The 529,199-nt window shown below is 46.2% G+C and overlaps 8 protein-coding genes and 1 pseudogene across 30 annotated transcripts; 4 read left to right on the top strand and 5 right to left on the bottom strand.

Annotated features, from left to right (window-relative positions):
• Window positions 1–70,871: 70,871 nt before the first annotated feature.
• CHST1 (carbohydrate sulfotransferase 1) lies at window positions 70,872–86,323 on the bottom strand. 2 transcript variants are annotated; one of them, XM_087821831.1, is made up of 4 exons: window positions 86,244–86,323; window positions 74,382–74,501; window positions 73,616–73,689; window positions 70,872–72,991 (listed from the first exon to the last, which is right to left on the bottom strand). In XM_087821831.1, the coding sequence occupies exon 4, from the start codon at window positions 72,947–72,949 to the stop codon at window positions 71,714–71,716; it is 1,236 nt and encodes a 411-aa protein (XP_087677957.1). In that variant the 5' UTR covers window positions 72,950–72,991; window positions 73,616–73,689; window positions 74,382–74,501; window positions 86,244–86,323; the 3' UTR covers window positions 70,872–71,713. The 2 variants fall into 2 exon arrangements, with proteins under 2 accessions (XP_087677957.1, XP_087677956.1); XM_087821830.1 differs by lacking the exon at window positions 86,244–86,323 and having other exon boundaries at window positions 74,382–78,042.
• Window positions 86,324–93,704: 7,381 nt separating this feature from the next.
• On the bottom strand, window positions 93,705–94,257 carry LOC107530273 (large ribosomal subunit protein uL6 pseudogene; annotated as a pseudogene).
• Window positions 94,258–190,451: 96,194 nt separating this feature from the next.
• Window positions 190,452–196,581, top strand: SLC35C1 (solute carrier family 35 member C1). Its single transcript, XM_016203979.2, has 2 exons — window positions 190,452–191,368; window positions 194,806–196,581. Exons 1-2 carry the CDS (start codon window positions 190,834–190,836, stop codon window positions 195,360–195,362), a joined length of 1,092 nt encoding a protein of 363 aa, XP_016059465.2. The 5' UTR covers window positions 190,452–190,833; the 3' UTR covers window positions 195,363–196,581.
• Window positions 196,582–206,795: 10,214 nt separating this feature from the next.
• Window positions 206,796–230,136, top strand: CRY2 (cryptochrome circadian regulator 2). The gene is made up of 12 exons (XM_016204078.2): window positions 206,796–207,010; window positions 212,898–213,006; window positions 215,434–215,576; window positions 217,216–217,400; window positions 218,404–218,492; window positions 219,018–219,158; window positions 220,310–220,621; window positions 220,881–221,032; window positions 221,154–221,356; window positions 221,667–221,759; window positions 222,931–223,072; window positions 229,177–230,136. The coding sequence occupies exons 1-11, from the start codon at window positions 206,796–206,798 to the stop codon at window positions 223,068–223,070; spliced, it is 1,782 nt and encodes a 593-aa protein (XP_016059564.2). The 3' UTR covers window positions 223,071–223,072; window positions 229,177–230,136.
• Window positions 230,137–233,819: 3,683 nt separating this feature from the next.
• Window positions 233,820–254,778, top strand: MAPK8IP1 (mitogen-activated protein kinase 8 interacting protein 1). Of its 2 annotated transcripts, none has more exons than XM_087821832.1 (12): window positions 233,820–233,920; window positions 245,162–245,267; window positions 247,203–247,499; window positions 249,014–249,095; window positions 249,393–250,202; window positions 250,381–250,456; window positions 251,047–251,219; window positions 251,453–251,562; window positions 251,684–251,800; window positions 251,898–251,968; window positions 252,087–252,185; window positions 252,535–254,778. In XM_087821832.1, exons 1-12 carry the CDS (start codon window positions 233,820–233,822, stop codon window positions 252,605–252,607), a joined length of 2,115 nt encoding a protein of 704 aa, XP_087677958.1. In that variant the 3' UTR covers window positions 252,608–254,778. The 2 variants fall into 2 exon arrangements, with proteins under 2 accessions (XP_087677958.1, XP_087677959.1); XM_087821833.1 differs by lacking the exon at window positions 233,820–233,920 and adding an exon at window positions 243,768–244,031.
• On the bottom strand, window positions 253,236–254,493 carry FREY1 (Frey regulator of sperm-oocyte fusion 1). The gene is made up of 3 exons (XM_016203978.2): window positions 253,927–254,493; window positions 253,726–253,799; window positions 253,236–253,574 (listed from the first exon to the last, which is right to left on the bottom strand). Exons 1-3 carry the CDS (start codon window positions 254,010–254,012, stop codon window positions 253,453–253,455), a joined length of 282 nt encoding a protein of 93 aa, XP_016059464.1. The 5' UTR covers window positions 254,013–254,493; the 3' UTR covers window positions 253,236–253,452.
• A 1,971-nt stretch (window positions 254,779–256,749) lies between the features above and the next one.
• PEX16 (peroxisomal biogenesis factor 16) lies at window positions 256,750–266,813 on the bottom strand. The gene is made up of 12 exons (XM_016204076.2): window positions 266,632–266,813; window positions 262,442–262,559; window positions 262,203–262,238; window positions 261,340–261,416; window positions 260,868–261,001; window positions 260,631–260,731; window positions 259,761–259,841; window positions 259,475–259,627; window positions 259,301–259,373; window positions 259,049–259,168; window positions 257,526–257,590; window positions 256,750–256,906 (listed from the first exon to the last, which is right to left on the bottom strand). Exons 1-12 carry the CDS (start codon window positions 266,647–266,649, stop codon window positions 256,848–256,850), a joined length of 1,035 nt encoding a protein of 344 aa, XP_016059562.2. The 5' UTR covers window positions 266,650–266,813; the 3' UTR covers window positions 256,750–256,847.
• Window positions 266,814–267,169: 356 nt separating this feature from the next.
• Window positions 267,170–272,452, top strand: LARGE2 (LARGE xylosyl- and glucuronyltransferase 2). Its single transcript, XM_016204074.2, has 13 exons — window positions 267,170–267,441; window positions 267,757–267,839; window positions 268,009–268,132; window positions 268,378–268,549; window positions 268,677–268,781; window positions 269,237–269,349; window positions 269,419–269,544; window positions 269,633–269,788; window positions 269,910–270,070; window positions 270,478–270,756; window positions 271,099–271,248; window positions 271,349–271,544; window positions 271,782–272,452. Exons 1-13 carry the CDS (start codon window positions 267,175–267,177, stop codon window positions 271,977–271,979), a joined length of 2,130 nt encoding a protein of 709 aa, XP_016059560.2. The 5' UTR covers window positions 267,170–267,174; the 3' UTR covers window positions 271,980–272,452.
• A 3,101-nt stretch (window positions 272,453–275,553) lies between these two features.
• On the bottom strand, window positions 275,554–457,193 carry PHF21A (PHD finger protein 21A). Of its 21 annotated transcripts, XM_087821835.1 has the most exons (21): window positions 427,986–428,124; window positions 426,997–427,047; window positions 426,197–426,420; window positions 401,477–401,517; window positions 400,006–400,132; window positions 394,850–394,993; window positions 389,438–389,470; window positions 387,294–387,380; window positions 311,797–312,000; window positions 305,759–306,010; window positions 304,593–304,682; window positions 300,931–301,224; window positions 294,565–294,663; window positions 291,813–291,864; window positions 290,803–290,882; window positions 290,300–290,360; window positions 287,648–287,811; window positions 281,122–281,277; window positions 278,946–279,021; window positions 278,463–278,566; window positions 275,554–277,178 (listed from the first exon to the last, which is right to left on the bottom strand). In XM_087821835.1, exons 6-21 carry the CDS (start codon window positions 394,901–394,903, stop codon window positions 276,921–276,923), a joined length of 2,064 nt encoding a protein of 687 aa, XP_087677961.1. In that variant the 5' UTR covers window positions 394,904–394,993; window positions 400,006–400,132; window positions 401,477–401,517; window positions 426,197–426,420; window positions 426,997–427,047; window positions 427,986–428,124; the 3' UTR covers window positions 275,554–276,920. The 21 variants fall into 21 exon arrangements, with proteins under 21 accessions (XP_087677961.1, XP_087677966.1, XP_087677963.1 ...); XM_087821840.1 differs by lacking the exons at window positions 426,197–426,420; window positions 426,997–427,047; window positions 427,986–428,124 and adding exons at window positions 444,778–444,940; window positions 457,074–457,193; XM_087821837.1 differs by lacking the exon at window positions 426,997–427,047.
• Between the last annotated feature and the right edge of the window lie 72,006 nt (window positions 457,194–529,199).

Genomic DNA, 529,199 nt, shown 5'->3' on the forward strand with positions numbered 1-529,199 from the left:
AGCACCAGGGACAGCTCCCTTGAGCCCAATCAGCTAGAAAAACTCTGAGTTAAGGTAGATCTGGGTTCAAATTCTGATTCTGCCCCAAGCATAGGGTTGCCTTGAGCTGATATCTAGTCCCTTTCGAGCCTCGGTGTCCCCATCTGTGCATTTAGCCTATGAGCTCACTAAGATAAACACTGTCCCACGCCACAAGTGGGGCTCAGCTCACTGCAGAGTGTGGAGGTGAAATCCAAAGCACCAGTGAGGAGGGTGGCTGATTCTCTATGGTTCTCCAGTCCCTCCTCCTCCAAGACTTGGGCCTTAGTGTATGTTATAAAACTTCTTGCCCCACCAAGGGGAATTCTCCCACACTTGTTGTTCCCCTTAAAGAGCCCCTTGGTGTAATGAAACTCTTCAGAGTTGAAGAGCTCTGAGTGTGAATCCTGACTCTGGTGCCCACTACCTGTATGTCTGAGGGAAAATACATTCCTATTTCTCTGAGCCTCAGTAGTCTCTTTCATAATATGTGAATTAAATAATACCTGCCTCACCCTGCTCATATGAGAATTAAACAAGAATATGCATATAAAGCCCTCAGTACCTGTTTATCCCACAGTAAGTGCCAATTAAAGCTAGTTCTTCAGCCATCCCTCCCTTTCTGGATTGCAGTCTCTCTTACTTTAAAAGTATCTCTAGCTGAGACATCTCTGGCTGCGTCACTTGGCACAGGAAAGGTAGTGGGCAGGGGTCCAAGTGCCATTTAATTGCATGCTGTTTTTAAAGGGAAATGGCTTGTATGCCCCCATAAAGCTGATTCCTGATTAAGGCCTCTCTGAAGGGGGCTTGGGTCAACCTCCCAAGCCTGGAGCCCTGGCTGGGAGGGCAGTGCAATGCTAAATAATAGAGGACATGGAGGGAAGGTAGGTCCCAGAGATAAGGACAATCCCCCTTCCTCCAGCTCCAAGCTTCTGTCCTACTTGCCTTTAGTTGTTGATTGGAGTGGGGAGTGGGGGTGTAGAGGTGCAGCCTAGAGGATTTTCAAAGATCTAGTCTCAACTTTGCAACCAACTTGCTGTGCAACTTTAGCCAACTCCCCTCCCCTCTGAACTGCAGTTTCCATCTCTGAAAGGCAAGAGGCCTGAAGCCAATGCTCTCTAGGGTTGCTAGAATTCTGCATGCCTTCCCCTTAAGCCTGTACTATGGTTTGCAGTGGAGACTGTGGACACCGTCTGCTCCTCTTTGCCCCCAGCCCAGCCTGCAGCCTGTTGGAACTTACCAGGGCTCATCCTGAATTCTGTCTGGGCTGTCACCTGCAGGCACCCAGGCTGCCCCCAAGAGCCCTTTCACAGGGCATTGGGGAGGCCACTCAGGAGCTGTGTGGCCCAGAGACTAGGGTCTTGGAGACTTCCCAGGAGAAGGGATATACCATCTCATCATGGGCCGTGGGAGAGCCACCATTTTATTTCCAGCCTGATTCCCCCAGGGCACAGGAGAGCAATGCTGTTTGATAGGCAATTAGACAAAAAGTTAGTCAACGCATGAGGAGGGATAAATCCACCAGCCTGAGGCTCAGAGCGTGGCTCGTCAAGCCAGAGAGCTCCCTGGAAGTCCCACATCCTCACTCCGAGGTAGCGCTGGGGAGGGAGGGCACCGTCCACTGCTCACAGGCCCTGGCGCCTTACTTGTGAACAAGATCTCCCCAGAGGGCTGAGCCTTTAAGACATGCTCATTGTTCAGAAGGCCTAGGATACTCTGGGTCACCATCACAAACGCTCACAATTCTTCCAGAGAGGTAGTGTGATGCAATGGTCAAGAGCACAGAGATTGGAACCAGGCTGCTCAACCTCTTTGCATCTTGTCTCTGTTTCCTTATCTATAAAATGGAAATAATACTGTTTGTCTCTTAACAAACCCTCTGCAAACCCAATTCCTACTGTTACCCTTGTCTGGTGGTTTATAATTTCTATTATTCAGGAGGAAGGCTCCTCAATCATCCCTATAATGCCCTGTGAGAATGGCATGGAGGAATTATCCTCACTACACCTTTCCATAAACCATCTCACCTAATCCCCACTACAAGCCCCAGTTTAGGCATTATTACCCCTACTTTTCAAATAGGAAAAACAAGTTTAAGAGAGGAGTGCCACCAAGCCATTGCCCCTTCTATTCTATAGTGCTTCACTCAGGAATGAGATGGTTCCAGCCCAGCCTTCCCAGAAGGCAGAGAGACCTTGGGCAAGTCCCTTTTCCCCTCTGGGCTGGACAAGAGCTCCAAGCTCCATCCTCCACAGAGGGGTGTGTGACCTTGATCTTGGAGCTCCAGACTTGGAGCCAGGAACCCCTCAGAGCCTAGGCCCACCCCAGCCCCAGGTCTCTAAGGGTCAACACATAGACTGCCTGTGTGGAACTTATTCCAAGGCAGTTCTTCCTTGGAGAGCCCTGGATGATTATTGCTCTACTGTTTTGGCAAGAACCTTTCTTTCTTTCTTTCTTTCTTTCTTTCTTTCTTTCTTTTTTTCTTTCTTTCTTTCCTTCTTTCTTTCTTTCTTTCTTTCTTTCTTTCTTTCTTTCTTTCTTTCTTTCTTTCTTTCTTTCTTTCTTTCTTTCTTTCTTTCTTTCTTTCTTTCTTTCTTTCTTTCTTTCTTTCTTTCTTTCTTTCTTTCTTTCTTTCTTTCTTTCTTTCTATGAAAAACTTATTTTGACAAAGCATTCTTATAAGTCATGGATGTCAGCCCGACTCTGTAGAAAAGTGTCAGCATGGAATCAATGTAAGACATGGTGTTTTAATTATAGCAACACCCTCTAGCTCTGCCCACCCACCCTGCTTTCATGGTAGGGAATGGGAGGAGGCCTGTGTGACCTAGAGCTGTCCCCCAAGGCCAGCCTTCCATCATCACGATGAGTTGGATCCCAACTGTCCCAAATTGAATTTCCAAGGTCAAAGTCCCATGGCCCCAATAGAATTTAACATTCACGAAAGTCAGAGGTGGGGAATAGCTAAGATATCACCATATCCAACCCACTCATTTATAAGTGGGAAAACCAAGGGACTCTCTAATTATACTGCATACATCAGGTCTATTTTGTCTTATTATATGACCTACTCTGCAGAGAGGAGGCAAGAAGAGGTGTGACAGGCACCTTGCCTAGACAAGGTGAGTGTGGGAAGACCCGGAGACACAAACTGGGGGGAAGGAAAACAGAAGAAAGAGCTGGCACATACTAAGCACCTATTATGTGCCAGTCATTGGCTCTTCACTTTATAGATTGTCACTGTGGGGTTCTATCCTATTTTATAGATGTGAAAACTGAGGTTCCAAAGAGATTACTAGGTGACTTACCCAGAGCCACACAGCCAGGATATGGACCCAGATTTTCCAGACCCCAAATCTTGAGGTCTTCCCATTGAAGGCTGTAGTGAGCTCCTTTCTTAAGCGGCAAACGTTTAGAGTCAAATCCTCTTTGTTCCCTACTCTTCCTGCCTTGTTCCCCAGGACCACTCATTCAGTTGTCCTGTATTGTCTTACTGAATCAAAGGGACCTCCTGGGAATAATCTGCTCTCCATTGGCTTAGAGGTCTCACCTTTCCCCTAGGTGACAGGTACACTTTCTGCCATTTGGGGTTTCTTATGATCAACTGATATAAAATGACCCAAGCAGTGTTCTTATTTTCAAGATGTCGAGTGAACCCCAGAGACACCCAGAAATGTTTTGGGACACAAGAGCCAGTCACCAGAGGGAGATAAGATTATTAGGTGAGACCCAATAGGCAAACTCTCCAAAACAAGGGTGGAAGCGGTGCTGGAGGGCTTGCAGTGGGAGAAGGTTTGTGTTTTTGTTTTTTTTTTACTTACAGGAGCTTCAATCTAAGTTTTAGAGTCTTAAAAAAATTCCTATGCATTAGATTTGAAACACTCCTGGCCCGATCCCAAGATGCTGGCACCATTCTGGTGTCAATCAAATTTCTACAGATGCCGTAAGCTGAATCAGTCTCTACCTACACTTCATTGCTCTGGAATCCAAGATAATCAGTTATGAAAGGGGGGGAGCAGCAAGTAGTCCTTGCACCTTTCTTTGTGCCTGATGTTGTGTAAGGGCTGCCTCCCGTCTAACTAAAACATCCCCCACCAGTCCACACAGGGCGCTTGAATTCCACATGGGCAACTGGTTACTGTTACAAGCTGAATTGTGTCCCTTCCAAAATCATATGCTGAAGTCCTAACCCCCAGGACCTCAGAATGTGACTATATTTAGAGATGGGGTCTTTAAAGTGGTAATTAAGTTAAAATGGTGTCATTAGGGTGGGTCCTCACCCCATACCACTGATGTCCTTATGAGAAGAGGAGAATAGGACACAGGCAGAGAGGAAAGACCATGTGAGGACACAGCAAGAAGGCAGCCACCTGCAAATCAAGGAGAGAGGCCTCAGAGGAGCCAACCCTGCCCACACCTTGATCTTGGACTCCCAGCCTCCAGAACTAACAGAAAATAAGTTTCTGTTGTTTAAGCCTCCCAGCGCGTGGTATTTTCTGTGGCAGCCCCAACAAACTAAGACAACTGCCATCTCCCTTTCTTCTCTCCAACACACCCGGCTGTCTCCCTCCTCCTTCCCCACTCCGCCTCCCCTGGCACTGTAAAGTACATTATGCGACGGAAAGATCGGGGTTGCATTTTAACATATTTAGAGTTGAAGTAGGAAAGACCTCAGGCAGGAAGGGCCTTTCTTTCCCTCTAAGCAGCCCAGCTCTCCGATACCAAAGGCATTTTGAGATTATAAGAAACTAAGTAGACAAGCCATGTCCACTCCAGTCAGTGGGTCAGCCAGGTTTCTGGGCCCCAGCAGGCGTTTTCCATAGAAACAATATCTGTAAAGGCAGACTGGTTCCCAGGCTAGCCCACAAAAACCTCTTTGGTCTATCACAGAGATGTAATGCATTCTGTCTCTCTGCCCTGGAGAACATAGTGTGAGATACTGTCTCAAAATTAATCTTTAAACTGTGCGAAAAAACAGTAACATCCGCCGTGAAGTGGGCAGAGAAGGCTTCCCATGCCTGAAGGAAAGCAGAGCGTGTTAGCGGAGGGCCCAGGAGGGCAGTGGAGCCCGTGGTGGTGACTCCGAAGGGGGCTTCTGGGGTTTCTCAAGGGCTTTGAGGCTGCGCACTCTTGTTCTTTATTACGTCTAATTTCACATCAGAACACAAGGTCCCCCTTGTATCCTCACAAGACGACTGAGCTGATCAGCCCTGACGGGGCCATTTGAGGAGGAGGAGAGGGCAGGAGAGAGGGGATGTGACTGTGCACGAGACAGTGGCAGAAGGGGGCTATAGGCAGGGTAACAGTGGGAGAGGGGGGCTGGCTGATGGTCGGAACTCGGTGTGTAAGCTCAGTCCTCCCTCTACCTCCTCGCCAGGCCTAGGGCACCGGGAAGGGCTCCAGAGCCAAGTGTTCTGGCTTGAATCCCGGTTCTATCACTCACTAGCTGTGTGCCATTGAGGGGGTGACATAGCTTCTCTGTGCCTCACTTGCCTTCTCTGTAACATGAAATTATAATAGTACCCAGCTTGCTGGTTTGTCGTGAAGATTCAATATTCACATAACATTCTTAGAAAACCCCTGATACTTAATAAGCTACACCAATAAGGCTTAGTTATCATGGTGGTTGTTAGGACCTAGGCCCCAACTTCACCAGTATCCTAACCCTAAAGAACAGAAGTGGGGGTAGGAAGAGAGGGAGAAGAGAGAGAAAAATAGGCTGGGCCAGGGCAGATGCCTCTGTCTCTGTCAGAAAGGGCCACCAAGTGCCCATGGTTCTTGCCCCATGAAGTGGATCAGGCCAACAGCCCCCTACCACCACCACCACAGGCCTTCTCTCCTGACTTTTTTCCTGACCTTGACTTGCCTGTGGCCACTCAGTAAGAAGCCCTCAGTGCTACGGCCTCTCGCAAAGGGGGACAGAGCCAGCTAGGAGCGTCCCTCTGCAGCTGAAACGTCGGAGGAGTTTGCAGGGAGCCTGGGGGAGGTGGGAAGGGGGCGGGGCGCGGAGGAAGATTGTGAATTCTCCGAGAGGAGCCAGAGCCCTGTTTTCATTCCAATTAATTATCCTTTAGAGCAGTTCGGGTTGCTGGAGAGCAAGGAGGAGAGATTCATTTATATTAAAATCAGCCCAGACCCTTCTCGCCAAGATTCTAGCCCTTGTGTGGATACTGTGGTCATAAAGTGTGGAGGAAGCAGCCGGGGGTGGGGTGGAGGGGTCTCGTGCTGCCCAAGCCCCCCAAAAAGGCAGCCCCACAGCCTCACCCCCCAGGGCTCAGTCTGTCTACTGCTCTCTACGAAGCGCCCTGCCCTACAGGCGCTGATAAATAAAATGCCATTGACAGAGACCTGGGCACCAGCTAAACGGGCTTTGCAAAATGGTTTCTTCATGGAGAAGCTGCTCAGAGAGGCCAGTGGCTTGTCTACATTCACTGCCTCACGGAGCCCAGGTCAAACAGGGCCTGACTCTCCTCACTCCCCCCCCCCCCGACTCCCCAGACTCCCTGATCCTCTCCCCAAAGTTATGCTTTATTCCGATGCATTTTCTGAGCATGAACCCAGCCCTCTGCTTGGTGGTCAGGGAAGTCTTCCAGGAGGAGGTGGGGCTAAAGAGGACCAGTGAGGAGGCCCGGCAGTACTCCAGGTGGCTCCCCACCAGTGGAGGGGGGAGAAGTGGTCAGCTGCTGGATCCATGTAGAGCCACAAGATTTCCTGATGGGTTTGGGTGTGGAGTATGGAAGGAAGAGCAGAGTCGATGGGACGCTGAGGTCTTCGACTTGAGCACCTGGAAGAGTAGACTTGCCTTCACCTGAGATGAGAACAGTTGTTGGAAGAACAGGTTTGGGGGGGTCACCAGGAGTTTGCTTTGGGGCATGTCTTCATTGAGCTCAGGAGTCAGGTCAGCCACTTCCATCTCTGCTTATTTTTCCAGGCCTGTAGCGTGTTGGGTGTCAAGAGAGCCAGGGATCACAGAGCAGAATCAGGTTCTCTGACTCCTGGTCTAGAGCTTCTGCTTCTTCCCCGCCTGGCTTCTCCAAATGGCCAAGTATGGAGGCAATAGCCCTCAGTGCCCTTTCCTTCCAGACACCATACCCACATTCTCTCTCCCCGTCACTCCTCAAGCCTGTGTTCATGACTAATCAATTGGAAAATGGTTTATTACATAATTCATACTAAAGTGAAAATGGCTGATAAAAAGGGAACCTTAGAGGCCACTGAGTAATAGGAAACGATGATGATGATACAACAGTACCTGATTCTTCTGTGTCACTATAAGCACTTATGTTTGCATTATATTACTTAGCCTTGCCCACAACTCTTTGAGAAAAGTGTTATTATCTTTCCTTTTTTACAGATGAGGAAACTGAGGCACATATCCAGGGTTACATGGTAGTGTTAGGACTGGAACTCAAGCAGTCTGGCTCTAGAGCTCACAGTCTGAGCCACTATGGTCTCTCACCTGTCCCCACAATCTTGTCAATCCACACAGCAACCCTGTGAAAGCGCAGTTTATCCCCACTGTGCAAAAGAGGACACAGGTCGGACAGGTGGGGAGATCTGCCCAAGGTCACTTAGCTGGGACCAGTGGGGACCAGACAGAGCTGAAATACAGGGTTCCAGTCTCAGTTTTAATTTCAGATACACAGAGAATTTGGTTTTGTATAAGTAGGTCTCGTTTACTATTTGGAATACACTTCTACTCAAAAAGTATTTTTTCTTTATCTCAATTCCGATTGAACTGGCGTTCTGTATTTTTACTTGCTGAATACGGGAACCCTAAGATCTGTGGAAGGATCTGCCCCAGCCAGAGCCAGCTTTCCAGGTCTCCAGGGGTGAGCCCAGTTTCCTCCAAGTCCCAGAGGATGAGGGAGCCCAGGTGAACCCTGGCAGCTCTGTCATGACACTCCATCTCCCAACAGCCATCGCCAGGAGCTCTGGGGTTACACTCCAGTCGTCTCTCCCAGAGCCCTTGGGTGAGGCGCTGGGCCCCACTGAGCCAGCGGGGATGCTCCTGAAGCACCGGGATTAGGAGTTTCTAGCTGCAGCGCCCCCCACCCCCCACCCAACCCAGACGCCCATACATCACAGGCAGCTGGAAATCGAAGCTCGTTTCTCAAGTCAATGCACTGGCGGAATCGGGTGCCTGATTTGGGCAAAGTTGCGTTGCACATCCCGCATTCGTCAGCAGTGCACCCACTAAGACGTGCGCCACGCATGCGCTGGAACAGAACCAGTCTCAAATTCCCACCCCAGGGTAACATAGAGCCAAGTTCCCGCTGTTGCCCTTAAGGCTGTGAAGTCCCAGCCCCTCCGGCAATAGCCAGTTGTTTTTTAGAGCAGACTCTATGCGAGGCCTGTGCCAGGCTGTGGGCCATGCAGACAAATCTGATAATTGCTGGTTTTGCAAAAAGAATAATCGCTACTATCTTTTGAGTGGGCATTTCCTACCTTCCTGGCAGAGTTAAGAACTTTCCATGCAGTGGCTCGTTTAATCTACAGAAAACTGAAGCACAGTTAAATGGCATACTTAAGGTCACGCAGCCAGAAGTTGCTGTTAAGGGATTGAAACCAAGCCCCTGACTCCAGGTTCAAGGTCCCTCCCTCCTCCCTTGGCCTATATAACAAAGACCTTGGCCTGATATGTCTACATGTGGAAGGTTCTGTTAGAGCGTCAGGAGGTGGTGAGGTGCAGCCGTTCAGCATGAAGCGCTGCAGCTTGAAGGGCCCGGGCAGACACGGGGGGTCAGGAGCCATCGCCTCCTGGGAATGTCTGCTGGGGGAACCTCGATCTCTGCACTGGGAGGAAAGCACGGTCTACTGAGTACCACAGGCCCCAAGTGAGCCGCCTGATGCCTGCACCGAAGGCATCCCAGGGCGTATGTAGTAAGTGCCCTGAGACCTGGGTTCTAGCCTCAGATTGGCTGGGCCCTCTCTCTCTAACTGTAACTCTGTAACTCTCATCTCTTCTCTGAGCCTCAGTTTCCCCTGTGTAACAGATTTTTGACTTGTTCCATCAGCCTTGGTATTCACAGGTGACCCTGTCACACTGCGGTCAGTCCCCAATCCTGACATCAGAGATCCCCCATCTCGAACTTCTCCAGGCCAGATGGGAGCCTGGTGTGGTTGAAGGGACAGGAACAAGGCCAAGGGCGGCCTGAAGCAAACTCTCCCTTGGGGCCATTTCTAAGACTCAGTCACGTTTCAAACCTCTTCCTCCCCCCAGATGCAGCCCATATCAACCACCCACATCCACAGTGGATTAGCTGAGCCACATCATAGACTCCTCAGAGGAGCCCCCAAGCTCGTCTCTCGGGGTTCTCTAAATGCACCCCTCCTCAACTCAGAAGGCACCAGGAGAGGTTGCTAGTGAAGATGCCACTCCTCCAACAAGCTTGACTATATAGGGCAAGGGAAGGGAGGACACAGGGGACAGGCCAGAGTCCCACCAGCCAGCTGGACCTGGAACAAACCTGTATGGCAGCTGAGAGAAAGCACAGGAGGTAAGAGGCCTGGCCTTTAACCTTGGCCATGGCCACGCCTTGCCCTGCTGTGCAGCCTCAATAGAGCCCCTGCCTCCTCTGAGACAGGAGGACTGGGTGACCTAAAAGGCTACCCTTCCAGACGTCCCCGTTGATGACTCACACTACCCACAGGGGGTGGGACAAGGTCCGAGTCCAGGCTCTGATGGACACAAATACTGAGGACAAGAAACTAGGTCAGAGGGTTCCTATAAGAGAATGAAGCCTTTATCCCAGGGCCTGGCCCAAAGCACAAGGGGTTGCCCTGCCTTTGCTCATGCTGGTCCCTCTGCCTGCCGCACCCTCTCCACCCAAAGTTGCATTTTTAAAATCTCAATTAAAAACACTCACACTTAATAGTGGAGAGTACAGAATACAAAATCTTATCATCAGTAAGTTTCCGATTTGTGTGTCTGTCTAGCCTAACCCCGTCCCTGTCTCTCAGACATGGTCCATCTTGTTCTCACACTGTTCCCAGAACCCAGAACAAGGGTCCAGCTGATGGGAAACATGTAATAAACATTTGCTGAGCAAATAAATTAGATGCACTGAACTGCCAACAGTGGATATTCCGGGTAGGAAAATTTCAGATCATTTTTATTTCTTTATACTTTTAAGTCATTTCCATGTTTTTTTTAATGAGCATGTGTTGATTTCATAACCAGAAGCTCCCCCCACCCCCACCACCACCATAAAAAGCTTCTAAAAACAGAACAAAGCAGAACTCTCTTGCCTCAAGGCCCTGCTCCCAGGCCCCTGGGTTCTCTGTTCTCACATAGTCCTAGGAGGTTTGAGAGGCAGAAATATTGATCCCATTCGACAGATGAGGAAGCTGAGGCTCAGCCATGTGTGCATTTGTGTGAAGGTGGAAACTTCCTCCATGAACAGGAGGAGACTTGCCTCAGAGTCATTAGCTGAGATTCCGGCTTTCCCAAGGGAGGCCCAGGAGAGCTCAGGGGTCATCCCAGGCTCAGGGTTGAAGGAAGCAGAGGATTGGAACCTCTTTTCGCCTGGCTGTTGTGGGAGGGTCCACAGTGCCTGGGCAGAGAGGGGAAGATGCAGGCCATGCCAGGAGCCTGGGGGAAGCTGTGGACAGCCCCATGATGGCAGTGCCCAGGGTTGTCTGGAAGACAGCCCTTAGTCTACCAGAGTCTCCACATTTGCTCCATCCAGCTTTCATCACCAGGCACAAGCAGCAGCTTAACGTGTGTTTGTTGCATGAATCATGGATGGACACATGGACAGATGACAGCAGCTGGCATCCACTGAGACCCTGGGCGAGCAGGGAGCAGCAAGGAAAGAGTGAGACAAGCAGCTGCTTGCTTTGAGAGACAGTTACCCTGAAGGGACCCAAGCAGCAAAGAAGTTACCAGTCCACAAACACCGCATATTTGATGAGCACTTTCATTGGCATTATCTCATTTAATCCTCAACACAGCCCTCTAAGGTCAACATTTACGGATGAAGACACTGAAGGACAAGAGAGGTAATGTGACTTGTCCAGGTCACACAGCCCATAAATCTTGCAGCTAGATTTAAGCTCAGCTCTCTCTGGTTTCATATAATAACAGCTATTATGTGCTGGGCATGGAGTAGTTGAATATATACGACTATCTCCATACAGTATCTCTAATTCTCACAGCATCCCTTTGATTCTTTCAAACCTGAGAGCGGCGGCTCAGAGAGGCTTTCTGGTTTTCCCAAGGCCACCGGAAAGTAAGCAGCCCTGGGTCCATCACAGCCCCTCACCTTCCTCGCCCTGCCCACTGCCTCATCAAACCTCTAAGGCCCCTGTCTGGCCCAGAAAGTCTGTGACTCAGGGACCTGCACTGAGGGGACGGAGCCAGGACTAGGGGAGGCAGTAGGGCTGCACTTCAGAGGGAAGATTCTGGAGCCAAACTGCCTGGTCCACATCCAGGTTCCACCGAGTCCTGGCTACAGGGTCTGCCTCTCTTCCCCACTCCCTGCTCTGACAAACGAGGGTAATAATGGAGCTACTCCTACAGTTGTTGTAAATAATGAACTTATGTGAGATTTTCGGGACAGAGCCCAGTAAATACAATAGCCGTTAGCAAGAGTGAGCTCTGTGATGGGTTGGGGCCAGGGGAGCTCTGAGATCACCAGTCCAGGCAGGGATTTGCGGGCTGCACGGTGACAAGGTCCTGCGTCAGCCCAGGGCTCTGGCCCACACTGGGCCTTCTGTCTCAGGAGAACTTTGACACTTGCCTGTCCTTGGCTGACCAGAGGGGAGGGGCCTGGGCGTGGTATTGGAAGAGGGCTCCTGATGGCTGAGGTCCAGCGTGGGATGGGGAGGGGGAGGGGAAGCAGGCGAGGCAGCGTGCAGCTTCCTTGCTAACAGAGCCCAGTGTTGTTCGGAGGCCAGGAATAGCTGAGCCCTCCTGGCTCCAGGGAGTGAATCATCAGTGGTCTAAGCCAGTCCCAGTAACCTCAGTGACTGTGCTTTGTTAGGGACAGAATCTAGAATCAGGCAATATTGGGTGGGGTTGAATCCCAACTCTGCCACTGGTCATCAGTGTGACCTTGAGCATGTCTTGTAACCCCTCAGGGCCTCCATATCCACAGCTGTGAAATAGGAGCAGTTAACCTGGCTCTGGTTTTACTGTGTTCGTGTGACATGCACAGGGGACACTAAAGATGACAGTGTTTTATAAGCTGCCTTATCAGTAGGGAGGACAATTCAAACCCTCTTCTTCCCACACTAGCTGGGCAGTGCCCTCCTCACTGTGCCCAGGGCACCCAGGGCATGGCTTTATCCTTAAAAGTTGCCTGGTTCTGAGTTTGCCTCCCCCCTTGGTCTTAGGACTGTTGGAGGGCAGGGTGGGTAGTGTTTCCCCCTGGAGCCCCAGGGCTGGGCTCTCCGTTGGCAGCTTAGCACATGGTTAAAAGCCCACCTTTGAAGCAGGGGACCTAGGTGAGCATCTCAGCTGGCCTGCTTGTCACCTGCAGGCTGACCTTCACAAGGGGTTTAACCTCTCTGAGCCTCAGTTTCCTCACCATGTCAGGATATACCCACCACTTGCTCCACAGAGGAGTCGAGAAGGCAAAATGAGGTAGAGGAGGCATGGAAAGCACCCTTTTAGTGCATCACCTGCTCCCAGGTTTGTGCATGCACACATACACACGCGCGCGCACACACACACACACACACACCCTCATAGAGACCAGCCTCCTCTTGGGCCTGGAGCCCAAGTGTGTTTCCTACCCTCACCCTAGCCTGAAACCCAACTCTCCCCAACAGCAGCTTTCACATCCCAAGGCCTCTGTTCTCCCCTGACAGGACATCTGGAACATTCTGCCAAAATTGCCGCGGGGGGACTCGGCAGCCTCCCTCTCCCCCGCGTCCTGGCTGTGGGAAAGAGTCTGCAGAATTCCCGCCCTTCCTGGAAGTCCCCTCTGCCCTCTGCCCTCCGCCCTCCCTCCCTCCCTCCCTCCCTCCCACCTCCTTGTCCTCTCCTTGACCCTCTTTGGCCTCATTTGTCCCCCCAGAATCCATTCCAGCTCATCTCTCACTTTGCATGTGGGGAAACTGAGGTCGAAGAAAAGCTTAACCACGGTTCCTGCCTGAAAATGTTGGTGGCAACAGTCAGGAAGACAGGGGACCCGGAGCAGGGCCTGGAGCTGCTGGGCGCTCAGCTTCTGTCCCTGCTCTGCGGCTCCCCTTTTCCTCTGCTCCCCTCCCTCTTCCTCTCTCTTTGTTGTTTGCCCCCATCTGCCCCCTGCGGAGCCCCCCTCAGCCCTTGTCCCTAATCCCTGGGCTCACTGCAGGAGCCTGGGGCCCTGGCGCTCCCCTTTGACGCAGCTCAGGCTGGCAGTGGGCAGCGGGGGGAAGGCAGAGGTGGGCAGTGGGGAGTTGGTAGCCAGCCCCTCCCACCCCCAACCTCTGCTCCCAGCCCAGCCCGGGACACTGGCAGCCACCAGCCTGTCACTTGGCCACGGTGCCTCCCATATGAATAACAGCCCTTTAATTAGGATATTATAGGAAGTGGCTTCGTGGTGCTTCTTGCTAGAAATGCCAGCAGCGATTCGGAGCGGCGCCGAGATGGACAGATCCTGTATTACACCTGGCACCGCCGGCTCCCTGCCACGGAGCGCGCCTCCAAATGAGATTCTTTCTCCCTGAAGAAAACAATTTAGTCTCACTCTCTTTTCTTTCTTTCCTTTTTACCCTCCCCTGATTGTCAGGACTGAAAACACTTACTGGGGCTGGTTCATTGTTTTCAGATTCAATTGGACCCAAGGAGATTGGGGAGCAGGAGGGGGTGTTGGGGAGGGGGCAGTGGCTCGGCTGGGCTGCCCATCAGGACTGTGCTCTGGGGCCACTCTCAGCCATCCTGAAGATGTTGACAATAGCTAACATTCCTTGCATATTTATGTATATTAGCTCATTTGATCCTCTCACAATCCTGCAAAGTGGCTATACTAGTATCCCCATTATAAAGATAAGAAACTGGGGCCCAAAGAGGTTGCTAACATGCCAGAGTTCACACAGCTGATTGGAAAAGCCAGGGTAAAAAGTCTCTATTACTCAACACTGTTTGGGTTCCTTGAAGGAGGTCAGAGCATTCTGAGCATAGATGAGGCCCTGGACCTCAGCTTCCTCATCTTTAAAATGGGAATCATAAATAACATTTCTCCTGCCTGTGACACCAGCCGTTATGCGCTTTCCCAGAAGAGAAAGAAAAGGAAATGCTCTGTAAAATTCCCCAGCCAGGGCCATGGAGAGTAAGGGGTCATTGTAGGAACTTCAACCCCTAAGTGTCCCCAGCCAGTGCCTGGAGACACTGGTGAGCTGCTCTTTTTCTTTCTTTTCCCAAGAGTTGAGGGAGGGGCCACCTCCAGGAGCTGGAAATTTCACTTCTCACCACGGACCTGCCAGGAGGCCTTGACCCAGCACTGCTCCTCACGGGATCTGTTCTTCATCTGTAAATCAGAGTCTGTGGGGGTTCATACCTAAGCTCCTTCCTCAGCTTGGTTTCTTATAGCAGCCTCTGTCCCTAGGCCTGGTCTGGGAGACTGTAAATAGACCCTTGGGGGCTGGAAATGGAGAGCTTGTTACCCCTTGTAGAGTGAGGTTAACCCAGACACCCTCAAGGAGGCAGAAAGACATGTGATTATGGGTGGGAGGAGCTTGGGTTTCAGTTCTGGCTCTGCCTTTGACTTGCTCTGTGACCTCAGGCAAATTTCTCATCCTCTCTGGGTCTCTAGGTTCCAACTGTAACACGAAGGATCTCTATGGTCCCTTCCTGTTCTAAAACTCTAAGATCCTGGGTTTCTGGCTCTCACCCCTTATCTGGGGTGGGGTGAGTCTGAGAGGAGACATAAAAATCTCCGAGGAGGGGTCCAGAATGTCCTTCCCAAATCCCCTCCAGACCCTGACCCACCGCATCCAAAGGCAACATCAGCTAGCCCCAAACCAGGGCTGGGTTAGGGAGCAGCTGCCTCATCTCCAGCCTCCACACAATAGCTGATCCCTGGAGCCAGATTGTGTCCCTGAAGCAACATGACATGGACTTTGAAATCTAAATGAAAGAACCACAACAGAGACCCCCTTCCCTCACGTCTCACCTTGACACCAGGATTCGTGGCTTTGATTCTAATAGATTAATTACTTAGACAGGTAGGTGTTCCAGAGGCTTCCTTCTCAACACAGCCGTCACCTGGTGACCAGGCTTCCCTGGGCAGCCTCACAGTGAGTGCAGGGGAAGGCGGGGCCAGGCGGCTTTAATTACTGGGGTGTCACTCATATCTCAGTGATGCTCCTCTCGGAGAAGAGCGCTTTGTTAGGGGCTGTGAAAATACAAATTGTCACTGGGCAGCCAGACTAGACTTACAGCAAACAAACTGCGCTCCTCCCCTGCTCCATCAGCATTTCCCCCTTGTCATTTATAGATGGGGCATGTCTCTTCGGATGGACGGCGAGCTCCTGAAGGGTAAGGCTGTGCTGATCCTGGTTCATTCCATTCATTCATTCAACCGATGTTCACTAGGAGTCTGCTATACGGCAGGCACTGTGCTAGGCACTGAGGATTGAGCAGCAGACCAAACATGTCAAAGTCTCTGCCCTCCTGGAGCTTACACTCTAGCAGGAGAGAAAGACAATAAACAGAAGAAATATGTATTCCTTTTCTATTGCACTGTAACAAATTACCACAAACCGTGGCCTCAAACAACCCACACTAATTATCTCCCAATTTCTATGGGTTGAGGGTCCAGGCACAGGTTAGCTTTGTCCTCTGCTCAGAGTCTCATGCAGCTGAAATCAAGGTGATGGCCAAGCTGCTTTCCCTGCTGGAGTTCAGGGGCCTCTTTCAAGTTCATGTGCATGTTGGAAGTCAGTTCCTCACTGGCTGCCAGTGGGGGTTACTCTTAGCTCCTAGAGATCGCTCTCAGGTCTTAGCTGCGTGGGCCCCTTCAGTCTTCTAGGCCAGCAAATGAGACCTTCTGGCACATCAAAACCCCTCAAGGTTTGAATCTCTCGCCAGGGGAAGCCCAGTGCCTTTGAAGAGCTCATCTAATCAGGTTATGCCCTCAAGGATAATCTTCTTTTTTTAAAGTCAGCTAATGATTTGGGACTTTAATTCCATCTGCAAAATCCCTTCACAGCCGCAGATTCACATTTGATGGATGTTAACTGGAAGGTGTGTCTGCGGAGGGAGCTGGAGTCGCAGGCGTCCTGGGCTCTGTCCGCCACAGTATGTTAGAAAGAAGAGAAATTGAGCAGGAAAAGGGGACACGGAGGGATGGGGGTGTGATTTTCAAGCTAAGACTTAAAAGATGAGGGAGTTGGTCAAGTGGCTCTCTGGGGAGGGGCACCAGGCTGAGGGAACAGCAAGGGCAAAGCCCCTGAGGCAGTGTGTGGGAGGAACACAGGACTGTCGAGTCACAGGGATGAGTCACAGGTTGAGACAGCGTAGGTTGTAGGCCACCGTGAGGACACAGGCTTTCGCTGAACCAATGGACATCATCACGGGATTTTGAGCAGAGGAGTGCCATGATTTGACATACATCTTTTAAAAAATCTCTTGGGCCTTGGAGTTGAGAATAGACTGCCGGGGGCAAGGGTGAGCAGGGAAACCAATTAGGAGGCCTTTGCAATTACCCAGGGGAAGAGCCAGGGTGCCCCAGCTCTGGCCACGTTCTGCAGCTAGAGCCCATAGGATTTCCTTACAGGATTTCCTGACAGATTGGGGTGTGCTTGGGAGAAAAAAGCCAAGCAAGCTTCCTCCCCAAGGCTCTGTGCACAGCGTGGGCCACCGGACACCCTCAGTAGGCATCTCTGGATGGCTGTACGAAAAGCAATCGGAACCTTCTAAATTATCTATTCACATTAGAAGACAGGAGGCCTCCACGGGGGGAAATTGATGCAACCTTTCAACAGTACCCCAGCGTCCTAATTAAATTATCCTATTTGCAGGCACCAAAGTCAGCGCCCTACTTGCAGCCTGTCAGTGGGAGCCTTAACAGGGGTGGGAAGTCCAGATTTCAGGCTTTCAACCCCTGCCTGGCACCCCCCAATCCACTCACCTGCTATAGGAATGGCTGCCCCCAAACACAAGTCTCAATATGTCTGTCTCTTCTTCCAACAGCAGCTTCTGCAGATCATTACTTCTGCAGATATGGCCATATGGCCTCAATTCTAAGACATGATCAGTTGTGAGGAGCCCTATTGATTAAATAACCAGCTTTCAGGGACTTTAAAGAAACCCTGTGTTATATGTGCACCGATTGTAAGACACTCCTCTATCTCATGAATATGGAAATATTCATCTTACAATTGTAATTGTTATGAGGGGCGAAAAGGATTTTGTAGTCAACAGTTAACCCAAGGATTCTGCCACTGCAGGACTTGTCAGAGCCTTGGACTGAGCACATGTCCTGTGCCTCTCCCAGAGGGTCTTAGAGCATTCATCTGTTTTCAGGCTTATTTAACCTTTAATCCACTTGGTCTTTTCCTTTGGTAGAGCATCTTGCAGGACGGGGCTTCCTCAGAAAACACTTTGAAAATTGCTGACTTACAAAGTGAGTGTCTCAGCTAGGTACTCAAGGTACTTGTGGTCTGGCCCTAGCCCACCCTTCCTCATCCAGCATGTGCTCTAGGGTTCTTAGGCTTCCTCAGCTACATACTGCCTGTGAAGCCCTGAACTTCTGCTCCTGCTATAATGTCAGGCAGGTCTTCCAGCCCAACCTGTTCTCACCTATTCTTCACCCTGTCAGTCAAATCATATATATTGGGCATCTAGAATATACCAGGAGCTCTCCCAGGCGTAAGTGATAGCATGGTGAACAGACCGGCACGGCTCCAGGCCTCCTGGAGTGTACAAACATCCACATGCACATGCATGTGGACGCACCTAACTGAAAATGGGGTGCTCTGAGGCATAAAAGCAGGGTGCTATGGGAGAGTGTAACGGGGACTAACGGCATTTGGAGCAGCCTCTCTGAGCTGAGATCTGGAAGGTGAGTAGGACCCATCAGGTGGAGTGAGGACAGAGTTCCCGCAGAGGTTATGATGTATGGGAAACTCTGAACTGGAAAAAAGCTGGCATATTTCTGGCATATTTGCAGAACTGAGAGGAATTCAGCATGGCTGGATTGCAGTGGATGAGACCAAGAAGGAGTCTGGGTTCAGATATGCTGGGCCTCATGGCCAGGTTGAGGATCTGGGCATTTTATCCTTAGGAAAATGGTTAGCCACTAAAAGATTTTAGTCTATAGCATGAGAAGCAGTTGGGGGAAGGGACAAGAGAGAGGGTGCGGAGATTCTAAGAAGCTGCATCACTCTTTTGATTTCAAATGTCAGAAAATCCAACTCAACGTGGCTCAGGTAAAAATAGAATCTATTAACAAATGTAGCTGAAAGCCCGGGAAGAAGGAAGGGATTCAGGCAAGGCTTGACCAATGTTCAAACCATGTTGCCCTAACCCAGTTTCTTCTCTGTCTCTTGTCTCTCCTACCTCTTGATGGCTCCGTGTCCCCCCAGAATCATGCTGAAGGGGGACAAGGTGGCTGGCATAGCTCCAGTCCCACATCTGCTCTTGTCCAGTTACAATCGGACTCTGAGATTGAGTCTCATTGGCTCTGATTGGTCTGGATTCAGTCTTGTGCCCTTCTCTGACCCAATTACTGCAGCCAGAGGAGTAGAAGGAGCCTCTGAGGACCCTGGAGAGGGGATTCCAAGAGGACCCACCCACCCTGGGTGGACCCCTTTCAGCCCTCCTGTCTCCCGGCCCTGCTCTTCTAGGTGAGACTAATCTAAGGCCAATTCTGGTGTTTTAATCCCCCCCCCCCCCACAACTGCTCCTGTCCTAGAGAAGGGGCTGGTGTGGGGTAAAGTGGGGATTTTATAAGAAACTCAGCCCAGGGTGGAAGGGCCCTCGGCCCATCTCCTTTAAGAGAGGGCGACATCAGAAGGAGCTTCAAGCGAGATTTCTCAGAAACCGAAAAGTCAGAGCGAAAATAGCAGTGTTGGCAGCAGCACCTCCTGTCTCTGCTTTGCGGAGTGCTCATGCCCAGTGGATGATGGTGGGAAAAGAAGAAGGTTGGGTCCTCAAAGCAGTGGGTGACACTCCCTTCAGGGTGGCCCAGCGAGGAAGAATGGATGGGTTGAGTGGGCAGGAGGAAGAGTGATACGGTTACAAGAGATCCTAGCAAGATGACTGTCAGCAAGTGGTGAGCCACAAGGCTGTGCTGTCCATCCTGTCCAGACTACAGAATTGGATAACCCAACAGACAACTGCAACAGGGTATGATTGGGGAAGGGGAGCTGGAGAGGGCCGAACATGTGGCTCAGGAACAAGGAGCATTAAACATTCTAGGGTTTTTATTTACCGTTAAGTATAAATTGAGTCAACAGGATTGGGCAGCTACTAAAAAGCCTGTGTGTCCTTAGGTTGCAATAACAGAAGTATGAGGTTCTAAAAAGAGGAGGGGATTGTCTCCTGCTCCCATAAGAATAAGCCTGGCAGAGTGTGTCCAGGTCTGACCCTGCCACTTTCTGAATCACAAAAGAGAGACTGGTCTATCCATAACGTGCCAGTTTGAGTTTGAGGGGAAGGAGGAGAAAGGAAGGGGTGGGAGTTTTCGTCCACGTGACCTGGTTTCAGAGAGAACCATCCACCTAAGGGCAGCGGATCTTTCTCCGCTTGTCCTTCCTGTCGTCTTGCTGGCAGAGCATTTTACCCCCTCTTCTACTCTGAGCTCAGTGTTGATCCAACTTCAGGATACACCAGCCAGGGGGGGAGGGAGGTCAGGGAGGAGACTCACCCCACCCCAGCCTGGAGCTCTTCAGAAGAGAGTGACAGGCGGGCAAGGCTGCCAACCCGGTCAAATGGAGAAATGAAGGGCCTGAGGCTGTTGTCCAGAGACCAGCTGAGGACCGGGAGTGAGGGGGTGACAGTGGTCTGCAGACAGCTGCAGGTCTGCTGGGCACTCTGATATGCAGACAGGAGACGATGCTTACTCCATGGTAGGAGGGACAAAAGGCTGCTTGGGAGCCAGCAGAAGGAAGGGCTCTGCGAGAGCCCAAGGTGGTCCAAGAAGGAGCCGCCCAGGAGGTAGTCCTCACGGGATGGGCTCAAGGCGCACAATGGGTGACATTGCTGTCTTCAAAAGTGGGCAGCAGAGGCTAGACTGGACTTTGTCTCATTCCAAATAGGTTCTAGAACCTGTCCATTAAGACATTAGCTCACAGTGACCTTGGCCAAGTCCCCTTGCCCATCTAGGCCTGTGTTCCAAGTAGCACCCTGAAGGGGGCACTTCCACCTCTGGGAGTACATATAGTCCTGGGGCAGAGGCTGCCCAGAGGGCCTCTCTGGAGGATTCTCCAGGCATCGTCAGGCTCAGCACTGAACCGGGTGACAGGGCAGGAGGCACGTGTGTGCTTGAGTGAGTGAGTGAGTGAGTGAGTGAGTGAGTGAGTGCAGCATGCAGGGAGGAAAGCAAGACCCAGGCAGCCTGCACCTGGCCCAGCTGCTCGACTTCACTTCTCCTCCCCTCAGCTTTCACCACCTGCAAAGGAGAGATACCAATAATGACTGGTCATAGAGGCATTTGACGACTAAATGAGGGGATGCGCCAAAGGTGCTGAGGACAGGGCCTAGCACTCAGTATGGGCTCGCTAAATGAGAGCTATAATCATATGCACGCCCAGTCTGCCCCCCTCAAAGGTATAACTCCGCACCTGATGCTTCCTGGAGCTGGAGAGCACCCCAGGGGGTAGGTTGGTATCCTGCCTGGCAAGGAGGAAATGGGGCTCAGGGAGACAGGTGACTTAGCTGTAAGAAGGTCCACTCAAATGATCACTGTGCCATTCTCAGAGCCACAGACTGCCACAGGAAGCCCCCAGGGACCTGACGCAAGCTAGGTTCTCTCCACCCTGAGCTGGCCATCTCCGGTGGTTGGACCACCTTAAGGGAGTCTGCCAGGGTCTATAGAGAGGAACGGCCCACAGGACTGTGGCGGGAGGAGTTCAGGCATGACTCTCCATAAGCTTCTGGGACCTCCACCCCCACCTTACCTGGAGGCTCTACTGACTTGGCCAAAGCCTTGGGGACTGCATCTGCCTCAGTGTCCCACCCCCAGCCTCTGATCACACTGAACTGCCTGGTGCTTTTCTGCATGCTCCAGTTTCCTTCTCCCAGGACTTTGCGGAAGCTGTTCCCTCCCCTGGAGTGCCTTTCCCCATCCCTACATTTCCAAACCTTACATATCCTAGCTCGCATGGCCACACTGAGCTATGTGTTCTCTCTGAGTCTCTAGCTCCTTCTCTGTAACAAGGGAGAGTTGCACTTGCTGATCTCGAAGGTCTCTTCTGAAGCCTGATTTAAATGCCACCTCCTCCAGGAAGCCCATGCTCACCCCCCAAGATGGAAGTGGTCACCTTGTCCTCTGAAAGCCCACAGTGTTCTATGTGAACCTTCTTATGGTGCAGATCACTTACTACACCTACACAGTCCCCAATTCTAGATGCTAAGTTCTTGAGGGCAGGTGGGTTCCATGTCGCCTTTATTTCTGCTTCCCCGCAGTGAGTGGTAGATAGACAGGTAGATGGACTAAAGGACAAGCAGAAATGAGCAACTGTGACTTCAAACATATCCCTGGAGCTCAAAAGAACATTGTGAAGAATGAAATGCTGATGGTGAACTGCAGCATCTTGAGCAGGGGGTGAGATATTGGAGCAGAGAAGAAAGAGAGTTAACGGGCCTGGACAGGGTCCTCCTCGGCCTCTGCCCATCGGCCGGCACCCTTCCCAAGCTCCCCCTCCTATCCCCACACAGTAGCTCAGCACTTTCTCAGGCCTATTGCCTCTCCACCTCCCAGCAGGTCCCCTTTGCTCTGACCTCATCTACAAGACCCCTGGTGATGAGGAAATGGAGTGACCTGTCCCCAGTCACACAGCTTGACTGCCAGGACTTCTGGTGCCCATCTCAGTTCTCTCCCCTGCCCGGCAGTGTCCTTCTGGGTCCTCCAGGCGGCCCCAGTTATTGCATCACCAACAATCTGTTGATTCAGAGATCTGAGCATTTAAGCCAAACCCTCTCTCACCCATGACCCTCACTGAAGTCCCCTCCCCGTGTCCCTTCTCCCTCGCAGCCAGCTCCGGGGTTCTGACTGGGAGCCTTGGAGGGAGAGGCTGGCTGTGACTTTGTTGTTTCAATCTTCTGCCCTGCACCCACAGCCCGACTTTCCCAAGCAAAGCCACTAAATCACTTTTATAGGATCCGAGGTGCTTTCTATCCGGCCAGTTTCCTGCCAATACAAAATGTTTTCCAGGATCTGGGGAAGACAGGCTGGCTCGAAAGGCTGTTCATTAGAGGAAGATTAATGGGGCCACTGATCCCATTAATGTTATTGACCCTTCCCTTACTATAAGCGGCCAAACAGCTCAACCTCGGGCTCACGGCGGAGTTTACTCAGAACTCACGTCCCATTTGCGGGGAGAGCAAGCGCCTCTGCTCAGCCCCACCTGCACCACCTGAGGGGTAACAGATGAGCCCCTCTCCCATCTCTGAGGGTGGGCACCCTCTCCTCTGGTCCCACAGGCCAACAGTACAGTTCAATTGATTGAGTGCTTCCTATATGCTAGACACTCCGACAAGCACTTTACCAGCCTGATTTTTTAAATCCCATTAGTCCCATTGTACTGAGAGGAAAACTGAGGCTGAAAGAAGTTAAATAACAAGATCATACAGCAAATTGTAAATCCAGCACCCGAACCCCACAACTAATTGTAATTACAGCAGACGTTGACGTGGTGCCTACTAAACACCTAGCCGTGTTCTAGATCAGCCCTGCCAAATGGAAATACAATGCGAACCATGTATATAACCTCCAATTTTCTAGTAGACACATTAAAGAAAATAGAAACAGGTGAAATTAACTTTAACAATACATTTCATATAATCCAATATATCCAAAATGTTATTTCAACATGTAATCAATATAAAAATTATTAGACAGCAACTTCACTATTTTGTTTTCATTAACCCTCTAAATTTAGCTTATTTTCCCCTCTAGCACATCTCAGCTTGGATGAGCCATATCTCAATGCTCAGTAGCCACACGGACCAAGAGGTTGCCCTGTGAATGCAGGTCTACCTGCTTTATGGATATTTATTCACTTCATTTTTGTTAACATCCTAAAAAGTGGCTCTATTATCATCACCGAATTTTAGGCTCAGAGAGGTAAGGTGATGGCCTAAGGTCACACAGCAGGTAAGCGGCAATTGGAGCCCAGCGGGCCGGCTGCAGACCCTGTGCTCTTGCCCCCTTTGCTGCACTGTAACATCCCTCCTCATACCTGTGGGGCTCCAGCTCTGAAAGCATCTCCCTGCCTGAGGGTGCCAGGCCCTGAGGGGCCTTTAAGACACACGGCTGTAGTGGCTGTCCCTGCAGAACTCCAGAAACAGCCTCCAGATAAGGCTGTGCCTCCTTGATAGAATCACAGGGCAATTGCCACCACCTGCCGGGGCTTAAAGTGGTTAGAGCCAGCGCCAGGCACTTCACATTGGTTACCTCACTGACTCCTCATGGCAACGCTGTGAAGGGGGTTGGTTATCCCCGGTATTCCTCAAGGATACTGAGGCTCAGAGAGGTTAAGTAACTTATCCAAAGTCACACAGCCAGTCAGTGGCCATGCCAGGAGTAGAGCTCACCACTGTGAGACTTGAAACCCTAAGTTCTTCCCCTTTAATAGCTAAGTAGCCCCCAGGACTGATCCGGGAGCACTCCCTCCCAGACAGAACCCAACCCCACTCTCCCAGGCAATAACTTCAGCCTTTGGCCCGGGTGGTGGTACATCATGCACCTTCCAGTACCTTCTGCAGAGACCATGCTCATCGCCGGCCTCTGTAACTGCCCTTGCTCCACACCCATGGCTGTAGCTGGCCGTGCCTGTGTGGCCCTGCTCCCCTCCCTCCATGTCCTTCTGTTCCCCTATGCCTGACATCTTCACTCTGTCCACTGCCTAAAGCCACACTACTAACGGCTGGGTTAATAAGTCCCCTTTCTTGAGTAAAACAAAACAAATGCCCCTGAAAGAAGCAATCAGATGCTCCTCCATGACAATTACTTTGTCCAATCTCTGTCCCTCCCAGAGGCCCACTTACAGGAATTGGAAGTTTAGCATCGAAGGAAATAAAGAATTAACTTCAATCAGAGTTGGAATGGTCCATAGAGATCATCCAGTCCAGCTGCTTCATTTCACGTTCTGGGAGGCAGACACAGAGCAGAGGGTGACCCAGGGTCACACATGCACTCAGGTCTGTGACTCCTACAATAGCACCCTTCACCCTGCACCACGCTCCCTCCTGGGACTGGTGAAGTGGGCTCACTGGGGAGAGGGGACCATTCACTCTACCCACAGACCTTCCCTCCAGGTAGAGGCCCAGGGCTCAAAGGTCTTGGCAGGTCCCAGGGGCAGATGAGATAAAATCCACGAAGGCAGCTGACTCTGCCCAGCTTCCTTTCTAGGTCTGAAGGGTTCCCCTGACCAGCCTCATCCCCTTTCCTTGCAGCAGAGGATACAGGGGTGGTACCCACAAAAAAGCAGCAGCCCTTACTTCCCAACGACCCCAAGAGGTAGGGATGATGACCATTCCCATTTTAGAGATGAAGCAACTGAGGCTCAGAAGGATGAACAGCCACATGGCTGGGCTGTCTCTAACCCCAAAGCCTGGATTCCTGGTACTACCCAAGGCAAGGACTAAGGACTCCCAGCCCAGTGCTCCCTCTACAACCTCATGCTGCTTTGATAAGGCTGGCTTCCCATCACCCTGACATAAGCTCTTTCCCTGATACCAGCTGCTGCCTGGGCCCCCGCTGAGCTGAGCCAAGCAGCACAGCCAGCCCTCTCCACATAATTTGGTGCCAATTAGGAATGAGTGGGAGCCATCAGTGCATTGAATTCACAACCTAGAAACAGGCCCTGGGAAGCCAAGCTTCAACTAGCTGAGTTGCCTCCCCCAAAGCTGACTCCACTGCCCCTTTTTCTCACCACTAAGCACCCCCTCCCCCCACTGACAGGGGCCATCCACGACCCACTTCCGGAACCAGGGGACCCAGGGGATCCAATTTGGGGGTTAGACATGGCCCCAGCCCTTGAGGGGCTCCCAGGAACAGGCCTGGAAATGGAGCACTGAAGGGTCTGCCAAAGCCCTGCTGCTCGGTCTGTAGAATGGGAATGAAGATGGCCAACGCCTCACAGGGCTGCTGGAAGGGGTCATTTCTTAATTTATTCCACAAACTCTTTTGGTCTCCTACTCAGTGCCAGCCCTGCCTCTGGACACGGAGGACTCACGAAAATCAAGCCCTGCCCTCATGGAGCCTTCGCTCTGATGGAGAGATGGAAAACAGGCAGCAAAGTCATAAATAGCAAGGACTAGTTCACATACTGTGAAAATACAGCCGTCATGAGCCGGAGAGGGATGGGAGGGGTGGCCAGTAATCGTGGTCCTTATTGCTCTCATTATGATTATATTGTCTGTTCCTCTGGGTCTTGAGAGCCGAGTAGGAGTTCTTCGGGCAGATAAACAGCGGGGTGGAGAAAACAGCACATGCAAAGGCAGGAAGGGGCTTGAGGAGTCCCTGCAGCCAGCTGTTCGGAGGGGCTGGAGTGGGGCCTCAGATACACAGGGGCCCCGATGAGGCCAGAGAGGTGGGAGTCCAGGCTTTGGAGGACCTTAAATGCAGTGCTCGGGAGTTGGAACCTTCTCTCGGGGCATCAGGGAGCCGTCAAAGGGGCCTCAACAAGGAAGACAAATGCCAAGACTAATGCTTCCAAAGGTGCATCCTGGCTGCCGCATTGGGGGGTTCTGCCCACAGAAGCTGTGGCACAATCCCATGGAGAAGCTGAGGCCCGGGATTAAGGGGGGGGGGTGCTGTGGGCGGGGAAGAGAGGGACAGTGGGGAGAGGTGTTCCGGAGGCAGATAAGAACAGAGCTCTGTGACTGACGGGATGTGGGAGGCAAATGATGGCTTGAAGACTGTGAATAGCAGCATCTTCTCGCAGACTGTGTGGGGTGTGGCCCGGCATGCTGGCAACCCAGTCCCCTGATGGAAAGTGGCTTTAGAAGCCCTTGGGAAGACACTGCTCCCTGGGGAACACAGCGTCTCCCAAGACTCCAACAAGCAGGTTTCTGGGACTCCAGGCTTGTGCGTGCACTGCTTCTGCCTGCAGTGCCCCTTCTGCACCAGCCCCAGTTCAGCAGTGGCTCTCCTGGGAAGCCTTCCCTGACTCCCCCACAGTTAGTCACTGCCTTCTCTGGGTTTCATCAGCACCCTCTTCACAAATGAGTTAGTTTCACCCATGGATTGAGCCTTGTCCCTTTCTTGGTTTGTCTCCCCAAATAGTCTATAAACTGCCCAAGGACTGGAGTCCCCCTCCCTTATTGTTACCCTGGTGCCTGGTATGGTGCCTGGTACTCCGTACATGTTTACTGAATGAATGGGTGAGAGAGGGTAGGGCAACCCACCAGGACGTGGAATCCGGGGGAGAAGATGGTAAGTCAATCTGGGCTCCCCTGTGCTTGAGGAGCCTGAGATGCATCCATGTGGATGCTCAGGGCAGCTGCACATAGGATGGGAAGCTTGGGGAGGTGATCTGCCAGGTCATCTGGAACCCCTCCCCCTGCCTGGCCTCTTCTACTCCCAGCCCTGACAGCCTAGAGGTCCATGAGCCACTCTGGAGAGGCGGAGTAGGAGAGCGCCTTAATCCGGCATTGACCATCTCTCCCTTTGGATGAGCTCCTCTAGGGGCCATATGGGATTAATTTCCATAAGTAAATGAGGTTTGGGGTTAATTACGCCTTCGTTTGCATGGGGAGTGGACCCTTCCTTCCTCCTTGCTCATCCTCAGCAGGAAAACGGGAGCAGAGCCATTACCAGCAACCTACCCTCCACCACACTTGGGGGAAAAAGAAATGACATTTTCCCTTTACATTGGAAATACTTAAAAGTCCCAGGAATAGATTTATAGGAATATTTTAACCTTTTCTTTGATCCTTGAAATGTCATTGTTCTGTGGGCTGAATCGCCAAATGTGACCTTTTCCAGTAGCCATGGGGAGGGGGAACCCCCGCTGGCTCTCTGAAAGGAGCTTCAGATGTTCTCCTGACAGCTTCCCCAGCACCCACCCCCACCCTGAAGCTCTAGCCCTGGAAAGGTTGGTGCGTGGGAAGGGCGAGCAGGGCTCGCCAGGGAGGGCTGAGCAGCTCTCTCCTTACCTCATCAAACAAGGGTGCACTAAGTGTGAGGCCATCACCAGTTAACTCACTCTGTGGCCTTGAGTTGGGAATTTCCTTTCTTTAGGCCTCCGATTCCTGTAAAATGGGGAAAATTATGGTACTTCAAAGAGTTGTTGCAAAGACTAAATAAGACAATGCACGTTGTATTTGGTCAGTTCTTGTAGAACAATACTAAAAAAGAGGTGAGCCCCAAATTCAGTGGCTGACAACAACAAGCATTTATTCTTGGACTCACAGGTCTGCAGGGTGACTAAGGTTCAGTGATGTAAACTTGGTCTGAATGGGTGGCCCAGCTTCAGGCTGCGGGTTGGGCTCGGGTCTGCTCTGTGTTCATGCTGAGGCCCAAGCTGAAGGGGACTCGTCTTCTCTTGGTGGCTCCACCACAGCGCAAAGGGACAGGTAGAAACGCACAATGCTTCTTATGGTCTTGGCTTGGAACTGGACCGTTCTCACTTCCACCCACCTTCAATTGGCCAAACCAAATCACGTGATCAAGCCTGACATCATGGGGTGAGGGAAAGACACTGCCTCAAGGGAGAGGGGAGTGAATATTTGTTGGACAGTAATCCAATCTATCAGAGCGTGTAAAGCCCCTGGCACTGTGCCTGTCATGTGATGGAAAGTCGGAGTATTAATTCCCTTTCATACCACACTGCATCACTATTATATTTTACAGCTCAGATTAATTCACTATAATTCTTTATAATAGCGTGAATCTTTTTGGCTGAGTACATACCTTATTGTCCAACATAAGTGAGCAGTGAAGTATTGCATGTGAGCGGATTCCCCAGACAACAGAAAGTTAAGCTTTTTTATTTTAATTATTTTGATGGAAATGCTTCTAGAGGATGTTTCACACTTTCCCACCTTCTTAAATGGGTGCTATCAAATGCCATTTAATTCATAAGATTGATGCGCCGGGAATGGCACAGTGAGCGCCAGCGCAGCCCCGTGCTGATCGCTGAGGCCATCACTGTAATAGGCTGTTACAATGGTTCCAATCAGAGTAGAGTTTCTGAAACTTCAAGCATAAGGAGAAGTTGAAGAACTTCGGAAAGGGGCACATCCAGTCATTACACTCAAGAGGGGCTCCTACCAGGCAGCCTGCTGGGGTCCACGCGAATGTCAGGATGTGGAGGAGAAATGCTCCAGAACTTACAGAGCCTCCCTCCCTGCCTTGCTCAGGCTCTCATCCCACTGCATCTGTATCTTTCAATGCCCCTGCCCCCGTGTGCTTTTATCTGCCCTTCTCTGGGAATCGGTTCTCTTCCCCCTGCCTTAGGCTGCCTCTTCCCACCTGCCCGTCTCCTTCCCCTACTGGCTGACCCCAGACAGGGGCAAATCTGGAACGTGGAGGGGACCGTGTGTGAATGATCAGTGCTCAAGCATCTTCCGAAAATCATTTCAGCTCTTCAAGTGTTGTTATGCTTCTCTTTTCTAATCTTAAAAGTTTTCTGTTTCTAAAACCCCAAAGGCCACAAAATCCTGTGAAATTAAATCATAGCGTGCTTCTGTGAACACTTGGGTTCTTTTTTCAGCGCCTCTCTATTTGGGGAAAAACAAACAAAAAAAAAACAAAAAAAAAAAAAAGAAAAACAAAAAAAAAAAAAACAAAAAAAAAACACTGTCTACCCCACTTGTGACCAGGCTTCTTCTTATGAAGCTCTGTGGCTCCCAGGCTCCAGCGGACGAATAGCTGCCCTTGTGGAACTGTCCCAAGTGCTGAAATGGTGTCCCGTTCAGCCCTTGACTTGGGCTCCCTGCTCTCCACTTGGGAGTTCTGCCCCAGCACCGTCACATTTGTCTTTGTTTCTGCCCTGGGTATTCTGACCTGTTTCTAAGTGGGAGGCCTGATGAGCGAGTCCCATGGCCTCCTTGTTATAGCCAATGACAGGCGCCCCCCCTCCTTCAACAAGGCCCAGGAGGTGAGTCAGGCACTTCCGCCCCTGCTCTCTCAGTGCTGCTCTGCTCATCCCAGCCCCACAGTGGCAGGCAGCCCCAAGGTACCAGGATGGCACAGAGGCATGCCTGGGGCAGGGGCAGGAGCCTCAGCCAGGATGACCTGGGACACCCTGGGCCCCACCAGAGAGTAAGTATCCCCGTGCTAAGTGTTTAAGCTCTCCCAGGAAAAGCTGCGTCAGAGGGGCACCCATATCTCAGGCAGGAGGCACCGCTGGGCAGATTTACCCCTCTATGAGGTCAGCCAGCCACTGTATTTCACATCTGGCCAATAGGGCCCCTCGTTCTCTGGAATTATTTTTCTATCAAATATTCATTTGTCTGGTTTATGGGCTACTGAAGACCTGGGCCCACCAGATCCTGCCAGCTAAGTGCTTACCTGCCTATGCCAATACCGATCTTCCACTCTTGGCTCACAACCTACTGTGTGGCAGAATGCAGTCTCAATTTCCCCCACACAGGAAAGGCCAGTGTCCCCTGGGCCCTCCTTTGGGGCTATTCCTTCACCAAACCAACCCAGTACATGAGAGTAGAAACTAGAGCAGTGGGAGAAAATTGTTACTGTTTCCCCAAAACAGAAGGGCCGCAGCAGGTGCTGTTGGTGCCCTACCCAGGGGTGTTGACTGCTCACACTTACACTCTTCTCTGAAGGACTGTCCTGGGCTCAGGGGAGCTGCTCACTCAGGGATGTCTAGGAGCTTACCTCCCCCTCCCCCAGGAACAGCCCATAGCCCAGGACCAACTAATGCGGTCATACAACAGGAAAGCCCTGTTGCCAGTGGGTGGGACAAATTCTAGAAGGCAATTTCTACTCCAGAGCTCCCAGCAGGGTCTGGCTAATAGATTTCTCCTGAAACCACACCTTTGCCTGCCCTGTCTTTCCTCTGCCCTGTCCAGTTTCTCTCTTTTTCTTACAGGTTTCTCCTGAGAGATCTCCTTCAACTAACCACATGCATAAGAATCCCCATCTCGGGCTAGAGTTATAGCAAACCCACCTAAGACAGGGCATTAAGACCAATGGGTCCTGATGCTACAGCTTGGAAGTGACCTCTGGAAAAGCTCCTCACCCACTGCAGGAAAAATGGGAAGACTCTCACAAATCAGATCCTGGGAGACTCTGGCTCTGGAGTCCACCAGAAACAGCAAGACAGACAGCCCCTGCCTCACTGCCCACCACCCAGACAAGGAAACAAAGGTGGAGTGACTTCTCCAAGGTCATGTAGCTGGTCTGGGAGAGAGTCAGGAACCAAGCCCAGGTCTATCCAACTCCAAATCCCTGGATTTTCCCCGGAAGGAGGCTCTGAGCATTCTGAAGGAAGGCCCTGAGCCACCTGCTTTGCCCATCTCACCTTTCAATGTGTTATTCAAATTCCACCTCATCCAGGTAGCCTTCCTTGCTTACTTGTCAGAATTCATGATGCTTCCTCCTGGGCATGTCACGTGTGCTTTGGTCTAGCTTCTATGTCATTCCACCCACAGTGAAATTTAGGGGCTTTTCCACTTTCTCCCTGACTTGCATGGGAACCCTTTGACCCCACACCACACTTTTATTTAGAGCCATGGAGGGACCAGGAAGGCCATTTCTCTTAATAAAGACAAACCCATGGCTTCCAAGAATAGGTTAGAGGACCCTGTCTCTGTGGAGGTGAGCCCCACCTGACCTTCCTCTGCCCCATGTGGCACCTTCCCTTTGAGGCCTCTCTCCAGTCACTGTTGCCATCACCGTGTTGACCTCGGAGGACACACACACATATATATAAAATATATCTTTATTGATTTCAGAGAGAAGAAGCAGAGGGAGAGAGAGACAGAAACATCAATGATGAGAGAGTCATTGATCGGCTGCTTCCTGCACGCCTGTGACTGGGGATCAAGCCCGCAACCCGGACATGCGCCCTGACCGGGAATCGAACCACAATCTCCTGGATCCTAGGTCAATGCTCAACCGCTGAGCCACGCCTGGCCAGGCAGGACATTCATATTTTAATGCTTTGGCCCAACTGTGGACAATGCCGCTCCCAATCTCCCTGGCAACTAAGAGCTGGGACTTTCCAACTTGAGGTCCGAATGGCACCTGGGAAATAAACAATGCGAGGGTGTTAATCCCGATCATTTTTCCCCAGCCACTGGAGCACCTCTGCCTGAGACTGTGTTGTGTGCATGTCACCCACAGAATTATTCACTTAATGCACTTCTTTACATTGACTCGCTTTCTTTAATGTAGATCTAAAAGAAACCTCCTCTCTCTCTCCTGCAGGAGAACATCAGAATCCCTCTCCACAAACACATAGCTGCACAAATAAATACAGTGATGCCAGGGCGATGGCCTGGGAAGTCTTCGAGCCTCAGCCCTGCTCTTTTTGTGAAAATGGGGTCTGAATAAGGGTTAGAATGGCATTGAGGACACACCAGCCCCACCCAAGACTTTCGCCTGCCAGGAGCAGGATGGAAAATGGTTTCAAAAGAGAGTGACCTTGTCACAATTCAGTGAGACTTGAAGTCAGGTCTGTGAGCACCTGACATCACTAGGGAACCCACCTCTGAGGAATGTTTATCCAAGGATCTGGTTTACAGGGTGTGGGTCTCGCTCACTCACCCGCAGCCTCCAGGCCACTGAGGAAGCCGGTTCTCCCTCCTGGGTGGGGCCATGTGCCTCAGTCATCCCTGACGCTCTGCCTGGGTACAGTCGTGCTCAGGAATGCTCGGAGGATGACACTGAGACTGGGAGGGGTAAGGAGGAAGGGAGAGGAGGCCGCTGTGGACCACTCTGGCATCCGACTGGGATCTATGAATTTCTAGTACAACAAAGGCTGATTTGTATTTATTTCTCCCTCTCTCTCTCTTTTTTTCCAGAAAGTTAAGTGAGCTTTCTTTGTGTTTGAATGGAAAGCACATACCCTCAGAATCCTATTGTGGAAAAAATCAGGCCTTATTGTGCAAACAATTGTGCCAAATTTAAAGCAGGGATTAAAATTGAGGCATGTTAAGTGCGATCGTTAATACATCAGGCTTTTTCTTCCAGTCGGGAGGAAAGCTATTCTGGTCTGCCCTCGGCTTGCTTTCCCTGGGCTAGAAGGCAGAGGGAAGGGGAGGGGAACTCGGCGAGGCGTATGGGGGTCTCTGAATCCCAGGACACAAAGCATCCTGGGCACAGCACGGCAACATGAAAAACAGGGAACCTGAACTGCAAACAAAAAAGGAAATGCATGATCTGATGGAGGATCTCTTTATTCTTATCTGTAAATATGTTTATAGGCAAAGGCTCACAAATGTATATATTTTAAATCGCCTATGCTTATAGACTTAGCAAATCCGCACTATTTGAAATGAAGCCTAAAACTGGGGTTCTCCTGGAAACAGGGCTGACTGCATGGATCCTGCCCACCCCCCACCCCTGACTTTGTTTTTTCTTTCCAACCAGCTGTGCAGGCTGCGGCAGTCACAGCCACAGTTCTCAAGGACCTACTGTCTCCCATAATCTTCACAACAGTCCGCTGAGGTTGAGTTCATGGGCCCCATTCACAGGGGCACAGAGAGGGCAGGTCAGCTGCCCAAGGTCGCAGAGCAAGGAAGCAATGGAGGAAGACTCTGAACCCAGCTCTGATTCCAAAACCCACATTCCTAACGTGAAGCTCCCTTGCCTTTTAGGAAGTTGCTCTGGGAGAGAAAGCCAGACCTTTGGTGACCCAGGAGTGGGGAGAGAAGGGAACTCAGGGGAAAAGGGAACCAAAGAAATTCATGTTTTCCAGTATGTCTTATGTCCTTGGCCTGTCCTAAAGTGTGGAAATGTTGAAGTAAAATGTAGCCCTCGTCAACCAGAAGCCCTTGGGCCATCTTCAGAAAGTCTGAGACTGATTTCTAAACCCACATGAGGCCACATGTTACATTCATGGGAGGCAGGGGGAATCTACCCTCAGCAGGAAGGAGAGAAAAGAAGAGCACAGAAAGGAAGGCTAGGGGCTTATCGAAAAGGCCCAGGAGCCCACCCGAAAAAGCTCCCAATGGCCCAAGTTGGAAGAAGTTGAGCAAAAAGATAAATCACAATAGCATTGAATTCTGGCCCAAAGAATACAATACACACCTGTGAGTCCATGCAGCTGTAAATAAATAAGAAAAAGACATGGTCCTTCCTTACGGAGGCGTCCCAAGTAATCCAGGCAGAAGGCAGTGACCGCGGGACACAGGCTCCGTCCATGCGCACCCGAAGTTGTGGTAAAGGTTAAGCAGAAACGGGATATGTGTGTGGTCCCAAACACCGAGTAATTCTCATGGGAAAACGGTGAGTTTATAGCGGAGAATCCAGCAGGCGCCACTCTACCACGTGATGAAGGTTACATCACCAGCTGTGTGTCACTAACACATGTCAGTGTCATGTCCCCGACGCCATGCACCGATGAAGCCCATCCTGCCGAGGTGCCCGTCCCAATAAGGTGTAACCCCAACATGATCATGAGGACACTGGGCAAACCTGCCCCAAAGAGTGTCCGAGGAACTGACAAGGTCTCTTGAAAAGAGTCAAGATCACAGCAGAGAACAGAAGGCTGAGGAAATGGGCTCGGAGGGGACGTGACAACTGAGCGCAACGTGGCACCCGCATTGGACCTGAGCCAGAAGGGCACGGGCGGTCAAATTCCAATAAGGTCTGAAATGTAGCTAATATCGTAACAAGATGAGTCTCTTGATTTTGATAAATGTTCTATGTTTATGTAAGACAATCAGTAAGGGAAACTGGGGGGAAGGTATATGAGAACTCTGTGTACTTGTTTTACAACTTTTCTATAAAATCAAAATCATTCCAAAAAAATGTTTAATGGTGTGGTAGGCTAAATAATGGTCCCTTCAAAATATTCATGCCCTTATCCCTGTGAATATTACCTTATATGGCAAAAATGGAGAAAGGGATCTTTAGATATGATTAATTAAGGATCTTGACATAGGGAGGTTATCCTAGGTTTTCTAGGCGGGCTCTCAGTGCGAACACACGTATGTTTATAAGATGAAGTCAGAGGGCGAAGAGGAGGCACTGTGACCGCGGAGGGACACTGGAGTCATGCAGCCCCAAGCCAGTGAAGGCCGGCAGCCCCCACAAGCTGGAAGAGGCAAGGACCAGATTGTCCCCCTAGAGCCTCTGGAGAGAGCATAGGCCTGTTGATACCTTGATTTCTGCCAATGATATTGGTTTTGGACCATGAGAGAATAAATCTGTGTTGTTATAAGACACGTAGTTTGTGGTCATTTGTCACAGCAGCAATAAAAAACTGATACAAATGGTTTAAAAAATTGATGGGGTTAGCCTGAATGGCCCCCAAGACTGGCCAGCTGTGACATTCTTGATGCTTCAGGCCTGCGTGGTAGGACTGCACGACCCTGAGCCCCGAGGGAGTCCCTGTGTACCTGCCCCAGAGCGTGCTAGGCGCTGCCGGTGGGCCGCAACCCTCTGTGAAGGCTGTGTTTCTCCTCAGCTGGCAGCCTCAGTAATGCCTCAGTCTCCTAACATCCCTTGGATCTGTCCAGCCTGAGGCCAAAGGGCAGAGCAGCCATGCTCCAATGACTGAGCAGATCAGCTGTCCACCAGCCGAGGACACCACGAGGCTAGTCCCAAAATAACGGTAACAGTAATTATAGCTTTTCTTTTTTTTTTTTTTTTGGCAGGCTCGTTGCTGAGCATTTTATATGCATCAGCTCACTTAGTCCCCATTACCACCTCATGTGTGGCTCAGAGAGGTTATGGGGTTTGCTCTAGGTCACACAGCTATCCAGCAGCTGACTCAGAGTTCCAACCCAGGTGTCTGTGACTCAGAAAGCCCATATCCCCAATAACCAAGTCACGCTGTCCACCTAACGTGTGTTACCCCCACCTCCTCAGCTATGTCCTCTCCCTGGCAAATCCCAGCTACAGAGGTAAATCCAAAGTTGCCCTTCCTGGACCCCCTGACTGCAAAGCATCCAGACTTCAGCTGCTTTCAAGAACACAGAGATCTGCAGGTGAGAAAAATCCTCAGGCTTGAAACCAACGGAGGGAGTTTGGAGAACTTTTGCCTTCTCACAGGTATATCATTAGCCTCACTCTTTATCCCCAGGCGTTCAGACAGGGCTGGCAACTGTGTCACTACTGCAGCCTTTGGAGAGGATGGGTCAGGAGCAGACTTGGGCCTCCAGGGTGAGCAGCAAATGGCTGCGGATCATTTGGGACTAGAGGCAGGCACATGAACTTGGCCCTCCATCAGCCAGCAATTCCCCTTCCTTCCGTACGGAGGGGAGTCGGGGCATTTTGCCAAAGCGGGTCCGGGAATGAAGCGACACAGCATCCTCATTTAGGGGTGAGAGAGGGACCGCTTCACCCTCTCCTTGGCCAGCTCAAGAGCCTTCGGCCCCAGGATAACACAGCTCCCCCAGGGCCCAGGCTCTCGGGTCATCAAATTTCAGACGCAGGGAAAACTCCCTTCAGGTCATCTACTCCAACTCCCTGACTTCACAGATTTTGATGAACTTTCAGCCAGGGCCTGGATGTTTCTCATCTACACCCAGGTTGCCCCAGTGGCTAATGAGTTTAGGATTGATGCCACACAGCCACCCCTCTGAGCGCCTGCCAAATGCCCTGACTTTACAACAAGGAGCTACAGAGCTAAGGAAGGCCTTTGTGCCCTTAGACAGAGCTGGCACCTCCACACACTTCAGGCTTGTTCCCACAGTACAAAAACTGAGGCTCGGTTAAAGAACATTAAAGCTGGGAGCAACCCTGGAGCTCTCTAAATAAATAATAATTGTAGTAGCTCTACTTCCATATTGCTTTCTATGTGCCAAGCACCATTCAATCTTCGTATAAAGTCTAGAAAGAAGCTACCACTATTATTCCAATTTTATTGAAGGGCTGCAGCGCAGAGAAGTAAAGAAGCATGGCCAAGGTAATGCGCCTAGTAAGGGCTGGAAAGAAACTCCTTCAACTTCAGGGCAGAGCTGGGAATGACTCGCAGCCTCTATGCTGCCCACCCACCGTTCTCATATTCTGCTCACCTGTTTCCAGATGTTGCTAAGCGTCTTGGGCTTCCCTCTCCATAGCACCTGCCATGGGACAATTGTCTGTAAACACAGCTTCCTCCCCCAAAACTCAGAGAGCCTCCAGAGAGAGGAAGCAGATCAGGTCATGCCCATATCCCAGCACCCAGCCCAGGGCCTGGCACACAGAAGACACTTGGGGATTATTTTGTTAAATAAATGAAAGTCTAAGTGATTGAAAGAAGGAATCAATAAAGTGCCTCTTTCTGGGAGGAGAGGCATCCGACCCACACCAGCCTCTCTGCTCTGGCGGCCACAGCTCTCCATTCCCACCCCTTAATAGGATGCCCAGCTCAGCCTGATCGGCTCCTGGCCCAGGCTCCTCCACGGGCTTGTCTTGTCGCAGCAGTGGGGTTTGCAAAGTCATATTGGATTAAGACCTGCTCCAGCTGTCACCCGTGGTGGAAAGCTCCCCTATCAGGCAGCCCAGAAGGGCCGGTATCTAATGGAGATTTGCTAATAAGATCTGAGTTGGTGAGCTTTGCATCCTGTTAACACAGGGGAGTGTGGGCCTGTCTGTCTGCTGGAAAATTGCAAACACAATAGAAAAGTCACTTATGAATATTAATAGGACTGGAAACAATGCGGAGAGAAATTGTTGATGTGATTGGGAAGCTGGGAGGGGGCTATGAGTGGAGGAGGCCCCCCTTCTCTAGTGCCCATGCCTGTTCCTCCAGAGCTGCCTGGAAGCGAGAAGCCTCATGGCTGTCACAGCCAGAGCAGAGTGAGCAGCGTGATGGCCCCAGAAGGAAGCCTGGAGCCTGATCTCAAGGCCCAGGCTCCCCTCCCCAAGTCCATGTAGGCTGGTCCAATGTCAGTTTGTGGGGGACATGGTGAGGTGTTTGAGAAGGAACGAGGGCGCCTCTCTTCTACTTCTGGACTTCTCAAGTGAGACGAGCATCCCTTTCGGACCCTTTCCTGAGGCCAAGGCTTATCTAGAGCAGCTCCCAACATGGAAGGTCATGGGCTCAGAATTCACAGACAAACCAGCGTGCAGTCAACCAGCAGAACTCTCAGCACAGCCCAGAGAATGTTACAGTCCAAAGGACCCTTAGCGAACACCCATCCCCTCCCTGCAGTTCCAAAACTGTGTACTAGGGAGCCTTAGGGGTCAAGAGCAGTGCCTCAGGTGCACCAGCGTACAGGGAGGAGGCCAAGAATGGTGGGCACTAGGTTACAGATTCAAGACTGGAATTCAGATCTTCTGACCCACCCTCCCGTCCCCCAATCCAAAGCTGAGCTAGAACCGGGGACCCAAAGGTAGGTAAGACATAATTCCTTCCCTGCTAGGAATTTAGCTGCATGGGGAGGGGACACGTTCAGTCACATACAGTTCTCATTACAGACCCCCTAGAGCTGACTATGGTCATGTGTTTTATCCTGTTAGTCAATAAAGAAAAGGCACAGACCATGACGGAAAAATGGATAATTGCCAGGAGCAGCCGGTCTGCAGGAGCAGAGCAAACACGGAGGGACGCAGCACAGTGCCAGGCTGGCTGTGCACACCGAAGCCAGACACCCTTTTGTTCAGTGCCAACTACAAAGCACGGCCTTTTCTCCATCAGCTGGGCAGTCTCAGGTGAGTGATGACGAACAAACTCCTCAGAGCTCCAGTTTCCTCATCTGCAACCTGGCTGTAGATACTTCCCTCCAGGGGTTAGGAAATAAGATCATTTTTGCACAGTGCACAGACCACTCTAGCACATAGGAGGCACCCAGGGCATCTCTCGTTCCTCCCTTCCTTCTTCCTCTGTGGGGTGGCGTCTGCCCTGCATCCATTCACCCCCTCCTGGCCACCTATTCCCAGGGAACAGGTCCTCCCCAGTTTTCAGTCCTTCTGACCTAGGTGGGGTTCACCTTGCCCCTGAGGTGGGGTCTGTGAGCCAGTCTGGCCAGTCAGAGTGTGGTATTGCCAGGCCACAGTGACTGGGTCAGAGATCAGCAGTGTGCCCTGACCAGGCCAATCACAGCCAAAGGGATTCTACTCTAGGATTTGGTTGGCACTTGCTCCTTCTGCTAAGGTTTCTGAGAGGGGCAGCCAGCTTGTCCCCAGGAAGCAGGTGCGTCATAGAGGAAAGCTGAGCTGGGAGATGGGTAAAATAAGATTTGTGAAGGGCATCATTTTTGCCCTGGATATAGCTGTGCCTGAACCAGACTACCTCCTAGATATGTTTGTTACACAAGCCAAAATGCTCCTTTTTTCTTTTTTTTTTTTTAAGCCGATTGCGTTTCTGTCTCTTGAAACTGAATGAATTTTAGCTAACCCATTATTCAGTCCCGTGGGGCAGGGGCCACTGCCCAACTTGAGCTTGAAACTAATAGAAGACCCATCCCTCCTGCCTCACTTCTACCTTGAAAGCCTTATGATTTGGGAAGCTTCAGGCTCTGTTTTCAAGATCCATTCATCGACTGTCTCCCAGGCCCAGCCTGGTATCGGCTCCATCTGCTTCCCGGCCCACAGCTAGAATGCAGAGGTGCAGGCCCTGCAGACTCTGGAGAGGGAGGTCCCTGCGCATCTCTCTGTGTATAAGCAGCCTGAGAGAGTGTGGAAACAACCCAGCTCCCGCCTGGCTACCAAAGCTTAACATTGTGTTGAGAACATAAGGAGGGAGGCGGGAATTCCTAGATTAGACCAGGCTCTCACTGATGGCCCCAGCCAAATCCAACCTGCAGTGTATTTCATTTGCCCAGTCTGTGTTTAAATTTTTTTTTCAATGGTTTTAGGTGAGAAATGTAGCTTCTAGGTTACCGAAGAGCCACAATTCCATTTTTTCTACATGTGTCCCTGAAGCTTCTCACATTTATAGTGTGTGGCTGGCCCTCAAAGCCATTTGAGTCTGCAACCACCGCTTCAACTGTCCAGCTGCCTCTCCTGCAGGGCCATCCCCAGGGACTGGCTGGTGTGATTGGTGGTTTCTGGTTCTCAGGATTACATGACCGAAGCTGGGGAAAGGCCAGTAATTACCATTAATATTATTAAGTCCCTGGTAGGATACATTACCTCTGTTGCCCCTTCCTGCTCTATGCCTCCAGGCTGGAGGCCTGCTCAGACCCTCTGTGGGCCTGCCTGGTGCTGGGTTTTGTCTGACTTCCAGGGATCCGCCCTCCTCAGACTCACCTGTTCTCCCCCGGGTGCTGGGCCCTGGGGAGGAAGCGCTCCAGGCAAAGGGGCCCCTGCAGGCCTCTCTGCTAGTTTGCATTGTATTTGTGGGATAATTACTAATGTCACAGATCATTTTTATTAGCTGAGCTGCCTGCATTAAAATGATAGATATTTTTTATTAAAACATTGGAGGGAGCTGCCATCGCAGTAGAAGGATAATTTTCTGTTTAGTTTAAGAGCAGACAGTTACTGAAATGTTCAATGTAAGTAAATTGAGGCTCAGCCGAAGTGTTCGGTAAACATTGGAAATTTGTTGACCTGCTGCAAGCCTCTGCCCTCTCTGGCTCTCGAAGCCCCTCCTTCAAGCCTGAACGAGCCCACCCTACCAATGAAGGGAATTCTCCCCCAAACAACATGACAAAATCCAGGCCACAAGGTGAGGGGGCTGACAGATGAGCAATGATCTCCCAGGGCCCACCCAGAACTCAGGATGCTGCTGATGTTGTTACAGAGGCTGGAGCCTAAGAGGTCAAGAGCAGGGCAGAGGAGAATGCATCTGACCACAGAGCAGTGGGCTGCGTGAAGGTCGACATGCCTGGGGCCAGATCTTAGGTAAGTCCTCTCAGCTCTCTGGACCTCAACCTTCCATCGGAAGAATGAAGGCCTTGGATCAGCCATAACTCTAAAGGGAGGAAAGTTTCAATTAAAAAAAAGTTTTGCCCTGGCCAGTTTGCTCAGCAGTTAGAGCATCGGACTGTGGACCGAAGGGTCCCGGTTCAATTCTTGCCAAGGGCATGTACCGCAGTTGCAGGCTCGATCCCTGACTATGGTCAGGGGTTGTGCAGGAGACAACCAATCGATGTGTCTCTCTCACATTGATGTTTCTCTCTCTCTCTCTCTCCCCCTCCCTTCCACTCTGTCTAAAAAGCAATGGAAAAAGTATCCTCAGGTAAGGATTTAAAAAAAATGTTTTAGCAACCAAAGTGATTGGGAACCATCGAGGTAAACAGGTTTCTTTATTAAAGGATTTTTCAGAACATTTACTGTGTTCATGTGGATTGTATTCGTCCAAAAAGGGTAAGATAAACAGGAGGTCCCAAGCTTAATGTTCATGGAGTCCTTGCTCCCGAGGTGCACTGCATGGTTCGGAGAATGCTGGGTGTGAGGCTTTTCCAAGGGCTCACTAGGCTCCAGCGTTCTCTGCTCTGTGGACTGATGTCATCTGAAGACAGTCCCTGCTCACTGAGTCATTCCAGAGGCCTTCACAGACTGCTGACCGCATCCATGGCATTGGGCGCTGAGCTGAGGATACAGAGATGCACAGAACACGGATGCTGAGAGTCCCACCCATCCACGCTCAGCCTGCCCGAGAGGCTGCCTGTGGAAGGTCCCACCCATCTACCTATTTCAGCATCACTTTGCCTGCATGTATTTTCTAATTGTGGGAGCAGATTCCCCCCTAAGTATGGGCAGGCCAGCGTTGACATCCCAGGAGTAACCCTCAACCCACAAGAGATGGGAGTTTATGAATAAACATCCCAGCTTTCTTGCCCTTTAGGGGGAAAATTCCAAGGCATGTTCTACAAACTCTCAGAGGCTCCCCAGCAAGACTGAGTTCTAGCTGCCCACAGCAGGCCCCCCCTGATAAGCGGATTCCTTGCTGACTTCGTCTCTTCCCCATTTTTCTTCCCCACTCCCTCACAGTACATTTGGGGATCACCTCCCAAATAAAATATTTACACCAGAGTCCTTGTCTCAGGCTCTGCTTCGGTGGGAACCCAAACTAAGGTGGCCCCTGCTCTCATAGATCTTATAGTCTGGTGGCAGAGGTAGTGAGAAATGGACAAATATATGACCACAAATTGTAATGAGAGATGTGAAGTAAAAAAAACATGATGCAGCACAGTGTGAGCTGAGGAGTTAATTCAGGGAGGTTTCACTGATGCTTACTTTGGCCCAGCCACTAGGAATCCAAGACTCAGCAACTCAATCTCATGAAGGTGACAGACACACAAATTCTACTGCTCTGTGAAAGAAACAATGGTATAGAGGACAGAGGAAGGATCACCCTTCTGGGACATGGATAGCCTGCTGCTTGGGGTTTTATCCCACCATAATGAAGATCTGTTCTAAGGGCTTCATTCACACTAAAGTGTAAAAGACTAACATCCTCTGGGATATTCACTTTCTTCAAGGACGGGTGGCTTTCTCTGCATTAGCCCTTGGAGTTGGTTGCATTTTTCTTCCCATGATATATTCCATATGCCCCCGAAGGTATTTTATATTGGCAGTTGCTCACTTCACCACTGTGGATGTCCTGTCCTATCCCCACCAACTCCTCCTCCTGGTCGGTTATGGTGTTGGAGGAAGCTGCCCCCTCAGCCTGAGATTTCAGCACATGGCTCTGCAGAAAGAGAAATGAACGAGCTCTACCTGCTCGGAGACATTGACAGTGGCTTCCACCAAAACCAAAGAGGAGCTCAAGAGCATCTTCCCCATCAATAAGCTGCCACCTCTCTTTAGAAAATTGGAAGGGGCAGGGGACCAAGGAAAGAACTAGGGTTCAAATTAAAAGACAGGCTTGCAGAGAGAAACATTGAGAGAGACACGAGGGGAAGGAGAGAGAAAGGAATGACTCTCGCGAACATTGCCAACGCAATGATGAACGCTATGGGGTTATCTGTGGATTTTCCTAATTTCTCAGTGATTTCCTGTGTTCCAAGTTTTCTTCATTGAGTATGTTTTAATGTTCTTTTTAAGTAAGTGTACTGTTTAGACAGATTCTACTAGCCTAGCACTGTTGGTACTCAATAAATGTTCGTTGGTCCAGTGCTGCTTATTCCTACAGTACAAGGCGTGCTACAGAGTCATGCTGCCAGGCTGGACCCCTTGATCTGGGGAAAGGAGATCAAAATGCTGCCCCCAAATGCCCCAGACTCTCTCAGTTCCTCAGGGTGGGAGGAGTCTGTGAGGTCACCTTTTCAGATGCAGAGCCCTTCCTTCAAACCCAAGCTTCCTCAGAAGCCCAGAAAAGGGAAGAGTAAGTCTGGGTAAAGTGTGGGGCAGAGTGGGGCAGTTCAGTACCTCCAGGCCATGAGACACCGCCTTAGAGTCCCTGGGATTCCATAGACTTCAATGTGAAAATTGTGATTTTGGCCCAATTCCATCTCCAAATACACACATTTTTCAAATTTGGACATGGGAGGCTCAGAGAAACAATGGGTCCAAGATCATACAGTAACTTGGTGGCCAAACCAGATTACAGCCAGAGCTTGGCTCAAGTTGGCATCTCCTTTCCTTCTCTGATCCAACTGTCCATCATGAACAAATTACTGCGGCCATGGGTCAGGGGGAGAGGTTACACTGATTGTCTGAAGTCCATCAGGGCTCACCCTTGAACCTGGGGTTCAGTGAGTCTCACATGTACCAGATTATTGAGTGCTGTTGGATATGAAGGGGTAAGAGGGCACTTGAGGGAGAGGCCACAGAGCCAGGACTACAGTCCAGGAATCCCCTGTTAGTGCTGTTGGCCCAACATCCCTGCATCTTCGTGGCTGTATCTGTAATGTGGAGATGACATATTTTTGTTTCTGGAAGCAAACCATCTCTCAGGCTTCTCCCTCCTTGGGGTTAACAGGGGGCAGTGGGAAGCCAAGAGACCAGGCTCTGCCACTTATTAGCTGTGTGCCCTTGAACAAGTCACTTCCCCTCTCTGGTCCTCCATTTGCTCCATCTGAGAAAGTAAGACTAGATCAGGGAGGCAAAAAGATTTACTCACCTGCCAACTACAGTCAGTTGGTAGAGACTGCCTGGAGAGATTGCTGAAAAGGATGCTGAGGCTACATCTGAGCTCAATGGAAAGATGCCATGAATGTCCCTTTCCCCAGATCAAGGAGTTCAACCTGGCAGCATGACTCTCTGTGGCACTCCTTCTACTCTAGGAATGAGCAGTGCAGGTCTGGGGATTCATGTGAACCCCTGAAATTCCAGGACCTCCCCAAGGACCTCCCTCTTTCCTGCAGGTTTGTCCCTCATTCTGCCGGACCCAGAGCTTACGGGTCATCCAATCGGAGTGTGAGGATAGCGAGCTCTTAATTAGAGGGCCCTTGGACAGTCACCCCTGGTGTCCCCCCAAGCTGCCCCAGCCCCCTGTACCAGGTTGCAGGGGAGAGTCCAGAAGAGAGAGTGTTACTCACAGGTTGACCTTACTCTGTACAGTAAGTGTGTTCCTGAGAAAATTGCGCTCAAATTGAATTTTTATAAATGGAATCCTATTTCGGCAATGATTTACAACACAATTTCCAAGACACTTTATCTTCATTTTGAAGTAATGTTCCTAACATTTTAGCTTTAGGACTCTCCTTCCTTTTGTAAGCACTAAGAATGTTCCAGTTAGGTGAGGCCACAGAAACCACCAAGTTCTACCCTTTCAATTTCTGGAAAATTGAGGCCCAGAGAGGGAAGAAGATTAGCACTTGTCAAGTAGCTGCAAGGTCCTGTTTTAGTTCTTTATGTGCCTCACGTCGCCCAGTTTTCTAACAATGTCACAAAATGGGATTGGTGTCATCCCCACTTCACAGATGAAGAAACTGAGGTATTAAATCACTGGCATGGGGCACCCAGCTGATGAGTGTCACCTTCAAGTCTTCCAAGGACTTCCACTGCCCACCCCATTGTGGCCTATGAGGATCCGCATGACCAGGCCCCTCACCCACACCCCTCCATCCTCACTGGCCACCTTTCTAGGGCTCAACAACCACGCCAGGGCCTTTGCCTTTGCTGTCCCCCTGCCTGGAAGGCTCCTCTCACTCATTTCTGGCTGGGCCCTCCTTCATTCAGGCATCGCCACTCATCACGCACTCCAGCAAGGGGTGTCCCCTCCCAGCCACCCACGCACCTTTCGCATTACTTTGTTTTCTTCATAACCCTATCACCCTATGAAATTACTTCTTGAGTGTATTCATTTATTTATCGTCTCCCCACAAGAATATAAGTCCGTGAAGACAGGCACATACCTACTGTCTCTCACTGTATCTTCAGTCCCTGCAGGGCCCGGTTGCTCAGCAAATACTTGCAGAACAAATGGGTGCAGTAGCAGATCTGGGATTCAAGTGCAGGTCTACACAACTTCTTAAAAATTACTATTATTGGCAAGTAATTTCTCAGTAGAAAAATTCTTTGAAATTTGCTATTTCGAGTTTTTTTCTTAAAGTGTATCTGGGCTCTCACAGATGAGAAATTCTAGTTCAATTTCTTTTTAAATCCACATTCAGGGATTACCGATGGTCTTGAAGACCAAAGAGGCTCCACGTCCCTTGCAAGGACCTCAGAAAGTAAACAATTTATCCCCAAAACTTTCCCTGTGACCAGCTGCTCACGAGTCCAGCCCACACTGCCAGGAACTGGCTAGATCATAACTCACAAGCCTGGGCTTCCAATTGCTACAGAAGAGCGGACCCCTCCCAGAACACAGTCCCCGTCTCTACCTGTCTCCCACCCTGGGCTGCCTGACAATTATTTATGCCAGCAATTACCGTCTGAGCACTTAACAAAGGGCCATTGACTTTACGATTGAATCTATAAAGAGGCAAAGCCCTGCTTCAGGCCCACAGGGCCCAGAGGGGAACAGGAAAGATGACCAGCCCAGGGAGAAAGCAGAGGAGCCGGGAGCACAGCCTTTCTCAGGATGGACATGGGCTCCATCCCTTCTTAGCTCCTCAGAGAACAAAGGACATCTGGTGACAGCACCAAGACAAGCAGGGCTGGAGGAGGAATGAAAGGGGAAAGACAGCTCTTGGGAGAAAAGGAACCTCAGAACGGACTCTCCCTGGGTGGAGGGCAGGGTGCTTGGCAGAGACAAAGGGGCCGGTGGTCGGTGGTCAGCGGTAGGAGTGCAGACAGCCCGGGCCAGGAAGGAGAGAAGCTGAGGGGCCAGGGCGGAGCTTCAGGGAGAGCCCCAGGGAGGGGCACAGGCCGCCTGGGGCTGCTTCCTCCTGACCGGGGAGATGGGGCAGCAGGGACCGGGGCAGCACGAGCTTGGATTCAGAGAAGTTTCTGGTCCATGAGCTGAGTGTCCCACCCCAGAGCTCCCCAGGTCTGTCTGCAATGCCTTCTCCAGGCGGCTGGGCCCTTCTCAGCAGGACCCTAAGTCAGTCAAAGGGGAGAGGCTGGAGAGATGGGAAAACAAGGCCCAGGCATTCTCTCTCTCTCTCTTTCTCACCCCCACTCCCAGAAGCCGGTGGACTCTCTTTCCTTCGATAGCTGGAAAGCTGCCTTTCCTTCTCTTCTTTTTTGTCTCTTGCCACAGATCCGCCCCCTGTCTCTGCTAACCCCTGACTTGGGTGGAAGGTTCACAGCCTATTTAAGTCCTCTCTCAAGTCTCACCTGCTCAGGCGCACAGTCACATACCTGTAACCTGGGGTGCATAGAATTTTTTGTTCTGCTTTTTCACGTATAACATATCATCCCAAACATATTGCCATGTTGCCATGTGTCTGCAGAGTCTGGTCTTCTGGGCTCCTGTTTTCTTTTGCAAAAGTCCTTTGAATCACGGCACAGTTCTCCTTGGAGAAGACAAACCCAACTGGCTGGCCCAGTTTCCAAAGGCCTGATGACTCAATGGTTTCCAGTCCTTCACTGGGGTGGGGACACCCACTGCCTAGGGTTTCGTTTGTTTGTTTTCTCTGAAGCTTAGGGCAGCAACTTCCCAGCCTCCCCTTCAACCTCCAGGGGGTGCCAGAGTCTGCTCATGCCGCCACCTCCCCCAGGAGAGCTGGCCAAGCATAGGCCGGGCTTCCTTCCTCCATTCACGCATTCATACCAAGACTATGGTCAGGCACCTCCTGCGTGCAGACCCAAACCACACTCTGAGGAAGAAGACAGGTAGACAGACAGCTCCTGCTAGCCTTGCTGATCAGAGGACAGTGCTCTGGGAGCAGAGAGGGGCTCCTAACCTGCCACGAGCTTCCCAGGCGACACAGCATCTTGGCTAAGAAAGAATGAGGTACCCAGGAAGAGAGAAATATCACAGGTTCAGGGGTGAGAGACTGCACCCCTCCAGAGGCCCTAAAGATTCCTGGTGTGGATGGAGCTCAGAGGTGTAGATAAGAGAAGGGGGAGTAGAGGGAGCAGGTGCCGAGAGCCTGGAAGCAGTGAGAAAGGGTTGCCATTATCCTGAGGACACCAGAAAGCTACTGAAGGTTTGTAAATAGAAGAGAGACCTGATCAAATTTGAATGTTAATAAACTCATTCTGTTCTCTCACATTCTTTCCCTGGCAGAGTCTTGGGGATGAGGGCAGTTCTGAAGAGCTGGGGTGCATCCTGAGTCAGAGTTGCTCTGGGTACACAGGGAAATCACTGCGAGGTCTTCGAGGACAGCAGGGAACCAGGGTGAAGGACAGGTCACAGCCAGGGTCCTGGTAAGAAAGCCTGTGACAGGCAGGAGCCAGGCAGCTGGAGAACCCAGAGCCAGGGGATGTCCCCAACAGCTCTGAGGGCAGAAGTCCCAGGTCTCGGGAGGGCTGCTGGGTCATCCCTGAGCACTTTGTCCCCCACCCCACCCCCAATGGGGACCCTAAGCATGCAGTAAACCCAATAACAGCACTGCCTTGGAAACTCAGGCTTCGGGTCCCCAGTCAGGCCCGCCCGCTCCTCCCTGTGCGATGTTGCCATGGTAACCATTAGAGGCTGCTGAGATTCTCGCTGAGGCTGCAGAATGGCATGGATCCTGCCTGAGCCCAGGGCAGGAGTGCTCCCTGGTTTCCCCAAGCATGGAGGGTCCCTGGCCCCTCTAATTTCTCAGGACATAGGGCCCAGGGGCCACTAGTTAGAAGTGTGGTGGGAGAGGGGTCAGGGTGCAGAAAACAAGCTCTGTGAAGTTCACAGCCCTGCCCCTTCTCTAGACTACAGGCTGATCCCCTAACCATGACTGTCTGCCAAGAGGGGCAGGTTCATTGTGACTCTTCTCAAATGCCTGAAACATAAATATCTTGACAGCCCTCCTTCGGTGGATGGTCTTAGAGCGACAATAAAAATGTTCACGATGCATTGAACACTCACTGAGCCCTGTGCTTGGTGCTGCACATGCACTGGGCACTTGCTCCAGGGCCAGGCAGTACACACTGCCTTATCCTCTCTTCTCGAGGCTTCGGAAGACAAGCCATTGCCCCAGGTCACACATTCAGCAACTGGTGCATTTAAGGAGGACCCCCTCAGTGTGAGCATCCTCTTTAAGAGTCACCAATGGGTGATTTTCCAGCCACTGCCTACTAGACACTTCCTCTAACAGGGAGCTCACTACCTAAAAGAGCAGCACTTTGCACTGTGGGGGAGCTGAGAGACAAAGTCCTTCCTGACAGTGAGCAGAAGCCAGCATCCCTGAGCCTGCTGGGACCCAGGTGTACCACCTGGGACTTCACAGAGCCTGGTACTGTGCCCTCCAGGCCATAGCCCCTGAAGAGATGCTTTCATCCCCCATCATTGTGGAATAGTACTTAGAAGCTCAAGAAATTTTTGCCTATAGAGCTGTCAGATGGCTGATTAATTGATGGATTAGTGTTTGGGGCTCATTCTGCAGCCAGATACAGGGCTCAGGCTGTGAACAGGGTCAAAGCTCAGTCAATAGCAGGGGCCAGGGGTTATGTACCTAGCCAAGGTCAAAGTTACCATCTGTGCTGAGTCAGAGATCTGTAAACAGAATTTCTGTGTGTAAAGCTTCCTGGCCCTTCCAAGGATCATGCTGCAACCTTGGCCTCATTAGCCCATGACTCTCACCAACCAGCTGGGCCCATCTGGTTTCTTATTAATTCAAAAGTGAGATGGAGGAAGCAACCTTCTGGGGAGCAAGCAGCCTTGGGTTAAACGGACTGCCAAGCATGCCATAGCCTTCTCTTCTGCAGCCAGGAAAGCATCCTGCCTTCCTCTCTTCTGTGGCTTCCAGACCTTTCCCCCATGGCCAGACCACAAAGCTTTGGCTGGTGACCAAGCTGTGCTTCCTGCAGGGACAGAGAAGAGGCAGGTGGGGAGGAAGAGCTGGGAGCAAAGGAAGGACTCTATGGGGGGAGGGGAGTGGTGGGGAGCACAGGAAGTGGATGTCATGAGATCATCCAAGGTCCAGCTGCACCCAGCTATTACACCTGCTTCTTCTCTTCAGGTAGGTAATTCCCATTTCACACTTTACATGCCTTTGCCCAGGCTATTCTTATTACATAAAAAGCCACTTTCATCCCAATTTTACATAACCAAATTCAATTTCCCATTCCTCCATCCTTCATGGCCTATCGCAGGTACTACCTCCTCCATAAAGCTTTCCCTGATCCCCTCAGCATGAACAGACCACTCCCCATTCTGACTTCCTTGTGGGAGCTACTGGTGGACTGATCCAATCATTCCTTTTAGACTGTGAGCTCCTTGAAGGCAGGACCCATGTTTGATTCATGCCTATATCCTTTATAATGTGCAACTCTTGTACAAATAGCATGTTTAAGAGAAATGTTTATTTATTGGATGGAAGGAAGCATGAATAGAGGAATGCATTTATGAATGGAAGGATGATATCAGCATCATAGATTGAGTTCCCCAAGAAACAAACACTGATGCAAAGTTATTGTGCAGGATGTTTATTAAGGCATGCCCTTGAAATCAACACCTGTGGAAGGAAGGGGAAGGAAGCAGGATTGGGCAGAAGGAAGTCAAGTCACAATGAAAGCCCAACAATAGCCTTGGCTGACACCATGGAGAACTCTGAAGCAAGAACAGACATTCAGAGTTTTCCTGATGAGCCAAGATGGTTAGGCCTTATACCCATGCATCCATCAGTCATTGGGCGTGGGCTGCCCTGGGAAAGGACATGACCTTGGGCAAAGCAGCTGAGATAATCCTTGAAGGAACTGACCTCTAAAGGATGTTGACACAAGCACTCCTAGAATTTGGGGCAACAAGTCCTTCATTGCAAGGGGATCTGAACATCACAGTGTTCACAGATAGACATGATGGACGATGGATGATGGATAAATGCAGAGTTGACTAGATAGACAGTTGGATAGATAGAGAATGGACTCATAGATGACATATGAATGGGTGATTGAATGAATGGGCACCTGGATAATGGATGGATGGATGGATGGATGGATGGATGGATGGATGGATGGATGGATGGATAAACAGATAGGTGGATGCACAGATGCATGGATGATGAATGGATAAATTCATAGATACATGAATTTGTGGATGATGAATGGATTGGTGGGCGATTGGCAATAGATGCATGGATGAATGAATAAATGATGTTTCCTCACCATTTCATGCCATTCAAGTAAGTGGACCCCCCTGGTTACTCACCTCCTTCTTCCTTTTTATTGGGCAGATTCAAGAAAGGAACCCAAATAGCAATCTTAGCCAGTAAAATGATCTAGAGGGTGAAGAACTCTCCAATATCACTACATAACATATGGGGGGCTCTTCAGAACTCTTACCTGGATTTACAGCCAATGAAGTCAGATGTTACCAATGGCCCACAACAAGCATGAGGGTGGTGAGATCAGCTAGTGAGCAGTCAGCAGCCACATGGACACCATAGGTCTGCTTTAGTTGACAAGAGTCCCTGCACTGCCAAGAGGAAGGGAAAGTCTGATTAACTCAAGGGTGAGAGCGGGGATGTCTTCCTCCTTACACTGAAAGTCAAGCCCAAGTACCCCCTCAGGTTATGTCACCCTTTCACCTCAAGGGACAGGAGTGGCTTTTGTCAATGGCAGCACAAAGCCCTTCTTTATACTATGGGTTTTCGCAACTAATCCCTACCTGCTGCCCTTGTCTTGTAACCCAGCCAGTAAGGGACACTGTTCGTGGTAGACTCAGGCTTCAGGACAGCAATTGGGTGCCCCAAAGATAAGGAGCATTCATCAGGGTTTGTGACAAGACATTGACCAAAGAAGCTTGTTTCTTCATGTCTTGGTGGGGAGGGGTTCACTCACAGCAAGACAGAGCCCACAGAATATTTGAGCTAGGGGAGACCCATGTCTGGATATGAGGAGCCCCCAAAATGGTTGTTTTTCCCTGTCTCCTTGAGCCATGCTCCCCATAGATTAAGATTATTTTCTTCCCCTATAGAATACCCTTCCAAAGCTAGAGGCCCTCCTTTGTGAGGCTGTGCGGCTGGGTCTTCTCTGGTCTCAAGAAGAGCCTTGAGAAGGAATATGAAGGTCAGAGGGAAACATAGGAGTCTTCCTACCTAATTCCCCATACATGTGTGAGCCTGTTACAAAACCGCCCAGCCTCAGCTCACACACACTCTCAGCTACTAGGCACCCATGACTTCCCTGGGCAAGCTTTCCATCCTAGGATTGCTTTCATTGTTTAACAATTAAATCAGTTGTTTACCCCACCTTCCTGTCTCCCATCTCTGGAGCTTATGGGCAGAAAGAACAAGCTGGATCCCTCTTAAAAACAGAAGCAGCTCTAGTATCCCCAATAACCTCTTCTCTAAGCAACACACCTCATGAAGCCTCTTTCATTCCTTAGGACATTTCCTGTCTCCTGCCCATCCTAGGCCCCTTCCTTTGAATATGTCCCAGTGCTCCTCCCTTTCAGCACCCAGTAGAACTCTGTACTCCCAGCATGGCAGACCAGACTGGAGTCAAACAGAACTCTCTCTTCATTATTCTTCTATCAATTGAGGCCCAGACCACAGCAGCAGTTTTGGCAGCCACATCATACTGTTGATTCATTAGGTCCCTATGACAGCTAAAACCTTAGGTCATTTTTATATTTGCTACTGAAGATCTATCTATCTTCTGATTTAGTACTGCTGTGGTTGCTTCTCTGGGGATGGGATTACAAGACCCTTCATTATTTTTGTTAAGTTTCATTTTGTTAGGTTTGGTCCATCACTCAATCCCATAAAGATCTTTTTAGATCCTGGTTCTGTCATGAGAGGAATTTATCATCCCTCCCAGCACTCTGCCTTCTGCAATTAGATGGGCTTGTCATATCCTATTAGGGCTCTAGAAGAGGGGTATTATCTCCCCAATGGCCTACTGACCATCTGTTGTAGCCAGTGTCCAAAGTAGCCTCCAATGATTCCCTCTTCTTAGTATTCTCACCTTTGTATAGTCCCCTCCCATATTGTAGCAGGATTGGTCTGTATGACCAATCAAAGTGACAATATTTCACTTCCAAGATATTCCATCTTACATGAGAGGGGCGTAGTCTCTCAGTATGTCTTAGAACCAGGCATTTTGTCTCTGGTTTTAGGTGACTGCCTACTTTGGGGCTTGAAAGGAGGAGTAGCTCCTTCTCACCCCACCTAAGCCTCAAGCTTACTCCATGTGGTCCAGCCCCTGTTATCAGAGAGCTCTTCACTGGGAGTTCAGGGATCAACACAGCCAATAATAAAGCAGTAATTTGACTTCTCATTTCCTCTCTTCCCCTGGGACCCTCATGGGGAGAGCTGGCTGTGATATGAGGCAGAATTCTGGCCATATCCACCTCTTCAGACCAGAGCTTCCAAGCTAGTGAGCTGTGGTAAGTCTGGGTGTGGCCCAGATATTGATCCCTTGGGTTTTAAGGTATTGATCCTCTCAGTCCTTGGAGCAGAGCCTGGGACAACCAGATTCCAGGTCAGTCACCTTAGGCTGTGATTTCATCTCTTCAATTTCCCCAGTGGACTATAAAATATTAACAATTTCCAAGAGTACCATGATGTGAAAAAAGAAAGTCTGCAATACTGCCCTCAACAAATGGTCCCTACATACTTTTCATTTTCATTCAAATCATTGAGAAAATGCTTAACAATGCAAGGTCAAGGACAAAAACCCAACCACCAGAAACCTCCCTCTGGGCAGATATTGAGCCACATTTTTCACCATTGCATGTGTTCATCTAAATACTACTCCACCCACATAGCTTTCCATCTACTCCTTATCTCCACACCGATATCATGATGTATCTTGTTAAATGCTTTGCTGACTGTGTAATCCCAGATGAATTAATGGATTACGGTAATCATCATCAATGGCTGATGATAACATATAAGAAGAGAATCATTTAAGCATTATGGATCTCCTGATGAATACATAGCACTAACTATGCAGAGGGTGTCAGTCATTGAACTCTTGTCTCTCAGCTCCAAGCCCCCTCCCCCCCTGCTCTGATATGTTGGGCTGGGCCTCTCCTTTACAAGTTGACTTCATGCTTGGCTCTGCCCATGGGAGAACTGGAAGACAGGAGAAGGGAGAAGGGACTTACTAACTCCTTGCTGGATATTGACACCAGCCCTCACCCTCCATCATGTCCCCTCAGGAGACCCAACGGCAGCAGCTGGGTGGGGGCTATGCTCTGCTGTGCTGCATTCTGTCCTCCCAGCCTCGTTCCATTGTCCCAGTCCTTAGGGGTAGTGACTGCATCCTGTAGTTATTACCAGTGTGGTGTGGTTTCTGTTTTCCCTACTGGACCCCTAACTGGTACAGGACTTTGCCAAAAAGAAAAGAAAAAGAAATTGAACCTGAAACTGATCAAATCTCTAGGTCTCACCATTAATTTAAACTGCTACATTATATAGTAATCTGCTATGCAGCAACAGGCAACTAATACAGGTGTGATCATGGTACTGTAGCTATGGTCTTCTGATATATATGTGGATATGATTTTCAGTGTCCAGGATTTGCTTCAAAAGAGTGGGGGGGAGGGGGCAGATGGAAGGAGAGGAAATGAAACAAAAATGTTAAAATTGAGTTGAAAATTGTTGAAGCTGGGAGATGGGCAGGTTGGGTTAATTATGCTATTCTTCCTATTTTGCATTTTTCTTGAATTTTAAAATTAAAGTTTAAGAAAAACTTGCTCAAGTTCTGCAGAGCTGTCAAAGGGATAAATTATATTATTCAATAAGAACTGTTCTGACAGTTCTTACCCAACTGTTCAAACCCATGTTGAGGTCTAATAATGTCCAGTTCCTTTTCTAGATAAGAACCAAATATCTAATAATCCATCTTGATATCTTTCATAGAGAAAGCGTGCTGGTCTATAGTTTTAAAACCCACATTCTTCCCCTCTTGAGAGGTGGAAGGGCACACACCCCTCGCCTGTCTTCAGGGACTCTTCCTAGTTTGCGATTTCTCAGGGATCTCCTCTGCGTGTTCTAGGACCATGAGCTCTCTGTTCAGCCAGGAGCATAGAACCAGAGCAGCCAGGTGGGTGCAGGTAACTTCTCCCCCATCTCATGCTTCCATTCCATGTTTGCATTGCCAAAGAGAAGGGACAGGAGCAAAATAGGCTATGAAGAACTCTGTCCCACCCATCTCTAAAAGACATCATGCCATTTCCCCAAGCTCTGTTGGACCTAAAGCACAAATATATGAGGAAAATTGGAACCAAAAGAAAGAGAGGCAATACGGAAAAGGAACAGGATAAAATTCAAGGCAACGTGCATTAAATAGGGCAAAGAGAGTCATTTGATATTGATAAAAGTTATGATCAATAGTGAAATCATGGTCCAGTCCATGAACTTTAATGGACCAGAGAACATAGCATTGAAATACATTGAGCATAAACTCTTAGAAGCGTGAGTAGAAATTGACAGAAATTCAATCACAGTGGAAGACTTTAACATACTTATCTCAACTCATGTAAGATTAAGGGGGCAAAGTTAATAAAGCAAAAGAGATTCAAACTGTATCATTAATTCCTGAATTAATAGATATTAAACTTATATCCTGCAGAGACTCTATCTTTGTTTGTTAAGTGTCTGTGCACTTTTACAAAACTGATCATATACCGAGTCACAAATTAAACTCTAGTGAATTCCAAATAGTAAGAAGTATATACAAGTTACCTTCCTTGACCAAGTATTATAAAACTAGAAACAAGTAATAAAAATTTTAAAAACAAATAAATTTTAAAAGTCACCATTGGAAAAAAATTTTAAACCCATCATTTTAACCCAAGTAGTGGATCTTTGATTCCTGAGTTTCCTTTTGCTGTAAAATTTACAAAAACTTCTTTTCTGCTATCCTTGATGTTTTAGAAAGATGTGGCTCATTTGGCCTTGTGTTTCCTGTAACTGTCTACTCCCACCTACTAGAGTGGGCATTTGCTTTGTGGACCACCCAGTATCCATTTTCTCTTTTTTCCCTTCTTTTCTTCTTATTTATTTATTTATTTATTTATTTATTTATTCATTCATTCATTCATTCATTCATTCATTCATTCATTCATTCATTGCAATGGTGCTTAATTTCCTTCAAGGGAGTCACCCCTTCCAGCTCTCAGTTCATGGACAGGGCTGGCGTTGACTTCAGCCCCACGCGATGCCAATCTGGTCAGTGAGAGCATTGCATCGCCCGGTTGGTTTGGTAATGGCCACATGAACCATTCCATCTGATGTGACATTTCCTAGGACTGCTGGCCACCATCTCCTGCTGGACTTGGGCCTGGGAGCATGTGAGTCAGGGACTGGCTATCATGGGAGGAGCTCCTGTGTGAGAACAGAGCCAGCGTGGACTCCTGTCCTGTGTCCCATAATATCATCTTCGCTCCTGAATCAAGCCATACCTGAAACCAGACCTACCCCTATACTTTTAAATAAAGTTCCTTTTAGTTTAATCCAGCTTGAAGGAAGTCTTCTGTTATTTGTGTCTTTTCTTCCCTCTTTGAACTTGCCCTTTTTAAGCCTGATGTCTTTAGACACCATTCTTTTAATCCCCATTGAATTATTTAGAATCGAATGGACTAAATAGCATTTTTTAAAGAACTTCCCAACCTTTTCTTGAGTAGTCTTCCCCTCCAGAGTCTCATGCCATGAATCATTTATATCATTTGTCAAATTTGTCTGTCATTCCCATCTTTTTTCAGGACTCTTAAAATCTCTTTCTAAGTCATTGCTTTTCACCTGTGAATTGACTCAAGTAGACCACTTTTCAACTGTGCTGTTTCTCTGAAAGATAGAGAGGGAGAAACAGACAGACAGAGAATAGGTTAGGATACCAATGACTGTCCAGCCCACTCAGAGGCAGGGAATTCTGCCAGGCGATAACACATGTTATCACATTTGATCTTACAATAACCCGTGGAAGAAATATTTAAATGTCACTTGCCCAAGATCACTCCAAAGGTAGGAGAGGAACCAGAGGTCAAAAGCAAGTCTGCCTGACTCCAAAGCCTTTCCATTGGTCCTACTGGCCCACACTGTCCCCTCCGGACTATTGTTTCCTAAGGAAAGGACTCTGGGGCACCTCTCTAGGTCTGATCTGAGACCTAGGTGGGCAGGTGGGAACTTGAGAAAAAGGTAGTAGAGATTGATTCAGTTTCTCCAGGGAAGAAGCCAGCAGCTGACGGTCCAGATGCCCCGGTTGTACATGTCTGGGGATGTACTCATGTCGTCCCTGTCCTGCCTCTGTGGAGTCCTCCAAACAGTGGTCAGTGTTAGACAAGCTGGGAGGTCCCCAAGCCTGTGGCTGGTACCTTATGGGAACACGAAGGAGACTGGAGAGGAAGGGCCAGGCGTGGTCTCTGCCTGCTTTAACCCTGCCCTTGCCTGTCCCCACACCAGAGACCTGGCCGTGAGAGAAACCGCCCGCTCTGGACGGGCATCGCTCCCTCACTCCCTGTTCCCACCAGCAGGGCGGCTCCGGCTGCAGATGGCGCTCACCTTCCAGCCTGCGACTCAGACTCCCAAGTCTGCTCTTCACTTCTTCCACGGGGACTCTGGGAAAAGCACGCTGAGCACCCTTTTTTATGGGGGAGGGGGAGTGTTAGTGGGAGAGAGCTATCTTTGTATTTTTAATTTAATGGCAATCGAAGTTGAAATTTGACAAATGAAACTCTGTTCTCATTAGTCCCGAGGATGTCTTTGTTGGCAAAGGGTAACACATCCTAGAATCTGCAAGGCAGACGGCTTCTGGACCTTCCTGGCCCTTCCAACCCTTCCTCTACCCCTTAAACGCATTGCATCCAGGCCCCCACCAGAAGAACGCTCTCTCATCACGCTCACGTTGATAACTATAAAATAGCTGTCTTCAGTTGGACATCTTTTATACCCAGCAGTCTGCATATATTCTTTCATGTGAACACTGGCCCTTATATGGCAGGTGTGACTTTCCCTATTTTACATATGAAGAAACTGAGGCTCCAAGAAATTAAGAACTCCAAGATCATATGGGTAGAGTGGGAGAATCATAACTTGACTCCAAGTTGGCTGACCCTTTAAGAATGGAAAGTGAGCCCTGGCCAGTTTGGCTCAGTGGTTAGAGCATCAGGGGGTGAGCCAAAGGATCTAGGGTTCGATTCCTGGTCAAGGGCACATATCTCAGTTGCAGGTTTAATCTCCGGCCCTGGTTGGGGTGGGTGCAGGAGGCAACCAACTGATATGTCTCTCTCACATCAATGTTTCTCTCTCCTCCCCCTTCCCTCCCTTCCACTCTCTCTAAATATCAATGAAAAAAATATCCTTGAGTGAGGATTTAAAAAAAAACAAGAATGGAAAGTGAAAGCCTATTTAGCCAAATGAAGTATGCATATACACCTCTACCAGAAATCCCCTCCTGTATATTGATCCAAGAGAAATTGCTGCACAGGTCTGGAAGGAGAAGGTGAGGATCTGCACTGTGGGGTTGTTGGAGGCCAGGAAGAGGGGACCAGGAGGTTCAGAAGCAATCTAGGCCTCTGATGCTGGAAATGAATAAATGTGGTGGACTCAGCAATTGGCAGCAACAGCCTAGAGGTGCACATAGCAACCTGGATAGACCTGTAAAAGCATAATGCTGAGAGAGGAAAAAATAGAATTAGGTTTTTAGCACAATACTATTTACATAAATTAAAATGCATGCACATAAAATAATTAAGGTTTCAGGAAAGCATAAAAATAAAAGCAAGTACATCAGGCACATCCGGTGCAGAGAAAGGAGCTGGAAGGGGGCCCTCCCTGATAAACATCCCGCACACTCAACTCGTCCCAGAGCCGCTTCCCGGAGAAGCCAGCCTGAAACGCTATTTGATATTTTTAAATTTGCTTAAAAGCAGCAAAAACAATAATATCAATGTATTTTGTTACTGACTAGTTTTTAATTATTAGTGTACTGCCAAAAAATAACAAAATTCAAAACAAACAGGCTAAATTCCCCTCCAGCCATACATTCAATGAAAGCAGCTAGAGAGTCTGTCATCAAACGCCACTGATGGTGGAGCACAGCCTCAACACACTGAGCCAAGCACAACCCTGAGTGCGGCTCTGAGAATTATTTTCTGTAAGCCTAGTGGTTTCATCTATTAATTACCCTCACTTTGTGCAGAATTATTGGATTATGAGCATAAAGTTTGAGTTTTATCTGTCATGGGACACTTTTTTTTTGAGAGTCAGATTTACATAAAGAGCTAAGGAAGCGGCAGCCACAAGAAGGGGAGGGGAGGGGAGGGGAGGGGAGGGGAGGGGAGGGGAGGGGAGGGGAGGGGAGGGGAGGGGAGGGGAGGGGAGGGGAGGGGAGGGGAGGGGAGGGGAGGGGAGGGGAGGGGAGGGGAGGGGAGGGGAGGGGAGGGGAGGGAAAGGAGGAGAGGGGGAAATAACGTCAATCTTCATTAATCCAGGACTTACTACATGCCAGGAGCTGGGCTGAGAGCTTGACAAAGTATGAGCTACACATGACCACCTATGAGATGGATCTTTAGTAACCCATCATATATATGCAAGACTGAAGTTCAGCATGGTTAAATGACCTGCCTAAGGTCCCAGAGCTAGTAAGTGACAGAGTCAAGACTTGAACCCACATCTTTCTGACTCCAAAGCCCTGACACAAGGCCCACAGCACCTATACAGTCAAGTCCCACTACAAACCTCTGGAGGCCAAATTCAGGCTCGTGGCGCTAACAGTGCCACAGATGAGGCAAGAGGTACCCCTGGGGCCTTAGAAGAAAGGTCAGTTGAAACCAGTTGTGATCAGAGTGTGGCCTTAGGATGAATAAACCCCAAGGCCTCTGTGAAGTGTGGGAACCAGGTGTCTTGGGGACCTGAAGCCAGGACATGTCCCTAACAACTCTGAGGCTAGGTCAGCTCCTGAGTGCCTTGATCCCCTCTACCCACCATCATAATTTTGTCCCCCAAAAGGAGCAGCTCCACCATGAAAGCCCATCTGCAAATCAGGCCACCCCTGCTCCTCCCAGCTCTAGGGTTGCCATAGCAACCATTTGAGGTAGCTGAGATTTTTCTCTAAAGAAGGGGTTCCTCACAGAAAGGGAGGGAGATTGGAGGGGAGGAGAAGGAGGGAGAGTCTTGAAGGGTGTTTTTGGTCACCTTGTTCTCTGCCCCAGTGGGTAGAGGGGTCCCAGTCAATTCAGAGAAGTGGGGAGCACAGAGAGCTACAGCAAAACGTCCCAGGTACCTCCAACCTCAGCACTCAAAGAAAATGATCAAATGTGCACAACACTTTAAGGTGAACTGGAGGCAACTGGGAGCATCTATTGGGAATTGGGTGAAAAACAACTTTAGTATTACATTTTCTTTATATTATATAATTTTGATAAAAATAAGTACAAAGAAATTGGGAGAATGTTAAATATTGGATATATATAAAACTTTCCAATAAAATCTTTTCAAGAAATTTAATGAGAAACTTGAGCTTTCTTCCATGAACAGTTCTTTTCAGGCTTTATGTGTGAAATGGCCATACTCAGTCCTCGATGGGGGCTTTTTAATGATGATCTCTTGAAATTCTTGAAAGTCACTATCGATTGGGAACTTGTTCACACAAGTACATGATAAAAAATGTAAGACCATTTTATAACCATTCAAAAATGCATAACACTTGAAATTATATTAAAGAATATAACAGCTCTTCCTTTTCTTTCTTTGACAATTGTAGTGTTGAAATTTCTTGTTATAATGTGAATGGATTGTGAATACAATCAAACATTTCATATCAAGTATTTCAAAATAATGAGGAAGTTCTAATTTGCAGAGAGTGGACGTATTGTTAGAGCTCTCTCCCTGCCGCTAACACAGATGCCACCAAAAGGGCACTTCACCTACAAGTGGGTTGACACTGCTACCTTATGTAAAGTCAGGGGTATAGTGCCTTCTAGAGCTGCTTCACCAGAGGAGTCCTGGCCAACTTGTTGATCACCCCCTTCATGACTTGGCCCATAGTGAACTGAACACTGTGCGTCTAGGACACCAGGAAGGCAAACTCCTCTTGCAAGTCCAGGCACCCCTTGTCCACCAAGCAAGGTGCTCTACAGCTGGCAGCTGACACAGGTGTCCAGGTGGCAAAGCACCTCCTGAGCCATGCCCAGCCAAACGTAGTGCAGATGCAGCTTGTCATCCTGCAGCCTGCTGGAACCACAGGGCCTGCTCTGCTTCCCTCTGAGAGACCAGGATGCCTAGGCTCTGACTCTTAAGGAGACCAATCATCCCGGTTTGCCTGGGACTGAGAGGTTGCCAGGGATGTGGTTCTTTCAATGCTAACATTGGGAAGTCCCAGGCAAGTTGAAATGAGCTGGTCATCCTACATGGCCACCTGAAGGCTATAAGAATCAGTTTCTCACTGCACACCTGTAACCCATGTGTTGCACACACTCACTAGGTTAGAACAGTGTTTCCCAAGCATTTGTGTGCACATGAATAACCTTGGGCACTTATCTTAAATGAAGATTCTGAGTCAGTAGTCTGGGTGAGGCTCAATAGTCTATGTTTCTACTGGGGCATAAACCACACTTTGAGATGCAAGGGTTTGGACCACAGCACAGAAACCAAAGACAAGACTCCATCACTATGAGAGGAGACTTGCAGCCAACAGTCCCAGAGCAACCAGTAAAGAGCAGAAAAGGGTCACTGAATTCCATCCCCACCATTTGAAAACCAATCATCCCCAAAGGCCTACAGACTTGGAAAGTTGCTCTGTGCATAGGGCAGGCATCACCCATGAGGATAGATTTCCTGTTGCCTCTAGGCCATTCAATTTCAAGAGCTGTTGACATCAGCTAGACCCCAGCATGGGTCATTACAGAGAATTTCAGACAGTGGTGAACTCATCAGGCAAGGTCCCTGGCTGTATGGTATTTCCAAGCTGGCTTACAGTTCATGCAGACAAGACTGTGTGTATATGTGTTCATTCATTCCCTTGTTCATTCATTTATTTGCCAAATAGTGTCTGAGAACTTACTATGTATTAGGTACTGAAGAAGGATGCTGAGTGTGACCCCATTACTGCAGTTTTGGGTAATAAAAAGTGTTTGATACCTGGGATGACCCTCCTATTGAAAACAACTAAAATATCTGGATAAAATAAGAAAAAGTCTTCCTAAATGTCAGATAAGCTGGCAAGAAAGTAAATAATGTATGAGGCAAAAAGAAAATGCAATGAATGAAGGCAGAAACCAAAAAGCTAAGGAGAATAGCAGCTGTTTGCCCAGGGGACATTCACTGAACCCTGTGAAACTGAGTTTTGCTTTTCCTGGAGTTCTAGGACTAAGCTGACAAAACCAAGGGTGTGCCCAAGGTGGGAAGTCTGATAGGAGATTCTTCCCTCAAATAGCTGAGACTTCAAAGGGCTATTATCTCTCTGGTTAAAGACAAAAAAGAAATACCAACCATCCCCTCCTTTATGGGGATTGTCTTAAAACTAAGCACTAAGTGAAAAATGGAAAAAATAACTACTGAGAATTTGAAACCATCAGCCATCCCTTACACAAGTTTATAACCTGAATTCACACAATGTAGGTGGTCCCACACTCCACAAACCAAGAATTTCATTTACAATGGTTGTTGCCAGGAAGTGCCCTCAGTGGCCTGGCAGATGCAAAAAATAAAAACAAATGTTCTTTGGAGGAACCGTCTGAAATCCCAGGTCTCACAAATTTCCATAAATAGAAATTCAAGGGAAATGAGCAAACCACAGCACAAAACTAACCATGAGGAAACAGGGCATCATGACTGAGAACCAACAGAAAAAACTGGCAGCAAGACAGACTTGCAAGGGTTTCAGCTACTGGACTGATTTATCATTCAACTTGGAAAATAATTGTGTGTGCTATTTTAAAATAAATTTTAAAAAGTCTTAAAATATGTGCAAGGAACAAGAAACAATAAAGAATAACTAAACAGATTTGAAAAAGAAACAAAGACAACATCTAGAAATGAAAAATATTATAACTGAAATTAAATACTGCATGAACATACTTAACTACAAATTAAACACAACTAAAGAGGGAATTGGTGCACTGAAAAAATAATTACAAAGAAACTATCCAGCATTAAGAACAAAATGCAAAAAGATAGATTATTGAAGAGACAAAAAAAGAACAAAGGATAGAGTAAGTAGGTCTAATATACAGTTAATTAGCATTCCAGAAGGAAAATGCAAGTGAATGAATCAGAAGCACTATTATAAAAACTAAAAGCTGAGACCTTTTCAGAACTGATGAAACACATCAACCTTTAGATTCAAAACTCCAGTGAATCCAAGCAGATTAAATAAAAAGAAACCCACACTTAGACTCATAGTAAAACTTCAAACTCCAAAATCAATGAGAAGATTTTTAAAGCAGCCAGAAAGAAAATACTGATTACTTTTAGAAGGAGCACCACTAGATGATGACTGATTCTCATCAGCAATCATGGAAACCAGAAGAAAATAGAATCTTATTTTCAATATGCTGAAAAAAATAAACAAATGTTGAGCCAAAATTTCATACCCAGATAAGATATCTTGAAAGATCAGGGGGTTAATTAATTAATTAATTAATTAATTAATTAAAAAACATTTTTGGATATACAAATATTGAGAGTTTGCCACTAGCAGACCCTCAATGAAAGCTGTACAACAGGGGGGAAAAAAACAAAAGAAATTCCAGAAAGAAGGTCTGAGTTAGAAGAAGTGAAGTGGTAACTATATGGGTAAATCTAATCAAATATTGACTACATGAAATTATATAAAAAGGAATGTATCAAGAGGATTTTTTAAAATACAGAATTAAAATGCATGACAAGAGACTTCTGCTCATGAAAAATTAAACTTCTGCAGGATTTGTACTGTCACCATAAACAATTTGGAAAATGTGAAGGAAGGAAGGAAGGAAGGAAGGAAGGAAGGAAGGAAGGAAGGAAGGAAGGAAGGAAGGAAGGAAGGAAGGAAGGAAGGAAGGGAGGGAGGGAGGGAGGGAGGGAGGGAGGGAGGGAGGGAGGGAGGGAGGGAGGGAGGGAGGGAGGGAGGGAGGGAGGGAGGGAGGGAGGGGAAAAATGCATAATGTCCACATGCCAGTTTATTGCTTCTCAGCTCTAAATGCACCCCCTTTTTGTCCTGCTTTGTGACACTAGAGCTAAACCCTCAACACTTGGTGCTATGTAAGATTTTGTCTTTAAACTATGCTGAGACAGGTGGGGAGGTGTCACTGCAAGGCCATTGCAAGAAGTTTCTCTTCCTATCTCGTGTATTTTATCTCCACAGCTGTCAATGGTGTTTAGGTGGCCTACTAGCACTCATTCTCCAACAAGCTCTCTAGAAACCCAATCGGCCACTTCCTGGACCAGCTCTGGTCACTGGCACCCTAGCTTATCGGCTAGTTGACAGGCACATCCTGTAGACCAGCTATGGCCCATCTATGCCCTCTAATGAGTTTTCCAGCCAGCCAGCCAGTGGACTGCTGCTATGGAAATCTCTGGCCCACATCCTCTGGCAAATTTCTTCTCCACTGGCAGGCTGTGTGTTCATACAGCAGCCACATCCACTGCAACAAGGCCAGACTCGAAGCAGGGGTAGGGGGAGGAATGCTTCTTCCGACTTCTTAATTCCTTCCTTGTCTTCTCGCCCGTGGCCCTAGAGGAAGTAGGGTTTCCTGCACTTGTCATTCCTGTATTCCTTAGAGTCCTCCATTACCCCTTCCAGTAGTTAACCACATTTTACTAGCTAATAATTATTTATATTAATTTGTCCCTGTTCAAATTACTGATGTGATTTCTGCCTTTGCCTGGTCCTTGACTGATACATCCAGCATCTTATAAAAAATTACTAGGCATGCAAAAAAGCAGGTAAATATGACTCATAACCAGGAGGAAAAGAAATCAATCAACTAAAAGATAGTCAGAAATGACAGAGATAATAGAATTAGTCATCAAGGACTTTAACATTATAAATCATATAAAAACGTTCAATGATACAAAGGAGAACATAAATACAATAAAACGGAAGACGAAAAATTAAAGGACCCAAGGATCATAGGAGACGAAAAATACAGATCTGAACAGAAAAAATATGCTGGCTGGGATCGACAGTAAATTAGAATTGCAGACGAAAATATCAAGCAACTTGAGAACATAGCATTGGAAACTATCCAAATTAGGCGCAAAGAGGAAAAAGAATTTTTTTTTTAAATGAACAAACATCAGTCACCTATGAAACAAGGTCAGGATGCCTCATGCATTGGTAATCACAGTCTCAGGAAAGAGGAGGGGCAGAAAAAAAATATCTGAAGAAAAAAATGGCTGGAACTTCCAGATTTGATGGAAACACAACAAATACAAGAAACTCGATGAGCCCCAAGCAGAATAAAGATAAACATATGGAAGCACATCATACGCAAAGCTGCTGAAAACCAGTGATAAGGGGAAAATCTTAAAAGCAGCCAGAGGAAAAAATATCTTGTACACAAAAGGAAAAAATTAAGAATTATGGCAGACTTCGCATCAGAAACAGTCCAAGGAATGAGACAATGAATCGAACATCTTTAAATTGCTGAAAGAAAAATCACCAACTTCGAATTCTAAAGCAAATGAAAATATCTTTCAAAAATGTAGGCAAAAATAAAGACTTGCAGACGAACTCTTGGGAGAATTTATCTGCTCTCCAAGGAATATTAAATACCAAGCTCTCCAGGCAGAAGGAAAATGATGCCAGGTGGGAATCCGGATCCATACAAAGGGGTGAAGAGAAAGAACCAGGCCACTGACACATCCAACGTGGGTGAATCCCAACCATCATCTCAGCGGAAGAAGGCGGACCCAAAAGGCTATATATTATGTGATTCCTTATTTGCAAAATCCTAGAAAAGGGAAAACTTTCCCACAGAAAGAAGTTCAATGGTTGCCAAGGGCTGGGTGGGGGGATGGAGACTGACCACAAGAGAGTGCAAGGGAACATTTGTGTTGATAGTGAGGTTCTACATCTTGATCGTGGTGGTTACATAACTATAAACATTTATCAAAACCCATCAAATAGTTTTCTTAAAATGAGTGAAGTTTATTGTGTGTAAATGATGACCTAATAAAGTTGATTATTTAGGGCAAAAACACAAAAGACCACATATAATACTTTAGTTTTTAAAATGCACCACCACAACATAGAAGTTTAAAAGAAGGTGAATGGAATTAAAATGTATTAAGGTATTAAGTGTGTTTTTCAAGAGAAGGGTAAAGATATTGATTAACTTTGGATAAAGTTAAGACTTGGATAAACTGAGAAAGGAATTTGTTATTTCTAAGGTTACCACTAAAGGAATAGAAACAGATGTGTCATTTTCTTATCAGTGAAGGGAAGAAGATATAATAGACAACAAATAATCAAAAGTGGGTAAAGCCCTGGCCAGTGTGGCTCAGTTGGTTGGGGGCTGTCCCGTGCACTGAAAGGTTGCCGGTTCGATTCCCAATCAGGGCACATGCCTGGGTTGCAGGTTCAATCACTGGCAGGGGGTGTGCAGAAGACAGCTGATTGATCTTATGCTCTCACATCAATGCTTCTCTCTCTCTAAAAATCAATAAAAAATCTTTTTTTAAAAAGTGGGGTTAAAAAAAGAGCATAATGGATGAGACAAATAGGAAGCACAAAATAAGATGATAGCTATAAATTTAAATGATCAGTAATTACAAGACATATTTATGGACTAAAAGATGGAAAAATAATTCACACAAATGCTACCCAAGAAGGCTAGTGTTGCTCTATTGACACTAGACAAAATGGACTTTAAGGTAAAAGTATTACAGCGGTAAACAGGAACACTTCGTATCGCCAAAAGGTTCAGGTCAGAAGTTGAAATACATAACAATTTTAGAACTGTATGCACCTAAAAACCCAGTCTCAAAATCAGAAGCAAAAAAGGCTGCAGAACTACATGGGGAAATACGTAAATCAATCTATCCACAATCCTAGTGTGAAGTCTTTAATGTGCCTTTCTCAGTAATCACTAGAATAAACAGATTTTTTTTAAAGTCAGGAAAGATATTTGGCCAATATGTTTAATTTGATGGGATGGACACGGTAGCTCACTATGCCGATGACTGTAGAAGACACATTCTTTTCTGTCATTGTCCCCAGGCTATAGCTGAGACACTGAGGCTCGGGAAAGGGTCCTGACTTGTCCAGCAAGTTGCAGTGGAACAAGGTCTTGAGGTGAGTCTCCTGTTTTTCTAAATCACTCATTTCCTCATCTTCCTGGATGGTTCTAAACGCCTCCCGCTCCCCTCTAACACAAACGCCTTTGTCCCAAAGCCACTTTCCGCTTTCCAAGGCCAGCCCAAAGCCAGAGTGCCACTGTTGAAGGCTGAGGTGCTACCAAGGAAGGAAGAAAGCAGGAAGCGATGCGGAGTAAAGACATTGTTGCCTGCAGCCCAGATGCTACAATCTGCCAGAGGAAGCCTCCAGCAGTTGGGTGTGTTTCACAGGCTGTTCCCAGACCCATTCCAGGGAGCTGGGAGATTCAGGCTGAAGAAAACTCAACATCCTTCATCGCTAGAGACAGTGGGTTTCCCTGGGCTGTCGAGAGGAAGAAGATATTCCAGGCCCCCATGCTAAAAATGGTCTTTTATGAATGGAAAAGGAGTACAGATGCGGGTGCCTTAAAGAGACAGAAAGGCCAAGTTCATCTGACCTAGAGGTGGGGGCTGAGCAGCTGGCTTGGGGCCACCGCAGGAAACCATTTTCTCAGGAAGTTAGACAATCTGGAGAATGTGGCCAGGAGACAGCTGGTTAACTCGGCCAATCTCTACTCCTCCGAGGTGCCCGGAGCCCGCAGGTACCGAACTGTGGGTAGGCCAGTTTGTCCCTCTGTTAACCAGCCATCCTGTGGGCATTTCTGGGGATCCCCCACTTCTCTCCCTTTAGTTCTAGGCCTTGGCTGATAAGGGCCCTGTGCCATTTATTCAGGTATAATTTTGTGCATTGGTAGCAGTTCAACCTAGAAGAGCTCACTCACCAAAAAGAAAGCATTCATTCGACAAATGTTCATTGAGCAGCTATCATATTATATTCCAGGCACTTGCCAGGAACTGCAGGCAAAATGTTGATGATGATGATGATGACCCAGCAATTATTGAACACTGCCTATGTGCCAAGCACTGTGCTATGCCATCTTCAGAGTAGCCCTCTGAGGTAGATATTCTAGTGATTAGCACTGTATAGATATGAGCGTGGAGGTTCAGAAAGGTAGCGATGCACCCAAGGTCATGCAGCAAGTAGTGGCAAAGATGGGACTGGAACCTAGAACCAGGCTTTTTATCACAATGTTTCCAAGATAAATAGAATGGACTGCAATTACAAGTCATCAGCAGGTGGCAACTCCCAGAAGCAGAAAGTGCAACTTTCTGAGGGAGACAGGCAGGGTAGGCAGATCCAAGGTTTAAATGGAGCATTTCTGGGCTCTGCGAAGGCCTGGTTATTGTTCTGGGTGTGTCCTGGCAGCCCAGCTGCAGGCCCCCAGGCCAGCCAGATCCTCAACTTGGGCATCTGTCCCCCAGCTGCACCCGCACCTGCACCAGCACAGAGCCCATCCAGTGACCACGCAGCAAGCAGTGAGCAGGTGGGAGCACAAATAGGAAGCCTGTGATAAAAGGATTGACAGGGCATGGCCCCCAGAGCCACGGGGGCACTCAGTGTGGGGACAAGACCGGGAAGTTACTCCTTAGGATCTAAGGGATCAAGGCGCTGCACACAGAAGAGGTGGGGCAGGGCCAGCCCTGCTTACGTGGGGATCTGGCCACCATTTCCTGGCCAGAACAAATGCCCCTGGGCCAGCAGGAAACAGCCCTGTAGAAAAGTGTGACAAATCGGGAGGGCCAACGTGCTTTGTAAACTGCAGAATTCTCTGCAGGTGTTGTTTGCTCTCATTCTCCTTCCCGTGTTCACTTTGGAAATTGTAACAAGTGGTAAAGCAGGTGCAACAAAGAAACAGAAGAGCCAATGTGGACCCCTGGAGTTAGAAAGAATTGTTGGCTAGGGAGGTGGGAGGTGCTGAAGGATGAATGTGGATTCTGGGAACAAAACTCAGCTCAACCCCCCACGCCCTGTGGGAAACAGCCTGGGAGGCATTGCTGTCTCGGGTCTCATTTAGATCCCTACCAGGCCTTGCCTGGCCCCCAGGGAAGGCCTGGAACAAGCAGGTTATTTTATCAGATGGGGAGCACCTGTTTTATTCATTCTTTTATTCATTCAACCAACGTTTACTGGATACCTTTCTGTGCCAGGTCCTGTAATAAAAATTGTGATTATAACAGTGATAAGCACCATAAAAGAGTGCCAGAAGGGCCTATAATCGGGATATATAAGATATGTAATCAGTTATATAAGGGCCTATCATCAGGATAACAGAACTGGTGAAACTGAGGGAGGGTTTATAATGAAGCTGAGCCCTAAAGGACGAGCAGGCATCAATTAGGTAAACTGGGATGGGCGTAACCCAGGCATAAAGAACGGTCTGTGCGAGGACCCTGCGAAGAGACAGACAATCGCTTGCGTACCGGTTAGCTTTTACTGCATAACAAGTTACTCCAAAACTTAGTGGCTAAAAACAACCACCACTTTTTTTTTTAACCCACAATTTTGTGGGCCAGAAATTTGGCTGGGTTCAGCCAGGGAGGTCCAACAACCTAGGTAACGTTGTGGCTGATCTTGGCAGAGGCTCTCATGTGCATCTGTCCACTGGCAAACCACCACGGGGGCTCTGGTTCTTCACCTCATGGTCTGTCCTTCTCTGGCAGGCTACTCCAGCTTCCTTCCCATGGCAGGTAAAGGCTTCCACGAGGCAGCCAAAGAGGACAACCTCCGAAGCTCAGGCATTTTTCACGTCTCTGCATCCATCCCACTTGCTATCACCCCATTGCCCAAAGCAAGGCACATGGCTAAGCCCGGAGTCAGGTGTGAACAAGTTGTAGGCTCTAACTGCAATGATCTACCTCAGTGTGTTCAAGGAATTGAAAGAAAGCAGGAAAACTGGAGACTGAGGAGTAACAGGGAACATGGCGCAGGTAAGACAAGAGGTGGGTGGGAGCCAGGACACACAGAGCCTCCAAGAGCACAGAGTTTGTTCTTTACCCTAAAAGCAGGCAAGCCTTCTAGTTTCTGAACCTGTCTTGTGGGTTTGGTCAGCTTAAATAAATCCCTGGACGGCTGAACTGCCCTGGGTGAACTGGTAAAAGAGATCTTCTAAGCTTCAGAAGCGAAGGGCAGGATGTGGGGCATGGTCTACCCCACACATCCCTGCCCACAGCCCACACAGACGTAAATACCCCACGCCTTCCCACCACTGTGCCTTGCCACCTGCCTGTCCCTCAGCTGGGAACATTCTCACACCTTACCTAGGGCCTGTTCCTACCTTACAAGATTTGGTTCAGGCACTACCACCTCAGAGAAACCCTCCCTGACTTCTCTAAGCCCCAAGACAAAGAGACACATCAAATGACACCACAAGGCCTAGAGAATGAACCTGCGACATATTATAGTGGCCTTGTGGTTTCTAAAACCAAGTTGGTACGGGGCCCAGCCCTTCCTGTGTGGCACACACATGTGGGCACAGTGCTTTGCCCACACTGTAACTTTCTCTTTATGTTGACCCCCCACTAGACTATCTTTCTTGAAGGAGTGCCCACATCCCCGGGGCCTGCACATAGAAGAGTCAGAAATTGAATGAATGAATGAATGAATGAATGAATGAATGATTCCATCAGTAGACGGGATGTTCCTCTGAAAGCCCCAGCCAGTGTCTTAAAGTCTTCTGTCATGACAGTGGAGGGGAGGTGTCTTTCCAACCAGGCCAGAGGCTCCAGTGTCTCTCAGTTTCAATATGAAGCCACCCCCCGGAGGAGAGAAGCCACCTGACTCTGGAACAATCCAAGGCAAGGCAGTGGGAGAGTGAAGAGATGGGGGCTCCTTGGGAGACAAGTGCCGCAACATCATTTTCTTTTTTTTCTTTTTTTAATTTTTAAATTTTATTTTTGTTTAAAATATAACATCATTTTCTGTAACAGGAAGAGAACCAGCCTGCAGTGGCCTCCACTGGAGCAGGTCTGCCCTGGGTGCTAGAACAGCTGACCGGGAGCACTGAGGGAGGCACTGATGCCAGGAAGCCAACTTACAGGTTGACTCACCACAAACTGGAGAAGCAGCCCCTGGGCGGCCAGAGCTCCAGACCCCGCGCACCAGTCTGAACAGAGACTTTTCCATACCTGCTTCCTGGTATTGAAACACAAGGGTTTAAAATCATACTCTCTCCCATTTATAGAAAAGAAACCCGAAGCCCAGAGAGATAAGCCTTTGCCCCATTGGCCATGTTAATAGTCATGACACCCAGATAAAAGACTGCATTTCCACATGACTGGAAGTAACTTTGGAGCTTTGCTCACAAAGGACAGAGGTGTGCCTTATCTTCTTACCACCGCCTGGTGAGCCAGCTTGGACCACAGAGCCAAGGTGGAGCAGCAATAACATGGAAAGAACCAGGGTCCCTGATATCTAGGCACACAACCTGGGAGCCACCATATCAGCCCCAACCAGCTTCTGCCCATCCACTGCTGAACAAGAGTGAAAGAAAATAGCCCATCTTAAGCTGCTGTCATCTAAGGTGTCTGCTACAGTAGCTGGATCTACAGCCTCCTGACTCATAACAGAGCCCAGGACCAAGTCTCCTCAGGAAGGCCTGCACCACTGGGGCTGCCTAATTCCAGGCACTCTTACTGTCCCAGGACAGCAGAGCTGCGACCTCCACCCCAGGAACCAGCTGTTTTCTTGGCATAAGAGCTGGGGAAGGCGCTTGGAGGAAGCTGCTAGATTGTCAAGGATGGGAAGGGAAATAAGCACATTGGATATTCCACCAATGTAGACGCCAGTACACCTGCACCAGTTGTTAAAATCTTGAAATACTTCCAGGCCGGTTGATAACCCATCCCTCGAATGTTCCCCCTCCCCAGCTATCTTTGCCCCAGACCCAGCAATTAAAGGAGTAATACCTGGCACAGGAGGGGGTCACCAGGACCTCTTCCTGACTTCTGGACATACCACTTGTTAAATGTTTTGAACACCACCCCTGGCTATAAGGTACCTGGTCTCAAGTGACTGAATGGAAATGAAACGGTGAACTCAGTGTGGACGGTGAGGATGACATGAGTTCTGAAAGCCAGAGACTGGTCATTGAATCCCCCCTCCACCTCCCCAAAGCCGGAAACACCTAGACCCCACCGAGGCCTGCCCTCACCGTGCAGAATATCCCACAATCACCAGACATTATTGCACTCTTTTATTTACAGAAAACACACAGATAAAGCATTTCAATGTTCATTTAGCAAACTGATCCACTCTTTTTTTTTTTTTTTTTTTCTTTTTGGCACAAAGAAATATCACAGATGGACCCCAAGATCAATCAGAAACCCATAAGATTTATCAGCCAGCACTGGTCCAGGGGCAGCCACAAGACTCAGACAGACAGACAGACAGCATCGCCACAGTCTGGAAAAAATAAACAAGGTCCACATTCACCTCACAGTAAAAACCTGCACACCGACAGGCAAGGGTAGGCAGGAGGGGGCAGTTTTATGCTCCATAGAGGGGCATGGGCACTGGGGGCAGGAAGCAGGACAAGGAGGGATAGACACCATTTATAAGTTAGAGAGAGGTGGCCTTTTTGTTTCTAACCTCTTACCTTTAGAAGACAGTGCAAAAACTACCATGCCCTGGCCACTCATCCGTTCCAAAGCTTCAGAAGTTGTGTGGTTTGGGGTGTCTCTCTGGGTGGGCACCTGTGTGGGGGTGTGTGTGCACGTATGTGAATGTGTGAGTGTGGTGCTTGTAAACATTGTCACCATCCACACAGAGACCCAACATCCGTGTGTCTGAATGGGGTGGGGTGGGGGCTGTACCCCACTTCGCTCCCCCTCTGCCCCAGTGATTCCTGTCCAAGACATAGTGCAAATTTCAGAGACAAAAGAGGCAGAAGGAAGTGGGGGGGGGGCAGGAAGGACACAAAGACAGGGTGGAAGAGGGAGGGGGAGATAAGGCAACAGTTAAAAACGGTCCATTTTATCAAAACCGACACCATGTGCCCCTCGCCCCCACCCGCGGAGCCCCTGTCACGAGAAAGGGCGGAAGTCGCGCTCCTCCACCAGGCTGACGGAGGGGTTCTTGAGCTCCTCCTCTGACATGGCCATCCTGTAGCCCAGCTGCGCCAGCACCCGCTGGCAGGCGTTCTGGGCAAAGGCCACAATGTCGTAGGAGAGGCGGAAGCGCCACTTCTCCGCGGTGGCCGCGGAGTTGCGCACGGTGCCGTATTTGTGCTTGCCCAAGGCGGGGTCGCCCTGCGTGTTGTTCTGGATCCAGCGGGCCACGTGGCTGTCCAAGGGGATGCCCAGGAACCCGTAGATCTCCTCGGTCTTCTTCATGGGGTTCCGGGCCAGGTCCTCGTAGCGCACCAGCATGTACTTGCCTTTGAGCCACGGGGGCCGCATGAGGCCGGTGGACACGGAGTTGGAGAAGTCCTCGCACACCGTGGTCAGCTGCGTCACATCCAGGTTGTAGGGTTTCCTCCCGGTGCCGTACCAGAGCCGCCAGAGCCGGTACGTGTCGCGGAAGGTCTCGCTGCGGGAAGCCAGGATGCCCCGCGGGTCTCGCACCAGCTGGATGACCTTGAGGTTCAAGCGGGGGTCTTCAACCAGCGCCCGCAAGTCGTTAACCTCAGGCACCCGCACTGTCTTGATGGCCACGTGGCTGCGCTCGCGGCAGGCCTCGGCGGCCACGGTCAGGTTGAGCAGGCCGCACTTGCGCACGCAGTCCCCCTCCTCCAGCGCCAGGTCGGCGGCGCCGGGCGGCTCGCACACCGGCCGCGAGCACAGCACCCTGCTGGCCCCGCGGCGGAAGATCCTGTCGGTGGTGTGGTTGACGGGCGGCGGTTTGATGTAGTTCTCCAGGAAGTGGAGGTCACAGTCGTAGAGGCTCCGCAGGAGGTCGCGGCTGGCGCCCAGCATGACCCGCCGGTCCGCGGGGCTCTTGCCCTGGGTGAAGCGGGGGATGAGCGTGTTCTGCACGTGGTAGAGCGGCTCGAACAGGTAGAAGACGTCCAGGTGCTGGTTGAAGAGCTGGCCCACGAAGGAGGAGCCGCTGCGCGTGGTGGCCAGGATGAGAATGTGGGTCTTGCGGGAGAGGTTGTAGGGGAAGGTGGGGCCCTCTTCGCACAGCCTCTCTGCCAGCCCCGCCTCCGCCAGCCCCGGGCAGGTGTGGAAGGACTTGGCGGTGAAGGTGCGGATGGCGGTGTACTGGATGGCGACCGAGGCCAGGGCGAGGAGGAGGACGGCCTTCCAGGAACATTGCATGGCTGGGCACCTTCATGGGGCTGCTTCTCTGCCTTTTGAGGTCTGCGGGCAAAGGTGGACAGTGGTCAGGGGCAGCCAGGCTTGGGTGCCTCACAGGAAGAAGAGTTGGTCTCCAAGGGGGTCCAGGGAAGTAGCCCTGGCTCCCTGCCCAGTGCTCACTCATGCACCTATGGCGAGAGAAGCATCTACACTAGACCTCACCATTCTCCGGGGGAGTCACTGAGACTGAACAAACCCATTCCCTGGATGGTGTTCTAACAGGGTTTGACCTGCAGGATGCTGCAGGGGCTTCCCAGCAGAAACTCTCAGCTCCTTAGTGAGGTCCTGCTGGGCAAAAAACTAACTCCCCCAACTTCCACATATAGGGCAAGGGCAGTCCCTGCCTCCCGCCACTCCTCAGCCCCCCCTGTCCAGAGTAAGCTCAGGGACCCATGCATAACCCAGCAATGGCCCCAAAGAACCAGGCAGGACAGAGAGAAGAGGAAGGGGTGGGACAGAAGGAGCACCTCAAGGAAAGCATGGGGGATGAGGAGGGCTCCAGGGTTCAGGGAGGGGAGCCAACCTGAACATTTGGAAGTCCCCAAGAGAGGCTGGCTCAGCTACTAGGCCCTGGGGGAGTGCTGGGGCTGCTCCAAGAGCGAATGCAGGGAGGGATCTACCACTCACCAAAGAGGGGCTGCTCTGAGCTGGGGAGTCCACAGCCTCCAGGTCTCCTGCGCAGCAGCCCTGTGGCCAGTAGACTGCAGAGAGACAGGGAGAGGAGGAATTCTGAAAATAGGGCTGGGCTCCCAGCACCTCCATTCCCACCCCTGTTCTCTTGTTTCCTGTGCTCTAGAGTTGGGTGATGAGGGCATTGCCTACCCTCTCATATCCATCACTAGTTTGGGCCTCCAAATAACCCAGTGTCATCTCAGTCTCCTACATCCAGCCCCCTGAGTACTGGACTCTATCACACCCCCTCCACTCACTTCCCCTGCCTACCCACCCATGCACTCTTAACAAGCCACAGTCCCTCTGCTCACACCAGAACCCTGTGGGCAGAGAGCTGGCAAGCTTGTATCCCCAGCTGATTAAGAGTTGATACTCCACATGTGCAAACGCCCCAGGGAGGCACCACCCCCACTCACCACCCAATGGAGCTGCAAAGAAATCCAACGGCCATAAACACCCCTAGGCCTAGCCAGCTCTGTTCTTTTATCTCTAGTGACCAGACCAACCCTACCAGCCTCAGCACTCAGCCTCCAGCAATGGAACAGCCTCCGCCAATGGAAGAGTGACACAGTCAAACTTATCCCCCAAATTGAGCAGGCACACAACCCCAGCTGGCTCTGCATTTTAAATCAATAGAACAGCCTGACCTTTCAAAATTCGACTTGTTCCATGACTACCCAGCAGGGGGTTAGTGGAAATCAGCAAGGTCAGGGAGCCTCACCTCACACCTCCAGGGGGAAACAGCAGCCCAGTCACAACAGCTCAGATGCTGAGGCCCGCAGGAAGGGACAGCTGGGGAGGAAGGGTCTTCTTCCAGCCACGCCAGAGAGAGAAAAGCTACCTGAAACTCAAAGCAACAGTGGACCAGGGAGCATTCCTGACCTTCATGCCCTCTGCGGATTCTCAGTTAAAACACCAAGATCATAACATTATTTTGGTTAGCACCTATTGAGCACAGTCCAAGAGCTAAGCCCTTCACCTGGAAGCTCATTTACTCCTCTAAAGAGCTTCAAGTGGAAGCCAGCACAAGCTCCATTTTGCAGGCAGGAAAGCTGAGGCACGGAGATAGAGTAACCTGCCTGAGCCAACATGCCTGGGTTAATCCACATCTAGCAGGTTCCCCAGAGCCCACACTCTTTTCCCTCAAAGGAGATTTTACTTTTTCTTCCTCCAGCTTACACGTACTTAGCCTTCAAACATGCATTCAATGAATGTCCCTAGCCCATTTGTGAATCGGTGTGAGAGGGACTGGGCAATAGACCGGAACAGACAGGTGATTTCCTAGACTTAGAGCACGTTCCTTCCCTTTGTCTTGTTGTTCAGTTGGCTCATGGCTGAGGGGCTAAACTCATGTGCTTTGTGAATAGTCCTCCCTCATTTGCTATGACTTCTTTGGGGGTAGGGGAAAGGGGTCCTCATTTCCCAAACCTGCTGCAATGCCTGACTCTGTTCCCCTAACTCTCAACACCACACTATTCCTCACAACTCCCTGTGGGAGGTCAGGGTCCTCATTCCCATTGTTCAGATGGAGACATTGAGGCCTCAAGGACTAAGCATACATGTATAAGCAAGTAAGAAGCAGCAGAGACTCAAATCCTTCTGGGTCAGACTCTCAGGCCAGTGCTCTGGCCCCTTCACCATCAGCTTGGAATGGGGAGTTGGGGAGAAACAGAGCTGGAGCAGTCTGCTTGCCTTGGGGAGGGGCACAGAAACTGGGCTGAGATGGCAGTGGGCCAGCCGAGGCTCTGAGGCCTAGGAGTCCTGTTTGAAGTATGAGACTCCACTTAGTACCTGTAGGAAGCAGTACCACATCACCAGGTGGCAGTAAATAGGGGAAGGGCACAGCCTAGATTCTTGGGAACTTCCAGTGTGAAGAGACAAAAAACACAACCTGACCACACCCCATCGGACCCTTACTTCACCCCATGGCAGCAGAGGATGCTGGGTTGGCTGAGTTACCCAGAAACAACAGCCTCTCTGCCTTAAATTTCATTCCCCTGCGAAGTGCAGGCCTGGCCAGCCTAAGTTCCCCAAGACCAGCATGAGCTCCTTCAAAGAGCAGGTAGGGAAGACCATCAACAAGAGTGCTAGGTAATGTTTTAGGGGCCTTTCCTTGCTGCAATGCCATTTCATTTGCTAGTACTTCCTTTGAATTTATTCACAACATCTGTCAGCTGCTCAGCATGGGACAGGCACTATGGGTAAAAGAGCACAAGGGAAGGGAAGCACTTACTGGGCATTCATGATGTTTGTCCTGGGCATACGCTCCCTTCACAAGCATCAGCTCATCTTGCCCTCATGCCAACCCTATAAGACCGATGCTGTAATGTCCCCATCTTACAGATAAGAAAGCTGAGGCTCTGAAAGGTTAGATAAATTTACCAAGTTCACATCTCTAGCAAGGGGTAGAGCCAGGATTCCAGCCCAGGCACCGTGCTCTGGAGTCCCTATTGCACTCCCATTCCACCCCCTTCGGTCCTCACCAAGACAGGAAACAGAACATTTAAAGGGCCTTCATTTAACTATAGGATTCCGGTTCCAAAAACAGAATGAAGAGGAGCCTGCTGCAGGGAGGGGGCCATTTCAGTTTCTTCCCTCCACTCCCCACACCCACCCAGAGAAACTTAAGGCAGAATTGGGAGCTGCTGCCTTCGCTAATGAGTCAGAAGTAACTGAAGCGTCTCGATGTTATAAATCCCCGAGAAAGTGGGACTCAGATTCATAAGGAGCAGCCTGGGCACCAAGGAGTGGGCTGTGTTCAAAGGCCAAGTTGCCCCCAGAAGGGCAAAGGCAGGGCATGGGAACAGAAGGATGGAGGAAGTCAGGTCCTCCTAGAAATGTCCCCAGCCTGGCAGAGCAGGGGCCAGGGCTGGCCAACCCTTCTTGGTATGCTAGAGGCATGTGCCCTGAAAACCAGAGGCCCTGGGACCAGGTCCCATTGTTCCCAGGGCAGCTTTGATCACTGCAAGGGACTCCTTAATGTCCTCAACCTCAAATCCAGACTATGAGCCCCAGGTCCCCTCCCTACGCTTCTAGCAGCCTCTGGCATGGCCTCCCTCTACCTCTGGTTAGTCGAAATCCAGGCAAATCTGAGACCTAGAATCTGTAACTTCCGTTAGAAAGCAGGAGAGTTGGTGAACTCCCACTGAAAGCCCAGATTGCGGTGAGAGTCACCTTAATATTAGGGCACAGGTTACGGCATGGGGGGGATTACGGCAGTGTAGAGGAAAACACCTCCGCATTAGAGAACTATAATTCAGAGCTAAGAGCTCAGCCACACCCACTTAAATGTCACTTAGCAGGTGTGTGGACCTGGGTGACTCACTGTTTCTGAGCCTCCGTTTCCCCATCTGTAAAGTGGGTATAATCATAGAATTGAAGAACTTAAAGCATTTAGTCAATGCCAGGCATAGAATATGGCACAGCCTCATGCTCAGGACATAGGCTCTGACACCAGCCCCATGATGACCAGATTTCTTAATCTCTCTTGGCCTCTGTTTTCTCACCTGCAAAATGGAGAGAATTCTAACAAGGCTGCTGTGAGGACGAATTCATTAATAGTGTCCAGCACAGAGTAAGCACTCAATGAATGTAACTTACTATTACCATCATTAAATTTGCTATTTGCTTTTTGTCTCAGAGAATGAGTCAGAACAAATCACCACTAACTCTGGCACACACTCTCCCTCACCACTGTGCCCAGACCTCTGCTGGGCAGGCCTCTGCCCACCTCCCCTTCCCTGGCTCCTCTCCCAGCCGGTCCTGTCTCATGCTGAGCTTCCGCAGTGGCTGTCCTGCTGTCCTCTAGTGGCCACGTCCCGCAGTGCAGCCTCTTGGCCCTGCGTCTTTGCTGTCTTCAGAATTCCTGGCTGATCGGCTGCGGCCTAATATGAAGATCGAGCCAGCGCGGGGTGATGTTGCAGGATGCAGCAAGGTGAGATGATTACACGCCCCCCCTGGCTGTGGCCTCTGCTCTTCTTTATCCACACACCAAAAGACAAGCAGCAACAGGCAGCCAAACCTCACCCTGAGGGCCTCTCCTCCCTGGTCTCGTTCTGCTCTGGCGGGGAAGGAACACTCAACTGAATGTCACAGGCGGGAGCAGCCCCCACTCTGCTTTCCCCTGGCTTGGTGATCTTGTACTCACCCCCGGCCTCTCTGTGCCTTGGTTTTTCCATTGATCCAGAAACTCTAAGGGCCTCCCAGGTCTGACCACGGAGGTTTTCTGATTCCAGAAAGGCCCCATGCTCCACTCTCAGAGTCAGGGCCACTCTCACTGAAGGCAGCAGACCCTTCTTTGGGAGTGGAAGGCCCCAGCCAACTTCCAGGAAGATACCAGGGCCGGGTAGCTCTGCGCCCCCTCAACTTGATCCACGGCTGTCCCAGTGGGGCTCAGAAACAAGAGGCTCTGCCCTCTGCTGTGCCAACACCACCCTGTCCTCAACCTCATTCCTAGACCCTCTGTGAAATCCCATGTAACCCAGAGCTGCAACTCTGCCTTTTCTGGGCCACAGACTCCTTGGGGAGATACAATCCCTCCTCCCACAAAGATCCATTTGTGCCCACAATTTTACACACATAATTGGAGAGGTTAAGCCTCTAGGGAAAAGAAGGGGTACCCATGGGTGGGCTTTAGGAGGTCTAGGAGCCTTCTAGTAGCACTCTCCCAACCCTAAGATTTTCTTTTCAACTATCTATCAGAGAAGATTCCACAGACATCACCCAAGTAAAAAACAGTGAGGGCCAGAAAACACATGTGCAACAGTACCCCACTGTTCCTGATTTTTGAACAGGGATGTGTGTCTATATGTATATGCTTGTACATGGGCATAAACAGCCACTGAAAGAACTTGTGCTGAACCAGTAACTGTAGAAGCACTGGTGGGGGGAGCTAGGAGACAGAGGTGCGAGGAAGGCACAGTTTACACTAAGCTTTTTGGTTCAGTTTGAGTTTATTAACTTTTGGGGACAGAGTGAAGCCACCCATGCAAGAACTGGAGGACTAATGACAGGGTGGGGTCCCAAAAATCAGCACTGGCACCTCACTGTGCCAACTATTCTGTCCCCAGAGCACTGCCAGCCAGCTCTCTCCTCCCCCATTTCCAAGGCCCCAGGGTCAAAGTCACTACCTTTCCAGCAGAATGGGGCTCTGTCTGTTCAGGCAGGCCACTAAGGACAGCAGTCAGCTGGGGCTGCTGAGACCCGGCAGGAGCCGAAAGAGCCAGACCTCAAAGGGGACCCGGGGTTGTAAGGAGCAGATGAGGCCTGAGTTGGGGAAATGACTGCCCTCCCAGCTTTTTCTGCCTAAAAACAGTTTGTGAAGCTCTAGGGAGGTAGGAAAAGCAAAGAAAAAGATCTGAATATCATATTTCTAACCAGACTCAGGAGCCAGTATGAAGGGGCCCCAAGGCTCTGGGGTCCCAGGAACTGGAGCAAAAGGCAGGGGAAACTGGACAGGGAGGGAGGAGTTGGCAAACAGGCCCCTGGGATGGAGACTGCAGAAAGGAAATGCTTAATCCCTACGTTTGCAGTAGCCAGCACTGATCCACCACAGACATTTGTTTAGTCAAGGCTAAAACACATAAAACAGCAAAGTTTTTCTTCCTAAGGAAAATGAGGTGATGAAGCGAGACAGGCAGAAAACAAGGATATGAAACGTCTGAAAGAACTAAGAGTCAGGTCAGTGTACTAGAGCCAAGCCACTTCTGGGCTACACATATAGGTCAGAGCTACCTGGCAGCCAATGGGAAAAGGGAAATATTTCATTAATATATTTCATAGGATCCATGAGATGAAGATTAAAGTATCTGCTCAAGAGATACCCAGCTATTCCTGATGCTGAATTCAGCACCAGATTTCTCCTGAGGGCTCTCCTAGAGAGCCCTGAGTATGTAATGTCGTCCTGAAGACCTCATACCTATTAAATTGTTTGCGGGCAGTTTTTATCGCACGTTCTACTACCAGTCAACGTAAAACATATAAATATGTTTCCCGCATACAGTGTGTTAAGCCCAAGGACAAGTTTCCTGGGGCTGTGTACTAGAACATTCTTTGAGGTGAGCAGTATGCCAGCACATAATTCAGCCAATGCAACCTTACAGGTGAGGTGACCTGATGGTGTCCAGACTTAGCCTCCATGGTCTGGATCAGCCCAGGGGAAGGTGGAGGGAAGCACAAGTGCTTCTCTTTGGGGTTATGCCCCCTCAACTTGTAACAATGTGAGGTCTATGGACCTTCTCTCCGTAATCTGCACCAGCACAACCATGGTGTTTACATACAATCTCTAGAGTCCCTGGGCCCTGTGGCCCATCCACAGACCCCACAGGCAGAACCAGTACATCCTTCAGTCACCTCCAGTGGGGGCAAGTTCTCACAATCCTGGCTCCAAAGGCAAGCGCACAGAGAGTGATTCATCTGCTGATTTTTCACCAGCAACAGAGCTCCTCAGCTGCCTATGAGCTCCTATTTCTCCAGAGCAGGTCACTCCAGTGTCCACACATGATGACACTGGGGACACCTGTACATGGGAAGCGGCAGGCTGGGTGGCAGTTGGGCACCCTCTCCCTGGGGCCTAGATTTGACTCCCACTGCTGTTGCTTTATAACTGAGACCTTGATCAAGGCACTTGCCCTCCCTCTACAGGCCTCGGTTGTCCTCATCTGTGAAATGAGAAAGATGGTCACAGAATCTTTCAGATACCTAGGTCGTGAGACAGTAAGCTGATGGATGCCAAGAGCTTAGCACAGTGCTGGGCACAGAACGGTCCCCAGGAAGTTGGAACCCTGAGCGTGATTTTTAGGGGATACTCTAACCTACAAACAGAAAATAGTGGGAATGTTGGGGGAAGTGAAAATAGATGCCACAGGCTCCCCCACTGAAGCTGGCCCAGCCTGTGTGCTTGGGGGCCTGTGCTGGTTGGGCTGCAGAGACCACCTCATGTTCCTGCCCTAGGCCCAGCAGCCAGACCTGAGGAAAGTTTTCCCCAGCAGGCAGGACAGTGACTGACCTCCTGGCACAAGGCCCCAACATGCCCGGCACCTCTCAGGGGAGGGATGAGTCAGAAGGGCCCAGTTCCCTCAGGCGGGTCCTACAGCCTGGCATGTGGTAGCGGAACCCTTCTGCTCTGACACTGGTCACTGGGTGGAAGGCCCCGGTTTCCTGCCTCCCCCCCCCAGCCAGGGTGAGAGTCGGAATAGTACTGAGGCCCCACCCCTGGACACGGGGGTGTGGGGCCATCCTCCCACCTTCACGCATGGGAAACCAACCACAGGAGCTCAAGCACAGGCGCCTGCAGGGGGTTCTCTCTCCCCAGCTGAATGACCAAAAGGAAGATTATCACAAAGATTAGAAGAGACAGGCCTGGTGTGGCATCTGATAGGCAGCAGCCAAAAAACACTCTACTGCCAGCCTGGGCTCCAGGGCTGGCTAGGAAAGCCGAGGAAGGGGTGGGTGCTCTCATGGCCAAGGAGCTCGGGATGCTGAAATCCTATGCAGCGAAGAGCGCACCAAAAGATGTCTTTACTATATTACCACCTGGCCTGAAGTGGTCTGGAATGGGGCACAGGGTTTGGGCTCAAGGCCCAGAGAAGCTCCCCACTCCCCCTTAAGCTCAGAACTTACCGCCAGCCCGCAGCTGGTCACAAGGATGCCAGGAGGGCTCAACCTGTCACTCCTCTGTTTCCCGGACAAGAAGCGTTAGGGAGAGCCACCCATTGGTAACATGACAATCGATGAGTCTCCCTGCCCCTACATCAACGGGGACCTGCATACGTAGACATAATGACAGCTGCTCACCAGGGATCCATTTCACAGATGCGGGACCAAGGCTCACAGAGGGTAACTGACTTGTTCCCACAGCTGGGAAGTGGCCAGGTGGGAACAGCATTCAGACTATGGGATGTTGTGTTTGAGGTGCACACGCAGTGAGGTCCTCACCTCTCCAAGGTTCTCCCTACAAGCTTCCTTTCCTTCCCCCTCTGACCCCCTAATACCCTGGATCTGAACCACCCCAAGTAGCTCCTCCAATCCTGTACATACTCTGCAAGTGCTTAGGAGAAACTTAGCAGAGCGTGAAACCCAGATCTTGGGTCTCTGAGCCCCAGGTAGCCCAGGAGGGGAAATCATGCCCACCTCCCAGGGCAGATGAGGGCTTCAATGAGATCTCCTCCCCCATACTGCTCTTAGCAGGCTTCCTAGTACACAGCAATTACTCAGTTAATGATACCTTCAAATGTTGGAATCATACTTGACTGTCTTCATCATCTGTCTGCTGAATCCATGCGGGAGAGCACCAGGCCCTCCCTCCACCCACTCCCACCCCTGGTGCCCAGCTTGGGGTCCCCAGAGCACTACAGGAACTCAGTGGGCACTAAACCACTCTGCCCCAGCAGAGATCTGGGGTAGAGAAGGATGGTGCCAGTTCTTCATCCCCGAGGAGACAAATCAGCGCTCTGACAATTCCCGGCCCACTGCCTCCAGTTCTAATCAAGGAGCAAACACGAGGAGGGGCTCTCTAAACATTTAGAAAGCGCGGGAACTCTGTGCCCCACGTGGCACCATGGGGATTTACAAAGAACAAATCATGCCTGACAAACTTGATAGCTTTTTTGATAGAATTACAAGACTGGTAGATGAAGGAAATGCAGGCAGAGTAATATATCTTGATTTTTAGCAAAGCATTTGATATAGCGCCTCGAGTAATCTTACGAAATTAATCCAAACAGACTTGGCCCTAAGCACTTGTCATGTGGCCAAAAGCAGGAGGGGGCAGGTCCCAAGGGTCCCAAATGGAGGAGGCAAGCACAGGGTGAAGGGGCTGAGGGACAGAGTCTGGGAGTGAGGGCAGGGCTGCCAAGACCCAGCACTGGGTCAGATCTTATCTAACATCTTCATTAATGATCCTGAGAGAGGGAGTAAACAGTCCGTTAATGAAATTTGCAGAGGATATTAAATTGGAAGGTGTTGTGAACACCAATGAGGACAGCAAAACGGTCCAGAGAGACCTGGGGGGATGGACCTTGGCAGGAAACTGAGAGTGGGGGGGGAGGGTAAGGATGGGTGCTAGCCAGCATCTGGGGCTACCTCGAGGGCCAGGGAAGAGGCAAGGGCACGCCAGGTCTTGTGTGGAGCTGGGATCTGCCACAGCGAGGTTGGGTTCTGGCCAAGCAGGCAACCCCAAGAATCTCAGTTTTCCCATCTATAAAATAGAAGGGCTGGCAGAAAGGAAGGATGCCTCTCAGAGCTGGCAGTGATGGGAGCCTGGAGCTGAAGCCCACCTTACAGGAGAGGAGAGGAACAGTGACACAAAGAGGAGGGGTTGTCTGCAGGCTGGGGAGGGGAGGGCCGCAATGGAGAGGGCTGGTGAAGGAGATCTGGCTGAGCCATCACTAGCACCTAGAATGTCCGAGGGCCACTGCCCCAAGGCCCCTCTCCCAGCCTGCTGGTGAGAGTGGGACAGGCTGGAGCCCTGAGCCTGTCCAAACCTGTATGGTATGCTGGGAATGCTTAAGTGATACAGGTTTGACTATGGGGTGGAGGGTGGGGAGAGGTCAGAGTCTGTTATCTTTCTGGAGAGTGTCTGACCCCTCTGGGGCAGATCATCAAGAGGGAGAGGTACCTCTCCAACCAGGTGAACTAGCCTCTCCAAGATCAGGGGAAGTTGCCCCAATCCCTTCTCTCTGTCCTCAGAGCTGGGACCTCTCCCATCTCTCTCCCTCTGACCCAATACCAAGTGGGCCAAGGCAAGAAGCTGCCCATTCATTTGGACTTAGGTTTGTTTCCACAAGGCTCCTAGACAGGTGGGGTCTCAACAGGAGCCAGGGCTCCCTAGCATGCTGCCAGACCCCCAGCAACCTAAATAAATGCTCCGTGGGAGGAAGAAATGGATGGTTGGTTCCCAACTGGGAGTGCACCAGGGTTGCTGAGGGCAGCTCTTCCAAAGCAGAGGCCAGCCCTGCCAGATATCAAGACCACCTACCAGGACATAGAGGACAAATCCAGATGAGAGTGCTGGGGGAGTGCCCCCTGAATTAGTAAAAATGACACTTATTGAACACTTACTATGGCTCCATTCAGAATCTATTCCTCATATTAATGCGTTTGACCTTCACAACAGCCCTATGAGGTAGATGCTCTTATTTCCTCCATTCACAGAGGAGGAAACTGAGGCATAGAGTAGTAACCAGGAGCCTTGGCACCTAGACAGAAGGCCCATGGGAGAAGCAGCAGCCCATCAAGAGCCACAGGGGGAGATGAGCAGCTCCTGATCGGGGACCCCAGTGGGTGGGGAGAGGCAGCTCCTCCTATGGGGCCCCCAGAGCCTTGCCCAGCCTTTTCCTGTCCCTCTGGAAGAGTGTTGATCCAACTCCTGCCACACTTGTGGAGCCTGATTTTACTATATGTTTCCCTCTCCCCTACCATGGCCGCACTACACTGAGTCCTCTGAACAAGTCTGTTTCCATGGAAACCATACAGTGACTCAGGGCTTCGGGACCTTCTCTGAACCAGATTATGAATATCAAATGCTCCCTCCCCACACCAATGCAGAGTGAGTTGGAAAAGTAGAGAGAGACACAGTGGGCAAGGGAGGAAGACAGGAAAGTGGGCAAAGAGAAAGGGGGCACAAGCTTGCTCCCCCCCAGTTAGAGCCTGACATCTGGGTCCCCTGCAGAGTCCGTGGAGCACAGATGTGCACCTCCTCCATGTATGCACAGCTGTACACACATACCCCAACATTGGCACCATCAGCATTCCCATGGAACTAGGGCCTTATGGGGGGCGGGGAGGTAAGGGAGCTCTACATTTCTCTTAACGCGGACCTCACACGGCAGAGGGGGCTGAGGGGTCTGGGAGAAAGCAAGCTGTCTACAAGAGGAGCTTGACTTCAGATGCCATGGAAGAAACCTCTGGGGCCAAAAGCATTGCAATATTCAGCAAAGAGGGAAATTTGGATTTTAGGGGGGAAATGTGTTTCTGCATGGAGATGAGGAGGCTGAGTGTTAGTCTATGTGCCCAGAGGGGCACTGGACATGATTTCAAAGCCACCACCCACCCCACCCCCTGCAGAGTTGGGGGGATCATTAGTGGAGACTTCCTCTCACTTGCCCTCCACCCTGCCTGGCCAATGGCCATGCACCTGCCCTGACTGGGACAATAGCAGTGAAATGAAAGTTTGCAGTGCCAGGCTCCTGGCCTCCCACAGGGGACTAAGGCCCCCAAATCCGCCCCCTCCTTTCCCCAGCAGCTCCCTGAAGGCCCAGGAGGGAAGGGAAAAGAGGTTGGAGGCTTGATACCTCCCTGGTGAATCCAACGTGTGAGTCATGACGGTGAGAGCACTTGGAAAAAGAAACAGGGTCATGGTGATGCCTGTCAATGTCCTCAGCTGCTGAGACTGGAGTCTGGGAACTGCCTGCCCAGGTAAGCTCTCTGCCTCAGACATCTGGCCCCACAGTGAGGGGTCTAGGCACCCCTTAAGGCAGCTACCTGATACCTTAGCCCCCACCTGCTTGCCTCTTACACCTACTGGTTCCTTTGGCTTGCCAAAGCTGCTACTTTCCCAGCCAGGGTGCCCACCTCCTGCCCCCAGTCCTAGCTCCCCTCTGCCCTCTGCCCTCTGCCCTTACCAGCCCTCAGAAAGATGCTGGACTCGATGTTTGTCCTTAACTGGACATCCACCTCCCCACCTCCTGCCGTCACCTCTGTGTCAACGGTACCCATCCTCTGGCCCCTGGACTCCCCAACCGCCCTTCTTAGGAGCCTCCCGCTTAGGAGCAGTGTTTAAGTCCAGGGAAGAAAACCCGCACCAGAGGTGAGGAACCTAATCCTCGGAAAGGACAGGCAGGGGATGGGGGAGGAGGCCACCTTGTGGCATCGCAAATCCGGCCACCAAGATGCCACTCTAGGAGGACCCTCAGGTCTTACCATTTAACCCCAGCTTCCCAGCCAGGGCTATTCTGAGCTGTTACTTTGAAAGCAGGCACTGGGTTCCTAGAGCCTGGGAAGGGGTGCCCCCGGCATACTTCCAGAGAAGAGCGGGACGCTGGTTCTGGCTTCCCGTGGGGGGCTCTGCACCATCCCGGAGCCCGGGCCCCACGGGGGGCCAGCTCATTGCAAAGTGGTGGTGAGGATGCGGAGCCGGGACTGGGAGCAGCAAGCAGGGCGCAGCCCCCTGACTCTGAGCGCAGCCCTGGTTTGGAAAGTTGGTGCAGGTGTGGGGACCTCAGGGTCTCGAGGCGACTCAGCAGCTCGGAGCGCGGCAGGCTGCGGGACAGTGAGCCCCAGCAGCCCCCGAGTGCTCCGCATCGGAGGGGAGCCGGGCGCCTCGGGGCCGCCGCCGAGTCGCAAGTTTGCTGCCCTCCCTGAGTGGGGGCGGGGTGGGCTGGGGTGATCGCGGCGCCCAGTCACCACCAGCCCGGGGAGCCCCGTCCGGCGAGCAGCACGCTGCTGTCCTTCCCCCAGCCCCGCACCGCCGGTACCGACTGTCCCCGAGCCGAGGGGCGTCTCCCACCGCTCCCGCGCCCCTCCCGGTTGCTGCAGCGAGTGTCGGCTCCCGCCCGCCCAGGGAGCAGCCCGGCCCGGCCGATACCTGGTCGGGGGCGCACCGGGAGCCGTTGCAGCGCCCAGCGCAGGCTCCATCCTCGGCTCTGGAGTCAGGCTCGCCCGGGGGCGGCGGGCGGCGGCGGCGGCGGCGGCATCCTCCGCCTCCCGCGCCCTCCTCCTCGGCCGCCCTCCTCCTCCACCGCCTCCTCGCGCCCCTCACGGGCCCCACTTCATGGCCCGAGGGCGCGAGCCCGGGGCGGCTCGGCCGGTGGAGTGCTTTCCCCTGGGCAGGGCGCGGGACCCAGGACCGGGAAGGGAGGGGCGCCGGGCCAGCGGCCGGGACCCAGAGCGCCGCAGCCCCGGGCACTGGCGAAGAGCAGCAGCCGCAGGCGCCGGAGCCTCACCGAGCGCCCGCCGCCCGCCGCCCGCCTGAGTACCGAGTCCAGAGCAGCAGCGGCGGCGGCGGCGGCTACAGCGCCGATGGAGCAGCGGGCGCTGCGGTCCCGGCTCCACCTCCCCGAAGCCGCCCGCCCCTCGGTGGCTGCCCGCCCCCTGCTCTTCCCCACCCCGCCAGCGCGCGCCCTCCGCTCCCCGCGCCGCCCATCCGGCTCCCGCCTCCACCCCCGCTCTGCCCCAGCCACCAGCGCTGCCGACACCCCCTCCGCAGGTCAGCTCCAGTGCCAGCCCCCGCCCTCCCCGCCCCCCGCGAGGGGAGCCACACCCACACCCCGGGTTTTGGAAGGCCAGCGAGCGAGGACGCAGGCTGCCCACTGGCACCTCTTCCCGTACACTCCCACCCACCCTGCACCGAGGGCGCTCACCGTGGACATGACCACTGAGTGCCATCCCCCAAGTCCGGCTAGAGCCCCAGCCTGTCCCCGGGCCCAGCCGTCCTCTACCCCTTCTCCAGCCAGTTCCTCTGACCGAGGAACTCCAGAACCCAGAACAAGAGCCAACCACCTTTCAGTGCCAAAATCCCAACACACCGGGAGCCCATCCCCCACCCCTTTACCCTCAGGTGTGGAAAGGATTGAATCCAGTTGCCCCTCTTGTGCCGGGTCGAGGGGGGTTAGGGAGGTTAGAGTGGATTTGCCGGCAGACAGGCTCCCAGGCGAGTCCTGCACTCCCCACCCCCTTCCTAGGACTGCGATGGCCTCCTCGGTGCGAATCCGGAGCCACTGCTGTCCTTATGTAGGGAGACCGGGCTGGCATAGCCTGCAGGCTGAGCACCTCGGTGTGCAGTTCTTTGCATAAATATTGACTGAGCATCTCCCACAGGCCAGGCCTGCGTGGGCACCAGGGACTCGTTGGTGACAAGACAAACGGACCCCCTGGCCTCCAGTGTCCTGGAGGATAAGTAGGGTAAACAAGCAGAGGACACCATGTGATCAGTGGCCCCCAGGGTTGGAGAGCACCCAGGGAGTGCCAGGTCTGCCATCACCTCTGACTGTGCTGGGCTGGCCACCTCAGAGGCTTGGTTCCTAATCTGGAAGACAGAGATACTTGTCCTCACCTCACAGGGCTCCTGTAAAATACCAGGTGGGAACATGCAGGTAAAGCACTCGGCACAGTGCCTGGCACATGATTAGTGCTTAATAATTGTGCCGCCTTGTTAAAGTTGCTGGCTGGTTGGTGTTCAGGGTAGCCAGGAACGAGCCTTCACTCGCTCACCCAGAGGGGAACATGGCCTCTGTGCTCCTCAGGAGAACCCGGGCCTCGGACCAGCAAGTCTCTCTATACACCCAGAGCCAGATGGTATGAAGGCCCCTGCATCCAAGGTCCCACCAGACCAAATGCTCGTTTATCTTGGTCACAATTGCAAATTTGTAATTATAAATTCCCACCACCATCACCCACCCAGCAATGGGTCCCCATCCGGCCAAGTGTGAACCAGTGTGATCCCAGATCACTTTCCAGTGTTTTCCTGCAGTTACAGCAGCAGACTGGCCCCAGCCCTGCCCACCCTCCACCCACTGCAGCCAGGGTGGCAGTGTCAGTCCTCAATCCTGACTTCAAGGTGACCAGATCTATTTCCCCGCCTGCCCCCCAAAGAGAGTGGCAGCGCTCTGAGGTGCCTAACAAGAGTGCTGACCCTCCAGAAACAAGGACTTCGTGTTTCAAAATCCCATTTGTCCCTTCATAGAAAACCAGGCTCTAGCAGCCCAGAGCTGAGCCATCAGAACCTTCCCTTTCACCCAGAGCTAATTCCTCCCCAAGTCTTCAGCCTGACAAGAATAGTCGAGGTTTAGAGAGCACTTTCTCTATCTCGCACTCTCAGATCCAGCACCTCATTTTTCAGACTCTGGTGTATTTTGGGTGGAGAGGAAGAAATGTACATCTGGCTGACATGAAAAGATTGGTGTGGTTGTAACGTAAAGACAGAGTGGAATTTGGAATTTTTTTTAAGAACATTTAAACTCTAAAAATAGACAAAAAACCTCATCTTGGGAACATGGGGATTCTGTTTTCAGCTTCTTGGAGTCTCCCAGTTGACAAGCATTAAGTGATTTGTGAGCACCTACTGTGTGCATTACACTCTGGCAAGTGTTATAGGGGAAAGAGAGGAGGGCAAAAGCTGAAGCAGAGGCCTTTGTTCAGGGAATTTTGATCCCACACAATGAAGCTGCAAAGAACAGCTGCTGAAAACATAATTGAGTCCAAAATATGTAGCCTTCAAAGTCAGAGGAAGATGAAGCCTTGGAGAGTTGCTCAGGGAAGACTTCTTGGAGGTGGCAGTTAAACTGAGGTTTGAGGCATAGATAGGGTGTAAAAAGGCAAAAGAGCAGGAGAGCCTGTGACAAAGAGGAAACAGCAGCCAGATGGAGCTTATTTATGGGATAATAGGAAGATTAATATTAATGGCAAGTGTTTGAGATCTTACTCTGTGCCAGGCAGACACTGTGCTATTTGTTTTGTGGGTGTTATTTTGTATAACTCTTAAAACAACCCCATGAAGTAGGTGTTACTATTCCCATTTAACAGACGAGGAAACGGAGAGCCAAAGAGATTAGACAGTTTACCCAGTTTGCAGAGCTGGTAAGCAGTGGAGCCAGGATTTTTTTGTTTTGTTTTGCTTTTTTGTTTTTTGTTAATCCTCACCTGAGGATATTTTTTTCCATTAATTTTTAGAGAGAGAGTGGAAGGGAAGGAGGGAGGGAAAGAGAGAGAGAGAGAAACATCCACATGAGAGAGACACGTCGATTGGTTGCCTCCCAGGCACCGGAGCTGGCGATCGAACCTACAACCCAGGTGTGTGCCCTTGACCTGGCATCAAACCCACAACCCTTCAGATTGTGGGCAGATGCTCTAACCACTGAACCACAATGGCCAGGGCTGGAGCCAGGATTTGAGTGAACAGTCTGGCTCCACACACTAACCACTCCTCTAGGCCGTGTGTGGCAACCTGACTCTAGTGGAGGGGCCCGCAGAGAGGAAACAAGAGGTGGAGTGGGCTAGGGAGGGCAATGGCAGGGGGTAGGGCCTTCAGAAGGCCCCAGACAGAGGATTTTCCTGAAATAGTGCCCCTCAAACCCTCCTGGGAAATCTAAAATGAGGCTTTCCCTCTTCTCCCCTCAGCAGGCAGATCCCTGGGGTATTTGGAAATTGGTTAAGGGATTTGGGGGCTCAAGATTTCAGCTTTTTAATATCTCTTGCCTGTCCATGCAGTGGTAGTCTGTGCCACCCACCTTGTTATTTCAGTGTGTTCTGAGAGACTGATGGCCCGGGCTTTGATTTAAGATCTGTGTCTGCGATCCTCAATTTCCCCTGTCTCACGGGGCACAATGACAAGGCAGCCATTGCAAGGAGGATGGCTCCTTCTTCCTGAACTTCAGGCCTGAGAGCTCGCCGCACCTGTAGAGAAAGTTCCAGTCAGAAAAGCCTGGGCAAAGGCAGCCAGGCCCAGTGGATCCGTCTTCTGGAACCACGGTTTCCCCATAGATGATATGAAAGGGGTGCCGCCAAGGAGAACCATTCAGTAACAGGGCTGGAGGAGCCCTCAGTGGTGAGCTGAACCAACTCCCTCATTTCATAGATGAGCAAACCAAGGCCCAGAGAGGTTAAGTGACTTACCCAAGGTCAACAGGAAATGAGTTGAGTCTTCAGCTGGGTCTCTGGCTCTTTGAGACAAAGGACTCTTACATACCTTTTGTCGTTCAATTCTGCCCTATTCTAGGTGAATTCTTGATCTGGGTGAATCAAGGGAACTGAACTCTTCTGTTGTTGAAATAAAACAAATATTTGAGGACGATACCTCCAGCCAGATATTAAACTGGTTCCTCAGATATGTATGATCCCATTTCCTCCTCATAAAATCCCCGTGGGTCACTGGACCCAGAAGTTGCCAGGCCTGGCCAGCTCCTGGCTGGATTCAGAAGACAATATTATTTTGACCACAACCCTCAAGTTCCTGTCCTTGCCCTTTCCTCCCTGTCAGTTTCTCAGCCAAAGGCCCTTAGAAAGTCACTTCCTTGCCCTATTGACAAGGGTTTCTGCGAATTCGCCAAAGGGATGTGGCGTTGCTCCCAGACCAGCCTATCAGCTGCAGTCACCACTAGCCACCTGTCGTGCTTGTCTGCGCCTGTCCTAGAACTTCCCAATGGCCACAGGCTACTTGAGGGAACACCCTCGCCTCTGCCATGCCTCCTTGATTATGGCCCTTGTGGAGAAGCTAACATCCAGGCTGAGGGGTGACTCCTGATGCTCCCACGGCCTCAGTGCTTGGGCTACCAGAGGCTGGGAGAGCAGCATCTTCTCTAACCCAAGGGCTCTAGGTCCCCAAGGTCCCAAAGCTTAGCTGCTCATGCCCCAGGCTCCCAAGACCTCTCTATAAAGGAGCTTGTCTTGCTGGTGTCTGCAACTTCTAATCCCTGGCCTCAAATATAAGCCAAGGGGCCAGGGAGCAGGGGGCACCATTTCCACCTTCCCCCTTGGACTTCTTGGAACCACCCCCAATAGACAGTCCCTCTCATTCTCATTACGGAATAAAATGCCCCCAGTAAATCAGAGGATTTGCCAACTAATCTTGGTGGGTGGGAGGAAACAGGGAAACTAAGTGATTTCTTTCTGGTAAGTAGCTAATTCACAACACACTTGCTGCCCAGACCATCCTGGTCACCCAGGGCTCTGGACCTTCTAGGCCTCACATAGGTGGGAGGCAGGAGTGGTCTGTGCTGATCCTCAGCCCACTGAAGCCAACCCCATCCATGCTCCAGGCTCCATCTGCTTTCCTCTGGCCTCGTGTGGCCCAGCCCCAATCTTGCCAAGGTGAGTCTCATTCGAGCCCCAAAGTTTCTAGCGGAAGGAGAGGTCAGAGAAGCCAGGTGCCCATGTCCTTGGAGAAAGAGCCTGCTCCAGCTGGCCTCCAGGGAAGAGGCCCATCAGAGAAGCTAACTTTCCCTAAGCTGCTCCGCTGGCATCGCCACACTCGCCCCCAGGAGGCCCAGGCTGAGGAAAATCTGGGGTGGGGGGGGCAGGATCTGGGGCCCAGCGCTCCCTGGTGCTTCCCAGAGCCTACCTACTGGGAAGTGGAGAGGTGGCCACAGGGCTGCTGTGCATCTGGAGGGGACTTCCACCTCAGGCTCCCCACCCAGATCACACCCTGAGACACCCAGCCACAGAGCCATGAGGAGACGGACAGACTGACCAAAGGCAAACAAGGCCCAAGATGGCCACAGACCCTGTGTCTGATCTAAAAATAGGGTCCAGTGGAAAGCTCACAAGCCCTGGGGTTGGGAGGTGGTGGGAGTTGGGGGTGGACAGAACAGAATCATGGGCTGCAATTAAAATTCCCATCCTGGATAATTCCTGGGCCTCTGTAGGGCTGTTTCCATGGCAAGGGAGGTTGACCCAGAGAAGACAGGCTTCTGGCAGGGCTGGGCTCCCTCCTCTGCTCCTGCCCACAGAAGCCTCAGCCCCTGGATGGGACAGTTCAGACAGGGTGCATGGGCCAGCTGAGAACCTGGCAAGCGACAGGTAGAGGCCCAGGCTCTGTGGGACAGGTGCCCACACTGGCAGCAATAGAGAAGGAGGGACAGTCCCTGGGCCCAGGGAGCAATTAATGGCATGCCCTGAGAAGCCACCAGGGCTCCAGCCCAAACTCTAGGGACATGGGCTTCCTGAAGCAGCCAGGAACCCCAGTCAGGTCTCTTAGCTGAGGTGGGAAAAAATCAAGCCCCTAGGAAGTCTGGAGCCTTGTCTGGGAAACCCTTGCCCCCAGGTCCCCCCAATCCACTCATTTGCCTCCAGGCCAGCCCCTCTCTGTTCTCCTCCTGCCCTCACCTGCCCTTGTCCCACATCCCTCATAACCTCTTGCTCATGGGAGCTCACCTCATGTTGGCCCCTCAGGCAGCCCCTTCCCCGACCCTGAATGGAGGTGAAAAGGTGGGAAGCCCTCTGCACATTCCCTGTTGGAAGGTGGTGACCAGCAGAGAGAGAGTGGGCACTGCTCTGCGTGTCACAGGCAGGCACTGGAAGGCACAAGGTCGGGAAATAGGCGGCTGTTCCTAGGCCTCACCTCTGAGGGATCCTGGAGGAGCTCAAGAGGCCTACAGATTCACCTTTCATGCCAGTACACAGAAGTTCTGCACTGTGGGGTCCGGCCCAGAAGCAACCACGGGGCCTGCCTCCTGGGTCAGTCCCAAGGTACGAGCCGCCTGGCAGGGAAGGCCTCTTCTAGGTGGATACCTATGGGCTGCTCCCTCCCCCAGGCTCTTCATTCATTCACCCCAGGAGGGGAGGAGAAGGGATAAGTAAGCATTCACTGTCCAATTCCCTCCTCTCACCTGGTCCTCATGCCTCCTCTGCCCACAGCCCCTCAGCTCCAAGGTGCCACCTTAGAGCACACCATCTGCAGGACCCCAGCCTGGCATTCAGGAGCCAGGAGGCCATGCAGAGAACAGCAGGTAACCCCTCCGCTCCCTCTGCCCAACCCCAGGCCAAAATTGGGCTCTTTCTTGACTTCCTCTGGGGAAGGAGAGGAAGTGGGTGTCCTGCCAGGTACCGTCAGCCCTTGGTCAGGGGCCCATGGGCACCTCCCACTGGACAGCCCAGCCCTGGTCAATGCCCCACTGGCTGGCTCTGGGAGCTCAGTCCAGGAACAATGGGGCCATTCATGCGCTTTGCACAATGATCCTCTTGGTCTATCTCCATGGCTAGACGGTGAGAGTGAGTGAGTGAGTGAGTGTGTGTGTGTGTGTGGGGGGGGGGGGGATCTGGAGGTAATTGGAGAGCCCAGCAAAGGCAGGAGAAAGTGTACCAGGCAGGGATTGATTTATAATAACCCTGATATCCATCCTTCCTCAATTACTATGCACCAGGCACTGTACTAGATGCTTGCATTACATTATCCTCACAACAACCGAGTGAGTCAGTTCCAACATATGCCCATTTTATTTATCTTTTTAATCAATACATGGCTTTTATTGCATCTTTAAAATATCACAAATAAGTCTGAGGAACCATCCGGCATCTTGCTGTTGCTGTAACTGGACAACTTTGATCTCATCCATCAGCCTGCTGGACTGAACACAGACACCGTCCCCAAATGTCCTGATATTTTGTTTAACTGTGTGGCTTGCTGAATCAAAGGATCGGAATTTGATACAGGTTCAATGCCATTTCCTTCAGGAATTAACTCATCTTTCTGGGTTCGAGATACTGGACAAGCAACGCCTGATCTCATCTGAACCCTGTGGATGTATCGTTCACCCAAGAAATTTCTGATTTCAACCAGAGAACCATTCTCCTGAATAATGACGTTGATGGGGGAGTGAGTGTGCACAGACCTCATCTTGTAACAGAAGCCCAGGGTGACACCCTTGATCTAGTTCTGTACTTTACTGCAGATGGTGCGAGCCGTGGCCAGTTCCTTTCTGTTTCCCCACCATTTGTCGACCTGGAGCCTCTTCTCTCCAAGGAGACTGAGTTCCACATGGATGTGATTGAAGTCCCTCTGGGGCCCTTCACAGTAACTGTGCGTCCCTTCAGAGTGATGTCCACATTTCCTGGGATGTCGACATCTGATCGCTGAGAATGGTCTTCATCCTCGCAGTAGGTGCGGCAAAGAGATTACCTCCATTTTAAAGAAAACGGAGATGAGGTTATAGAATTCAGAATGATGACAGCTTCTTGATGGGGATATTGACTGGGAAGGGTGCAAGGGAGCTTTCTGGGGAAATGGAAAATCTCTGTTTGGGTGGTGTTCCCGTGGGTACATACATATGCAAACATCCATTGTACTATCCACTGAAGACACATGCATTTGGCTGTATGTAAATTATATTTCACTAAAATAATGACGGTACATCCATAGAATGGAATATTACCCAACCATAATTAAAGACTAAGAACGCTCTTTGTATATTAATATAGATCACCAACATACACTATTAAAAGGAGTGACATGCCAAACAGTATTTTCTGAGTAGTATACAAACATTTGAAAATATTGTCTATACATACCTGCTTGTGTGTGTTTAGTTTATCTCCAGACAGGCACACAAACAACAGCCACTTCTGCGAGAGGAGCCACGCTGCTGGCCAGAGGCTGGAGGACTTTCCACAATATATGCCCTTCCCTTAACCCATGGGAGGACATTACTTACACAAAAAATGAAAACAGTGAGTTGTCCATTCCAGAGCCATTATGTCCATTGTTTTCATACATTTAATTCCAAAATCAAATGGCTTCTCCTCTCCCACTGTCTCCAGCCTGCTCCCTCCCTCCACCCTAGCCAGAATGCATCCGGCTGTGGGTGCCCCAGTGGAAAAAGCTCATGGCTGGGCTCCACTGTGGACGATTCAGAACCCACTGTGGCCTGAGAGTCAGGAGGCTGGGCTGGGACTTGAGCCTCAGAGAAGCTGCTGACCCACCTTGAAGGGGGTAGGTGCTGCAGGGTTGCCAAACACCTCACCCAGGCCCTCCAGCTAAGGGTGACTGCCCAGATAGCTGCCTAGCCCACTGACCCTCACTCTATACTGTCAATGCTTCGCACTCTCCCTTCCATCATACCTCCAAGCAAACCCAGGAACACCCAGGCCCAGAGAGACCAACAAGTGCAGCCAGGACACCTGCCCAACTTGGAGACATGCAAAGCTCACTATTGCTGAGCATGAGCTTCTCAGAAAGTGCCAGCTTGCTCCAGGATCCTGAGTTCAAATCCCAGCTCTGCCATTTCCTGGCCATAGGGCCTTGGGCGAGTAACTCTGCCTCTTTGTGCTTCAGTTTTCTCATCTATACAATGAAGATGACGACACATCCTTTTCAGGATTGCTGTGAGGGAAAATGAGCTCCTCAGTGCTGAGGAGCCCGAGCACTGAGCCTGGAGCAGCGCAGGCATGACTTTGAAAGTGCCACTTGCCACCACTGAGTAGCATTGTCTACGCAAACCTTCATGAAAGCTTATAAAGTACCTCACAGAAGGGGGTGACCAAGAGGGGGGAATCTGCCAGCACCAGGGCTCCGGGTCCCTTCTGGGTTTCTCCCTGCACAAGGGTTGTCAAGAAAGGGAAGAGTGCTGATAGTTGGGGTGGGGTAGGGGACTCAGGATGTACCGGTGCTTGGAAACCTGGTTTCTAGATCTCAGGGCCTAGAGGCAGGCAGGCTCATGGGGCACCAGGGTCAACTCCAAGTCTCCAAGAGTCACCACAAGGAAGACACCAAGCAAAGATGGGGAGAGTTTGGGCAGGACAGGTATCTGCACAGTGCTTAGTGTCCCCTACCTGGCTTCCCCTATCTTCCCAGATCCCCCAAGCAAGCGTCACGCGAGAGGCAGGCATGGGTAGCACAGGCCCGCTGCTGCACAGGGCATTAGACCCCTGCACCTGGCGCTGACCCAGGCCAGTCTGTCCTGGACACTTAGTCGCTCTGGGCAAGTCACTGAATCTCTGAGTCCCATTTTTCCTATCAGTAAGGATCACACGGATGCCCCAGTGCTGATGGTCAGCAGTGTCCCTCTTCCTTCTTTCCAGGATGGAATCCCTGAAGGAGGCAATCTGCTGCCCTCTGCTACCCGCGCGCAGGGACCTTAAGGACCACCTTCGTGCACAGGCTTTATGCTGAGCACAGGAGAGGCAGCAAGAAACAGGCAGCGGCCTTGTCCCAGGCGAGCTCACATTCCAGTATGGTGGGGGCACAGCAGACACAAGCCAGAAAGTAAGGGGTCGGGCCACATAGTGATAAATGGTGGCACTAAGGGGGAGCCAAAACATTGAGGAAGGGTTTGTTCCACCAAGAAGAGGGGCCCCTGCAGACCCCAAGTCCCCAGGCACAAGTCTTCTCTGAGCCTCACATCAGTGGCTCATGCCATCTTCAGGGCAGCAGCAGAAGAGACAGGAAGTTGGAACAAATAGTAACACCTCCATTTTACAGAACAGCACACAAGGCTCTGTCCAAGAGGGCAATCAGCTAGGCCCTGGGATGGGTGTCCAGAGCCCTGGATCCCAGGGCAGGCTGCTCCCCAGTACTCCTGTGGTGACTCAGGGCATCCCCACCCAGGCCTCCTCCCCAAGTCACTGGCTGCACCTGGCCACCTCCTTTGTGTAGATGAGAAACTTTGTACCACCCAGGGTCGTTCCTTGGGAGGCAACAGCTATAGGCAGTCCCCTCTATGGGGTGAAAGTGTCTCCCCAGGCCCTAAAACAGCCCCACCTCTCACCCATCCCCACCCCCTGCTTAAATCTATACCAGAAATGCTATCTCAAAAGACCCCTGTTATGGTTATCAATTCAAGTATCACTGAGAACTAACCTCTGGGAGACCCCCATTGAGCCTAAGCTTCCCCTTAGAGCCTGAGAGGCAGGTGCAGGGACACCTTAGAGTTACTGCAACCAGCCCACCTGGTTTTCTGGGCATTCCAGAAAAATCTCCCCTGGAGGTAAGTTATCTCTATCCCTCTCCAAAGTGCTTCAACCATTATTGCTCAACTATTTTCCAAGCAGGCCCAGAATACGTGTGTCCTAGAAGGGTCTCTTCACATTAATAACTAGCTCCTCACCCTCTAAAAGAAAGACATCTTTTTAAAGGGCAAAATCTTTCAATTGCAGCCTGCAGGGCCCTGAGCCAGGCTGTGGAACCAGCAAAGAGCACATCCCAGGGTCAAGAGTGCCCCCATGGCTACCCACTCCTCTCTTCCAGCCAGAGCAGTAAGGACAGTCAGAGAGCAGGAGGCTGCTGGTGGGGATGTGAGGGTGGAGAGCCCCAGGCCTGAGGTCCAGCTCTTGGGGCAGAGGAAGAACATTAGGTCCTGGGCCCCAAAGGAAGAACGTTGAAATTGGATCCCTGGGGAAGGCTTTTGGGGTACAGACACCTGCTTCCAACCCACTGAACAGGTGGGGACCTAAGTCAAGGACCTGGCAGTGGAGAAAATGCTGTCCTCCGCCTCTTTCCACTGCCCAGCTCCAGGAGAGCAGCCGTGGCCGACACTCCCTACAATACAGGGATGTATAGGAGTAGGGAAGGTTCCATTAGGTCGCAAGAACAGCCTTCTGACTGTGACCTAGAACAAGACACCAAGGGGCTGCTTGAAGAAGACTTTTACCCAAAAAGCCTCCTCAAAGGCGTAGCCTTCTGAGTCAGTCTCAGCTGGGGACAGAGGGGTGCTCTAGAGGACTGCTCCCCTGGGAGGAAGCTCTCCCAACAAGGAGGTGGTGAGACAGCTGGCTCTCCCTACCACCTCTCTGGGCCTCCATTTTCAATGGGACAGTAATAGTACCTACCTCCTCGGGTTGTTGAGAGGAGTAAGGGAAATAAGTGGATTAAATAAACCATTTAACAAAGTAACAAGCATACACTAGACAATAAATGCCAGTATTACCATGGCTTTAAGACTGCCTGAAAAGGGTCCCTTTGCCACCTCCTCTCCTAGCCCTCCCCCCCAATTATTGACTCCCTTGCCAATGACAATGACATGTCTGTCTGTTCAACCTTGCAAAAAAAAATTCTGGGCTTCTGGAATGGGACTTCAGGCCTTGCTTGGAGATGTGCAAGGCCTTTGGAGTCAGAAGTAGAGAGTGGGGAAAAGGGGGGAAGGGGGCCTGGGTCCCCAGGGACAGCTGCAGGCAGCAGATAAGGGCCAGAGTCAGCCATGGCGGGAGCTGAGCAAGCAGAGCAGGGTTCAGACAAGTGTGTGCCAGAGAGATTGCAAGAAATTAGGAGACCAATCAAAGCAGGAAGGGGTGGGGGACCACACAAAGATGCCCTACATCACCACAGGTTGAGGCTCTTGTTCCAAATCTGTCTCATAAGGAGGAAAAAAGAAAATAAATTAACCTTGACCAGTGGGGAAAATGCTAAGGCCGTACATAGAGAACTGTCAGCACCCTCTTCGCAGGGCCAGAGAACTGGGGAGCCTGGCGACAGGTCAAAATCCACCTTAGAAGGACCTTTCTGGAGTCTCTCAGCTAATCCCAGCCCTTACCACGCCCTCAACCACCTCTAGTCCCTCTACTCTGAGCCCTTTCCTAGAGGAGGCAGGGGGTGATCTCTCAAGGCATGTTCCTAAAGAGCAGGGTGTGTCTGGCTCCTGCGTGGTTGTCCCCCCACCCCCACCCCGTTTCCATGCTCTGGGACAGCACAGTGACCTCAGGGGCTGTTGATGGACTGACAGTTCCCCAGAAGGCCAAACCCAGACAAAGTCCCCTTCCACGTGCTAAGCAGTGCAGGCATTTGAACAAGCCAAGGCAAGCCCTTGCTCACCCGCCACCTGCCTTTTTAAAATACTGGCTCAAACTCTGGCTTTCAGCATCTGTTCCCGCCCTGTGTTAACGCTGACATGGCCCACAGGCTGCCCCTTGGTAGGGGCTGAGCTTGGGCTGGCCCACTGCTCTTCCAACTACCTCCTGCCCCAGCCACCCTGCCTCTGGCCACCACAGACACCAGTGTGCCTGACTGATGCTTTCCTGCTTTACAGAGGGAGCAGCTCAGGCCCACTCTCCTCACTTTGCCCTCATCTCTGGAGAACAGCTACTCAATTTTGCTATCTCACCTCTAGTCACCTTCCCTGACAAGCCATTTCCCCTTAGCTTCCTCCTGCAAAAGTAGAATTCATCATGATTCTCATACCCCATCCATGTCCATGTTGCCCCTTTAAATGTCTATGTGTCTGCCTCTCCCACTAGACTGGGGGCGCCTTGAGGTCAGGGTCCCAGCCTACTCATCTCTGTAAACCCACGACCTAGTTCAGGGCCAGGCTCATAGTAAGTGATCACTAAGTAACTGCCAGAGGAATTGAAAAAGTGACCATAAAATGTGAGGTCAACATGACCCAGTAAGTGCGGTCTTCCAACTGAGCCCAAAGCAAGGCACTGGGAACATGAGCTCTGTCTGGACCAGCAGTCCTTCCCGTTCATCCATCCTTTGGTGCATAGAGAATCCCAGCCTGAGAATTGGATGGGGACAGACCCTCCCATCCCAGGGTCAGAACCTTATACACAAGTTTGCAAACGGGCCTGATTATTCACCATGCTGACCACCACCACCACCCCCTTCATTTCAGGGAGACAGAAAAGAAACAGACAAATGCCAGCATCTGTGTTACTGCCTCCCCCGCTCCTTTCAGGCTCCAGCTAAACCCACACAAGCTGCCGTTCTCCACACAGCACTCACCCACCCACACTGCTGTCCGCCCTCCCAGGGATGGGCCTGCTGCCCTGGCCTCTGACCTGCCTGCCGAGGGAGGCTAGTTGCTCTGAGCTGACCTTGGGCCACATCCTTCACCCAGAAACAGGGAGGGAGGCCTGATGTGGAGATGAGGCCAGAGCTTTGAAAGCCCAAGTGGAAACCCACCTGCGGCCCACACAGATGTGACTGCTCCCCTGAACAGAGCCTCAGCTGTGGCTCTGGGAGCCCCAGGGTGACACAATGAGAAAGACCCTGAGTCCAGCCAAGAAGTGGGCATTGGTTTTCCTGGATGGATCGCACACTAATTCCACATATAGGAGGTGCCCTGCGAGGGGTCGCAATCCCACTCCCGGGGAGGCCATTGGGCAAGAGGGCAGGCGCTACCCTGGGGGCAACCATTGTGCTTCAGGAGGGCAGAAGCTGGGGCTTGAATCTTGCTATCCTTTCAGGCAACTAACACACAGAAGCTTGTGTCTGACTCAGGTCAGGCTGATGGGGTTTTGACCAGGGTTTTCCAGTGACTGACACCAAGATTTGGTGAGAGTGATAGAAGATCACTTTTACCAAACACCTACCTACGATGACTAAGCACCATCATTTCATTTGCATAGAAACCCAGAAGGTGAGCTTCTCCACTTGGGGGGGGGGGGGGGGGGCGTGGCGGGGGGGGGCAGGGGAGGGGGGGTTGACAAATTGCCTTCATTTTATTAAAGTTTATACTTTTTAAATCTATCATCACATTTCACCCTCACTAGATCTTTATGAAGAAAGTACTAGTCTCCCTTATTTTCAAAATTAATAAACCGAGGCTTAATAATACACAAGAAGTAAAAAGTAGCTTCTCCAAGGCAAGGCTGCCCGGCTTCACGTCCAGGATCCCTTGCTGCCCCCCTGCACACTGTGATGAATGGTCAGGCTGAGGCTGTGGGGGCATCAGGCAGGGAGGAAACAGTGAGCCGGCCAGCAGATGTCACCAGGCGGGAGTAAACTCCTGCCCTTGCATCCAAAACGCCGACTGCTGGCTCTGGGGAGACAAAGTGGGGACGAGTCAATAAGGGCTACAGCAGAGGGCTATTGGCCATCATGCTGCTCTCGAGGAGGAACATCAGGAAAGATGGGGGGCTCATTCCATCCTCTGCTCCAGGGGTAGCTCACGTGGCCAGCACTGGGATCCCTTGAGAGTCAAGGACACAGCGAGCACTGCCCCCCGCCATTCCCGAGATGCCCGAGGACGCCCTAGCCCAGGCCAGGCACTGCAGATGTGAGCACCCAACTAGTCTCGCGCAGGACATGGCAAAACGGGCCATTGTAGGTGGAGGGGATGGACGGTATAGCCAAAGGCAAGCAGGTGGCGGGAAAGCCTGACTTCTCATAGCACCTTGGCCCAGGGTCCAGGCAAGAGGTGAAGAAATCCAAGCTATGGTTGAAGTAATGAAGACAAGGGATGGAGGAGATGATTCTAGCAGCTCCAGAGAGAATTACGGAGAATGCTCAGTAGATAGGGCAGTAGTGGGGAGCCATTGTAGGGGTTGGGGTGTAGTGTGTAGGACCAGGGGCCCCAGACAGATGCTCAGAGTCAGCAAGCTTGGCCCTAACCTCCCCTCCACTATGTTCTGGAATGGCTTGTCTCACTTCCACCAGCCTTCTCCTTCTCTCCTATTTAAGTCTACGGTGCTTTTTCAGGTCACCCCGCCCTGCCCCGCCATGAGCCCTCCCTACCCTGAGGAGTATAGGGATGCTAGGAATGCTCAAGGGATAAAAGGATTGAAGCCCAGCGAGGCTGCAGTGGGCCTCACTTAAACTGAGGTGGTAAAAACCCCAGATTAACACAGAAAATAAACTGACCAGTGTTTCCCACCATGGGTTCCACGGAATAGGTATTTCCAGGAAGAAAGGGTTCTATGGTCAAGTAAGTTCTGAAACGCAGAGCTATAGCAGATTTTATAGCAGGACTTTTCAGAGCCTTTAATGCGCTGATATATATGGTCAATCTCCAAGAGGGAGCGCTAGAACACCCCATTTCTCAAACTCGTTGGACCCAGGAACCCTTTTATCACAGCTCTGCCACACTCTCAGGGGTCATTTCACCACCTACCCTGCCATCAGCCAGGGCTCTTTCAAGGATCAAAGGCAATATGGAAAAACCCCTTTTAAACTACAGTGCTACAAACATCAGGGCCTAAAAAGGACCCTGGGGAGGGAGGACACACTTTATGATACAATTTAATATGTAAAAGCTCTCTTTGCAAATATTCATAGTCATTTAGTCCATAAATATGAACTGAGTATCCATTAGCTGCAATCACTCTTCTAAATCCTAGGAATACAGCAGCAGTAAGACAGAGGCAGCATAAAATAATTCTAAAGTTGCTATTTAAATGTTATTGAAGAAGATAAAAGGAATGTAAAAAGAGTTGGAAATGGGGGAACCCAACTTAGACTGGGAATTGGTGCAGCTTCCCTGTAGAAGTGACATTTGAGCCCTATAAAAAGGAGCTGACTAAACAAATAATAGAAAGGAACGAGGGCATTTCAAGCAGAGAACAGTATGCGCAAAGGCCCTGAGGCGAGGAGTAAGGAGGTTAACAATGGGCTAATGGAGCTGAAATGCAGGGTGCAAGCTCAGAGTGGGATGTGATGGAGATGGAAAGGCAGGCAAAAGGTAGGTCACACAGGCCCTTGTGAGTGTGTTAACCTGAACTTTATCCATAGAGAGTGAGAAGGAAAACCATCTACCCCCATCCTGGACACTGAGAACCAAAGCTCATCTAGATAGTGTCTACTTGAACATGATTTTGTGCCATTTCTTACAAACAACATTTAAAAGGACTTATCTGCTATAGAAAGCGAGAGACGCCTATGCAAGATGAAAATGAAGCAGTGGAGGAGATGCAATGACAAGAGCGAGCTGGGGTGTGTACAGTGAAGTGGGGCAGGGACGAAGGCTGGAGGGAGCAAGGAGCACTGGGTCTGGACCCGTCTCTCCCTGACCTCCTCTGTGGCCATGGCCAAGCCCCTCCCCTTCCTCTGCACAGAGGGCTTGGGGAGAGATGATCTCTGAGGCCCTCCCAGCTCTCAAGTCAGAAGTTAAGGCCCAGCACTGCTTTGGGGAGTCAGTCTCCTCTGAGGATAGGTCCTGCTGAATACCTGCAAGGTATCAAGGGAAGGAAACCTGTGCCCGAAGAGGGCCAGCCAGAGAAGCCAACTCTGATCCCAGATAGGAACTTGGCCATGAAACTGGAGGGAAAGCCACAGATCAGAAACCAACTCAATGCAGAGAGAACCAGAGCCTGTGAGCCCATCTGAGGAGAGTCCCACCCCGTCTGTTCAGGCCTTAGCATCTCGCTAAGGATGGACATGTGACCAGAGGGAAAGGGGTGGGCAGGGCCGAGTTTCAGCCTGCTTTGCTATAGGAGCCCTGTGAGGGAACCGTGTCCCCAGAATACAAGATGTCTTGTACAAAGCCAGGTGTGATGGATGAAGGAGTAAACTGTGTCCTCTTGGAGGCCTGCAGGGTAGAGGGACGTCACAGTCATGCCTACATGGAAGACTGCTTTTCCTGCTCCCCACAAGATGGTTCATTCTCCACTTGCTGCAGTCTACAATGAATTGCTCCAGAGGCTGAGGGACAGTCTTCAAGAGCATGCCACCTTTTTGCATAACAAAGCATCAGTCGGGACTAGAGCCCTGTGCCGAGGTGTGTGTGCGTGTGTGCCTGTGCACACGTGTGCGCACACGTGTTTGTCAGAGAGACTATTTCCCCAGCCCGAGGCTTCCATGAGGAGGGTGAGGGTGTGGTAATGAGGTCAGGAGACGGTCTGTGAGTATCTGGCACTTGGTGACTATGTCTGGAAACACAGGGGGTGCTGACAGTGTCTATTACTCTGAAAGTGTGCAGACTCTGTGACAACGCAGTATGTGACAGGGTCTCCAGGGGTGTGAGGAGGCTCTTATCTGAACAGGAGACTGGTTGGGTCTGCTTGTGATCCAGGCCTTGGAGTATCTGAAGGCTGCCACGTTGGAGGTGAGCAAGAGCCTTCTGTGACTCCATGAGCCCATGAAAGGGGGGTGACAGGTATGTGTGATTAGGGACACACACATTTGCGTGTGTTGGTGGCAGCAGCGAGAGATTCTGGGCCCACCTCTGTACCAACTCACTCACTACAGGAGTTTGAACATATTGCTTCCCCATGAACTGGAAAGGTGGAGCAAATTGTCTGAACTCTGTGGTCTGATCCCCTGAAGTAGTAGGGGAATACAGTGCCACCAGAGAGGGGCCTTGGTCCCCACCAGCCTCAGCAGCCTCCCCCAGCAGGAGGGCCCCAGGTCAGAATGCACAGGACCCTTGTCTGCTCAGGCCCCTGAAAGAAGGCTGAGTTTGGGGGCAGAAGGGCTGGAAATAAGAGTTAGAATTTCACAGCCACAGTCCTGGCCCAAGGCCAGGCATCAGCTTCCCCAGCACCACATCCAACTCCTAGCAGCGTCCCATGGGCAACTGGCCCAGCTCAGCTCCAGGCTAGTTTCTTGGCTGTAGGGTACTAATCCCATGGCAGCCAGAAAAGCTGGCCTGGCTCACATGGGCAATGCCCTGCACCTCCCACCTGCTGGACTGTCTGCCTCAGGGACTGGAGGGCCCTGAAACTGTAAAGGAAGAAGGAAAGGCTGAACTGAAAGCATCCTGAGCTGCCTCCAAGCAGCCCTAGGTTGAGGTCATGGTGAAAAGGTGGTGTCCTCCAACAGACCCCTTTCTTCCACCACCTTTTCTCTTTTTCTTTTCTTTTTTAAATTTTTTTCAAGAAAGTTTAATTGAGTCTCCTTAGGGAGATGCAGCTCCATCTAATTCAGCTCTTAATTAACCCAGCACACCCCAAAGAGGCTGCAGAACTACTCGTAAATTAAATATGAAAAGCATTATTTATCTAGGCACAGCCTTCTAATGGCTCTGACTCTGACATTTACAGTTACTAATGAAGATGGATTTGGAGGGAGAGAAGCTGGAAGGGAGAGAGGCACTGCCCTGGGGGAGAACGAAGCCCACAGGCCTCCTGAGGGCCTTGCAGAGCATGGAGAGGGTAGTCACCTCAGTTTCAGTGAGTGTGCCCCCCAATCCTTGCTTCTCCAGACCTCAGGGAAGTGGGGGGATGAGGAGAGCCTGGGGGCCCTGAAGGCTGTTGGACAAGGCCCTCTCCCACCAGCCGCCAGGCCACTTAGCTGCCCCATTTTTCATTTCCAGCCCTAGTCCTGACCTTGGCCCTTCTTGATTCAACCCAAATCACTGCTTAACCACTCCACTCCTTGTTCCAGCCTCGTCCTATCCCCCCAGACCCCTCAGTGTGGGGCCACTGGAAATTGCTGGCTAAGACCATACCTCCAGCATGGAAGTTCCTCCTCTCCTTCCAAATGGCTACAGTAGCCATGAGGAGACTCTCATCTTGCCTTTTAAGGAGCAAAAAGATTTCTCTTTTTTCTACATACAGTACTTGCACAGACCCAAAGAGGAAGTGAAAAGCTATCTAGAGCCTGGAGGGTTCAGACTAGGAAGCAGATGGTTACCATTTCTCTGCCAGGATGAGCCTTGGGGATCATGTCCTACTCATCTTTACAACCCAGTTCCAGTGCCTGGCACACAAGTGCCACGAATGTTTATGGACTTATTGAAACTACAAGACCAGCGGAGGGAAAGGAAGACGAAGGAAGGAAGAGCAACTGAAACCAAGATAAACAGCTGAGAAACCATGGTCATTACTCTTGCTGCGATCACCTCATTTCCTCAGGAAAGGTAGCTCTGTGAGTTCCCTATCTTGTCCTTGCAGAGCCCCCACCCTACCCAGTCTCCATGGCCCCAGTCTGTCTAGTCCAGGCCAAGTAGCTCAGCTTTCCGTTCCTGGAAAACAACAGGAAGGAGGTTCTAGCCTGGGATTTGCTCTCTGGAGTGCTGTCTTCGTCTTCTGTGCAAACTGTCTGTGTCTTCCTTTTGGCCCCTTGGGCCGAAAGGGGAAGAAGACTAACTAATTCCTCAGCTCTGCCAGGTCACAGCCTCTTTAAAAGGTTAAAATGCCTTGCGCCTTACCCAGCTGATTATTTAAATGGCGTCTTCTAAGCCATCCACTCTGTACCCGGCGACACACAACACCTTGAGGAACACCACACATAGCACGTAGGCTCCGTGCTCCCAAAGCTTCCAGTAGAGTCAAGGACATATGGGAAAGGAACAAACCATATGGAAAATCGCCCCAGTTCTTCATGAGGTGTGTTCTCTTTCACAGCAATGAGTCAAGAAACCCAACTTTGTTCAACGTTAGGGATGTTGGGGAGAGGGTATTAACAGAAAGGGAGGTTCCAGCAAGATTCAGCTAAAGCTCTCGCTGCCTCGGCCCAGCACCTTGGACTCCACGACAGGGCACACATCTGAGATGCCTGGGTCGCAAGCTAGGGCGAGGTCCCACTGAGGTGCCCCTGTGTGACCTGATCACCTGGAGCTTTGGTGCTCCAGTATTCTGAAATTGCTAGACAAAAGCAGCCTTTGAGTCTCGAAGGACCTTATCAACTAAGAGCAGGAAAAGGAGGAGGTGTTGGTCAGTGTTTCCCAGGTGAAAAGACACCGCCGAACTACTGACATCAATCCCATCGGAGAACCTCAAACTAAGGATTCTTCTAAAACTTCAAGAAAAAGCTGACTGCAGAAAAGGAGAGCTTCTATGACCTCCCTTATCTAAGTCCTATTATTTTGGACCCCCTGAGGTCTTCTGCCCCTTAAGAAAAAATAAAACACTATAGTGTGTGTTTTTCAGCCCATAACTACTGCTGACAATTGATGACAAACATTTAACAGCGGTTCCTTTAAATACTTCAGAGGGTAGATTGCCTTCTAGCAGTCCTTCTGATTCTGAAGTTTCCCTCATATAATTAAACCCAAACTTACATTTTTTAAAAATTGGACCTTGACCCCATGTTGAGAATATGCTTCAGTTTAGGTCATTACAGCCTTATCGGCAAAACTTAGCCCATCCGAAATGGAAACTAACACTGGGGACATTCTTGCTACTATAACTTGTCCTCTTCTGACACTCCATCCTGCTTTGCAGAAACCAACTCTGCTCAGGAAAGCTTCTCACCCTAAGGGGGTGGGAGAGTGGGAGCAGCTCACACCCATTGGGGTGACACTGCCAATATGGTCTGTACCCGCCAGGGTTACTTTTTATGTGGCCATCAGGCTCATACCACCTGCCACGCACTTTTCCCTCTGTTTTCAGGACACATTTTAGAGACTTTCAGAGTTTGAAATGACTGCCCTCCAGTGGATCATGTTTCCGATAAAAGAATGTAAGAGACTTTTAAAAAGAAACAAACACGGACTACCAGGAAAAACTGTGACAACACTTGCTCTTCACGCACAATAATGCAAAGTGCAATTCCCCCAGCAGGGAGAATTCACTGGAAAAGACGATCCAAGAGGGCCCCCGACCCCGTAAGACGTCATAAATTACACAACTTCTACTCTAGAAGCCAAACCGACCGATTTAAATTTCAGTGTGTTAGCCTGAGTTGCCACAGAAGATCACAAGGCCCTTAATTTCTTCTTAGAGAGCCCAAGGTTATCTGCACTACAGCAATCCCTTCTTGCTGCACCTATATAAACACGGCAGGCTGCAGTGGAACAGATAATCTCTAAGTCGGCTAAAAGAAAAAGTCACTGGAATCTTAAAAACAAAAAACAGTAGAATTTGGGACACATTTCCATTGTGGGGATTTGATAATCCAGGCCCCTGTCTTCAGGATCAATGACAAGAACCAGTAACAAGTTTTGTTTCTGGTTGCTGCCTGTGTTACAGCTGTCCCCTGTATTTTTTCCAGGCTTCAAAGCTACTGTGCAGCCCTTGTCACATAAGAAGTTCAGGAAACTGGGACTTCCAGAGGGACAATAAGAGGCCGACCCTTGTCCAATTACAGACCACATTCTCTACACAGCTTCCTACTCAGTAAAATGTTGGCAATAGTGAAGACCTGCATATCATAGGTGAACGCCTTGCAGTCTGACTTTTGACTTTGGCCAGAAGGGAAGACAAAGGAAGAGAAAAGCAGCCAGACAGGTCCTGACTTGACAGTATTGCTTCTCCAAGCCACAACAATAACCAGACACCCTCCTAGCCTGGCTAATACCAGTGACTGCTCCTTTTTAGCAATTATGGCTTGAGTCTCATTTCATTCCTCTTGCCCTTTAGATGAGATTTATTAAGATCCTAATCACAGAATTAACGCCTCTGCCTGACAGCGTCCAATCCAGAGCAAAGCCCCGCTTCCCTGAATCCCTCTCCCAAAATCACTCCAGCAAGCCCAAATCCTGTAATAAGTCCGTTCTAGCACCCTCTTACTGAGACTGCCCATGTTCCCCATGAGCTGCATTTCTCCTTCGTTGCAATGAGCTAATAATTACCAAGTTTGTTCAATTAGAGGTGTGTTTCTGGCAACCTTTGGCTGGCAGAGGACACATATGTAAGCAAAGAGGCAGAAGGTGCTATGTGCCATGAGCCACACAGCCCCACTGAAGGTGGAAAATTTATGAATATAGAGGAATCGTTAAGTACTGTGCATGAAAATGGTATCTTGTAAGCATTTCTGGATATGATCATTTGTACTGGGGCAAGAGGAAATGGTTTTGTCCTTTGGAGATTTTTTTTTTTTTTCAAAGTAGGAAACTAGACTGAACTAAATAAATGAGCACAATCCAGACGGCCAAGAAAACATGTCTTGATCAGCACAATAATTAGGGACCCAGATATAAGGAAGAGGAAGACTTTGTCAGTGTTCACATTCCTGGATGGGCCACAGAGTGCAAGGGAGCCTAGGGCAGTGGCTTGAAGGAGTCTGTGTAGTAATGCCTGAAATCCCTTGGGGAAGGACTTGGGTCATAAATGAGAAAGAATGTGTTGAGCCTGGGAACTGGGGGGAGTTAGTCCTATGGCTTCTTACTGGTTTGACCAGTCTCCTCAGGTACAAATGACTGTGGCAGGACATCTGCTATTACAGCTGTTCTTCTGTCTATTGCTCCTGCCAATAGAGGGGCCCATCCCTCTCCCCTCCCCACTCCAGCCTGGCACAGAGAGTGACCGGGAGTGAGGCTGGAGGGCACCATGCTCACAAAGCAGGAACAAAGCTGCCACCCGAAACATGTAAGGGCACAGAGGAGAGAGCACATTTGAAAAGAAAGGAAAACATTATGGTGAAAAAATGTCGAACACATTTTAGGGGGTATAATAGCCTTCACAGTGTCCAAAGAACAAATAAAAATCAACCAGACAAAAAGCTCTCCTCTTCACAGAGAGACAAACATCACAAGTCATTGAACACACAGGGACACGTGGGCACTTGACCTAATTAGACTCATTTGCTGAGCTGTCCCTACCTAATGTGTCTTCCAAGTCATCTTCACCCTACCAAACACCAAATACCAAGACCATGCCAAAGGGCTTTTGCACTGAATTATAAAATGCCCTTGAAGCAGAAGCTCTCATTTTACAAATATTTTACAAATGAGGAAACTGAGGCTTAGCACGTGACACAGCTGATGACATTGGAATATTCTATCCAGGTTCTTTTAACTCCCGATCCATTGTTTGCTGGTTTTTGCCAACCATATCAGCTCAGCTTTAGCTTCTAAAATCTGCATGGCCTGAACTGGGACAAGCTTGCCTTCTCTTTGACATGATATGACTGGGTTGGAACACTCTGGGTAAAACACAGGTTAAAGCCCAGGTAAGCACTCAACAGCATGTCTAAGGCCTTTGCTATTAAGATACATGTCAGAGGCTGCACACAGCTTACACAGACGTAGACTATTACAGTTCAGGACCTGGCTGCCTCTTTTCCTTCCCTATAACATGCATTATGGATACATAATTATGGTAATCAAGAAACTAAACCATTGGGTGGGCCAGAGCCCTTCTCCAGGAATTCCGCAAGCTCTGTTCATTCACACTTAGAGGCATTTAAGTCCTCATAAGCCACACACTAGTCTGGAATTTTTTCCATGCCACAGCACTGTTTCAGGTACTCTCAACAGCCATTGACCACCCAGCTTTCAGCAGCTACTTTCCAAAGCTAAGTCTGACCATGGCTGGATGTTAAAATTCTTGAGTCTTCTCATTGGGGAGAGTTGGGGGCCATCGTGTTTTAGTTCCCAGACTGTTTTGCAGAAGTATCTAACCAACCTCAGTTTGCACGTCTAGATGGTAGTTTCCAAAGTTCCAACTCATGCTTTTTTATTGCTGTTCCCAATACTAGACGGCTAAAGGGCTATCAGGACTGTCTAGTAACGTCACCCTGTAAAACTGAGTTCGGGTCTCATTCTCAGCAGACCCGAGCTGGCGCCTACACAGCATTGCAAGGCGATGCCAGCACCTAACTCCCCACTCCCTGTGCCCAGGCCTACCTTGGGCCCATATCCACCAAAAAGGATGGGGGTCTCACTCTTTTTCAGAGACTGCAGAGGAGGTAGTCCTCCGATGCAAAGTTACCAACAGGTAGACTTAACCTCCAGATCCAAACAGAGCTTATTTATGAGCCCCACACATCTCCAGCAGTCATTTCTCTCAACTTTGCCCGAGGCATGTCCTTTGACTGCGCCTCAGCTTTTCCCATCTGTGTAACAGAAGAGGAGTCAGACCTCATAATTTCTAGGTTTTCTTCCCACTCTGTGAGTCTATGACTTGGATCAAGAGAGGCCAGATGAAAAGTCCAAGACAGGGAGAGTGGCTGGAGAGCCTTTCTGTAGAGGTAAGACTGTCCTCTACCATTCGGGTCCATCTGGCCCTCCCTTCCTATAGCGGCAGGCGGTTCTCTCACTCATCAGGTCTTGCCTAGATTGCTGCAGTGCTCCCCTAAAAGCCCATACCCTATGGAGGTCACCCCCCACTCCACCACTCAATTGAAAGTGCCTTCAGGAGCCCCTACTGCCTTCAGAACCTGAGCTCTCAGGAAGGAAGGCATATTCTTGAGGATGGGGCCTCTCCCCAGCTCTTTGAGCTCACAGCTTACTGTGTTCACATAGACACCATGGCTCCAGATATTTGCAGGTCTTTTTTTTTAATGAATTTTTTCAATTACACTTTACATTCAGTATTATTTTGTATTAGTTTCAGGTGTACAGCATGTTGACAATCATGTACTTTACAAAGTGTTCCCCCAATATTTCCAGTATCCCCCTGGCACCATACATAACATATAGTTATTACAATATTATTGACTATATTCCCTATGCTGTACTTTACACATCACCATAACTATTCTGTAACTATCCATTTTTTTCTTCTTAATCCCTTCACCTCTTTCACCCAGTCCCCCAAACCCATCCCCTCTGGTAACCACCACTCCACTGCCTATGTCTATCAGTCTGTTTCAATTTTGTTTATTTTGTTCTTTAGATTCCACATATAAGTGAAATCATACGGCATTTGTCTTTCTCTGACTTGTTTTATTTCACTGAGCATAATACCCTCTAGGTCCATCCGTGCTGTCGCAAATGGTAAGACTTCATGCTTTTTTATGGCCGAGTAATATTCCATTGTATAGATGTACCACCATCTTTTATCCACTCATCGATGGGCATTTGGGTTGCCTCTGTATCTTGGCTATTGTTAACATTGCAATGAACATAGGGATGTATATGTTCTTTTGAATTAGTGTTTTGGGTTTCTTCAGATAAATCCCCCAAAGTGGAATCACTGGATCAAAAGGCAGTTCCATTTTTAATTTTTTTGAGGAACCTCTACACTGTTTTCCATATTGGCTATGCCAACCTGCATTCCCACCAACAGTGCACCAGGGGTTCTCTTTTCTCCACATCTTGCCAACACTTGTCATTTGTGAACTTATTGATAGCTATTCTGACAGCTTTGAGGTGATAGCTCATCGAAGTTTTAATTTGTATTTCTCTGGCAGGTCTCTTTTTTATCCCCTCCCTTACCTCCTCCCCTAGGCCTTTGAATATTTCATTTAATCAACAAGAACCACCCCACACCCCAGCCTGCTGCTCCACCTGGTTAATTCCCATGCATTCTTCAAGGTGGGCTCACCTCTAATACCTCCTCCCCTTCGAAACTTCCATCAGCACCACCACACCCCTGCCTCCTGCACCACTCCCATCCCACAGCCCCCTAGCAGGACATTTGTTATTAACGCCGCTTTGTAATTCTCTGTCTTTGTGTCTGTCATTGTCTCTAGATGAGACATACTCCTTGAACACAAGGTAGCATTTTTCTTGAAGCACACTGCTGGGCACCCAATACAGGCTTGATATGTGTTTGTTAAGGCAGCAAATAAAAGTAAATCAATAGGCTTCCAACTTAATTGGAAGACTTGAAAACAGTTATAGATTACAGAGCAGAAAAGTGCCAAACCAATGCGATAGTGTTTTAGACATTTAGCGTCAGGCACTATGAACAAAAACAGGTTGTTTTTGTTTTGTGTTTGTAAGGAACTGACAGTGTTTGGGTTTATGTGGGAAGACTGGGAGGAGGTACATCATAAAAGCAGTGCTTTGAGATTAATCTGGAAGTGTGTACAGGATGCATTTGAAGAGGAAATCCAGGAAGCAGCTGGAAGGTTGGTTAGTTGTTGCGCCAGCCATGTCCCAGGGAAGAAAAAATTACTTTCTAAGCTTATGAGTGCATTGCAGGCACTCCTTGTAACCACATCACTTGCAATCACATCATAGCTTTGGAGTGATCGCTCTTGAGTGGGTCTGAAGTTTGCTCTTGCTGTTAACCAGCTGTGTGACCTTGGGCAAGTCACTTGAGCTCCATGGGGCTTAGTTTGACCTCTCTGGGTCTCTGTAGAAAAAAGCAACTCCTCAGCATGACAGCCCAGGCTGTCCCCCAGCCAGGGCCACCATTTTCTCCAGCCTGCTCTCCCTGATGCTCTCTGCTATAAGCCCACAGGCATTGTCGGTCCATCCCTTACAGCGCTTGCCCCATTTTGAGTCACATTCGAGTAATTTTGTACTGGCTTGTCTCCCACACTCCTTGGGAGCGGAGCACCTCTGTAGCTCCTAGAGCACCCGGCACAGGGCATGGAACACAATGTCAGCAAATGTTACATCGTCAATGAGATGTTGAATAAATGCCCATCATTCCTTCCAAGCAGCTGCCTCTTACCCCACTCCACCCCAAAAAACAGTCTGACTCTGCAGATTCCAGAGTCAGACTTCTCAAATGTGGTCCATACACGATCACTGGCAGCAGAAAATGCAGGTCCCCAGGCTCTACCCCAGACATGGAATCAGAAGCTCTGGAGAGTGCTAACTTCAGGGGGCTCCCCGGCTCTGGCCTGAGTTCCCACAGACTCTGGAGAGCAGATTTTGCAACAAGGGTACTATGGATGCTCCCCTAAGCAGCTTGGGGTGGAGATGGGTGCAGGGGATGGCTAGACGGGTGGGGAGTGGGAGGGTGCTGCGATTCTGTACATGCTAACCATCGCTGAGAGTTCCTGGCACTAATCTTCATCTTTCCCTAACCAAGTCATGATGACAAAGAGCCACCTCCCTGGTCCCATTCTGCCTACCCCCCCACCACCACCTGACATTTCTCCTCTCCTTGCCATCAGCCCAGCAGGGCTGGAAGATGCTCTTGCCCTCAATCAGCTTCTCCCTTCCTCCCAAGGCCCCGTGTCTCTTCTTCCCCTGATTCAAACAGCTTCTTCTTCCCCAGACAAAGAAGAGGCTGTTTTCTTCCTCGTTGCCTTGTCCCGCCCCCAGCATGCTAATGCGTCTTCTAAAACCAACATGAGGAGCATTTTCAATCTCACACTTTAATAACTTAATTAATTAAACCTCTGCGGGTTATTCAGGCTGCCTCCCCTCCACCCCAAAGCTTCAGACCTGCAGGGCCCCAAGGCACCTCCGATGCCAAGTGTCTGTGGTTGCGGGGGCGCCCTCACAGGACTGGAAACACAAAGGCCTAGGCTAGTCCAAGCTCCAGGGCTGACTGGGTACCCAGCTTTTGGGGAAGTCATGTCCCCCATCTTAGTCTCTGAAGAACAAAGTATTTAGACCAGATGGTCACAGAGAACCCTTTGGATCTAAGGCTAGGATCAGAGCCCTTTAATGCTCTAAGATATTAATTCAGAACAGAGGGTTGCAGGGTACGAAGATCGAAGGGAAGAGGCTCCAGGCATAAGGACAGAGAAGTCACCTTGATGGTGGCTATGAGGTCTCAGCTTCACATTTGAGTGGATGCTACTCTGGGGAGAAGCTATAGGGCTGGAATAACCTGAGGGTCTTAACCAAGAGAAGCAAGTACACAACCATAGTAGGGAGATCATCGCATATGCTCACACGGCATTCGCTACAAAATAGGCAACATTCTGAGCACTTGACCCACATTAACTCATTTAATCTCTGCAACACACACAATAGGCAGGCACTGTTATTATCCCCATTTTACAGATGAGGAAACAGGTGCAGGGAGGGAAAATAATTTGCCCAAGATCACAGAGCGGGTGGGTAACAGAATCAGAATTTGAACCCAGGCTGAGTCCATGAATCCATGCTCTCTACCACAACCGTTGGACCCTATCGCTTCAGAAAAGACACACCCTCTCAGACAGTGTTGTTCACCATCCTGCCTTGATCACAGGGTAGTGCCATGCAACACCACTGCCGTGGAAGGCACAGATGATGTACCCTAGTATTGTACACTTGAAACCTATATAATTTTATTAACAATGTCACCCTAATAAATTTAATAACAAAAAAAGAGGAAATGAAAAAAACATCCATGCCTTTGAGGTCTAGAATCAAATGGCCTTCATTTGATGAAACCAAATGTTGACTTGTATATATTTCAAGAATGGATTCGTAGGGCCTTAGCCCTTGGAAATATTGTCACCTAAGAAAAGCGCTATCTGGTGTCCTCACCTTTTCCCACTCCCTCTTTCCTCCTGGCCCCATTCTCACCTCCTAACTACCACCATCCCCAGCCCCTGGGTATGAAAAACATGGACTTTAGAGACAAAGGCCTGAGTTGCGATCTTAATTCTCCTAGCCTCTCTATGGCCAGTTTTCTACATCTGGATGAAGAGGCAGTGCAGCAGAATGACTGGAGTGTGGGCTTGAGAAAGCCACCTGGGTTCAGCTGCAAGTCTGTGCCACACACTTGGAAGCTTCTGCTTCCTATCATGTGAAGTGCGGCTCTGTCCTGTTGTTAAGAGGACTCAGGGTGACCCGCAGAAAGCTCCTGGTACAGAGCCTAGGACCAGAATAGGCACATTATTTGAGTGTGTGACAGTTTATGGAATGCTCTCACAAACATGACCTCATTTCACACTATGGATGAGGCAACCTCCTCCAAGGTGGGACTTGGCACCAAAGGTCAAATAGGGCTCAGCCAGGGGAAGTGCTTCAGAGGCAGCCAGTGTGTGTGTGGGGGGGGGGGGGGGGGAGGGGGTAGCCAGGGGCTGGCTGCCAGCTGCCAAGAGAGCTCCTCACTAAGATTTGAATCCATTTTTCACATTTCTTTCTGCCATCTTCCTCCCTTGCCCTTTAGATGCCAACTTCTCAGCATCTTCTTGTATTACAAGAAAGTGCTTCCTCAGATAAGCTGCAGACGACAACCTAGACACAAGCTCCAGAAAGCCATTGGACCCCCTCAGCTCCCACAGCACCCTGCATGTTCCATTGCTTATCTTCGTCCATAGTACCTTGCATGCCTATTCTCATATCTCTTCCACTCAACCCCTTGCCTCCCCTCCAAGGCCCTACTGGAGTCCTGCCACTTTGTCATGGGAAGAAATCCCCCCAGGCTGGAGAGAGCCCCTGTCCTTCCCATTTCCATAGCTATCTTATGGTTCTATGTTAGGATTCTATGCTCCTGCAAGCCCCCTTCAGATGATCTGCTTCTTTAAGAGGAACCATGTCATGCTTTTGTTCCTAAAGCAGCTCATTATCCAATCTGGGGTCCAGACACATAGTAATCACTCAATATACACTTCATAAATAAGTGAGGGGGAACAAAAGAACAAGAGCACACACGCTGACATGCTCTGGTCAAACAGCACAGAAACAGCAAACAGCAGAGGTTTATTTCCTGAAGAACATGGACTGGGGTACTTCTCTGCCCCAAGGACTACTGGACCCTTTCACAGTCACCGACCAGCATCGTGTTCATCCTGCCCTTTACATCTGGACCCGAAGCCTCTTGCTAAAAATGTGCATCTCCCTCCCCATGAGCCCCTCCCTATTACTTGGAAGCAGGGTCTGTCTAGAGTTGCTGTGGGGCTCTGCTCTGTAGAGCAATTGGGGAGGACTGGAAGAAGTCTCCCACTCCAGCATGGGGTGAGGGTGAGAGGGTGACCTTTCCTCTCTACATGCCATCCTTTCAGCAGGACCGTGTTTTGTGCCTAGCCAGGGCCCCAGGAAGACTAGTTAGAGAGTATATTAATCCACATTTAACAGAATGTGGCTAAGAGAAGCCACGTCACCCAAAAGTCAGACAGGTGATCTCCTTATTACATTGACTTTTGGCTTTGTTGGGTTGGAGGTTATTTCTGAGTGGGGAGGATAGTTGGTGCTGCGAAGGCCCCTCTCCCCTCTCAAAAGTCCCTGGTTCCTTACTAAAGGAAGGACTGATTTACGGAAGCACTGGATACCTCAGACAAAAAGGGTGGGTGAAGACTTTTTGTCCAGAGCTAGCCTCACAAGTGGGTCTCTGGATTAGGGGTCCATCCTCAGAGTTAGGTAGAAACTTCCCAGGCAGAAACAAATGAAAGGAGTAATTATTCAAAGCACAGACCATTATGCACTAAGAGGCACATTATTGTATAATTTATAATGATGAAAAGTGTAAAAATGTAATAACTGATAAAAGTTGAATGGCCAAATAAATAATGGCAATCCTTGAGATTATTACTGATAATCTATTTGAAGAATTTTTAGTGACATATAAAAACATAGTAGAAAGAGAAGAAAGCTTGACATGCTACTATATACATGGTCTACACAGACTTGACTGTGTAAAGAGCGAGATCAGAAAAAGAAACCCAGAACTGTTATCTCCACACAGTGAGGTTCTCCATTTAGTCTCTTACATATTTTTCTGTGTGCACTTTTTCAATAATGAGCATATAATTCCTTTCATAATATAGGAATCATCTAAAGAGGGAGCAAAAGAAAGAAGTAGAGAGGAAAGAATTAGAGGGAACAGAATGGGAAGAGAAAGGGGAGGTCAAACAGAAGATCTGTGATGAGGAAGGAGCTGGGGAAGAGCTCTAGACTAGTGTCACCTCGGAGATTGCCAAGGTGGGGGCAGAAGGGGGACAGCCCAGGACCTGTTCCCACGTCCAGCATGCAAGTAAAGGGAGAGGACAACAGGAGATTTGGGCCTCAACTTTCACAGCTTTTGTGCCCCAGCATCTATTCTTCTTTGTCACATGGTAGGAGAAGAATGCCATCTGTCACTTGGAGCCAGTTCCCAGCTGAGCAGAGCAGGTCCCTAAGGAGAAGCCCTGACTCCCTGGCTCTATACACACACACACACACACACACACACACACACACACATCTTGGAGCCCTGTCACCTGATCTCTATTCCTCCCCCTCAGGCTGCAAAAGGGAAAGTGGCTGGGCAGTAAGGCAGCCTCCTGCCTGGCAAATAACCAGAGGGCCTCCTCTATCCAGAAAGCTCCCAACCTCACCTCTCCCTCTTCTCCCCCCACCCCCAGCTTTCCACTCTTAGATCTTAGGTCTGCTCTTTTTGTTTTTCCCACCCTGGGCTCAGATCCTCCAAGGTGGCTCCCAGCTACCTCTCCGTCCCCAGCTGCCCCTCCAGTTCCCAGCAGGCCATTCCGGGTCCAGTGGATCTGCTATCTCTCAGCACCACCTGCTGCCCATTCTGGCCTCCATCAATGTCCCCTTTTCAATTTCTGGAGTCCCCTGAGCCTGGCTCCTTATCACACGTTGGAAAGCATGAATGAAGACTCAGAGGGTGCAGGATTTGCCCTTTTCTACAGGCTCTTTCTATAAAATCAGAAAAAGATAGAGCTGGAAGAGCCCTCAGCAGACTTCCAGGCCAACCCCCTCCGCCTGTCCCTGCCCCCAATCCTGCTCTCCTAAGGCCCTGGACAGCAACCACAGCCCTCTTCCCCCTCCCACAGGGTCCTCCTGTCCTATCTGCACAAGATCCGAGATCCAGGGTGCGCCAAGAGGGTGAGGTGATCAGGACTACCCAAGCTGTACAAAAGCATGTCACAGAGATTTCCACAAAGGGTTAAAAAGCGTCCTAGAGCCAAAAACAACACTCAGGTTGCCAGCTTGACCCATAAGAAACCCCCCTCCCCAGGAGCTCTCTTCCATCCCTGAGTCACCAGGGCCAACCTGAAGCTCTTCCCCTCTTCCCATTACTTCCCTTTGAAGCCCATCAGCCCTCCCAAAGGAATAAAAGAGCTTAACTCAGACTCTTACCTAACTCTCTTGGCTGGATCTAAAGGATACCTGGACCTCAAATGTTTGAGGGTCCTAGAAAAATCCTCAAACTCAAAACAATTGTGAACGGTATAACTATTTTAGGACAAGGGGGACACTACCTGCCCCTTCCATCCTTTTGTTCAGGAGATACCTAGAGCCCCAGTCCAGGAGTAGCAGTCCCGAGACAGGAGAGATGTTCCAGAGACGAGGGGGCTCAGAGTGTCTTCCTACCACCACCTCCTCCATCCCGCCACCCCCATGAGGATGTCCCCTTCTCTTCTGCTTTGTCCTCAGTTGGCTGCAGAGAAGCAATACCAATGAAGGGATATTAGTTCAACTGGAACAATAAACCTAATGAGAAGACAAGTTCATGTTTCCTGGTCCCTCCAGACAGTGCATGGCCACGAGGAGGGGCCGCACTGGCATCGTTGAGACAAGCTGTCCCCGCAGTTATTCCCCGGGCCCTGCCATCTCTCCCTGGCAACCCAGGAGTTTAAGATTAATGCCTGAGAAGAACAGGCCTGCGGATTTGAAATGCTGGAATTTGAAATGCTTGTCCTAGAAGAGCAGGAGTTTGAAGGTGCCCCAGGCTTGGAGAAGAGAGAAGGGAGAGGGTAAAGACAAGGCGAGCAAGATGGAAAAAGGCTGGGCCACTCCCCGGGCAGGGTCACCAGCTGTAGTGTCACATCCGGTGGCAGGGTCCCCCCGGGACTCAGAGTACAGCTCTCCCTCTCCACCCTCAGGGAGCAGCAGCATAGAAAACGGAGAGAGCTCTGGAGCCAGGCAGACCTGAGCTCCACCGGGACCTCCATTGCTTCCTAGCTGTGTGGTCTTGAGCAAATTACTTAAATTCTCTGAGCCTCAGGTGCCATCTATAAATGGGAGGTTCCCATACCTCAAACTGTTTTATGAGCGCTAAATGAGAGACAAGGTAAGTGCAAGCCCTAAGATACTTTCTAGCCTATAGCAAAGGTCCAATAAAAGGTAGTCAATTCTCCTCTAAGTTGCATAAAATACAGGATCATCTCAGGCCATAGAGTTTGCCGCTTGTTTCCCTTTAATTCAAAGTTCTCTGAGAAGCAAAGGGGTGATGAGGACAGTTCACTTATACAGTCATTCATTCATTCATTCATTCATTCATTCAACAGTTTTCATTGAGTGCCCCCTGTGTGTCAGGCCACAGGAGGGTAATTGAGTGAAATGAAGTACTCGCTTCCCCTTTCTAACTGCAGAGGGGAGACAACAAGCAGCGGAATATACCAAGTGCCAAGCAGGGCTAAGTGTTATTAAAAAAATAAAGCACAGCACGGAGAGAGAGAAACGGTCAGGGAAGGCATCTCTGCAAAGGTGACATTTACAGGCACCTGTAAGGCCAGTTTCACGCTTATGTGGGGGGAAGCTTGCCACAGGGGGAACAGTGAGCACAAAGGGCCCCAGCAGCAGATGACCAGGTAAGGGAAGCACATGCCAGCTGCTAGTGGGGTTCACTCACGAGGAGGAGCAGCACGCCATCCACTGGGAGACTAAGGCATTGACCTTGACCATCAAGAATGGGTAGAATTTTGACAGGCACAGATGGGGGAGGAAAAGAATTCCAGACAGAGAGCTTCACCCTTTCCCCTTTTGGAATCTAACTCAATCCCCCAACCCCACTCTTGTGTTAATAAAAGAGGAAACTGGTGCCCAAAGAAGGGCTTGCTGAAGTCACACCACCAGTTAAGGGTGAGGTTAAAGCAAGAATGTATCCCCTTGCTTCCCAAAGGCTTTCTGAGCGGCCTTGTCCCCGTGATTAAGAATGTGCATGAATAAGCTCCCCAGAGGGGCTGCAGCTCTCCGGGGATGCAAGCCCATTGCTCCCCGCCTTGGCACTCTCATGTGCCCAGCACAGGCAGGGGGAGGCTGTCGGGGAGTTCTAAGGGACCCTTGTCCATCTTCATTGGGGTTTTCCGAGTATATAGCTGCCAGGCGGCGGGCATTGTGTTGAAGCTCTGCAGAAGTGACACACATAGTGATTAATACCCTATCTCCTAGCAAGTAATTATAATTAATGCGGAATATCAAATCAGGAAATCGGGCCTTATTAGGTGGAATTAGCTATTTATTTTCATTTTATGCTTTGCTCCCCCACCCCTCCTCTCATCTCCCGCCCTCTCTGGTTTCCCAGTTCCAAGTTGGAGGTGAAGGAAAGGAAGAACTCAGCTAGAAGTTCCTTCACTCCATCCATGTGTAGGAACACCTGTGTTCCAGGTCCTGAACGAGGCAATGGAAATACAGGGATCGCTGCAGCTCCTGTTCTCAGAGAGCTTATAATCAAGCGGAGATCTCCGGCGACTGCAGCAATGGAAGCATACAGGAGTTACAGCAGAAGCCTCAGCCAGGAAGGAGGAGTGTGATGCTGTCTGAGGCAAGGAAGGCTTCCAGAGGAGGTAGCATTTGAGCTGGGCCTGGAAGGATGGGCGGCCATGTTCAAGGTGAGCAAGTAGGACAGGCATTTCAGAAGCAGCTCTGAGATACAAGAGAAAATGGCCAAAGAACAAACAGTGTAAAAAGAGGGAGGAGGAGTGAGAGGGCTGGGCAGGGGGCAGGAGCCAGAGGAGGCAAGGCTGTGGGCTGTTACTCCCCAGGGCATGGGGGCTGCTAAGAAAGTTCAGGAAGGCCCCGAGCTGAGATGATCAGATTCAGGCCAACCCCAGGAGGCATGCCCCAGTAGCCAATGTCTGGGGATCAGGAAACATGAAGACAGTACAAGAGCATTGGAGAGGAGGGGCGGCTGCAGGGAGCCCAGGCCTGAAGGGGCAGCACAGCAACAACACTGCTTTCTCCTGCTACACCCCTGGCCCTGGAGGCTTGCGCTCCCCCTCGAGGCTTTGACCCCGGGAGCAATGGGTGGGGATAGTTAAGCTTGAGGACAAAAAGAAAAGCCAGAAAGGAGTCAGAAATAAGGGAGGGTCATTAATTAGACTGTAAACTCCAGGAGAGCAGAGGTGGCAGACTCAGTTCGCACTGGATAGACACTTGATGGGCAGGGGACAGCTTGAATAAATTCTGGCAGCAATGCGGAGAATGGATTGCAGCAGGTGGGACTGGAGAGGGGGGCAACCACTAAAAATATTCCCAAAGGCAGGTGAGACAAAGGTGTGTGAGGACCCAAGTAGAGAGATCCTTGGCCCTGGTTAGGGAGGATGCTGGGGTCATACCTGGGGAGGAAAGGATTCGGGAAAGAATCTGAAGAAAGGGCAAGCAGAGAAGCCCTCAAAAAATAATCACGCAGCCCCAAATGTCCAGAGTTCCCATCCTCCACTGCTTTGTCTCAGGAAAGTACAAACAGGAGAGTTGCTCCCCCAAGAACCACCAATCGCTTTCTGGGAGAGAGCACAGTTCTCAAATTCTCTAATCTTAATTGCGGCTCATTAAAGGAGTGCGAGGCAGCAGGCTGGCTTCAGGCAGCTAGGCTCAGGAAGAAGCAGTGTCCTGAGAACAGGGAAATACAAGAAAAAGTTAAAAGATAGCAGCATGGCCTAAGGACTACAGGTGGACGGGGAAGATGTCCCTGAAGTCTGCCTGTAGATGTAACATCTAGGAGGTGTCCTCTGAGGAGCTGCTATGGGAGATTGTGCTGTCTTGACAGCCAGAATAAGTTAGGCCTCTACCACCTGCTCAACCTGTCTGGATCCAGCAGCCTCTTCCCAGCTTGGAGGGTTCATCACATTGCCAGGGATTCAGGACAAGGGATTCTGAAGTCTTCTTCATTGCTGATGTCATCCTCTTAAAATCAACGCAAGACCTGATTATAAGGATTTATGACATTAAGACCCCCTAAAATTCCCACCCCAGGACATCCATCCTGGGATGCAGCCTTCAACACAGGCCTTGGAGTCTGAGTTGTTGCCTCCCATAAACCAAACTTGCTCCAATATCAACAGCAACTTAAGCCAGTCCATTTGAGTATAGCTTAACTTTCTTTAAGCTCCATTACTGAGCATCTAAGACCTTATTTCACAGACATCTAGCTCTAACCCTGCAAAAAAAGTATCCCCATTTTCAAATAATGAAGCAGGCTCAGAGAAGTGAAAAGACTCTGTCCAATGTCACACAGTGGCACTCAAGAGTTCAAACCCAGATCTGACTAACTCCAAGGTCAGACATCAGATGCCGTTGAAATATAAGGTGCAACAATGGTACCAACTCTATTCTGGATGAAAAGTATATGATCGATTTTGAATCGGCTATGGTTTTGTCCCATCAAAAAGAAAATTTGGTTTTCTTGAGTAGCCACCACATGCCAAAATGTTGTCCTAACCTTGTAATATGCTTTGTTTCTTTTAGATCCCTTTATTCTGGATGCCTCTGCTCAGCCTTTGAACTCAACCCACTTTGGACCCAGGTCCCTCTTCCCCCTCCCTTCCCCTCCAGATTCATGGGAGTCTGTTTTCTCAGATCCATTCTGTTCCTACAACCAGACGAACCTGGAGCTGTCCCTGGGAACCATCTCCCTCACCTTCCATTCCCAACTGTTCCTCCAGCTACCAAGAAAATGACTCCATCTGCTCCCTGGGCAGCTTTTGCTCCAGGCCCAAGCTAAGCTATGCAATAAACCTAGCAGGACACTGAGCTCCTTTTACAATGGCATTCCTGTAGGAGATCCCGGTCTGTTTTCCCATCTACAATTCTCTCTTACAAATCAACTATCATCCTGGCAATGCAAAGGAAGACCATCACCCAGGTGGCACAAGTCAGACTGAAATCAGAAATGAACAAACCCAAAAGAAAAAACAACAAAAGAAATCTACAGAAGGAGTGACCAAAAAAGAGAAGGCAAGAGGGTTAACCCCAGGTTTTCATCCTCAGGAACCCCCTTTGTCAGGACCAGCTTAACCAGCTGATTACAAAGCAACCTTTCCTGTAGAAAGCTGGCCTCCAACTGAAACCCCCAAACAATCAGTCCCCTTGGAGAATGAATGACTTGGCTTGGCAACCAGAAAGAGGCACTACCCCCAAAATGCTGCTGTGTAAACTGGAGCAGCTCATTTAAGTCAACTGGGCCTTAAATCCCTTGTCCATAAACTCAATATTCTCAGCCCTGTCTACCTTACAAGGTTTATTGTGAGGGTCCAGTGAGACCTTGGATACAAAAATGCTTTGGATATTGGGAGAGGAAGATGGGAAGGAGGAAAGCAATACAATATACAAATCATTGGGGGATGTATTTGAGCTCAAGCAAGGCTCAAGATGGCCCTCCAATCCTACCAGGTAATATCCCTCTGAAAAGGTCTCGAGTACTACTGACTGTGTCTTAGGACAGAAGCTGGGCCTGGGAAAGTGGAGTTCCATATACGATACTTTGATAGCAGTGGGGTTACATGCAAACAGGGCTAGCCTGTAATACTACCAGAAGAGCAATAGAGACGAAATTGAAAGAGCATGAGCTCTGAACACAAAGACTTAAGAGTCCTAGCTATGCCACCTCTTTAGATTTTTTACTTCTCTGAGCCTTTATTTCCCTGTGTGTAAAATGGGGACAAGTTACCTAATTTATAGGGTTATTGAAAGCGACTAAGGAGTATGTTAAATAATGTAGGTAAAGTACTTGGCATAAAAAGTAGCTTTTCATATTATTAATAAAAATTCCCCCTTTGTTCTACCTCACCCTTAAAGGTGAGGAGACAGTACTGAATGTCTACCAATGAAAAACCCGCAACCCACCTTACAACAGGCAGCCAGGGCGGCCTCAACAGGCTCACTAAGCATGAAATTGAGCAAGAATATTTATGTGTCTAAATGAGTGCCAGTGAGACTCTAGCTAAGAAAGGGAAACTATCTGTGGGGTTCCCATGTTGGTGGTAGGGCTATCTGGTCAGAAAGAGAGCGAGAGAAAGGGTGGCAGGACATCTAAGGTTCAGGCTCAAAAAGCCAGTGGCTTCTGCCTGGTGGTGTCCCTGCGGGCAAGTTCTGTGAGCCCACTGAACACTCCTTTTCAACCCAGGATTAAGTGCTCAACAAACTCAGCCCTGGCCATTTTTAAAACTGGAAGTACACAATCTTGGATTCCCATGTTTAAAGGGTAAGGAGAGTTAGACTGCAGTAATCCCAAGAGACAGACACACCATGATCTAGGGTAGGGTGTCCGCCCCTGTGGGCCATCTGGGCAGCAGTAGCAATACCTCAGTAGAGAAGTAGCTTTAGAGCGCTCGGGTAGGGGGTTTCAGGGCAGAACTTGGTAATGAAAGGAAGTGAGGAAGGAAGGGAAAACAGAAGAGGCTGGAATAGATTGACCCAACAATTTTAGGGCACAGGAAAGCCTGAAGAAAATTACAATAGCAAAAGGCAAAATCCAACCTCAAGAGTAGCTGTGTTCCTGATTCTGTACATAAAGCCAGACAGGAAAAGGAAAATATTTCTTAAACACCCATTCTGCTGGGCCTTGTACTGGGTTCGTTATAAAGAATGTCTCATCTCATTCTCAACCACCCTTACTTATCAAGGGGGCCACTTATCGCCATCTCACCATTTTACAGATGAGGGTCATGAGGCCTGAGTCGTTGAATAACTTGCTCCGTTAACTTTTTTTTTCTTTGTTTCCTCTTTAATCTCTCTTTTTTTTTTTTTATCTTTATTGTTGAAAGTATTACAGATTTAAACAAGGCAACAATAACCCCAATTTTGGTATTTAGATACTCTGACACCTGGTGAAGAAAAATCTGTGGCTATGTGAGCCAGTGTGGTTTCTCCCCTGCTGTTGCAGATACTGGTTCTCTCTTCGGTTGCCTTCTTTTATCCATGAATTTCCCACTTTTTGTTTGTTGAAAAGACCTTATTTCAAAATACTTAAATGCAAAAGCAGACATCACATAACTTTTCCTTTAAAAAACTATATTAACACATGTTTTTAAAGAATAAATGCCTAGGTTACAAAATTCAGTACCTTTCTCAAGAATCCTAAACTTTCATCAGCTCCCCCTGAATTTTTGTTTGGAGACAGAACTTGGTGCCATTGACTCAACCTTGACCTTCACAAAGCCACTGGCCTCCTCCTCTAAGCTCCTTCTCAATGGCAGCTTCTCTCTCTCTTTCCTGTCTCTGCAGCCAACTGTTTAGTTCCCCCTGCTGAGTCTGTTCAAGTCAATCAGAGGATAAGGTAAGCCTTAATTTGCCCTTAAACCCCACTATTTTCAGGGCTACATTCTTCCCCCTCTTATAGCACAAGACAGCAAACAAGGGTGTTGAGCAGTCAGTAAATGACCCTCCATCCACAAAGGTTCATCTGCAGAGTTACCTCTATTTGCTCTTTAGAGACAATCCTCTCTCTCAACTCAATCTTTGCCTGTACCATGGAGCTATACCAGGCAGGCTCTCCCCATCCCAAATCCATCTCTACCTGCCCAAATGTTATCCTTAGTACCAAAGATTGAGCTTAACTAATACCACTTTATCCAAAACATTTTCTTGGATCTTCCCATTGCCTCCACCCCAGGTCTGAAGAACCTCTTTTCCCTGAATTACTGTGGCATTAGTAGGCCTGTTAGCTCTATCAACTTACAGCACAGTCATTTCTTGTCTTTCTCCCAGACTATAAGCTCCTAGATGGCAGGACCTTAATCTAATCGAATTTTAGCTGCCCTCTCTAGGCTCAGAGGAGCAGACTTACAATTTTTTTATATTTCCCATACTCAAGAGACCCTCTCCTCCAGGAGAACTGCATGAGAACAAGGACCTTTTTGTCTTCACAGGTATCCCCAGCAACTGGAAGAAAGCCTCCTTCAGAGTGGATTTCTCAGTAACTCTGCTTAACAAATAATGTCTCTAGGTTGACTTTTTCTAGGTTGATTCATTACCCTTCACTTCCTCTGCATCTGGGCTTAGCCTCCAGGATCTCATATCTCCCTTCCTCCCCCTCCTTTGACTAGGATGAGATTTCTGATGAGGCCTCTTTTCACTGGCTAGAATAACCAGCCCCTTTTATCTGCTGTTCTTTAGAGCTAGTTAGAACTAGAGGCAAGGTTATTTGTGTGCAATACCTGTCTACTGCTCTGATAGCCTGTTACTACCAAGATACCATCAGACATGAGTCAGAAAGATTTCTTTAGTAAGTAATTTCAAAGGGTCTAGATCCATTATGTGAAAACATATGAAAACATTGCTTAACACATAAAAGGCACTTGATAAATTCTTGCTTTCTTTCCTTCCTTCTACAAGGCATATGAAGTGCAAAGTTTTAATGAAGATTTAATTCTTTCCCCCTTGTGCACGTACAGGCATGTCTGGGTACAGAGAGCTTCCCAGGAAGGTAAGAATGCACATAAGGACACACAGGTTAAAGTGATTATGTGTGAGTGAAAGAATTGCCATCCCTGGTGTGAAAGTTTAGGTTCTCAAAGGAGTTTGATATGAAATGATACAAGCAGGAATAATCTCTACTGGAAACATGAAGTCAGGAACCACCTGGAAGAGCCACAAGTGGCATGAATTGCCCAGTAAACATGTAATCCCAGTCAGCATCGTTCATTGTGCAGCTAGGACTTACTAAACCCTATGATCTTCACAACAACCCTAATGACACTGAACATCCTTCCATACGCTTTCCACCTCCTATATCAAGCCAGACCCAAAAACAGGTTTGAAAGGATGCTTAATTTCCAGCTTTTCTGCACCTTAACATGTTATAATATGGTTAACATGTAAAAATCATTAAAGGCATCAGAGAAAGAAGTAAAACCCCAAGGAGCCTCTTAACAACTAATGTGTTCAGCTGATGAGTGTGGGTCAATTCATAGCTAGCCTTTTCATTTCATGAGTGAATTAATTCCACCCAAGAAGTAGATATGGTGGTCACCTTGATTAAGACTTTGTTGCTAAGAAAATATAGATATTGCATAACCATGAGTTGTGAAAGGAGAAGACAAGAGGACCTCTACAAAGGCATTATTTGCAGATGCACTGCCCATGCATTCACCGCTCAGTCAACATTCAACACCCAGCTATTGACTGAGCACTTACTATGTGCCAGATGCTGGGGATACAATGGACTATATGAAAGACAATGTTCCTGCTTTCTTGGAGCCTACATGTCAGGGGAGATGACAGTAATCAAGAAAACCAACAAGATAATTTCAGATAGTGATGTGTGTGATGAAGACAACCCAGAGGACCATGGCGAGGTGCTGCAGCAAAGGTGGCATTCGGTAGAGAACATGCAGGAAGCCTCTCTGAAGAGGCAACCTTTGAAATAAAACCTTAATAATGAGAAAGATCTAGGCCAAAGGTCAGAGGAAAGAACATTCCAGACAGAAGAAACAGCTAGGCAAAGATCCTGAGGAAATGATATGTTTGGAGTATTTGACGGCTCCAATAGATGGACCAGAGAATGCAGGCAGTTGGTGGAGCCAATGAAATAGTGTGGGACACATGAACACTAGCCCATGGATGGCAAGGAGTTTGGGTTTTATTCCAAGAGCAAAGGACAGCCAGAGAAGGGCTGTAGGCAAGGCAGAGTTGAATTCACAGTTTCCAAAGATCCCTCAGCTGTTGTGTAGAAAGTAGACCCAAGGAAGCAAGAGCAAAGGCAGTTAGGAGGCTATTCTGATCAATTGGTCGATTGTCCAGGCTAGCAGTAACGGTGGTCTTGCCCGAGGCTGGTAACAGCAGAGCTAACGAAGACGAAGACGACAAGGCGAGAAAATATTTTGGAGGTAGCGTTAACAAGACTTGTGATGAATTGGATGTGGAGGTGTAAAGAAAGCAGACAAATCATGTGTGAACCCAGCTTGGGGGCTCTGGACAAATGTAGGTCCCATTATTCAAATGGGGGAGACTGCAGCATCATTTGCCGGCAAAATTGGGGAAGGAAACCACGAGCTCTGTTTAGACATGATACATGTGAAATGCCTGCTAGACATCCAAGCAGTTAGTAGTTCAGTCTGGACACCTCATGGAGGGGGGCTCTGAGGCTGAAGATATAAATTTGGGGAGCCAGTGGCATATAATCTAAAATCAGGGGTCTGGCTAAGATCAGGAAAGTATAGAAATAATTTTTTAAATACCCAGGACCTGCCCCCATTAGAGCCAACGTAAGGACTCAGAGCTGTGCAGACAGCTCAGTGTTGTCGGCAGTGGCCCAGGGTGTGTGGGTATGTTTTGTATTGCCTATATTCTCTCTTGAGATAGAATTCTTTCTCCAGGTGTGAGAATTAAGCTTGAGTAATTAAAGTCTGGATTTAAAAAATAATAATAAATAAATGTCCAGGACCTCACCTAGCCCCACGGAGGGCACTGAGAAGTGGCTCATGAAGCACAAAGAAACCAGAAGAGGGTTGTGTCAACAAAGCCAAGAAAGAGGAGACATCAACCCATGTTTAATACCCATCCAACTGTCTGCACCACCTGTGCTGAAGGTCCTGGGCCAGGCACTGGGATCACAGTGATGAACAAGACACGGCCCTAACCTCAGTGAACTTATAGTCTAGTGGAATAAGGGTGACAGCCAGGGGATGGGAAATTTAAATTTTATTTCTTGCAGAACAGCGTCTGATTCAACTCCACACCAGAAAGAAAGCAGAGCGCAGACCAATTGCTAAAGAAAGTTAAATCTACAAGACAATAGTTGGAATCCTTCTGTTTTATGCGCAGATCAATAGATCTTTAAACACAGGCTGTGGCACAACCTACCAGTTATTGAACTTTTACTCTTTCAACTTTTAACTGGCTTCAGTTCTTGCAAGTTGGGCTTGCAAGAGGGACTGTCAGCTGCCCAGTGGCACTTAGTGTCCCTAGCAAAACAGCCTGAATGTTGAGAGTAGACAGAGAAGGGAATCATACTTGCTGTTTCCCTGTTACCCCTCAACACAAGTGCACAAGGGTAAATCCTGTTAGAATAATGACAGGAACAGCTCGGAAGAGACTACGAAGGGTCCTTGAGATTCACTGGGAATTGGATGGAGGCAGTCAGAGAATTTTCTTAATAGTAATGGAGTGGGTGAAGTCTGTACAGTGGGTTGTGGGTATGTTTCTGATTTAGAGACTGTCACCCTTTACCCTGCCTGATCCTCTGCCCCTGAGCTCCTGCAGAAGCCACACCAGTGATCCCAACATGAGGAACCCTAAAGGTCTAAAGAAAGGACCCAACTTTGTGTACTAATGTGGCCTCTGGCAAAGCAGCCTACTGGAAAAACTTGGATTAAATTCTGTACACATTTAGAGCTTGAGCTTTCTGAGGTTCTCAGAATCTCAAAGTAGCACCTCACCGTGGTAGAGGTAAGGTAATCATTTGACCAACAACAAGCAAAGAAGGTGGGTGCTGATAAGTGGCATCTTCTCTATTGTAGACACGTAGGAAAGACAAAGCAATCGTAAGTCAAGAGCTCAGGAGGGGACTACTGAGGACTTGTGCATCAGGAAAGAGATGAGAAGAAAAATGTGAGAGGACATAGGCACAAGCTGTGGAGTTAGAAACACACTTGTACCAGGAGCATTTTGTGTTATGGCTTTTTAAAAATTTCTCTCTCCCTCCAATTTCAACCTGGTAACCTTAGGCTTTTAAATCCTTGCTTCGGGGACATTGTCATGTCAAAAAGCTGAAGCAACCTAAAATGAAGTCCCTGGTTTTGGGGAAAGCCCAAATCTACTCAGTCCATGTTGCTGGAGGTAGAGGAAGAGGGTGCATGTGAGAAGCAGGGAAGTTAGGGAGATTTCCCAAGTCTAGGAAGAGCAAAAGGTCCAATAACGTCCCCTACCAGACCCTGCTCCTTAGCAAGACACTAGGAGAAGTGGCTGGAGCCAAGAAAGGAACAAGAGAGCTTATTCCCTTTTCATTCCCAAGCATGAAATGGAAGAAATGCTACTGGTTCTAACCCAGGAAGACTTGTGGCTGAGTCACATACCTTGGCCTGCTTAGACCTTGGAACCATGCAGTAGTAGGGAGCTGCAAGAATGACTGAGGGTGAAGTTCAAAAGTAGACTCCTGGATGTAACCAGCCTGATCTAAGCATCTAGTTAGAAGCATCATGAATAGAAAGCACTATTATTGGACTTTACACATCCGTCATAGCCTCAAGTAAAAGGCTCATGGCTTTCGCATACCAACTGCCCGTGTAGAGCAAGCTAACAAATTCACCACAGTTCCCTTTATAATTCCTCCCCGGGGGTCTAGGAGGGAAAGACATAAATGATAGACACCAATGGACAACAGACTCCTCTTTCTCACCCCTCCAGGTAGCTTTCCCTGATCCCACCATAGGATCTACAAGGGGTTTCTCCATCTAAATTCTAGTTGGTGCTTTCGGCTGATCTTCCTTAGGCAGCCACCCCCGATGAAGTTGAGGCATGAGCAGAATATGTATTGCCAACTTGATTTTATCATTTCCTCAGTCAGGCTCCAGTGAACAGATTCACACTCACCAAGTTCCTAAAACAGATTTTAAAGCTCAACTGCTACTCAATTCCTTTGCAGTGAACAATTTGCCAGTCTAGTTCTCTATGTATGACTTGTCCTTCTTGGAAAGAAAGAGACCAGAATAGAATAGTTTGGTAAACACAAAATCAGAAAAGAAAAATATATTGTCTTGCTCAAAGGACATTAGCATCAAAAAATAGATATAGCTTTGTGTCAGCCTCCTCTTATCTATCAGGATAAAACTGTCCCTTCATAGGTTCACGGATAACATGTCACGCTCCACGAATCAAATTTCCTATTTTGATAGGGTGACTAAGATTAAGAAAAGGAGGAAACAATAGACACATTATACACCTTGACCAGTGAAGTGTTTGACAAAGTGTCTCCCAATATAATATCCCCATCAACCAGCAGAGACGTGTGTACAGATAACAGGACAACTAGGCAAACCCATCAGTGTGTGATAAACTAGTCCTACTCTGCTTGGCTCCATCCCCCTTACATTTTTTAAAATTATGGGACCAAAGATAGCTAATGTCCCTCAATATGTGCTAATTCACTAATTAGGGGTATAGCTAATATTGCCTGACTGAATTAAGACTCAGAACTATCTCAACAGATAGGAAATTAACCTAAAAAGATGAAACTTACTAAGGACAGTTGGTAAATCCTGCACAAAAAAGAAATCAATTGTATTGAGTGTAAAATGGAGAACCCGGCTTAACAGCCATACAAACTTCAAGAAAAATGAAAAAAATAACAGAGATTGGGGTTTTATTGTCTGCAACCTCCTCAGCTTGTGTTAACTGAATTACAAATATCCAGGTAATAATTTAACCATACCCTCCTTGCCCAGCTTTGTCCCACCTACAGTACTACACTTAGGAGGGACATTAATGGCCAGAGCAAGGCCAGAGAAGGGTGAAAGGATTTAAAATATATTCTATAAAGAATGATTGGGAGGTTGGGGGAGGGAATGATTGAGAAGCTAATAAGGTTTACAATAATCAGTGGGGACATTTGCTGGCTTTCTTCATGTGTTTACATAGAGATTTTCGACTTTTACAGGGTACTGGGGGCTGAACTAGAACCAATGGATTCTAGTTGTAAGGAAGGCAGATTTCACTTCAATAAAAATAACTTTTAAAAATAATCAGAACTATCCCACAGTAAAATGAACTACCCTGTGAAGCCAAGTATTCTGCATCATAAGATTTTTAAATATAAATTGAATGGCTATCTGTCATGACCTGCTCCTTGCCAGGAAGCACACCAGTCAGTCCCCCATCTGCAACTCAGAGACCAAGGGGCCAGCTTTGTCACAAAACTATAAAGAACCATCTGGTGGAGTTGGACCAAGTCCAATTGCCGGTGGTCTTGCTCCAAACTCAGGAACCTGGGTTCTGGCATCTGGGCCTTTGGCACTATTCTTGATGAACAGGTCCTTTCCTCAAACAGGATTTCAATAGATAAAGTCATTTCTCTGCTACTTGGTCCTCAAGAGCAAGCTGGTATCTTGCTTTTCATTAATGTCTATTATTTCTGAAACTGGAGTCTTATCTCTGAATCCCAGTCTCTACAGGTAGGTCTCCGAGGCCATCCCCAAAGGGCAAGGCTGCCAAACATCCAAGGCATCAAACAGCTGCCATCCTGGGTCAATGCCTGTTACCCACTGCCAAGAGACCTGATGCCAGGCTTGGCCATCAATTTTAGAGCAACAAATAAGACTCCCTGCTATCAGCTCCCGATGAGTTGGACTTTAAGTCACCTCCCATATATTAGGCACTGAGGACACAAAAAATAAACAGTCCTTGCCCCCCCCCCCCGAGCCCCCAGCCTAGCAGGGAAATCACCACCTTAGCACATGGTTCATGCCATTAATAGAGCATATGAATGAAAAATTAGAACATACAGTACCACTGAAACACAGAGAAGTAATCAAAAATGCCTTCCTGATACAGCAGTGGGGAAGGGTCTCAGGATAGATTTCAGGAGGACATGGCACTTGAGCTGGTTTTGAAAGATGAGGAGGATTTTGCCACTTGCAAAATGCGAAGGAGAGGAAAGCATTGCATTCCATGCTGATGAAAGAGCGTAAAAAACAACCCTGAGACACGAAACTCTCCTGCATACTCAGGAAATTGGGACTAACTAGTCCAATGTGATCTGAGCAACAGTGGCTGCTACTGGCATCTCTGTCAGCTGCCCAGCCTCCGGGAGTCTGTTTTGGCTCCAGGAATGAGCCATTCAAGTTAGTCCATCCTGCTGTTGAAGCAAAGGCAGCTCTGCAGAGAAATAGATCAGATCAAGATGCCTCAGCACCAGTGTTGACCAGTCTGCCCCCAAAAATCAGTCATAGAAATGTTTGTCCTGAGATTATATTCTTCCTACTTTTGTGGTGTTGAAATGCCTGTTCTTTGTAAAATGATAGTGATTGAAGATCATATTTAGATTTTTAATATACTGACTTTAAAAAAAACTCTGTCCCCCAAAATTTTAGAGGAGAAATTTTCTATTCACAAATCAAAGTCTGGGAACCACTAGGAGAGAAGACCCTTGAGGCACCTTCCAACACATACATTTCCAAGAACTGGCAATTTCATTCTAGGCTCCAGGGGTCAGGTCAGGGGTATCCTGCCCACCCTTGTCTCTGCAGTCATGACTGCACTGCCTCACAGCAACATGTATTTCCCAGATGACTGATTGCTGTGGAGTAACATTGAGACCACTGGGTTCCTGATAAACGTGAGAGGCCTCTTAATGACGCAACATGTAAGAAATCAGCTCTAAGTAAGGAGGTCAATCTGAAGAGATTTTACAGATGGCGAATCTTATCTGTTGCCCTTCCTTGTTATGTTTCATTTAGGTACTAACTCTTCTCTGTTACAGTCCTATTTTCGGGTCCACCTGTACACGCATCTCACCCCCTTCCCATGTCTTTAGAGCTTTGATCTCTAACCCTCACACCACCTGGGGATCATCCTCTACCTCCACCTCCCTAATCCTAAAGAATGGCAGTCTCTGACTGTGCTGTGTTCTTTACCGAGGGGTCAGGGGTACTACTTGCCAGAACTACAACCTAAAGCAAAGACTCAAGACAAGGATTTTCTGAAGAAGTAGTATGCACAGGTTTGAAGGCCACAGACCTTGCATAGGTCTCTATGCTCTTTACATTTCTTCTCTCCCCTTCCTCCTTTGACCCTCTCCCTTTTCCATATCCATTCTTTCCCCACTCCTAATAGTGGTTATCTGGGCTATAGTCTGCTTCTCTCTTGTGTATTTCCAACTTCAGACCATTGCATGCTCCACCCTCTACCTTTATGGTCCCTTGTTCCACTATAGGAGCTAATTGTGTGTATTTACCCATATGGAAATTCAACAAATAATTTAGTTCAATAAACACCTATTTATTGAGCTCTTAAAATATGCTAGACATTCAGGATATAGAGATAAAATGACCCTGTCCTCTGCCCTCAGGGAGTTCACAGAAACAGGGAAGAAGCCACTTTTTGTCAGTCCCTGATTCTGACAAACACAAACCCAAGCCCTATGGGTAATTAATTAGATGAGTAGGAGATTTTCACGAAGATGGTGCCTCTTGTAAGCTTGGAAAGTTTAGCAAAAGTGGCTCTGTATATAGTTCCAGTTGGTTTTCCTCCTTTTCACACCTTTAGATGGCTCTGAAGACCTGGTAATCAGAAGAACCCTTCTTAGGGGCAGCTGGTCTAGGAGGGGTGACTTGGGAGACTTTATAAGTGGGTAGATGTAGTCTTTTCTGGGTTTCTGCCTTTCTGTCACTATCTGGTTTTCTCTTTCTGTATCTCTCCTTCAGCTCATCTGATTCTCTCCCTCCCCCCCCCCAGATGGAAATGAACCTTGGAAGCTAGGAAAAGGAGAGAGAGGGTGCCTGCCACCACCCAGCCACAAAAGCAGGTTGACGCAGCAGGAGAAGCCAGCTCAACTGTATTATGTTTCATCTGAAGAACCCACTTCCGAACCTACACCCCTCAGAAGCAGGTTTTCCCTTTTATCAGAAACTTTCCATGTGCCATCCGTGGAGGAATGACCCAGACCCATCCGTGTCATCCAATCTGCCATAATGTCCTCAACCCATGACCTCACTTAACTAGGCCGACCCCGTCCTAGATGTCTTTGTCGCCTACCTTAGATTCTGGTCTGCCAAAGGAAAGCATTCACCATTCTCCCCCCACCACCCTCTGGCATATTTATTGTTATCCACCCTCCATAGTTATTAGATATAAACTCAAGTAGATTTGGAAGATTCACACCCCAAAGCTCTTCTGTCCTGACAAAAAAGCCACCTCGGCCTTTTGCTACCATCTGCATTTGTTTTGCTAAACTCCATAATTCTTCTAACACCACTAATCTGAAGAGAGAGCTAGAGAGAAAAGCCAAGCTGGGAGGGCAAAGAGGTCAGGAAGGAGCTAGAAGAGTGGTGGCTCTGCTTCCTTCTCTCAAAACTGAGAAGGGAACACACTATTCCTGGGCACTGTTCAGGGGCCACTCCCTTGGAATTGTGTCAACCATTCCCCAGACATCACATCCGGACATTTCCATCAGGATCAAGGTACAGTGGAGAAACCACATATAAAAAATGAGTCTTGAGTGGACTGGGAGAAAGCTAACTCTCTCCTTCCTCACCTCACCGCCTGGTTCCTCCTCTTACCCCCTCCTGTCCGGGCTTCTCCCTTTACTGCCAGGGTCAGATTCGGGCTGCCTGGAGGGGTCTAACTTGCCTTTCCCCTATTCCATGACTCCTAACCCCAGCCCTTCCCACACTCAAGCCCTCCTCCTCTCACAACCCTCTCTTCTGGGGGAGGGGAGACCACAAAAAGTACAGGCATTGTCTTTGTTATGCTAGACCCCAAGAAGAGAAACAAAGAAGGCAGCCGGCAGAGAGGGGCTCTTCCTCCATAGCGCCACTGACCCTGCCACATTCCCGGGAGGGCCAGAAAACGGAAGTAACGAATCCTGACCAAGTTCAGGCCAGCTTCTGTGAAAGTCAACACCTTCTCCAAGCTCCGAGGATTTATCTGAAATGCACAGTGGAAATCAATTTTTCCAGAGGCTTGCCGCATTTTAAAAACACCATAGCCGTGCTCTGTGAATTAGAGGAACAAAACTATTTTTGATGGACCACAAGAGCTTGGTTGTCGCCTTTTCCTCAACTGCCTGTTCCTCTTTTACTTTTTCTCTTCAAGCCGCTGCCTATTTTCTTAGATCTGTTCTCTGCCCCCAGTCCTCTCTCTCTAAGCTGTCCTGTTGTTCCCCTCAGGAGAGCTGGGAAAGAGCCTAGGAAGCGGGGAGTAGCCTAGGAAGTGGATTCAGAAGAAAGTCCTGATCCCTTAGCCTCAGGCGCCCACGTACAGTGCAGCCCCACAGGAGGGGAGCAGAGAGATGATCCCTAGTACTTCCTACCATTGCATTGCTCTACCTTGCTGGATGCATCCTTGCTTATCCACAGGAAGACCAGTCACGTCACTCAGAGCCTCCCACCAGAAGGCCTCCACTGCTGGCTCCCTTTCCAATGCTTTCCTAACTCTAGAGGCCACCAGGGCCCTCACAGCAGCCAAACATAGGCACCTTAGACTCCAGCCTGCTGAGGACCACCATGACCCTGCCCTTCCCCCTGCTTTGTTAAGTGTTATCTAGTCTGTCCACGTCCTCGGGGGCTCCTCTTACAACTCTGGACTGGAAGGTCTCTTCTATCTTCCCTCAGTGAAGCCAGCCCTCACTCCCTCCCTGCCTGGCTGCTTGACTTCACCTCACCCAATAATCAGGGACAAGCCAGGGGACCAGAGGGGAGAGTTGGAAACTGGAGAACTAGAGCAAACAAGGGATGAGCAGCAGAGTGTCGGCTCCCTGAAGCTTTCCAAGAGAACAGTGACAGATGAGTGTCCTCTTGCCCATCCTTGCTAGGGAGATACCTTGCATCTAGGAACATGAGGTATCTCTCCTCAGTTACCCCAAATCACCTTCATGGCTCTCATTCCTGCAAGACTGCGGCTTGACAAGAAAGTCTCGGCCTAGAAGTATCTGCCCACAGTTGTGCTGTAACAGGGGACCCATGGCCTTCCAGCAGGGCCCAGATTCCCCCTGGGACTCGTGCCATGGGCCCGGACACACTCGGGCTACTTTAAGAGGTTTGTCAGTCTCCAGCTCTCTGCTCACCCCTCCCAGGAAGTTTCCTTTGAAGCAGGTTTCATATCAACACACCCTCTTCTCAGCCCTTCATGGAAGCCGCTTTCGTCACCTCAGTCACAGAGTATCTTAGCTAAAGTCACTCGGAATGTGGGCTCGGCTACCCACATCCCCCACTTATAGCCTTGGAAGGACACCCTGAGGCCCAGGCCAAGTACCCATAAGCCTGACAATGTCCAAGAAGAGTCCTGAACGCACCATTAGACGCCAGAGCTTACTGAAGGCAGTCCCCGGCCACACCCTGGTTTTCCCAACTGCCTGCCCACCATTTTAGCAGTTGCACAAATTCATTCTTTTGTGTGTATATAATATTAACATTAATAATGTATACTTTTAAACACTGAGTATGTTCATATTTTCTTTGAGGTTTAGTTTGCAGTATATTACAGGCTCCAAACCTATCTCCTCTATGCAGAAATAACCTTTGTCATTTGAGAAAAAGTCCTTTGACAGTGCTTGTATTTTCAGTATTCATTGTGTAAAACTGTGAAGACCAGGTTCTGTAACCACTGGGAGGGTGAGAGTGTGCGAGTGTTGGGGGGGGAGGGGAACTAGTAGAGTCTTCAAAAAGGGAACAGACATGGAAAGGTGAGCTTTGGACAGCGCTTTGTTCCCTTACTAATGGCCTGGCAATGCTGCTCTGCCTCTCAGTTCAAGCTTCACACCCCTCCCCACTCCGACAGCCCCAACACAGGTTAGAACCAGAGGACAACAGGGCCTTGCACTCTAGTCAACAAAGGGAGTCTCGCTAGAGCACAGGACCCTAAAACAGAGAATGAAGGAGACAGAAGTAAAAGATGAGCTTTATGGCAAGACTGGAAAAGGCCTGCCCTACCCAAGAAAGGAGAAGGAAACACTACTGTGGAGGAGACAACCCTCGGAGTTGTCCATTTCCCACGAGACCAAGCTGAGAACAGGTTTGGAATCCAATAGAGCCAAACAGCTAGTATCTAAGCTTAGGATCACAGCAAGTTATAAGCCAGTAAAAAGATCTCTTAACTCCTATCTCTCACATCTTCCTACTTGGTTGGTTTTCTTGTTTGGTTGGTTTTTGGTTTTTATTTTTTATTTCCCTGTCCAAGTTTGTCTTGAAAAATTCCAGTCTTGTCAGGGCTGCCATGGTGAAGGTTCTGCTCACTCCCGTGGGAGCAGGGATGCTGCAGCCAATGTGGCAACTCTACCACCTGTTGGCACTTCTCATAAGAGGGGCTTTGGAGGAGGAAAGGGGAGCTGCGGTCAGAGGACGACAATAGTGGAAAAATTCCCTTCAAGGACGGGGAGTTTTACTTCCTGTGAATCCCATTTGATGGGATTCCCCCCATCTGCAACTAGGAAAATAATTCACCCAAAACATCAGTCCTGAATGTTAAAAGCATCAAGTTCCAATCACACCACAAGTAGAAGAAAGAATTGAGGGATACCCATCTCTATTTCTTGCGACCTATGGGCAGACTGAAAGTTTTCATAATACAACTATCAAAGAGCCGGGTAACGCTGATCAGCTCTGGCTTCCCCCTCATAGCGTTCCCACTGGATTTTCATTACCTCTTCTACTCAGTTCTGTCCACCCCCCTCAATACTCTTTTCCTCTCCCAACCAGACTATTTCAGCAGATTGAGGGGGTAAGGACTCACAAACTCCTTTTTGCTTCCTACTCCACATTTTATGCCCTGTTCTATCTTTCCCCATAATTGCACATGTGGAAGGGAAAGGGGGCGGCTGGCACTGTCTCCCAGAAATGTTCTCTGGTGTTTGGAAACTAGTACAGACCACTGCAACTCACTACAATTCTTTATAAGCCAAAGAATCATTATTTAGGAAGTAGAAGTACCCAAATTTAGCTCAGGAAGTGTTATGGGTTATAGAAAAGGGCTCTAAATTCTTGATTGAGGAGGTAAATATTCCTTGGGAATGAACATAATCACTACGATGGAAAGCAAGAGAGGCGCAGAGAATCTGTTACTGTTTCAGTGTATCTGTCTTTCTATCTCGACGTATGATATCAACTTGGCTCAGTCTCTCCCCTGTCTCTCCTGTTCTTTCCTCCCCTCCCTCACTCCTTCACTCTTCATTCTGTTATGAAACACATGACAGATGATAGGCTTAGGAGGCTGAGAAGGGTGGGAAGTCAAGTCGCACAGATCGGCCAGCTGCAAGACATGGCCTAGGAGGGACAGAGGAAGGGAGGTGATGCGTGTGTCTACCTACCCTCCTCCCACAGGCTGGTTCTCTCTTCACACTAAGTCCTCTCTGCCTACCTGACTTCCCCATCAGCTCCTCAAAACCTCATGACCATCAGACATCATCACTACTTCCTGTTGGAGTGAGGGAAGACCTTGGGTAAGATACGTGAGATCAGGGGTCATTGGCTCCTGGCCGGCCAACCATCCCCCTTCCTCCTGGACATTTCCCACATCTGGAGTCACCAAACTCAATACACAAGGAAGATGTTTGCCTTCCCCCACTGAATCTCCAGTTTCCACCAGGTACGTACCCCCCCCCCCACACACACACACACATTGAGAAGGTTTGGCTGAAGTGAGTACTCTAGAATATAAAGGCCATTTCTGAAGCCCCAGAAAACCTGGGCCTTCAGGACATTTCTAAGTGTCCTTGGGGCTGTATTAGGACCATCTCATGAGGAGCAGTAGAAAGAGATCTTAGATGAACCTGAAGAAGAATCAGCTCACCGGGATTCCCTCTCTCTGTATTCTCTAGCACATTCGTTTGCCCCTCTCATCTCTTTACTTCCCCTTCCTCTATCTCTGACTCAATCATGGCCCTCTCTGGCCTGTTTGGTTTCCTTCTGAGAGGAGGGGAAGGGTACCTCCCCATACTAGCAACAGTTGGCTTCAGGGCCCTGTTTCGTAGCTGTGTTCTTCTTGCTCAGCCCATACTTTCCTACCAGCTTCTTGCTTGGGTCCCTACTTAATTTATCAGAAAAGCATTTCTAGTCACTGACCATATGCAAACCATCCAAGATCATCAGAAACTAGCCTTTATTGTGGGCCAGTTTAACGCTCACCCACCACCACAGTGCTCCACCGAACTCTCCCCACCAGAGCCAACAGCCCCTCTCATGACACTAACATCCATGTAAGCCTTAGTGCCCCAAACTGCAATGCCACTATCTTACCACATCCCAGTATGATAAACACAGCTGCTCCAAGGCAGCTCATTCCACTCTTATCCAACTGCTTGTTTAGCCCTTGATCCATGGAGATAAAAAACGAGAGCAGCTTCCAGAAGCTGACTGCCTAGATTTGGCCCTTACAAGTACCTCTTGCCCATGTTATCTGTTTCACCCAGATCTGAACCCCATGATAAAATCGTCAGGAGTTGCTTGTGAGCATCAGTAAGATTCTGAAAGGTTTATGTAAAATGGGCGTTAGAAAATGCCATGCTTTCTGAAATCTTGGGAGACTCTGATAACTCTACAAATCTTCTTTTGAAATTAATAGAATCACATTCAGTGGAAATAGAAATAGGAAAGACTTTGAAGATTTGGTAATTAAATTAACCAGCTCGCTTCAGGGCAGCGACCCTTAGCTCTCTCACCCAGCCTCGGCACCTATTGTCTCTGGTCTCCATCTTGCCTCAGTCCTTCTCCTCTTTGTCCTCTCTGTACCTCCCCTTTCCCTCTCTGGCCTACCTTATCTCCTTCCTACCCTTTCCTCCCACCCCCAGGCACTGGACCAGAGCCCCTAAGCTTGGGAAGGCTAGTCCAAGTAGCTTTACTCTTCAGTCGTGGGCCTGTCGCTTCCCCACCCCTCGACAGGTCCATATTGAGGAATTTAAGAGACTCAAGGCATTCTTCACTCTTCCTTCAACATCACCTTCTCTGAGCTACCTCAGCACCGCCTACTCTGTACCAGCCAGCAAGTGCCTTGGATTCAGTGGCTTGGTAAAGGGGAAACACAGAAACCAGTGAAGATAGGAAAGGCCATGGAAAATGATATGACAGCCTTTCCTTTTCTCTGTTCAGAACCCTTATGACCCGTATGCGCTGTGCGCAGTACTCCAAACTATTCAGGAGCCTCCATTGATATACACCGCCCTTTGAAAAATAAAACAGAAAACAAATAAAACATGGCTTCCTTGTCTCAGAGCCTCTTGGGGGCGAGAGGGGGGGGGGCTCTTTCCTTCTCAATCCTCAAATAAGAGTGGTCCCTGAGTAAGTTGGCACTTGTGACAATGACTGATGGGAATTTCCAGTGGAGTCTTAAATCTTACCCCCAGGAGAGAGAACTAGATGGGCTCCTCCCCGAAACCCCGCCCCGGCTGCCACGCCGGCTGTTAGTCCTAAACTGACACAGCTCACCCAGTGCCTTGCCCACATGTGTCATCCTCCTTCTCACCTCACTTTTAACAGGACTCCTTTAGGGTAGACTGAGGAAGGACACTCTCTCCTCATTCCTACTTCCCACGCTTTGGGACCCCAGTTCCAGCACATACCAACACCCTTACTATTTGGTTCAATCCTCCCTTCAGTGAGCAGGGCGGCTTCAATTCTCTAATCACAGGGAAACGGGGAGGCAGCTGGAGAGTCCTATTTTCCTAGCTCTCCCTCGTTTTACTTCACTCAGTTCCTACCCCAGGGTAACTACTAGACTGGGCAGCCCCTTCCCTCCCCGCCCTCCCGAGAGGAGCGACAGTCATCGCAGCTAGCACGTACTGAGGAACAGCCACGTGCCAGGCGTGGGTCTGCTCAGCGTCTCGGGGCCTCCAGCTCAAGTCCCTACAATACTCTTCCCTTTGTCACGTTTTCTTTCTTGATTCCCTATCTCATCTTTCTTCATCTCTGACCTCCTCTTCTACAGAGTGGCCCGGTGACCCACTGCCATTCCTCCCGAGGCCACGCCTTCCGTGGCTGTGCCCTTAAAAGGTGAGCCACTCCATCTCTGTGCTTCAACCATCCCTACACATTCCAGGAAATCATCTCCTAGTCCAGGCCTCCCCTCTCACCACCCAAGCCAGCTCTTAGAGGCCTCTGCAGAGAGAGTCCATGGACAAAAACACCACAGCCTCTGCCTCGCCTGCCTGCCTGCCAGCCTGGTCCCCAGCCTCTGGGCCGTTAGCGTCTCCAGCGGTGACCCTATTGTATCACCCAGGAGTGGCCTCAGCATTTCAGTCTGCAAAAGCTGCAATAAACACCTTAAGCTCCGGCCTTCTGAGAGCTGCCTGAGTCCTTTGTCCCCATTTCTGCCCACGGTTCTTCCCTAGAGTCCACTTTCCCATCAGCTTCTTAACAAATCAAGCCCCCCCCCCCTTTTCATTAAGTGGCTCATTCAGTATGACAGTCCCATATTCTTTTGGAGGACTAATTTTGTACTTTTAGACCCCCAACTGTGTTCCTTCTATGAGGGAGAAAACTGCCTTTCACCCCCTCCTAAGACCCGGCTGGATTTGGACTGTAACGTGCCGAACTAACGGCTCTTGCCAAAACCGTTAGCCCTGGGTCTCGCGATGAGAGGGCAGGCTGGTAACTGCCAGTTGGCCTCCAAGACTCGTCATTCATTGGACTACTGACCTGTCAATCACTTCCGCTGGGCCTATGAGCAGCAGCACCTCCAACAGGGTCCCGGCTAGTTGAGCCTCTGGCGAGGGCCCGGCTCCCCTCACCTACTCCTCTCACCTGTGGCTCCTGTCGGTCGTGGGCAGGTGGGCGCGGGGAGAAGGCGGTGGAGTCGGCCCAGCCCCACACGCGGCTCAGGGCCTTCGAAGGAAGAAGGGGGAAGGCTTAGCACCGTCGAAATGTTGGGGTTAGTAACTGATGGCATGCGGAGCCTGTGCTGGCTGGATTCTGCCCCACCCTGCAGGTCCTGGACGGCCGTGGGTCAGTCTCCCCTCTGTCCTGGGCTCCAGTTGCTTGCTCACAAGGGGAAGGTTGATTCCCCATCACCCCTCGACCCCCTTTTCTTTTTGTTATTTTGGAAGACATCGTGTCTCAAGAAAGGGAGAACCCAGACAGTTCACTGAACAGAAGGGAAGGCAGTGGGTGGGAGGTGAAGAAGCGCTTCCCCGGCCCAGCGCCGAGGGGACGCGGCCCACAGCTGAGGGGACTGGTCCACAGCTGAGGGGACGCGGCCCACAGCTGAGGGGACTGGCCCACAGCTGAGGGGACGCGGCCCACAGCTGAGGGGATGCTCAAGAATGAAGGAGGGAGGCCCTGGCCTAGGGAGAGCTTCAGGGCTAAAACGGGAGGAGCAGGGAACAGTTGCCCACCAGAAGGGCCTCTGAGCGTGGACTTAAGAGAAATGACGCATTTTAGTTGTGTCTGCTCAAACAGGGCTGGGCGGGAGGGGGACTGTGGAGATGTAGGTTGAAGAATCTCTTCCACCCCCATCTGTAGGTTGTCTTGTTTCTTTCCTGTAGCTTCCTATAAAGGGTCCTTTTGAGAAGTTCCATCTCACCAAGTTGAAGAAGGATCTGTCCCCACAGTATCAAATGAGCCTGGAATTTGCTGGCTTCTCTGTTTTCTCAACCGACACCACCTGCAGAAGCTGACAATGACCAATGGGCTTCTTCAGTGAACACCAGAGCGACATTCCTGTAGCCTGGAGGAAAGTCAACGAAAGGTGAGTGTGGGTGAGGAGAGTGGAGCTCTGCCACCCTCCTACCCCCCCCATTCTTCCCTCCAGCCCTTCCCTCCTCCCACTCTTTCCGTGGCCACTTCAATTTCCCCTTTTTACTCCCCTCTCCCCCCCAGAAATTCAGGGGGCCGTCCGGCAAGCTCAGGAAGGGCTGTCCCCTGGCCGAGCTCTTCATTGTCTGCTCCACTGAGAAGTAAGCAGCTTCTGGAAACTTTGAGAAATGGCTTTTCTGCAAGAGGGCACCACACCTATTTAGAGGGATAGTCTGTAGAGAGTAGAGTCAGCAGAGCCATCTCTCTGACCCGTGAGGTATCTGAGTACTTGGCATTGGCCCCAGTGAGCTAGAGGTTGTCAGCTATAGAGGTGGGATAAGTTGGTCCAGACCCAAAGTATCTATTGCTGCTTAAGCTTCCTCCAAAAAGGTTTACACCTCTCAAGCCATCAGCCACCCCTACAGCGGGTGTTTTTTTTTCCCCCCCTCTGTTTTATTTTTCTCACTTTCACTCTATTCTCCTTACTGTCTTTTTTCTCCTGTATCTTTCTCTCTGGTTTGATTTTTTTTCTTTTGTTTTCTGAGGCCAAGCAGAAACCTGGAGAAGATGGTAATAATCAGGAGGAGGAGCGGTAACCTGAGCACCCACCATAGGAGGAAGACCCACCCTCCCTGCCCTAATGAGAGTGAATGCTGTACCCCCCACACACACTCAGGCATCCCCTGGATACCCGGTTTGTTCTTCAGGCCTACTCTAGGTGGGTACCCCCCACTCTCACCCAACATCCCCAACGATTAGAACCACTCACTCCTGCCTCCCATGTCCACCCCCACGGGAGGCCCCTGCAGAAGCAAAACATAGTCACCTTAGACTCTGGCATACTGAGCCAGGCCTTGACCCTGTCTCACCTTCCTGCTAATTTATTATTTAATAAAAAATTTATTAAATAATACTCATGTGTCTAAAGTATTATTTAAATATTTCTTTCAAATGTAACATTAAATTGCATTCCCCTCATTTCCCCCATTGTATCCTTCCTAGGACCAAAATGATAGGGAGAGGCTGAGAATGAAGGTGAAGGGCAACAATGTCCAGTTCTCAGTAGAGAGAGACCGGGAACCATGCTACACTGGTGGGCAGGGTATTTGGGAGCACAAGTGCCCTTTCCCCCAGCTGAGAAAATGGTTTCCCTGAGCACAGGACACAGCACTCAGGTGGGAGGGAGTTTCCCCTCCTCTATTGGCACATGGTGTAACAAAGATTTACAGGTAAGAAGGGTCTCTGCTATTTATAATAAAAGCCTTAAAATAGTTATATTTGGGTTGGTGCGTAGTGAACTATTATGCAGCTGTTAAAAATATATTTGAAGACTTTTTTTTCATGACATGAGGAAAAAAGCATTATCCAGCACTATGTGCAGGATGTTCATAATCTTATAAGTATCTGTGTGCATAGGAACTTACCAGAAAGATAAACACAAAAAGAAACACAAAGCAAAAAAAGAGAAAATGTTGAGATTAGGGCTGATTTTTATTTTGTTATACATTTTTTTATTTACTACCATGTACACACGTATTATAATCAGAAAAAAAATTTCCAAATTGTAAAAGTAGTTGGTTCTTGCCTGTCATAAATGACAAAAGAATTGGAGCTGACCCATTGAAGGAGTTTTTAAGGCTGGTGGTCCCCAACATGACAACCTGGGCAGGTGGAATTGGAGGCCTGCATGGGAGGCAGGATCCTACAATCATGCAAATTGTCAGGAAGACACAGATGTGGTAGAAACAAGACAGTGTGTCCACCCTCACCTCCATTCACTTTTCCTTTCTCTTACACCTCTGTCCTGTAGTGACAAGCACTCCACACTTAAAGGCAAAAGACTTGGGTTCAGATCCTGACCCCAGCACATCCTAGGTGGGTAACTGGGCAAATTATTCAATCCTATGGAAGCTCATCCCACTGATCATCACTCAGTCACACCTCAGGGCCTTTGCAATCACTCCCCCCTCTTTCTGGAGTGCCATGCCCCCACAGTATCATGTGGTTTGCTCCTGTCATTTGGGTCTCAAAGCAAATGGCATCTCCTCAGAGTTCCGCTCTCCTGTCAGTGTCCATAACATTTTTTCTATTTTCTCTGAGCACCTTGATCCATAACTAAAATTATGTATTTGCTTTATTTCTTATTGTGGCCTAGAAATTCTTTGGGAACTGGAATCTTGTCTCAAGCACCACTGTATCCTGTTGCCTAAAACACCACCTGTCACTAAATAAGTCAAACACCATGAGACATATTTTCACCACGTTTTCTTATTTAACCTTCCTGAGGACCTCATGTGGTTCACATACAGGGGAAAGGTTCAGAACAGAGAGGTAAGAGCAGTGAGTAAGTGGGAGAGCCAGAATTAGAACAGATTCCAGAATCCTTTCCATTTCTCTACCCTTCTTCCCATGCAGCCGGCATGGGGCCTGTTTTGGAGAGAGGCCTGGGATAGTTCAAGGGCAAGGAAAGTCAAGAGCCAAGTGTCTGAGCCCAGCAAGTTTAAAATAGTGTAAGACTGAACAGGGCATAGCCATGGGAAGTAGGGGGAAGAAAGCATGGAAAAAGCCAGAGGGGCTTGGTTGCAGTTCAGCAGCTTGAGACCATTTTACAAGTATCTGAGCAACACACAGTCTTTTATTCATTTCATAAATAGAAACTGAACACTTCTTGTGGGTTTTAAGTGATTCAGAACATCCCTAGAACGGGCAGTCCCTGTCCTTAATTGAACACCTACTGTGTGTTCCACATGGCTCAGGACCCATCTAGGCTGGGAGATCCCTGTCCTTGTCCTCTCGGTGTCTGGGGCACTGCGTCAAGCATGCTGGTGTGTGGTTAGCAGGGGTTACCTGCCCTGAGCAGAGACAGATGGGAGATTTCAGTCATCATTAAGGTTTATTGACCAGCACGGCTGGAATTTCCCAGAGAGAGGAATTAATCTCGCTACCGACTGAGAGCAGACATCCTGCTGGGAGTAGTTACATAAATTCTGTTGCTCAAATTAATTAGGATTGTGATTCATTTGTTTAATGAGGAAGAATCTGATGGTGGCAAGAAGCTGGCTGGCCAGACTTTCAGAGCCCAGCCAATCCTGGTGTCACTGCGGCAGGTGGGGGACAGGCCTGGTCAGACAGAGCAGAGATCTGACTGGGGTGGGAGAATGTAGCTGGTGAGTGAGTAAGAGGAATGACTGAGGCGGGCAGAGAAAGCCCATCAGAACACCAGGCCCCTTCAGAAGGGAGTCTGAGCTCTGTGGCCTCCCACCCCTTGTGCCTCGCCAGCTCCCAAGCGTGGAAGGATGTCTCAGCTTCACCCACAGTCTTCCATCGCCCTTGTTTCCCTAGTGCGCTCAGGGGTGCATCCAGCCATTTTTCCTCCCCACCCCAACCGTGCCAGATTCTATTACCCACAGGAGGAAGGCTCTTCAGTAAAGCACAGGCCTATTGCCTGAAGCATGTAGAAATATTTTGCTCTTACTGCCACCTCTATTTAAAAAGAGAACCCTCCCTTCCACCCAAAACGCCCCTTCTGCCTGTTTAAGGTAAATCCCAAGCTCCAGAGTAGCCTTCACTCTATGAGGTCCCTCCTGGCCGGAGTCCCCACTTGCATAAGACCTGGGTCTTGGCTGCAAGAAATCAGGTGAGAGACAGGATGGTGGCTGGATGAAGGTGACAGCAGTGAGGTGGAGACAAGCAGGACATCTGCTCAACTCCAGGGGGCATCATCTGCATTGTAGCCTATGTGGGGGGTGGGGGGGGGTGACTTTAGGATAGAATAGAAATGGTGCTTCCTGGGGGCCCTGGAGAAAGGTGGTCAGAGTCAGGAAATGGTTTGAGGGAGAGTCCAAAAGGTTCGCTGGTGGCCTGGAGGAGGAAAAGAGAACACGTGACTTTAGGACTTTGTCATGCCAACATCTACAGGTATTCCTAAGGAGCTCTGCTTTTCTTTCTAGCTCTCCCCTCCCGCCTCTTTTTGTGACCCACCAGGATGTCACAACCTGAACATACCAGAAGTTGGGCACCACCAGACATTTCATGAAGCAAGAACACTGTCAAGAGCATTCGTCTGGCTGCCTAGGTGGGGGGGACGTCATCGTCTTCCTAGACTAGGCTGAGAAGCTTTGCCTGGGGCTCAGTCAGTCATGCCTCACTTGAAGAATGGGCAGCCATGAAGGAGCGCTGATCTGGCAACCTGAAGTCCACAACCAAGTGACCTAGGACAAGTCTTGTAAGCTCTCTCGGTCTCAGTTTCCTCATTCGTGCAAGACGCCCATCTGCTGCTCTGGGGAGAGCCGAGCTTCTGCTCTTGCATAATACAGACTGTCTCCTCCTCAGCAGCCAGAAAGATCTTTTTAATTGTCAATCAGATTTTGCCATTTCCCATGTCTAAAAATCCTCCAAAGGCTTCCTAACACATTCAGAATAAAATAAAATAATAAAATAATAAAACAAAACAAAATAAAATAATAAAATAAAATGTCTATGCAATGGCTAAGGAGGCCCCGATGACCTAGCTTCGCCCTGTCTCCTCTGACCTCATCCTCAGTGGCACCCCTCCCTGCTCCATTCCACCATTCCTTCTGATCCTTGAATACAACAAGACAGCTCCCTCCATAAGGCCTTTGCACTGGCTTGTCCCTTTCTCTGGAACATTCTTCCCCAGCTCTTTGCATGGACGAACATTTGCTATTTCCTTCTCTGCTTTAAATGTCTCCTTCTCGGAAAGACCTTGCCTGACTCCCGAATCTAAAGTGACCCAGGCTCTATCCATTACACTCTTATTTTTCAGCAGAACACTTTTCATTCCTGGGCTCTTTATTGGTTTGTTGTCCATCTTCCCCACCTTGAACTTGAGGTCCACAAGACCAGGGGCTTTCCCTGTGACAAGAGTCAGGGTCCCATCAGGAAAACAAGAATTGCACTAGATATTTCTACAGTGATAATTTACTAAAAGGAGTTTATTTAAAATATACTAGGAGGGAAACATTTAAAAGGGGAGGACTGAAGTAAGACAGAGGTAAGAAGCATAGAGAACAGTGGGAGTCTAAGAACTCAGAGGAGGAGCCCACAGAGCTGAGACCCAACCTCTGGCAGAGAGTGACCCGAGTAGTCACTGGGGCTTTGGCCTCATGGCACAGGAGTGCCAGTCAAGGTTTCTGAGCCAGAGAGTGATCTGACCTGAGAATTGTGAATTTGCAGGGATGAGAATGAAGACTGGAGACCATTAAGAAGCTGTTATAACTGACCTGGCAAAAGGATGGACACTTATCCAATTGTACTTCCAATGGATGTAGTTTGCTGTACATAGGTTACACCTCAATAAAGGTGGGTTAAAACAAAAACCAATACTGGGGATCTGAGCTACAACTGAGGGGGTGAGTACCAGAGGAAAAGAAGGAAACGCTGCCGAGGAGCTGGGATCCCTGGGCCTGAACTCTCTCGGATGACCCAAGCTGTGGGGCCCTGAGAGTCAGCCAGTTCCTTGAAGCTGGAAGGGACCCTTCAGAGGAGGATGCTTCAGTTTCCCAGCAGGAAACAGAACTCCACTCACATAGGTCAACTGAGAAGACTTTAATGAGGACCTATTTACAGAGAGACAAGCATGATTAAAGAAACCAAGAAGGGGTGTGAAAAACCCTAAGGCTACAAACAGATGGAGCTCCCCCTGCCTAAAGGATTAAGGGGAGGAAGGAGTGTTGCTGGTGCCCAGTGAGGGCTGAACAGAGGGGAAGGGCTGCTTGGCAGGAGCTGTGGTCAAGCAGAGGGCACTTCCAGAGCCCCTGCCACACAATAGAGAAGCCACGGGGAAGAAATGCTCCAACCTCTCTCTGCTGCCCTCCCATCTCCTGCCAGGGTCTCCCACTGGCCAGACCCAACTGGAACCAACTGGAAAGGGTGCCCATTGATTCTTTTCACAGGGATTACCCTCCTAAGGCAAAGAGCAGAGCAAAGGAAGGGAGACCCTAAAGCAGAGGGACAGATAGAGAATAACAGCCTAGTGGATTTCAAGTCCCACCCAGTGGTTTTCCCCGGAAGACTCAGAAGAGGAAGTAACTTGCCCTAGGACAGGTAGCAAGTTAGGACAAGACCACTGGCCCCTCTCCCTTGAGGGTCAAGGTTCACTGCGTCCTGGGCCTGCACTGAAGGCAGCCAAATGGGGATGGCCCATCGTCCTGGAGCTGCAGCTGCAAATCCAGATTAACCAGAGGAAGGCAACAGGGCAAGGGCAGCAGGGGCAGGGGCAGGGCCAGGGAAGATGACACCCAAAGGCTCATTCACCTTCTGCGTCTGGAAGGTAATAAACACCTGCTTCCTTGTCTCTTTGCAACCTGCTACCTGTCTCTTGCCCCCATTTGCCCTTCTTAAGTCCTCCCCAGGCTTGGGGACAGGATTGGCAGGGACAAGGAGGGGAGACTTGCTTCCCTGGTAGCCAGCCCTGCTCATCGATTCCCTAGAGCTGCTCACTGATCCAGCACAAGATGGCAAGATGGTTTAATTGAAGTCATTACAATGAATGATGCCGAAAAACAACACCCTTGGTTTGCCAGGAGCCTCAGAGAAGTGAAGGAGGGCAGCAACCCCAGTGGCAGCAGCTGAAGTCACATCAGGTAGCTATGGTGGAAGAGGGATGGGGCCAAGAAGTCAGATAGTTCTGGGTTCAAATCCTGATGGTCACTTACTAGCTGTGTGACCTTAGTCAAGTCCCTTTATCTTCCTGAGTTTTGTGTCCTTGTCCATAAAAATGGAAATGCTATTGCCTGTCCATTAAGGCCACGCATGATCCTGGGCCCTGCCTGCATCTCCCTCCCCATCTCCTGCTACCTCCTCTCCTACCTCCATCTCCTCCCACCTCTCCAACTGCAGTCACCCAGTTGGGTTGCTGTTCCCTAACACACCACTCCTCATGCTTTACTCAGACGGATGCCTCTTCCTGAAACACCCTTTCCACTTCTTCCCTGGGTAATTCCTAGTCACCTTTCAAGATTCAGATCAAGGGTCACCTCCTCCAGGAAGACTTCCTTCCCCCATTTCTCCTTTCCCTGAGTGCCTTTAGCACTTTCTGTGACACCTATTTGTCATTCAACACTCACTGTTGTGCATAGCAATGTTTTTCTCTCCCTGCAGCTTGTCTTCTCATCTAGATAAAAAGCAGAAACTATATCTTCTCTTTCTCACCCTCACATGCCCAACACATGCCTAACATCATAATTCTATTGGGAGGGGAGGCAGTGGCAGGGTGGAGTAAGGGACAGAGATTCAGGGCCCAGGGGTGGGACAGAAAGAAAGCAGCAGGCACTGGTAGACGATCTATCCTGAGCTCCCTTCCCAGATAATCAAGATGACGCATACGTCGTATTTTCACATCTTTGACACGAGACACAGCCCCTCTGTGCCCAGGCCCAGCTGTCTGTCTGCTCAGCTTCACAAACTTGTATATGATTCAGTAGCAGAGGATAGAGAATCCAGGTCATGAAATTACAAGATTTTAACATCACAAGAAACCCAATCACGTAGCAAAAATGATGTCCCGGTACCTCCAAGTCTAAGTCATAAGAAACCTTGCAGTTTCCACTTGGGTATCTTGGAGCACCTCATCATGAAACATTCACTCCCAGAACCCGGACACCAGTCTGCAAGAAGCCCAAGGCACATGGAGAAGCCATGCCTAGGTACCCCATTTGACAGTCCCAGGCGGGTACTCAACTAACGGCCAGCGTGAGAGTGGGCCAGCTTGGACATCCAGCCCCGTCAAGCCTTCAGGTGATGTCAGGCCCAACCACTATCTGATGCAACCACATGAGAGACTGCAAGAAACAATCCATCCCCCAACTGAGCCCAATCAACCCACGGAACTAATAAATAATAAATTATTGTTTTACATTTCTTCAAAAAATCTGTAAAGAGAGCTGGTAAGAAATTTACTGGTAAGAAACTGAAGCTCAGAAATGCCATGTGATGGCTCCAAGGTCACACAATGACTTAGAGACAGAGCCCAGTGCATTTAACTGCTGTCGCCCTGTTGCCACCATTAGAGAAGATAAAGAGAAGTGAGCTCTGTGGGGCAGGAGTGGGGACAGAGAGAGGGACGGAGCTGGATTTTGTAGAAAATATCCCAAGTTAACTCTGTTCAGAAAGAAAACTATTCCTTCAATGTATATGCTTTTTTTTTTTTAATTTTCAAAGAGCATCTCATACCTTCTTAGAGCTTTCAGAGTTAATTGCCCTGTATTCCGGCTTTGGGTTTCTTTTATTTTCCTTCCCCCTTGAGATAATTAGCCAGAAGCTTACCTGAGTACATTTGTCATGTCAAGAAGACAATGGCTTCAAAGGAAGAGAAAAGGCCCAGAAAAGAAGGCTAAGTGACAAAACAAAACCTCTCAGGGAAATATTCACATTTCCTGAGTGATCTGTCATCAAAAATGCATGCTTAGGCAGAAGGACAAAGGACAGAGTCACAGCAAGCATCACCCGGCAGCCACTGCACCCAACAGCACTTTGGGTACCTTGACCTGACCCAAACCCATTCACAGGACAAAAGCAACACCCTTCCCAGTTCACTACCACCTCTGTGGCTAAACCATAGGCCCAAAGGAAAATTGAATTTGGCTTTTATTTTTCATCCCTCTCAATTTAAGCAACATTAACTTTTTTTTAAAGGTCCATCCTTGCTCAATATACTACAGCAGGGGATTCAGGGAAGCTGCAATTTATTGTAAGGACAGAACCTAGCCATCTAGCCTTGATTTTCACCTTTGAGCTGCCGAGAAAGGTATTGACTTCACATTTTGACAGGCCTTGGCCTGGTTGGTCTGAGCCACATCGCCCCATAATTCTTTGTGTTGGAGCATTGCTGTGAGAAGCCACCATTTTTTTTTTAAACATAATCTGTGATCCATGCTGTGTCCCAAGACCCTTATTTATTTTCCCTGTGTTTAATCTTCCCAGCAACCCTATGAGGGAATATTATTTCCTCATTTTGAAGATAAGAGAATTTAGTCTCAGAAAAGAACACATCCCAAATAGCAGAGCAGGAATTCAAGCCTGGGCCTGCCCGATTCCAAAGGCCTGCCTACTTCTGTGCACTGATGCTATCTGCTCTATATCCCCACAATACTGCTGTAAAGCCCCTCTGTGGTGTACAACAGGAAAGACTTGTTGCTCAGGCTTCTGGGATGATTAGCTAGATGGTTCTGCTGATAATGGCTGGGCTCACTAACATGTAGAGGGTTTGGTTAGCCATTGAGAGATCTAAGCTGTTTGAGCTGGGTGACTCAGTTCTGCTCCACATGTCCCTCACGCTCCATCAGGCGAGCCTGATCATGCTCTCATGGCAATGGCAGAGGTACAAGAAAGAAGGCGAACCGAATTGATTTCACAAGTACTTTTCAAGCTTTGGCTTGCATCATATTTGCCATTATCCCATTGGCCAGAGCAGGTGGCATGGCCAAGCCCAGAGTGAGAGAAGGAGGGCATTGCAGAAGACACGGCCAAGGATGTGGGTGCAGCGGAGGATAGATATCGGGACCACTTTGCAGTCTACTACACTGGCCTTAGCAAGCCGTGACCCGCTCTTGGAGCATCCTTTCCTGTATTATTTTACCTGGATCATATCTGCTTTGTAGGGTACCTAAGAGCATTCAATGAGATAAGCTCTGAGAAACAATTGCAAAGTCAAAAGTATTCTTTCTGCTGACATATTATAAGTATGCCAGCCTGGGACAGTATGTTCACATTACTAGAGGCACGTAAAAAACTCAGTTCCTATTTCAAGAGTCCCAAAAGTTTACACAGGCCTCAGAGGTGAGGCGGGACAATCACTGAGATGATTGATGAACAAGAATTGTAGGAAGAGAACAGCTCAAGGGAAAAAGCAGTAAGCGAATGACGTCATTAAAGTTACTGTTGAAACTATCACGGAGAGAGTGAGTCAGAGGCAAGCGTGAGCAATGAATCAGGCAGTGTCAGGTTTCTAGAATTCTTGTCTATTTCAAGAAAGCCTGATGTCCCAGTTAAAAGAGCACCTTGAGCCTGTAGCAACAACATCTGGAAGGAAACACGCTTGTAATTTTAATTTCTCCTCAGCACCACAATTAACAGCAGGGACAGGGCCGAGAGCCGGGTGCAGAGTAGGCGCTCCATAAAGTCTCACGTGGGAGGGACCCGTCGCTGCAGCATTGCTTTGAGTGTATTCAAGGGGATTTTAAATGATTTTTGCAAAAGAACTCCCTGTACAATATGCCATTTGATTGTCCAAACAAGGCTGTGAATTCGGTGCAGGACAATTTTAATTGTTCTATTCAACAGATGAGGAAACGGAGGCTTAAATGGCCCTCTAATGAGGGCCAAGGCTAGGATTAGAACTCAGGCCACCTACCTGCTCTCTCTCAAACTAACAGAAACTTAGTCCTGCTACTGGTAACTGTGTTCAAGTTTTTTCTTTATAAGAAATATCAAACATTTATTGAACGTTCGTAAGCATAGCAGCTCCTTTAATCCTCACCACGGAGAGCTTGGTATATGAATGGTTCCATTTTACAGATAAGGGAAAACTGGAGCTCAGAGATTTAAATTGTAAGCCATGCCTTACACTTGGTTCTACATGACCCCTGCACCATGCTCTACATGGTCATTGTGTTTTTTTAAATTGAGCTTTCACCTAAACTAAAGCCTGCAGAATTAAAAGAGGTGTGTGGATAAATCTGACCCCCCACCCCGCACCCATATACGCTTTTGCCTCCATTATTCAGGGAACGAGTTTTCTGACCTGCATTTTCCGCTTCACTTTGCCCACTAGGCCGCTGCCTCTAACAGACACAACTCAAGGCGGAGGGACAAGTGATATTGGTTCAGGAAACCTGAGCTGTGACCCTGAGCTGCTGACAGAATGTCTGATATTTATAGCAACTTAGAGTCCTCAAGGGAAAAGAAAACATCTCCCTGAAACATTGTGTGGGATGCTTAACTGATGGAACATCAAAATGAAAGGATAATTCAATGGGTTTGCATCCGGTAAAAAATAATAATAATAAAGGATGGCCCGGGCAGTCTCTATGGATGACATTCTTAAAACACTTAGGATACAGCCATGGGAGAGGCCACATGACTAGTTGAATTTATAAATTACTCCTCTACACTCAACTATTTTATTTATGCATTTATTGATTGATTTTTATTGTCTCAGTCCACAAAGGATTTAAAGCTGATTGTTTAACTGGGAAGACTATGGCAGACTGATTACATTAACAGCCAACATTTTTCATGACTCCCCATATCTTTACCCTTGGGTAATGTCCTCCACACGGACTCTGGGCCTGGCCCTGTGACTTCCTGTGGCCAAAGGAACAGCAGCAAATTTAATGCAAGTACAACTGTAAAAGCATGCAGGAGAGAGCCAAATCATCCAACCAAGGCCACTCTAGACCAGCCAGCCTCTGAATGATTTGCCAGTGACCACAGAGCCCAACTGGCCTAGATCAGCAGAATAACCCACAGACCCAAGAGAAAGAACAGATTGCTGTTCAAAGCCACAGCGTTTGGGGTTGTTTGTTACACAGCAATTACTAACTGATACAGGACTTACATTTTTAAAAAACACACTATTAGTCAACAACCATACATTGAGTGCCCATGCTCAGTCCTGTCATAGGTTCTGGGAAATACAAAAACATTTAAGACATGGTCCCTAGCTGCTTGGAGCTTCATATTTACTTGTGGCAAGACAGACAAAGGAAAAATACCAGCAAGATCTATTTAAACCATGTGGAAATTATATATCCTACTCCTTCTCAAAGCCAAGCTCAATGCCATCTTCCTCTTGAAACACCCTTCCTCCATCTCCTCTCCAAGCTGAACTATTAACTTCTACTTCCTCTGGATACTGCAGACCTTTGTTTAAAGATTTCCCATTATGCTTTTCATGTTACATTTGGGGTTATAATCGGGTGAGAATATGTCCATTTCTCCTACTGATTGTAAAACTGGATCCTGCTTATCGTTACCTGGACCTCCAACATCAGGTACAATGGCTTGCATGAACATAAGCGATGTTGATAAGTGAATGAATGTTCAGCATGAGCAAAAGCTCAAAAGTGTGGTAGTCAAAGGGGCTTCGTGAAGGAAGCAGGAGTTAAGGTAAGAACTAACGGAATCTGTGGACAGAATTCAGGGGGCCTGTAAACTTGGATGGGGGAAAATTACATCTTTGTGTTTACTAATCTCTAACTGAAACTGCTTCCCCTTGCATTATAAATGTAGGCTACAAACCATAAGGTGGATATAACAGATATTTTCCTATCACATACTATTGCGGATATCCCAATAGTATCATTTATGTGCATCACTACTTTGAAATGTTACTTAATATGTTAATAAAGATGCATAGTATTACTATACCATAATTTTTAAAATATTTTAATAAGCACATTATACTGTTTTCTGTGTATTTTTAATGTATTTAAAATTATAGTTTTGAGAAGAGCTTTATAGGTTTATCCAACTGCCACAGAGGTCCACGGCAAAAAATGACATAGACGTCCTCCCCTCCAGAGAATCTCTGGATTCTGACTACACAGATGGTAAAGAAGTAAATAGCTATCCCATATCGATGACCAGCACCAAGACATGAGTGGGGATGAATATGAGATGCGGCAAGAAGGAATGTGCAATCCCTCCCCACCCTTGAGGAGACAGTCTCCTTGGCAAGATTAAGTAGAAAGGCAGAGCCATTGTTAGCATAATAATGCATCACAGAAGTGAGAGAATCACTGATTTGCCTTAGACATGCCCTAAGAATTTAGAGAATTTAAATTCTTAAGGATCTAACACCTCCCCCACAGGGTGGATCCAAGACTCTAAGGAGAGAGCTGAACCTCACAGAACCCTTCCCTGTCCACACACATCTCTAGTCAAGTTGATGCCCAGAAGAGGCCAGCTGTCTGTCCCTCAGGGTCAGATCCTCTGCACAGAAAGAAGGCCACACACTGTGGCTCGGTTTGGGGAACTGATGGCTGACTCACTGGGGACAAAGGATGCTTTGCCACCATCCTTAGACTCTATGTAATTGGCTAACTCTAAGACTGTCTTGGAAAACTGTGACTGTGACAGTGTGGCCTCCGAGATGGTGCAGAAATAACAGAGGAGTGACCACATGTTTGGAGACCGTGTGGCGACCACCCAGATTAGATCAGAAGGCTGGCTCAGGAAGTAAAGCTAAGGGAGAAGGTGGCTGGAGCAATGAAGGAGAGAGAAGCAAAGAATGACTAGCAGGACTTCAAAAGCCTTTGACCAAGACAGGCAGTGAGATGGTGGGGCTGGGGACAGGCGGCAGGGTCTGTCTTAGAGGCCAGGTAACTTCAAGACACCTCAGAGGAATGTTCAGGGGCCACTGGAGACTCGGAATAGGATTCCAGGGAGAGACTGGAATGGAGTGGAGAGGGAGCCAAGGGACCAATCTGCACAGAGGCGATCATTAAAGCCCCCAAGAATGACGGCATGAAAGCAAAGAAAAGGACTGGTAATAATCGCAGAACCAGGAGTGAAGACAAAGAGGGTTAAAAATAATAGACTCCTTTGTGTGTCCCAAAGGGAAGGTAGAAGCACACTTTGAAAAGGGAGTTAAATGCAGCCTGAAGAAGGAACTTCGCGAGGTCCCTGGATGTGGCCAGCGGGAGGTGCGTGGTGACTTAGAATTCGGCATTTCCCACGGAGGGGTGGACCGAGCCCTCTGCGATGGGTGGGTGGAGCAGGGGGGAGGCATTGGGGCCAATGAAATGGAGAGAGGGGGGCCAGGACATAGCAGGGCAACGGCATCAAATTAAGTTTCCTTTTTCTAAGATGATCCAGATTTTCATTAGAGGAAGAAGGAAACTGCAAATCAGGGGTATTGAAAGGTCATGTGAAAATCATGGAAACCTCGAGTTGAATCTGTTCCCACCTAAATAATTTTTGTTTAGAAACCAGGCAAAGCCACTGAAACCATGTCAGCACAGCTCCCCAAATGGAATGACTCAGATGTCCCTGAAATTGTGTAGCCGCTCTGAACCACTGCGCTAATATGCAGGCAGCCCACACAGAGCCCGGTGTCCAGCGTCTGGCGCGGGGGCCAGGGCTTCCCGGAGGTTCTGCAAGGACCGGAATTCAGGCAGTGGGGTCAAGGGGAACGCTGCTGTCACCCAATGTCCTGCAGCTCAGTAGAGCCATCCACCACTGAACCAGCACGTACTGTGTGCTGGGCACCTGACCGATGTTTCCCTGGTCCTTAACTATGCCCCGACATAGTATTTTTTCTCTCTTATCCTCCCACTGTCCAGATGAGGAGACCGAGGTTCAGGGAGGTGAGTAACTTGCTTCAAACTCACCTGGTGAATGGGGGAGGTAGTGTTGGGACTCAGGTATGTCTGTCTCTAAATCCCAACCTGCTTCCACCCAGCCTATGACCTCAACCAACCCCACCCCGCCTCCAAAGTGAAGAGGGGGGGAGAAAAAGTCATTACCGCCTGTGACAGCCAATGAACGACATACCTCCCTTTTGCTAGAGTGGCTTTTCCAGTTCAACCTCTTCAAAGGTTGTTTTTTAAATTCTTCCTAACTCAACCGATTATTTTTTTAAAAAGGAATTCATTCACGTAATCTCCAAGAACACTTCCTGAGCTCCTGCTATGCGTCAGTCCTGGGGACGCAGCCCCGAGTGGCTCCCAGAGGGAAGGGGTCAGGATGCCTGGGGTGGTCAGGGAAGTCTGCACAGAGGAAAACGTGACCAAATTGATTTTTAATTTTTTTTGTTTTAATCAAAGTATTATTTGGAAATCTTTTGAAGAGACAAACAGTGCTAAAAGGCTTACAGCTGAAGATAGCAGTCTCCCCATCTCCATTCCTCACCTTGATCCCTGAAGCTGTTTCTTCTGTTACTTACCTCTCAGTTTCTAAATAAAACGTGTATTCTTCCATCTCCTGAGTCATAGTCTAAAACATCAGTCAGCGTCTTAGTTTGGTAGACAAGAAGTTTTTCATCCATTCCCTCTTCCTCTCCCCTCATCCTCCCAAAATACTTACATCTCAGTTTTTTTTAAATTCTCATTCTACATCCTCACTATTATGACCACGTAAGTAGATTTTAATCCTAGGCCAAGTAATAAACTATGATCCTATTTCCTTTCATTTTTGTTTTTTCTGTTAATAGTTACCTCATTTTTCATCAATTTAGGTTTGTTTTGTTAAGAAACAATTGACTAAATCTTTCCATGCTCTCAATATAATTTTCCACATGACCAAACCTGTCGGATAATTTGTCAGTCTCATTTATTTTCCTGGGGACAAATTCCCTTACCCCCTAGAGCCTTCTGACTTCCTGCTGATCTGGTCTGGTTGCTCTGCAGGCCAAGGCACTGCAGTCCTCCTGATATTCCCTTAGCCGTTACCCAAGGAATTCCCTCCCCTCCTGTCTCCTCTGTTGGGGTCCTTAGTCCTGGGTCCCACATCTTCCTCTTGGCTCCCTGGTTTTAACTGGACACATCCTTCAATAGTTTCATGAGAAAAGGCACATGAGAGGGCAAGTTATTTTAAGACATTAAGTGTCTAGCAAGGTCTTTTGTTTACACTCATATTTAATTGATAGCCTGGGTTGGTATAAAATGATGCTAGGTTGAAAAATATTTTCAATCAGAATTTTTAGAGACACTAGTTCCATTGTCTGCAAACTTCCAATGTTGCTGGTGAGAAGTTTGATGCCATTGCTGTTCTTGATCTTTTATGTGCAAGGCTGGGACCAGGGTGAGGTGAGTGTAAATTTTGCACCTCTAGTGCAAAATTTAAGGGAGCACCAAAAAAGTTGGTGATCAAAATATATAATATTTAATGCATATTTTTAAAATCAAAATTAATGCAAAAAATCATGATGAATGAAATATCACTCTTAAATCAGGGCAGGAACCTCATTTGCTTCTCCCTATTTCCAGCCCCATCAGATCTTGTCTCTATTTTAAGTTTTGCTATTTTGTTCATCATGGATTATTTTACATTATTTTTTATTTTTTTAAATAGTGCATTAATTTTTTTATCTTGATCTCTAAGTTTTTTGGTGCCCCTTTAAATTTTACACACAAAGCAAGTGCCTCCCTCACTGCATCCTAATCCCACCCCTCTCCAGAAACTATGAAGAACTGCTTTTCATCTCTGCATCTGAAATGTAATGATGAGCTTGGATGTGAGTCTTTTTTTCATTCATTGAATTGGATACTCATTAGACCTTGACATCTGGAAACTCGTCCTTTTTAATTCTGAAAATTTTTCGTGCACTATTTCTTTGACAATTTCATTCCCTCCTTTCTCTATCTCTGGAACTCCTATTAACTAAATGTTAGGACCCCTGATTGATCCTCTAATTTCTTAAGCTTTCACTCCTGTTTCTCCTCTTGCCCATCTCTTTCTCTCTTTCTCTGTATATTTCCAGAGAGAGTTCCTTGACTTCATCTTCCAACTCTTAATATTTTTTTAAGCTTTGCTATCAGAGTTTTTACTTCCAAGGGTTCTTTCTTATTCTCTGATGATTTCTTCTCTATTCTACTCCATACATTCTTTTATCTCTCTAAGAATATCAATTATGGTTTCTTTGACCTTATGTCCCACTCACTGCAAAATCTCCTTTTCTTCTTTGTTCATATTTCCATCTGAGAAAATGAGGGAAACCTTCCTTCAGGTGTCAGTGATCCTTGGCTTTCTGTTTGCATCTAAGAGTAGGCCACCAATAGGCCAACTGGAGAGTTTAAATGACTAAATTTGACATGTCGATTGGATGAACTTCACTGTAGAACAATCAGGTGCTCCTGCCAGCTTATCTGCTAGAGATGCCTAAACTTAAGCATCTAGGGGTTATTTCTTTGGGGCTGGTTAGCTCCTCCAGAGAAAATATCCATCTCCTTGTGGAGTCAGGGGTGAGGGTTATATATAAGCCTGATTTTGGTGATCTGGAATTGGATAGGAGAAGGGGGCTAAGAGTCTCTCAGTTTACCTGCAGACTCAAGCCCCAGGCATCTAGTAGGTCTCCTCACTCCTTCCTTTATCTATATCTGGCATCCCTGAGACAGAGCCTCTGGTGTCTCAAGGGAATGAGAGGGACACACACCTGGCTGCATAGGATGAAGGTGAGGTCTTGGAGGTCTGCCTGCTCCTTACACAGACTTTCAAACTACCCCCCGTTGTCAGCCCCTGTCTCTACCCCACCTCCTGTGTCACCTGGTGCCCCAATCCCTGGCTCCTTTGGGTTACTGTAAAGGAAATCAGCTTGCTTCTCCTCAGTACTTTCCCACCCATAAGTCGGGAGGTTTGATCTCCTTCCTCTCTGCTGTCATTTGTCCCTCCTCTAGCAGCTTTCCTCCCTCCATGCATTGAGACAGGGGAGCACAGAAGTCTCTGACTTCCATCACAGACGGAATTCAGGCTTCTGACGGTGTCTGTACAGTTTTCAGGAGGAGAATGGATTGCAAACATTTGTCTTCCACCATCATGTAAAGTCTTGAGTTAAAACTCAAAGGCGGACAAGAGATGGTCAGGCAGTGGAGGTAGGGAGTTATTCCTGGCAGGGGGAGCAGTGTGTTCAAGAGGAATCAAAGAGACCTGCCTACGGTTCCACATGGCTGGAAGCAAGGCTCAAGGCAGGAGCGGCTGGATGGGAGCTAAGGCTGAGGATCGTGAAGGGCCTCAATCATGCCAAGAAGTTTATCCTTGATTCTGGAGCAAATGAGGAGCGGGAGGGACAGGAGTAGCCTGACCAGATTTGCCACTTGGGGAGCAGCATGGCAGGTGTACTGAGGGCGTAGGGGGCAGATATACCTGGAGGAGAGCGACCAACTGGAACAACAACAGTGGTTTCCCCATGAGAAATGGCACTAGGTGAACTCAAGCAATGGTAGTTGCCATGTGAGAGAAAATAAACATGAAAGCTATGCAAAGGTACAATCAACAGGGCTTGTGACTAATAGGAACGGGGCATGAAGGTGGAGGGAGGAGTCCAGTTTGAATCCCAAGTTCCTGGTTTGTGCAACAGAGCAGGTGACAAGCCTGTTCAAGGATTTGGGGAGACGCAGGAGGGGCAGCAGGTGTGGGAAAACTGGATTTGCATTTAGATTGCATTCCTCCCTTTTCTAGTCTGAGAAGTCCACACTTGTGTCACCTAGCTGCAGTCAAAATCCACATAGCAATTTGGGTCTTGCTTTTTTCTCTTAGCAGTACTTTCCAAGTATCAACAGAACCCCCAAATGTCCCCCTGTAATTTGGCCACAGAGTATTCCGTCATGCTAATAAATGCATGGAGTTTCACTTGCGGGCGCTCTACAGAAGACTGCGATGAACTCCAAGGTGGTCTTGGCAAGGCCCGTGAGTGGTCTCCATGGTCCAGGTCTCCTGCTTCCTCCAAGGCTGAGGACCATGGAGGGCAGGGTGGGTGGAGTCAGCTCCATCTATTCTGCCATTTTAAATAGGAGCACTGAGGAGACATTCTCGGCCCCACAACCCTTGCAGCTTGTTGAAACCACCCCTGAACCTCATCTTCTGGTCAACAGGTGGCAGTGGCCCAGCTGGGCTTGGATGTGCAGCGCTGGTGGTATAGTGTGAGCGTAGCTGTCTTCCAACCGGGCTTGGAAGGAGCATGGCCTCACTCTCCCCTCCCCTGGACCTTCTCCCCTTCACAGAGGCCATGCTACTTTCTGCTTCCAGGCCTCTCCAAGGAGTGGCCTCCCTCCAATCTCCTCTCAAGAGGATCCCAAGGCGCATGAGTCCAGTGGCATCAAGGTCACCCCAGTCCTGAGAACAGCGGCGCCCCCACAGGGAAGCCAGAGGCCCTGCTGCAGCATTGGGGGGAAAGGAGTGTACCGATGGTTGTTATGGCAACTGGGGCTCCCAAGATGGAGGGAAGGGAAAAGGCCTCCCTGCTCAAGAGTTGCCATGGCAACCCAGTTCCTTGAGGCCAGCTCTGAAGACAAAACCACACACTCCCCACTTACAATGAGGTCCCCAGGACTCCTCAGGATTCTTTGTGGTCCGGAGAGCCGAATGGAATGGGTCGTGTTCTCCTGGTCCCACAGTTGATTCCACCGATTTTGTGGGGATAGAAGCATTTCCACTTTTCTTTGGGAAGAGAGCTGGGGCTTGATAACCCATCAATTCCCTCAAGAAACATTTACTGAGCCTACTATGTGCCAGGGACACTGTGATAAATAAGCCCCAGGCCCCGTTCTGGAGGGGCGAGTAGCTCAGCCTCTTCTGCAGACAGCTTGGCGGTGTCCACTGAAATTTTAGGCGCATGAACGCTGTGGCCCAGCAGTCCCGTTTCTGAGGCTCTGTCTGCAGAAGTCCCTGCGTGTGAAGGCGGTAGCTGCGGCGTCGCTTGTAGCAGTAAAGGGTGGGAAGCCACCTAAGTGGCCACCGTGGAGGCCAGCGAGACGGCTGTGGGTGCATCGCATATGCCGAACGTGCACCGTGTGAAACGACACGAGGTGTTCGCAGGGATCCCCCAAGAGTAGCGGGTTGACTAAGAAGATGGGGGGAGGGAGATTTCACTTTTACTCTTAAACCATTTGGATACGTTACAAGATCATGTATTCTTTTTATATTTTAAAGGAAATGCTAAATATTAGCTATACGTAGAATGGTTGACACTGTAATGAGACTCATGGTGGTGAAAGTGTGTGCATTGCTGGTTGGACTGTGGTGCAAACCACACTAACACTAAAGAGAAACTTACCACGGGCACTGGGCGGGGGGGGAAGGGGGGCCGGGGGGAGAAATGCGGTTGTGCAGGTTGTATAAAATGTCTTCGTAAGGGGAGGGAGGAGGGCACTGTAGGCCAAAGGGGCGGCCAGAGCAAGGCTGGGAGCGTGGGAGTGGGGGTGTGTTAGAGAATTCCACGTGGCCTCTGCAGAGGTGGCGGGGATGGGCTGTCACCACACAGTGGATAAGCCAGCAGGAGAGGAGAGCAGAACCCAGACAGAGTCCTCTGGCTCCAGCGTGGTGGGCTCAAGGGGACAGGTACTAGAAGTGGGATGACAGCCCAGGAGGCGGCTGGACCCCGACGGGGGAGAGGGTGAGGACCCCACCAGAGAGCAGAGGGAGGAGAGGGAGTTACAGGAGTTTATGGAGCTTGTTAACCTATAGACATACATTCTGTCAGACTAGATGGGGCTCCTTGACTTACAGATGGGGAAACTGAGGCCCCGGCTCAGACAGTCCCCACGGAGGGGGATGGTCAACGCCGGGGCTGCTGCCCAGGCAGGCCCTGCAGGCACGAGAGAGGGAATACAAGAACAATACCCTTTGATGTCTGGGTGGCAAGGGTCACATTCAGAGGCCCAGGCCCCCTCAGGGAGAGTATCCCAAGCAGCGCACTTGAGCATGGCCACCTTCAAGGAGCCTGGCCAGTGCTGGGGCACAGGGAGGGTGGCTGGTGGCGAGGGTCATGTCCCCAAGAGCTGGTCCAGGGGGTGCCTCTGTCACCTGTCTCTCTGATGCCCTGTTCGGTGCCAGGGGACAGACTTCAGGGAGGCTCAGACAGAGCCCTGGATTCAGGAGTCAAGCCCTGGAATCTAGTGCCTCCTGTCCTGCCACTTGATAAGGTGCCCTTGAACTTGCCATGTACCAATCCCACCTGAGGAGGGACACACAACTTCCAGGGAGAAATACTGCGTTAAACACAGCCTCTTCCTGGAGAGGAGAGTGGAGAAGCCCTCGGGGGAGTATTATCAGCCGGCTGCCAACATGTGGGCATTTATCAGATTAGTAAAGAAGAAACAGGGCCGACAGTGTCCTCCCTGAAATGTGGACAGGTACGCAGTTCGCTCTGCACTTCTGCACGTGGTGTCCTCCCATTTGACTTAAAAAATAGATAAACATCCAGGACTGGTGCAGCTATTCGGACTTACAGATGCAGGAAAAAGGTTCCCAGAAATTCCGATTCCACCCTGCTGTATGGAGGGCCCGCCTCGTGCCAGCCCCTGGACGGCAGAACCAGCAACGGCTAGACTTGAGCAGGATCTGTTAACACCAGTCCAAAAAGTTCTGCCCGAGGAAAGGCTTACCCGGCAAACCAGTTTGGGAAACCCTACAAACTCTATCCCACTTTTGAAGAATCACAATGCCGCTTACTTTATCAAAGGCTCTGAGAAGTCCCACAGTAACTCTGTTTAACACAACATGTCCCAAGCTATGGCCTCCTTTGCAGAAAACGTGTTAATAGCCTGCAGAACCTGGGTTCCGTGAAACACATTTTGGCAAATCCTGATCTGACCGATAGAAACAGAGCTCTACAGGTGGGCTTTCAGACTCTTAAATGAGGGGCACAACCTTAGGTGGTCTTCCCTCTGCCCCTCAAATCACAGCAGAAGCATCTGCCTCCTCCTGGGCTCAAGTCTGTGGGACTCCTAGCTGTGGCCCCGCCTGGCAGCGGAGGGCCAAACCCTGGCTGCGGCAGAATTTGTCTGTGGCTCTGGGCCCAGCCGTGTTTGGGTGGGCGGCAGGGTCAGGCATCTGGAACAGCCAAGGCACAGATGTTCCAGCCACTCTTGGATCCCAGCCTGGGCTCCTGCTTTCCCTAATTCCAATATTTGGCTGCTGCTCTCACCTAATTCATATTCCAATGTCAACACTGCATAATCTCCCCCAAACACTGATAGCCTGGAAGCTGGGAAAGGGAAAGGGACAGCTGATGAGCAGGGGCAGAGGGACAGAGGTGAGCAGGAAATAAGAGGCCCCAAAAGCCCCTGGCAGGCAGAACGCCATCAGACTCCCCAGCCGAGTCAGTAGGACCCGGGAGCCTGCCTGAAGGGACAAGACTGTGGCCCCAGAGGCACCCAGCACCCACCCTGGGCAGTCAGTGCCACAGGATGTGCATGGCAGGCCTGGGAGGATGAGTTTTTTGTATGAAGGGCAGGAGAGAGAGCAACCACAGTCAGGAGGACTCGAGGGTCTGCTCCAACTCTGCCTCTAACTGGCTCAATGACCTGAGGCAGGTCACCATTTATAAAACCAAGAGGCTGCCTGTCTCTCTGACCCACCAGCTCTGACATTTGGGGAGGAGGCAGCAGAGCACAGGCCCGAGTGCAAAGCAGACTCTGTCTCTCCTCTCGACCTCACTGAACTCGGGCACCCTCATCTGTAAAATGGGAGCAATATGGTGTCTGCACCCAGGGAGTTCGTCGTGGTTAGAGGAGAGAGCGTGTGGGGTGTGCATTTCCTAGCTGGGCCGCGGAGGACTATGGGGCAGCCAGACTAAGTCACGCACCCTGCACACCCTCCCAGGCTCGCTGCGCCTCATCGCACGCAGTCCTCCTGCGAGCTCCGTGAGGGAGAGACGGTCATTAACCCATCCTAGAGGAGGAAGCTGAGGCTCAGTAATGGGGCCACAGTGGAAGGAAACTGAGGTCTAACGCCAAAGCCCGGGTGTCCCACACTTGTCTTCTGAAGTTCCGGAACCGCTCAGGACTGAACCTGGGGCCCGGGGATGACCCCACTGCCTGACAGCTGATCCTGGTGCAGGGTGCAGCTGCAAGCCACCTCTTGCCACTAGGGCACCCAGCACCTTCACTCAGGTATCCCTCCTTCCACAGGATCCATCCTGATGGGCCTTCCCTCCCACCTCCACCCCAATCACCCCTACCATTCTGCCCCCCATCACCTTTCCCCCGGCCCTCCCCCCACAACCCGTTCCCAGGCAACTGCTCCCCTGGTTCTGACCACAAACTCCCTGGAATCCGGTGACCTCCGCCCAAATTTTCCCCAGGGCCACAGTCAGGCAGACTTCCTGAGAAGGGCTGCTAATAAATATGTGTGAGATTTGCATGTTATTTGCATACGCTTATAAGGACCTGAAAGGCAGTTTTCAAAAGAAGTGTTATCAAGGCTGCTCTCGCCTCCTTATCTCTCTGTTTCTCCCTATTCTTTTGAACCCGCCCCAGGCGCTGGCCCAGCTTCCCTCTTCTGAATGTATAACTAAACAAGAGGAGTAATAGTTTTAAAAATAACAATCGCCTCTTATTGAGCATCTACTATGTGCCAGGCACTGCCCCTCATAATAACCAAAGGAATTACTACTCAATGGGGGTCTGAGGAGACCCAGTAAAGAGAACCCCTCTTCCCAGGCCCTGTCCAGAACCAACAGAGAAACTGACACAGGCAGGTGAATTGCAAATGGCCTCTTTGCTCTTGGGAGAGCTGATTTGGGACAAGATGTCTTAGGTTTCCTAATGTGGTTTCCTAATTTTGAACCCCAGGATTAGATACACCCACTCAATCCCAGACTGCTAGACACCCCACCACCCAGCCCCTGTAAAATTTGGGGCACAGAAGAGCATGGAGAGGATGCAGCTCTCTGCAGGTGGACAGACCCCCAAAGAGAAGGTGCTAAAGGGCTGGGCGGCACAGGGAAGTGACTTAGTCCTAAATTCACCAATTATAGAGGTCAGGCCCCTCCCTGGGAAAGGCTGGGCTGGTGGGCAGAGCCGAGCATGTTACTCTAATCTAATGGGTGCCCCCTCTGCATGAAAGGAAACATCAGTTGTGGGTGAGAGCGTTCCCCCTATTTTACAGATGTGAAAACTGAGGTTACTTAACAGAGGGGTAACACACCTTGCACAAGGTCAACTAGTAAGGAAATGATAGGGGTGGCATTAAAACCCAAAGCTATATAACTGCAGAGCCTGTGGGTTTTCCACTTCACCACCTCTATCTCCCCAAGAGATGCACACAGCCAAGGGAAAGGGAACAAAGAGACCCATGGGGAAGGGACAGAGGGAAAGCAGCAGGGCATCCAAGTGTGGGTTAAGTGCAGCTGGGGAATATCTACTCTCTCAGAGCCGGAGCAGGGAGGCCCTTCGGGCACAGTTAGCCCAGGCTCACATTCTCACATGCCCACCAGGCCAGGCAGCCTGTAAATGAATCGGTGAGATGGAAGACAATAGGGAGTGGTGGGGACTGTAGTGGGAACAGAGCAGGGGCAGGCCCAACTCAAGTCCAGCCCATCTTGGTCATGCAGCCACACAAGCCCAGGTTCACCAGATCTGACTTTTCAAGAAAGGCAAGAAATCAAATTCTTATATGAAATGCCCCTATCTGAATGTGTTGGTTCAGTGTTTAAGAGATTGAGCAAACACTGTTCAGGCAAACAGAACATTACTGCTTCCTGGCTCCAGTCCACTGCCCACAGTCAGCAATCTCTAAAAATCCAATCCCATCACCTCACAAATGTGCTCACTGGAGTGTGAGCTCCTGAGGTCCAGGACAGGCTGCTTTCTTGTCCCCTGCCGTCTCCCCAGGCCGCACAGTAGGTGCTCAATCAGTCATAGGGAACATCAGCGGAGGCCCACCCCAGAGCCAACAAGTGGAGAGCCAGGCCTCTTGTCAGCCTCCCTTCCACAAACGTCCAGCTGTTCTCATGCTCCAGGAGATGCTTCTGAAAAACGCAGTCAGAATCTCTGTGGGTAGAGCTGAAATCTGTACTTTTAACAAGGCTCCCCAGGGAATTCTTAGGCACATTCATGTGTGGGAACCATCGCAGGGAGATGACGTGCAAAGGTGGAATACACAGGCATAGGTTGGACTTGCAGCCCTGCCCTGGACCAGCCGTGTGACCGGAAGTCACTTAACCTTTCTGAGCCTCAGTTTCCTCATCTGTAAAACAGACACAACATGGCCCGCTTCACATGTTTGCCTTGAGAAGAAAATAAAGTCAGGTACGCAAGAGCCATTTGTAAAGTCAAGTACTGGTTTTCAAACTGTGGGGCCCAGCCAATAAATGGGTGGCAAGATCGACTTATAAAAATAGCATTATTTTTAATGAAGTAGAATGGAATAGATAATAGGAAGGATATTGTTTCATGACAGTTTTATTGAACATTAAATATACGTACATATATGGGAACATATGCACATATGAGAATGCTGGGTTCCAATACATAATGATTTCTTCCCACAAGTAGTGATCCAAAAAGTCTTATTTAAAAAATGTGCTTCTCTAAACATAGTTGTTAATCTTCGTGACCTTGAAATAGCCAATAGTTTCTTAGATGTAACGCCAAAAACACAAGCAACAAAAGAAAACAATAGATATGTCAGAGTTCATCAAAATTTAAAACATTTGTGCTTTAAAGGGAGTTATTAAGAAAGTGGAAGGCAAGCCACAGAATTGGAGGAAATATTTGCAAATCATATTTGTACTAACATCGAGTTTACAGGATATAAAGAAAGAACTCTTATAATTCAACAATAAAAAGGCAATCCAACTTAAAAATGGGCAAAGGGCTCAAATAGATATTTCTCCAAAGATATTCAAATGACCAGAAAATGCATAAAAAGACATTTACCATCATTAGTCATTAGGGAAATGCAAATCAAAACCACAATGAGATCCCATCTCACATGCACTCGGATGGCTACAATAAAGAAGACAGACAAGAACAAGTGTTGACAAGGATGTGGAGGAGCTGGAACCCTCAGACACTGCTGATGAAGTGGACAATGGTGCAGTTGCTTGGAAAACAGTTTGGCAATTTCTCAAAAAGTTACCATGTATAACTTGGGTAGGGTTTTATATACCCATGAGAAATTAAAACATGTGTCCACACAAAAAACTCATACATGGATGTTCATAGCAGCATTGTTCCTAATAGCAAAAACAGTGTAAACAACCCAAAATGCCCATCAATGGATACACTAGGTGTGATGTAGCCATACTCTGGAATATTATTCATCCATGAAAAGGAATGAAATACCCATGCTCCAATATGAATGAAACTTGAACACATTACCCTAAATGAAAAAAGCCAGTCACCAAAGGCCATATCTTACAGGATCCCATCTATATGAAATGTCCAGAATAAGCAAATTCATAGAGGCAGAAAAAAGATTAGTGTTTGCCATGGGCTAGAGGCAGGAAGTCATGGAAAGTGACTGCAAATGGGGTTTCTTTGGGGGTGAAAATGTTCTGAAACTAAATAATGGTGATGGTTGCACAACCTTGTAAATATACTAAAAACCACTAAGTGGTACACTGTAAAACAGTGGATTTTATGTGAATTATATCTCAAAGACACTGTTCTGAAACACTGTAACATGGAATTTATTCATGCTACAGGAGATGAGACAGGAAAGGAAAGAAACAACGAAGAGAGTGCTAAGATTGTAAATGACCTGGGAGTAGCAGGGGGCTTCATGTTCCCACTGTGTGCCCTCTGCCCCACCTGACCAATGGCAAGCCAGCTGCATGAATGAATGAGTGAATGAATGAATGAGTGAATGAGTGATGTTCATACACTGTAGATGGTGCAACCTCACTGAGGGGCAATTTGGTAATATCTATTAAAAACTAAAAATGCTCAGACTTTCTATTTTAGGGATTGTAACCTTCAAAAATACTCCCAGAAAGGGGTCATAATAAAGTCCATTCGTGGCACTATTGTTTATAATTGGGAGGGAAAGAGTAAATAATGTCTGTCAACTGAGAAACGATCAGGCATCATGATGTAGTCGCACGTGGGATCTAGGCGAATCCAGCTATCCAAGGATTAGTATTAAATGGGCGGTAGGGATTGTACCAACAGCATGGATGGGGAAGAAAGGATAGCTTTTCCATGGTAGAAGAATTCCAACTAAAAACTGCATGATCTCAAAGCATCTCCCCCCACCAAGCTATTTAGTAATTACAAAAGGGGGAGGTGATAAGTTTACAGGAGAGAAACCTAGCAGATGCCAACCAGAGATCAAGGTTAGTATTACCTGTGGTTTGACACATGGGCATCGGGGACATTCTGGGAAAGACACATTGTTTCTGGGGTGTTCTTGCCTAAAACTCACAACCTCAATCTAGTCATGAAAAAACAGCAGATAAAACCAAACAGAGGAATATTCTGGAAAATAGGTGGCCAGCACACTTCAAAAGTGTTAAGGTCACGAAAGACAAAGGTGGGCTCAGGCCTCATCCCAGACCAGGTGAGACTGGAGATACTGACAACTAAATGCAGTGTGAATCCTGGGTGGGATCTTGGAAAAGAAAAAGGTTATTCATAGAAACACTGGTGACATCTGCATAAAGTAAGTAAGGAAATAGCATTGTACCAATGTTAATTCTTGGTTTAATCATTGTGGATGGTTATGCAAAATGTTCACATTAGGGAAAGCTGAGTGAAAATAGGAAGAGTACTCTACTATTTTTGCAACTTTTCTGTATATCTAATTATGTCAAAATTTAAACAAAATAGATCCTATAGCTCTGGTTTTTGGATAAGAGAATTATAAGCTTGTGAGCATCTGCTGGTTGTCTTCGGTACTGGATTGAATGGTGTTCCCCAAAACTGATGTCCACCTGGAGTCCCAGAATGTGGCTTTGTTTGGAAATAGGTTCTTTGCAGATGTAATCAGTTAAGATGAGGTCACACTGGATCAGGATGGGCCCTAAATTCAATGACAGGTGGTTGATAAGAAGGTCGTGTGAAAACACAGACACCCAGGGAGAAAACCCTGTGATGACAGAGGCAGACACTGGAGTGACACATGCACAAACCAAAGAACCCCAGGTATTTCCAGCCACCCCCAGAAGCTAGGAAGAGAGGCATGTGACAAATCTACCCTCAGAAGCTCCAGGAGAAACCAACCTTTATTTCAGACTTCAGACCCCAAAACTTTTAATTACCCCCAAGTTTGTGAGGATTTGTTAGAGGAGCCTTAGGAAACCAATACAGCTTCCTGGTCAGCATTGCCCACCCCTGACCCCAGTTCCAAAGTCCCAATTTTCCATGAGGATCCAGTGGTTCAGTGAAGCTGACTTGCTCCCGTCCCCTTTGGCTTAGGCCAGTCAGCACATTCCATGTCCGCAGCCTCTAAACGGGTTCAGGGATGGGAGTGCAACCCAGTTGCAGGCAATGAGGCCTGAGGACACATGCTACCAGCTCCTGGGAAAGAAGCTTCCTCAATTCAGGAAGAATCTCTTGCCTATCAGACTTGAATGAGGAAGCCATGGTGGTACATTATAACCAGCCTCCCGATGAAAAGGAAGCAGGATGGAGAGAGAAAAACACTGGTCCATCAGTAGGCTGCTTGATCAAGCCTCACCTGAAAATTGCATCAGCTCTGGACTTTTTTTTTAATTAAATTTATTGGGGTGACATTGGTTAATAGGATCATATAGGTTTCAGGTGTGGATTTCTTTGTTACAAGGTCTATATATTGTACTGTGTGCCCACCACCCAAGGTCAAATCATCTTCCATCACCATATATTAGGCCCCCTTCACCTCTCCCCCGCCAGCTCTAGACTTTTGAGTTACGTGAGCCACTAATTTCCCCTCTAGTTTTAAACCAGTTGATTAGAGTCTGGACTGACTCAAGTCAGGCAAGATCCAAGGAAACAACACTGTCACCATGATTAGGGTTTTTGTCCTAGCTTAGCTCTGTCTCCCTCTACATTGGTTTCTCAGCTTAGCAGCCTCCATGGAAAGACAGCAGCATATCTCTTCTATCAGTCAGGTGTCTGCTGCAATGATGCTGTGTAACAAACAGCCCCGAAATTTTCCGTTGTGATCATTCATTTCATAGTTGTGATTCTACACGTTAGTTGAGGCTGGCTGATATCAGCTGGGTTAGGCTGGTGTGGGGCCCTCCGATTGGGATCAGTGTGTTCCACATTCTGCACCCTGGGACTCCTGAGTCAGCCAGTCCGGGTGGGGACTGAGACGCTGCCTTTCTACAAGGTCCTAAGTGATGCCGGTAAGGATTAGTGGCTATGATCAAGAATGAAATTGAGAGTCTCAACCTTCCTAAGCCACATTCTCATTTATAAAATGCCAATTCCGCCTGCCAGGCAGACTTTTCCTAACGGAGAAGATGGTGCCCTGCGGGAGTAAGCGGCTGTGACACTTGTGCTATCTCTCGCCTGACTGCCCTTCCACCCCACCCCTCCTCCAGCCCCCAGGAAAGGACTCACGGTCGGGCCCTGGGAGAGAAAAAGCAAATATCACGGTGTGAGTGCAGCTCCCCCTTAACTGCTTTAAACTGCTCCCTGCAATAATGTTGGTGTAATCCATAAGATTCAATTATGGCGATCGGGCAATTAGGCAAACCACAGCGAGGCTATTGCCTAATTAATGCTCAGCCCCATCCAGCAGGTTCCAAAAGTGGCGCAGGTAACACCACTCACCCACCCCCACCTCTGGGAGAGGAACGGGGAACCCAAGGCAGGGGCTGCCCTCCCCTCAGGCTCTAAGGAGAATGTTCCTAGGAAATAAGCCCTCGAGGCATGGTGAGGGGATAGACAGTGAGCAGCCAAAAGAGCCCGAGCCAGTGACTGCCAGGAAGCCTCACATCGGCCATTGCTCTAGAATAGCTGGGTTTATTCTCCGGGGCAGAGTTCAAATCCTGCCTCTGCTAGTGATGGGCTGTGCAGCATCAGGTTCTCACCTAATGTTTTTAAAGCCTTCGTTTCCTTGTCTATTAAAGAAGGGAATTGATGATAACTACCTCCTAGGGTGCTGTGAAAACTGCATCAGAAAGTCTGCATATTGCTTCCGTAGTTCCTGCAGGGCTATCTTTATTATCTCCCTGTCTGGGCCTCAGTGTCCTCACCTGTACAATGGGGGAAGTCCCACGTGGCCTAAGCTTGAAGGATCATCATGTAAATAAATGAGGTGAGCCATGTGCGCAGGGAGTTCGGAGCATTTCACTAACAGGCCGTCATGTCTTAGCTACCATGTGCCTGGCTGGGTACAGTGCCAAGGTCTCTGCCCTCCAGAGGCTACCCCCTAACAGGGCAGTGGGTGATTAACCCCACTCAAGGAATGTCAGCCTAATGGTTTGGGTGGATAGAACAGAGAAGAATCATCTCTTGAGCCATGATCTGTGACACTCAAATGAGCCTCAAGTTACACAAAAGAGAAAAAAAATAGTCAAAGAAGGTTGTAGAAATAGTGCAGGTGAGAGAGGAGAGCAAGACCCCAGAGAAGGAGATGGACGTGGTGGCACAGACGAAGCAAAGGGAGGGAGAAGTGGGCTGCGGGGAGGGTGGTTAGGCCTTTGTCAGAAAAACACAGCTTCTCACATCATTCTTATATGTCCCCATTGCCCAAAGACACGTCCACAGGGCCAAGTACGCACAGGGACATATAGACAGACACACAGATGCAGGCACAGACACAGAGGAGCGCACGTGCATGCATGCACTCACAAACACACACAGACATGCACAGAGATGCATACACACACGATGCATGCATGCACACATAAATAAAGCACACACAGACAGACACACACATGCACGCTCACTCAGCGACAACTTAGAGTCCACCAGCCTCTCAGAAATTGCCGCTGACCATTTTCCCACGAGCCTTTCCAGCTGAGCGTGTGATTCCAAAGTTGTCCACAAGAGGGTGCTCAGGAACCAGAATTCAAGAGCCCCGGCCCTCTGATACTCAGAATCCAGCGTTTAGGGGTTCCTGGGACCCTGCATTTCATAACTAGGAAAGCTGAGCTTCTGAGAGGGAGGGGACTTACTCGAGCTCACAGCCAATGACCCTTGCCCTGTCTCCCTACGGGGATTATGGTCGGGAATGGGGGGGAGGCAGGGAGTCCTTCTCACAGTGTTGGTTGGAGAGGGAAAGTTATGGATATGGAAGGCAAATTTTCGTGAGGTTGTCAGACACTGTCCCTAACTCACTGCGACCCCGAGTAAGTGACTTGACTTCTCTGTCCCTTCGCTTTCTCACTTCTTTGTCGTCACCGGCTTCCCCAGGCCCTCTGGAGGCCCCTAGACAGACCCTTCCCATATCCATATGCATCCAGATGTTTGGATCTCTCCTCGTCCTACCCATTCAAGTCTCACGCTGTCGCCTCCCCAGACAGGATAAGTGCCCCACCCCATGACTATTTTGTTTGCACTATATTACTGCTTCTTGAAACTCCTTGTTTATTGATGTGCTTACATGTTTACTTTGTCTCCTCCAGACGAATGCAAACCTCATGAGAGCAGAGACCTGGGGTGTCCTGTGCCTCCACCCCACCCCCCATCACTTCCACTCAGAAGGTGCCTGGCACCCGGTGGGGGGCAACAGGCGGAATGAGGCATTAACCTCGCGGCGGGCGGGAGGGGAGTCCCAGCTGCATGCTGGTGCTGCCCCCTGGTGGCGCTGGGTCCCCATCGCACCCCTCTTTTTAATCTCCCGTCCATCGATATATCGCCAGGCCCCAGTGCACATCTCTGTGGGGCTCTGAGGATGGAGGTAAGGGGATCTTGACCCCAGGATTCATCCCTGGATTCAGATGAGAGAGGGGCCCTAGTATTTGAAGGGCCAGCTTCACAATTAACAAAGATGCGTTTAGTGTATGCTGTGGACTCGGGCCTGGAAAAGACACGTCAGGGCAGAAATACGATGGTGCTACCTGTAGAAAGTAACAGAGAGAGCCAGATAAGCCAGTCCTACAGTCCCATCTTACAGACGACGTTACTGAGGCCCCAGCCAGGAAAGGAAAATAAAATTAACTGGCCTACAACACCCTAGAGTAATTGTCACCCGTTTCCCCACCCACTGATAAGCACCGAACAGTCATATTTTATGCAAAGCATGTGTTCCTGAAACCTTTGCATAATTCAAAACTTGCATAATTCCAGGCTAATTTTGCCACAGAAATGAATGCAAAGCAGAAAGAATGTGTTGCATAAATCTACCCCCATTGTGGCATATTTTTGCTTTAATGCTGCTTTTTATTTTCCCTGCATTATCTCTAATATTTCACAGCGCACTCTGCTAAATTAACAGCGCAGCATTTCCTGCCAGCGGTTCGGCCTTCTTCATAACGTTTTATCACATCTCACTTCCCTTCCAATGTTATTGATTTTCAGGTGCGTTTTTCAGCACCGCCACTTACAGAACACTTGGATGACATTGTTACAGGATACAGATAAGAGATTTTAAAGTTACAATAACTGTGTGTGTTGAGAAAGCAGCACAATCGTCTCCAGAATTCCCCACAGAAATCAGAAATTTAGACACCTGCAAACCATAGTGCACGCATATGGGAGACAGGTACTTCCATTTAATAACCAAAGTGACACCACCACATGGCAGGTTTACAATCCCCGCTTAACAACTCACTTAGCTCCTCCAGCTCTAGGAAGCTGTGCAATTCTGATGACTTTTTTTAACTGAGGAGTTTTGCATTATTTCCAACTTAGTGCATAAACATTTATTAGCGTTTTTATGTTGCATCTTCCTGAAACCACAGTTGAATTTCTCATGAACCATGACCTCACCCTGGACAATCTCCTTTGCTGTGTCTTTAACCTCAGGGCTAGGGGTCAGGGAGTGATGCACGACAATCGCAGATATGGATTGGACCTCAGAAATCCCAGCCGCCCACCTCATACCCGAACAGGGGCCCTTTTGGAGGCAGCATCAGCAGAGCCCACCCCCTCCCCACCCCCCCAGCTGCGCAGGCCCAGCGCTCCTCCAAGTCCACATCTCTTGCAGTCTGGAGAGGGGGCTTCACTCCTAGGAGTCCTCCTGTCTCCTCCTGCCCCTCTTCCCATCAGCATTTGGTTCAAGTTGCCTGTCATTCTGTTCCCACTGCCCCCTCCTCAACATGGAGCCCAAAAGGACTTTAGATCCATGTCAGGGGAGAAGGGAGATGAAGGAAAACTAGGTCTCAGTGTCCAGCACTTATAAGACCGGCACATTGCCAAGAACAATTCCTGTGAACTGTCTGCTTGCCCCTCCTCTGCTTGGAATTGCTTTCTGAAAAGTTCCTTCCACTTGGCCAAAGCTTGGCCCCAGGAGTGGGAGGGCCAAACCCTAGGAAGAAGGAGAGGAGGGGCAGGCTCTGAACCCACCTGCTGGGGTCCCTGTCCTACTTCCACTTCCACCTGACCTTGAGCAAATTCTTATCCAAGACATGTCCCCTCTTTGGGTCTCAGTTTCCACCTCTGTAGAGTGGGAATAAAAATACCACCTCCCACCCTAGCTGGTTTGGCTCAGTGGATAGAGCGTCGGCCTGTGGACTGACTGGTCCTGGGTTCAATTCTGGCCCAGGGCATGTACCTCGGTAGCAGGCTCCATCCCTGGCCCCCGTCAGGGAGCTTGTGGGAGGCAGCCAATCGATGTGTCTCTCTCACATGGATGTTTCTCTCTCTCTCCCTTCCGCTCTCTGAAAAAGCAATGGAAAAAATATCCTCGGGTGAGAATTAAAAAAAAAAAAAAAATACCACCTACTTCCCAGGATTACCATGGGAAGGGAATGTGTTACCAAATTTACTAAAGGGGCTGGTTCACCTGCACACATTGACATTCGATAAAACGCAAACAGGAGTTTGCAGCCGAGAAAGTAAAGGTTTACAGGCCAGAGTCACAGGGGAGCTTGTGCTCAAACACTTGGCTCCCCAGTGGCTTCTAGGGGATGGGTCAAAGAGGGGCCTAAGGGAGTGAGGGTCATGGTCTCTACTGGTTGGTCAGAGCCAGGGTAGGGGTAGTTGATCATTGCATCTGGTCCTGATGTCCGCCGTGGTGTCATTTTGTCTGGTTTTGCAAGGATATGGTCAGTGGGGTGGTTCTGAGCTGAACACCACTGGGGCCTAGATGTTATTTCCAATTTGACGGTAACTGTTTCTGTAATCAGCAGGCCCGAGTCTTTGTTCCTAAAGTTATTGACGCTGACCAGAACGTCATTGTCCTGAGGGCTTAACGATTGAGGGAGTGGACATGCAGGGGAGAAGGCGGTGGCCAAGTCGGGGTGCGGGAGGAGGCCAGCTTGAATCAAAAGGCAAGAATGGAGAAAAAGCCATTTGAAAGAAGTGAAGTTTCTGCGTGGTTACCAATGCAGTCCCCCTGCGACCATACGGAGCACCAAGTATGGAATGGGGCAAATACTTACTGAGCCTGGGATGGGTGAGGGTCAACCTCAGAATCTGGAAAAGCCTCCCCTCAGGGAGTTCACGGTGCAAAGTTAGATAGTGACGCAGCCAGGGAGCCCCTTCCCACTAACCAACCAACTCACCAGGGGGGGTGCTGGGAAATTGCTAGCTGCCCAGGGCAGGGGGTCCCCACTCTGCTTTGCTCAGTGTCTGTCAGTCACCTTCTGCCTTTAAGAGCTCAGGGGCGGGGACAGGAGCCCGATGGCCTCTTTGCCATCCAGGTGATCCTGGATTCAGGCCCTCGCACCCGGCCCTCCCCCTCCCTGCACAGCCGGCGAGTCTGCAAATTGCCTGCTGAATAGACCCGGTGGACCCAAAGCCACTTCCCTGCTACCAGTCAGGAGACAGGAGACAAAGGCTACGGCCACAGCCTGCGCTGGATCTTCTGGACCCCACCCACCCCACCAAACTTCCTTTTCCTCCTTGGCGCTCACATTATGCTCCATGGACAAACAAACCCTTGCTCTCCCTGGGCTTCAGCTTTCCCCTCTGAGAAATGGGCAGCCTGGACTTCTCCGTGGCCTGCAGCTAAGCCGTTCAGAGTGTAGGACCTGGGCCTCCACCTCGCACGCCCCACCTCCAGCAGGTGCAGGTGCCCTCGGCCCGCTCCCCCGCTTATCCCTCCTGTTTCTCTGCTGCATCTGGTGCCCCTTCCATGGGGGCAGGGGACACTGAGGCTACTGTTGGCTGGGCTCCCAATCACCAGAGGGGGAGACTCCACGGAAGAGCAGGAGGCTGGGAGGGAGAGCATGGGATGTCCCCATGTCTAGCCCTAGGTTAAAAGCTCGGGGTGCTCCCAGGCCATTCTTGCCCCTCTCCCGCTGTTGGAATCATCTCTTCCTTCACAGTCTTATTTCCCAGCAGACACAGAGGCTCCTGAGGGCCAGCTGGACAGAGAAAGGATGGGTTTCCCCTGGGCAGGTGCCAGGATGGTAACGTGCTCCCCGCCTGTGGCCTGTTCAGCGTGTCCCAAGTGTCCACCCTGGACCAAACCATGCAGCCAAAAGGAACTGCCCCAGACCCGCCTTTGGCTCCCTCTTCCCTCCCCTCTCAGCTCCCAGAGCCTTTTAACCTCTTATCTTCCCCCTCCCTCCCCCTCGCCCCTCCCCACTGTCTGGCCTCCTGTCTGACTGCCTTCGGAATGCGACAGGACAGAAGCAGCAGCTTTGGGTCCTGAGGGCAGAGGAAAGAAGGTGGGACTTCGGTCTGGCTCACGTTGTTCCAGCTTCAGGACAAAGAGCCTAAAAACCATTCAGAACTTTCTCCTGGGGAAATTCACCCACGTGCAGAATTTTCACATGCAATTAATTATGCCACTACCAGGGTGCCTGTGTCCTTCCACCTTGAGTGACATTTCTAAAGACTCTTTTTTACTTGAGCCATGGGAAGTGGCAGGTTCCAAGGAGTGTATATGGGGAGGGGAGAGACGCAGGCTGCCCCAGTAACGGAGAAGAATCGCTGAGTGTAGTTTTTTTAACCCAGAAACTCCTCCTCCTCTGGGAAAGCCACATGGGCTGCGAGGGAACGTCCATGACACACAAAACCAGCATGAAATGTTTGCCACATTCATCTCTGGTTCTCCGGCCTATGCACCTTGAAGCCTGGAGAGCCCTTCCTCCGTCCATGTCTCAGGGCTCCCCATCTGTCACTGCCAGGTCTAAGTGTCACTACTTGCCAGGGGAAAGCGACTGTTCCCCTGTTAGGACTTTCTACCCTGGGCTGCTGTGCCCCAGGGGCCAGGAGGAGCTGCTCAGCCTGAGGACCCAGGGCAGGGCCCAGCCAGTCCCTTTCAGCCTCTGGGCCTTGTCTTCTACCTGAGGGCTGGGCGGGAGCATAGGGGCCATTTAGACTCACCCACCCTGAGCACCATCCCCCCCCAGCTTGTTCATGGCTCACGGAGGGATCGGTACATTTGTTGAGGAGCTAAATGAATGAATTCAGGACTTGGGGACACTGAGATCTAAACCTCGTTCAGAATTAACTTTTCCTTTCACCAGCCTAGGAACAGGAGCAAAACCACCTCTAAGCCGCCAGCCACCAGCCAGCCAGCCACACCCTCAGCATCACCCGGGGTGAACCGATCAAAAAGGTTGACAAGTCCACTCACGGGTTTTTTTCCAATGTAGTTATGCACCATGGAGGTAACAATAACATTAAATATGCATTAAACATTTATTATATGCCAGGCATTGGGCTCTAGGCTTTCACATGAATTACCTCATTTAATCTGGTGATAATCCTTGAGGTAGGCTCTATTATTAGCTCCCACTTTTCAGGCCAGGAAATGAGGTTGAAAGAGGTTAAATTTGCCCAAGGTCACACAGCAAGCTAGTGACAGAATTTGGGGACATTACAAAATCGTTTTTTATGCATTTGTGTTGCAATAGTTTTGCATTTTAAAGTCCTCTTTCAGACTTTGGATTTTTGTTTTTAAATTAATGTCCTAACCTGTTTTCAGTCCATTACGCCTTGCTCTGTTTGTTTGGCACTGTTTCTGTGAACTGTCAAATTTGTCTTCCTCTCTAAGAGAGGAGGAATATTCTGTGGAATTTGTGAAAACATAGCTAAATAGGTAAAGTGGACATGGATGGCTGAAAATGAATTTTTAAAATGAAACGACTCAGAAAGCAGAAAAAATTGCTTTCAAAATGCATATGGAAATTGCAAAATCTCCCCAGGGTGCCAGAATCTGATCAAGTCATGAGCTAATGGCTGTAAACATTCATTTCCAACCAAATTCCTTTCAGGTGATTCACTTAAACCTAGAAAAAAAGCTTTAAAATTTGTTACAACTTTGTCAGACAAACACATAGTTTCTGGAAAGCTATTTAGAAAATAAAAGCCCAGAAACATGGAGGTTGAGATGGAGAGTAAAGAGATGTCAATAAAAGCTAAAATCTTAGAAGTTTCAGGGCTACCCCATGGTACCTAAAAATAAAACTTGAATTACTGTTTCAAACAACTTTTTTTGGTGTGAGCTTTATTGACATATAATTGTATACAATAAAATGCACAGATTTTTAAGCATAGAGTGTAAGAACTGACAAATATATATACCCATGTAACAACCACACAACCAAAATATTGATTGACATTGACAATAATAAGAGACCGAACATTTCCATCACCCCAAGAAGATCCTTGGTGCTTCTTTGTAATCACTCCACCCATTCCCCGTCCACCAATGAATGACTTGCTCTCTATAACCAGAATCTGTTCTAGGATTTTATATAAATGGAGCCATGCAGCATGCACTCTTTTGTGTCTGTTTTTCACTCATTAAGATGTTTTTGAGGGTTGTCCGTCTTGTTATTTGAACCAAGGAGTCCTCTCGTTTTTATTGAGTGGTATTCTGTTGCATGAAACTACCACACTGTATTTATTCATTCATCTCTTGACAGACATTTGGATTGTCTCCAATTTTCACTATTACGAATGAGGCTACTATGAATATTTTTGCTTAAGTTTTAGTTTGAATATCATTCTTCATTCTCTTGGGTGAATATCTAACAATGAGATTGCTGGTCACATGGGAAATGTACATTTAACTATATAAGAAATTGCCAAACTATTTTCCAAAGTGACTCCACCGACTTCCCCCCAGCAGCATGTGAGAATTCCGGTTGCTCCCCACTCTGGAAAACATTTTATAGTGTCAGCTTTTCATATTTTTTTTATTCTAGGAGGTAAGACCTTGTATGTCATTGTTCAATCAAATTGCTTTTTATCCAATAGTCAGCTTGCTTCTCAACATCAATTCTATCATCATGGTTGGAGACTTCAGTGTCCCACTGTCAATAATGCATAGAGCAACTAGACAGAAGGGCAACAAGGAAATAGACTTAAAACCGCACATGCCAACTAGGTCCAACTGACTTACTTATAACACTCCACCCCAACGACTGCAGAAATTGAAACATGTTCACACACAAATGTGCACACTCACAGAACATTATTTATAAAATTCAAAAACACACTGCCCAGTAACTGGTTAATATATAAGTGAAATGTGGTATATCCAGACACTGGAGGATTATTCAGCCTGTGATGCTTAATTTTATGCCAGCTTGACCTGTCACAGGTACCCAAACTAGACATTATTTCTGGGCATGTCAGTGAAGGTATTTCCAGATGAGATTAGCATTTGAGTCAGTGAACTCAGTAAAAGAAATCCTCCTCCCCAAGGTCCCTGGGTATCATCCAATCCACTGAAGGCCTGAATAGAACAAAGGTGGAGGAAGGGGAAACCCCCCCTTTTTTATTCTGCTCATTGAGCTGAGACATCTCATCTTCTCCTGCCCGAAGACTGGGACTGGCACCATCAGCTCCTCTGTTCTCAGCACTTCAGGCTCTGACCGAGTTACGCCACCAGCTTTCTTATGTTTCTAGCTCGCAGATGGAAGATCATGGGACTTCGCAGCCTCCATAATCACATGAGCCAGTTTCTCATAATAAATCTCCTCTTGTATAGACATGTACATACACATAGATATCTGTCTATTGCTTCTGTTTTTCTGGAGAACTCTAATATACAGCCATTTAAAAGAAATTTCATGCTGATACATGCTACAAAATGAATGAATTTTTACAACATCATGTTCAGTAAAAAAAAAAAAAAAGGCAAACACAAAATACCACAAAATGTATGAATCCATTTATATGAACTATCCAGAACAGGCAAATATATACAGACGGAAGGTAGATTAGTGTCTGCCTAGGACTGAGTGGGGAGGGAAAAATGAGGAGTGACTGCTAAGGGACGCGAGGGGTTCTCGCAGGGGTGACGAAAGTGTTCTAAATGACTCTGGTGATGGTTGCACAGCCCTGTGAATACTACGAACCATTGAATTGTGTACTTTAAGTGGGGAAACGACATGGTATGTGATTTATATCCCCATAAAGCTGTTTTAAAAAGCTATTAGAGCCCGGCAGGCGTAGCTCAGCACTTGAGCATTGACCTAGGATCCAGGAGATCAGGGTTCGATTCCCAGTCAGGGCATATTCCTGGGTTGTGGGCTCGATCCACTGTGGGGGGCATGCAGGAGGCAGCCGATCAATGACTCTCTCATCATTGATGTTTCTCCCTCTCCCTCTCCCTCCCTCTCTCAGAAATCAATAACGATATATTTTAAAATTAAAATAAAATAAAATAAAAAGTTATTAGAGCTTAGAAGTGAGTTAAGTAAGGTTGCAGAATATAAGATCAATATACGAAAATCAATTGTATTCTATATACAGAAAAAAACAAATGGATATTAAGATTTTTTTTAAGGTACTATTTGTAATGGCAGCAGACAACCTGAAAAAATTAGGGATGAACTTAACAAAATATATGCGAGGTTTGTATGCTAAAAACTACAAAACATTGATGAGACAAAGACCTAAATAAATGGATAGGTGACATTCATGGATCAAAAAACTTAAAATTGTTAAGATGTCAGTTACCTCCAAATTGCTCCATATATTGAATACAATCCCAATAAAACGCTGGCAATTTTTTGTAAAAATTGGCAAACTGACTCTAAAATTTATATGGAAAAGCAAAAGACATGGACTAGTCAAAGACTTTTTAAAAAGAAGACAAAGTTGGAGGACTCACAGTACCTGATTTTAAGACTTAATATAAGCTGCAGAAATAAAAGTGTATAGTATTGGTGAAAGGAAAAATATACAGATCAATAGAACAGAATAGAGTTCAGAAATATGTGGTCAATTGGTTTTCAAGAAAGCTGCCAAGGTAATTCAAAGGAGAAAGAATATTATTTTCAACAAATGGTGTTGGAACTTTTCAACACACCTATGTTTAAAAAAAGAACCTTGACTCATACTTGTTGACAAATACAAAATTAACCCAAAATGGATCATAGACCTAAATGGAAAACTATAAACCCTAAAACTTCTCAATGAAGACATAGGAGAAAATATGTGATTTGGGTTAGGCAAAGACTTTTAAAAATAGGATCCAAAGCATAAATCATAAAAGAAAAATAATAAATTGGACTATCAAAATTTAAAACATCTGCATTTCTATAGATGCTGTTAAGAGAATGTAAACACAAGCCAAAGACTGGGAGAAAATGTTATATATGTTTCTCATAAAGGATTTTTATCTAGATATATAAAGAACTCTCACAGCTCGATAGTAAAAAGCAAACATGAAAACAGACACTTCACCAAAGGAGAAATATGAATGGCACTTAGGCACATAAGAAGATGACATCATTAGCCATTAGAGGAATGCAAAATTAAAGCCACAATAACAGACCACTACACATTTATCAGAGTGAATTAAAGTTGTAAAGCGACAGCACCAAGCACTGGGAAGGACACAGAACAGCAGCAACCCTCAGACATCTCTGGTGGGTACGGCCACGCTGGGAAGCAAATTGTCAGTCTCTTAAGAAATCAAACATACACTTGCCATGAGGCCTAACGATCCCACTCTTGGCTGTCTCCCCAGGGGAAATAAAATGTTTAACAAGGACTTATACTGTACACAAATATTTCTGGCAGCTTTATGCAAAGTCCCTCCAAACTGGAAACAACCGAGAAGTCCTTAATGATGGCACCCAATAAAAGGAACAAACCGACTAATACGTGCGGCATGGAGGAGTCCTCAAAGCATTGTGCTAAATGACAGAAGTCAGACACAAAGGACACATACTGTATGATGCCATTTATAGACATCCTGGAAAAGCCAAAACTATAGGGACAGAAATCAGTTCACTGACGATCAGAGGGAGTCTGAGGGGTGACAGGACTGCTCTCTAGCTTCATTATAGTGGTGTTTACCCAAGTGTATACAGTTGTCAAAATTCACAGGAGAGGATACCCAAAAATGATGTTTTTCTGTATGTAATGTACACCTTAATGAACCTAACTTTAGGGAAATTTGACAATATGTGCAGGAATTCTGCTCTCTCTGCACCCTCAGCAGCTACATTGCTCCCCCAGTTAGATGCTGCACGCTCGCCACGTTAAGTAGCCTCTCGTTTTCAGCTGAGGTGAGTGCAAGAGCAAGATATCTGTAAAAGAGGGGTATGCGCTTCCTTCTAACCACCTTTCCTTTTCCTCCATACTTTTATATTCTTTATCATGGGTTGTGTTGTACTTGATATCAGAATTTTTCTTCCTGGTAAAATTTGGAGGTGGTAAAATGACATTTTGCTTTCAATTGGTCCCACAAGATAGGAATAATTCCCAAAATAGACATTTTCATGAAAGATTCATGGTCTAAATAGAATTAAATAATTACAAGTGAAATACAGTTCTTACAAGTTATTTTGTTTAACATTAAGGTACTCTTCTGCCAAACAATTCTATAAGATCGGAATTATAAAAGATAACTGAATCTCTATTATTCTGCCTAGTACTCTTATTTAAATTTCTTTAAACATTTGCTGGTTCCCAAAGAATAAAATATTCTTCCTAAAGTTATCTAGCTAACATTCTTAACATTCATATGAACTACTAGTCTATTTTCTTATTTATTTAAATATGTGAAACTTAGCAACTACTTTCACATGCAAAATCAACAGCTTTTCATTATTGCTAATTATTGTAGCATTTTAGCCTGGAATAATATATGTATGCATCAACTGATTGAAATAATTTCAACATATAGAGCATGAAAGGAGATTTTTCAGTTTGAGTTACTTCTAAAATGCTTACCCATGTTTTAAAATGTTAAAAAATATAAAATAAAAGTGTTCAGATATTAATAATAAGTTCGAATGGCCTGCCCTGTTTGTAGTCCTGATGTAATGACATTGGTTAATAGGATGTCCCTCTCCTGATCACAGTTTTGTTTCTTTTTAAATCCTTGCCCAAGGATACTTTTTCCATTGCTTTTCAGAGTAAGCAGAAGGGAGAGAGAGGGAAAGAGGGAGAGAGAGAGACATTGATGTGAAAGAGATGCATCTATTGGTTACCTCCTGCACGTGTCCCAACCAAAGAGGGAACAGAGCCTGCAACCGAGGTATGTGCCCTTGGCCAGAATCAAATCCAAGACCCTTCAGCTTAAGGACAGACATTCCAACCACTGAGCCAAACCAGCCAGGGCCCGATCACAGGATTTTGCACAATTTCAGGGATGCCAGGAATGACACCAAAATAGGCATCCAGCTATTTGACCTTCCCAAGGCTGAAGTATAGGTTAAATAGAAGAGTTAGGCTGAGGGGAAGGCTGAAACCAAACTTCGGTGAATAATGGTATATGATGGTTCTCATCTAGACTGGGTTGTCTCTCACAGGAAGTCAGCAGTGCAGTTGCTTCCCCAGCATGCCACAACCTACAGCCCAACTCTTCATTTACTCAGTCAACAAACCTTTACTGAACACCTACTATGTGCCAAGCTCTGTGCCTAAGCACCTGGACACAGTGGTGAATAAGAGAGAGTCTAGTTGGAGAGAAAGAGAAGTAACCAGTTACACTGCAGTACGCAGGATAGAATTGATTGTATTAATGGGCCCAATTATTGATGCCACCTGTATCCACACCCTTTGCCCTGTAACTTTGTAGTTTCCTCCCACCCTGACTCAGGACTAGCCTAGGGACTTGCTTTGACCAATGGAATAAATGAGGCAGAAGTCATGTGCCAATTCTGAGCTTAGGTCTCCAGTGGCCTTGTTACTTCTGCTCTTTCAGACTTCTGCTCTCCGTAAGAACAAGCCCAGGCTGGACTGCTGAAGGATAAGAGACCCTATGGAGGAGAGCTCAGTTATCCCAGCTGAAGCCGTCTTAAACCAACCTACATGTGAGACCACCAAGCATGTGAGAAAGCCAAGCCAAGATCAGTTGAACTGCCCATTTGAGCCACAGACTTGTAAACTAAATTTTGAAGAGTTTGTTACACAGCAATAGCTAACTGATGCAGTTAGTGCAATGATGAAGAATGTTTCTGGTGCCAAGAGGATATGAAGGAACCATTGAAAGAGCAGAGCAGGAAAAAACACACTAGAAATACTAATAATAGGTAGCTATGGGACAGACACTATACTAACATATTATCACCATTCTCTTTTATGTTCCAAAGAGGTTAAGTGATTTGCCATGAGCACATAACTTGAAAAGTGGTGGACCTAAGACTTGAACCAGCTGACTCTAGAGGGTGAGGTTTTAATTGCTATGCTATACCCCAAGGGACAGAAAAAAGCAAACAGGTAGTGAAAGGATTCTCATTATGGATTCCTTGACACCAGAATTGTAATTAACTCAGCTCATTTCTGCATCCAGTCATTCATTTAGATAATCTATATGTTAAACTTGGGTTCTTCATGTTCACTTTAGACCATTCAAAACCCACTAATGGCAAAAAGATCATTGACATGCTAGTGTAAGGTGTCCCATAAATCATCTGAACTAATAGTGAATCCAGCAAGGGATGAGGGGGGTCAAGCATAAAGGGCATTCAGAAGATGGTTGTTAAATTAAACCAGTTTCAAATTCCCAGGTATCAACACCAGCCCTATGTTCCCCTCTGCCAGTTTTACAGCAAAGACCCAAAGAAGGAAGCCAACCTTGACCCACATCCACCAGCTGGCAGTCCTTCTGCAAACACACCAGTATTTACACATCCTGGTCTTCACTTCCTGCCATCCTGCCCTTTTGTTTCTCCCACCCTGCTCTTTGGAAACCCAGCGCTTGAGGAGGAGTGTGGCTGTAGTGGCTGGACTCACTCTCTGGAACTGGCCAATTGCTGCCCTGACCCCTCTTCTTAGACAGAGGGAAACACCCACAGTAGCATCTAGGGTTCTCTGATTGCAAACAAAAAATACAGACTCCAGGCAACTTATGCTAAAAGAAGGTCACTGGAAGAGTCCAACAGGAGTCCTTGTTGCTCAGAGAACTAGGGGGAAAGCTGAAGAACAGGCAGGGAAGGGATAGTAAACAGGGCGGCTCTGGGGCTCTCAGAGGCAGGAAATGGTAAATGGGCTTTCTGGGCACTGCTGCCACCATGAATCAGCTGTAACCAATTTAGGTGGTGTTGGTGTTTCTGCTCCAGATTCCATTTCAGAGAGAAAAAATACGTAATGGATTCATTGGCTGAGCTGGGGCCATGTACCCACCCCTTTGGCTAGAGGAAAGCAAGCACATAGATTGATGGTCCCCAAAGACTTTCATTCATTCCACTGAGCATCTAATATGGCAGGCATTGTGTTAGGTTCTCAATAAGGACAGAACGGATGGGTGGGTGGGTGGGCAGGGGGATGGATGGACACAAAGAAGACAGACAGATAAATGATAAACTGAAAATCAAGAGAGACAGAGAGATCATATTAACAATATCATGCCTTCTCAATTTTACCTAGAGAATATGTACGTGAGAAGGAAATACAGAATACAGTGGGTATGTGGGTAAAGGACTAGCTGCTATAACAAAGAGCTCCCTTTTAAACCACACAGGAACATAAACGACACAAGCTGATTTCTCACATAACAGTCCCAAGGTAGGCAATCCACATTGGCAAGTCCACATTGGCTCTGACCACACAATCAGGGCCTTGGCTCTTTCCATCATGTTGCTTCCACAGCCCTAAGACTTTAACCTCAGCATGGTCATAGCTGAGTTATAGATATATTTGGGTCCCAGGTTATGGGAAGAGGAGGAGAGAGCATAGAGGAGCACACACCTAAAGTTTTAAGGCCCAGCTTGGAAAGTAGCACATATTACCTTCCTTCACCATCCACCAAGTCACATAGTTTACCTACCCACAAGGGAGACTGGGAAATATAGTCTCTGGCTAGGCAACCATGTGACTACCACTTAATTATTTTGGGCTAATAGGGGAATGAATTTTGGTAGGTATAGTGTCCACCACAGAGTAAGCTTCAGAGTCCTTGAACTCAGGCACAAAAGAGTCAACATCTGTGTGTTTCCAGGAGCTCTCGGGCCCTTATTGGTACAGATCACTGTCCCCTACACTTGGGAGGTTGGTTCTGTCTGGTAGAAATCATCTTCTTCTGCTGTGATTAGTGGTTCCCAGCCAAGGCAAGGAACTAGGACTACACCCATAAAGGGCCCTATTTCCTGGCTTATTACAGCCTTCCACCCGCCACATTGATGACTATATGCTCTGCCTCACACCAAGTTTACACACTGGGTAATTACTCTTGAGAAAATCTAAAACTTCACCCTCTATGGATGGTTTAAACAATTAGCATTCCTTAAGGAAAAGTCTAGAGCAAACAGTTTGTGTAGTGCACAACCCCTTGAGGCCTTAGACCCCTAAGAAATATCCCCACCTCCCCTTTCCCTCATAAGGAGCAAAAAGGATTAGAATCTGTGAAACTTATTGTACTAGCCTATTACAACCTTAATGCAAAGGAGTGAAGCTAATGGTGGGTGAAATTTCGGGTACAATCTATGGAGAGAGGTTAGAGACAGAGATACACTTCGGTCTCCTGGCTGGCAGAGAGCCCCGACTGTACCCCACACACCCAGCATGGACTGCCCCTGGACTGTCTCAATGAAGTGCTTCTGGCCTATATACTATATATATATAGTATATATATATATACTAGGGCCTCAGGGTGGCAGCACATTTATCAGATAAATTAATTCCTGTTAATATGACAAGGACAGGGACCCTTCCAGGAAACCGGGGCCTCTCAGAGACAAGTTTGTCCTGTTTGTCATTAAAGTATTTGTCATGGTGAAATACCATGACTGACCTCCCAGGCCCAGTGCCTGGGAGGGGAAGGGGGGGCCGCCACTCCCTGCGGGCAGCGAGAATCCGAGCGGTCACCTGAGAGCACTTCTGGAAGCCCAGGCCTGGTGAGCGATGGGCCAGGGATGCGGCCGACGGATCCTGGGACTTGGCAGCTGCGGTGACTGCAGCGGGGGATTCTGGGCGGCTGGCTGGGGCGAGGTGCCCGGGCCTGGGGCGGCCTTGGAAAGGGGAGGGTGCCTGCTCCCGCCACCGGTGGAATAAGCGGGGCCGGGGGGGCAGGCTGGGGCCCGGGTCGCCGCGCCTGGGGCTGGGAACAGGAAGTCGTCTCCCGGGCACCGCCCTGGGTGCGACGCTGCAGGTGCCTGGACGACTGGCGCGGACGCCAGTGAGCGCAGCGGTCAAGGTGAGCGCGGGGCTGCTTCCGTGGTGGCCGGGAGCGCCTGCCGTGGGCCGGAGCTTGCGGCTGGGCCCGGCGTGGGAAGGATTTTGCAAGGGGTCGGCAGCCCAGGGAGAGCGTGATGCTTTGTGGCTCGGATCCGACCGCCCGAGGGTCTGGTATGGGTGGCACTGGGCCGACGGATTGAGGTCCTGCGGGGGCGGTTTGGCCTCCGGCTTCTGGGAATCCTGCTGAGCATCTGGGGGGGGGGGGGTTGGGAGCGGGCTGGGGGCAGTGACAGTGGGGGGAAGGAGGGAACTACAAAGAGGTTTGGGAAGAGTGAGCTGGGGCATGGCGGGGGCGAGGGTGTCTCTAGACGTGGAGGGACGTGGGGAGTAGCTAAGTTGGGGTGGGGGGAGCGCAGTCCGGCCTGGGGATCGGGGGCTGATGCACCTCCAGATGAGCCGAGTTGGGGGAGTTACCCTTTGGAGGAGACGGAGCTGGCGGGGCTTGCAGGAAGACCAGGGCTCGAACACCCGGAGGAACCACCTGCGGCCGCAGAGATCCCCCTCCCCCCTCAGCGCACCCGGAGCGCACGTGCCGGGAGGCGGCCGGGGCCCGAGGCGAGGCTGGCTCTGAACGGCGACTTTCAGAGGCTGTGGCTTTAAGAGTGATCCCGGGCGTGCGGGCTCTTTAAGGAAGAGGTCGGGGCGTGTCAGGAAGTAAGCCCGGGGCCCGCCTCGCCGGGGGCGTGGCCTCGATGTCGGGGAGCACCCGCGCTGAGCTCCCGGGGCGCCCTAGAGGACTGTGCTGTGGGCCGGCGCCGCCCGGGCTTCCTCCCGCGTCAGGACCCCCGCCCTGAGCCCCTCGGGCCTCCCCTGCACCCTTCTTTCCAGACCCCCCGCACGCCCTCCCCCCTTCAGCTCCCTTAGGCCTCCGCCTCCCTCCCTACAAACCCCTCTTTTCCGTAGCAGCCCCGCCTCCCTCTCCCCGCACCTCTCCCGCACCCTGCCCTCCGCAGGCCTGTAGCACCTTCGCCCGCATTCCTCCGCTCCCGCTCTCCTTCCTTTCCTCTCCTCTCTCCCTTCCTCCCCTAGGCCCCAGCCCCGTCTCCCCTGATATGCAATCTGCCTGTTCACCACCCCTTCCCGGTGTCTTGTCTCACGAGGCCCCTCAGGGTGGGAGCAGGTTGTGAGGCTCACCCCAAAGCCGAACCTCCCCATCCAAGAGGACGTTGGGGAGGCCTCTAGGCCACCCCCATGTGACAGTTGAGGGCTGCAGCTTGCAGAGAGCAGAAGTAAGCGCACTGCCCAGTACTCCAGGAAAGTCTGGCTGTGCCTGACCCAGCTCCTCCGCTACCATGAACAGGGCCCCTCTGAAGCGTTCCAGGATCCTGCACATGGCGCTGATGGGGACTCCCGACCCCTTCAGCGAGTCAGAGGCCAGCCAGGGGAAGCCCTTTCTGCTTCGGGCACTGCAGATCGCACTGGTGGTCTTTCTCTACTGGATCACCTCCATCTCCATGGTGTTTCTCAACAAGTACCTGCTGGACAGCCCCTCTCTGCAGCTGGACACCCCCATCTTCGTCACCTTCTACCAGTGCCTGGTGACCACACTGCTGTGCAAGGGCCTCAGCACACTGGCCACCTTCTGTCCTGGTGTGTTGGACTTCCCCACCCTGCGCCTGGATCTCAGGGTGGCCCGAAGTGTCCTGCCCCTGTCCGTGGTCTTTATCAGCATGATCTCCTTCAATAACCTCTGCCTGAAGTACGTGGGTGTGGCCTTCTACAACGTGGGCCGCTCCCTCACTACAGTCTTCAATGTGCTGCTCTCCTACCTGCTGCTCAAGCAGACCACCTCCTTCTATGCCTTGCTCACCTGCAGCGTCATCATCGGTGAGTGGCCAGCCAGGGCCATGGGAAATAAGGGAGGCATGGGGGCCAAAACCCTAAGAAATAACCCTGGCAAGCATCTTTGGACTTTATCTATCCCAGCTCCCTTGATGGTAATATGAGGAAGATCTTAGGGTCCAGAGAGATCAAATAACTTTCTCAGTGTCATCCAGCAAGTTAGGGGCTCAGGCAAGTCCCCTCATACAGGTGAAATTATAATCTATATTTCACAGGGAAAACCAAGGCACAGAGAGGTTAAGTAACTTGTCCAAGATCACACAGCTAATAAATGGCAGAGCTGGGATCTGATCTCAAGCAGTCAGACTCCATACACTGACCACTATACTCTATTGCTACTCAAGAGTTCAAGAGTCCTGAGTTCCCATCCAGTGTTCTTTCTATGGGACAATGCATCTTTTAATAAATATCCTGTCACCCTGACCTTGCAGGCTCATAATAACGGCTGAGACAGTGGCAAGAGATATGCTTTTAGAGGTATTAGCTGTCTTCCCAGACTTGACCCTCAAAAAATCACAGCTATTGTTGGGGTTATTGTGCTAATAATTTCACATATAGCATCTCCTTTGTTCCCCAGAAGTCTCTGGGTATTAGCAGTGTTAGCAAGACCGTGATCATCTCCATCCAAACAAGGAAACTGAGGCTCAGAGGGGTTAAGTTACCTGCCCAGGGCCACACAGCTAGGAAGTAGCTAGACTGGGATGCAAACACAGATTGGTCAGACTGTCAGTCCTGCTCTTCTAACCACTCTGTTCTGTTTTTATCCCCTAGATGTTAAAGCTGCACTACACAACAGAATAATCATTGGCCATGTGTCCATTTCAATTTAAATTACAGCAGGTCCTCAAATACATCATTTCATTATAAAAATGATAAGATGCACAGGAACTTAACTCTTGTCTATATCAATTAGCCTATGGTAAAATTTATTTAGTTATATATTGTTTTAGTAGCAGAACCTATGGGCGATGTTAAGTGAAGACTTACTATAATTCAAATTAAATGAAATTTTGAAAACTCAGTTCCTCAGTTACAGATGTTGTAACCTGATTCTGTAGCCACACTTCAAGTGCTCAGTAGCCACATGTGGCCAGTGGCAACTGTATTGGACAGCACAGATTATAGAACATTTATTGTTTTATTGCAGCACACTGGGTAAGAGCATCCCCAACCCTCCTGGGCCTCTGTCATCCAGGAATGTGATCCTTCTTTAAACCTGTTCAGGTTTGTCTTGATGCTGGAAAGTTTGTCTTGGTTGACCTACATATTCTTCGCCGGTGTCTCAGAGTCCAAAGCCAAGGTGGACTGGTTGCCAGGGAGGGGCCCATCCCATGCCACCTGTCCTAGAAAATGTTCCCCTTGTTTAGCAACTGCTGGATCCAGGGCTGCTCACGCTAGTCCCAAGATCCAGAGGGAGGCAGGGGAGAGGGGTGGAGGTCAAAGCTGGAGGAGCTGCTAAGAGCCCTGGCACATCTCTCTCAGCTGCTCCCCCTTCCCCTCCCAGGGGAGGCCTCACTTTCTCCCACACTTCCCCAAATGCCCCAGGGATCTCCACTTCAGTCCTGCAGACCTTGTGTGTCTGTGTTGGAGGGAGTGTGCTCTTTGTGGGAGAATTTGCATGCAGGAAGGTGATGTCACTAGGGAAAGTGGGCCCAAATCCGAAAAGTAATACAAGTAGCTGATGGTAAGATTGCTTCTGAGAAGGTGCATTCACTGGCCAACCTGGTGGGGCAGGGGCCGGGGAGGCCGGTGCTCTCTGCTGGCCTAGAACCTGTTCCTTCTCTGCAGTGTTTTCCCTTCCTCCCTCTTTGTGGGGAAAGATGGGTCAAAGGCAACTACTCCAGGCCTCCTCCTCCTCCTCCTCCCTCTCCCTGTCCCCCAGGTCACACAAGCGCGTTTCAAAGCTCTTTCTAGCTGAGAATCCCTCTGGGGTCTGGATCCTTAGGTGGCAGTCCCTTCTGGGCTCAGAAGGTAACCAACAGGAGGGATGGAGATGCTCTGGCGAAGCCCACCCTCTCCACCCCCAGAGCAGGTCTGTGGGTAGCCTGTTTGCAAAGGCTTTACCGAGAAAGAGAATGCTAGGAGTGAGTGCCTACAATGTAGTAGGCGCCTCATCTCCTTTAATCCCCATAACCACCTCCAGAACAACCTCCATTCATTCAATCAACAAATATTGAGACCAGGCACATGCCAGGGACTGTGCCACACTTTGGAGATACAAATTTGGAAAAAGTAGACTCAGCTTCTATGCTCCTGGAGGTCATGGTGATGATCCATGGCAGTAAATGAGTTAAGATCAAGCAGTAAGAGCTGTGATGGGGACATAGAAGGTGCTGTAGGAATCCTGGCTGGGTGGAGAAGGAGAGAATAGTTGGGGAAGGGGTCATCTAAGCAGGCCTTCTGGAGGAAGCACTAGATGGGTGTAAGGAAGGAGTGAGGAGAGATTGTTCTAGACAGAAGAAAGAGCAGGTGCCCTTCTTCATGGCTGGGCCCGAGCAAGACTCCCCAGGTGCGAGGCTGCTCAAGTGAAGTGAGTCTGGACTATTTTCTCAGGGCAGTGGGGAGGCTCCGAGGAGCTTTAAGCCAGGACAGGACCTGAGCATATCTGTACATGAGGAAGGTCATTGTCATTCTGGTTGCAAGGTGGAGAGCAGATTGGTTGGAGAGGGCGTTAAAACAGTGACCCAGATCTCTGCAGCTAAAGGAAATGGGAGCTCTGAGAAGTTAAACTTTTCCCAGGCCACCCAGCCTCTAAATGGCAGAGCCCAAATCTCGCCGACACCAAAACTTATCCTACTCTCCCATGTTGCCGGATGCTGTAGCTGGGGATACATGTGTAAGATCCAGCCTCATCTTCTGGGAAGGTGGGGTCTGGCTAAAGTGTACTGTCCCAGTGGGCAGGTGCCTAGCAGCCCATGGCAGGCCAGGAGTCTTGAAGGGAAGCACAGGCAGTGAGAGGTCTGGGGACTGGGGGTATCGAAAAAAACTCACAGGCTTCCATTTTATACACCAGGAGCCCAGCCTCTGAGACCTTAAATCACTTGCCCAGGGTCGTTGTAACCATTAGTACTCATCCTTCAGAACTCGGTTCAAGCGTTACTTTCCAGATGCCCCAGGCCAACACAGTCGTCTAGTTATGGGTTCTCACAGCACCCTGCGCTGTTTTATGAACCTCATTACGATTGTAATTAAAGAAATAACAGGAAATCAATTATCCTAATGTCTTTCTCCTTTGCTAAAATGCATGCTCCGTGAGGAAGGGCTCCTGTCCTGGGTTGCTTCCCCAGCTCTTGTGTTGTACTTTGCATGTGGTGGAGACTTTGGACATATTTATTGCAGGGAGGGTGGGAAGGAGGGGATGGTGAGAACAGCGTTACAGCCTGTGAATTTGGGGCTTCAAAATTCTCCTTTCCCCACTGCAGGTGGCTTCTGGCTTGGTGTGGACCAGGAAGGGGCAGAGGGTACCCTGTCTTGGACAGGCACCCTCTTTGGCGTGCTAGCCAGCCTCTGCGTCTCACTCAACGCCATCTACACCAAGAAGGTGCTCCCGGCGGTGGACGGCAGCATCTGGCGCCTGACCTTCTACAACAACGTCAATGCCTGTGTTCTCTTCCTGCCCCTGCTCCTACTGCTGGGGGAGCTTCAGACCCTCTTCCACTTTGCCCAGCTGGGCAGTGCCCATTTCTGGGGCATGATGACCCTGGGAGGCCTGTTTGGCTTTGCCATCGGCTACGTGACAGGACTGCAGATCAAGTTCACCAGTCCCCTGACCCACAACGTGTCGGGCACGGCCAAGGCCTGTGCCCAGACGGTGCTGGCCGTCCTCTACTACGAGGAAACCAAGAGCTTCCTCTGGTGGACGAGCAACATGATGGTGCTGGGGGGCTCCTCCGCCTACACCTGGGTCAGGGGCTGGGAGATGAAGAAAGTGCAGGAGGAGCCCAGCCCCAAGGAGGAGAAGAGCAGCTTGGCGGTGTGAGCACCTGCGGGTACCTTGGGATGGCCCGGCCAGGAGAATGCCAGTGAACGCAACGGAGGCCTCTCTTATCCAGAGAGGGTGGCCTGGGCAGGGTATTTGCAAACTGATCGGAATCTGGTGGTCAAAATGGAACCAGTGTTTTCAAGTAACGTCAGAAAGCTACCAATCCTATCGCGACCCCCTTTCCTATTTGGGGGATTTGTCCTCCCCTAGGGAGGAGGGACCCCCACGGGAAGAGCACACTAGACCTTGGGGAGTAGGAAAGTGGTGCACCCCTTCCTGCCCTGCCCCAGGGCCTTCTACCTCCACATGACCTTTGGGTTCAGGACAGGCCACAACCTTTAAGGAAACAGTATGGCGAAGCCATCAAGTCTTCACTTGTACTCAGGGAGATCGGGGGTGACCCCACTACAGGCCAGCTGAAGGAGTTTGGGAGACCTCACTTCTCTGGGTCCCAGGGCAGGCAGCACAGCTTTGGTTCCACAAACCCAGCTCCCTTTGGAGAGAAGTGGGGGCTGGGCTGAGGGAGGAAATGGACCAGTGTTCTCTCTTTTCTGCAGAGACCACCAGGCCCCATGGAAGGGGGCAAAGGATCAGGTGTACCCATGCCTATCCTGACACCCCTGGGGGCCACTGGGAATGGAGTGCATCATGGGAAAGCACCCTTTCCCCACCATCTGCACCCCATGTTTCCAGCTCTTGAACATAGGGAATCATACACCTTTTACAGGTTAAGCACGGCCATTAGCACTCTCCCCAGTCCCTGACACCCGTTTTACCTGCCTCACTCTGTCTCCTAGCATCTGACCCAGCTGCCTGGCTCAGGAAAGGAAGTGGAACCAGGAGCCTCTTCTGCTTCTCCCAGCTCTGCCTCCCCCAGGGGAGAAGCCCTGGGAGGGCTGATGGAGCCTCCTCCCTTGATCATTGAACAATTGCATTCTTCCCTGAGGGTGGGCTGAAAAACCCTGATTGCCTCCTCACCACACCCCCTTGGCCTCTGGGTAGCTTTCACCCCCGTCCCTTCTGTTGGGCATTTTGTTGCACCCATCTCCTTGGGGTAACTCCCTTTGGGTATAGTCCCTATAGGGTAAGGCTGGGGAGAGTGCATCTTCTCGACATCACCTCTCCCAGTCCCCCCACAATTCCAGGTGATTTCTAATGAAGTTGGTGGGGCCCGATGCCCTGCATTGTATGACTTAATTAAAATCAGAGTAAGACATTCTGTGTGTGTGGGGTGAGTGCAGGAAGCGGCTGGCTGGGCCTGTACTAGATTTATGAACAAAGCCCTGAGGAGAAGTAATGTGTCTGTAAAGGGCAGGAAGGCTCGCCCCTGCCTTCACCAAGCCCAGGTACTAGCAGGGCTTCTAAGAAAAGCCTGTTCTCTCTGCTGGATCACGGCTTCTTCCTGAGAGATGGGTGACAAGATCTCAGGTTTCATTATCAATAGCTGTCATTCACTGGGCACTTGCTGGAGTCTAGGCACTGTGCTGAGTGTTCTACACCCATCATTCATCTTCATAACACCCCCCCCCACCACCACACACACACACCCTGTGAGATGGAGCCATCACTGATCCCCCATTTTACATATGAGGATACAGAGGCTCAGAGAGGAGCACAGGACGAGTAGACAGCTGGATTCAGATGGAGGTCTCTTCCTTCACAACATAGGTACTTAACCACAGTGCCCTTAAGTATACTCAGCATTTTTGAGTACTTACGATGTGCCAGGCACTGTGATGGGTTGTATTAATTTAAAGACCCAAATCTGCTTCCAACGGCTCACATGCCCCCACCACAAACCGTGGTTCCTGTGAAGGGGCTCAATTTAGGAACTGAAACCAGCTGAAATCAGAACCGAAAAGCCTAATGCACTGGAGCACCTGGTCCAAGTGTTCAGAGAGCTTAGATGGGGGAAGGCTGTGTGTGGGTGTGAGGGGGGGAAGCGGGGTGCTGCTGTGGCCGCAGCCATGAGGAATTATAACATTCGAGCCAGGAATGAGTTTGGAAATCAGAGTCTAGCCTTATATTCCACAGATACGCCTGAGGCTCAGAGAGATCATGACTGAGGTCACAGTGTGATGAGGCAGAACCCAGAACCCTCTTCCTAGGCCAGTGCCCTTTCCACTGAGCATCATCATCATCATCTTTTTTTTTTTTAAAGAATAGTTTATAAATTTTGAGAGATAGAAGAAGGGCGAGGGAGAGAGAGAGAGAGTGAAACATCAGTTCAAGAGCAGAACGTTGATCAGCTGCCTCCTACATTCCCCCTACCCAGTATCAGGTCCACAACCTGGGCATGTGCCCCAACTGGGAATCAAGCCAGCGACCTTTAGGTGCACAGGACGATGTCCAACCAACTGAACCACACTGGCCATAGCTGTCATCATTTTTTAAAATAATAATTACTACTATTATTAAATATTTTGTTATATATAATTATAAATATGCTTATATTATTAAATGTTAATATTATTATTGCTAACATTTGTTGGCTACTCACCACATGCCAGGTGCTATTCTAAACACTTGCCATGTATGAACATCTGAGACAGGTACTATTAACATCCCCATTTTATGGATGAGGAAACCAAGGCCTACAGAAGTTAGCAGTGTGCCCAAATCACATAGCTGGGCTCCCTTTCTGCACACTAAGAGACTTATTCAAATGGACATTGACAACAGAACTCTCACCCATAACCTCTACAGCAATCAGCCCTAAAAGCCAAACCACAACCTCCTCAGCAATGAGCCCAGAACAGTGAGGATTTGGTAATGATGGCCAGTCTCCTTGTTTTTACTCCCACCCACCCCCTCCTTCTAACTAAGGACCAGTCAATCACATAAGACCCATCCTTGCAGCCAAAAACATCTTAGCTGGCTTAGCACCATTTCTCTTCTGTGGTTAACATGGCCCTGTTGTAAGCCTCAAGAACCCATGGCTAGAACAATGGGCTGGTGTAGCCCAGCTAGGGCTTGACTTGAATACCCAACAGCATCTGTCAGAGGAAGCTCCTGGGCACCTGCCAGTTTCCAACCTCAACCAATATTCTTTGCCTTCCACTCTGCACTGTGCTTCCTGATTCTCCCAGCCTCTCACTTGGGCCATGGCTTCCCTCCTTCTGCTTGTATCAATCAACCTGGGCTTCTCTTCTGGACTTCCATCACCCTTGCCTCCTAGACTTTCTGGTTACTCTAGGTAACAACCAAGCCCCATCCAGCCTGATCCAAAACTCCTGCCCTAATATCCACCCATGTAGCCCCATGCCCACTGGGTTGTCCTGTCCCCTCCTCCCCTAGGAAAGGAAACGAGACACTGAGAGCCCATACTTGACATAAACAGCCTTTATTTAATAAACCCTGATTTAAAGCATGGTCACATTGGATTGAATCTCAAATGGAAAGAAATTATTTAAAACAGCAAAATCAATTGACCAGTGGATCCTGGAACCAACCCAGTCTATCCTCTAAGACTCGGGCTCTGGAGTAGCATCACGGCCATGGAGCTGAACCTGGACTCAAACCATGTTTCACTGACCTCTGCTCTCAGCTCCCATAGAACCTGGTGCGGTGGGGTCAGGAAAGACAAACACAGACCTCCAGCTCTGCCCTGGAACCAAGACCTCAAACTCATCTGAGATGGACTCTGAGGGAAAGCAAAAGGACATGACAATTGTCACCTTTTCCAGAGGCCAGGTAAGTAACATGCATGCAGAAAGAGGCCAGGGTACAAGTAAGCAAGTATTGTTGGACCCTGCAGCAAACTGGGGGCCAGTAAGCCCAACAAGAGGCCAAAACTTCCATTTCCCAAATTACTGCTGGCCAAACTAGTCTGCCCCTCTGGGCACCAGTTTCCAACTTCTAGGCTTTGGAGGCAGTGGGACCTGAGTTGGAATCCCAGCTCTGCCATCTGTTGGCTGGGGTCTGTGTGAGGGAGATGACACCACAGGCAAATGACTCTCTGTCACTGAGCCTCAGTTGTCCAGGTGATAGTGAGGGTGATAACAGTTCCTCCTCCAGGTGACAGTGCAGTGACTGGATGAGATAATGCACGTTGCACTCATGCTTAGCCCATTGTCTGGTACATAAACAGCAATGTAATTATTAGATGGAAGCTCACAGCAGAAAGAATGGTGAGGCTTTGTCCCCTCTGCCACACAGCCCTATGGATTCAACTCGGAGGCCTGCCCAGAGCAGCCTTCCAGCCTGCTGGGTGGGGAGAGCTGCCTTGGCAGGAGGTGGCGGTGGCGGGGCCCACCCATGCTGCCCTCATCTGCTAAGTGGGTCTCTGCTCCTTCCCTCCCGCTGCAATCGTGGGGAAGATCAAATTCTGTTTATCACAGGCATGAACTCCTTAGGGGAATGCCCATGGGGACAACCAGTAACTTAATGAGGAAGGGGAGCTGAAGGGCCACCGTGGTGAAGTGGACAGTTCTAAACAGGGAAGGTGCACCTGGCCGGGCGTGGTCCAGAGGTTGAGCATCGACCTAGGATCCAGGAGATCCCGGTTCAATTCCTGGTCAGGGCACATGCCCGGGTTGTGGGCTCGATCCCTGGCCGGGGGCCTGCGGGAGGCAGCCGATCAATGACTCCCTCACCGTTGATGTTTCTATTTCTCTCTCCTTCTTCACCTCTCTCTCTGAAGTCAATAAAGATATATTTTTAAAAAACGAAAAGTTAAAAAAAAAATAAACAGGAAAGACACGACTCAGTTTCCATCATTTCTTGCCATTTGGAGTGTGGGCTTATATTGCTAGAACTTCTAATTTTGCAAGAGAAGCTGGAAATCTGCAACTTTATGTGCAATCTCCTGATTTTAAAACAATGGCTCAAATTTATAAAATACTGTGTGGGCTGTGTGGCACCTACATGGACCACATTCAGCCTCGGGCCACCATTTCACATCTCTTTCTTAGCATACGACTTCTTTGTAGTCTTACCACATCTGTGAGAGGTTGGGTAGGACACAGAGGGGCCAAGGAGGCAGCATCCCTAAGAGCTAATGGGATTGCCCGGTGGCCTGTCCCAGTTAAAGCGCCTTTCTTTTCCCACCTCCCCAGAAGAGAAGCTTTGGGAAGGGGATCACTCTGGCTGTTTCCACCATTGTCCAGCAGCAATGATTATAATACAGTTACAGGCCCCGAGAGTGTGTGAAAGGCTTTACTACCCTCCTCTGCTGTGTCCTTGCCAATAGGCAGGAAACAGGGCAGGACCTAGAAAGCTTCTGTTGTTGCTTTTGCTACTGAGAATTACAAGGCTAGTTAACAAGAACAGTAACAGTAACAATAACAGCGCCCGGGATAGGAAGTCCCTTGCCATGGAGGGCAACATGAACTTTGATGACTAAGCAAGGTCATTGTCCTTGACATTTTTTTAAAGTTAGTTTGTTAATTTAATATCTTTTGAAGAAATTAATTAACCAACCACAAATTGAACAATGCACATTTTTAAGAGTCAAAAAGTACAGAAAGGTATAATATCCATTTTTCTTCTACCCCGTCCTTCCCTCTCAGTAATCAATCCCTGAAAATACAATTGCATCACCCTCCCAATGTTAACTCCTATTACTTTTTAATGTGTTTCTAAATCATTATTTCTTTATTTTTATAAATTTAGACATCTGTAACTCCCCCCCCAAATTAAAATATACATATAAGTGAGATGGGATCATACTCCACATATTATTTCATAGCTGACTTTTTTTACAATTTAAATTTAAAATAGTTTTATTCTATTTATTTTTATTGTGATATGATTGAAATATAAGCCCTTGGCATTTTGTAAAGTCTCTGTTGATGGAGTGGGAAAACCACAGGCTTGGGACCCAGACAGACCTGCATTTGAATCCCTGCTGCCCACTTCCTAGTTGGGTCACTTGGAGGGCGCTTGGACTCTTTGGGCCTGTTTCCCGATCTGCAAATGGAGATAACTACTAAAGGATGACAATAACAGTCCCTACTTCATAGGGTTATGTCAAGGGTTAAGTGAACAGTACCTAGCATATAGCAAAGCTCAACTAATGTTCGATGTTATTAATATTCCTCTGTGAACTTATGATCTTAGTTTGCACAAAACTATTATTGTACTCATGAAGCATATAGCAAGATAAAAATGTTAATATGCTTGTTTCCTTCACTATATTGTGAGTTTCTCAAAGGACAAGATCATGTCTAACTCAACCCCGTACACCCACGAGCCTCCTTAGAGCCTGGCGGGCAGGCACTTGGTCAAGTTTGCCCAACGAATGATCAAAACCCTCGGAAGCAAGTGCAATGTTTCCAAATCATCATTAATGTCTGCTCAACACACCCACCTCCATCTCCAAGCTCCCTCTCACTCGTGGGGGTGTGCCCTGGTTCCATGTCTGAATCACAGGGTCCTGCCCCCTGCCTACTGCTGACTCAACCAATGTCCTAAACCAACCACCATTCCCAAATCGGGATTTGAAAGATACTGGTCAGTCCTCTCCCAGAAGTAGCCAGAAGTCATGGAGTAGCCATGTTTGGCCTTATGCACAGACCAGGCAGAGAAAACTGGTCTGCAGAAAGCTCTGGTTGGTGTGGCTCAGTTGATTGAGTGTCATCTGTTCCATACACTAAAAGGTCGCTGGTTCAATTTCCAGTCAGGGCACATAGCCAGGTTATGGGTTTGATCCCCACAGCAATTTACAGTTCCTTCTACCACCCTGTACCCTACCCACTCTAAAAAGTATATCACACACACACACACACACACACACACACACACACACACACATAAGGAAGCATTCACTGAATGGAACTCCCTTCATGGAAGAGGGACAACCTCAAAGTCCTTGAGCAGGAAAGTTCCATTTTCTAGCACTTCATTCTTTAAAATAAAATATTTATTTACCAGGCTGGAAGGGAAAGTGAAAAAGGCACTAATATTTCAGAGAAGACTAGGATTCTATATTTGTGGCCAAAAGCCCACTCTTGGAGGTGGCAATGGGGTTTCCACTCCTCCAACATAGGCTTGTAATTGAGGGCAGGCCAAAGCAAGCCCTTTGGCAGTCTGTCACCTCTAATACATCACCTGTCCCAGGGCCCTGGGAGAGAAAGGCTCAGCAATGAGGTGGCTGAGAAACATATATTGTATGTTCTCTTTGCCCCTCTCACCAGCTCGCTCCTGCCACACAAAGACCCGCAAACACACACACCGCACTACCCTCCCTTGAGCTTAAAGAGTAGCTGCTGTTTTCTTGAGTAAGAGCCTCTGAAATTAAACACAGTTACATGCCTTCCCCTGGTCTTGCTTTCGTGGGTTTGCTCTCTATTACTATACAGTCTAGGTTAGGACCTTGCCTCCCAGGGAGAAATGAGTGCAGCTTTCCTGAGTGATGGAAGTGACTGAGATCTCCATCCCTGGGGGTCTGGGCAGAGCCTCCGACTCCCTCCCACCAGCGACCGGGCCCACAGTTCCATGGCCACACCCGGTCTGAAAAGGAACATCCTGTTCACTCTTCGTCTGCAGTGGAAAAGATTAGAAAAACACTCACTTGCCCATTTCTCAGGGTTATTAGAGTCCCTTGGAGGTTAGGCCCAACCCCACTCAAAGTTGCCTCCTCCCTGGATGTTTGACAATGCAATGGCCACTTGCGTATCCTTTGTGGGGGAGGGGATGGCAAGTGTTCAAGTCTCTGGCCTTGAACAAACTTCGTATTGGGTTGCCTGCCTTACCATTCGCTTGTAAAATTCTTTAAATATTCTGGATTTGAGCTCTTTAAGAATCATGTGCTGCAACCATCTTCTTTCACCCCATGGTTTGCCTTTTCACTCTCTAAACAATGTTTTTTGATAAACAGAAGGTCATAATTTTAATGTAGTTCAATTTATCAATCTTTTCCTTCATGGTTAGTTAGTCCTTTCCATGTCTTATTTAAGGTTTGTGTGGGTTTTTTTTTTGTCTATCCCAAGGTTACAAGGACATTTTTGTATAATCGTCTCAAAGATTTGCTGTTTTACCTTTCACATTAAGCATATAATTTACCGGGAATTGATTTGTATGTTCTGAGATAAAGGTCAAGCTAATTTTTTTTACATCAGGATATGTGATTGACCCATTTCCATTAGAGGAAAAGCCACTGGTACCCCACTACTTTACACGGACATTTTTGTCATAAATAGAATACCACATGTGTGAGGCTGTTTCTGGATTCTCAATTCCGAGCCTTTTGTCTTTTATCTTGCTGCAATCCCATTCTCATCATCTTCATTCCCAGGCTGTAACTAATCTGCCAGTTAATAGCAGAGCTGGAAACGGAACCCAAGGAGTTTGGTTTTGAGGTCCACGTCCTCAAGTTTCTCGCCAGAAGCCTAGAAAACAGCAACGCCGCTCCGCCCTCTGCTGAGCGCACCCTTAACTCAAGGGGGAAGGGTGGGCCCCGGTGCTCCCGGCTCAGCCTGGAACCGAGCGGCCGCTCCTTTCCCAGGCCCACCACTAGAGGGCGCGGGTGGCTTAGGTTCGCTAGGGACGTCCCTCCCTCCCGCCCCTGGTTACCTTTCAACCAATCATCAGATATTTACCCAAAACTCAGTGCACAGGGAATATAAAAAGCTGCCTAATCCAGTCTCCACGCAGGATTGTAACAAAAAGACAAACAGAACTGCTCTCCATGTCTCTTTTAAACATCTTTAGCAAGGAAAGAAGCTTCCCACTACCTGGCTAATTTGTCTCATTCCTAAACCACTTTACACTAAGTCCCTCCTTAAATCTCTTACTCTTCCCAACATAAACGAGCTTTTTGTTCTTAGTGGAAACAAGGAGCAACTGTTTGGCATCCTCATGCAACCACTCTACAGAGATGCTTGTATAGAGCGAGGTGTAAAGCTATGAAGTCAAACCTCAGTTCTCATTTCTCTCAAGGATATAATAGCACACGATTACATTTCACCTCCTTAGCAAGTTACATGTTCCTTTGGTCTCTCTCCGGTTTCTCTATGTTTCTTTTAAAGTGTAAAGTCCAAAAATGGATGGTGCACTCCGCTATCCTATCCAGTGCCACTTTCTGCTTCTTGCATGTTACCCTGGTAATATACCCAGACAATAGACAATCATTCAATAAAATAATTCATTTTTATCAACTTGATGATGAATTATATAGTTATTAAAATAAACACAAAGACGACGACATAGCAATATCGAACATGCTCTATGTTTTGTTTAAAAATGCATGCGATACTGCACCTCTGCCTTGAATAAAGCTAGAAAAAAATATTTGTGGACAAAGTCTCAGGGAGGCAACATAAAGATAAAAAAATAATTGATTTGTTTGGTTTGGGGGAATGATGGTGATTACTTCTCTTTATTTTCATTATTGGTATAATTTTGAGGGCTTCTCAAAAATGAGCAAAATCTTTCATTCACTCAGCAGTTATGGAGCACTCATTATGTGTAAGCCTAAGGGTGAGCTGTTGTGAGGAAGAAAAAGCAGACACAGATTCTGCTGTTCAGAATAATAATAGCTGATGACTATTAAATGCTTACTATATCCCAGCTACTATTATCATCCCTATCGTATAGGTTAAGAAAGAGGGGAACAGAGAGGTTAACTAGCTTACCAAAGTCATGCAGAGTCAAAGTAGAACCAAAATTTGAATGCAGCCATTGGGCTTAACCACAGTACAACACTGCTCTCATGATAGCCTAAAAAGATAGGGATAAGTGATAGTCAGCAAATATTTATTGAGCACCTACTACATGTCAGGTACCAAACTAGTTGCTAGGAACACACCAATGAGCAATATAAGCGCAGTCCCTGCCCTCGTAGAGCTCAGTCTATAGAGAAAGCATAATGGGAGTGGGGAAGAGAAAGAGATAAGAGTACTCATCTTTGAGGCTATAGGGAATAATCATCTTCTTAAACTCTCTGTTCCATTCCTAGAAGACCATCAACCTAGTGGAGAGAAAAAGGGATAGGAGAGGGGGGACAGAAAACCTCAAAAAAAAAAGTGACAAGAGGTGGCATCTATTTGTTCAGCAAGAGAGGATTCACAAATAAGAACAGGGTCAGGACTATGATTCTTAGGGTTCCTGCCAACCCTGTTCAACCCTAGTCCCTGTTCAATTTTTACTCCATTAAGTGCCAAGCACTGAGCTAGATACTAGAAATAAAACTGTAAGCCATGGCCCCTGTCCTTCAGGAGTTTATAGTCTAATGGGCAGACAGACAAGTAGGAAATTCTAGTACCATGTACTAAGGCCAGTGATAAGAAGCAGCACAGAACGAGACCAGGCACTATGCAGACTGGGACCAGACAGCAAGAAGGTGACATTATACTAAGCAGTGACACAGGGCAAACTGGAATTAGAAAGGAGGTGAGGGGGGGAGTGTGATCCAGGCTTGAGGGAACAGCTTGTGCAAAACCCTGGAAATGAAAGGAAGCCTGGGATTAAAATGACACTCTGGTTTGTAGAGTGGTGCCAATCAATGGCACTGAATTGCTAAATTCCTTCATTACTCATTCCCAGGATTAGGAGAGGTTCCAAGCATGAGCACAATGGTGCCAAACTGAAACAGACTGTTCTCCACTTGATAACCCCAGACATGATCAGAACATTTAGCCTACTGTCAACACTTCATTGTAGGTGTTCATATGCACATCAGGACGCTCCTTCCCCTCCTCAGACTATGCCACTTGCAGATGGCAAGTTGCTCAGCACAGATGTTAGTATAGCGTTCTGGATAAAAGCAGAAGATTAGGAATCACAGTAATCTGGCTGAGGTCCTTTTATGATATTGAGCAAGTCACTCAACCTAGGGCAGCCTCAAAATGTACTTGTCTGTAAAATGAGAATAATAACCCTTTCACTGGGGGTTGTTGAATGAATGCAACTGGCCTGAGTTGAGAGTACATGGTACAGTATATACAAGGAAATTATCACGTTGTTAGGCATATAAAATGCACTCAGCAAATGGCGGCTGCAACAGAATACTGTATGTGATATAACAGATTGCGGTAGATAATGACGACATTGATTACATGGTGATGTGGGACGATGAGTTGTCAGTTCTGTAGGTCACTGCCTGGAGACACAGCGACCCTCCCCTCTCCCCGGCCCACGCCCAGGCAGCTTCTTCCAGCCGGAGGCCTTGAACAGGATGCATGTAAGGGATCCTCTGGCCCTTGAGACTCGGTCTGTGGCGAGATCACCGCCGGGATCGCCCTACCTGCCCGCCAGCCGCCAGCTTGCCGGCAGACACATGGTGGAAACGTGAGGGGGCGGGGCCGGACTCTGAGCCGGTAGACCAATCGCCCGGCGGGAGGTTCCCAGCCAATGGCAGAGATGCTTCAGAGCCAGGGGGCGGGAACATAGAGAGGAGCGGCGGTGTCATAGGTCACTGGGCGGGTAGGGGGCGGGGCCCATGGCTATGACACCGGCAGAGCGGCAGTGGCCAGAGCAGTCAGGGCGGTGATGGCGGCGACTGCGGTGACGGCGGCAGCCGCGGCCCCGGCGCCGGCGCCCAGCACGGATGGCGCCTCCTCAGTGCATTGGTTCCGCAAGGGGCTTCGGCTCCACGACAACCCGGCGCTGCTGGCGGCAGTGCGCGGGGCGCGCTGTGTGCGCTGCGTTTACATCCTCGACCCTTGGTTCGCGGCCTCCTCCTCGGTCGGAATCAATAGATGGAGGTAAGGTGGCCCGGGGCGGGGTCGCGGGTTTCTAGGGACGAAACCTGGCCTCAGGGGCTCCGAGCGAAGAGCCCGCCCCCTACCCAAAAGGGGGAGGTTCTGCCCCCCTAGTCCCCACCCCCGGAAGACCTGGGCCTGAGGGAGGTGGGGCTGGGAGACGGAGCCGCGTCCACCGAGGAGAGTCCGGGACCCGGGAAGCAGTAAGGCATCGAACCAATGGCCTGGGCGGCCCAGGGCTCGACTGCTGACAAAGTGCTTCCGTACTGTGTTATCCCCACGGGCCTCAGACATTTCTGTGGGACAGAGATCATGATCCCCATTGTACAGATGAGACCTTTAAGCCCTAGAGACACAACGTTGACCTGCCCAAGGTCCTGTAGCCAGTGAGTGGCAGAACAGGGACTCCTGATCTAGGGCTCGTAGTGCTCAAGGAAGGGAGGAAAGGAGATGTTATGGTGTGAGGGTAGGGTCCGGGTTCTGAATCTGTGGCACTGAGATGATTGCATTCTTCAAGGAAAGAGCCCATTGCTGGGCTCCTGAAGGTCATTTCTAAGCTTTGGTTTGTTTGAATTTGTCCTTTCACCCATCCTGGCTTCCCTCCCCTAAGACTGCCCTGCCTCTGAAAGTGTCTGTAGACTGTGGTTTAGCATTAAATAAGGCCAGTGCAAGTCTCCCCTTCATTATAGATAAATAACTTAAAGACACGTCCAATTAGAGGCACTGTGTCCTGAGCTAGAGAGAAGTACTGAACCCATTTTGGAGAATTGCCTCTGCAGCTATGAGGTTGCTAGAAGACAAATTTTAAAAAGAACCAAAGTGTCACTTCCTCCTGCCTCTCCAAATTGAGTTGATTTTAAAGGACAGTAAAGCCACTATAGATTAGGTTTTTATCAACTGATATGCTAAGATTAGAGAGCATATGATATCAAGCTGTGATATCAAGGGCCCCTCTTTGATGACTCCCAGGAGATGGAGTCCATGGAATCATGGGAAAGGAGTAACAGAGGTAGTTGATGTATTTTCTCTGTAGCCAGGGTTGAAAACCAAGGAGTTTTGAGACATCGTGTACTCATCTCTTTTTAAAATGCCCCTCAGCAGTCATTTGGTTGTTTGCATTGTTTGGGGGGATGTTTGCTTGTGGCCTTGTTGCACTGATGGACAGGGTTATTCCCTGGATATGGTGGCTCTCAGCACACCATTCTTTCCTCTCCAGGGTGTGTGCCTTTCCAGGTAAGGGAGCACTCCTCGCAGTGGGCCTATGAAATGCCCCCTCCTGCGCCATTTATATAGAGGGAATGACTAAAGATAGTCCTGTGGAGAGCCTGCCCACACTGTTTTCAGGCTGCTCTATTGCTCTGCCTCTGCTCCAGTTTCCATAGATAGGAGCTTGGGTTTGACAAACATCCTCAAATGACCATCCCTACCATGGACATTAAACCAAGCCTCAGACTGCCTCTCTTCTTGTGGCAGTGTGCCAACCAGAGCAAAGTCAATAGAATAGGGCTACCTGCTTGTTACATAGTCACGAAAGAATTTCTTCTTTTATTGGGTTGTGGGGGACATTGCATAGGACCCCCTACTCCTTTGTGGTAGTGGAGATAAAAAATCAACACAAAACTGTTGTTTATTAAACTCAGATTTGCTAGGAACAGGTGTTTATGGATTTTTGTGGGTCACCCTTTTGTGGGTATGCTTTTCAGCCAGTGAAAAGAGAAAAGGAATGTGGCAGCTGATGCCTGAGTCAAACCCTGAAGTCATAGAGTCCCTGTAGCAATGCAGATATTAATTGAGCAATTATTTAATGAGTGCCAGGCACTGCTCTAGATGCACAGCAGTGAACAAGCAATTGTAGTGTCCAGAGCTCCGGAGCCTACATTTTAAGGGAGGAAGATAAGTAAACAACCATAATTTAGTAGAACTAAGTGTCAGGGAATAAATAAAAATAAGGGAACTAACTAGAGCAGTGGTTTTCAATCTTGCTGCACATGAGAATCCCTGAAGGATCTTTAAAAGATGCCCGGGCTCCCTCCTCCCCCAATTCTGATTTAATTGTCCTGGGTTATCGTCTGGGCATTAGGGTTTTAAAGGCTTTCATGTGCAGCAAAGCCTGAGAAGCGCTGGACTAGAGAACCACAGACCTGAGCCCAACAATTTGGGAAATGTGTCGCAGTGCACTGGCAGGAACTCTGGTTTTGGCGTTCAGAAGAAACAAGTGAAATAATACAAAACAAGTCGAATATGATAACTGCTCCTGGGCCTGGAAACACTCCTACCACCCCCACCTAACCATACTCTCTATTCCCATGATCAGATCCAGGGCAGAGCTGCAGGCTGTTTTTATGCACACAGTTGGGGGTTGGGGGTTGGGGGAGCGAAGGAGCCAGCAGTATCTCTGCATAACTGCAATATGTGTAATCTTCCGGTGGCTGTTTCTGGATCTGGGAGTGGTCTGGGAGAATTGTGCTGCAGCATAACATCCTAGCTCTGCAAACACTTCAGTTGCTGCTTCTGAGAAGCCTCCCTCGAAAGGGTGGGCCCTGGGCCATCTGCAAGAAGGGGGGGGGAAGCACAATCTGTGATCTCTTATCCTCCTGCGCCTCCTACACTGCCTCCCACATAGCATTTTTGTGCAGATGAATCAAATTAAAATAACCATGAATGGCACTTTCTAAGAGTAGAAGAAGACAGAGAAAGGCAACCAAGAAATATGTGTATTTATTAGTATAGGAGAAAGTTTAGTAGAAACAAATGAGAAACAAAGAAAGGCAACCTATAAATAGAGCTAGAAGTAAAGTTCCGTTTCCTAGAACAGTGCTTCTGAAACTTTCATGTGCAAAGGATTCACCAGGGATCTTGCTAAAGTGCAGATTCTGATCCTGGAAGGCTGGGATAGAGCTTGAGATTCGCATTTCACCAAGCTTCTGGGTAAGCCATGGTAACTGATCCTCAGAGGAGCGAGGGTCTGGGAGCAAAGGTCCTGGGCAGCATAACATCAGTGCTCAGGCAGTGAATCCTGGTCAAGAGGCTGCGGAGCCTGGTGGTTAAGAATGTAGATGCTGACTGGGTTTGAATTCTGGCCACTATTTAGCTGTAATATTGGTCAAATCACTTAATTTCTTGGTGCCTCAGTTTCCTCATCTGTAAAATGGAAATAATAACAGTATGTCATAGAGCTATTTTAGAATTAAATGAGGTAATATATGTAAAACAAGTAGTGCCTCATTTATTGCAAATGTTCATTAAATGTTCATTGTTGCTCTTATTATTTGGTTGCTGGGCTCAGAATTGGGCCTTCTGCTCCCTGCCTCAGCTATAGACCTCTCTTGTCAAAGATGAAAAGGGCTTTCATGGGGTTACCTATACTTAAGACATGTTGCAAGGAATCTCTTATTTTAGTACATGAGGTCTAGAAATAGAAGGCATCTGGAAGCTAGCTTTCAGATGTCCACGTCAGCCTCATTTACAGCTTCAAATGAAAGACCTCGGCAGCCTGGTGGACTGTGAAGGAAGAGGCTCACAAAGTGCATGGCAAGGACATTCCTGGGATCTGCAGATGGAGGACCGTCTGTCTTGGGGTTGTGTAATTTGTCACCAGGTAGCTCTAGCCATTCTGCATGGCAGAGCCCAAGTTTTAGGTGGCATGAGGCTATGTACATAGTTTTCTTATTTTCCTCCCAAGAGGAGTGGTGTTGGGAGGAGGCCAATACAAGTGCGTCACTCACCTCTCAGCTTTCTTTTCTAAGGGTGTCAGCTTTTCAAAAACAGAAATTCACAGAGGCAGAGCTTCTGGTTTGCATAACCCATTCGGCTGGTCAGTCTCCCGTCGCAACCCCTTGGAGAGTCTCTGCACACTCTTTAGCCAGCATGATGCTCTGGGCTGAGCCACGACTCAGCTCGTGCTGGAATGTGGGTCTGTGGCATCGCCCAGTGGGAGTGTCGTGTTGCAGACGTCAGAGGCAGCAGCGGGGGCTGGTTCTAGTTGGCAGCCCGGGAGCAGTTGCTGTTTCTCTACGCCTCCAGGAGGCAGGGAATGTGATGTGCTGCCCAGGAGGCACAGGGTTTCACTGTGCTCAAAATAAAATCTGGTGATTCCCGTTGTTGTCAGAGATGGGCAGGAGATGCTAAGGGGTAAATAGCAGGAGTCTGACCTGTCAGGGCATAGTCCCTGAGGAAGATCAGAATGTCAGTGGATTGCCTGTAGTCAGGCTTGTGTTTGTCAGAGAGGGACTCCAGACATATGAGGGCCTGCAGAATCTCAGCCCCTAGAGCAGTGTTTGTACCACTAAGAGGCCTTAGAAATGGGGAAAAGAGAAGAAAACAGTCTGACCAGTAGGTTCCTATCCTAGCTTCATCACTTAATTAATAACTGATCTTAGGCAAATTAACTAGCCTCTCTGTTTCATTTTCCTCATCTATAAAGTAAGGACAATTTTTCCCCTTCAAAATGTGTTGAGAGAATTAAAAATAAAACACACTTAAAATGCAAAGCAGACATATAATAATATTGGTAACATTGGTCACCTCTGGAGGATTAACATTGGTCACCCCTGGGGAGTCACAGGGGGAGGAGACTTTTTACTTTGTACTCTTTTGTAACTTGAACTTTGAACTATATAGTTATCTATTTAAAATGTTAATTTAATTTCATTTAAAAATGAAACACATATCATAAAATATGTTGATGGAATTTCTCAGAAAGGTGCTTGTGCCTAGCTGAACAGCTAGTAAATTTTTATGGTCACATAAAAAATAATTAAAAACCACCAAAGGCATTCAAAAAATGTTAATTTCCTTTCCCTTTTCCTTGGCGATCCAAATCTCAAGCTAGGTCACTTGAGTAACTGGAGTCCCCCTTACCCCAACCCAACCCCATCCCCGAAAGCATGTGAGGATATCCTATCGAGAAGTACTGTCTAAGGTCTTCTCCCTCTTGGGATGAGAACCTGGGGGCCGGAGCCCCGGACAGGCCTGGAGAATGAGCCACCTGCCAAACAAAACCCTGGGAAGTGGGGACCCCATCCAGGCTGTGGGGCTGTGGCCATAGACGCGCACACAGCCCAAAGCATGACTGCAGAAAGGCAGGGCATCTGTTGGACTGGGGTAGGTAGGATTTTTCAGAGCTACTGCAGGCTTGTTTCTTTGCTAATAGGACCTCAGCTTCATACCACACTATTGTACTTGTTTCAGATGGCTTTCTCATCCCTTTTGATTCTCATAGCAACCTTGTGATGGGTGGATATTTATACACAGGGCCTGAGGCTGAGAGGGAAGAAGTGACTTGCTTCTGATCACAGAGAAACAACAAGAGTAAGAGCAGCTCACATCGAGCCCACATTTTTTTAATGCCAGGCGCTGTATAAAATGTTTTTCATGCATTATTTGATTTTCATTTCTTAGCAATTCTTTTTTTTTTTTTTTTAATATATCTTTATTGATTTCAGAGAGAGGAAAGGAGAGGGAGAGAGAGAGATAGAAACATCAATGATGAGAGAGTCATTGATCGAGCCCACAACCCGGGCATGTGCCCTGACCAGGAATCAAACCCCAATCGCCTGGATCCTAGGTTGAAGCTCAACTGCTGAGCCACGCCCGGCCGGGCCATTTCTTAGCAATTCTATAGTTGTTAGATAGGTACTAACATCAACTCCACATTGCAGATTAGGAAAAAAGCTATCTGCCTAAAGTCACGCAAGTGGCAAAATCAGGATTTCAACTGATCCCCTACCATATCACACCTGGACTAGACCCTACCTAGGCCTCTCTGGTCCTGGTACTAATGATGCTACTTATTTGGCATAAACAGCGGGCCAGTTTCTCCCTGCTTACTTAGGAAAGAGAACGACTCTTTATGATGTTACCACTAACAAGGCCTCTGTGGGCTCTGCAGGTTCCTTCTTCAGTCTCTGGAAGATTTGGACACGAGTTTAAGGAAACTGAACTCTCGCCTGTTTGTAGTACGGGGACAGCCAGCTGACGTGTTCCCAAGACTATTCAAGGTAAGTGTGCAGAGTCGGGGAGAAGACAGTGAGAGTCCACTCCCCAGGGTTGCCCCACAGGTGGAATGAGATGATATTCTGACTGAGGAAATGGAAATAATCAGGGCTGGTCTGACCGCTGCTGCTGGAGAAGTTGGGAGCAAATGCAGCTGGTCAGCTTGCCGACAGAATGAAACTGTTAAGGAAAAAATTCTGTGTAACCACCATCTTCTTGGACAGTTCCCAGCACAGTCCAGACATGGGATGTAGCAAGTTATTCCACCCTGGATGCTTCCTTGGATGTTTCCTTGACTCAAGCCAGCAAGGTTTATTAGGGCTCTTTCCACGCCAGGACTTTAAGGCGAGGTTTCCTGTTTAGCAAGAGGCATTTCCTGTCTTTCTTTGCTCTGCTAATTGGGAAAAGAGTCAGCCTTTCTGAGGGAGCTTCCCTGCTCCCTCTTGGGTAAATGGCAGATGAAATCTTCATGTGGGCACCACACAGGCCTGTTTTCTATATCAGCAGCCCACTTTGCCCCCCAGCCCCTTTATAAAGCTTGTTTTAAAGTCCAAACAGAGGCAAAAGTACTCATGGACAGAGGGCTCTAGGACAGTCTCTCCTCATCCTCAGCACTCACGTTGTTTTTAGGCCCCTCTCCACTCAACTTCCTTCCCTACTCTTTTTAGGGGGAAGGATAGGAGGAAAGGTTTCATGTCAAGACAAGCAGCTCAGTAAACACTTCATCATTCACTTCACCTCCCCTCAACCCCCCGGCCCTTCCAAATGCACACGTACAAAGCACACAGTGTCAATAATAACCACCTTTCATTCAGGGCTGACTATGAGTCAGACACTGTTCTACGTAAGTGCTTTGCATACATTAATTCACTTACTTTTCACAGCAGCCCTAAGAGGTAGGTACCGCTGTCCCTACTGTACAGATGAGGAAACAATAACCTGCCCGTAGTCACGGAGCTAGGAAGTGGTGGTCTAGGATTCAAGCCCAGGCTCTCTGACTCCAAGCTGTGTTCTTAACATCTATACTATTAACCATATTTGCCTCTCTTTTCCCTCTGCATTGCCCTACTCTCTCCCAGCACCGCCAAGGCCAACCCCCAGTACAGCCCAGAGACACAGGTAGATCAGTCATTCGGTGTATACTGATTGAGCCTCTGCTATGTACTGGGCCCCATGCTAGGTACTAGGGTGATGAGGAGTGAAACAGCATGGTTTCCGCTCTGAGAGTTCACACTCTAATGGGGTAAACAGGTAAGTAATGGGCAACTTCACTGCCATATAATAAATGCTGTGATGGGAAAAGAGCAGGATGCAGGAGACTTACTGAAGGAGAAGGTCAAGGAAGGCTTCTTGGAGAAGGTGTCATGTAATAGCATTCTGATTTTTATCACAGGGCAATGAGTATTTAACAGTGTAATCTATATGAACTGCTAAGCCTGGTACGTGGCTCACGGTAAGGGCTCCATAAACATTTAGTGCTGTTATCTTTGCACAAGGATAACCAGCCCTGCTCAGGACCCAGACCCCAGGCAGGGCTGAGCCAGAACCAAACCAGCCTGAGCATGGCCAGGACATTTGCCCCAAGGAGTTCACAGTTTTAAGGGACCATAACCAGAGACTGTGGTTGGAATATGCTTTTCTTTCTGCTAGCTGCATGCTCTAGAGCTTTCTGTGGGTTATCTGTACAACCTTTCACAGGGCCAGCTTTCTTTCAACATTGCTAGGAAATCTAGAAATTTCTATCAGAAATAACTAAATACTTAGAAAAGAATTCCCTTCTTTTTTAACATGTAGCCCAGCCTGTCTGGTTTAATTTCTGTGACCTCTGGACTAAGGATTGCTCCTCCTTCTGCAGCTCTCTGAGAGCTGGAGCCTGTTAGCTCTGTTTGCTGCTGGCCTCAGCAGTGTTGCTGTGGAAACCATTAAGACACTTCACATAGTACAAGTCTGCCAAGAAAACTAGGCCAGAAGTTTGCAGGGCTGTGAGGAGCTCTGGGAAAGGCTTGCCGAGCAGGAGGGAGGTGGCAATCCTGTCCCAGACTGTCTCCACCAGTGAGTCAGTGCCTCTTGCTGGGACAGAGGGGGGGGGGAGCTCCCCTGAGAGCATTGTATTTCTAGCCTCCCGCTGCATTCCCCTACCTCAAGGACACAGCAAGTGCACAGGGCTACCCACCTCTCCTGATGCCACAGAGACCACTAGCCTCAGGCTCCAATGATGCCATGCTGTTGGCCTCACCTCAAAGGCCTGCCCTCCTCAAACCTTGTGAACCTGAGATTGTTTACTTTCCAGTTCAAATCATTGTCCCTGGTTTGTTCTGCAGCCCATTCTGACAGGTCTCTAGACTTTCTCTGTTCCCTCCCAGGATGGAACTGAGTGTCCAGCTTCCCCCTCCTCCCCAAACAGTGTAGCATAACAGATTCTCTCTCCACAGGAATGGGGGGTGACCCGCTTGACGTTTGAATATGACTCCGAACCCTTTGGGAAAGAACGGGATGCTGCCATCATGAAGATGGCCAAGGAAGCTGGTGTGGAGGTAGTGACCGAGAACTCTCATACTCTCTATGACCTGGACAGGTAAGAGATGGGTCCCAGGGGTCAGGTTACCAGTTGTGAGAGTTGGTGATTTGGGCCCCTGCTGAGCAGAACTCAGGGAGGTTTAGCAATATGGCCACCTGGCGCATGAGGTGTGGCATTTTATAGAAGCGGGAGGAGAATGGACCAGAGTTGGGCTTGTAGAACAGGTCTCAAAGAGCTTTTTCTGATTTGGGTGCAAAGAGGCTCTTTAAACCCAAGGTATGGAGCAGCAAGGATCCCCACTGAAGGTCTTCATAGACTTGCTCCTAATATGCTCCAGTCCCATCCACTCCTCATGTTCCCACTGCTGTCCTCCTCAAAGGCTGCCCTCTGACTTCTGTGGACCCTAAATGTTACCCCTCCCATAGGATCTCTATTCTCATAGGCCCAGTTTCTGTACCCAATATGAGTTCTCTGGGCTTCCCTAGCTATCTAGTTTTCCAGGTCATGCATTTAGATGTTGCTCAGGAGGCTCTAGAGATCCCTGCAGGGAGCTGATAACTAGAGTGGCCTCCTTCCCTGGGGACAGCCTCTATGTTTTCAGAGATTCTAGGAGGAAACCCTTTCTTCCCCTTCCCTGGCAGAGCTGTCACCCTCCTGCTGCTGCTGTTGCTGGCAAGGCGGCAGCCACCACTTCTTCCTACCTCCCTCTCAGTGGTGGCTGCCAGGAGGCGGGTCACACAGCTCTGCACGTGAGCTGAGCTCTCGGGAGGAGGTGCTGGGTGTGGAACTCCTCCTCCTGCCACGTGCAGGAGGAGGGGAGAGGTTCTGCGGGGGCAGCAGCCAACCTCAGATCTCCGAAAGAGGAGGAGAGAGAGCCAGAGAGCTGAACTGAGAAATGAACTCACCCAGCCAGCCGCTTTGCGTAAGCTGCTTCTTGGCCAACAAGAGCCTTGGGAATCTGGCTCTAACCCATCCCAATTCATCTTTATATAAACAGACTCAATTCTCCACTCTCCTACATCTTTTCTTATTACCTGAGTACAGCTATGTTTCTCTTGCTCATGAAAAAATACTTTGTAAACTGCAAAATACCCTTTATGTTTTAGTTGTTGCTATTAATAACCACAGCCCCAGTCTCTGGCTTAGGGAGGAGAGGCTGTTCTGCACCTCTTTGTTCTAGAAAATAGGGGCCAAGAAGGGAATGATTGTCCCACAAAAGAACACATTTGCAACCCTTATAAAGAACTTCTCAAGGCTTATGCCAGGATAGAGAGGAAGATCCACAGGAATTCCCATGGCATGGACAGCCAGGCTGAGTACCAAGAAAACTAGTGGGGATTTTTCTGTGATTAGAGAGATCTGGTCAGTCTGTCTAGGAGGAAACCCGTCTAGGCATTTCCTCCTGTCTGTAGGCGGCTCCACGTTGTCACCAGGGAACCTGGAATTGAGTCCCAGCTTTGACCCTGCCTTGCTCCATTACCTAAGGCACCTGCTCCAGCTCTCTGGGCTTCATTTACCCTCATTAAAATGGAGATATAGCTTCCTTTGCCTCTTCTTTCCACTTAGGGGTGGGACCTGTAAGCAGATAAGGAAAGGAACCCTCTAAGCCTTCAAAGTCTGGGCTCTTATCTAGGTGGGCAGGGACCCAGAATGAAGGGCCCTATGAGTGACCTTAGATGTGCTTTGGGATTCTCAGGATCATTGAGCTAAATGGACAGAAGCCACCCCTTACCTACAAGCGCTTTCAGGCCATCATCAGCCGCATGGAGCTACCCAAGAAGCCCGTGGGCTCCGTGACCAGCCAGCAGATGGAGAGCTGCCCGGCTGAGATCCAGGCGAACCACGATGAGACCTATGGCGTGCCCTCCCTGGAGGAACTGGGTGCGTGCTTCTGGCCCCAAGACTCTTAGGCCAGCACCTCCCTTTTTGTAAAATACCTGTTGCTTTCTTTCCTCTTTGTCAAAATAATGCATGTTATTTTAGACAATTTAGAAAAAATACAGAGAGCCTGGCCAGGTGTAGCTCCGCAGTTGAGCATCAACCTAGGATCCAGAGATTGTGGTTCATTTCCCAGTCAGGGCACATGCTCAGATTGTGGGCTTGATCCCCAATCAGGGGCATACTGGAGGCAGCTGATCAATGACTCTCATCATTGATGTTTCTGACTCTCTATCTCCCTCTCCCTTCCTCTCTCTCAAATCAATAAAAATATATTTTTTTAAAAAAGAAAAGAAAATGTAGAGAAATGAAAATGGAAATAATGGTCACTCTTTCCACCACTCAGAGATAACCACTGTGATTTTGGAATATGTCCTTCCGGTCTTTTTCCTGTTTGTACTCATAAGTTATCATATATTTCTAGTTCATGTCTCTGTTTTTGTACTTTTCCCTCTCAAATGATGTAGGCACAGTCACTGGTCCTGGCATCAGTGGGCTTTTCAATACCAAGATAACTAATACTGCTTTGTTGAAGGGGAGGGTCTCTTGGTCTCTCAGGGTACTGACTGACTACACCCTTTCTCTCTTTCTCCTTCCTCTCCTTAACCCCCATTTTTTGATCTGAACAAAGTTACCTTTCTCACCTGAAAACCACAGTTGTCAGCTAACCTGAAAGGGTGAACAGTCAAGGATTGCTCTCATCTGCCGGAAGGAGGGATGGCTGGGATGGGAAGGCAGGGAAGGGAGAGGGAAAAGCCACAGTGAGAAGAAAACCAGAATGACCTAGAAAAGACTGGAATGTTAGGGATTATCTCAGATCCAGTAGCAGCAAGAACACCGTGATTCAGTTCTTGCAGAGCTCAAAGAGCAGACTGATGTACCAGGACTTGCTGAGCCAGCACTGGAAAGGCCTGCCCTTCAATCCTGTGACCTGCTCCTCCTGTAGGGTTCCCCACTGAAGGACTTGGCCCCGCTGTTTGGCAGGGAGGAGAGACAGAAGCTCTGGCACGCCTGGATAAGCACTTGGAACGGAAGGTATGGCCCCATTTCTGAGAAATAGAACTTCAGCTGTTGGCCACCCATGCAGTGGGGAGTATGGGGTCAGGCTCATATCCCTTAGTGCCTCTTAGCTCAAAGTGGTTGAAAAATAAAAGATCTTCCTGATGGCCATAACAATAGCAATAATAGCAGCTACTATTGAGTACTTACCACCTGCTGGCCTCTGGGCTGAGCATTTCTGGGTTAAGTACCTGCTTTCATTATTTCCTTTCATCTTTCAACAGCCCTATAAGGTAGATATTCAGCTTTCTATTTTGTAGATTAGGAAATTAAGGCTTAGAGAGGTTATGAAACTTGCCTAAGGTCACATAGTAAGTAGTAGAGTAAGATCTTGTTCTATGTGATTCTAAAACTTGAGGGAGTTAATGAGTACAGCATTCAAGTCCTGGCTCCTGGCTTTTTGTTCGGTGATTGCAGGCAAACTTCTTAACCACCCAGCACTTCTGTTCTTTCCTCTGTAACATCCAGGCCTTTCCTTTCATGCCTTCTCTTTTGCTGCAGGCCTGGGTTGCCAACTATGAGAGACCCCGAATGAACGCCAACTCCCTGCTGGCCAGCCCCACTGGCCTCAGCCCCTACCTGCGCTTCGGCTGCCTGTCCTGCCGCCTCTTCTACTACCGCCTGTGGGACCTGTATAAAAAGGTTGGCACACAGTGAGGGCGGCATGCCCTGCCCCCACTTGCAGCAGAGTGGACCAGGACCTTCCAGGCCACTCAGTCACCCTGAAAATGGGCCTTGCCCCTGGCCTTGGGAGTGGGGACCAGGTTGTGGATCCTGGAGGTTCTTAAGTGAGTGTATAGTCAGAGAAGGTGGGGAAGAGTCCACAATCCAACTGCCGGTGGAGCCTTGCACAACCCAAACTGCTGATGTACATAAAATCCAGGTTACCAGGTAGAACAGAATAGGCAGAAAGCTGACCTCAGTGTGTCCCTAGAGGTGGCAGATCTGCTGGCAGCAGGTAGACAGGGCAACTACTCAGGGTGGGAGGCAGGAGGGCAAGGCCAGAGCCAGTCCTCAGCTGAAGAGCACAGTGGCCCTTTTGGGGTTATGTCCAGAGCATCAAAGAGGGAGTCCAAGAGTGGCTGCTGCCCGTCCGTGGTGAAGAGATGCCCTGGAGGGCTGCATGCGGGGACCTGCCATACAGACCGTAAGCAGATCCTGTGGTAATGCCCCCGTCTCCATTCGGAGAGCAAGCAGCACACCAACTATCAGATTCATCCTGCGTCTGTGTTGCTTCACGTTGCCCTGTCTTTCCCAATATCAGGATTCTGGGGTGGCATGGAGTGACTTAATGGGTGTAGTGGGTAATCTGTGATTTTAGGAAAATCATTATTCGCCTGGAGGTCTGATTTTTTAACTTCCTCATGGCCCCACATCCAGGCTATGGTATATAACTTATGTGACCAAAATCTAGACAGCGTATTTTATTATGTGTGGTGATGGGAAAAGTCCCTCTGATGGTCTAGAAAGTGGAACCAAACGGAGCCCTGAGCATGAGGATTATGAGCCAGTCAGGGAGTTTGGCTCCCAGTGCAGGGTTCCAGAGATACCCTTTTCCACTGCCACCTTTCTGCAGCTGTTCTCATGGCTCAGAGCAGGGCACAGCCAGACCTGGAGTCACAGCCAGTGGGCACACTGTGCGCTTCTTCTAGGGAACAGTCCCTGCATGTGTCTAGGGAGTTCAGAGCAACCAGGGTCATGGCAGCTCCTGATTGCTTTGTGGGAGAGGTCTGGGGACTCAGTGATGAGAGCTAGGCAAGCGTTTACATCTACATGCTCTTCCCAACCCTCAGGTGAAGCGGAACAGCACACCCCCCCTCTCCCTGTTTGGGCAACTCTTGTGGCGAGAGTTTTTCTACACGGCAGCCACCAATAACCCCAGGTTTGACCGCATGGAGGGGAACCCCATCTGCATCCAGATCCCCTGGGACCGCAACCCTGAGGCCCTGGCCAAGTGGGCCGAGGGCAAGACAGGCTTCCCTTGGATTGATGCCATCATGACCCAACTGAGGCAGGAAGGCTGGATCCACCATCTGGCCCGGCACGCGGTGGCCTGCTTCCTCACTCGTGGGGACCTCTGGGTCAGCTGGGAGAGTGGGGTCCGGGTGAGTGCTCTCTCAGCGGGTAGCTGGCCTGTGCCCCTTCATCAGGCCCAGCCAAGGGCAGCCCCTTCTGGGTTAGGGGCCGGGGTGGGGTCCCTGGGTCCAGAGGATCCCCTCCAAATCCTCTTTGCGGGCTCAGAGGGCATAGATGGGGCTTTCGAGCAGAAGGGCTTTGGCTCTTCTCCATGGGGCATGTGGTGACTCAGGGAGAACCAGGCATTAGGTGCCCAGGTAGGCTGATGTTCCACCTGCCCCCATCTAGGTGTTTGATGAGCTGCTCCTGGATGCAGACTTTAGCGTGAACGCGGGCAGCTGGATGTGGCTGTCCTGCAGTGCTTTCTTCCAGCAGTTCTTCCACTGCTACTGCCCTGTGGGTTTCGGCCGCCGCACAGACCCCAGTGGTGACTACATCAGGTGAGGGTGGAGATCAGCTCTCTGGCTCCTGGCCACTGTGGCCTCCTCCTAGGACGAGATACCCTTGACCCTTTGAAGGAGGGTCCCGGTGTGCTGATGGGTTGTCTGGTGTGTATTTCAGGCGATACCTGCCCAAATTGAAAGGGTTCCCCTCTCGCTATATCTATGAGCCCTGGAATGCCCCAGAGTCAATCCAGAAGGCAGCCAAGTGCATCATCGGTGTGGACTACCCACGGCCCATCGTCAACCATGCCGAAACCAGCCGGCTCAACATTGAGCGAATGAAGCAGATTTATCAGCAGCTCTCTCGCTACCGGGGACTCTGTAAGGAGCCACTACTCCCCACCAACCCCAGCTCACTGAAAGGAAGGGCAGCACCTGCAGGTTCGGGGGGCTTAGAGGGGGGTTTCCAGATGCCTCTACGGAGACAGTGCTATCCTCCAGGCTGTCACGTTGACTTGACTTCCCACGACACAGGACACTGCATGGTGGGCTGGGTCCGGCCTCTGACAAGTCGTGGGACTAAGTGGAACCTTGGTGTCAGCCCCAGGACCTCTCACCTTGTTTTCACCTCCCCTGAAGCCATCTGCAGTCCTGTGAGAGTGTATTCTGATTGCTCCCCTGCTTCTCCCAGGTCTGTTGGCATCTGTCCCATCCTGTGTGGAAGACCTCAGCAATCCAGTGGCAGAACCCAGCTCAAGCCAAACTGGAAGCATGAGCAGTGCACGTGAGTGGCAGCTGGCCTGCTGTGGCCTATGCCCATCTTGAGGGCACTTCGGAACCACCACCACTTCTGTCCCTGAGGGCTGATGACAAAGGCCAGAACAAATTTGTGCCCCGATGGAGTTTATATCCCACCTGGGGCAGACAGATAGTAAAGGAACCGTGCAGCTCATCTCAGATAACAGTGCTTCTGGGAAAATAAAATTGAGTGACCCGATGAGAGAGGCTGGAGAAGGGGGATTACTTCGGGTTATTGTAGATTGGAGTAGTCGGGGAACACCTCTGAACAGGGACCAAGTAGTGAGCAAAGCCAACCTTTCTAAGAACTGCATTCCCAGCAAAGGGAAAAGCAAGAAAAGCCTCAGAGACAAGAACAAGTTTACCCCATTCAGGGAACAAAGGTAGGGAGGCCATGCGGCTGGAATTTCCCAAATGAGGAGCTAGAATGAGAGAGAAGGACAAATGTAGCGGGAGTTGCATCGCTTAGGCTCAGTGGCCACGCAGGGTATTCAGGTTCTGCCATCAGTACACTGAGGAGGCGCCGACATGGTCAGCAGTGTGGGGCGTGATCGGGTTTATGTTTTACAAAGCTCACTCTGCCTGCTGTGTGGCGGGGACAGTGTGGGCAGGAGTGAGTGCAGGGAGGCCAGAAGGGAGGTGACTGCAGTTGTCCAGGCAGGTGATGGGAGCATGGCCCAGTGGTGGCAGGATAGAGAAAAGTAGATAGCCTTGCCGCATTCTTAACCTCCTCCCTTGGGCTCTGGGATGAAGGTCAGTAAGGTGAGACTGGCATGAACTCTAGGGACTTTTCTAGTTTGCTCAGCAAGGCTGGTGCCGCAGCTCATTCCTGCTTTAGGAGGCATGTCCAGGGTCGCAGAGGGAATTCCTCACCTTCAGAGCAAGGACAGCAGACAGGGAAAATCAGGCCTGGAGCCCAGGAGATTTGGGGCCCAAGAGCCAGCTCTGCTGCCAACACGCTTGGCCGTGCTCTCCTTGGAAATTTCCAGACAGGGTCCTTCCTGAAAGGAAGGCCAAGGGTCAGGCCTGAGGAGCAGCATGCTGGCATTGCACTGATGAGCAGGCTCCCTGTCCCTTAAAGAGCTGCCACTGCATAGTTTCAGGTCATCTTGGCTCTACACACAGTCTGTGTGACACTTTGACCTACTTCCCTACAGGCCCCAAACCACTACCTAGTGGCCCAGCGTCCCCCAAACGCAAGCTGGAAGCAGCCGAGGAGCCACCTGGTGAAGAACTCAGCAAACGGGCCCGGGTGGCGGAGCTGTCTGCCCCAGAGCTGCCAAGCAGCGACGTCTGAGAGTGAGTGACAGCAGATTCAGTTTCAGGAGGGAAGGTGGGAGAGAGGGCGAGGCAGGTGTGGAAAACTACTTCCCTTCTAGCTGAAGGCCAAAACCCAACAAACTAGATTAAAAGTTAGTGGGAACTGCATGATTTTTTAGGACTTCAGTTAAAGAATTCTACCATTCTGACTTACTAAAATTTCAAAGTAAAGCCCTTTCATTCTTTGCCAACTAAGGGGGGAAAATTGGAGATCAGGGAGAGCTCTTTCTACTTTTCAAAGTGAGGAAAATCTAACAAAAAAAGCAGAGACCCGGATGTGGAGCTGTGAGAGAAATGGCCTTGTGGCCAGGTCTGAGGATGCTCAGGGCCCCTCAGCTATCACCCCATAGGCTGTGTTCTGTAGGTAGGCCAGGGGAGGGCAGCACTTACCTTCAGAAAAGAGGCAGGCTCTCAGTTCAGCCCCTCCTAAGGACCAGTGGCCTCGGGCTCCCCATCATCTGTGTCTCTCACAGCCACTCCTCCTCCTCACCTTTCTCATGGCTTTGACTCTGTGCTTTCCTATTAGCACTCATCTTTCTTGGAAACCTCCTGAAAGTTTAAGAAAAACAAACAAAAAATACCTTTCTCCTTCCCTAGAGCAGAAAGGGCCTTTTGTGCCTTTCTTGGAGAAATATAAATTATTGTCCTCTTGGAGTCATCTCAGGCAGTTCCGTATGTGCCATGAGATTGGAGGGTGACTTTCTTTATGGAGCCAATTGATTCTGTTTTCCAAACCCTTCCATTTCAGGGCGGGGCGGGGCCATTTGGCTTGAGCATCCAGGCTTGAGTGTGGTGAGACAGCAAGTGTTTGATGCGTGTGCCCTTTACCCCACTGGGCTCATTGCTGATGGACAGATTTGTGCTATCTTGTTCTAGGAGCACCGGCAGCCTTAGGTACTGTTCTCTTAGTTATCTCTTAGTTCTGTGATACTAAGCAAAGTTCATTCTGTTTCACAAATCTGGAACTTGCCAGGCTGATATTCCTACTTTCAGGTGAGAAGACCAAAGCACAGAGAGGTTAAATGTCCAGGTCAAGGATGCTCAGTAAGCTAATGGCATTCAGTTCAACATGAAATTGTTGCCAACAGGTGTGTGAGAAAGGGGAGCATAAGACATATAAAATGTGATAAGATGTGTATCCACAAGGATTTAACAACCTGCTTAGAAAAAGTAGACGTAGCTATGATTCCTAGATAAATGATACAGATTCTGCACACTTACACACGACAGCTATTGGTGGGCTGGAGTGGTCAGGGAATACAATATAGAAGTGTACAGTAGGGGGCCTGAGAGATGCCTTGGATTTAGAGGGCATCTCAGACAAGAAAACAGCTTAATGATTAGATGAGCTTGTACAAATTACTTAACCACTCTGAAATTCAGTTTGCTCATCTACAAGTTAGATTGTTGTTGCAAAGATTAAATGACTAAATGTGTGTCACTTAGGAATGTATGGGGCTATGGGAATAAAACCTGATTACTGTATTTAAAACAAATAGGAGCTTACTTTCTTACCTAACAAGAGGCCCCTGGCCCAGTGTTGCTGGGTTTGGTTTGGTGGCTTAACAGTGCCAGAGCCAGTTTTTCTGAGATTCTCTTGCTTCATGGACTCAAGGTGGCTACTACAGCTTCAGTCATCAATTCCTCATCCAAAGCAGGAAAGAGAAGGAATAGCAGAGACAGCTGTACTCATTCATTCAGTAAACATATGTTCATTGATCACAATTTGTCAGACACTGGGATTGTAAGCATTGGGATATGGTTGTGAGCAAGACTTACAAAGTCCCTTTCCTCTTGGCTCTTAGTGGGAGGAGACAGAAAAAAACAAATAGGTATGTAATATTTCAACAGGCCCTAAGTGGTATGAAGAAAAAATAAAGTTGGGTAATAAGCTAGAAAGTAAAGGCGGGCACAGTGGAGGTTGCAGTTTTATACTATAAAGGTTATCAGGGGATGCCTCTCTTCATTTTATAAAAAAAAAAAAAGCTTTCCCAGAATACCCACCCCAGCTTTTCATATTGGTCTCATGAGCCAGAACTGAGTCAAAAAGCCAACAAGGTGGGAAGTTGGGATCTTGTTTGTCCAGATTAGTATAGACCATTGGTTTTTCGACTAGAGTGAGCAATAGAATACCCTAGAGAATTTGTTAAGCCACAGATTGCTGGGCCCCACCCACAGAGTTTCTGATTCAGTAGGTCTGGGGTGGAGCCTTAGAATTTGCATTTCTGACAAGTTCCCAGTGGTTGATGATGCTGTTCTGGGACTGAACTTTGAGAATCACTGACTTAGGCCAATCATGATCCATTGTCTGGGCCAGGCCATGACCCACTGAACAAAATCTAGGTTTTGTTAGCTAGGAAGTGTGGACAACCACAAGTGTCTGCGTAACACTGAAGACACTTAGCCCAGTGCCTGGCTAAAGACTCAGGAATGGTAGCTATGAGGATGGTGATGATGATGATGGAGGATATTGTATCATTATTATTTTAAAATAACATAAGGTTATAGTTACGTCTGATCATGGAGGGTCTTAAATGTCAGGCAGGTGAGTCCTTGGTCTACTCTCTGGGAGCTAAGGGCTTCTGGAACAGGAGAGTGAAATGATCAAACTGGCACTTTTGGAAGATTCACCAGGCATTGAGCCGGGATCTGCAGAGGAAATGGGAGCAGGAGAGAACCAGCTAGGAGGCTGTAGCAGTCATTCCAAGCAACATTACAGAGATGACACTTGTTTAGTTGTAGATCCCTCCTTACATGAAATAATGTATGTGAGAGGCACTGGGCAGTCTGTAAAATGGAACACACAAGTGGAGGCGATGTATTCGGAAGAGCCCCAGCTTCACACTCACCTTGAGAAGTGTGTGCACCCTGTCCTGCTATTCAGTGCCTGGGAGCCTTCACACAAATTGCCTCGCCTCTAGTGCTCAGTTCCTGACCTGGAAATGAGAAGCTGGGACTCTATCCCTGAACTTTCCCTGGCACTTACTCAGTAGCTGTTGGCTGATTGAGGCCCCTCCCTTTTGCTGTGTAATTTGTATGGTGCAAGAAGGGCCCATGAGCATGGTTGATATGAGGAATGAGCTCAGCGTTGTGCCCCATCCAGGCCCAGCTGCACTTCTGTACTTCCCTGCTCCTAACTTGGGAGCTGGTAGCAAACTCTGCCGCTCTCAAGTTCTTGGCACTGTGCCTCACCCAGTATGGTGGGAAGAGGGTGACACCTGAGACTTGGCTACAGGCTGCAAAGTTTCCTGCAGCCTTTGAGCCAGTGTGGTATCCTCTGCTGACATAAGCTCATGCATACTCTCCCTCCTGGGCTTGGATGGGGGAAGGGTGGGCTTACAGATTTGGGTTTCTTATTACCATCCAATGGACTGGAAGGGGTGTGAGGCCACAGGTACCCAGGGAGCCATCCTAACTAACAGTGGGCACACTGAGGGAGGCAGTCAGTAGTTTGTTTTGTGTTCCAGCTGTTTCTGTGTTTCTTGTATTAATGACGGTGAGAGAGTCTGACAATCGAGAGATTGATTTTTTGGAGCGTTTTATGAGTTGATTTTTCCCCTGGTGCCTCTCCCCTGGCTGTTCTTCCCTTTCCTTTTGTGCTGCTGTCATCATTTTCCTGCAAGGCCTCATCTGATTTCCTCGACCCCCCTGTTCTGCAGACCTAGGCCCTAGCTTGAGAACAGGAGCACAGGGACCATCTAGTGGTCTGCTGATCAGGCACCTTGAGTAACTAGTTGAACAGGTCTTGGACTGGCTGTGTAGTCAAGGACAAGCTGGTTCTTCCAAATCTCGATTTACCGTGCTTGTGTTTTTGAACCCATCATAGAGTGGCTTTGATCACTGGGGCTTATCTGAGGCCAGGACACTGCCACCTCCCTTCATGAGCCTGTCCTGTAGCTAAATCATGTCTGAGTCTACATAGGTCTGAACTGTTGTCATTGTAGCCACCTGAGTGCACCTCACCCCCTTATCTGCTAAGCCCAAGGCACTGGGCTTAAGTTCTTCAGCCCTTTTTGGGTTACCCATGCTTTGAGAGACTGATGAAGGATGGTGGCTCTCCCCAGAAAATTGCACCTGTTCACGTACACACACAAAAATGCACAAACTTCAGGGCCTTCGTGGACTGCCCTTAAGCCTCTCTTTGGACCCCTACAGGAGTCCCCGAAGGAGATCCCTTGACCTAGGACTCCAAGAGCACTCTTTATGTCCCCCATGCCTGAAGATGAAGAAAACACAAGAAGCAGAGGTGTCAGGAAGGGCCTGTTGGGCTGTACCCTCCAATCCTGGAGCTTTTCATTTCAGAATAGCCAGCTCTCTGGCTTAACAGCAGGGGTCAGAGAAACTGTGTCTGAAACACATACACAGTCAGCATGTTTCTATAAACATACATACACTTTAGAAGCATTTGTTTGTAGTGAAAATATATGGCTGGGTTTTTACAGTACAAGCTTAAAGGGGGAAATTGTTGGAAGGGATATGCATCTGAAAGAATGAGGCGCTCAGTACTGACCTGTACAGGCGCCCACTCCTACATTGCTCTCTAGTTTACCCCAAGTCAGAGAAATTCTCTGATAATAAAATCTAGATAACATCATCTTCAGGTTTAACATTTGTCTTAAAAGGGTTACATGTGTCAGAAGACTGATTTCAAATCTGAGTCCAGGGTCTTTGACTTTTGACAGCAGGTTTCCTTTTCTGTTAACATCTGAGCTTCCATTTATGTTGCTCGGATATTAATCTAATGCCGCCGTGCTGAATTTCTTCTTTTTCTATCCTCTAAATGTCTTAATGGGCAATGCTATAGCATAGAGATTACTTAGTGTCAACATACGGGTTTGGAATCAGACAGGCCTGGGTTTCCTGTCTTGGCTCTGCCACTTCTGAACGCTGCCATCTTGGGCAGTTTACTTGTCTCTCTGCCTTCAGTTCTCTCATCTGTAGAAATGGAGGCCATATCCTCAGGGTGCGTGGGTGGTTTGCTAGGGCAGCAATAATAAAACACCACAGACTATGTGACTTAAATAACAGAAATTTATTCTCTCTCAGTTCAAGAGACTAAAAGTCTTAACTGCAGGTGACCAGCAGGGTGGGTTCCTTCCGAGAGCCGAGCCTCTCTTCTTGGCTTGTAGGTAGCCGTCATCTCCCTGTATCTCCACATGGCCTCCCCTCTGTGTATATCTGTGTCCTAATCTCCTCTTCTTATAAGAACACCAGTCACATGGGGTGAGGACCCACCCTAATCACCTCATTTTAATTAAATTACCTCTTTAAAGACCCCATCTCCAAAAACAGTCACATTCTGAGCTTAATATGAATTTGGGGAGACACGATTCAGCCATAACACAAGTGTGTCCTGCCTGACCCATAGGCTCAGTGGGCCTCCTTAGTACCTGCCTCACCACTGTACAGCCTTTGAACAGGACGCTGAGAGTCTGCTCACTCTCAGACACGCAGACCTACTTAAACAGGCAACCCTGCACGTGACGGGCTTACCCTGGCCCCTCATCAGGCGTGAGACCATTTCTTCTCTCTGCCCCAGATTCAGGATGTTATAAATCTTTAAAATGAATCACCTTGGTGTCTCCTCTCTCCTCCACTCAGTCCTCTAGCACAGTACCAGGCTTCTTTATCTATATGAGGAAATGTCTAAACCCAGTCATTGCCTTCATCTTCAAAATTACTGGTCCTGGCTGACTTCTCTTCCAGCCATTTTATTCTGACTCTCCGTTTCTGGCAGCAGCTGCTCTGCCTTGATTCAAAAACTGCCCTTGTCATATCTGAGCAGTGTCCCCCAAGGCCTCGGATGAACCTCACATGGGCTCCTCCTCCTCTGCCCTCAGCCCTGGAGCAGCGGAGGCCCAGTGGGTCTGCCAGGGAGAGCTTGTGCTACCCAGTGCCTCGGAGAGGCAGTGTTCAGGCACCCAGTGGCATCCCAGCAACAACCTGTCCCTGGGCACTGTGGCACATGTGCTCTTCCCAGTTCTCAGTCTGAGCGTCCCCAGAGCAGCAGACAAAAGAGCTTGTCTCTGGGCAGCTGAGCAGCTTCCTGAATGTTCCTTTCAGCACTTGTTTTTCTTTTTCAGCTGCAGCGCTGTGGCTCCGTGAGCAAAGCCTGGGTGCCTGAGCAGCCACCACGGCAGCAGAGAGCAACCTGCAGAAAAGCTGACACCGCCAGAGATTGAGCGAACATGTGTGTGTGTGTGTGCGCGTGCAGAGGAAGGAGTGGTGTGCCTATTTGCGTGTGCATGCATCTGTTTACACTCGTGTGATTCTGAATACTGCCTGGGCTGGAGAAGTACCTGTAGCAGCTTCACCTCAGCCTCAGACACCAGGTTAGAGGTCATGGCTGTGACTTTCAGCCACCACCTGTCCCTGCCAGCCAGCTGCCTTGTCTAAACAGACAAGTGGTAGGACCCTAGCTGGGATTCCAGCATCTGCCCCTCCCTAGTCCCCCCCACACACACACACAGCTCACATTAGACTGAGGAGCAGGAGGGCAACATTTCTGGCTCATATCCAGAGCATGGGATTCTAGAAGCAGGCAGAGCCTTACTGAGTTCCTCCGGATCTTGGATGCCGAGCAGGCTGGAGAGGACAGGTGCTGTCCACATGTAGTCCCCTGGCCTGGTTACTTACTTATTTTAAAATTCCCTGCCACTGGGCCCTCCAGATCCTTCCTCAGGCATCTAGGACAGAGCACAAGGCTGTGGACAGATCTGAAAACTTTTTGACATCACACGCCAGTACCTATATGCACGGTACTGTAGACAGAACCTAGAAAGTACATTCACCTTATGGAAGCTGAAAGCCTAAGGTTACAAATAGTATCCCAGCACTTACTGTTCCTTCCCTAGAAGCTGAGAGCCAGCCTCAGAGCTGACTGGAGAGCCAGTGCCTCTACCAGGAGGAGGCTGGGTTCCTGGCTCCTCTGGCCACACTCCAGGGCACCACAGTGCTGCCACTGAGGTCAGCTGACTTCTGTCCAGGCAAGCCTTTCTAGCCTGTGCTCTACAGGCTCCAGTGCCTGCCTGGGACTGGTCAGCATGCCATGTCAGCTCTGCCGGTAGCTAGACGCCAAGGACCCAGGCAGGTGGACTCGGGTGGGGGCTGCCAGGGACAGTTGGTTAAGGTCCAAGTAGAAAGCCCACCCAGCACACCAACCCTTCCAGGAGCAGTGGGTGGGAGGCTTGACCCAGAGAAGCCAAGGCCTTACATTCCAGGAGCGGCCTATGCCTCCCACCTCAACCCCCCTGTTGAAGGCCTGTGCTGAGAAAGGCATAATGAAAAGAAGGACTGTGGTCAGCTGCAGCAAGTCTTCCTTCCACCCTGTGGCCTGCACTTGAGCCACAAAGTGCGCGCGCGCGTGTGCACGCGTGTGCACGTGTCTGAGTGTGCATGCATGTGCACACAAGTGTGCATGTGTGTGTGCACACATAGCTGAGAGACTGATTCCTTAGATTTTTGCCCTCACATGTTATGTTAAGCTGGCCTCCGGGCCCTCTCCTCTCTACCTCCCTGTGACCTTTCCTAGCCTCCTAGCTGTTAACTTCCTGGGCTCCAGCCCTGTCCCTCACTGTCCTCTGTCCTTGGACCAGAATCCTGGGCTCACGCCCGCCTCCATCAGCTGTCCAGCACACTGACAGGCTTCTTCCTGAGATGTCCTCAGGTTTGCTCAGCCAGACAGCTGCCTTTAGAGTCCAACTGTTGTGTTTATGTCACCCTCACTAGAAATGTCCCATAATCATCTGGGGGAAGCAGGGCACAGGTGACGGTGTGTATTCGAAGATTTGGGTTGGGGATGTCTCTCTCTGCTTAGCCCCAGCCAGGAGGAAAGAGAGTTGGGGGCTATTGCCATAAAGGGAGTACAGCAAGCCTGGGAGGGCTGGTCTGAGAAACTGAGAAGGCCAGAGGGCTTAGGGCCAGATCAGTATTTATTTAGCAGCACCTTCAAATATCAGTATGAGCCCCTTGTCCTGCCTATTTGATGATGGCTCTCTTCCCTAAGGTACAAGTTGGCCAGACCACGTACCCCTTCTTCAACATCCCTGGCATGCTGGCCCATTATCAGTGGAGTGGAGTGGTCCACTCCCAGAGCTGGGTGGAGTGGGGTTAGGAAAGGGTGCATCTGGTGGCCTGGAACTCCATTGTGGCTTTGTGCCTCCCCTTTCCTGGCCCAGGTGTCCCTGGGGCTGCCACAGAGCATTGCCCCAAATCCTGATCCAAGGGCCAGCACTGAGAAGAAATAGTCGCAGGCAAAATGCACTTTATACAGAGATTTCCTATTGCTGGGAAGGTGTGTTTCTCCCACAGTTTGTTTGTGAACATTCATTACTTGTTTCATAAATGTCTGATCCTGTCTGAGCAAAGCTGTGCTGTTGTCAATCTTGTGGGATGTCTGGGGACTGGGAGTTGTAAGGCTGAGCTGGAACCAGGAGCCTCTTACCCCTCCTTGGACATGCAGGGAAGTGGGGTTGGGGAGAGATGGAGGAAGGGGGAGGCTCCTAGGTGAGCAGCTGGAGCTCCAGCTCTTTGTCATAGTCGAGGGTCAATCAGCCAGGATGGTACTGAGCACTCCAGGCCCAGGATGAGGTTCCTGAGTGCATTGACCCAGCCTTTGGTCCACTTAAACCCCCAGGCTGGGGATCAGTCAGGCCTTTGATCCAATCCTTTACCTCAACTCAGACACTTAATTTAAGCCAAAGCTGTGTGGTGCAGAAGGGATGTAAGCCCTCTGGCTTTGGTTAGGTGGCGGAGATCTGCCCACAGCCAAGCCCAGGGCCTGGATGCTGACTTTGTCCCATGCCATCTGGCCAGAGAGTGGCCCTCTCTGCAGTGTGCATGGGCTTTCCTGTGGGGGGTTCTACCCATGGACCACTGGAAGTGAGAGCGTTAGCCCACACTCCAACATCCTGTGGGAAGGGGCTCAGGCAAGGCCAAGGGATATCATGAGCTGCCCTGTGCAGAGTGAGAAAGGAGAAAAGGGAGGAACTTGACCCTGGTGCTTGTCTCATTCTTGGCTCTGCTTTGAAGCTCCTGATGGGCCCCTTTCTTCTCTCCCTTCTCCTGGCTTCTATTTCATGTGGCCTAGGCTTGGCCTGGGGAGCTAAGAACAAAGGGATACCTTTGTTCCTGAGCAAAAGGTTCTGGAAGATGGAGTTTTCCTTACACACACACACACTCACATGTGCGCACCTAGCCTGAGGATGCTCCCTGTTGAGACAAGCACACACTCTAAGGAGCAGTTATTAGCCTCTGTGGTAAGACTGCTTTCATGCGAGGAAAAGCCAGGCATCACAGCAGTAGATGGTTACTGTTTGGGCACAGTGAAAGGAGCCTTGGCCAAGATAGGATAGGTAAGCTGGCCATTCCTTTGGGCCCAGGGCAGGGAAACCAAGGCCTTTGGCTCCAGGTATTAGGATGTTTGTTCTTGGGCCTGGAACTGGGGTGGTTTGCTGTAGGGCTGGTACCTGCAGCTCCTTTCTGGGTGCTACATTGAAGGAAAGAGGGTGGTTAACCAGTTGGCAGTCCAGCTTTGCAAATAGGGTTCCACAGGCTATGAAACAGTTTGGTCTGCCCCTTCTTCAGAGAGAGGTGAAGGACAGGACCTGTGGGGGTCTCTCGGGTGGCCAGAGAAGCCAGTGAGGTTTGGCTAGTGGTTCTATGACGCACCAAAGCTGATGCCCTGGGCTTGGCCAGCAGCCTGCATGTCCAGCAATCCATGCTCTGTGAAAACTTGCAGACCTAGCCCTCTTAGGGGAGAGAAGACCAGGGAGAAACCACAGCCTTAACCTAACATAGATAGGTACTGGAGGGAACAGAAAAACCACCAAAAGAATCCCAAGGAGGTAACTGTGGGCATAGAAGGAAAGGCCCCGAGTCTTAGAATGTGAGAAGCCAGCTATGGGGTGTCTGTGGGTGCAAAAGAGGGATGCTCTGCAGGGATTGCAGTTGAGATGTTAAGTGAGAAAAAGGAAAAATCTGGGAAAGTCTGGACATGAAAAAGAAGCTGGGAGACAGAAGTCAAGAGGAAGGGTTCAGCTCACCATTAGCTGTTTGGGGCTGAAATGGGGCTTGGGTCAATCTTTAGAAGACGCTCAAGGCAGAGTCCTTAGGAGAGTCGCCTTAAGGTAAGGGGACAGGATAGAGTGAGACCCAAACCTCAGGAGGAGATGGGCTCTTCTTGGCCTCTGTAACAACACATTTGTATTACGTTTCATCCCTACAACAACCATGAGATGGACAATTATTGTCCCCATTTCACAGATGAGAAAAACAAACCTTAGGACTGTTAAGTTACTAATGCAAGGCCACATCACCTATTCACTTGGGTAGCCAGGCGGTGACAGGTTTGAGCCACACACCCGACTCCAAACCTGGCTGTTCTAGGAGCTCACCCCGGACACCTTCAGCACCTCGGAGAGCGCCGGAGGGCGGGGCTAGCTGGCCCGGGGGCGGGGCGGGGGCGGGGCGCACGAGACCCCAGCGGGGGCCCGGGGGCGCGCGCCGAGGCGCTCCCGCCAGTCCCGAGAGCGGTGTGCGGCCCCGCGCGGTGCTCCGCCTGCGCAGGTGCTCCCGCCGCGCGGGTCGAGCCGGAGCCCCGCGGCGGCGGGGGGGGCGGCGGCGGCCCCTCGCCGCGCCCCCTCCTCCTTCCCCTCCGCCGCCTCCGCCGCCTCCGCCGCCGCCTCCGCGCCGCGCTCCGCCCGGATGGCCAGGGCTGTGCCGGAGAATGGAGGAGCGAGAGAGCGGCGGCCTGAGCGGGGGGGCCGCGTCCCCGCCTGCCGCCTCCCCGTTCCTGGGGCTCCACATCGCGTCGCCGCCCAATTTCAGGTGAGAACCCCGGCCTCTGCGCCCCGCCCTTCCGCCTGCTCTGATCTGCCTCGGCTCGCCCCTCACCCCACCCCACCCCGCCCCGCTCAGTCCCCAGCACACACACCTGGACCTCCGGGAACGAGAGGGCAGCCTCGAGACTGGGTCTCTTCCCTGGACAGAGCCCCCAGACCCCCCTCAGCCTCAAGTCCAGACCGATAGCCTCCGCATATCCATGGTGCAGCCAGCTCCCTCCGCCATTCCGTGTCCTAGGCGAGGAGATTCTGAGCTGAAATTGGAGGAGGGGGCGTGAAGGCTGCCTTCTCCCCCACTTCGTGGCCTGGGATCTGGGCTGAGATCTCAGAGGAGGCAGGCAGGCTTGCCTGTGCCCAGTCTGAAGCCTCCCATAAAGATGGGAGCAGGCTGGGGTGCCCTGCGGGTCCGAGTTTCTTGGGTCCGCGGACAACCTTGGTGCTGGAAGGAGGGAGTCGTGGGCCCCTCCCCCAGCCCTGCATGGCCAGAGGTGCTTCACTCCAGGCCTGGCATGGCCTGGACCTTCTGGATTTGGACAAGCACTGACTTTGTCAAGTGTGTGCAGGTGCAGAAGGCTCAGTCTTCTAGGCCGGGCTGTGGGAGGGGGAGTCTGGATTGGATGACCCAGGAATAGCCAGGAATATTGCATGTGTGTGGGGAGGGGGTCCCTGCTGGAGTAAGTACCCAAGACCCTGGTCAGTGCTCCTCTCTGCCCCTCTTCTTGCCCCCTATCTGGTGTTCGGCAATTGAGAGGTGGATTTCAGAGAAATGGACAGTGGGTGTGGTGGGGGAAGGGTTGATGTGCCTTCCCCATAATCCTGGCCCTAGTTGGAGAGGAGGAAGAGGAGGTGTCACTGCTCCAGAGCCTAGGAGAAGCAGGCCTGGACATACCCCATTGTTTTTCCATCTAATGAGCTGGCGCCTTCCCCTCTCCTGGGGTCCCCACCCCAGCTAGGCCCCAGCTGGGCTCTGGCGCCAGCCCCTCTTCTGACCAGGGAGTTGCTGGGCTCCCTGACCCTGAGGTGGGCAGGGACCCCTGTGGATTTCTAATGGCATCATCAGGACTAGAAACCTCCCCTGAGGCCCTGAGCTGAGCTGGGAAGACCAGCAGGAGGGGACCAGATGGAGGAGGGCCAAGCCTGAAGGCTCAGGGCTTTTGTGAGTAGTGCCTCAGAGTAACAAGGCTGAGGTCTGAAACTAACTCCACCTGGCATGTCACACACTGCCTCTGGGCAAACACCGACCCCCTACCAAGAGGCCCCTCTGCAGTGGAAGAACAATAGGCTTAGAGGGACCTGGGTTCAAATCATAGCTCCACCACTTTCTAGCTGCATTACCTGCGCAGGTTTTTGCCCTCTCTGAGTCCCATCTGTTAGGTGAGCTAATTAATATTGATTCCTTAATGTGCATCAAGTCGGTGCTTAACAAGTGTCAGCCCTCCCTCCTCACCAGCGGGCATCTATGTAGCTCCTTTCTGTTCAGAGCATTTTCCCAGTGCTGGCTCATTAGCCCTCATAACCACCCTGGGCGTGGGGATCAGTCTGCCCATTCTATACATGAGGAGGCTGAGCTTCAGAAAGGCAGGGAGGCTTGCCCAGGGACCATGAGGAAGTGAGAGCCGAGGCGGAACTGGAACCCAGGTCTGTGTGCTCAGTCCACTCTACCCCCAGGCCGTCTCGGCCCAGAGGACCGCTTTGCCTCCCCACACTTGCCTCCCCACACTTGCCTCCTGATCCCCAGGCGACAGTGCTCTCCACCCCTCCCTGCTCCCTGCAGGCAAGTTTTCATGGACGCTTTAGGGAGAGGAGCTGGCGAGGTGGATGCCAGCCAGTGAGTGTGTCCAGTCCTGGGCCAGGTGGGCAGGGGTGGCCATACGCCAAGCCTGAGGCCTGGGCTGGCCCTTCAGGACACTGTGGCCTGGCTGTGGAGACAAGGCTGGCTCGTGGGAATTAATCAGAGCAGTGTCCCTGGCCCCACATGGCCTGCCCTGTTGACTCCAGCAGCCCCCGCTGCCCTTTCCCTTGTCTAGCCTCTTGGATCCCTTAGCCTTGCTCGGGATCTGAGACGGTTTCTGCTCCCTGGTGGATCTTTGGAGGGGTCATGGATCCAACTGGCCTGGCTTCGGGTCCTGGCTTAGCCCTCTTAGCTCTGTGCCTTCTGGGCACTTAAGCCCCCAAGCCTCTGTTTATTCTTCTCCACGATGCAGGCTTTGGTTTCTGCACCGAGGAGCCCTAAGGACTGTGGAGAGCTGCATTCATGCAGACCTGTTGTCGTTGTTGTTGCTATTATTATTATTTGTGTGTGCGTGTGAGCCGCAGCAGCACTCTCAGCTTCCAGAAGGCATAAGAAGTCAGTACCTAAACTTTGGTTTACCCAGTGCCCAGCATAGAGCCTTATTGGCTTATTATTTAATTAAGGGTAAAATTGGGTGCTGCCCTACTGGAGTACAGAAAATAGGGGTGCGCAGTGTCAGAGGAAAACAGTGGAAGCGCCGCCACCCGCGAGGCTTCGCTTTGCCCAGCCACCATCTGAGCACTCTCTGCACAAGAGCACTCCCACCAGAACCACATAAACACAGTAGCATTATCCCCACTTTGCAGCTGAAGAAACTGAGACATAAAGAGATAGGGTAAGTGGCAGAGCTGGGGTTTGAACCCAGACAGTCTGATTTCAGAGTCTGGAATGTTGACAGAAAGTTGGTGGAGGGGTCAGCATGCCGTGGACCTGGAAGGGTGAGGAGCATTTGTTTGTTGCTAGTTGGTTTAAGTAAATATGTAGATGGGTTTTTTCCTGAGTATAAATATTCTCCATCCAGTTCTAGTAGTTGTCTCTAGATGTGGTGTAGGGGGAGGGATTTGCACTTACTGCGCTACTGCTGTATTACTTGACTTCTTATTTTTACAATAAATATAGGTCACTTTTGTAAGTTACACGATAAATTTAAAATTTAATATGATAGTGATACATGTTCATTACAGGCATATCTCATATTATTGCACTTCGCAGGTATTGCTTTCTTTACAAATTGAGGGTAAGACCCTCCAGCAGCAAAAAGATTATGACCTGCTGAGGGCTGAAATGACAGCTGGCATTTTTTAGCAATTTTTTAAATTAAGTTACGTACATTGGACTTTTTTAAACATAATGCTATTGCACATTTAATAGACTACAGTATAGTATAAGCATAACTTTTATATACACTGGGAAACCAAAAATTTGTGACATGCTTTATTGCGATAATCACTTTATTGCAGTGGTCTGGAATAGAACCCGCAATATCTTGGAGGTCTGCCTGTTTAACAATTTAGAAACTGGCGCAATTGAGCCGAGTGGGAGGAAGGGGAGGGACAGCAGGACATTCCATGTGGAAGGGACAGAGGATGCTCGGAAAGTAAAGCGAGCAGCCTGCCCTGGGTTCATGGGTTAAAGACTTTAGAAATCAGCTCATCCAAACCAACCCCCTCCCTCTTACTTCAGAGGAAACAAGCTGAGTGGTTTCCCCAAGAACACACAGCAATGTAGTAGCAGAGCTGGGACAGAACCCCAGCCTCATGACTCCTCGGATGGCCGTGTTCTTACCCCACCACAGTGCCTCAGGGGTGAGAGAGAGGCCACCACGAGGCACAGGGACCTCTTTACTTATCTCTTCACAAGGAGACACACTTGGCTAGTCCTTCGTTCAACCAACAAATATTTGCACTTTGCCAGGCTCGCCAGAGAGCCACTCCGGAGGCAGACAGTGGCCTGGTCATCATGTAGGCGGTGGTGTCAGACAGACAGACAAGGCCTTACTAGACAGGCTGGTAGGTGTGGGGGCTCAGGGCAGGGGCATGGGGGTCAGTGGGCCAGGGAAGGGCCCTCTCAGCTCAGGCCTGGTGGGTGAGTGAGCATCCCCCGGGAGGAGGAGGGGTGGGGAGGGGAGGGGAGGGGAGGGAGGGGCAGCATGGGCGAAGGGCCCAGCCGAGAGCGGGCAGGGGGTCTGCCGCCCAGTCTGGCACAGTGCGGAGAGCAGGGAAGTCAGAACTCAAAGGCTGTGTAGGGACCCTGGCCTGTTCACCCACAACCGGCGGGAACAGCAGGGGTGCAGGCAGGGAAGGGCCGCATGGGATGGTGCTGGGAACATCGCCCGGCGGCCAGGAGGAGAGTGGGCGAGGAAGTAGAGGGCCACCGGCCATCGTGCAGGTGAGGGAGGACCGGAGAGGACGCAGGGAAGCTGCGGAGCGTGGACTGATTGCGAGGGGCCTGGTGTGCGGAGTGGAGGCGGCGCAGGAGCCTAGGCTGCTTCTGGGCCCCCTGGGATGTGGTGCCCAACGGGAGAGGTTTGGCGAGCAGGGAGATGAAATCGTTATTAGACCTGCTGAATTTCAGGTCAGTGGTCATCGGTGGACCCATTTGGAGGGTTCACGTAGGCAGTTGGTTTGGGGTCTGGGGCTGGAGAAGATTGGGCTGAGCCGAAAGACCCTGGAGTTTCATCTTAGAGAGATGGCCACTGAAGCCTCAGAGAGAACATTGCTGCCCAGGGAGACAGCAGAGTGAAGGGAAATGGCCTGGGACCAGGCCGAGGAATGCTGGCTGTGACCTGTTCAGCTGGCCATGTTTTGTGGGTGGAGGGGAGGAAAAGTTGGTGCTGCTGGAGGAGCCGCCCCACCCCTGGTCCAGGTCCTGATGAACCTCTGGTGCGGGGACAGTGCCTCACACAGCAGACACGGACAAGGCAGCATTTCCACCCTGGTTCTTTGATGTGAGAGCCTTAAAGTCGGTCTCTGGATTGTTGGGACCTGGCCAATTGTGGCTCAAGGCCCCAATGGATTCCACAAACTGGGTCACTGGCACCGTCCCCACTAGGAGTTCTTGCCCATCTAGAGCACCATCTCTGTCCCGTGCTCCTACTCTTGTATTCATTCAAAACTCTCCAGGAGCATCGATGTGGGTCTTGCCTCATTCTGGTCCTCAAGATGCACGCGGTGCTGTTACGGAGCTCCCAGGGCCACAGTCAACCAGCACTTCCTCTAAGAAGCATTTATTTAGTGTCTACGGTATACAGGGTCTTGGGCTTGTGCACGGATTAGAGCAAGGGTGGGGAGTCGGTGCCAGGGTGAACATGATGCCCTCAGGAAACACAGCTCTGTGAGGGTGGGCAGCGCAAAACGAGGGCTGGGAGCCTGGCTTGAGGCTGGTGTGACCTGGTGCAGAAAGTCTGTCATGGAGAGCAGAGGAAAGATGATCTCCCAGGTCCCACCACCTCACGACCACGATTGCGTTCGTGTTTCTTCCTGCGTGGGATTCATCACTTGAAACCATAGGTCACATTCTGGGTTTTGCTCACTATATTGGTTGCCATTTTCCACATTAATACATAGACTTCATAACATTCATCCAAAAGTCTGCATAACGTCCCATCCACTGGTGGCCAGGGTTTAACCAGCCCCTGGTGCTGGGCTATTTGGTTGTTTTCTTTTCTTTCTTTCTTTTTTTTTTTTAAATATATCTTTATTGATTTCAGAGAGAGGAAAGGAGGGGAGAGAGAGAGATAGAAACATCAATGATGAGTCATTGATCAAGCCCGCAACTGGGCATGTGCCCTGACCGGGAATCGAACCCCGATCGCCTGGATCCTAGGTCGATGCTCAACCGCTGAGCCACGCCCGGCCGGGCTATTTGGTTGTTTTCAGTCGCTCACTGGTATGAGGAGTCCTGTGTACAAGGATTTCCACATGTGGGATTGTTTCCTCAGGGTAATTTCCCCAAAGTCAGATCACTGGATCCCGGAGTTCTTGTTGCACATGGGCACTGAGGACTTCAAACAGATCAGACATGTTGTAACCCTAAGTAGGGGTTGTCCCTTGGATTTTGTTTCTTGGGTCGGATTCAGTTTTCCACCAGAGATCACCCCAGTGTGGACATGGTTGGGAAGGGAATTCCCAATCAGAGGAACAAACCCAGCCCGACCTGTGTCCACCCAGAGCTGAGGATGGGGGGGGAGAAGGTTCTAAGGATGGGGCTGGGCCTGGTTCAGCCCTACCCCACCTTTTCAGCCAGCCCTGCCCTTCCGGAGGCCTACACAGCCTACCCCAGACCCTGATGTAGGTGGGCACACGGAAAGTTGAGTTGAAAGGAGAGCTGACTTAGAGATTTCCAAGGGGAAAGTCTAGAAAGACCTGGGGACCCCAGTGGTTCATTCATTCAATAGCATTTATTAAGTACTTGTTAGGCACCAAGCATGGTTCATCGAGAGAGACATGATCCCACCCTATGGACCAACTGCCTCTAAGGAGAGCCCACCAGTGTCTGTAGAACCCAAAGGTAAAATTATAGTGACCTGGAATTACCAGCAGGAGGGACTAAGAGGACCGGTACCAGGGTTGTTTGACCTGGTCAGGGAGGTCAGAGAAGACTTTGTTGAGGGAGCCAGTGGGCAGGAGTGTGGAGAGTTGGGTGTTGGAGACCTGAGGTATGTGTGGGTGTGTGTGGGGGGGGATGATGATAAAGGCTACAGGGAAGAGGAAGCCCTGCTGAGCCTTCAGGCCACAGGTGAGAATTTTGGCCCCATTTCCTAAGGGCCAGGGGAAGCTGTTAAAGGATTCAGAGCTGGGGAGGGGTGGCAAGACCAGATTTGCCTTTTAAATGTTGGTTTTGGTTGCCCAGTGGAGAATGGCCTGGAGGGGAGCCAGAGGAAGTGGGGAACCTGCTCAGAGAGGAGCAGCCGATCCACAGGTGTCCCGAGAACCCCTAGGAGCCAGCTCTCTGCTCAGAACTCAGAAGGCAGAGAGAGGCTGGAGCCTTGGACCGCCGATGCTCTCTGTCAAGAGAAGGGCCCATGGGCACCCTGGCCAGGACCCAGGGTCGCTCAGCTAGACCCCTACCTCACTCCAGGGGAGCCAGGAGCAGGAACACAAGAATGCCTCTGAAATGCTGGCTCAGCTTTGGCCCTGCTCAGCTAACGCCTCCACACTTGACCACATAACCCTTGTTTTCCATACAGATCTGACTCGGCCTCCTACTGAGCTGGACCGCCGCTGAGAAAGGGCTGGGGCTGCTGGGGGCCATCGAGGATAGCAGGGTGGCGTGACTGCTCCCGGCAAGGGACAGGCCATGAAATAAACACCCGACACAAAGGGCCTGTGTGTCCGTGTAGGAGAGCCCCGCTCAGGGAGGGTGGGGGTGCGGAGAACGGCATGTGCAGAATGCGCCGAGGAGCCGCTGGGCAGAGGAAGGACGGGCCCCGACTAGCGGGCCACGAGGTTAACGCAGAAGAGGGGCCTCGAATATAAAGATAGACTCCAAAGGTCAGGGCAGTCTCGGGAGTCCAGACTCACGACACAGAGTCACCGAAGGTTAATGTGGATGAGACCTCGGGGACATCTCACCCGAATGGGCGAGCAGGCCTGATGGATGGCAGCGGCTGCTCCGAGGGGAAGCGGCTGAGGCCTCTAGCTCCGGAGGCCAGGGACGGAGACCTGCCGAGGGCTGTGACGCAGCTTGAGGCGGCGTCCTGCTGCTCAGGCTCAGGTTTCCATGGGGAGGTGGGTGGTGGGACCAGGAGCCGGCCTCCCTCCTTTGCCCTCCCTCCACTCCCTCTTCCCCTCCATCTTCTCTCTCCCCCTGCCCACAGTTGTCTTACTTGAGCCTGGAGGAACCAAGGGTCTGTTTAGCTTTCCCCCCACGTAGGGTTCCCTGGGTGACCGGGGCCTTGGAGGAGCAGGAGAAGGGCCAGGGTGGGGCCTGGGGGGGGGATGGTGGCTTGCAAAGGGGGCTCCTTGGCCAGTCTGTCCCTTCATCCTTGGTCACGGCCTCCTCACTGCACCACAATTCACAAACTCCTTCCTGTGAACCCTCACCAGCCCCTGAGGGGGTGGGCGGTGTGGGTAGCCCCATTTTATATATGGGGAAACCGTACCTACACCTAGATCTGAGCCTAGAGTCCCCATTTGGAAAACGGGCAAAATAAACCCTCTCTGAAGGTTGTAGTGAGGACTGAGGGAGATGCAGGGCTTCGGGAAGGCTAGTGGCCAGGGCACGACGGCTGCCCAGGAGATGGAGCCGCTGCTCCTCACAAGTGGAGCTGGGATTTGATCTCAAGCCTCTGGCCTCTAAGCCTGACATGGTGACCATTCTACCATCCTGCTCGCTTATGAGAAAAAAGATAAGGGGCTCCCTTAACCCGCCCGCTGGAGCTGGGGCTCAAGTGCAGGCTGCTGGGCCCCAGGACGGTGCTCTTTCCGCTGCTGCCCAGGTGACCGCGGCTTCCTCATGAAACAGCGGTCCCTGCCCACCCCAGACCTGCCCTCCCAGGAGGTGGGAACAGCAGCAGACCAAGGGTGTGGAGATGAGTTGGGAAGCACGCTAAGGATAGCATCTGACAAACATCGAGCACGCCTGTGCTGAGTGCCCAGTGTGTACAAGAGGACCTGACTGCTCCACCTTCCAGGAGCATGCAGTCCAGACCCAGCTGGGAGGGAGGGGACCTGTATTCACCACCTGTTGGGTGCATGGGGGGGGGGGGGTGCGCTCCATCCACCTTTGGAGCAAACTGGGGTGTTTGATGGGGGTTTCCTGTCTGCTCCACCATACCATCTTGCGCCCACACAGATGGTGACACCTACCACAAGCAAGAGGATAACAGGACTAGTGATTGTGGCATGAGGATGGAGGGGCAAAGGGAGGCTTTCTGAGGAGGGGGCTAAGCTGAGCCTTTTTCCAGCGAGCACAGGTGACCAACCTGCTATGTGCTCCATCCAAGCTCTAGGTTAGACCCTGGGAGGCAGGTGCAGGAGACACAGGAGCTGGAGACCTAGGACGCTGGGCCAAGGTGTTGGCTCCCAGCAGGGACCCCCGAGTGGGGGGCAGAGGGGTGGTGTTTCAGGCAGCTTTGCCAGATAGTGGCAGGTGGGGTGGAGTGGTGCAGGCATGGGGGGACTGAGGCAGGTCAGCCAGTGAGGAGGTCCGCAGGGGCAGGAGCAGGACCAGGGCTGGGCAGTGAGGAAGGGGAGACACTGATGTTCACAGGGGGCACGGGCAGAGCGGGGAGAATCCGAGGGCATCTCTGAGACGCCCAGTGGTCCTGCAGCTCCCTAATGCTGGCTGAGTCCCAGGGGTGCCCTCTCGGTGACTGTCCAGGCAGCCAGTGTATATTAATCGTTTACTTAGTGCCAGCCACTCAGTTCTCAGGGCCAGAGAGGCTGCCCTCCAGGGGCCTTCCAGTTTCTGCTTATGTCACTCCTAAGTGACAGGAGGTTCATATCTCCCAGGCCACCCTTTCAGCCCCGCGACAAGGGTTCCACGCATGGTCTGCCCTTTCCCTGGCTGTGGAGCCTATGTGCCCACCCCTGAGTGCTGAAGCACAGAGCCCGAGGCAGGGGCAGGGTTCTCTTCTGCACTCAGTGGGCAATAGAGACAGGCAGACTCGCCCCACTCAGCCCTGTCTGTATATTGCTTGAGCCCACAGAAGCCTCCCTGAGGAGCTGTGAGGCAGAGCGTGTAGCTGTGGGCCATCCATTCGTGGAGGATTTCAGGTACCCCCCCCACCCCACTCCCATCTGGTCATCAGGCGCCCTGAGTGTGGCGCTGGCCCTTTAAAGCAGATCAGGGGCTGGCTTTTGGGGGAAACAGCCCAGATTTCTGCTATCTGCTTACATGCCTGGGCCAGGGAGGGGGGCCACCCCAGCCCCCAAAAGGGGCATTGGAAGGGCAGGTGGAGCTGGTAGCATTGATTGCGGTAACCTGATCCCGCGGGGGAGGCGGCAGCGTCGGAGGCAGCAGCGCATCGGCAGGGGAGGAAGCTGCCTGCAGCTGAGGGCTGGGCAGGAAGAGCTGGGGCTGGGGCCTGGGTCCGCAGCCGCCGCCTCCTCTCCCGGCCCATGTATTTTTAATGAGCTCCCCAGGCTTCTGCAGCGGGCAGGACGCAGAAAGGCATGCCCAGGCCCAGGCCTGTGGCCCCAGCCCTGCCCAGAGCCCTGGCCCCCCTACCCTTCTGGGCATGAGAGGGTGGCCCTGGGGCCCTGAAGCCCCCTGGCCGGGCAGGGCTCTCCATGCAGCTCTTCCTGAAGATGGATTCAAGCCCAGACAATGACAGCTGGTTGGAGGATCAGTGGGAGCACTGGTAGGGGTGTGGGGGTTGGTGGGGAGGGGGGAAGCTTGGGGGGGGCAGCTCCATTGAGCTCTGAGTCTCTGTTTGGTCTGACTGAGGTGAGAGATAGAGGGCTTGGGCCTCCTAGGCTGCCCTGGGCGCTGGGCCACTACCTCTCCTGGGTGACCTTGGACTGTGAGTCTCTTGCTCTAAGCCTCAGTGTCTTGGTCTTCTTTGGGAAAAGGCTCAGAATCGTTCCCAACTCCCCCCACAAAATTCTCCAAAATGTCCCACTCACACCAAAGCAGGTGGAGCTTAGGGCTGGGGCAGGCGGGCACCGCAGTGCGGTGGGGCACAGGGCTGGCCTGGGGCAGAGGGTTCCAGTACAGCCAGTTAGTGTCCTGGTGCTGAAGTGCTCTGGGCTGCCTCCTGAGCTCATCGCACCTCCAGCCCCCAACCCGGGGCCTTCCTCGACCCCATCTGTGCAGCCTCCTGTTCGGGGTCCATATCTGGGCAAGGCAATTTTGTGGTTGAAGAGATGAGACCAAGAACACAGAATAGAGGCCTAGTCTGTCCTGGAATAGGCTGAAACTACCCACACTGACACCAAATTTCCCTTCATTGCTCCATGGTTAAAGCAGCGTGGGTCTTCCCGGGCTCCGGGAATGGTGCCTGGGAGCGGCCTCTGCCAGCGCCTCAGGTTTTGTTGCTGCAGGGCTTGGACGGGGAGCCCCTCAACTCCAGGCATCCTGCGGAGTCTCTTCTCAACTCTTCATAATCACCATAGGTGAACTGGCTTTGGCACCTGCCTTGACCCTGGGAGGCATTTCTCTGGCAGAGCTAAGGCTCTGACCAGCTGGGCCTTCCAGGCACTGCCTCTTGTTTGGCAGCAGGATGGACAGCTCCCAGCCGGGAGGAGCAGGAGTAGCCTGGAGCCTCCCCTTCTACTGCCACCCCAGGAAGACTGCCTTTGGGCATGAGCCCAAAATTCTTTCCCTGCCTGTTAGTTACCCCTTGCATTGGCACAGGTAGACTCCAGGTCCCATCCTCTGGGGCTGTGATCTGCCTTCGAGGGGCTGCCCCTTGGAAGACATATTAGGGAGACATCAGTGGGCTGAGCAGTCCCTGTGTTGTATGTAACTTTGGCTTCCTGTCCCCACCAGGCTCACCCATGACATCAGCCTGGAGGAGTTTGAGGATGAAGACCTCTCAGAGATCACGGATGAGTGCGGCATCAGTCTGCAGTGCAAAGACACCCTGTCCTTACGGGTAAGGTGGGCTCCCAGGAGCCCAAGTGGGGTGGCAGAATGGGTAGGGATAAGATTGAGGGCATCCCCAAATCTACAAAGGGGCTTTCAGGGTCTGTACGGCACCCTCATTAAGTGAAATAACATACAGGCGACATTCAGTACAATGCTTGGCACATCTTGGGCCTCCATTCGATTTTATCTTCTTTTTTTGCCAGGATTTAAGGCAGGAGACAGCTCCTTCAACTGCCCACAAGAAGGGAGAGGGCAAGAAGTCTTGAGGTCTAGGACAATAGCAGTTAGGGCCTTAGTTAGGGGAAAGCTCAGGAATACCCCACATGCTTTCGGGAGTGGCCTTGGCAGAGGGCCTGAGGCAGAGCAGGGTGGGGCCTGGTGTACTCTGCAGTGCTTTGGGGCAGGAAAAAGGAGCCAAGCACTCCCTCTGCTGCCCTTGCACCAAACCACACCACATGGCCTCTCAGGCCCTCTCGGGCCTGCAGTCTTAAAGGCCCCTTTGAAGGGTTAACCCAGCATTGCTGCTGCTTTTGACCCCATGGCTTTGCCTTAGGACAGATGGCTTTACCCTGTCCCTAAAGTTCTGAATCCTGCCAGGAGGTCCTGAGCATCTGGAGCCTTTGGGTTAGATGGAGATCTCCTGTGTCTTTTCAGAACAGAAAGGAGGAGCCACTAGTCAAATGGCTAGTGGAAATGGAAGGCAGAGCATGGGGCTAGGTTGCAGAGCCCAGAGCTTCTCTCAGCCCCCAGGAGGGTGGCTGACCAAAGTAGGCATGGTGTTAAGGGAGTGGTTAGCAAAGGAGTGAGTTGGGATGGGGTGCCTGTCTCTGTGTTGTCCTCCTATTGTCCCCAGAGATTCTGTAAGTGCTGCCAGACAAGAAGAAACCAAGGGGGCAGGCAGAGAATAACCCTCCAGTTATCTGTACCCCAACCCTCCACCCTCTGGCCAGGCTAGGAAGGGATGGAGGCAGAGGCCATTTATTCTGGACTTGGGGAATGGCCCCAGGGCCCTGACAGCTTCTCTAAGGTCATACACCTGTTTCTCTTCCCCCACCATCCACTCCCCCAACATGCACAGGCAGAGCCTTGCAGAGGGTGGTCCTGCAACCAGCTGGGGCCCTGAGGCCCTGGGCCGCACCTGTGGGCCTGAGACAAGCTCCAGGGGGCTTTCACACACTTTCGCCAGTGAGTCCTCACCTCTCTGGGAAGCTGGGAGGCAGTTTAACTGGTGAAGGAACTGGAGGGTCAGGAGATCTGTCCAAGGTGCCAGGGAGTTAGTGGCAGAGCTGGAGCTAGAACAGGGCAGAACTCTCAAGGTTAGGCTGTCCTGAGGGAAAATCTCAGGTTGGAGGGGACAAGGCCCATGGACGAGAGGGTGGGGGGTGCCACTGCCTGTGCAGGTGCCCCTACTTGCCCCTCCACTTCCCCATCGGTCTTCCAGACGCGCTCGGGTCCTCCTGTCCGCACTGCGGCCCTTCTGCCATCCCTCGCCTGGCTGAGACGGTTTCCCTAGTTTTCCTCACTGCCTCCTTCAAATACGAATCCCCACCCCATCCCTTGCGGGGCGCGAACTCCTTGGCGACCCTTCGTCCCCATAGCAACAGCGGTGACCTCACTCTAGGCTCGGCTTACAAGCCGGGTGAGGCCTCGGGCCGTTGCCAAGGGAACGGGAGGGTGCAAAGAGTCAGGAAGAGGGGCCCGTGAGGGGAGAGGTGTGGACTGCGAAAGGCGCCGACTGGAGTGGGGAGGAAGCGGCCTCGCGCGTCCTCGCGCGTTCTCGCGGGGGGGGGGGCGGCCTCCTCCCCCCGGGCGCCCGCCGCGCTCCCCCTCTCCCCCCTCTGTGCGCCGCAGAATGGACTCGCCTGGGGGCGGGGCGCGGCGCCTCGGCCCCGCCCCGGCCCCGACTTGGCCCCGCCCCTGACGCCCCCTCTGCGCCGCGCAGCCCCCGCGTGCCGGGCTGCTGTCTGGGGGCGGCGGCTGCGCGGGGAGCCGGATGCAGGCCGAGATGCTGCAGATGGACCTGATCGACGCGGCGGGCGACACTCCGGGCGCCGAGGATGAGGAGGAGGAGGACGAGGAGGAGCGCGCCGCGCGGCGCCCGGGAGCGGGGCCGCCGGAGGCCGAGCCTCGCCAGGAGCCGGCGCCCCGCGGCCAGGGCCAGGGCCAGGGCGGCGGGGACACTTACCGGCCCAAGCGGCCCACCACACTCAACCTCTTCCCGCAGGTGCCGCGGTCTCAGGTGAGGTGCCCGCGGGGCGGGGCGGGGACGCAGGGCCGGCTCCCTGGGTCGGGGCCCGACGTGGGATGGGGGCGTGAGGAGGTGCTGCGGGGGACTCGCCCGTCCAGCGGGGAGAAGCCTCCCGCCTGGTGAGACCTCCCAGGGCTTCCCAAGGGGGAGGTCCCTGGGCAGGTGGCCCCGAGGCAGGTGAGATCTGTCTTAGGGAGAGGGCCCTTGAGGAGGAGGGGACAGTGGAAAGCTCTGAGCCAGGAGAGAAGAGGGGCATTAAGAGAGCAGGGCTTCAGGGGTTGCAAAGATTTGGAGCTTGGGACCTTAGGCTGTGGCAGGGTTTCCTGTTTAGGATTTGGGGCTCCTGTAAGGTGGGCAAGAAGCAGGGCCTGGAGAAAAGGGAATATGAAGTGGCAGGTGTGGTGGGAGGTCATGGGAAATTGTGAAGAGTTGGGGATGGGGACCCCAGAGGCAGCAGCCAGTTTGAAATGTGGGCAGCTGGGAATTCCCATAAGGCAAGAAGGAGAAATGGGAGGTGGAGCTGCTTGGTGGAGTTGGGGGCCTAGGGCCCCTGGGCTGGGTGGCTGGATGCCAAAGAGGGCTGAATAGGGTGGGGGAGAGTGGCTGTGGCCCTTTGTCTTCCAGGCCCAGTCAGGAGAGGGACAGAGGAGTTCAGGGGGGTGGGGCTGCTGGTGGAGAGTGCAGGGGCTGCAGGGAAAGGATCAGTTCCTATCCCAGGACCCTCAAGGGTGGATTTTGGCAGCCAAGTTCATGAATGTGAGGGCCTGTGAGGGTGCTCCCAGGGAAGGAGGCCTGTGTGTGTGTAGGGAGCCTTGTATGCAGGCCTTGTGGAGAGGGTTCCGGGGGCTGAGAATGTGGCATGGGAAGTCCAGGAGATCCAGCAAGAAGGGATCCGACAAGTATATCTGTCATTCCTCAGTCATGTGCTCCTGGGGGGTGACGGAACCATGTTGTGGATTCATCATTTGGATGATTCATCCCCAGTCCCTAGGCCAGCTGCTGGGGAGACCCTTCCTCGCCCTTTTTTCAGGCTATGCAGGCTGCCTCTGCCCCTTCCGTAGGTCATAGCTAGGCCGTAGCTTCCTGAGCTTCAGGGGACTTGGGCTGGAAGCGAGAGTCTTCATGTCTGGGACTGGGGGTCTGGCTCTGTACCCAGATGGCTTCTGCTTCTCCCCCAGCCTTCTTCCCCACTCACCACCACACACATTGGCCATCGCCACCGTTGTGGAGGCTGATAAGAGCATCTCCCTAAGGCTTGGCCAGCTTCCCTGAGCCAGGAAGAAGGGCTGGCTTGAGTCAGTAGGCCGGGCTGGGAGGGCTGGGGCTTGCCACCTTTCCTGCCTGCTCCAGAGAGGGTTCGGGGTGAGGTCCTGGACAAGTAGTGGGGGTAGGGGTGCAGCAAATGGCCTAGGGATGGCCTGATGGGGCAGGGCCAGGGCCAGGGCCTCCCTGTGCCGGGCACTGTTGACCGCTCCTGTCACAAGGGCCTTTTGTTCCCTGCATAGGACACGCTGAATAATAATTCTCTGGGCAAGAAGCACAGTTGGCAGGATCGGGTGTCTCGATCATCCTCACCCCTGAAGACAGGTAAACCAGTGCCCTTTCCCTCACCTGGACTCCCACCTGTCCTGACCCCAGTCCCCACTGCAGAGAGCAAACCCAATAGTCTCCAGCTTGCGAGTGGAGGTAAATGCCTGTCCCTCAGCCTTGAGTAGGCCCATCTGAGGTCAGCTGTGGCATGAATGAGAGGGCTGGCCCTAGATCCAGCCATGGGCCTGTTGCTGGGTGGACATGCTGAGTGAATGTGCTGAGTGTAGAGAGCAGGTAGCCTGGGAGTCATGGGTGAGGGCACCTGCCCTCAGCATTGACCTGCCTGCTCTCCAGGGGAGCAGACGCCGCCACACGAACACATCTGCCTGAGCGATGAGCTGCCCCCCCAGAGCAGCCCCGCCCCCACCACAGACCGAGGCACCTCCACCGACAGCCCTTGCCGCCGCAGTGCTGCCACCCAGATGGCACCTCCCAGTGGCCCTCAGGCTGCCCCACCTGGTGGCCGGGGCCACTCGCATCGGGACCGCATCCACTACCAGGCGGATGTGCGGCTAGAGGCCACGGAGGAGATCTACCTGACACCAGTACAGAGGCCCCCAGACCCTGCAGAGCCCACCTCCGCCTTCTTGCCGCCAGCTGAGAGCCGGATGTCAGTCAGCTCTGATCCAGATCCTGCCACCTACCCCTCAGTGGCAGGGCGGCCACATCCCTCCATCAGTGAGGAGGATGAGGGCTTCGACTGCTTGTCCTCCCCAGAGCGGGCTGAGCCACTAGGAGGGTGGCGGGGGAGCCTGGGGGAGCCTCAGCCGCCCCCACGGGCCTCGCTGAGCTCGGACACCAGCGCGCTGTCCTACGACTCAGTCAAGTACACGCTGGTGGTGGATGAGCATGCTCAGCTGGAGCTGGTGAGCCTGCGGCCGTGCTTCGGAGACTACAGTGACGAGAGTGACTCGGCCACTGTCTATGACAACTGCGCCTCTGTCTCCTCACCCTACGAGTCAGCCATCGGGGAAGAATATGAGGAGGCGCCCCGGCCACGGCCCTCTGCCTGCCTCTCCGAGGACTCCACGCCCGACGAACCCGACGTCCACTTCTCCAAGAAGTTCCTGAACGTCTTCATGAGTGGCCGCTCTCGCTCCTCCAGTGAGTCTGCAGCAGGAGCGGTGGGGGATCTGGGTGGGAAGAGCTGAAACGAGGGTGTTCCTGGGTGGTGGCCTCAGGCCCATCCCGTTCAAGGCATAAGGACTGAGCTTCCTACCTCCTCCTCAAACCTCACCTGAGCTGGGACCTTCCTCCTCCAGCTAGTTCCCTTCACCCATAGGTGCAGAGTCCTTTGGGCTCTTCTCCTGTGTCATCAACGGGGAGGAGCAGGAGCAGACCCACCGGGCCATATTCAGGTAAGAGCACCAGAGCTGGGTTGGCCAGACAGCAGCTGGCGCCACCCCCTCCCTGCCTCTGCCATCACCACATGGCCTAAATCCAACCCCACCACTAGCATTCAACCATCCACTCAGCCCCAGGAGACCGTGTCCCCCCTCTCGGAACTCAGAGTAGGGTGACAGAGTGGATGGTTTCCGTGCAGTGTGGTCTTTGCTGCTCTGTTAGAGTGCAGGAGTGAGCACCTGATCTGCCCAGGACCAGAGCCCAGGAGGGCGCCCAGCAGAGCAAATACCTGACCCCACACCAAACCCACCCCCCTCACTCCCCTCCATATGGAAGTGCTTGCTTCCCATCACCTGTCACAGTAGCAGCTCTGGTCACTTCCTTCCTTGGCCCGTGAGTTCCTCCATAGCAGATGCACATCTGATTGACTTTGGTCCCCACCCCCGGGAGTCAGCATTGACAGGCTTACAGATGCTTTGCAAATGTTTATTGAACTAATGATGCAGGTGCAGCTCCCAGACCCCAGAGCAGGGTGGGGTGTAGATGGAGGGCCTGGCTGGAGAGGCCCTCTGGAGAAGTCCTCACATGCTTTCTCTGGGGACAGGTTTGTGCCTCGACATGAAGACGAACTTGAGCTGGAAGTGGATGACCCTCTGCTGGTGGAGCTGCAGGCTGAGGACTACTGGTATGAGGCCTACAATATGCGCACAGGGGCCCGGGGCATCTTTCCTGCCTACTATGCCATCGAGGTCACCAAGGAGCCTGAACATATGGCAGGTAGAGTTCCTTTCCCCCTGCCTGGTGCCACCAGACTCCACACCTTCCCTGTCCCAACTTGCTGCCCGGTGAGCCTCTGCTCCAGATCTCAGCACCCAGGGAGGGGCCGAGCAGAGGTGACTTTGGGTCAGTTTCACAATTGATTAAAGTGAGGCCCAGCCAAATTAGGACATCTGTGGATTGTGGCACCCTCTGCTGGCTCTGCCACTCCTCACTTCACGCTTGCTTTCCAGCCTTGACCAAAAACAGCGACTGGGTGGACCAGTTTCGGGTGAAGTTCCTGGGCTCAGTCCAGGTTCCCTACCACAAAGGCAATGACGTCCTCTGTGCCGCTATGCAAAAGGTACCTGCTTCCCACCCCCCTGGGGTGGATGCCCACACCCAGCCTAGTCCCTGCCCCCGTCCTCTCTTGGGAGAGAGACACACCACACCTGGCACCTGATGTTCCCATCCTTCACCCACAGATCGCCACCACCCGCCGGCTCACCGTGCACTTTAACCCGCCCTCCAGCTGCGTCCTAGAGATCAGTGTGAGGGGTGTGAAGATAGGCGTCAAGGCTGATGACTCCCAGGAGGCCAAGGTGACCACCCTGGCCCCTGCCCCCGCTCTCCCACCAAATCTCCCTCCTCTGCCCCCTGCAGGCTGATGACCACCCTCTTCTCCTCTTCCTCCTGTAGGGGAATAAATGTAGCCACTTTTTCCAGTTAAAAAATATATCTTTCTGTGGATACCATCCAAAGAACAACAAGTAAGTGGGAAAGAACAGAGGTCAAGGCATGGGCTGGGGGCTGAAGCCATTATGGCAGGACATGGGGGCCACAAATGTGGCTGCAAGGGTCCGAGCCCCCACTGCTGTCCTCCCACAGGTACTTTGGGTTTATCACTAAGCACCCTGCTGACCACCGGTTTGCCTGCCATGTCTTTGTGTCTGAAGAATCCACCAAAGCCTTGGCAGAATCTGTGGGGTACGTATGTGTGTCCCACCAAGCGCCAGGCCCACCAGCCAGCCCCAGTCCCAGGCCCCCAAGCACAGTCCTCGTGCTCAGTGTCACCCTCAGCCCTCCCCAGCTCTGCACACTGCCTCTGGGTCACAAAGCAAGGACCTTGAGAGGCCTGAGTGGTCTTGAGGAGTAGCTTCTAAATGTTTTTGCTGTTGGCCCCTTTCTTCAGTTGCAGCCTCACTCAGGAAACAATCTGTAGAGATTAGAGTTGAGCAGGGGGAACTGGAGCCCATGAGGGACCCCAAGGCTCCAGTTTGAAAATGTGGGTTAAGTTCCTGTTCTCTCCATCAGCATGTGTGTCTGTGCTTCCTAGGAGAGCCTTTCAGCAGTTCTACAAGCAGTTTGTGGAGTACACCTGCCCCACAGAAGACATCTACCTGGAGTAGCAGCGCTGCCCTGCCCTCTGCATCCCCCGGCCCTCGGGCCAGTGCCAGGACAGCTGGCTGCTGATGGGACATGGCACTTCTTGAGGAGGGGCACCTGCCATCGCCAGAGGGTGGGGAAGTGGAAGCTGTTGGCTGAGGGTGGGAGGGTGGGGATATGGGGAGAGGCAAATGCAGTTTATTGTAATATAAGGGGTTAGATTCATCTATGGAAAGAGCAGGCTGCCCGGGGATTGGGTGGGGATGAGGCTGGTCGGGCCTCTGGCCAGGCAGGATGCCTATTAAGGAGCAGAGGGTTCTGTCCCATCCTGGGCTGCACTCCCCCTGCCAGGGCCTCTGGCTCTCTGGCCATTGGCTTCTGCCTTGATGAAGCCGACGTCACCTGCAAGTGCCCACTCTGTCCCCAACTCCCAACCCCAACCAGGCTGAGCTCAGGCTGTGCTCAGCCACCTCCTGAGGACTTTCCAGGAAGGAAACGGCAGCAGGTAGAGGTGCAGTCCCTGTCCCCAGCTCTGTCACTTGTGTGGCCTCTGGATGGCTCCACCTCCAACCTTGCCGGCTTGCTGGGCCCGGCAGTTGTGCGGCCCCTCCAGGAAGGAGAGAGCCGCAGCAGGGCCCCCTGGCAGGAAAAAGCGGCTTTCCAGCTGGCCTGGGCCAGCCCGGCCTCTTGGCTGCTTCGGCTATAGCCGCATCTTGGTCCTGTCACCCTGGCCACAACTATTAAAGTGCCATTTCCTGCCTGGACCACAGTGGGTGTATCTACTTGGACCCTTCCCCAGCTCAGCTCATTTCCATCCCAGGAAAACCCAAGGCTTTGCTGCACAGAATAGCTTTATAAGGGGTTCCCATCACAGGGGCATGTTGAAGTAATACTCAGCCATGTCTGGTCCGTCCCGCTTGCGCTGCTGGGCCTGGGAGAGGAGGGGTTGAGGCCCTCTTGGCCATGGGTGCTTGGGTCGGATCCCATAGTCTAGAGAGAGAAGAGGGTACGGGTGGGGGAGAATCTGGTTTTGAATCTGGTGAAGTCTCCCTGAATATATGCTGTTTGGGGTAAGACGAGCCTGAGGCTGGACCTGGGTGCCCTCCGTAGGGCAGGGACGGGGAGGGATGCGCGATCGTACCATCCAGCAGGCCAGACAGTGGCTGTGAGAGTTCCAGGGGGGCCGAAAATTCCTCAGGAACAGATTGCTGAGGCCTGTGGGAGATGGTGGGGTGCTCAGCACTGGCCCCAAAGGCCACTGTCACCTCCCTGTGAAGCAGGGAGTGGTCCAGGATAACGGCACCAGCCTATTTAGCCCTGACCCTGTGCTCCTGGGAGTTACCTCAGCGGCAGGGGGTGGAGGAGTGCAACTGCCAGTAGGAGGTAGAGGAGGAAGAGGCTTAGCCCAGCCCTTGGGTACAGAGCCATCTCCTACTCAGGTCCCTATCCTGCCTTCTGTTGGCCCCTCCCCCAGCAGGATGGAACCCGCTGCCAACTCCCAGGGCCACCTCACAAAAGACATTAGTTCCAGGGCTGAGAGTCAGCACCAGCTCCTGACTAGGCCAGAAACCTTCATGCTGAGATTGGGTTTTTAATTTGTTTGATCTGACGCTGTAGGTCAGCAGGTGCCAAAACACATCTTGTTCTAGTGCCACTGCCCAAGGTTTAAGGGCACAGACCTTTAGTGTCAGTTCAAATCCTGACCTTGCCTCTTGTTAGGTGCACACATCACTTAATGTCTATGGGCCTGTTTCCTCTTTTGTGAGGTAAGGTACATACAAAATGTTTCCAAGGTCTGGCACACAGTAGGCCCTCAGCAGAGGTCAGGCACTGAATCTTTATCATCCAGAGCCCCACTCATTCCCGCTTAGCTTCCTTCCTGCCTCCTGCTACCACCACCACCATCTCCCTCCAACAGCTGCTGGCTGAAAAGCCCAGAGTGGTCACTCAGCTTGGCCAGCTCAGATTCCACTGGGGGATGCACTCTGAGGAACTTCACACTTAGCTCCCCACAGCTTCCAACAGCCTGGCTCGGCCTCCACAGGCCCTACCGCGGCCCCAGAGGCTGGACAGAGGGCAAGTTAGAGGTGGCAAAGCCTGGAACCTGCTCTTCTGGAGTGTAAGCTTCCAGAGGGCAGGATGCCCAGCACTGGACACCTAGTGGGTGCTCAATAAATATCGTTGAATGAATAAATGCAATGTGACAAGTGTACTGAGTCTCTTCACAGGCCTGAGGCTAAGTGTGGGGCCCTTTGTCTGGCTCCTGCTTGGCCCACTAATGTGGGGTTGACCTGCCTCACTCCAGAAGCCTTGAATCCAAGGCTTGAAAAACCAACCCTGGGCCCTACCCAGACCTGTGGGATCAGAACCTGAGGGCTGAGCTGGGGGTCCACACTTAGGAAACTCAGTTGCTTCTAAGACAGATCTACTAGCAGGTTTGATCCCTGCCTTCAATAGCAGAGGTGCCTCAGTCCCAGATATGGATGTCCCCCGTTTCCAAACCTGGCTCCTGGGCCAGAGTAGCCCCCTGAGGTAGACAACCCTGGAGTGTCCTCCAGTACATCTGTTCCCTGTGCTCAGAGCGCATGCGTTGACTTCTCATTGACCACCTACTTCCCTTTCTGTGTCCTGAACACCAGTCGCCTGCTTCTGTATCTGGTCCCCACCAAAGTTCACCCCTGCTGGGAACTGTAAGTTCCCCGACGCTCTAACTCTACATCCCTCGTCCCTCACCTGTCTTGCCTCCAAGATGCCACCTCGTCCTCTCTCTCCACCAGTCCCAAGGCCTGCCTGGGTTACTCCTAAACCTCTCTATTGGCCCCATCCACCATTCAAAGTCTCCACCAGCAATGCTACTGCCCCCACCCTCCATCTGTGCCTGTCAGTCCACCCCACACCTAGTAGCTGCAGTGCGGTTTGAAACAGGCCCCTTCCACACTGCCTCCCAGAGGCAGGTCCCAGTTTCTCACCCGGTATGTGATGGCCTGTTGGACTTGGCCCTGACCTTCCCCTCCAGCCTCATCCCCTCTGTTCCCGCCCTCTGCTCCCCTCTGCCCCAGCATGTCAAGTCACTGTGACACTACACATGCCGTTTTGTGCACATAGGGCCTCTTGCCCCAGCCTGCCCATCAAAAAATGGATGGAGCTTTTCCAATTTAAAAGCCTGCTGGAACAGAGGCTTCCCTGACCAGTGAGCCTTCCCCAGTCGTCAGCCTGAGCCGGAACACACCCCAAGCCTAGACTACCTTTCAAACACACTTGTACCCACTGCAGCAACCTGGCACGCTGCATGCATTCACACACCTGTCTCCTCCACCAATCGGTGAGAGCTGGCAGCGAGAACTATGCTGTCCTCATTTCTGAACACAGCAGAAGGCACAAAGCCCGCTACAGCAAGTGCCCAGCAGAAGATTGTGGGCCTCGAGCTGTGACCACCCACACTCAGTGCCTTCACTCCCAGCCCAGGGCCTGGGGTTCATGGCTTCTCAGAGGCACTGGGGACAGCAGGCCCCTCTGAGGGCCCTCCACCTGGGGGTCTGAGAGGTGAGGCACAACAGATACCAATGCAGACCGAGTTCTCGCGGAACCTAAAGAACCACCCATCTGGCTAGAAACCAGTAGCACAGTGTGGTCTGTTCACAGGCCAAAGGGAGTGGGGCAGAGGTTAGGAAAGGGAGGACCAGGCAGAACCTGCACCCAACTCCCTCCCAGCACTGCTCAGGCGGCTGTTCCTTCCAGCCCAGCGTCAACCCCAGGGCTGGCTGGTGCCTGGCATTCCTTTCCCTGCAGGGGCAAGGGGCACACAGAGGCTCTGGCTAGAAGACACGCAGGCAGCTGTCATCACTGCGTAGGTTCAGCCTTGTTTGTCACCAGGGACCAGTGAGAGAGTTGTTTACTCCCGCAGCTGCCACGCTGAAGCAGCTCCCCATGCTTGAGGTTCAATGCCAGCTTTCTGTAGCTGAGGAACCCAGGTCCCAGTCCTAGCAGAGGCTTCTTGCTCCAGCGACGAGGTACAGCTCCAGTGGCTCCATCACCAGAGGGTGCAGTCAAAGTTGAGAGGGTGTTAAAGGGGTTCTGGTGGCGCCCAGGGCTGTGTGCAGAGCCTGGCCAGGGTGGGAGTGCCAGGCGCCCCGGGCTGTGGGCATGGAGAGGCCACAGGCTTGGATACTGCCAGAGTCAGTTTTATTAGGGCAGAGGGCCCCAGGGGACTGAAGGGCTGAGGCACCCCCTGCCCCTCCCCATGCCCCACTCCTGGGATGTCTGTTAGCCCCAACTGTAGAAATAAATTTTCTGCCAGGCGGGCAAGTAATCCATGAGTGGCCCTGCAATTCGATAGAGAAAAAAAAAAAGTTCAGGACTGAGGACCAGCCTCCTGGCTCTGCTCTGCCTGGGGCCCTTGTCAGCTACTGTCACTCAAATACAGCGGCTCACATCTACACAGCCAGGAGCCCTACCCTCTCACTTCTTCACCCCTAGGGAGGCAGTATCAGCACCGATCTTTGACTCCATTTATAGATAAGGGTTCTCAGGCTCAGAGAAGCCACTGGCGTGTCCAACTGTACAGATGCTGACAGCCCAGCCCTGTGGCCCTCTGCTGAGGCAGAATCTCTAAACAGCCCAGTGGGTTGCAATCCCACCACACAGTCAGTGTCCACCCAGAGAGTCTCATGTCACTCCAGGACACCAAGGCAGAGAAAAGGCCGATGGCTTGATAAGGTCTAACATTCCTCTCACCACTGGACACCCTCCTTCCAGCCACCTGAGACTCTACGGGCCAACCTGGCCCATGTCCAGGAGCTCTCCCCCACCCAACTTCCAGCTCCCTCTCTGGTTGTGGCAAGAATCAAATTACAAGAAGACAGAGAGAAAACAGTCAGAGGGACAGGGCCATGCATGAGATCCGCAACACACTGCAATAATCACACCCCGCCCCATGCTTACTTGTCACCAGGCCAATGCCCGGGACATGGTCTGCCAGCAGCTGGAGCAGGAAGAGGATCCTGGCCCTGCAAGGAGGAGATAAACAGGGAGCAGGCTGAGTGGGGCATCTGGGTTCCTGCAAATGAGGGTGCTAAAAAGCCTTTACTGACCACGCGCATGACTACAGGCAGAGCATCACAAGACATGAAGTGACTACAAAGCAAGGACAAACCCTAGTACAAAGGACGAGACCCCTGGGCATGGCTCTGGTCCTGCCATCCCCTAGCCATGGGCCTGGGATGCTCACGACTGGAAGGCAGCCTGGCTCCAGACTATACTGTCCCTGTGACAATGGGAAAGGGGAAGGAAAACTGTGCCTTCCCAGACTGCACCCTGCTCCTGCCATATGGAAACAAGGAATTTCTCTGACTGGCTTCTAGAACTTTCTCAGTCTGAGCCACTGCTCTGAGGAAGGTGGTCAGGGCAGTGGAGAGCCAGCCAAACGAGGCTTGCAGCCTAGAAGACTGCCTCTGCAATTACTGTGTTGCAATTCCTGTCAATAAGCTACTGGGGCTGGGATGTTCCCTCTGTAAAGTGCCCGCAATCGTGGAGGGAGGTCATGAGATGCGTGTAGGCCTCTAGAGTACGGAAGGTTTGGCTTTAGTGCCTTATGAGCTTTCAAATGTATTTGAAAGCAGGACCTGCCAGTTATTTTCACTGAGGTGGTATTAAACACGACATAAACTTGCTTTCTAGTCTCAGGAAAAAACAGAAGCTGCATGGCCATAATGTGAAGTACAATTCCAATTAATAGTCTAGTCTTTAAGCAGTGTACTTTTAAAAATCTACATAGAGAGGTCCCGGGAGCCTCCAGTCTGTTTCACAGCCCCAGTTGCTATACAAGGTTCCCATCTCAGATCTCGGTCTGACCTCAGGAGGCCACCCTGGCAGGCCCTTGGGAGACTTGGCCTTGGGCCACTCCCAACTCCTCTCTACCCCCTCTGCTGACACATACACGCAGGCAGCTCTGTGTCTGGCTGAGGCTAGGAGCTCTGGACCCACATAGGCGACAGAGTGCAGGCTGGGCAAGGCAAGGGTCAGGCCAAGAGAGAATGTGGGTGTGGGGATTCGGCTCTGCCACTGGCTAGCTGGGTGGCTTTGTTTAAGCTGCCCAACCTCTCTGAATCTCAAGTGCCTCCCGAAAGAAGTGGGGATAATTTGAACTATTTGACAGGAAGGTGCAAATGACCTGGAGGGTGTGGAAAGCCCAGCCCACCACCATCCCTGTGCCATGGCTCTCTGTGTGTCCTGCCAACTGCTTAAGCTCCTACACACATGGGCTCATGGCCCCAAGAGCTTGGAGGATCCAATCAACGAGGGAGTCACCATACCCCAGGACAGCACATAGTAGGTGTTCAGTGGACTTGGGATGGGGGAAGGAGGGAGGAAGAAAGGCGGGAACAGGGGTTGGGACACCATATCCCACCCCCTGCCTCTTTCCCCTGTTGAGGGTGGGCCCGACCCATTCACTGTAGGGCCCTTACTCGGAGTAGCGGTCATAGAATGGGGAGCGCAGCAGGTAGTAGAGCAGCAGGATGGTCCGACGCCGCAGCTCCAGCCGCTCCCTCCGGGTCAGGCCCTTCCTGTCACTCAGGAGGCTCAGACTGGGGAGAGGAGGGGGCACGGTTAGGGCCAGCAACAAGAAGAGCAGGGGCACCTGCCTGCCCAGGTGAGGCCAGGCCTACAGCACATAGCCTGGTGGAGAGAGTGGAGCCCCCAGACAAGCCCAGTCTCACCTGGTCACATCCACGACACCAGAAAGGAGCCAGGGTTTCCATGACCGCTGACCCCAAAGGCCCAGGCTGAGCACTGACGGCCAAGGTGTCAAGGATGTCTCCAGCACAGGGCCTGCCCTGCCCACTCCTGTTAATCCCTAACCCCAAGTGCCAGCAGCCCCACACTAAGGATACAATGCAGCAGGGGCCGGGCAATATACAAAGACTCTGCGATGGTCTCCTGCAGCCCCAGCGGAGTGGGGGTGATGCTCAGCTCCTCCTGGTGCTGCTGCTGCCGTCTCTCCTGCTGCTGGGGGGCTCCCCAGTGCCTTGAGTGCAGGGACGGAGCTAGAACACAAAGGCAGATGAGCAGCCAGGGGCCAGGGCATGGGGAGGGAGGGTGGGAAGTGATGAAAGCCAGGCCCTCAGGCCCACGATGACCTCAGCAGAGATGCCCAGTCCAGCTATGCCCTACACTTACTGTTCTGGAGCGTTCGCACCACTCGGTTTGACCGCTTCCCCACATATGACTGTTCCTGGCTGCCACCGCTGGGCTCACCATCTAGCAGAGATAGACAGAGGGCCATACTGTCAGAGGGACATGTTTCCAGAAGAGCCTGCAAAGCGTATGTGTGCAGTGAATGAATGCTCATGGGCTAAGGGGAGAACAGATGAGCATGTGCTAAGGCAACAGCTGAGGCAAGGACACTGCAGCGGGACTGAGGCTCAACCTGGAACCTGTCCACTGTGGGCAGCATTCTGCCGCCCTGGCCTGAAAAGAGGTCAGAATCACCCATGGCACATGACCTGCCAAGAACCCAGGCTTCCAAGGGACTGGAACAAGGCAGGGAGGGCCCAACCACATCTATAGAAACCACAGCACCAGAGGGGCTGTATCTTCTCAGTCCTTGGCTTTCAAAATGATCAAGAGGGGAAGCAAAGGACTGCTCCCACTCAAGGCCAGGAGAGTGAGGCTCAGGGACCAACAGGTAATGGGCCCAAAGCTCTGAAGGGACAGATCTGCTGGGTGTCATGCCTCATGAGCCTGGGGTTCTTCATATAGAGCCCAGAAACGAGGTTGGCAGGATTCCCATCTGCTGTTGCTCTGTCCCCTCTTCGTGCAGCCCACAAAAAAGGATGAGGACTCTGATGTCAGAAGTCCTGAGTTCAAGTTCCAATTCAGCCCCAACCTAATCTTTTTTTTTCTTCTCTGTAAAATCCAGGGTGATGAGAACAAATGAGTTGATGGGAACAGATATGCTCCATAAATGGACAAGATTCATTTGGTCAGCTATAAATCCACAAATTGGTCCCAAGCTCAGTTCCACTCCAGAGTGGGGAAGCAGCTTACCCGGGGGCTGTGCCTGGGTCTCCCTGTCCAGTGGAACAATGGGGGGTGAGGTCTGGAGGCCAGCCTTGAACCAGATGAGCAGGAACATTCGCAGTACCGCCCTGGATTGGGAGTATGGCAGGGCTGGGGGGGAGGTGACTAGCCGGCAGGGGTGTAGAGGTATTCTGTTGAACCCCATCTGTACAGCTGGCAGTGGTTACCCCCACCCAGAGCCTTCCCTCCACAGTCCCGACATACTTGGCCAGCTGGATGAGGGCAATGACGAGCCAACGGCCCACTTCACCCCACACCTTGGCGGCCCCCATCTCCATGAACACCTCTACACACTCCAGCACGCTCAGCCATGTTAACAGCTTCTGCTGGGACAGCGACTGCAAGAACCCCAGGCCAAGAGGTCAAGGGGTACCCCCTCATCTCAGGCCCTCCCCCAGTGTACTCCTCTGACAGGAAGTGGCTTTTCCCCTTTCCAAATGTGTAGGCCTGAGTTCCCCACCTGGAACAGCCTACTCCATGATTCTAAAACTCATTCTCTTCATGAGATGGGGACACTGACACCTTGACGCTTCACCTATGAGATGACTTGAGGCTTAAACGGACATAGGCATATCTTATATTCTATGAGACCATAACATGTGCTACACACATGCTGGTTGTTACTATTTCTTTCCCGAGTCCCTATGCTTCCCACCCCTCCTGGCAGAATTCTCACCACAGGCAGCTTTTTCCGAAGCTCCTTCCGTAGGATCCCATCATTGAGCAGTACGAGCAGGTTAGAGGCAGAGTACACTGAGGGGCAGAGTGTGGTCTTGAGAGGCTGGCTCTGTAGCCTCCATCTCCTCACCTTGTCCCCAGAACTACATGGATCACCTTTCACCTGCTGTGCTCAGCCACCCACAGATTATGTGGAAACCAACCTGCCTCCCTGCCCACTTCTTCAGAGCTCCACACTCCCCAATATGATATCATGTGGGCAGGTAGAACAAGAAAGGATGGTTCGATCTCAGTGACAAACCAGCCCAGGACTGCCTACTGTGCTCCAAATAGCCACAGATGTGTGGTTTCACCTCCTGGCCTCTGCTTTCTCTGCCCCTGAAAGCCTATTCCATCTCCACCTTTTAAAACCCAGCTGGTCCTTTCAGACTGTCACCTCCAGTACTCACTGGGCAAACACTACAAAGGCAGTTACAGTCTGGGGATCCTGGAATCTGGGACGTATGGGCTTGAATCCTGGTTCTGGAATCATCAGTGGCTGTTCCCTAAATTCACTGAACAGAATTCTGTTCCCTTAACTGGACACTGAGGAGAACAGCACTGACCTTATATGACTGTAGGGAGGATTAACTGGGCAAAGGCAGGGAAAGCGCTTGGCCCAGCCTCCTGACCAGTCAAGATCCCCAGATTTGTCTTTCAACTACGGGGACATGGAGGGCCCAGGAGTGTGGACGCTGGATCTCTGTCCAATTCAGTCACAGCATAGGATGATCTAAAGGGAAGCCTGAGACCTGGGGTGGTCACCCCTCTGGGAAGCACTCCTGGGCCCTCCCGCTCCCACCCACCCTGAGGCCGGCTCACCCAGCTCTGACAGCTCGTGCGACTCCGCGAAGCGACCTGAGAAGGCACAGAAGGAGACGTCGGTGAGCGTTGTCTCGCACTGCGTGTTTGGGTCCCTGGGTGTTCCCTCCCTACGCCCTACGGGAACCTGAAAGGAATTTCTCAAGCACGGCGACCACTACCCTAACTCCTCAGGGAAGGGGACCTGTGGGGTCAGAGGTCAGAGCCCCGAAGGAATGGGTCAAAGGTCGGGGTGGCACCTGCCAGCAGGTAACTGAGGCCCCGCACTGCCGTCTCCAGCTGGGCGGTGGCGGCCGGGTGACGAGTCACGTACTCCTGGTAGCGGAGGCCGAGGAGCCGCAGCTTCTCCATCCTGCCCTGGAGACCGACAGACCCACTGACCGACAGACAGTGCAAGCGGCTTCCTGCGCCCTTCCTGCTTCCGGCTTTAGGCCCGCCTCTCGGCTGCTTAACTTCCGCGGCCCAGAAGGACGGTGATGGGAAGGGCCATTGAACCCCCGATCACCCCATTTTTTACATTGCCTCCCTCCCGGGTAGCGCCTAGCAACTGAGGGACTAATTCCACCCGCCCTACTCCTTCAGGTCATTGGTTAACATACTCTCCGCCCCCGCCCGACACTGTCGGGACCCGGCTTTTCCGCCTTTCCGGTTGGCTGCCCTTGCGCCTGCGCAGTTACAGCTCCGGGAGCGCTCCGGGCAGCCCGAGCCCACTTTCTAGAGAAGGGTCCCGGAGCCTAGAGTCTTTCCAATAGAACGCCGAGAAGCTCGAACGGGAGGAACGGGATTTTTCAAGGGCTGGGAGGTAGCGCGCGGAAAGGAGCCTCCATCAAAGTTGAGGAGGCTCCGACAGAGTCTAAGGACAGTCGGAGTGTGTCTCGGCAGGCGCGCGGGTGGTCAGTTTCGCCTCCCGCCCCCCACCATAGGTAGCGCTGGGGAAACTGGGGCAGCGATGGGTCCAGCATCCCACGCAAGCTCGATCCCCCGGCCGGCACCATTAGTGCGCTGCTTCGGCTCCAGCTCTAGCAAGGACTTCGCCCACCAAGAGCGCACACCTGCACTCCCACCTCCGTGGAGAAGCCCTGGCTCGGGCTTCCGCTCGCCGCTCGGGAGCTTCCCTTCTCTAGGCCCCCGGTTTCCCAATCTGTAAAGTGGTTTGAGGGTAGACTTGGTCCTTGAACTCGGGGTCAATCTCAAAGCGCTTTTCGGTCCTCGATGCACCTCCCGGCCCTCAACTGCTCTCTAAGGAATGGGGGCGAGTCCTGGGGATCTCTTCCCAGACGGGGTAGACTCCTTGGAAAGGGCAGCACCAAGAGACCTGTGGCCAGAGGTGGGGGTAACAAATGCTCCGGAGAGGCAGCCACTGATTGGCTGTGGAGAAAGGGGCGGGGCCCCGCGGATCCGGGTAGTGCTGGCAGGTCTGTGGTACCCTTAGAATAATAATACATTATTTTACCTAATCCGCTCCACCAGATACTAACACCACAAGAGGAAAGGATCTCCTTAAGAACCCTGTCAAGCCCGGCCAGCGTGGCTCAGCGGGTAAGCACTGACCTATGATCAGGAGATTGTGGTTTGATTCCCTGTCAGGGCACATGCCCAGGTTGCAGCTCCATTCCCAGTAGGGGCCCTGCAGGAGGCAGCGAATGAATGACTCTCATTGATGTTTCTATCTCTCCCTCTCCCTTCCTCTCTCTGAAATCAATAAAGATATATTTTAAAACAACAACAACAACAAAAAAACAGTCAAGATTTGAATCCTGGTCTACTCTGACCACAGAATCTAGGCGTTTTAAGCAACACACCCCACCAGGAAGCAACAGTCCCTCCTTGATCTCCCTCCCCTGAGCCTTCTCCCCAGCATACTTTTCTTCTATATCCAGTGGGGAATCACAGCTGCCCTCCCTACTCAGGCCAAGGAATGAAACCCAAGGAGATGTGTCCAGAGCCCTCCGAAGAGGCAAAGGCCTCAGAGAACACAGGAGGTGGGTCCAGACATCACTAGCACCATTTCTCACCACCTCCTGGATGCCAGGCTCACTCATACTCAACTCTTCTTAGCAACCTTGCCATGATGCCAGGAGCACCTTTCCACAGATGGGGAAAAAGAGGCCCAAGGAGGGGAAAGGACTTGTCCCAGATCACACAGCTTGGCATTGGCCAAAAGGACAACAATGCAGGTCTCTTGTGGAACTGCTCTCTCCTACTGCCCACAACCCAGCAAGAGCCATTGGTTATGAGTCAGGTTAGCAACTGGGATTAAATTAAGACCAGGGCTCAGGGCATTTGGTGTAGGGCTCTTCATCCCTTCCTCCCTGCACTTCACCATCTTAAGGAAATTGTTCTCCAAACCTCACTAGCGGTACACCTCCACTCCTGCCCTCTGTGGCTGTGGAAGAGTCAGGAGAGAGAGTGTGAGGTTTCTTTGGCACTCCCCAGGCTGGTGATCCTGTGCTTCTGGAAACAAGAGAGGCATGGAGAATAGAGGAGTAGCCTTCTCCGAACAGAATATGAGGGGTTCTTGGGCTTGAGCCTGCTTCTCTTGCCTACCTCCAGGACTGGGAGGGGATCATGGGCCCAGCAAGGTTGACCGCAGGAAGGCTGCCTGAATTTTCTCTCCAGATTCTGGGCCTGATTAGGTCCCAGAGACAAAGAGTGGCCATGTGCAGAAGGCACCCAGGGCAGCTCCTCCCTGCTGGGCCCCTGCCTGGATCTGGTCACCTTGCTGGATTGGAAGGACCTCTGGGCAGGTTGGGCTGGATCTCCTCTCCTTAACTCTGCCCTGAGCCACAGGGGAAGAGAGCTAGACTAGTCCAACAGGTACAGATGAAGACACTGAGGCCCAGAGTGGGCCTGACTGGTTCAAGGTCACAGTAAAATCCTGAGCAGTGCTGGGCCAACCCGGGTGTCAAGCCTAGAAGACTAGCACCCTTTATCTGCTCATACCAGTCTCCCTTTCCCCTCTACACCCCAGAAGAACCTCTTGGAGGCCCAGCAGGCATCTCAGCACCTCAGTTTTCCCTGAATGGTAAGGCTGAACAAGGGGTGGGGCCAGCACTGTGAGTAACCACAGTCTCTCTGCAGACCCAGGTGCTGACCAGCTACCCCCACAAATTTCCTTGCAAGCCCTGACTGTGTGCCCTACCTGCTCCCTCCCATTTAACCCCCACGGACAGCCTCTGTTGACTGTCTTGCAGAGGGATTCACTCACCTCTCACCCCAGCTCCAGGCTAGAGATGAGGGTCAAGGGGGCTGGAGGCTCAAAGCTCCACATGCTTGGGTGGCCCCTGCATCCCCTCATCTGCTCTTAATTCCCAGATCTACAAGGAGCTGCCCTCAGTCTCCATGACAACCATTGCCCCTGGCCTCCAAAGGCCCAAAGCTCAACCTTCCTTGCAGACCTCCATCTCCCAGAGAAAGGCATCCTGGCCTCTCAGAGGAAGAGACTTGAGGGTCTCAGGCTGGGGTGCTTTTGGGGGGCTTGGAGAACTCTCAGGCCCTCACTTTTTATAGCTGGACATTGGGCTAAAAGACCCTTTCCAGGCCAGGGTGAGGGCCAGTGGGTCCCATCCACTTTCAGCACAAACTTATTGAGCGCTTGGTATGTACCAGGTCCTGCATGGGTGCTGGGGACCCAGTTCCATGAACAGCCACCTGCTATGGGGGAGACAGGTTATCTACAAGTCAACAAGGTCGAATTTGGAGAGTGCTAGGAAGAAAATAAATCTAGGGATGTGGGAGGAGGAGCAGACCTTGTGAGCATCTGGCAGAATTCAGGCAGAAGGATCGTCAAGAGCAAGTCATGGGGCAGGAAATCCTTAGGGAGGAGCAGCAGGAAACTGCCTGCAGGGTAAAGCCTGGGGAAGAAGCCCCAGGGTGTTCTAACAGGTCTCTTCAACTCTGGGGCGGGGAATGGGGGTGAGGGGGTAGGTAGGATAACGCTTGAGTCATGGGACTGACTGCGATGAAGCTTGTGGAGCCACAGGACAGGGCCTGGCAGAGAGTATACACACTCAGTCAGTCGTGGCTGTCGTTCACGGTCCATAGCGCCTACCACCCCCCTCCAGGGCAGAGACCAGGCTGGCGCTGAAGCGGGGTGCGGGGGTGGGGCAGCGGAGGAAGAGAACCAGGCGGGCCTGGGCACAGTCTCCGCCGTCTAGGCAAGGGTCGGGGATCCCAGGCGGTCCAGGCCCCACGGCAGTGAGGTCTCTCGCCAGTTCCAGGGCACGAGGCAACCTTCCCGAGGCAGTTTTGTCCCAGCCCCGCCGGGCCAGGCTAGGCCACCCGACTGAGCGGGGGAGGCGGGGGAGGCGGGGGAGCGGGTGGGGGTGGAGTGGAGAGGCTCGGGGAGCAGAGCCGCTCAGGTGCCCGCCCCACCTCCCGCCCGGAGCAGGTGTCCCCGACCCCGGGGCAGAAATTCCAGCCCCCTTACCTCCACAGTCCCTTTCATTCGGGCCCGGGGTCACGGCCCCTCCCCCGAGGAGGTTAAGGGGAGAAGTGCCCAGAGCGGCCGAGGGGGATGGGCTCAGAGCAGGTGTCGGTACCGGGCCTTCTCCGGTGGTGGAGGTCCCCCACTTCCTCTAGTCGTCCGGGGGGTTCCTGGGCTCCTTCCCAGCCGGGTGGGGGGGTCGGATGCCGGGGCGGGGCCCCAGAGGGTCTCCCCTCCCCTTCGGGTTCAGCGAGCGGAGGTGAAACCTGAACCCAGGTTGGGGGCGGGGCTGGCTCCTGCTTGGACGGGGCTGGCTCGCGCCTTCACCCCCCTACTCCCCGCACCCCGCTGGCTTCTGGAAGAGAAAGGACCGGGTCCCCAAGCCGCTGGAGTAGGTGAGGTGGCGACTCAGCGCGGGAGGGGACCGGGCGGCCGTCGGGGCCCCGCTGCCCAGGCTGACCCTCCTCTCCCTCCGGGTCCGTAGGGCCGGCTATGGAGCCCGCAGCCCCGGGTCGCGCCCCGCCCTGAGCGCCCCCGCGGGCCGCCATGCTGCCCCGAGGGCGCCCCCGGGCGCTGGGGGCCGCGGCGCTGCTGCTGGCGCTGCTGCTGATCGGGTTCTTCCTGTTCGGCGGGGACCTGGCGTGCGAGCGCCGCGAGCGGGGCGGCCCGGGATCCTTCCCCTGTGCGCTCTCGCCACGTCTGCCCCCGGACGGGCGGCCGCGGGGGGCCCTCGGCCGAGACCCGCAGACGGACCCCGGGGGCCGCAACCGCTCGGACCGCGTCCGGCCGCGGCCGCTGCCTCCCAAGTGCCAGGTAGGTGTGCGCGGCCCCTGGTGGCGGGAAACCCGGGGGCGCCGCGCCCCCCGCCCCGCCACCTGGGCACCCGTGGGAATCGCAACACCTGGCGTTGTGAGCAGCCAGCTGCGGGCGCCGCGGGCTCACTCCTCCGCTTCCTGGTCTCAGTTTCCCCACTTGTGAAGCGACGGGGTGGACTCTTGCCCCCCGGCCCACTCTTCCCTAGCTCAGATGCCTGTGGGGCGACGCTGCCCCAGGCCAGGCCCGCCCAACCATGCGTCCTCACCATCTGGTGCAGAGGGGGCTCTGCCAACCTCAGCCTCTCCCCCGCAGCTCTTGCACGTGGCAGTCGTGTGTGCGGGATATAACACCAGCCGAGATGTCATCACTCTGGTGAAGTCCATGCTCTTCTACAGGTAGGCCAGGTGTTGGGGGGGGGGGGGGGGAGCGTCGTCAGGAATGGGGAACGGAGCAAAGCCTTGAGCAGGATCACAAAGTTGGATTTTCCACTTCTGAGCCCCTTGGGGCTTGTCCCATGTTGTTCCTTCTTGCCACTCCCAGCTTACCTCCCTGTTCCTCCCAAAGGAAAAACCCACTGCACCTCCACTTGGTGACTGATGCTGTGGCCAGGAACATTCTGGAGACGCTCTTTCACACATGGATGGTGCCCGCTCTCCGTGTCAGCTTCTATGATGCTGATGAGCTCAAGGCAGGAGCCCTGGCCCTTCCGCAGTCCTCCCCAGCCTGACCAGCCCTCTCCTTACTCCCAAGGCATGGGGGGTAGGGGAGGAGAGGTTAGAGTTGCCTGGAACCCCCAGTTCCATCACACCTACTGAAGCTCAAATCCCTCACCCCTCCTGGGGCTTACCCCTTCTTCCTGTGTCACCCTGAGTATGTTCTGGTGCTCATAGGTTCTTCTCTGCCAGGCTCATGCCCTGCCCTTCCCACCCACAGCCCCAGGTCTCTTGGATCCCCAACAAGCACTACTCTGGCCTCTATGGGCTAATGAAGCTAGTGCTGCCTGGTGCCCTGCCTCCTGACCTGGCCCGTGTTATTGTCCTAGACACAGATGTCACCTTCGCTTCTGACATCGCAGAGCTCTGGGCACTCTTTGCTCACTTTTCTGGTGAGAGGCCTAGGACCTTGCCCCAGCCAATTCTCCTCCCTAGTCCATCCAAGCTTCCCTGTGGCCTAACCCTGAGCCAAGGTCCTGTGGCAGCCTCAGGCAGCTCCCTCATGCCCTCCCCTCCCAGATGAGCAGGTGATTGGTCTCGTGGAGAATCAGAGCGACTGGTACCTGGGCAACCTCTGGAGGAACCACAAGCCCTGGCCTGCCTTGGGCCGGGGATTTAACACAGGTGGGGACAGTGGTGTGGGATGGTGGCCACTGGTTCTTGCACCCCAGGGACTGGGCAGGGCATAGAATGCTAGGAAGCCCCCAGGAAGAATAGTGCTGTGGAAAGAACACTGGGAGAAGAGCCAGAAAACAGTTTAAACCTTGGTTGTACATGCTGAATGACTGTGGCCAAGTCACTTGGTCTCTCTGTGCCTCAGTTTTCTTACCCATTAAATGGGGATTTTACCAGCCTGGGATCACTGAGTGTGAGAAGATGGCTGTGGACATGCTCTGTAAGGTGTGCAATGACTCTCCTTTACCTCCAAGAGGACTGAGTATTTACAGAGGTTGTCCATGCTCATATCTGTCAGAAAACACAATAAGTCAAAAAAGAAACATTCAAAAGACTCCTTCATGCCCCTGGCCCCAGGAGCAGGGTTGTCCCAGGTGGGGATGACGACTTCTCCCCGTGGGCAGGTGTGATCCTCCTTCGGCTGGACCGGCTTCGGCAGGCTGGCTGGGAGCAGATGTGGAAGCTCACAGCTACACAGGAGCTCCTCGCCCTGTCCGCCACCTCACTGGCCGACCAGGTCTGGGGGAGCCTTTCGGGGGGAGTGGGGCAGGCTCAGGGCCAAGGTGAGACGGCTGTCTCTGCCCAGGACATCTTCAATGCTGTAATCAAGGGGCACCCGGTGCTGGTGCACGCCCTGCCCTGCGTCTGGAACGTGCAGCTGTCTGACCACACACTGGCTGAGCGCTGTTACTTGGATGCCGCTGACATCAAGGTGAGTGTGGTGGGGGGCTGAATGGTGGTAGTGGGCCAAGGAGAGACTCCAGCTCCCATCCCCCCACTGACTCTCCCCTGGGTCCCAGGTGATCCACTGGAACTCTCCAAAGAAGCTGCGCGTGAAGAACAAGCACGTGGAGTTCTTCCGCAACCTCCACCTGACCTTCCTGGAGTACGACGGGAACCTGCTGCGGAGAGAGCTCTTCGGGTGCCCTAGCCCTCGCCCGCCTGAGGCTGAGCAGGTGAGACAGCCACCTTCCCTGGCCTTGGGGAGACTGTCCCTCTCTGCTCTGGTGGACCCAGCCTGGTCTGGGGACTTGTCCTCCTGCCCCAGCCCTGGCCCTTCTGCCCTTGACCCCTCAGTTGCAGCAGGCCCTGGCACAGCTCAATGAGGAAGACACTTGCTTTGAGTTCCGGCAGCAGCAGCTCACTGTGCACCGTGTGCATATCACTTTCCTGCCCCATGAGCCACCGCCCCGCCGGCCCCACGATGTCACCCTTGTGGCCCAGCTCTCCATGGACCGGTGAGGATGCTGAAGGCAGCCTCACAGAGTGTGGCAAGGGCTGAGACTGGCAGTTTGGGAGGCAGGTGTCATTTGGTAGAAAGAAGAGTTCTCAGTGCCTGATGTTTGAGGAGTCCCAGAAGTTGGAGACACTGGATATGGTGGAAAGAGCATGGGCTTTGGGAATCATTCAGATGCCTGGAAATGCTTTTCCGTAGTTGTGGGGCCATGGGCAGGTCTTAATATCTGACCCTCAGTTTTCTCATCCGTCTAATGAGAATGACCCACCTGGTGGGATAGTTGTGAAGGTTAAATAGAACCAGCTCAAAAAGTGCATGGAAGGTGCTCACTCAGTCATGTAAATGGGTGTCCACAGCTCACCTGGGAGGTCTTCCAGCCCTCCCTGCTGACCACCCCCCTCACCCCAGGCTGCAGATGCTGGAAGCCCTGTGCAGGCACTGGCCGGGCCCCATGAGCCTGGCCTTGTATCTGACAGACGCAGAGGCCCAGCAGTTCCTGCGTTTCGTCGAGTCCTCGGCGGTGCTCTCCGCCCGGCACGATGTGGCCTACCACGTGGTGTACCGTGAGGGGTCCCTCTACCCCATCAACCAGGTGCGCAACGTGGCCTTGGCCCAGGCCCTCACGCCTTACGTCTTCCTCAGCGACATTGACTTCCTGCCTGCCTACTCCCTCTACGACTACCTCAGGTGGGCCCGAGGGAGAGCAATGGTACGTGGGTGGGTGTGGTCAGGGCTGGGGCACCTGCAGGACCTAGGCGAGTGTGTCCCTGCTCCTTTCTTGGCTTCAGTGTTGTCTGTAAAGTGGGGTTTGCGTTAGGGTGGGGGCACGCTGTTTCTCTGGGCTGCCATAGGAGGCTGGGGGGGGGCAGGGCCTGCTTCCCACAACAGCTCCACTCGGGTCTGTCTTCCAGTGGGCGTCAGGTGAGCTAGCCTTTGAAAGTAGGGTCCTATGGCTGATAAAAGCAAGAGAATCACTGGTCCAGTGCTGGTCCATCGCCTTCCCTCCTGTTCACGGTGCTCCCTCCTCAGGGCCTCCATTGAGCAGCTCGAGCTGGGCAGCGGGCGGAAAGTGGCCCTGGTGGTGCCAGCATTTGAGACCCTGCACTACCATTTCAGCTTTCCCACGTCCAAGGCTGAACTGCTGGCTTTGCTGGACGCAGGCTCTCTCTACACGTTCAGGTAGGAGAGGCCACTGCTTTGTCCCTGTTCCCCACACCAGCCCTCACCATCCACGAGCTCCTAGCCTCAGCCTGGCTCCCTGCCCTGTCCCTTTCCACAGGTACCACGAGTGGCCCCAGGGTCAAGCACCCACAGACTATGCCCGCTGGCGGGACGCTCAGACCCCATACCACGTGCAATGGGCTGCTGAATACGAGCCCTATGTAGTGGTGCCACGTGACTGTCCCCGCTATGACCCCCGCTTTGTGGGCTTTGGATGGAACAAGGTGGCCCACATCGTGGAGCTGGATGCACAGGTGAGGGGGAACCTTGATGCCTCCAGCTTTTATTTGAATACCTCCAGGCCCAGGGAGCTCACTATGTTCTAGCGTGGTGCACTGCACCATTAGGCAGCACTATTAGAAGTCCCGCCCTTCTGCAGAACTAAAATCATCTCCCTTTTGGTCTGGTTTTGGCTCTTAGAGACTATCGGATAAGCCCACGCCCCATCCCCCAGCCAAGGCACTGACCGTTTGCCTGCCCTACCCCCGCAGGAATATGAGCTCCTGGTGCTGCCAGAGGCCTTCACCATCCACCTGCCGCACACCCCAAGCCTTGACATTTCCCGTTTCCGCTCCAGCACTGCCTATCGCGACTGCCTGCGGGCCCTCACGGACGAGTTCCACCAGGACTTGTCCCGCCACTATGGGGCTGCTGCCCTCAAATACCTCACTGCCCTACAGCGGCCCTGAGGCCCGCCGACCTCCCAAGGCTGGGCCTGTGTGGCCACTGCAGCCCCTTGCCTTGGCTCACACACACTCCCATTATTTAAATTATTTAAGGTCTCTATGGGAAGGGCTGCTGTGGAGCAGCTGGGGTGGGGCCTGGAGGCCTTCCTTTGCTGCTGCTCTATGGCTGGGGTCTTGTCTCCCTCTGCCCCAGCTGGTTTGGGGCTGGTTCCGGTTCCCCCATCCTCAACTATACATCCCTTTTTCACAATTAAAATTTTAAAAGCTCCGTTTCATGTTCTTGGTTTGGGGCACGAGGGTATCAGTGAGCCCAGGGAAGTGCCTGGGAGGTCCTGAGTCTTGCTGGAGTCACAAGAGGGCCCGGGTCCTCCCCTGGAGGCTGGGACTAGAGTTTGTCTTGCCCACCCTCCCAGACCCCAAACCCAACACCATGAGGCTGAGAGACTTTATTTGGCTTTATTTAGTAAAATGTTAAAATAAATAAATACAAATTGATCAGCTGCTCTGTATCCCCCCCACCCCCTCAAAACAAAAATCAAACAGAAACAAAAACTTTGAAGCACAAAACTCCAAATACAAGTTCTACCAAGACTGAAATCACAAAGGGTGTGGACAAAAGACAGGTTGGGGGCTGGCTGGCTCTTTTCTGCTCAGAGCTTGCTGACCTCTGGCTGCCTGTCCTGTCCTGCCTGGCTGCAGCTTACCCTGGGCTGTGGACCCAGTGACACTGGAAGAAGGGGCAGGGGCCAAAGGCTGCGGTAGGGACAGTGGAGTCCTCAGGGTTCAAGAAGGGCCTTGTGGAAAGAGAGAGCCAATGGGATTTGTGAGCCTTGGTCTCCCTGGAAAAGGGCTATTTTTAAAGAGCTCCCACCCTGGTTCTCTGCAGGGGGCGACTCCCAGCTTCTTCCCCTTCACATTTTTGGGAGGGCCAGTTATCTTCAGGGGCCACCCCCTCCCTTCTTGGGAGGCGCTGACACTGAGGATGGCTGTAAATTGGGGTGATGATGGGCCTCCTGTTTCCTGCCAACGGTGCCCAGCTGAGGGGTGGGTGTGAGGCCCACCGTCCTTTACACAGAGCACGGTGCCTCCATCCCAACAGAGGCCATGGAATCTGGAGAACCCAGGGCCTGGAAAATGCACCTGGGCCACCATCCATCTTAGCACCCGAAGAGCCTTTTGCCCCTGGGGTGAAAGTCTCCTATTAAGCCCTTTGGATAAATAAGACCACACCCTAAGAGCGAGCGAAGGGAGGAAACCATTTAGGGTGTGTTGTGTGAACTGGGAGAGCCCAGAGAGGCTCTGCTGGCCCAAGAGAGAAAGTATGGAGATGGTGGAGGCAACTATACACAGACAGGTGAGAGGAAAGGGTCACCCTCGAGAGAGGTGTGGGGGAAGCAACTGCACCCATTCACGCCACCTACTGAGCCAAGCAACAGCAGGGACAGAGAGGCAGTTCCTGGAGGGAAACTGGGCACTCAGATGGTGCCAGCTGGAGGCCGCCATGGCCATGTTGCAGGCCCCACACAGGTCTCCCTGCCAGCCCCCACCAGTAGGCTTACCTCAAAGGGCCTGATAAGGAAGGAAGCAAGCAGAACTCCGGATGAGCTCAGCAGAGGTGAGACAAGACCCAGCAGGCTCCATGAAAGAAAAAGGACCTGCAGGCCACATTGGCAAGAAAGTGAGCTGAGTGGTAAGATGACAGCAACGTGACCTCACTGCCTCCAGGGCACAGCGCCCGAGCCACAGGACTGACATGGGCCCCATGATCAAGGGCCAGGTGGGCAGCTTCCTGGTCTCAGACCAGATGATCCCTGGCCTCTGAAGTGACTACAAAGCCAGCTGGTCTCAGATATATCTGTCAGTGGCGAAACTCAGGTGTGGGGAAAGGAGACGGGAAGTTCGGGTGGGGCAGTCATGAGTGTGTCTCAGGTGGTCACAGGCACCCACAGATCTGGGGGACAGAGAGGAAAAGGAGACTGGGTGACTAGGGCCTTTTCTTTGCAGTACGAGGTGTCTTGAAATTTAAGTCCAGAATGTGGGTGTGGGGCAGGGTTGCATTTTTATACTCTATACTAGCTGACTCCCCAAGTGGCTCCTATCTGAACTTCAGGAAGGATCTATACCCCAGCCCTAGGCACAGAGTGGGACTGCTTACAGCAGCAGGCAAACACTGGTCAAGTCCCAGCGCTGCCCCACCCCTGAGAATCCTCAGGCAGCTCCTTTCTGAGCGAAGGCCGCTAGTGATGATGGTTTCCCAACTTCTTTCAAGAAGGAAGGTATTGTGTGGCAACCCCAGCCTCTGGGCCCAGACAAGTCGAATGGGAGCACTCTGAGACAGGGCCTACAGCCTGGCGCTAGGCTCTGAACCTCTGCCAACTATTCCTCCGACTAGTCCAGGCATTTCCAAAGCTCCCTGACTAGACATAGCACCTTGGTTTCTGCATGAGGAAAAGAAGCTCCTCTCTTTCCCCCTAGGCAACCTCTCAGTCAGGGCCTCTGAGGCCTGCACAGCCACTCAGAATCCCCCTGTAATCTCCCAGGAAAATGAATGAAAACCGCTGGTAGAGGTGACACATTTCACCTAAGAACTGTCTCTCTGTTGCATTTGCTTTCAGGATCCATCTTTGTCTCTCTGGGTTTTTCTGGGTGAGGGACAAATAATGGGACCTTTTCCGCCCCTCCTAGACTCTGGCCATTAGGAGGCATGGGGTGGGCTTGGGAAGAGATGCTCTGGGAGGGCTTGGGGTGCACAGCCTCTGCCCCCCTCCCGTTGGCGTGGTGCACAGTGGACAAAGAACTCCAGCAGGAGCATGCACCTGACAAAATTTATTTCCCACAAGGCAAGAAGATAGAAGTGGTCCGTGCCTTTCAGAACCCTGGTTTTTAAAGAAGGAGACAAGCCAAGCCAAGCACAGAGATTCTAGCCAAAGGTCACCCAGGAAGCTTGTGGGTGGGCAAAGTGGAGTGAACTCCATCTCCGTGCCTGGAGCCAGCAGGCAGAGAAAGGGGCTGGAAATTCAGACCTCTCTTCGAAGGCAAGGCAGACACCCTGGGGCTCTCTGTCTGTCTCAGAAACACCACATAATCTTAAGAAATCACATTCCTTATTCTTTCTAAGCACCACGGGCTGATGCAGCCAGCCTACCCCCTGCACCCTCCCAGAAGGCCGGGGTGCACAGGCACCAATGAGCTTCACTGGCCATTTCCTTCCAAGTTGTCCCCCAGGCACTCAAAATGCTGGTGGCTGAAAGACCAAGAGCAGCACCAATGGAAGGGATCTTATTTAGGCACCAGCCTTTTGCTCTAGCAAAATCCGTGGGGATAGTGGGTAGGGCCCCGATACCATCCATACTCCGTTTGGGCTTCAAAAACAGGAGCCCCTCTCACTGCACCAGGAAGAGAGGGCAGTCTTTTCTGAGGAGGGGAATGGTAGGAGAGCTCCGCCCCTGCCCGGCAGGCCTGCAGCCATCCCAGGTCAGAAATCATGGAGGCTAGCCCACCAGTCTTGAGACACAAACACAGCAAAATGTCATCATGATCAGCAGGTTCTGTGCTAAAAAATTATAACTACACAGCATTTTCTCCAGTTCTGACACCTTTTTAATAGAAATCACTGTTTTTAGGAAACAAATAGCACTTTTGTAATTTTTTTACAATGTTTCTTACCTTGATCTTAATTTAAGTAACACTAGGAAGACCTCAATATCTTTTATTTTTCTTTTTTAATTTAAAAAAAAGTTGTTGTTTTTTTCCCCAGATACAAAGATTTTGCCCTTGCATAAAAAAACAGTGCCCCGAACGATGACACAAGGACTCACACAGACTCACTGACCTCACTGACACTATGGTTCCTATTCTACCATGCAAGGTCTCGACTACCCTTAATTGGACTGTCAGCCTGAAAAACAGCTTTTCTATTCCTTATTTTAGTTTTTGTTACCAAAAAAGTAAAATAAACAACAAAATAAAACTTTTTTTAAAAGAAAAAAGAACAAAAACAAAAATTAAAAAAAAAGAAAAAAAGAAACGTCTCCATTCAATTCACACACACCTGGGTCGCGTGCTGCTTTGCTCAGAATCTTCTCTTATAAATATAGAAAGGGGATGGAGCTTGTTTTCAAGTAAAATCACTGATCCACCTTTTTTCCTTCCTGGACACACACACCCTTCTTCCCTGTTCTGGGAGAGGGAAGGCCCCGCCACCCACGGGATGCACGCCAATTTGCCAGAGCGGGGAAGGAGCCTGGGGAGTGGGGGGCGCCCGCGGTGGGGCGCGAGTGCGTGGAGAAGAACCCGGGGGCTGTCCTTGGTGTCCATCTCCCTGCACACTGTGGCCCACCACAGACAATAAGAAATACTGCTTATTTGATATACTTCTCCCACCCCGGCTCCCTCCCATCCCCTCCCCACCCCTCCTCTGGGCACTGGGGTTGGTTAAATCTCGATTTCCTTTTTTTGGTTTTATAGTAGTGAAAGTTTAGAAACAGGAAAAGCCCACACACTCTTTGGACTTGTCTTCTCTACCTAATCAAACGGCTCGGCAAATAAGGATCTGAAACCTGCTCTCCTCCCTCCGCCCGTCCCTGCTCCCCACCCAACAAAACAAAACCAAACCCATCGTGGCTGTGGAGGCTGCTGCAGGCACACACTGGTGTATAATAGAGAGAGTAAATATATTATTTCACTTGGCATGGTGCTGGCAAAGAACCTCCAGCTGGCACTATTTCATGTAACATGGTCCAATCTTTGCATGTACACACAGGATGCGAAGGATCAATTGGCAAACTCTGGTGCCGCCTGGCACAAGCATCTTCTCTCTCTCTGGAACCAAAGAACCAAAAGAATTCTGTACTTTCCAGAAGAAATCCGGCTTTGCTTTTCTAGTCTTCAGTGTTTTGCTCTCCTTGCCGCCAGGATCCCGTGGCTTCTCCTAGCAGGGCTCTGTTATTTAGTCTCTTCCCCCTGGTTACAGTTCGCTGTGCAGCTCTGAGAGGAGGGGGAGGGGGCCGGCGTGGAGGTGGCGGCGTTGGCAGGGGGGGTGCAGTCCGGGCCATTGGAGATGGCCCCCACAGTGGCCTCAGAGTCTACGGATTTGGAGAGGTCGATGCCGTGGATGAGGCGGATCAGCTGTTTTACCTTCTCCAGGGAGCTGTGCATCTCCTTCTGCCGGGCCAGGATGGTGTTCTTCATTTCCATGCATTTCTGCAGCAAACGAGAAGGGCGGTGGCACTGAGCCTGCGGCTCTGCTCACAGGCCTGCCAGCCTCTCCAGGTAAAGGATCCTTCCTGGCTAGTGTGCAGCCCCTGGACCTGTTCTGCTCCACACTGGAGTAGATGCCACCACCCAAGAAAGGAGAAGGCCCCAGAGGCAAGAGAAACAGGGCAAGTGAGTGGTTTAAAAGCCAACTTTACTTGATACTGGGACTTAAAACCAAAGGTGAATTGCCACTCTAATACCATGAAACAAAAGTCGTTTTAAAAACAAAATTCCCACAGCTGCGCTGAAGCTGGTTTGGGCAGGTATGTTTCCAATACGCTGATGGGTTCTAACATACTTAGGACCGGACTGAGCTTTTCAGGGTAGAAAACAAGCCAGGGGTATCTGGGTTCAACTGGAGGGCCTACCGAGGGTCACCTGGCCAGCAAGAACTTAGAGGGAAAGGCAAAAGAACCCCTTCTGCTCCATCACGTGAAGCCTGTAGCCCTCAGCCTCTCACTTGTTGGCTTCTGTCTAGGCAGGGAAGAGATGCGAACCCTGCCTGCCACAGGGAGTGTGGTGGGAGGGAAAGCAGGGACAACTCAACTGAGTCCGGGACACCACCGAGTGTCTGTGAGGGCCGGGGCCACCTCACTCCAACAAAGGCACCTACTCAACGGAAAAGAACTTGCTCCTCCCGACAGGGGCCTCTGAATCCCTGTTTCAAATACAACTCTCTTTCCCGCCTGAACACAGCAGGCTGGGCAGTATTTACTTCCATACTTGTCTCTAGAAACCCCTCTTCCTCAGGCTGGTCAGGAAAACCTGGAAGTGCAAACAGCATGGTGTGGAAGAAAGGGTGGAAGGGAAGGGCCACATGGATGGATCTACTAGCTCGGGGGACTAAAAAGACTCATGTGGGGGCCTGGTCTGTATCTGCCCAGTGTCAGGTGAGGCTCCACACTCCTCCCAAACTTGCTCAGGAATGCACGGTGTGGTGGCTACATTGTCGTAGCTATTAATCTATCTCTTTGGCCTGGAGACTGAAAATCCTCACTCTTAGACCCAACCCAAGAGGACATTCCAGAGCTTGGCTAAAGCACCATATACCAACTGGCCATGTGTACCTGAGGGCCAGTTCTAACTGGAGGCAAACTTTACATCTGCCCAAGTTAGTTGTGTTAATAAGCTAAAGGATCTGAATCAGCCCTTGGGAGCCCCATGAACTGTTACGTACATGGAAAGTCCTGTACCTCTGCATTCATCACTGAAGGTGTGAGGTTTACTTACACTTATAGAATTGCTGAGCTGTTTCACCTTCTGTTCTAGTTGTTCTCGTTCCTGTTTTAAATCTGAACTCCATTTAAGTAACTTCTGTTTCTCTTCTTCTTTTGCTGAAAACAAGGAACTGTTTTTAACAATAAATTCTTTGAAAGGGCCACTGTGTTCAGAATGCTTGCCAAAGAAGATCACTTTCCCCAAAGCTCCCGAGTCCCAGGGCCAGTGCACAAAACCTGCCCACCTGCCCCTGCCCCTTTCCGTGTACAGACACGTGAAGGAAACGTCAGCGGCTCCGGCCCAGCTTTGCATGAACGAGATCGACCTCTCACTCTTCCTCCCCAAGAAAGTGTTACAACAACTTCCCCCATCATTCACTAAAAGCTCTTCGTTTTTAACTTTAAATTTCCTTTTGGAAACAAAGCAAATACTTTCTTCCAGTAGTTTTTCTTAAACAAGGGAAGAACACAAAAGGGTACACGAGTGATTACCTACCTGCTTTGTAGGCGATATAGGAATGAACAATTGCTAACGTTCCAGGCCATGGGATTGCTTCTTCCTTCTTTAGCATCTGAAAAGATTTTTAGAATTTTACCTTGAGAAGGAGGTATAAATACAGCCCCCCTGGGTAATGACAAGCAAGAGTGTCTGGAGCTACCGGCAGACAGAAATCCAGGAAGGACGATGGCAGTGCTGCGAAACACTGGTCTATAGTTTCTGGACTATGAAGTTCCAGATATCAGCCTGAGAGAATGAGGCACAAAGCCAAGCTACCCGAGCCCCGACAGAAGGAGCCTGGGCATTCCTCCCTTTGCATACGTGCCGCATGCCCCCGACTACTCCCCACAGCCAGAACTATAAGCTGCAAGCGCGCAATATGGTGCAGCCACTGGCGGTTTCCTCCCTGACCTGACCTGGGCCGCCTGTCTCAGCTTTAGCTTTATGTCCCTCACAGACAGCCTGACCCGGGAAATGAAGTCTCAGCTCTGATACTACAGTGTAACCTAGAGCCTGTGCGGAAAATGGTCAGCGGGTCGCAGAGCAGCACCTGGAAGAGGACGCGGAGCGAACTGCCTCTACTAACTGCATCGGGGAGACACGGGAGGAGCGAGGTTAACGGGGACACCAGAATTCTCTCAAATCAGGATTCCAAAGAACTGAGCAGGATCCTGATCCTGCTGAGCTACTGACCTTATTTATTTATTATTTATACTTTGCCTACTTCCGAAAAAGACTTGAGACCGCTTATAATAAAAACATTAAGATACATGGATAGCTGAGAAAAAGAAATCAGAGACTAAGCAGAGAAGGAGGGAAGGAGCTGGGACAGTTAATCATAGTGTCATGTGCCATACAACGCTTCGGCTACTGACAGACCACATATACTACAGTGTCCCGTAAGATTATAATGAAGCCAAAAACTTCCTATCGCCTGGTGACATCGTAGAAAGCACACTGCTCACGTGTTCGTGGTGGTGTTGGTTTAACAAACCTACTGCGTTGCCAGCCATACAAAAGTGCAGCACATGTACTTACACACAGTCCACAATACTTGACTATAATAACAGATGACTATGTTACTGGTTTATGTATTTGCTATACTATACTTTTTACTTTATTATTTTTTAATCCTTACCCAAGGATATTTTTTCCATTGCTTTTTCAGAGAGAGTGGAAGGAAGGGAGAGAGACAGACTGATGTGAGAGAGACACATCGATCGGTTGCCTCCCGCACACACCCTGACCGGGGCCTCGGGCTGAGCCTGCAACCTAGGTGCGTGCCCTTGGCTGGAATCAAACCTGGGACCCTCCACTCCACAAGCTGACGCTCTAACCACTGAGAAAACTGGCCAGGGCTATACTTTTTATTTTAGAGTGTAGAGTTCTGTTTATTAAAATCAAGAAGTTTGCCGTGAAGCAGTACTGTGCATCTCTTGATTGCATCGTTTCCTCTGGTGCTTGATTTAATCTTGTGCTGTTTTCTACAGTAACATGCCGTAGGGGCCGGCGACCTAGGAGCAGTAGGCTACACGGTCACACGGCCTAGGTGTGTAGCAGGCTCTACCGCCTGGGTTTGTGTAAGTGCACCCTAGGATGTTCTCATGACAAAAATCACCTAATGACACACTTCTCAGAATGTATCCCTGTTGTTAAGCAGTGCATGATTCTGTGTTTGCCTTTCAAGTCCATGAAATATTAAGATACCACTTTACAGTTAGTTCTCTGATCCTGATGACAACATAGGTTAAAAGTGAAACTGTTGTTCTTTGAATGAAACAATTAATTGAGCACTTTCATTTAAGAATTTTACTTTCAAAAAAGAGTTTCAAAATCATATACTGGGTTTGGAACTATTCTTAGAGAATGAGGCAGAAAGTCTTATGGGCTTTTAAAGGGCATGCTAATAAGTCATTTCAAATAAAGGGAAGCAGCTAGGGTCTCTCCACCTGCACAGAGAGTCACTGCCTCATGAATGTGACAGAAAACCTCAGAGGGGAAGGATGCTGTGTGGGTGAGTGCTGTGCCGTGAACAGGGCAGGTGTGGCCTGGAGAACTACCGGGGAAGGAAAGGGACTCTGCCATTTCCCCAGATTAGAGGGGAAAGGAAGTCCTCCTGACCGTGTGTCTTGTTCCTCCTTGGCCCCATCCCCTGTCTGACTCCCCACTGTACCTGGTCCTGACATCTGGGACAGATCCACATGCCCTTGGGAATCGTTTTCAGAGGAGGGTCTAAGCAGTCCAGATGATACACACGGGAACACGTGTCACACATCAGCAACTGACCACTTTTTCTGCACACACTGCAAAAATCCTCATGGATATCACCCTATGAAATTGAGAAGAAAGGTAAGAGAAAGGACAAAAGGTAAAATGTGAATGTTAAATATGCACATTCTGGATATGTATAAATGTTTTAGGACAGTCAGCTGTGCTTCCTCTGACATGTTACCATAGTATTCAAGAAGAGTACTGGTGGCACAGCCCCCTCCTGCCCTGTACAGCTGAGGTCCCCTGGCCAGGGGAAGTACTTTTAGTTTTAAAGCAGACTTCACAGGAAAGCTCTATAGTCATCCAGGTCAAAATTAACTTCACAGGTGACAGCTCAGCATCTATTGTTTTGGTAGAGGCTAACGCATTATCAGAAAGTTTAAAGACACTGAAATCCGTTCATCAAAGTTCTAAAAACAATGATACAAACAATTCTCATTACCTATCATTTCTGGAGATAATTTAGAAGGACAGGGAAGGACAACAGACGAGAAGTGGAATTTTACTAAAACTCCTGCTTGTTCAGGGAGAAAAAATATGGCGAAAGTTCAAATGGGAAAAGATTAAGTCAGGAGCCAATTACACTCATTAAACTGAGCTTTCTGATATGAAGACCTTAAAAGCCAGAGCAACAGCTGACAATGTTCTCTCTTAAAACCAGTATTTGGCATTTGCTGTTCAATGGACCATTCTATTCCTGGAGGCTATACTCCTCCCTGGGAAATACTTCGCCAGGTGAGGGAAGGGCACCTCTGTGTGCTCTGCCTGGCTCCCCGCCCCCATCAGTGAGTTTTAGTGCCCAGGTAGGTCTGCTGGAGCCCCCTGAACAGAAAGCACCATCAGAAAAAAAAAAGAAAAAGTGGATCTACTTAAAATTTGGAGAGGAAAACACTGGGGGGGGGGGGGGGTTGTTAAAGAGGTATTTCCAGCAAGTCAGTCCCTGACCTGTTCTCTGAACAGGATCAGTGCTGCTGACAGACACCAGGGAAGGGAAGGCTGAAGGGATGTGTCGGAGGTAAGTCAGCAAAGGCAGTGTCACAGCTTGGACCAGGCCTCTTTCGCTTCCAATTTGTTGTTTTAGATTTCTAGGCTATTCTGCCCAAAGGCCTAATTCAGGAACTAGGTACAGGACGCAGTGATACAGAGGGCAATGCTCAATGCCGCCTTTCCGTGATATAACCCCTCAACCACCTGAAGGAACCTGCCTGCCCACACCTGCGATTTCTCTCTCTAGGAAAGGAGACTTTCTCTGTCATTCACCAGGGTTTCCAGCAGCTGGAAAAGTTATAAGATAATCAGAGTGTGGAGGGATTTTAACCTTTCTGAGTAAGAAAATGTTACCTGGGCAGTAAAAAAGGTACTCAGTACATGTGCAAAACTACTGCACGAGAATGCAGCCCAACAAACACTTCACCTTCCAGGCCCTGAAAGAGGTAGTTTAGTTCCATCCCTCGACGGACAGTGACTATCTTCTTTCATTCTTGAAATCGGGCTGAGGGGTGCTCTTCTCTAGAGAGCTAGTCTTTCCTGGACCTTGCCTCACGTTGTAAGTCTGCGTCTTTATGAAGTGCATAAAATTTTAGGGGTTCAGAGAGATTTACATGAACCACAGACAGAATTAGGCGTGAAGGACGGGAGACAAGCTGGACGCTTCACTGCGAGGAATGTGCTGGGTGGGGCTCCGCTCACTTTCCTTCGCTCCTGAGTAAGGGGCGCGTGAAGTGGAAGGTGGAGAGCACGTAAAATTAGTTATTTGTTTCTTTCAAGCTGCCACGGGAAAAATCTCCTCTCTACACAGCCCGTAGCAGCAGCTCCTGATCTCTTTTGGTGTCAGGACCCCATTAGACTCTCAGAATTACTAAGGGCCTCAAAGAGCTTCTGTTTATGGGAGTTAATATAATGATGGTTACTGTATTAGAAGTTTTAAAATTTTTTAGTTTTGAAATAATTATAGAATCACAGGAAGTTATAAAAATAGTATATTGAAAAAATTTAAAACCCCAGAACACACAGGTGCACTACCCATTAGCCATTAGAGTGATGATATCATCACGTCATGTAATATCTAGAAAACTCCACTGTTCACTCTTGAGGGAATGAGAATGAAACTGGAAAAGAATGTTTTAATAAAAATAGTTTTGATTTTATGGACCCTACGAAAGAGTCTCAGGGACTCCCAAAGGCCATACTTGAGAACTACTGGCCACAGAAATAAATATGAAATCATAAGACATGTATCTCATCCACAGAGAATTGGTTCTTTGCTTAAACAGAACAGAGGAAGCCCCACGAGGTGCTGCCCCAAGTCAAAAAGCTTAGGCCCTGGCGACTGACCAAATTATTACCATAAACCAAACATAAGCTGAAAGACGGCTGACCCATGATTCTTTGCTAGGAGCTGAGGACAGACGATTTTTAGAAACACCCTGGTTGTATCAACTGCGACTTCATCATTTGCTAAAAAAATTGTATAACTATGTCAACTCATCTTTCCTTCTCATAAAAATGATGTTAGTGGTAACAAGGTACATCCTGAGATTAGTGCCTGGCGGTGTCTTGTATCACTAAGTTCCTTCTAGATGGTACTGATCTCCAGGAAATACCTGCCTCTCAACTGTTATTGTTTAATTAATGTTGTTGGGGCTCATGACACCCAGGAGCTAATATACAGCCCTGTGTGTCGATTTTAATAACTGCCACTGAGATACTGTAAAAGTAGAAGTCAATTATCTTAAAAAACAACCACAACCCACTGCACTAGGTTTAACCTAGGAAGTTATCAACACATTTAGTGGTTTTAGAAAAGCTTCCTTTTACCTTTCAATTTCTAAAAAGAACAGTGTTTGTATTTTAAAACAAAACCTGGCAGAAGCTTTTAGTCTGTGATTAGATCTGTATGGATCCTTTCAAGTAAACCATTTTATAAAGCCCCTCAGCCCAAAATCACAAAAATAAAAACAACACTGTTTCAGAGAGACTCACATGCAGAACCACAAAATCACCTTTTCCCAGCACTGTGCACCACCCTGGGGGACAGCCCTACCAAGAAGCTCCGAGCTGTCTATCCCGTGGCAATGCTTTAACTGAGAAAACATTGGGACAATCTTTGGTACCACCAAACTAGGTCCTAACAGGGACTCCTGGTACTAGTTAACAGGAGAAAACTTGAATCAATGACTTATGCCAAAAGTCAGGAAAGCTGGACCACCAACTACGCTGAAGAAAGGAAACCTGTCAGAAAACAGCTCTTCTATGACCCTGGTCTCCAAAGACGACACTTCCTTTGTTATTTCTGAAACTTTTAATTCAGAATGTGCAGATGGTATTCTTTTGCTCTTTGGAGAGGGACAGACCTTAGAATACTAAGAGCCTGCAAATTCAAGGGATATTTTACCTGAAGCTGATCCTAAAGACAAGCTCTGTAATTCACAAGAGAAATGGGACATGCCAAACCTCTCCCCTGGTCATCTACAGTAAATGGCAGCTTCAGCCTTCTAGCTGTTTAGGCCAAAAACTTTGGATTCACCTTTGACTGTTCTTTTTCTCATATCCCATTATCTAATCCTGCTGGCTTTTCAAAATAGATGTGGATCGATCACTTTTCTCCACTTCTCCTTCTGTCCTATTAGGCCAAGCTAGCACTGGCTCTTGCTGGGATGATGCAACAGCCTCCTTGCTGGTCTCCCTGCTCCCATCCTACCCTCCCAGTCTCTTCTCCATACTTCACACACAGCAATCCTTTTAAAATCCAACTTGATTTTGCAAACACCTTAAAATAATAAATGCAGGCAAGAACCAGCAAAAGATGCTAAATCCACCGGGCAACAGTTTGCTGGAGAACTGGATATTTACACAGACTCAAAGCTGTCTCCACCAGAGGAAATAGGCGCCTTTACAAGTGGAGACATCTGATGTGATCTATTTTAGAAGATGAAAGTCAGCATCACCAACAACAGGACAGACTGACAACACCTGCCTCCTGCTGTGATGCACTAAGGGCTCACCACTTTTTTAGTGTCCCTACAAAAATGCATACTCGCATCTGTTCTTGAGGAAACAATCCGATCATCCAAATGGAGGGGCACTCTACATAGCAGCTGGCTTTTTTTAAGAATATCAATGTCATACAAGACAAAGGCTGAGAAACTGCTCCAGAGTAAGGAGACTAAGAGACAATAAATGTCAAGAGTGATCTTGAATTGGATCCTGGAGCAGAAAAAAAAAGTGCTGCTAAGGCAATATTGAGACAAATGGAGAAAGCTGAATATGAACTGTGTATTGCATAATAACATTTTATCAATATTCAATTTCCTCAATTTGATACCTGTATTGTGACTATATCAGAGAATATCTTTATTCTTAGGAGATATAAACTGAAGAATTTGGGGTGAAGATTCATGATGTCTGCAATTTCTTCTTAACTAGTTCAGCAAAAAAAATCTGTGGCCCTAGTTGGGTGGCTCAGTTGGTTGGAGTCTCATCGCACACACCAAAAGGTTGTGGGTTCGATTTCCAGTCAGGGTGCATATGGGAGGCAACCAATTGATGTTTTTCTCTCACATATTTCTCTCTCTCTCTCTCTCTCTCTCTCTCTCTCCCCCTCTCTAAAAAAACATATCCTTGGGTGAGAATTAAAAAAAAAAGTGTGTATATATATGTATATGTGTGTGTGTGTATATATATGTATATGTGTATGTATATGTGTGTATGTTTGTATATGTGTGTGTGTATATATGTATATGCGTGTATGTGTTTGTATATATATGTATGTGTGTGTATGTGTTTGTATATGTGTGTATATGTGTATATATATGTATGTGTATGTGTTTGTATATGTGTATATATATGTATATGTGTGTATGTGTGTATGTTTGTATATGTGTGTATATGTGTGTATATATATGTATGTGTGTGTATATGTGTGTGTATATATGTATATGTGTGTATATGTATATGTGTGTATTGTATATGTGTATATATGTATATGTGTGTGTTTGTATATGTGTGTATATGTGTGTGTATATATGTATATGTGTGTATGTGTGTGTATATATGTGTGTGTATGTGTTTGTATATATGTGTGTGTATATGTATATGTGTGTGTGTATATATGTATATGTGTGTGTTTGTATATGTGTGTATATATGTATATGTGTGTATGTGTTTGTATATGTGTGTGTATATGTGTGTGTGTATATATATATGTATGTGTGTGTGTGTATATATGTGTTTGTATATGTGTGTGTGTATATATGTATATGTGTGTGTGTGTATATGTGTGTGTATATGTGTATGCGAGCACACATGTAGGAGGGAGAAGCATATGTGGCAAAATGAAAATAACTGGTCAATCTAGGTGAAGGGCAGACATTTGTTCCTTGTATTGTTACTGCAACTTTTCTATAGGTTTAAAAATTTTCAAAATAAAGTTAAAAAATTATATCACACTTCTACTCAAAACCCTCTATGTGTCCTATTTCATTCAGAGTAAAAGCCACCAGGCTCTCCACAGCCGACGCTGCCACCTCTGGGGTCTCGTCTCCCACCACTCACCTGCTCCAGCCCCACTTGACCTTTTTCTTCCACGAGTGTATGCTTCTACCTCAGGGCTTTTGCGTTGCTGCTCCCTCTTCACGGGGTGCTCTTCCCCCCATGAACTCCCCTTCCCATCAGAGAGGCTTTCTCTCAGCAATCTTCATAAAAGAGCACCCTCCTGCCACAACTCTTTACGCCCCTTACCCGTCTCACTTTGTTCACAGCACTTCTCACTCCCTGACCTGTTACGTGTTCACCTGCTTGTCACCTGCCCCTCACCATGCAACATGAGCTCCTTCAGGGCAAGGAGCTGGTTTAGTTCCCTGTTCTGTCCTCAGCCTCAAGGACAGTGCTTGCTCCACAGGGTAGTGCTCAATATGTATTTGTTGTGTGAATTCACTGCTTTTTAAATGCTTATTTAAAAACTCAGGGCACTAGGTGACACTCCTGTAGTTTCTGGGTGAAGGACTATTGAGTATTTGGCACTTTTTCTAGAACCTGTTTCTAACCGACTGCTGAATATGGCTGCTTGAGAGAAAAGTTTTCCACTTCCTGAATTCTACTTGAAGCAGCTAACAACTGCTAGGGGAACATACACCTTGTCCATTTTCCCCACCTCCAAAACACTGATGACAGAAACCTGCATGCTTTTCAGTGACACGAGCTGACTTCCCACCCCGTCCCCCTTCCTGAGAACTCATTCACAGCACATCAAATCCAGATTCGGAAACAAGGGGCCCCAGCAGAAAGCTGCCTTTCCAGCATAGTGTCCTGCAGGGATCACTGTGTTCCAGGGCTAGTCGGGGAGATGCAGCTGGTAAGAGACAACACAGGACAATGTTTCCCCGACTGAAGGTCTCAGAGAGACAGTGAGCTTTTCCCATGTTACTTACGTCTGTGGAGGTGGGGCTGGGCAGGGACACAGGCTGAACAGGTGCAGGGAAAGTGAATGTGGTCTCTGTCTTTTCATTTTCAGGGGAGTCAGGATGACTGGATGGGGGGGATGTTGGGGTAAGGGCTCCAAACCCCAGCACTGCATTGTATTTTGGAGGACGACCTATATACCAAGAGAGGGAACAAAAGGGGAAAAGGGGGGAGGGAAAGAAAGGGGGAAAATGATCTTACATACCTTTGGCCAGTGTTCCTCATTGGCTAGCATGGAAAAGGAAGCGAGGTAGCAGACAGGAGGTTAATACAACAGTCCCAGAGACAGGGAGAGAAGCAAAGACTTAAATGTCATTAGAAACAACTGCCTGAGTCTCGCAAGAAGGGAGGAGAAGAGAGAACTTGGAGAAGACAGGAGGCGCTGGGTCGTGTTAAAGGGCCTTGCTTGGCAGTAACAGTGCCATTCCTGGACTATGACAATCAGGTTTCCCAGGCGAGAACCAAAGCTCGCTGGCAGCCACGGCCAGGAATAAGAATTTGCTTTATTTCCCCATATCTTTTGCATGTTCTCTAATGTTTCTCTGCAACCATTACTCTTACAATAATATTAATGATTCTCAGTTCCCACAAGTGGATTTATTTGGGATTTCTGCTTTTCCTGTTGTCTCCTGCCTATATTTTGGTCATTTCACTGCCTATAGGGTGGGGAAAGGTGAAGTAAGGAGACTAAATTCAAGTCAACCATTCTTACCTCTTGCTGGTAGAGCTACTGAGAGATATGTTCCAGGAGTAGCTGGAACCTAAGAGCTAAAACGATGTCCTGAGCTTAAATGTGAATTTAAGGAGGTCTGGGCTCAGGGGTCCTCCCCAGTTGATGGAGGATTGTCTCCCTGCTTTCTATCACATCCTGGTGAACCATGTGTCTGAGAAATGGGGCTGGTCCAAAGTCTCAGGAAGGCAGTGATCAGCAACACAGCCAACTGAGGGATCTGATGTGAGCAAGGGTATTCTGAACCAAACCTCATGGCTACAGAGGATCTATAAATGAACCCGAATGGGTGTGGAAAGTCCAGGCTAACCACTCCTGCCTGATATGTCTAAGTCAGGGTCCTTGTCTTCTTAGGCCAGGGTCATAGCTTCTAAGCTGTGAGTGAACAGTGTATGCCTAGAACACCACAGGGAAATAAAGAGCCAGAGAGGCACACAACTGCCTACGAACACTGGCAATGGTATGCAGAATCATGACCTTGCCAAGAGTTATAATTTATATCAAAATTATGCGCAGGAGTCCTGATACTGTCAGACATAACACAAACATTACCTGTCTGTGTTAAACTGGGAATGTCTGCAGTACAAAGACAGATCGTACTGGTGTGTCTTTCTGGGGAATTTAGTGCTGCAAGGAGGGGAAGTGGAAGATGAATGCTCTTTGTTTACCCACGGAAGGCATATCCTAGGCATTGTGAGTGCAGGCTTTCATCCTCTGACCTTGGCAAGAGGTGCCAAGGTCTTTCTGGCTCATTTAACCCCTGTCCTTTTAGCAGATACAGCCCACCAGCAGGCCAATTAACTGTAGCTTTTGGCTGGGGGTTCCTTTCTGAGAACTGTGTCAGAGGTTACTAAAAATTGCCGAAAACAAAACAACAAAAAATAACCCATGACACTGATTATTGTGGCCCAGGAACTGATATGAAGCAATGGCTTCGGATTTCTCATCTAAATATTTCTGACCACTTGAAGGACGGGGCTGAGGCAGCATGAAGCTGGGTCACTCAGGGTGGGTACGCTACCTCTTAGGGGGCAGAGGTGGTAGTGGTGCAGTTGCAGCCCTCCCTACGGCAGACAAGGGGCAGGGTGACCTCCTACGCTTCCTGTAGCTCTGAGATTGTGTGTGCATACGCAAAAATTAGTATGCTACTCCACTCACTCGGCAACCTTTCTAGCCTGGAACTGTAATTCAGGGACACATTATCATGTGGAGAAAGGGACCTTGGGATGTATTACTGACATCAAAGAACGATTTCAGAACCTTGTTTATGAGCTCAAACTCTGAGCTATTAAGACCTATTTAGACCTGCACAGTGAGAGCTGCTGCTGCAGTGTCTCTGCCCTGCGAGGGAGGGGGAATGCCTTCCCTGGGGAGGTCTAAAATATGGGGATGAAGCTCTTTAGGAATTTCTGCTTTCGGAGGCCTGTTTTGACAGTGACCTTTCTTCTCATGGATTCTAAGTTTTCGGTGTGGCTACTCTCTCCTTCCTGGCAAGTCTGCAGCTCATGGAGACTTACAAGTGCTGCTCTAGTCTCACTGGCAGCAGGATGACTTAGGCACCACTAAGAGCACCTTGGCAACAGCGACACTCTGTTCCGCTCAGTGATGCTAACAGGCCTCCTTTTACACACTGTTCTGTTCACTGTGCTGTACTCAGGGACGGCCTGGTGGGCTGGGGGCAGAAATGCTGCATGAAGTCATTCCCGAGTCAGCTTTGCTGGAATCCCAGGAAAGGCAGCTTTCCACTCAGTATACAGAACTCTAATAGGAAATCGCACTCTCTTTTCCCCCATTCTCAGAGAACAACAACAAAACTATTTTCAAGGGGAGAGGGAAGAAACACAACACAGAAAGTGAAGGCAACAGCAAGGAGGGAGAGAAAGGTGCTCACCTCTCTTCCGGGTCCCGGGGTGCATGGTGCTGTTCAGGTACGTGACCGCGCTCTTCTTACGCTGGGAGGAGCGGAGGAGGAAATGTCACTGGTTGGATACATGGTTACCCCTAATACTGGCAAAGCTAAAGACCAAGCACAGCACGCCTGTCAGCATGCCAACCAGCTAGTGCCGGTCACCCCCAGGTCTCAGTGCTAACATGTTTTATTATATATATTCCAGGGAGATCTGCCTCTGCTTCAGATGACAGTTGTGCTGAAGCCTGGATGAGTTAAATTTTTAAGGAAGGTTTGTATCTGTTCAAACTTAGAAAAAAACTAAGGGGAAAGCAATGAATAATAAAAATGAAATAATGGGATCAGCCAGAGAAAAATCCATCATTTCACAAAGCAGGGCAAGTACAATCTGGGTACTGCTCTTAAGCAGGTTTTCAAGAGGGAGGCGCTGAACAGGCCATCGCGAAAGGAGCGGCGAGGGAAGGGCCGGGCGCGGCCAGCAATACCTCTGGCTCAAAGACCGCTCCGCTGTACACCGGGTTTGCTGTGGTTCTTCTTTTTCGCTCTTGCCTCTTGCTTTGGATTTCTTGAAAGCAAAAGGTTTCAATTAGAAGAGAGGTATAGGGAACCTCAAAAACTTAACTTCATCATTTTAACTATTGGTTTTCCCATGACGAATCAGAAGTGGGGGCCAGTCTCTTTGTTTCACTGCAGCCTCAGCAGAGGCAAGCACGCTGCTGGGAGCAAATACGCAGGACCATCTACTCTCACCTCTCAGAAAGCAAGACCAAGCTGTCCCAGTGTGGCTCTCTGTGACTGAGTGCTTAATGGCAGACAACACTTGTGAACAAGCTGTCCTGATTTCTTTTTAGATCACTGCAATATACTGTGAATGAACTTTATCCACAGACCTAGACTGAGTAATCACAGTTCACCATTCTCCAATTATATAACCAAGACAGGTATAGCTTCGTAACTGTTCTTAAGAGTCTGATAACTGCCGGCTGGTGTGGCTCAGTGGTTGAGCACTGATTCATTAACCAGGTCACTGGTTCGATTCCCGGTGAGGGCACATTCTCGGGTTGCAGGCTCAATCCCCAGTAGGGGACGTGCAGGAGGCAGCCGGTTGATGTTTCTATCTCTCTATTCTTCTCCCTCCCTCTCTCTCTAAAATCAATAAAAAACATATTTTTTTTAAAAAAGCTTCTGATAACCAAGAGTGATTGAAACATACAAAGTCAGAGGGACATTTGCTACTCCATGCTGTCAGGGGAAAAAAGTTCCCCTCCAGGCAACTGGGTGGTCTGCCCAGGACAGCAGTGTGACTACATTGGTACATGACAGGGAGGGGAGGGGCTGAACATTAGTAATTTTTACTCTAAAGGAAACAAGGTCCACACTGAATGATACTCTACTTGAGTTTCATTCTTCTATTCTAGTAATACACCCAAACACCATTTTGAAGAACTGAGCTCTGGGCCAGAAACAAGGCAACATCATGAATATCTTCGCTTACCTTCTAGATGGTCATGTGTTACCAACCCTAGAGACACCATGAAGGCAAGTTTCTGTGCCAGAGAAACAAAAGATAAATATGCTTCAGTCTGGGTTCTCACAAAGTCAATCACATGCTCCTAGTTAAGACTCCTAGAGAAAGCCAGCCCAGCAGGCCGGTGGCCTGAAGGAGACCAGGTTCAGGTGAAAAAGAGCAGGGCGTCCTCCACTCAACAGCCACCGACCCACGCCACTGCTTTCTTGTCTCTCAGGGACCAAAAGAGAAGGGCAAGGGCTAAATCTTCTACTTCCTCAGTGACAGAAGTCAGCATCTTGAGTGACCCAAGTTTTTTGTTTTTTTTTAATCCCTAGAGCCCTGGCCAGTGTAGCTCAGTTGGCTGGGCATCACCCATGCACTGAGAGGCTCGATTCCCAGTCAGGCACACGGCCGGGTTTCGGACTCAGTCCCCAGTAGGGGGTGTGCAGAAAGCAGCTGACGATGTTTCATGCTCACATAGATGTTTCTCTTTCTCGCCCCGTTACTCTCTAAAAAAATCAATAAAAAAATTTTTTTTTTAATTTTCTGAGAGAGAAGAGGATTTCATATTCGAAAAACATGCAGAGTCTCCCATACAACAAGTTCAAAATTCTGAGTAGTTCACTTGTCATGGCTAGATCTTCACTTATCATGACAAGTCAGGGTTTCTGACATTTTTGCTACCACTGACTGGACAATGCTAACTCAAAGCTAAATGATTTTTAGGAATGATAGCAGGTGTTCTGCTTAATACTATGATTTTCCATTCAAACATGAGCCTAAAAACTGGAGCGACTTTTCTTTGACTACACTGATTAGGGTACTGCACCCCACAGCTTCAAGTTGGAGAGAGCAACAGATTGATGCCTGTTTTGGTCTTTGGCTGCATGTGGTCTGGAAAGTATGTCTTCATTTTCCGCTATATGGGCCACATAATGCAGCATCAATTTCTTCTGTCGATGGATAAAGAACAGCATCAATTGCTAGGAGACATACTCCCGTAGAATTATTTATACCACAGTTCGGGCTTAAAAAATCCTGACATTTCATCCTCAAAATGATATTTTGGCCTGATGTGACAGGATCGTGCTACTCAAGATAGCGTTTTATGAAGATACAGCCCTTGAGAGTAAGCCACTGGAGAACACAGAAATGTCCTTTACTGATATCTCAGAATCCTGGAGAAATGTTTTCATTTTATTTCTTATTCCAAACTTAGGTAGGCACCTCTCCCCCTGACACCCAGAGCTCTTTGGCAAGGAAAAGCAGCCTTGGACTTGCTGCCCATTTTCCGCACTGCACACTGAAATAGCAGGCATTTTATGGTTGCCAAATAACTACATTCCTAATTTTCACTATTCCTTCAAAACGTAATGAAGGTTAGGAGGCTGTCTAGCAACTGCTCTCTGTTAAAGCAGTGTGAAGACTGACATTCAGATGCACTTTTTTTTAATCAGGTGACAGCACCCTTCTTAGCCACTTACATCTAACGCATCTCTGCCAGTCTAGACCAAGAGCTCACAAGAGAATTATTAAATGAAAAAAGTCCTCTCCTGTGCAACAGATTTTCAGTGATAAACAAAACAAAAAGTTGTCAAAAACTTTTGTCTCATCTCTGTATCACACATGTGCCAAGAACCAATTTATTCTCTTTATGGCAGTGACTCTGTCCAACTAAAAGGTAAGGTATCTGCTGCTACACATGCTTGGTGCCTGCTTGCCTGCACTGTGCCACTGGCATAAGGTACCCTTCAATTTCTCTTCATAAGGAAATTCTGCTAATAGCTGGCTCTATTTTTTCCCCTCCAAGCATTATACTTAACATTAATTTTATGGATGATTTTACAAGTTTCTCAGCAATTTGGTTCAAGTTTTGGTCGCTCCTTTAAGATACATTAAAAATTAACTCATTCTGGATCAGGAAGAATTATAATTTGTACTTGTTTTAGGAAAACCTTCACTGGCTTAATAAATCACTGTTTGTTTTTTAATGACATGTAGCTTTGATAGCTTCATGCCACTATCTGACAGGGTTTCATCACAAAGAATGCACTGAGGACAGAAGGGAATGTATTACCGGTCTAATAAAATCCAACTATCAGATATTCATCATTGCATTACCTGCCCGATTTTTCTGTTATAGCTGCTTGTGTAAAATCATCCAACTTAAAAATTCTCTTGTCTAAGGACATATGAATTCACGCCACATTTGTACCAGAGTCTTGTTTGCTATTTAAGTTTAGAATTCTATCCTAAATTGTGGTAAAGGTGTTAACAATCTTCATCCCTGCTTTTATTCAATGAACTACTTTTCAGCTACTGGTTCACCTGGGATTTGGGAATCAGTGCAATACAATAGCAATAGCAAAAAGCACATGTAGCAACTGTAATAAATAACACTGACCTTCGCTGAGTGAACTGAACATCTTATAAATGTTGGCTGAGACAGACAAAGCATAATGATCATTAGGAGTGCAACGGGCTATCTGGGAAGATGATCACTAATCTTACATTTCAAATTTGGGACATGTATAAAATGCCCTATGCCAGCTCATGGGACACTCAAGGCCACACTTTATATGCCCTTGGCCAACCTGACTGGGCAATAATATTATGGAACAGTGAGAAAGCAAAAGAAAAGCCAAATAGAGTGATTCAGGAACAAGTGTCCCTCCTGGTGTGTGAGAAAATGCCACACCTCCTAGACAGAGCTACATCCTTGGAGCACTGGACCTACCTGAGGGTTCTCCTCCCGTTTTGGTTTGGGTGCAGCAGGGGGAGTGATGGTGCGGCTCTCTGTTTGTTTCTCATCTGCTTCTGTGTGAGATTTAATTGTCTACAAGAGGAAAATTAAATAAAAATTCAGAATTCACTTTTCATTAAAAGAATGAAAACAAACATAGTTTGGCTATAGTCTACAAGAAAAAGAAAACATAATCAAACTGGAGACATAGTAATAAAGGAGGCAATATGGACTTCATTTTGGAAGAAAAGAAATGTAAAATGTTAGGCCCCAGATGAAATGGTTAAATTGTATAGCTAGAGAAAATATGAGTCTATAAATACAATAGTTTAAATTATACAAAAAGAAAAATCCATGGTTTAATTCCTATGTATAAAGATAAAGCATACGCTGCTCTGATTTTAATGTATTTTAGAAAGTAGGAGCAGTTATCCAAAAGCAAGCCCACTCTAGTTACATATGGGTCAAGCTCCAGTCCACAGCGTGCTTAAGATCTGAACAATATAAAAACAATATCTTACATACACACTCTTCTATTTCAGAACATTTCTAATCATAATCGAAGAGAAGTTGCAGAACTACCCTCACTTGGGATATTTAAAACCTGCCTGCATCATCCTTTAGAGAGATGCAATTGCCAAGGAAAGGTCATCTCGCAAGAGGCTGACATCCTGATTACCTGCAACCTCGTCTTCCAGATGCATCCATTCAAACAAAAGAAGCACCAGCAGCATAATCATCTTCAAACACAAATGGCAGCTAGCAAATTGGTAGAGGGGCTTGCCTTACTATTCTTACCATGACCCAATAGATGGTTCATTTTACAAAGCCCTCTATAGATACTGAAATGATGCTGGAACGGTGGATATAAAACTAAACACAAACCTAAATTACTTTTTCAAAATTAAAAAAGCAGATGCCAATGATCTTTTTGTATGGCAACAAGTAATTAAACAAGTGATAATGAAACTGATTACTGATGAAAAGGAGGCAAGCAAAAGAATTTGGTCCTACAGGCAGGACATCAAAAGTCATAATGCTGTAAAATATTTTACTAGATCTGGAATAACTAACACAATCACCAAGATCTTTCACATTCTTTCCTAGCTGCTTCCATATCTTCCTTCTCATATTACTTTAAGCATCTGTTCTGTGGTACAGATGCTGCCCCCCTTTTTAATCAGCGTCTTGTCATATTTCCTCCTCTGCACTATGAGCTTTGTGAGAGCAGGGACTGTTCTACACACTTTGCAGCCCTTTGTGCCCGGTTCGGCGCCTCACAGAGCAGGTATATTTTAAAGAGAAGCTGATCTTCTGAGTGGGGAATATGTCCACTGGGAGAATCACTCGTGTCCCCTCTCTCTCACATCACACACATTTCTGAACCAAAAAGCACACACTTACTCCATAAAACAAACCACCAAACACACCTACAGGGGACCACATGGGAAAGTGGTTTATAATGAAGGTCTTGGGTGTCCAGAAAGCTTATTTCCATCACGCTCTTAATGCCGAGGGACAGGAGTCAGAAGGCCAACTGGAAGGGTTTGCAGCTCCACTCCAAGACTGTGAATTCCAAGTCACTTATCCCCTCTCTACGGCTGCGTAAAGCATGGAGCGAGTGGCAATGCCTCCAGGGAAGGACATACCAATTCCCCTCCACTAAGGATTTATCCAGGGTCCAAATTTTCTCTCTCATGCAGAAGAGTACAACTATCTCAGCGTTGGATAAAACACACCAAAAGCATACAAAAAATAAAACAAACACTGGGGAGGTATTTTCCTCTCACAGACTCTCATTCTGGGGGAGGCCAGCTGCTGTGCTGTGAACAGCACTATGGGGAAGACCTGACCCTCCTGCCAGCTGCCATGTGACTGAGTTTGGAAGTAGATTCTCCAGCCCCAGTTGAGCCTGTGAGATGACTGCAGCCCTGACCAATTAGTTTGAATGCAAACTTCTGAGGGACCTTGAGCCAGAACCACCCAGCTTATATGCAACCTGATTCCTGACCCCCAGGAAATGTGTGACAGAAAGAATATATGTTGTTTTAAGCTGTTTAGGGTGGGGGAGCCACGCCACAGAAACGGCAGAACAGGGAGCTCTAAGAATCAGTCCTACTGAAGCAACCATTAAGCTGGCAAAAACAGAATCAACTTTCTAGAACCCTGGAATCTAATAAAAAACTTACTGCAACTAGTGGGACACTTAAGAGGCTGCTAAATTTCACTAAGAAAGCATTTGTCCTTACCTACCTATAAAACCCCATTCCCTAGCTGGGCAACCTGGGGATGGCAACCTGTGGGGATGGCAACCTGTGTCCCTGGTATGACCTGCTGGTGCCAGGGGAGCAACATGGACCTTGTTCTCAAAAATCCGTGGTTACGTATTTTGACCTGTTGGGTGATTCCCCCAGGACTGGTTCAGAGCTGACCCTTGCCCACCGTAGGCTGGACTGACTTTCCAGATGACATCTGATGAAAACATCTAAAAATGTACACAGTAAGTCCTCACTTAATGTCACAAATAGGTTTTTGAAAACTGGGACTTGAACCAACTTTACTGTAGACTAATTGATATAAACAAGTTCCTGTGATTATTATATCAACTAGCCTATGGTAAAGTTGGTTTCATTACATGTCATTTTGCTTAAAATTGTTTACTTCAACATTGTTAATTTTATGTGATGTGCATTTCACCTCAATTTAAAAAATTAAGTTGGGAAACAAAATTTAAGAATGGATGAAGCTAAAAGTTTGGTCTCTACCTGAGATTATAAACCCTTATCCAGAGGTGAAGCTTCCATGCAGATATTTTTTGCCTACATGGTGTTTAAACAGTTACTAGTATTTAAAAAACTGGGTGATTTCTCAAAACATCTGGCTTTTCTTTAAAAAGTTTCCAAATGATAAAAATTGGCTATTGTCAGGAAGTAGCTGCTTCCTGGAGGTGGGGGATATTTCTTCGCAGTTTACCAGTCTCTTCCACCTGCTACTGTCTTCTTGAAACCAAGGCCAATTGTCGGTTTTATCACTCTTGTCTTACTATTTCAGAGGGGAGTCAAGAATAAAAGTGGGATATCTCTTGTACTGAGGTTCCCATTGAAAGTGGAAAAATAAGAAGCCCCGCCTGCTTTACTCATTCGTATCTCCTGCTTCGCACCCATGGCTGCTTAATTGGTAAACCCTGTTCTTTTCGGTATCATAAAGACAGAAATTAAAACCTCTGCACAGGGCTAGAACTAAGTTAGCCATTTATACTCATAACTCCAAATTCATCTTCTGAGACTTGGCTTTGTGAATAATCAAAGTCAGGAACTAGCAAATAAATAAATGTCCAAATAGTTTCATCAACTAAGGCTAAGTACATCTGGCTTGAAGGGAAAGCAAAATCCATTACTTGGTCACTTGGATCTATTTCCCTATGATAGTATTAAAACAGAAGCATTAAAGAGTCACCAGCTCAAGTTTACTAAGAGGGAAGACTGGGATTTGAGGAGAACACATCAGATAATATTCTCATCTTGAAAATACTCCCTTCTTTAGAGGATATTGTGTAGGTTCCTATGTACGACATATATGGAAATAGGGGAATGTGCAGCAATCTGGTAGTTTTTCCCACAAAGCCTGGGATTTTTTTCAGTAGCTGAGCCTTGGGGCGTACATAGAGGTCTTTGTTGCTAGGGATGGGGTGGGGTAGATAAGAAATGACCATAATTGTTGAGAACTAACTGTGTCAGACATAGTCTAGTGGACTTGAAACATTTTCTCTCATTCCATCAACAGGTGTGCAGCCCCATTTTCTAAGAGTGCTGCACAGGACAAGGGCATAGAAGGTAGTGAAGTGGAGGCTGCGATGTAAGTTTGGACTCGTCTACTTTTCTGCCTTAAAGTATGTTTGTAGTCCGTCTTAAAGCTCTTTAAACGCTACCACTCATTTTTTCAGAGCCACATAACGTGGCTTCTAATAAGGCCTAAGACAAGGGACCCCTCCTCTGGATGATGCCTGACAGGGAAGACGCGAGACCATTGCTGTCATGGGCACCGTCTTCTCCCTTTCCTACGCCAAGGTGGGAGGCTCTACACAACTTGCCAGGCTTCCTCCCCTGGACGCAGAGCCTCGATGCCTGTTCCAAATGCACTGGAGATTAAGCGCTGGGAGGCTACAGGCTTTCATTTATCTATATTTAAACACCCTGTGTGGCATAGTAGCTGGCACATGGTCATATTTTTATTAAGTGAATATTATCACCCAAAAGGAACAGTAGAAAGCAGAAAGGAACCCACCCAGCCTAGTCAACACAGAGACCGTTGGGAACAGGTTTTGACAATTCTATGAGCAGGCTATAGGTGGTACTTCATGGCTACATACAGGGTGGGGAGGCAAAAGTCGGCTTACAGCTGTTCATATGTAAAACACTACAATAATTAATACATAATAATACAAGAATAAACTGTTCTGCATACTCACAACTGTAAACCGCATTTGCCCCGCCCTGTATTTATATTGCTTCACTCTTAGCCCATCTGCGAGATCTCTTAGTGGCTGTACATGTGATACTGGAAATGAAACATGAAAAAGAAAAGGGTAACAGGAAAGTCAGAAGAGGATTCTGAGAACGGAGTCTGGTCTAAAGAGAATCTTTGCCGGTGACCCTTGCCGAGCTTGGTACCCTGTGAGAGACTTATGCCAGGCAGCCTACTAAGCTAAAGCAGCAATGACTGGATTCTTCTATTAGGGCAAGAAGAGGGACCACAGAATTTACCACTAGAAAAGAATTTTTTATTTTTAAGAATTCATGGGTACCTTTCTATGATATTATAATTAAAAGCTCTATCACGTATAAGGCCAGAACATGAAGAGATATTCAAGCTCTAATAAGAAAAAGAGTAAGTTACAAAATAATATACATATTGCTTTAAAAATGTTAGTGTGTGCATAGAAAATATGTGAAGGAATATAACCTGTATTTTTAAACAATGAATATGTATCATCTTTGTAATAAGAAAAAAACAACAAATGTAAAAATCGGATAAAACTGAAAATTCTTGTCTCCTAAAAAGATCTTTATCAAAAAAGAGGTCAAAGAGAAATAACATTTAGCAATCTAAAACAGTGCTTCGAAAGCACATTCTTTAGAACTCTAAGGGTCCTCAGAGGTACTGTGAGAGCCATTCCAGGACACAAGGGCAGATGGTCGTCAAACATGCCTCCACCCAGGCCCCTAAGCTTGAGCATTCCACATTCAATATTTTAATACTGAAGTTCTGCTGATAAGTTTGAAAACTTCTGACCTAAAATATGTGCAATTTATTTCTGAATGTTCCTCACAGCATTTCCTGGGGTGTGAGTAGGCTCCCCAGAAACAGAAATGTGCTCTCCCGTGTGCCGTGTGAGCACAAGCCCCTTGGCACCTGGCCTCTCGGGAAAGGCGGCTGCGGGGCCGAGCTGCCTGGGTGCGAAGCGGGCGGCCTACGTGCGGGGTCTCTGCCCAAGGCGGCCGCAGCAGCGAGCGCCTTCTCATCCCGCATCTGGCGGCCTCTGGAATCACAGTCGGCCGTCCAGAAGCAGAAGAGTCAGGGTCACCAGACACTATTGTCAGATGAATGGGAACTCGAGCTCGAGCAATCAGAAGTAGGTCAGTTACTTTTTTAAGCAACTTTTTGAAAGAGGATGCTTTTCTTTGTAAAAGTCTTCTTTTTCGTCACTGGTTTTTCTTTAAATAGAATTTACAGTGACTGCCTATAAACCCTTTTTCTTGTTTTTAGAAGTCTTTCTGTCATAGAGCCCTTAACCATTTTTGGAGGTTACCTGTATTTCTCTAGCCTCATGTTTTTAAGAGAACAGCTAAGGCTTCAATATTTGGGATAAAATACCTGTATCCTCTAGAGTTAGAATGTTTTTTTAGAAATTTTAATTTTTTCATTTGGCTCTTCATTATCTGTAATAACCAGGAAAAATCTTTGAGATAAAATCCCTTTCCTTCTGTTGTTTATTCTTCCTGACTTTCACAGTCCTGTCCTCATCTGGGTTCCTGCTGGGCTGACGCTAAGACGGCAATTTCTGATTCTGCCTCATCTGTGCTTCCTGACCGGGGAGCAGACCCATCTGTGAACTTCTGCTTCAGAACCAGCAGGGGGAGCTCACTCACACAGGACGGGAAATCCATCTAGAAGGGGTAATGGAAAAAGCAACCTAACTTTCTTCAGTAAGAACGGCCCTTTTGCATTTTGAATAAATTATCACATGATACGCAACAGGTTATTGACAACGGTGCTGAGATAAAGAGCCCTTGAGAAGATGTATTTAGAGCCTCAATGGCAAGGCTACTGCCCAAAGCAGGTGCATCCTCTTGCCTGTACCTGTTTTTCAAGGCTTGGCTTGCTAAGCTGTACAGTTTGAGGTCCAGTGAGTCTGGTCCCTGGAGTAGCTATCACAATGCTGGTGAGCTGGGCCATGGGGAACGTTTTGGCTATGGTTGCAGTCTGCCCATTGACGACACGGACGGGGTGGATGGAATTCTGGGAGGTAGGGAGGGTCGTGGGGGTAAACTTGGTCAGCATAACAGGCCTCTGGATAAGCTGAGGAGCTGCAAGCATGGGAGGAGGTGCTGGGGCAATAGGAATGTTATTCTGGGCCACAGGCTTGGGTCGAACCTATGGGGAAAGAGAGAACAATTATCGTATTACTTAAAGAAACTCCTGTAAGTCTAAGTAATGATTAGATCTCCCACACTATTATATGTGAAACGTCATCTAATAGAAATATTAACTAATATTCACTTAGGTTTTATTATTTCTATAGATCTCAAGGTATATAATCTTATAAAAGACTCATCAGCTCTTTAGAGGGTCCAAATGCTACCCTAGAACACAGTTGTTCTGATTCCACCCCATGCTGCCTCTTCAGGCTGAGGTCAAATGCCCTATTCAGAGCCTGGTCCCACCCAGAACTTGCGCCCAGAGTGTGGTAATAATGCTGTCAATGGCCTTAATTTACATTCTAAATTTCTTCCTATCCACAGCTTCTGTTCACCCCCATCCCTGGCCTTTTAACTCCCCATCGTGGCCACCCCTTCTCTCAGTCTCCTTTGTGGGCTTCTCTTCCTCTGGCCAATACTAAACGTAAGTATATCTCAGGATTTCATCCTGGAACCCCTTTTCTTCCCAGTGTCCTCACTCCTCCTAGGAGCTCTCATCCATCCTACGGCTTCAATTACCATTTATGTACTGAAGATTTCCACACTTGTATCTTGGGACCAGACGCTTCCTAAATTTCAGGATCATACTCAATACCTGTTAGACATCTCTGCTTGGAAATCTCGCAGGAAGTTCCAGGTCAACACGTCTGAAACTCACTAACTTCTTCGTCCAACCTTCCCTTCCTCCTCTAATCATCCCGCAGTAAAAGGCCTTCCCTTTCCTAAATAACCGTCAGAACAATTCCTGATGCTTCCTGCCGCACCTCTACTTCCTAAATCCTTCTCAAATATGCCCTCCTTTCTGTCCTCACTGCCACTCCTTTACCCGGTGTTTGGCTTCCTGAAACAGTGGCAGAAAGTTGTGATTAAAAACATGGGGTCAGCCTTGCCCGGGTTCAAATCCTGGTTCTACCACTTACTAGCTGTATAACCTTAGGCAACATACCTAATCTCTCCAAGCCAGTCTTTTCCAAACTTTCTAAACTGGGACCCAATGGGCAAAATCCTTCCCCCTTATGCATTCGAGTCTGACCTTCAGTTAACTCCTAGCTCTGTTCCCCTGGAAACCCTAATAAAGGTAAGAATGTCAACTATGTTACCAGGCAACATTGCTTATGGTAAAAATGCCTCCTTATTGCTAAATCAAATCTGAATGGGGAGATTTATAAATACTTGATGTGACAAAATACTTTGGGCTTCCTGAAGTGGGGTGACTCTTATAACTGGGCATGTCCATTGAGGGGACCTTGAAAGCGGTGCCTATGGAATTGTTACAAGAGACACTGGTTCTGTGAAGCACAAAGCTTCCATGCAGAGTGGCTCTCCCACCGTCCTGACTGCCCTACCCCTGAGCTATCCCTGGACAGCTACAGAGACTGCTATATGGGCTACTACAGGGATACGCACTCAAGGAAAATGTCTGACGCTGAGCAACAGCTGGCAAGTTCTGGTTTCTGTTCTATATCGTTCTAAGTAGGTTGGTGCCAAGTGTGGCCCTTGACAATCTTGTGAGTCTGAATGTTTAGCTCAACTTAAGGTGACCCTATGGTGAGTGCTACAGTCACATAGTAGGAAATACATTTCACACTGTAGCCAGTACACACACACAGGCATATGCGTATCTCTATCTCTATAAAATAAAAACTTCACGAAACAATGCTTATGTGCTATGTACTCTAGTATTTCCTATTATGTTTTGTTCATTTTATTTAAAAGCTCTGCTTACAATCCACTAAACTGATTTCACAGCCGACTAATGAGTCATGATCCACCATTTAAAAAACATGGACTAAGACCTAGAGTCCTTACCTAAAAAAGAGCAACACCTACTCTCATAGGGTTGCTGTGAGCATTAAAATAGATAACTGGTGTGAGGTGCCTACACAGTAAGTGGCACATAGCAATATTCTCTAAATAGCAGCTATCAGTATTGTAGACAATATCCTAACTGTAATTCCTCCCCACAGTCTTGACCACCTCTCATCTATTCTCTACACAGTGGCAAGAAGGAATTTTCTAAAACAAAAATCTGACCATGCCAAGTACCTGTCTGAAAATGCTTTAATGGCTCCCACTGTTCCTGGGACAAGGCCCAAATTCCTATACAGCATATAATGCTCCACAGGCTCTGGCCACTGGGCTTCTCCAGCCTCACCACTTACTCTAGCCCACGTCAGCCATGTGGCCCACTGTACGCAGCCACATCGAATCCTGTGTGGCTCCTTACGCTTACGTGCATTTCTCCATCCCCCACTTAACGTGTCTGTCTCGCCTTCTGCCTGGAGCATTTTTATTCTTCCCCCAAAACCTAAGACTAACGTTACTAGGATTTCAGGTCTCAGAATGTCAACTATTCAAGGAAATGTTCTGTAATATTCTTAAGAATGAGTTGGGTATCCATCCCTCCCCAGGTGGTCTCAGGCTACTCTGTACTTCCCATAACAGACGGTGTAATTGCCTATACATGTGTCTGAAACTCTCTGAGGGCAGGGAAAAGTCTGTCTTGAAAACTGGCGTATCCATAGTGTTTAGTGCCAGTTTTGAAACACAAATAAATTCTTTATTAAGAATTTATCTGATAAATGATTAAAATCATACAGGCAGTTCGGAAATCACTTATGGTCACTGACCACAAAATTCCTTTCCTTCTCTCTTTGCCTGAAACCTGGGGCCTCAGAAAGGAATTCCCAGCCTTTTCCATCAGGCAAATCAACTCCCCTCAAGGTGCAGACTGGGGCAATCCCGACATTCTGCCACGGGAACGGTGAGTTCAGTCCAACTGCTGAAGAACATTCTAAGAGAAGGCGGGCAAGCTGAGCTGCTTGGGCCTCCACAGAAAGCTCCCTGTGGAGACCCTGGTCTAAATCGGCATCAGCACGGCTTTGTGTTTAAGTGTGATGCTCAACGCCATTGCTTTCCAGAGTACAACTGAATGGTTTCGACTGGTTAGTTTAGCTGTTGTTTCCTTCTGCTCTCATTAGCACATCGGGGAAACACATAAAAAGTGGTATTTATACTCCTTCCCCACTGGCAGGCAGGTTTTGGCTAACTTTTTCCAGGAAGTAAACATTATAAGGTTTAAAATGATGTTATCTTAATTATTTTAAGTTTAGGAAATTTTCCTTTCCTTACATTCCCCTGCTAGTGCCACTGGTCACTGTTAAGAAACCCTGATGATACAATAAGCTTCCTCACGATGTAGGAATCAGCAGCTGGAATCTCTAGCTAAGTGGGATCTGCATGCAGCTGAGCCAACAAGGCTGCATAGAAAGGGCCCGTGAGGACCTCTGTCCACTAACCCTCACTGGCTCACGGTTTACTCACCTGTGGAAGAAAGTTTGGACGTGGAGTGAGTCTAGGAGGAGGGATAAACTGTGGTACTTTGATGGGCTGAGGAGGTGTTGCCTGAACCTGCTAACAAATGAGAAAGGTAAGTAAACCAGAGAGGACAATAAATGTTCAATATCCAAGTTAGACATTCTGAAAGTATTTTCAGCACCACTGTTCTCTGGATCAGACAATATTTTTAAAAGCTTTCACTACAGAATTAACCACCTGAATTAACACTCTCCCCCCTGTATGCCTTACCCCACAGAGTGAACCAATCACATCTGTTTCCTCACATACCTAATGGAGAACATGCAGGCCCGGCAATCTTAGTTTCTTCGACACTCAAGAACTCTTACATATTATAAAATTCAAGACTGGATCCAAAATCAAATCAAACTTGCTGCCTGGTCAAATGGGCCCTTTCCTAATACAGAGCTTTTTCTAACAGCGAATGGCTTGGTTCCTAATAGAGAATCTTCTCACTCTCAGCATCTGACTGAGTTATCTGGTTGCTTCTCTAAAGATTCCTGGGTTTAAGTGGTGAAGCTTCACGTCACTGCTCTCTAGTTTCACTTGTCACTGGTCATCATTCAAAAGCCACCAAGAACTCTAAGTTGCCATTTTAGGAGCAAACTTTTAAACCACAATTTGGATATCCTTCTCCAAGATTCTGAGAACATCAGCTGCTAAATGGTTTACCCGAGAAATCTCATGAACAGTTTGGTCCAGTACTTCTGGGTGCAGTCGGTTTCAAAGGATAGTGAACTCTAAGAATTCACTAGGGAGTTTCACCAAATCAGTAACATGGCACCAGAGAGTCTAAGCACTCAATTCACAGGCAGGGCCGTGGATAGCAGGGAGAGGTACATGAAACAGTGTGTATGCCTCTGTGAAGGACATTTACCCCCCTCTAGTCAAGTCGCACTTTGACCTCAGGTAATGCACTGAATGGGTTTGGTCTTTGGTGTCAGGACACCTCTATAGTTACTGGAGTAGATAGTAGGAAAGCTATATTCCCTAGTGGGCCCCAAAGGGGAATTTGGTGTGGTAGAGTGATGGAGACTGGACAATCCAGCAGGAGCATAAAATGGATATACTCTACAAATGCATATCCTGAACCCTCTCATGTGGGCACACATGAGTAGCAGCTGCTGGCTTACCAGAGTGACTGTGTTTTTTGCCACAATTTGGACAGCCTCTGCCCCAGGCCCAGTGACCTTACTAGACGTCTGCAGGTTGACTGGTGTGTTCTGCACATCAGTGCTGAGCACAGCCTTCTGACTGTTGATGGCGGTCACCATAGCAATGGTAGGTCTCTGGCCCACAACAGAGGCAGGCATGGTCGCAGTTGCTGCTTTCAAGACGAGAGGTAGTGTCTTTGTGGTAATCATAGAAGCTGTAGTTACAGTCTTCTAGGAGACATGGAGAACAGGTATTAGGACACTGAAGTGTGATCCTACTAAACAATATACTGCTAACCCCCGACAGAAAACAAAGCCATTAATTCTCATAATCAAGGTTCTCAGTATAACAATATTTCTTCTGGGAACATAGAACACATGTCTTACTATAGAGGAGGCAATTTCTAGTTTGCAGGATTCTCAAACTTAGCTTTAAGCTCACAGAAATAACTGTGGCTAATATGGGCACAAAGTTTTCAACAATGAATGGAGTGGGTTTATAGATACAGAACATGAGTATACCTATTTCTTCTGTTTTTTCTGATTCTCAGCTTGCTCTCAATTAATTTAAATTTTGTAGAAGTTGAAAATCAATGAGGCACACACTATCTCTATCCTTAATTGCTACAATCTCATCAATAGGAAGAAGGCCATCATATAATTCTGATTATCTGCCTTCTGTGTCACAAAGGGATAAAAGGACAGTATCTTTTCATTCTTTTGAGTGTCACCCTGGAGAGGTGGAAGGAACCTCATATGAGCATTAGTGTAATTGTTGCCTCAAAGGCAGTAAATGCCAAACACCAGATAATAAAGCCAACTAGTATAGTAAATACCAGCTCTTGATACCAAAGAGATATGAGGCACTACCTGTATCTTTTCTCTGGAGAACTGCTGCAGAGCGATCAAAGATCCAGTGAAACGTGACAAGGTGGAAACAAACACCTGAGTTTCAAAAAGCCTTATAGATCAGAGGATGAACCGAGGTGAGAGGGCCTGACTGATGCTCCATAAGAGCTCCTGCTGCTTTGAAGCTCTGTTTTTCTAGACTTTCTACTAGAATAATTAAAGGAGCCAGTTACATGGCATACACATCTATCTAGTGCTACTAGTCACTCAAGATACAGACATTTCAGGAACATAAAATTTATCTGGTCCAACTTGCTGGTTCTGAATTTGATACCACCCCACCTTTTTCTTACTTTAACTTGCACTGTCCAATTTGGTAGCTACTAGCCACGCATGGCTGTTTAAATTAAATTCATTAAAACATCAGTTCATCAGTCACCTAGTCACATTTCAAGTGTTGAGCAGCCACACATGGCTCATGACTACCAAACTGGATGGTGGAGATTTCCAACAGTATAGAAAGTGCTATTGCACAACACTGCTCTAGACCAGTGAAAAGGACCCCACTCTCCCTGAATCAGATCTGGACACATTCGCTTGTGAATTTCTATTTCAGTGTCTATGTAAGTACTTGTGTTTTAAGTTGTTTGGTTATAGGTAACTCTTTATTTCCATTTTCTGCCTTAAACACATACACACGTGCATGTATTACCTAATATTTTAATTTTTTTCTTTTTCTTTTAACCAACACTTGAATGACCTGGCCTCCTCTAGCCCATCACAGCCTAGTCAGCAATGCTAATTAATGCTTGTCACCAAAATCACCCAAGTCTTTGTTTCCTCTTCTCTGAGTGACCAACACAGGAGTGGCTTACTCTCCTCACACTGTTTCCTCAAATGTGAAATGAGAGTGAAAGGGGAATACTGATACTTATTTTAGAGGTTAGTAGGACATCTACTCTCTCAGTGATGAAAACCAAGCAAAAGCTAATACCTATCATTAGAAATGTTACCGTAGTGTAGCAGCAAGGACCGGCTTCACATTACCAGCTATTTACAATAAGCGTTTTTAACCCAGTGTAGTAGTAGCTCTATCTCTCAATTTAAACATCTAAATACAGAGAACTTTTGAAGCGGTGAGCAAGTCACATCCTGGTACTACATGGGCTATGGAAGTAAAGCTCTAATCAGCAGAACTTACTGTTGTGATTTTAAAGACAGTGTGCATGTTGTTATGGCTTTAAAAGAGGTTAATATACTTTTGTCTGAAACATCCTTGTTTCAGGTAAATCATTAACAATATTTTGAATACCCTAAAGGGATTAAGTAAAACCTCAAACTCACCTGAATTATATACTTACCATTAACTGCAACGCTTAAAAAACAGAAACCTAACAAGCTTCGTCACATCTTAGGTTAGCATTTTTATTCTACTTTATAATATTTAGTTGTGGCTAATTTTACTACAGTCCATGTAGTTCAGCAGCTATATAACTCTTTGTATACACAGGCACAAGGAAAGCTTTTTGGAGAATATATTTACTAACTATTTATTCACACCAGGTATTATTTGGATCTTTACTCCTGGCCTGGTGCTTATTCTAGTCTAAGTATTAGGAACATAAACCAATCTTGGAGTGTTAGAGTTTGGATGACAAAGAGAACCTACAGTTTTGAAATTCAAACCTAATAAGAACCTCTGAACTGTTCTGACAGGAGGAAAAAAGACACAGAGAGGAAAGATATCCAACAACAAAGAAAATTATTTCTATGGAAGCTGGCCTTGGCTGCCGATGCTGTCCAAGTATGACTGCCTTCAAGAGAAGATGGCAGTTTCCCCACAATCTCATGAAGGGGTTCTCAATTCTGACAAAGCCCAAACTGCACAAACTGGAAGTTAACACAGAAATACATGGCAAGAAGCACTAACTGCAAAATCTTTTTCATTTATTTTTTTATTACTTGTTATTACTGTTGTACACCTACAAAGCATGAGGTATTGACTAAAAATATACAGACTTCAATGCACAAGTCAGAACTTAGAGGGATTATTACTATGGGCTCTAATTAACTGCCACATCCATTTTAGACAATTTTCTTTGTCTACTTTTGAACAGAAGGTCACTGTTGTACACTCAAACAACTACAAACAGAGTCCTTCCTTTTTGTCTGTAAGGGTTTATTTTCTGTGGGGGTTTATTAACTGCATGCTTCTTTATGCCTGTATTACATCATTAAAAGTGACAGGGTTGTGAATATAAGTTGAAGGGTACACCTGCAATCACTTTTTCCCCTGTAGACTGAAAAAATTTCAAAAATATACATACAAGCATGAGTTGAAGTTAAGTAAGTAAAAGGAGCTGGTCCCCCTACTCCCCCGTACCTTGGTACATGCTAACCTGACTTAGAATAAAAGTTTCTCCTCCCTGCCCATGCTGTGATTGCCACTTAATAGTTACTGCTTTCTGAACTTAGATATTTGATATATGCCACATACAACTTCTCATTTGTCCTTGACCTCATGAACCTTTAATGACCCCCTACGACTGCCCAAATTCCCCAAGGTTTTTCACCCACAGGGGGCTTGCAAAGCCAGCCCCTCCCTCCCTTTGCGGTCCATCTCCCTGGCCATCGTATCCTGAAGCGCGCATCCAGCCCTGTCGGCCTGCGGTCTGCTCCCCGGGCACGCTTTTACGTTTTTCACTCCATACTGTTGCTCACACTGTTCCCTACACCCGAGATGCTCTTCCTCCCTCTGCTCACCGCTGAAATCTCACTCATCCGTCAAGGCCTTGCTCAAACGCCACCTCCTTCATGAAGTACTTTCTGATCCCTCCACTCACAATTCCTCTGCCTCTGGAATCTTCACAGCTCTTTACAGGTACTTTCATTTTATTCTTCTTTGTTAAACTTCTCTAAAGTTTTTAAATTCTTGAAGGCAGAAGTTCTTATTTGTGAAGCTATCCTCTACATCGCCTAGCACACTGCTTGCATACAGTAAAGACTCGATAAATGTTTACAGCATGAATGAAGATAATTATAGTCTATGAGGTTCCAGGCAGGGGCCATTATTACCTCGCTGTATACCAGAATCTAGCACAAAGAGAGTACCCAATAAATCCTGAGTGGTTATTTATTGTAAAACAAAACCCCAAAACCTAGAGGATCTTTTGACTTTTAACATTAAATATCTGCATTTCATAAAACAAAATAATATAGAACAAGCTTAACCAAATCAATCAAATGTATCATGTGGGCTTCAGACAGAGACATGCCACACAACACTGTTTTGGGGATAGCCCTCGGCCTCCCACTGTCGCCACCTCAAAGCAGCACATAACTCAGGTCACACCAGGAAGGGAACAGCTATTATAAGTATTACTGAAGTGTGTTCTCTGATTTGTGTGGCGTGGAGTGGTACTTGAACAGAAAGTTTCCATGGGTCAAGAGAGAAAGTTCTTACGTACCAGGAAATAATGAAGTCTACCACACTCCTTCCATGTAAACACTTTCTGATCAAACTGTACTTTGGAAAGATAACAACCTAATCCGACTCTGTTTAAAAGTCCAACAAAGTAATGTGGTAAGCAATTTTTCAGAAGAAATTCAAGTCCTGGCCAGGGGGGTTCAGAAGTGAGTTTGAATCCCTAATTTTCAAATAGCCTTGGGGTGGAGATCAGGGTAACATTATGTAGGTTGCTTTAACTATCTGATTCACAACAGGGGTTCTTCTTTGCCCTTCTTTGGCATTTTATATAATGTTGGCGTTTCTTTTTTTGGTATTGTATGGCAGTATAGAAGAGGGGTGAATGCATAGATTTTTCAGCCAGAACATCTGGGTTCAAATCTTGGCTCCACCACATACAACCTATATGATTTTAGGTAATTACTTAATCTCTCTGGGCCTTAGTTTTCTTTAAAAAAAAAAAAAGAGAGAAACAATAACAACACCACCACCTTACTTATAGGGTTGGAGTGAGGACTGTGTACGTTACATACGTAAAGCACTCAGGAGAGTGCCAATATATAGTAACCTCTATTAAATGTTAACTGTCTTCAGTAATCTTTAGTATTTTTATAAGGAATGCATTCTTTACTTAAAAAACATTATTTATTAACCAGCCCAATATCTGTAAACAGTAAAGAACCAAGTAAACTATAACCTTTTCCTTTACATATAAAGATACAGTGAAGACTGGATGTTGGTGGGTCAGAGATAGCCACACTTAGGATTCAAAAGATCTAAGTCCTTGAAATCATGTGCAAAAATGAGTGTATTAAGTGTAAATGTGTATTTTTATGGGGAGGAGAGCCACAGCTTTCAATAGTCTTAAATGGGTCTGTGACCTCCAAGGATCAAGAACCACTGCTCAATTGTCCCATTTTAAAAGCTGTGCCCACAGTATATCTAAGTGTGTGGAAATCAAGCTTGAATAATTTTCTTAATCGAATCTCGTTCCCAAATATGTCCTTTTTGTGTGTCTTGAATGCCAACCTATCCTTACATTATATGCTAGTTTAAATGCCCTTTGCAGTAAAATCATTTGCACAGCTACACTAAGTTAGAATGTTATTAAGCTTCTACTCCTTAGTGCTAGTTTTGACCTGCAGCTTCCATTTCAGATTTCCTTCTGTGTATTAGAATGGATTCACAGTCTCATGAATATGAACTTAGAAATGAATATTTTGTTTCTATGAATAATGGAAATATATCACCCTTCTAAATGCCTCTTTCTACCTGGTCCCGAGGGCACTGCTCCTGTAATATCTCTACACCTAATTGCTAAGAATTCCAGAAAAACAACAAATCCAGAGGAGATAAAGTCACACAGACTTTTAGAACAAGCTCAAATAAATATTTCCAGAAATTCAAAATAAGACTTTACTTCTGTTCTTATACAGAGAAGCAGTTTTTCTTGGTCACCGACTACCTTTCCCCTCCTTCTTTGGACAGGTGGGAAATGATTTAACTTTTACTCCTTAGCAATGCTATTTCCTTCTGCAAATGAATTTCAAGTGAGTCTTATCCCAGTTATAATAAGTAACCAAAATAACTTTTATTTAGAGCTAGTTGAGCTTCACATAGTCTGAAACAGGACCCAGCTCTACATGACCAGTAACACAGAAGTGTACAACCCAAAGCCTGCAGTGCTCCGCCCACACTTTACCTGGGACGCGGTCAGACTGGGAGAGGGGGCCGCCGACTGGGCGTGGTGGTGGTGGTACTGCTGTTGTTGCTGTAGCTGCTGTAGTGGTTGCTGCTGTGCTGTTTGTAGTTTGTTTTCAGATTGTGGCAATGGCTGTATTTGGAACTTGTCTGGTTGTTCTTGCTTTACTATCAGGTTCTTCCGTAGCTGTTCAACTACTCTTTTCTACCAAATGAGAAGAAAAAGAAATAAAACCTATCAGAATATTGTCCTACCAGCTGTATAGAAATATGTAGCAATTATACGCCTTCTCACATCTTTAACCTAAAACTTGTTACATCTAAAATTTACAGATTTGACAAATGAGGAGAAACCTATGGAGTAAGAAATGTTTTCTATATAAAGGGAAACTGAGGCACGCAGATGAGAAGAACAGCTAATGGAGGTCACACAGCAGAGCTCAGGTTTCTAGACCGTCACTAGCTTAGCGCCAGGCTGGAAGGGCAGCGCAGCACAGCGTGGCACTGGAGACACGCCTGAGACACGCCGCCTCAATTCAAATTTTGGTTTTGCTACTTACCAGTTGCATGATGTTGATCACGTTACTGCACCTACCTATGGCTCAATTTCCTGTTCTGTAAAATGCAGCAACTAACAATATCCTTAGAGTTCTGACAAGTCCAAACCAGCTGCTAGATATAAAGTACTCAGAACTGTGACTGGCACATTGGTGGTCATTTTTCTTTTTGTGTCTGACAACAGTTACCAGCCATACTAATTTTTCTTAATCAAACAAATATCATGTATTTATCTCATATTCAAACATTAAATGGACTTTTAAAACAAAGAAAACTTGATCTCAGAAATATGTAATATAAACAAGAGACATTCTAAGTTACTGACATGCGTAACTCGTGAGCTGGACTTCTTTGGGGGGCTAGGATCTATAGAAACATACATTTGTTTAGGCAGAGTAGGGATTTAGTTACACAGGATAATAATTTTAAATTAAGGTTTGCTGAATTTTCTAGACCTGTTCAAATCCAAGAAAATGCATATGTGGGTACCTTCATTACTATATAATACAGTTCAACAGAAGATAAGTTCCACGAGGGAAAGGACTTTTGCTCACAACCATGCTCTGTGGCTGAGTCAATGTGCTCATTCTCTGCACATGATATGTAAAGTGATGGGACCAAAGACCAGCAAAAGGCTCACAGAATGTATAACAGCCATTTGGGGCCAGACCTGGGTTCTGACTCTCCTGCCCTCATAGCTGAAAGTACAGGAAGCACCTCTCATACACTTCCAAGTGAGTTCACCAACTGAGGTTTGTTATTTCTCATAAAAATAAATTGCTATTTTCTAATAGAGAAAAAAAAAAGTGCATAAAAATCTTTAAATAAGAGTTAAGTGAAATCAGAGAGCCAGGTTGATTTTCAAATTCCTGCTTATGATTCTAACCAACCTCACTGCCTGTATTCTCTAAAGAATCCAAACCTGCAGGCTACTGGCTTAACATACTTGAATATTAAAACATTTACAAAATGGATTTTTAAAAACTTTAAGTCAATACAAAATACATTCTTGAGAGAATTTTTAATATTTTTATTATTGATTTTTTTTTTAGGCAATGAAAATATCATATAAAGGCCAATTTGGGGGGGGGAAGTCTGCTATACTTTATACTCTGCGAGCACTTCCTCTTTCAGCAGTTAAATATTAAAAAGAAAAAAAAGGGTGCAGAGTCCAATGTCTCTGTAGAAACCATCTGCAGACTAATAAAAATGCAAATTAATAAAAACATCAAATGCTTACAAAAATTAACTTTCAAGTCTCAAGTATAAATGGCAGAGTAAATGAACTGATATAGTTTAGGGGAAGGGAAGGTAATAGTATGGGTGCTATGGATAATTCTGAGAATCAGAGGTAGAGTGTATTGCTTGGTGACTGCCAGACATTTAACAAATAATTATTTAGAGTTGCTTTCAGCCCCACCCCCCACCGCCAAACATATTAATCAGCGTTAACTGAACATAATAACAAACTAACAAAAGTGTAATATAGTAGTGAGAGAAAGGGACCCCAAAAACCTTTTTAAAAAACACTAAAAAACCCAAATCAGGAGAAGGAGAGAAACCAGGAGGAAAACACACACCACGAATGTGACACCTGCCGAAAGATAAACTTTGAACAAGAACAGCACAGGACACTAAATAATTACTATACCAGGCGCAAAAGGAAAGGGTGTTTTCCTCCTCTCCAGCCGTCCTGAGGACATACAGTGTGCTCTCCCACGGCCTGCCCAATTGGGCAAGCCCAAGCCAGAGACAAAGCCCGAGCCCACCCCAGGGCCGCACACAACAGACAACAGTAGGGGAAGGAGGAGACGGGGCGCCGGCTAGAGTCCTCTGCAGCCATATGGCTGGAGCAAGGTGACGGCCAATCAGAACCCGAAGGGGAAGGTGGGAGCCAGTGAGTCACACAGCACTCGCAACTGTTCCTCCCCAGGGCAGAAACAAAGCCTGCAGACCGGCGATCAGGATACTTGCACACTCGCCTCAGCCCCTGAGGGGAGGGGAGGAGAGGGGAGAGAGAGGGGAGAGGGAAGGGAGAGGGGAGGGACAGGGACAGGGACAGGGACAGGGACAGGGACAGGGACAGGGACAGGGACAGGGACAGGGACAGGGACAGGGACAGGGAAAGAGCGCTGTGCAGACCGGACATAGGCCGGGTCAGCCGAGCTGGGTCAAGTTTTCTTTGAAAGAGGGTCTGGCATGTTTCAGTGCTGCTCAGAAGTGCACGGCCGCTGCACTCCTTGCTCTGTGTACTGGAAGATTAGAAGAATGCCAAGCGTGTAACTGTACAGGTCTGAAATTTTTAAAAGTAGAGATTTGGGGGAAGAGCAGATGCCTTCTGTAACTTAAACAGCTCTCACTGCATTGTGAAAACCAACCCCCTAAAGCCAGGTGAGCTCCCCCCGTGGAGGTGCTCCTTAGGTGTGCAGAGGCCCTGCACACTCCTATAAGGACTGGCTAATACAGGAGAGTTGCTGAGCGAATTTGTCGGCTTTTCTAAGTTCCACAATCCAGTCTTGTTCTAGTTCATTCCTGCAAACCCAAAAGTCACATTAGCTCCAGCAGGACCCTGGTCTGGGTCAATCCCAGTTCTAGACTGCAGCAAGAGAATAAAGCTATAATATTTCATAAATCTTAGCTGTGTGGTATTAAGCAAAGTTGTTAAGAAACCTTTCGTCTCCATAGAAAGTGAGCCTATACTTTTATTATTATGTGTTTTAAACAAAGAAATCAAATTCTGCTGGTCATTAATGAAGTCAATGCTGGCATAGGCAATTTGATATTTTCAATGTTACTCATATATAAAGCAGAACTTCAAAGTAGCTAATTATCTTGGAACACTATCCTGAAGCTTTGCCATTCATCATTCACTAATAAGTTAATGAAAGTAAAAGGGGGGAAATGATGAAAATGAAAGGGGAGAAGGTGGAAAGAATAAAGGCAGAGGGAGGAAGAAAAGCTGGTAAGTTATCTTCTCTCCTTAATGTATTTTCTGTGAACAATGGGCCGATGCGCCAGGTGTCCAGAATGGCCAGCCCCCCCCCCCCCCTTCCATCTGTCAAGAGCTGCTCCACGAACCCAGCATGCAATTCCCAGCCTTGGAGTCCCTTGACATTCGCATCGCTAGGTTTCATCAGGGCTTGTTCAGGCAGAAGAGTTCACAGAGCCTCTGACACTTTGAGTCACAGTTTCTGAGACAGGTAGTCACGGTGATCAATATTGTGACATTCAGTGATACTATCAACGTGTTCACATGACAGCAAGACAGATCCCACAGAAAAATACAGAAGTTTATAGGTCCAATTCAACAGAAAATCAGGTTCTTTTCCTTCTAAGTCAGTCACTCCAAGTTCCATGGCCTAAGTCAGCAAAGAAGATGGAGAGAGGGAAGGACAGCGCCCACCCCTCCAGTAAAGCCACCATTTATTTCTATCAAACACAAATTTTATTTTATTTTTATTTTTGTTAATCCTCACCAGGGGATATTTTTTCCATTACTTTTCAGAAAGGGGGGGGGGGAGAAAGAAACATTAATATAAGAGAGACACAACGACTGATTGCCTCCCACACACACTTGACCTGGGGCAGGAGCAAACCTGCAACCCAGGTAAGGCCCTTGACTGGGAGTTAAACCCAAGACCCTTCAGCCAGGACAAACTCTCACAAATTTTAGAAAGCGTCTCTTGAAAGGAACTCCAGGCACAAGGCCCTGCCCTCCTGGGTGCTGGTGCTTTAAGTCTCTGTTTTCCTACACAGTCCTCACTCCACTTGTTTGTGTTCTAGTTGACACTATCTGTTTTATATCGGTGATAAAAGGTCCACACTCACTGGAACATCTTCTTACATAGTACTGCCTTAAAAAGTCATCCTTTCTCCCCAATATGAGTCAACCATACAACCTGAAAATATAACCTTCACCTTCAGACCAGAGGTTGACAGAGACATAACTTTTCACAAGTCCAGAAAGTCAAGGACAAATCTTACCCATCTTCATACCTAAAATGCAGTGAAAAAATTTCCCAGGTCTTCAGACTCAACAACTGCTCAAAGGTAACTAGGAAAACGAAAATGTTGGCGTGCAGAACACTAACGTGGAGAAATTTACACTTGCTGCTGAAGTCAGAATTTACTCAAAGAAACAAAAACTTTCTATTGTCCGAGTGGAAACCAATCACTGCATTTCTAAGTAACACCAATATTCCTCAATGCTGAAGGTGCAGGCCGGAGGCACGGTGACAGCCTTCCGAATGCTGCCACACAATGGTCACCCTCTAAAGAACAGGGTATGTGTTACTGGCAAAACAATGACAAAATTACAACCTGAAATAAAAGGTACGTGCTACTAAATTAAGTGAAGATCCCACCATTTTATGAAGTAAAACATAGGGAAAAGCAAAAAACTCAAAATAAGCTCCTTCTTAATGCAATTAAGGGAGATTCAATGTCAGACTATGCACTGAAGTCACTAGGAGGAATGTCCCAAGGGAGACACACAGGCCGGATTCTGACAGAACAGGAGGACGACTATTGGCGACAGCAGCTATAAAAACACACTTAGTTAAAAATAATTGTGCTTTATTCATTTTATAAGGCACTAGAAGTTTTCCTCCAAGATCTCCAATATTCTGTTTGGGGGTTAGGATTAGCAAATAGCTTCTAACCTTCTAAAATCTTTTAAAAGAGATCCGCCCTTTAAAAATGCCACCTGTTTGACAGAAGCGATATCTACAACCTCATCTATACAGTGAACTGCGTAGGTAGTCTACTGGAGAGGATTTGTTTAGTCTTGGAGAGTTGGGGACATAAATAATTATTTTATAGTTCTGCAAGGTGTCGTGGAATTTGTACAGTACAATATAAATGAATTAAGGAACAGCAGCAGTTGGAATTATCAGAGTTTATTTTCGATCAAGTTCAAAATTCTCTACATGGATGCTTAACAGATGGTGGAGAATGCATATGTCATGGTACTGATTAGACTGTGGCTTACTTTTTTAATTAAAAAATATTCTTTGGGGTTTACTCTTCCTTCAAAGTACACACACATAGGTACGTACATCAATAGGTTTTACATCCCATCTCCACAGGAGAATAGACCTTTTATTCACAGCAATGGGATTTATATTCCATCTCCCTAGGGGATTAGACCCTTTATTTGATGGCCTGATTGAAATGCAGTTTACATTCTTATTTAGTTCATTCACGCTCTGATAGGTAAACTCAACCCCACCTTCCCAACTCCTACGCATGACTATACAAAACTGCTAGGACTGCTACAAACTCCGGCCTAAATGTAGGGACTCTTCTAAGGACCTGGGCATTGCCTTTACTTGCACCAAACAAGAAAGAGTACAGCTGTTGTACACAAGAGAGATGTGGCCCCTGGAGAGCTACAGTTCTCTAATATGTAACATACGCAGATGCTAGTGCAAAGTAGTAAAGACACAGAGAGACCAAAAAAGCACTGCATGCTGGGAAGGGGAGTTGTAATCTATTTCTCTATAATAAAAGACCAAGGAAGCCAAAAGCAGAACCCAGTTGCTTACATTTAAGTTCTTTACATTTCCTGGAAGCACTAACCTATAAAGTCCTGCTTGCTTGAGAACAATTTTGAGGGTCAAATGAATTAATGGTGGGGAATGCTTAGGAAACCGTTGAGGGCAATGAGGAAATACAGGCTGATAACCAGTGAATAATACAATTTATCTAGTATGAGTTTTTAACTGAGAGGAACAGCTAGTTAAATGTGACTTTTATTTCTAATGTCAATTATATTTCAATCACTTTTTAACTAGTCAAAAATTTTTATGTTAGTTCAAACTACTTTTTTAAAATGAGAATTGCCCAAAATACAGGATTAAGAAATCCTGTTGCTTTTCTATCCCAGAAATCAAACATATTGCGGAATATTTCTCTGTGTAGAAATCTAGGTACAGCTCAGGTTTCTTATACTGCTACAGTGATTCAGGGCTGTATTTTGAATGCATAAAATAGATGTGCAATTTAAATGTAACCTGACCCAGCAAAGACCCTAGATACGGTAATGAGGACAGCAGAAAAAATATAAGAACCATTTACAATCTGCATAATTTAGCTGCTTGCTAATATAAAAAAGTGCCTGCATCATTGTGTTTGTAGCGCACGAGATATGACATGGAGGCTATTAATTTGTAAATTCGGCTGCAGTTCAGCAAAACGCATGCCCCTCTGTAACTATCTGTTACAGGCGCGCACACACCACCAGCCTGTCATTCATCACGCCACGGCTCTATCCCACAACTTAAAAGGCAGCACTGCCTTGTTAATGTCAGCTGTCCCATACACTCCAGAAACCCTCTCGCTGCTCTGCCCTGAAGCCGCTGTGGTTTTCCTCACAAAAGAATTGTGATTGGAAATGGCTGTACAGTAGCTGTCCCTGACAAGTTGGATATGAAAATACAATTCAAGAACAGTAATGATCCTAAAATGGGAAGAGAGGAACAAAACTAAAAACCCCTATCATTTTATGGAACACTGCTCAGATAAAACAGATTGTTTTGCCTAGTCCAAGCCCTGGGTACAATGTGAGATAATGCAGGAAGCCTTCTTTTCATGGAAACACAAGACAGAATCAGACGCTGAAAGAGGCAAATATAATAGATTATTTAACCAAATTCTACACAGAATACATGTACGAAGACATGAATCAATCATTTCCAAAGGTGAAAATACAGTTTAACAATCCTCAATTCTGCAGTTTTTCTTAAAAGATAGAAAAAAGACACACAATGGTATTAGAACAATATACTAAGTCAGGCAGGATACATCAGGGAGAAAATATCCTATGGTAAAATGTAGTCTTTTCCTTACATTTAAACAAAAGTCTTATAAATCACTACACACTGACCTTTTGAATTGGGAAGTATTTTAACAAAAGTACATCCTGAACAATTCACTGCTGATACTTAAAAACATAATGTCTATCACCTACCATAAAAGCATAAATACATAGATTAAAGATTCCAAAGCTGCTGAAAGAGTACCTCTTAATTTCACAAAGTATTTACTATTTCAGTAGTTTAATTTATCACGGAAGTGTTTGTTACAATCACGGGAAGAGAGAAATGAAGTGTTACAAATTTACTTTCTGACAAGACCCCACATAAAACAAAACAGAGGAAGAGCAATTCTGTCACCTACATAGGCTGCCAAGATGAGGGATGGGTAACTTCAGGGACTGGATCTTCCAAGACACGTGACGAAGGATGATTTGCACTGCTCTGTATTTAGTTGGGTTTTCTGCACCAGAGACAGAAGCCTAAACTCATCTTTCAGAATTTCAGAGTAGATTTGCTTTTTTGTGTTAAATCATCAGTACTAGAAATTTTATTCAAGAGAGAGAGAATCAGCAAAATAGAAGAAAGCATGAATAATCTCTTAATGAATAAAAAACATTTGCTTAAAAATTTAAGTATTTTATTAAATCTCAAGTGTAAAGAAAGTAATTTTTCACAGGCTATGAAAATCACTAAATCCAATCGACAAATCTCGATATGAATATTAAAGCCTTTACACACACGTGTGCATGCACACACATACCGCAAGCTTTAGGAAAAATGAATGGCTGTGGTAAAAATGATCTGTGATTTTTATCTTCTTTTTAGCTTCTCAGTAGTGAAGGTGCAGCTCACTCTCTTACTATACTATTCCCCAGTGTCCACATCCAACAAAATGACTGAGGTGCAGGTCTTAAGAAAATAGGGCACTGAACTGAATATAAGATCAGTTCCTTGATTTAAAAAAACTACAAAAACACTTTATTTTTTAGAATAGTTTTAAGTTCACAGTAAATCTGAGTGGAAAGTACAAAGAATTCCCATACACCCTCTGCCCCCCCCCCCCCCCCGTCCCCCCAGCCTCCCTAACTATCGACATCCCCACCAGAGCGGTACATTTGCTAAAACTGATGAATCTACACCGACACATCTTATCGCCCAAATTCATAGTTTACACTGGGGTTCACCCTTAATGTTATGTAGTCTATGGGTTCTGACAAGTGTACAATGACATATACCCATCAGTGTGTGTTACATGGAATAGTTTCACTGCCCCAGAAATGCTCTGTGCCCCACCCATTCATCCGTCTCTCCCCCTAGCCCCTGGCAACCACTGTCACTTTACTGTCTCCCTAATTTGCCTTTTCCACAGGGTCATGTAGTTTGGTCATACAGTAGGTAGCCTTTTTCTGATTCTTTCCCTTAGCAATACCCATTTAAACTTCTTCCATGTCTTTTCAGGCTTTGATAGCTCTTGTTTCTTTTTTAGCGTTGAGTAATATTCTATTGTCTAAATGTACCACAACAGTTCTCTTGATTTTTAGATACAGTCTGATGTGGCAGCTGGTGAGTTCTACAATGGTTACAATAAAAACAGCAGCAATAATATCAGATAGATATTACCTGCCAACTAGGACACGGAGGCTCGGAGCATCTACAGTGCTTGACCTTAGGTCTCAAGTCAGGGGCAGAGTCAGACTTCACAGTTCTAGTTTCTGATATCTAATCCCATATCCCCCACCTATAAACTATACAATATAGCATAACATAAAAAATACAAAAAAGACCTAGGGAAAAAACACACACACACACACACACACACACACACACCACCACCCCCCCCCCCATTCTGTTTTAGGAAATATAAGTAGAGAGGCAGTATTATGAACTAGAAATAATACAAAGGGTCAAGAGATATGGGTCTGGTCTCAGGTCTGTTATTAAACTAGGTTTGTGACCTTAAGTAAATTATTTACTTGATATTGGTCTGAGCTGCTTTACTCGGTCTCCAACATTCTCTTCTGCTTAAAATTCTATGAGTTTCTGAATGTCAAGAATACAATCTCTTGATCTACACTTTCTACCTCTATAAATAAGCACTGTACACAGAAAACTAATGCTCATAATGGTGATCCTGACACACTACAAAGAAGCTAAATCATTAAATAATGGTTTCATTCAGGGATAGAAAATTCACACGAACCGGGGTCAGGCAGGTAATGCATGTGGATGAAGCTGGCCAGCTGTAAGGAGTGATGGGGAATAAGGCCGACTGGAGAGAGAGTGCTTCGTCTAAAGGCACTAATGTAAGAATTGCTTTTAACATTTTGAGTCAAATCAAATATATATGCTGGTTAGATTAAGCCCACAGGCTACCAGTTTTCAACCCCTAGACAGTAATTACATTCACTGAACTGTAGTTACTAGGAGAGGAATCAACCATTACTTAGAAAAATTTTCAACAATAAGAGGTGAGTCAAAAAGGATTTCAGATAACCAGAAAGTTAAAAGAGCTTTCTGGTTGATCAAAATTTACCATCGTAAAAAGAGTGGGGTGTGACAGACATAAAAAGCAAGTATTCAGCGGGCACTGAGGAGAATACGGTAAGATAGAACATCTGAAGACACAAGGGAGACAGGGAACTATATATAATATAAAGGTAAGAGTGAAACTTCAGTAACAGCATGTTCCATAATTGTGCCGACTTTGTCAAAACCGTTTAAAGGACTCTACAGGTCATTTAAACCCCTCCCCAACATGGGACACTGACGTGAGAATGAACTGGAATCAGTTTCTCTATCACTGAACCGCAGCTGCCTCCAGGGCTGCGAAAGCAGCTGTTTAAACAGCCGCACTGTAGAGGTCAGAAAAATGAAAACTACCTTGTTGAAGCTGCCCAGGGAATTCTAGTAAGCAAAACGTAATCATCAGATCTGGAATCCAACCAGAACCCTACAAACATCTCCTGCACTTAACTGGCTCTTGTTTCTGAGTACTCAGATTTTTCAAAATCATTTACTTTACATGGTTAAGAAGAAATATGTTCATGTTATAAACATATGGATTATTTAATAATTTTTTCAAGAATCCTATTTTCTGAATGAACCCTAAATGAAACATTATGATACCATTTTCCACAAATGTTTTCCTAGTGATATATATATATATATTTAGCTCAAGTAATCACACGATTATAGTTCTTTACCATCATAGATTTTCACATCCTCTTATCAAATAAGATTCTCACAACTGTGTAGGGTGGATTAAGGCAACTGTCATGTCATTGATTCCGACAGGGAAACAGGCATGTGGTGACTGCTGACCAATCAAAAGTTACATGGTTACCTAACAGCAAACCGGGCCTTAGAGTATGGAATCCCTATACTCTGGAGAGCTGGTCTGAATGAAGCTCTGTTCACGGAACAAAGGGCTGGAGCTCGTTTTTCTGAGCCAGCTCTTCTGGGGCTGACAGGAGGTTGGGTGATATCCAAATGGACTGACTGAATGTAGAGCGTACGGGTGTGGGGAGCTGAGCCAAAGGGGAGAGATGTCCTTTGCTGGACATCAGTCTCTAAATACAGTAAAGAGCTAAGAATCAAAGACAGGCTGTCGAGAGCCAAGGAGGAAGAGTAACTTGTGCAACCAAATGAAAGGGCCAAGCAGGAGAGAAGCCAGGAGGGGTGCAGGCAAGACAGGAAATAGGCGGGCCAGAGATGAGGCATGGATGGCCCAAGAGAAGGGTCTGGAGCAAATTACAGCCATCGCGCCCATTCAGAGAGGAAGTTCCTATAACCCGCTCTGAGCACTTGGAGGGGCTGGGAATGTTTCTAAAGGGGTTGTGCAGTGCTGGGTAACTTGCTCCGAAATGCCAGGGAGGCTGTATTTCTGCCATGGAAGATACCTTCTCTGGCAGCTAAGCCGGGGTCCACTCCGGAGCAACCCAACACAGTGCCACGCTTCCTCGTCTACGGAGTATGATGGACGCTTTTAAGGTTCTCTTTCTAACCTGCCAGCCTCAAGCCCAAAACTTTAATTCTGGAACGACGACTCCAATTTAATAAATGGAATCGATGCAGCAACATTTAAAATGTGGGTTCCAGTGGGTTTTTAAAGGGGGAAACCAGAGCAAACTTTACTTACTGGCCACTCATATAAAGCTGGATTTAAAATTTTTTTCACTAACAGATTTATCCTACTGCCATAAAAACTATACAGCTATTTGCTTGTAAAATAGAGCACAGATGATCAACACCCATATGTGAAGGGCTGAGGAAATAACATTATAAACCACAAAGGGAGGTTTTAAAATCAGCCTCCCTGCTTTCAGAGCTGCTACCAGAAATGCCGGCTGCCCCTCCCCCACCAAGACCAGGGCTCAGTCAATGAGCCCGCTGTGCAAGTGACAAGCCATCACTTCTGCTTAGTCTCCACAGGCCTAATGTATGTGATGCTGAATTTACTGAGCTCAGTAGGCAGCACAGCCTCGCCAAGAGTGGTTATGGCTTAGACTTGGTAAGAACAAGATGTCAGGGGTTTTGCTGTTGGTGCATCACTCTGCAACACCTTATTTCAATTCTGTGCTGAGCTGGCAAAAGCACTAAATCAACCCAGCTCTGCAATCCAGCTCTGCTTACCCTTCGCATGTTCCAGTGGCAGGACGACTTTGCTACGTTCACTGGCAACGTGGCTCACCAGGAACACAAATCTGTCTAGTCATCATCCCCTCTAAATGTCTCCTCGGCCCTTCTCTGTCCTTGTTCCTCCTAGCTGCATTTTTCTTACTAAATATTTCCTGTGACACTTTCAAGCGAAGGACATAAGAGTCTAACTCCATCTTGAGACCATTAGAAATGTGTGCAATCTCTATGCGATACGTAGATCCTGAGAAAAAGGCCTGTTACGACGGTACCTGAGCTTCCTGTAACCTACTCTGCTTAGATGCTGATAATGAAAAGAGATGATTATTTCCATCCCTTTTAAGAGAACTCAGCTGATTTAGGGAGAGCTGTGAGGGCAAGTGTGAGGGGCCTGCTTGGAGAAAGCAAGGATATTTGTCATCTGATGGAGACAGTGGAAGGGACCTACTCACATGCAGGCTGTCAGCCTTGCCACTAACCAGAGGGGAGAAAGCCTCTTTAGGAAAAGAAAATGGAACAAATTGAGTGGAAAAGAGGAAGTGACATGAGAGTACAGTGTTTAGCAAGGAGATTTTCTTGGTGGTTGAAGGTGCTCCTTTCCTAGCGGGGAGGTTCCCTATAACGGGAAGGAATCATCCCTACACAGGGGTGCATACCTATACTTCACAGGGTGTTTGTTTGTGTGACAGTTATACTGTCATAATTTTAGATGGTTAAACCTCTGCTCCAGGGTTTATAAAAGATCAGAACACTTGTCACTCTTGGTGCAGGTAGAGTGAAATAGAGTGGCTGAGCAGTTCATTTTTCTTTATAATTACACTCCATTAACCTTCCACATGAGAGCTCCCCTGTGCTTTCAAACCAGCAGCACCAACTGGCTGCATTTGATAAGGCTCTACAGAGTCTGCAAGACCAGCACATGCAACAGAAAGAACACTTTAATACTGCAGACTTAAGCAGAAGCTGAACGCGGCTCCGCCACTCCTCTCCTCTCCTCAATTATACATGTGAAGACAAAAACAAACCAAACACGTAAAGCTGGAAACCAGCAAACAGACCGTGGGAGCTTATTTAAACCAAAAGTGATTCGAGAATCCTCTGATAATCTTCACAATATTAAAACCAAATTTATTATTATTTTTCTAACCCCTGATAACGTAGCATCCCATAAAAAAAATGTACTCAATTTACTAAGGCTCACCGGGTGCTAGTGGCAGGGTGATCCACATTACAGTTCGGTCATGTTGGGGCCTACAAGCTGCGTGCTGTGAAGGCGATTTACTCCCTACAGCATTTCTCCTTGTGGATCGCTCAGTAACTCATTTTTTGGAAAACTGGTTAAGAACTAGCACTAAGTCTATCTCTATCCTTCTTGACAGTAGCCACATAAGTAATTTCTCTTTTTGAGAGAGAAGAAAGAGAGAGACCTATTCCATTAATAATGCATTCTCCTCAGTTTTTAATGCAGTGCCCGGAATGCTACTTTCCATATGCACAAAGGTAGATTAGGGCTTTCTCCACCCTGAGCAAAGGCTAGGTGTTACATGCTTGAGCAGATAAAATGAAAGCCAATTTGGGAAGTAGGTACTGGCACAATTAATCTTAAATAAGATCCCAATTATTTGGGCAACAAAAGGTAGCTATATTTATACCTCTGCCTTAACCAATGGCATTCACAGCCCTCACCACATCTTGGCATAAGGTTTTCATGGTAGTCTGTGTTTCGGGGCACATCCCCAACCACAGTGACCTCAGGAAGGTCAACAGGTATCCTGACAATGCTACTCACTACTAACTCACTTTCTCTGGCAAATGTATGCACTGAGGATGTTGGGCTATGGTAAGGTAATCTGACAACCAGAGAATTAAAGTACAGGAACTCAAGTGGTACAGCATTTCCTTCCTCAAATGTTGTATTTGAAACACTTTTCTAGAGATATAAAACTACAGCAAATCTTGTTTTTGAAAGTTAATGAGATGCTCAGTACTTCTGAAAGTGTCTGGCAGAGAAATGATTGTTTACATTTACATTTTGAAGATGGATGATTAGATCTGGGAATTCTACTACACACTTCCTTTTTTCTAGGTTTTATGTATGAAACTGAAGAATTTTTCCATTACTATTTTTCTTTTGCTTAACACATTACAAACTTAGGTTACTGTATGTCTTTATAACACCACCATTGTATCCTTTTAAAAAATGTTTTTCTTAATGCAAATATCAGATTTGTGCTTGCAAATAAATAATTCATAATTCTTTAAAACCCAATACCAAAGATATAACTTAGTATTTCTTGCTGCCTGTTACATGCTGAAGCATTCAGCATAATGATGTTGAAGGATCACACGCCAATAGATAAAGCCAGCCATGCCTAAAGGAAGCAGCTCCTGAAAATGTTGGTTTTTCAATGTCCAGGCCCAGTGACAGTCAGATTTCTCTTCTGCCTAATAATGCATATTTTTCATTTCCCAATGAATAGAATTTCTTTCACTAAGCACTTGTTTTTCAGTTTGAAAAGTGGCAGGCATTAAAATTCCACTCTCTATAACCATGTAAAAAATCAGGCAAAGCCAATCTACCTGCTCGGGGTCTGTCCCTCTGACTCATTGTTGGGCCATCTGTTTACGTGTGCTGCTTGTCTCACTGTGCAAATCAACCTGCTGCTGGGCAGACCTACTTCACACTGCAAACTCATTCTGCAATTTCAACCTCCCTCAGCAGCAATAGGTCCTCTTACTGGAATCTAAAACTACCGCTTCAATCAACTAGAGTCAGCCCTTATTCTACTGCTCTTGTACAAAAAATGATGCACCACAGGTCCATGCACACACAGGTCATCCCTGAACACTGGGCTCATGAGGAAGGCGGCAGCACAGTTTTGCTCCTATCAAAACATTTTAGTACCATCAGCAGCAATCAGCCTGCTACCCAGGCATATACATGTACGACTGTGGAGAGAGGCTAAAAAGATTACTGAATCCCAGAGGACAAGAGCATAAACTGCAAATACAAACCATTCTGGTCTTCTTTGTTTTGAAGGTTGGTAACTTATTCATACATGGGTTTCCATCTATGTGATTAGCACACAAATTTAAAGCAGTATTAGATAGAAAAGGTTCTCAGAACATCCTCTGAATCACCCACAACTACCAATTTGCTTACTGTTTTGCATGCATTTTGCTAATCACTCATCTTAGATCTGAAAGGATATTAGGACTATGAATAGGGTGGTGGGTAGTATAAGGTTTGAAGACAATATTTACTGAATATCCCTAGAAGCATATAGTATTTTATACATGTTGTGGTATATATAATATTAAAAAGTTAAATTCTTTAAGAAGTTAAATTCTTTAAGGAGATAGAAGTTACATATGCAAAAGAACTATAACATGTCTTACAGAGTATTAAAAAGCAAAATTACTGGAAGATTAAAAAATATGTAAAGAGAGCAGTAAATAGAAAAAGTGGAATCACAAAGAGAAGGCAACCTCACATCTGGTAGAGTATACATTCTGAGCAATGCTAAATCCAAGAAAAAAATCTGAATCAAAAACAATTAAATATGAGTTATTAGTAATAATTAAAAATTACAACTTTGGAGAAATGGAATAAGGCAAGTTTAGATGCTAGTGGTTAATTACAGGTCCCTTAATAGATAAACAAATATGTACCCAATGGAAAGGCGCCTATATATTTTCATTGTGCTCTAGTATTTACATTTAAGAAGACTGTTCTTTGAGAATATAGAGTGTAGAATTATCTTGTTATTAACAAATGTACTTAAAAATGCACGTCTATTTTTAGAAAATAAATTTTAAAATGTATCTATAGAGGACCAAAAATTGTGTAATTTAGAAGGAGCTGAATAGTTACTAGACTGGTGATTAGAAGAACTATGTTGATATAGTGCAGGAATATACCTAAAAACAGATTGAAAAAGACTCAAACATTATGTTGCTTTTTAGCAACAAATAACCAGTGATGACAAAGCACAGGATGAGAGAGATTGATGCCTACGTGAGAATTTCTGTATCTTAGTGGGTGAGAAATTCATCACATTTCATTTTGTTCAAGGCCCTACTGTTCCCAATGCACACAAACTTCTTACTTTTCTCCTGAGGATGAGTCACTGCAGTGGTGAATAGAAATGCTTGTCCTGCTCCTCTGTGCGAAGGCGAAGTCACAACCTTCTGCAAGGCTGGCAGTGATATGACATTTACCAAACAACCAGCAACATCTCTAGTCTTTTTTTTAACAGACACTGAGAAATGGAAATAATGATCTAGGGAAGATTCTAATTTTTAAATTGACTGAAGGACTGAGAGTAGGATGTTAACCCTCTCACTGCTTGATACTTGCAAAAAAGAAAAACAACAAATAGCACCAATCAAATCATAAGAGGAGGCAGCACACTTTAATAAAGAAAGCAACCTGCTTAGCATGAAGAAACTGCTCCATCATTTCCCACACTATGCTATGAAGACAAATCGTTCACTTCCAAACTATATGCCAAGGAATACAGTATTATTTAGAAACTATATTCTCTTACCTTTAGATATAACAGCAGCTAAACCCTACCTCTGGCACTCTCCTAGGAGTAGAAGAGTCTTTCATCACAATATGATAATACTCATAACACTTCTGAATCCACTGCTGAAAATGACCGTTAGTTGAGAGGTGGGACTAAAGATAAGAAAGTACAGAATTACCAGCAACTAGCTAACAGTCAAATTGTACATGCTTTTTAAGACTTTAATAGTTTTCCTTTTGAGAAATAGTAGATTTAAAAAGGACCAAGAATTAATCGAGTACCGTTGTCTAATGATTTTAATCCAACCTTCTGAAACATTTGTACTATTATATAAACTTATGTGTCAGTTTTTCATTATTTGTTTCAGTCAGAGATCATTATTAGTGTAATTTTCTAAAAGCTATATTTATTTATTTATTTATTAAAAACATATCTTTATTGATTCCAGAGAGAGGAAAGGAGGGAGAGAGAGCTAGAAACATCAATGATGAGAGTCACTGATCGGCTGCAGCCCGCAACCCGGGCATGTGCCCTGACCGGGAATCGAACCCCAATCGCCTGGATCCTAGGTCGATGCTCAACCACTGAGCCACACCCGGCTGGGCTAAAACCTATATTTAAATAAGAATTTGACACTCTAAACTTTCAGTAATGCCACATCAACAGTTCAACAAATCTTAACCGTCAAACCCAGACATTTTGCTAACCCAAGAGAAAGAACACACCTGAGCTTAACAGCTAGTTCAGAAGCAGAAGCCTCCAGAAGGCATGTGCTCTTCTGGCAGAGAAGCTGAGGGCATGTGGAAGGGGAAACACCATGGTAAAGCCGAGGATCCTGTGACTCAGGGGGGTGGAAATGGGGCCCTAAGACGTTTTAGAACCAAGCCCAACGGCAGGCCATGAGAACTGCCAAAGCAACAAATTTCTATGCTAATCAACTACTGCGACGTACTCAGTCAATGGGCCTATAGGTTCTGATGAGATAAAACCACATTCACATGAGCTAAGAAATCAATGACGAGACTAATCACGAAAGCCACAGTTGTAGTGACTGGTGTTTCTGCCATGTGTCCCACAGTTTCAACAGAATGGCTAATAACGGGGGAGAAAACAAAAACACTGCTAGCTAACGCTGCGTTTTAATATAAGAAAAGAGCAGACAGAGGGTTAAATGCATTCTTTTTTTTCTCCCTGATGTGTACATTTGAAAAATTCCATTAGTACCTTGCCAGATTTTCAAGAGAAAAGCTGCGTGCCTCAGAGTTAACGGGTACGACAGGCCACGGAGAATAGAACCAGGAAGAAATCTTCCTGTTCCGCGCTTCACGGGGCTGTCACTCGCACTAGAGAGCGTCCCTTTGAAGCCCTGTTTGCATTCCATTTTTAACTAGCGGGGCGAGGATGGAGGTCTTTGGTTCCTATGACAACCCAGATGGGCCATAATACAAGATACTTACAAATGTTCAATTGCAGGGATGCCAAATCAAATTAAGGCAGAGTTAGCACTACTTCATAAAAACTAGATGGCGGAGAAAGCAAAATACTTATGGCAAAATGATGCCATTTCTAGAAGTGATTCTGAAAGGCTTCATGAGGAAATACAAGGAAAAGAGTGACTATTTTTAGTAAAAACAAATAAAACAGTAAAACTAATATATAAAAATAAAGCTCCAATTTACATGAGTAAATGTTTTCATTAAGTTTGACTACTGGAAAATTACTACTTCACTTAATGTTAAAAAAAAGTCCCTCTCAAATAACATGAATTTCATTAGTGATTTAGATCATTACAATCTGGCACACTGGCTGGGTTTTAATGGTGAGCTGAGCTCCTTCAAGCGACTTTTTCCTTTGCTCCATCCTCAAGATTTGTTTCCATATTTGGCTTTTATAACTAGAGGACTTAGTCCTCAAAATAATTGTGGAATGGCTGATGTTTCAGAAAGGAACTCATTTGTAACTTGTATTTACTGCAACTTGTGAAATTTATTAACTTTTCAACAGAATGTAAGTGCAATCTTCGGATCTCTTTCCATTTATAAGTTATGATTTCCTTGAGAACAATCCTCGCAAACACTTCTAGTCCTCAAATGCGCTACTCTGCCCCTGGCCGGGTGGCCCGCTGGTGGGAGCGCTGTCCCGCGCACCGTGCACCAGAAGGTCTCCGACTCGATTCCCGGTCAGGGCACATACCGAGGTTGTGGGTTTGATCCCGTTGGGGTGCGAACAAGAGGCAAGCGATTGATGTTTCTCTCACATGGAGGTTTTTCTCTCTCTCTCCCCTTCCTCTCTCTCTAAAAATCAATAAGAGACATATCCTTGGGTGAGAATTTTTTTTAAAAGCACTATTCTGAAAAAGGTATTTTCACTTGAGGGGAAAATAAAATGCTTGATACTCAAACCTAACAAAGGAATTGATTTAGATCATGGATCCTGCCACTGGGGTGAGGGGGTGTCACATACCCCTTTAGGACATAATGAAGAACTATGGACTCTGCTCCCCAAAATGCCATATGAGCATGAACTCATACACACATATTATGCACACATTTCCGGATGAGGCACCACCACCCCTGCCCCCCCCCCCCCCCCAGCAGAAACCCTCCAGCGAGCATCTAGTTCACATGCTATGCAGGGCCTTTCTCCCCCAAAGCCGAAGTTCCACACTAGTTATAAGGAAGTCGCCGAAACAAAACAAACATTTTCAATACTAAGCAGACCGATGCACCTTTCTTACTACTTAATGTGCAGCTCAAATTAAATAAATTCAAATAAAATAAATTAGTTTCATAAATGTGGATCTGCTGCAGAAATTCTACTAAAGCTCGAACGCTATGAGTTCCAACGCTTTTGGACTCCCGTCATCAGGTTAAATTTGTTTCTGTAACTTTTTCTTCTCCCCCAACTGGCATAAACCCATTTAATATTATTATTATTATTTTAAATATATCTTTATTAATTTCAGAGAGAGGAAAGGAGAGGGAGAGATAGAAAAATCAGCGATGAGAGAGTCATTGATCGGCTGCCTCCTGCACGCCCCTGACTGGGGATTGAGCCCGCACCTGGGCATGTGCCCTGACCGGGAATCGAACCCCGATCGCCTGGATCCTAGATCGATGCTCAACCACTGAGCCACGCCCGGTTGGGCTTAAAATTATTTTGAGATATCCTGAGATAGGAGAAAGTTGTAAAAACAGGACCAGAATGATTTCCTTAGTAGAACCTTTTAAAAACTCAGATGCCTCTTGTTTTGAAATGAAAATCTCTGTATGCGGACAGCCATTTAAACCAAAATAGCCACGAAAATGTTGTGCCTGGACTGTGCAGGGGAAGAGCTCGGGCCAAAGGCTAAAAAACTTCACAAACCAAGACGCTGGCTTTCCTTTTAGCCCATCCACACAATTCTCGTAGAACCAGCTTCTCTTCAGTATTAGTTTCCTCTCTTACAAAACGAGGATAATACCTACATATTCCTCACCCCTGCGCAAAGGGGAAAAAACCACCTTTTTATAAAATTAAAATTATAAGAGAGTCAGTATTTCCAGCACTAATGAAGACCCTAAATAATACAGTGACAGTCTAAAAATGCTGATGAACTTGATTTTGAAGACTCCCTAAAGCTGCCCTGCTGCCCATTATTATGATGACATTTCCACAAAGGGCAGAGGGAGGAAAGGCTGCAATTCTCACCAGGATGATTAAAGTGAGAATGATATACACGCAAGACGGAAGCGAAGGCGGAGCATAAGCGTGGCCCAGCACCCGGCAGTCCAGGTAACCCGAGAGGAGCGCGGCCTCCCGCAGGCCCACGCCAGCGCCTTGAGGGGCGTCGCTCGGCGGGTATCTGCCCTCCACCAATTGCTTCCGGTGCCAGAATTCCCTTTTTGAGTGTTGCAACCTAATAATTCTTCACCCAGGCAACCACAAGCCTGTTTTGGAAAGGTTCCCTGTGTCAGAAGCCTCAGTGCTATTTCCATTTGGAAATGCATCTTTATGAAAATATGTATCATCCCTCAAACTAAAATTCTTAGCTATATTAAGTTTCAGCTGTAAGTGGTATTTTTAGAAAAGTGGTAATTTCAGAATTCTGCTACAAAATTACAGAGTTGGTTTTTTAAAATTGAGTCACAAAGTAGAACATTAAAAAGATATACCAATGATTAAAGTCCTTTCTTTCCTTTTTCTTATCCCATTTTACTTAAGTGAAAAAAACATTACTTAAATTTTAAAAATCACCAAATTATGCACACTGGTAAGAAATTTCATCAAATACTCATCTTCATAAAAATCAAATAACCCAATGCAAAAAGAGCTCGTATCAACAGCCAATGTTCTCAGACGTGCTCTGACATCACGGATGGTGCTGCTTTACAATGAGAACCCATCTGAGAGGCCTTTGACACAACAAAGAATGTGTACTTTTGACCAAAGGAAAAGGATTTCACTTTTAATTAGATAAGAAATTAATATAATGTCAATTATACCTCAATAAAAAATACAAACATCAACTCATTATGTTGCACACTTGGAATTTATACGATGTTATATGTCAATTAAACCTCAATAAAAAAGAAGAGACATTGGAGGGTGAGGGCAGAGAAGAAAAGGAAGTCCTTGTTTGAAGATTATATTAAAAGCTCTTAAACATACAAGTGATGATGTTTCATGAACTAAAACATTTGATCAGTGGCTATAATGAAACATCTTATATTCTTTTCTTCAAATTTTAAAGAACTGTGTTCATTTGACCTCTTGCCCAACAGAATCTCATTTTCCTTCACATTGGTTTGCACAGCACAGAAGTATTCATTTCGTTACAGTACTTAAGTTTTACTGTGGGTGAATGCTACATCCTGCCAGGCCTGGACAGCATTCCATTAAAGTGTCTCCTCAAGACTAAGGAACCCATCACCCACAGATATGTTTGTAAAATAGAGTTAATGCCTCCTGGAAAGATGCTCTCTCCCGCTCTCATACACCTACATGCACTCAGAATTCTCCCTCTTCTCTTAGGTCTGCTCCCAAAAAGAAACAGGCAAGCAGATAAGCTCAAGTGCTATGCAACACTTTTCTCCTTTAGATAGTGTTTCTCTGTCATCAGAAATTTCTTTGAATATGGAAAACTAGATTATGCAGTTAAATTTTAATACATGCTTATATGACAACCATAAGTACAAATATGTGTAAAAGGTGTGATTAGAACGAAGTGAACTCATTTTCATAAGTCACAAAAAAATCAGTCAAAATATAGTTATGCCTTGTATATACTAAATTATCTTAGGAAGTTGCTATTTATTGGTTAAGGCTTCCTAAGATCATAAGAAAAAGTAAAACCCTTCTCCTTCCTCCTCATCTGAGATACTAATTTGATTAATGGGTACCAAGTATTCAGACCGTCCTGTTCTGACTTTTGAAACAGGTTGTTTTGACTCTATTGGCAAAAGCCCTTGACTTTTCTCAGCTTTTTATTACAACTAGTGAATGAAACTATCAGCAATCTTTTTACTATGAAATCTGAACTGTCTTACACTGGAATAGTTAAATAAACATTAAAGGAGCCATCAGCACCAACCGCTTACTCCCCATGAGCAACAAATAAAAGAATAATGTTTGTAGCGGAGTTAAGTCACGATGGCTCAAGATGGATCATCCCATCCATTTTGACACCATTTTTCTAGCTGTAAGAATCTGACCATAAAGAAAAAACCCCAATTCTAATGAAATGTGGAATGACTTTTTTGCATGTGAAATGTATTCATTTCTTTTAAAAATTTCATGTCAGAACTCTTAAGAACAGAGAACAGAAAGAAAATAAAACATAAGTAAAATAGCTTAATTATTTAGAGACTACAAATGACTGAAAAAGCACAATTTTTAAACTTTGAAAATGGGCTAATCTGTAATATAAAATGGTCTTTGTAGATAATAAATAATTCAAGTTCAGACAAGAGAGAATGAAAGAATTGGGATGTTCATTCTACTTTACATTTGTAACTGAAGAACCAGAATAACCTACAAATGGATCACTGTTGATCTAGTTCCTACAAATAAGAACCAAATACTTTAAAAAGTAAACCTGTTACAAACTATGTGCTTTAAGCAGTATCTGCTTCCCATTTTCAAATGTTCCAGAAGCCCAAACAAAAATTATAATAGGGCAATAAACCATGAGAAAAGAGGAAGTTCAGAATCTTTCAACTGGATGCACAATCAGGGCAAAGGCTGAGTCAAAGCCAGAATTAACAGGCACTTAACCAAACACTGTAGCTTATTACAGTTTTTTAGTTTCATAAATCTGCCTCAGCATTCGATCTTCCTGATATTTCCAAATAACCTCCACAAATCACTCTATACAAATAGCAAGGAGTCTAAGAATGTACTGCTACACTCATCCTCTAAAGATACTCAAAAAACTCCACAGGAGGCCGCCTGCCTAGACTAGGATAAAGTTATCACTTAATGAATTAACGCCATCTAGTGGGATCAGTGAGATTTCAGCCATAGTTTACTACAAGTCACTACAATACATTCACTTGGTTGTATTTTATTTTAAGAAATACAGTTGTATTAACTATCTCAAATGCCTATTATAAGAACTGGTCAACTTGCCTACAATAAAAATGGCATAACAATATTTTAAAATAGGCAATCCTCACTTAGAAGGAGTAACATTTCTATTCTTTCCTTCAAAGGAACAAAATATAAATCAGTATGTACTAACAATATGTATTTTCAAAGATGTCAGAAAAAGTAAAGTCACAACATTCTGTCAATAAAATTTATTTTTTTTTTTAAAGAATAGTTTATTGATTTTTAGAGAGAGGAAGAGAGAAACATCGATGTGAGAACGGAACACTGATCAGCGGCCTCCTGCACTCCCCCTACTGGGGATGGAGCCCCAAACCCGGGCATGTGCCTTGACCGGGAATCCAACCAGCAACCTTTCAGTGCACAGGATGACACTCAACAAACTGAGCCACACCAGCCAGGACAATAAAAACTTTTCAATAACAACAATAATAAATATTATTTATTTATTAAGTACCTAGAATATACTGGGCACTTCACAAAGTTTTAATCTTTAAAGCTATCCTGCATTGTAGTTCTACAGATAATGCCATTACAAAAGCACTTAAATCCAGAGTGACTAATCAAAAAAGTGATCTTTCTTCCCTCTGTCTATTATGTGAATGTCCCATCTATCAACATTGCATATCTACCAAGTGCCCAGAAATGCACCACGTGATGATGAGGTTCCAGGAGAGGGAGAAGGGCCCTGGCTTTTCAAGAAGCCCAGGAATAGCTCTGAAGCCAGGAATCAGTGGCTCTTTACAGACAGTATTTACAACGTTCTTTTATCATAGTTTTACTGTTAATTTTCTTCTCATTAAAAATAAACTGCTAGCATGAATCTTAAATCACATCATGATTTTGATTTAGTTACATAATTTAAATAAAAAATTGATGAGAAAAAGTGAGAGGTGTGCCCTTCACATAATCTAACAATGGAAAATACTCTTTCTTTAACTTCCATGAACATGATTTATTTTTTATCATTTGCAAGTCTTAGGATAATAGGCTTCTCCACTTTGCTTCGCAGTGGACTGTCCCCCAATTCTCACATAAGGTACAGGATCTATCAGTGTTACTGTGTTATTTCCATTCCTAATAGCATCCTGCATCTATTTCTTTTTGTACTTTATCAGATTACCATGCTCCAGGTAAGATTAGAAAGGAATTTCAAGTAAAATACGTTCCTTGTTTCTCTGCTCACTGGTAGGTGGTAATGAACACAGTGAAGTTCAGAAAAGTAACCCGCAAGCTATTCCATTTTCTACGTGCAAATGTTAACTTGAACATTTCAGGATTTTCCTTTACACTGTGTATTTTTTACATACACAGAGCCATTCACTAAATCATGACAAATGTTAGGCTAATAATGTATAAGAATGTTCAGATGATAATTCAATTAAATTTAGCAACATTTGTGGGATCTTCAAGGGTATGAAAATGTCCCTTTGTGTGTGTGTGTGTCCTTATTAAAGAAAATAGAGCAGAGATCCACACTGTAAAGCACATCCAGGCCACTATGAACCATATATGACCTGGGTTCTGGTAAGATTAGCTAAATTTAATCAAAACGTCTCTCTTTCTTCCCTAAAGGAGTAAGAAAATAGTGGGCATACATCTCATCTCAACCCAGATTTGCTTCTCTGGAGAAGTGCAAATGGCCTGAAAGCTACTCCATGACCAAACGGGAAGAGAACCTATAGTGACTGGCTAGGTTGATTCCAAATCTACATGTGTATCTAGCAAAAAAAGAGAAATAGCATAATAAGGTCGAATGGAGCTGGTTTTGGAGTATGAAAACCAGACGCTGCTGGACAAGTCACACCTCTCTGCATTCTAGGATATTTATTTGTAAAATGAAAATAATAACAATAATCATAATATATGTATTTGTCTTACATAAATAAATATAATAGAGTTAGATTTAAGTGAATAAATGTGAATGCAAACTGCAAAATGCCATTTTCAGCCTAAAAATCTTATCTACCCTACCCACTCTCATTCCCCCACTGACCTGATCAATATTCACCCTGCACCTTAATCATATCCTTCAATAAAATTGGTCTCTTCCCCGCTCAGTGAACTTAATAAACTGGCTCCCATTTTTAAGCTTTCGTTGGTGGTCCCTTTCTTTCTCTCCTCCATTTGTTTGTCCACCCATTGAGGGTTTTGATAAGTCCCACATCCTCTATAAAACTTTCCTTGACTCTCTCTGCTTAGAATGCTCTGTGAAACCCTATTACACCAAATGTCCAATTCATAAAATTTAACATCTAAACATACAACAATAGCAGCTGAAAACACTTCTACAGTACATACTATATGGCAGGCACAGTTTTAAGCACATTAACTACATATTATGTAACTTAGTCTTAAAGGCAGTCTTATGAGAGGTACTGTTAGTATCCCATTTTACAGATGGAGAATTGAGGCCGAGTAAGTACTTCCCAAGATTCCAAAGGCAGTAAGTAGCAGCGCCATAGCAGGACTCTACTCGGGCTGTTTGGCTCCAGAGCCCATGCCATCATCCACCATACAGTATAGGTTCTGCTTGCTGAATGTTTTATGTGCACCCTTTTGTTTTCTGATGCAGAATGCATGATCCCTGAGGATAAGGGCGCTTCATCTAGTGTAACTCTTCCATCACCTTGCATTTTTCTGGGCTATACACTATACAAAGATACTCAGTGTTTCCCTGAAAATAGAGATAGGCCATCAATCAGTTTATAATTTGGGGAAAGAAGTTCAACTTTGCAATGAATCATTCCAGACTTTGGTATTTTCATCAAGTAAATATCCTAATTTGTCCAGCTTCTAATAAAAGATTATTCCTACTTCTAGCCCAGAACAAAAAAACTCAGGGATGTCTAAGGAACATTCATTTAGTTACTTAACAATAAATTACTTTAAAAAATGGGGGACAGTATGCCAACTTTTAGAGTCAGTTGCAGGAATATGAATAATCTTTTAAAGATAAAAATGAAAGCTCTCTCCTGATTTATACCCATGAAGCAGTCTCTTCAGCATTTGTAAGGAAAATTAATGATGGAGATTTAATAAGTCAATGATCAAGTCACCTGGGACCAGGTATAGCACCAGTCCAAGATATACAATTATAGTAAGTTTTCACTTAACATCATTGACAGGTTCTTGGAAACTGTGTTTAAGTAAAACGACACGTAACAAAACCAATTTTACCACAGGCTCATTGATACAAACAAGAGTTAAGTCCCTGCGGACTACGGCTGGTCACAGAAACATCACAGCTATGTGAGCTGTACGGACCTTTAAGATTAATTATAAAAACCAAGTAAGATCATGATTCCCCAGCCCTGTCCCCCCGCAGCTCAGCGTGAGGGACCCACCCTGGACAGACGCCTCCCATCCCCCCCCACCCCGGGACAGGGGAGGGGACCCGAGCACCCAGAGGACAGCCACTCGGGCGTGGGGAGACGTGCAAACTCCACAGACGGCAGCCCGGCCGGGAACTGCTTTCCTTCTCATTAATGTTAAAATGAAACAATGCTGAATGAAGTGGCGTTATTCGAGGACCTGCTGTATTTTCAAAATGTCAGCATTCTGTAAATATAACCGACAATACAGTGTACAAAGCCTTTGCTTTCAAATACATGATGTTAGTTGTAACTTACAGCAATCCTGTGAAGACACTTATTTTAAAGAAGAATAAAGCGAAGCTCAAGGAGATGCATGATCTGTCCACAAGCAGCTACGTGGCAGAACAAGACCCAAGTCTGTGTTTTCTGATTCCTTTCTGCTTTACAACACTGTTGGGAACAGTGGCGTGGATAACTCAGAATTAAATTATATTTGGCTTTGGAGTATGTTTTTGGGGTCTCATCTTTTCGTAATTCATAATGCTGCAAGTCAGCAACAGCCATGAAACAAAAATAAAACCAGTCTTGGCTCTGGAAAGCAGGTTTCCTAAGCCAGTGTGCACAGCCTTGGCTAATACAGAAGTTAGAGAAACAAGTCAAAATAAGTATGTCTGTCCTCTCTTCTCCCTTTATTTTAGAAGCTTACTGTCCCCCTCCTCTAAGCAGCCCACATCTCCAACCCAGCAACTTGGGATAAGAATGATCAGCTGATTTGTAAGGTTGAGTTGCTGGGTGCAAGGCAGCAATAAAAGTAACCAGACAGTGAACAGTATTTCCCTCTTATTAGCTCCTTCCCTTCCAACTATAAATAAGCATGTTAAAGTCTCCTCTGTTTAAAAAACTCTCTCTCTCTCTCCCCCTCTGGCCGCTGCTCTTTCTCCCTCCCTTTCCTGAGGGATGAAAATGAATTGTGATAAGCAGAGTGCCCAAAAGAAAATGGGCACCCACTACATCCTAATTCCCTTCCCCCTTTATCACTAAACTTTGTTGTTGTTGTTTAAAATATTAATTTCATTAGGAAAGCATTTTATAGGTAGTTGTATTAGATTATATAATCAGTCACTTAATTTTAAAACTATGTGGCCTGAGAAGATCAATTAAAGTATGGATATTTTCATCCGTTCAGCAAATATCCGAGCACTTTCACTAACTTCTTAATGGAGTTATTGGACTCTGACCTCCCCACTAGACTGTGAGCTCCTTGAAGGCAAAAATAAACTGTTTTAATTGGTAACATCACCTTTTAGCCTGGCTAGTGGTGGGGTGTTTAGGAAGTGTTCAATGAATCAATTGTTGAAATAAGAAGATTGGCGATTTCTAAGATACATTCTGGCTCTTGAAGTCTAGGATTTCATGACATCTTTCACTTGCTACTAACCATGGCTTTTCATTTCTAAATTCATGAAAGAGTTCTGGCTGAGATCCTTTTTTATTCTCTGACTTCTGCAGAATAGAGATGTTATTTTAGGCAATGTCTTTAGCTAACAAAATCCCCAAAGCAAAAAATGTGGGATGCCCATGAGTTTGGCATAGGGGAGTTTTAGAGCAGTTTTTCTCTATTGATTGAATGAAACAAAAAGGAATTAATATTAATTTTTGCCTTCTTTTAATTTTAGAACCATATACGTAACACACCAAAACAAAAAGGGAAGACCAACAGTTTCTTTAGTATAACATTAATTTAAAAACTTGATGCACAAAAATTAGAAGCAAACTACACGAAGTTGTTTGCTGTCTAGACTTCCAGACAATCAGCTGGTCGTGGCTTCAGGGCTTCCGATCTGTCCCGGCCCCACAGAACTGCTCCCACTGTGCTCTCCCTCCCACTACACCCCCTCTTCGCTTCAACCTCGACAGTCCCTATTCCTGGGCTGCTTGCAACTACTGGAAGGGATCCTTTCACCAGGCCACAGGTTTTGCTGAAGTTCACGTCACCTTTACCCTCACCCTTCTTCCATTCACCCATATGTGATCACTCATCTACCGATTTCCCTCAAGAGCTATTCAGATCTTTGTCACTCTTGACCTCCTTGCACCCGCACTGTTGACCATGCTCTTCCCTCGGACATCCTCACCTGTCATTTTCTCCTGATTCTCTTTCCCAGGGCCCTGGAAGCTCCTGTAAGTTTAGAGCCTCCTATATTCAGATGCTTTTCAGGTTTCTAGCCCAGGCCCTCCTTCCTTCCCTCTCTGTATTCATTCCCTGGGGAACTACACTCAATCTCAATGCTGCAATGGAGACTTCAGGAAACAATGGAAGACCACGTACCTGGGACACAATTTTGGCCCTAGTGACTAGCTGTTTGACCTCAGGCAATTAACTTCAGCCACAGTTTGCTTCTTTTAAATGGGAATGATAGTATCTACCTCATAGGGCTGCTATGAAGATTGAATGAGGTAACACATATAAAGCACCCAACACAGTGCTTGGAACATAGTAGAGCTGACTGTGTTCCAGCCCTGGTCTCTCTGGAGCCCACACTTCCAGCCGTATGATAGACAAACCAATCGTCTCCCCCCTCTTGCAGTTTCCTATCTTAATAACACCCTAATAGCTCAAGCTGGGAATCCCAGGCACATTCACTCCATCATCCCCCTCACTCTTTACATCTAATTAGTCCTTGCACTGTCTTGTACTTCTATCCCACTGCTGTAATTCAGGCCTCTTACTAGGACGATTTATAACATCTTCCTGACTGTTATCTCTCCCACCTAGAGCAGACAGGTCCCTCTGCTGATAAAATAGTCTTTCTCAAAAAGGGATCTCACCATGTCATTTCTCTACTTAAAATTTCCTGTGTCTTCTCCCTAGTAACCATGGAATAAAGCCTAAACTCCTAGGTGAGGCATTAAAGGCCCTTAACAATTGTACTTCATCTCCCACTATATCTATTCCTTCAACTTCTCTGAATTACCTGCTATTTCCGGAATTCAAAATGCTTTTTCTAGCCTCTGTACCTTGGTTTAAATTATTCCCTCCTTCCCTCCCACCTAACACACTCCTCCTACCTGTCTAAACCTCACTCATTCTTGAAGACCCAGAACAAACACCATTTTTAACACAAATCCTTCCCTAATCCCCTACTCAGAGTTAATATCTTCCTTCTCTGTGTTTGCAGAACATCCTGCTTGTAGTCTGCAATGGCATCTACCGCAACCTACTTTATACTTCAATCTGTAGTTTAGACGCTTGTCTCCTCTAGCGCCTTGAGAACAAGGGAGACTGTCTTTACCGGTTTTTGTAGTCCACTGCCTGGAACTTGGTAACCCTCATAGATGACTGTTAACCTGAACAGAGTAAGTATGATTCTATCATCTAGAATGCAGACCTACAGCACTTAAAAAACTAACTAAGCAGACACTTCCTCAAACAATGATCACATTTAACATCACAAAAAATGGGGCAGATGGACACGATGTGCCCTGCTGTGATGAAGGCACAATGTACTCTAAGTGGTATTCTTACCAAAAACGGTTAATGTGGATTTAATCACGAGGAAACAACCAGATAAAACTGCAGGGCACTTAGCACTGCAACAGGCCTGGATTCTTCAAAAATGTCAACAAGTGAAACACACCCCACCTTTGGCCCAAAAAAGGGCCATGAAACTGTCGCAGATTAAAGATCAAAGAGAAACAGCAACTAAATGCAATGTGTGATCCTTGATTGGATGCTGGATTAAAAATAAAAAGCCTTCTAAAGAACATAGCGGTCACCTACTAGGAAAATGCGAATATCAGATTAGTGCTCCCCAAAAGTATAGTCCGTGAACCCATTCGATCTGTAAACTGTTACTGATATGTGGTGAGATAAATACAAAACTGAGAGTAAACGTTTAGAAACTTTCATAGAAATGTGACAAAGTAATTTTATGTCTGTGAAATCTAATAATATACTTTGCATATATGCTGTTTACTTCATTTTTTCTTGTAATTCATTTTATAGTACTTTGTAAGTGTCAGCAATGGACTGGAAATTTAAAAACAGGTCATTTACCGCAGAGAGTCTAAGAAGTACTCTATTATTGAACAATAATGTATCAATCTTAAATTTCCTGAGCGTGATACTTAGACTGTGGTTATGCTGGAGATAAATGCTGAAGTATTTAGGGTGAAGTATCATGATGCCCACAAAAATCAGAAAAAATAAAATTAAATAAACACACATGTAGAGAAAAAGATTAACTAGACTTTTAAATTCATAAAATGTGTACCTGTTAAATAATATACCTGCTACCTTCTCATAGCTCTATTACAGTGAAAAAAATGAGATTTTTATTAGCGCACAGAATGCATAAGGATGCAGAGATGTCAGAGTAACTAATTAGGCTGCAGATCACCCCATGCTCACAGGACCTGGGTGTACTCTCTTCTTGTCTGTGGGTGTGGACTGAGTATATTCTGTCTGTCTGTGTGCCCAAGAACCTATTTGGTAAGCTGAAAATCCTGACAATGAAGAGCTCCACATTTACAACTAACACTTCAGGTTTGGCTCATTAAAAAAACAAAGAACAAAACACTGAGAAAGAGATTATTATCCTTATACACTATAATGTTTTCTTCCCAATTTCTACAAAATCAACAAAGATTACACAAATCAAAATGCAAATGGTTTTGTCCCTGAAAACTGTTCATTATAAATATGCAGACTGATAGAAGAAACTAATCTTTTCCTTAAAAATAAAACAGGGTTTAACAAAAAAGGCGATCAAATAGCAAAGTACAATGCAATCAGCTGCCCAAATTGCATGTTGCTGTACTTTTCCTTTCCAACTCTGTAATCCCAATTGGTGCAAAAACATTTTTTTTGGTTAGTTTAATTATTCTAACTGGCTGTAGGGTTAAAAAATGTGTCCTATGCTTTAAAAGCTTCCTTAAAAAGCATCAAAATGTACCTCACCAGGATGCCCTAAATGACCTGTCAGTTGAGTATCCTGAAGGTCTGGGCTCAAGCTCATCACTGTCTTCAGAAAAATGCACACTACTACCATTTAACCTTTGCCAGTTGGACAATCTGCAGGGGAGAAATAAAAGAGTCTTCCTAAAATTGAAAGAAAACTGAGGACTTCACTCTTATTAATTCAGAGTAAACAGCTATCCCGAAATAGCTGTCTGTGCATAATTTAATTTATGTGCCCATTCAAGAGCCTTTAAAAATCCCACTAACCTATTTGACTCAATTTCTTATGGAAGGGATTCTGCACAATTACAAGCATATATCACATGACTTGGCAAAAGACAATTTGGTAAATAGAAACAAAATACTGAAATGGACTCCAAATTAAAAAAAGAAAACTGAGATAGCAATTGATGTTTGTAGAAAAAATGATGATGCTGTACTGAGAACGACTGCAGGTAGGAGCAGATGGCAATAACTAGCTTAATGGCACCGCTTACTGCATACCATGACACACTCTCACAGATGCACATCACCAATTTCTAAAATAACATCTCAGAGTAATGCAACCCAGTGCAAGACTTTTTATGACAAAATCAATGTATCATCACCGTAAGCAGCAGAACACACAAATCATTTAAGAAGGTAAAATTGTGTTTAAAGACAAACTCATTTGGCCAAAAATAAAGCCAGGAAAAAAAAGAGAATAAAATAAGCCTTTCTCATTCTAGATTAGTCTACTTTAAAAAAATAAATAAAAATAAATAAATAAATAAAAATTTGGAGACTTTTAAACTCACATACTCCATTTTTTAACTTTTGTGGATGCTAATTTCTCAGTTATTGGTTTTTGCTTTATCTTCTCTGAAGAGGATAAGAAACTGTTTTTTAATGCTTTCCAGGAGATAGGAGAAAAGACTGTCTCTTTTTTAACTTGACAGTAAAGGTACCTTTTGATGATTATGGGATCTGAGTTTCAAACAGTCATATCAAAATTAAGCATCACAGCAAATCAATCTTAATTTTTTTCCACTTGAGACCTAGATCAACCTGGAAGCTAACTTTTATTGGTAAGTATGCATGCCACACCAAAAAATAAGAGGGCCTTTTATAAAATAAGCAGGAATAAACCAGGCCCACATAGCACCTGGATATGGCTAATCCAAGCACAGTCTGCCAAGCAGGAATCAGAGGAATGCAGTTGAAGACACTGCACCGCTCCTGAGTAAGCTCTGGAGTGGGTATTAGGGAGTATCATGTTGGCACTGATGCTATAAACAATACTCTTACCAACTGGAAACAAATTTTTTCAAAACCTAAATGCTTTAGCCCTCCCTGCCCAGTGTTGCACAGTGGTTAGAGCATTGGTCCGCAGACCGATGGGTCTCGGGTTCAATTCCCGGTCAAGGGCACGTACCTGGGCTGCAGGTTCAATCCCTGGCTGCTCAGGGCGAGTGGAGAAGGCAACCAGTCCATGTGTCTCTCTCACATGGAGGTTTCTCTTTCTGTCTCTCCCCCTCCCTTCCACTCTCTCTAAAAATCAATGGGAAAAATATCCTCAGGTGAGGAATAACAACAACAACAAACCTAAACACTTTCTTTGGTATTAACTTAGGCAATGAAATTGTGTCCTATCAGTCTGTTTAGATTTGCCTGGCTCCTTTGTTTTTGTATTTCTGCTAGAGAGTTAAACAGCAACTCTGTTCTAGAAATGATAGCACAACACTGAAATACAAAGGCAAATGAAATCTACTTACCTAAATATAGGTAGAAAAGGACCACATAATCATTAAAAGCAGGAAAACAGCAGGTCTGACTCTCGGGGTGCCTAACAATCTCAACCACCATGTCACGGCATCTCAAAGCCTTTTCGTTCAAGGGCATTTTCACTGCTCTCTACATTTTAACTCCCTTTTTTGACCGTCATTTTGAAGGGACTGCTTGACCTGAATAATAGGAACTTAGGCCAGCTGTGAGAAGCAAAGATACTCTCTAGTGAAAGCAGGTTTTTCTGCTACTCTTGCTTTATCCTGGTTATTTACTAGCAGTAAATGGGCACCTCTGCTATTTAAAAATATTGACTGGGAATATGATTACTTTTTCTTAGATTTGGTCCCTATTTTTAAAAAACATGTTTTTATTGATTTCAGTGAGAGAGGAAGGAAGAGGGAGAGAGAGAAACATTGATGAGAAAGAAACATTGATCGGCTGCCTTCTGCATGCCCCCCACTGGGGATTGAGCCCCCAACCCTGGCATGTGCCCTGACTGGGAATGGGACCAGTGACCTCCTCGTGCATGAGAGGATGCTCAACCAACCGGGCCACACTGGCCGGGCTGGTCCCTATTTTTTGGCATCAGTGGTGTCATTCCCCAATGTCTTCTTTTGTTCCCTGTTGACATTCTAAGACACGGCATTTCATTCACACATATTGTATCTGCAGAGTAAGATCCTGTGACATGTTTGGGGACAACACTAGAATTCCCTGAAGTGGCTGCTGCTATCCTGCAGCAAACCAATTTTGCATTAGAAACTCCACCAAGAAACAGCGGCTCTGTCATTGCTGGGCCGTCTTCGCGCAGCAGGAGGGAGCGCCTCGTACGTACGCAGCGGGAGCGGCCTCGCTGGGCACGTGTATTACTGCTGTGTCTTTTAACACAGGCTCTCAACACAACTGGCTTCCACTCTCACTTTTTCTGCTCCCTTTGTTTCTAACGTCATCTGATGATCTAGAATATAAAATATTATCCTCTTTGGTCCTATTTACCTCCAGAAGTTATGAAATTTCTCAAATAAGGACATGACTCCTGGCTGCCAATATTTTAAGTTATCTCTTGGGACCTCCACCAAGTATACTGACTCCAAATTCAAAAGTAACTTATTTTCAATGCTGATGTGCTAAACCCATGATAGTTGTAATTGAAAAGCATTATTCCTAAACTAAGCATTTCAAATACACAAAAGGGACCATTAGATAGATTTTTAAAAATACCTTCACCACATGTTGAACTATTAACCTGTATACACCACCACTCCATGAGTATAGTGAATCTGAACAGTATCACGCTGGGCTGAACATCACAGAAGGTGCCACAGACAACAATGAAAAGACAGAGACCTTTATTTTCTTTGAGTTCACATTTCAAGAATTGCTGCCGAGGGGCAGAATAATTAACTTTGTAAGGAAAAAAACACGCTATGAGAATAGAAGATGGAGGTATCAAACTAAGTGGGAATGGAAAAGATCTCTGTGTGTGTAGCGTGTTCTAGTGAAACACAGACAACTATAAGTCAATGATATCTTCTTTTCTTATTTAAACTTTTTATTGTTGACACTATTGCAGGTGTCCCCCATCTTCTTTAAAGAGACGCAATGCTATAATGAGAGAGAAAAATGAGAGAATGACATGAAAAAACTAAAAGTTCATCATATGCATATATGATTCTGTAATTTTCCTATTACGTAACAAAACCATGTTCTGCTAGTTTCTATTATAGCATACCCAGGCTGAGGTCTCACATCTTAAGTGACATGTGGATAATCAGAAGAAATAACAAAAATAATAAGAAAAAAATTAGACAATAAACAGGAAAAATTAAAGGAATTTGTACTATTTAGTCTAAAAAAAAAGAACAAGTGATTTAGGAAAGAACAGAGCGTAAGTCCAAGCATTGGTTTCCCAGCCTTCTGCAAGGCAAGACAGAGGCTGGCAGAGGGGGGCTGATGGATAATTATTTGGGTCCCTTCCACTTTGAACAGTGTGTGTGTCTGTCTTACACAAGGCTATTTTGCAGAGTATGAAGACCTAAGCAGAAGGGATTTAGGCAACATGTTGAAACTAGACTGACATTTGGGAAGTGCCAAAATCCATTTCCAAAAACAGGTGATGGAATTAAGAAGGAAGACTGCTCTCTTTCTAGAAAGGGTTAGGTAAACATTAACAAAATTGTACAGTGAGAAATAGTGGTGTCCCTTGAAAAGGTATGCTCCTGGAAAACAGGTTAACAAGTTTGCCAAATACCAAGTTAAATACAGTTTAAACACTTTCTTTACTATATAGAATTTCATTCTTTAATTGCTAATGTGTTAAGTATCTATGAGAGGCAGAGAGTATGTAGCATTTCTTTAAGTTTTCTAATTACAGAATGCTTTTTTCAAGGTACAACCTGTTGACATGTTGAAACACTAATGTTCCAAGGAACACAGTTTGGGAAATGCTGGTTTAGGTGCAACTGAGTGTGAAAGCAAGGAAAGGATCAGGTGGTGTCTGGGGATGTTTCCCAACTTTATGACTTTCTGTATTGGGCCAATTCGGATGCTGACCTGCTTTCCTTCTCCTTATTTATTATGCCTTATCTGGGCAAACATCTATCTCCCACTAAATTACTATTTTCTCTGATTTTTCTAATTCTCGCATTTACTTGTCCAGGCTATCGAAACCATCTCTCCTTCCTCCCCTTTTCCCCTCTTTTCTTCTTTCGGTTGTTAGCAGTCCTCCGTCTTCCATAAAAGTGCATTCCTTTGCTTTCACTTGTTAATAAGCAGCATTACTTTTCTTCCATGAATAATGCTTGTCATTGCTTTTCACTTAACATTAAGTTTCTCTCTGATGTAGACGCTCTTCTGTTTCTTCCTCTACGCACTCATTTACTTGGTAAGACTCAGGGCCTTCTTCCAGACGGAACCCGCTGTTGGGACGAGTCTTTAGTTTCCCCCTTTTCCAGTGAAATGACTCCCTGTCTCCTGACTAGTCTATGAAGCCATCATCCCTTATTACTGAGCATCGCTTCCAATAAGTAATTCCTCTGGGAAGCTCTCCAAGGTGGGCATCACGCGGCGCCGTCCCGCTCTCGCTTCTTCATCTCCCCCAAAGCTGCGGCAGGGCCTAGGCACTGGGCAAGTAAGTGCACGCTGCCTACCGGCAAGGGGTGTTCTCCGAAAGAGTGGACGCGGACATGGGGGCGCTGTCGGGGAAGAATCTGCTCTAAGTCGCATGTATAAAGTTTTACTTTTAAAAAATTTCTCCATCTCTGAACAGAGTGCAGTATTATACCATGGATAAAAAGGGAGGATATTCTCATGTCTTACCACCACTGAGTTTCTTCTTTGCCCAAATTTACTGTCTCTCCTTCACTCAGGCATGGCCAATAGGCAGGTGAGCAATTCAGTTGGTTTTTAGGTAAAAGTCAAATTCTTGCTGATGAAGTAGCCCTTTCATCCTGTTTTAGCATTAAGTCTAGACCTTTCATGATAACAGATTAAGTTAGTAGAGATGTCATCCTTCTGATAAGACAATAAAAAAACCCTAACCATCTGCAGTTCTGGGCTACAAAAAACCCCCTTCTATCTGAGGATGGATTCTCTGATATCCCGAGAACATTTTAATTTGATTACATTTTTCTTATAATGGCAATTTATTTTTTCTTTAAATTTTCATTTTGGCATAATTTCCAACTTACAGAAAGTTGTAAAAATGGCACAGAGTTCCCATATACCTTTTGCCCAGACTCCCCAAATGTTAACTCTGCCACGTTTTATTCTCTTGTCTTTCTTCCTAAGAGCACATGCAAGCACACATATTTTTTTCCCCTGAACCATTCAAAAGTAAGTTGCAGGAACAATATGCCTTTATTACTATTTTGTAAATCAATCAATCATCAATCAATCAATCAATCAGGTGGCTTCAGGGATAGATATGCTGATAAAACAAGCAGACGTGATGGGCATATGACTGACTGGGTATTATTTAAAAATTCTTTCCATTTTTATAATATGTTTAAATTTTTTTCATAATCAAATGTTAGGGGAAATACCAGAAAATCAACATTGATACTATTATTTATAGACCTTACTCAAATAATTTTGCAAATGTACCAATAATGTCCTTTAAAAGAAAATTCAAGCCTATGCCTTGTAAGTGACTTCAATGTACTCTGTTTTCTCTAGTTCTCTGATGGGGCACTGGAGGAAGTCTGCTTTCTGACTATTCACGATTCTGTGAGAGGCCTGGCTAAGGATAAACCAAAATACCAGAATATCCAAAACTCTGCTAAGTTTGGCTTTTAAAAAAAAATTTATTGACTGATTTTAGAGAAAGAGGAACGAAAAGAGCAAGCGAGACATGAACTTGCTGTCCCACCCGTTCATGCCTCACTGGTGAGTCTTCGTATGTGCTCGGACTGGGGGACCCAACCTGCAACCTCAGCCTATTAGGACAAGGCTCTAACCAAGTGAGCTACTCAGCCAGGGCAAGTTTGGGTTTTAAAGTGTCAGTCCTTTGGGGGTTAGATATATCTATATAATTATGTCTTGAGTTTTAAAATTAAAATTCCAATAGAATATTCTGAAAACATTCAAGCTTGGTGGCACAGAAAGTGGATTTTTGGGTAAAGTACCCCTTGGAGAAAACTGCCCTGGGTGGAAAATTCAGATGGCATGCACAAGGTACGTGCAAGCGATAATACAGGGACTTAAGAATGCCATCCCAGTGCTTTACGATCCTCTGCAAAAACAGGTGTCAAGGTTATTTTTATTAATATACCTCTTTTTGGCCCTTTAAAATAAGCCTAAGAAAAAGTATTGAGGAGGAGGGTTTTTTCCCCCTTCTCAATATAAAAATGTGGAAAAGCTTTATATACCCTGCTTGCCCCTCAAACAAGTTTATGTGGTAAGCTGTCGCCATACTGAATGGCTGACTGCCTTTTATAATCTGAATTAGAAAATGCAAAAAAAAAAAAAATCCTTTAAAGTCAAACAGTGGAATTAACATATGAGTAGAGCTCCTGTGGGCATTTAAATCCGTAATTAAAAAACCTGAGACACGTTGGCTTGGCAATCGTTATTGTCTAACGTGCACAGATAGCCAAAAGGTACTGAAATGCGACATTCTGTCCCACATGACTCACTCACTCAGCAGAGGCAGGCTCACGGAGAATGCGGAGGAGGCCTCACGTCTTTAAATGCCGGGCCCACCAAAGGTCTTTCCCCCAGCACCGAAAAATGCCCAGAGGTCCTGGGGAGAGACTGTTGAGTGCCTGGAACTGCGAAAATCTGCTTTTGCTAGCATGCTCCGTTTCTACGCAGGAAAAGGAATCCTTTTCTGAAAAATTAAAAGTCTAAGAGTAGGAACATACACACATCGGCACGCAAATCATCCTTCCTATCTGATGTGCGAGAGCGCAGCACACAGCACAGCAATCTAGCTACGAGCCTCCCGGATTATAAATAGGCTGCCAATCCAGGCAGCAGCTGCCTCGCATCGCTCTCCTTTTTCTCCCTGATTTTATTACGTTTCAAAGGTGATGCACAGATTTCTACAAGTTCTCTGTGCTAACAGGTACAACGTGCACAGGCCAAGGAAATTTGTTTTTAAGATTATTCACATCAAACAATATTCCATGCTAATCTGCCATTGTTTACCTTATTTATACATGTATAAGGGGTTTAACAGGTTTGCACTCCTGCATTTTCTGTTATAAATTAGGCCCTCAGTATTATAATTCTGCACTCAATCGCAGTCAACCAAGAAATTGCCTTTATAAAGGCAACTGAGCACCCTGCCCTTTCTGGGCTTGGAAAACAGTACTACCTACACCTGAATGCAGACGCCTGCACAAGCAACACACAGAACACAATGCAATTTGATGAAGTCTTTAATGCATACAACTCTCGCAAGAATAAAGCAAACCTATCAACTAAATGCACGGCTTACGATCTTTAAAATACCCAAGTGCTAAAGACATCACCAATTCACCTCGCGCCGCACGAGGACTTACAGCCAAGGCTACAAGGAGACACCTTTTGTTCCCACGTGGAAAACTACTTCCTCAGAAATCAGTATTCAGGGGACACCTTTTAAAGAATGAGTCTTACTTCTCTTTATCCTATCTTTAGCACGTAATTCGCACTGGGAAGAGACTTAATAAGGGAAGTGGCCAATATTTTATTCTTGTTTATAATAAGTACATTAAGAATTCTTATTTGGCTATAAGAAATTCATTTTGCTTCAGCCTAATAATACAAACAGGATAACATTTATTTACTACAGTTGGAATTATTTAATAGACTGGTACTTAATTTTCTAAATGCTTGAGTTGGACATCTGTGGGGAAATTTTTTTTGAAGGGTGAACTTTGGTGGGATACAACCAAAAAGGATTTGAAAAATTTGTCTTGTCCAAAAACTACACTTAGGTTCTTAGTTATCCTGCAAACGTCAACTTTACAGCATTTGTTTGGTGTCAGAATGCAAGATTATTTCAATTTTCAAGTACATGCACACACAGTTGTCCCTGAACTTTTAACTTTTAAAGTCTTGGTTCTTTTGGCACAATCTTACATTAACTTCTATAAAAAGAATAATACTATCCATCAAAATATTAACAGTTGAATGCTGAGCTTACTAGCAATTTTAGCCTTGCTGAATTAGGTTTTACAATAAAACATATTAGTTTTGTACTTAGAATAATTGTTATCCTATCTACTTTATTTTTGGGATAACATATTTCTCCCTCTTTATACTTTAAGGCATCCTGATTCAATTGTAATGCTCACATTAAAATCTATAGTTAAAATACTTCTTTATACTTTAAGAGCTTGCCTTTTAAAGGTGTTTTTAAGTTTTCACTTGGTTTAAGTATGTATAGTTATACGCCCCTAAAGGATACACGAATACAGGATGGCGAAAGACTGTTAGACACACTTTCAATCCCTTTGCATCTCCAAATTAAGCCAAAAATCCAATGCTGATGCAATCATGATATATTAATCAGAGCTCTATCTTTTCAAAACAAAATGTAGCTCCTAAAAGAATGATATCTGCCATCACAGACTAAACTTGGGGAGATTAAGAAGTTAACTCAGGAAGTCAATGCTAATTTCTTGTCCCATAATCTTTGGCAATTTTTTTGCACTTAATGTTCTGAGGTGTGTTCTTTCACTGATGAATTCTACTTGACACTTACTGAGTTTCACAAAATCTAACAATTACTTGGAGCTGAATTTTTTCACATATAATAGGTTCCCAAAACAATATTCTATTCTATTCTGTTCTAGAGGCCGAACTAAGTAACTGTTCTGAAAACAGACTGTTTTTACCGTACAGTTCTCTAAGTTTCAAAAAATTCCTCACCGTCTTCATTGTTAAGCTGTATTTCCTTAAATATAACCTAAAAACACTGCAATACATTCCATGTCATTTCCAATAGTGCACGTGAAATAAAAACAACAAACTGCCACTAGAATGCTTTTAGTTAAAAGTATTTCAACTTTACTCCACCATATCTATCCTGCAGTTACATAGCAAAAAGAACAACAAAGGCATAAAAGAAAATAAGAATGTGAATCTCTAAATTGGGAGAAGGAGGCAGATAAAATATTCTTTATTTATGAAAGTGTTTTCAAGACTTTTCTTTGGATGTGTTTTGTAACTTGATTTGATAATTACCCTTCTCACTGAAATTTATTCTTAAAACTGAAATGTAATGCACTACCATCCGCAAGAAGGAAGTCCTGACACACAACTAATACAGTAGGTTGTAATTCATTACAGGCACTGGACAGAGAGTCAACACTAAACAATAGAGCAAACTGCTGACTCTATCTGGAGCGCATCTTGCTAATGCACTAAAAGCTACTGCAGGTTCAGAATCCCAGCCTCTGAAAAGAAGTATCCAGAGAATATGACCAAACTACATTTTTGGCTTCTGTTCTCTTGATTTAAGTGCGTGTCAAACAACCAAAAAAAAAATTTCCCATAAGCTCTCCTTCTCCAATCAAGAATGCTTCTTTCACTGTAAGAGGACACTGCACAATCTTTATTCTTATCATATGATTCACCCAGGACTTTAACACTTGTCTAACATTATGACCATGAGATTCTTCTTTAAACCAGTGGGGACTATAATCTGATTTCAATAGCATTTTTAAAACAATCTGAAAAGACAATGGGAAAAGTATTCTTTTTTTGGTACAAAATGTGTAAGTAAGCTACTTTTCATTAGTCTACTCTTCTCTGCATGTTACTAAAATTTCACTTTAAAACAACCTTGAACACAAACCTCAAAAAGATCTTTTAACCCTAAAATACATACTTTTAGATCTTTTAAAGAAACAACTTGCATCACAACCATAATAAAACCAATTTTCACTCAATCTCAAATTTGTGCTCAAGTAATATTTTATTCAACTATTTTTGCTTACTTCTTTTTTAATTTGCAATTTTCAGAAACTGAACATCATTTCTTCTAAAGCCCTGTGTGTGTGTGTGTGTGTGTGTGTGTGTGTGTGTGTGTGTGTTTCCTCCAGCAATTTCTACTATTTTGGGGAGGGCTGAGAGGCCTGAACAGAAAAAATGCTGATTTCAGAACAGTAACATCTATCCATATTTGCTCACAAGTAAACAAGCGTTTCAAATAGCGAATAATGCAGAACCACAAGGAGCGAGAGGCGATACCAGTGAGTGAAGTTCTATCAGCAATTCATGTATAAGGGAGCACTCGGTAAAGAAGTGCTCCGGTGCCATACACTTGCAGCCTTCCAAGCTCAAAGTCGCAAAATCTCCTCTCCTCCTTTCTCCTTCTGCCTGTGGCCCAGCTTCCATCAGTTCCTACTCCTGATTATTCTAGTTCTGCATCCACAGTACTTTTCAGCCCAGCCTCTCCTCCTCATACCTCTTGCCCCTATATTTCTGTGTCAGAAATAATTTCCTTACTCCTCATAATAATATGACTTTAATAATCATAATAATCATAATCATATGATTTTAATTGTACTCTGCACCCCAGGTCTTCTTTCCACACAGCATTGCCAGATTAATCTCAAGAAAGCATCACTCTGCTTATGTCATTTCCTTGGCCAAAAAAAAGCAAAAAATCATAGGCTATGATAGTTGGACGGGACTCTGGTGGTCCCCAAAACCATTTGCTTACAGAGAGGGGGAAGGAAAGGTAATGGAGCTGAAGCCTAGAAACAGGAACCCAAAGGCAGTCCACAGGACCCAATGAAGTGGGGACCTGGCAGGATTTAACCTAATAGTTCATGCAGATTGCACAAATTCATTACCTTTCTAAAAAGTTCATAATAAACATGCATAACAAGGCAGTATATATTTTAAATTGTTTAGTTAGCAGATTCTTTTCTCTTTGGAGTTACTGAGGCAGGTGAAATCAGAAGGGTTTGGCTGGGACTCTTCCTCTGGTTTTGTCTGTAAGGACTAACAATGTCTGGCAAAAAAAACAATAATCTTATTTTTTCCAGAGACTTTATTAACACTGTACTCAAATGCTGGAATTATCCTTAAGTATTCAGGAGTGACACCCAGAGACTATGGAAATGGGATGAGACATAAACACTTGACTAAAGTTAGCAGAACCATTACAGGTCCAAGGTCCTGGATTCAGCCACACAGTTACCCAATTTTCCCCAAAGCACATCTTTTACCTCCCTCTTCCGCACCAAAATGAACCACAGCTCTGTTAGCCTGATAGCTTAAATCACAGTCAAAGCCCAAATCTTAAGTGCTGCTTTAAAAGGAAAATTGTCCTAATCTATAAATTTCTCAAAAGGAAAGGCACCAGAGTTTGACTTAGATGAGTCTAGGGCAACAACTAGTGTCCTTAGGATCCTGTTATGCAAAATGATGCCAATGCCAATCTCATTTAAAAGCGGGGGGGGGGGGGGGGGATATCATTATGTTTTCTTGTTTATAAATGTAATACAATTTCATTAAAATTTGTCTTCAAAAATTAAAATATCATGTAGTCATCCCTCCGTCCCAGAGATTAAGCACTGATAATTGTCTGATGTATTATTTGTTTTTCTAGTTTTATATAAAACACTGGGATGCAATATTGCACACTGTTCTGCCCTCATTTTGTTTACTTAACAATATGTCATGGACATGTTTCCATGTCAATACATATATCACCCAATACATATAATCATCCACCACTTCTTTCTATTAACAACTGCACTCATGAATATACCACACTTTATTTAACCACTCTCCTACAATGAATACCGTTTTCAATTTTCCACTATTACAGAAAAAAAGCTTTAATGATCATCCTTGTAAATATTTCTTTATTCAGTACATGAATCTTTCCTGAGAATAAATTCTTAGAAGTTACGCTGCTGGGTTGAAGAGTGGGTCAATTTAAAACTTGGATTCCTGTTCCAAAACTGCTCTCCAGAGAGGCTGTGTACTATTAACAGTGGGTGAGCTGCCTATTTCTCTATCCCTTACAAGTATGTGAACTTGACGCCTTTAAAATTTTTTACCAGTTTGACAAGCAAAGAATGTTTCATTATTGTTCTAATTTATAATTCTTTGATTAGTGAAACAGAGCATCACTTCATATTTACTGGCCATTTATAATTTTAATATGGCCAATGATTTGTACAAGAATGGGTCTGTGTATATGCATATGTATGAATGTATATGTATGAATGCACATATATCTATAATAAATAGCCTACTATCAATATCTCTGCATCTCTGTGAGCCCCTCTCCAAATGCACCCTTCTCCTTCGACCCAATAGGTAGTGACTAAAATTTTTTTTAACATTCCTTTTTCCCCCTTCAATGATACCTTAAAATTCTTCCAATTAGTCCTTTCTTTTCGACTTAAGCTAGTTTGAGTTGGGTTTGTAATTCGCAATCAAAACAGTCCTGACTAGTGTTGGAATCTCACTTGATATTTTTCCTAAAGTGGGTCGCCAATGTTCTAATGCCATTTATTCAATAATTCACCTTTCCCTACTGGTATAATATCAAATTTCAATTTACATGGAAGTTTTGGTTTTGAGTTTGTTTTGTCCTGCTGATCTATTTCTTCTTGCAGCACCATACTGTTTCACCTATTATAATGTTCTAATATGTTTTGATTCTAACAATTAATTCACTCACTACCCATATTTATATCAAATACATTACACTGTGATAGGCACAGAGAATATCCCCTTGAATAAACAGATGATGTCCTGACTCTTGTGGAGTTTAAAACCTAGAAGCAAGAAAAGACAAATAGTTACAATAAAATATAATGAATGTTAGGTTAAAGGGAATCGGATGAACTAGGCGAATATCCATCAGTTGAACCTACCCTGACCTACAGGTCAGGGAAGGCCTCCAAGAGAAAGTGGGTTTTACATGGAGGCTTGAAGAGCCATGAGTTCATCAAGGTGGGTGCCTCAGATGAATGGTAAGTTCAAAGGCATAGAAGGATCAGGGTCCATTTATTTAGTGAGAGAAGCCCTGAAATGGTGTTTGGAGGAAGAGAGAGAAAGAGTGTAAGGTGAATATCATACAGGCTTTTAAGTCATTTTGGGACTTTGGACTTGGTCAGAAGAGCAAAGAGAAGACATTGTGGGGCTTTAAGCCATGATTCAGATTTGCATGTTTGAAGACTCTCTCTAGCTACAATATTTGAAAGGGAGAAAGACTGGAAGCAAGGAGATCCACAACGAGGCCCTTTTAATAAGCCAGACAAGAGATGATGACATGGGCTAAAGCAGTGATTATGGAAAGAAGATAAACTTCAGAGCTATTTTAGAGGAAGACTGGTAGGACCTAGTGACTGAATTTTGAATTTACTGGGGTGACATTGATTAATAAAATTATATAGGTTTCACAGGTACAATTCTATAATACAGCATCTGTATATTGTATTATGTGTTCACCACCCCAAGTCATTTATCCCCCCCCTTTACTCTCTTCCACCTCCCCCGACCCCCTTTCCCTCTGGTAATCACCACACTGTTGTCTGTGTCAATGAGTTTTGTTTTTTTAATGCTTAATCCTACTTCACCTTTTTCACCCAGCCTCCCAATACCCCTCCCCTCTGAGAGCTGTCAGTCTGTTCTCTGTAACTATTAGTCTATTTCTATTTTGTTAGTTTACTTTGTTTTTCATTTTCTTTTCCTATGTTGTTTTACTATCAAGAATATCCAGAATAATCTCTCTTTTGTTCCCTTGTTCAGTATAGCTAATGGTTCGTTCATTTTGTTGATCTTATCAAAGAATCAACTTTTATTTTTGTTTAATTTACTGATTATTTCTGACTAACTTGGTTGGAGCACATCCAATCAACATTTTTCAGACACAAAATTTTTCAGAAAGTCTATGTGAATAGTGTATTTTGTGAGACCAAAATGTGTTCCATTTACCCTTAAACCTAAGTGATTCCTTTCCTAAATATCAAGTTCTAGCATCACAATCCTGAAACCTCAGAATTCTACAGAGTTCCGCTATCTTCTCCCACAGAGTTGTTGATGAAAAACGTAATGTTATCTGATTCTTACTCCTTTGTAAGTAACGCTTTGGTGGTTGTTATCAGCTATTGAGAAGTTTGTGGGATTTTTCTCATTTAAGAACTTACAAATTTTAGCAATTATGATGATTTTTTCCCCCCAAATAATCTTACTGATGCTAAGAACTTTATCTTAAGATCTGAGGCTTTTTTAGTTCAGAAATTTTTTCTCCTGCAATTTGATTACGGTTTTTCTTTTGAAACTCCTAATACATAGATATTAAAATCTCTTACATCTAGTCCCCATGTTTATTTTCTAAATTTTCCATCTCTTTGACTCTTCACTAAGTTATAGGAGAATTTCTAAATTTTCTTCTAATTTACTAATTCACCTTTTTGCAGAATGAACTTTTATATATTCACTCCCTCTACTGAGGTTACTTTGGAATACTCCTATTTATTTCATTCTTGCAACAACTATTTACTGGGCACCTACCCTGTGTCATTCCGGGCCCCTGAAGGAGGTGAAGGAGTTGGCCGTGCACCGAGAACAGCCCGCCTGCGAAAGAGCAGCAAGGAGCCCTGTGTGGCTGGGTCGGGACCAGTGGGCTGGCAAGAGTAGATGAGGGCAGGCCTGAGGCCTTCGGGCCACGGTAAGGATCTGACTTTCACTGTGAGGGTCCTGAGGGCAGCCTGTCTGTTTTACTGATGAAATAATATCCCCTCAAACCTTACTGAAGATACTAATAAAATTTTTTAAGTTATCTATTTCCTTGCATGCGATGAGGGTGGGGAATTTGTTTTGATTGGTAGCTTCACGCCCCTCTTTCTAGCTGCTGATTTTCTTCATCCAATGGGTAAGGTAATTTTTTCTTGTCTGCTTATATTTATCACTATGTGTGCGGCCATAAAAGTCCAGAAAAAGGCTTTGTCCCAAGCAAAGTGAGTGCGTGGAGAAGTCTGAGAACAGACAAGTAAGTGCGGGCCCGTCTTGAAGGAAGCGGTTCGCTGTAATTGTTGTTATACTATTAATTCTCAGGAAGCACGCAAGGGCCAGCGTGGAGAGCTCTAACTTAAACCTGGAGACCTACACTCTAACAGTCAGACTCCTCATGGGATTCAGGAATATCTTAAAAATCAGGATAGGTATAGATAGGTTCAATTGTAGGTCTATAAAGACTGACTTCAGTTCTGTATTTCACTCCGCCCTTCTCAGTAGTAAAGACAAAAGGTCAGTATTATAAAGAGCAAACTAAAATTACAGATCACTATCAGGATCTCAGTCAAAACTGCACAATCTGCAGCTTTCTAGAGTCCTTGACTAAAGTCAGAGGAAATAATTTAAAATTTTTCCTATGATTAAATATATCTGCATGAATGAAAATACAGCGTGCTTATCAATCTGTTTCCTTTTCTACATCTTCTGATGACTTCCAAGCAATACAGTTATGAAAAAAACCCTCAAATAAGTTTACTATTATTTGATATGAACAGCATTTTTGGGGGGGAAAAAAGATTAGGGTTTTTTTTATAAGCCTAAAGCACATGTAACTGAAAATATTCCAGGAGGAGAATTTAACCTTCAAGTCTTTTTGTGCCGGCTTCTGACTAAGAACTGTGCCAGACATAACAGGGTTACTAGATGTGGTTTCTTCTGAACAACCTCTGGCAGTAATCCCAAATGACTTTTCACTCTACTCTTGTATTTTAGTGGGTAGAACATAATACAAGTCACATAGGAAATGGAATTTCATTAAACATAGTGGTCCCACCTCAGTGGAGAAAGGAGGAAGGATGGAGGCAGGGTGGGGCAGTGGTGGAAGGAAATATCTATACTATACAGTGATGATTCCACTTTTAGTTACAAACAAAGAAAAAGAGTATGTCACACAGACGCGAACAAAGCTTCTTTAGGGATCTTTAATTCCAAAATCACTTAGCAATCTAATTGTAAGCAGAAGAGACAGTGTTTGAATATTGATTTTCAAAAGGTAGGGAGGGGGGAGGGCTTGGGGCTCCGTAGCCCTTGTACAATCTAAGATGACTTTAAGAGTAAAAGAGGTGAGTTACTCATTGAGGTATATTAGAAAATCAGGGTTTAGTAACGAATATAATCTAGAGTGCGGAAAATAAGTCCTGAAGGACTGCATGAAGAGGTCCTGCATGTAATAACCACTTGCTCATGATTCAATCCTAAAGTATCTTCTACAACACTGCATACTATGGTGGGGAGTGAGGGGTCCTGTATATGACCAAGTTTAAACACCACTGCAATTTTTTCTTATAGCTCTGACTCTCTCACTAATTGACTATTTAAGTAGTAAAAACTCAGAAGTAGCTCCCCCTGTCCTCTTGCGTTAAATATCAATCTATTCACCCTTAGAACTACCTTGACAGAGCTCACAGTAAGATACTATACACACATACCACCCCCCCACACCCACACGCACCCCTCAGACATAAGATTAGGCTCCTGATCCAGCCAGAGTAAGGATTTTCCAGGTTGGTCCCACGCTTTGGCAGTGCACTAGATTTGAACATGCTCGTGCACAGTAAATAGGTCATTCTTGCTGACTTTTCATGGGGAAGATAATACTGTGAGCACTAGATACGTGCATTTACTTCTCTGTCTCTTCTTTTAAACACCTACAAAAATGCAGCCTCCTTTCTCCATCACCCCCTTCCTCATTACCCGCCCAACATAGTTTCAAACACAGAAGTAGAATTGGTCATATTTTTAAAAATGGAATTTTCACAACACAAACACAAAATGCTTTTTAGAATACACAATAGAAGTCACTAAAAAGGGGGAAACATAAAGAGGACAGAAAGGACAAGTCACTCAACAAATGAGATCTTGGAAAAATTTGGGATGTACAGAGAAAGTACTATGTTGACAATGACTTAAGTGTTGTGATTATTTCTTCTGAGCAATAACATTTTTTGCTGTACACTACTAAACACACTGAAAACTGATTGTTTTTAGCCATCTGGGTCAAATTTATCTTGGGAATATTAACTGAGGGTTTAATCTGAAAGTGAGAAGTTTCTCCTCCCTGGTCTCAGTGATAGGCAGGCCAAGCCTACCTGTTCTTTCTGGGGTAGAATGATCTACTTAGCGAGGCATGCGTGCCAGGATTCCAAAGGTACAGGTGCTGCTCAGTTTGTTGCTTTATCAGCATGCCCATGCTTAATGCATAAAGACCCAGATTTAAAATAAATTAGGAAGCATTTCTTGGTTTTGTTATTATGGCTTTTTATTTTGTAAAATTTCAAACATACAGAAAAGTTCAAAGAATAGTACAATGATCCCCTGGATAAGCCAAATATCTGTATATCCTTCTACCCTGCTCCAAATCTTTCTTTCTTCACCATGAGCCACCTGAAAGTAAACAACATGGCATTTAACCCTTAAATACTTCAGTAGTAGGTATTTGTATTTCAGAACAATTCTGTGCCTTACAGTAAAGATATACCCCCAAATTCCTTAAAATTCTACACTATGAGATCCCTGAGAACAGAATTCACCTAATTTATTTTTTTAAATATGTTTGTTTAACTATTAAAAATGGGAATTCTCCTTACTATATTTAATATGCTTTGAGGTTTGCAGAATAATCTTCAGGAACACAATTAATGTCTAAAGGAAGGTAAATAAATAATTCCTCAGAATTACCAATTCAGTAATATTCTGGTTACTTCTCAGAATGTGAGGCAACTAAGTATAGGGTACATCATTTTGATAAAAGCAAACACATCTCTGGCCTGTGGGACAGCCACATGAGCAACCACACTCCTCAATGGAGCATATGCCAGATTTTTAGGGATACCTGAGCCAAGCTTTTAGATCACTAAACAAGTCCTTGGACACTTTAAAATGGGAGCTAGAATTTGACAAGGATCAAGGATATCCTAGGAGAAGCCATATTAGTCTGTGTGATCCACGCAATTCTAGAAAAATCCATTAATTCTTGAGTTGGTCTAGTGTAAGGTACAGGCCAGGCCATGGGCACATTATAAGGCTGGACTGAAACCATCAGCTCATGATGCAAACCATGGGTAACTGAAGGAAGAGACTGGTGAAACGTATAACACTTCTGGTGGACAAGTAATTTGAACTCTCAATTTTACCTATGTCCCATGGATCTCCAGAAGATCTCTTTCTAGTACCTCCTATTATTCTGACCCTCCATTTCTCATCTTACTGTCTTATCCCTCCTTTCCATAAAAGATATTTAAATTTTTAATTTTCTGAAGATAAAAAAAATGACCTTCACTTTTAAAATACCACTGGGGGCCCTTAGATGTAAGAAACTAAATCAATATAAAGTATTCTTTACATAATCATTAAGCGTGAATAAATTATGTAGGAAGAAGATTCACAACGTAACGATGATCCCGTTCTATCCAAAGACCTCTTTCAAAAGTTATATTCAAGTAGAGAAATTAAACAAGTGTCTGCAACTGTGGAACTCTGGCACCTGAAGACACAAGCTCCTGCCTTTATTGTACACCATCACCTTTATCACTCGTCTACCCATAAAAAGGTTTTTCTCAAATTAAACCTTTCTGGTTAACATACTACTTTCTACATCCACAAAAGCAAACAGAAAGGCAAGTAAAGCCCATATCCGAGTCTATTAGCTATTAATATCTGCAGTGTTCTCTCCCGCCACTGGCCTAGTGAAGCCCTGGCTCCTGAAGTGATAAAGATGAGCTCTGCCAAACTATTCCCAGCTCTAAGGCAGTATTAACACGTTACAAAGTGCCAAAAGGGCCATTAAAAAAAAAAAAAAAACTGACCCACTTTTAGAAGTCAGCAGCTTTTTCCTTCTGGTGAAGTATGAATATTTAAATCAGGCAGACAAGTCAAGGAGCAAACACTCCTTCCTGAATGCAATGTGTGCGTCCCCGGGCTCCGAGCTGAAAGGATCCTGCTGTCACATACCAACATGGAAATGAACGCGCGCTTAGGCTCCAGAAGGGCAGCTTCCTAATCATTTCGCTGCCTTTCACACTTGAAGTTCCACATTTGGATGTGAGGGCAAAAAAACAGTAAAAGATGGATCACAGCAACTGCTTTAAATTATATACTTAATGATTTATATCAGGCATAATATAATTTAATTTGTAGTAAATCAAGCAAACTGAGGAAAGGTTAGGTTTGTGGTTAACAGCTGTAAATTTGTTTTTACCTTCGTGATATAGTAACAATGCATTAGAGGAGCACTATATTTGAGAAGATGGTAAACCTATCATAATAAAATTGACTAGAATCAAATTTCAACCTAAGCACTACAGTTTAAATGAGATAAATAATGGCAACTGTCAATATAACACAATATACAGGAAAAAGAACTGGAAACTAAATCAAACTACTATTCAAAAGCCTACCTACATCACAACTATAGGTCCCCTTGGCTTTATTGAGAATACACTATTAAATGAAGATGTACCTTAAATAAGTGGACAAATAAATATCGGAAAATTCATATTAAGGTAATAGATGCAATCAGAAATTTTAGGATCGTCTGCTCCTACTCAAATTTATAATCTACAACAGAAACTCCCAATCTTTACATTGCCAGGACCCCGGGGATTACTACCTCTCCACCTCCTCACCATCCCCATTTGGAACTTACATTTTATCTTTCAAACAAACAGCATTTCTAAGTAACAGCCTGTGTAACTTATAACTGGTAAATGTAGGGTATTTCTCTTATTCCTTCAGGCAACCTCAGATCAGGAAGCAATGTTATAAATCAATTTTGCTTCTATGACAGCTATCCAAACTCTTACACATTAAACCTGTCCTTTCACTCACATTCTCGTTTATAAGCAAACAGGATAAGATTTCACAATTAGGAAACCAAATCTCCTTGAAGGGGAAAAGCCCTGCTTTTGAACCATAGAGGTGACTTCCCTCTACAACACAGAATATTGATTCAGTATCCCAAAAATACTGTTTTAGCAAAACAAATAGGACAAAGAAACCTTATTTCCTCCCAACTCATTCCACCCTTCAACCGCTAAAGCATTCCACTCAACAGATAGGTACTGATCAAAGCTTTCTAAGCACATCTAGTTCTAGGCAAGGAACACTGTGGTCAATTAAAGCCTTCTAGCACCAGGCCCTACCACAACCATTTAATCTTAATTTTGTTTCCCAACACTTTTTATGAAAATTTTTTCACATATAGTAAAATTCTTATGTTTATTCTTACATATTATGTTCACTGCTATATCCCTGGCCTTGGCTCACTTGATTCCTTTGACTTACAATACCTCCACTCTTTCTTGCCTTTCTGGATCCAAGGCCCACCTGAGTTCTCTAGCCTTCCCTGCTCTCGCTCTTCTCATCTATACCACGTACTAACTACTATGCACTGACTTGTCCTGCTGTGTGTTTACTCCCTTCTACAAAATATCATAAACATCAGCATATGTACTAGATATTAACAAATGAGGGGCTGATTTTATATAAAATTACACAACTGAAATTCACTAAGGGGAGCTGGGATGGGTGGAGAAAGAACAGAGAGCTTGCCTGCTTCAGAGACAGATATGTTTTTAAGACTTCATTGCTACATGAGCCTGATTACTTGCTATATTTGACTCAAGTAAGCAAGCTGGGAATTAGAAAAAAATTTATCAGAGCTTCTTAAATAAGCATTTTAGGTCCCAGTAAACAGAACCACAAGAAGGACCCAAAGCACTACAAAGTATTTCAAAAAGAATGGTTGGAAATCAAGACTCTGTATCTCTCTGCACATTTAATGAAAAAGGGGCAGGGCCCTAACTTCAAAGGAAATCCCTGTCCTCTAAAACGAAGGTCATTAGGCTTAGAAAGCCCTATCCCTGCCTTCTCTGAGTTCCCTAACCCTTCCAAACTGCAATAAGGATATGGCAGCCATGTGTCTTAGCAAGACTCTGGTCAAGGTTTGTCTTCTCAGGATGTGGTCACCAGAGAAATAAGGAGAAGCTCCTCTCTGGGTTGGGCTCAGTGGCCCATGAGTGCACCACTGGCTCTGTTTTCCTGCTCTCAGAGATAAAGCACCATATTAAAACTCAATATATTTGGGGAAGAAAAGATAAAAACACAAAAAGGGCCTGTCTTATCTTTAGAAATGCAATTCTCAGCTTTGTGAGCTCTGGCATTCAACTAGCCAGATTACCAAGCTTATTTAAAAGCTGAAGGCTTTCTCCCAGCTCCATCTTTTGCTATTTTCATGGTTTGTTTCCACGAGTGCGCCTGAGCTTGTGTACATGTGCTCCACTCAATTCACACACATCAGTGAACAGCAGCAGCAGAAAACCCAGGTCCGCAGCAGGAGGTTTAATTAACTGTACACAGGACAGTGCCAACAGCACTGAGGCCATCTCCCGTGGGGCAGCACACCAACAAGGCTAATATGCAAGGGAAATCCACTTCTGGGGGGAAAATGTGTCCCCATCAAGTAAGATAAGAGATTAATAAGACAAAAGAGAACCTCCTGTCTTCCCCCAAGCCCCAAACAACCCCAAAAACAAAAACACCCAAACCAAAAAACCTTACCAGGACAGCCTTGGCAAGAAACCAGAGAAAAGACAGAATTTAATGTTTTCCAGTGGATGGGATAGACTTCACTCTGCTATCCAGTGGGTTATAAGAAGCTACTCTAAGGCAACACCATACAGGCCTTTCTAGTCATTTTACACATTCCCCTCAGATATATTCTCCGTCAGAAGGGGATTAAGCCATAAGACCAAAATAATATTAAATGACGAGAGCGGTGGTGAAGATCTAAGTTGTAATCCAGATGGTAAATGAGCTCTCTACATATAAGCACACTGTAAAACTCAACGACGTGGAAGGAAGTCTGCCTTCACTCTGTGAAGAGTGTCTGGACAAATGAGAGTAGTTTCCAAAGAAGCATCAAGGATTTCTCTCCAGTCTACACAGCAGGACAAGCATAGTGAATGTTCAGTCAAAAGTATATATTGAGGAGTTCTGACCTGTTTTCTAGTCTAGATCAAGGATGACACAGCCAGGTCAAAATAAACAGCTTTACCCTCGATAAAGTTTAAGCTCATCTAAAGTGATTCAGGGGGGGCTATTCAAGCATTTTTTCATGTTTAACAAGTGACAAACTCATAGAGAATAAATGTAATTGACCAAATAAATATCACTAGGGGCAAATAAATGAGCAACCGCTACAGTATAGACCCGGCCTGAGATAAAGGCTTCAGGCAAGTTACTTTACACTCTGCACTCCAGCTCCTCTGATAGCAGTTCCCTATGAAACTCACAGGGGGTGGGGAGGATTAATGTGATGCTGTCTGTAAAGTGCTTTGAGCTCCTTAGAGAAAACTGATATAAGTGGTTATTATTACATCCCACAGAGGTTGTGAAGTTGTACAACATAAAGGAGAGAAACAATACTCTCTGACAGTTTATTATAAAGAATGTTTATAGTCTGGCAAGATGTTTTATAATTGTTTTTTATTAGTTAGCCCTTCTTACATGCCGTGAGAAAGGGTTACAATCCTGGCTCCCTCTTACATATAAAGAAACCAAGATAGGAAGATAAGTGACTATTGAAATGGAAGGTATTCTTATCTCCATTTTCCCAGATAAAGAGAGCAAGACAGAGAAAGTTAGTGGCTTTTCTAGTCATATTCAAGAGGTGAAAGGGGTAAGCATAATTAAGAATCTGGAAACATCAAGGGTCAACAGTACTTTCTCTGCAATGTTCTGACATTGTTCTGACAAGAGTGCAGTGACTAGGCAGGAATCAGAGCACCTGAGATTAAATACTTGCTCTATCATTTATTAGTGGTGTAATCTTAGAGAATTCACTTTTTCTTTATGTGTGTTACTTTTATCTGCACACTAGGGTTCAGTGGGGACCAAATTAAAGCATGTGAAAACTATGGGCAAACAATGACACACTGTGCAAATAAGTTATTACTTTTATTAGATTGCTATTCTTATTGAGAATATGGGTTTTTCTAGCCTCGACAACTTTAGTAAAAACAACTCAGTGCCCTCGGATGAAGTGAAATATATAGTAATAATTTTTAAAATAGCTTTATTGAGATATAATTCACATACTATACAATTCAATAGCTTTTAGCATATTCACAGACTTGTACAACCATCACCACAATCAATTTTAGAACATTTCATCACCCTAAAAAGAAACTCCAAACACATTAGCAGCCACTCCCTACGCCCCCCGCAGGCCCCCAATTCTCTTCCTCCTGGGCAGTCATTAGTCTACTTTCTTTCTCTACAGACTGACATATTCTAGACATTTAATATAAATGGAATCATACAGTATGTGGCCTTCTGTGACTGGCTCCTTTCACTTAGCATAATGTTAAGATTCACCCACGTGGCAGCATGCATTGGTACTTCGCTAGTGTTTTTTTAATCCTCACCCAAGGATATATGTTTTTTTAACTGGTTTTAGAGAGAGAGGAAGGGAGAGAGAGAAACACTGATGTGAGAGAGAAATGTCGATTGGTTGTCTCCTATACATGTCCTGACCAGGGATCAAACCTGAAACCTAGGTATGTGCCCTGACCGGGAACTGAACCTGCAACCTTTCGGTGCACAGGACGATGCTCCAACCACCCGAGCCACCCGGCCAGGGGGTACCTCGTTCCTTTTATTGCCAAATGACATTCCATGGTATGGGTATACCACAGTTTATTTAAGCACCCAGCAGCTGATGGGCTGGCTCCACTTTTTGGCTATCATAAATATGCTGCTATGAACATTTGTGTAAAAGTTTTGTTTGGACATATGTTTTCATTTCTTTTGGGAATATACCTAAGAATAAAATTGCTAAGTTACATGGTAACTCTATGTTTAACATTTTGAGTAACTGCCAGACTGTTTTCCAAAATGACTGTACCATTTTACATTCCCACCAGCAATGCCTGAGGAGAAGCTAACTGAAGGGAAACCAGGGAAGGAAAGCCACTCACTGGGGGCCTGCTCTGTAGAACGACAACTTGTGTCACTGACAAGGATGGAAATGCTTCACATCACTTTAGAAAAAAGGGGTACTGGCTGTTGGGGTATTTTCCTCCTTTTCTCTCCCCTTGCTGAGGCCCAGGCCATGGCTAAGGGAACAAAAGGAACCTTTTACACAGACTAATGCTGCTCCCATCTCTAACAGAGTAACGCCGAACTTGCAGAGGGAGGCGTTTAGGAGTTCTCTACCACTTCCCAGGCTCAGGTGGGAAGACATGCTGTCCTTCTGAGTCTCCAGAACTGGTATGTAAAGTGCATGAGCCTTCATATGCCAGGCCCTCGCCACTCCCTTCAGCGCACAAGGCTGAGCCCAGCCCAATACATACGTTCAGTACAGGTCAAGCATATGCCAGCTCCAGCACAGTGTATTCCTGCGTAGCGGCATCTGCAAGCCAAATACAGGGAAGCAGATGGCTTCTAAAAGAGGAGGAGAAGGAAAACAGAAGGTCAGGTAGAAAGGGTGGGGGAAGAAGGGACTAGAAAGAGGGTAAGAGAAAGGAGAAGCAGATTTTCTGGTTTTGCTCTTCCCACCTGTCACAGCACTCTCCTTGCTGGTTGCCAGCATGTCCCTTGCAAACACAGCTGCAAGTGACAAAGAGCAGCCACTGTCCTACTCAGGGGGTCCTTTCCATGTTCCATATTGCAAACTGTACTGAAATGCCAATTGCTTACAAGAAAGGGAATTATACACCCATCAGAGCCACGAGTAGCAAACTACCATTTATGTTCAACAAATTAGTATTAAGACCCATAGGCTCCTTACATAGTAACATAAAAGATTACCCAGAAAACAGTAAAAAGCAACAGAATCAAGAGATTAAGTACTAAAAAATGTGGCTTATTTTAATTTTATAGATTTGTCAAACCTGTGATTAACTTAATCAATGTAAGATTGTCTTCTGTCATATAGTTCAGGTAGGTAGTCACCACAGGTTCAATTTGCTGTGGGGCTCTGCTCTTTTAAAATTAAAAGAAAATTAGCAAGTCTTTCCCCAGCAGAACTGGGGACTGCCACTAGGAATTGCCAATGGAGGGAAATGCTTCACACCAAGTTTTGGAAAGGAAAGACACCGACTGTTGGGGCATTTTCCTCTTTTTCTCCGCCCTTGCTGAGGCCTAAGCCAAAGCCAAGGCAAAGGAAACATAAGCAGCTTTTTACACGCAGACTAGTGCTGCCAGCAGTGTTCCAGTGGCCTTGCTCACGGCAGGAATGGTGACTAATACCGCTGGGTCTTGTTGAAGAAAAGTGGCTGGCTTCCTTTGATCAACTGAGTGGTGTGCTGATCAGTGTGATTTCCCTGTTCTGCTGACTGTGAGCGTGTTGGGAGAGCAGGAAAGCTGGCTTCTGAGAGGCCCATGCAGGGAAGCAAATTCCATAGCTACCGAATCACAGAAAGCAACAAGAAATAAAAGAGGGCTGACCTGGAAGTAGACACCTTAATTCTGCCAGCACGTTACTTAGCGATATAAGGATCTCCAGGAGGGGAATAAAGTAGGTGCCTCTGTAACTAACTCATCAATTGCAGTACTATACATAACTACTAACCACAATGTTCAAGCTCCTGAAGCTATCATTCAGAGGAGTTTTAATCACTTCAGTTTGATATGGAAGAGAAAAAAATGAGTGAGGATTTTTTTTAATTAAAATTTAAAAAACAGAAACTCATCAGCGTATGTGGCTTTTGGCACAGTTTTTAAGACAAAGGAAGTATGACCAGCACCTGAGTGCAGGACTACAGCTGCGCACCCCTCTCTTCTAGTTGCCAGAGAAGCAGCTGCTGGATTAACAGTTAATCTGCTTGCATGCCATACAGATTTTTCCCTAGTAAATTGCAAAATTTACCTAAAGATAAATATAGCAGTCTCCTACTTCTCTGTTCCATTCAGCTGCTGCTGAGAAACACTTCTGTTGTCTCAAATTTCATCAGCAGATTGTACTCCTTCCTGGAGAACAGCAGCAGAAAGGAGCTTTCTAAAAGCAAAGTCTCTGAGGTAAAATACGCCACATTTAAATGACTTCTTCCGAAAAGGATAACTTTCCACTTGTAAAGTTTTAATTCTTGATAGAGCATGTGATTTCTTACACTAGATCTAATCATTGCTGCTTTAAAGAGTAAATAGTCGATTGCAAATTGAGCAAATTACTTTGGCTATCCTAGTACCAGAAATGAAATGGATTAGGTCAGCAGGTGGCATGTCATTTCAGTGCTGCCTGGGGGCCCAAAATACAGTTAGGTCATTTTTATTCTGGTGACAGCAGGAATGAAAGCCAGAGCATTTAACACTACCTTCTGCCTCTATTCTCATAGCCATCTTGGGCACAAAAGAGTTTACAGAAGCCCCTAAGCCTATATCTCCAGCATTTAGGCTGCTTCTAGGGCTTCCAGAGATACCCAAATTGAAGCTACCCAAGGAAATCTGGGACAGAATATTCTGACTTTGATCTCAGAAACAAAGCTTCTTGTTCAACAGGAAATCGAGTTCTTAACCGTTCTTAAGTATGTCAACATGCAATTCCGTTCTGTAGTGCTTTCCTTGAAGGAAGGGAATGGTCATCCTACCTCTCATGGGGCAGAGGAAACTGTCCAGCCTCTGCTCCCAGGGAGAGAGAGGTTGGAGGAAGAAAGGAGTTTAAACCAAGAAACAAAACGGGAGGCAATGGGGTGGGAGACAGGCAGGAGAAGATGGGGAAATGGGAGAAAACTCCTGTCCAGAAATCAGGAGTCCCTTGCAGTGCTGGGATATTTAAATAATCCAACAACAGCTTTTCTGCCAAGCCTCCTTCCCCCACATGTATTTGTCATTTTTAGTGGTACCTACATAGTAAAACAGAAAATAACATCAGCTTTAAGATCAGAAGTCTAGGCTTGATAACTTACTGGGGACCTTTTTTTTGTCTACTTAGTATCTTTCTGGAGAACTACTCTCAATACATGTAGTTCATCTAGAAATAATCTCCGTCCTGCTTCAGAGGGGGCATGTGACCCATGGCCAATGAGAGGACTCCAGTTCCCGGGCCACAGCAAAGGATGACTCATTCAAGAATAAACCTGAAAATCGTGTCTATATCTTGTGCTGATACTTCCAGAAAAACAATAACAAACCTTTCTCTCTTCATTGGGGTTGACAAAACGGCAAGTTTCAAAGGAAGAGCTGCCAGAGGCTGGCACCCACTGCCAGTACAGGACAGCCTGTATCCAAATAAAGCCGAAAGGAGAAAGTGTCCTAAAACAGTTTAAGCCCCTAAATCCAACCATGCCTGAAACCAGCTAGATCCCTGAACTTACTAGTTCTATACATCAATAAATTCTCCTTTTTGCTTCAACAATTCGAGTTGAGTTTTTACCACTTGAAACAAAGAGTCCTCACTAACACACCAGCCGAAAAACCTAGGACAAGTCACTCAATCCCACTGCATATCAGTTTTCTGAACTCCAAGGAGGGGAAAAAATCATGTTTGTTTACTTTACAGAATTGAAAACTGTTAAGTACTACACAGGAGGCATTGGTATTTTAACTAAAACAGACTGTAGGAATAGAAGAAATAAGATATTCATGGGGCTAAATTGCTCCTAGCTGCTAGTGCTGATAAGATAACATTCAACTTCTATTAGTTTTCTCATCATTTGCCCTGGTGGGGCCTGTGAAATCTTTATCAAACCAGTTAATCACCTAGTAAATCTTTAAGTATTTTCCCTTCTACTTTCAGCTGACAAGACTTTCCACCTTCCTGGACATCTCTGAACAAGCTACCCGAGTAGCATTGCAGAAGGGGAAAATTAACAGTTCCATTTTCGGGGGGTGCGTGCGTGTGCGCGCGCGCGTGTGTGTGTGTATCTGGGAGATGAGGTAAAGGAAAAATTCTTGCATAAAGGCAATTCAGGGATGAAAAGAAGCTATTCCTAAACAGATGAAAATCTAAGTGCCTCAACTAATGTACTAATGTGCCAAAGCATTAGTATTCTAAGAGCAGAGCTGAACTATTAAGATTACACTTTCAATTCAAAATTCATAATTAAATGTTATGTGTATTTTGAATTTGTTGTAGTATCCTGACAAATGCTTGGCTTCACAGATCACATCTCTCATGGATACCAGAAAGAATAAAAAACTTTCTGTGAAAATGTACCTGACTACATAACATTAATATGAAAGGATTATTGGTGAAAGAAATACCTAAAAGTAAAGGTACTAACTTCTAGTCCTCTTTTGAGTGAAATAAGTGAGAAAGTAAATAAACAAGAAGAGCACAACTATATTTTGCAAGAGCTAGGAAGAAAAATAAATGAATGCACTACACTTTCAACTTTCAAAGTTTCTGGGCCTAAAAATTATGTATGAAATCACTCTTAAGAATAGATTTTATTTCAAGATGTTTTCAATATCTTTGACATCAATTAATGTTGTTCATTATACATAAAATTATAACTACATGCTATTGGTGGTAAGAGAACCCCATGGCTCAGCATTTCCTAACCTTAATCAGTGTTTCATACAAGCTGAACATTAATATTTTAAAGCAAATAAAAGATATAATGCTTTTCTAGAGGTTTCTGATTCACTAAAATGTTTCTGAAAGCTCAAATAGATTGGTAAATGTTGCATACTTTCTAACTACAGAGAAGAGTCAAAGAAAAATTTCAATCATTTTTCTTGAAAATTTTTTTATAAAAGGAAAAGCTGAAAGTCAGAGTATTAATATGACAGTCGTTCCTACCAATTACATTATGTGGTTTCTTCTCTAGCAAGATTCAAACAAATAATTAGCTCTGACAAACCAATACCATACCATATAAATTTACTCCCAGGTGATTCAGCAATAAAAATGCTATGTCAAATTGGCTTGGGGTTATTGGATTTAGTTTGGGCAATATCAAACAACTTGAACGAAAATCAACTTTCCTTTTCCTATACATCTTTTTAGCTTGCCCCCCTCCCTCCCCACGAGATTCTAACTTAACTGGTCTAAGATGAAGCTCAGATACAGCATATTTCAAATGCTCTCCAGCTTATTCTAGGGTAAAAGCTAGGGTTGAGAACCACTAGTTTAACGGTAGATGGTTCTTCAATAGAAAGTCTAGATTTTATTTTGATAGTTATCCCACTACTGTTGAGAAAATCATTACTATTTAAATCGCTACACCTTCACTAATATGCCACTAGAAGGTAAACTCCTTAAAAAGAGAAACTCTATCAGCCAAATTCAGCACTGAGGCCAAGTTGAACGCCTAGCACATAATTGGTGCTCCTTAAATAACTGTGAATGAATTAATTAAAAGCTGAAAAGTACACTTCAGTTTTAGTAGCTTGACACAATTAGAAGCTCTCTTAAACCAGTGATGATCAGAACCAGTAATTAATGATATGACAAAAGTCATATAAATCTGTAAACCATAAAAATTTGTTATGCACACCTAAGCATTTCATTTTAGCTTAAATGAACATTCATTTGCTAATCTTGTAATACGGTACCAGACCTCTTGTTTGTGTGGCTCTACATGTTAAAGAGGGTCAAAATGTCTTTCTTTTCATTCATAAGTCATAACTCTGACGCATCCATCCTCTGCCATTTTCATTTTGGCGAGAACGTAAGACACTGGAAGCAATCTGCATGTGGGATCTAGGACATTAATATTTTACTCCATTCTTTTATAGTTGTCTTATCCAAATGTAATTGGGCAGCAATTTTTCACTAATTCACCTTCATCAACTTTTTCCAAAGCATTTAACTTGGTTTTCATGGGAACAACTTGGCTCTTCATAAGTCACTGGTTTATGTAACAGTTAAATTACAATAATAAGAACAAATGACATATACAGATTTGGGAACAAAGACTACTCACTCTTGATAACCATTCTACAACTGATGGGAGATGTGTGTGAGTACCCTAGACAGCAACCTACTGGCATGTAGAGGGAGTAAGAAGTAACAGTTAAGCTTTTACTGTTACACAAACGCTAGCTACAGGTTTCTTCCCACTGACCTTCCCAATTTCCCACAGCAGTCAATTAATCCCTCCCTTCACTAGCAGATCATCTGAACTGAGACCCAAAAAAAAGTATCACCAGGTCTAATACATTGCATTATCAGAGAAACATCAGGCATAGAGGCAGCAGGAGTCAAGAGATCTCTTACTAGAAAACACCCAATGATGTACATCCAGACTCCCTAGTTCACAGGCAAGGCATTTCTAAGTAAACTACTGTGGGATCCATTTGAAATATAATAGAAGATGAGCCTAAAATCAGAATTTAAAAGGTGTTCAACTCATTATTTTACTTAGAATCTTTGTAGTAAAAGCCTCAAAAGGATACAGACAAGAATAGGTCTGTTTCGCTAATTTAGAATCAGCTCCTATTCGGCAGGTGTCTCAAAAGAGGACATTCTGGCAACAAAGAACTGCTGCCACCAGGAGGCTCTGCAATGGACCTTTTATTGGAAGTCTTGAAATTTGAAGGATTCCTGCTTCTTTATAGCTAATGTGATACCTTTTCAAATACACAGATTTCCCACGGAAAGTGTTTTTCAATAAAGTTACAGCATTCCTGCGCCTCACACCCAGGTAGTAAGAGCTCAAATTTTGAATTTTTATCTTGCAAGAAAAGAGGACTGTTCAAAAAAAAAAAAAAAAACCTAATTAGGCAGCAATTTTTTTAAAAATATGTCTTTATGGATTTCAGGGAGAAGAAGGGGAGTAAGAAAGAGAGATAGAAACATCAATAACAACGGAGTCATTGATCGGCTGACTCCCGCATGCCCCCAACCGGGGACTGAGCCCACAACCCGGGCATGTGCCCTGACCGGGAATCGAACCTCTATCTCCTGGATCCTAGGTCGATGCTCAACCGCTGAGCCACACCAGCCAGCAGACTAGGGCAGAAATTTTTAAATTTTAAACCTTTCCCAAGAAAGCTGCTAATTCCAACCTTATTCCATTAGACATCTGGCAGAAAATTCGGACAGCAAAATAGACTTTGTATTTTCAGTATCTATGACAAATGAACTCAAATTAAATAAATATGAAAGTGATGGTAATGGCAAAATGCAAATTTTCATTTTAAGGATCTGTAATGTAATCTTGATTGTTTTCAAATTAGTCTCAGCTAGTATCACAGTCAAGGTTTTAAAAGAAGGACCTGGACTTTTTAAAAGTAGGTCCTCATTAGCATTTTTTTTAAAAAGAGAGTGGAGAAATTTGTTAACAACGGTTTAATTTCTAGGAATCTAAACTTGTTCAAAATGGACATGTCACTTCTACTTTCCATAAATTTTTTTAGCCTGTGTTTACTTCACCAATAATGGCTCTCCCAATCAATAAATCAGGAGTTAGTTGCAAAAATATAATATAGATTTCACAGAAGATGCCCCTGTTTAAAAGAACGTTAGACAAGGAAACATTAAGATCTGCTGTAGAATCCTTGTGCTTTCGGTTAGTAAACAAACCATGTGCTGTCCTTCTCCCTGGGGCTCAGTTCCATAAAACAGTTACATTATTTACAAGCACAAATAGTTTTCAGCCTTTTGCTGAGCTGATGGGCTGTTTACTTGCCTATTTAAAAAACTAATCAAGTGCCACAGCTTATAAAAATAACTGATTTTATTTGCTTTAAACTTAGTAAAAAAATCAAGATAAAGTACTGAAAAAATCCCCAAAATTCTAGTACATAAAATAAGTAAAAATATTATTGGTATTAATCAGTTTGGGTTTACAAGAAAACCGTAACTGAGGGTCCCCTGTCCCAAGTTCATACTGTGCTTGATTAAAGGAAACAAGAATAGTTCTTTGCACTACATCATGTCCAGTGGACTATTAATGCTCGAGACCTTTTCGGTTCCCATCTTAGAACGACATAAGCAGTTACTGTCTCACTGCACACTCACACAGCTACAATCTTCGGTTGTCTAGGAGTTTTACAATAGCAAGTTTCCTATCATTTTCGAATAGCCTTTCTCAACCAGGATTCCTCACTGGAACTACAGAACGCAAAAACTTATTCCAGTGATTATTTTTTCAATTATCACAAAGACAGTACATAACTAGTACTACCATTCTAGAGCCACAGGGATGGTATCTCAGTGCATACAAAGGATGCCCAGAGCTTTAGGGCTTAATTCTCCAATGGAACCCAGGCAGGTTTGGGAACCGCAGAAGAAAGTGAAATTTCTTGAATTATATAAGAAAACTGACATTTTTTGTCCTCCATGTTTTGCTTCCTGAATAGAGGGGAAAGGGAGAACTGATGTCTCTTTAAAAATGTCATCTATAATATGGCTCAAGCTGAAGTAAGTAAAATCAACTAAAACCCTACGACCTCCAGCAGCAATGGAGTTTCACAAGTGCGAGCAGGCAGCAGGCTGTGCTAGAACCTGCCCAGGGCCACTTAACAGAGGGCGCCCCGTCCAGGCTGAGACCAGGTCCCCGGAGAAGGCACTCCCCACTAACCCTGGCTTCAGTGCAACACGGGCTTTCCAGGTGAAAGCCCACTCAGGGCAGAAAAGCATAAAAACATGATCCTTAGGGGAATTTTCCTCTAAACCTCCAGGCCTGCAGAGCATGTTTTCAAGTCTGTCACTGGGTAGACTTCACTGCTAACATGACTGATGGGTACAAAGCACTATCTGGAAAAAAGTCAAATCCGTTTTTAATGGAAATTCAAAATACACCTCTTCCTACTTTGCTAAGGTTTTTCTGTCAGTTAATTTTCCAATTGGAGAAGAACCCTAGTCCTAACATCTTACCTATAAGAAAGCCTTAACAAATGCGAAGGATCTCAGTTATATCTACGGAGAACAAACTTAGAGAGCCGCTGCCAGAATGACCTCCCGTACGCTACTGCTGCCCTCCCGCAAGGGTGGGGAAAGGGGGGGGGGGGTAAACTGTTAATATTCTAAAACATCAAGCATTTTATAACCTCACAACTTCCAATCGCTTACTTCCAAAAAAATGAACGGATATATCCAACAAAGGAAACAGTGTGTTTCATTTTTGCAGTATGCTTAACTGTATGTTTGTAAAATGAAATCTGATTAAGACTTTAAAAGCCTATTTTAAAGGTCAGTTCAAAATGCATCAAACTTCTAACACTAAAAGAAAGGGTGTGACTCAGTCTTCAAGACTAACATGCTCTGAGCATCTAGAAGCGTACCTGAAATATAGAAGGTACTTAATAAGTATTTGCCAAATAAACTGATCATTAAAACTTTTCATTTAGCCCTGGCTGATGTGGCTCAGTTGGTTGGAGCATCATCTTGTACACCAAAAGGTGGTGGGTTCGATTCCCAGTCAGGGCACCTACCCGGGTTGTGGGTTTGATCCCCAGCTGGGGTGTGTATGGGAGGCAACCAATCAATGTTTCTTTCTCTCCCCCCCGCCACCCCCTTCCTTCCTCTAAAATCAATAAAATTATAAAAAACAAAAAGCTTTTGTTTACATTCAAGGTAGAATTCCATCCAGCATGTTAAAAAGCTTATCTCTTACAAAAATGACCCTAAAAATGGACACAACCGTTCAAGAGAGCAAGCAGGTAATACATAAGGTTTCAGAAACTTTCTGGGTTATCTGCTTAACTCACAAATCCTTTTCCCTAAGAGGTGCTCACTGGCCTAGCTATGTCTGTACTGGTGACATGCTTCCCTGGCCAAAGAGAACCAACCAGTGAGTCTGGGATGGTCTCCTGAATAGAGAAGATACAAACTTGGGAACTGTGCAGGAGCCAGAAGCCTTCTGCCTGCCATCAGTACAGAAAAACTGAGAAAGCCAGTCTAGAGAGGGGAAATGAAGCAGATGCAGAAAAGCACAAAGAGACCCAAGAGACAGAGACTCTCCAGTTCCAGTCCCCAAGCTGCCCCTGGGTCCCTGAGAGGTCCGAATGCAGTTCAATCAATTCTCCTTTGTGCTTAAGCTAGTCTGAGTTAGAGTCCTTCACACACAACAAACAAGTCTTCACAAAAACATGTGAAAAATACTTGTTTACTCTGGATCCTGTTATTTTTTACTTTCAGGAAATAATCAAGATTATTGTCCAACTAATTTATGCCCAAGGATGTACACTGCAGAGCTGGACATAAAACGGTAAAAAACTGGGGGCAATCCAAATGTCTAAAAATAGTGAACTGACTAAATACACTCTACTACCCATATAAGAGGATACTTTCAAGCCACTAAAAACTAATATTCTTGAAGAATACTTTAAAATGGGCAGAAATGCTCAAGATATATGAAAAATAAGTCTTTCAAAAATAATGAGTGTAATACCAACCTCAATTCTATTTTTCATAAAATGGGGATAGCAGTACCCATCGCCTAGGGTTACTGTAAGAATTAAATGAGTTAGTATATTTAAAGCACACAGTGAAGTGCCTGGCAAATAGGAAGTGCTATATAATTGTAGCTATTTCTAATACATTATTTAACATTAATAGTAATAAAAACAATAGTAGAAAATGCTTGTTTTCAAACTACACAAGCCGATTCTCTGATCTTCACTCAACAGAATCTCTGCTCTAGCAATCCTGAACTACTTGTTCATTGAATACGCCCTGCTGTCACCTATTACTGTGCCTTTGCACGTGCTGTTCCTTCTGCCTGAAAGGGCTCTGCCCACCTAGTAAATCCCTACTCATCCTTCAGCACTCAAGTCAGATATCAGCTTGTTGTGAAGGCTCCCACAATGCTCCACCAAGAGAATCTCCCTTTTCTGTGTGCCACACGTATTCTGACTTCAAATTTATTATAATTGTTTATATGTCTAAATCCCCTATAAAAGTCTGAGCTCAGTCAAAATAGGCTCTAAATATACATTTGTTAGAACTTAAATAATTCAGGGAGCAGTCATTTATTCATTTACTGAGAGCCCATACATGGACGAACAACAAAACAAGTACAAGTCCTGGGCCTCATGGAGTTTACACAGTCTTTGGGCTTTGAGTACGGTACGAGAAGGTATCAGTTTAAGTGCAGAAGAGAAATTATCGCTTCTGGGGATAAAATCATTAGTGATGTGCTTTTTTAATGTATACTATCAGTAGTAGAGCCTAAACCTATTCCCCACCCCAAAGAGAAGAGCAACCAACTAAAGAGGACACATTCATCTCTCCTGTAGACTCCTAAGGAATGTCTTAACCACACTTCAGTCACCATGCAGCTTGTACTAAGAAAAATGAAAAAGGGAATTAGAGAGGCCCAAGCAGAGTCCCTAACATAGCCTGGGATGGACAGGAGGCCAAAGACCAGTCAGCAGGTGACCTGACTCAGGAGTCCAAGGTAATTCAACAAAGTTTAAATATCATGTCTAACAATATGTCCAGTCTTTCACTTTTCTATGAGACACTGATGTGTTGTTCCACTTATTTACACATTCACTGGTTTATTCTTGGATGTGCCCTGACCGGGGTTCAAGCCCAAGACCTTGGTGTACCGGGGCAACGCTCTAACCAACTCAGTTACCCAGCCAGGGCCTATTTCTATTTTTAATTGAATTTATACACATAGCTTTTAAAAATACTACCACAAGGCTTAAAATAAAACCAGGAGCCTCTTGCATCAATCCTCTCCAACTCTCCAGTGTTGAGCGCCTTTTAGAAAACTGCTTTCGACTCTTTTAGAGATTTCTTCAGGTGTTTCTCTTCTTACTTTAAAACAGATACTCACTGTGATTTCTTGATTTTTCACTTTAAAAACTACTAACTGAATTTCTACTTCAGGTAACTGAAATTTCTCATAGCTAAAAACTAGAACCAATCCAAAGAGTACATACTGTGTACATCCATTTATTAAAACTCTAAAATATGTAAACTTAATCAATAGTGACAAAAAGCAGACCAATGGTTGCCTGGGACAGGACTGGGCAAGGGGGGAGAAAGAGAAAGATTACCAACGGGCATATAAAAATTTTTAGAGGTGACAGGTATATTCATTATCTTGATTGTGGTGATGACTTCACCCCATCAAAATTAAACTCTTTTAAAAATGGATCAATGACTGTCTCATCATTGATGTTTCTCTCTCTCCCTCTCCTTTCCTCTCTCAGAAATCAATAAAGATATATTAAAAAAAAAAAAGTATGCTTATTTTACATTAATTTTGCCTCGATATATTTATAAGAAAGAGAGGGAGCAAGAGGGAATGAGAAAAAGAATCCAAAGTAAAAGAGGCTTTCCAAAAAATGAGGTGCTAAAAATGAACTGCAAACTGTGGGGCTGGCATGTACATAAGAGGGCCTTCTCCTTACTCAGTGCACAGTGAACCCTTAAATAACATGGGTTAAACTGCATGGGCTATTTCATTGATATGTGGATTTTTTTCAATATATATGTACAGTACTATAACTGTATTTTCTCTTCCTTATGATTTTTAATAACATTTTTTTGTCTAGCTTACTTTATTGTAAGATACAGAATATAATACAATATAATACAATAAAAATATGTGTTCAACTGTTTATATTATCGGTAAAGCAAGGGCTATTAGTTGTTTTAAAATATGTTTTTATTGATTTTAGAGAGAGAGAGGAAGGGAGAAGGAGAGAAACACTGATCGACTGCTTCCTATATGCTCCCTTCTGGAGACAGAGCCCACAACCCGGGCATGTGCCCCAACCAGGAATCAAACCAGTGATCTCTCAGTGCAAAGGATGACACTCAACCAACTGAGCCACACCAGCCAGGCAGTAGCAGTTTTTGAGTAGTCAAAAGTTATAGGCGAAAAAAAAAAAAAAAAGTGATAGGTGGATTTTTTTACTGCATAGGGAGTCAGGCCCCTAACCCTCCTGTTGCTCAAGGGTTAACTGTATACCCTACTTTAGTGTGGTATCAATCCTGCCCTAAATCATTATACTGTGCCTAATATCTCTGAGTCAAGTGCCTCTCTGGTTAAATTTCTCTAGAATAAGAGTTGGCAAACTTTTTGTATATGCAAGCAGGTCTTTGTCACAATTACTCAATTCTACTCAATTGGTAGTGGAGAAATAGCCACAGACAGTGTGTAAATGAAAAATGTGGCTGTGTTTCAATAACTTTATTTATAGAAACAGTCGGCAGGCCAGATCTGGCCCAGGTGCAGGCCATAGTGTGCTGAGCCCTGCTCTAGAAAATCATACTAGTCTTTCCATCTTCAGAGAACTAATCAATCTCTCTTCAGAAGTGATGGCTATAAAATGCTTTATAAGTAAAAAAGATAATTAAGCAAGTAAAACAGGGAAGGGAAGTCATAAAAAAGGAATACTGGAAATTTTAAAAGTCATATAATCTTATCAGCTACTAGCAGCAGATAAGGCTCAGGGGCAGTATTCTGATAACTTGCAAATACTGTTTCATCTGATGAACTTACCTCTAGGACAAACAGAAATCAGAGTAAGAAAAGTGTGTGTCTTCAGAAGGTTTTATGACAGATGTTCATAGACTGCTTCCAACAGTTACTTTTGCCTACCTTGACTTTAGTTGGGGGTTTTAGGTATGAATAATAGTGGGTGACATTTCACTCTAGATTTTTTAAAAATGAAGTAAACATTCCATGGAAATCAGCTGGACCAATGGTTTCACACACAAATATTGCAGAGGAGGGATGAACTAACCTAAATCCTGGGGAACTCCTAAGCTTTGAATAAAGATGAGGTCAGATTCCATCATAATTCAAGGATATCTAAGAAAATAACAATTCTAAATTCTAATGTGATGTGCCAATCACAGTAGTTTGATTGTGAATGAGAGGGGGTAACATTCTACGGTTACTGGTATCAGAGGCCAGGGATAATCATGTATCAGGTTACCATTATTAGACTACGAGAACTAATTTACTTACTTGACTCCAAGGCAATGAAGCCTAAAGGCAATGTAATTATTGTGCCTAATGTCCTATTTCAAAAATATTTGATAGATAAAGGTCCACAGAGTAATTTAAGAATTTACTAAATAAAAATGAATGAAAAGCACAGTGATCTGGATTCTAGTCCTGAATAGGACACTGATTAATTATATAATCATGCCTAAGTCACAGACAGTCCATGTCCCAGTTTATATATTACAATGATGTCCTCATGACTGAGTTAAATGTGAAATCTCCTAAGCTTCTTAAAAGAGTAGTACTTTACATATAAGATGGTGTCACATATGTGATGAAGTTAGCCACCATGACTAAAACCAACACTTTTCATTTAATAGAACTTACCTCCAAAAATATTTAGTGGACTCAATAGATATATGATCATTAACTCCTAAAAGGCATTACCCAACATTCCATAAATAAAGAAACAGACATATAAATTATTTAATAACTCAAATCTATCAACAAGTTTGTTACAGAGTCAGGAACAGAATCAAATTCCCAGTGTCCCCGCACACCCAGTCCATTGTTCAAGTCACCTACTTAGCTTAGATTATGTTGTTCTATGCATCAGAAACATAATTAGGTATGGCAGGAACAGAAACTTCTCTCCCAAAGGCTTCAGAATCCATTTTACTAAAATATGTTCTTACTTAAAATGAGAATGGTTCCGTAGATGGCAACTATTTATTAAACCCAGAAAAGTATTTCACCTTGTATTAGGTTACGTATTATGTAAGGAATAGAGACTATAATTTTTTAACATAGAGCAAACCAGGAGCAAAGACCAAAGACTATGAAGAGGTCTACCTCTGAAAAAGGAATAAGAAAAATAGGAGATAGAGTGAAAGAAAAACAAAACCTAAAACCAAAAGGTAATTCTGTGGAATACTATGGAATATTTGTAGCATGGACAAATGGCATGAACATATCCCTCCAGAAAGCATCAGATACATATCAATCCATCTTTCAATTAACAAAGTGCTCTTTTCCCCCCACAGGGTATCTCCTGGGAAAAACTAGGTACTCTCATATATGCTGTTAATCTAATACAGCGTTTTCTGGAATTAGTAAAAGGTTTTTTTTCAATATAGTGAAAGCTTTTTTATACCCTTTGACCAAGGGTGGTCAATGGATTATTATTCTCAATTCTTCATAATCTTTCTGTTATAAAATTACACATCCACACCCTTTGTCTTGGCCTATGGCTTGGCCACATGATTTGTTCTGGCTAATGAGATGTTAAAAAACTTGATGCCAGCAGAGGCTTAAAATGTGTTTTGGTAGTTTGGCCTGTTTCTTGCATTCAGGTTATAAGCCATGAAATAAGTATGCCCCTGGGAGCTGCTGTCCCTTCATACTAGGTCTCAGAATGAAAACATTTGGAGTGGATCTAACCCAACCTGCACCCTGGAGGCAGGACCAGCCAACCCACAAACTGAAGTAGCTGTGGCCCCCCAAGTCCAGCCCAGATCAAGAGAAGCCCAAGTGATCTATATATCCAAAGTGAAAATAAACAGTGTTATAAGTCCCTCAATAAAACACTGGTGTTATACCGAACTGTTATAGCAATAGCTGACCATTACACCCAGTAATCTCATACTTAAGAACTTATCCTAAGGCAATTACAAGGAAACAGATTCACATACAAAGGTGTTTATCACAGCACTATTTATATTAGTGAAAAACTGGAAACATCCTATCATCAACTAATAGAGGAATAGTTAATAAATTATGATCTAGCAGGACCATTAAATATTTGAAGCTATTAAATATCATGTTTTTAAAGAACATTCAAAAAATGTTCATACTTTAACAAGCATAAAAAACAAGATGCACCGTTTTAAAAAATTATCTACAAGCAGAGAAAAAGATCAGGTGGGTAAAATAATTCATTTAAGAAATACAAATGCTTTTCTGTGCTAAATATTATCTTATGCTAAATATTATACTATGTACTATATTCGGAATAAAGTAAGGAAGACAAACATGTTCCCTGACTTCCTGAAAATCACAGTCTAGTGAGGAAGATAGGTATTTTAAAAAATAATCACATACATGTAATTATAAATTGTAATAAGCTATTGTGACAGAAATTACTAATTATTCCCAGTATATTCCCCCTTCTTACTCAGTACCAGAGTCCCTGAGTTTTATTTGCCAGTGGCCACTTGGAATAAACTACACTTCTGACCTCCCTTGCTCCTAGTGACTAAGTTCTGACCAATGGGATCTACTAATTGCAAGTGGCCCACGCAACTTCCAGTAAACATCCTTAAAAATAAAGGGCTTGCTCTTTGTTGCTTTTCCCCCTTCTTACCAGATGGAGCAGCTATTTTGGACTATGATGTGGAAGCTTCATGCTGAGAATGGCAGGCAACAGAGTAGGAGGAGCCTGGGTTCCCTGGCACTGTGGAGCCACTATCACCAGCATAGTCCACCTACAACAGCTTTTACATGATAGAGAAATAAAATTCTACCTTGTTTAAGCCATTTGCACTTGGAGTTTTTAGTCACTCACCGCTGAACCTAATCCTAAATGGCACAGCTATAAAGGAAAAATGGAAGGGTCAATGAGAGATTATAATAGAAACAGTTGATTTTGACAGGAGGAAGGGGTTTCAAGATAGGTCCTCTGAGGAAGTAACCTTTAAGCTGCCACCTGATGCCTGGCCAGGAGAGCATCAGGTGAAAGGAGTGGGGTGGCAAATCGTTCAAGGCAGGAGAAATAAAAAGGCAAATACTATGGCTTAAGTCTGAATCACTACAGGGTCAAGCAACATACTTTGGGATGTTAAGATTGCTTCTACAATGAATTAGAATGAAAGCTGAGTACTAAAGCAACTAAGTGCTTTGGTTCCAGTATCAGAATCCCTCTACTCTGACAAGCAAAAGACCACATATGCATGCCAAAAATGAGGAGGGAGGAATGGAGAATGAGAACAAACCATGTTAAAGAAATTAATAATTGCTTCCATACTTCAGTATTACTAGTGTTTAAAATAGTTGGATTCTCTGATTAGAGTGGTTCATATACCATGAGGAGAATGTCCTTAGACTTTTAAATGTTAACTATCCCTAAAACAGACAAGAGTTTAGTGTTAAAATTTTTTAACATTTGTCTATTTCTGATTATAAGGGAAACACTTATTGTGGAGAATATAGCAAAATATACATAAGAATATAGTGAAAAAAACCTATAAATTCATCACCTTCCAACACTTTATACTGACACTGTTTGTATACACATTTGCATGCCTATACACATACATACCTACAACACACACATAAATGGGACTGTAATGCATATGAAGGTACATGTGCTTTTACACTTATTTTATCACGATCACTTTCCTATGTCACGAAAACATTTTTGCAACCATGATTTTTAGTGACTATATAACATATAATTTCTGTAGCCAATCAAATGTGGGGGCTTTCTGAGTTAAAAACTGTCAACCTGACCCTGTGGGTCAAGAAGTTGATTTCAAAATCTGCCATGGAAAGTTTCTGTTCAGAAACTCAAGTTATAGCTGGGAAGCACTGGAACTTTCTAAGCAAAAATTCGATGAAATTCCCTGAGTTCTAGCCTTGAAGGATGCTCCCTAGAGACCATACTTCCCCAAATAGAGCCTCCCAATTTCATAATGTCTTGAGAAAGAAACTGAGTATCAAAGACTGCAGTAGCGATAACAAAAAAAAACTAATGAGTGCTTACTGTGAGAACCAATGACGGTCTGCAATATTTTTTTAATAAAGCAAAGTAAGAGAATGTATGCATCTATTACATAATTAAGCTTTCAAGTGTATATAGAAAAAATGATTACAGAAAAATGCATATAGAAAAAGAATGTAAACAAATAATGACAAAGGGTTAATCACTGTTAATTCTGAAATTTGACATTCTTTGAACTATTCTGTATTTAAATTTTTTCTCACAACCAAAAAATTAATGTTAAATTAAAATATTAGTCATGTAAGTAAGGTAATTCAAATTTTAGTTATTAAAGTTGAAGGGAAATCATTACATTTTTCCCAGAGGCTTAAGTGGATCTTGTGAGAAAAAAACAACAAAAAGCTGGGCATTCAGCATTAGGAGTTTGCTCTAAAATAATACTATTTTAAACTAAATGTCAATGTTTCATGTTAGATATAAATTTGAGGAAGGATCAGCTTTTGAACTTTATAGCTGGGTTTCCTTCAAGTACTATCCTACCTAAAAATGATGTATTTTCTGTTCTATCAAAAAGGTTGTTTTAATAGTTAAGCAAATAAAATTGCAATATTGCATTTCAGTTTCTGACTCTAGTTCTCTTTACTAATGCTAAAGACATTTTAAAAAATTTTAGTTTCTAAAATCCAAACTTAGTTCAGGTGACAGAGTTTGCGACCTGATGAAATGTCTTACTTAATATAAACAGCTGCAATTTTCTATTAAGCTAGGTCTCTAGTAGAAAAAACTTAACAAAAAGTTACAGAAATAAACCAAATCTTTATATTAGTGGTCACAAACAAAAATTTTAGATAAATGTAAATTCTTTTTAATTGCCCCATTTTTCTCAAATGTAGCCTTACTTTGTGACAGCATCCCCCATCCCTACTCCACTAATCAGTTCTCACCTTCTTTCCCTGCTGGAACACGTGAATTTTTCAGCAAATGACTCATTCACTGGCATCTTGTCAAACTAACCCTGAAACTATAAGGAGGCTCAGGGCTAACAGAATTCTAAAGCTAGACCACTTTCACTAACACACATCATTTTGACTTCAAAGAACAGACTCACTATCAGAGCGAAATACATACTAATAAACTATTTATATTTTTCCTTAAAAACTCTTCTTCACCATGCCACCTCCTCCCAATTTTAGTTTGGCAATTCCCTAATTTAAAACACCCCCCATCTCTGGAAAAGACGAGATGGAGAAACGTAGCAGTTTAAAACAGGAGGGGAGGAAGGAGTTGTTCACTCAGCTTGGAAAAAGATTTTACTCTGAAATAGTAACAACTCATATCTATTCCACAGAGTTCTCAATATTTATTTGTCTCCTTAGTTAAATGAAAACACAATACAATAACACAATACAAACACAATAAAAAATCTCCAGGAACAGATTACTCTCACTGCTACTATTTCACTAAATAAAAGTTTAAAAAACAGGATAAATTACTGAGAACTACTCAGTCAAAATCTTCAATGAGATATCACTAGCATTAACTACCAACAGCAAGTCAACTAATCATTTTGGTTCACAAGTTCACCTCCTCCAATATAGAAAACTGCTCCTTTTAATCAGAGGAAGGGTGGTGGGGAAGTAACAAGAAAACAATGATTCATCAGATTACCACAGACATTTACTTATAGCTCTATCAATTGTCACACTCCACCTGGTGGCAGGAGCTGCCTGAATTGGTGATTATACAAGAAATTCCAAAAAATACTTTCTAGATGTCCTTGGAAAAAAGCAAGATGCTCTTCTCTTGCCCTATATAGAACAAATCTAACAAGGTTCAACCAACGTTCTTCTCACATACTAGTAAGTCAGTATCTAATAAAGATTAACATAAAGGCGTAACAATAATCAGATAGGAGACCCATATTTAGAGGGATCCATTCACAACATTAAATGTCATTTTAAGTGTTTAGAACAGGTAACAAGCACATTCAGCAGCTACAAGATTCTCTATCACATACTCCCACTAACTTTCTTTACCCCTTTCCCCTATGGGTAAAGCACAGAGTTTAATTAACACAGTTAACAGCAGCTTGCCACACTGCTTTTAGATATTTGCCAGTAACATATACCCATGGGATACTCTCAAGACTGATTTCAACCAAAAATAAAAATAGATAAACAGAGCTCAAACAAAATTAAAACTGAGTCTGGCTGCCCACACTTATTTTCACACATAAGGAAAAATAGCAGTTCTCCGAGAAGCCTCGAGCAGACATATCTTTAGAGCGCAATGTTAAAAATATGCCCCCCCTCCTTTTCCCCTACCTGTTTCTCACTCAAAGCTGTGATTTTGGCTTGGAGTTCATGAAGCTGTTTCTTTAAATCAGCATTCTGATTGGAAAGAAAAAATATCTGTGAGAGAGATATTTCATTTGTTAACAGAATAGTAGCAAGAAGACTTTATGCACATTGCATTACAAATGATGAAGCAACCTTAAGCATTTAGCCAATCAAATTCGTCATGCATTACACTGCAGGCGCGTTATCACTACCTAACGCACAGATCCTAAATGTAGGCTCCTAACACTACAACAGGGGCAGCTCCTTTGAAAGTGCTTTAAATTTTACTAAGTTTTATATTTTAGCATCTGTAAGATAATACACCTTTCTACTAAACATACTGTTATTCCTTTACCAAAATTATCAGTTGACAGAAAACCTAAAGCTCCACTAATCAGACAAAAGCAGGAAAAATGGAAGTTGTAAGTATGCACACACTGCCTGCTTAACGCCATTATCAACAGAGATAAGAGGTTTTTCTCTACTTGCCCTCTCCCGTATTTAGTAGAGTGCATTTGTTATTTTAGCCTACATTTGAAAAGCTGTCAGTGCTGCAACTGCCTTAACACTACAGCATTCAAATTAACACAGTGACTACCGGGGCATTTTCTCAGTTTTCAAATTCTAGGATTCAAAAAAGACTATTTTAGATGAGATACACTGAATATGATTGCCTTTTACTCAGGGGGGGTTAAAATCCAAGATTTAAAAAGCAAGATTAATGCTTAATATAGGATAGCCTACTAGCAGACTGACCACCCCCCAACGAGAGACCACTTATTCTTCATCTCACTTGCAATTCTTTCACTTAGCCCTGCTGGTCTCCTACCAGGTTGGGGCATATCCTCCCTCTCATGTTTACTCCACGTGGTCTTTATTTAGAAGTATATATATCTCTCTCTAATGAAACACTCACAAGACTGTCCATCAATTTCCTGCCCCCTCAGAATTTTCACATTAAGACTGCCGTTACATGACCAGCTATATGGGAAATGCTAAAGTTTTCTAATAATATTTCAGTTCCTGATAATATAGGTTATCATGTTAAATATAAAAGAATCTATTAATCTAAGGTCTAATGCATCTTAGTTCCCTAAATCCAATTTAAATAAGGTATTTTTAAAATAAATAAAAATGGAAAAGATTCTCAAAGAAGTTCAAGTGTCAAACAAAAATTAAGTGTGGGCTATCAATGGACTGTGTTAAAGCACAATACTTAGGCCAATGGGTGTTAAATTTTTTGAAATAACTATTATTCCACTTTCAAAAATCAATCCACCTCAGAACTATTCCACAATCCAAGAAATTTATTTTACTTAAATTTACAATGAGGCATGTATGGTGTGTTTAACAAGCTAAAGATATATACACATATATCTGAGTGCTCATCAATGGGTCTAGTTGCTTTGTGACCAGATTATGAGTCAACAAATGCAAGGGAGAAATCCTAAGAGGGTCTGATAAGTACTCTCCACATTTATGACCCACTGTCTGATGGCCGCAAAAGAGACACTGCCTGAACAATAAATACAATCATGGGAGAGAACTTCTTAGGGAGATCTCTGCAGGGATAGAGAATAAAATGTCTAAGTCAAAAAACTCCTATGAGAAAATGTAACATTTGCTGGATTAAGGGCTCTTTCAAAACTAAAAAAATTTTAAATGCTTTTAAAAACTTATTCTAAAATTCTTACCTTGAACATAGTGTGATTAAGTATTTAAATGTTCCATACTATATCTCTACTATAAACTAAGAGAAAATAAGAATAGTTCTGGGCTATAGTCAATAATTTTGAGACGACAGAAAGCCTCACAAACTGATTCTGAATAAGTGGGCTTATGGAAATGAAATTTAAGCTCTATTGAAAGTATTAACTTTCAATTTCCCCCCTAAAGTACTCAAAGCAATTAACACAAAAGCAAACAGTAACAAATATGAAACGATAGCTATATTATAAGAGAATGACTGGATTTTTCTAAACCCTTAAAACATGAAGAACAATATGCTAACAGAATTGCTGTGAGAGATGAGAAAGTTTTTAAAACTTAAATATTGGTCTATATTTTATGGTCACTTTGTTTTAAATTATTTTAATTTAAAAATTAAATGAATAAAAGTAGTATTTTACCTGTGGATCCTGCTTCATTTGAGCAACCAGTTTCTAGTAATAAAGAGAGAAAAAAAGCCATCAGTCTTACATACTACCTCACTATAGCTAATCAGGTTTGGCCCCCAAAATCTAGAGTTTTAAGTCCACACACACAAAAAATTAGTAACACCGCAATCAGAACTAAAAGCTTCTGTGATCTATATAAAAGGTTAATAAGACACTTCTCTTAATACAGGGGGAAAATCAAACTCCCACTTTATATTTGAAATGAAATGCTCCTGCTTTTTAACAAATCTGGAGATGGGATTGGGGGGGGGGGGGGGGATTTGAAAGGCAATTTAAACAAGCTCAATGCTCCAAAAGCCAACCATCTCTTTAAAATGCTGTCATTGTCTAGAGTCCCAAATAAGGCCTAGAAAGAAGTTGCTCCCATACAGAACAGGCCTGTCTGTACACAGCAAAGTGCAGAAGGAGCCCAGTGTCAGGTGTGACTTTGCCACTGTCTTCCCTGGGGCAGGGAGGGAGACGGGGATGGACTCTACGGGCAGTGATGCTTAGCATCAGAGAGCAAGAAAGTGAGGGAGCCATGATGCCAAACTCTGCCTACCTGGGTTCCCTGGGAAGGAGAGTGCTACCGGAATGCTGAATGAGAAAGACCTTTACTAAGGAAAACGAAGTCCAAACAAACGAAAAACAAAGAAAAATGGATGTCGGCTGATCTAACCCGACTTCTAAAAGCATCACTGCCCAAAGGTAACAATAACCAGGGACAGAAGACTCTGAAGGATAAGAGTGTCAGAAATCGGATTCCTAAAAGTTGCCTGGGAATAAGCTGTTCCCCAAGTGACTTTTTCACATAACTGAAAATCTGTTCCTCTCTTTGGGTATCAAGGTACTTCTAAATTTTCTCAGTCATAAAATAAGATTTTCCTAAAACATACTATATACTTAATTTGTCTTCTTAAATATAAAAATGTCAGCTTTTATTGTATAATCTTTGGTAAATGACTTCTAACATTCATTCTAGTTGGTCAAAAGCCTTCCTTCAGGTGCTGGGGTACATTCTAGATACCCGAGGTTGCCAACCATGTGACTTCCAAACACGCAAGGTATATATGTTACTATACACTTTAGTTCACATGTGACAGTAGTAACTCTTGTATATCCTGGTCTTGATTACAAAATAGTAATAACACACATTCCAAGAGCTCGGTGAAAATGAACAACAAAGTTTTCATACATAACAGTTTTATTAATGCAGCCTAAAGGCTAACCACTCTCTCCAACGAAAACACCTTTCATCTTCCTTCTTGGTTCAGTTACCAGAGAGTTGACTACTGTACTAAAATTGCCTTTTTAAAGCTGAAAGGGTCTTCTTTCATGACCCTGGAATTTAAAAACTGACTGAAAGCCATACTAAGTCTCCACCTCTGAGGAAATAAATAAACTAACTTTTCTATCCGCAAGCAATCAAGCTGCATTTTTACATCACCAGAGGCTGGACTGAACATGCTGAACAACTTAATTAGACTATCCAAATCCCTAGTGACTTTAAGTGACACTGTGTTATCAAACTTAAAGTTACAGATAATAGTGTGGTGAAGGCCTGGAGGGGACCAATGGGGGAAAAGGGGGACATTTGTAATACTTTCAACAATAAAGATAAATTAAAAAACCAAAAACTTAAATGTACTTTCTATTGCAAGAATACAGCAATTTTTCATGAGGATATACTTTATGCCAAGAGTTGGCAAACTACAGCCCACAGCCAAATCTGGCCATCCACCTGTTTTTGTAAATAAAGTTTTATTGGGCATGGCCACACCCATTCCTTCATATACTGTCTATGGCTGCTTTGTCTGAGCATAGAAGTTGTTACAGAGACCATAAATGACTTACAAAGTATAAATATTTTCATTTACTATCTGGAACTTTACAGAAAATATATGCTAACTTTACTCTGCTTTATAATATTCTGTTCCGTGTATATATTCTGAAAGTTTAAATATGGCTTTCATTAAATATGTGAAAAAATCATCAAAAAGGCAATTTCTCAAAAAAAGATGAGATGCCCATCACAGGCCACTATTATTTAAACATTTAGTCAACATCAACCATGTACACATTGCTACTTTTTTTTTTTTAATTTACCTGTATTGTTGAAAGTATTACAGATGTCTTCCTTTCCCCCCCATCGATTCCCTCCACCCAACATCCACTCCTTGCCCCCGTCCCCCGCAGGCCTTCTCCACACTACAGTCTGTGTCCACAGGTCATGCATATATGCACATAAGTTCTTTGGTTAATCTCTCTCCACCCCACTCCCCATCCCCACCTTCCCTCTGAAATTCGTCTATTATCTCTATCTACTGGAAACAGCACATTGCTACTTTTTAAACCATCTCCCTCCCTATCCATAAAGAACAAAAATGTATTTCTACGACAGCAATACCAGGTAGTTTCTTAACTCACATTCTGTCCGGTAAGCTCACCTCAGCCTTAACTTCATTCTGTAACTAGAAATGCACCAAGGGGTGGCTTTTGCCCCAGTCTAATAGCCAATGCCTACTCTGATATCATTTCTGGCATCCCTGAACTTGTCATGATCGGTGATCATGTAGGTTACCACATATCCCATCAGAATAACAACACCGGATTTCCAAACAAGGCATATCCCTTAGATTTAGTGTTGAAACATTTTTTTTAAAAAGAGAAAAGTATTCTAAATGTAACTGGAATAAAAATACTATCAATAAACATATAAAAGTTTATTACAAAACAAAATGTGTAATAATTAAGGATGAATATAAATGCTATTAATTTTATGCTAAAAACAAATAGTTAAATATATAAGAAAATAGTTAATGTGAATATTAAGATAGTGTTTGGGATAACTTTATGAAAAATATTATATCCCTTTTGAGTCAACGAATGTAATTTTAAATGTAAATTCAATTTTAAAACAAATTAAGCATTAAATTTTTTCATAATTATAATTTAAGCATTAAATTTTTTCATAATTACAATTTTCATAAAATTGGTATGCTTGAATTAAAATATGAAACACAATAATATTTTAAAACTACTTAATTTTTAGTAATTTAGTTCAATTTAGGTCATAAGTCTTTCAAGGAAGTCTTACTGGGATCTGTTCATATCTTGTGAGAATGAACTAAAAGCAGGATGTCAACTTTGCCATCTCAAAATTTCTTGAGGAGGAATATCTCCAAAAATCACAATCAACTTCATTAAATTACCTCTGATTCATGCAAATTTCAGATTGATTACTGTCCTCTAGAAATCCGTTCTATGATGATGTCAGCTTTGAACAAATTGTGACCCTGACATCATTTGCCATTCAGCCAAACTGGGTATTCAACACACCTCTATGCTATAATACTTTTATCCAGGAAAAAGACAAGCTTGTTCTTGCAAACAGATTTTTATTCTCAATTAGTAACAGAAGCAAGACCAAATAAAACGAAATGTGCTTATTTTATTATATACTAAATTAAAATAGATAAAACTTAGTTATTATATACTAAGTTTCTTCAAGTTACCATAAAAACAAAACACACTTCACACAGAGAAGCCCCCCTGTACACAGCAAACTACAACACTACAGCTGAGCAAGAGTTTTAACAAGATCCAAAGCAGCAGCAGGGATTTCTGAACACACAGTGTCTAAATGTAAAAAATGTGTGTGTGAGAGTGTGTGTGTATCTACACATCTACGTGTACACATGTATAAGCCTTTGAAGCTTTACTGTAAGTTCTCATCCATTAATCCCAAACACTTGCAAATTCAGTAGTTATCAAAAGTCCAACTATTTCAGAAATTAACCTTATATTAGACTATTCAGATAAAACAAAGAAAAACATAACCTAAAAACAAACACCTTTAAAATATATTTCCCTTCTCCTATTCCAACACCCCAAACATTCAAAAGTAGACAATTCATCATCATTCATGACTTTTAATTAACCCAACATTACATGTGTATATGTCTTGAACCTAGTACCACATTCAGATAATGTATAGAAAAGATATAAAACAGTGACTTTCTGCCCTAGCTGGTTTGTCTCAGTGGTTAGAGCAGCAACCCATGGGCTGAAGGGTCCCGGGTTCAATTCCAGCCAAGGGCACGTACCTCGGTTGCAGGCTTGATCCCTGGCCCTGGTCAGAGCCCCTGCGGGAGACAACCAATCAATGTGTCTCTCACATTGATGTTTCTCTCTCTCCCTTCTACTCTCTCTGAAAAGCAATGAAAAAAAGATCCTCAAGTGAGGATTAAAAACAAGTGATGTTCTGTTTATATAAAAATGTTAATTGAGTAAGTTATTTAAGGATAGCTTTTTGTACTGATTCGTTACATTAAATAAAACATACATATTTAATGTTATATTTAATATACAATGTATTTTATTAAAATTATATAATATGATCATTAATATATTTTTTAATTTCCATATTTTATTTATTTTTTTAAGCCTTGCCTAAGGATATTTTTCCCATTGCTTTTCTTTTGTAAATATATTTTTATTGATTTCAGAGAGAGGAAGAGAGCGATAGAAACAGCAATGATGAGAGAGTCATTGATCAGCTGCCTCCTGCATGCTCCCTACTGGGAATCGAGCCTGCAACCCGGGCATGTGCCCTGACCAGGAATCCAACCTTGATCTCCTGGATCACAGGTTGATGCTCAACCGCTGAGCCACACCGGCCAGGCTCCCATTGCTTTTCAGAGAGAGTAGAAGGGAAAGAGACAGAGAGAGAGAAACATCGATGTGAAAGAGACACACCAATTGGTTGCCTCCTGCATGCACACAGACCGAGCCTCTAACCAAGGTACATGCTCTTGGCCAGAATCGAACCTGGAACCCTTCAGTTGGAAGGTCGACGCTCTAACCACTGAGCAAGCCTGCTAGGGCAATTTTCACATTTTAAAGGTTTGTTTAGCCTAAGTACCTGAGGTAAAATGTAAGAATTGTGAAATGTGAAATTTAAACGCCTGTGAAGACAATCACATTTTCTTTACTAACAACTGGAATCAAGGCATAAAACTAAATGAGTAAAAACTCCAGTATACATGGCGGTCAAGTCAAGCATGTCTCATTTAAAATATGCAAATCAAGTCATAAGTCACATGAACACAGTCCCTCAGATGAACAAAAAACAGGGGAAAAAAAAGGCTTTTTTAATATCTTTGGTATACAAAAAAACTATTTTCAGTTCATTTCTGTGAAAAGGAAATAAGGAATATTTTACTGAAGTTCTTAAAAATATTATCAATGAGTTTACTGAGGAGCGATACAAAGCAAATGGCACGCCTGTCAGGCAGTTGCCTGAAAGACCAACAATTTGTGCTAAGACCAGAGGCGGCTGCTCACTGATTTTGGCCATTACTTAACAACCATCACACAACATACCTGGTGAACCTGAATTTCCACTTTCAGCGCTTCCTGCAGAGTCTGCAACTCCATCCTCTACCTTCTCCACTTTCTCTTATGTCTGCTAATTCTATAGTGTCTTCAGCCTCTGTTTAAAATAACAAACTCCTCTTCTCACTGCAGCTGTAGAGATCAATCAATGTTTTAGATCATTACATTAGGTATAAAAGAAATATGCATGTTTAAAACAATACATTTATAGTAGCTGAAAAATATTTGATTTTCCTAGCACAGGGCAAGAAATTTCCCCAACAGATTTCTTTCCAAAATGAATAGTTTTGTACTGACTTGGTACCAAAACTTTCTGGGTTTTATTCTTTGAGCATCCAAATAAGTAAGAAATGGGGAAAAAATATGTTTAATCTGGTCATGAAAACGTCTATGCACCTACTACGTGCTCAGCACCCCACTACACACTACATTCTGAGGATACAAAGCTGAACAAGACCACTCTACCCTAGATGAGTTGGGAATCTAGAGGGGGAGACTACAACCGTCCAGGACACACTGTCCTTAGAAAAAGACACATAACAACAAGATCACACATTTTTAAACATCACACACAGTGAACTGGAAAGTTCAGGGTCTCTCAGAGGTTACAGAAGGCCAGAGTACCTTTTTCATTTGGATGAACTCTTACTCCATTTAAAAAACTTTTAAAAACAGGAAAACTGGTTTAAGTTAAAGGTTTACATTTAACAAATTAATGCTTAACACAAATACAAGGCAATGTAACTATGTTTTCCACAAAGTTATAAAAGCAGTATTAAAAATAAATCTATTGTGCACAACAGATGAGGTGGTCTAGCAATGGAACAGATGTTTCCATCTTCTTTCCGAGGCCGCCAGTGCATCTTGTCGGCTAAGTGTGTAACTGCATGTGGAGATGTCGAAAGTCTAGATTTGTGAATGTGAATCTTCCTAGCCTGCTCTGCTTGTCACTGCTGCAATTTAAATGAACTCAGTGGCTAATTTCTCTTTTAACATTTTTTCTTTTTTCTTGAATGTAGCTTTTGACATGATTTTACATACCCTCCTCCAAAGCAAAGTTTGCTTCTGTCTGAATGAATTTAAACTTTACATCTTCATACCTACAAAACTTGTAGTTAGAGCAACTTTTCAACATTCTTAGAAACCGAGGAAGGGAACAATCAGGAAGCTAGAAGAATTACTACTCCTTAAGCCAATTCAATGAGATTCATTATCTTTACACTTTCTAAAAAGTATTTACCTTTGGACAGAGTCCATAGTAAACCTAAGTTTTCTTAACACTTCTTTAAAACCTGATTTGACAGTTATAATAAAATCATTAACTACAGAATATATAGTCATCAATATTAGTTTTCATTATATTTGCTTAACCTCACTAGCTTAAAACATCACTACTGGCAAGCTCTCCCCTAGTATTTATAGTATTAAAATACTTTAACCTAAAAAACAGTAAATTTCAAAAGCATAAAATTCCTTCATACTCACTTATGGAGGCTAGAAAAGGATTAGTGTACAATAATATCACCAACCAAAAATTTTCATAAAGGTAGTACGTTTAGAGGATATAATTTAGAAAAGACGTATTTGGATGAACAAACCTGGGCTTTTCAGCTACTTATTACCTTAGAAAATCTTTGGAACTATAATAAATAAAAAGACATGAGAATCATTAAGTTACTGACAGACCAAGGTTTTTATTGTCATGTAAGTTTATGTGACATACAAACTCACATGTTAAAACTACACAGTCATTTTAATTTTAAATACTAAAATAATCTCCCTACTAAAATTCTTGATTTATGTCCTCGAGTTCTTCCTGAAAACAGTATTTGAATTAGCTGTAATTTTGTAGAAAATGTGTCCAAAAATGATCTGTTATAATATTTGTCAAATTAAGAATCATCTTGAAGTTAAAGGGGTAGTTTCAACACCAGAAAGGCCATATATTTTATTTTACTGGTAGTTACATATAACATCATAGCTCAGCTCAACTCATATAAACTCTGGAAACAAACAGCAGATTAAAAACATGAAAAACTTAGAATATAAACAACAAAAAGTTAACATAATCTACAGTTAGAGTACTCACAAATTAATATTTTAAAACTATGAAAAAGCAATTCACTGAAGAAGAAATAACAATGACAAACAAACCCAAAAAACGCCCACCTTCAACAGTCATAGAAATGTACATTTTAAGAAAATAAGTTCTGTCTATCAAACTGACAAAGACTTGTAAAAATAACAATACCATGAGCTGTCTAGAGTTTGGGTCAGGCGGCATTTTCATAAGTTTTCACTGGTTATCTCCGAGGGGTAACACAAAGAGTTATTTACTTTCTTCTTTTCTGAGTATCAGTATTTCAAAAATTTCCATAGAAAATATGTACTTATTTTTAAATAATAAAAAATTAACTGAGGATTGCTAGCTAAAGCATCAGAAAATTTTATACTGATGAAACAAAATGTTCAGGAGCCAAAAAGTAAAACCAAGGCTTAACCTGGAGGCTGTAACAGTCAGAGTGCCTGGCAGGGTAAGGAGCCTGCAGCTCAAGTTAACGCGGAGCTCACAGCTTTACTTCCTTCGTTGGATTGTTGTCTACTTATTAGAGACACACAAAGGCATACATTTTATTTGTCAAGAACTCTAAATGCCATTACTCATTTTATTTCAAAATAAAACATTTAAAAGAAGGGTTAGAAAAGGTAGTGACTTGTTATAGAAAAAACATATGGAGCATTAGAAGGTTCCTTTGACACCCTTCTTCAGAAAGATCTTTCTAGACAGCAATTTTAAGATGGTCTCTGCCTAAAGGAACAAATTATATACACATATTTATAGCTTACAAAAACAAGGCAAGCACATGTTAAATCCTTTTTAAAAATATTTTGGGGGCTTAGGCAACTCATGCAGCCATCATGTAAGACCATTTGGGGGCAGTTCATAGCATCATAAACAAGGTATGATTTACTAAATCTGAAAAAGACGATTTATCTTATTTTTACCAACTCTAAAAACTTATAAATAACAAATCAGTTGTAAGGTAAATATAAACTGATTCACAAAACAGTAATAGACACACTTTCCTGAGGTACAATGTCTTTCACCACCCAGCAGCTCTAAATACTACCATCAGAAAGAACAACTGCCTAGCACAAAACACCAACCTCTGCTATGTTCAAAACTACACATGTAAACCATGGGACACTCAATGGCCTCTCACCTTCAAATGACAAAAAAACCCAAAAACATAAACAAAAACTCCACCCACCAACCAAACAAAAACAGTAATCGAGTCCCACTAAGAAAGGCAGCTGCGATGCCTGCAAAGAACATTTGCTGTCCCCAAAACCAAAAAAACCTGATTCTACTTACCGTGTAATCACGCTCAGACTTAGGGTTTTTAAAATTTGTATGTTTGCTTATAAATCAGGAAAATGGGAACAGTATCGCCTACTTCATAAAAGCGTTACGCGGTTTGAACAAGGTAAATACCGTATGAAAAGCCCTTTGTAAACTAAAGTTCTATGCTATTCCTCACACACTTAATGCTTTTATTCGTGCGCACAAACTTTTATAAACTTCTCAACACAGCATATTGCTGAGAGGACTGCAGGCTCTCCTATTTTCAAGTTCTCTAAGAAAGGGCTTTCTAACTATTTCTCTGGGTGCAGTTCTGCTTGGAGATGTGTGACCGCTAGGCCTTTCACTATGATTCTAATAATGCAGTATCGCTGTAACCCTGAATTCACTGCTAAGAAACACTGCTCTGCTCCTGAACTGCTATAAACCTTTTTCCAATCAAAACTTGACTCGTCAACCATGTTTCTTAACTAACAGTAAGTCAATAATACATTGTGCCCCTAAAAATGGTTAGCTCTGTGTTCTCTATACCATATAGTTTCTTGGTGTAAGACTCCACTTTTGATCTATAATCTCAGAATAGTGTTTTGAGTAGGTACAATTAATTTTTTTAAATATAAAAAAGTAGAAAGTCTTGACAGATCAGTGTATCCTTACTTGTTACACGCCTAATACTAAAATATCAGGTTTCAATTTATAAAAAATATTATGTATCTAATATGCTAAGAGATAAAATAGTATCTTTAACTTTTAACTAATAGCGCTAAAAATTATCATGGATGCTAAAAATAATAAAATTTTTTAGTAACACTTACTGAAAACTAACATTTACTAATATGAATCAATAAAAATGACATAAAAAAATACAATATTTGTTTTCTTATTTTCATGGTGGTAGCTCTTTGGTGACACTCCACAGGTCAACAAAAAAATGCTACTGCACAGAGCTGGGCAATCCCCATTCTAGAGGAATCTGACAAGGTTACTATGTTCAAATTCTGGTATTATAACTGCTGACAAAAATTACTTTAGCTAGTGAGAATGATGCTTCCTAACCATTAAATTAAATTTCTACACACACACATCTAGGTTTATGATATCTGAATGTCTGAATGTATCTGAGTAAAACATATATATCTTTCCTGTTTGGGTTTTTGGGGGAAGGTGGCCAGGTCCTCATCTTTAAAAAAAAGAAATACTGACATAGGTCACACCATTACAACACAAGGGTGTGGTACTTTGGGTCAAGTCAAGTCCCCGCAGCACCCTCTCCTTGACAGGTCTGGGGCAGGGTTCTGCACCTCTCCCTGCCACCGGTGTTCATTCTAACATACAGTTTCTACCTCAGCTGCCTAGGCTCAGGCCTAGCTGGCACACACACATTATTCTATTTCCCACCTTTCTTTACAGAAATCAAACGTTTACTAAAACCATCCCAACTATACCCAACAACCAGAACACTGAAATAAATTTTAAAAGTCACAGAAATTCAAAATAAAGGAGGCTGGAGAGTAGTGTGTAAGAGCATAGTAACAATGAGGCAGAGATTTTAGAATTGGTTGCCCATTTTACCAGAATACTATTTAATGGCAAAATATAGTCCAGACAAGCCTGGCCAGAATAGTATACATACTTATTACACAAAGGTTAACACAGAGGGTGTGGTGGTCTTGGCATAACCAGTAAGTACTTAATAGAAGTGGAAGTTATGGGAGATAGATTTCAGATCAATTTAAGGAAGAGCTAAGGATTAGAGCTGTACAAAAAAGGAATGGGTTACCTTATGAGGTAGTGGGCTCCCTGTCATTAGAAGTATTCAAGAATGCTGCATATCATATCCCCCTCTTGGAGATTCACAATGCACATTAGCATATTAAAGGTTCTGAGAAGTCCTGCAGTAAAGAAACCTGTTTAACTTTAATGCAGCATTTCCCAAATTATTTGACCACAGAACATTTTCCCACCCCCGCCCAACCTCAGTAATATTTATTCATTTCTGTGGAGCTAGAGTTCCTCAGAATACATTATAGAAAATAATAAGCTACATTTTTAAATAACTGTAATATTCAATATGTACCCAAATAACAATCTGTGAGGGATATAGGAAAGGAAATGGTCACATTGGGTAAAAGGTTGGGAGAGAAGGCCCTTAAGGTCCCTTCTCTAAGAGTCTATGATTCTATCACATCTCAGAGTAAAGGGCTATTGGGTCTTGATTATTTATTTAAAAAAGGTTCCATGAGGGAAAGGCAAGTAGAATAAAAAGGTAGTAAATGCAAGGTTAACTGGTTCAAATGCCTCCCTTTCATGTTCAAAGCCTAATCCCTACAAGGTAAGAAAGACACCTCAAGGACCCTATGTTATCAAAAAGAAGCCTTAACCAAACATCTACTCTATACACTAAGTTAATTACTATTTGAGAGAGAATTAAAAAACAACAACAAAACACAAAAAGGATAGCCTTTGCATTAGGGGGACTCCCCTAGACCAGCTATCTCGCTTGAATTTAATTTTTTATCATAATACATGCTCTCCCAATAAGGTTAGTATTTGTTTGATCCTTAGTCACTAGGCTGCCCTTTGCAATCTGTGACTTTGAATTAGACATTCAAAGAAATGATTAAGCGTGATGATTTATAAGCTGTGAAAGTAGATTTTAAAGCAGATATTAGAGAGAGAAAATGTGTTTGCCTATAAGCCCACACTGCTATATTTCTCTTTATTTTTTCCTCTTTAAGAATTATATAAAACAACACACACTAAAAATGTAATATCTGACATGAAGCCAATCCAACATTAAATTTAAGAATATAAATACTTAAGAGTCCCAAATTTCAAAGTCAAGGTTCCCATAGTTACATTAACCTAACCATTTTTCACATATACTAAGGCCATCAAATTTAACGGCACACTAAGTAATACAAAACACAATGGAAACCTTAACTTTTGAATTTCCTGACTTTTGAATTTTCAGCTCTAACCACTGCATTAAGGACATTTTTGGCACAGGGGACCTTTACATTTTAACAGGTTATCGAATGCAGAAACATGCAAGCCTAGCAGGATTATTAGAAACACAAATGCATTTGAGATATGGCTATGTGAAATTAGACAAAAATTCACTTTCACTCGGTGCAAAGAGCAAAGCCTCATTCCTGGGAAGAGAGCTTTTCTGCAAAAAGTCACTGAACATGTGAATTATTATCCAACTAGCATCAGGCACACTATGCCTGCCTGATAAGAGTACTTACCAACTTTGGGGGAACTGGCCCTCCTTCAGCGCTCTTGCTCCCTACGACAGAAGGGGAAAAAGGAATTAGGCTACAAACACAGATTTATGAAATGCCATCAAAAGCTGAAGACTGAAAGATTTCTACCTGATTTTAAGAAGAAAAAAACCCATAAACACAAAAATCTCCAAAGCGCTAAAACCCAAAAGAAGGAAAGGAAAAAATAGGTAGTTTTTACAGCAAGGGAAGATTTCAAGAACAGTTAAATCTCTAATTTTCCAGGTTTTTTTTCACTTTTCCACAGTTTTTTCAAGACAAGGAAAAGTAAGTAGTTGATGATTTCCCTTTCCTAAGAAACACACGAAAATGAAATACACCTCACCTAAACAACACAAAAATATACTCTCATCCCCAACAAATGATCTTCACTGTCTGTTGCTTTATATTAACAAACTGAGCTAACACCATTGTCCCTTAGTTTGGTCTACTCAAAAGGCCTTTTTCAATTAATCTTGAAATGGATTTGTCTTTTATATAAAAGACTTGAAAATTCACAGCATTTTAAATGTATAGTCATAATTTTAATTAAACTTTTCATTCATATTCTTCGTCTTACTGTTTTAAGACTATAAACCATGTAACATGAAAGTGACTTTCCCTATGCCAACTTATTTAATCAGTTATGAAGCCAGAAAAAAAAAATCAAGGTTTTGGGATCCCAATCCAATGCTCAGTGATGCTTTTATCAATTGTGTTTTCAAAGGATTAATAAACTCCATTAAGCTGACTCTAAGGTCAGAAAAGTTAAGTCAGGCTATACTGTTTATTTTTAACTCTTCCCTGTCCCAAACTTCTTCCTCAATAAAAAAATTAGGAAACAAAAATTTAAACTTTCCCCCTAATATTTTAGTAATAAATGATTTAAACTCCACATACCATGCTCTAAACCTACAAGTATCTTCCTTTATGCTTTAAACAGTACATTTGCTGATTGATGTTACTCTAATCGTGTTCTCATTTCCTCAAGGGATATTTCAAAAAAATCTTCACGTCACCTGATTATAAAATTTTTATTTAATCATGTACAGTCATACCAAACATACAGTAAAATAATTTAAAAGGGCCCCACTTTGTAGTTAACATTCATTTCCAAAAGTAATTCAATTTGCTGTTTTATCCAGCCTTTTCTTTAGCAGCACTACTTTTTAAAGTTCTCATTATAAATGGCAATTTCAATCACCAAGATTAGAATGACTCCCAAACAAAAGAAAAATCATGCAGAAATCTGTAGAATAATATGGTTATTAAAAAGTGGATTCTCACAAGGAAACAAAAATTTGTTAACGATGTGTGGTGACAGATGTTAACTAAGCTTATTGTGGTAATCATTTCACAATACATACATATATCAAATATTATATACCTAAAACTAATACAATGTTATATGTCAATAATACCTGTTTTAAAAAGTGGATTCTTAACATTATGGATACCTACAGGGCTCTGTTCTGTAGGAATCAGAACAGTACCGTGCACATAGCAAATGCTCAGTAAATATTTGTTAAATGAATGAATTCACTGAGTGGACCCTTAACTCTCTGTTGCAGGTTTATTTTCTTGTTAGCTTTCTCATGCTGGGGATAATTTCTTATGCATCGATCTCCCACAGCATTATTTGTCAAATGAATGACTTTGGACAAAAACAGTTGATTAAGAAGTTAAATATTACTATTTTAAAATATAATGAAAAGGAAAAGACTGATAATTTGGACTAAATGAAAATTAAGAACTTCTGTTTATCAAAAAAAATTAAGAAAACGAAAAGGCAAACTACAGAATTAGAGATAATAATTGCAACACATATAATAACAATAGTTTATACCCAGAATATATAAAACATGTTTAAACTCAAACTGATCAGATATGGTTGGGATTTTAACTTTTACTTACATGGCATTTGAGAAAGTATAGCCACATAAACTCTTCTGAAAAAAGTCATATTCAGTAAAAAGGCACCATGGAGGAACACCTTATCTCCAGGGCATTTCTCCAAAAAGTAGTAGAGAGTCAATCCCAAATTTTACCATATCATGAAACTGCAAGTCACATAGGAAATCAAAGCCTGAGAGGTTAAGTGGCTTCCCCGAATGTCACACAGCTAGCTGGTAGTCAAGCTGGAGAAAGGCTTCCAGGCCCCGAGATTCCGCTGACTGAGCTGGCCTTTCCACTAGACCTCACTTCCTCTTAACCAGCAGCAGCAACTAGTCTTCTAAGAAACAAACTACAATAAATAATGGCTAAATGTTTTTGGAAAAGTCTGCATGTAATGTTTAAAGAAAAATCGTGTAAGTAAGCTATCTCGGGCAAGTTTTAAAACCTGAGATCCTTTGTGCCTGAGGGATCCCTGGGAACGGGCGTCAGAGGCGTTTGCCAACTCCATGATACTACGCACTAAATTCTGCACGTATGAAAATTCTGGGAAAAGGATCCACAGCTTTAATAAGATTCACAAACAGGCTCAGATGCCCAAAAAGAGTAAATTATTTTCAGACTAGTGATTCTTAAACACTGCATCAGAACTACCAAAGTGTTTCTTCTGAAGATTATTAATTGACTACTATTTGGAAACTGATGAGGAAAAAAAGAAAAGCAAATTTTTTTTCTATAATTTAATAAGAGTGAATTCGCAGCAAAAAAAATTATAAATTTTTACTTTTTGCACTATCCATATACAAAACCTACTGAAAGTCTAAAGTACAAGATTGATTTTTCTCATGTTAAGCTGAAAGTCCACTTAATTTGTTTCTCACATATGGTTCACACTGTTAGTTAAGGTAGTTCAAATTTTTCACATTTGCTTAACTTTTTAAAATATAGATTTGTTCTTGAAAAATACACTCAAAATATGTAAGTTGGAGTAAATGAAATTATTTTTGCTTCAGAGATATTAACTTGCTAACATAACTTGACATGATTTTTTGCAAAGTCAAAAAATCTTCAGATTCTCAGATAGATGCTTTACTTAGAGCTGGTACAGAAATGAATCATCAGATTTCTGATCTGGTTGTAAAATTTAAAATATCATCAATAAATCAAAGGTGATTAATGACTGCTTCTTAATTACCTTTTACATAATATCTAAAACCTCTGTACATAAAGAGTATATATTAAACAAATTTTACAGAGAAAATAAAATTTTCAATACTAGATGATGTTTTAAATTAGGCTATTCATCCCATTACAAATTTCAAACGATTAAGTTTATAGTGTATGCTCAATCATAAATTTTGAGAAGGGACTTACGAATAGCACAGATAATTGTCATTCAAAGACACTTTAAAATGTCACCTCAGCCCCAGCCAGCATGACTCAGTGGTTGAGCGTCAACCCATGAACCAGGAGGTTAACGTTCGATTCCTGGTCAGAGCACGTGCCCAGTTTGCAGGCTCGATCCCCAGTAGGGGGCGTGCAGGAGACAACTGATAGCTGATTCTCATCAGTTATGTTTCTCTCTCTCTCTCCCTCTCCCTTCCTCTCTCTGAAATCAATAAAAATATATATTCTTTAATTTTTTAAATGTCACCTTACCCTGAAGATTCAATCTCTTCTTTTTCTACTATACCAAGCTGATATACTAATTTTATATACAATAAGTTTTATTGCTTTTTATCAACCCTTTCTAAGTTCTAAACAGAAAGCATAATAAATTTGAAATAAATTTAAATGCAAATAAGTGCTCAGAAGAAAAAGCAGAATCCTGCCTAATGTGATTTATTCCTTTAGGCCCCAATATCATAATCATCCCTCTTGCCCCCATCCCTCTTAATCTTACCTACACATGGACATCCCTCTAGCACCCTCCCCCCTTACTCTTAAGAAGCATCAATTTTTCCTTCATTACTAGATCACTTTATTTCTTCTATCTTTAAAAAAAAAGGCCTTCCTTTACTCCATCTCTAGTTATTGTCCCTGTCTATGCTCCCTTTTACAGCAAAACTTCCTAAAGTGTTAACCACACTCACTGTTGTCTCCTAGTTCCCCTCCTCTCATTCTCTATTGAACCTACTCAGGTAGGGCTTTTGCCTCCTTCCGTTCTTGTTAAGATCACCAATGACCTCCCAGTTGCTAAATCCAATAGTAAAGTCTCAGCCCTCACTTCCTGTTCAATCAGTATTACCTGACCCAGCTGATAATTCCTTCCTTTTTGAAACGTTTTCTTTTCTTGACTCCCAGGACACCACCCACTCTTGATTTTCCTCCTGATCTCTCTGCCACTCTTCTAGGTTTCTTTTGCTGGTCCCTTCTCACCTCTCAAAACCTCAAAATGTTGAACTACCGCAGGGCTCAGTTCTTGAAACTCTTCCCATTAGGTAATCTCACCCAGTCTCGTGGCTATAAAAGGATCTGTGTACTGGTGACTCCCAAATTTTTATCTCCAGTCTAGACCTTTCCCTTGAATTCCAAATTCATACCCAACACTTGTCAAAATTAAACTCTTGGCTATCTATTGCCCAACCTTCCCCTCAGAATCATCCCCATCTCAATAAGTGACAACTCCATCCCTTCAGGCCAAAACCTTAAATTCATCATTGACTCCTCTTTTTCCCACACCCTACGTCCAATTCGAGAGCTAACCATCTTGCCTCCACCTTCAAAATATACAGACTTGCCCTAGGCGGTTTTGCTCAGTAGTTAGAGCATCCACCCGCAGACTGAAGGGTCCAGGGTTGGATTCGGGTCAAGGGCATGTGCTTTAGCTGCTGGCTCGATCCCAGGCCCCAGTCAGGGCACGTGCGGGAGGCAGCCTCTCTCTCACATCGATGTTTCACTCTCTCTCTTCCTCTCTCTCTCTTCTACCCTCTCTGAAAAGCAATGGAAAAAATATACTCAGGTGAGGATTAAAATAGAGACAGACAGAGATTTTGAACACCACTACCACCTCCTTGTTCCAAGGCACCATCATCTTTCACCTAGATTATTGCAATGACCTCCTAACTGGTCTCCTTTCTTCCATCTTTGTCCCACTATACTCTCAGCAGTCAGAGTGATCTTTCCAAAATCCAAGACAGATCTGGTTACTCCTTGGATCAAACTCCTCCAGTGCTTTCCCATCATACTCAGAGAAAAAGCTGAAATCTTTTACAATGGCCCACAAGGCTATAAGCGATTTGGGCCTCTGCTACTCTCAGACCTCATCTCCTTCCCTCTCCCCATTGCTCAATCTGCTCCAGCCACACTGGCATCTTTTCTGTACTTCAAAAACTCTGAACAAGTTTGCTTCTCAGGGGTCTTCTACTTGAACTTCCCCTCTGGCTGGAACACTCTCTCCCATCAAATACCTTCATGGCTCACTCCCTCAAAATGTTAAGAAAATCTATAGCAGTTGCAAGATTAAAAAACTAAGATAAAGACCAAAACTGTAGTCAGAATTGTTTCTCTCCCCAAACTTTTACTTTGAGGATGATCTTTCCTACACCAAGAACACCCTTTACCTTTTCTCAGCCTATCCAACGTCACCCGGTCATACGGGCCCAGATAAAGACTCACTGACTAATGGAGACCTTCCCTAACCATCCCACCTCCCAGTTCTCCCTTTCTTTGAATTCTTGGAATATTTATCATCTTTCTCATTCATCTTAGAATTTAATCATATATTGTCTCACACTGTAACTTATATGTCTTATCTCCTTAACTAGACTGCACACACACGCACACGTGCACACACATATGTAGAGTAGAAATAATGCTTTGTACAAGTAGTTCTCAAACATATATCAGGATAAATCTAAACCTTAAAAACAAAACAAAACAAAACAAAAACATAGGCTCGACCCTTGATTCTGAATTTTATTATTTATTTTGTAGCCCAGATATCTATGTATGTTCTTAGGTTCCCCCAGAAGAATCTAATAGGTAGCTAGGACGAAGAACTACAGCCTTACAATTTCTCTATTTCCTTCAGTACCTAGGAAAGAAGGCCCTCAAATAACCTAAAACTAGAAAGCATACCCACAGTACCAGACCCATATCATTTCACAGGGATGAGTAGCCCAAGAGGTCTATATGACTAGCCAAAAACCTACAAAGATAACAAGGGGCAAAGCCCAGCCGAAAACCTACATTTTCTGCTCTCTATCTAGAATTCTTTCCATGAGACTCTGAATAAATGAAAGTAACAAAAATCCACAATTCAGACAGGTGTAGTAAATAGTGATTATCTAATACTTGACCAGTGTTTGCAATATCCAAACTCTAAGACAGTGCACATTATTAGCTGCAAAAGTGAGCAACATTAGCTGGCAAAAGACTTAAAAGAGAGTAATTGTAGAAAGGCTTACAAATAAATAAATAAATTTTACTACATCCTCTTATAGTATGTACAAAAACTTGTAAAATTATTTATTTTGTAGCTGAGAAGTATTAGGAGAAAAGAACAAAAAGACGAAATCTTGCTTTCATCATGCTATCAAGTACAAAAATGCTTATTCACAAATATCCATAGCTCACAAAGCTACAAATGTTTTCTGAGTCTAATCATAACGTAACCTTAATTACAGATCAGACTTAGTAAATCGCCCTATGTCCCATGACAACTCAAACTCTTATCTTAATAATAAGTTAACCTCAGGACCAAAACTCTTGTCATTAACAACAAAAACAACTCGGGTATCTATAAGGCATTACGAGAGTCTGGGTCTGTCTTGGCGCACAGGGATTTACGCAAGTGCCTCCTATTAACACTAGTGGGAGTGCCGGGTGTCAAGCGCGAGCACCAAGGAGGGTTAATGCCCAGCACTGCATCTGCGAAACCCTTTCTACTGCACTAACTGCAACTGCTGGGAGTTGTTCTCTTAGAAACGGGATAATAGACCCAAATTCCTGTGTCTCTAAAGTACAAAGATAATTCAAATAAAAGTCACTAAGGAAGGTCACTGGTAAACACCTGATTTAAAAAACACAAGGAAAAAAATTATAAAATAGCACTAACATTCACAGAAGAAACTAGTGAACTACTGGAGATAAAATATCTCACACAACAGGATTAAAACAACAAAATTTTAAAAATTAGACCACAGTTACCCACTGTCTCCAGAAGCTTGTCCAAAGAAACACACACATACACAAAAAACAACAAAACAAAAACTCCTCCCCTGATGGAGCCCTAAGTACACTACAATCCTTGCTTTTAAAACACAGAAGAAAACTCCTGCTGCACTGATGGAATAATCACAGAGTACTTCCAGACAAACGGGTAATGATCACAAGCTGCCAAGGACGAACAAAACTATATAAAAATTATAGCACCTTATTGTGTTCCATACTGCCTCACTTCTCAATATAGCACTGCTGCACTCACCAGGCTGGAAAATGAGCAGGTGCCTTTCAGGCTATAGAAAAATTAGTGACACACACACACACACACCAATCACAAACACAAAGGGAATGATATTCTTTCACTTGAAGGGGCTTAAGAAATGCAAGGCTCTGCTGTAGGCCTAGAAAACTAAGGGTAGGCCTTACCGAAGAAATGAGGGAAAAGCCAAGGTTTATCCCAAAGCCACAAAAACTAAAAGAATTAACATTTATTTCAATTAAAAGGCTTTGGAAACAATCCATTGTTTAAAAAAAGAAAAAAGAATTTAAGATTTTCCGTTTTTATCACCAAAAGAAAATTAGAATCCTTTCTCTCTGAGTATACAGATTTAGCTCCACAACACAATTAAGAAAGAACCCTGACTTAAGGCCTGAAAACTAAAAATGGTTCCATTAACAAGCACATTTTTAAAAAAATCTATGTAGTACAACATATTGATTCTTTATCATCACTGGTATCGTTAATGAACATTTAGCTTTTTATCTGTACTTTGAAATGTCAATGAGAAATTGAAACAGCTACAATATGCTGGGGATTTTAACTTTTGAAACAAAAACCACAAAGAAACAGGAGTCTGAAGCATAAAGCCTCAATCATGCTGATAAGTAAGCGGTCCTAAAACTTGAAAGTGAAAGCAATACAGACCAAAAAGAGAAGTTTGCTTGATATTAACGCTAGCCTTCAAAACCAAAAATATGTTCTGTTACAGAAGACTGAAATCAGGGCTTCCATTAACCTTGTTTAAAAAAAAAATCCCATGAGCATGGATTTTTTTCCTAAGTCTCTTCATCAGAGCAGCATGGGGTCCCATTAGGCACCCTATTTTACTTCCACCTTATAAATAACGTTAGCTGTTCGCTATTTCCATGGAAACCAAGTACAGAGAAACCCACTTAAATGAATACCGGTTAAAGGAATAAGTTTGATTTTAGAAAGGTTTGGCTGCTCTAGATGAACTCTATTGGGGAATACTACACAAAGTCGTCTTAAGTATAATTTTTAAAATATATCTTTGGTGTAGAGGAAGCTTATTAAGGGTCCTGTTAAATAAGTACACTCCTTGCACTAAACTAAATATGCCAAACAGCATCATAAGGTTAAAGATACCTTTTCAATGCACTGCACAGGGGTTTAGATGTACAGCTCCCAAACACTATGCTTCCCCATGCATTGGGGTGGAATAATTACCCCTATGGGTCTAATTTAAACTAATAAAAGCAAGGAAATTCAGAACTAAGGCTACCATCACCTTGTAGTGACTAGTAATGAACAGGCCCCACAACTGCAGGCACACACACAACTTAATACTCTTCCAAAGAGGAGCAAATGAGAGAGCAAATAATTTAAGTTCTAATCACTGTGAGTAGGCCCAGGGAAAGCAGGTAGTCAAACTTCCCTCCTTAACAAACTACTTATGAATTAGAACATGTATTCCTTTGTCAGTCAGTACATACACTCAGCTGAAACAGAACATGCAGGAGGAGAAAGTGCAGAACAAGATTTAGTAATTTCCAACTTCAAGGTGACTTAAATATTGCCCTCCATACTGTAGAAATGACCATTATTGGTGCCCATACAAAAATTGCAGATAGGCAAGTGTACATAAAATAAGATGTGACTCGTAAGGGGTAAGAAAACTAAAAACTTTAGAGCAGATGTGGTTCTTCATTAAGTTAGTGGTGGCTCAGACATCTTCAATAAGTTAAAAGACAAATGAATGCAATATTATCCTAAAAGGTGACTAACAAACCAGCCTGACTGTTGCCCCAAGTGATTGATAGTCATATTTCTGACTGAAATTGCTTCCTTACAGTCTTTTAAATTTCTCCACACTGGGGTAAATAGAGATGTGCTTGGGGCCCTTCAATTTTGGGCACCAACAGGGGTCAATTTAGCACATTCAGCCTTTGGTAGTGCTGTGATAAAACCTTTGTTTTTCACCCCCCACCCCCAAGTGACTAACAGTATTACATTTACAATGTATGAAAAGAGTTAACATTCTCATTCAAACTTTTCTTCTTTGAGTACACCAATGTATCCATTTGTATAGCATGTTTTAAAAACAAAATTCTTGACTTGTATGTTGTACACACTGTCACGACCGGCAGAATGCTAGTAACTGCTGAACTTGGGTAACAGGTAGATGGGGTTTGTTAATATTATTCATTCTACTTCTGTGTATGTTTTTACATTTCCATAAAAATAAGTTTTTAAAAATCCTATAGATTGCCCTAGCTGGTTTTGCTCAGTGGTTAGAGCATTGGCCCGCGGACTAAAGGGTCCCGGGTTTGATTCCGGCCCAGGGAGTGTACTTTGGTTGCAGGCTCCATTCCGGCCCTGGTCAGGGCATGTGTGGGGGCACCTATCAATGTGTCTCTCTCACACTGATGTTTCTCTCTCTCTCCCTCTCCCACTCTCTCTGAAAAGCAATGGAAAAAATATCCTTGGGTGAGGATTAAAAGAATAATAATGAAAAATGAAAAATCCTGTAAGTTAAGAGTCTTGTCTCTATGTGTAATTAAACAATGAATGAAATGCCTGGTACAGATCCTTAGAAGCTACTGAATTTAAATACAACATAGCCATTAACTTAAAATGTAACCACAGCTAATTTCCAAGTTGTACTTTTCTTACCAAAACAATTCAGTTAACAGTTCAAAACCACTAGGAGAAATCTGTAAAGGGTCTGCCATTTTGCAAATAACTACTAATGAAATGTAAACAATTAATACATAATAAGGCATCATAGTCATATTTTGTTTTTACAAACTAAAAGAAATATTAGCCCTCTCAATTGCTAAATTAAAATAATTTCAGAATCAGCAACTAACATTTCCAATTTCTTTTCCAATAGGTCCACAGGACGAAGAGGGCAATCTAATACATTAATGCTTCCTATTCCCCTATCTTAGTTAATTTAAGCAACAAGGCTGCCCCTTCCCCCGCTCTGGCCCCACCTCACCTCTTACCAGACATGCAGCAATTTCTGAGGTAAGGAGGTCTTTTTCTAGTCTCTCCTTTAGTCCAGATATAAAATGTTTCACACTCAGTTACTTCACAAGTGATTTTAAGCTATCCATTATCCAACTCCTGGCAGAGGGCCTACCATGAGGAGGTACACAAACTATTAAAGTCTTAAGGTCTTGATAACAGCTCTCTGTTTAAAAACTAACAATTACAATGGTGTCTTGATTTTAAGAGAAGTAGAATAAGATGGTGGTGGCTTTGGAAGAAGTGATGAACAGCAGCAGACTGGGTATAGAGCACACAGAGAAGCGGCAGCAGATAGTAAGGAAGAGAGGAAAGGAAAGGCAATGGAGGGAGTGTGCACAATGCGGGAGCTAAAGTACCGCCAAACCAGGCAGTTCCCGCACAAGTGTTACAGGAGCTCAGCCTGTCACAGGCATGGTCCCACCTTTTACAACAGGCAGGGGCAAACTGATTTTCAAAATAGTTTAATTATTTAAATCACCCCCAAAGACTCCACAGAGTCTATTTCTAACTCCTATATTTATTAAACTGAAATAACTTCTAAACTTTTTACAACTGCATTTACCCAAGAGAAGCAATTTTTACAGGCCCTGCACACAGGCTGAAGTAAAGCAAACTTAATGCTGTATATATGCTGTGTTAATTCTAAAACTGCAAAGCTTTATTTACTGACTACTCTAGCTGTTACAACTGAAAGAAAATGATACAGACTGCCCTAAAATCGCTTAATTTAAAAAATATTTAAAAGAGCTAAAGTACAGCACTTTATCAAAACAAACTTGTTGGAATTTCTGCTCAGAGAACAGAAACAATGTTTTAGGAGCACAAACAAAATAAACTATAGTAAATATGTCTATCCACCTACAAGACCTTTATCAAATGGTACAGCTGAGTAAATGAGAACAAAAAGTTAATGGAAATTATTACAATATACCCTTGAACAATATGGGTCTGAACTGTGCATCCACTTATACAGGGAGAAAAAAAATCCCCTTGGTAGACTCTCGATCCAACTGTGTTGTTCAAGGGTCAACTGTATTCTACTTTAACTCAAATGCTCACCACTGATAATATACAGCATATTCGGGATGTTTTGAGAAGCGAATACAAATACATTTGTTGAATCCCAGGGGGAAAAAATTACACAAAGATCAAAAAAGTTTCAGATCCAAATTAGTAATGAAAGAATAAAATGAATTATATTTCACACTTAATATCATTCCCTTTCCTCAATTACTGGTTTTACTTACCAGATAGATAGATAGGTATATACATACATATACACACTCATATACATATAAACATACTAACGTATATATTAACAACAAATTTCTTAGCAAAAAAAAAAACAACTAACAATCTTAATCCTGAGATCACTCTAAGGCAGTGACTTAAAGGGTGTTTTTTATCACAATCAACTTGTTCTGGGCCCAGTTTCTAGACTCAATATAGGTAACAAATGACAATTAAATATAGAAAGAAAATAACAATTGCCATAAAATAAAATAAAAACTGGCACCAGATGAAAGGAAATTTCACAAAGTCAAAATGCCCCAAATCAAAAGGCAAATAAAACGGTGTCCATCATTACCAGAAAGCATTTTTGTGCCACTTTTGTATCTCTGGGGTTCTACAATTGTTTCCATTAGTTACTACACTCATGTATGTGCTCTCAAGGGTTAAACAAACATACACACACAATTTGTCCTGGGCAGTAGACCCAATGGACGGACCAGCTAATTAGTATTTTGGACTTTTGAGTTACAATGAGTAGTCTACTACTTACTATCTTGACACTACATGACCTACTATAAGCTGTACCAATATCTTGGTACAAAAAAAACTTGTATCTCTAAGGGTTTTAATAAATATAAAGTACCCTGAAATACTTTTTAAAGTCTCTGTTAAATCTGACATATTCTTATTTATTTTCTATTTCTCTTAGAGATATTCACAAACAAGAGCTCATTAGATACACTTTCCCATCCACACCTTTTCTCACCATGACATTTCAGGAAAATACTCTTCTTTCCAGCCAAGCTGTTCCCATATTTACTGTTTTCCCATAAACTTTTAGTGGGACTGTAACACTAACAACGGTAACAACAGTTATCACTTATCAAATGTCTTAAAATTTCCACATTTTATCTTCACATCAATCCAAGGAGGTTGGTATGATCATCCCTATATCATAGATAAAAAACTGAAGTCCAAGTGAACAGCACAGTGCTTGGTACACAGCATGTATGGGAGAAATCTTTTTTGAAGGGAGCTTAAGTAATTAGTACAAGGTCACACATTCAGCTTTAAGTACTGAGATTCCAATCCAGAGGTCAGACCCCAAAGCTAAGGCTCTTTCCCACTATGCAACATTGATCTCAAGCCTTGAGAAGAGAAGCCAGGACTACCCAATTAAAGGTAAGTAATAATATCTAATAATAGCTACCATTTACTTAGCACTTCCTTTGTTAACACATTAACTCATTTATTCCTCATGACCACCTCAGAAGATGGGTACTATTATTTATTCATATTTTACAGGTGAAGAAACAGAGGCGGAGGCACAGAGGGTGAAGTGATTTGGCCACGGACACGGAGCCAAGACAGGGCAAAGCCAGGACCTGAGCCCATGCAGACTGGCTCCAGCTCCAGCGCAGATATCTTAACCACTGTACTGTACTGCCACGCTAAAAACCTTCCCTTCACTTGCATTGCACGAAAACAGAACTTTTAACCTTTTTAACAAAATTACTCAATTGTAAGCCTTTGTACTCTGAGAGAAAACTGTAGTGCTTTTCTAAGCATGCGCACCCGACTTCTTTACAGGCGCACAGGATATGCCCCCGGTGATTAGATCATTGCACTGTTCAGGAAGTCGCACACTGTAAATCTGGTTAAGAGCCCCCAGCCCATCTCTCTCCACGCTCAGACCCACATGAACCATGCACTGAAAGAAGCAGGCAATTCAGTGATGTCCCAGTGCAATCTTCTATAAAATAAATGTCACTCTGGAAGTATCCAAGTGTGTATAGTACCCTTCCATCACCCTTTCTTCTTCTTTCCAACACCATAAAAAATACCACAAATGGAATGAATGAATCTAAGCTACTTAAAAATCATAACAAATGTCCAATGGTAACTACAAATTTAAATGAGAAAAAAAATGCAAAATTCTCAGTTTTGCAACTTGTCCAAATTCTGCATTCAAAATCACTAGGCCTCTTTGAAAGACAATTCTTAGACTACCTCATTATCATAAATGTGCCTTGAAGGGTGCAGAGAAAAATCCTTTTTTGCCTCAGATTCTACATATCTTAATATGCAAATTTATTGTAAGAATCAATACTGTTATATTATAAGTTATTGGGCTTTTTACCCTAATGTCTATTAAGTATGACAATGTGTTTAATTACACAAGTAAAATAGTATGCATGGACTTAATATTTGTATGTTAGTATGTAATATATACAGAAAACAAATACACAGAACAGGACTAGACCTGGAGGTACTGAGAACTTGACACAATGAGAACAGGAACTATTGCAGCTCCCTCCATTGACATCGTAAAGTTGCCACATTTTCTGGGCTCTCTTTTGAATTAATGTGGCATCTGTTCCAAGTACAGCATGCTAACATTTTACTAAAAGATATTTTCATTCTACATTTGTATCTGGTTTGCTTATTATTTGAACTACTGTTTTATTTCAGTGGTCATTATTTCTTTACACCAACTCGTCAATTTGGCATTCCTAATCTATCTCCCTGAGCACAAAAAGGGTGGGGAGAAACCATTAGCTTAAACCCCTCTAACAGCAATAATTACAATATGCTTTGCATATAGATTAAATAAGGAAAATAAGCAGCACAAAGATTTTTGTAGGCTCTTTAGTATTGGGTCCTGATAAGTTAACAGCATCTGTTCCTTTCAGAAAAAGAATCCTGCTCTGAGATACTGGAGGGTTGGGGGGAGGGGGAGGGGAGAAGTAAACAAATACTAAATAGAATAATTCGAATTACAAAGTTTGGTCTCCATGAAATGATTCCAATAATTTCCACATGTCCAACTCTATCGAGTGCTAATTGCTTTTTAAGGCATCCTCAAAAATGCTGCAGCAAAAAGCCAAATACAACCAGTTGTATTTAACATGCATGCTGCATACTCCACAATGTTACGTCATATCAGGCACAGAGAAGACGCTTACCAAGCTATCCTGCATTCTATAAACTGCCGAACAACAACAGAAAAGGCACTGCCATCTCCATAGCGGGAGTAGGAGTGTCAGAGTAGGCAGCCTTTTCCCTTTGGTCAACTCTGAAGGAAACAAATAAGGCTTATATTTTGTCTTTTAAGCTCATCTCTCTCAAGGCCTTTACTCTCGATCTTCCAGCCTTTCTCAGAAAGGAAGGCTGTTTCTTTAAAATTAAAAAGCTGCAAAAGATCACTCCAACTTAAAAGCCCCACACCTTGTACCAAGAGTCCTCCAGATGTCCCCATGGCTTCCTCTCCTGTAGAATGGCCTATCCAGAGCACTGGTCCCTAAGAGGTTGCACCCACCCTGGGGAAAGAAGGGGGCCATGAGAAAAATTATTACAGCTTATATTTTTAAATCTCATCCTTTTTCAAATTTCACATTCCTGTGCATTTTATAACATACCTAAAATACTAGGTTCAGAAAATTATATATAAATATACATTTACTGGTGGCTGTAGTTTAGTTTGGAGACTACAGGTTAAGAAGACGAAAACTAAAATAAGAGTCAGGAACATTAGGCTCTGACACTAACTTACTCAAATTCTTGTCTCTGCCTTAGTTTTACCATCCATGACATGAACTGAACCCTCTGTCCACTTATAAGACAATTATGAGAAATAATAAAATACTACAGGGCATGGTCTGAGCCACACAAAATGAAAAGCACATATGAATGCTACCAATGAGAAATACTCTTAACTTGGCTTGTTAAAGCTTTGACTATACATACTATAGTTTAAATAAACTGCTATGCCCTATCAGACCCAATTCTTAGAATTTTAAGACCAAGCTTTTGTACTTCACTAAATTTGGGTCTAAAGAAGCATAAAGCACCTTAGAACAATGAGTGCATTTCTAGTATTAGACTTTTTTTAAAAACTTCTATAATGAAAAAGTTATTACCTATGAAATAAAAATTTTAAAAATACAAAAGTGAATTATAACTAATAACCTTACTAACAAGTTAAAACTATCAAAGCCAGAATCAGAAGATTGTATTTAATGTAGATTATAAGGCCTTGAGTATGTCTTTTTTTATATGATGCCAGAAAAAAACAAATCATTGGCACTCGTAAATTACTGGCATGTCCAATAATTTACTTTGTTTTTCTTTTTTTTAAAACTGCTTTTAAAAATGCTGGGTTACCAGTATAGCATTTGGCAACAGCTGAGTAAGGACAGGGATGGGGCGAGGTCAGCCAACACTATCAGACATGAAGATATGAGCACCAGGACTAATTCCTATGCAGGGTATCTGTATGCTGATTAAGCAGCACTGGTTTGCGTTTCTATTAATTTAAGCACTACAGGTATTTTCTTAGTTTTAAAACCCTATTTTACTTTGTAAATATTGAGTAACTCCTAATAACCTAGAAGAGAGATTACCAGTTAAAAAAAAAATTATCTGAAGCCACATCTCTTCATAAGCAGCTACCAAAATAACCTAGCAGAATTTACTTTTAAAAATGATGCCTGCTAAATTACTTGTGTAGGACAGAAAACAATGTTGTCATTTTAAATTGGTTAACATTTTTAAAGTTTTCAAGTAACAATGACCATCTCTAAGGCATTAGGCAAAAATAAAGAGTACTTAAAATGCTTTTTGCATTATTACCCATAGGTAATAATCATTCTAGGGATCAGGTTTATAATCTTTTTTTTTATTGTGGACACTATTACAGATGTTCCCCATTTCCCTCCCCTTTGCCCTCCCTTCACCCATCACCTTTGCTACATTATTGTCTGTGTCCATGTAAGTTTATAATCCTATGTATAAATCTTACCCACCTCTCTCCTTCCAACCCCACTCCCACTCCCCACCTGAGCCTTATTTTCAAAAACAGCAAGTTTTAAAAACAGCCACCGGAAAAAAAGTAGATTTCAAGTGAGTATTATGGTATAATTCTATTTATTTTTAAATACATACATATATTACACATATTGAAATGCAAAGGAAATTCTAAAAGCAGAATGAGGATGGGATAACTTTAATTTTCTACTTTATACATCTCTATATTGCTAAAATTACTTTCATGACTCAGACGCACTGCCTTGATAATATTTCTTAATAGGATATACTTATCATGGAATCCTCTAAAATGCTGATAGTTACATAGGATTGACTGAAATAGTGAATGTAAACTACGTATCTGCATCTACTAAGAAAATCTATAAGATAACCTACAATGCTCAAGTGCCCAACTTCCAACCTTTGAGAAATGGATAGTAGCCCTGACCAGGTGGCTCAGTTGGCTGGACGGTCAGCCCATACACCAAAATGTTGTGGATTTGATCTCCTGTCAGGGTGCACACAGGGGGCAACCAACTACATGTTTCTCTCTCACATCGAAGCATATCCCCAGGGGAGGGTAAACGGAAAGAAAAGGAAGATAGCAGACCCCACTCCCCGCTAGGCACTGTGCTTGGCGACAGGCATGTCCCAAATACCTTCATTTCCTTGCCATTTCTACACAGACTATTTTCAAAATATCCAACCTAACCCAAACCAAAATCAACGTGAAATACTCTCAAAATGATACTTCATCACTGTAGCCATTTCAGCAAATTGAAAACGTCTTTAGTAATTCACTTTCTCTGGGAATTACAAAGTTAGCACAGCATTATGACCTAAGAGAGGCTCTGGAATCAAACCTGGGCTTGAATTTAGACCGTATCATTTGCTACCTGTGTGATTCCAGGGAAGCCTTCATTTCCTCATCTGTAAAATGGGGGTAGGGTAATAACAGTAAGTCCTCAGAATACTGCTGTGAGGCTTAAAATTAAATGAGATCCTATATGTAAAAAGGCTTAGCACTATACATAATAAATACAGTAAATGTTAAGTTAGTGTTACTACTAATATTATAAACAACAGATGACCCTAAGGTACAAAAACTGTTTACAACTGGCCAAACATTTAAAGTCTTATAATGTCATTTCTCTAAGAACAAGTATACATATTTGTGTAAGATTATATATTAACACATAAAAATGTTTCTCAACATGCAAGTCCATAATTAAGATTTTTCATCACAATACACTGGTAGTACATTTACGATATTTGTGTGTACACATATAAACACGTACACACGCATACAAATGGGTCAGCACATACTGTCAAGAACTACACTGTAAATAGGTTAAGAACTTGTCTACTGGCCATGGTAGGGGGAAGGGAGGAATCCAGATCACCAATTATGATTTTAACACATATATTTAAAATTTTAAAAATATTAACATTAACACAACATGGATAAATATCCTATTTTTTTAATAAGTCGCTTTAGGTCATTTACTTTTATTTATTTTTAAATGTTTTTATTGATTTTAGAGAGAGGAAGGGAGAGGAATAGAGACACAGAAACATCAATGAAAGAGAAACACGATCCATCAGCTGCCTCCTGCACGCCCCCTACCAGCAACTGAGCCGGACACCCAGGCATGTGCCCTGACCAGGAACTGAACTGGTGACCTCTTGGTTCAGGGGTCGATGCTCAACCACTGAGCTACACCGGCTGGGCAGACAAATATCTTAAAATCCAGACACCTACTAATGAATTAAAAACTCCATTCATATATATACTACTCTAGTCTGTCCATTCATGAGTTTCACCTCAGCTAATCCTTTTAACAGCACAGTGAAGCAGGCTTTTCCCATTACGCCCATTTTACCGCTGAGAAAACTAAATCCCCGCAAGGCCGGGCTAGTGACAGGACTGGTCTTAAAGCCAGGTCCTCTGACATCATCACAACTTTCATTTGCATTGGCCTGGGACATTTCATTTTTTAGAAAGACAGAAAATTGTGCTCAGTAATTTAGGCGTGTCAGAAGATTCTACAGGGAATTACACATGTCTGCCAGTTGTACTCTCATTTCCTCTCCTTATTTCTAACTTTAGTATTTCAGGAATTTCACGAGTACATATAGCTATAAAATGTAGATAAGGAGAATTCATCCAAACCTAATGTTTCCAGCACTGGCCAAGTAATACCAGAGACCACTTTCCCCTTATATTTAGCCCCTTGTATTTAACTTCTTTGTAATTACTGAATTTATTTCATCTTAATATTAGGTCTTGAAAAGACAAGTTAATATAAAATAAATCAAACCATTCATAATGAGGCTGCATTATCAGACCAGATTTCATAAATTTTGACACATCTAAAAAATCTACTTAGTGTATAATATATAAACATAACAAATTTCAGTTCATATTTATAAGGGGAGGGAAAGGCCGGTATTATTACAGTGGTTTAGTTTGTTGTGTAAACAAGTACTCAAATAATTACTACTAAAAGCAGAGTTTTCTTAAATGAATACAGCAGCCCTCAGCAACAATATTCGAGGAGCTCTGCACAAAGCTGGAGGAGATACTGGCCAAACAGGTAAGTAAGGCATTTCCCTGATTCTGCATACACTCAAACTAAGACACATACATCGCAACTTATGCTTACTTTTTTCAATGTTCCCAGGTGCCCCTTTCTCTTATCAAAAAGCTAAAGGGAACTATCCATGCAGATAAAAATATCCTACAAACACAAGAGCCTAAAAGAAGCTAGAGCAGCCTAAAAGAGAAAAAGAATGTAAAGACATGATTTTTTTGAAACTAACATTTCAAGTACAACCCACGGACTTGAAACTACATTTTCTTTCTGAGGCTGCTCACTGGCCTCAATTACATCAATCCTGTAACACTGTGAATTGTGGTGATAGATTGGTTCAAGCCTCTAAACGCAACAGAATTTTTCCAAGGTTATACACACTGTGACGCAAAGAACATTTTTGCAGCATCTTATTTTCATTAATAAATTAGTTTGGATATTCTACCAGTGCAAACATTATGAACAAAGAAATTTTCATTATCTTGTAAACTTTCCAAAGTCAACCAAACCAAAGGCTGTGGTACAGTGGCAACGAATACTAAATAGGCAGAACTGAATCTGGTCAAAATGCTGCTACCACTGGTTGGTTGTCTACTTTGGGTATGTATCACTGAGGGCGAAATTAAGGTGCAAAGACATTTTATTTACAGCAAAAATTCTAAGGAATTGCCACATCACTACCATAACCCAAAAATCTCAAGGTCTTATTAGAACAGCCTGAGCTTCTGATAAAATAATAATATAAAAAGAGAAGAAAAAATGTAAAGCATGTTATTTAAAAAATAACAATAATCACTGCTACTGCTGCTAATTCTAAACATTTACTGGGCCTTTATTATGTGCCAGGCACTGTGCTAAGCAGTTTCACAGGTTTTAACATTTAATCCCTGCAACAACACACTGATACTAGTTAATAAAGTAAAAGTATTAGAACTCTCAGAACAGAAATTTAAATTTTACAAATGATAATGCAAGCAAATTATTAAAGAAACCTTACCTTTTTTCTACCTTTCAGACTACACCTTTCAGTATTAAATCTCATTAAAACCACGTTCATTTTCAGGATTTTGTCTTCCACTTAAAGAATACTGTGATTCAACATGCTGACAATTATTACAGAAGAATCAAAAAACTCTGAACTTAAACACTGGCACAGAAAACCCCCACAAATCCTTCCATCCAACTTTAAAGACCTAAAAACTCTCCCCAGGCAAAGAAAAGAGAACAGCATACATGTATCAGGCCCCAATCATAGGCTTCTAAGGTCCATACTAGCGATCAGTAATGCTGTCATTATAAAGAGACCTATATCATCCCAGATTTACAACTGCTAAGTCAAGGTTTGAATATATATACACACATATACATATATATATTATCTTACATACCAATCTTACAGTAGCTGATAAAAACAACCACCAACTAATCTAAGGTAGGCTAAAACATTAAGATGTTTCTGAAGACTCACTTTAGGATATCAGGAGCATAATCACCATGATATTAGCAATCAAACTTTACTTAGCAGAAAGTTCTTAGAGGCTTAGGAAGCTGTGTATAAAATGGAGTAGACAAGAGGGAAGGGTTCCCTGTGCTGTTTAAATCAACTACAGGTCCCAGCATGCAACACTCTAATCTGGAGTTAAGAAAAAAAAACAACGCAATGCATCCTGGGACTTGTAGTAAGTAAACCACTTCACTCTACCACAGTTAAGTTTCAACAAAGTGCGACCTATCTAGCATAATTTGACTAGGTCTTATCATCACGGTTAGTCAAATTCAGATCTAATTTATTTGTTCTCTGCTCTGGCACAGTTTCTTTAGCACATAATGAAAAAATCAATTTATATGTAGCTCAACATTTTCATATTAGAAAAACTTTATACAGGATGAGCACATAAAAGAAATGCTTAAAAAAAGAAATGCTTAAAAAGCAAAAAGTCTGATACAATTTTCAAATTACATTTTAAAACATAATTTTTGAAACAATTTTCTTAAAGTTTACTTAGATAAGTTTCAAAGCTCTCTATCCTATTCCCAAAATAAAAGTTTTGTTTTACCAGGTTTTCTCTTAACAGTCTTTCAAGTTATGTTTTATAAATAATTTTTCTTAAAGAAAATTCTCATAAGAAAACATTCCCACACTCTCCACTAGGAAATACATTCTTATAGTAATACCTACTCATAACACCATTATACACACCAAAGAACAGTAAGTTCCTCACTTGTCAAGTCCTTACTCAAAATTTACTCCCTCCACTTTCACACTTCATTACACACTTACCTATACATACATACACACACACACCCCTATTTCGGGAAAGAATACTTAGAAAAAAGTATTCCAGCTACAGACCCTTTTCTCTCATTCACTGACCTCTTCTAAAAACACAAAGATTTTCTTTAAAAGCTATCAATAACATGTCCAAACCCAGGCAGATAACTTGGAGCTACAATCTATGTTTATACCAACTCTACATTCACCCCCTATTTTCTGCAAGACTGAAGGAGGCTGGGAAAGAACTAAGTGCAATCTGCATCAGGAGGCCTAACACAGGTGGTGGGTTATTTTCAGGCAACAGCACCTTCACAAACATGCTGTGGAACACAGTCCAAGAAATTCCTAACAAGAAAAGATAAGCTGGCAAACAAATTTAACACAATCCAGCTAAAAATCACCTGCAACACATGCTACTACATTTCACCATAAAAGTGACAGGCTACAACAGGATCTGAAGCTTCATCAATACAACATACTGTCCATAAGGCCAGAGAGCAGTTGCCATGGTTACTATCACCCACTCTTATCAGGAAATTATTGTCATTAGTCTGAAGTTTTTGGTACTTATTTAAAATAAATAAACAGTTTAGGGTTCTGTTAATTGAGTGAAAAAAATCAACTACTGTTTGATTTGCAAGTATGCTGTCTTAGAAATGCACATGGTTAACAATACTTGGATCTGCAGCAGAAAAAAATCAATTCCTTTCTGCTGCTCCTTCTCCTCAAGTACTGACAGTTTGTATTCTCAATGCAGCCAAAACAATAAAACAAAACCCATCTTTTTGGCTTCTGTGTTTAAGTTATTTTTCTCCCCTAGGCCCATAACCAGACTCAAAATAAAGCCTAGATCATCAACCTATTAGGCCCCATCCCCTTCCTATCTCCACATTACTAGTTCACTTTTTTGTCTACTTAAAAAAGCAGAAAAACACTTCCGTAGATTCCAAAATATAGGAAAACATAGTTTCCTTCAATGAGACCTGCTCACTACTTTTTTTAAAAAAGGGGGAGGGAGGCTTGCAGTGTATTGGAGGGAGAGAGAAATGGAAGGGTATTCAAACTTACAAACAGTGCCTAGTGTAGAAAAGTTGCTTTAGAAAAGCCCAAAGGATGACTGAACCTCACATATTATTTCTAAAAGGGAGGAGTTCACCACCACCGTAGTTTAAGACTGAACTGATAGATGGGTAATATAAAAGTCATTCTTAAAAGTCTATTTCAACATACTTACAAAAGACAAGTGCCCAAAAATTTAATATACGAATAAGAATTAGATGAAAGCTTATAAAATTATATGGCCACATATACACACAAACACACAAGGAAGAAAGCAAATGCTATTTAAGAAATAATTATCTATAATAAATTTAATGCAGTTTTAATAAACTACCTCTTTTAAAAAAATCTCCGAGAAGCAAAAATACACACCTGGTAAAGTTAGTGATCCGAATACATTGCTATGATCCTTAAGAATACTTAGAGCCTACAAAAAAGTCCATGTACAAAAGTTCTTGAAAAGTTAACATAAATCATTAATATTTCCCAGCACAGATTAATATGAAGATTCAAACATGTTTCAAGAAATGAGCTCTGAATATAGATATAAAGAAATTCTGTCAAAGGTTAGAGACCTAAAACTTTAATCTCTTCCTTTTCTCCCTCTGAATAGTAATTAAATACAAAAGCCTTTGGCAATAAGATACTAAGGATACAAAATTTAAAAGCACATTAATATAACCTTAACTTCAGTATTTCCTCAAGAAAAGCTTTAGTATTCACTGTCTGTAGGATAGAAAAGTTACTATTACCCTGGGCGGTTTCATTTTTATCTAAACAGTTAAATGTTTTTTCTCACTCTTCACAGAAGCCAGTTTCTATATTTAATTACTAATTGGGGCTATTTCATAAAGAACAGTCACTTCTAAAATTTAAAATATGCTCATAAACACGGGGACTTCTAATTATCTATATTTTATTTTATTTCGGTCAAAATTGTGAACAGTCTATTAAGAAAGCCACAGCTTAGGCTCTGAGTGTTAAACTTTCGAGTTATTTTTACACAGAAATATTTCAGTGTACTCCTCTAGATTTGAGTAGTCATTTCCTCATGCATCCCTCTAACATGGAAAAAAATAAAAGGTAGACACATGTACCTTATACTAATGCATACAAGTGTACATCTTTTACACTTTGAAACAAGTTTAAAAGATTTAGTTAGTAAGAATTTTTCACAAAGTAAGCAGAATCAATCAAAACAATCAAAACCTTAACCGTGATGTCTGTTACTCTGTGTGTTAATAAGAGTCTACAGAAGAATCAAGCATTTAAATATTCACTAAAATCAACTACTACCAAATCAATGGAGAGATGAAGAAAAGCTTTGATAGGGGATACACATTTCACAAGATGTACAAAAGGAAAACTGATCTTTTTCTTGAATTTTGAGAAACTGCCTAGGCAGCATTTTTTAAACAAAGCTTCAAAACTGTAACAAAGAGCTTTTTGGTAACCACAGCAGTATTAAAAAAAAAAAAAAATCATAAGGTGTTCAGGGTACACTTTTAATGTACTTATTTCCCAAATGATATGAAGAAAGTTAACATTTAAAGACAGAAGCTTCTGTCCTTGTATTAATTAGTCACCAATCTAAACAACTTAACATCTGCATGGCTTCTGACAATTTACAAAGAACATTCGTATATATTATCTCATTTGATCTTACTGAGAAAAAAAGTACAGCATTATGCCTAGAAAACAGACAAAATTCAAAGCAGGTTTATCAAATTTTCTATACATTCCTAAGTTTTTAAACTTTGACATAAAACTTTAAAAGCCACCAAGTAGCATGATATTTCCAGTGATAAATCAATTCACCTAACACTAACAAGAGTTTCAAAAGACCATGTGTTATAAATGCTAATGAAACTACTTTTATCTTTATGGAGTTATTGTTACTAATGGACATATCATCAGCAATGATCTATACCCACAGATAGAACTTTACTTATAGTTCAAGAATCTCAGTCTTTGGAGGCCAATTCAAATACACCAACTATATGTATTTATAAAGCTGATTGCCTAAGAATTTATCCATTAGGATAACTGTCCACAGACTTGAGAAAAAAATAAACACAAAAAGTGTAAAGTTTTCTCTATACAATATCTCCCTTTCCAAAATCTCAAGTACTCTAAATCCTATTTGTATTAATATTATAGGGATGATTACAAAATGTCCGAAATCATACCAACTACTTTTGTTTACAGCCATTGCACATAATACAAGACTAACTCCTCTTCAGAATAAAATAATTCTAACAGCACTCTGTAACTAGGCACAGCATCCTTAAGGTATCCACAATCACAAGTCTACTTTGTGTATTGTAAGCAAGTAAAAAGCAGCTGAAGATTTCAGTTTTAAATAACAAGTGTAATTTATTAATGGAATTTTTAAATGAACTTACTCAAAATCTTTCTGGAACTTTAGGGTGTTAATCCTGTTGCTTAGTTGAAGCTAAGTAGAGCTGTAATAAGTAGCAAGACCCTCAAAATTCAGAGATTTGCTTTATCTTGCTGTAGCACCTCCTGCTGGATAGCATTTAGAGCTCTTCATGTAATCAGAAGAAGAATATTTCTGAGGCAGCGCCTTCCAGATGATTGAATGGGAAAAAGGATGGACCCTTCAAAGCTAAAAGAAATAGGGCCCCATCCATCACTTATACCAATTAAAAATAAAATCTGTCATAGGTAGGAGTCTTTTTAATCTATTACAATTCCAGTTCCATAAAGATCTGTCTGAGTCCAAAGTGCAAATACTTATAGAAAGCTTGTAAAATTATCTAAAAACTATTAAAAAGCCGTCAAAAAGCACTCAAGCAAAAGACTATTATGGCCAGGCAAGCAATGCCAGTCATATTGCAATAGTATTATGTTAACAAAAGCGAAAGTATGACATAAAGAAAAGCACCTGTAATATTTTTACTAGGTTAGCCAGAAGTTCATGTTTTGAGAATTTTCTGCACTATTACTATGCTCTTCACTTAAGGATTGTTGCACATCTACAGAAGTTTTAGGTACAGAATTTTTATAAACATGAGTAACTACACATAAAAATTTCCTCTTTGACATCAAAAGGTATGTCCTGATATTTTAAAATTCATTCTTCAGACACTTTAAATAGCCCCTACAGCTAGCTCACTTTAAGCCCATGAGGTAGATCCCATATACAAGTGGAGACAGAAAAAGAGAATAGGCAGGAACTTACCAAAATCAAAATGAATAATAGTATTTCCAGTAAAAATGGAGTAACAGTTTCCTACAAAACCGTGAAACCAAGTAAGTTGTGAAACTTAAAAAAGGGGGGAGGGGGGAGCTAGTCTTCAAAAACCAAAAGAAAAGCTGACCTATTTATTTCTACTGCCCAAACATGAGTGACCACCAAATGTAAACAAACAACAAACACTGAAAGTACACTTAGGTCTAAGCCCCAATTTCAGTCTCTTTACCAGGCCCTCAATGAAGCTACAGATACTGATGAGTCTCCTCTATAAAAGATATTCCAGCTCCCTGCCCTAAAGAACCCCTATAAAGTATGCCTATGAAAAGGCTTCCCTTCCTAGAGTGCACATCGCTTTAAAAAAAAAAAACAAAAAACTTTCATCAGCCCAAATTAATCTGATTATAATATTCAGCTATCAATTATTAATATATAAATGTTCTTCCTTCTCTAAAGTCCCCAGCTAAAGCATCCACATTCCTAACACCTACTATTAAAAATGAACAGCCAGCTCTTCGGCTATGGGGCAAATCTTTGAAATCCAAAACAGAGCCACAAAGTTCACTGTCAAGGCCAGTGCTGAGGCCCACACAGGCCCGGCCCTTAACTCACATTTGAAATTCTAGAGTGCCATACATGCAGAGACATCATTTAAAAACAACACAATGTGGACGTGCACAGTGAGATCCTCTACTTCAAGACCTAAACAAAGAATATTTCTACATATGACCGGAATATGATGACACCAGATTCATCAATGAAAACAAAACCTGCCTACCATTAGCAGCCGTATCCTCATCTCAACAACTCAACTACTTAGAAATCACTCTCGGCACATCTGCACCCCACAACCGGCCTACGGCCTTCTCCGGGGGTGCAAGCCACAGACAAAGTTGAAAGGAGACATTCTTCCCCCGGTGCCCAAATCTCGATATCAAGCCCTCCCCTACCAGTGCCACCTTGCTGCCGCTACCCACCATCGCGAACGTGGTCAGGGGGAAAAAAGAAATCCTAACAGCACCGCTCAGCAGAATAAAGAGACCAAAGAGAGGATGACGAGAAGTGTTGGGAACTGCGTGCACGACGGGGCTGGACCAAACGGAAAGAGTCCCACTCCGCGCGCCCCTCCCCCCGGCGGGGGCGCGGGCGGGGGAGGGGCGGCCGCGGCCCCTCTCCGAGCGGCCTGCCAACCTCGGCCCGCGCGGGGTCCCCGGGGCGCCCCGCGGCCGCGGGCGGCGGGGGCGAGTGCGGGAGGGCCGGCCCCGGGGTGAGGGGTGCAGGCAGACTCTCCGGAATAACAAGTTGCAGAAGAAGAAGAATAAGCGGAATTTCCCCAACGCTTCTCCGGCCACCCAAGACAAATGCACCAACACACACACACACACACACACACTCGGGCCCGGCAGCGTCAGCAGCCGCAGCTTTTTTTTTTTTTTTAACCAGATCCCTCAGTCACCAAACAAGATGGTTTTCCAAAAAAAAAAAAAAAAAAAAAATTAAATAAATAATCATAATAAAAACTTCCCCCCGACAGCATCCCGGGGAGGGGGGAGGGGGATGAAAGAGCCAAGGGGACCATCCCCGGGCGGAGGGACCGCCGAATGGGGCGGACAAGGCTCCGCGCCCCCCGCCCCCGCCGGCGGCCCCCTCCCCGGCCCCCAGCTGGGACAATGTGACACCCCCTCCCCGCCACCCCCGGCGCGCCGCCTCTGTCACCCGCTCGGGCCCTGCACTCAGCGCCCAGGCTCCCGAGGCTGCTCATAAACTTACTTCCAATTTATCCTGGGGAGGGGTGGAGGGCAGAGGGGAGGAAGGGGGGGAGACAAGGTTTTTCCATTGTCTTTTTTTAGGGGGGGAGGAATAGGAAGGGCACGCAGGGGGGCGCCCCGAAGGGGAAGTTATTGCTCAAATCTCAAGTTGACTGCGGGGTCCTGGCGAGAACACCCCCCTTTACCTCCTCCCTCCCACACACCCCTCCCCTCCCCCCACAACAAACTCCAGGCAAGCAGCCCCTGTTCCTCCCATAGACAAACACCAGAGACAAGACAGAGAGAGGGAGAGAGAGAAGGGGGGGAGAGGGGAGAGGGGAGAGGGGGGAGGGGGAGGGAGGGGAAATAGAGCTACTCAAGAAAAAAAAGAGAGGAGAGTGAGGAGAAGAGAGAATGGAAAAGCTGGGATACTGCACCCTCCTGCTGCTGGCTGGCTGTCCCCCCTGGCAGCTGGAGGCAGGAACTCTGAGCAGGAGAAGCAGGAGGAGGAGGAGGAGGGAACTCTTCTTCATGGGGAGGGAGGGAAGAAGCTGGAGCTGCTGCTGCTGCTTCTGCTGCTGCTCTGGGCCTCTCGCACTTTTTAGATATTAGTGTGTTAAGATGGTAGGTTGTTCCCTTCTCCCTCCTCCTCCTCCTCCTCCTCTCCTCTCCCTCTCTCTCACTCACTCACTCTCTCTCTCTGGGCTGTTTCTTTCCTCCTCTTCCCCAGGCAAAGGGGGGGTGGGGAGGAGGGGGTGGGGGGAGGAACTGGATCCTCCTCCTCCTCCAGGAGGGACACACACAGGCCCCGGGCCGGAATAGGAGGGGGGAAATCAGAGCAGCAGGAGAGAAACTGTGGGAGACAAACAAGCCCAACTCTTCATCCTCCTCCTCCTCGCAGCAGCAGCAGCGAGCACCACCAGCCCATTCACCACCCGGCCCCGGGCCGCAGCACCTCCGCCGCCTCAGCCCGGGGATCCCTCCGCCCAGGCCCAGACACACTCGCCCGCGCGGGAGCCCGCCGCGCGGCCCCGCCGGCCCGCCGCCGCCGTGCGCGCCCCCGCCGCTCCCGAGAGCCGGGCTAGAGGGACTGGGGCTGGGAAAGCGGGGACGAAGGCGGGGGGAGAGCAGGCACCGGGGTAGAGGGGCACCGCGGGCAGGGAGGGGGCAGCCGGGCGGAGTTGTACGGAGGCCGGCCCGGGCCCCCGCATCTCCTCCCGCGGCTCCCTGGACGCATGGGCCCCCCCGGGGGCGCCGGGGCGACGGCGGGGGGGGGCTGCGGGGGCCCACGGCGGCTCTCGGGCGGGCGGACTACTTGACGTGTCGGTGCGGCGAATTTATTTCACTTTGCCTAAGGAACGGGGTGTGCTGCGGCCCCCATTGCCTAGGGAAAAAACCCGGATGTAAAGTGAGTGAAACTAAACTAGAGTGAAGTAGGGCAGCAGCAGCCAAACTCCAGTGCAGCGGCGGCGGCGGCGGCGGCGGTGATGGGGCCGAGCACGGAGCGGCGGCGGCCAAACTCCGCGGCCGCCGCAATGATGGGCCGGTGCAGCGCTGCAGCTCGGCTCCGGTGTAGCTGCAGCCGAGGCGAGGCCGTAGCCCGCTGCGCCCCCCCGCCCCCAACTCCGCGGCCCGAGCCCAACTCCCCCTCCCGCCGGCAGGAGCTGCATCGGGGCTCCGGAGCGGCCCCAACTCCCTCCAGTGCAACAGCAGTTTTGAGGGTGGGCGAGTGGGGGAAACAGCGAGGGCAGGAGCGATGGGAAGCCACGGGGAAGCACTGCAATGAAGGAGCGTGGTCCAGGCAACAGGAGAAAGATGCAACCTCAAGTCGAATGCAACATGCAATCCCCGGCCGCCGCTCGCTCCCTCCCCTCTCCACCCCGCCCCCTTTCCAAATAACTACCCTTGAACCACTTTTATTAGCCGTACTTGGTCCCACAGTCGCTTCGGGGAGGGGCGGGGGACGGGGTCCTTCGCTCACCTTTATTTATTGCTGCTTTCTCCCCCCCTCTCCATGTTTTTTATTCCTAAGTTCTTTTGTTCTAAGGGGGATGATGGCATTTACTTTTCTGCTTTGTGTAGCAGGGCAATCACTGGGAATCGGCCACGTATAATCCGGCGGTTTGTCATATTTTATTAGTGAAAGTATTTTATGCCTATTCTACTACCTCCAAGGACTGTAACATGGAGAACTGCAGGGAGGAAAAAAAAAACAAGAGAATTCTTGTTTTGAGAGGTTTCTTGGAGGGGCGGGGGAGGGCCGTTTTTATTTTTTGGAGGGGGTTTATTTAGATTTTTTTTTTAATCGATAGTTTTCAACTTAAAGCTTAATGTTTTTGGGTAGATATACTACTGAATTCTAAAATAATCCCAAACCACAATAAAGAAAAAAGTCCAAAATACTAGATTTTTTTTTTAAAATCCCTGCAGGACAGCGATATTATCTGTCCTGTGCAGCACGCTGGACTTCACATAGTGTTGGCCTTCGAACGTTAAATAACAATAAACCTCAGCCTCTACTGAATACAAATGGGGGGTGGGGGTGGTTTTGTTTTTAAGGCTCAGCACTTTTGTAGCATCTGCCACTACGCATTTTCCAGGCATTGATTAGCCATGCAACTCCCATAGGCATGAAGTCCAGTTTTTGCAGATAAAGAGCAACAGTGGTAAGATGATTTGCCCAAAGTCAAACTGAGTCAGAACCCAAATAATCTCAGACTCTTTTTCATCTTTTCCATTAAATAGTATTTCCTCCAGGAAGTAAACAGTATTTAAAAATAGACGTTCTTTACCTTGTTATGTATCTCCACCAGAGGTGCTTTGAGATCCTTGGATATGAAGGTATTTTCCTACTTCTGTGACCTGTAAAATTAACTTTAGTTTCCCAAGAAAAAGCCATTTTTAAAAATTCTGATTTCTTCAGGCTAAAAACTAAAGTATAGGCTTTAGTTTACATGTGTAGGCCATTTCATACTTACAGTTTTATGCTGAAAAAAAAATTCACAGCAGAGAAAGTGTGTAAGAGTTTGAGAGCAAAAATGAAAATCCCTATAAATGATTCAAGAAGCCTGGATGAACTCATAATGTGAAACTAAACCCGTAACGCAGTCAGGATGAATAACGGAGGGACAGGTTGGGTAGTAAGACCCGGCTTTACCATCTAGAGATAACTCTAATGTATTTAGATGAGTGCGGGAGGTGGACTTTAAAGCTAGACTGACTAGACACTGCAGCCATAACCTAATGGTGTCATTTCAAATCAGCCCAGGTTGTCAACATTTTTTTCAGAGCAAGACTACTATAGTGTTCTTTCTAGAAAAAAGAGTTTAAAATTTTTTCAGGATTCCAGAGAAAAAAATTCAGAAGTCCAAATTGCGGCTGAATGTGTAAGTGGCATAGACAAGGGTCAGCAAACTATTTTCTGTAAGAGCCCAGATAGTCCATATCTTAGACTTTGCAGACCATCCAGTTTCTGTTGCAACTTCTCAGCTCTGCAGTTGTAGCACGAAAGCAGCCAGAGAAAATATGTAAACAAATGAGCCTGGTTGTATTCTAATAAAGCTTTTATTTATGGGCTTTGACATTTGAATTTTATGTACTTTTCATGTGTCACAAAATATTCTTTTAATTTTTCCAACCATTAAAAAAATATAGAAATATTCTTAGCTCCCAGGCCTCACAAAACCAGGGGGGCAGGGGAGGGGGACAGGATTGGGCCCTTGGGCTGTTTGCTGACCAGGCTTTAGACGACTAAAGTTGATTGAGACGCTGAACTTCTTGTACCAGAGGTTGCTTGGTTATTATGATATTTGTATAGCACTCAAAAATCAGTGTCATGCAAAATCACATTTTAGATATTTACACTTAATTAAAATATTTTAACTGAATAATTGTCTAATACTCCTATACCTATCAAACTCTATGGAAAAGAATACTGTAGCTTGTGATTCATTAATAGACCATATTTCTATTGACATACTTCCTCACTCTAAGAGGGTAAAGAAGAGTGGGACCAAGCAAACCTGGATTCGGACATGGAGAAAGTATCACTCCTTTTCAACTAAGGCACCTAGGGCAAGTTACTTAACCTCTCAGAATCTCAGTTTCCCTGTTTTGTAAAATGCAGCTATTAATACTTACTTGGTAATGCTGTTGAGGAATGAAATAATTCATGAAAAGTGCTTAGCACAGTGCCTGGCACATGGGACTACACAATGTATCTTTCCCTGTGACCTCAGATTCATTTTCTGAGTTGACATAACCCTGGAGAAAGTGAACACATGTAGTTCAATTGGTTGTCAATGCAGATGTGGAATATGGGGTCCAAGGAGTCTTGGGGTGATGCAAGTTTGTGGGGTTGGTATTATATGTTTTGGTGGGTCTTTCTCAAGCTCTAGGCGTGCCTAAGTAGACATACTCTTAGGCCTTCTGAACCCTGCCGTTTCTCATACATAAAGATAATACCTGGTGGGATTTTTCAAAGGGCCAAATGGCATAAATGGTAAAGAAGAAAAATATAACAATTAGTATAAATTAATGAAAATCCCAGAAATAAGCTGAAAATTGAAAGTTGGCCATCAGAAGCTTCTTTGAGGTGAAGTATTCAACTTTAAGACATGAATGACATAACAGCAGGTGCACAATAACAGAATTTGCTCTCCTACCACCTAGTTACTCCCCAACACCGCTTAATATCCATAAAACCCTCTTCAGCAAAGTTAAAACTCAAATTTTGAATGTTATTAACCACTGAAGTGCAGTTTTAATTTTTTTTTAGAACATCAAATCTATCAGTGTTTCCCTATATATTCCTGCCAAGAGGTCATCCAAGGTCCAAGATTAGAAAATATCTACAATTTTCTTCTTCTATTTTTATGGTTTCTATTTTTTTACATTTTACATTTACCTTGTTGCCATATATATATATATATGGAAGACAGCTAGAAACTTAACTTTTGTTTGATAGAAAATAATTTATATTGGGATTCTATTGGATAATGTAAAATGTCATTCAAAATGATAAAACAGCTAGCTTTCTATAAGGACTATCAGTCTAAAGCAGGGATACTGTAAATATAGGAAAAATATAACAGGCATTATATTATACTTTAGTATTGAATAGAGGCATTGTGTATTATAATAGAGAATAAAGAAGTTTTTCCCAGATTTTATTTTACACTTTTGTAGTAGCATAGCACACACCATACCCATGGACATATGGCATTTTTGTACTTGTATTTGTATAAGACTGTCTCTGATGTTCTGGAATTTGACAGTATTTCAAAGTAATGACCCCTCCTCCCATGAATTAATTGCACAGCTTTATCATTGCTGCTCCCCTGCCTGTGCTTCACTCAACCACTATCCTTTTTTCTACTCCAGGATGAAAGGTAACCCCATTATCTCTTAAAAAGTCAGCCTAAAGAAGATTGAACCCTGTCTGGAACCCTGAGGGTCCCACTTCTTCATTGAGGCAGGGAGGCAAAGTTCATCAAATCTTCTTTTCTAATTCTTATTGGGCTAGAAGAAATGAAAATCTGACTTGTAACAACAAAGTGCTGAAAAAAGTAGAGGAGACATATCAATATGATTTGCAAAGGATTATGACAGAAAATCCGCAGTGACTAGCAGAAGTCGAGTGTATGTTCTTTCTCCCCACTGTCTCAATGGTTCCTGATCTTTAAAAAATCTTCACATTAACCGCCCTGCATGTACATTTATGGTAAGCCAAAATCATAATTGGAAATGGGTCAGGTAACTTGTAAATAAGTAAATATTGGCAGATAAGCAGTAGACTCTCTAGAGAATATCTTCAATTTCATTACTTTGTCGTAATCTCCAAGGTCAATTTAATCCTAAACAATTTCAGGTGTGTGTGTGTGCGCGTGTGTAATAGAATTAACTAGACCAAGGTTTCTCAACCTTGGCACTATTGACATTTTGGGCCAGATAATTTTTGTCGTGGGGGGCATTGTGGAATACTTAGCAGCATCCCTGTTCTGTACCCACTAGATGCCAGGAGCACCTCCCCAACAATTGTAACAGCCAAAAATACCTCCAGACATTGCCAAATGTCCCATCTCGTGTGTGTGTGTGTGTGTGTGTGTGTGTGTGTGTGTGTGTGTGTGTGTGTGTGTATGGGGCTGGGGGGGGGCAGAACCACTGAACTAGACCAAATACACACTTAAATCTATTTAAGTGTGTATTTGTGAGTGTGTGACTCTGCCCTTCACAGAAGCAAATCCCAATTTCTTTTCCAAAAGTAACTGATGTAGATCAAGGGGATTTTCAGCTGGACCTGTTGTGAAAATCTAAAATGGTAGCAATTAGAGCTCTAGAAATGTCTGCCTTAGAGCTGCTGAGCTGCTAAGAGAATCACAGGGAAAGCTTCCGAGACTGGGGATGTTAAAAGAATTTTATCATCTTGTTATTTGCGCCTTTGGTTTATCTATCATCAACATAAATAAATTGCATTGTGGGCCTGAGCAATGACATTATCTACTGGAAGGCATTCCCAGATTTGGAGTCTGAGAACCTGAGCTGGGGTTTGAGCTCTGCAAATGTCTATCTAATCGCTTTATCTTCCTGGGCCTATTTCCTTGTCCAAAATGGGGAAAACAATAATGCTTAACCCACTGCATTGTTGTGAGGGTCCAAACTGTTAATGAGAAGTAATAGGGCTTATTCTGGAGGAATCAGGAACTTTGGAATCATACAGTCCTAGGATGACTTTGGCAAATGATACACTATTGTAAGCCACAGTTTCCTTATGCGCAAAATGCAGAAGTAATCATATGACTTCATAGTGTGTTATGGAAGTTAAATGAGATAATATCTGTCATACATGCAGTATAGATATTATAATTGGTCTTCGGTAAATTGTATCACATTGTACAAGTGCATATCATTTTATTATTATTTCTTCTCTGTGAGCACTGAAACCTGGAAATCTGGAGAACAAGTTGATACACCTATATGAGTGAAACCCTGTTATAAAATTTAACATCCCAAATTTCAACCCTGTGAAACTAGCATTCAACAGTAGTGTGCAACCTTCTATCTTCCAAGTTAAATCAGGGCATAGGTTTGTTGCAACAACATAAGGTTCTCCTCCCCTTATTGAAATAATGTTCTAATAAGTTTTTTACAACCTCTGTATCACATAAAACACATGGGGTCAGGCAGCATGCCCAGCTAGCACAATGGATGTCCAGTTCTGAACATTTAAATCTGACCAGGTGCTGCTGCAAAATTCACCTTCCCCAAAAGCATTGGCAAATTGCATGGCAGTCCTAAAATGAGATTCAGGGAGGTGTTTTCTAAGTTAAAATATAAATAAGGGGACCTGGGGGTATCTTTTACATAAACTTTTTAATTAAAGTATAACTTTCATATGGAGAAGTGCACAAATCACAAGCTGTATGTTTCATTAAATTTTCACAAAGCGAACACACGTATGTAATCGAGTGTTTTCAAAGGTTAGAGAATTCTGTAATAAACATGTTTTTTTATCATTAGGAAGGTAACAAAAGGTTATAATGAATTTGAAAGAAAACAATGGAGATTTCCAGACAAGATAGCAAATGACTTTGCTATGCAAATATGATTTTGAATTCTCAAATGAAAATAATTGCAAAATGATAAATGGCCAAAAATCATATCACCATCTACTACTTGATGTGTGATGCTAGAAAACTAACTTCAAGGGCCTCAGTCTTCTCATCTGTTAAATGGGGATAATAATAGAATTGTTATTAGGATTAAATGAAGTAACACTTGCAAAGGTTTGCATTAGTTCTGGCAAACAGCTCTCAGTAATATAAATTATTACCCATTTAGGATGACGCCCTAATGGACCATAAGAAGGAAGTTACGGAGATCTCGAGAATTCTTTTAGGAAAAAAAAAAAGGAGAAATTCTGCACAGAAGGGGAGCTGGGTCAGAATAGCTAAGGGCTGCTGTCACTGAGCCCTGGGGTCAGCAGGGAGGGTGTGTGTGTGGTAAAGGCTACAGAATGACGCCTAAGAGAAAGCAGGGTATCTGGAGGGGGCAGGCAGGGTGATGAACCAAGAAGCTGTAAAGACACTATAGTTCTGAACAGAAAGCCACGGGGTGTACCCAGCATCCAAACAGGACATGACCTGATTTTTCAGAGACCAGAGTAAGGTCTAGGAGTGATTGTTTGGTGTGGGCCTAGAGAGGGAAATGAGAGGAGCAGCAGCCACAGGAAATACAATCGCAGGAATCAGAGCCTTGAAAAGGGCCTCGTTTAAGGCTATAGTCAAGGCCAAGGGACTGGAGCATCTGATAGCTTAAGAATGATCTCAACTATGTATCTTCAGGCCTGGCATTCCTTCGTATTGAAACAAGATGTAATTGTGCACTTGAATCCACTTGAATCCTGAGTAAGAGAAAGAGATAACTACTGAGGAAGAAAGGCATGGGGGAGGCTGAGTCCCAGAACCCAGGCACAGCAGGGAAATCTCTCCCTCTGGAGGGTGGCAACTGAAGTTACCTGAAATCCAGCCAGCAACTGGGTTTGTCACTGCTTCATTATGCCAGTCTTGTAAATGACTTATCATCGCTCTAAGGGTCTTTGAAAGGAGGCAATTTGGTTTCTTTTCTCTTGATTGGTTGTAGGAGATGCATCAGTGTATAAGATTCAGCAGGGCAATTTTGGTGAATAAATGTGACCCAGTGATCTCACTTTCATGAAACATCTGTCACTGACGGCTAAAGGGTGTGAAATAGCCAAGCCAGGGATGGCAGATCTGTGGCCTGTGCGCTTCTGAGAACCTGAACTTGGCCTCGGAATCCTTCTCAACAAGTGCATGAGGCAGGCATCACCAACTGTTTGGAGCTTACTGAAGACAGAAATTCATTTTGTCGTGCCTGAACTTACCCTTCAACCCTTGCTGTAATTAACGCACCTATCTATCCTGTCCACTTCTCCCAAAGCCCATCGCAAAGGGTATCAGAATGAAATCTGCCTGGCTTCAACCCTACGCATTTAAATGAAGCCCTGGATAGGTAAAGATTGCTTCTCTATTTAGGGGCCCATTCTCATATTTCTGAGTTTATAACTGATTTATGACCTATAAATAGTCACATCAACCTCATTGCTGAATAATTTACATACTGAGGTCATGCTCTCTGGATGAACCTGACACCCATTAGTGTTAGACTAGTCGGCGTGTGCATCCAAGCTCGGACACGTGAAGAACCGCACCCCAAATGGAGAGTGGACAAGCAGAAGGCTTAGATTGTGTCCCCTCCTTTCAAACCCATCTGGCCAGTCTTTCTCTTTAGCTTCATTTTCTTCATCTCTAAAATGGGATATTATTTTCCCACAGGGGGCAACATTAGGAGAACGATCAAAATAATAAATGTTTTGAACATTCTCAAACTCAAAAACCTTCAGACTCAAAGCATTATTTCTGTAGCTATAGCCCCCTTAGCTGAAAGCCCTCACACGATGAATGAGGTCGATCCCTTGTGCTTTACACATCAGTACATAAAGAAGCCAAATCTCTCCCAAACTCTGTAGTTAATGAGATGAGAGAGAGGTTGTTTACAGCTTTCGGGTACAGTCCATGGTGTTCCCATCCACTAAATGGGCACACCATACATCTCATTGCCCTCTCTCTTCCTGTAGAGAACTAATAAGATAGAGGCTGCAAATGAATGAAAATGGGTGCTGTAAGTGGAAGAAAGAGGAATTAATTAAATTTTCATTTTAATTTAAAATAACACCAATTCTACCATCTCGGCACTTGGGTTGGTGGCCGAAACCAGAGGTAGTAGTGGGTTAGGGACTTTGTGCTAAGAATCGCATTGGTGGATATGTTGAAACATTATGTTCTCCTAACACTGAGAGTTAGAATTTAAAAACATGAAGCATTTTCCAATAGCCACTTGGGGACTTCTGACTCCCCAATGGTGCAGGGGTTATGAGTCTCCAAGCCACAAACACTTTATTTCAATACTACTTCCTCAATTAGCATAAGCACAAAGTTATTATTTTTCCAAGTACATTGTGTTGTCGCTGTTCATCTAATAGAAAAGAAAAACTCATTCCAATTCAATCTGGATGAATATTACATTTCCTTTGATAAACGTCAGTGGGTTGATGGGAACAGACCCATTCCACGCTGAAACGCTGGAGCCTCAGCTTTGTGACTAACTGTGCCTAAAGACAGCTCATTTCATCCCGGAGTGTCCTCGCCTCAGCGGTCTGGGCAGAACCAGAAAGATCACAGAGCAAAACCAACCGAGAGCCTGACAACATTAACGCAGCGAGTTTATGTTCATCTGTTATTGGAACCTAAGTCAATTTATAAAAATGTCGTTTTAAGGAAAAAATGTTTTGGCTGAGTAGTTGTAAATAACCAGAAAAGGCACGCAAACAAACAAAAATAGAATAGCGGGCCCTACAAGTGGGCCCTGCTTCCAATCAAATTTTAGGTGAAATTTTTTAAATTAAAGTTTCTCATTTTTTTTATTTTACCAAATTTACGATTTCGGAGAAATTTTATCCTTGTTGCTGATTGGATTTCCCCTGACAATAGCTCCCAACGCTTTAAATCTGAATTTCTTTGCAGGTGCACTTAGCCATGTGACACATCGGGGTGTCTTAAGATTCTGTGAACTGGGGGTTCAGGTTCCAGTTCTGCTACTCACTAGCTATATACTTGAAAAAGTCGCTGGCTTACCAGGTTTCGGTTGTTTCACCTTTACCCCCAAAATATCTGTATCTTAGCACATCAGGATAGTTGGGGGACTTAAAACAGGAATCCCTAAAATTTTCTTAGTGAGTTTTTTCCCCCATGAAGATTTACTGTTAATAATTAACAGTAAAAATAACAGCTGCCATTTACTAAGCATTCTGGGTCAGATGTTTTGTACAGACTTAAAATTTTATAGATAAGACAACCGAGCAGAGGTGTTAAGTAAATTCCCTAAAGTCACATAAATAGTAAATGGCAAACCTCGGATTCCTGCCCACGGCTGCTCGGATTCCGGCCTGTTTTCTAATGGGAATTCCATGAGCCACGAGGAAGATGTGGGGTAGTGGCAGGCAAAGGAATGGCTTGGGCAAGGCTTTCAGAAGAATGAATGGATCCTGAGACAAGGGTCTCAGAGGAAGAGCGACTCACCTTCTCTTTGGCAAAAAGAGAGAAGCAAGTCTCTATCCCACGTAGGAAGGCACATGGTATGATGGAAGACGTGGGATTTGGAGTCAGAGTGGCCTGGGTGAGAATCTTGACTAAGTTACTCCTTAGCTGAGGGGCCTTAGACAGGTCACTTATCCACTCTTTAAAAAAAAAAAAATCTTTATTGATTTCAGAGAGAGGAAGGGAGAGGGAGAAAGAGAGAGAAACATCAATGATGAGAGAGTCATTGATCGGCTGCTTCCTGCACTCCCCTGACTGGGGACCAAGCCCGCAACCCGGGCATGTGCCCTGACCAGGAATCCAACCTCGGTCTCCTGGATCCTAGGTAGATTCTCAACTGCTGATCCACACCAGCCGGGCTACTTATCCATTCTTAGGCTCACTTTTCTCATAGGGATAATGATACTTGCAGAGTTGTTTTGGTGGTTAGATATAATCCACGTAAAATGTCTTGCATATAGTAGGCATACAATATGTGGCAGGCAAAATATTATATCCTTTCATAAGTACCTTGGCAGCATTTCCCAAAATGTGTTATTAATAAGCATTAGGTAATAAAAAAAAAGATGAAAAAAATTTTAAGTGAGGGGTCAGTTAGGCAGTCAAGTAAATCTGGGAGATGCTATTAAGCAAAGTTAAACTGTTCCTTTACTGCAGGACTTCTCAGAGACTTTAAATTGCAAAGATGCAATATGACTCTCCAAGAAGAAGCATTTTCCAAATTGATTATATAGCCCCATTTTTTATGGGGCATCTGACAGGACTGGTATTCTTGGAAACACATGTTAGGCAGCACAGGTCTGGTGAGTTTGGGAAGAAAAGGCTGGATTCCTCAGGTCCAGTCATCATGATGCATTTACTATTTTGTGGTACCTCCAGAGTCATCTCTCGTCTCCATTTATTTCTCCCTGAAGTAGGACTTCTCCTTTTTACAAATGTCACAGAATGAAGCTCAAAAGAGTGACTTCCATCTTCCATTCAAGTGAAAAGTTTAGCTCCCAACAGGACCAGGCAACATCCACAAAGCAAACCAACCAAGACCCTTGGGGCCAAGGCATTATTGGGCCTCTCTGGATGACAGGACACTGCTCCTTCTTCCCTCCAGCCAGAGAAGCTTAAAAAGTGCAGGTTATTCCATAGACCACCAGAAGGCATGGGCATGGAGAAGAGAGGCCCTGTCACTTGCCCAGAGAGTAGGAGGCCAGTCCGTCCAATGTGACCCTGCCTAGGTTCCTGTCCATGCTCTTGTCAAAGGCCAGCCCAGCCCAAGGAGGGGGAAAGAATTAAACAGAGGATCGGCTTTTTATTTTCATGTAAAAAGCCCTTGCCCCGGGTAATAAATGTTATTGCATTTGTGTAGCACTTTACTGCCGCCCTCAGCTTGCAAGCATCACAGGATCCCAGTGGCAGTACTTTTATAACCCTTGATCAATAGCTTATTTCTATCGCCTTCAGTCCCAGCTGCCAATCCGTTCTGTATAATGTGGAAGGCAGACTCTGCTGCTCTCCAGCTGTACATGTTATGAATGTAAACTGTGAGAGCAACATATGTATGTGTGTGTGTGCATTGAGTGGGGGACATGGGGATTCTGAACGAGGAATGGCAAAAATGGGCCCCTTGTTCTGGGAGACTGCCACAAAACTGGGAGTCTTCTTACTAGTGAATCTCTCCCCTCCCAAACGAGGAGCTGGGTACTATTTGGTGGGTTAAGAAAATGAGACATGGTTCTCTTGTGTTTTGATTTTATGCATATTGGGGGGGGGGCAGTATGGAAAGATGCAAGTTCCAAGAAAGAAAGGGCCATGGTCGTCTAGTCCATCACCCTCACGCTGCCAACACCGAGAGGGAGCCCAGCACAAAGCAGGTGCTCAGGAAATACTTGTGGGTCTGGGGGGCAGGAGAGTCCGGAACATTCTCCTGAGCTGCCTGAGCAAAGAGCAAAGGAGGAAGGCTTTATGTTGGGGGCAGCCCTGGGACCACCAGCAGCACTGTGTCTGCTTTATTTAAGGCTCGCTGCTAGGCACCCTGGCAGTCAGAGAAGTAAGGTGACCGGTGTGGCCAGCTTCTGCTGCTCTGTTTCTCCACGGAGCAGAGCGGCCAGGCTCCCCTTAGAGGGCAGACGCCTCCCTCGGCTTCCCCCACCTCGGAAGCCAGTTTCAGGACCAGCGCGCCCCAGGAAAGGCCTGGAAGCAGGAGCCCAGGGCCCCCCAGGTTCTCCGCCGCCGGGGAGCCGGGCCTGCCCCCGTCTGACCCCGCGTCCTTGAGACGCAGCCAACCTCTCCGCCTGGCGGAGGGAGGTCGAGGTGGCATTCTTCTCGCTGCCACTCAGCATCTTTTCAGCAGTCCTCCCCCACCTGGGAGAAGACGCCTGAACTCGCTGCAGGCCGCGGCCACGAAGCAGAGAGTCCCCTTCTCTCACGGAGGGGAATCCGTCGCAAGTGACGAAACACGCGCCCGTGAGGGGCCCGAGCCCGGGGCGCGGGGAGGCCTCTCGGCCGAGTCCCGCCGTTTGCGGGGACAGGAGCCCACGTCGGGGCGGACCGCCCGCCCGCCCGGCGCCTTCGCCCGCAGGACACGGGCGTCTCAAGGGTCCGGAGGGGCTGGGACCGAGGGTGGACGGAGGGTGGGCGGCCGTCCAGCTGCCCGCCGCCGCGGCCCCGTCCCCCGCTCCCGGCTCGGCGCCTGCCCAGCCTCGGGGCATGTGGCCGGCGGGGCAGGAGGCTGGCACAGGCCCCTTTGGCTCCGGACCACACCGCCTGGAGCGCACCGGGAATTAATATTTTTAATAAATCCTGTAATTATCTTGTGAACAGAACATTTTTGTAGCACTGTATTTTTTGGTGTTAAAAGCGTTCATTTGCTCAATATAAACATTAAGCACACACCATCGTTTTTGTAACCTTGTTTCTGTCCTAATGCACCAGGAGCCTCACAAAATACCAGTGGGCCCTAAGGCCCCAATAGGGGGTGCCCTCTGCTCTGTGTAGAACACCCCCCAGATCCCCCAGCTGGGCCAGGCACACCCCGAATGTCCGGGGGACAGACTGCCCGGCTCTGCTGGGCCAGAGATGCCCCTGCGATGCTGGGGGCCGCTTTCGGAGGCAGAGGGAAAGGGCCTGCTGTGAGCTGGACAGACAGACACCCCGCAATACATCTACTATCCTGCCCTCTTTAGAGGCCCAGATGCCCAGAATCTCCAGCTGGGCAAGCAGAGGACCCCAGGCACTGTGGACTGGGGGGGGGGGGGCTCACCTTGTAGCTCACCTTTCCTAAGTGTGTAAGACCCTGCTTTCCCCCGGTTTTGTCTTTCTAGTACAACACTATTTTCCTTGACCCTGATTTTTTTTCTTCATTTGTAATTTACTGTTTTATGATATACTTTCTTTTGAGTCAAAATCCTTTGTGGAACAAAACACATAAAAATAATAATGTCAGGGTTTGTATGTAGTGAGATCAAATCAGCACACTTCTTGTAGGCTCAGAATCCTAGCTGTCTTCCAAGAGGGCCTGGTCCAAGTCAGTACTGGTTTGCCCTGCCTCCCTTCTTTCCTTCCCTCTTTCATTCATTTGTTTTTTAACAGTAATATTTTTCCATAGAAGCAATATGAGTATCTTTTTAAAAATATTTTTAAGCAGGGAAGCATGAACAAAAAAATAAAAACCATTCCAATTCCCACCCCCCCCACATGCCCCCACCCCAAGAGATAAGTGCTATTAACATTTTGTTGTACAACTTTCCAGGTAATTTTCAATAAGATTAGCCCCGCTCTTAAAATACCCTACTATAGCATTGACTTGCATTGTATTTTTAAACTTAGCAATATATCATATGTTTCTTTTCACATCATTGTATATTATTCTGGAAACATTTATTTCTGAAACTGGAATCAACTTTGTTATTTTGATGTATAAAATTTTCAACCAACACAGAGAAATAAAGGTTCCCTCTCAACCCAGCTTCCTAAAGATAATCACTATTATTAAAAAAGAAACCCTTCAAGTTTATATGTATATATATAAATACATTTACATAAACAGAATCATAGCACATAGTGTTTTGTAGCCTGTTTTTTCCTACTCTTCACTAGATCATGAGTATCTTTCATGTCAGTACATATAATGCATCGTCCTTCTTAATGGCTACATAGAATTCCACCCATTGAATAAATGTTCATAATTTATTTAAATAATCATCTATTGTTGGAAACATTTGAGTTATTTCCAATTATTTTACTCTTATAAGGAATACGGCACTCACCATCATTGTATACACATTTTTATCACATCTGGTTAATCCCTTAGAAAAAATTCTTAAAAGGAAAATTACTGAGAAATACAGGATATATCTTTTAAAATTTGATTCATATTAAGTGGTTCTGTAGAAAATTGTACCAATTTACATTTCACCAGCATGGATGAGATAAAATGATCCTGCACACCATCTCCAACATTGGCCGTTATCACTCTTTCTTATCTTTGCCAGTACGTTGGCTAAAAAATAATATTTTATTGTAGTTTCAGTCTGTTAGTCTTTGATTATTGGTGAGATTGAGCATGTTTTTATATCTCTACTTGTCAGTTGAATTTAATTTATGAATTATCTGTTTATGTTTTCTGCCCATTTTATTTTATTAAAGTATTTTCTTATTTTCCTATTGGTTAGTAAAAGCCATTTATATATTAAGGCTATTAGCCTTGACATCTATGTTACAATTATTTTTTCTCACTTAGTTCATTGTGTCTTTTGCCATAGAAAGTTTTTATTTTTACATATTTGTATCAGCCCTAGGAAAAGAAAGTCAAGTAGCAGGGGCTTAAACCATAAAATATTAACAATTTCATTAACCTGAAATCCAGAGGTAGATGGTCTCAGAATTGGTTTGGTGGTTCAGAGATGTCATCAGTCTCTACATCTTTCAAACTTGCCATCTACAGTGTGTGGACAGCGCCTCGCCTGGTAAGATGAGGTGGCTGCTGGGCCCCCAAGTATCACAGCGTCAGGCTCCAATCTGTAACAAAAAGGGTGGGGACACATTTTCTTTCATCTCACAGACCTGTTATCTCACCAGGACGGGAAACCTTTCCCAGTCGTCCCCAGCAGATTTGTACTTACATCTCATTGGTAACCAGTAATGTCTGCAAAACCTGTCAGTCATTTCCTCCGGGACTTGTGGCTTAGCATCACTTACCAGAGACCCTCCCCACCCCCAAAACTATTTGAAAACGTGCTCCAGTTTTATCTTTGTGAACGTTCAAATATTTTGTTTGTTTTGTTAATTTCCAAATCTTCAAATTATCTGGACTTTATTTTTGCGTGTAGTTTGAGATAACTTTGCTTTTTTCAGTGATGCCAATAACTTATTAAATAGTCAATACTTTCCCCCACCACATTGAAATACCATCTTTACTATATACCAAATTCCCCTAGATTTATGGGCCTATCTCCATTATCTGTGCTTTCCTGTAGCAGAACCACAATGTTTCTAATCACCAGTTTTATAGGTCTCTTTTATATGAGGTAGAACAAGTTACTTTTTTCTTCTTCATGATTTTTTTGGCTATTTTCCATTTGTTTATTCTTCTAGATAAATTTTAGTATTAGTTTAACTAGTTCCCTCCCCCTGTAACAAATGTTCTTTTTTGGCATTTTGATTGAAATTCCATTAAAATTATAGATTAATTTTAGAAGATTTTATATCTTTACCAGTATTTAGTCTTTACTTCCAAGATCATGGCATGTGCTTCCCCACTTTTCAAGTCTTCTTTTATGTCTTTTAGCAAGATTTTCTAGCTTCTTCATAAATACCCATCTTTGTTACGGTTGTTTGGATTTTATTTTTATGCCAATTGTAAATGGGATTTCTATGCTAATACAAAAACTAAGGAAGGACCACTCTTGCACTCCTTAAATATACCCTACTTGGTTATGATTGTTTTTAAATATCATTTGAATCAATTGGCTAATATTTTATTTAGCATTTATTCCCCAGAGAGGTTGGGCTATATTTATCCTTTGAAGGATTTTTCAATAAAGTTTGCAAAGTTTGTAAATGAATTATAGAACTTGTGACCTTTACCTTACTTTAGAACTGCATTATCCAATACAGTAGCCACTTGCCATGGGCAGCAATCAAACATTTGAAATATGGTAACTGCAACTGAGGATCTAAATTTCTACTTTAATTTAATTTAAATGAACTTACATTTAAATTTAAAAACCGATCCTCGATTCAATTACTGGAAAGTTTAAGCATATTTGGAACAACATGGGTATGTGAATCTACCTTCCAACTGTAAATGTCATGAAATCTATCTCTTCAGAGATCAATATTTCTGATAAAAATTTAGCATCTGAATTGAGATGTGCTGTAAGTGCAGAATACACACTGGAGTTCAAAGACTTAGTGTGAAAAAATAACAGAATATCCCATTCATAATTTTTATATTGATTACATGTTGAATGATAATATTTTTTATATATTGGATTAAACTAAAATATATTACTAAAGTTAGTTTCACCTATTTATTCTTATTTTTTGTGTGCTTACTAGAAAATTTTAATTATATATGAGACTCACATTATATTTTTGATATCACTGCTCTAAATTTTTAAATAATAGCAATTATTTATTTGATCCTTAATATTTCCCAGAACTACACTTGTTTTTTTATAACTACATGCTGTCCCATCAAATGGATGGACTAAATGTGCTAATTAATCTGTTATTGTTAAGTATTTAAGTTATTCCTTTCCCCCTTTTTTTTTTTCTTCCTTTCTTTTAACAATTATGCACAATTTTGTGTTTAACAAGTTTGTGTCTTTGTTATCTTTGTGTATGGAAATCACATGGTCAGATTTGCCTTTTGAAAATCACTTTGGTTGTATTGTAGAGAACAGGTTGGCCAAGGCCAAGCATGGATTCAGCCAGTTAGGAAGCCAATGCAAAAGGTCTGGGAAGATGGGGTGGTGGAGATGGAAAGAAATGGACACTTTCCAGAGATGCTTAGAACATAGGGTCAACAGGACTTGAAATGAATTGGATACAGGAATCATGACAAGGAACCCATCAAGAATGAGTCCTAAGGTTCTTGTTGGGCAACCAGAGGTTGGTGAGACAGTTCCTGAGTTGAGAATCCTAAAGAGGGACTAGTCTGGAGGGATAAGCTCTTGAGTTCAGTTTTGAAATGGTGAGTTTAACATGCTCTTGAGGCATCTAAGTGGAGGTGTGGACAGGTCGAGAGCAAGAGGAGGACAGGATGGAGATAAAACTTGGGAGTCACTGTAATATGGACAATATTTGAAGCCTGAATGGGCCCGAATGGGATTGTCTGGGGAGAGAATGTAGACCGAAAGAGCTTTCTGGGGGAGGTGGAAAGACCAAGTTTTAAGTAACATCAATACTTAAAACCAGGTGGAGCCCAGCCAGCTTGGGTCAGCCGTTGAGCATCGACCTAGGATCCAGGCTATCAGGGTTCGATTCCCGGTCAGGGCACATGCCCGGGTTGTGGGCTCGATCCCCAGTCGGGGTCATGCAAGAGGCAGCTGATCAATGACTCTCCCATCATGGATGTTTCTCTCTCTCTCTCCCTCTCCCTTCCTCTCTCTGAAATCAATAAAGATATATTAAACAAACAATGGGCGAAGAAGGAGGAGTCAGGAAAGGAGACTGAGAGAACAGCCAGAGGTGTGGAACCAAAGCCAGGAACAACGTGCTGCGGATTGTCACAGAAGCCAAGGAAAGGGAGCATTTAGGGAGAGAGTATCAACTATTGCTGAGAGATCGAGAGCAGGAACTAAAAAAAAAGGCAGTTGCTCAGTCTCACTAATAATCAAAAAATACAAATTAAAACAATAAGATATCACTGTTCAACCACCAGATGGTTAAGATTTTCAGGCTTCATAATTCCAGTGTGGGCAAAGATAGGGGGAAGGGATAGTCTCATACTGTTGGTAGAAAAGTAATGGCACTAATTTTTGGGTTGTCTTGACAGCATCTACCAAAATATAAACTACATACGCTCTTTGACCCAACAATTTCTCTTCTAGGTATCTATCCTAGGGAGATACTCACCCATGTGCAAGAGGTTGCAACTACAATACTGTTCCCTGCAGCACTGTTTGTAAGACTAAAAATCTGCTAACAGCATAAATGTCTTTCAGTAGAAATTAAAAATGGCACGTGCCATTGAATACGGGACAGTTTGAAAGAGGCAGAGATTGTCCCTCCACCGTCTTTTTCAGGAATTTGGCCCCTTTCTCTTTCTTTCCACCTTTCACCATTCTCTTACTCTCTACTGGTTCCATCTGATCTTTGCTGAGGCTCAAGCCTCCCTATTACTGAAGACAGAAAAACCTTCAAAGTCCCCCATCACGCATCTTTAACGGCAAATTTGGAGCACAGTGAAAGGTAGTAACTGAAATAATTTTGGACCCAGAGTTATAACCCTAAGTTTAAAAATCACACATCAAAGGTAGCTTCCTCTTTGCTCCTTCTGAAGTCAAAAGGACGCCCGAGCAGTCTTGATGACGCCTGAGACAGCAGTCTCCCGGCTTGGACCAGCCGCATGGCCTGCCTGGGCCAGAGGGCAGGCCTGCCCTGAACAAGGGGAAGCCCACATGGATGTTGCCTTCTGGACCACTGGCTTCTCACTACGTTTCTCTCAAACTCCCATCTCTTCCCTACAGGCACTTAACAAACAAGACTGCCTTTGGGTCATAAAAGGGCTTTTGTGGGTGTTTAATAATGATGGCAGTGATGGCAGCTTTTATCTGGGCGCCTGGGACACGGGGCCCAGCACCTGTGCAGGGACTTGAACTAGTTCCTCCCCACACACCCTTCTCTCAGTGATCTCTTAGAAATCTTAAAACTGCCTTTCCCAGAAGGGTGTCTTTTCATTTTGTCTGTATTGTTAGATTTTAAAAATAATGATTACATGTCACTGTATGTTTTTCATGATTAGACTGTGGTTGTGTTTGGGGAAGGAAGACCACAGAAGTAAACTGCCATTTTCATCACATCATCTCAAGGGGACATACTATCAACACAACATCACTATTGACGTTGACCTTGATCACCTGGCTGGGGTAGTGTTTGTCATGTTTCTCTTCTGCGACCTTACTCCATTTCTTTTCCCTTTTCCATACGGTCCTCCTTGGAAGAAAGTCACTATGTGAAGCCCACGCTTCCCCAGTGGGGAGCCATGCTCCCCCTACATAAATTATTTGAAATTTTTTCTGCTTGGGAGACCTTTTTTTCTCCACTTATTTATTTATTCAATCATATCAGTATGGATTTGTGGATATTTGTTTTATACTTTGGGTTATAACCCAGTACTGCTTTATTTTGTTCCTCAGACTGTTCTACTTTTAGCCACTGGAACTCTTGCATTTGGCCCCTGCCTCTCTAACACACTCCTATCACTGGGGGGTTAGTTTCTGTTTGTTTCTTTGAGCACTTCCTTACTTTCCGGCACTGTGAGGTTGCTACAGACATATCTTGTATATTTCCTGCCCCAGTTCAAGAGTTAGAAGTCTACTAAATTTTGACACTTGGATCCCTTCCAGTTTGTTTTTTAATTTCTAAACAACGGTGCAATGAACATCCTTGAGACTATACGAATGGATTTATTTATCTGATGATCTCATTTGAGTTGTAAAAGGCAGAAGATGAAATTTAGACAAGGCCAGTAAAAGGGTTTAGAACAAACCTCTCTCTGTCTAGCCACTTTGGAAAATAGCCAGACCAATGGAATACTACTCAGCAATAAAAAGAAATGAACTATTGATATGTGTAAAACATAGAAGCATCTTTAAAAATGCTGAGTGAAAGAAATCAGACACAGAAGAGTACATTCAATATGATTCTGCTTATATGAAATTCTAGAACAGGTATAATTAATCAATAGGAACAGAAAACAAGCCAGTGCCAGGATGGGGTGAAATAAGGGTGGGACATTCCTGCAAAGGGGCTCAAGAAAACTTTTGGGGGTAATGAAAATGTTCTATATCTTGAACATAGTAGTGATTACATGGACTTATACATTAAACTCTTTGAACCATGTGCTTGAAATGGGTGCGTTTTATTGTATGTAAATTACACCTCAAAAGAAAACAACAAAACCAACTCCCAGATGCAAAAACAGAGCCCCGACGAGAGGAGAAAGCAGAGTAGGCAAGAAGGACACGCACATCCTAGGCAGGGTTCCAGGGAAGGAGCCAGGGCCTCCTCTGCCTCTCTCACTACCCTTTGTCAACCAGAGATTCCGGTTCTGATTCTGGTTCTGATTCCCCTCCCCACTCCTCACTGCTGGGGAGAGAAGGGAGTCCCTCAGGCTGAATCTGCCCAGCCTGGCTTGGCACAAAGGACGGACTCGCCTTACCCAGCCACCCTGTGACCCGTCTGCTTGTTGGGGTGCAGGGAAACGGCTGTGACATGACGAGACCCGAGCAACTTTGCTGCAGAACATTCCCAGACAGAACTTGGCCAAAGTGGGGGTGTCTCACGACCTGTGCAAATGGGCAGTTTACCCCAAGCCCACTTAGGTTGGCTGCTGGCTGGATATTGCCTGGCCAGGGGCGAGCCCCAAGTCTTGGCATGACCAGCAGAATCGTGATACCTCAAAGAGGAGGCAGCATCTGGGGCTGGGGGGACAGCAGCAGGGGACACAGCAGGAGCAGCTCCTTGGAGGCTGTCCTGGAGACCAGGGTTTGTGGACTGAGTGTTCCCCTCCACCTGGGGCTGTAGTAGCGAGTGATGGTGACCAGGACCAGTTCGTGGAAACTTCCAGGGGAGCCTGAGCAGTGGGGGAGAGCGGGGCGCCTGCGAAAGACCACACCTGCCGCCAGTCAAGCAGAGTTTTGAGATTTGAGGCATTTATGTAACCTAAGCTCATTTGTTCCGTCATGAACCTTTGTCGAAGGCCTTCCATGAGTCAGATGCTGTTTTAGTCACTGGAGAGAAAGCAGGGGCAAGGCAGTCCTGCTGTCACAGGACTTATTCTGTGACAGTTGCATCCTGTCATTTCACCTGGAGGTGAGTGCTTTGAAGGGAAGACAAGAAAGTGGGAAGGGGGTCGGGGCTCCTCTGAGGAGGTAACACTTGAGCACAGCCCTTTGTACCCGTCTTGGAAAACCTGGAACCTACTGATTACAGGGTAAATTCCTAGCAGGGCAATTTCTAGGGCAAAGAGCATAAACATTTTAAGGCTTTTGATAAATACTGCTAAATGATTCTCCAGAAAGTTCCCTAGGCTGGCTTTTTTAAGAAAGGGGAGAAAGGCTACATGTTTTAGGAGTGAGTTTAAAAGTGTGTGTGTGTGTGTGTGTGTGTGTGTGTGTGTGTGTGTGTGTGGTGGTCAATGTCTCCTTTTCCAAATGTCACCTCAGAAGGGACGGTTCAAGCCCATTTCCCATTCACATCAGACCTAAGATTTTAGGAGCTAAACCTCCTAGTAGCTGAAACTCCAGTCAGAAAGACCTGCATTTATAGCCCAACTCTACCGCTCAGTAGTTCTCATGTGACTTGGGACAACGAAGCCTCCGTTTTCTCATCCGTAAAATGGGCCTTCTAATCACGCTTAGCTCAAAGGGTTATGCGAGGGTTAGACAATACAGGGGTGAGCAAAAGTCAGTTTGAGTTCAACCACCTCAGGAGGCAGTGGGGGTGCCCCAGGCAGGTCACTGAAATTCACATTCGTTTACTGCTTTTCAAAGACTACAAATAACGAAGGCCGGCAATCTGAGCACTTGCGAGACTGCACCTCCGCGCACTGTGCCCTGGTGCCATTCTTTTGAGTTAAGGCAGCTATAGTGATCATCATAACCCGCATGTCTTTTTCCATACAAACAACTGTCGGCCTACTTTGGCCCACCCCTGTATAACTGAGGCTCTTCCAGAAGAAGAGGGTGAGGTTTGTTCTGCAGAGTCGGCAGGACTTGGAGCTCAGGAGCAGGCCCCTAACACAGGGACAGCGCAGTCCCATGTGAAAGCAGAGAGGGCGTAGTGCCTGCTTCCAGACATCAGATCGGCCTCACAGCTCGATCGTTGTCTGCTAGGATGTCCTATCTGACCAAGCTTCCCACCCAGGTATGAGTTAACGGGACTTTAAAAGATCCCACACTGTGTGTGTGTCTGTGTGTGCACGTGTAATTTTTTTCTCCGAGAAAAAAAGGAGAATTTTTCCACACTCCCCTAAGCAAAACCAGCTGAGCAGAGTTAGCTCAAACTTCTCAAAAACAATTCCCCTCTGCCCTTAGACCAGATATGGAATGTTTCCATCCCAAAGCGGACTCGTGGGAGGGGGTTTGTGTGTGTGGAAAAACCACAAGTGATTCTGAACGGGGTCAGAGTGAAATCATCACGAACCCAAACACCCTTCAGCTAAGAATGTGGCAAGTTTCGATTGTTTGCTTGTGTCTTTTTAAAAAATGCAAATACAGCCATTATTTTACCTGGAACTCAGACATGGAATGTTCTGCCTCTGCTCTCTCTACGTATTTTATACTGTGTACATCAGCCTCTCACATTTGCTCTGCTCTCTCGAACCATCCCAAGGTCCCTGGGCTTGGCAGTCACACCTCAGCAGTTCTTCCAACTAAACACGCAAAATGTGCTGCCCCCTCTTCCTCCCTCGACCCCTCCCCACCTCAGGGCCTGAAGTCTACAGCCAGGTGCTAATCTGAAAGGCCCCTCGGAGTCCTCGCTGATCTGGGAACCAGGTTCCCACCCACCCCACAATAGAGAGGTTTTCATGAAGCTGAACACATCCCATTTTTAACTCGTAAACGATCTCCTTTTTATTTTTGTGTTTTCAAGTATTCTTTTATGGAAGTTTAGCGAAAATAGATGGTGGTTAGTTGTGCTATTTTTTTATACACTTCTTGGCAAAATTAAAAATTGGCAAAATAAAAAGTTGGCAACTTATGTGCATCAAAATATATTTTGAGATTTTCCTAGTCTACAAGCTGCAGAAGTCTGGGAATCACCTGGGAAAGGAGCCAAGTGCATGAACTGAAGGAAATGTATATGAACTGGGTACATGCTGGGCTCATAGGCATCGTTTCACCTCATCCTTACAACAGGCCGTAGGGAGGGCAACAGAGTTTCCACCTGATGGATCAGGGAAGTGGGGCTTTCAGAGGCTGACTTGCCCAAGGTCACTAGGCTAGGAAGGGGGAGGGGAAAGCCTAGGATTTGAACCCAGGCTGTCTGAAACCAGATCCAGAGTCTGCTCCTCCACCTCACAATGTCTATTCCTGAATTCCCACACACAACAGAGATTCAGAAATCATCTAAAATTGAAGCAGGTGTAGAGCCTTCTTAGAAGCCACTGTGAATAAATACATTCATAGATCAAGATCAACCCTTGGGGGGGGGGGCAAGCTATCGATAAACACAATGGCCGAAATGATGAAAGGGTTAAGTGCTGAACAATTAGAGACAAGCTGATTCATAATGTGAAGGGGCAGGGGCGGGTCCCAAGCACATTAACTGCCCTCTTCAGGCACTGAGTCCCCAGAACAGGAACTGGACATGGCAGTGGCTGCCTCATTAGCAGATAAATGTAGAGAAAGTGACAGTTTAGGGAAAAACAAGAGTGATTAAGAGAGGGAAGAATCCATGAGTAAAGATGAAGAAATAATTACGCACAGCTTGGCTAACTCATAAATCAAGGACGGTCATTCCATCTACAAACACCAGCAAGGTGAAAAGACTCAAAGAGAAAGATGGGCTATTTTATGTGCATTTGAAAGTGAAACAGGGGCTGGAATTAAGAGAGTGCGAAGAGCCAAAAGTCAGGGACAATCGGACTCACCGTGAAAAATGAGCTCCCAAGGGGAGGTAGCCAGAGCCTCCGAGGGGCTGAGACACCAAGGCCATTGGACAAAATGTCAGAAAAGGGCCGGTAGGGAGCAGCCGGGCTCTGGGTGACAGGAGAGTGAGACGTGACCTGAGTCTTTTCCCTGCCTTCCTCTTACTGCTTCCACACATCCGTCTCCCTCCTCCCCTTCACCTCAGAAAGAGGATGGCAATTGGAGCAGGAAAACAGCGTCAACAAATATCACAAGGTGTCATAACATAAGCTTGACTGGCTTTGATTTGGGGACCTGGCAGAAGAGCGTTAATTATCCCCAAGAAACCAATCCCACCAGCAGAACCATCCTGGGCACAGAGCAGCCCCTCACATTCTCTCCCCTGGAGCCCTGCAGGGACCGGGTGACCCAGGCTTATTTATCCAAAACCAGCTGTCACCGGATTAACTGCCAGCACACGAGGGGTTCCCCATCACTGCAGGCAGAGGGAGGTGACATTTGGGCAGAGTTTTGGCCTCTTCAGCTACTGGAATCAGCTTCTGCCTGTGCATACTTTTTTAAGAACCCCTGAAAATGCCTCTGGGCCCTGTGGCCCAGAAAAGGGTAGAGGGTCAGGATTTCTGTCTGCTTCCCACTGGGATCAAACCAGGTGGCCCAACCTGTGAGGAATGAAATGCCCCCCTGAGGAAAAGGAAAGGGGACAGGTGAGACAGGAGGCCTGAGGTTCAAAATGTGGGCTCGGAAAGAGTCTAGCACTTAGAGATTTGAAAGGAGCGGGGGAAGGGTGGCTCCTTCTTGTGAATGCGCTGAACTCCAGGAAAAAAAAACAAAAAACAACAGAGGTGGAAAAAAAGAATCCTGGTCGAGCTGGCATTATAAGCCCTGTGGGACCCAATTTCAAGCGTCTTCATTGCCATGCATATTATTGGTGTTCCACAAAGGTTTAGCATCGACAGTGCAATTAAATAAACATAAGAGCAATGCGTGGAACGGGAAGGCTCCATAAAGAAATGGGACGCGAGGGCAAGCGAGCAGCTAAACAAGGCACATGGCATAAATTACAAGCTTATTGAGGGCAAGGAATCTGTCTACAGTTCTGTAGCATTCTCTCCCCATGGCCCTCCTAGCATTTAAGGGAAAAATGACTCCAGTTACAAAGTCAAACATTTTAAAATAGTGATGACCCCCGTGAGGTGTGTTTCAGGCCTTTTTCAATTTCTCTCCTTGGTCTCCGAGTGATTTTTCCCCTCATAAAGCGGGCAGTCCAAGTGCTTAGTCTGACATGCTTCTCAGAACGGCCAGTTGGCTTTAAATAAGCGAAAGGCAGTAATATAATACGCCTGGTTTGGAACATGGGGTCCAGCCATTGATTATGTGGCCGAGGGGCCCGACTGGAGAGCGGTCGAACCCTGGGCTCTTCATCTCAGGGCCACCTTGCATGCTTGCATGCTCGCATGCATTCACCAAGCCGGGGCCTTCAAGCACAGACCATGGGCAAGGCACGGTGCTGGCCGCTGGGGGAAACGAAAATACACAGGACACTAGCAATGGAGGCCCTTGGGGACAGGAGAGGTGTAATATTCATTTTCGCTGTCTCTCAGTATCTGCCCTGGGAAGAGGGACACTGAAGGCCACCAGGAATCATTTCCTGCTTTGTATAAATGGAGGCTCAGAAATGAAGTTAGTGTAAAAGGGTTTAAACAGAGGGCACAGGTCCACAGAATGAGGGGGGCCAGGACCAGGGTGAGAAGGGGAGGGCCATCTGGGAAGACTAGAGGAACTGAAGACAAGCCGTATAACTTCATTAATTAATTAAACACATACACACAGAGGACAAAACTTACTTGCAAGGCACCTCACTGGAATCAAGAGTAAAAGATATAAACCCAGAGTCTTAGAGCTGTTGTTTGCACACAAGCAACGGGAGGCAGAGAATTGTGAACGAAGAGCTATAAAACAGTGTGACAATGGTTACAATAAAGTTAAAGAAAGGCTGATGGGTGAAATTTAAAAATGAACTGTGGATTAGAAAATGTGTTTGTATCCACGTTAAATATCCTGATTTTGACAAGTGTACAGTAGCTCTGTTAGAGAACACCTGACACGAGGAAGTATACACTGAAGTATTTCTGGGTTTAAAAAAAGGGTCTTGTTTCTTTAAAACATGTGTACAACACCTGGAAAGCTCAGAGGATGAAAGACTGACTCTGGGGATGAGGAAGGGAAGGAGGCGAGCAGGGAGAGGCTTCACCAAGGACGTGAGCACGCGTGAAAAACAGAGGAGGGCTCATGAGAAGAAGAGGGGTTAGAGAGAGAACATGCTAGGAACACACACCAGCGTGCTCCAAGGCATGGCCCAAAAGTGCAAAGGAGCAGGGCCCACCTGGAGCCTTACAGAGCGAGGCCAGTCTGGAGCTCCCAGCGTGTGAGGAGGAGTGTACATGAAAACACAGTTGGGACAAGACTCTGAGGGACTCTGGGCTAGTGGAGGGCAGGCTCCAAAATGGGAAGGTCAAAAGAAATTCCTGCACAGACATAGTTCCTATCTGCAAAATAACCATGTCTATCTTGTAAGACAGAGCACATGCATGTAATGCGTGTAATAAGAGGCTCAAGACCATTTTGAAGAATCAGTTTTTAAAATCAGGGGCAACTGAGTCAAGAAGAGCTTATAGTTGGTTTGGGTAAACTCAGTCTCACAAATGTCTATGAGCAACTATTCTGTGCAGGAGGTATGCTGAATCCTAGGGACAGACAGAAAGATGTGGTCTCTACCCTCAGAGTAGACCACAAGCTGGTAATCAAGAAGATCTTCTTAGACAAAGTGAGTGTTCAGTGGGAGAAAGGGAATGTGAGTGGACAACCAGCCAGCCTCCAGGGGCTTGGCTTCTTCAGGCCTATCATTGGCCTCCAGGGGCCTCTGCTATGCTTGGTACTCAGGCATCAGTGCACTGATGTTAGAAGGGAAGGCCAGGGCAGAATTCAGAATTATCTCTAAATTGGAGGTAATTCACCTGTGCTTAGCCACAGTGACAAATCTGTTGGAGGACTACAAAGAAATTAAATTAGTCAAGAAAATTAGAAGCCAATCTCATTCACTCACTTAGATGTGAAAATCCTAGAAATTGAATTCATCAGTGTGTAAAAATGATACTGCAGCATGATCATTTTGGGTTGATCCTACGAATGCAAGAGTGATTTAATATTAGAAAAGTTATTAATGTAATTTACCACATTAATGGATAAAGGAGAAAACCATGATTATTAAATAATTGTAGAAAAAAAGCATTTGCTAAAATTTGCCACCAATTCATAATGACACTTCTTACCTGATAAAGGGTTTTTACCAAATAATTACAGCAAACATCATTCTTCAAGGTAAAATGTGTGAAGCATCACTTTTAAAATCAGGAACAAGACAAAAATGTCCACATGAACGCTTCTTTCCAGCATTGTACTTGAGGTCCTACCCAGTGCAATAAGAAAAGAAAAAGAAGTCTAAGTTTTGGAAAGGAAGAAACAAGACTGACATTATTATAGATAATATAATTATTTACCTAGAAAACATAAAATTAGATAAATTGCTGGAATTAATTTTTAAAAATTTAACAAGGTGTGTGGAAATATAAATCGATTGCATTTCTATATTCAATCAATAAACAGTTAGAAGGCATAATTTTATTTTTATTTATTTTATTTTATTTTTAAAAATTTTTTTATATCTTTATTGATTTCAGAGAGAGGAAAAGAGAGGGAGAGAGAGACAGAAACATCAATGATGACAGAGGCATTGATCGAGCCCACAATCTGGGCATGTGCCCTGACCGGGAATTGAACCCTGATCGCCTGGATCCTAGGTGGACGCTCAACCGCTCAGCCATGCCCGGCCAGGCAGAAGGCATAATTTTAAAAGATGCCAATTATACTTGCAAACAAAATTAAGGAACTTAGGGGGAAACATGATGCAAGATGTGGAAGACCTTTATAAAGAAAAAAGTTAATTTTACTGAAAGACATTACATAAGATTTAAGTAAATGGGAGAAATGAGCCATGTTCATTGATAAAAAGTCATAATATTAAAATAATGCCAATTCTCTTCGAATTGATGTATACAGTCAACCTAACTCAAGTCTTTATCTCAAAAGAGGATTTCAAGTAACTTGACAAGCTAATTCTAAAATTTACATGGAAGGGTAGAGTCCTAAGAATAGCCAATATATTCCTGAAAAAAAGGAATAAGGTGGAAGAACTTTCTCTACTTTATATAAAAACATAATATAAAGCCATAATAAGCAATATAGTGTGGTATAGGTTCAGGGACAGACAAATTGACCAATGGAATTGAACAGAATGCCCCAATGCAGACCTACAGGTGCATGGAAACCTGATTTATGACAGAGATGGCAAAGCAAACCTCCAGAAAAAAATAGGTTATCCAATAAATAGCATCCACAATTTGTTATTCGCATGGGGGGAAACAAAAGATGGATCCCTATCTCACACCAGATCCAAAAGTAAGTTCTGTGTGAACTGAAAGCAAACTGTACAAGGCAACACTTTAAATTTTTTAGAAGAAAATATAGAATTTCTTTATGATATCAGGAGAGAGAAGGATTTTGTATACAAGGTAAAATATACTAACCATAAAATAAAAGACTGATATATTAAACTACAGTATGTTGAAAATAAGAACTTCTTTCATCAAAATATATCTTAGAGAAAGTGAGAATGCAAGCCACAAAGTAGGAGAGGATATCTCTAATGCATATAACTGACCAACGAATATATAAGAAACTCTTCCTACAGTTGTCTGCACACTCATTTCCTTGTCTCCTTCAGAACCTTTGCTCAAATGTCCTTTTTAATAAAACTTTCCCTGGTCACTGTTTAAAAGTTGCAAGCTCACCACAACTCCCTGCCCTGCCTACTGCCCTTTCTTGTTTTATTTGTAGCCATAACAATTATCATAACCTTACATGCTATATATGATTTGGTTGCCTGCCTCCCCCTCTCCCCAATTGGCTACAAACTTCTAAACGAGACAAGGAATTTGGTCTATTTTATTCAATGTTGTGCTCCTAGCATATAGAACAGTGCCTGGCACATAGTAGGTGCTCAATAAATATTTGCTGACTAAACAAACTCTCACCAATTAATAATAAAAATATGAACAACCCAACAGAAAAATGAGCAAAAGACTTAAGGCATTTCAAAAAGAAAAAACACAACTCATTAATAAACATACAAAAATTGTTCAAATGTATTAATAGTCAGGGAAATGCGAATAATGACCAAAATGAGATGCTATTTTGCACCCACCAGACTGGCAAACATTAAGAGTTTCGACAATACTAAGTATCGGCAAGGATAAAGAGCACAGAAAACTCTTAATACACCAGCTAGTGGGAGTGTAAATTATTTCCCTTTTTAGAAAATAACTAGAGATTATCTTGTAAAGGTGTGCATGTGCCTTGCCTATATGTCAGTTTTCCTGTTCTTAGGATTATATCCTGGAACAATGCCACTGTTCCAAGTGCGGTCCGCAGGCTGGTGCCAGTATGTAAATGATCTGTTACAAGCCATCGTAAGGCAAGTACAAAAGTTGGAAGTAAGCACATAGAAAATTTTATAGCAGCTTGACACTGCTACCTTATATTTATTTTTACTTTTGGGGGGCTTTAAAAAATCATGGTGAAAATATACATAACATAAAAATTGACCATTTTAACCATTTTTAAGCATACAGTTCAGTGACATTATATATGTTCATATTGTTAGACAACCATCACCACCACCCATCCCTAGTACTTTTTTCATCATTCCAAACTGAAATTTCAAAGCAATTAAACAAGAACTTCAAATTTCCCCTGCCTCCCAGCTCCTGGCAACCATTCTACTTTCTATCTCTGTGAATCTGACTATTCTAGGTGCCTCATATGAGTGGAATCATACAGTGTTTGTGTTTTCGTGACTTGATCATTTCACTCAGCATGATGCCCTCAAGGTTCATCCATGTGGTGGCATGTGTCAGATGCTACCTTTTAAGGTGAATGATATTCCATTGAATATGTATACCATGCCTTGTTTATCCATTCGTCCATCAATGAGCACATGGGTTGCTTTCACCTTTTGTCTATTATGAATAATTGCCACACTATATTTACTGAAATGTCATTTGTCTTTCAACTGTAATAATTAAAAATTGAGGTGTATATTTTGTACATCTTTAGGTTTTTTAAAATTTCACTTTCCGCCCAGTCAGGCGTGGCTCAGCAGTTGAGCATCGACCTAGGATCCAGGCAATCAGGGTTCGATTCCCGGTCAGGGCACATGCCCGGGTTGCGGGCTCGATCCCCAGTCGGAGGCGTGCAGGAGGCAGCCGATCAATGACTCTCTCATCATTGATGTTTCTATCTCTCTCTCCCTTTCCCTTCCTCTCTCTGAAATCAATAAAGATATATTAAATAAATAAATAAATATTTCATTTTCCAAGTAATTCATTTTTGTGGTAGTTTACAAAAGTAGCATCAGTCTGTGACAGATTGGAAAATTATAGTGAATTCACCCACAGATAGTTCAAGAAGCATCACCCTGGAGCACAGGCTTCCAACCTTCTCTAAGAACCATAGAAAGAAAAACTCTTTACATCACAGCTCAGGATGCATGAACATAACTGAAACAAAAGTTTGTGAAGTAATGCTCAACTATTTCTATGTGAAATGCATTGAGGTAGTACTGCTACTTCATTAAGAAAATCCTGGTTGAAGCTATTAAATTGATTTCACAGCCCACTAAAGATCATTAATCCCAGTTGGAAAACCAGTGCTCTCGAGAAATTCTTATACATGTGCGTCAGAAGCTGTGTAAAAATACATATATATTTCCAGTAACACATTCATAGAAGCAAAGAAAGAAAGGGAGGGAGGGAGAGGGGGAGGAGGGAAGGGACCCAAGCATCCATCAATAGGAAACTAAACAAATAAACTGTGATATATTCGCCTAACAGAATATTACAGGGGCCCAATCAATGTTTATTGAATGAATTCATAAACAGCTGTGAAAATGAAGTACAACGACCTAGAGCAATTTGGATGAATCTTAGAAATACAACTGTGGAGTGGACAAAGCAAGACATGGTCAACTCTGTACTGACCAGAACCATTTTTAAAAACTAACAAAGCAAGCAAAACTAAACATGGTATTGTTTAAGGACACATGCATGTGATAAAAACTGTTCTAAAAAGCAAGGGAATGGTGAACACAAAATTCAGGACAGTTGTTACCTCTGAGAGGTAGATGGGTGGGACTGAGGAGGAATTCACGGGTAGCCAACAGAATTGGAAATGTTACTTTATTTCCAAGTAATAAATTTACTTTATTATTATGCCTTCTACTTAAATATACGTTGTATTTTTTATCTATCAAACATTTTTTAAAGCTAGAAATGAAGTTGATGAAATTGGGGGACAGAGAATATTACCTGCACTGAGCAAGACATCTAACTCTTGCATTGATATGTCAAAATATCAATAAAATAGGGTCCCCTGAGCTTCTGCCAAGACTGTGGGAAAATAGCTAAGCACTTGCGGGTCAGGTCGGAAAGAAGGGTATCGAGACAAGTTGTTAGACTGGCGAACGTCACTCCCCTTACGGAGCAGCTGCTCTAGGCTCCTTACACTCGGCCAGCGACTCCCACCTCTGACTGCTCCCAACAGCCACACAATGTTCTGCACCCCTAACTATTGGTAGCTCTTAGGGTTCTGGGTTGGGAATATTGGGGAAAAAATAGAAGAAGACTACAAGCCCCTCAAGGACGGGGCAAGGCCTTTTTCACCCCCTTATTTCTGATCTGCAGTCCCGTGCCTTTGGGGAGTAGATACGGGCATTTGTTTCCTGTATGAATGAATGATGCACTTAATGAAAGAATAAATGACTATTGCAGTTAAGCTAAAGACACCACACCGCTCTGTCACTGCCGGTGTATGAGATGATTTCAGGCTGTCCTGACTCATGACCGAAGCTGAGGCATAGCAATGAGCGTGGCTTCCCAAACAGTATTTATGAATTGAAGATCTGGAGAAGGTAAGATGAGGTCACGGGACAAAAGAGAGAAGCAGTTAGCTTTAAAATAAAAACAAGAAATCTTGGAATTTTTAAGTCCAACTGAGCATAACAGTGAGTTGGCGATTATCTCTTTTTACCCCCAGTTTAATTTTTATCGTGGTTAATCACAAAGCGTCATGGGGATGGCACAGAGGTTAACGGCATGGATTGTGGAGGCACCGTCTGCGTTTGGTCCTGGCTCCTCCACTTACTGGGAAAGCTTGGGAGAATTACTTAACCTCTCTGTACCTCGGTTTTCTCATCTGTAAAATGGAAATAGTGCTAGCACCTGCCTCACAGTGTTGTAATGACAAGTGACTGAGCTGATATTCACAAAGAGAACAGTGCCCAGCACACAGCAAGCACCATCAGTGTCATTAAATAAAATCTTTATCTCCACTGACAAATGCACACTGGCCCACATGCCTCCTGTTCTCTTGGTGTTAGCTGTCATGTGGGTACTCGGACTTCACGATGGGAAACAACTTTAGTGGCCTTTTTAATGGAAAGCCCCTGAGAGGTTTCATCTTTATGGAGCTTTGCCTAGCACACCTGAAGTCCTGTTTTCCTTGTTGACATCTTTGAAGATAATGGTCTTATGGATTCCTGGCATTCTCCCTCACAATGCCCATCGCGCAGTTCTTCCTTTCCCATGCTCACGGTCTCCGCTTCCTCTTGCCTCTTGGACTGTTGCAACAGCCCCCAAACAGATTTCCCTGCCTTCCAGTCTCTTCCTGCCAGTTCCCCCTTGGCCCTGGAGATGCATTACATCTTCAGCCCTCTCCCATCAGTCTCGCCCACCCGCCTCTGTTCACTCCCTTGCCACTGTGTACACAGTAGTGTTGAAATTCCTAGCATGACCATCAAGACCTCTATAGTCAACTTTAGCCTCACTCCCCCACTTTCTTTCTCTACTTGCCTTTAAAAACTTTGGGGGGGTGGGGGGCAGCCAAATTAGGCTATTTATTGCCTCCACACTGGTCATACCTACTCCCACCCAGATAACACAATTCCTTCACTCCCAAGCCTGGAATGCTCTCCCCATGCCTTCAAGGTCTAAGAGACTCTAGGAAGTGAGAGGAAATGGAGATTGGGGAATATCAAAAACAGACTTTGCATTTCTAACTTGTTCCTGGACTTGGCCGTGATCCCAGACATGGGAGAAGGATTCCCGCCCTCCAAGTCTCCTGGAGAGGCGTCAGAGCAGGGTACTTAAAAGCCGGCACTCCGGCTCTGTCACCTCCTGGCTGGGCAAGTAACTTATCTTCCCTGTGCCTCAGTTTTACTCATCTGTACAAGGGGGTACTTATAGTACCTGGTGGAGTAGATGTAGGATATGCCACACAGATCCCCCTGCAAGACTCAGGCACTTACTTTCCCAGCTGCAGGGGTGCTGGCTGCTGACTGTCACCCTGAGTCTCTTCCAGGAACTGCCCTCAGCCAAAGGCAGCTGTACTGCCCAAGATGATGCCTGCCCCTGGGCAGCCTGCATCCAGTGACGGGTCACAGTGGGTACAAAAGCCTGGCCTCCTGGCCTTGACGGGACCGTGCTACAGGGCCATCCCGTCCTAGCTTCTGATCTGGCCATAAAATCTACTGAGGCCTCTGCTGTGACCGCCTCAGAGCCCTGCTTCTCTCTCTGCCCAGCCCAGCTTCCTTTCTTTTCCTTCACAGGTGGTGTTCCCAAAACTACTCCTCAATAAATTGCCTGCATGCAAATCTCTGCTTCAGAGTCTGTTTCCCAGGAAACCTGACCTACGACGGTTGGTCTAAGAAAGCAGCCTCGGGAATGGGATTAGGAGCAGTATCACTTGCAGGCTTCCTGGCACAGAGGACCCCAATACTAGTGGTAGGCAGACCACGGAGAGCCCCTGGCATGTGGTTACAGCGCACTTGCTAAAACTTTTGCTGGTGGTGAACTGAGGTGGGACACAAGTGGACATCAATGCACAGTGGGTGTAGCACACCAAGCGTTTCAGAGGTTCCGGTAAGTACTGTTTGTAAAGACTGTAGAGTGAGATGGCTGTTGCTGGGGGAGGCAGGGGATTGATTCATTGGAGAAAAACAATGAAAGGCCCAGAATGATTAATCACCAATTTAAGGCAAAGTGTAAAAGCTTGGGGGTACCTTTGGCAGTATATAAAGAAACTCTCATCTCCTGCACTGGAGGGCACAGAAAAACTGAGGATCAGGCCCAGCACTTAATTATAAAAGGAACAGGACTACAGAGAAGATTGAATTCTCAACTCCAGTCGATCTGCTATGCCAAGGTCAGGGGCCTGATTGGAAAGAACTGGACCCTGAGACTCTCATGAGGCTGCAGTCAAGATGCTGGTCAGGGCCGCAGCCATCTCCAAGACTAGATGGCTGCAGTCCAGCTCACACTCATGGCTGCTTTTGCAAACCTTAAAAGATCCTGTTCCAAGCTCAGTCCTGCAATTGCTGGTAGGCCTTTGTTCCTCTCCAGGTATCCTGATTGTCCTCTCAACATAGCAGTGGTGATGGGAGAGAGAGAGAAAGAGAACAGAGAGTCTCCCAAGACAGAGCCACAGTCTCTTGTACCCTAATCTTGAAAGTGCCATCCTATCCCATCTATTTTCTATTCATTAGGAGCAAATCACTAGGTCAAGTCCACACTCAAAGAGAGGAGAATACATGAGGGAGGGAGTGCTTGCAGGCAGGGGACCATCATTTGGGGACCATCTTATGGACTGTCTACCACAACCTGGCAGAGCTTTTCAGGTTCTACACTTGAGGATATTTTTCCAACCCATTTGCTTAATGACACTATGGGTTATGGGTTAAATAGGTTTTTGTGGCCCAGCCATTTTGTTTGTGTAAAAAGTATTACAAACAACTGATCCATAGTAAAATTTTGGAATGTAGAATTATATGTTGGGATCTACTCCCACTAACTTGTATTGTTTCATTCTTTCAAAGTATTTTCTATATTATCTACTGAACTAGAAACTCCACAGAGAGAGGGCCTTATCTTATACCTCTTATAACCCAGCACCTAACACATCAATAAGTGCTTCACGATTACTTAAATTATGGTAGGAACTCCTGAGACTATTTGAAATTCCTTATTATGACAAATTATTACATTGGCAGCCCCCAATGAATGATGTTTCTAGGAATTTAAGCCCCTGAATGGTAACTTCACTGTAATACTACACTGACACTATACTTATCCAGAGCCTTGGACATTAGCAAGTGTGATACAAGCAGAGGCTTCATAAGTGCTTGCATATCAGGGCCTCTCCTCTTGCAGTGTCCCTCCTGGAACCCAGCTGCCATGTGGGAAGAAAGCCCAGACTATCCTACTGGAGAGAGAGACCACATACAGATGCGTAAGGCCACATGTGGAGAACCGAAGTGCCCCAGTCAAGTTCTCAACTGACTGCAGCATGTGAGTTACCCTGGCCAAGAACATATGGGGCACAGCAGCCCAGCCAGGCCATTGAGCCACGAGAAATAAATCACTTACGCTTTAAGCCATTGAGTTTTGGCATGGCTGGTTACATTAGCAATAGATAATGGATACGCTAATGCTGCCTAGGCCAGGGGGAAGGAGATCCTTTAGCAACTGGATCAATGAATCCATCATGATGGAGTTTGGACAGTTGTAGAAAACTGAAAAGAAAAACAGAAAGAGGACAGGAAGGAATACAGTCAAGATGGGCTTATTTATTAAAAGCTCAGGATGTCTAAATCAAGGAATCATAACATTTAACAATCTAAATTCTTCATGATTGTTTAGGCCAGGGGTGGCTAACAAGTAACCTTAATGCCACCTCTCCTCACTTCCAGGCCCATGGCAGACATGACCAAGTGATTGCAGAACTCCTTCCTAATGAACTTAGCATAACTTCTGAATCTTTCTCAGCTTCCTGACAGCTGCTAACTAATTAACCAGACGGCACAGGATGTGAAACCAAGTTCTACCTCCAACCCCTACCATGATTATTTTACTAAGACATGAACCCAGGGCCTAACAGATTTATTTGCAGAGCTAGTCATAGAACTGGGAAGTAGCAAGTTAGGACTAAACCCCAGGATTCCTAAAGAGCTTTGGAGCTGGTCAATGTAGGTTCAAGGCCAGGTTCTGCCACTTATTAGTTACGTAATCTAGCTTAAACAAGCTATTAAACCTCTCAGCAGTTCAGTTTCCTCACTGGTAAACAGGCATAATGTTTGTCCCTCAAAGAGTCGCTGTGAGAATTAAATGAGTTCATATACTCTATAGTTTACGTGAAAATGCTGACCACCATCCTGGCACATAGCGGGCTCTCAGGGCACAGTGATTCCCCAACAAATAGCAAGGCTTGCCTGCAAAGGAGAGCTCAGGCCTGAACAATGGGAATAAGTAAAGGGACACTCAAAGTGCTTTGTCCCCAGTGGAAAAGGTGTGTGGTGGGCGTCAGAACCAGCGGGGAGGGCCAGAAAGTGAAGTGGCAGGCGGGGAGGGGCCCCGGGAGAAAGGTCTCTGTTCTCTGTGTGTTGGAGGTAGCAGCTGTGAGTCACTCTTCAGTCAACCAACGCCACTCCCCGTTCCATCATAATTGTCTAATAATTTTGCCTTTTATCTAAGCAATGAGAACTGGGGCCTGAGAACGTGACACTGAAGCCCAGGTCTTCACAAAGCTTTCTCAGCAAAGCCAAAGTTGTTTCCAAGTCTGTGTTTCATTCTTCCTGCTTGGACCACTGCTGCAGCAACATTAAGATGCCCTGGCCTCCTTGCTCTCTCCTCCCCAAGTGCTTGAGGAGCACCCCAAGCCCCCATTCCACTCACACCCTCCTGAATCTGACCGTCCATTTGCTTAAGAGCCCGACCAGGTCCCATCCGTGCCAGGCCGTGAGGTCCCAGGTGAGAAGCCAGCAGGCCGGCACACACCAATCCTTTGGCCTGAGAGAGCACCGCAGCACACTCACCCCAGTGCCCCTGGAGGAGAGAGCCTTGGTCCCCTTGGAGGAGGTCAGCCTCCCCACAATTCTCCCCTACTCCAGGCAGGATTCTTTGGTTGCAAGCAACAGAAACAAATGTTGGTTAGCTTAAACAAGGGGTATACTGGGAGGGGGGAGAATGAGGCTGGAAGAAGGCGGAGGTCAGCCTTCCCACAATTCTTCCCTACTCCAGGCAGGATTCTTTGGCTGCAAGCAACAGAAACAAACGTTGGTTAGCTTAAACAAGGGGTATACTGGGAGGGGGAAGAATGAAGCTGGAAGAATTGAGAACAATGGCAGCCAGACATCCTGGAACAGGAGCTAGTCGACCATCTTGTTAGGACACTGCTTCTGGCACAACCTTATTTTATCATTCTGGCTAATATCCCAAGTCCTTGAATCTGATTGGCTCAGCTTGAGTGAAATACTCTCTCCTTCGCAGCCTTGATTGACAGCTCAACTAAGACTGCAACCAGTGGGGCAGAGGTAATTGTCCAAAGCTGAATTTGGGGCTGTTACCAAAGAAGGGAGCAGGATGCTAGGCAGCCAAAGACTACATGTGTCCAAAACACCCCCAGTCTCTCCCCCCATACACGATTCACTTTAAGCACCAAGATTCCAGGTACTGTATATGAATAAAAATTGGCAGAACTGTAAATAAAGCTGGTGATGAAGAGTACTGAATCATGTGAAGGAAACTAAGCTAGAAAAGAAATTGGGCTTTGGAGGCCAGAAGGCCCGAGCTCTAGTACAAGCACTGCTATAATTGTGACCTGTTTCTTCGTCTAAGCAACAGGGTAAGCAATGTTCTAACCAGCAGGTCGTTTATTAAGCATCCAAGTAGATAATGTACTTGAAGGCACTTCAAAGGCTGTAAAACATGCAAACTTGAGGGACTATTATTGGTCTGTTTGGGTTTTTATAATTTATTTTACAGATTGCATCAGATCAACTACTTAACCTGAGATTGCATTTGGCCAGAAGCAGTGAGGATCTGACCTTAGCTGGCAGACAGGCTGCAGTGAAGCGAGATGAAGGAGGGAGAGCCCTGCAGGTAATGCAGTGGGCAGTCTTATTTCAGCCTATTTTGCAATGCAATGATCTTGAGGAAATATTAGGATGCAGTTCATAGAGAGTTCTTACTAACTCAGGAAAATCAACTCCGGTGAGAGCCAAGAAATAGAAAACTGCCAGGGTGTAGGAAATAGCCATTTGGAAGAACGCATCAGATATTCAATATTCAACAGAGAATTGAGTGGCAATGGAGCATAGACGTTCAGAACACGAGCCTTGAGTCATGAAGACCTGAGTTTGAACTCTAGCCACATCCTTTGCCTCATCTATGTAAGTCTGATAATAATCCATTCAACAAATATTTATTGAGGACCTAACATATACCGGCACTGATGATACAATAGGTGAACAATATAGATTTAAAAGCCCTGCCCTCATGGGCTTTACAGTCTAATGGGAGAAAAGTGAATAAATTATATATGTGTGTGTGTGTGTGTGTGTGTGTGTGTGTGTGTGTGTGTGTGTGTGTGTGAGATGTATCAGATAGTGATTAATGCTATGGAGAAATAAAGGAGGAAAGGAAGACAGTGAGTTACTATAAACTACAGAGTGACTAGGAAAGCCACACTGTGATGGCGACATTTGAATCAAGGCTGAAAGAAGGAAAGGAATGGGCTAGGCAGAGGTCTGGGGGAAGACTATTCCAGATAGAAATACTTAGATATAAGTCTAATAAAATATGTACAAAATTTATATGAGGTACATATATGAGGAACAGAGTAGACAGTCAAGAGACCCACATAAATATAGTCAACTGATCTTTGACAAAGGAGCAAAGGCAATACAATGGAGCAAAGAGAATCTTTTCAACAAATGGTGTTGGAGCAACTAAACATCCACATGCAAAAATATGTATGTATGAATCTAGACACAAACCTTACAACCTCACAAAAATAAACTCAAAATGAATCACAAAGTACCTGAAGACACATGAAAAAATAGATCATAGACCTAAAGGTAAAACACAAAAGTATTAAACTCCTAGAAGATAACATAGGAGAGAATCTAGATAATCTTGGGTTTGGTGATGACTTTTTAAAAAATATATATATATCTTTATTGATTTCAGAGAGAGGAAGGGAGAAGGAGAGAGAGATAGAAACATCAATGATGAGAGAGTCATTGGTCGGCTGCCTCCTGCACACCCCCAACTGGGGATTGAGCCTGCAGCCAGGGCATGTGCCCCAACCAGGAATCGAACCACGATCTCCTGGATCCTAGGTTGATGTTCAACCGCTGAGCCACGCCAGGCTGGGTGGTGATGACTTTTAAATACAACAAAAGCACGATCCATGGAAGAAATGATTGATAAGCTGGGCTTCATTAAAATTAAAAACTTCTGCTCTGTGAAAGACACTGTGAAGAGAATGAGAAGAGAAGGCACTGGATGGGAGAAAATATTTGCAAAACATATCTGATAAAGACTGTTATCTAAAATATACAAAGAACACTTATAATTCAACAATAAAAAATAGAACAACTTAATTTAAGAATGGGCCAAAGACCTTAACAGACATTTCCCCAAAGAAGATATACAGATGGCAACAAGCACATGAAAGATGCTCCACATCATATGTCATTAAGGAAACGCAAATTAAAACAATACTGAGATACCGCTGCACATCTATTAGAATGACCAAAATCCAGAATACTGACAACATCAAATGCTGCCAAGGATGTGGAGCAACAGGAACTCTCATTCATTGCTGGTAGGAATGCAAAATAGAACAGCCACTTTAGAAGACAGTTTGGCAGCTTCTTACAAAACTAAACATACTCTTACCATACGATCCAGCAATCATGCTCCTTGGTATTTACCCAAAGGAGTTGAAAATTTATGTCTATACAAAACCCTGCACACAGATGTTTGGAGCAGCTTTATTCATAACTGCCAAAACTTGGACGAAACAAAGATGTTCTTCAGTAGATGAGAGGATAAATAAACTAAAATATCCAGACAATGGAATAATATTATTTAGCACTAAAAAAGAAATTACTATCAAGCCGTGAAAAGAGATGGAAAAAACTTTAATGCATATTACAAAGTGAAAGAAGCCAATTTGAAAAGGCTACAAACTGTATGATTCCAACTATATGACATTCTGGAAAAGCAAAACTATGGAGACAGTAAGATGACCAGTGGTTGCTTTGTGAGGAGGAAAGATGACTAGGCAGAGCACAGAGGATTTTTAGGGCAGTGAAATTATTCCATATGATACTCTAATGAAATACATGCCATTATAGCTTTTTCAAAAACCATAGAATGTTCAACACCAAGAGTGAATCCTAATGTATATTATGGATTTAGGGTCATAATGATGTGTCAGTGTAGGTTCACTGATTATAACAAATGTACCACTCTGGTGAGAGATGTTGACAATGGGGAAGTCTGAGGGGGAGGCAGGAGGTATATGGGAATTCTCTGTACTTTCCATTCCATTTTGCTGTAAAGCTATAAATGCTCTAAAAAAAAAAAAAAAAAGTCTATTCTTTTAAAATCCAGCTAGAGATGATGGTGGCTTGGACAAGGGTGGTGGCTGTGGAGGTGGGGAGAAGTGGTTGGATTCTGTATATATTTTGTAAGAACCAAGAGAATTGCCAGTGGATTAGATGTGGAGTACAGGGGCCAAGAGAAGATCCAGCCTACAGCTTAGACAAGATGACGTGTAACAAAGACTTCACACAAGGCCAAGCACATACTAGATATTCAGCAAACACCAAAACCTCATAAAATTTCAGAAGAGGTGATGGCCCTCAGCAAGGTAATATCTAAATTAGATAACTTTTGGGGGTGGGGTTTGGGACACACAAGAAATTCAAAAGAATAGGACGGCCAAGCTCTAGTCAACTTTAAGTCCTCTTTTATATGCCTGTTTTCTTGTGGTCAGCAGTTCTGGAAAGAAGAGATAAATGGAGGAGGGACAGAGAAAAACAAGAAGGATTCATCCCAGGACCAGTAACAATAATAACCCCACTGGTCACAATTAGTAATCACAGTGGCCATATTAAGTAGACAGGTGGAACGTTCTATTTTTCGGAACCCTGTCCTAGGCCAGCACCTTCACTGCTGCGCGTTTAGCATGAGATAAATGAGATTTGAGTAAAGATATGATTGTTAATTCCCAAAGGATCCAATTCTACTTTGTTTGGAACACTCCTATCATTTTTTAAGCCTCTGCTACGCATTAGGCTCACATATTTCTCTAGTGCTGAAATTAGCCCAGCAAGGTAGATATTATTGTGTCCATTTTACAGATGGAAGAATAAGGCTTATACAAGGAGATCACTAGCCAAGGAGTCATGAACCTGGGTTCAAACCCAAGCCTACGTGTCTCCAAAGCTCATGCACAAACCACACTGTCTCACCTTTGTTTTGTTAATAACAGTGAACCTTCATGAGCACTTACCTCGTGCCAAGCCCTGGTGTTTAACACCTATTTATATGACCTATTATCATCTGCATTTTACAGGTAAGGAAATTAAGGCCTAGAGAAACGAAGACACTGAGGGGTCAGTAGACCCCTCAGCTGGTAAGTCGAGACCTAGGCAATATAGTTCAGGGTTGCAGGATCCATACTCTTATGTTTAAAAAAAAAAGTGTTTTTTTAATATAATAGTAATATATGGTAACAATTTTAGAAAATGTAACAAAGAAAAAAATCACCTGTAACCCTACCATTCTGAGATAACCATGATTTTTATTTTGGTGGGTAACTTTTTAGTCTTTTTCCTACACATACACATACACACATACACATTTTTTACAAAAATGAGATTGTATTTTATTTGCTTTTAACCTATCCTTCACTCTCTCACTTAATAATATGTTGTCAGCGTCTTTCTGATTTAAGTATTTTCTACAATGGTGATTTTTTACTCTCTTGGATCATAGACCTATTTGAGAATCCATAAAAATCTTGCCCCCCCCATCTAAAATATGCACACACACACACAATTTTGCATATAATTTCAGACATCCCCTAAAACATGGACCCTAACTGAGAGTCCTAGTTCTACAACATAATTTCTAATGTCTGAGTAATGTTCCATCATGGAAGGATGCCCTATAAGTTATTGAACCAACCAACATAAATCAGTCCCCTTTGGTTGGACATTTAGATTATTTCCAATTTTCCACTATGAAAAACAACATTGCAATGACTATTCCTATGGACAATCTTTGAGGATGGCCCTATTTATTTCCTCGAAATCAAGTCCAAGAGCACGATCATGTTTAAGGCTTTCGATAGTGTTCCCAAATTGTCCTCCAGAACATTTGTATCTATTTACGCTCCCAACAGCAGGACCTAAGAGGGCCCGTTTCCCCACGTCGTTGCTCACATCCGGTCTTATAAAACACTATATTTTGTACCTTCTTAACCCTGGCTCAGAACTTTTCTTTCTCTTTTTGCTGTCTTGAAGGCAGCAATTTCTGGCTCAAGGAACTGGAAACAGCAGTCTTTGGGGAAGACTCCAGATTGGGAATTGCTGTTCTTTCCCGCTTCAATGAAGCCCCAAAGGCTATGGTTTCCTCGGTTTAGCAGAAGACCCTTCTTTGCAAATCACTTTGCCCTTGTTTTGGGTAAGAAAAACATCATTGGGTGGGAAGAAACCAACTAGCTAACCTTTTTTTAAAATCTTGGTGTTGTTTTTTTTTAATCTTGGTTGATTTTTAAACAGTTATATTATGAAATGTTTGTCCCCAAAGGAACTGGGAGGGTTCCTTTTAGTAGATCTAAAAATTCATAGACAAGTAATTCCATAATGTGACTGCTCCTTCTCTCCCACTTTAGATAGTCAAATCTGGCTCTTGATATATAAAATATACTGAGAAAAAAAAGTTAAGTTTGGCTCGAGAACTCCACAAGGGTGGTTATAAGGACAAATTTCTTGCATATAGTAGGCACTCAATAAATGTTTGTTGAATTGCACGGAAGACTTGGACACGCAGCCTGGAGTAATAGATTTCGTGTACGTGTTTAACTACTAAAGCTTTCATTAACTGTGGCAGTGTTAAATACAGTCGGTACTAACGAGGGGGAGTGGTGACCTGAATACACTCAAACGGAGGGAAATCCCAGATCAACTCTATTTAGTCTTGAAATGCAGTTCATGATTTTTTTTCCCTGTAACAGATGTACCTTTCCAATTCTGTCCAGCTTAGGCGATTATTACAATGAGCTCATCTCCATGAGCCCACAAGAGAAGCTGTGGTGCAAGGCAGGCGCCAAGCTCGATTTTTAAGTCTCCAAAGAAATTTGTATAGATATTAAATGATATAAAGGAATTATTGTTCATTGTATTGACTGTGATGTGAATATTATTTTAGCTATGTAAGGATATGCTCCTTTTTAAAGATACAAACTGGAATTAACAAATAGGTAAAAGTTACATGGACCATCTGCAAAAGGTATAATAAAGATTTGACTACATTATACCAATAATTACTGTCTACTAGGAGTTTTTTGTGCAAACCAATTTAGATATATTAACTTGAATCCTTACAATAAACTTCAGCAGGGCAGGTGTCATTATACCCGTTTTACAGATGAATAAACTGAGGCTCAGAGGCAGTAGTGGCTATTCCATGTTTCCACCCTGCTTCTGCTCCAGAGAACCCCTCTCCCTCATTGGATACTGCGGTGATGAAACCAACAGAGCACTGGGCCCCTCTCCTGCCCAGAGGGTGGGGTGAGACCCAGGCCTCTCTTGTAATCCTCGGCCTGCGTGGAGTAACACTCAGACGACTGATGGTGGACACTCCAAAGAGCTCATCCATCAGCCCTTTCTGAGGTCAGGAGCTGTGGCTTTTCTGTCGATTCTGTGAGCTGCCCCTGCTCAAGGCAGCCACGGCTGGTTTTTATTGCAGGCAACCAAAGAATGCTAACCGACGGGGCAATGCTGTCTGGCTGCCCAGCTAGCAAATGGCAGAGTGAGGATTTCAACACAGAGCTGCCTGATGTCAAGGCCCCATGCCACTTCTCCAAGACAGGCATACGGGGTCAAGTTCACAAGACTTCCAAGCCTTGACTTTCGCTTTCCCTGCCATATGTTTTTTCCCTATAAAATTCTTACACACTTTACTTCCACGTCTCTCTACCCCAGGGTGTAACAATACATCACCGCACTAATATAACTACACCTCCACTCTGGGTGCCTGCTGTTTAATTCAGTGATCGCTCCGATCCACACTCCCCTAGACCAACAAGCTGCTACTGCTACTCACACCATAGCTTTGCTAACAGAACACTGAAGGGGAGGCATGAACGGGTCGCCTGGCTCAACCTCCTGCCTCAAAGAAATGCTGCCCTAAAACCAACAGAGTCCAGTCATGTGACAGGAGTCACTTTTGCCATCACTGTTGTCACAAGTCTACTGATTACTGTCAGCCTCATGAAGTGCCATGTGCTAACCTAAAATCAAAATGTGCAAGCCCTAATGAGACAGGCGGGAAGAGAGAGAGTCAGAGCCCCTGCAGGTGGTGGGAAGAGCACAGAAGGACACGTCTCACGCCAGGCGTGTGGCCCTGGGCAGTCATTTCCCTCACCTGTAAAATGGGCATGATAGTAGTGGTGCTAGCCTAACAGGTTCCTGAGATGTTTGTATCAGATGACAAAGTGAAAGCACCTGACCCACTACAGGAGCCAGTAGAGCCAGGGCTTCCTTTCTAAAGAATTTAGGGCAGTTGATCACTTATTCCTATTTTTAAAGATCTCCCAGGAAGGAGAAACCATAGCATCCCTCGGTAGCTAGTGCCTGTGCTTCACAACCCGCTTAGATGATGTGTGAATATAGCACAGGGGCCCACATCCAAGGAGGCTGGCAGAGGCTGGGAGGCCTGCCAAGCAGCGTGCTGGACAGCCACCCATCCTATCCCTTCCCCCGCCACTGCCTCCTAAATATATATATTAGCAGAGCCATCCTGCCCAGGCCAACCTCCTCTTGGAAACCCTCTCTGATAATCCACGGTTCAAAATGTTTTTGGTCTTCTAACCACTAGAACACCTGTTGGCCGTAACAGTCTACAGGCATTTATCAAAAACAGGCTGGTACTATAACCATTTAATTACCTAATTAGTTAATTCAATAAGTACACACTGGTTAGCTTCTACATTGCCAGACAGCTTTCTATGCTCTGGATATACAGCAATAAATACTAGAGATAAGATCCCTGCCCTCATGAAGTTCACATTCTAGAAGAGGGACCACGGACAGAAAATAAGTACCCCGGATGGGCAAAAGGGGGTTTACAGTTGTGAGTACACCAAGCAGTTTATCTTGGATTGCTATTTATTAATTATTATAGTATTTATTTGTATTACAACTATAACCCTTCTTTTGGCCACCCCTGCATATTAGGTCAGTTGATCAAAAGTGCAGTGGAGGAAGTCAGAACAGGATGGGGCAGGTGGCCATTCTATGTGGGGGGAATGGCGGGGTCTGGCTCCTGCCCGCCTCACACTGGCTCCCTCTCATTCCCTGTGCCCTCTCACGGGCTTTCTCTCAGTTTATCGAATTCACCACACTCCTTTCAGCCCCAGGACTTTTGCAAGCACTTTTTGTCTGGAACATTTGTCCCTCCCCACCTCACCTTGTTACCTCCTCTTTTTGATGCTGTGACATTTGAGCAGAGACTGGAAAGAAGTAAGTGGACTACTTATATGTGCCTGGCTTTTCTGGGAAACTAGAAGCTCCCGGAGGGGAAGAACAGGCCGTGGAGAGCAGTAGTTAGAGACACAAGCTCTGAAGGAGGGGTGACCTGGTCAAATCCCTGCCCTGCCACACCCTAGTTATACGACAAATTCCTAATTTCTCCAAGTCTCAGTCTCTTCTTCTGGAAAATAGAAAAAGAACATTATTTACCTCATAAGAATATTATGAAGATTCAATGAAATCAGGAATGTACAGTGTTAGGCACCAGAGGTGGATTTACCCTGAAGCTAATGAAACTTCAGGAATCGCCCTCCCCACACACACACACCTGCACGAGCCCCTTCCAATGCCCTGAGAGGGGGCCTAGCAAGGAGTCGACATGCTCATGGTTTCTGTCACATATGTTCACGGAAATCAGTTCAGACTAGTTTCTTCCACTTTGACTTCCCTCCTGTCATACTTCCTTGTGTCAAATGGCACGGGAGAGGACACGGGCCTTTCATATTCACAATTCTGTAATCTTTTTTGAAAGGGTCCCTCAAAATTGTACAAGCATCAGGCCTCACAGAACTTGAGCCCACTCCTTGCTGGCACAGGGTGTCAGCCACTGTGGTCGTAACTGGGCATCTTTGCCTCTCTCACAGTGTCCAGTCGAGTGACCAGCACAGAGCAGGAGTTCAGTGATGCCATCATGGTTAAAGGAATGCTGGGGACCTATAGCCTCAGAGAGCGAGGGGCCTTAGAATGCCAGCCACCCTCCCTTCTCTCTTCCCTCACTCCCAAATTACTGGAGGACTGTCAGGACAACTGAGAGATTTCTAGAAGTAACCACGTTAGGAGAAGAAGAGCAGAGGGAGCACTTTCCAGGAAGACCCATCTCCTGCCCCCCTGGGATGGGCAGAGTGGTTGGCCGAGTCCAGCACCTCGGGATCTCTCCAGGGTGCTGAGGGCTGGGGCGGGTGCTGGGGTGGCCCCACCCACCGCTGCCCCCACACCTGGAAGACCAGGCTCTGGGGGGCAGCACAACATACCTCCCAGGGGGTCCCCAACTCCAAAGCCTCATCTCGGACCTCAGGACACGCTGGGCCTTCCTGAGTCTTCACAGAGAGCCGGCCCCAGGGTCTGGCAGTTCTTATATTTAAGCTGAAAAGCTCGTGAAATCGCCCCCCAGCGTGGAAATGAGCTACTTTCCCCCCTTCAACGCTGAAAAGCAGCTCATGCCCATCTTCCAAAGGGAAACCTCCCTGCTTGAAAGCAGTTATAAAATCACATCTCAGCCTTTATTTCCCAGCCAAGTGATGCCAATTACCAATACCAAAGGGAAGGAACGTGACTCACTGATGTTCCCAATTCTGACGGCTGATTGCCATAAATTCCCCAGTCCCTAGAGTTCGCTCCGCCTTCTCCTTCCTGACAGTTCTCCACAGTCATCACCCAGAAAGTCACCCTCTCTTCTTGCTTTTCTCCAGCAGACCTTCTAGAACGACTTGCCAAGGCCCACTGGTCCCTTTGCAAGGTCACTTCAAGGCCCTCTGCCCACCTCCCAGCTGGATTCAGAGAAGGACCAGGTTTTAGTGTCCTCATGTGTCTCTGTGTCTACAGGCACGTGTATTTCTAGAATCTACGAAACAGGGAATCTGTGTTCATCCCGTCCTACCCACTGTGCTCTCCTGCCTTCCCCTGGGTTGTGTGTCCCGTTCATAAACTCAATGGAGCTTCTAGCACTTTCATCATCATTCAAAGCACACTGGTCATAGGCAGAAGCGTATTGGCCTGCGGTCTCCCGCTCATGGGACATTCTGCTCAGAACTGGCGCCGTGAGCCCTGGCTTCAGCCTTCCCTCTGCCTTCCTGCCCACCCCCAAAAATTCAAGTAAGACCCTGGACTCACAGGAGTATTTGCCCTTTTTTTGAGGGGAGAAGGGAGAATAACTTTGGGTGACTTTAAAAACATTGTCATGACATATTGAACAATGTTAGGGCACATGTGTCACTATAAAAGTGTGTTTGCATCTTGGAGGGTGGCTACCTTACTGTAATAGTTTTCCTGGCACTTTCTGGAACATTCTCCATGGATGGGCATTTATTAAATTGAGGTGGTTTGTTAAATGTGCAATTAAATGTAATTGAAATGTATAACTTCATATAGACTTTTTCCCCCTTTGTCAGCCCAGGGACTCTGATTTGGGATTCAGAAAACATGATCCCATAACAGGAGAACGCTGTATCCTCAAGTCTGGCAGCTTTTGTTGATGGACCCAAGAAACTGAGCCTGGGGTGCAGGATGTGAAAATCCTTTGAAAAGACCTTTCAGTATACAGATGCAAGCATTTATCATCATCATATCATCATTATTAGCAATAATAAGTGGATGGGGGGATCTTTTCAAATGCAAATGTAATCACATTGTGCCTTTCCCACTGCTCTTAGGACACAAGCCAGAGCTGCACCACAGTCCTCCAGACACTGGCTCCCTCATTCCCTGTGCCCCTCAGGCCTTCACTCAGCTTGTGCAATTTGCAACACTCCTTCGAGCCCCAGGACCTTTGCACGCTCCTTTTGTCTGGAACACTTGTCCCTTCCTACCTCACCTGTTTAACCCCCTTTTTGTTTGAATATCAGAGTAATCACACTTCCTCAAAGAAGTTTTCTCCACCTTTCCTAACTGGGTGAATCCTTCCCTTCTCCATTTTCATAGAATCATGTACGGCCATTCACCCATTCATTAATTTATACTTGAGTGTCTACTATGTGTTATACAGTATTCTGGGGGCTGGGGATATAATGGTGAAGGAAAAAAGCCCCCGGGAGCTTCCATTCTGTGCAAGAGGAGGCAATAACCAAGCAAACACACAGCTGTGTAACAGGGTGTAAGGCATGGTAAGTGCTGTGGAGCTAGGGAGCGGTGTGTGGCAGGGGTGGGGCGACCTTGCAGGTAAGAGCAGCACAGAAAGCCTTTCTGAGCAGATAACATTAAACAGAGACAGGCCTCAATGAAATGAGGGCCCAAACCATGCAGAAGTGTGTGGAGAGGTGAGTGCAGACAGAAGGAACAGCAAGGGCAACAGCCCTGGGGCAGGAATGAACTTGATAAATGCAAAGAACAGCAGAGGGCCAGTGCGGCTAGAGTTGAAAGAGCAACTTGGGAAAGTCCTGAATGAGATTGGACGACATGCAGGCAACGCTTCTGAGGAATTCTGCCATCACAAGGAGCAGAGAAATCTGGCAGGAGCCAGGGGAGCACTTGAGCTCTATGGAGGGTGTTTCTGCTTGGTTTTTATTTTGTTTTAAGATGGGAAGTATTGCAGCATATTTGTATGCTGAAAGGAATGCTCCAGTAGAGAGGGAGATGTGGGTGATTCATGACAGAGATCACTGCAGTCAAACCCTTGAGCATGTGAGGGAGAGTGAGACCCAGGGCCCAAGCGGAGGGCTCGGCATTGCACAGGGAGGCTTGGGAATTTGCAAGAGGAAGGAGGGCAGAGCACACATGTACTGATGCTGGATGTTGGCTAGGTTAGTGGTGGGTAATACGCATTCTGATGGCCTCTATTTTCTCAGTGAACAGGAAGATGAGATCATGAGCTGAGAACCAGGTGGGTTCAGTAGGTCGCTAGAGAAAGTAGAAATAGCCATCTGGGGATGGGACAGAGTGACTGGGGACTGTAGTAGGATTGCGGGGCAGTGCTTAGGCAGTCTGCTTATTTATGGACTTATATGTGAAACATGTCCACACAGAAGTGGGCATTTTCTCCAGCCATGTTCCTGTGCCCAGACACAGAGGCAAAGCAGGTGCTCCATTGGGTTTAACCAGGGTTGGGGTTTTGGCAGGTGGATACAACAGAGCAAGGGAGTTATGGAGCAATGATAATATCCAGCCATGGAATCCAGCTTGGGTAAGGGGGAAATTAAGGTCCTGTGTCAGAGATGGCGAAGGACAGTGAGAAAAGTGGTGGATTAAAGATCTCAATAGGGTCAGAGAATTTTTTGAATGGGAGTCCTAGGATAACTGAGCTGGGCAGATGGTAATGGTCCTACTAGGATGGTTAGAATGGAAATTTCAGAGGTGCTGTAGTTATGACAAAGTCTGTGTGTGACTCCAGGCTGCGGTGAACTGGAGGAAGGGGATCACGGCACTGAGGCATCAAGAAAGGAGAGGCAGGGTGATGGATGGACATCTACGTGGATCTTAGAGTCACCATGGATAATGGCAGGAGCAGAAATACAGAGAGAGTCAATGAGCCAGGTGGCCAACCTTTCAATAAACACATGAGCAAGGGGCAGATAGAGAGCACAACAGATGGTTTGATGACACATGCTCGCATTTTTCATATTGACATGATTATTTGATTAATGTCAGTTTTACCCGCTACACTGTACACACTCACAAGGGTAAGGCCACATCTGTTTGTGCTCACCACATTATCCGCAGCTTCTAGTTCAATGCCTAGCACAGAACAGGTACATAACAAAAACTTCTGAAACAAATGAATGAATCAATAAATACCACTCTCTGGAACTAAAAAAAGAGAGGGTGGGAGGCATTGATCCAATAAGTTGCCTAATTTTCAGAAATTTCAGTCAGTGGTCATCAACTAACATTCACATAATACCTGTTAAGAGTCAGGTGCTGTGCTATGTGCTTCAAAGAGGAATGATACATGGTTGTAGCTCTTGGAGACCTCAAAGCACATTCACTCATGAATAACTAACTAACATGTGAATGGGGCAGCGATAGACAGAGGTAGGAGCAAGACGCTCCAAGAGCACTGACTCTGTCCGTCCGGCAGAGAAGGCTGTGGGTACAGACAGTGAGGATGGTCAGCTAAGCAGACAAGTGAAAGTCAAGCAAAGGACCAGCCTGTACAAAGACATCAAGGTGGGAAAAGCTTAGCAACTTGAGAAGTCTGATAAGGCTAAAAATTAAGCTAAAAATGTCACCTTGCCCTTATATTTACGGTCAATTGGTTTGCTAAGAATTCAATGGGAAAAGAATAGTCTTTTGAACAGATAGTGCTGGGACAACTAGATATCTACATAGAAAATAAGGGGGTGAGACTCCTACCTCCCACCAAATACAAAAAGTACTTCAAAATGGATCAAAGACCTAAATATAAGTGTTAAAACTACAAAACTCTTACAAGAAAAACCAGGGTGTAAATCTTCATGACCTTAGATTAGGCAATAGTTTATTAGCTATGACACCAAAAGCACAAACAACGAAAGGAAAAAATACATAAGTTGGACTTCGTCAAACTGAAGCTTTTGTGCTTCAAAGGAGACCATCAAGACAGTAAAAAGACAACCCACAGAACAGAAGGAAATATTTGCAAATTATATATCTGATAAGGGACTACTGTCCAGAAAACATAAAGAACACTACAGCTTAACAATGAAAAGGCAAATAACCTAATTTTAAAATGGGCAAAGGACTTAAATAGATACATTTCCAAAGAAGATAAATGAATGACCAATATGCACAGAAAAAGATGTCAGACATCATGAGTCATTAGGGAAAAACAAATGAAAGCCACACTGAGATACCTTCACATGAGATTGGCTATGATAAACAAGACAGACATTACCAAGTGCTGGTGAGGATGTGGGGAAGTTGGAGCCCTCATGTGCTGCTGCTAGGAATGTAAAAAGGTGCAGTACAGATTAAATGGGTGAATTTATAGTGTATGAATTATAGCTCAATTTTTTAAAATGTCATCTGGGGTCCCTGTGGTGTGTAGGCCATGCTAAGGGGTGTGACAGGTCCTGCAGGCAATGGAGAGTTTCTTAGGGGTGTGTGTGTGTGTGTGTGTGTGTGTGTGTGTGTGTGTGTCCACGTGCTCTTCAGGAAGGTGGAATCAACAGAAAATACCGCCATGGTGCTATCACTTAGAGGCAATCACTACGAACACTTTGTTTTATTTCCTTACACTTGTACTGAAATGACGTTTATATACAATTTGGTATGCTGCTTTTTTTTTTTCAGTTACTATAAACTTATTCTAGCTTTATTTTAAAATAAATTTGTTATCTAATTATAATGGTTATTTATAATAGAAACTTTGGAAAATACAGAAAATTGTAAAGAAGAAAATTAAAATCATCTATAATCCAACCAAGAAGTAATCATTACTGACATTTTAGTGTATTTTATTATTTATTTTTTTCTATAAGTACATGTCATTTTTAATGGCTGCATAATAGGACATCCAGTATCATAGATTACTTCTATTGTAATCTAGTTAGGTTATTTCCAACTTTTCTCTGTGTAAATAATGATGTAATAAATATCTTTGTTCGTGAAGCTTTTTCATATATGGGATTATTTCCTTAGCCTCTCAGAAATGGAAAACTGGGTCAAAGACAGAATATCTTTCAGCTCCTATGATGTATCCTTAAACTGCATTCTAAAGTGGATCTACTAGCAGTAATTGAGTTTGCCTGTTTCACAGCATGCTCATCAGCACTGAGGATTACATTTTTTTAAAATTCTCCCTGTTGTTTTTATTTTCCTTCTAATAGAGATTTCATATGAAAGAGAGTAGCATGCTCAGGTTAATTTTTTGGCGGCAGAGAGGCCGGGCTGAAAAGAAGGGAGAGAGTGCTGGTCTGGAAACCAATTAGGAAAATGTTGCACTAGTGCAGGAAAGGAAAGACACAGCCAGGCAGAGAGGATTTAAGATTAGAAAGACACTCTAAGAAAGGATGGATTGGATTTGTGACTGATCTGAAACTGGCAGGAAGGAAGTGAGACGCGTCAAGTTTGACTCCAAAGAGTCTAGCTTTGGAGGTAGAAGGGAGGGTCACAGCATTGGCCAGATGGGAGAGGAGAAGGGGGGGCGGGTTTAGAAGGAAAGCAAAGCTTCCTGGGGTGTTTTAATGGGAGGAAAACCAACGGAAGGTTAATAACATGTATGCCCCCTGTCCACGCGGAGGGGCCGGGAAAGCTGAGTGGCTCCAAGCGTCCTGTCCGCAGCACGTTACAGCGGGTGCCTCCCAGAGCTCCCCATGAAGGCGTCAACATACCCACGAGCAGCGGAGGGTGGCACTGGGGATAAAAGTTGGGGAACTGTCGTATGTAAATGGCAATGAATGAGAAATAACTCCGAGGGCAAGCCTGCACTCGGAGGGCAGAAGAGGAATGAGTGAGGGAGAAAGGGCTGCTTGGGGAGCAGGAGAACCAACAGCTACTGGTGCCAAATGCCAGGGGCCCAGGCGTTCAAGGAGTGGGAACGGCCATCAGTGTGCAAAGCTTCCGGTGCTTACGGGAGTGAGCCAGGGCGAGGCCGAGTGCCCAGGAGAGGCATCCCAGAGAGGCTGAGAAGGGGGCAGGAGGAGAACGGAATCAGGGGGTGTGGGGATCTCATGGGCAGGTCGGGGTGTCCAGAAAGCATCGGAAGGCATTCTCCTCGAGTTCTTCATCCTTCTGTTGTGGCAAGAGCTACTCAGTGATCCCACTGTGTGCTACCTACCCGAGCAGAGCTGGTGGGTGGTCCCACTGTGTACTGCCCACCCGAGCAGAGCCAGTGGGTGGTCCCACTGTGTGCTATCCACCTGAGCAGAGCCAGTAGGTGACCCACTGAGTACTATCCACCTGAGTATACACAAGTGATGTGACCAATAGCTGAGGAAGAGACTGGAGGCTTGGCACTGGATCCTGAATCTGCTGTAATCTTGGACATCTGATTTCAGCTCAGCCTTTAATCTCTTTACCTATAAGATGAAAGTGTCAGTGAGTAAAGGGGGCCTGAAGCTGGCCTTGGCTCAGTGTTGGTCCATACCCAAGGTTTCACGTGACTGCAGTGAAATGAGAAAAATAAGACCAATATTGTACCTTTCTACAATGTAAAGGACTGCCCCTTGCTCTGCAGTTATGTCCGTTTTGGTGGTAAGACTTCTTTTCTTTTGTGAAATATCGGTAGGTAGTAGCTGGGGGTTTCCCCCTGATGTTTCTTTTTCATGTCTTATTTAGCAAATAAGAAGCTGGTCACTCTCTGCTGGCCCACCAAATCAGTTTGGGAACGTTACTGATTTCTGAATTGCTAAAATGTAGGAATGAGTGGCCTCGATATTTTTTAGGGCGCTCACCTCTCAAATCCTAAAATTCCAGCCCTCTGAAGATAATCCTAAGAAGGAAACTAATGGTTCAGCTCAGCCAGGGTGGGTGGGTGAGGTACCACTGCTTCCCCCCTGCCCCAACCCCCACCCCAGTGCAAGGGCTTTGAGTCCGGGCCTTTGCTCCATGATGCTGCGTCCTGGCCTCCCGGTATCCCGCAGTTTGCCGTGTGCTCTGTGAGCCTGGCCACCCAGAGCCCAAGCCTGTCTGCCGCTCCTACCCAGCGGTCGGGCTCAACGCCAGGCTCCTGCACACAGCAGATGAATTCCCATTTTATGGTGAGGAAACTAACTTGTCACCCTCCTTAATCTCCTCGAGGACAGGGCTGTGAATCCCCAATGTCTAACAGCAGCTCTGCAGGTACTCAGGGAACATTGGAGGCTTGTTATTTTCCTGCCACCACTCGGCTGGCATGCAGCAGAAACTAAATTCGAACCTAGATTCTCTCACTCCAGTCCATCACTCTCTTTCCCAACCAGCATGGCAGAATAGTGGAGCATCTGTGATACAATTTGCAAGCAGGGCCAGCTCCCGAGGCCTCAAGTCAAACCCAGGGAGCGGTGCAAGCAGGAGGCAGGTCTGACCTCCACCAGCGATCCCGGTCTGTTCACACTGGCTGGTGACTGCGGGGTGAAGGACAACTCCCCATACATGAGATGCGGGCTTTGTAAACGTCATCTTTATTCTTCTCAAGGTAAAGATTGCTCTTAGTTTAAGAAGTTGAAATGGAATAAATACACTTTTACTGAAAGACAGCTCCTCTTCACCCAAGAGGCAACCCCGGGCACTCTCTGGTACCTTTTTCCTGGTGCAGACCCTCACCTGCCTGAAGAACAGGCTTAGATGCTATGGCTCCGCTCGGGGAGTTTCCCATCATCCACTGGGCAGCCTGATGAGAAAGTGGTTCGCTTTTCTAAGGCACTGCCTGGTCCCCTCTCCTACTCAGTGTAGTTATGGCTCCTGCTTAAGTGCGCACTTAATGTTTACTTTATTATGATAATATGATTTTTATTCACTTGAGCTATTGTACCAAGATATTCGTCTCCTCTTGGACAGCTTTCTCATTACCCTGAAGTTAATAATTAGCTCTTTTTTTTTCTTTTTTTTTTCATTTGCCTAGTGTTCTGAATATCTAACAATAACTTTTCTTAGCCCTTCTAACAGCCTTTTAATATTTCCACAAACCAAGGGATGCGGCTAACCTAGCCATTTCACTTTTTCTCGCAGCCCTCCCCGGGGGGCCTCCACGTGGGCAAGATGCCCCCATTTTCCATCGCCCTAGGAGCTCCCTTGCCACTGTCCTGACTCGGACCCCCTGAATTTCAGCCTCTTTCTTGGTTTATTCCAAGAAAAAGAACCCTTTATTCTAAAAATGTCTTTGCTTCCCTTCGACACTTAATTGATAATTGAGCGGAATACAGAAGTACAGGTTGGAATCGTTTCCCCTCGGGGTTCGGATACCTTGCTCTATTTTCTTCTAGCTTCTGATGTTTTTATTGAGCAGTCTGAGGCAATTTTGATTGCTGATCCTTTGTCAAAGCCTACTTTGTTTGTGTCTCAGGAAGCTTTTAGGATCTTTTCTTATCTCCGGGGTATTGAAATTTCACAATGATGGGCCTCAGTGGGGTCTTTCTGTCGTTGTGCTTGGCACCCAGTAGACCCTGCTGAACTGGAAACTCATATCCTTTAGCTTTGGAAAACATTTTCATTTTACTTATTTTAATAATTTTCTCCCCACCATTCCTCTGTTCTGTCCTTTCTTTCTGAAATTAGGCGGGGGGGGGGGGGGGGGGTAGAAAGTAATGGGAGATACTGTTTTAGGTAGAGTGGCCAGGGAAGTCTCTCTGGTGAAGTGACATTTGAGCAGAAATATGAATAACGTTTCATCTTATCGGAGGGAAATTATTATACTTTTCTTTTGTCCCTTGCATTGTCTCTTTTTCGTGTCAGTGTCTTTTGTCTGTCTTTTTTGGTCTATTTTTCCTGTCAGGAAGCTCTGCTCACGTCTGGTGATCTTTGGGCGAACATTCATAATGAGAAACAGGCACCAAAAGCAACGGGAAGCTCTGTCTGTGTGACTGGGGCTTGTCAACGGGTGGAGTTCACTGTCGGGTGACCAGGTAGCACATTGGCTTTTTCCCTGGGGAGCTCCTTCCTCTGGGATTGCTTAGTTCATCCAAAAGAATCTTCCAATCTCCTGCCTGGAGGTGGTGAGAGAGAAAGTCTGGGGGGAGTAGGGGACATTACCATTCATTCATCCATTAATGATGAATTTAAATTAAATTAAATTTCACTTAATTCTCCCTCCACTTTTTGTGATTCCCTAAAATTCCTGGACCTTTCTGGGATTCTGCAGGGCAAGTTTTTGGCTTCTCATGGGCCTCTCCCTGCAATTTCTGCTCCTTCCATCTACCTCTTGCACACTGATGTCCCTTTGCCCATTCTCTCAGTCCTTGTCATTTAGATGGGACACTAAGAGAGCATGCTGGTAAACATGTGCTCAACCTACTATGTTTAACCAGAACAGATGATACTATGTGAATCAAATTCCAGCAAACAGATCAGGCTAAGAAAAATTTTTTAAGAAAAAGAAAACCCTTGCAGGGCATCCCTCCTGTAGTGAGACCACTGTACTCGACAATCATGGAATTTTATGGGTGAAGTGACCTCAGACATTATCTACTCTCCTCACCTCATTTTACCAAGATAGAAAATGAAACCCAGACAGCATGAGTCTTGCCCAAAGTCACAGCCGAGAAATGTAAGGAGTCCCTGCATTTTCCACTAGTAATCCTGTGCCTTTCCCACTGCCATTCTGGCCTCCCCAGAAAAGCCCCTCAGGCAGTAGAAAGATTTTCCTCTTGATGGGGCTTCCAAAGCAAATGCCTTTTTGCCCTCTGGGCCAGTCTGACCCCATCAGTCCCATCTGGAGAAGAACCAGGACAATGAACTAGACACTGTTTCTCAGCAAGACCAGGGCTGTTCATGGCATATTAAACAGAGATCCTTTCTTAAAAGACAGAGTCAAGATAACAAACCCACCTTAAAATAAACCTCAAGTCACATCACCAATTAACACCTAAATATATTTAAGCAGAAATAAGTTTAGTTGTCTAATTAATTTTCACCGATTGAGCCCATTTGTACACATTGCATTTTACACTGCCTTGGCAATGAAAGTAATTGGGTCCCTTTATAACCATTTTCCACTTCCTGGTTTGCTAAGTCGTTCAATGCCATTGTCTACAGAAAATATATTTCGCCCCAAACTAGTCACATTGCAACTTTATAAAGTTCATAAAGCGCTTCTCTTGGAGGGGAAAGGGGAGTAGCTGCGAAGATGAAAACAAGATAAGGTATAATCCAGTGGAAAGGTGCCTAGGGCAGGCAGCCTCTAAGGGCCCCAGTGTGCCACCTCTGGGCATTCACACCTTTGGGAAGTCCCGCTGTCCTAGTGACTCCAGAAGGCAGAACTCAGCAGAATCGATGGGATGTCACCTCTGAGGTTAAGTTATAAGATGTCCATCTTGGTGGCTCTTTTTCACTTTTTTCCTCTCCCTGTTTCTCTCTCAGATCACTCAGTCTGAATAAAGTTCTGTCATGAACATCCCTATAGATTGGCCCACATGCCAAGGAATGGAAGCCTCCTGCCAAAAGCCACATGAGTGAGCTTGGAAGTGGAAACCCTAGCCCTGGTCCAGGCATCGGAGACTTCAGTCCCCTCCCACAGCTTGAGAGCAGTAACCTCATGAGAGGCTCTGAGTCAGATCACCCAGCTCCGGATTCCGGACCTTCATCAGTTGTGTAAGATAATAAATATTTACTGTTTTAAGCTGCCAAGTTTGGGGATAATTTATTTTACAATAGTGGGGGAGACCTAGGTATGTGTTCTGACTTTCCTCCTTCCTTGAAAAAGCATCTGGTGTGTGCACCGTAGCCCGTCTTAATTATGCTGGTTTCCTTGTCTATAAAATGGGGAAAAGACCTTGCCTACCCCTCAGAGGTGCTGTGGGGTTCCAGAAGAAGGAAACTAATTTTAAATGGTCATGAGGCATTTTTATCTACACTATCTCATTCAATTCCTTTCAAATGGAAACAAAAGACATGTGAAACATATCCAGTAAATTGGAAAACCATACTAGCATTATTAGAGCCAACTCATTTCATGATTTATTAAAACATTGTTTAACCAAATATCAATCTTGGATCAACCTTACATAAACCATATGCCTTTTAGAACTGAAGGCTTTTAATTAGTGTCTTAATTAGCATGCGAGAAGTTTGTAAACCTGTTGTTTTGCTATCAAAATCAGAACAACCAGCTTTATATGATTCCCACCAGAGGATCTCTTCAGGGCCAGGGCTCAGGCCCACGGGCCCCTCAACACTGGGGATTAAGCCTGCAACCGAGGTGCATGCCCTTGGCAGGAATCAAACCCAGAACCCTTCCGTTTGAGGGCTGACTCTCTAACCACTGAGCCAAACCGATTAGGGCAAGAGGTAAAATATTTTAAATCCTTAGAACAATGTCTGGCAATCAAAAATGTTCGCCATTATTTTTTTGGGTCTCTATCCTGCTTTCTCCAGCACCTATCTATCTCTAGGCCAAAGGCTCCCTGCTGAGGAACCACTTGTTTCCCCCCCCAGCAAAGGTCAGCAGCCTCTCCAGCTCCCAGCGCTCCCCCCACTTGTCCCCATCCCATCCCCCCTGCTCCTGCTCCTGCTCCTGCTCCACTGAAGTCTCCCCATTCCTAAACACACCACTCTGAGACTAACACAGTGTCGTCGTGCCAAGACGAATGAGTTTGAGTGGCTTGTTCAAGTGGTGGCCCTGACATGGCACTGGGTGCCCCCACCTCTTTCAAGCTCTGTAAGGAAGAGAGAAGGGGGCTGGGACTTAAGTACTTCTTTACGGCAGGGGGTAGCACAGGCCTTCACCTTAGGATGCTGACTACCCAGACAAATCAGACGAAAAGAAAAGGAATGAGACTTTTTCTTTTGTTCCCTATGAGCACAGACCTGCCTCTGCTATGGTCAGGGGAAAGAGCAGGAGGAGGGAGGGAGAGAGGAAGGAAGGAAGGAAGGAAGGAAGGAAGGAAGGAAGGAAGGAAGGAAGGAAGGGAGGGAGGGAGGGAGGGAGGGAGGGAGGGAGGGAGGGAGGAAGGAAGGAAGGAAGGAAGGAAGGAAGGAAGGAAGGAAGGAAGGAAGGAAGGAAGGAAGGAAGGAAGGAAGGAAGGAAGGAAGGAAGGAAGGAAGGGAGGGGGGGGAGGGGGGAGGGAGGGGGGGAGCTTGGGCCTCAGAGCAAGTGAAACCTATGTCCAAAGCCTGGCTCGCCCTCTAACTAACAAGAATGTACCCTCAGTTTCTTTGACTAGCGAACTGGAGTCATAATGGTTCCTTCGCAGAGTCCCTGTGAGGAGTTAATGAGGACACTTGTGTGCAAGAGCCCAGCACACCCCGGTTCTAGATCAATGCCACCTTCCCGCTTCCTCCTGTCCTGTCCCCTTGCCTACCGAGGGCTCCCCGCTTGCCCCCCCCCCGCCCCGTCTCCCAGGTGAACTCCTAGTCAGTCTTCAGGTCTCAGCCAGCTGTCCCCTCCGGGAGAAGCCTGTCGCGCGTTCTCAGGCAGAGGCAGGCTGGGCGCTGGACGGGGAATCGTGACCGAAACACCTTGGGGCCCTCAGAGCCTGGCACTGCTCAAAAGCAAATGTCTACTGGGTGGTGTTCAATGATTTCCTTGGGAAAATGAAGGATTCCCAGGTGCTTTAAAGTATTTTCACTGCGGTACTATTTGCAAGAGAGAAAACTGGGAAGAACACATATAATCATTCCCTCCTAATAATTAGGAATGAAGCACATCACGGCTCGTTCTCAGGACGCGGTGGTATGCGGTCGTTCCAATGTCTTGTGGAAGTGCGACATTAAAAAATATTCTCAGCGTGCATCGTAAGGGAGAGAAGGGGGTGTCAAACCGTACTGTGTACAGAATGATCCCGTTTTGTGATAAAAATATAAATGTTTATGTATGCACAAGAAGGCCTGGAAGGACCCCGTGGTATCTCTGGGTGGGTGGAATTTGCATGTTTCTTTTCCTTCCTTATGCTTATATGTATTTTGTGACTTTTTTATAATGAGCATAAATTACTTTTGTAGTAAGAAAAAAATTTTTTTCTTAACTACCAAAAATTGTTTTTCTGATTGTAATGCATTTTCATTGTAGAAAATTTGGAAAGTCTGTAAACTATAAAAAAGAAAGATAATTATGCATTTGTTCTACTGAGAGTCTATTAACATTCTAGTATATTTCTTTCTAGTCTTTTTTTAAAATCATGTATGAATTTTTAAAACTACTTGAGATCAAACTGATATATTGTTTAATATCCTGCAATTTTTATTACATTCTGACTATTTTTAAAAATTATTACAAATTCTAAATATTAGATCTCTTACAACAGGCTAGAAAAATCAGCTATCCTAGAGAAAATAAAACTAGAATTAAAAATAGGGTTAATGGCCTCCCAAGTACTGTGTAAGGCATTTTAAAGACTTTCCTAGGCCCTAAAGAGGACTTATATTGTTTAAAATACGTTAAAATATTTTATATTAACAATTTTAACTGTAAATTTTTTGAAAAGGCTTTTTATGCCTTGCTATTGAATTTGGCTAAATACACACCTACTTAATTTACAAGTGGTGAACAAATCAATTTACAATTGGCTATAATTTCTCAGTAACTATAGTGCATATTTGGGAACTCTTGCAAAGTGAAAAAATCTAACCTGCAAGTTGTTTTCAAATATAAAGAAACACCAAATTTTAACAATTAATAAGTTAACACAATGTTACATTTTATAGATTTTTTAATTAAACATTTCTTGGCTTTATAGTTTCCTTTTCATATTTTGGTGCCAATAACTTTTTTGAGATCTCAAACATTTTCTTAGGCCCTTGGAAAGTACCCAGGCCTTGGGCTCTGTGTCTACCCTTTTCAGGGACGAAAGCACCCTACCTGAGCCCCTTCACTGCTGGGCAGACAGACATCAGAAACTTCCAGCCAGTGCAGGAGCTACTGCAAAGGCCAGCATTGGCAGAGGTCAGTTTATTAAGCAGAGGAAGGAAGGAAGGAAGGAAGGAAGGAAGGAAGGAAGGAAGGAAGGAAGGAAGGAAGGAAGGAAGGAAGGAAGGAAGGAAGGAAGGAAGGAAGGAAGGAAGGAAGGAAGGAAGGAAGGAAGGAAGGAAGGAAGGAAGGAAGGAAGGAAGGAGGGAAGGAGGGAGGGAAGGGAGGGAGGGAAGGGAGGGAGGGAGGGAGGGAGGGAGGGAGGGAGGGAGGGAGGGAGGGAGGGAGGGAGGGAGGGAGGGAGGGAGGGAGGGAGGGAGGGAAGCTGGCTTCCATTCATTAGTGGCTTATTACTACCCTGCACTAAGCTGAGTGCTTTACATACTGTATTTCATTCAATACTCACAACAGTTCTATGAGATGGGACTATTGTCACTCTCATTTTGCAGATAAGGCTCCTGTGGCTCAAAGAGGTTAAGTCACTGGCCTAAGGTCACACAGCTAGAAAGTTACAGAGCTGGCCCAAGACTGTCCAACTCCATAGCCTATGCATTAACCCTTACACCACACGGCCTCCCCAAACACACCTCCCTACCTGGCCCTCCTCCTAGTCCCAGGAGGGCAGGAGTTAAAGCAAGAAGAGCTCTGTGAGGCTGGCTCACTCTTCCTGTCTTTATCACGGAAAGTCTGGGTCCCTGTGGGCATCCTGCTGGGCCGGCATTCCCACCCCCGGGGCTTCTCGCTGGCCCAGCAGATGTGCTCAGGACATGTTGGCTGAGTTAATAAATTACATAAATTTCTTGTTTTGCTGAGAAAGAAGACCAGAGAAGGAAATGCAGGGACTACACATGGGGGTAACTTGCCCAGTCACCCAGCAAGGTAGTGACTCCAGATTAGAATGCTGGCCAATGCTTCTTGCATTGCTTTACTTGAATTGTATGGGGCTTACCACTTTCCATCATCTCATTTCATTCTCACAACCACGTGTTTATTATCATATCATCAAATCTAAGACCACCAGCAGGACACACCACTATTTTATGTAATAATAAGAAAATTGTAAAACACCAACCCCCTGCCAAGTATCCTTGAGGGACAGCATGAGCTATAAGATGCATCCCTATCATATGAAAACTGTGTGGTGTTATCCACATTTCATAGATGTGCAAACGGAGGCTCAGAGGCACGAAGAGACAAGTCCTGGTCACAAAGCTATTAAGGGTCCAACGTGTGAGTCAAACTAGTCCGGGGTTCTCTCTACAACTGTAGCTCAAGGCACCATGATTTGATGGTTAGGTTTGGGTTTTTTCCCCCCTGTTATTTAAAGAGAATCTTAATTTAGCTGGTGACACAGTCCCTTCCCCACTGGATTATTAAAACTATGTCTGGGAGCCGTCTTCCTAGCACCTAGCACCTAGCACTTGGCTGGCCCATGTCAAGGCCTCAAAACACACCTGAGATGGAGGTGGGGGTCACACTACCAGGCACCTCAGAAGTTCAGAAACCACAAGACTGAGTTAGAAGTCCATTGAAGGTGGCCATTTCGGAGCTGCTGACACCAGGGGAGGTAAAGGGCAAGTGCAGATGGGGGTGGGGGGCAGGAGGCCTGGTACTTAGGATGGGTCCTGAGGCACACAGACCTGGTCAGAAACCCAGCCTTGCCAGCCTCTAGCTGTGGGACCTTGGGCGACTTATTAAGCTCTCTGAGTCTCTATTTTCTCGTTGGTAAAATGGAATGATGCAATACTACCTATCTTGTGGGACTGTGTGAGAATTAAATGAGAAAGTGAAAGTAAAGAGCTTAGCAGTGTCAGCACCTGGCAAACACTCAGTCGATCACAGCTAAAGCCATGTACAGGAAGAAATGTCTGTCCTATATCATCTTGAACAAAACCAAACTGGCTGGGCATTGGGGGTTTCATGATGGGGAACCCTCAGCCTCAGACTGGCCATATAAATGGCAATAAACAGCAGAAAACCTCCCACCAGCTTTTTAAAGATCAAATACACAAACTAAGAAATGAGAGTTGGAAACTCACTACAGACACTGAACTAATAAATAGAATCATAAGCATTGACCTTAGCCAACCCAAGGCCAAAATGTTTTAAACCCTGGGTAGACTAGATACATTTCTAGAAAAACAGAAAATATTACAACTAATTCAGAAGAGTTTTTAAAAATACACTAAAAAACCCCGAAACATACTAAATATTGTAGAATAAATTGACAATGTTTTCAAAGACCTATACCTAAAAAAAGTGTCAGGTCCAGATGGTTTCATGGGTGAATTCTACCTGCTATTTAAATTGTTCCAGAGCAAAGAGAAAGCAGGAAAACTTCCAAGTTCTTTTTATGAAGCCAGCATAACACCGTATGAAACCTGACAGAGATAATAAAAGAAAGATTCAGAAAGAGATGCTGGAAGCTACCTCCCTACAAAGTCTATAAACACTGCAAGCAATTCCCGTAGAGTCAGGAGCAAAATAAAGATTTCCACTAACACCATCATTATTTAACATTGTTCTAGGAGCGCAGGCCTGTATAATTATACAACAGAAAAAAGCAAGAAGTATGAAAATGGAAAGAAGAAAGCAAAATTATCATTATTTTTAGAAGCTATGACTGTAAACCTAGCTAATCACTCAGGAATTAGCAATCAAATTATTCATTATCAATAAAATAAGATGACTGGTTATATGACTGATATACAAAAGTCAGTAGCTTCCTCATATGCAATCAGCAACCTGTTAGAAAATATAAAAAATGATTCCTTTCGGATGAGCAACAACATGAAACACAACTGTTACAAATGTGCCTAATCTAAAAGAAGAATGCTTTCAAATGCGACTGAGGGGCTTAATAGTCTGAATAAATGTAAACACATAGCCCATTTTTTAATAGGAAGATGTACTACTGTAAAGATGTCAGTTCTCACAAGTCATTATGTTTACAGTGACTCCAATTTTTAAAACATACTAAAAGAATTGCTTTTGGAACAAGCTGGGCTGATTCTAACATTCACATGGGAAAATAAGCATGCAAAAATAGCCTGGGGGGGAGACAGGATAGACTCCTTAGCAGACATTAAAACATAATAACACCAAAACCACAAACAACAAAAGAACAAAATAGATAAATTGGACTTTGTCAAAGTTAGAAACTTTTGTGCTTCAAAGAACACCATAAGAGAGTGAAAATTTTTAAAAAGAAAGTGAAAATACCACCCACAGAATGGGAGAATATATTTTCAAATCATATCTCTGATAAGGGACTAGTGTCCAGAATATATAAAGAGCTTTTACAACTGAATAAAAAGACAAAAAATAAACAAGCCCACAAAATGGAATCTTCTACTTTTTAAATGGGCAAAGGATTTGAATAGACTTTTATCCAAACAAGATACACGAATGGTCAGTAAGCACATGAGAAGATGCCCTTTTCATTAGTCATCAGGAAAATGCAAGTCAAAACCACAATGAGATACCACTTTACACTCACAAGGATGGCTGTAATAAAAAAAAAGACAAGACAAACATTAGCAAGTGTCGGTGAGGACATGGAGAAACTGGAACTTTTATACACTGCTGTTACGAATGTAAAATGGTGCAGCTACTTTGGAGAACAGTCCGGCAGTTCTTCAAAAAATTAAACATAGAGTCACCCTATGGCCCAGCAATTCTGCTCCTATGTATATACACAAGAGAAGTGAAAACATATCTTTAAAAAGCTCACACATATACAATGTTCATAGCAGCATTATTCACAATAGCCCCAAACTGGGAACAATCCAAATGCACATCAATTGAATGGCTAGAGAAAATGTGGTATAGCCATGCAATGGAATATTATACAGCCATAAAAAGGAGTGAAGCGCTGAAACATGCTACAACATGGATGAGCCTTGAAAACATTAAGTGAAACAGGTTGGTCATAAAATGCTCCATACCATATAATTCTATTTATGTGAAATGCACAGAATAGGCAAATCCGTAGAAACTAAAAGTAGATTGGTGTCCGCCAGGAGCTGGAGGGAGGGGGAAGGGGAGAGTGATTGGTTTCTTTGTGGGGTGATGAAAATGTTGTGAAGTTAGATAGCAGTTACAGTTACACAACACTGTAAAAATGCTAAAAAAACAAACAAAAACCATTGAATTGTATACTTAAAGGGGTGAGTTTTATACTATGTGAATTGTCTCATAAAGTTGTTATTAAAAAATGTAAAACTTTGGTAAGCAAAACAGCTCAAAATACCAGAACAAATACAATTGCCTGCTAGAATTTAATATATAATCAAGGTAGCATTTCCAATAACAGGAAAGGTGGATTATTTGGGAAATAATACTGGAAAAATATTCCTTGATGGGTTAACAATGGTGGGGGGTCAGGGAGAGAGCAGCACTTAGAACCTTACCTTGCTCCTTTCATCTAAATATATCCAGATGTATCAAAGGCTTAAATATGAAAAGTAAAACCATAAAACATGAGAATTAAAAAGGAATTTTTAAAAATCTCAGAGTGGGAAAGGCAAGACACAAACACAAAGGCCCCCAAAGGAAAAGAAAAAAAAGTATGAATTTGAGTTTAAATGTTTTCAATTTCTACATGGAAAAAAATCAAAAGACAATAAACTGGACCAAATACTTGTAAAAATATAACACAAGTTTCTAATTTTCCTTGTTATATAAAGGTTGTGTATATCACTAAGAAAAAGCAAGCCAACAAAAAAAATAAACATGAACAGACCGTTTCCAGACATAAATATATAAGCATGAAAAGATGTCAAACTTCACTCTGTACATTAAAACAACAGCTAGATACCACTTTTCATCTATCAGATTAGCCAAGATGAAAAAGTTTGCTAAAATACTGCATGTTCAAAGGTGTGAAAACACTGGTACTGTTGAAAACGTATGTCCACACAAAAACCAGCACACAGATGTTTTATAGCAGCTTTATTCATAATCGCCAAATCTTGGAAGCAACCAATATGTCCTGCAATAGGTGAATGGGTAAACAATCTGTGGTGCATGGATATACAATGGAATATTTAACGATAAAAAGAAATGAGCTATCAAGCTACAAAAAAACATGGGGGGATCTTAAACGTATATTGCTGGGTGAGAGGAGCCAATCTGAAAAAGCTATGTGCTATATGATTCCAACACGATGGCATTCTGGAAAAGGCAAAACTATGGAGACAGTAGAAATATCAGTGTTTGCTAGGGGTTCAGGGCCAGGGGAGAGGGAGGGAATTGGCAGAGCACAGAGGATTTTTAGGGCGGTGAAACTATTCCTTATGATGCTTTAATAGCAGATGAAGTCATACATTTGTAAAAACCCATAGAATGTACAACACCAAGAAGGAACTCTAATGTAAACTGTTGACTTTAGTAATAATCAACATTGGTTCATCAATTGTAACAAATGTACCACATTAATACATGTAAATAATAGGGGAACTATGGAGGGACAAGAAGGTCTGTGGGAACTCTGTGCTTTCTGATCAAGTTTTCAGGAAGGCTACTGATTTTTTTTAAACTTGCACTAATACATTGGTGGTAGATATGTAAATTGGTATAATCCCTTTGAAGCAAAATTTGATATACCTTCCAAACATTTTAAAGCATGTGTCCGTTTACACAGACAGTCCACTTCTCAGACTTTATCTTACCTATATACTCACAGGAAAGGACATTTATCTATTCTGTTTGTAATAGCAAAAGTCAGAATAACAGCATCTCCTGCCCCCCCCCCCCCATGTCCACATCCTAATCCCCAGGACCTGTGGCTATGCATGGCAAGGGGGAATTAAGGTTGCAGATGGAATTAAGATTGCTGAACAGCCTACCCTAAAACAGGGAGATTATCCTAGATTATCCCAGTCAGCTCAATGTAATCACAAGGGTCCTTTAAAGTGAAAGAGGGAAGCAGAAAAGGGGGGTGAGAGTGCTGTGGTTTGAGAACAACTCGACCTACAGTTGCTGGCTTTGAGGGTGAGGGAAGGGGACACAAGCTGAGGAATGCAGGCAGCCTCTAGAGTTAGAAAGACCAGGAAACAGGTTCTCCGCTAGAATCTCCAAAGGGATGCAAACCTTGATTTTAGCTCATCCAGATCCACTGTTTAGTGAAAAAATGGATTTGTGTTGTTTTAAGCCACTAAATTCATAGTAATTTGTTACAGCAGTCATAGAAGACTAATACAAACCTAAACATCTATTCATAGAGGGCCGGCTAAATAAATGCTATAATACTATACAGCCTTAAAAAGAATGTGACACCTCTATATACTGATAGAGAATTAGTTTCAAGATACATTGTTTAGTGAAAAAAATGCAAAGTATAATCAGAGTGTATTTAGCAAGCTATCTGTGTAAAAAGAAAGCACAGTTTAAATTCCACATAGATCCTTAAACATACACAGATTATCTCTGAAAGATACACCAGAACCTGGGAATATTTATTGCCACCAGGGGAAGGGAAGCAGGTGACACTAGATTCCAATGACAGAGAATGTTTCTTTTCCACTGTGCCCTCTTTCATGTGGCTGTGTTTTCATTTGTTTTTTGTTTGTTTGTATCATGTACAAGTATTACTTTAAGGATAAAGAGAAAGAAAATCACTTTAAAAAGTAAATGGGGTAAGCTCTGCTCAGTCTTAGAGTTTTTAGTGTTTTAATCTTTTTAATGAGTATTGATTGAACCCCTTCCACGAGGGGCACCCTGTCACTTGCCTTTTCTTATTTAGTCTTCCTAACAACCCTGACAGGTTGGTATTATCCACACACACACACACACACACACACACACACACACACACACAGCTGAGGCACTGGGGCTCAGAGAGGTTTAGTGACCAAATTGCACAGCTGGCCTGTTTTGCAGGTGGATTTTAAAGCCTGGTCTTCTGGCCCCAGGGTTCTCTCCTCCAACATGCTATTGCTGGTTCCGATAGCCGCAGGAGCAAGCTTAAGTCTTGGATGCTGCTACAGAGAACTGTCACCCAGCGATGTCGCCCTCTGAGTTGAGGAGGTCAGCCTCCAGAGCCCCTCCATGCCGTTTCTGGTTCAGCCCACCTCCTCCCGTTACATCTCCCAGCCGAGGTCCTTCGGGGCCTTCTGGGGAGAGGCGGCTGCCAGCAGTCACTGTGGCTCTAACTCTTCTCTCCGGTGGGCTCGCATCGCAGTGGGCACAGAGCAGCCACCCGCTTCCCTCAGGCGGAGATGAAACCCTAGAGATGAGGGGCCTCTGTGCAGTGTTCCATCCTGATGAGATCAGACTGCCCTGAGGTTTCTCCGTCTTGCAAGCCTGAAGCCAGAGATGAAGGCGGTTCTCACTGTCTGATGGCAACTTACAATTCCAGGTGAACAAATCCACCTTCCTGGCCTCACTTTATGGTAAAATGGAGATCAGATTCCTGTGTTATATGGACAGATGTTGCTGGGCCACTTACCTATTGGGAGAGCTGTTTAAATAAGGCTGAACCGCCTTTCATGTTGAGAATCTCAAAGCATTTAAAAATGAGTAACTAATGAAGTTCAACCTCCAGAAAAAGCAAGAATTATTATCTTCATTTTATAAATAGATCAAAGGTCACACAATCAATGGCAGATGTAGGGAACAGATGCAAGAATTTCCCTTTTGTCCCCAGCTACAGCCACTAGCTCCCACCCGGGTATCACCGACAGACCTCCTTTCCGCTCTCTGACTCCTGGCCAAAGACGCAGAACTGGCCTTTATATGTTTCCACTTAAAGGTTTGAATTCTATGTATGGTTCCTGTGCCTTTGATATGTCTGGAATTTATAAAAGAAAAGGGGAAGAATGATATTTGATGCTTTTGAGAGGTCGTATTGGGGCTGAGCCTTATGTAGTGGGTGAAAAAAACCACCACTCACCAGAGCGCCAGGAAATTCACTTTTATTCCATCTGAAAGAACTTTGTTAAAATTAAATGGCGTGTACCTTCAGTCACCAAAATGATTGTTGTGGGAATAACAAAAGCCACCGCTTATTGAGCACCAGCTGTGTGCTAAGCACTGCTCTACTTACATATTGTGTGACTCTCCCAAGTAGCTGAGGTTGTTATTATTCATTCGTTTTATAGATAATGTAGCTGAGCTTAGAGATATAAGATGGGTTGAGAAGAAAGGAAAGAAAGAGAAAGCTCAAAGGAAATTAATTAAGCAAAAGTGACTAGATATATACTCTGTGCCAGAGGCACTGTGTTGGGATAGACACAGAGATGGAGATACGGACTCCTGCTCTCAAGGAGTTTATCCCCTTGTGGGTTACTAAGGGTGAGGTCTGAGGTAGCGAGCATTTAAAAAGACAAATTATGTCAATACAGTTGAGTCCAGAAGTGTTTATTGAGTTCCTGGTGTGTGTTAGACACCGTATTAGTTGCCAGGGATGGTCCCGCTTCTCGTGGTGGTTGTAGTCTAGTGGGAAAGTCAGACATTAATCAAATAATCACAGAGATTTAAAATTGCAGTTGAGTGGACTAAAAGGCACTAGATGGGCTATAGCCTGACAAAGAAGTAGTATCCAGAACACATAAAGAACTCCTACACTTAATAAGAGATAACCCAATAGAAGCAGTCAAATAAACCAATAGGGAATTTTTTTTTAATGCCTTTATTGATTTTAGAGAGAGGAAGGGAGAGGGAGAGAGAGAAAGAAACATCAATGATTAGAGAGTCATTGATCAGCTGCCTCCTGCATCCCCCCTACTGGGGATCAGTGCAAAATCTGGGCACGTGCCCTGACCAGGAATCGAACCTCAATCTCCTGGATCCTAGGTCGATGCTCAACCGCTCAGTCACACCGGCCAGGCCCAATGGGCACTTTTAAAAAGACAGAAGGCAAATGGCCAATAAACAAATGAAAGTATATTTAGTCTCTCTTATAAACAGGGAATTGCAAATTAAAACACTGAAATTACCATTTCACACCCATCAGCTTGGCAGAAATTTTCAAGTCTGACATTCGCACGTGTTGCTGAGGACACCAAGCATGGGAACTCATATACTGTTATCGAGGAGTAAATTGGTACGACCACTTTGAAAAACTGTTCAGCCATGCCCAGTGAAGCTGCTGACTTGAATGACCTGAACCCAGCAATTCCACACCCAAGTATCTACCCAGATGGCTCATTTTCACACAGGGGGAAGGGTAAACAAATATTAATTATAGCATTGTTCCTAAGAACAAAATGATTTGAAAATAAACTGAATGTCCTCCAGAAGGAGATGGGTAAGCAAAGTGTGGTGAACTCTTACAACAATCTAGAGCTACATGTATCTATGGTAGTACATTTCGAAATCATAATGCTGAGTGAAAAAAGAAAGCTGCACAATGATATAGTTGGTAAAATGCCATTTCTTCAAAGATTACAAACATGCTGAACAATTCTATAAAGGGTTTATAGGCACAAATACATGTAGTAAAATGTATAAAATGTATATGGCAATGATAAAACTCAAATGCAGGAGAACGGGCACCTTAGGGGAGGGACAGAAATGGGTTCAGAGGGCTCCACCTAGATTTGTAAAACTCTGTCCTTATAAAAAGATTTGAAGAAAATTTAGCAAATGAAAAGCTTTGGCAAAGGGAGGGGTTGGGGGGGCTGGTAGGGGAGGGGCAGAGAAGAAACAGGTGTTGATATTACTCTCTTGGTTTTTTATGTGCTTTGATCTATCAAAGGAGGATTTGACTGAATTGGGGATGGGAGTGGGGGTGGGAGGGGTGAGTCAGGGAAGGTGTCTCAGGAAATGGTGCTTACTTAGGACAGGAGCCACAAACTGAGTAGGTGAGGAAGGTGTAGCAGGCAGAGAACAGGCTGTGCAAAGACCCTGAGGTGGGAGGGTGAACGAACAAAAGAGCCTAGGACCTGAGACCCTCAGTGTGATCGGAGCAGAGGCAGGAAGGGGCTGGAGGTGGGCTGGGGCGGGGTGCATCGGTCATCTTGAAGGGTCGCGTCTTTATCCCCGGTATGAGAAAAGCAGCAGGGATGGGAAGCTTGGGGGCCCAGAGCGCTTGGCTCGGCCAGATATGGGACTAAGGAAGGCCTTCTTAAAGAGGTGACTCACCTCTGGAGCTTCGGAGAACCAGCGAGAAGCAGCCAATTGGGGGGGCGGGGGCGTGGGAGGCAAATGCCCTGGGTAGGGCCCAACACCAACAAAGACACTGACGACCTTCCAAATCTTGCCCCAACTCTAGGGGTGTTAGATAGAAAAATGGGAGGCCCGCGCGTCCACCTTGGAGAGGGCCTGGGGTCGGCGCAGACCCAGGGAGGCCGGCCGGCGGCGCGGGCGGCTGGACTGAGGGCGGCGGGGGCGCAGGCCCGCAGATCCTCGAGCGGAATGTTAACGGCCTGAACCCGCTGCAATTAGGATGGGGGGGGGCGTCTCTAGGAGGGAAGCGAGGGGGGGTCTAGGGTGACGGGTGGGTGGCAGCGCCGTCCCCGAGATGGACAATAATCGGGGCAAGACACACGCCAGGTAAGGTTCGCGCGGGGCGAGCCAAGTGGCACCGTCCGGCAGGGCGCGACGGGCGCGCGGGGGCTGCGGAGGACAGCGGGGCGGGGGAGGCGCCCCCTGTGGGTGGCTGCTAACCGCTCACCGCAAAGGAGCAGGGCGCTGCGGGACAAGGGGAGGGGCTGGGGCAGGTCCGGGGAAGAGAGGAACAGGAGGGGAAGGGACCGCGCAGAGGCCGCCCGGAGGTCAGCCCCGCACCCGGCCGCAGCGGCGCGGGGCAGGTGCGGCGCCTCTGGCCTCCCCGCACGGCTGCGGGCGGAGCCCGAGCGCCCGGCTCACGCAGGCGCTGCCGAGCCGGCCTAGGCAGGACCTTCCCTCAGCTCCTCAGGCCGCCCCGCCGCGGCCGCGGGGACAGCAGGGCCACCCCGCCTCCCCCCTCCCCGCCGGCCCAGGCCGCGCCCCCAGACCTCCCGCGGACCGGCTGCGTCACTGCGGCTGTGACGCGCCGTGGGGGCCGCGCCCGGCGGCGTGGCGCTGGGTCCGCGGGGAGGTCCCCGCGCTCGCAGCCCGCGGCCGCGTCCTTGGCCCTGCTCCAGGGGAACCTCGATTTTCCCAGCCCGGGAAGCCCGGCTGTCCTTCGGCAACTGCTAAGGACGCGAGCACCGCAACCGATTTTAACAAGGCCCGGAAAGAAAGAGCCGGACCCAAGAAAGAGACAAATAATAGCCGCCGGCTAGAGCTCTGCCCGCGCGCTCAGCGGACTTAAGACCAATAATGACAACCACCATAATAGCCGCCATTTACTGAGCGCTTACTCTGTGCCAGGCACCTTGTTAAGCGCTTTGCAGGCAACAACCCTCGGAGGTAAGTACCGCTATTACCCTATTTTGCCGGAAACGGGGGCACAGAGAGGGTAAGTGACTTGCCCCAAGCACACAGCCAGCCGATGTCAGTGCCAGAATGCCAACCCAGGCGGTCTGTTCCCATGGACTCCCCCTGTCATTCCGCTACGGTCGGGATCATCTCTTCATCTTTACGATGCCGAAGCTAAGGCGCACGGGAATTTAAGTACCTTGCCTAAGGTCACCTAGCTGGAAAATGGATGAGGCAGAAAGCGAACCCAGGGTTCCTCTCTGACGGCAGAACCCGCGGTCTTGGCCATTGGCGATGACGCTTCCAAACGGCCTCGGACAGCCTCCCAGGCTTTGGCACCCGAATCCGAAGAGGCGCAACGCTCTGCGGGTTGGGGTGGGTTTCCGCGGCCTCCGGTCCCCGGGTGAATAAATTGTTCCTAAGCATCGCATCGTCTCTGGTCAGCACGCAGGCATCATATATGGACGCATCTCCCGAAACCCGGTCGGGGACTCGGCAGCGCGGACCACGCAAGGGTTGCAGGGTGGCGGAGGCAGCGGGAGGGATCCCGGGTCCCACCTGCAGGGCGGCGGACCCGGCAGGGGCCTGTCTTGCCCAGCACGGCCGGCAGAGGGCGCTGCCGCACGCGCCTCGGGTCCCACGGCCACCAGGACCCTGGGCTGGCGGGCCTCGACCCGCAGCCCAGTAGACTCAGAACCCCCGAAGCGGGGTTTCTTGGTGGCTGGCGCCCCTCTGGCTCCTCGCCTTAGCACTGGGTCTGCTTTTCCAACCACTCTGCCCCATTTCCCATGCTCCGGCCACCCCACCTTTGACCTTGGAGGTTTCCCGCAGTCCCTGCATTGCTGGTTTAGTCACCTCTTGCTGAGAGGCAAAGAACACTGATCCCAACCCATTAAAAGCCGTGGGTGTTTGCAAATCAAGTCGGGCCTTCTCTCCTTCTCATAGGCCCTTTGGTGATGTAAAATGGGGATAAATCACCCACTTGGAAGAGATAACTAATTTTCTTTCCTTCTCCAAAATAGGAGGAGGGGTGGTTAAGGAAGGAGCAAATAGATGAAAGGATCTATTTTCACTGTAGCTACAGTGTGTTAAGTGCTTGTTTTGTGCTGAGCCTTTTCTGTGTCTTGACTCCTTAATCCTCATGCAGCCATGAGAAGTGTGCATCATTACTCTCACTTGACAGATGATGTCACAAGACTGGTAAGTGGCAATGCTGGGAATCCACCAGGGGGATCTGACTTTAAAGCCATGTCCCCATCAACCAGAATGTACAAGCCAATACAACAGAAGAGGTAAGATACAAACCATGCAGAAACAAACCAAAATCTACTCTGAATGCTTAGAACTACCACATGTGAATTAGGGCCTTCAATCATTTTCTGAGCCCCCATTCTGGACTCAATTGCCTAAAAAGAAAACAAAACCTAAAGGCACAATGAGAGGAGAACAGGCATGAAGCTTTAGCTTTCTCTTGGAAGAGCATCCGGAGAAGCCCACTCACTTTCTGTGTCTGGGCTCTGAGGATATAAAGGTGGTTCTAGGAAAATCTGAAAAGTATGAGAGGAAAAAAAATCCCTTCTGTGGTTTTTACTTTAACCAAGCCTCATTCTGCTATTTGTGTTTTATTTTAAAACTAATGTGGCTCTCTCCACCCTTTAAATTGGCACGTAAATAGTAAAAACAGAAGGAGGGCCAGCTACAAACTTCAAATGTGGTGGGTTTCTCAGGAAGGAGGTACATGACTTGAAGTGGAAATGCGGATTAAATGAGGTGCCTTAAACATTTCAAAGACAGACTTTCCACAAGGAATTTAGATCATAGCTCTTAGAACGGGAGCTTTGTCTGGGTTTGGGCTCAGTATAGTGTCTAGAATCTGTGAGTGCCCAATAAATGTGGAAAACGAATCACACTTTTAGTCTATGTCTGCATCATCTAACCATCTGGGTCACCACTTTGCTCATGGTTTAAAAGTGTGGCTTCTGGGGGGTTTTCCTGTCCTCTGGATCTCAGTCACACACACCCCTCCTTTAGACCCCTCACTTTTCCAGAAGTTTGCTCTGGGAATCCAGTCAAGGTGAGGCAATCGTTGATGATGTCATTAGGCTTGGTTAAACACAGTGACTGCACACTCTGGAATCACCAACTGGAGGCCTTTCCAAACAGGGATACCAAGGCAGAAGGGATATCATGAGACTTGTCACTTAACAGTTCTCAATGCCTTGCCCTATGTCTTTGAACTAGCAGACAACCCTGTACATTCCAGGCTGCCTCTTATAAAATCCTTGGACTTCTTTGATCTTTTCTCTCTCTGCTCTTTCCCTCATTTTTTCAATGCATTTATTCTATAAACATGCATTAAGAGCTCACTATCTATAAGTGCTGGGGGTATAGAAGAGAATCTAACATGAGCTTCAGAGCTCACTTTCTCCCATTCCCACCTGGCTCCTGACCCCAGAGCTCTACCTTCATGCCTGGAGAGGCCCCACAATAATAAATGACTTGTTTCCCCCCAGGTGAGAACTATTGCACAGACATATCTGACATTCTATCAACTCCTGACCCTATACACCACCTTGGTGACACCCATTTGGCAGAAGTTCTGGGCCCTGATATACCCTCAGAAGCAGGGCCTGGAAATACTCGAATTCCAGCACTTGCCTACATTCCTTTCTAGTCACTCCTTCAGTTCACAAGATCACTGTTGATGACGGAAACAGTTTGGGCCACATTTATAAAGCATCTATCAATGAAAAATCTCATAGTGCCATAATACCCCACTGGTAAAAGGAATGTTGGCTTAAACAAACAGTGACCATCTGACAAAGGAACCTGTCAGATAATGCTTACAAGTTTTCAGGTTATTATTTTTTTAATATGTTTTTATTGATTTCAGAGAGAGGAAGGGAGAGAGGGAGAGAGAGAGAAACATCAATGATGAAAGAGAATCATTGATCGGCTGCCTCCTGCACGCCCCCTACCGGGGACTGAGTGGAAACTGGGCATGTGCCCTGACCGGGAATGGAACCTCCTGGTTCATGGGTCCCCGCTTTACCACTGAGCCACACCTGTTGGGCTTCGGGTCATTTTTTAGTTGAATCTTGAGATTGAGTGATTCATAATAATGAAAGGGAAGGAAAGTTTTCAAGATTCTTCAAATGGAGTACATTTTTACCATCAACACCCTAGAAAATACAGAAGTCTTAAGGTAAATTGCCAGTTTTTATCTTTTTGGAAAATCTATTAATACTGAATAATCTTGGTCTTGACCCATTCCAAATAAATAAATAAATAAAAAGAAGACTGAACTGTAGAATTCAGACTAGGTCCCTGGAAATCCCTTTAGAAAGTAGATTCGAAGTCAGTACTCATTCTTCTTGACCATCCCTCCCTCCCCCCCAGACTGCCCCATCCCTTCTAGATCCAGCATTATTTTCTCTCCTCTTGAGGAAGGCAGTGGCTCAGAGACCAGAACGATGGAGAGGGAGGAGGACAGCTTTTCCTTACCTGAGCTGCAGAACCACTGGAACCTAGGGAACTCACTGTGTGTGTGGTGTTTGCATAGCTCTCTGGCTGTGTATTCTCTGGCTCATGTCCAAAGTCTCCAGAACACGGGGCCCGAGATGGGCCAAAAGGAACGCCTATCTGTGGAAGATGCGCGTCCATCCACCAAGAAGTTCTTGGTGGTCAGTGTCTGCGTGTCCGGCTGCTGGGGTGAAGAGAATTGGAAACCGCTGAACATTCCTGCTGGGATCTTTCCAAACCCTTTTGGGAACCGGCAACAGTACTTGTCTGGGGAAATTAGTTTTGCACTTTCACAGAGTGAGAAATTCCTCAGGGGCATTCTTGTACTTGGGAAGAGAAATCAAACCCAGCTCATTCCTTCAGGGCCCATGCTATTAATAAAGCAGACGGAGTGCAGTTCAGTTGGTCCAGCCTGGGGCCATGGGTGGGGCTGGAGCCCTGGAGTTCGGCGGATTTCACCTGTGGCTAAGGCCCTCCCGGGCCGGCGCAAGCCTGAGATTTCAGGGGTTTGTGTTACCAGCGTGTAAACACCGTGAGTGACGGCCAACGCTCCCAAGAGACCACAGGGAATCTCAGACCCTTCCTATCTTCCTAGAAACCCTGGCGGCCCCGCCGGCCGCTCGCTGTCTGATGCAACAGTTTGCAACGCCGCTCCGGGAGCCGAGCCTGCCGCGGGGTGCTGGGCGTCCCGGCGGCGCGCATGCGCGGGCTGCGGGCCTGCGGGGCGGGGCGGGGCGGGGCGGGGCGGGGTGGGCGGGGCCGAGGCTTCGCACGAGGGTGCTGGGGGCGGGGCGGCCTGGGAGACCTTTGGCAGCCCGCGCGGGCGATCTGAGCTTAATTAAACTTCTCCCGAGGCGTTGGCTGACTGATTGACCCAGTGATCCAAAAAAAATCCGAGAGGCCCGAATCGCCCTAAACACGACCGGAGAGAAGTTGGGGAGTTGCCTTTCGGTTTCCAGAGCTGGGCCTTGCGACTCAGCCTCGCTGCCCTGATCCCTCCCGATGCGCAACGCTCCGCAGGGGCTCCGGCTCACCGGGGCCTCGGGCCGCTCGCCTGGGCCCGCCAACCGATTTCACACCAAAAGGGAAGAGCAGTGGTTACGGAGGGGAAAAGAGGCAACGTTTTGATAGTATCTTTAGCCATATCTTCTCAGCCTGCTTTCTCGGCCCATGTGCCTTAGAAGGTTTTGTGGGTTTTTGTTTTGTTTTGTTTTAGCAGAAGGAACGGCATTATAGATTATTTTCCAAAAATGTCAGCCATTCTGGTGTTGCCTGCATGATTTTTTCATACCCACAGTCCATCTATATTATATATTTTTAATTGACTTTTATTTTACTTTACTAACTTTACTTATTCTTTAAATTAACTTTAAATTGATTCCCTTTTTCTACATAGCCTTGCCCTGAGCAATAACATTAGAGAAACCACAGCTTTGATGTGCTAGTCACATATTTTAATACACTTGAAAATAAATTTATAACTATCCAAATAAAAAATGTATATGTTAGCTAAAAGTTTCTCCCTGCTACATTTGGAGAAAAACTCCAGAGGTAATAACAATAATAGCTAACATATGTTGAGTGATGCCAATGTCCCAGGCACTGTTCTAAGCACTTTAACTATTCTACATCCTTATGACACCTTAGAAAGTGGGTGTTCTTTACATTTTACAGAGGAAAAAAGTGAAGCACAGAGAGGTTAAGTAACTTGCCTAAAATCACCGAATCAGGTTGCAAACTCTACTAGCCTCTCTCGAGCCTATACTGCTGGCCTATCCAAAGAGGCTGTTACTGCAGGAGATCACCCAGGTGGTTAGTCCGCCTGCACTTGAACCCAACCAAGTCTGACTGACTCCAGAACTGAGCTCTAGCTCCTTCCTGCCCATTTTCCCAAATCTCACCTCATACAGCCTTTTTATCTCTATCTGGAATCCAAAAGATACTTCCAAGTACTTCTCTCCTCACCTCTACACCTCCCCTTCCCCCTCCCCCTGAGTGGGACAGAGATTCTCATTTCTGGTGTTTCACTCTCTTCTCTGAACCAAAGTAACCCATAAATCTCTGATTTCCACGAGAATCCCTACTTTGAAGTTCCTCTCTACTCTCCTCCAATGGCAGTGGAACTGCTTAGAAATTCCAACTATTAGCATCGTCAAACTACATTTCCCAGACTGCCATTCTCACCTGGAAAGAGATCAAAAGTCCTTTGTCAAACCATGTGGCTCCTATTTTGGGGTCGGAAAATCTGGTCACTAGCTTGGATAAAGATTGGTATGCCCATAGACTAATTTTTCTGGCCCAAGGCAGACATGTATTTCCCAGGCTTCAAGGATTAGGAGGCACGGAAGAGAGAGAGTGTGTGTGTGTGTTGGGGGGGGGGGGGTATTTCAGCAAACAAAACCTTCAATTAGAGGCATAAATGAAGACTTGGCGTAAGACTTCTAAAAGATGGTTGACCCATGCCTAGTAGATATATTTTCTTTCAACAGCCCCTACCACCACCACCACCTCTTCCCTCTCTTCACTTCCTTTTCCTTCCACTTCTTCCAGATTCTTCTCTTAATTGTACCATTGTGCCACTCCTTTGCTCCCCAACCCCCATGCCCACACCCACTCTTTAACTGTTTAGTATAAAATCCAGCCCACCAGACTGAGGTTTTCTTCGATCCAAATGTTATTTTCAGAAGGAGCCATTGAGGTTGGGGTGTAATTGCAGCGTTGAGCTTCTGCAAGCCAAGCTGAAAATAATCAGCGAGGCAGATGGGGTGGGAAGAGTGTGGTGGCCACTTCCCAAAGAGCAAGAGAAACCCAATGGAGTGAGTCAGAGAGAGGCAAGGGCCAGGCTGGGCCAGGCTGGGCCAGGCTGGGCCTGCTGGGCTTATGGCTGGGAGGGAGTTCAGTTAAGGGGAAACTGCCCAAGGTGTAGGAGCCTTTGACTGAGGTCCAGTCCAAGGTGGTTCCTGGCTGCACATCACAACTCCATACTTCCTGTGACAGCCACTAAGCTTCTCTTGATGTTACTCAATTGGGCCATAGTGGCTAGTAGGCCAAATGCGAACTTAGTCATCCAGATGGCTCACCCATCTCTAGAGCTGGGTTTCTCAACCTTGGCACTATTGGCATGTTGGGATGGGTAATTCTTTGATGTTGAGGGGCTGTCTCGTGCATTGTAGGGTGTTTAGGAATACCCCTGGCCTCTACCCTCTAAATTTCAGTAGCATACACATGCACACACACACACAGTCATGACTATCAAAAATGTCAGACCTGCCAAATGTCCTTGGGAGGCAAAATCGCCCTTAGTTGAAAACCACTGGTCTAGAGTGATCCAGGCCTCTAAAAGGGTCACATCACCTGTCCCCATGGTGGCTTCACTGCCTCCCGTCACATCTGAATGTCCCTGACAAAAACTATTGGCTAACTCCCATTTCAGTGACAACTGTTGAATACCTCAGACCCAGCGTGAGTGCCTACTATGTGCCAGGCACTAGACAAGGTCTTGAGAATAAAACAACAAACAAGACATGTCCCTGCCCTCATGGAAATACCAGACTGAGTGAGGGGAGACGGGCATTAAACAACCCCGAGTGAGAGGTGTGTAAAGATGAGAAATGGGGGACTATAAGAAAATCAAAGAGAGTTTCTCACCTAGGTTCCAGGGTCGAGAAAGGCTCTTGGAGGAAATGAGGAGTTATCCAGTTGGAGATCTGAGGGTGAGGCGGTGTTCCTGGAGTAGGAACAGAGTGCTCAGAAGCCCTGTGAGTTAAGAAAGAATGTCCTATATTCAAGGAACCCAAAGAAATCTGGCATGGACCAGGCTGAGGACAGCAGGAAGCTGTTTTCTCCTCTCCCTCCAAAGCTTGCTTTTCCTCTACTCCTTCTCTGGGTTTCTAGCACAAGCATATAAACTTAGAATCATATTAAGCCATATGTAAAACCCCGCTTGTCCTTGCTCAACCCCCCTTAGTCACCCAGTTACCAAGTTTTGTCAATTTCACCACCAAAATCTCTCTGCAAACTATCTCCTTGTCTCCATTGCCACCACCACAGCCCTGATGCAGGCTCTCTTCATTACTCAGCGGAATTTGTGAAATAGCTTCCTAAGGAGTCATTCTCCAGGCTCTTCCTCGGAGGACAGAGATCTGACCATGTCTCCCCTGGCTTAAAAACCCTGCATGGTTCCGTCGCCTGTCAAACCATGGCTTTTATTCACTAACCGCTTCCAACTACCTCCCACTCTCCCACTCTCTAGCCACACCTCGTGGGCCTTCACACCTCTGGTTTTGCTATTCTGTTTGTCTGAACTGTCCTTCCCCAACCAAAATCACTGGGAGAATTCCCACATATCCTTTAAGACCCAGACAAAATGCACTCATGGTTCTCTTCTATATCTCCTTAGAAGACTTCTTGTAATTCTTCCCTCTGTTTTTATTAGGATTTATATGTTGCTTCTGGTTTACCATTTGTCACATTGACCCTTAGTTATCTGTTTAAACCAGTTCCTCCTCCACGGAGTGGGAGGGCCTCAAAGGCAGTTAATGTAGTGGGCTGATTACCCAACACCCATTCCCCCCCGCCCTTCCAGCTTCCGAAGAGAAGCCAAAGAAATGCAAGGCACGGTGTACTATTTAGTGTACAAGCTAAGCTGTTATAACAAACACCCAGAGTCCAGAAGCTTAAGCAAGCTCGTGTGCCTCAGTAGAAGCTGAGCCCTCACCCAGCTCCAAGGTTGGGCCCCCACCCTTCTCAAGAATTGGTTCAGGAACCTGGGCCTAAATTAATCAGTGTGCAGCAGAGACTTCTCTGGTTCCCACTCTCCCCCTCTTTAACAAGAGAACTAATTTTTGCCAAGCAGATGGCTACTTCATAAGACTACATTTCCCAGGCTCCCTTGCAGCTTGATGTGATGTTAGTTTAAGTTCTCACCAACATACTGTGAGCAGAAAGGATTGTCTCACTTCCGGGCTGTGCCCTTAAAGGGATGTACACGTGCTCCCCTGACCCTTCCCCTGCCCTCCCACCACCACCACTTGGCAATGATAAAAACTGAAGCAGTCTTCCTGGACACAGTGAAGGATACCACTTCTGGAACATGATGGAGCCCTCCTAGCAGTCTTTGAAGGCTTTTTTCTGAACTCTTATATGAAAAAGATATAAATTTCTATTTTGCTTATATTGCTGTATTTGGAGGCTCTTTGTTACAGCAACTTTCCCATACTCTATAAAATATGCAGTGCCTGGGTTCCCCAGGACTCAGGCTGGTTCAGGCCTGTGCCTGTGACCTAGTTAGGGCCAGTGAGGTACAAGGCAAAGTTTGATGGAAGTTGCTGGTAAAGAGCTCTATTGTTTTCAGGAAAGAGCATCATGGAACAACCTCTTTCTATTCCTCGGGACATCATCAGGCCTGGACCTGTGGCAGTCCCCTTGCTACCAGCCTAAGAATGGGGCTACACATAAGGAGGGCGGAGCTGAGAGAATCACAGGGAAATGGAGTCAGAGTTTCTGGACTAAATTCTGAAGCCCACTGTCTTAGTCAGCTTGGGCTGCCACAGAGTGTGTTACTTAAACAACAGAAATTTATTTCCTCACAGTCCTGAAGAGTCCAAGATTAAGGTGCCTGGTGAGGCCTCTCTTCCTGGCTTGTAGACAGCCACCTTCTTCTCACTGTGACATCACATGGCCTCTTCTCTGTGTGTACAAGCTCTGGTGTCTCTTCTTCTTCTTTTAAAGACACCAGTTGTGCCAGCCGAGCGTAGCTCAGCAGTTGAGCATGGACCTAGGATCCAGAAGATCGCAATGTGATTCCTGGTCCGGACACATGCCCAGGTTGTGGGCTCGATCTCCAGTAGGGGGCGTGCAGGAGGCAGCCGATCAATGACAAGTCTCTGATCATTGATGTTTCTCTCTCTCTCTTTCTGTCCCTTCCTCTCTCTGAAATCAATAAAGATATATTTTAAATAAACAAATAAATAAATAAAGACACCAGTCCTATTGAATTAAGGCTCCACCTTTATGACCTCATTTAACCATAATTACCTCCTTAAGGACCCTGTCTCCAAATACAGCCATATTGAGAGTTAAGGCTTCAATATATGAATTGGGGTGGGGAATGCACAATTCAGTCCACAACACTCACCCTACCTCTGGGTTTGCATTTATGTGATCCAATAAATACCCTTTTGTTTAAGCTAGCTCAAGTTGCTTTTCTATCATATCTTACCCTACAGTGTTTCATTCCTCTTTGTATCCCTGTTGGGCCTAGCACAGAAAGGGTCAATAAATACTTATAGAATGAATGCCCAATTGCTATTTTTCTCCCCTTACCTATAACAACTATCTCACAGATAAACTATAAGCATTTCTCTTTCTCTCTGCCCCAGCCGAAATGCCTAAAGTAGTCACATGGACTTCATTTCTAGATAATCATGGACTTCATTTCTAGATAATTCTTCTTAGAACACCCCCCCCCACACACACACACACACACACACATACACATACATTGGCTACTTATATGGAGAGCTGAGATTCGGCTATAAAATCAGAAGGTTGGATTGGGCACACCTTCCAGCAGAAGCATTCCCCTAGTGTCTTCCAGCTCTAAGGTCCCGTGGCGCTGCCTGAGGCTCTCTCTGAAGGAATCATCCAGCATTCAGGCAGAAGGCCCATCCAGCACTAACAATGTATAATCTACTGAGGGGGCCCTCTGGGCTCCTGCCCCAACTCCCTATGGTCGCACAGGACGCCTCTTCCAGCACTGTCAGGGGTGCTGTTTAAAGTCTTTTCAAGCTCTGAAGTACCAAGATTCTGTAATACATGCTAAATAGACTTCCTGCCCCAAGCACAGAAAAGAAAGCTCTGGGGAGGGCCTGGACTGTCACAACATGTCCTTTCAGATGAGACCAGAGGTTGGCCCAGCTGAGAAACAGGCAGGCAAGAGCCTAGCAATGCTCAGACATTCCTGCAGCAGGTCGCGCAGCAAGGATACTCAGGTTCCTTGTGCCCATTGCTCAACCATCCAGACTGCCATTAGTGGTGCCCAACGTGGGGGGCATACAGTTCCAGGCAAAACATTTCCTTCTTCCAGCCTTGTGAACTTGACTCATGCAGACTGGGGGAAGGGCCAACTGCAATGTAGAAGAATTACCAGGGAATGAACCCTGATCAGCCAGGACCTTGAGGGTCCAGAGGTGCTTCCTCCTGAGTCTGCATTGCCTCCAGGCTTCCCTCCCCATGCTTTTAGAAGTGATCATTCATAGTACACTTACTATGTGCTGAGCACTGTGCTTAACACTACCTATATTAACTTATTTTGTCTTCACAACAACACTGCAGGTATATCATCATTAGTCCCATTTTATAGATAAGCAAACTGAGGCTTAAAGAGGTGAAATTACTTGCTTGGAGTTTATAAGCGACAGAGCTGGATTTGGTCTCATGTTCTTAACCAGAGTGCTTGGTGAGAGACCTTTGGAATTTGGCAGCACCTTCTCTGGTCTTATAGCTTGGGCAGGCATGGGGAAAAGCCATGGTGAGGCCCCAGGTTTATGAGGTCAGTGCTGTTGGGGAGGAAGTTAGGACCAGAGAGAAACATGGTCGCTGGCATGAAGGACAAAACAGTCAAAGACCACCAGGCAGTCCTGGTCAAGTACAACGGGTGTGGCCAGGTCTGTCAGTAAGGGTCTACTGAACCCAACCAAGAGTGAGCAGAGGTCCTCTTCATAAGTGTGGTCATCAACATCAGGGGTCTGCCCACGCCCTACCCAGCAGGAGCGCTGCCTACCACAGGTGGGGGATGGCCAAGGGAGCAGGAGGCCACTTGGAGAGGCCCTTGTCCAGGTCATTTGTTTTGTCTTGTTTGTCGTCACATCTGTTCCTTGCCTTTCTCTGTTCTTCTCAATATCTTGGGGGGCAAATGGCATACCCCAGACTCCCTTGACAGCTGGCTTCTGACTAGGTTTACCTAATGAAAGGTACTGGAGGAAGATGGAAATAGGAGGAGAGAAGCCTGGATATTTCTCCCAACACCCCCTTCCCTGCCCCAACACACAGACACACACATACACACCCCAACACCTGGCTTTACCAGCCTCTCTGAGCCTGTAAGCCAGACGGTGGCTGATGTCCTGGTGGACTCACACCAAGTGAGCACAGGCTGCCTCAGGACACCTCGTCCCCAGATCCCACCTCATGGAACTCCACCTCCCAGGAGCCAAGCCTTGCTCCAGGCTCTGAGCAATGCCCAGTATCTCCCTCATAATCACCCCGTAGGTCACAGCCTGGGGCAGCCACAGGAGGAACATGAGCCTTGGAGTCGCCTGAATCTCAGCCTGGACTGATAGAAGCTCTGAGGCCCTGGGCAAGTGCCCCAACCCCTCTGAGCCTCGGTTTCCTCTTCTGTCCAATGGAGGTCATCACTACCCATGGACACTCTAATCACTGTGAGTGTTTCCGCCTCCTCCTTTTTCCCTTCCTCCTCTGGGTCTCCTGAACCTCCACTGACCACTTTACCACCTAATGCGGGGCTCTCATTTCCCAGAATCCTCCCAGCCTTGGAGGAGACAGTGGTTTCGCTACCCTTTGCTTGTGGCCTGCCGTGGGCCAGCTCCCCTGAGAGCAAAGGCCTCAGAACCAAGCAATTGGGGCCCCACCCTCTTTGTAAACACCAGTTGGGCACCAACTGACCTCAGGAGGAAAGTGCTCTACTGGGACCCTCCTCTTCCAGCCCTGCCTACTGCTGGATGTTCCAGAGGAAGCGCCAGGCAAGTCTGGCACCCTTGTACCCAGGCCGCCTCCGTCCTGGAAATAGTCACTGACAGCCAAACTGTGGCTGAAGGTGGAAGGAAGTTAAAAGCCCCTGAGTGCTCCTCTCCTGCCCTCCCACAGCACCACCCTGGCGTGTCCCAGACAGGGCAAGTTCTCTCTAATTTAATTTTTTAATGATTGTGATAGATGTACATAAAGAGGACTTGACTGTTGTTCTTTGATTCTTAAAAATAGAGACAGAAATTAAATATAAAAAATATTAATCATTTTAATTCTAGGCCATGGGAATGTGTGTTTTACTGTTCTCTTGTAACATCCTTTTCTGTCTCTAAATAAAAACATTTTTAAATAAATAAGATGAATACAGGTTTATTGGGGGGAAATTGAAAATATCAAAAAGTATAAAGAGAAAAATGAAAACCAGCAGAATCTCTCTTTGGATCATTCATATATTGGTTTACCTCCTTCTGGTCCTTTCCTAGCAAATAGTTATGTCATTGTATTCTCTTATTTTTGACTTGAGATGTAACTGATACATAACATTGTATTAGTTTTAGGTTTGTTTTATTATTTTTACCAAAAAAGGAATCATATTGTTTAATAACCTTTTTTCTTCTTAACAATATATTTTGAATAGTTTCCCATGCTCTTGAATGTTAATATTTACTTTAGTAAATTTTTTTCAGTCATTTTTCCATGTAATGATGAATAGGTATGTTTTTTATGATTGGTATCCATATGGATTTCATTAGGGTCATAATTTATACCTTTCATTATTTGTTCTTATTCAAAAGGTACTATAGTTTTGTTGTAGAAAAGTTAGGAAATACAGATAAGCAAACAAAAGGCCATGTAAAATCCTTGTAGCCTCCCCACCCTGAAATAGCCTCTGCTAATATTTCAGTTTTAAATATTCCTATCCACTTTTCTATGTACATACATAAATATATAAATACACATTTTAAAATAAAATTGGAATCATATGGTTCATACCTTTTTTTAAGTTTGATCAAAGCTGTTCATTTTTCCTCATTTGTATTTACTTTAGATGCTAGTCTTGTGGAAGGTACTAATTTTTTTTAATTTATTTTTTAATTATAGTTGACATATAGTATTATACTAGTTTCAGGTGTACAACATAGAAATTAGACATTTATATACCTTACGAAGTGATCACCCCAGTAAAGTATGGTACCCATCGGACACCATATTTGGTTAGTAATACTATTTTTAACTTGCTTTTTGTTTGTTTGTTTACCTGACAATATATCTTACATGAATTAGGACTGTTTCAACTACAAATGACAGAAAACCCAAAGCAACAGTGGCTGGTATGGCAGCCTCCTGACCATCAAAGGCCCAGGCTCCTTCTAACTGGGGCTCTTCATCCTTAGCTCGTACCATTCACTCGTGACCCAGGGCGGCTGCTGCAAAGGGAAGAAAGGAAGGAGAGAGCATTTTAGGTGCATCGCCTGCTTATACACCACCAGCCAGAACTAAGTCCCAGGGCCCCCAGGAAACAGCGTATTACCTAAATAGAGGTCTTATTACTGGGCAGAAGGAGAGAACAGATATTGGGGACAAGTGGCTCTCTACCACATATCACAAACATCTCTCCATGTGTATAGGTTTGTGTCCTCTGTTTTCTCTCTTTTTAACGAACATTTTACAACATCATTAAATATTCTTCAAAATTCTTAATTTTTAATGGCTGCTTAATATTCCATAATACACATGTTGCACTGCTCACCCATCCAGTGCCTTATTACCTGATATTTTGGTGTTTCATTCTGATAAATACACCTCTTCTATGAGTAAAACTTGTCAGAGGACGAGATCCCAAGCTTTGCTCCATACCCTGGGGGTGCCCACCTAATACATTTTGCTGGGGAGTCAGGGTAGTATCTGCCTTGGGAGCTGGCTTACTGGACTGAGTTGGTTTCTACTAACAAATGGAGCTTTTTAGCAACAGGTGTAGCCCACAGTTCCCATTGCGAGGGAAGTCACGGGAGTGGGCAGAGCCTGGTGGGCAGCTCTGCCCCTGGTCGAGGGGTGGGGTGGGTGGGAAGATGGGGGGGGATAGGGAGTGAATAGAGACGATGGACTCTCAGGAGCCAGGAGAGAGCCAGGCCCTGGAAAGGTTTGACAGACTCTCTGGGGCCCGATTCATTCTTCATTCTGGTTCAGCAAATGCTTTCTGATCCCCACTCAGGGCCATGCCTGTGCCAGGCCCTGGGCATGTCTCAGAAAAGGCATGGTCCCTGCTCTCCAGGAGCTCAGTCAACTCTAAATTCTCAAATGTTAGAGTTCAACCTGGAGAGTTGCCTAAAATGCACAATCCCGGGGCCCACGCAATAGATGATGGGCCTAGAATCTGCATTTCTTTCTGCCTCCGCGGGTGACCCTGGGGAGGGTGATCAGGAACCATTTTGGGGGGGAAAAACAGTCAGGCTCTTGGAGGAAGTCTCCAACAGGCAAACCTGGAGCCTCTATCTGCTCAGTAGGTAGCTTGAACCTCTACTCAGCCTTAGGCCACAGCAAAACAGTGAGGACGCCTGTCAGACACGCTGCGCTCAAATCTCAGTTCCAGGCTTTGGTAGCTGAGTAACCTCAGGCAACTGAGTTCACCTCTCTAAGCCTCAGTTTTCCCACAAAATGGGAATAATTGTAGTGCTTCCCGTGTGAAAATAAACAATTAGTGCTAAGCAGAGTGTCTGGCACTCAATCAATGCTAGATATTATTATGAAATTAATTAAAATTAATTTGTTAATTAAAATCGCCTCTAGGTAAGTAATTATACAGCACAGGGCTGGAGACAAGGTATGTAAGGGCTCTCATACTCTGCCTGGCTCACGGTGGTTGCACTCATTAATGGTTATTATTGTTAACACCCTCACATCCATTTTCATTCTAGACTTCATCATCTCTGCAGCTGTATGCACGACACAGTGATATCCTCCCAAGAGAAATCATGGATCGCAGGACTCCAAAATGTGGCCTTAATGTCTACCCCTAGTGCCTGCCCTGGAGTGAAAGAGATTTTCTCAGCTCCTTCGGAAGGATGTACAAGCAGCAGGCAGGTGAGATGAACATGAGTGGGACCCTCAGGTTCCCACTTTCAAATCCCTGTTTTCCTGGGAGCCCGGGCAGGTCCCTGGGCCATTCACCCAGCCCTGAGGGTCAGGACGCTGCAGAGGCCAGAAGCTGCTATGAGGTGAGAAGAGGCAGGGTCGCTGCTGATAATCACATTTTCAAATGCTCCAGGCTGGCCACGTTGCCATGGTGATGCTGATGGCTCTGAGCAAGCGGCAGCCTCTCTTGAGTTGTGAGTCAGGCTTTATTTATTAAAAAAGAAAAGCAACGCCCTGACCTGCAAAAGGACAAAGTGAAACCCCAGGTGGAGGCCCCGGTGTCCGCTGCTGGGGGTGAATCAGCAGCACTGCTCGCGGTGCATCCGGCTCGTGACGTGAGCAGGCCCGACCGGCTCCCGCTGGAAAAGTGAGGGGCCAGCGTCTCAGTCCGTGGCCCAGGAGAGGAAGCACAAGCTGGAGCCACAGTGCTGGTTGAAAACCCCTTCACAGGAAGCAGGCTCATTTTCCCAGCTCTGGCCCAAGGGGCAGACTCCTTCACAAGACTGCCCCACTCTGGTGTGGGCATGCACAGGGCCCAAGGAGATGGGCACCCCTGGCCCACCCTCAGCTAAGTGAAGGCCCTGAGGTGACCAGAGCTAGCTGACCCACCCACCAGTGTGCACACCACAGCCATGCTCTCTGTGAGGGGCAGGGTCCTGGAAAGACAGGAGAAACTACAAAAATGTTCTCCCAGGGCCAGAACTCCTGCAGGAAAAGAGGGAAAGGCCATGATGACTCCAGCAGAGACCTCTGAAGGAGCCCGGTGGCATGTCAGCACCATGGGGAGGCCCCCCAGAAACAGTAACCATGACCTACTGGAATCCTCTTCCTGCGCGTAGAAGCTGCCCCCGAATCCGAGACCTGTTGCTGGAGGAGCCCTCAAACCTGCTCATTTGTTTGGGTTCGCTGTTGATGCCATTGAGCGATGGGCTGGTGGGCCCACCTCCTAACCAGCTCTGGGCTCCAAGCCCTGGCCCCACCCACTCCTCATCAGTTAGCAGAGTACTGGGTGCTGAAGTCAGAGTGGGTGAATTTAAGTACTCCTTCTGCCTCTTGCTAGCCTGTGGCTGAGCCTCCATTCCCCCATCTGTAATACCGAGGTGATAATCATAATAGCATCTACTCACAGGGGAGCTATGAGGATGAAATGCTATATTTGCGAATGTTTAACGTTGAGCGTGGCTGGCACATAGTACGTGCTGGGTAACTGTAAGCCATTGTTAACTTTGTTCAGGACCTTATCACATCCCGCCTGGATAACAGTGGCAGCCCCATAACTCCACCTGCTGATTCCAGTGTTGCTTGCCTCCAATCTATTGTCCACACCACAGCAAAGTGGTTTATCAAAAATGCAATCCTGATCATGCTATTTTCCACCACGAAATCTGCCAGTGGCTCCCATTTGCTCTCAGGATGGCTCTTAGAATTTCTTAGAGGGGCCTCCAAGGCCCTGCACCATCTAGCCCTTGGCGATGCTTTCCAGCTCCATACCTCACAGCACCCTCTCCATCTCGATAACTCTCAGCCATATCCAGCCTTAGCAATGTTCCCAAGGTGCCAGGCTGTGCCATACCTCCAGGATATTTGTCATGCTGTTTCTTTTGCCCAAAATGCCTTTTTCTCTTCTTGTCTGCCTAGAAAACACCTGTTCATCCTCAGAGCAGACCAAGCTCTCCTCTGAGCCACTTTGGTGCCATCCATAAAGACATTTATCGCTTTCATTGCAATTATTGTGATTCATGCCTCTGACACCTCTCAGCTTCTTGAGAAGGGCACTGATTCTAATTAATGTCAGTATCCCTAGAACATACCATAGTACAGTAACATTCACAAGACATCACTGAGAATGAATGAATAAATGAATATAGACAAAAGCCCTGTTTACAGAAGAAGAAACTGAGGCCCAGATAGGAACAGTGGCTTGGCTAAAGTCCAGAAGCCCTCTAACTCCAGGCCCCTCGGATTCCAGAGACTATGGGCCATTCATTTATCCAACCACCACTTACCAAGTACCAATCATACACCAGACACTGTGTTGCTCCCTGGGATACAAAGAACAAGGAATAGTCCCAGGCCGCAGGAGCCTGCAGGAATAGAACAACAGGTATACAAACAATCCGCATGCCTTTCACTAGGAGCTGGGACAGGAGACCTAGAAGGAGCTATGGGAATTCCAGGGGCCCCAGTGTGGATGGGGGTGGAGGGAAGCCACTGTCTCTACGTCTTCCAGGTCATCTCCTGAAACTCTGGAGGTGAGACCAAGGCAGCTGCTCTCTAGGTGCTGCCAGCACAGGTGAACAGATACATCCAGGTCCACACATACCCAAGACAGATGACATGGACAAGCCTTGCCTGATGGGGCAGGACAAACAGTCACAAGGACACATTTGTGCCCTTAGGCAGTCATGTCAAGAGCCATCATGGGAGCCAGGGTAGATGAAATCAGACAGCAGAGCTGCTCAAAGTGACACCTTATTGCGCAAAGTCCCTTCGCAAGCCAGGTCTCCTGGGATTCCCCCAGGTGGGGTCCTACAGTCAAGGCATCTGTTGTTCTCGCCCCCATTTCCAGATGGACAAACCAAGGCTCAGACAGATGTAAAGGACTCGCCCAACTCCACTGCCTGGTCAGTGGAAGCCCCAGAACTGGTCCATCACTCCCCAACCGTTCCCTGGGCATTTCATCTGTGCCAGGCCCTCTGCTTCCTATCACTGTCCCACTGACCTCCTGGCTGTGCCTGGAGCAAAAACAAGTACCTCCAACCCCTGACCTTTGCTCTTTCTCTTCCCTCTCCTGGACACTCACCAGACAGTCACATGCCTAACTCCCTCCAGAGGAAGACGCCACTGAGTCCAAAACAATGGCCCTGTCGCTCTGGACGATACTTTTCTTCAAGACCATTTTTATAATGTATGACCCGATACTATGTGTGTTGGACCATTTATTTATGACCAGTCCTCCCAACCAGTACAGAGGGCAGGAATGTGCCCATTTTGTTCATGACTAAATGCTAAGTGCCTAGAACAGCATCTGGCACATAGTAGAAACTCAATAAATTTTTACGAACATGAATAAATTCCTAACCTTCACTTTGCTCCCCGTTAAAATGATCCCTGCAGCACATAGTTATAAGGCTTAACTGCTGTTATAAATGGAAGGTGCTTAGCGTGGTGCCGGCGGTTGGCTGGCACACAGTAATGCTGCTCTTGTCCTCTTCGTGCTGACAGTCTCATGAGGGGGAGACAGGTACAAAAATAAATCACACAATGTGATAAAGTCCTTACTTCTGAGTCTCCTCCACTTTCGGGTCCAGGCAGCAGCCCCTCCATTTGCCTGAAGATCAGGACCCAAAGCTCTTGCCCTGTCTGCTGAGGTCACCCTTGGGGTCCAGCCCTGATGGCTGGGAGACCTCTGGGCCCGCCCGGGCTGGGGGCAGTGGGCAGAGTCCAACCCAGACCTCAGAAACCCTTGATTTCCCCCCTGAGAGCAGGCTCCACATCAAAGCCACTCTCAGAGGGGCGAGGCCTTGAGATAAATGGAAGATTAAAGAAGGCAAGGTCTCCACAGGCCACAGGGAGAGGCAGCCGGCAGGCGACCACAGACGGAGGCCCTGACACAGCCCTTCTAGCAGCCATCTTGGGGGGCAAGAGACGAGAAGGGGGCTTAGGTCTGGGCAAGTGGAGCGGGTGGGGGGTACCTTAGCCCCCCATTATTACACTTTGGCCTGTCCCTCCGTTCCATGCTTAACCCTCTCCCTGCCGGGCAGCAGCAGGGAGGCCCATCAGAGGAAGCCCTGGGTCTCTCTTAGAGAGAGTTTGTTTGGTCATCGGGTTTGGTCATTGGGGTTTGGTCCCTTCAATGAGGGAGCCTGTAATGAGGACCTCCTGGCCCCAGCCTTCCTCCCCAGGGAAGGTCTGTAATTAGTGCAGGAGGCGAGGCTGGGGAAGCTCAGACAATGTCATTTGAACCAGGATGAGACAGGGCTCAATTGCTAGTCTGCACATTTTTTTTCTGGTGCCATTTCATATACAAAACTCCAGCAAGCTTAACCCTTTCCCGGCTGGGCCCCAATGCTGGGGTGTCGGCATAGCTTACCATCCATTCCCGTGCCTCATGGGTGCCTTTCTTGCCTCCCCACACGCACACCCCAATTCAGATGAGCCATGGTTTCCAATTCTCCTGACATGCAACAAGCCATCCAACATCAATCATCCAACAAGCCTCCACTGAATGTCACCAGATGCTAAGCCCCAAGGGGAAGGGACCCAGAGGAAAATCTCTCATCTTGCCATCAAAGAGATCTCAGTCCTCTGAGCAGCGGAGGAATGCATGCTAGAAACAGGTGACAAGCAATGCAGGGCAGAGTAGAGTCGGAATGTGCAGAGCAGCCCAGGGCAGGGGAGGGCCACGTGAAGGGGGAGTAAACAAGGTGGGTACCTGGACTGGCGTGTGGTGAGCTCTCTGTAAATATGTATTGAGGGAGCCATCTTCCCGGTTCAGAGCATTTCTGCAGCCAGAGTCTAAGGGCTGAACCCACAGAGAGAGGGGAGGCAGGCAAAGCCTTGGCAGCTCTGAGCCTGCCCCAGGCAGAGACAGCTGCCGAGTCTATTGGGACAAGCAGTGGCTATAGCTTCCTCCCCGTGCTAATAAAGCACTCATTCTGAATCCCTGAACTACAGCTTATTTCACACTAGCCTGCAACCTGTCTGATGACAGATCTGGTACCCCACCAGCCCCTCTGGTACCTGAGGGGCTCTGTCCATTCACCTGTGGTCTCAAGTGCCAGACACTGAACCTGGCACCCAAGAAGTACTCAGAATCCTCATTGAAGAAATGATTAGGCAGGAGAAGGTAGAGGTGTGGGGAAGAATCTACCTCTCCAGCCTTTCCCAAAGGGGATGCCAGTTGTGGCCCCACTGTCCCTGCAAATCACATCACATCTCCCTACTATATAAAGAGCTTCTAGAAATCAACAAGACAAGACCAAGCACTGATTTATCAAACGTCAAAGAATATGAATAGAGTCTACAGAAAGGGAAACATAAATTGTTCTAAGACATCTAAAAAGATCCTCAGCCTTACTAATAATAAGATAAATGCAAGCCAGAAACCATTCAAAAGTTTGACAATACTCTCTGTTGGAGAGACTGTAGAGAAACCGGCAATGTTATATATTGCTGGTGGGGTGTAAGTTAATACGAAATATTTGACAATATCTATCAGTATTACAAATGCACATTCTCTTTGACCCAGCTTTCCCACTTCTGAGGATTTAGCCTATAGATACACAGTGCTTGAACAAGGCTATCATTACAGTCTTGCTATATTGTTTGTTAAAATAAAAAATGAAAACAATCCAATGTCCATCGGTTGGATGCAGGTAAATAAGTATGTTAAAATGGGTAGCTATGCACCAATTAAATAGAAAAGTGAGGAAGTTCTCTGTACTAATATGAGAAGATCGCCACGACAGAGTAGGGCAGAGGGAGGTACAGAACAGTGTGTGTAATATGCTCCTGCTCAGTTAAAACAGAGAGAGAAAACACACACACACACAGTAGAAAGATGCTCAAGAAAGTAATAAAATTGATTATATGTTGGTCAAAGGGTGGGAACTTAGTGGTTAGGATATATAGAGATGGGAGGGTTACTTTTTGTTGTGTTCCATTTTTATTTTTTGAGTCACGTGATGCATTATCCATTCAATAAATTACAAAAAGACAAAGCCAAACACCCCTCTACCTAGATATTGGGGCTTCATTCTAGGCTTCTTCCCAAATTGCTGGGTAGAAAAGATTCCACCTGGGTGGCTGCCCCTCTCTCGCTTTCCCTCCCCAGTCCCTGCCAGGTTCATCTAAGGTCTTGGGTCTCAGTAAATGGTGGCTGTCATCCCAGCTCCTACCTTATGAACATGGACCATGAAGTCAGGTCAAGTCACTCTGTGACCTTGGGCAAGTGATTTCACCTCTCTGAGCCTTAGGAAAACAAGGTAATCATAGAATCTGCCTCCAAAGGATCTGGTGAGGCTTACATGAGAATACACAGAGAAGGTGCTTAGCATAGATCCTGGGACGTGATAAATGTTATTGTATAAATGTACAATTGTTGGTCTTTGTCTTGTGGGTTTTAGGAGCTCTTTATAAATGTAAAAGATTGAGATCTGCACTGCAAACGGGTAGGGCTCTGAAGGGCAACAGGGCCACAGTAAATGGCAGTTTGTAAAAGTCATTATATCTGCGATTATTTCTCCTCCAGGCCATGCGTGCTGGTGTCTGAAGGCGTCCCACATTGGAGAGCACAGGGCTCATCTGACAGCCCCAAGGAACTGAGTCTTTATCCATTCACTCTATGTCACTGTGCCTCTCTGCCAGTGTCCCCTGGGTTATCAGACTGTCATTCTCCACTGCAGCTCTCAGAACACCCCCTTCCACTCCAGATTAGACTCATCCTTTGCGCCTTCCCCAGGGGTCCCCAGGTTCATAGAGCTCATGTGTGGTGCCAGCCCCTGTAAGGAATGAATTTACTGGTGGGTAAGTATACACCTACCTTGGGAACCCCTTCATCCAGGGTCTTCCCAGGGGAAAGATTCCAGGTGGGGAGGTCCAAAGGGGTACAGCAAAAGATTGGGGTACAGAATACACATCATTGGGGCTCCTCACCCTCATCTTTGGATCCTTGCTTACCATAGAGCTGAGAAAAAAATGTGACTCCCCTGGGCCCGCATCCATTTATTTTCTCCAGGGAATTGGTCCGCCCTTCAGTCCTGGAAGCTCCAGAAACGTTCCTCAGAGCATCTGGAATATATATTTGCTTTAACTAGTGATTGCCAAGGCCAGCTCTGCTGCTTTTCTGTTTGTTCAGCTTAGCCCTGGGGCCTGGGGCTGGTCCTTGAGGATGAGGGATGCCTGGGTCTCCCAGAGTCTTCTTTGTGCATGACATGGGATGGGAGACCCCACCTAGATCTGCTCTTCAAAGAGGGGAGCCTGGATGAGGGCGGGTAAGAGTTAAAGGCTGAGTCTGCAAAGGCCCCAGTTTCCTCCTTACTGAAAAAAAAGCCCCCTGGTTACTGTGCAACTTGTCCAGTCCTAGAGTCTGGGGCAATGGAAAGATTAGGTCAAACATACCCAAGATCAAACTCCCAACTCTCTTGTTTAATAGCTGTGTGACCTTGGACAAATAACATAACCTCTCTGAGCCATACAAAAGTAAAAATATTTTTGTATTTATACCTTGTCTCATTCAGGGTATATTAAAGGTATTTGGGAAACCCTACAGACAGTGGAATTAGATGGCTTTTGAGAGAGGAAAAAGAGTATGGAGAAAGGGGGTTAAAAACATTAGATGAAGCCAGGGATGCAGTTAGTTTGTAAATGCATCCCCATGAGCTCCTATTGCAAGAGGTAGGCCCAGCAAATTCATCTCTGAGCTTCCTGGTGGCTCAAGTAAAAGAGGAAATTCAGTGAGCTACAAGATCCAGAGTGCCCATTATATTAAAAATAGACCCACCGCTCAGAAGCAGCCAGCTTTTCTGGGCCCTGAAGTCAAAGAAAAATGTCCCCCCTGGGCCTTCCAACAGGAGCACGTGGTTGAGGAGAAATGTGTGTGCAGGGAGAGTGACACTATCTTCTGGGGCCTTTGCGTATTTGAAATAAAATAAAATGACAGTAACTCTTGGAGTAGCCAGCACAGGTAGGTGTTTAACATGCACACACTCCCTTCCCTCCTCCTTGGCCCTCCAACTCCTCCCAGGTAAGGAGTATCTGTGAGATGGGTCATGCTCGTGAGCTATCAATCATTCAACACGTATTAAACACCTACTATGTGCCAGGCCCTGGGTAAGGCAAACATGGGAATTACCCTAAACCTAGCTAGTATCTTCCCTGCTGTCCCACGATCCTCGGCCTCAGAAACTCTCTCCTTCCCCCTGCCACTCACCCCTTGGGTCTCAGGGCTCTGCCCCTCCTCAGCGAGCCTATAAACCCCAGGGAACCCCACTTCTGTGGCTTCCCCCTCATTCCCCACATAGCTTCAGGCTGCTTGCTCAGACCACCACATTCATGGAGTTCAGCCACGTGCAAAAGCATAATTAATATTCCACTCAGTCTCCCCCAGCCCTGCTGCCTATTGGAAGAAAATGGAAACCAGATTTGCAGCCGCACGCGGTGGCATGGACATGCATGGAGGGGTGGGCCTGCTTCTAGAAGAGAGCCGGCGCATTCTCCGCCAGCAGCTCGCACACGCGCACGAATGGCAGAAGCCCTGCAGGTAGGCCCACACCTCCAGACGCAGGACCGTCCACCTGGGCACTGTGTGCACACACAGACACACCACCATGGGCAGCACACTCAGCTCCTGGCCAGTCGATGCTGAGCACACATGGGCTCCTCACACACAAGGCCCGCGTTTGCTTTCTGGGCAGAGGAAGACAATCACAGCAGCTGAGAGCTGGTAGGATGGAATCTGAGAGACTATCCTGTCTAAAACCCTCATTTTACTGTGAAGAATCTGAGACCTTGGCTTAACCTGGACTGCTATGGGTCCCCGCTGAACTGAACTGTGCCTGGTTGCATCTTAACAAAAGCCTTTGATTTAAATGTCTGGGGCTGCCAATCTGCTTCCCGGAGAGGAGCCACTTCAGCTTCATCAGCCTTGAAAGTTGGGGAAACTGAGGCATAGGAAAGGAGGACTCGGGAGCCACTTCAGCTTCATCAGCCTTGGAAGCTGGGGAAACTGGGCATAGGAAAGTCAGTAGATCATAGGCAGAGTCAAGCCTCTGACTTTCCACGCCCCTGCCCTTCCTCCTAGTCCCTTGCCTCTAGCTCTGCCAGCCTGAGGTAGGGCAGGCTTTGCAGGGGAGGTGTCCCCGACAACATGAGGACTCCTGGTTTGTCGATTTTTCTCCTTTGGCTTTACACGTAGAGAGCAACAGGGGTATAGGGCCATATGCCTGAGCGTTTGACTTCAGGGTTGGAGCCAGCGGCCTGGGATATAGAGGCATCTAGAAGCAGTGTTGGTGCAGGTGGTTTGAGGTAGAAGAAAGGGGTGAGTTCAGAGCAGGACTGAGAGCAAAGCAGGAAGCGGGTGGGGCTGTTCCCCAGGCGGCAGGCAGACGGAGCCAAGGGGCGGGCCAGCCTCCAGTCCAAAGATGGGACAGTAGGAGAGAAATTCAGGGAAAGAAGCTAAAATAATTACCAGGAAAAGGAGCTGGAGAGGGAAGGCAAGTGTTTTCTTAGTCCTTAAGGAACTTCAGTCTTCAGAGAATTTGCAGAGGGAAAGAAATCTATCTTTAAGGCCCTTCTCCAAGGCAAGGTGGCTGGTGATTCACCAGCTGCCGCGGAAGGCCCTGGACCGCCTCCCCTCCATTCCTGCCTCTCCCTAGTGAGAAAATGCAGTTCATCTGGGGTGAGCGGCAAGGGCCCTGGGTGAGGAGCCTAGAGGCCCGATTTCAGCGTTACCTGTGCCCCATCAAAGCTGGGGAACCTAAGTCAAGCCTCCTATGGTCCTAGGCCTGGTTTCCTGTGAAATAAAGAAGTGGTGAGTCATACACTCTCTAAGCCTCGCTTTTCTCATCTGCAGATTGGGGAGGATAATACCCCATTTTGGGGAATCTAAGATGTCATCAACTGTATGATACGCCCTTATGTACATTAAGAGGGAAAGAGCACTGTCCATTCAACAATAACATATGATTGATCGTAAGACCCATTCTGCTTTTGGAGACATTAAAATGTGCATCTCAGAATCAGTGAATATGACACTTATCTCACAAGCTTGTTCCAAGAATTAAACGAGATAATATAAGTATTTACTGCCTGGCACAGAGCGAGTACTCAATAAATGTCAGATATTTTTATGGTTCAGGGTGGAGCAGAGGGGGAGAAACCACAGGTCAAGGGGATGAAGAAGTGTGAGCCAAGGTCTGAAGCCCACCTCCACCCTCCTGGCAAGGTGCCACCTCAGGGACTCCGTGTTTAGCCCCAGTGTGGGAGGGGGGCACAGGGACAGCAACCGTGTAGCCCATTTTAGGGAGCCACAGAGAACAAAGGGCTCCATCTGTGCCCCGGAAGTCAGCCTAATCTCCAGGATGGATATGTTTTCATTTCTCAGAAGTTCCTGTTAGAGTGTGCCAAAGACTTTTTCCCTTTACAAGCCAAGCAAACAAGGCAGGTTTACTTTGGGTGACCTTCTCACTGCCACCCGGGGCCTGCCTGCCGAGTGTAAACACCCACCCTTGCACCCTTGTGGAGGCTCCGGACAGGAGCCTGGAAAATGGGAGTGCCAGGCCTCCTAAGGAGGCAGGTCCCTGACCCCGCTCCCAGCTCCCTGCCAGGGACTGTCCTGGTAAGGGCACATTTGGAAGGCACTTGGAGAAGACAGGACCCTGGTGGTCATTAACATCTCTCCCATTTTATAGATGTGAAAATTGAGACCCAGAGAAGGGCAGTGACTATCCAGGGGTACCAAAGTGTGGCAGTCCCCAAGCAAGTTCATTGGCTCTCACTCTCTCTCTCTCTCACATACACATACACACACATACCCCCCTGACAAACACCTCCCTGTTCACAGGTTAGCCTGGCAAGAGCCTTCTCTCCACCCTGATCTTGTGTCTGGGACTGGCAGGAAGCTTATCTCTGTCCTTTCTCTCCTGTGCGTCACTGCCTGGGCTGGGATGTCTATGCATTTCGCTTCGCAGCTGGAGCAGCTGCTTGAGAGCAATAACCAGATGTTCCTGAGCCCATAGCAGAAGGGGCCATAGTCTGTACTTTTCTTGACCTGGAGTCTTTGGGGGTCTTTGCAGAACCAATCTTGACCTCTTTCCCCTGCACATCAGATGTAGAGAAGCGGCCTGAGGGGGACTGGGTTGTGGGACCAGGACCAGGACTGGCAGAGAGGGAGCAGACCCCACTTTGTTGAGTCAGAACCCAGACTTGCCACCTAATTTCAGCTAATTTCCTCTCCTGGAAAACCTTTAAGAGACAATAGAGAAGGGATGCACTGCTATAGGAGGCTTCAGGTGGGCCCTCTAACCTGAACTGGAGCAATTTTTTCTGTAGTTAAGTAGAATAGAGCCTTGAGCTTAGGTGTGACCATAAGTACTGGGTCTGTGCAGGGCATGGGGTTTTATATCGATCATTTCACTCTTGTGCCCCTTCCGGCCTTTCTTTCTTTCTCCTTTTTTAAAAAGCTTAATTTATTTTAATCCTCACCTGAGGATATTTTTTCCATTGCTTTTCAGAGAGAATGGGAGGGAAAGAGGGAGAGAGAAACATGGATGTGAGAGCCACATCAATTGGTTGCCTCCTGCACGCGCCCCAACCAGGGCCAGATCCGAGCCTGCAACTAAGGTACCTGCCCTTGGCCGGAATCAAACCCAGAACCCTTCAGTCCATGGGCCGAGGCTCTAATCGCTGAGCTAAACCAGTGCTCCTTTCAGTCTTTCTTTCTCTTTTTCTTCTCTATTTGCTGTTTCCTCTGCTTTCAATGCTTTTCCCTCCATTTATCCCATAAATTATTCTAGTTCATGATTCAGTTTTCTGCTCATGTCACGTTTTCAGAGAGGCCCCCCTTACGCACACAGTCATATCACACTCTTCCATTTCCTTCATAATCTTTATCGCTATTTCAAATCATCATCTTAAAGTGCCCCCCGCCAGCTTTCTTCATTCACTCTGGAATGTACCTTAATCACCGCTGTGTCTGTCTCTAGTGTCTGATCTAGGGACTGATCACAGGTGCTCATCAGT

The sequence above is a fragment of the Miniopterus natalensis genome, chromosome 11 (genome assembly GCF_054644295.1).
Source record: "Miniopterus natalensis isolate mMinNat1 chromosome 11, mMinNat1.hap1, whole genome shotgun sequence".
Lineage (NCBI taxonomy): Eukaryota > Metazoa > Chordata > Mammalia > Chiroptera > Miniopteridae > Miniopterus > Miniopterus natalensis.

What these genes read in the sequence shown, in the direction of transcription:
- CHST1 (XM_087821831.1), bottom strand. Translation starts at nt 72,949, where the DNA reads ATGCAATGTTCCTGGAAGGCCGTCCTCCTCCTCGCCCTGGCCTCGGTC.
- SLC35C1 (XM_016203979.2), top strand. Translation starts at nt 190,834, where the DNA reads ATGAACAGGGCCCCTCTGAAGCGTTCCAGGATCCTGCACATGGCGCTG. An exon ending in CACCTGCAGCGTCATCATCG is followed by an intron (nt 191,369 to 194,805) that starts GTGAGTGGCCAG and finishes TCCCCACTGCAG; the next exon opens with GTGGCTTCTGGCTTGGTGTG.
- CRY2 (XM_016204078.2), top strand. Translation starts at nt 206,796, where the DNA reads ATGGCGGCGACTGCGGTGACGGCGGCAGCCGCGGCCCCGGCGCCGGCG. An exon ending in ATAAGCACTTGGAACGGAAG is followed by an intron (nt 218,493 to 219,017) that starts GTATGGCCCCAT and finishes CTTTTGCTGCAG; the next exon opens with GCCTGGGTTGCCAACTATGA. An exon ending in GCTGGGAGAGTGGGGTCCGG is followed by an intron (nt 220,622 to 220,880) that starts GTGAGTGCTCTC and finishes GCCCCCATCTAG; the next exon opens with GTGTTTGATGAGCTGCTCCT.
- MAPK8IP1 (XM_087821832.1), top strand. Translation starts at nt 233,820, where the DNA reads ATGGAGGAGCGAGAGAGCGGCGGCCTGAGCGGGGGGGCCGCGTCCCCG. An exon ending in ACCCACCGGGCCATATTCAG is followed by an intron (nt 250,457 to 251,046) that starts GTAAGAGCACCA and finishes CTCTGGGGACAG; the next exon opens with GTTTGTGCCTCGACATGAAG. An exon ending in GCCTTGGCAGAATCTGTGGG is followed by an intron (nt 252,186 to 252,534) that starts GTACGTATGTGT and finishes TGTGCTTCCTAG; the next exon opens with GAGAGCCTTTCAGCAGTTCT.
- FREY1 (XM_016203978.2), bottom strand. Translation starts at nt 254,012, where the DNA reads ATGGCTCTGTACCCAAGGGCTGGGCTAAGCCTCTTCCTCCTCTACCTC. An exon ending in CTCCACCCCCTGCCGCTGAG is followed by an intron (nt 253,800 to 253,926) that starts GTAACTCCCAGG and finishes CATCTCCCACAG; the next exon opens with GCCTCAGCAATCTGTTCCTG. An exon ending in ACTGTCTGGCCTGCTGGATG is followed by an intron (nt 253,575 to 253,725) that starts GTACGATCGCGC and finishes TTCTCTCTCTAG; the next exon opens with ACTATGGGATCCGACCCAAG.
- PEX16 (XM_016204076.2), bottom strand. An exon ending in TTCTATGACCGCTACTCCGA is followed by an intron (nt 257,591 to 259,048) that starts GTAAGGGCCCTA and finishes TCCTCCTTGCAG; the next exon opens with GGCCAGGATCCTCTTCCTGC. An exon ending in GGGCATTGGCCTGGTGACAA is followed by an intron (nt 256,907 to 257,525) that starts GTAAGCATGGGG and finishes ATCGAATTGCAG; the next exon opens with GGCCACTCATGGATTACTTG.
- LARGE2 (XM_016204074.2), top strand. Translation starts at nt 267,175, where the DNA reads ATGCTGCCCCGAGGGCGCCCCCGGGCGCTGGGGGCCGCGGCGCTGCTG. An exon ending in AAGTCCATGCTCTTCTACAG is followed by an intron (nt 267,840 to 268,008) that starts GTAGGCCAGGTG and finishes TTCCTCCCAAAG; the next exon opens with GAAAAACCCACTGCACCTCC. An exon ending in TCCCTCTACGACTACCTCAG is followed by an intron (nt 270,757 to 271,098) that starts GTGGGCCCGAGG and finishes CTCCCTCCTCAG; the next exon opens with GGCCTCCATTGAGCAGCTCG.
- PHF21A (XM_016204069.2), bottom strand. Translation starts at nt 394,903, where the DNA reads ATGGAGTTGCAGACTCTGCAGGAAGCGCTGAAAGTGGAAATTCAGGTT. An exon ending in TGGAAATTCAGGTTCACCAG is followed by an intron (nt 389,471 to 394,849) that starts GTATGTTGTGTG and finishes CTTTATTACTAG; the next exon opens with AAACTGGTTGCTCAAATGAA. An exon ending in CCAGTCTGACCGCGTCCCAG is followed by an intron (nt 306,011 to 311,796) that starts GTAAAGTGTGGG and finishes CATGTCTCCTAG; the next exon opens with AAGACTGTAACTACAGCTTC.